Source organism: Rhipicephalus microplus, unplaced genomic scaffold, assembly GCF_043290135.1.
Source record: "Rhipicephalus microplus isolate Deutch F79 unplaced genomic scaffold, USDA_Rmic scaffold_12, whole genome shotgun sequence".
NCBI classification, from domain to species: domain Eukaryota; kingdom Metazoa; phylum Arthropoda; class Arachnida; order Ixodida; family Ixodidae; genus Rhipicephalus; species Rhipicephalus microplus.
Window position 1 is genome coordinate 44,369,493 of NW_027464585.1, and position 576,716 is coordinate 44,946,208.

Here is a 576,716-nt window from a genome sequence, read left to right on the forward strand (position 1 = left end):
TGTTTCACTTATTAAGAAACACAGAAGCGTCACCTTGCATAGCATTGATTCCCAAGTTACATGGGATCTGCATCTTTTTTTTTTCTTGCTGGTAGCAGCAGATGCCGAAATGTATGCCACGAAATCATCTTCATTTGGTATTGCAAAGCGCCAGTACAGTGAAAGCAATCGAGTAGTTCTCATACTATAAAGCATTATGTAAAAAAAAAACACTCAGAAATGCATGAAAGTCATAGTTGGCCTCACGCGGCTCGGCCTCCTGCAGGCTTCGCAGCTCTTGCGAAGCGCAAGGATTAAACGCAAATGCACCCACTCGCACAGCAGCACACCATGCGGGTGCTGCCGGCAGTCATCAGCTGCGGGGTCATCTCCTAGCCCATGCTCAGCACACTAGGCAGTTATTTCTAGTCACTGTAATAGTATATTTAGCTATGCCTTTACTACGACATCTCTCATAATCATATGGTAGTTTCAGGACGTTAAACAACAGCAATTATTATATTACACACGCACATGTTGTACAGGTACCCCAAAAGTAGAGCAGATCACGCGAGCTGTGGCCAAACTAAACAGAGCTGCATGTAGGCGCGCTTGGATGCGCCGCTGATAGCGGAAGTGCGGAGTCGCCATATCTATCCGACTCATTCCGATATTTTGATACTTGCCGAATCGCTTGCTCAAGCAAAGCCGAGCTGCCATCTTCACTCATCGGCGGCGTACTGCTTAAAGCGAACCGCCAGGCACGACTCTGAAGATTTCTTCACGAAGCGGGGGCAAACAAGTGCGCAAAGCGAAGAGCCCCTGGAGCTGGTGATAATGCAATTGATATGTGGGGTTTAACGTCCGAAAACCACTATATGATTATGAGAGACGCCGTAGTGGAGGGCTCTAGAAATTTAGACCACCTGGGGTTCTTTAACGTGCACCCAAATCTGAGCACACGGGCCTAGAACATTTCCGCCTCCATCGGAAATGCAGCCGCCGCAGCCGGGATTCGAACCCGCACCCTGCGGGTCAGCAGCCGAGTACCTTAGCCACTAGACCACCGCGGCGGGGCTGGTGATAATGCAAGAATAGCTGATTGAGCGCACTGACATGCAGTTTTCCCTAGTTTGGCCACAGCTCACGTGCTTCGGTGTATTTTTGGGACACGACTTAGAAAGACGCCTCAGGTGAATTAGCCTTCGTGAGTACAGTTACGCAGCACATCTTGGTTCTTGTTTATTTTCAGGAAACATGTAAAAAAAGCAGAAATGCGCGAGTGCATCGCTGTGCATGCGAGTGAGACATGCCTCTGCCAGGGTCATTCTCCCCGACACATGTTCAGGATGCGCGCAGACTGTCGAGCACACGTGACGCTGGAAAGACGCCTTTTTCGGTGATGATACCTCCCGTGATGAGCTCGTTCGGGGTGACGTCAAATGCTGGGTTCCAGCACTTGATGCCTGCACAGAGCAAGAGCAACTGCGTCATCCCACAGCGCTGCCCTGTTTTGTCTTTCTGCAGGCATCCCCATACATATCTCAAGTTGATTTCAAGCAAAAAGCAGGAAAAAAAGATACGATTTACCCAGGGAACTGGCAAAAAGACCTATAAAAGACTGAAAAGGCGCCTGTCCTTTGTAAGCCTCAAATTGCAGCAAAATACCACAACGCTGAGTGTAAATTTAACAGTCTGTAAGGAAATAGACAAAAATGAGACTTGCTGCATGCTAATCGCATACGTGCATAATAAAGCAAGTCAATGAACGAACTGGCCCAGGCAATATCAGTAAAAAGAAATGAAACAAAGTTTTGAGAATATTAACATACGTAATATTTTAATACATAGGGTTTAAAATATTGATAAGGAACAAATACACTCTAGAGGATACAAAACAATGAATATTATGAAGATTATAATTTTGCGTGGATATATGGCAAGTGTGATTGTAAGTCATGGAATGGAATGAAAAAACTTTATTTCAGTCCTGCAGAACGCGCGTAGCGGGCGTCTCCCACGTAGGGACCGACAGGGAGTACCTGGCGGCCGCTTCGTGGGCCTGCTGGACGGCCCATTGCTGGTCGGCGAGAAGTAAGCTCCTGAGGGACCTCTCCCACTTGCTTGAAGTAGAGTCGGGAGGAGTTGTTCTACATGCGTGCGAGCATGTGTGCGAGTGTAGCTGTGTGTCCACATGATGGGCATGTGTCGCTGGAATATGCATGAGGATAATAAACATGAAGCGTGGCAAGGTTTGGGTACGTGTGTGTCTGTAATAGGCGTAGGGTGAATGCCTGCGGTCGGTTAAGTTTCGGATGTAGGGGTGGAAAAGTGTGGCGTTCCAGGTAAAAGTGCTTTGTAATTTCATTGTACGTAATTGGTGCATCCCGATTGGTATCTAACCCAGCAAGATGGGGTTGCCCTGTGGCAGTGCGGTCGGTAAGTGCGCGCGCTGCATCATGGGCGATCTCATTGAGGTTAGATAGGGCACCCGGCACCTGGCCGAGATGGGCGGGGAACCAGATGACAGAGTGGTGCTTCAGGGCACTCGGGTCCGCTTTGCGCAGGATACGTAACGCCTGGTCGGAGATGACTCCGTGTTCGAAGGCTTTGATGGCCGGTCTGGAGTCGCTGTAGATAAATTCCCGTTTGCTGTCGAGCATAGCTATAGCTATAGCTACTTGCTCCGCTACTTCGGGGATTCCGGTGAGCATTGTGGCAGAGTTAAGAGTCTGCTGCGCGGACGATACCGCGACCGCGGCAAATGCTCGGTTGTTGCGATAGGCAGCGGCGTCCACGAACGAGACGTTGTCCGCTTCCATGTCTATGCGCTTGAGAATGGCGGTCGTCCGCGCAAGGCGCCTGCCTCTGTTGTATTCGGGGTGTAGATTTCGTGGAATGGGAGCGATCGTGATAAGGTCGCGGATTTCACGGGGAATTAGAGTCAACATTGGGGGGTCCCTGGCCCTTGAGGAGAAGAAGCCGAGCTCGCGCAGAATATGGCGGCCCGCCTTGGTGGTAGTGAGTCAGGTCAATTGCACGCGTTCCTGAGCTTCGGCGATCTCTTCTAGCCTGTTATGTATGCCAAGCTCGAGAAGTTTGTACGTTGGAGTGGTGATAGGGAGGCCAAGGGCTCGTTTGACCACCTTGCGAATAAGCGCATTGAGTAGATCGCGCTCAGCACGTAGCCATTTGTGTATAGCGGCAACGTAGGTAAAATGGCACAAAACAAACGTGTGTACAAGACGCAGCAGGTTGTCTTCTTTGAGGCCATGGTGCCTGTAGGCTACTCTACGTACGAGTCGTATGGCATTCTCAGTCTTAGCCCTGAGCTTGTGTACTGTTTGGGTGTTGGTTCCGCCGGACTCGATGATCATGCCGAGGACCTTGATGGTGTCTACCCTGGGTACAGTACGACCATCTCTGGTGTGAAGGGTGATATTGCATTCCGCCAGAGGTTTCCACCCTTTGGGCTTGGCACCCCGGGGTTTGGGCAAATATATCAACTGTGCCGACTTCGCGGGTGAGCACCTGAGACCTGTGTCGTCGAGGTAAGATTCGGCGGTGTCGATAGCTTCTTGCAGTGCGGACTCAATGAAGCCATCCAACCCTGTGGAACTACAGGCGATTTCCATCTTTCCAAGTAACAGTTAACGGCTTATGCAGTGCGTTATATTACCCTGGCAGCAAATTTGGAAGGTGCGTGACAATAACGTCCGTTGTTCTCCGGCAGAGAGCTCGCTCTGTTCCTTCGCTGGGGTGCACAAGCCCGGGCGCGCCAACTTTTACGCACAGATGTGTGTGCAATTGCGGGTCGCCACCACCGACCACGCTCGTAAGTCATTTTCTGTAACTTAACAAACGGCTGTTGCGTCGGCTTTTATAACTGAGTGGCACACGAGGGACCGACATAAAGCAGGAATATTGGAATGCCCATTAATGCTATTGTAACCCACCACGGTGGTCTAGTGGCTAAGGCACTTGGATGCTGACCCGCAAGTCGCGCAGGGTCGAATACCGGCCTCGGCGGCCAAAATGCTTGAGGTCTGTGAGCTTCGGTTAGATTTGGCGCACGTTAAAAAAACAAAAAAAAACCACGAGGTCGAAATTACCGGAGCCTTACCTACGCCGTTCCCCATAATCATATGAAGGTTAAACCCCGACAATTATGACATGTTCTTAATGCTATTGTACGAACCGGCAATAAAATCTGTCGAGTAGATATATCTTACGATCAAACTGCCATGTGCGCCCCATTTAAGCACACGTGCGCAGGCATCAAATTTCGATTCACTGCACGCATTATTTTTCTTCTTGACCAACGAATGACGTGGAAAAGTTGAACAACGCCCTCGAACTCTTCCCCCTTTATTTTTTCTCTGAACAATAAAAAGTACAGATAAAGAGAGATTGAAAAAGAAAAGAAGGTTCCATGCGCCCTCGTTGTTTTGTCGATTAGAGATATCGCACACTACAACTATATTGGCGCCAAATTTAAACCCGTGTGCACAAGGATTAAGTTTCCACGTGCGTGTGACGCAAGGAGGAACGAATGACGACGAAAAGTTAAACAGCACCCCCCCCCGCCGCCCCTGTTCCTTTTCTGAACAAAAAGAACAAAAATAACATAAAAGATAAAAAGAGGTTGAAAAAATAAATAAATAGAGTATGTCAGGCGCACAGGGTGCCACATTTAAACCCATGTGCCCATGCATCAAATTTTGATTGGCAATACGTATGGTCATGTGCGCGTGTGATACGGGCAACCAATGACGTCGCAAAATTAAACAACATTCTCCTCTTCCATTCTCCCAAAGTTCCTTCTCTGCTATAAAAAAAAAAACAGATAAATTTTGAAAAGTAAAAAGAAGGTGCCATCAGCCCTCGGTGTTCCCAGGTGGTCTCCTTCCCAAGTACTGACCGAGCCCAATGCTGCAGTTGTGTGACAATCCGATTATCTAATTGGCTAAATAACAAAAAAGTTTTAGTAATTTATTTTTTACTTGGTTTTGCCAGGCGAGCGTATCCACTTTAAGAAATTGTGCGGCACCATTATTCGCCAAGATGGCAGCAAATATGTATATATATATATATATATATATATATATATATATATATATATATATATATATATATATATATATATATATATATATATATATATGACGCAGGATACGGGATGGCTGTACGATGAACCATCTATTTTGTCTTCGTCTTCCTTGTTCTCTACCATTCCACCACACCGTTCGCGTGTGGTTCGTCTCACACACACATATGTATATATATATGACGCAGGAGACGGGATGGCTGTACGATGAACCATCTATTTTGTCTTCGTCTTCCTTGTTCTCTACCATTCCACCACACCGTTCGCGTGTGGTTCGTCTAACTGTTTATTTGGGCGAACCTGTGCCCGGTAAAGGGAAAGTCTAATTACAGCAGCAGTCTTGCAGAGATAGCAGTCTCGGACTGATAGCGGCGAACGCAGCGTCGGCTTTCGATCAACAACTGACAAACGGCGAAGCGCGTCGGCATTTATACCATTGCCGTCGAATGTTCTAGCGTTATCGCTGGCGGTGGCGTAGGTTCCAGAACAATCTGTACCGTTCGCACAGTGGGCGTGATCTTATCGAAATGATCTACTACAGTCCGGAACCTTCTCGAAACCTGCAGGCGCAGTTTGCGCCGAGAATCGTGAGGTGTTTCGGAACGATAACAAAAACTTGTGAAATGAAACGTGGCATTGCCCCCCTCTGAAAAAATGCATCGTCTCGATGCTTTAACTAAAGATGAAGGTATAATAATAATGCAAGAAAGTAATGAATAAATTACAATACAACAATAATACAAAAAACACTGTTTCAGTTTGTTAACGTGCATGAAACGGCTTGAGGCGCGCGACATGAATGACTTCAGGTCGCGATCGGCGTCGTTGAGAGTTCGTGATGCCGTCGGGGACAACCTCGTAATCAAGTGGGCCGAGACGTCGAACCTCCTTGTACGGTCCGAAGTACCGTCGCAGAAGCTTTTCATTTAGTTCACGTCGGCGTATCGGCGTCCACACCCAAACACGTTCACCGGGCTGGTATTCCACAAAGCGTCGTCGAAGGTTGTAACGGTGGCTGTCGGTCGTCTGTTGATTCTTGATACGGAGACGCGCAAGTTGTCGGGCTTCCTCGGCGCGTTGAAGGTACTCGCTCACATCGAGGTTTTCTTCGTCGGTGACGTTGGGTAACATGGCATCGAGCGTCGTTGCCGGGCTCCTTCCGTAGACCAATTTGTATGGAGATATCTGCGTCGTCTCCTGCACCGCCGTGTTGTATGCGAAGGTCACATACGGAAGAATGGCGTCCCACGTCTTGTGTTCGACATCGACGTACATTGACAGCATGTCGGCGATCGTCTTGTTAAGCCGCTCGGTGAGGCCGTTGGTCTGTGGGTGGTACGCTGTCGTCCGGCGGTGGTTTGTTTGGCTGTATGCCAAGATCGCTTGAGTTAAGTCGGCAGTGAATGCCGTTCCTCTGTCGGTGATAAGGACCACCGGGGCGCCGTGACGTAGGACGATATTTTCGACGAAGAACTTAGCTACCTCGGATGCACTGCCTTTTGGCAGGGCTTTTGTCTCGGCGTAGTGGGTGAGGTAGTCGGTAGCTACCACGATCCACTTGTTTCCGAAAGCCGACGTCGGGAACGGCCCCAGTAGGTCCATACCAATCTGCTGGAAAGGTCGGCAAGGTGGATCAATTGGCTGCAAAAGTCCCGCTGGCCTTGTCGGCGGTGTCTTGCGTCGCTGACAGTCCCGGCATGTCCTCACATAACGAGTGACGTCGGTGGTAAGACGTGGCCAGTAGTACCTTTCTTGTATCCTCGCGAGCGTGCGAGAAACACCGAGGTGCCCTGTCGTCGGATCGTCGTGCAGGGCCTGCAGGAGTTCTGGTCGCAGAGCTGAAGGCACAACAAGGAGGTACTTAGCTCGAAGCGGTGAAAAGTTTTTCTTTTGTAGAAGACCGTTTCGTAGAAAGAACGACGCAAGTGCGTGCTTGAATACCTTCGGGACTTCGGCGGTCCTGCCTTCGAGGTATTCTATTAGGGCTTTAAGTTCCGGGTCGGCCCGCTGTCGTTCAGCGAAGTCGTCGGTAGTTATCGTTCCCAAGAAGTAGTCGTCATCCGAGTCGTCGGGTAGCGGTTGGTCGACAGGCGCACGAGAGAGACAGTCAGCGTCGGAGTGTTTTTTGCCGGACTTGTAAATGACAGTAATGTCATATTCTTGAAGTCTCAGGCTCCATCGTGCGAGGCGACCTGAAGGGTCCTTCAAGGTGGCTAGCCAACACAAGGCGTGGTGGTCGCTCACAACTTTGAAGGACCTGCCGTAAAGATAGGGGCAAAATTTCGACGTAGCCCAGATGATGGCGAGGCACTCCTTTTCTGTTGTGGAATAATTTGCTTCTGCTTTGGATAGCGATCGGCTGGCATAACTAATAACCCTTTCAAGTCCGTCAGCCCTCTGCACAAGAACGGCGCCAAGACCTACGCTGCTTGCGTCAGTATGTATTTCTGTCTCGGCGAATTCGTCGAAATGGGCAAGTAACGGAGGCGTCTGGAGGCGATGTTTAAGCTCCTGGAAAGCGTGTTCCTGTGGCGTTTCCCACTTGAACTCCGAGTCGGCCTTGGTAAGGTTAGTGAGAGGATTGTCGATGCGGGCGAAGTTTTTCACGAACCGCCTATAATAGGCGCACAGGCCCAGAAATCGGCGCACGGCCTTCTTGTCAGTGGGCGGCGGGAAGTCGGCGATGGCGGCTGTTTTCCGTGGATCGGGACGAACTCCAGACTTGCTGATAACGTGCCCCAGAAACAAGAGCTCCTCATACGCAAATCTGCACTTTTCTGGCTTCAGTGTGAGTCCGGACGTCTTGATGGCTTGAAGTACAGCTTCAAGGCGCCGAAGATGCTCGTCAAAACTCGAGGAAAACACGACGACGTCGTCCAAGTACACAAGGCAAGTCTGCCACTTCAATCCTGCCAGTACTGTATCCATGACACGTTGAAAAGTTGCAGGCGCTGAGCAAAGGCCGAAGGGCATCACCTTAAACTCGAAGAGGCCGTCCGGTGTTATAAACGCCGTCTTCTCTCGGTCTCTTTCGTCGACTTCGATTTGCCAATAGCCAGTCTTGAGGTCCAATGACGAAAAGTACTTGGCGTTATGGAGCCGATCAAGTGCGTCGTCTATTCCTGGGAGAGGATACACGTCCTTTCTTGTGATTTTGTTCAGGCGGCCATAATCGACGCAGAAACGTAGGGTCCCATCTTTTTTCTTCACTAACACCACGGGGGATGCCCACGAACTCTTGGACGGCTGGATAATGTCATCTCGCAGCATTTCATCAACTTGTCTCTTCATTGCCTCACGTTCTCTGGTCGAAATCCTGTACCGACTCTGACGGAGTGGCCTGGCATTTTCTTCGGTTATGATTCGATGTTTCGTGATTGGGGTCTGCCGAATTTTCGATGACGACGAAAAGCAATCTTCGTATTGCAGAAGCAGGGCCTTGAGCTGTTCTTGCTTATCGTTCGGAAGTCTGGGATTGACGTCGAAAGCTATGGGAGGGGCTTGGTTCCTCTGAGCAGGTTCCGCAGAATCGGCGAGGGCGAAAGCACTGGTGGCTTCGACAATTTCTTCGATGTATGCGACCGTTGTTCTTTTGTTCACATGTTTGTACTCATTGCTGAAATTCGTGAGCATAACCGTTGCTTTGCCTCCCCGCAGCTCTGCAATTCCTCTTGCGACGCAAATATTTCGAGTGACCAACAGATGCTGACTGCCTTCAAGGACGCCTTCCAAGTCAGGTGATTTAGGAGCGCCGACTGATTTAGGAGCGCCGACGGCTTGAGCGAGGCGGAATGGTGACTTGTTCTTCCAGCACATTCAAGGCATAGTGTCCTGACCGCGTGCGCGGCGGTAGTGCTTCTTCTTTGGATAACGTTATCGACCTTGTTTTTAGGTTGATGACAGCACCATGGAGGCATAAGAAGTCCATGCCAATGATGACATCTCTCGAGCAACGCTGTAGGACTACGAAGTCTGTAGGATAAATACGGCCGTTAATGGTGACTCTCGCTGTGCAGATTCCTGCAGGCGTTACGAGATGACCTCCGGCTGTGCGGATTTCAGGGCCTTTCCAAGCTGTCCTAACTTTCTTTAACTTCGCGGCGAACGACCCACTGATGACAGAATAGTCGGCTCCAGTATCGACGAGAGCAGTCACACTGTGGCCGTCGATAAGAACGTCGAGGTCGCTAGTTCGCCGTCTCGCATTACAGTTAGGGCGTGGCGTCGGGTCACGGCTGCGTCGGCTTGTTCCGCTGCTTCTATGTTGCGTCGTCCGGCCACCTTCGGTGAGTGAGCTTTTGCCTTCAGAGCTTTGCCTGGTTGGTGTTGTGTTCAAAAAGCTCCGTCGCGTCGGCGTCGTTGTCGGAGGATCTTCGGTAGTTCGTCGCAAAGCAACCGCACCTCCATCGGTTGCTGCCCTTAGTTTCCCGGATACGGGCTAGGAGACCGGCCTCGCGTTGGGCCAGAGTACTGCCGGGGATGCGGTGACATGCGGCGGCTGGGCCACAGCGAACGGGAAGGACTTCGTGGTGTCCATTGAGTTCCTGCCAGGTAGTCGGCGATGTCACGTGGCCGATCTCCTGGCTGCGGACGCGGTGCATTGACGGCGAAGCCACGCAGTCCCATCTGTCGGTACTGGCAATGGCGGTATGTGTGCCCGGCCTCGCCGCAGTGGTAGCAGAGCGGGCGGTTGTCAGGTGCACGCCAAACGTCCCTTTTCCTCGGTGCACTGCGCTGGCCCGCTGGGGAACGGTAGGACGTCGGTTGGGGTGGTGGCGGCGGTGGCGTCTGGCGACGGAAGTGTGACGGGGCGCCGTTTTGGCGTGGACGGGGAGGAGCGTTGTGGCGTACTGCAGCGGCGTAGCTCATAGTTTCTGGCTCGGGCGGCGGTGTTTCGGGAATTCGAAGCGATTGCCGGACTTCTTCTCGAAACAATGTCGGCGATCGAATCCACTTGAGGCTGCGCCGAAGGCAACAGTTTGCGCAGCTCTTCCCGCACGATCCCTCGGATCGTTTCACGCAGGTCGCCGGAGTCACTGGCTTGAGAAGCAGCTCATTCTGGAGTCAGACGACGATTATACTGTCTGGTGCGCATGTCCAGCGTTTTTTCGATGGTGGTCGCCTCGGATACGAATTCTTGGACGGTGTTCGGTGGATTCCTCATTAGTCCCGCGAAGAGCTCCTGTTTGACCCCTCGCATGAGGAAACGAACTTTCTTTTCCTCAGGCATGTCTGGGTCAGCGTGACGGAATAGGCGGGTCATCTCCTCTGTGAAAATTCCAACCTTTTCATTTGGTAGCTGAACCCGGGTCTCGAGTAGAGCAGCGTCCCTCTCTTTGCGAGCGACACTTGCGAACGTTTGCAGAAATGCGCCGCAGAAGACATCCCATGTTCGGAGCGTGGACTCCCGATTCTCTAGCCAGGTCCTTGCGGTGTCTTCCAGGTAGAAGTACACACGACGGAGCTTTTCTTCGTTGTCCCAGTGGTTGAGGGCGGCAACACGGTCGTATGTTTCTAGCCAGGTTTCCGGGTCTTCAAACGATGAGCCATGGAACGTTGGTGGTTCCCTGGGTTGATGAATGACGATTGCGGGCTGGGACGCTCCGGTTGTCATTGTCGCTGCAGTCGAGGTCATGGTCTTGGTCTTCCGCGCTTTGTCTTGTAGAAGGCCGTACTCCGGTGGGAGACCTTGCTGTCGGCGGCTCGTTCGCTGCTCTTGGTTGGCGTCGGTGTCTTCTCCACGACGGGGGCTGGGTTCACGGCTTGACGGGGGCGTCCGGTACATGAACGAAGCAGCACCTCCACCAGATGTCACGGGGTCGTGACGTGGCCAAAGAAAGGAAACTTCGTGTTGGGATTTAACTGTTTATTTGGGCGAACCTGTGCCCGGTAAAAGGAAAGTCTAATTACAGATGCAGTCTTGCACAGATAGCAGTCTCGGACTGATAGCGGCGAACGCAGCGCCGGCCTTCGATCAACAACTGACAAGCGGCGAAGCGCGTCGGCATTTATACCATTGCCGTCGAATGTTCTAGCGTTATCGCTGGCGGTGGCGTAGGTTCCAGAACAATCTGTACCGTTCGCACAGTGGGCGTGATCTTATCGAAATGATCTACTACAGTCCGGAACCTTCTCGAAACCTGCAGGCGCGGTTTGCGCCGAGAATCGTGTGGTGTTTTGGAACGATAACAAAAACTTGTGAAATGGAACGTGGCAATATATTGAACACGTTATTCGAAGGTCGTAGCTTCGATTCTTCCTCACGGCAAGTTATTTCTTCACCCACTCTTCTTTCTTCCTATTTACATTACATTGGTTCTAATAACTTGCCCTATAAATTGCTTGGCATTGTTGTCTGTTATATCTCATTATTATTTATATATTGCAACGAGACAAGTGCGCAACGCCTGGTGGTTCGCTGGTTGTTCTAATCTCTGCCTTTGTCTTCCTCCGCACATCATGATAGGATCATCATGTTTGCACTAGTGATATACTTTCGTCATCTATTGGCGTCACGTAACATCAAATTTGGTATATGTCCGAGATGAAGCCCAGCATGCCCTAAGGGCCTTTCATGCGGGATAATCAACCGCCCAGTGACTTCCCCCGCATGTCGTATGCTCAAGCTTTGCGGCAACCTGCTACACCTGCAATCCCGAATCCCACCGTGGCCCCAGCCATACTGTAGACGGTCCAAGCGGCGCCACATTACAGCGCACCTCACCTGATCTCACGGAAATCAGACGTCTGGCATGCGCGAGATCGACGTCCTCTCTGCTTCCACTGTGGCGAAGCTGGACATCTGTACTGACAGTGTCTTACCGACAACATAGACTACGCGGATTTTCGACGAGCTCACCGCCACCCAGGTTCGGTCAGCGGCCCCCTGAAAGTGAAGAGTACGTGGCTCAGCAGCGCAGCACTTCGTCATTCTTGCATCAGTCATGCTCCCCGTCACCGCTGCAATTTTCTCCAAATCGCCGTACATATTCGAGCGTGGCGCAGGGTCGGTCACCTAGTCCACGCCGGCGAAAATAACCACAGCTACCATCGGGGGCGAGGCCGCCCATACTGAACAAGCTCAAGGCCTCCTACCGACGCTTCTGCAAACTGACGATGCCCCGACGACGACACCAGCTGGTTCCGCAAAGATTTCATTAGACATTATAGTGCTTCTCGACGGTCGCAAAGTCAGTGCTTTAGTTGACACGGGTGCGGATTTTTCTATAATAAGTGAAATGCTCTCCTGAAGAAAGTGACGATGCATTGAAACCTAAGGCCAATTCGTACTGCTGGTGGCCACATCGTCACGCCACTCGGCGTTTGCACAGCACACATACTGATTCGTGGCTCTCCCTCTGTTTTAATAGCAACAATAGCGAAAGTTAGGCTAGTTGGCGTTTAATACTTGGGAAGTAAAGAAAGCGCAAACATATAGACAAGGACAGAAGAAGATACGACACCGCGCTGAACTTGCAACTAGACTTTATTGGAAGATACACGCACATATATCAAGCATTCGACCCGGTCACGTGGAAAACCGAAGGTGTCTGCGCATCAAAGCAAACAAGGTACGAAACAAGCTAAATCATATTGAACATCAACACGTGTGTAACAACCAAGAAAACAAAAAAACACACCTTTATACTTGCAAAAAACATACGCAACAGTCCCTAACAAACTAAAAATCACAATTTAACATGGCAGTGCTGAACCCAGGTACCGAACTTCTTTTTAACCAAGGGCCACAGACGGCTTGATTACACACCTTTCCCCCTCCTTTTCAATGAAAAAAGCCTGCATCACTTCCCTAGCGCGGAAGTGATGGAGCGCGGTGTTGTCTCTTCCTCTGTCCTTGTCTATATTTTTGCGCTTTTTTTACTTCCCAAGTCTACCTTTGTTGTCAGCTTGAGCATTCTTCGTCAGTGTTCACGAGACCTGATCGTTGGCATGGATTTTATGAGGGAGCACGGTGCTACCATCGACATTTGACAACGCCTCATCACATTTTCAACAAAAAGCGCTACACCAGAGCATAAACCCAGCCACGATTGAGTATGTCTACGTGTAATTGACGATGCTGTGACGATACCACCGCATTCAAGTGTTATGGTTCAAATGGCGTGTAACAAATCAGCACATGGTAAAATGGTGGCGGAGAGCCATCGATCCCTACTCTTTTCCCAAGGTGTCTGCGTAGCACGAAGCCTAGTAGACCTCCAGGCTGGCCACTGCGAGGTTCTTTTTACAAACTTTAGCTAAAAGCACCGCCATTTTTTCCCGGGTACTATCATCACCTATGCATACCCAGTAAGCAATGTGACCAAGTGTTTTGCTTCAGAGACAACCGATAATGCCAAAGCACCTCTCCGGGGCATTGACATAAATCCAATGCTTTCTGACGAAAACAAACAAAGGCTTCACGACCTATTGATAGAATTCCACGCCTGTTTTGCACGTTCATCAAGAATTCGTCAGACATCGATTACCAAACACCGTATTATCACCTACAGCGACAGAATGACGCGCTATTCAAAATCAAGAGAAGGAAATGCTTCACGACGGTGTAATACAGCCCATTGTCATCGCCACTGGTCCTTGTAAAGAAGAAGGATGGCACACTTCGCTTTCGTGCCGATTATAGAAAGCTGAATAACGTCACAAAGAAAGACGTGTACCCGTCAACACGAGTGGTCCATTCTCTTGACAAGCTGAGCCGAGCAAAACACTTTTCCTCAATCGACCTCAAAAGTGGTTATTGGCAAAGTGAAGTCAATGAACATGACCGCGAAAAAAACGGCTTTTGTAACTCCTGACAGTCTGTATAAATTCCGAGTGCTCCCATTCGGCCTCTGTTTTGCTCCAGCCACATTCCAACGAATGATGACCTCAAGTGGAAAAGTTGCCTCGTCTATCTAGATGATGTCGTTGTCTTTTCGAAAACGTTTGACGAGCACCTTCGTCACCTTCGTAATGTTCTTGAAGCTATATACGATCCGCTAACATTACCCTCAAGCCTGAGAAGTGCCATTTTGGCTACAAAGAACTGAAGTTCCTGGGTCACCTTGTGAGCGCTGCAGGCGTTCAGCCCGATCCCGAGAAGACTGCCACTGTGGCTGCTTTTCCAGCTCCGACAGACAAGAAAAGTCTTCGATGATTTCTAGGGCTCTGCGCATACTATCACCGCTTTATTTGACACTTCTCTAAGATTGCGGAGCCTCTCATCAGACTTACGCGTAACGACACCCCAATAATGTTGGTGAAAACACAAGATTGGACTGAACATGTGATTGCGTATACTCGAGCCGCACTCTATCACGTGCCGAGACCAACTATTCAACGTCAGAGAAGGAATGTCTCGCGGTAATATGGACGATTACAAAGTTCAGGTCTTATCTCTATGGGCGCCCATGTAAAGTTGTGACTGATCACCACGCTTTATGTTGGTTGGCTAACTTCCGAGACCCCTCTGGGCATTAGCACGATGGAGTCTGCGACTTCAGAAGTTCGATGTCACTATCGTATACAAGTCGAGTAGAAAGTATGAACACGCTCGGACACGCTACCACAAGCACCTCTGGAATCCGACCACAAAGCTATAGAAGATGACAGTGCCATTTTGGGGACTCTCAGTGGGCAGACCTCCTTAGTAAGCAACGAGTCGACCCCGAGTTAAGGCCCATCATCGATCATTTAGAAGGCAGCACCGCGTCTGTTTCTCGTACACTTTTCCGTACGTTGCCGTCGTTTTGCGTACGACACGGCATATTATACAAGAAAAACACCGGTGTCGGCAGCAGATCCTATCTTCTAGTCGTTCCTCAAGACATTCGTGATGACATCTTATTAGCCTGCCACGATCAGCCGACATCCGGCCATCTGGGATACTCACGGACGCTCGACTGGGTACGACAGCTATATTTCTGGCCAAAACTCGCAGCTTGTGTGAAACGCTACGTGAAAGGATGCCGCAAATGTCAGCGTCGCAAGTCACCACCTGTAAAGCCTGCAGGCATCCTACAACCCAGGCCTCCTACAACCAGGTTGGGATGAACCTCCTTGGTTCGTTTCCTTTGTCTCACTCCGGAAATAAGTGGATCATCGTCGCAACTGATTACTTGACGCTTTATGCTGAGACAAAGCCACTGCCACGCGGTACAGCATCTGTAGTCGCCCAGTTTTTCTTGCACCACATTGTGCTTTGTCACGGCGCCCTGTCATTCATCATCACTGACCGAGGGCAGCGTTTACGGCAAAACTGTTGGACGACATGTTCAAGCTCAGTTACACGAACCACCGCAAGCTAACCGAATACCACTCCCAGAGTAACGGCTTGACAGAAAGGCTAAACAAAACGCTGGCGGACATGATTTCTATGTACGTGGACGTGCAGCATAAAACGTGAGAGGAGATCCTGCCGTATGTAACGTTTGCGTACAACACCGCAACCCAGGAAACGACAAGGTTCGCACCCTTTCGTCTCGTTTACGGTCGAGATGTGCAAACCATGCTAGATGCCATGCTTCCTTGTGACATCGACCAGCACGAGCTGCTAACTCCTGATGTCGAGGATTACATTCAGAGTGCAGAGGAAGCACGTAGGGAAGCATGTAAACTAGCTCGCGTGTATTGCTAGCTTGCGTGGATTGCTGCGATCACCGCGTGTACGCAGTGATCGCAGCAATTCGAAGACGCCCGAAGGTAAAATATCCCCCATCGACAAGTCACCTGTCAGCCTGGCGACCAAGTGTGGGTTTGGACTCCTCTTAGATGGCGAGGCCTCAGCAAGAAACGCCTCAGCAAGTACTTCGGACCCTACAAAGAATTACGGCGGTTGAATGAGGTCCACTATGAAATCATTCCAGACAGAGGCTTGGCAAGGACCCGGCGCCACTAACCACGAACAGAGATGGTGCATGTCGTCCGCCGAAAACCTTATTTTACGCGGTGATACTCGCTTTATTGTGCCTGTGCAGCAAACATTTTCTTTTTTTTCATGTTGCCCGTTGGGTCTCCAACGAACGGTGAACTGTGTTAATGTTTTTCTTCTTATGACCAACTACAGACTTTTTTTTTGCACCTGCATATATCCTGTGCACTATAAGTATCGTTTCTTTTTTTTTTTTTTTTCCTTATGAGCCCTGCTGTCCCCTTGTGTATGAGCATCGAGTGGATGCTCTAATGGGAGGGGGAATAATGCCACCCATAGTTGTGAGCCGGCAAGTCCTAGCCAGCCGCAAAGGGCAAAGAGAATGAAGAAGTGTGTGTTAGCGCTTCGTTTTGAAGATACACGCTCCTGTCTTTCTGCCTCACTGTTCCTGTCTTGTCTCTACGGCTCTTGGTGCGTGACAATATTATACGCGCAAGCTTGCTTTTGAGAATTACTTATGCTGTGAGAAGTGTTTTTGATTAATTACTTCCTTTCGTTTTTGTGTCGCCCGTAGCCACTGTGTGCCTTAAAAGCTGTGAATATCTCTGTGGAATGATACAAAACGTTAGGCTGTTGATTTGCTTTGCACGTAGTAGATCTGAGTTTGGTATGAATTCGTTATCTGATTCTTGATTTTCACCAGTGAGCGCACCAAGTGTAAACTTCTAAGCGAGTTTTACCAGACCTGTAACCTGGCATTTCTCGAGGTCAGTTGAGTGCTCACTGTTTGTTGTGTCTCGGGCATTGCGTGGTTCGTTTCTGGTGTTTGCTAGCCATGGCTCGATGAGGTCAAGAGATTAGTTCAGCCTGCGTCAACGTCTACAAGGGAACAGATCTACGATCTCTGCAGAGTGCTTTGGTGCTGCAACCCCTTCGAGACTCCTGTGGCGGTGGACGGGCTGTTATGATCGGCCTGTCTGGCTTGATGCCGTTTCGTCGAACGGGATATTGTGGCTGAGCCTACCCCGATTTCTTCGGAGCCAGTGCTGCCAGAGATGCACCAAGAGTGGGGACAACAGAGAAATCGTTCTTCTAGTTATCCCAAGTCGTCGGCGCCCCTCGTAAAACTCTTTGGACACGCCTGGCCGGCTGACGGATCAGGAAGAGTTGTTGATCGTCGAGGCGGCTTTCTCTGTCGTCAAGGTACCCCGGGCAAAGAGCCCGGCGTCTGACAGCTGTCTGCGGATGCGTTTCCCACGTGCTCGGTGGCGCCTTGATGTCGGTGTTTCCACAATTTCTGGTCTGCCTGGCGCCGCATAGCCATCACTGCTACAGGCTGCGAAATTGACTTCAACGTAAGACTCAATGTCTTCGTGCTGTGCTGTGCTGTGCTGTGTCGTGCGCGGTGTGAAGTGTGTTCTCTCTCACCATGAGCTGAACTGGGCGTGCCGCTTCCCCCTCTCGTGGGTTAGAAAGGAGGCGGCGCTTACCTTCCCCTTTCGGGGGCGAATGTGAATATGGCAATTTTCATTGGACTATTCTGGACTCCATTGTTTTCCTGCAGGGAATCCTGGGAAGGACAGGACATAAATTGCAAGTGCCGAGGCACTTCCAATAAGCTCACACAAGCAGCGAGAAGCTCCCATCATGCTTCCACCGAAAGCTTTCATGATGCTACCTCCATAATGTAACACGCTACCAAAAGTTACTCTTAACAGCTGGGAGCTCCTTTCCTCGACATCTCCCCGAGACTCGGGCTGGCTCCGGTCCTCTGGGCAGACCCGCGATTACATCAACTGGTGGCAGCGGTGGGATGCTGCTGAAAACCGGAACACATCTAATGGTTAGCAGCAACGGGATGACTTATGCTTGACTCGGGCCTCAACTATATGGTGAGTGCTTGACTTTGCGAGGTTTTAGCTTTTGCAGTTTTCTAAAACTGTGTGTAATCTTCTGTGCGTATAGGATTCGTTGTACCGCTACCATACGTCACAGCTATTCACCAAGTTTTAGCTTTCATATTCTAAACTGTCAGTAATCTTTCCGTGCATGTAGGCTTCACTTGTTCGCTACCTACCGTCACGGCGTGTAAAGAAGTCCTCACTCGTGAATACCACGGATTCAGTAACGAAGCTAGAGAAACCAAACCTCTTGCTACTTTGTGAAGAGCTGAGAATTAAGGTGGGGAGAGATTAGAGAGAGTCACAGCTGATTAAGGCTATTCAAGAATGCGGGACGGAGGATGACGAAATTGAGGAGAGCTGGGAGGAGGTTGAAAAAAACAAAAGATGGGCTGAAGAAGACAGGCTAAATGAGAAAAGGCGATTGGCTTTAGCACTTTATCAGGCATCAAGTAACCCGAATAACTGGATAGCATCCTCGCAGGAGAAAGTGAAAGATTGTCCTGCAAAGTCCACGGCTACAGAGAAACAAAACGCGTTTAAGGCTAGAAGGCCAGTGGTATGGTGCCATTGCCAAGAACCTGGTCACATTGCGATCGGCTGCCGTAAACCTACAAGTGCTCTTATTTTGATGGACAGCTACGACAGCAATCAGAAGCAATCAAAACCCCACATTCAAGAATTAGTTGCGGAAAACGTACCGCAGCACCCAGCCGCGGTACTTGATACTGTACCTCCCTTCTCCGTGAAAATTGAGGTGACCCCAGGGGAACGCATGTGCAAACGGCAAGTAGTTGATAGCGAAAGTTTAGGCTTGCCATTAGCCCGTGTTGAGAATGAGGGACTGTTCAGACGGCTCGCAACGCCCCGCCGCGATGGTCTAGTGGCTAAGGTACTCGGCTGCTAACCCGCAGGTCGCGGATTCAAATCCCGGCTGCGGCGGCTGCATTTCGGATGGAGGCGGAAATGTTGTAGGCCCGTGTGCTCAGATTTGGGTGCACGTTAAAAAACCCCAGGTGGTCAAAATTTCCGGAGCCCTCCACTACGGCGTCTCTCATAATCAAATGATGGTTTTGGGACGTTAAAACCCACATATCAATCAATCAGACTGCTCGCAACAGAAACTGTGATGTCCCAAAACCTGCCCGAGTATTATTCCTCTCAGAACGACGCGGATATGCTTTTGAAAGGCCTGTGTTTTGGCGAAGAATCAAGGGCAGCTCTGACGCCTTCGATGGCCTTTGAGTCCACTCATGAGATGCCAGAACCAGAAAGCGCTAAAAAAGAGCAAGTAGACTGTAAAAGTCTAAGTGATGAGCTTAGCACGTGAGGGAGAGGCGCTTAGCATAGCGCAAAAGGATGATGCGCTTAGAATAGCGTGAGGTGACTCTCATCAAGGACAGACATCTGATGGCGAGCCGGCTGGCTTAGAAAGAGTCCATTGTACCTTAGTGCAGGCGGTTGGAAATGACACCAAGGATAAGCCAGTTGAGCAACCTGAAGTTTTGAGCAGTGTGCTTCCAAGTATTACTGCAGAGTCGGCGAACGTTACGTGCCGCCCCGAAAGAAGGCCCGGGCGATAACGTAGAGGGAACGCGAAGAGTCGAAGTTGCCTCGAGTGGAGGCCAGAAATCCTGGGAAAGCGGGCTGGAAATCAAAGTTGACGGCCCCCCTGAAATCGAGATTGGGCGTGAAGCATGTCGCAAAGGCGAAGAAACTCGGACGTCGAAGTGGCCGCCTGGTCTCATCGCCTTCAGCGCAGGATAGACAGCCGAGCAGATCAACGAGGCGCGTTCTCAAGAATGACAAAAGCCATCCCCCTCCATGGCGAAAGGGTAACCGCTTGATCGGGAGGCAAACAAGGAACATATGAGACCATCGGTATGCCTTTGTATCGGAGTTCGGAGGCCGCGGAACAGAGGTCGCCGCCGCTGAGTGCTTCGGTAGTTTCGGACCGGCTCGCTATATGTCCCCCGTCGCGCTCTGGCCTATCGACAGCTGTAGTATGCACGTCCGCCCTGAGCCCGTCTCAAAGGGTTCCCTGCCATGTTTCGAACAGTGTAAGGATGTCAAGGACTTCTCTTGTATGCAATTTTGAATTGCTTTCCTTTTAACGTTTGCATGTCTGCCGTTGTGCAAAGAATATGTCGATTTTCGAAAGTTTTATTTTTTTCCTCATCTTAACAGAAGACATTGCGAGATTTATTGGTTTGCTTTCATTTAGCAAATACTTGCGCTCGAGAAGAGGAATTTCGCACTGAGTTAAACAGAGAAGAAGGCTGAATAAAATCATCTGTTCAATGTTCAAACCTTCTGTTTTCGCAGTTTAGTATAGGTTTTTGTTTTTCTGTATGTTTTGCATTTTACGCGCAAGTTGAATTTAACGGAGGCTGAAAGTAAAAAGCCTCTGTTTAAACCAATTTTTGCATTGTAGCGTAGGTTTCGTTTCTCTGTTTTATATTGCCACCTAGAGTTGTGAGCCAGCAAGCCTTAGCCAGCTGAAAAGGGCAAAGAGAACGAACAAGAAGTGTGTGTTAGCCCTCCGTTTTGAAGATGCACGCTCGTGTCTTTCTGCCCCGCTGTTCCTGTCTTGTTTCTACGGCTCTTGGTGCGTGACAAACTGGTGGATGTGCTGGGTGATCTATGCACCGTACCACTCCACATAGCAAGAACTCAAGCGTCGTGCCGGTGGTCACTCCTCTGCACCGCGCCAGCAGAATAGTCCGAGGGCAATCCCCTCAGTTTGTACTGCTCGCAAACAACATGGCAACTCCGACCAGTTCTACCGACACCAATCCAATCCGTGCAAACGGCACAACGCCGCTTTATTGCCTCTTACTCACACCACGAACGCCAAATCTCTTTCATAGCACTGCACTTGAGGATGTAGAAGCTTGGCTTGTTCATTACGAGTTCGTTGCCGTGCAAAACCAGTGGGACGACGCAGACAAACTGCGGCACATCTATTTCAGTCTTTTGGACGACGCACGTATGTGGTATGAGAACCGGGCACGTATTTTTACATCATCAGAAAACTTCAAATCGGGCACGTACTTTTACATCATCAGAAAACTTCAAACGCCGACTTCTTGGGACATATGCCATCCCTGACCGTCGGGAGAGCACTGAGCATGACTTGCAATCCCGCATACAAATGCCGAACGAAGGGGTTGCAATGTATGTCGGAGGGCATGACGCGCCTTTTCCACCGAGCTGACCCCGGCATGCCAGAAGAAAATAAACTACGGCACCTCATGCGCGGGGTGAAAGAGCAGCTTTTCGGTGGGCTTGTGCGCAGTCCACCCAAGACTGTGTCAGAATTTCTCACAGAACCTGTCACCATGAAAGAACTCTTAGGCACCGGGCCCCGTCATAAAAACGGCACGTCAATGCTTCAACTACGGACTACTTGGGAGCATTCGGTGGCCAAATGGACTTTTTGTGAGAGCTCCTACGTTCAGTCATCCGCGAAGAACTCCAGAAGCTGTCAGTGCCTTCGCAGCCCACTACCTCCTCGTTGTCCACCGCTGTGCGAGATGAAGTCCAGCATGCCCTAAGAGAACCGCCTTTCATGCGGGATTATCAACCGCCCAGTGGCTTCCCCCGCATGTCGTATGCTCAAGCTTTGCGGCAACCTGTTACACCTGCAATCCCGCATCCCGCCGTGGCCCCAGCCATGTCGCAGACGGTCCAAGCGGCGCCATATTACAGCGCACCTCGCCTGATCTCGCGGAAATCACACGTCTGGCGTGCACGAGATCGACGTCCTCTCTGCTTCCACTGTGGCGAAGCTGGACATCTATATCGACAGTGTCTTACCGACAACTTGGACTACGCGGATTTTCGACAAACTCACCGCCACCCAGGTTCGGTCAGCGGCCCCCTGAAATTGAAGAGTACGTGGCTCAGCAGCGCGGAACCTCGTCATTCTTGCACCAGTCATGCTCCCCATCACCGCTGCAATTTCCTCCAAATCACCGTACCTATTTGAGCGTGGCGCAGGGTCGGTCACCCAGTCCACGCCGGGAAAAATAACCACAGCGACATTCGGGGGCGAGGCCCCTCATACTGGACAAGCTCAAGGCCTCCTACCGGCGCTTTTCCAAACTGACGATTCCCCGACGACGACGACACCAACTGGTTCCGCAAAGATTTCACTAGACATTCCAGTGCTGCTCGACAATCGCACAGTCAGTATTTTAGTTGACACTGTGTGGATTTTTCTATATTATATGAAATGTCCTAAAAAAAGTGATGATGCCTTGGATACTCAGATCAATGCGTACTGCTGGCGGGAACATTGTCACGGCACTCGGCGCTTGCACAGCACGAATACTGATTCGTGGTTCTACCTTTTTTTATAATAGCAATAATAGCGAAAGTTAGGCTAGTTGGTGTTTCATACTTGGGAAGTAAAAATAGCGCAAAAATATAGACAAGGACAGAGGAAGAGACGACACCGCGCTGAACTCGCAACTAGACTTTATTGGAAGATACACGCACATGTATCAAGCATTCGACCCAGTCACGTAGAAAACAGAAGGTGTCTGCGCATCAAAGCAAACAAGGTACGAAACAAGCTAAATCATATTGAACATCAACACGTGTGTAACAACCAAGAAAACAAAAAAACACACCTTTATACTTGCAAAAAACATACGCAACAGTCCCTAACCAAACTAAAAATCACAATTTTAACATGGCAGTGCTGAACCCAGGTACCGAACTTTTTTTTAACCAAGGGCCACAGACGGCTTGATTACACACCTTTCCCCCTTCTTTTCAATGAAAAAAGCCTGCATCACTTCCCTAGCGCGGAAGTGATGGAGCGCGGTGTTGTCTCTTCCTCAGTCCTTGTCTATATTTTTGCGCTTTTTTTACTTCCCAAGTCTACCTTTGTTGTCAGCTTGAGCATTCTCTGTCAGTGTTTACGAGACCTGATCATTGGCATGGATTTTATGAGGGAGCACGGTGCTACCATCGACATTTGACAACGCCTCATCACATTTTCAACAAAAAGCGCCACACCAGAGCATAATGCCAGCCACGATCGAGTATGTCTACGTGTAATTGACGATGTTGTGACGATACCACCGCGCTCAAGTGTTATGGTTCAAGTGGCGTGTAACAAATCAGCATACGGTGAAACGGTGGCGGAGAGCCATCGATCCCTACTCTTTTCCCAAGGTGTCTGCGTAGCACGAAGCCTATAGTAGACCTCCTGGCTGGCCACTGCGAGGTTCTTTTTACAAACTTCAGCTAAAAGCGCCGACATTTTTTTCCCGGTACTGTCATCGCCTATGCTTACCCAGTAAGCAATATGACTAAGTGTTTTGCTTCCGAAACAACCGATAATGCCGAAGCAACTCTCTGGGGCATCGACATAAATCCAACGCTTTCTGACGAAAACAAACGAAGGCTTCACGACCTATTAATAAAATTCCACACCTGTTTCGCACGTTTATCGAGAATTCGTCAGACATCGATTACCAAACACCCTATTACCACCTACAGCGATGCGCACCTTATCAGGCGTCAGCCTTACCGCGTTTCACGAACCGACGATGCGCGATTCAAAGCAAGTGAAGGAAATGCTTCAAGACGGTGTAATACAGCCAATTGTCATTGCCAGTGGTCCTTGTAAAGAAGAAGGATGGCACACTTCGCTTTTGTGTCGATTATAGGAAGCTGAATAATGTCACAAAGAAACACGTGTACCCGTGAACTCGAGTGGTCCATTCTCTTGGCAGGCTGAGGCGAGCAAAACACTTTTCCTCAATCGACCTCAAAAGTGGTTATTGGCAAAGTGAAGTCGATGAACGTGACCGCGAAAAAAATGGCTTTTGTAACTCCTGACGGTCTGTATGAATTCCGAGTGCTCCCATTCGGCCTCTGTTCCGCTCCGGCCACATTCCAACGAATGATCACCTCAAGTGAAAAAGTTGCCTCGTCTATCTAGATGATGTCGTTGTCTTTTTGAAAACATTTGCCGAGCACCTTCGTCGCCTTCGGAATGTTCTTGAAGCTATACGGTCCGCTAACCTTACCCTCAAGCCTGAGAAGTGCCATTTTGGCTAGAAAGAACTGAAGTTCCTGGGTCACGTTGTGAGCGCTGCAGGCGTTCGGCCCGATCCCGAGAAGACTGCCGCTGTGGCCGCTTTTCCATCTCCGACAGACAAGAAATGTCTTCGACGATTTCTAGGGCTCTGCGCATACTATCGCCACTTTATTCGAAACTTCTCTAAGATTGCGGAGTCTCTCATTAGACTTAATTACGCGTGACAATACCCCATTTATCTTGGTGAAAACACATGATTGGACCGAACATGTGATTGCATATACTCGAGCCGCACTCTATCACGTGCCGAGACCAACTATTCAACGTCAGAGGAGGAATGTCTCGCGGTAATATGGACGATTACAATGTTCAGGTCTTATCTCTATGGGCACCCATTTAAAGTTGTGACTGATCACCACAATTATGTTGGTTGGCTAACTTCCGAGACCCCTCTGGGCGATTAGCACGATGGAGTCTGCGATTTCAGGAGTTCGATGTTACCATCGTATACAAGTCGCGTAGAAAGCATGAAGACGCTCGGACACGCAACCACGAGCACCTCTGGAATCCGACCACAAAGCTATAGAAGACGACAGGGTCATTTTGGGAGCTCTCAGTGGGGCAGACCTCCTTAGTAAGCAACGAGTGGACCCCGAGGTAAGGCCCATCATCAATCATTCAGAAGGCAGCACCGCGTCTGTTCTTCGTCCACTTTCCCGTACGTTGCCATCATTTTGCGTACGACACGGCATATTATACAAAAAAAACACCGGTGTCGGCAGCAGATTTTATCTTCTAGTCGTTCCTCAAGACATTCGTGATGACATCCTATTAGCCTGCCACAATGAGCCGACATCCGGCCATCTGGGATACTCACGGACGCTCGACTGGGTACGACAGCTATATTTCTGACCAAAACTCGTAGCTTGTGTCAAACGCTACGTGAAAGGATGCCGCGAATGTCAGCGTCGCAAGTCACCACCTGTAAAGCCTGCAGGCCTCCTACAACCCAGGCCTCCTACAACCAGGTTGGGATGAACCTCCTTGGACCGTTTCCTTTGTCTCACTCCGGAAACAAGTGGATCATCGTCGCAACTGATTACTTGACGCGTTATGCTTAGACAAAGCCACTGCCACGCGGTACAGCATCTGAAGTAGCCCAGTTTTTCTTGCACCACATTGTGCTTCGTCACAGCGCCCCGTCATTCCTCATCACTGACCGAGGGACAGCGTTTACGGCAAAACTGTTGGACGACATCTTCAAGCTCAGTTACACGAACCACCGCAAGACAACCGTATAACACTCCCAGAGTAACGGCTTGACAGAAAGGCTAAACAAAACTCTGGCGGACATGATTTCTATGTACGTGGACGTGCAGCATAAAACATGAGACGAGATCCTGACGTACCTAACGTTTGCGTACAACATCGCAACCCAGGAAACGACAAGGTTCGCACCCTTCCATCTCCTTTACGGTCGAGACGTGCAAACCATGCTAGATGCCATGATTCCATGTGACATCGACTAGCACGAGCTGCTAACTCCTGATGTCGAGGATTACATTCAGTGTGCAGAGGAAAAACGTCAACTAGCTTGCATGCACATAAGATCGCAGCAATGTGAAGACGCCCGAAGGTACAATATCCACCATCAACAAGTCACCTATCAGCCTGGCGACCAAGTGTGGGTTTGAACTCCTGTTGGACAGCGAGGCCTCAACAAGAAACGCCTCAGCAAGTACTTCGGACCCTACAAAGTATTACGGCGGTTGAACGAGGTCCACTATAAAGTTATTCCAGATGGAGGCTTGGCAACGACCCAGCGACACTCACCACGAACAGAGATGGTGCATGTCGTCCGTCTAAAACCTTATTTTACGCCGTGATACTCGCTTTATCGTGCCCGGGCAGTAAACATTTCCTTTTTTTTTACGTTGTACGTTGGGTCTCGAACGAACAGCGAACTGTGTTAATGTTTTTCTCCTTATGACCAACTACAGACTTTTTTTTGCACCTGCATATATCCTGTGCACTATAAGTATCGTTTCTTCTTTTTTTTTTCTTATGGGCCCTGCTGTCCCCTTGTGTATGAGCATCGAGTGGATGCTCTAATGGGAGGGGGAATAATGCCACCTATAGTAGTGAGCCGGCAAGTCCTAGCCAGCCACAAAGGGCAAAGAGAACGAAGAAGTGTGTGTTAGCGCTTCGTTTTGAAGATACACGCTCCTGTCTTTCTGCCTCGCTGTTCCTGTCTTGTCTTTACGGCTCTTGGTGCGTGACAATATTATACGCGCAAGCTTGCTTTTGAGAATTACTTGTGCTGCGAGAAGTGTTTTTGAATAATTACTTTCTTTCGTTGTTGTGTCGCCCGTAGCCACTGTATGTCTTAAAAGCTGTGAATATCTCTGGGGAATGATACAAAACCTTAGGCTTTTGATTTGCTTCGCACGTAGTATATATGAGTGTGGTATGGATTCGTTATCTGATTCTTGATTTTCACCACTGAGCGCACCAGGTGTAAATTTCTAGGGAGTTTTACCAGAACTGTAACCTGGCATTTCTCGAGGTCACTTGCGTGCTCTCTGTTTGTTGTGTCTCGGGTATTGCGTGGTTCGTTTTTGGCGTTTGCTAGCCATGGCTAGATCAGGTCCAGAGATTGGTACAGCCTGCGTCAACGTCTACAAGGGAACAGATCTACGGTCTCTGCGGAGTGCTTTGGTGCTGCAACCCCTTTGAGACTCCTGTAGCGGTGGACGGGCTGTTATGATCGTCCTGCCTGGCTTGACGCAGCTTTGTCGCACGGGATATTGTGGCTGAGCCTACCCTGATTTCTTCGGAGCCAGCGGTCCCAGAGATGCATCAAGAGCGGCGACAACAGAGAAATCGTTCTAGTTATCCCAGGTCATCGGCACCCCTCGTAAAACCCTTTGGACACGCCTGACCGACTGACGGATTAGGAAGAGTTGTTGGCGGTCGAGGCGGCTTGCTCTGTCGTCAAAGTACCCCGGGCAAAGTGCCCAGCATCTGACAACCATCTGCGGATGCATTTCCCACATTCTCGGTGGCGCCTTGATGCCGGTGTTTCCACAATTTGTGGTCTGCCTGGCACCGTATAGCCATCACTGCAACAGGCTGCGAAATTGACTTCAACTTAAAACTTAACGTATTCGTGCTGACCATAGTTATATAGCGCGAGAACAAAACGACAACACAGAGATAAGAAGGACACGAAAGACACGAGCGCTCGCGTCCTTCTTGTCTCTGTGTCGTCGTTTTGTTCTAGCGCTATATAACTATCGTCATGCCATACCAACTAGCCCAAGCTTCCACACTTCTAAGCTTAACTGAGCGTGCCTCTTCCCCCTCTCGTGGGTTACGAAGGAGGCGGCGTTTCACCTTCCCCTTTCGGGGGCGAAGGTGAATATGGACATTTTCATTGAACTGTTCTGGCCTTCATTGTTTTCCTGCAGAGAATCCTGCGAAGGACAGGTCATAAAATGCGAGCGACGAGGCGCTCCCTACAAGCTCTCACAAGCAGCGAGAAGCTCCCATCATGCTTCCACCGAGAGCTTCTATGATGCTACCACCATCATGTAACACGCTACCTGTAAATATTGTAATTAAAAGTTACTGTTAACAGCACCGGGCTCCTCTCCTTGACATCTCCCCGACACTCTGGCTGGCTCCGGTCCTCTGGGCAGACCCCCAATCACATGAATCAGTATCATACTTTCGTCATTCATTCGCATCCCGCAATACCAACTTCATGAGTAGTCTGCACAGCCCGAGCGTCTATAGCGCCGCGGAGGACCCAGTCTTGGGTTGTGATTAGTCAGCGGAGGCAGATTTGGGAGAGTATTTCGGCCACGATCTTCTATATAAACTTCCGACCTGCTCACCGGCACGCTCCCTTACGGCGGCGCATGGGCCTGAAAATTGATGTGTAGGGACCGAAAGTGCCACCAGATGCCGCGAGAACTTACCCACATAGCAGACGATGGGCCGTCGTTTACATTGAGCGCGCGGCGAAGTCCCCTCGCACTGGTGCGCGGGTTCATGTGCGAGTGTGTTTCTGCTTTTAAAGCATGCGCTGACTGATTCACGGGGTTTAATATCTCGAGGCAACACGCTGGTCATAATGAGCACAGGAGTCGAGCGGAATTGATGTTGATCAGCCGACGGCGTCCAACAGACGGTCGGGAACACGTAGGCCACAAAAACAAATAATATACTAAAAATGAAGTGAGGAATGCGACCGTCACATTTCTAACTTCGCTTCGTGGAGCCTCGAATCAGCTGTGGAAAAGTAATTCATGGGTTGACTGCAAATCTTGAAACAGGAGTTTCCGCACGGCACTCTGCCCTGCTGGACCCACACTGTCGCCTGTCTTCAGGACCAACTCGTCGCCTCTGCAAGAACTTCTGTTTCTAGACACCATTCCCACGCTGTCCAGATGTGAATGGTATGTGAGGAGCGACAATTGTAACCTTCAGGGTCAAGCAAACTCAAGGCGACGTAAACGTGCGGCTCTTGCACATGTCAAAGTTTTAGCAACGTAGCGGCTTGCCGTTACGAGAGCTCGCGCCAACAGTATTTTCAAAACGTCCACCATGTAAATTTAGTCAATGCGGTTACAGTCAGTTGAATTGTTGATGCGCCTTCTCTTGTATACGAGGGACTATCTTTCTCTTCAACCCCTGAGCACTCGTCGCGACATTTCCCTTCTTTGCCTCTTTCACAAATACGTGTACACCAACAGACCCCTCCCACTCCACCTCGATGTTCCTTCCATTACTTCACGTAGGTTGCATAATCACTTCAGTTTCAAGCGATTATACGGGGCAACTGATTCATTCAACTCATCTGCTCTTCCTCGCGCCATACGTTTGTGGAATGGTCTTCCAGATAACATCGCATCTGTATCAGACAATAATTCTTTCCGTCAGTTGCTGCTTACTCTCTTCTCACAATAGACTTGCCACTGTTCTGCACGTGTCGGATTTTGTGCCCGATTATGTTTATTGCACACTGGAAATGTTTTCTGTATATGGGCATATGTTCTGCGTTTTTTGGTGCTTTTTCTATTGTATGTTCTGCAACTTATAACCAAATAACGGCACGTCGTTGAGGTAAAGCCAGCTCGCTATCTTTGGTTGATGTCGCCTTCATATGCTATAATGACTGTATTCAGTTCCCACTGTCGTGTGTGCACTATGAAATCGCCTTTTCTTTTTTCTTGTTATCACCTGTTAACTTCAACTTATATTACGATCCGCGTCATACTTTCATTGTGCTGATACTCTTTGTGAATTATTTGTGATACGCTTCGTGAATTATTTTGTGTGATCTGTAAAACTTCACCAATAACCCCCCTTACTCAATGCCCTGTAAAGGGCCTGTAAGGATTTTTCAATAAATAAATAAATAAATAAATAAATAAATAAAATTACCTCTTATCTTGCATCGGCTGGGCCACCACGCTTTCTCATGACTGCTGGTACGCGGTCTTGAGAGTATGCTTCATATAAAAGCATTACGAGACAAACCCAACTTAATCAGTTGCTCTCCTTATCATTTTATGTATTCCGACTATTCGCTTTGCAATATCACTTTCTTGATTCACGAAATTTTATATCTGCCAACAAGTTTTACAGTTTGCCAAACTATGTTAACCTGCAGCAATACCTACCATGCATGCACTGTTTCTGATCAAAGGCTGCATTTCCGAATTTCTTCGTTGACATCATGCACATGATGCATCCTGAAGGCCTGTTTGGCAATAACTTCAAAGAACGAAATTTCAATGCTGTTTACACATTCAACCCGGCAATTTACTAGACAAGTCGTATATATTTCACTACTACACAAGTTCATAAATTCCATGCTTGGTGCTGAAGATACAAAAGTGGATTCCTCGGAAGCTATTGCTGGTACCTGTGCGAGCTTTCCCACTGCAAGAGGCAGAATTAAGAAGCAAGTTTAGAATTTAACTGAGTTTATTTCACTCAGCATACACTGAAACATCTGCATTTGGCAGGCACATTGCCGTTAACATTTCCAACTTTAAATGTGCAGTCATTATCAGTGATGGAATAGACATTCTGATTTTTGTGGCAGGAAAAAGGCTGTTCTGAAGTGGAACTTGGTGTGAGTGGGCAGATGGCAAAATATTTTATGCAACTTCTCGAGTTTAAAGCATCATTTAAAGGGGTGGTGACACCAAACTTAGAGGCTATATATAACAAGCCTGTCGTGGGTTTTCTCTGCATGCAAGGACACTCTACACGAAGGGTCGGAAGCAACAAACGTTCAAAATATAGTTTAATTTATTTCCAAAGTGTACCCAAATGCTCATTCTTCCAATCACCAATCACTAGCGCGGCCGACACTGACGTCGTTCTCTAGGAAGGGCAACTTTCGTTGCCCTTCCTAGAAAGTCACCCCTTGGATTTGCAGTAAGTTACGCAGCAGTATACCATCGCAGAAAATGGTATTATACTGCTGCCGTTCCTTGACGATTTTGCCGACCATGTATAGCAACTGATTACACGAAACATCTTCACAAAGGGGCACCTATCGCACGTAGCAAACTTCAGACTCTGTGTTGGCGGCGATTGGGAGCGTACGGAGAATGAAGTGGCCGCTAACACGATGGATGAATGGATGGATGGATGGATATGGCTGTACCCTTTAGATCAGGCGGTGGCTAGCGCCACCAAGCCGTAATACTTAATGAACCAAAAACTAGATTTACTTTTTTTCTTTAAAAAGTGAGTTTGAGGATTCGTACTTTGCAGTGAAGGGTTTAATTTTCACTTGTGCCTTGACTTTAGCCACCAATCAGATAACCTCCTTCTTGTTAAGTCTACCCGCTTAACAAGAGTTTAACAAGGCGCAGAGTTTTTCAAGGCACTGGGGTTTAGGGACAGGGAGGACAAAATAGACTTTACGAATTAACTTAAGACTTTAAGACTTAAGACTTTAAGACTTTGGAATTAACTAAAAGGAGGTTATCTGATTGGTGGCTAAGGTCAAGGCACAAGTGAAAATTAAACCCTTCACTGCAAAGTACGAATCTTCAACCTCACTATTTAAAGGAAAAAAAAAAGATAAATCTAGTGGTTAGTTCACTAACTATAACGGCTAGGTGGCGTTAACCGCCGCCCGATCTAAAGGATACAGCCACATCAATCCATCCATCCATCCATCCATCCATCCATCCATCCATCCGTCCCGTTGTTGTTCAGCAGGAAGCCGGAACGCGCGTTGTAAATGACCGTTCTTTACCTTGAAATAGTAGTTCAATGCGTTTCAAATTTATACTGCCATTAGGGACCTCTTTGAACAATTGGGTGATGCTTTATGTATTACATTACATACATTACATTTATAGATATGCATTATTTTAGCTGTTATTATGAATGTTTACCTTAATTTTGTGTTTTCGAAATAAGTATCTTGCGTTTTTTTATGAGTCAGCTAAATTTCCATCTCTTCAATGCCTTGCTCTGTGTATCTATTTTTAAGATTGTCAACGGGTGAATTTTTGTGTGAATTCTTATCATGTTGCTTTAGCAGAGTGTGTCGTTGGGCGAGTTGGTGCATAGCTTGATAAAATATTTGTGGTGCATTTGATACTAGCTAGAAAAAAAAACAGACAGGATGGGGCGCTAGACTTTCAACTCGTTTATTTTCTTCACATCACCGAAATATATATGCTTCCAAAATGCGCACAAAGAGAGGGCGCAGCACAAGCGACTATCACATTGCACGCACGAAAACCCAAACAGAAGAAAGCTATCGCACAGCATATCTAGAAGCAGGTATTTCTTTTTGTAAAAAGTGATCGACACGTGTGTTAGGACGAAGCAGGGAAACGTTAGCATGTGAAGTACTTCAGGCATATCACATACAAAGGAAGGGGAACAAATGCATCAGTGTCTCATCGATCACTTTGTACAGGAAGGAATACCTGTTTTTAGGGAGCACTGTGTGATTGCTTTATTCTGTTTGGGTTTTCATGCGTGCAATGTGATAGTAACTTGTGCTCGCGCATTGTAGAAGCATATATATTTCTGTTATGTGAGGAAAATGAACGACTTGAAAGTCTGGCACCCTATCCTGTCTCCTCCTTTCTTTTTTCCTTGCTGGTATCAGTTGCGCCACGAATATTTTATTCGGCAATTTCATGTTACTGCTGCTATTGTATGAGGAGGCAGGACTAGTTAAGCTGCCTTTAGGCAGCTTTTATTCCACCATTCTTGCTACTTATGCATGTTTTGTGTTTGTGCAGCAATAAACTAATATATATATATATATATATATATATATATATATATATATATATATATATATATATATATATATATATATATATAAGGGAAACAAGTGTATACCTAAGAGCACGTTTTTGATGTTTTACACAATATTAATGAGATCTAACAGACAATAATTGGGTATCTCACTTCATTGGGTATCTCCCACTTCATTGGGTATCTATGTCAATTTAAACGTGGGAGTGTCAGTCAGCGCCACTAGTAGCCATGGCGGCGAGTGTGGCACACTCTTTATAAGCCTGTTTGGCGTCACGTAGCACATGAACTTATTACTAACTGGCAGCTGACAAATAGTCCCTCGTATACAACCTAAAGACACCAAGTCTGCACCAAGTGTAGCATATATATATATATATATATATATATATAAATTGAAGGGAAGGCACGACAGGTCCGGGTATTTTCTATATCGAATAAACTTCCAGATAGCACATTGGAAAAGGAAATTGCCTTTACTAACGATTCGGTCGTGGCACAGCCTTCGTCAGAGTAAGTAGGTATGATACAATGCAGCTGCTTTTATGGGCTCGCGTGATGAACTCTCGGTACAGCAGCTAGGACAATAAGAGTGAAAAAACATAATTTATATATATATGTGTGTGTGCGTGTGTGTGTGCGTGCGTGTGTGCGCGCCGTGCGCGCCGCGCGCGCAGAATGAGAAGCAAAGCTATAGCGGTGAGGCTGCCCGTCACAAACGTGCGGCCAGTGTTTGCGGACATTCCTTACTGCAAACAAAAACTGAGCAAAAAAGAGCACCTTTTATTCTCAGTGCCGCGAAAAACATTAATTGCCGAGGCCGAAGGCACATACACACAATGCAAATGTTCAGCGGCTTCACAATAGGCGAGCTTTCTTGGTGGCGATGGCAACTTTCTCGCGGGTTTGAAGGCGTCGGTTGACATCCCTGGCGTAAAAATGCAATCATGTCACGATGAAAAAATAGAGGACCTGACACGCGAACGTGAGCTTGTGCTGGTCGCAATCCAGCCTCGTCAGATCGCACTCATCCGACTCGTCCAAGACCTTCCGAAACAGGTCTGCAAAGAGACCTTTTTTATCAAAAGAAAATGAAATAGATTCAATAGAACTTACATAAAGTGTAGCATCTTGACGCTGAGGTGCCTATTATAAGGCTTCCTTCGTTGAAGCTCCTGTATGTAGCTAAGTATGCATCAGAGCCAATGACAGGAGCTTCTGAACTAACGTCTTGTAGACACAAGTGGCACTCTTTACGCTTGGTCATTTTGTGTACAACATATCCAGATTTAGTACACAACACTGTCGTCTGGTGAACCTCTGAAGTAGCTGTGCTCATCACTCATTTGGTATGGGGTAATATATATGGCAACGATCTCATTTCCAGTAGCCTAGCTTCAATCTCAGTGCGCAAGCTAGCTCTTTTTAACCTGCGAGCTTCTCTAATGGTCTTCAATGTGTCTTCCACAAAAAGGAGCACGGCATTTGGTTCCCTGTAGGCAGAACGGAATCGTACCCGCTTTTACACCCGCGCACGAAACATCGTGGCATGATTGATATGTGGGGTTTAACGCCCAAAAACCACCATTTGATTATGAGAGACGCCGTAGTGGAGGGCTCCGGAAATTTTGACCACCTGGGGTTCTTTAACGTGCACCCAAATCTGAGTACACGGGCCTACAACATTTCTGCCCCCATCAGAAATGCAGCCGCCACAGCCGGGATTCGAACCCGCGACCTGCGGGTCAGCAGCCGAGTACCTTAGCCACTAGACCACCGTGGCGGGGCAACATCGTGGCATGGTTCATACACTTGTCAGCACGTCTACAAACGCCTGCGGGTACTCGCGCAAACGTTACCAAGCACACTGCAGCGGGCTGTTCACAACGGTCGTTCGGCCGTTTGTGTCTGTCGCGGCTTTCCGCAACTTGCCGGGCAAACTCCGTCGCGCGTCCCCCCTTGTGGAGCGCAATGGAACGGCATCAAGCGGAGCTCTGCAGTTTGAAAACTGGCAGAATCTAGTAACCAACGTTATTAGTAACTAGTAACGTTGCTAGTAAGGTTGGTTCTTTTGATGTTGCATAAGCTGTTACCAGACTTAGAGGGTCAGTGTTGCCAGACTGCCACCAAATTTGGCAGAGAAAGTTGCCTTAGTAGTTGTGGCATCTTCGTGAGAATTTGGTATCGTCCGCGATGAATTTTGCGAGTGCATGAGCGACGCTGGCCATTTTAATTAACGGAATAAACCGCGCCTTGCAGGCGTTGGGACGCGTTCTCTTGCTGTGTGCGCTGCTGTGCAATTAAGAGATCGTGCCTCAGAGTTAGAGAATGAATGACGTATCATCCGCTGTGCATTTCACCAGTGCAATGAACTCGCGCGTACCTTTAAATAAGGACCCCGCCGACCAGCCGCCGTCGCTTGCAGGGCCTCACCCACAACACCAACGACCCGAATTCCAAATAATGAATGCTTATGCGGGGTCCCACTTACAGGTACGCGCGAGTAGCACTTAACTCGCTCCAACTGGGTCCATACAGCAGCCTTTCAGGCGTATATAGTTGAAGCCTATCTGATGTACTGCAATTAGCCAGCCTTGGGACAATTATTCATCACATGTACACGAGCCCGAACGGCATGTCTTGTGCTGACACATCTAGAGGAAGCGTAGCGTCCCCGCCGTGGCACACGGTCGACGCGGCACAATCAGGTGTGAAAAAAAGGGGGGGGGGGCAGCGCACCGCCTGCTCTGACTCTATTCAGTTTTTCCAGTCGTCCCCAATACTGAGACACGATCTCTTAATTGCACAGTTGTGCACACAGCAAGAGAACGCGCCCCGACTTATGTAACGCACGGTTCATTGCGTTAATTACGTCGCACACACACTCGCGAGAAACTTCATCGCACTCGCAAAATGCACGGTGGACGACGCGTCATTGATTTCTTAACTCTGACACACGATCTCTAAACTGCACAGCAGCGCGCGCAGCCAGAGAACGCGCCCCAACTTCTGAACGCTCGTTTTACGTTTATTTTATTAATTAAAACGGCCAACATAGCTCACGCACTCGCAAAATGCACCGCGGACGACACCAAACTCTCACGGAGAAGGCAAAACTACAGGGGCAAATTTGTCCGCTCAATTTGGTGGCAGTCTGGCAACTGACTTATGCAACACCAAACAGAACCTTGCCGCAGGAAATAGGTGCTCCGCCCCACGCTACGCACTTTACGTTACGCCCCTGAGTTGCATGCTTTAGTACCTACATTTTGTTTCATATATGTAGTGCATTGCGCAGTATTGCCAAAAATTGCAAGTTTGCACCTTCACAATGACAAGATTTATATGGTGTGAAAAATTCAATGTACGGTTAGTCATTTTGGCTTCCGCAGACTCCTGCTCCATGCTGCGTATTGGCACAGCCGCCCAGGGCTGTTTGAACACTCTACAAAGCAGTGGGCCGGTCTGCATACCTTCACTGCCCATGTTTTCTTGCTGCGTCAGCATACAGATCGTTTTTCCTGCAAATCGATTACGTTTAGCTGTTACATCTGAGTGCATTTTTATTCTCAAACAACAAATAAACATATAAATACCAATGATGTATCGTTATTTTATAACATTGCACTTGACACAGCCACAGCCAGTTAGCATGCAACCACTAATGAAATGAATAACAAGGACGCGTAGTATGTTATTGCAATCTCTAATTCATACACATATGAACTCAGGAAGCGATGATGCAGCTCAAAGTTATTTCAGCCACAGAACACCTATACACTATCACTTAGAGAAGTGAAACTGTACCTTTGACAGTGCAACGAGAATAAGGGTAGCGGTGGCGTTGTGAACTTACTTATCTGACCTTGAGACGGCGCTAGTAGGCCTATCAGGTCTACCAGCGCCGTCAATGGGTGACGTTACAGTGACGTTCTTTCTAAGCTGTAGAAGGGAAGCATGCTTTCAGATCAATGAAAAGATTAGAAGAAAGGGGGCTCAGTGGGTGGTAGACGTACATCGAAAGGATAGAAAGGCAGCTGCGAAATTTCGAAACCATCTGAACTCCCTAAGAAATGAGACAAGCCTAGAACAAGTTTATAACTACAGCTCAAGGTGCTAGGCTAGAAGGGGGCGAAGCTATCGAATATATAAGAACAAGGATGACAGAAAAATTTCAACAAAGAAGTACCTTATGCACCACAATAGACAAGAATGGATCAAGTGGCGCAATGGCTCCATTTTCACAACGAGAGTGGGAATGGGCTGAGAAGAGGGTTCCTAGTAGTGCATCAACAGGCCCAGATGGCATTCTATTTATGCTAATAAAGACACTGGGTCCAAAGTCTAAACAGACTTGGAGAGAGGCAGTGAGCAAAACAATAATCGATGGTGAAGTCCCCGATGAATGGAAACTTAGCAGGATGAGCATGATCTATAAAGGAAAGGGGGAGAAAGCTGACATAAACAACTACCGTCCTATAACAGTGGCTTAAGTGGTCTACAGGCTGCCAATGCCGATTATAAAGGAAAGACTGCAGGCATGGATAGAGGTTGAGGCGGTGCTGGGGGAACTGCAGAATGGATTTCGAAAACACAGGAGGTTGAAAGACAATCTGTCCTCACTGACGCAGTGCATCGAAATAGCAGAAAAGGAACAAGGTCCCCTGTGGCGAGCATTTTTGGATATCAAGGGAGCGTACGATAACGTGGTTCAAAAGGACTTGTGGGGAATACTGGACACACTAGGTGTGGAAGATGGAGTCACAAATTTTTTAGAGGATATCTATAAAAGTAACAAAGTAGTTATAAAGTGGAAAAAAGAGGTATCCAAGCTCCCAGATGTAAAACTGGGGCTTAGGCAGGGGTGTCCTCTGTCACCCTTGTTATTCATGATGTACCTATAAGGATTAGAGGCCAAATTTGAGGGCAGTGGACTTGGTTTCGTCTCTTTCGTCAAACAAGGAAAGCTCATTGAACAGGCACTATCAGCATTGATGTGTGGAGATAATATAGTGCTAATGGCCGACAACAAGAAAGATTTGCAGAGACTGATAGACATCTACAGTAATAAGGGTGGACATCTGCAGTAATGAGGGAGATAGGTTAGATTTCAGATTCAGTAAGGAAAAATCAGCAGTGATGATTTTTAATGATAATGAAGGTAGTGACCTTATGATACAGGAGGTCACGCTAGAGATAACAGATAAATACAAATATCTGGGCGTATAGATAAGCAATGGCACTGAGTATCTAAGGGAACACGAAATATATGTAACGACTAAGGGTAACAGGAATGCAGCAGTGATGAAAAATAGGGCACTGTGGAATTACAATAAGTATGATGTTGTGAGAGGAATATGGAAAGGGGTCATGGTTCCTGGTCTGACGTTCGGCGATGCGGTTTTGAGCATGAGTTCAGAAGTTCAAGCAAGATTGCAAATTAAGCAACGTGGAATAAGTAGGCACGCTTTAGGAGCTCAAGGGAATACACCAAATTCACCAAATACACTCAGTGGGCATGTCAGCTGGCACTTAGCGAGCACCATGTCAAATCCACTCCCGTTTTTCATGCAGCTTGCTCTGATCGCCTCGACTGCCGAAGCCAGCACAGCGAACACGGTATCCACATCTGTTCCACGAGCAATCCATGGAGACTGCGCAGAGGAATTCCTAAGCCTGGGCGCCGACTGGGGACACCCGTGTGCAACCTCCTCGATAACGAACCAAGATATAAACGCCCCATTTCTATCGGATTTCTTCAGTGGGCACGTCGGCTGGCATCCAGGGAGCACCATGTCAAATCCACTCCTGTTTTTCATGCAGATTAGTAACAATGCTTCCACAACTAAATCCAATGACCTTTGCCTTGTCCAGCTGACGTGCCCACGTAGACTTACTGAAATGTACTTTACTGCCTGTGACTTCGTCTAGTCGCTACTCATGCTATGTGGTGACATCGAGCCTATACGAGGGCCTACCACTCAGCAGGTTCTACCTGAACTGCTTGAGGGCCAGAAAAATATTTAACAAAGGCTGGGGGATATTGAGGTCAAACTGCAGAAAGTTGATGAAGCTACATCTGCGATAAATAAAATCAAGAATTTGACGCATGAGATAGAGTTACGAGTTACAGTTTTGAAAAGAAAGCTTGTTGACCTAGAAGATTACAGCAGGCGTAACAACCTAATTATTTTTGGTATAGCTGAAAAACCAAATGAAACGTATAAAGAACTATCGCAGCTTGTGTTGAAGGAAGTGTTCACTGATAAATTAGGTATAAAAGTTACCTCGGCAGAAAAAATTCACAGATTGGGTCGGAATCAATCTAACAAGCATCGACCGGTTATTATCAAACTGTTCGATCACCGTGAGAAATTAAACATACTAAAACATTGCTTTAGACTAAAGGGCAGTAGCTACTCTGTATCGGAAGACTACTCCCCTACTACAAGGCAAGCACGCAAGAAACTATGGCAAAGCACTGCGGAACTTCGGAGGGCGGGTCGGAAGGTCAACTTAATCTCGAACAAAATAAAGATTGGCGAAGAACTATTCACTTGGGATGATGCACATGACGAGAGAATCCTGGTGCACGATAGCAGAGATAAGACATAAAGAAAGCAAAGAAAGCAATGAACTGACACCAGACACAATGAATCAGAAAACCTAATGCTTCTGTGTTTTAACGCCTGCAGCCTTGTAAATAAGTTGATTGACTTCAGTTGCCTAGTACAGTGTCATAGTCCATCAATTATATGCGTCACTGAAACCTGGCTTAATGAATCCATCTCTGAGGACGAATTTATGCCCTCTGGTTACTCGGTTATTCGAAACGACAGGTCGAGGTGGTGGCGTGGCGCTCTTTATCAAAAACGACATTGAATATACAACACTGCCGGTCTCCTCGAAACAGAGTCTGTCTGGTGTAAGATCAGGGTATGCAGTGTGTTTGTAGTGATTGGAGCTGTTTACCGGCCACCAAATGAAGATGACCATTTCATATTGGCAATCATGGACTATATCGTTAAGCAGAGACTTCTTGACAGCAAACTAATCCTATGCGGGGACTTTAATGTACCCCACGTTAACTGGGAGTCCTTCACCACGACCGGCCGTGACAAGGTTCTCTGTAATTCATTGATTGACTTCGCTGTATCCCATGATTTTACTCAAGTTGTTCGAAGTCCCACCAGAGGTTGTTCAATCCTGGACATTGTTTTCGTTACAGCTGACCTATTGAATGATGATTCAGAGTGCGAGGTTGTAGAAGGTATCTCGGATCACAATCCAGTCTTTGTTCAATTTTCTATTAACTACGAACTTAAGAAACCAGAATACAAAGTTATTACTGATTTGTCACGTGCCAACGATCAAGGCGTACTTTCCCTGCTTGCATATTCTTATGCAAATTTTCTCCTTTCCAGCAACAGTTGTGGTGTAAATGAGCTGGTGGAACACTTTGGCACGATTGTGTCCGACTGCATATCTAAATTCGTGCCAAACAAATGCGTGAAGCGCAATCCTAAACACCCATGGTATAACGGAGAAATAATACAGTTTATTCGCCGCATAAAGCAACTACGTCGCCGATGCTGCTCCAATCCAAATCACCAATTCACTTTGTGTACGTTAAAGACAACACTCAAAAATAAAATGCACGAAGCTAGAGATTTCTATTACATTAACATGCTGTCAACGTTCATTAAGAAAAATCCGACCAAATTTTGGAAGACAATTAATCCACCCTCCAGGAGAACCAGCTCTTTCATTATTGAAAACAAAATATGTTCAGATGCTCAGACGATCTCGGAGGTCTTCAATAGCTATTTTAAGTCTATTTTAACCCCTGATAATGGCAATGTTCCTTCTTTTGTCGCACCCTCTGTATCAATAGCTATTTCTGTGCCAGTACAGAAAATGGAGCGAAGGCAAAAGGTTGAAAGCCTGACAAAGGGCCTTTGCTACAAATACAGTGAGGCAGACAGACTGACATAAGAATTTTGCAGGATACAGAAAAAATACAAAAATATACAAAAATACATAAGCTACATGTGCAAATACTGTAACACATACAACAGTAATAAAATGTTATTTATAGTAAACAGAAATATACATAACCATCTTAATGTTTTAAATACCAATAGATATAAGTTGGGATTTCTCATCGCTATTGCAAGAGATTTACAAAAATAACAATATACACAGGGAAGCACAGGAAAAGAACACACGCATAAAAAGCATCAGATACAACTTAGGCAAAGAGGACACATAGAACGATAGTCAAGAAAATTCAATGTTGTTCTCGATCAGTACCATCCTGATCGTATGCTTCGAAACTATATAATTCATATCTAGGAGGCTGTCGATCTTGTATTGGATATTGAGTTAAGTTGCTCTGGAGTTAATAAAAGTGCTGGCCCGGACAGTATCCCTAACGCTTTTCTGAAAAGGTATTCTGAATGGTGTGCACGATACCTCATAATTATATTCCAGAAATCGCTTGACTCCGGACGGGTCCCGCGAATTCGGAAGATCGCTAATGTTGTTCCTATTTTCAAATCGAGTAATAAGGAAATAATTTCTAACTACAGACCAATTTCATTATTATCCACGTGCTGCAAGTTACTCGAGCACATCATTCACAAGCACATTATTCAATACCTAACTGACAACAATATCCTTTCAGAGCATCAGCATGGTTTCTGCAGTGGTTTTTCGACTTTCACACAATTGATCGAACTTACACATGACATCGCCTCATCACTTAATAATTACGTACAAGTCGATGCCATTTTTATTGTATACTGCAAAGCTTTTGACAAGGTATGTCATAAAAAACTTCTGCTCAAACTTGGTAACCTTCTTACAGGCCCATATGCTGACTAAAGATTGGATTACAGATTATTTGCACCTGAGGAGTCAGTTTGTTCGCTACAACCATGAACAGTCGTCACAAGCTCATATTTCTTCAGGTGTTCCGCAGGGCTCTGTCTTGGGACCCCTTTTATTCATAATTTAAACTAACGATGTCACTCAGGTTGTCATTAACACTATTAAGCTTCGCCTATACGCCGATGACTGTGTCTTGTATTCCAATGTACGTAGCGTCACTGACCAAGTTTTGTTGAATGATGTGTTTTCTTCCTTTTGCGAATGGAGTAGAACTTGGCAAATGGAGCTTAATTTTCAGAAAACTGTGACAATAAATTTTACAAATAAAAAGGAGCCATTGCAATTTAGATATGGCAACTACAATCACACACTGGAAAAAGTTCAGGAATTTAAGTATCTTGGTTTTGTATTCTCTCCAAACTTGAAGTGGCACAAACACATCGACCTTATTTTTGCAAAATCGCTTAAAAAATTAGGTTACTTAAGAAGAACGATAAAGGGCGCCACAAAAGAATGCAAGCTTATATATAGCCTTCAAATCACTAATCAGGCCTCTTCTTTTATATGCGTCTGTTGTGTGGTCACCACATCTTGCAATTGACATAAATAAACTTGAGGCCATCCAGCAAAAAGCGATTAGATTCATTTTTAACCATTATGACCATGATTTCTCCCCTTCTGAGCACTGCCATGCTTTATCGCTAAACTGTTTAGAACACAGACCTCCTGTACCCTAAGTTCACTACCTTCATTATCATTAAAAATTATGACTGCTGATTTTTCGTTACTGAATCTGAAGTCTAGCCTATCTCCCTCATTACGGCAGATGTCCATCAATCTCTGCAAATCTTTCTTGTTGTCGGCCATTAGCACTATATCATCTGCGTACATCAATGCTGATAGTGCCGGTTCAATGAGTTTTCCTTGTTTGACGAAAGAGAGGTTTAAGCCAAGTCCACTTCCCTCTAATTTGGCCTGTAATCCTTGTAGGTACATCATGAATAACAAGAGTGACAGAGGACACCCCAGCATAAGCTCTCGTCTTACCTCTGTTGGCTTGGATACCAGTTTTTCCCACTTTATAACGACCTTGCTACATTTATAGATATCCTTTAAAAGATTAGTGACTCCATCATCGACACTTATTGTGTCCAGTATTTCCTACAAGCCCTCTTAAACACGCTATCGTACGCTCCCTTGATTTTCAAAAATGCTAGCCACAGGGGCCTGTGTTCCTTTTCTGCTATTTTGATGCACTGCGTCAGTGAGAACAGATTGTTCAGTGAGAAATCAATGAGAACCACGGCGCGCACAGCGCCACCCACGTTTTCTGTCATGTGACTTTTTCAATGCGCTGCCGAAATACTCTCCCGTCCCGGGATGATTTGGTTACTCCTGTCAAAATGGCGGCACCTGGTTCACCTGTGCGATATTGTTCCAGGATCAGCTTTTACGACAAAGGAGTGAAGCAGTTGGCTCTAAATGTGTTCGGGACACTGCGTAAGGAGGGTAGCAGAAGTGCAAGCATGAGCTCTCTCAATAAGAGAACGACTGCATTCATCAACGTCAGTGAGCGTGAGCTGTACAAGTGGGTAGCAGAGCACGATAAGCTTGGTGAAGTACTTTCCCCCAAGACGCTGTCTTGCCGTGGCAGGGGTCGTGATAGAGAGCAGCTGCCGGACGACTTCGACTTTGATGTGTTGCGCAGAGTCATGCATGATTTCTATAAATGGCGAAAAATTCCGACGGTGCGCAAGCTCGCTGAATTCTTCAAAGAAGATGACTCGCTGCCGTCCGAGTCCGTGACAACTATTCATAGGATGCAGCTCAAGGTAGGCTTCCTCTATAAGAAGCGTTCCCGAAATTCGCTCCTGATTAAGGCCACTCACATCATCCAGTGGCGACGCAAGTACTTGCGCCAAATTAAGAAGGTTCGACGCCAGGGACGACCCATCTTCTACACTGATGAAACCTGTGTGAATGCAGGGCACACTGTAAGCCGTGGGTGGGTCGAGGAGACCATTAAGTCCGCTGAGCACACCAAGAAAGCCAACCTGACGATAGGCCCCCTTAATCCCAGTGGTAAGGAAGGTCGCCTCATTATTACTCACCGTGGCAACGAGGACGGCTTCATCACAGCTGCCGGTGAAGTATTTCGAGCCAGAATGAGCACAGGCAACTATCATGATGAAATAGACGGCGCCCACTACGAAAAGTGGTTTAAAAAAAAAATACTGCCGAATTTGCCACCAGAAAGTGCCATTGCGCTTGATAATGCACCTTATCATTCTGTAAAGCTTGAAAAGGTACCCCGTATGAGTACGTTGAAAAAAGACATTCAGGCTTGGCTCTCTCTGAAGGTTGTGACCTGGAACTGTGACAAGGTGAAGGCAGAACAGATGAAGCTTCTTCAAACCGTAAGTACGGAGGTATCACAATGACTGCATTTCTGCTGATGCTGGTCACACAGTCATACACTTGCCGCCATACAACTGTGCACTCAACTCGATATTAAAGGTTATGTTGGAGTGATATTAAAGGTTATGTTGCAAAAGCCAATACACACTTCAAGACGGAAGGCTTCGATGCTCTTGTTTGGAAAGGCATAGAGCAAGTCACTGCTCAAAAATGGAAAAATTAAGTGAGCCACGTAATAGAAGTGGAGGATGACATGATGAAGACTGATCACATCATTGATGATGTCATTGATGACGACCAACGAGTCGTAGTGACCTTGGTCGCTGACACGACAAGCAGCGATGAAAGCAGCATGAATGAAGATGATGATCAGTCTCTCCGTTGACTGGTTCCTGAGGACAGTTCCACAGATATTGTTACATCGCGATCTCCTGCTTATCAGACGTGTCACTTGCAACAGCTTTGGCAACTGTCACCATGGAGCCTTGCACATAACCGTCCAAAAGCCGTCACGGTGTTTTACTGCCATTGAATGCCAAAACAGTAAGTCTTGAAAACTTATTCGCCGAAGTGTCAGAAAATGGGGTGCACCCTACTTCGAAGCCCATTCTTGTCACCGCTGCATTCTTTGTGTGTCGCATTTTACTTCAAATACATCACTCATCTGTGCTCATTTACACCGTTTTCCCAGCCACACCATGCCAGTGTTGCCTTTACGAAATATTTTGAAGAGTTCGTGTGCTCCCAGTCACGACTGCCGCGCCCTTCACCAGCTACAGCTCCCAGCGCTGTGTGTTTTAATGCCATCGATGCCGACTTGACAACTTAAAAGCTGAAGCGTCGAAAAGCAGACAGTGTTGTGCAACTTACCTGAAAGCCAACTCATGCCTCCCCTGTGTTCTTCGTGTGACATAGGATTGCTGTGCCCCATGGCGGCTACAGCTGCAGCTCCCAGTGCTGTGTGTTTTAATGCCATCAATGCCGTAGAGGGAACTTCAAAGCTGAAGCATCACAGTGCAGACAGTATTGTGCTATTTACTTGAAAGTCATCTCTTGTCGCCCCTGTGTTTTTCAAGTGTCATACGGTTGCTTTGCCTCGTGGCAGCTACAGGTACAGCTTGCCGTGCTGCGTGTTTTAATGCCATCGATGCCGAAATGGTAACTTTAAAGCTGGAGCGTAGAAGTGCATACAGTGTTTTGCTTTTTACTTGAAGGCCATCTCTTGTCGCCCCTGTGTTTTTCTTGTGTCATATGGTTGCTGTTCATTTCGTGTATCATATGTCAGAAGCAGTTTATCATCGGGCTGCACTTTCTTCTTCGGTTTAAGGGACACATCCGCAGATCATGCTTTCATCGAGTGCTGTCTTTATGTGCGGGACACATGCATCCTCCAGTGTTGAAGAGCAAGAGCACAGTTTATGAAAAATACAGACAATATGATTTACTAGCCTGCTTATCATTAGAACTGCCGGATGGCTGGTTTGAAGCAAGCTGACCGCTGCTGTTTTGCTTGCTATTGTCCTTACAATCACTCTTCTCAGGACTTCCCAGTTCGACTGAAAGGAGCTTGCTTAGGCTGTCAGGAGACAAACAATAAACAGCGATGTTTTTATTAGTAATGCTCTCGACATATGGGATATATGTATGATGGTAGTGAACTGCAACATGCGGAGGTAATTCCTTTCAATGATGTTGCAGTGCTTGGAGGAGAAGATGACCTTTTCACACCAAGTAACTCTAGGCTTTAGATGTAGAAGAGTGCATTGTCACAGGTTTGTAAAAGAGCTCTTGCATCATCTGTTCAATGTATAGGAATAAGATTTGAAAGTGTTCATGCTCCTGGCGTGTCTTGCCCCCAAAGCATTTCTGCAGTACGTCTATCTACAAACAATAGTGCTTATCACAATAGTATAGCTTTGGAATGTTAAGATGGGTCACGTGTAGTACTGAGCACCAATCTAATGTCATGAGCGTTTACTTGTCCAATTCTTCCACCCAAGAAAACTGCATAAGTAGTATAGCACAGCTCTCCTTGACTACATGCAGCTTCAAGCTCCCTTCCATCACGTGACTCGTGATTCAACAATAATCAGTTGACAGCTCATGTGTCCATTCAATCGTTGCATCTTGTGCTTCATAATTGCTCAGTTCACTAGACACTGTGCCTGAACCTTGCAGTACTGTAGAGTACAGCAAGGTTCAGTCCTCGACCACTTCCTTGTTTGTATTTTTTAATTGGTGACCTTCCTTCATGGGTGGGTCATCCATGCAACTTTTTTCCAATGGCTGCACGTTTGCTAAGCACCATTACCGAAATGAACAAGTTGTGCCTTCATATGGAGGGTGCCTCTTGTGCACAACCTACAAGAAAACAAGATTGCAGCTTCATTAATTGTATTTTTACCATACTTATGAAATGACCTTACTGTACAAGTGTGCAAGCTCAGTCGAGTTGTTTTTGGATCATGACTGTTTATCTACATCATTTTTCAACTGAGGCAATGTTTCAATGTACTTTGGTCTGTTTTTAGTGATCCATACCTTCCTTTGCATTGTGTTCACTGATTGTGACTACATGTCTTGTCAATGTTAAAATTGCCATGTTTTACCATGTGTATACCTCTAAATGTTATTGTTTTTACTTAATTTGATCTAAACTTTATTTCTCATGTAGCAGAGGCCTTGCACCTCCCTTTCACCTCCACTGCATCCCACCCCCACGCACGCACCATTGGGGAAGAATCAACACTCTTACACCATTATTGATTGGTTTGTGGGGTTTAACGTCCCAAAACACTCTTACACTATGTAAAGCCGATACCCTCCGCTGTATTGTGTTATGAAGCTCTATGTCATCGTCCTGCGCACATGGAAACAATTACACAGATCATAAACCCCTTCGTGAGCATAGGCTGGCAAAAAAGAAATGTGGTACTCACTCAGACTCGCATTCTCCTGAGCCGAAATCACTCGGACTCACACTCAGGAAAACTTTCTTGAACCGCACTCCCTCGGACTCGCCAAAATATCACCCAGACTCACTTAGAATCATGGTTCTGTCTGAGTTGGAGTGAGTCCGAGTGAGTTCATGAGCCTAGAATTTGCGTTTTCAGCGTGTCAAAGCTCTTACACCAACACCTCAGGTAATCAGTAAATTTTTGGCGCCTTTGATTTACTACCTTCGAATGCGAGTTCTGAGGGCCCGCAAACGAGTCAGGTAATTTTTCTGGAAATAGATGGGCACACAATATTAATTTGTTAAGAATATCTTTAGAGGCGTTAGCAGTTTCGGGGAGGGGGGCAAGGCACTCTCTTACTTTATTCATGCCTCTGATCAACAAATATTGAAATGGTATATGAACGACACTTCTTTGCATTACGTGTGAGTAGACGTGAAGATAAACGTCACACAAGGTAAGGCTTGATAGTAATGCTGTAGGTAGGTATAGGAGAAACCCCGCCGTGCTTCTCCCCATAATTACCCCACAGATACAACACGCGGGTAATTTTTATCCATTATTTTATGACTTCTGGCTTTTCCTTTGTAATTATTACACGCCATTCCGCCATGTTCGAGCAAAAAAGTTACCCATAGAAAAACTTGACTTCTTCTAGTTCACTTCCCGCGCGGATATCTTCTTGGATTGCTTTGCGAACTCCTCACGAACGGCGTACCGTATTTACTCGCGCGATTTCCGCACCTCTAACAAGACTGCAGCTTCATTACTTGTATTTTTACCATACTTATGAAACGACCTCACTGTACATGTGTGCAAGCTCAATCGAGTTGCTTTTGGATCATGACAGCGTATCTACAGCATTTTTCAATCGAGGCAATATTTGAATGTATTTTGGTCTGTTTTTAGTGATTCATACCTTCCTTTGCATTGTGTGCATTGCTTGGGACTAAATGTTTTGTCAATGTTAAAGTTACTGTGTTCCCCCATGTGTATCCTTCTAAATGTTGTTGCTTTTTCTTAATTTAGTCTGCACTTCATTTCTTCTAACGTAGGCCACTTTCATGCATTATTGTAGCAGGTGCCTTAAAGGATGCATATATAATGATGATAACGGCATGTTGGAATCACATCGATTCATATTGACATGTCCACATGCTGATGCTAAGTGACCCAAGCTGATAGCAGAGGTCATATAAAAAGATATAAAAGCTCTTGGGACATGTATCCTGGCGTGTCTTACAATCACACTTACGAAATGGCAAAGCAATATGTATTTAACAAGCTGCGTTAGACACAATAACAATGAGAACTATTAGGCAATGATGCCAAGGAAGGCATAGGGGATAGTTAATAAAAGTAATTGCAATGTTAAATATGAAGAAAGAACAGTGGACAAAAAGATAACTTGCCACCGGCAGGGACCGAACCTGCAATCTTTGAATAATGCGTCCGACGCTCTACCACTAAGCTACAGTGGCGGTCGTCCCCATTTTTCTACCTGTTTGGTATCACGCAGCCGGTGATCCCATTACAAGCTGGCAGTTGACCAATTATCCCTTGCATACTACCCGAAGGCACCAAGTTTGCCAGAATGAGACCCTCGCTATGAATGAGGAAAGAATTGTGAATATAAGGGCTCATTTTCTTTGTAGTTTGATAGTGACTTTTAAAAATAAAAACTTTGTAGAAGATGCAAATGGTGTGACTGGAGTAATACCGTATTTAGTTGAGAATAAGTAGGATGACCTCTCGGTGCTCATGTCTTTCTGAGCTGGAAGAATAACTGAACTAGTTACCTTACAATGTCACCATAATATAATCAAAAAGGCCTGAAGGTGCAAACATATACGTACAGGTACACTTGGGGGGCACTAAATATGTGCTTTCAATCTTCTCACAACATATCATTTAATTGAAGGACAGAATATGCTTTTGTTGAGCTTTACATCGAATGTACAAAGAGGCCTCAGCTATTCAATGCATCCCATGCCCTCTATGTATTATAAAGTGGTACCATCGAAAAACTGCACGTATGCAAACACAGGTGTGACAGCGGCTAGGTAAATGAGAGGGGGGGAGCCTTTAATGAAGTGTGGTTTTCCCTGAGGGATACATTGATACACCGCCTGATGTGGGCTATGCACACTTCACGAGAACTAAGTGGAACTTCGTGTTTGTGCAAGTGCCACTATCACAGCGCATGAGTGAACCTTGAGCGTGAAACAACGAGCGCAAAAGTGGGACAATAATGTACGGCACACAGGCGTAGCACTGGCACAGTTTAAATAAGCAGTGCCATTTCAGTGGTGTTGCATGTTTGTTATTTGCTGTTCATTGCTGGTTAAGTGATAATGAAGACTCACTTGTTAGTCGGAGCTGCATCTGTGTTCTATTTTGTTGTCCTACTTTTTCATGATGTTTCACACTAGGATGTACATTGTACAATGTACAATTGTATGCGAGCATATGGCTCGCATACAATCGGAAAACCTTGAATTGTGCTTGGTCTGACAGTCAGTGTTCAGGGAATCAAGCCTTCCTCTCAATGCTTGATTTTTGACAAGTTTATATTTTGCTAATGAAAGAACATTCTTGTTTTACCTAATAGTCGAATAATGTAGCCCATTCAGGCACATTGTCCACATATTTGAACACTACTTCTTTGTGCATGTTCACTCGAAAAGTTGCCGCGAAAGAAGAAGAAACACCGAGATGCAAATAATTTAGCTTTTCGAAGGCATCACCATATTTGCCGAGTTACTTCACATTCTAGAAGCGACGTAAAAAAATACAATCTTTGTTGGTTCACAGTGAATACAACCAGTCACAAATCGCACACATACTTCATCTTACTTGTGATTCTTTTCATGACAAAGTAGGGCATGAGTGACTTCACAGTACGCTTACAATTAATTATGAATCGATACAATTTTGGGATCTTGCTGCAGGTAGGGCTGACGTCGATAGTGACTTATTTTCTGCAAGTTACTTTTGACGTTTGACCTACCTGTATATTGGAAGATTGCAAGAATCGTATCGATCCATAAGTCAGGAGACACTAATACAACCACAGACCGATTTCCCTTACCAGCACATCATGTAAAATTTTGCAGCCCGTTGTACTCAAGAACTTAACCACATGCTTCTAAAAAAACATTCTGGTTGATGTTTGACATGGTTTCAGAAGAGGCTTATCGACAGTCAGCTTACAGAGATGGTTCATGATCTCTCATTAGGTATTCACAATCATAATCAAACAGACGCACTTCTATTAGACTTCAGTAAAGCATTCGACTATGTGTGCCATACTGAAATTGCCAAACGGTCCCATCACTGCATAGACAAAGAGCTTTTTATTTGATCGATCCCAATTTGCACATCTAACACTTGTTTCTTTATTTTGTCTTTTTTTCTTGTGTGTTATATATGTTGTACCCACCCCCTCTGTAATGCCCTACGGGCCCTGAGGGTATTCTAATAAATAAATAAATAAATTCGTCATAATCAAAAACGTCTCATCTGCACCTGTGCCGGTGAATTAAGGCCTCCCACAGGGCTCAGTAATGGGCCCGCTGTTATTTTTGATTTTCATCAGTGACATAACAATGTGCATTGATTGTAAAGTTAATCTTTTCGCTGATGATTGTATAATATATCAGGATATACACAACAGTGAAGACCACGTTTTACTCAATAGCACTCTAACGAAAATAACCGATTGGTGTGACAGGTGGCAAATCAGCCTAATACAAAAAAAATTTCATTTTTAAATGAGCTTTCATATTATGTGATACATTGTGTAATGTGTTGATTATAACCATAAATAAAAACATTTGTCAACCGGAGCTTATTTGCGTCTATGTGTCTGCTTTCTTCGTCCCAGTCGCACTGTCTGTATGCAAGTATGAAACAACTCGTCCAATTCCAAAAGGTAAAATTCCTATTACAGTGTACTCACGCAGTTTATGAGAATAAGGAGCAGCACCTGAGAAGCTTCTGTAGTACTAGAATCGCAAGCAGTCCACCATGGACGAAAATGTGGGCCTAAGGCTGCAGATGGACATAATTTCCTTGAAAAATTGCTGCAGATAAAATACAGGTGGGCTTGGCAGCTGTGACACAATGCAGTTCGCTTACCCGTTCCTCCCAACAATGCAGGTGTTCCTTGTAACTGTCGCTCGCCTGCTGATGCCCGGCCTGGCAATCACTTCGTTGGACCCATCATCAAACTGCACCTTCCTGCCTGGCAATGGCAAAGCAGGCACTGTCCCGCACCCCTCTGCTACCGCTCCGACGCTGTTGCCAGCGCCGTGGCTAGACTACTCCTCCCCCACTTCACCTTGGACAGCCCCATCGAAGTCAACATCACCACTCTGAACATTTATATGTCGCGAACGGTCACCGGCGTCAGCTTGTGGGCTTGGCAGCTGTGACACAATGCAGTTCGCTTACCCGTTCCTCCCAACAATGCAGGTGTTCATTGTAACTGTCGCTCGCCTGCTGATGCCCGGCCTGGCAATCACTTTGTTGGACCCATCATCAAACTGCACCTTCCTGCCTGGCAATGGCGAATCAGGCACTGTCCCGCCCCCCTCTGCTACCGCTCCGACGCTGTTGCCAGCCCCGTGGCTAGACTACTCCTCCCCCACTTCCCCTTGGACAGCCCCATCGAAGTCAACATCACCACTCCGAGCACCTATATATCGCAAACGGTCACCGGCGTCAGCTTGTGGGCTTGGCAGCTGTGACACAATGCAGTTCGCTTACCCGTTCCTCCCAACAATGCAGGTTAGTAAGCACAGCAGTCTTTACGCAAAAAAATAAAGTGATTACTTTCTAGTCCAGCTGCCGGGCCCACTGTGTCTTGTCGCTATCATTGCCGAGTGTTTACATGCCATTTACTCCATACTCTTGTTGTTATCTGGTGACGTTGAAACTAACCCTGGTCCGGAAATGAATGAAATTCTTGCAGAACTCGGAAAGATTAGCGCTGGACAAAACAAACTAATATCCGATTTTGAAGAAGTAAAGCAGCAACTCCTCACAACCGACAAAACATTGTCGGATCTAGGAAACCGTATGACCGAACTAGAACGCCATTACCAAAATATTTTGCCCATACGAGCTGACATTGCCGAAATTCAAGCCGACACTACCGCAACCATGCACTTAGTTTCTGAACTTGAAAAACGGCTGGATGACGCAGAAAACCGGTCACGCCGCAACAACTTAATCTTATATAACCTTCCAGATACTAACGCCAAATAAACAAATACTGAAACAGAAGAACTTATCATCAACCACTGTCTTGAACACTTGAGAATAAAAACTGACCCGGAAGAAATTGACCGAGTGCATCGCCTCGGCCGCCACACCAATGATCGTTGCCGCCCGATAATGGTCAGGTTCACATTCTACAAAACCGAAGAAAACACCCTCTCAAATGCCAAAAAGTTGAAAGAAACAGATTTGAGCACTGGCAAAGATTATTCCCTCTCAGTTCGTACTTCCCGCCGTCATCTCGTTGCTTTCACCAAGCAGAAATCAAGTAAATTTCAGATCCATTTCAAAACTTCGTATATGGGTTCCAAATGGTACATTTTCGACCACGGATCACAATCGGTTATAGAAGTTGCATAGCTATCACCGCGCTCGCAGACTAAACCGCACCACCGCCAAATCCAAACACGTAATGAACTTTCTTTTTCTGTTATCTTTACTAATGTTCGTAGTCTCATGCCGAAGTGCCAACTCGTGTCGAACGTTGTGGCGTCTTCCAACAGTAATATTTTGGTACTAACAGAAACGTGGCTAACCGATGAAGTTACTGACACCAAAGTGCTCCCGAACTTACCCGATTATCAGTTATTTCGCACTGACCGCAAACGCGGCCAGGGCAGGGGTGTGATAATCGCTGTTGGCCCAGAAATACCCTGTTCTGCTGTCGACATAAAATCTACCTTTGAAATTTTGTGGCTGGTTTGCCACGCTTCTCCTCAAACATTCCTAATCGGGGTGTGCTAGAGGCCATCGAGCACCAATACAGGTTTTTCACGTGATCTAACCAATATAATGAGCACACTCACGACCACCTACCCTAACGCTCACATTTTACTTTTTGGGGACTTTAATTTCCCGAAAATTGATTGGCATAACCCTGCACCCTCGTCGGCATACGATGTCGAAACGCAAGATTTTATAGACGTTTGTTTGACTTTTAAGTTATCTCAACTTGTGTCAGAGCCCACACGCATATCAGGTGGCTGTGCTAGATTTAATACTAACCTTTTAATATTTTTTTTTAACCTTTTTTGATTTAATACTATCAGAGACGTCCTAGATTTAATACTAACCGACCGCCCAGATTCTTTATCGTCCATTCCATACCTACCCAAAATTAGTGACCACAAAGTAATACATGCAGATTTTTCCTTCCCTCTTGAGTGGCGCGACAAACTCAAGAAAACAATTACCTTATACGATAAAGGTAATTATGAGGCCATTAACAAAGAACCCAAAAACTTCTTTCCAGACTTCGAACATAGCTTTCACTCTCCATCTGTGAGCGATAATTGGGAGATTTTTAAAAGTAAGATGAATAAACTAATTAGCAAATTTATCCCCACAACATAATTCCGTAGCACGCCGCAGAATCCCTGGTTTACAAACAAACTAAAGAGACTAGCGCATAGAAAAAAGCGCCTTTTTCGTGCAGCAAAAGCAAAAGAGACGCCTGAGGCTTGGGCGAAATACAACGCAGCCGAAAAAGAATATACTAGCGCTATTAGTAACGCAAAATATACGTTTTTGAACCAGGATTTACCAGGCATGCTAACCCATAACACATGTAAATTCTGGCAGATCGTGAACCCTCGGTCTGCCAACATCATCTACCTTACTAATGATTCTGGTCACATTCTCTCAGATGATCAATGTGCTGATGCTTTTAACAGTGCATTTTCATCTGTATTTACTAACGAATCTAGTGTACCTCCTTCTCCTGCCCCGGTGCTGTTGACATCCTCTATGTGCTCAATTGTTTTTTGCGCAGGTGGTATTGCAAGTATTATTCAAAACATTGAAACTGTCCTCATCAGGTGGTGTCGACGATATTAACTCAAATGTGTTAAAAAATATCCATGACACCATCGCCCCATTTCTGTGCTTGATGTATGCGCAGTCACTCTCCACAGGCATTCTTCCAAATGACTGGAACATGGGCAAGGTCGTTCCCATTTACAAATCAGGTGATAAGAACTGTCCATTGAACTATCGTCCCATTTCTTTAACAAGCGTCCCATGCAAAATCATGGAACATGTCATCTACTCTCAGATTGTAAACTTTCTAGATTCCAACAACTTTTTTCACCCCAGCCAGCATGGTTTTAGGAAAGGATTCTTCTGCGAAACACAACTAGCAATATTTCTTCACGATCTGCATGCTAACCTTGACAACAACTTACAAACTGACACAATCTTTCTAGATTACGCAAAGGCATTCGACACAGTACCCCACCAAAGACTAATGCTAAAGCTATCCCAGTTAAACTTAGACCCAAGTGTACTAAATTGGATCAAAGCATTTTTAACTAACCGTTCTTAGTTTGTGCATGTCAATAATAAATCTTCTGCTTACCTCAAAGTAACATCAGGCGTACCTCAAGGTTCAGTTCTTGGCCCCCTCCTGTTTCTGATATACATCAACGACTTACCCCTCAGTGTATCCTGCAAAATTCGCATGTTTGCAGATGACTGTGTAATCTATCGGACAGTAACTAACACTCACGACCAAAATCTTCTCCAGAACGATCTTAACCACATTCAAGAATGGTGCGATAATTGGCTTTTGTCTCTTAACCCTAACAAATGCAAACTTGTTACGTTTACCCGTTGCAAGAATCCTTTAATTTTTTCATATCATATCACCAATGTCCCTGTACAATCACAACCATTCTACAAGTATCTTGGTGTCACATTGTGTTGCGATCTCACTTGGAATGTGCATATTACTAACGTCATTTCATTGACAAATAAAACTCTGGGCTTCTTGAAACATCACCTACGTCATGCACCAAAACATGTGAAGTTGCTGGCATATCAATCCCTCATCAGATCAAAACTCGAATATGCCTCCCCCATATGGAACCCGCCCCAAGCATACCTCATTAACGACCTCGAATCTGTCCAAAATCGTGCCGTTCGATTCATTCACTTCGAGTACTCATACGACATCAGCATTTCATCCTTGAAAGCACAATCTGGTTTATCACCCCTCTCTGTTCGCCGCCGTATCGCCATCCTATCTCTCTTTCATAAATTTTTTCATTCTTCTCTCAATGCAGCTCCTTACATCCTCCCCCCGACATACACTTCACACCGCACAAGCCATCCACTTCAAGTGTCCCGTTATCGCAACAGAACTGCCACTTTTTCCGCTTCTTTTTTTCCCCACGCCGTCAAGGATTGGAACAACCTTCCATGCTCCATTGCTTCAACCACCTGCCATCATCCTTCGCGACAAATGTTACAAATCACCTGTGCTGCGAAAACTAACGTGTTCAAATGTTCTCTTTTCCTGTGTATCCACCCCTTATGTAATACCCCCCAGTGGGGTCCTTAAGGAAATAAAAATGAAATGACTGAATGAATACTTATTTCCTACAGGTCGTGCCGAGCAACTTGCAAACCTTATTTATTTAATGAACATCTCTCTACCAAACCTCGACACTTAAGCGTTATGGCACTGCCCACATGCAAGTGACTGCTCGTAATATTTAAACAAAGCAAGCTGTCTCGTTGCATCACATGAGTCTGCGCTATTTGGTAACACAGTTCACACTTTACGCGTATATTATAACACTCAAAACATCCATTTTCAAACAAGTATTTTAAGTGACAAGTGCGGTACTAACCGCACACAGCTCGAGACAATAAGTGTTGCACCGGGTATCGAGCAAGGCACTTTCATAGCCATCTAGCCTGATTACTCAGGATCAATGACAATCGCAAGTGCAACGTGCCCAGTGTTAACGTTACAGGTAGCGGCACCTCACATGCTACGCCTCCTTTATTGATGTCTACTTACAGATACAGCATTAGACTGCGCGATTCTGCACTCCTCTCTCTAACTGGTTATGAAAAGGAAATGAGGAGAAAAATCCCGACCCGCAACTGTCTCTCCTTACAAGGGCACCTCAACAGGTCAGCAGTTGGATGAGGTGGGAGAAGGGGAATGAAAGAGATATGAGGAAAATAGAGGATGATAGTAAGAAGAGAACCCGCACACGGAAGTTCAGAAGAAATAGGAAAGATGGAAACGGTCAGATGAGATCGAGGACGAGGTGCGCTGACCTGGCGAGAGCTACAGCACCGAAGATGAAGGACGACACACTGAAAACTGTTCAGCTTGAGTTCTTTGAAGTGAATTCTGTGTGCCTAGCGAGAAATCCGCAGCATATTAGGACGCGATCTGTGCTCAAATATGGCTTGCATACTGTTACAACGCACAGAGAGAGACAAGTAAAGCACTGGAAATAGAGACATCATTTCGTATCGAACGCCAGCGGCACTACGCATGTGTATACGAAATCTGATGAAGCGTGGTGCTTTTATATTCAATTTGGCCAGTGCGGTGCTTCCGAGCACTTCCTGTCGAAGCTTCTGAGGAAGATCATCATCATCATCAGCCTGACTACGTCCAGTGCAGGACAAAGGCCTCACCCATGTTCCGCCAGTCAACTCGGTCCTGTGTTTGCTGCTGACAATTTATACCTGCAAACTTTTTAATCTCATCTGCTCACTTAACCTTCTGTCTCCCCTTAACCTGCTTGCCTTCTCTAGGAATTCAGTTAGTTACCTTTAATGACCAGCGGTTTTCTTGTCTACGTGCTAAATTGTGTTTACGTGTCTGAGAAACAAGTTGAGTGAAATACAAACATCAGTTGAAAATTTTCGGGTCACTCAGAGCACGACGATGACTTGATAGATTCGAGGCGAGCGGGAGCCATTTTGGCCGCAAAAACGATGCTATTACGTAGCTGAAGTCGCTGGCAGCCGTGCGCCGATTGCTTCTTCATTCATCGATTCGCTTCCGGCATCGGCGCCGACGCTGTAGATATCTGATTCGTCCAAAATGGACGTTTTGGCCACCGTCAACGGCAGCGCCGACACCGAGTGAAGCCGGCGTACGAAACGCCAGAAAAATGGTGCATATGTTTTGGGCTTTATTGTGTGCAGCCACACAGCCCATCGCTTGGCCTCCTTTTCCCCTCTGGGAATAAAAAAAAAGGGCTTTGCCTGCCTTACCCCCAATGCTGCATCTAAAAGAGCAGCACCTGGGCATTTTTCAATGCCTAATCCCTTCACCCCTTCCCCCAGTGCAGGGTAGCAAACCGGACGTGTGTCTGGTTGACCTCCCTGCCTTTCATTTCTTCCCTTCCTTCTCCTCCTCCTCCTCCACAAGCACGCGATTAAGCGTGCAATGACGCTTAATGCCTCAGAGTTTCTGAATGTTTTTCTGACTCTGCAGTTTTGCGGACATGCAGCGCCACCAGTCGACGCAGCTTTCGGTAGTGCAAACCTCAACTCTCCAGCACAGTTTGCTACGTAACCAGGTGCAACTACAGCATATGAAACAACAATTGAGCTAAATTTTAGGTGTATTTGCGCATTGAACACTTAGAAAAAAAGCTACGAATTTATCTCCGCTAGTCGAACGTGTCACCGAACCGCCGTGAAGTGCTTGCTGGTTCACTCGCCAGAACGACGGCGAAAACAAGAGCAGACGAAAGAGCTCCGCACTGTACAAAAAAAGGCCCGAGTTGACGCTACTGTTGTGTTGTGAATTTTAATGGACGTAAAGGACTTAAGGTTTACTTATTTAGGCAACTTATGTGAAACAGAATGCCGACAGTGCTAGATACGGGTCCTTAGGAACGTATTGGGCAAGGGAATTACTCGCATTTTCCACAGCCATTCGCATGAGAAAGTGTGATAACGTAGGTCTCCTGTGGTTATTTTTTAGTAGCTTCAACGGCTAACCACAGTGACGTCAATTACGAAGCTTTACAGAGTCTCTGACGGCGGTGCATGCCGTGCAGCAGTAGACAGGTGACGTGCGCGGTAGACATCACACACACAACGAGCACTGATAATCTAAAATTGCCCAGCATTACGCCTGAGGCTTGTCAAGGCTTAAAGTTCCGGCTTTAACTAGGAAATGAAAACACGTACGCGATACAGGTCAACCGCAAAATGATTGCTGCAACAATAGGCCTTTTTCTTGCCGTTGGTCTCCGCAAAATTGCCTTTCGTTGTACATCGAGAAAGTGGGCACGCGTGTATCCTTATCCGTAGTAAATACAAACGAATGACAACCATCGACAGAACATTGCAGCATGTGTAATAAAACAGTTCCACGCACAGGAATCAAGAGATGAATGCAGAATGTAACTGCAAAAGTGAAAATCGTCAGGGCTGTTCGTGCCGGATAAAGCAAGCTTCGTACCACTGATCATTCTGTAACGCATTTAAGCATTACAGAACGAAAGTCTGAGTGCTTGCCTCAAACTCCATGTCATGCGATGCTCGCATGCACATAAATTGCCAGTTGCAGTACGCCGAAATAACTAAAACATCTGCCGTATTTATTGTACCCACAGTTCGTTTCGATGAGCTTCCTACTTTTCTGAAGCGAGGTTAGATTGAAGGAAGAAGTTTGCCAGGTCCTTGATTTTCAGAAAACCGCATCTCAATACCAGCGAAAAAGAAGGGCCTATGTATATTCGCTTGCGGACGGCTCACTTTGCACTACCCGTTTATGGCCAGTGTGTCGATGGGGGTGGCCGCGTTTTTTGCAGTACAACCTGAGCAGAGTCTGACGTCTATAAAATAATCAACCGCCAATGAGCCGAACTCAGGCGGCCCGGAGAAACTGGTGAATCAAGCGAGTTGGACCAATTCTGTGGCAAAGCACGCGGCGGCGAAGAAAAAAGGATTGCGGTACTTTCCCCATTCTAGTGACTTTAAGATCATGAAGGCTACCATGCTGATGGTGCAATTTGCATGTGACAATTAAAAATGGTTTAGCGCTTTTATATTACCCTACGCTCATTAGGAAATGTAGCATCAAGGAAAATGTCGCACCTCGGGAAACAGCATACTTACAGCTTTAGAAAAATTACCTAATATAGTGAGAGGATTCAGACCAACTTTGGAAGACAAAAGCTAGCTCACCTGTTTTTTTCGTTTTTAAATTCAAACAACATGGCCATCAGCATATCCAACAAAAGTATATGATCAGGAATTAAAAAACAATACATGATTATCTACTCACACTTCAAGCATGATACGTCTATTTCTTCCTATTTTCTGTGTAGACTTCACACATTCATATACTTTTTCGTAATCCACATGTCTAAATTCTTTCAAGCCATGCATGATACTGTTCACTTATTCCCAAAATTTCACTTGTTTCACTGCTGTTCATAACAGCGGTTTTTATTTTTAAATGTTTTTTTGGCTTGTACAGTGTCTTTTCTCTTCCTGGTTAGCTCGATTGGTACAGAAAATGCCCACAAATGGGTGATTGTCTAATTTACTTTTCTTAAACCTTACACCAACTTGTGGATCGCCGCAGAACTCATTTGCATAAACCATATGTACTTCATTAACTTGCGTAATGTGCACAACGCTACTTAAAGGGGCATGAAAGTCAACTATTAGGTCGAAGTTGATTGTTGAAATGGCGGTCCAGAAACCTCGTAGTGTTACTTTAGTGCCAACGAAAAGCCTATTTTGAAATAAAATCACGTTTCAGTGGTCTACCCCAGGTTAGCGCACTTCAAATTACCAGCCAAGAAGCGAACCGACTGGACTGACTCACGTCACTGTTGCCGTGCACAACGTTTTGCAGCTTTACTGCGCCAGTAGTAGCAGACCGAAAGCAGTGGGAGCCACTGCAGCAACAAAGGCCATTGATCATATTCCCACCATTGGCTTCGAGATCGCAAACGCTTTTGTTTCAACTGCGCCACGCTAGATGGTACCACCTGTACTGTGCCACCACGCGATAATTTTTGAACCACTCGCGCAGTTCCGCATAGTAATGTTCGGCGGTTCTTTTTTTCATGAATCAAACAGAAACTAACAAGCAGCATTTTATTGGGTCTCTTGATGCACGAAATATTCTTTATTTAGTGCAGTTACATAGATTATTAGTGATTAATTGTAGGCAGTTTGTCTGATGTTATCGGGATCATTTCGAAAATGTCCTATTGCGGCGCTTGTGTTTTTGTGCATTTACCTCAATTTCTCAGTAAATAGGACACTGTTGTTGATAATATTGTCATTTTAGATATTGTCACACATTGAGCTTTCACTCTGACGTAAATTGTTATTTGACTTTAGTGTCCCATTAAGAGCCTGTTGCCTAAATGTCATTCTATATCATGAAGAAAATATGTGCACGAATACCTGAATGTTTTTTTTTATATATTACTTTCACATTGGTCAGTGGTCCATTTATTGTTGCAAGAGCGCTACAGAGCTCGTTTTGCAGAAATTCCGGTGTTGGCGTCACTGGTTGTCAGCAAAAAATCATCATCTTCAGAAATCATCATCAGAAAGATGTAAATAAAATAAATAATTAATATTTGCGGATCTGAGTAGGATGAAACTCGAGAGTGAACTCAGGCTGTTTGCTTTGCAAGCTGGTGTTATATCACACAGCCAAGCACCTGTTTAGAAATACAGTTAAAATAACTTTCTATGCTTGTAAATGCTGTGAAAATGACGTTCATGCTTTTCCAACACATGCCTCTTGCATACAGATTTCACAATACGACATATGATATTGCAGTAATATTGCGTGGTATAAGCGTACATTGCCAACGGACACCAGAACATGTGATAATCAGAAAGATTTCATGGTTTAAAGCTGGCCACCCATTACAAAAGCCCACACGTTACTGGACGTTTTCAATTAACACCATGTAGTGGATGCATGGCAAGTTTGAAAACGTTTCACGCACATAATTACTCGTGCTTTCGAGCATGCTACCCATTACACACAATGCAAGCATATGCGAATGCTTTACTGACACGAGTCCCTTTTAAACTTTATCGGTTACATTGTAATAATCTACAAGGTAAACTACTTGAAGCAACATTTTTATTTAATTTATTTATTTATTTAACATACCTTACAGGCTCTCGTTAGAGCATAGGGTAAGGGGGGCTTACAGAAAAAAAGAAAGAAAAATGAGAACGTATACAGTTCAAATATACAAATAAATGCAACATAACAGCGACACTAATAACAGTAATAGAACAAGGAAAATACAGTCACCAAGTATATGCACCTCCATACAAATGTCTATGAAATGATGCTAGATGTAGTGAGAGAGTAGTTTCTCGCGGAACGGGTTGTTGTTAGTGTCAAACTATCACGTCGGGAAGATCGTTTCACAGTGAGATTGCCTGTGGCAAAGCAGATAAGTTGAACGCGCGTGTTCTGCCAAAAATACGCTTAAAGCTGCGCTGATTTCGCATGCGTGCAGACATGCAATCCGGTGTGTGTAGAGGGAAAGCGCATGGATTTCTGCTAATAATGTACTTGTGAAACAACACAAGGAGGGCTATCTTGCGGCGGATATCCAATGGTTGTAAACCGATCTCGCGTTTAATTTGAGATATACTGCTGTGACATTGATAGTTCTGAGTGATGAAGCGGGCTGCTCTGTTTTGAATGGCTTCGATCATCTGTATTAAGTAGTTTTGATAAGGTGACCAAACTGGTGAGACATATTCTAAATGTGGACGTACGAATGTTAAATAAGCTATTTTGCAGATGCTCGATGTGAAGTAATGGAGATTTCGACGTAAATAACCTAGTGTTTTGGATGCCTTGGAACAAATGGAAGTTATGTGGGAAGACCATGAAAGTTTAGAGTCAATAATAACCCCTAGATATTTGTATGATGTGGTTCAAGATACTTCACTATTTTTAATCTTGTATGAAAAAGTAGAAATCGAGGTTTTCCGGGAAACCGACATTATTTTACATTTTGAAGTGTTCAAGCTCACTAACCACTTATTACACCAACTGCAAACGAGGTCTAGGTCACCTTGAAAGGCCTCATGATCAGAGGGAGATGTTATGGTTCGATAAATGACACAGTCGTCTGCAAACAGGCGTATACGGGATGAAATGTTAGTTGGCAGATCGTTGATGAATATTAAAAAGAGTAGAGGGCCAAGGACCCTATCCTGCAGCACTCCTAAAGTGACTTCTGCGATATCTGAATGAGAATAATTTGCAAATGTGAGCTGTTCATGAAATGAAAGAAAATTTCGAAGCCATGATAGCGTTAAGGAGTCCAATTTAAGAGAAGACAGTTTGGAAATCAGACCACAATGGGCGACACGGTCAAAGGCCTTCGAAAAATCGAGGAAAGCGCAATCCGTCTGTGTGTTCATGTCCAAGTTAGTCTGTAGATCTGTCGTGAATTCAAGTAGTTGTGTATCGCAAGAGAAACCTTTCCTAAAGCCATGTTGGGTGGAACTAAAGAAATTGTTTGATTCAAAATGACTGTAAATGTGAGAAGCAATGATATGTTTAAGTAATTTACAGCTGATAAAGGTTAACGAGATGGGACGATAATTTTCAACCTGATCTTTACATCCTGCTTTAAATATGGGAATAACTTTTGCGACTTTCCAGTCCCTAGGAAGCTGACCGGTACACAAAGACTGTCTGAAAATGTGAAATAATATTTGAGAGGACATGGAAATTGTATTTTTTAGTATCTTTGGATTGATATTATCTAGACCACTAGAAGTAGAAACTTTGAGGTTGTTGATTAGTTTAGTGATGCCCTCAATGTTAATATCTACGGGTGCCATGAAAGGGTAATCAAGTTCCGGAAACTCAGGAATGCTAGAATGATCTTCCCGTGTGAAAACAGAAGAAAAAAAATGTGTTGAATGCAATTGCACACTGGTCTCTTGGGAGAGGTAATTGATTTTTGCCTTTCAAAGTAATATCTGTCACGGCAGAAGCAGGTGATAATTGTTGCCAAAATTTTCGGGATTGCATTTTAATAATGATGGTAGGTCATGTTTAAATTTAAAGTACCTACTTGTCTTTAGCAGTGAGTAACGCACAAGTATAACTTTTAAGACACTCGTTATATAAATTCCAAGCAGAGACACTACAAGCGTGCATCGCGGTCCTATACAGCCATTTTTTTCGATTTCTCAAAGTTCACAAATATTTGTTAAACCATGAGTTTCTCTTATCATTAGATATGGCAATTTCAGGAACATATTTGTCGACTAATAAAGTAATCTCCTCTCTAAACAATGACCAATTTTCATCGACGTTACGACTTGACAATGAGGGCAAGAATGTGCTGTGATAGAATTCTTCCAAGTCAGAATTCATACAACTATAATTGGCCTTAATCTATTGGTCTCTAATCACTTTTGTAGTTTTACCCATAACTTTGAGAGGAATGTTTATTGATAATTGAACGAGCTTATGGTCACTAAACCCTTCAAGGCAAGAGATTTCACCTACATTATCAGGATCTGAGGTAAGTAATACAAAATATTATTGCCCCATGTTGGCTGGCTGATTATTTGAGCGAAATTTTAAAACATCATAAAATAAAGGCATGCACCAAGTGGTTGAAGTCTGCACTAAGGACAGAGTATCGCTATCGTGTCCATATCTTAAAGGCAAAGCGTAAGGGTCCCCGAATTATTTGACTAAGTAAATAAGTGTGTTTCACTTTAGCTCGCGTAACTGCAACAGTGCGAACACTGACATTGCTGTATCACAAGAAACTACTTTCAAGATAAAGTTTGTCAACAAGCTTGATTTGCGAAGCACGTACCCCTTGAAACATCATTTTTGTTTTTCTTTTTGTGTGAGCCCGTCGCTGATTATTGGTGTACGATTGTCGATTGGCGCGACTACTAATTGGTTTCTGTGTTAATTTTTTATTGCACAATTGTGAACCGACCCTACTGCTGTGCGTATTGCACTTCTTTATGGTGGTCCAACCTTGTTTTAGAGGCGAAGCAACTTAGTGTTGCACAATGTACGAATATTATTGTCGCGGCGCACCTCGTCATGGCCCCCAGTTGAAGTAAAACATCTGTGGAGACAGCACCGTCTACAGAGCGTGCATAGCGCGTATACGGAAAAAAAGAATAAAAGGCCACAACATCATAAAAAAAACGACATTTAACCACCCATCATTCAGAGCATATGACACAACAAAAGGTTAACAAGAATAGTAGAATAAAAGGCTCTTAAAGGTCCCGTAAACCACCTCCGACATTTTTGCAAACGTTTCAAGTAAATACGCGCATCGTGTACAGAATGTTGTCACCATCAACCATTCTACACGTGGCAGAGCTACGAGCCGCCGGCACGTCACAAATTCCAAGAAACAATATCTCCATATTTCCAGGCCTTCCGTGCCTCCGCCACGACGCGCCGTTTCAATATTTCTGACGTGCCAATTTAAATATGCTGTGACTGGTCGAGCAAAAGCCTACGACTTCCAGTGAGTCTGCAAGCAGCTGTCCCCGCTGCTTGTAGTTTGGGGCATTGCCAATGTGCATGCGCCCGCTCACGAATCAGCTGCAGAGGTCGTCTGGCGTGTCCCCGTACGGGTACATCGTGCTGGCGATCCTTTGAAGGCATGCGCGCAACGCAGGGTCCATACTGGCACAATTCAAATACTCCGCCAGATCAGCCTATAGGTGGCAGCACCGCCCCGCGAAAGTGTGGATAGGCGGTAGGCGACACGTATAAAAATACACGCAGCAGTGCTTCATTGTGTGCAGTCTGAGCCGATTGTCGGCAGATAAAATGCGTTGACAACAATTTACTATTAATATCTATGCTCATCTCTACTGAATCGGTGGCATGACTCCTATGCAATGTTAACATTACTCGCGAGTTAAGCGCATTCTGCCTTTCATAGGAATGCTAACCCTTGGTTGTTTATCTTCAAGCTTTCCCATTAAATCACGCCTTTGCTGTGTTGTTTGTCCGTGGTTAGCTAGTGTACCGCCTGCTACACACTGCTGTAGTGTGACTGAACTACTTATTTACATCTTTGTCATCCACATACTACAAAAAAGAGAGAAAGGAAGATCTTAGAAAGCCCGCAAATCTGTGCGATTCGTTCAGTACCACTGTTCGCACCTTATGCACGTATGATTTTTTTTTTCTCAATCTGTTCACCATGAAATGTGGGACGGTCGATAAATCTAATCAGAAAAGCTTAGTGGCTGACGGTGCTTTGAACTACACTGCATTTACCACATGTACGCACATGTTGGCGCACCAGTAAATATCTTATATTTATATAAGAGTTCAGCAGAAAGCTTTCATCGATGAATTACGTGCATGAGGGTGTTACAACGAAGGCCTGGTTAGTGGGACAAACAGGTGAAAATTACCACTGCTTTCCGTCGGTCAATAACAATGCCACATAAAGGCTGAAAACAAAGTGAAAAAGATGAAATGTTCAGTGACATTATACGACATTATATATAGGGCATGCCATCTGAATTAATTTTCAACGTCTGGGCTTTTTAAAGCGTTTTTAAATCTTACCGTGCCAGTTGTGCACGATAACTTTGTTTTAAGTACAGTGTAAGTTCCGTAGTCTCACAGTTTATGTGATAGTAATATTTCGATGTAGTGGTACCACGGCCAGATAAAAACAACTAAGGCTCCTCGCATGATCGATAAACTACAGTGCCGTAGTTGTACACCTGCCAACAGCGCGCAAGTGCATGACCTAAAGCTTGTCTCTTTTTTTATTACAACCGAGTCGCTATAAAATGCTGCATTCACCCAGAATTTAGTAGTCCTCGTGTTTAGAAGAATGCCAAGAGCATTTTGCGATGTGCTAGAAATAGAAACCAGCACCCACACCGAAATTATTCTGGTGAATGGAGGGTACGACGACAATAAACAGCACTTTAGAAAGTTGCACTCCCCGATTTTATTAATAAGCATTAGCAGCCGAGAAAGACCAAGTGCTTTCGTACGTCATTTCAGGCATACGTAAAAACAGTTACACTCGCGCTGACATGACCGGACAAACCACACTTTGAGAATGTGCATGACGTACACACACACAGAAACACAACGTGGCTAGCAGACGATGCAAGAAGCAATCCATAATTCACCATTTCAGCCAGTTGCCGCCAGACGCCGACTCTGCTCTATCTCACGGGGCCAATAGACACGGCAGCCGCGGTTCCCCAACAAGCACGCGGCTACAACGCAGCTGACAGTGCCGACAGATGGAGCCGCGCAAAGCAGTAGACAGTGTTTTAAAAAGTGCGTCAGCGATGACGTACGTCACGTGAGATTTGGATGGACATGGGATGCGAGCGCTCGACGAGAGGGTAAATAGGGACAGGATATTATGGAGGGTAGTGCAGGATAAAAGAAAAAAAGGTGGCGTTACGGTTTTGATAGTGCAGCACTTCCAACTCCGCTATTATGATACCATTTCGAAAAATTCTCATGGCTCCATGTTCGTTGTACACTAGTACGCCATTTCCCCACAACAACTGAGTTTCCACTTTTGGGTGGTTTACGGACCCTTTAACCAGAACAAAACAGAAGGCCACAACACCATAAAAAAGAGGCAAAGCGGCACCGCCAACATGTGAACAAACCGAAACATCTGTGAACCGAAATGCTTTATTTTTCTATCTACAAGGCCGCCGGTGACTTCACTCTGTCCTGTAGGTAGCAGCACATAGAGCCACCACAGAAGCTCTATCCGAACACTCATGAAATTTACAGTATCTCTGCGGGCAAATCCTAAACTGCACTGTTTTTCGGGCAATGAAACAGAGGCCTGTGTGATCCCAGTGTGCAAAAACAATAAGACGGGTTCTGAGTTTTATTCTATTGTGTACCACCACCTACCTGAGGGTGTCAGTTGAACTCCTTGTATGCAAGTCATCTCGTGCGCCGGTCTCTCCTCAATGGGTATCTCCCTGCCAGTTGAGAGGCTGCGGTCCACGGTGGTGGTGGGCGAGGCCACGTAGAATGGCACACCGTGATGCTTGGCACAGATGGCCAGCTGATAGGTGCCTGCGAAAGAAGAGCTCACCTCAAAGGAAACGCATAGCACAATTATGACATTAAAGGTACTAAAGCATCTCTGAGTGCTTGAGATGCCAGGCCACATTCATATTGTTCACCCAGCGCCACAGCACTTTCTGGAGTTCTGCGATGTGGCACTATAGCTTCTGACACAGCTCTCTGCTGGCTCTGCGACAAAAACTTGGCGCGCTAGTCTAAACACCCTCCCAGGCTTGCGAAAAACTAACTCCTTTGGTCACTTACACAGACATTCTACAGCACTACAGACTAGGCTGTCTCTGCTATCCTCCAGCTCACAAAGACCTCCCTCGACGAGACCCCATCCTGTGGCACAAGTTTCAGACAGGTGTCTTTCTCAACTCCTGGCTTTATAGCAAGGTATACCCACACCTCGTGACACCACACTGTAAATACTGCTCACAATCGGCCACCCTCATACACATGGCAATGACGTGCCCACAATACGCTGATGCTTCTCACACAGAAGGTACATGGGAGTCCCTTCTGCATATCACTGACTTGACACAGCAACGCCGAGTAATATCAGGTGCATTTGAGGCCGCGGTGTCCCAAGAGATCCCTGCTGACCTCCTCTAAGCAGCGTAACCGACCTATCGGCCGGTCCTCTCTTTTGAGAGTAATAGTTTCGATCATCATCATCAGTCTAAACAGGTTTCAGTGCTTAACTGTTGGTTTGGCAGAGCTTTCAAAACAAAATGGGACAGCAAATGATAAAACACAACAATACCATGATGTTTATTCACTACAGCAAAATTACGGGCTATTAATTTATCCTATAACAGCTGAGGCACATTGAGGGTAATGCACTATCATAGAATCTTAGCAGTATTGAAGAGATTATAAACTGCATTAAAATCAATGCAAATTAATGACAACCATGAATTTGTTCAGATATTGATAAAATTATTATCATTATATTAAAAAAAATAATGGCATATCCACAGACAAAATGGTGATGAGTGGGGCAAACCATCTGTCAAGCCCTCCGCGCTTCCATTTGTCCTTTTGTTCTTGCTTCCATTTGTCCGTGCGTCTGTCAATGCAACTGTACGTGCACCCGTCCTTCCATGCGTACGTGTGTCTATTCGTGCTCCCGTTTGTCCGTCCGTGCCTCCACCCCTGTGTTCGTCCATGCAGTCCGTTCATTCATCTGTGTATCCGTTCATCCGCCCTTCCATCCGTGTGCCTGTCCATCTGCTTGTCTGTCTGTCTGTCCGTCTGTCTATCTAGTGAACACTACAAGTACCGCCACCTCGCATTTGTTTATAACATCTGCATTGGTTTATTCCATTAACAACTATCACCTGGCCGTGAATCCCGGAACAAGGTGGCTGCATACTACATACATAGGAGATGACCGACCCAAGCGTTAAGGAGCTTTGCCTCTAAAAAGAATATGTGAATAAGAATGACAGTGTGAAGAATGATGATTGTAGAAGTGTAAAGAGGTCAATTGGGTGAGCTTAAGGAACAGGCAAAATATTGGAGACAGCCACAGGACGAGGAAGATAATGGTGCAGCTGGTGCTCAAGCGGCGATCTCGCGGTGCCTTCCTTTCGTGATGATGCTTTTTCATCCCTGTTGTTGTTGTTTTCATTCCTTCATTATAATTGCTGCCGTCAAAAAAAATTAAGTTATCCTGACGATATAATCCTACTGATGTGATGATTTCGACGGATGAAACGCAAAATCTTCAGATGGCCGGAGTAGGCATTTTTTTTTAATCAGCTTAATTGGTCTTTTGCACTCGCTTTTACTGCCTAACTTCACGCCAATTTATCTTGCAGAATTCCTGGAAACTACAATGGCACTTTGGAAACTTATTTCTGAGCAATCAAAGGCTATTAGTGTCTTGTCTTCTCTCTCCTGCCACGTAGCCTATCAGAAGTTCAGTTTCTTCAGGTCCCCGGGCATGCTGGAAATAAATTAAATGAAACGGCTGACTCGCTTGCTTCGCCGTCTTTAAATATCGCGGTGGTACTAGTAGCTACACAGTTTTCTTTTATTACCGCAGAACAATTAAAATGCCTGTTAGTCTTAAAAAACAACAAAACATCACTCCTACCATCATAAAAGTTTCAGCACTTGTTCACACGGAACACCGCAAAATGCTTTTCCCGTCAATGTGAGGTGACCCTAACAAGCTTTCGCTGTAGAGTTCCTGGATTAAATTATCATCTTCATAAATCAAGATTTTCATTGACTAACCCATGTGCAGTTCGCAACGAACCAGAAAGAATAGATTACTTACTTCTCACATGCCGCTGTTCCGCCTGACTCTGCCGAATAATTCTTGAGAGACTGATTGGTATACTGGGATTGGCATTTATTATATATCCACCCTTTTATTGTTTGGAGCCAGTCAGTCAGGTGTGGGCCGTCATGTTCTTCTGGCAGCGCTACATTAATTCATTCAGACAACCGGAAGGATATGCTGCTAGTGGTACCGCCATATAAATTCAATTTTTTGTCCCCCTTATTTTTTGCTATATTTTTAAATATGGTTATTTGATTCTTTTGACCCTTCTCACTTTCTTCTTTTTAAGGTTCGTTATCATTCATCTTGTTCTTATCTGATTGGTCTCTCTTTTAACAAGCATTCTATAAATATTTACGTTATAAGGCACAGTGTGGTCAATCCCCCTAGTAAGTATGAGCCAAGACCTTATAGGCGACAAAACAAAAGAAAACTAATCCCCCACAGTGATATGAGCGACAAGAAAAGGTCAACAAGAACAGGTGGGAACGAGCAGGTCAAAGTAAGGCTTTAAGCGGTCTACAAGAACATTATCGTGTCCATGCCGACCATGGTCACTGAGCGGCGCAACTTGTTCAATGACATAACTGATGGGTGATGTGCGCTCTACCCCGCGGTATGGACCATGGTAATTTGAAACTAGGTTGGTAGACAAACAATGAGCACAAGATGGTACATGCAGCCGTACAAGGGTTCCAGGAGAAAACTTTCGCGTCAGGAGGATGGTCATCATCGCGGGCTTCTTTCTTGCATTGCTGAACGGCCATATTAAACTGCTTCGCTAGTTGGCAGCATTCCTCAGCGAAACAGGCGGCTTCGAACACGATCGTGTACTCGGATGCATCTGGTGCGCATGGCAGCAAAGTGTCGATTGCGTGCAATGGTAGGCAACCGTAGAGAAAGAAGACTGGGGAAAAGCCGGTGGTGACTTGGGTAGCAGTGTTACACGCGTGGGTCGCATACAGAAGAGTCAGGTCCCAGTTCGTACGGTCAGGTCCAACATGCATAGCAAGCATGTCATCCAGAGTCTGATGGAACCACTCAGTAAAGCCATTCGGCTGAGGATGGTAAGCAGTACTTATGTACAATATGGTGTACAATACAGTGTACAATATGGTGAAGTGCTTATATTACATTGGATAGAAAGAAGTACATGGCTCTGGTCGCTGAAGGGTTCATGAGGAGGGCCATGACGTAGCACGAAACGGTTGAAGATGAAACCTGCGGCACCCCAAACAATCGCCGTAAGAAGAGCAGCGGTTTTGGCGTACTGTGTCAGGTGATGCACAGCAACGATAGCCCACCTGCCATGGTCAATGGCTGTGGTCCATCAAGCACAATTCCAACGTGATCGAATGGGCAGTCGGGGCACGCATGCGGCTGTAGTGAAGCTGCTCCGGGATGCAGCAGCTTTTATTGTAATCGTAATTATATGGACACTCTCGGCTGAATCTTGCCGCTGGCGTCAGCGTCGTCATAACGCGCTGTATATGTGTACGTATCTATATATATATGAGGCAGTTTTTTTTCTAAATCAGCCAAAAGCACTTTAAATAAAACTGGAAAAAAAAACTCACTTTTTGTTCTACTGTTAATATGGTTGGGCCTGATTAAACAACTTTTTGCCGGTGTGTTCATTTTCCTTAAGTATTACAAATCTATAATGTGGCTAAAATATGCATAGTCAAATATCCTCAGTATTGTGGAGTAAAGTTTGTATTTGGCTCATGTATATTGAAACATTTCATTCGGACATGATTTGGCTTGTAAAATAAGTCTAAAACAGTTCAAATGAATGGTATAGCAATATTTCGCGATAATTGATTGATATGTGGGGTTTAACGTCCCAAAACCACTATATGATTATGAGAGACGCCGTAGTGGAGGGCTCCGGAAATTTAGACCACCTGGGGTTCTCTAACGTGCACCCAAATCTAAGCACACGGGCCTACAACATTTCCGCCTCCATCGGAAATGCAGCCGCCGCAGCCGGGATTCGAACCCGCGCCCTGCAGGTCAGCAGCCGAGTACCTTAGCCACTAGACCACCGCGGTGGGGCAATATTTCGCGATAGAATTATCATATTTGCGCTTCCGTTGCTGCCATGCTTGGAGACATTGGCGTAATGGCAATTACTAGATTTGAAGAGCGAGTGGTCCTTCCTGGAAAAAGGGGCACTATTCTGGACTGTAATCAGTGTTTTCTTTTTCCTGGCATCTATTGAAAGCCTTGAAAAGTGTTCCAGTTACTTTTATGTCATGCGATTTCTGACCACTTCTTCTTCATTAGGGAATAAATAGATAGACACCCAACATCTTTCTATTCCCCATGCGTATTTTATTTCAAATATACCATGTTGGAGCGAAGGGAGGACAAAATACTGTTGCACTGAGGTCGAAAAGAATCACTAAGATGCAAAAAGAAGTAGGCAAGTCAACCTCTTACTCTTTACAATCGAGTTTTATCATTGAACACCATGTCCTTCAGTAAGTGCTAACTCGGACTAGAAAACCTAATTGTGGAACGTAAACACAATATCAGAGCAACTAAGACACAAATGAAACATTTTGGGTGAGATCATGTTGGTTGTTCTTAGCTTAGTGCTACTTTAATGAATTTGGCTCACTTTGATTGAAACAGAGTACCTGGTTCATTTTTTATTAGGAACTGCCTTTTTGAGCTCATGTTACAATAAGGAACTGCCCCATTTTGATTAAATCTGTTCTAGAAATTGAAGATACTTGGGCATCCTTTACGTTCCAATAAAATTTAGCTTACTATTGGTTTCTGCATTTGTTTTTTTAGAAAAAAAAATTCATTATATGAAAACATAAAAAAACAATCCAGAAAAAGACTCTGGCGTGCGAAATCGAACTTGGGACCTCCGAATAAAGTGTGCAAAGAGTTAACCACTGAGCCACTGAGGAGCACATCCTTCGACATTTTAACGGCAAGCTATTTATAGCTACCACTTACTGCTGGTGATGAGCATCTCAGGGAACGGAGGGGACTATCGTGTTTTCAGCATTACCAGCAAGATGGCCCAATGAGCATGCATAGCCACATCATCATGATGCGGCGGCGTGCGCTCTCATCGTTCACGCACACTTTGCCCCGCAGAGAGCAGCTGGTCTACGCTCACTTGCCTGGCCTTACCTCGGGGTGGGGAGAATTGTACATCTTGCCTGGCCTTCAGCTTTTGCCGGAACGATTCTTTATTCTTTTCTCTTTATTGAAAAAAAACCTTACAGGCCCCAGAACAGGGCATTGGGTAAGGGGGGGAGGAATCGGAATGGTACAGACAGGTAACGAACAGTTTACAGGCAGGATCAGTGCAAGAACAACGAAAAACTATATATATATATAAATGAAATCACATTTTAGGCTATACAGGGCGAGGTAAATTTGAGGGAATACAGCACTTGTTGATATGAACATGGCGACAGAGGGATACATTTTAAAATAAAAGACAAGGGGAATGTAAATCACCGATACGCAATGCACTCAGAATACAGAAACAGGGTCACATGGTGAACAGAGTGAGTAGCTGACGGCGAAATGTATCGGGATTAGATATGGAGGCTATGCAATCAGGGAGGTCATTCCAAAGACGAACGGCCCGAGGCAGTGGTGATGAATTGAATGCATTAGTTGACCTGTATATGCGCATGAAGCTGAACTGATTATGCAATCTGCGTGAAAAAGAGTGAGGTGTTTGAAGCTGAAGCCGTGTTCGTTTATTAGAGGTAATATATTTCTGGAACAGACAGAGAAGAGCAATATTGCGATGGCTATCCAATGACGGCAGCTGAAGGTCTGATTTAATTTGCGTTATGTTTGACGTGATGTCGTAGTTTCATGATATGAAGCGGGCACCTCTATTTTGAATCCTTTCTACCATAATAATCAAGTAGTTTTGATGAGGAGACCCAATTGCTGAGGCGAATTCTAATATTGGCAGAATAAAGGTAAGAAAGGCTAGTTTTCGAATATTAGTAGGGGAATTTCTCAAGTTGCGGCGTAGGTAGCCCAGTGAACGTGATGCTTTGGCACAGGTAGACTCGATATGTGAGGCCCATGAAAGATTCTCTGTGAGAAGAACACCTAGGTATTTGTAGGAAGAAGTGTGGGAAAGCATGGTATTGTTCAAGTACTAGGAGAATTCAGAGTTTACGTGTTTACGGGTGAAAGACATTACCTTGCAATTTGTTAAGTTCAGTTTCATAAGCCACTTGTCGCACCAGTTACAAATATGGTTGAGATCTGCTTGAATGGTTAAGTGGTCATTACTGGAGTTTATAGAACGGTATATTATACAATCATCGGCAAATAGACGCATGCAAGAAGTAATCTCGGAGGGTAAGTCATTAATGTAGATTAAAAATAGTAAGGGCCCAAGGACGCTGCCTTGTGGTACGCCCGAACTAACAGAAGAAAAAGGGGACGCAAGATTGTTAACAACAGTGAACTGCTGTCGAAAATAAATGAAGTTTCGAATCCAGGTTAATGTTAAAGAATCAAGTCGTAGAGCAGATAGCTTAGAGATTAGTAGGCAATGGGGCACACGATCAAAGGCTTTAGAAAAATCAAGAAAGATACAGTTCGTTTGAAGGTTGCGGTTCATGTTTGAGTGTAAATCGGTGGTGAATTCAAACAGTTGTGTGTCACACGAAAATCCCTTTCTAAAACCATGCTGATTAGGAAAGAAAAAATTGTTCGTCTCGAGGTGATCGTACACGTGTGAACTGATTATGTGCTCAAGCATTTTGCAACATATGCAAGTTAAAGATATGGGTCGATAGTTGTCAGGCGAGTGAACATCTCCAGTTTTGTGAATTGGTTTTATCTTTCATATTAACCAGTCGTCCGGTAGCATGCCAGATGTTAGAGATTGGTCAAAAATTTGGCATAATATTTTGCTTGATATGGGGAGGGTGTTCTTTAGTATCTTGGAATTAATGTTGTCATTACCGGCTGATGTGGATAATTTTAGGTTGTTAATGAGTGATCCAATGCCTCCAACAGTGACAGTAATGGGTTCCATATAGGCGGCGTCAAGTTCAGGAAAAGTAGGCACATTGGAAGAATCTTCCTGAGTGAAAACAGATGAGAAGAACCTGTTGAAAACAGAGGGGCAATCGGCGATAGGAATAGATATTTTGTCAGTTCCATGTAAAATAATAGTGTTAGTATCTCTGACCGGAGATATAGTTTGCCAAAATTTTTTGGGATTAGACTGAAGCAGGGAAGGTAGGTCTTGCGAGTAATATTTATCTTTAGCTGAGGTTATTGCTGAGCAGTAGGTTTTCAAACAGTGTTTGTATGCCTGCCATGCCCCATCCGTGCGCAAGCGTTTAGCCCTGTTGTACAACCGTTTCTTCTTGTTTCGCAGTTTGCTAAGGGACTTGCTGAACCAGGGGCTTAATTTATCGTTGGTTATGGACACTAAGGGAACATTCTGATCGACTAGCGCTGTTAATTTATCTCTGTAGAGTTCCCAGTTTTCATTTACGGATCGACAAATGAAAGTAGGTAGTAACTCTTTAAAAAAAAAATGTTCTATTTCTGTGTTAATGGCAGCGTAATTTCCTCTATTGTAATCGCGAATTCGTTTTGTTGTTTTGCCAGATACGGGCTTCGGGATGCTTAAATTAAGTTGGAGGAGGTTATGGTCACTAAAACCGCTCACATTTGAAATTGAAAGTATTGTGTCAGGAGCGTTGGTAAATACCAAGTCCAGGATATTGGAAGCACGGGTGCGTTCTTTGACAACTTGGAACAGGTTGAAATCCAACGTTAGATTTATTAGTTCTAGAGACGCTTGACATGAGGATGACATGTGTTCCCAGTCGATAAGAGGAAAATTAAAGTCGCCAAGAAGATATACATGGTTAGATGGGCATGACTGAATGGCATGAGAGATGCTATCACGCAAGTCCCCCAAAAAAGAATGATCAGAATCTGGTGCACGGTAACAAGCCCCAATTAATACCACACTAGATGACATAGACAAAGCTGCCCATACAATTTCGACGGAAGATTTCGAATCAATCCAATGCGAATGAAGCGTTTTCTTAATAGCAAGGAGTATGCCGCCACCGTGCCTATTTACGCGGACGTTCCTATAAATTTTGTAAAGGTCGTTGTGAGGTAGTACTTCGTTATCTCTTCACAACAAGCTTCGGATGTTCGTGTACGCGACCGAGAGTGGAACGGCTGCTTGGGGCACGAGATGCGGCGCGTGCGAGTTTAAGCTTACATATAGCTATCTGGTAGATTGAGCAACTGTGTCATTAACGGCATCATACACATATACCTTCTTATCCAAGTGAAGCTTGTCAAGGACCAACTTGTACGGCTAGTCGAATGATCTGGCAAAAGCGACCAACTTTCTTCTGGCCACACGTGTTGATGGCGCAAAGTCTTCCCCAATCGAAAAAGTTGTTCCCTTAAGCTTACGAGCTGCAGACAAGATGCTCTGTTTGTCCCTGAATGAAGATAATTTTGCTATAATGGGCCGTTTTTTTTCAATGGAAAATTTGCCCAGGCGGTGTACACGTTCATACTGCACACTTGTAGTGGCAAGTTCGAGTTTTTCTGCGCAGAATTTGATGACCTTTTCTTCAGACGCTGCCCAATTTTCTTTTTCGTCGGCCTCTAAACCGAAAAATATCACGCTGGAACGTCTTAATCTGTTTTCTGCATCGTCGCATCTGGAAGTTATTTGTTGTAGCTGACTTGAGATATCATGCAAGGCATTTTGAGAAGGAACTACTTCAGGGGAAGCTGGATCGATTGCACCGGTTTCAAGAGCAGTTACTTTCGCTATAAGATTCTGGATTTTTCCATTAGTAGTTGCTTGTTCTGCCTTAATACCCTGAAGTTCAAGCAAAACAGAGTTCAATTCAGTACGCAGTTTCTCAATTGCCCCCAAAGCCGATTCGAAGGCAACACCCTCTGCCTTATTCATCGGGCCGGGGTTCGATTCAACATCGCCCGCCAGCAAGAGCAGCAAGTGAACAAGGGAAGAAGATATGCATAATGAACAATTCAAGATATGTTTTTTAACGCAAGACAACTCTAATGGGCACGACACTGCAATAAGGCAGTAATTGTTCGTTTTGTAACACACGGCATGGTTCAAGTAACTAACCTGGAAGAACATCATTTGTGAGCAGCGCATGGCGGAAGCAGTGCCGTGCCCGATGGTGTTGGCGGCTGGCTCCAATTTGTGCTTTGCTCCGCTTGCGTCACCGGTAAACATGCCCGATCCGGGTTGCCAGGCGTTGGAAGCGAATGCATCCAGACCCGGCGGGGATCCGAGCAGGACCAGACTAAGCGGTGGTGGCTCGTCGAAGTGCAGCGGGAAAAAGCCAGGCAGCCAAGAGTGTACGGTCCATAACAGTGTGGCCTGGAAGAAGATCATTTGTGAGCAGCGCATGGCGGAAGCAGTGCCGTGCCCGATGGTGTTGGCGGCTGGCTCCAATTTGTGCTTTGCTCCGCTTGCGTCACTGGTAAACATGCCCAATCCGGGTTGCCAGGCGTTGGAAGCGGATGCATCCAGACCCGGCGGGGATCCGAGCAGGACCGGACTAAGCGGTGGTGGCTCGTCGAAGTGCAGCAGAAAAAAGCCAGGCAGCCAAGAGTGTACGGTCCATAACAGTGTGGCCTGGAAGAAGATCATTTGTGAGCAGCGCATGGCGGAAGCAGTGCCGATTCTATTGTAGTTACCAGGCCTATCTAGTGAGCACATTATGAAATGGCGCTAAATATATGTGAAAATGTTGTATGCACAGACATATGTTGACCAATCGCACATGCTTTACAAAACCAAACCAGTTATTTACACTTGCACAACAGTGCCCACAGCAACATCAGTATTAGCAATACAATAAGCTGTAGACTGATATGTAATGATCGTGCTGGTGCAGATGGCAGCCCTGGACATTACTACATAAACTTAATTGGATGGCACTTAACCAGAACTGACATTAACCTGGCGACACAGCTGTATCACAGGAGTACTTTCGTAATTTAGACAAAAATGGATAATCAGCAATAACACCACAATTGACGTTTCACCAAAATTGCACCTGAATAGTGCATTTTTCCAAAGCAATACTGAGACATGGCGTGACTCTGTGTTATAATACTTCATTGCCAAGCAAAATGCTTGAGTTCTATTCCTGCTGGGACACATACATTTATTGTTAGCATTCATCTGGTCAATGCTGCCCATGCCAATTTTTCTTAACGCTCTCGCATTTAAATTACCCATGTCTGTTGGTGCCATTCCTGGGTATATATCAACTGTAAATCACCAGTGGCACATACCCGCATGCCAGTCATACATCCAATGGCGCATTCGATGTGCCACTGTCTGGCGAAAAGTGTTTAACCACGTACGCGACGGGATTGTGACATCATTCATGGCACCACCGGTGGGTCGAAATCCTTGCGCCACCGTACCCTTTCATGCTGATTTTGGTTTATTTGATAGATATGTGGGGTTTAACGTTCCAAAACCACCATATGGTTATGAGAGACGCCGTAATAGAGGGCTCCGGAAATTTCGACCACATGGGGTTCTTTAACGTGCACCCAAATCTGTGCACACAGGCCTGCAATATTTTCACCTCCATCGGAAATTCAGCTGCCGCAGCTGGGATTCGATCCCGCGACCTGCGGGCCAGCAGCCGAGTACCTTAGCCACTAGACCACCGCGGCAGGGTATGCTAATTTTGGTTCACCCCAAGTTAACGGTGTGATTAAGAGAGCACCCAGACGTAGGCAGGTATCTATCTATACACCTAGATATTGTTTCTGGTCGGTTGGTCGGTCGGTCGGTCCTTGGACAGCACCAAGGAGACAGCACTTTTCTGAGCGCTGTCCCCCTCCCAATCATCCTTTTAGACACTTGGCCATAAGGAAAGATGATACTGCTCTGGCTTTAGTTGAGGATTGTTCGCAGTGAGGAACATGGTATTTTGGGAAGGTTTCAATGTTCTGGGAGAAAAACAGAGATTATGCATTGGTGCGTACCCTTTTTAGGACACGATCAGTAACAGAGAAATTCGGAGGTCTCATGAAAAAGTGGGTTCTTTTTACACTAGGTAAGATAGCCATATAAGGTTAACCCTATCCGCCAGAAAACATTGAAGTAAATGGAAAAGAGAAGAAGACAGGATAGATTTAAAGAGGACAAAAAGACGAAGATGTAAGAACAGAGACAGGAAAAGGTGACGATTTCCTCTAAGTGGGTCAGCCAAGGGGTGCCGGCTGCACGAAGCTGGGGCCAAAGGGGTGTGTTGCCTCTGCGGCCTGAACAGTCCGATCACACAGCTCAACCCCCCAGAATATCCCTTTCCCCGGACACGGTTCTGCTACGTACAGCTAGGCATGGAAGAGAGTCTAAGCCCCCCCCATTAGCTCGGGTCCATGGTGTCACTACACACCAAACGCTTGCTTCCACAGACGCCCCTGCAGGGGTCGTCGAAGTTCGTGTTAGGAAGCAAGTGCTGTAGTCGCTGTGATTCGGGGGGGGGGGGGGGGGGGTGTGACAAAGCAGATGAGAATTTCTTTTAGCATTGTGTATGGTTTTACACAGGTGGTCCGAGTAAGAGATTCCGTATTTCATTGCCTATTGGTGGCGGGAGGCTGCTTACGACGTAGTGATATTTGGTCAAGTCTGATGTGGTGCGTCACGCTGCGAATTTGACTTACTTGAATAAACCAGAGTGTGGGGTTCACAGTCCAGAAGGGTAGCAGCTTACCATCAGAAGAGTAGCAGCTTACCATCGACTGAGGAGACTGTCGGTATAGCGCCCGCTGCAAACGTCGTAGTCGTAGCCGCAGAGTCTGTCTACGACATCGTAGTGACACTGATGCCCAACTGCGGTGGATGCACCACAATTCCAGGTAACCAATGTTGCAGCACAGTGTTAGGCCGAGCTGGGCAAGCAGGTTGCACAAGCGAGATGCCACACGCCTCCCAAACAACAACTGAACTTTTATTTCTTTTGAACTGCACGAAAAGTCGCGTGGTTCCTCGTGCTTCCGCAGTTGGCATTCGTGAATAGAAACGGCACTACATGCTCCATCGTCAAGTTGCCGCTGTGCCTAGAATGGCGGCTCCTCTTGTTTGTTCGTAGAAATCATCTCCGACAGAAAAATATGATACAGAACTCCATCAGACGGCAGAGGAGTAGCCACAAATATTTTTCGGTGGGGCAGGGGGGGGTGGGGTCACAGCAATTTGACTGGGGGGAGGGGGACAGGCATCAGCTTTCCTTTGTGACGTGACTAGCGGCGGCAGTTTCAGCAGATGGTGTACATGCATATCAAGTCATGAGATCCCCCTCCCCCTCTCTATGCTTATGCTTGTGAAAATAGTAAGTAAAAGTAAAGTAATCGCAGTAAAATAGAGTTACAGACAGGTACAATGGACATTTGGCGCAACAGCCTCATGCCGCTCTATCGAATAGACTAGTCTTCGCAAACGCATAATTGCGACAATCCACCCGACTGGGGAAGACATTGTTAATCGTGCGTAGTCCTCGTCCAGGCAAAGTCAAAGTGATGGTAGCAGCGGTAGTAGTTCTTGAAGAAAGAAAGAAGGCACATAATTTCCGTCTGCCATAAGGTGACAAGTTGCAGTGCATTGTAGGGGAGGGAGAAGCGATGAACAGGGTAGATGTGTTTCACAAATCAAAGAATGCTCTGCTTACAACGGGAATGACAGGTGTACGCAGCAATGGCAGCATGTTTTTGTTCACTCATAACTACGTCAGTTTTGCTTACATTGCTGAGCGAATTACTGTCGATGTTTGTGGCTGCATGCCTATGGAAATAATATTTATGTTAAGCTGTATATGTCAAGCAGCCCTGATGAAGTGATAGCTTTTAGTCAAAGAAAATCGAGAACACCCCATGATCTTGCGCTTTTATGATTTCACAGAAAAGCTGACAATATTGCGCAGAGCTTTCAAGCTGAAAGACACTTCGACATTGCTATCAGAAGATTACTCGGACGACGTTCACGAAAGACGCAGAAATTTGCTATGGCAGTCAGCCAAAGATGACCGTGCAAACTTAGCACGGATTGTAGTTAACGTTCATTAACTTGTAGTAAACATGCGTTTACTGAGCAAATGCATGTTTACTAGAATTAATATTGCTCCTCAAATGCTAGCCTCGCTTTGTAAAACATTCAAATGTGTTGCTACCACATTCATTGCTTCAGCCTTTCGATGAAACTGTGACTTTTTAGTAGGCCTTTCTAAGGTTGTGATTGGCCTGCACATTTGCTTGTGTTGCACCTTCGTCACTAGACAATACTTCGGAATGTCTTTAGCCGTTAGAGCATAGTAAAGATACATATCAATATATTGTACAATCGCATACAGGTAATAATAATAATAATAATAATAATAATAATAATAATAATAATAATAATAATAATAATAATAATGGTTAATTTCCACCAATGCAAAGTTGATGGAGGGGGTGAGAATAAAAGCGACTATTCGCTTAACTAAGTTCTCACACCCCTATTTATATAAGGCAGTGGCGGTGGCTGACAAAAACACACAACATTAACAAAATTAGGAATTATAAAGCTTTCAAACTCACTGCAGATCATTATGTTGACAAAAACTATCCCACACACACGCACACAAATATGCACACACACACACACACACACACACACACACACACACACACACACACAGTGCCATTAAACATATAGAAATGTAAATTAAAATTTGCAATATGTAAACTTGTACAAATACATAGGGAATCTCAGGTTCGAAGCAAATTCAAAGTCAATAGTTATTTTGGTCGAATAATTTATAATCGAATTAGAATAGAGTATATGACATATAAAGAAAAATCGGCATATTTATCATGACCTAACTAACCTGCTAAATATTTTTTTTTTCAAACAAGGCCTCCATGCAACAGCTTTCTTTATTTTTTTCTGTTCAATGGAATAGAAAAATGGTCGAAGCAATTTTGAGAAGTAGCAGGATTTGACTTTCAGTAGGATGCAAGTGATAACCTGTAAAATATGTAACATTATTCATTACAGCTAGAGTGTATAAGCTGGCAAACGAAGCTTTTAAGCTTAAAAAATGAAAAATCGATTTAATGATAATACATGTTCATTTAAAGGGAATCTGCAACAGTTTTTCAAGAAATGAATTCACTAAATAAGCTTATTGCCTAATGAATTAACCGCTGCAAAAACTTTAAGAATCTGTCCAGTATGAGTAGAGCCGCAAAGATTTGCCGCATGCTGCCATTGCATTCTCTTTTCTCATCTCAATGATAGCGCTTGAAGCAAAGCCGGCAAAGTTGGCATAGCGAAAGAAAATATGCCACGTATGTGTTGTGACCTTGAGCCCTCTTTCTCTCTTTTTTTCTTTTCCTTCAATATGCAGCTTTTTAGTGCGATCACGCATGTACGCGTGGACATGTCGCATCCACCCTCAGCGACCCCAGTATCGACCGAGCGCCCCATGCTCAAATCAGCCAATGGCTGGTACAATGGCAGTGACGAGCGATTTTTGACATTGTGGCGTGATCTGCCAAGAGAAGAGAGAAATTTTCATGTGACTGAGAATTTATTGTCATTTTCAGGTCATGTGCTGTGCTATATTATTTAGCTGGCGTGTTCTTGGTAGCCTCAACAACCGATCGGCAGTGTTTGCTGATCATGCTCAATAACTGTTGCACAGCCTCTTTAATTTTATATTTAGGCTTTGCGACAAAGCAAATTTCACCTGATTAGGTGCGTTCACGGTTTAGCACTGCTATACTGCAGTGAAACCACCTTCACAAACGGTTACATGCGGTTTAGTATACACCTATTCGTTCATGTCCAATACTTTAAAATATTCGATAATTGAAATTCAAATCGAAGCGAATTCGAACACTCTACTATTTGTTCGAATATTCGAAGCATTTGAATATTCGCACAAGCCTAGTAAACCACCAATACACTAAACATATGATTTACGTACAGTGGTGATTGCATTTATAGTTTTGATGTACGAACCAAACATTCTGTTGCACGCACACACGTGCGCGTGTGTGTGTGTGAGCACACTTAGATGTTAGGAGAACGTGCGAAGGTTCATAGAAGTGTTAGTTTCTGGCTTGAGGATATCTTAGCACACGTACAAAGGGTCACACTGTAATACGCTTGAACGTGCCCCATCAGACCTTGTGTCTGGCTTTTTTCATGAAAATGAACCTCTGCCTAGTGAAAATTATTGTAGTGATCGACTTTGGTGAGATCTTCTGTTCTGGCAGGTACAAGTACGACTACCGCTGCAGCATTAAATAATCTCGCTGCTGAAGCAACTTAAAACGCTTGCGGCCGACATTGCTGCGTGAAACCTCACAGAGTACCACGGGGCCTTGACAAACATTTCGACACGTTTTCTCATATGCAGACATAATTCACTGCAAATGCCCCCAGGAATGATACTATAATAGTAGCACTGCTTAGTTTCTAAAACATGTCAGCGGTAAGCTTGAAAAAAAAAAAGTGGGTAAGTGGCAAAGGGAAGTTGACCTACCCCCCCCCCCCCCCTCCCTCCTTGGCTACGCCACTGGTTCATTCTTTCGCTGAGGTTCTCAGACACTATCGCCACATTCCAGCGTTTGGCACATGCCTCACACCCTTTTACTCATGACAGTTGCCAAACCTTTTCTGAACTATTTTGTTAACTTTGCAGAAATTGACCCCAGCAGCAAGTCTTGTGTGTGAACTTCTAGGATGTCTCATTACCACTATTGCTAGAGCGGCAGACGTTCATCGGTCCATTCAGTGAGCATTTTCCGGTTGTTTCTGAATTTAGTGTACATTCGTTGGTCAGGGCTCAAACAAACATTAGCATATCATGCTGCGCCTTTTATCTCTTTTTACACGATTCATACTACACGATTTCTATTCCAGTGAACTTACCAGTGTTTACAGCAACGAACCATTCATGTACCAAAGCTTAAAAGGACGGACAACTGCACTGAACATGAAAGTTACTTCATGGATGGAAAGATAGTGACTCAAATCAACTCTGTTTTTCTCGTGAAAAGTGGCATTATATTTTTATTTCTTCATTAAAAATCTCGAAAAGGCCCCGTGCCGCCACCTGGTGGCAGAAACTTCAATTATAAGATGTACCCTGTCATGTGACCGTGACATGAGTACACGGTCAGCAAATTTCCTTCTTAGTATTGAAATATTGTTTGCTTCTTTATAGTAAAAGATATTACTCCATAAAAATGTACAAACAGGCTTACATTGCTAGTACATGCATTAAAGTGGCACTGCATTTGCATAACGTAATGATTCCATGTTAGTTACAGCCTGTTGAGTAACTCTTCTGCATGCTCATGGAACCATGCACGCAGTTTCCCAGCTGCTAACATTTCGAAGCGACACGGTTTTTCTACCTACAATTTGTCTCGGAAATGATGTGCACTGCTACTCGGCGTGGCATAGCATAGGAACATTGATGTTTTCTGTGACTTGGCTTGGCTAGTGTGTCGAAAAAGTAATGACGATGAGACAATTCGTCCACAACACAGGCGCAACAACCTTGGGCACAGGCGCACGCAATGCAGTACAAATACGGGGAAGCTGTATAAAGCCACACTGTCTCGTTGTAACGGGTTGTTAATTTCAAAATAGTTGTAAAGTTCAGAATAAATTTGGTTAAGCATAGTTACAGGAACTCCTGCAAAAGCAGATTAATGACAGCATGAACAAGTTGGGAGTGTCTATTTGCACCTCAAAACAGTTTTTCCCTCCTTCATGCCTTAAAGGCTCGGTGTCATGTGACTAAAATTTCAACGTTAGTAGATAAAAGTGAGCGGCTTCAACTGGCTATGTTATGATGTTGGTTATGGCTACATCTTGTCGAGCGGCTCTGAGGTCATGTGACAAAAAAAAAGTATGGGTTGTGGTGGGAGAAAAACGCGTGTTGTTGCATCGTGTGTAGAGTTCTCATATTCTTGTGGTCATCATCCACGCTGCGTGCCCTAGAGAATTGAAGAGCCCGGCGAAAGAAGCCTGCGTAATCGTTGTCACTTCACTGAGTCGCTCACGAACTTAAAGTTGTCATGCGTCGTTGCATACGCATGAGAGTAACGAGTGCTGTCGAGGGGAGTGCCTTGTTGTGTGAAGAAAGCCAACATGAACGCCCCATTGTGTAAGCTCCCTAGTTGTGTGTTGCCATGAAAATGTACTTTTACCGGCATTTGATGATACCACTATTGGGGCTATACGTTTTACATCGAAGGAATTCACTGAAGTCTACAGGCGCACATCCTGAAGTTCTCCCGATGACCACTCAGTCGAGCCTCGTGTCAGGACTTGAAGTTGATCATTGAAACCTTACGTAAACATTGGGTTCAGAAAATGTTGCGATTGCAGTCGGGAGCACACCTTTTTGGGTCTTTAGACAAATGTGTTGACCAGTGATCTGTGCTGCATTACGTTACATACCCTTACGGCAACACACCTGACTTTCCAGTGAGACAAGCACTCGCTCTGGTCTCTGCAACGGTGCTCGGCTGGCAATTTTAAAGTTGTGGGGCGGAATACGCAGCGGTAGCATTTTCGATGGAGGTAAAATTGTTTGAGACCCATGTGCTGAGATTTAGATGCAAGGTAAAGAACATTAAACATCAACAAATATTACTACTTGGTCGAGTTGCTACAATCAAATTACTTGCATATAAAATATTGATCCGATTGAAACTAGAATATGCCTCCGCTATCTATAGCAACCACACTGTTAACATAACTAATTCTTTTGATTCAGTCCAGAGCCGTGCTGTAATTAAATATTGTCATCTACTTCAAGTGAAATAAAAATGTATAGGGGACGGAACACAAGTGGAAGTAGACATGACAAAATCAATCCTGTCTACTTCTGTTCTATCCCCTGCACAGTTATATTTTAGTACCAACTAGCCCCCCCCCAACTGAACCACATCTGTCGTTCTTAAGTGAAGAAAAGTACTCAAGTAAGAACTGCCAGATATTTAATTAATGTAATGTATTATGTACAAGCATCAAAACACTCTGCCACCTGTTATACAATACCACGGTTTATAATGAGTTCTGACACGGCACTTAGGCATTGTACATTTTCATATACTTTGGTCAGATCCGCTGCATCTTGATAGACTCGCACACTTCAACTTCAGAAGTGTGGCAGCTTGGGCTAGTTGGTATGACGTGACGATAGTTATAGCGCGAGAAAAGAACGACGACAGAGAGACAAGAAGAAGAAAGAAGAAACGCGAAATCTCCTTCGTGTTCTTTTTGTCTCTGTATCGTCGTTCTGTTCTCGCGCTATAACTATCTTCTACTTCAAGTTTGGCCCTGCGACACCTGAAAGGTCCTGATGTAGTACATGTCAAATTTTTATTGGCCAGTCGACCTGTGTGTAGTGTGTTGTGATGTCAATGCATACTGAGGATGCCACCTGCGTAGGCGACAAAACGTCTATTTAAGTGTGTTATATTTTGTCAGGACAGAGTAAACTTCTTAAAATCATGTGTTGTGATATTTGGGATGACCGACAGATTTATTGAGACTATACAGATATGTAATATAAGTAACAAGCAAGTGTTTTATTAGAAAGATGGCACAGGCAAGATCTAAGACAAAACAAAAAAATATGTGCAATGAAAGGATGACACAAAAAACCACACCAAACAACTACAGATACAAAATACAATGTGGTAAATAATTAAATAGAAAAGACTGTCATGAAAAGAAATGCAGAAAATTAAAACGCTGTGTTTTATACTGCAGAGTTTCTTGTGCACAGCAATGTGTACTCAAATGCAAAGTTGGCTAAAATAGCTGATTGATTCTCCAGTTTTCAGAAGGTTTTCGCTAGGTTTTTGCTGATTTGACAGACATTTTCAAATTCCATGCTCAGAAACGCAACAAAACTAGTTATTTGGTGAAGCGGTACTCTTCTGGAACTTCATATAAAAGTTCTTGGCTATATGCAGATAGGGCGCGTACTAGCAAGAGTTTTCGCAAATATATCCTTTGTCAAATGATTTACCTTAGCTCTTCTGCTCAACGGCAAAGCTTAGTGGCAGCCTTTTCGGCTTGATATCTGAACATACTCCCACTTCGTAGGACATTGTCATTTTTATATGCTATTTCTTCTGAAATTTATTCATTAATATCTGCCCGTGGTGAAAGAAAAGACTCTGCACATGATGACAACATAACTCCTGCTGGTACAGTGTGGCGACGAGTCGGTGCACATAAATGGTCATGCTTAGTGTAAAGGCAGATGTGCACAGCTTCATAAAAGTTGTGGACGATGCACATATGACCTGGTTGCCACAATAATGCAAGGCAACATCACAGCTAGGTGATGTTTTCGATCGACAAGCATTGTTTAGTAGGTAGTTAGAATAGCTTGGCAGTTAAAACTTCCATAAAAGACCATGAGCCCATCTTAGAGTACTCATAGAGGTATCAACGTGGTGCCTGCCCCTTGACTGTCTCACCAGCTTCTGTAGAGAACGAGGATGTCCGACACAACAGTCGACTCAATTCATTGGACAGGACACTCCACACCTTCTGCCTATGCGAGACTCACGATACAGATGAGCTTGCTTTTCACTGATTTAAGTCAACTGTTGGAGCAGCCAAAAATTCTTGCCTGGCTTGTGCATCTCTACTGTAGACGCCCTCCCCCAACATGTGCCATTTCTTGCAAGTGTGGGAAAGTTACGGAGGTGCCGATTCGCCCCCCAAAGCCAGCCGTGCAAAATTTTTTTTTTTCTCCAACAAGGTGCCCTTCTCTTGATGAAGGATCCACTGCGGTGAAGCAATGATTATGGTGTTCAATCCCGGCCATGACAATGAAATTTTGATGGAGATGAAATTGTAGAGGACCGTGTACTGTGCGATCATTGCAGGTTGAAAAACACTAGATGGTCAAAATGTCTAGAACCCTCCTCTACATCTGTCATAATCATATCATGCTTTTGAGAGGTAAAGCCCCAAATATTATATTCCCTCAATGGAAGGGCACATGTGTGAAGATGTCAAAAATTTTAGGGTGCAACATTATATCTTTCTCTAAGTTTTCTGGCTTGCTTGCCTACTCTGCCTCTTATTTTCCACCTTTCCGCATGGCGTCTTGCACACTGGAGTGCTTTTAGGCATTTTCGTTTTGCTTGTGCAGTGCTTGCCTGGCCAGAGCAACCCTTTGTCAGAGATCCAAAAATGACGAAGCCACTACTTGAACTCCCACACCCACTTCTCAGAATGTTGTATGCTTGAAACATCAGCTCACGTGCCTCCTTTTTCGTTTGTTCATTTTTGCAATAAATGACAACACTTGTGATTTTGTGAGCTGTGTCAGTAATAATTCTTCCCGATAATTTGCTAGTTTCTCGAGCTTTCTTTGGCAGCTCAGCAACACGTTCTTCTTCCGAGGGTGCCTGCAAAATGGTATCTGTACCTCCGACAGGAAGTGCCGGTAAACCATGCTCGGTTTCTGGTGTGCATAAAATGTTGCTGTGCAAACTTAGCATTGGACCTTCAATGTATTCTCTTGGGAGCTGTGCAAATGACCATTATTTGAAAAACCAAAAAATTGCACAGAAGTGTTTGCATGGAAATTTATGTTGAAGACAGTCCTGGCAGGTACACTCTGGTGTACCGAAGTTTACCGTATGTAACAAGCCTGGTTGGCTTGATTTCACAGAAGAAATACCAGGTTCAGCAGACACAGCTACATCTTCAGGCTCATAGTCTAAAGCCGTGTTGATACGAGCCATGATATGCCTTATTACTTTCGGAGGTCTGTTATGCAGCTACTTAGGCACATACTCATTGTACTTGCGGTACAATGTCGATCCTTAAACATTCTGCTGAATAAAGACGCTTTGTCTCTCTGGAAGAAACTTTTTCACCACTACTGTGATTAGGCTTGAAAGACTTCTTCTCCCACGACTCCACCTCACATAGTGCTCTTTGAGGATGTGGTTCTGTGTCTCTGTTTTATTGATGATAGTAACGATGACACCAAACTTCATTCTGTGGTACTGAACCCCCATTTTTGCTGCCGGCATCCACAGCGTTTCAAAATAGCTAGCTACTTTGTCATCACTCCAAAACATGGAGTCCTTCAGACATTTGTACGTGTCCTCAAATTCCTTCTTGTTGCTTGAATTGGCTATTTTGCGAAAGAGACTAAGTAAGCAGGGCATCCTTTTGGTCTACAGAGACATCGTTTTCCTTCCTCTTCACTCATCTCTCCCACGCCTGCTCACAATGAAAGTTGCAAAGCATGACTTCACTCTGTAGGAAGACTTCAGAAATCGAACTTATTTCAGCCAGGCAAAAGTTTACAATGAAATACTTAGGCAAGTACTTGGGATTTCATCTTTTAAACACACTGAGTGCCTCACTGATGCAAGCAGTTGTTTCGTACTGCACTACAAAAACACCTGCCCCCATGTAATTCATGGGTGTTTTTACAAGAAAAGACAGTGGCAAGCTGTAATCTGTTGTTTTGTTTGTGGTGTCAAGAAATATCACATTGTTGCCATACTGCTTAAGCAGTTGTGTCATGAAGCGAGACTGATAGCAGAACAGCAAAGTCCTGTCGCATTGGTTTGCTAAGGTCTCTTCAATGTTAATCTGGTCATCATCGGCTTTGGGGATTGTTGTTTTTGTTTCTCTTGTGTAGCCATATGTTCAGAAGAGCACCTTCGATGTTTGTTCTTCTTCCAGTGCTCATACTAGCATTGCAACATTCTCCTGGTCTAGATTGCTACAACGCCCTTGCGTTGAAAATTCTTGAATATGGTTGCGGATGTCTTTAGACGTTGGGTAACAGGCTCTGCAATCTAGATCAGGTTTTTCTTTCCCATTGAACAGCACGTCCTGTACATAGTATGAAAGGCATGTCTGCACTGCATGCACAGATGAAATGTTTTCCTAAATCAGGTCACTAATTCTTTCAACAATGCTGTGGTCCACTGTCTGCCCATACTTCATGAAGTTACCAAAGTCATGCTCTGTGTGGCGTGATATCTTTGTCATTGTGATACAAAGTCGCATTTCAGACCTAGGTGGATTGTCTCCATTGAGTTGTTTTGACAAGTTAGTCAATGCAGCAGGCTTCAGAATGGTGGCCCGGTTCTTTGTACATCCTTGCACTGCAATCCAAGGGTGATCAAGAGAAAAAATTGAGTAAACACGTTCACAATTTTTTCAAGGGCACTTTCCTCAGTAAATATATAGCAATAAGATATGCAGACTTTACAGTAAATGTCATGGCTGTCACCTAATAGTGAAATACAGCTAGCATTGTGAAGTTGTTGCTGCACCTATTTATCTAGTGATCACAAGCATGCTGAAATACAGCAGCTAGAATATTGTGCACAAGTTCGAATGATCTCATTGAGGTAGATATTAATCAAGCATAATCAACACAAGAATACGTCTTGCGTGTGCAAGGAGTACAACACATGAGAGCCGAGAGTATAACAAAACATGAGGGCAGTGCTTTTGCTCTATTCCGAGTCCTCTTGCACCATTATCCACAAGATGCAATACAAAGGTGTGACAAGCACGCTATAACAATTATAACAAATGCTTATTATACTATATATAGGGTTAGAATAATTATGCAGCTCTTCAACTGAACAGCATGCACACTGAATGTGTTCAACAGAAAACTAGATAATGTAGATGGAATTGCCATCATTTAACGGATATTTATAACTCAAAGTCTGAGAAGACGTCAACCTTTTTAATGTGCATAGTTGCCGTGCATCCCTTCTTCTTTGTGCTTTGGAGTTTGACTTTTTTTTCTTGAGCATCTCCGCCGTCCAATCCACATGGGGTTGGCCTCCATTGTCTGCCATCTAAATGGAAGTCATGAAATGAGCATTAAAAAATGCAAAGGTCATTCAAAGTAGCCTCTTGTTATGGCAGTAGAGAGCAGCCTGTTTTTATGCACGAGGGAAGCATGATATAATACAATATAAAATATCCCACTCTTCAAATTAGTACTGAAGAAATTGTTTACCACCTTTTTGGCATACATTGAGTTTCTTGATATACCAAGCTAGCTTTTACTAGTTCATAATTTAAACATGTGCCGGGGTGCAATAGCCAAAATAGGATTTGAAGCAATTTTAGTAGCAGCAAAATGTTGCCCATTGATGCTAGAAAATTCAGATCTGGATTCAGAAGAGCTTGTGTAAGGGCTAGTTCGAACATAGTAGAAGATGAAGGCAGCAATGTTAAGTTAGACAGCAGACAGGAATGAGACAGCCGAAGTGTGTCTCTAACAACCGATTTAATGGAACAAAAACACTAAAAAGGAGTGGGAAAAAGACTTAAAAGGAGAGGGCACTGTGGGCAAAGTGTAAAATAAGCAAACACGAATGCTAACAATAGTAAAAGAAAAACTTGCATTTATCTCTTGAAAATTACCGTTTGCAAAATGACTTTTCAGTATCAAGTTGAAATGTGCACTAGTTAAAATGATCTTTGTTTTCTAGAAATTCCACTTCCCGGTCTGTAAATGCTGTGGATGGAAAGCTCACATATGCGCTTAGCTTCCCCAGCAGCATGCAAGATGCTTCTACAATTATTCTTTTAATTTTGTTCTTGCTGTATGCCAAAATGATTGATATTCAGGTTGCATTTACAGGCAGAGCAGTGCTGAGCAAGATACCTCTCGATTGCATTTCTACTGCATAAACCCTTGTGTTCCTCAAGCCTTTCGTAAAGGCGCTTGCTCTTCTGTCCAATGTAGAGTGCCCAGCAGGACAGAGGAATTCGACAAACTTTTTTAACTTGCATTCAAAATATTTCTTGACATGTTTGATGTCCCTCGTTGCATCTCTAGCACCCTTCATTACTGCTCTGCACGTTAACTTTTCAAAACACAACACTACCAGTTTTGGCGGTGCTGGGGATATCAACTGCACATCATACCGGGAAGACACCTGTTTCAATATATGTGCTATTGTGTGCATTTATGGTAACACATAAAAAAGGGCCCACATGAAAGCACACAATTTTTGGCAGCTGTGACAGGAGCCAGCTGTTTCAGCTGTCTTGGCAGCAAGGCACATTGATGCAGAGAGCACTACTGCATTGGCTTTGGGCAGTCTTGACCTGGTGTCTTGTTAGTGAGCGTGCAGACAGTTCTACCTGTCTAGGTATACATACATGGGTTAACAAGCACCAAATGCTAGTGATGTCAACAAGTGGTGGTGTCACTAGTGCATGGACATGTTATAATTACATTTACGCCACATGTACTGCCTCCTGCTCACAGAGCACATAGATGGTGTGTGCTTTGCTGGTGGATGTAAAGATGCTCTCATTCCATGATACTGTGTTTGCATGCCTTGTCAACCAGCTTCCCTGCAGGACATTGACCAAGGCAAGATAGCCCCAGCTCCCGCGTAATAGTGCTACCTGACAGTGAGGATGCACAGGGCCCAAAGGAATGGTTACCTTTCTTTTAATCTTTGGAGCGCATTGCATGCGAAAAAGGGCTCTACAGGCTTCTTTCCGTTGCCTTGAGTATACCACCATTTGTGATACATGACCCCAAACTGCATATGTTTGGCTTTTTTGCCGGGTTGAACTTTACTCGCTGCTTAACTCGGTATGGTGAGTCAAGCATCATAGCTTTCACAGTGCAATACACTGACATGCCATTGTTTATATAACTTAGCTAATGGGCTTGCTGCGTGAAAGGTGCAAATAAATGCCTATTTTTTCTTTTACACTGTGTTTTTTGTTCCTTGAGTGCCCGAGACCCCACACAGTCAATAGTGATAAAATGATGTGCATAAAAAAATCTTTCAATAATGTAACTGTGGACCATATCTATTGCATGACAGGTACATTTGTAAACGTAGCTGTTCACTACCGCGTTGTCATTAGTCCTCTATGAAGAAATGGGCATGTCAATTGCATCCAGTTAGTGTTGAGCAGGGCCTTGTTCTGATACCACTAAATTTTACAATGCATGCCAATTTCGATTACCCTTAGATTGAGCTTTCCAAGTGGCAAAGGACATTTTGAAGGCCAAGAGATACTTATGATGCTGGCTGAAAACACTTCTATAAGAATTCAATAGTGGTCTCTTTGTACACAGATATTTTAATTCATTTACTTACAAAAACTTCTCATTAACCTTTGCATGAGTGCTCGTCTTTTCCATACATACACCCTTTGTCAGTCAATGATAGTACTCTGAAGGGCAGCTGCAAGTCCAGAGGCACAGCTCCTCGGTTGATGGAGAACATAAGCTTCACTGCAAAAACATTGAACACAATTTTTTTTTAATTATTGCTCTATATACTATGTGTCTCATTCATTATAACCTAATGGAAGATGGGGTTAACATGCTTGATTAAGATAGACATTATAGTGTATTGAATGCAGCCTGCGTCTATTTTAGCTCTGGCAATTAAGACTAATCCACTACTATATATGAATTAATAGGTTCTACCACCAAGAAAAATTGTCATTAACTATTGAGTGTACTATGTACAGAAGCACTAACAGCAGAACATTCAGACCGAATTATCTCACAGAAATACTATTTTTCGGTTAATTTAGCTTATTAGTACATTGTGCTGGGAACACTTCAGTAATTGCTACAGCTACGCTACAAGTGGAGAAACTGCTCCAAAACATGGCCTTCAAATTTATTTGTTACATGAAAAATTGCCTTCGTCCAACCTTAAAGTTGGGCCCCACAATGCAATTCGGGCATCGTCAAACAACACTGCCAGTTGGTAGTCAGTGCTCACGAGAACATGTAGACTAAACATTATATAGCGCAGCACACGGCCTGTGATTCAGGACTCATTTTTAAAGAAAGCTAGAAATTGCTCCCTCTTCCCTTGAGAAATTATGACATAAGCTCGTATGACTATACAACAAAGCCCCCGTCCACAACTACTAGCTGGGTTGAGCATCGTGAGCTGCATAGCTACAGCAGCTGCGGCAGCATATGCGATGTGCCTGCATGCTCACAATTACGCTGAAGGTAACCATGTGCTAGAAAAAAAGAAGGGCTCAAAAGCACATAACATAACTTCGTTCTCCCGTCATGCTCGTCGAGACGTGATAAGAGAGGAAGTGCTAACAGGGTGTGACACTGAACCTAACTACACTCGTACTCAAGGGATTCAAAAAAATTTTGTGGCAGTTGATTCATAAGGCAATAAGTTCCTTTAACGAAATAATTTGATGATTACGATAAAAAGTGTTGCAGGACCCTTTTAAAGGCAACTTAGAGAACTTGTGCTCACACTAGACAGAATTCCTCTTCACATGGTCACCATACCATGTGAAGAGGCAGTCAGTAACAGCTCCTGCCTTTTTTACAGCTTCCAGACAAAATAAAATAGAGAGTGCACTTGCAGTTTACTTAGTGTGAAAATTGATTTGTGGTTTGAAACATAATTGTGAGCGCTAGAACAATTTAATATTTTTGGTTTACTCTGCATTTAAAGTAGAGATGGACAAGTTGGAACTGATGCATACTTCAAAACTCTTCAGCACGAATTTAAACGGAGCACAGAGAAGAGGACACAAACTTTTCGAGTGCCTAATTCCTGTGTTGTGAATTTTCTAGCAAAAAATAATCCAGGTCATTGTAAAGCGTTTAGTCTCGATGCGGAAGATTTGTTTTATTCTTCAAGCACAACCAGTTGATGATATTGTGAAACCTTGCATTACTGAGGGTAACAATAAACTGGCTTTTGTCAATAGGTGCCTAGTTTCTGTTGAGGACTTCCTGGAACTTTTGAGCATCTATCTAAAGCTCCACCTTTGTAACTTGGGAAGAGAAGCAGTTCATACAAAAGTGTGGTGTAAGTATCAGATCTAGGGTGGCACCTGTTCTGAGCGATATTTTTCTGAGTAATGCTGACTGGCTTACACACTATGAAGCGTGTGATCTGGCGGTGAAAATATTTCGCTACGTCGATGACTACCTTATACTTTTTTGGAAAGACCCCTTTTCACCACATTAATCTTATGAAGTTAATTAAAAAAAGGCATTTGGGCTGAACTTATCCTGTGAATTACCGAGTAACGATTGTTTTCAGTTTTTGGACCTCCTTTAGTTTTTGCAAAGTGACCATGTTTGCTGATGTCTCTCAACGCGTTCCAAGAAATCTCTGCTTCCTTACACATCCAGTCATTCTAATATTATTAGGAATGCCATCGGAATGAATTCCCTGCATTTTGCCTTGAAAAAATCCTGCATACACAAATGTCAGGAAAGCTTTCGGCAGCAAGTCAATCGATTGAATGATGCTGGGCTCCCTGCCCATGTTCTTGTGTCAGCCTCAGAAAGATTAATTCAGAAGTACACTCAAATCTTATTAGAACAAATTTGAAGGAAAGCCACAATTATTTTGTTATATCGATTATAACAGTTTGTGGCAATGTATGCTCAGATGGGCACACACCTATAAGCATGCAAAGAAGGACACCGCCTCGCGGCCCAATGTACCTGAATGAGCCTACGCGTGCGATGGAAAATACACAGTCGAACCTCATTAATTTGAAAATGCTTAATTCGAAATTCTACTTAATTCAAACTCACACTGAGGTCCCGTCAAAGCTATGTCTATTCCAATAGGCGAAAATGCCCTGTAATTCGAACGCGCAGCACTTGCGATGATTATTTCGAACATACCGTGCTCTGAAAATGCTCTCAGCACCATGCCCAATCCCACGGCGGCACCTCTCAACGTTGCGCGTGAAGAAAGAAAACAAGAAAAGAAAAGACTGTGGCAGATTGTTTACTCTCTGTGTGGATTGTTTACTCTCATTGTTTATGCGCCTGTGTTAAGCTTCTCCTTTTTCGGTCTCTGCATGTAGAGACCCTTCTCCTTTCAAGGCCACGTGCAAAGAGTGAGAAAAAAAAAAGCCGCCGCAGAGAGTCCTCCTTTCTCGGTGCAGAGGGTAGCAGTCATGGTAGCAGCGGAGAGGCAGTCATTGCCATCGTCTTTAAGGCGTTGAGGGGGAAATAAGTTTGCACCGCGGTGCCGGTTCTCGGTCACGTGACCTGCTGAGCGCTTCCTCAATCCTCTCCGCTGGCTGTGTAAGCAGGATGGCTCTCTGGGCCGCGCATGGCGTGGCTGTAAGGTAGGCGCAGTAGTTTTAAAAGAGCCGCGCCCAACGAGCATCAAACTCCGCAGAAAACGATATACTTAACACAATACAGTCAATTTTTTCTTTTGATTGACTTTTCGATAGACTAATTTAGTTTGTTATATTCATTTACTGACCAATATTACTTCGTTACAACGAGGTTTAAAATGCATAATTCTCAATGAAGGTTTCAAGGGAAATTTCATTTATTTCATTATATCTAATATATCGTTATATCCCGTTACGTTATAACGAGGTTTGAGTGTACAAATTTCCCCAAGCTAAATGGTGAGCCAGGTGATAAGCGCGGGAGATATGCTGTTATGCCTTATGTGCACCGGCTGTCACATCAATTTAAAAAGATAGCAGCAGGTTTTAACGATGTTCTTTTTTGGTTGAAGGTGAAAAACCTGGAGGCACTGCGTTGACGAAAGTAAAAGTTTAAAAAGTAAAAACACAAAAAAGACGTTTCGGCTCCCACACGGAAGCCTTGTTCACAGTGAAATAAAAACGTGTAAAGCAGTTCGCCTTATGTATGTTTCAATATATCACGCAGGCACCGCGCATATACTGATGGCGGATTACTATTGTTCTCGTTTAAAGTTCGTGGAGAGGTTTTTATCACGAGTGCCTCAAGATAAAGACGCCGTGACAGTCTTTTTTATCTACCGAGAACATGTGCCTTCTCCCAATCTATTGTGTGACCACTTGACGCATGCTCAGCCAAGGTACTGAATTTAACATATCCTTTCTTCACATCGTAAATGTGCTGTTTGAGGCGCCATTCAAAGTCGCCGCTTTCACCTATATACACATTGTCACAACTCGCGCACGGGACAGCGTATACCACACCAGAGAAATTCACTTTGGCCAATCTGTCTTTCTCATTTACGAGTGATTGTAGTAGTTTTTGGTCTGGAACATGTGCCACATGAACGTTGTAGGAACGCAGAATACGAGCGAGGGCTTCGATTATGGAGGGAATATACGGTATTCCATGTATCATCCTGACCAGACGGGCTTCCGTCAAACTTTAAACTTCATGTTCTTTTTTCTTCAAACCAGAAAGTTGGAAAAGCCTCTGCTGCGATTGAGAACAAGGCTAGAGGAACTTCGTGTGTGGATTGCATGGTTAAGCATCGAATCCCCCCTCCCCGTTTCCTGCACTGTTGGGGTGGTCTATAGGATACCTCTCTTCTTCAGCAGAGCGTATATAGGCCAGTCAGGCAAATGCATTAATGAAAGACTCCAACAGCACAATAGCACCTTAAAGGGAACGCCGACATTAAACCTCTTGGCACATTGTGAATGTAGGCCGTTCTTGGATAACACAGTAATCTCGCACAAACCTAAATATAGAATGGCACGGGAACTCGTGGAAGCGTACTTCATTCAAGATGCGGTAGATGATTGCATATCATAGGCGTCTGTTTGCCTTTTAGATTGTGAACTAAATTATATGAGTTCTTTGATAGCAGGTAATTTCTGCGCATGTGTTTCTGGTTTTCAAGGTGGTTAAAATTTCCTTCAATAAATTTCAGTTGTTAGACAGTGGTTGTTGGTGTCCTCTTCTTTGTGCTCTGTCTCGTTCCGCTGAAGAAAAGTTTTCAAGTATGCTCTGCATTTGTATATTTACTTCAGATGTTACCAAAAGGCTCCTTTTAAGGTATGTATATGATAGTAACTCTATGCATTATATTTCTGATGTAATCTTCAAGAAAACACAGTAACTGCAGCTTCCTTCATAACCTGCACATTTTCTGGTTTTGACATGTGCTGCAGTCAATGTGACTGGCCATGTCATGAAACCAAACAGGGTTTGGTTTCATGACAGAGCATTCACAGGACATATGTAGATGCAATTTGTTTTGGTCAGCTCCTTGGGCCAGTAGCCAAAGGAAAGCAAGAGACATTGCACATAGGATGAATTATACCTTTTACATAGCCAGTGTGCTTCGACTTTAACACAGCGTCATAGTCTTAAGTTCCAGGATTAATGTGCTGGAATGCAGCATTATTTTCTTTACTTGAGAAAGCATACAAGCAAAAATAATTCACACAAGCATTTTAAGCCTACAATATGATTCATTACATGTGAATTTTAATGACAAAGACTTTCACAAAACAGTTTACACATTTTCTTTTTGCAGTAGTTTCAATATTCCTCCAGGTGTGCAATATATTGAAATCATAATTGAATACGAATCGATTCTGATAAAGTGTTGCTATACAGTCACATTAATCATAATCGAGTCTGATCGGCATCAAGATGATTGCAATGTTACTCCCAGATCGCGAGGACAGATCAAGATTTGATTGACAAATACGCCAAGCTTGATACGCATTCATTTGAGTTGTGTGGCAGCGACCATAGTTGATTGAGATAAAAAAATTCGATCCAGATAGGATCTTATTGCGATTAAAAGAACTAGTGTGACAGTTATAAGACATGTTAAACGCTTTGAGGTAAACCCTTCTACCTATTAGATAGATTCAGTTGCACGCCTACAGCAGCCGTACGGATGTAGCCTGCAATACCACGTCCGTAGAGCTATTGAAGATGCTCCAACTAAATCTGTATTTTTGTCTAATAATTCACGTGCCTCAATCCAGGAGGCAGTGAATTAGAAGGGGTTTGCAAAGCAATGCAGATTTGAATAATCAACGCTTATATACTTACACTTTCCTGCCTTATTTAGGTTTTCTTCGGCATGTTTCCTGGAGGATGTCGCCTTGAATGACCCTCCTAGGCCAAGAAGAGCTCTTTCAAGGTGCTCCGTTTTTTATCCGTCTTGACGTATGCACGGCAGTTGTGTTCGTCACTCTCGAAATTCAGGAGATGCGATCATATGACTGTTTCATCGTTTAGCGATGACGAACTATCAATATCTTCTATGATCAAGCCGCCAACTAACTACGCAGCGTGCATGACTACCACAAGATTGTAAGCTAACGAACTCGAGCACGGAGGTGCCAGTAGGTGGCCAACAACACGCACCTTCCCGCCGTATCTTTTTTTTTTTTTTGTCACCATGCTCAGAGTCGCTCAACAAGCCATAGTCACGACACAGCCAGCTGAAGCCAATCACGTTTAAATACTGACATCATATGTGACGTTGACTTTATAGATTCACATGACCCCGAGCTGTTGAGGTGCAAATAGATTCTCCCAGACTAGTCGCTAGAAGGACTACCGGCATTGCTATCGATTCCCAGCATTGCTGGATGAAAGATCTAATCTGTGTTCAGAGATTTTCAGATCGAAAAATACAGCTTATAAAATAACTACGTGGTTTTGGAATTAACTACTGTAGGTACAAACAATATGAAAATAAGCTTTCTGTCGAGCTGGAAAGAACAGGGTTGAAAATAATCAGTTGTCAGTCCCTTTAAGAGTGCAGACTTTCACTTGTTAGGAGGAGCAGTCTACAAGGCAAAACGTGGCATTGCACAATGTAAATATTATTGACTTGAATGTATAAATGACTGCTTTGAAGACATCGCTGCTACGTAGCCCCACAGTCACAGGAACGAACCAAGTCGGTTTCGAAACATCGGGTTTTTTCAAAACATTTAGTTGGAGTATAAGTCATCTCCCAAGCATTAATGAATATGACAAAGTAGCGTTCGCGCTGGACCAGTTCTCCAAACGACGTACAGCAGTAAACAACGACAAGCTGGGAATTGCACGGGGAACAAAAAGATACTGCAGCAACTAGCTTGCAGCAGCAGAGTGAGTCGCGGAGACTGTAATGGAAATTAGCAACGCACAACATTATTCTTCTAGCTTTTGCGGCAAAATCATGTCTACAATGCAAAAGGCGAAGCCCCTTTCCAACAGGCATACATACAGCTTCACTAAAAAAATATGTGGTAGGGATAGGCCAAGTTCACTCTGAAAGCGAGCCAAGCTTATGTCACCTTGCTTCTGGCCTTGCATTATGAAATGTTGAGTGGCACAAGGACGAGAAGGGATGTGCTGCTCTCTTCTTGTCGTTTTGTCACTTTGCAATAAACACTGCAGAATGTCTAGCCAACAAGGCTGTATTTCTCCCCTTGTTCTAGTTATGCACAAAGTGGACTGATATTTGTTTTCGTTACACAATAAAAGAATTTACTGATTGCTGTACAGGTCGGGTTATATTCGGGTCTTTTGGTACGTTTGTCTTTTTCTTTTGTTTTGGTTCACTTGCCATGTTCACAGACGAGCTGTGCTTTCTTTCGATGCAAATGAACATATGTCTACCTATTTTCATTCTGTTAGTCACTGCAACCACAGCCTGCATATATACCCCCCGCATTTCATAATAAAGTTCAGTTTAAAATTAGAGCTTGCCTGTGTCCCTTTCTTTCTTGTCTCTTGTGTGGTTTCTGCGCTATTATGTTTTCAATTATAGAGAAGCGACAAGTCCAATTGGCCACCCTTCTAAGTTACATTTCTAATTCTGCGGACACCCTGCTTTGTGTTTCATTAAAACCTTTCATCCTCATTACACTCATCCCCATCACTGTGTGCCGTGCCCAAACCTTGACCTTTTGTATCCGCATGTGAAACAGCTATCACCAGATGATGTTCTTGTGTTTGGTTGATTCAAATCTTTAAGCAGTCGCCATGGCACCAGGGTATCCAAAACTTCGAGATCGGCATGGCACAGGCAGGAAAGACGTTACCGCGGAGCTCTCCTCGAAACCGAATGAGAACACTTCAGAGGCGATGAGCCAGCTATCCGTGTGAAAAAAACCTGCTCAGTTGATGTCATCGAAACATGGAACGACGCTTGCTATGCCACGCAACAGGGTTTTCATCAGATCGTGAAAAATACCTGGTGCGACACTTGCCTCGAACTACAGTCTTGGGACGCAGAATGCTCCCCGGTGCATCACTATGGTTTTTGCATCCAGTAATGAGTATACAGGCGCAAGGCATGTGCCAAACAATGAAATGCGGCAATGGTATGTGAGGCTTCAATGGTGCGCATACACGACATGTTCACGTACGGGATTGGCTGGAAAAAAGCTCGTCACGTGCAACCCAAGCTGCAGCAAGAAATCACAAAGAAATGGTACTGTTCTACAGAGCTTCGAGCTGGGAAGATCAAAGAAATCAGTGCTGCTACAGCGACAGATGTAGTAGACACCTGGTTTTAAAAGCTGTCGTCATAAGAGGCCCAGGGAGTGGCAATCGAGCTCAGAAGACCCGAGTGAGGCTGCCCAGACTTCCCTTACCCTTTCACAGCAGTTCGCGGTGGGCCTAGAGCTCTTCCACTTTGCGCCAGTACGGTAGCGGTCTACACCAACATTTATAGATCCCCACCATAGTCATCGGAGTGATCCGTAACTTGGCTAGACCAATGACGACCGGGACCCCTTCGATTAGGAGCTTGCGATGGACGTCGACGACAGTCTCGACGAACCATCTACACGGCAAAAGCACGGAGTTGAACTGTAATAACTACATTGTTCTAGTAAGAACGTTTGGTTATCCAGTCGCCACCTTGGCTACACACTGACTAGGGCTAGAGGCGACCCTAACCATAGAGCTTTTCACAAGAATACTTAGATGGAAATCCGGTGCCACCGTCTATGCGAATTTCATGAGGGGCCTTGTTGGAGCGCTGGGAATCACGGTATATGTGTCTGCGAGGCTTGTGTTGGCTGGTGTCGGGCGAGGCTTCGGCTCAAGCGGATACTACTGCGCAAATTAAGCTTTATAAAAAAAAAGCTGTTATAAACAGATCTCCTTCACGCATATTCTATTCCAAAATAAAACTCCGCTCACTTTGATGGCACAAGCAAACAGTAAAAAAAAAAGAAACAGATGACACAAAATGGCAGAGAGCGCTCACTTCGTCGTCTTCTTGCCAAGTTAGCAGCTGTTGATTACTTTTTATGCTTCATAAAATTGTACATAGACACAGAAGTGTTGAGTGCTAAATAAAACATGTTTTTGAGCAATGGTTAAACATAAATAGCTGATTATGTGCTCTTTTAGCACCACTAGCACTCACTAGCCCCAGATTTCCCTCTAGGTATGATTGTGAGAAACTCTATGACCCTAATGTGGCTTATTTTTGGTGTGGTTCTGGTTCTGTTTTGTGTTGTGTTAATAGTGAATTCCAAAAAATGGTAGGGAGGGGAAGATGGAAGCTTGCGATGAAAAATTTGCAAGCAGTGGTTGTGTCGAGCCGACATTTTGACAAGTGGTGTTGTCTTCCTCAAGGGTACAGTGTTCTTGAAATATTGCGCAGTAAAAAAGCGGAGGGCGGCAGTGATAGGCAGCGTGAAGCCAAGAGCGAAAACTTCCGCTAGGGGCACTGGTGTGCTCACCCCTAGTAGCTCTATATTATGCAGACAATATTGTCCGTCTATCTAATGCAGATGATATTGTCCTGTTTGTGGGCAGTCAAGGCGATATACAGCGGCTGGCAGATATAGGTGGAAAGGAAGGCAAGGATCCAGGACTTAAATTTAGTGCAACAAAATGCAGATTGATGGTATTCAATGATCACGAACACCAGGCGCTCTCAATACAGGGCCAAGAAATACTGAAGGTAAGCGAGTACAAGTACATACCTTGTGGTATGAACAAAAACCACTAGCATCACCCAACAGCAATGTGGTTGAATCTACTGGCCAGAACAAGAAATCCCAGCACTTCATTTCATTTCATTTATTGCATCCTTAAAGGCCCGAGGGCATTACATAAGGGCATTACATTACTTACTCATATTGCTTAAAAACAAACATGTACTATACCTTGAAATTGCATTGTACGCACTTGAGGCAGCTTCCCAGACAACACTCGATGTCCTGAGGCTGTCCTCAGATCGTACAACCATCCTCGCACATATTAATCACAATCAGCGTATAAAAAAGCTCAAAAACACAAGGAAGTGCCCGACACAAGCGCTGCATTTTCTTCTAGTGTTTTTTTTTATGCTTATTTGTGTGCTGATCATGATGAATATGTTCCGACTAGCCCAATTTGCTACGTTACTTTAGTCCTTGCACATTTCTCATTAACCTTGATACTGTGGACGACACGATCTGGTTTGACCCGGAAACGTCTTTCCGAGTTCTTTCTGAGGACAATTTATCCTGAACAAGTCATTTCAAGGACCTCTTGGGGATGACAAAAGCAGTGCACTAGCGCCGGTTCAAAAGTCTTTTCGAGTGCTTTCTGGGGTCAACTGGTCTAGAAAAGGTTCCGCCAAGGACCTTTTGGGGATAACAAAAGCATTGCCCTGAGCACTTAGATATAATTCCACGAGACCTTTGCACACCAAGTAGATGCATGCATATCATATGTGAAAACTTTCTCTGCGCAGCACATTCTTTTCATACACTCATACAGTAATTGAATCTCTCTCTCTCTTTGCCTCGTTGCTTCTCTTTTGGTAGAAAACTTTCAAATTATGCATTTCGCTAATGAAACATGCATAATAATCAGCTTCAGTATCGAAACTGTTAGTGCAAAATGTTCATTTGAAACAGTTTATTCTTGAATGTCATAGCCTTAAATTAATTAGTCAATATATGCCACTGTAGCCCATAATGACAAGCTAGCCAACAATGTGGCATCGTTCTGGATATAGTCAAGTAGTCAAGCCATTTTAAGCTAACTGTTTGTCAAGATGGGGCCTTCGCTGAAGGTATGGTGTGCTAGTGAAGGTTCATGTCCTTTGCAGTTTGTGTGCAAGGTTTAAAGTAAGATATGTGCGAGAGTGTCAATCGTAGAGAACGATAGGAGGTCAATTGTCATGTTGATGGATGCACCGGGTTGCTCAATGTTCTGACTGATGATGTATTGGCACCAGCCGACCGCGACGAGTTGTGTTTCAAAGCAGCCTGGAACACCAGCCAATCGAGGTGAACTGTGCTTCGGAGCAGCCTAGTCCCAACGAGAAGGAATCCACTTCTGCAGTTGACACATGGGCAGAGCTCGGGCTAGTCAACTGAAGGCTCGTGCCGAGTGTACTACTAGTAGGCTGTCAGAGTGGAGCCTCAAACTCTAATGAGTGCATTGGGCACGATACATGTGGGAATGACACGATGTCAAACTTTTGAAGAACATTATAAACATGGTTGATTGAGCTGTGTTGACTGCCTTATTATTGCTTTTTCTTTTTTCAGACTATACGCAGACTCAAATGCCTGACAAAGCTGTCAGTAGTGATTGATTACTGTTAAATAAATTAATTTCAGTCAAAAAGGTTTGTTTGTTTTACCGTAGTAGTCGAGCACAATCAACTTTCTGTTGCTTGATACAATATGAATACAGGAGACCCCACAGAGGTGTTGTTTTTTTTTATGTGTGTAAATAGCATTGAAAGAAGTATATCCTAATAGTGCCACAGCCTACAGTACCAAACCGACCATGTAGTTGTTCTGAAAATATACTGAAAAAGTCTTGAAGTGTTCTTTTGAGGATGTGCTGAGCACGGCCTCATATATAAACTTACAACCCGCTCATTGGTGCCACCCCTATGGAGGCGCATGGGGCAAAAAATTGGCCTGAAGAGACCACAGATGCCACCACAACTTACACCCATAGCCGGCAATGCACGAATGTCATGGTGCGTGCACATTCTTTTCATGTTTTTCTAGCTTCTAATGCATGGATCCAGCAATTTGCAGATTAAACGTCTTGGAGCAACATTCTAGCTGTGAGAAGCACCGTGGTGGCTGGCTCCAGAATCTCCACTAACGAATATCAACCTCTGCACGAGCACCTTAAAATGGCATTCCGTCTAAGTGCAGGCAAACGAAAGCAATACAGTCAACTGCTGATTTTTCGGACACCCGAATTTTCGGACATGCCCGATAATTCGAACATCTTCGCGGCACCGCTACGAGCCCCATAGAATCAATGTATAAGGAAGTCTGAAATTTCGGACGCTCCAACCCCCCAGAGTCCAATTTTCCGGACTTTTTGACGTGACGGAAGGTCGGAAACCACCACTGACCTCGAGTGAAAACCACCCCAACTGCATCACATGCGATTACGATCATATAAATGAGCGCGCCGGTCTACTGTGGCGGCATCTGTTGCTTGGACTCCTTGATCGTTAGCAGGGAAACACATACGGTCTCCGAGATTTCTAACACTGGCCGTGTTTATCGTGCAAGGGTGCTTCTCTGACAATCAAAACTATCCACCCGGAAATTTTTTGGCGCCAATAAAGTTCCTTTCGTTTTAGCGCTTGTGCTCGTGCGTGCCACTCTGGCTTCCCACGCGGCGCTTTCGTGAAGCGTTTCACCACTTCGAACTAGAACTAACCGCCACACACCAATTTGGTGTAACCACGCTGGCTATCTTGAATGTTTACAAGCGTCACTTCCGGAGTACCCGATGCATCGTCGCCTGCCGTCGCGTCGTTTTGTTTAGGCAGCCCACATGGTGTTTGGCTAGCCTAGTGCGTGGTTGTGCGATCGTGTGAAGTGTGCTCTGCAACGCTAAGCCTAGGTGCTTCGACGCTCGTCAGCAAACTCCTTTGTTCACATCGTGAGGATTTCGATTGCCTGCAATGGCTCCCACTCCACCTTCGTCGTCCTCACCGATGGCATCGAAGCGCAGAAAACAGTACCGTCGGTTAACGATGGAGAAAAAAGCCGTCATTATTAAGTTAGTGAAGAGTAGTCGATCTCAGGCTGACCTGAGCAAGGAGTTCGGCATTTCCAAGCAAACAGTTTCTGATTTCCTGAGAAACAAAGACAAGGTCTTGGAAGCGGCCGAAAAACTGTCTGGTGCCCAAAAGATGAATGCAAGCCAAGGTGTTCATCCAAAGCTTGAAGACGCTCTCGTCGTGTGGCTTAATTCAATGATTGCCAAGCGGTTGCCAGTCTCGGGCTGCATCTTGAAACAAAAAGCGGAAACTCTCGCACTTCGAATGGACATCACGGATTTTAAGTACAGTGATGGATGGCTGAGAAACCTTAAGTGTCGGAATGACCTCAATTTCAAGAAGATGTGTGGCAAAAGCGGCGCCGTCGACAGTGCAGTTATTGTGCAGTACCGCAGTGGAAAACTCCAGTCTTTGTTGCAGCAGTTCTCTGCTGACATTTTCAACTACGACGAAACTGGCTTGTTTTACAAGCTGCTGCCGGAAAGAACACTCGCTTTTGCTGGTGACGCATGCCATGATGGCGCGCATAGCAAAGAACAGCTCACCGTTCTTGTCGGCAGCAACATGTCTGGCAGTGAGAATTTTCCTTTGTTAGTAATCGGGAAGTCCAAGAGCTCGAGGTGTTTTAAAGGGGCAACGCTGCCAGTGTTATACGAAGCCAACAAAAAGGCATGGGTAACGCAGCAGTTGTTCGAGAGTTATGTCCGCAGGTTGGACAGGAATTTTGAACAACAGAACAGATGTGTTCTGCTCTTCGTTGACAACTGCGCTGCTCATGGTAACACCAATAACTTGAAGGCTACCCAGCTGGAATTCATGCCCCCCAACACGACTGCGATCCTCCAACCGATGGACCAAGGCGTTATCCGTAATCTGAAACTTTTGTACTGTTCACGTATACTCAACCACATGGTGCTGTGCTAAGAAAATGGGAAAGGCTACAGCAATGACCTTCGATCCGCTGTCGGAATGCTTGCGGACGCATGAAAGGTAGTAACACAAGACACGCTTCGCAACTGCTTTAGCCACGCGGGCTTCATACTCAACAAAGAGGCAGCAGACATGCCTAAAGAAAGCGACAGCGTGACTGACTTGTGCACTTTCATGGACGATATTATCAACGACCTCCGCTCTGCTGGTGCTTCCATGCCCACGGAAATAACTTTTGAGCGGTTCGTCGACGCTGACAACGAGCTTGACTTCTGCGCAGAACTCAGCGAGGACGAAATAGTCAGTCAGGTTATGGCGGATTCAGACGACTCCGATGTCGAAAAAAAAGGAACCAACGCCTGCGCCACCTACGACCGCCGAATTGATGCGAGCATTGATGACGCTGTCATCGGTTTATAGTGATGACACGACCCTTCCTCAGATCGAGGCGAATGTGATCACATGCAAGTGGAACGCCGTTTAAACAAGGATCAACAAGTTTTTCAAACCACTGCAGCTTTAACACCGGCTGCCCTGACGGCACCCGCTGTCAGCTGTATGCATAATTTTTAACGGCTCTTTTCAGAGCCACCCCACTGATGCTCTGGCAAAGTTCGGGAAGTCTGGTACTTTGACCTTGACCGTCTTTATCCGAGAAATATCAATGAAATGGTGTGTGTTTTGCTAACATTGGGAAATATTAGCAAAATAGTGCGTATTTTTTGCTTGCATTGAAAATTATCAGTAAAATAATGCGTTTTTTTGCTTGCATTCATTTTTTCGGACTGCCTAAATTTTCGGACGGTTTCTCGCTCCCTAGAGGTTCTGAAAAATTGGCAGCTGACTGTATTCAACACATTAAAAAAACAGGGGTTCGACAGCTGCAGCGATGGGAGTAAATTGTGGCGCCATGGCATACTGTGGCACATTACAGAATAAAAAAATATAAACAAGCAAAAGCAAATGTGGCGAAACAAGGAGCGGCGGCATGAGCAGGTCGTAAGTTTACTGAGGAGGTCGTGGTGCTGAGGTTGTTGTGTGTCCGAACAAGAGGACTTCGGTGCACGTTAAAGAACCCCAGGTGGCCAAAATACCCGGAGCCCTCCACTACGGCGTCTCTCATAATCATATGGTACTTCTGAGATGTTAATCCCAACATATCAATCAAATCATCGGATCGGACAAGAGCACTGAACTAGTGCAAATCTAGTACCACAAGAGGATACTCTGAGGCGGTCATATTGCCTTCATGGAGGCATACTGGGGACGTCCTGAGGTTGTATTTGTGTTGTCTGGGTTTAGGTAGCACCAGAAACTAATTTTGGCTTTTTTTTCTGACGCGATCAATGAAGGGCTTGGTAGCACGGTCGGAGGTGTGTTCACTTGCCTGTATCTCTGCATACAAACGGCAGTGAAGCGCGAGCAATGCGTCCGCCACCGCTCATAAGAACAACAAAAAATGTCTGCATGCTTTAAACATCCACTAAGGTATTTGTTTTACTAAGCTTGCAAAAAGCGTACGAAGTTTCATTTTTTAGCTTTCACTGGCAGTACAATGGTCATCGCTTCCATCGGCCAGTGTTGTGGGCATTCATCGCACTGATGGAAGGAGACCGAACGCAGATCGAAAAATTCTGTTTAAATAATTTCTACACACTTTCCAGAGAAACCTCTGCAAGGTTGGACATTTGAGATAATACACTTTTTATTGAGACACAAAGCATAAAAGCAATGAAAGATGGTAGACAATCCCTTTAAATAGGCCAACTCTGGCAGTTTTTCGAGGTCAATGGATCTCAATAAAATTCATTAGGTATGTTCACTTACGCGTTTGCGTCATTCGTGCCAAATAACAGGTTTGACAGTTTCAGAGATTCTTTTCAAATAAATTTAAATAGCTTGCCTCCAAATGCCCACCAGGATTCAGGGCAACACTGTGTGCGTGGCATAAATTTTTGCAAGCGGCAAAAGAGACGAAACTGATAAGCATCAGCAGCGTATGTTTATTATGGATTGTGTGTGTTTAGCCGGTGCTTTCTCGGTTAAGCATGTGATTTCTTTTCCCTGTGGGTGGGCTTGCGATTGGTGGCCAGTGGTGTTGAATTTGGGGTGCCCACAATTCATGATATATTCACCATGACAGCCTTTCGCCAGTTGCCGCAGGCACACACTTGGACGGCCTGGTCAAGTAGTGGCATTTGGGGGCATTATGTGCAATCAGGCAACCAAGTATAAAAATCTGTTCTGTTTCATCGAAAAGGAACAGCAATGCTTGTGGACCTCCTAATACGTACGAATCATAGTTGTGATTGTTTGACAGCTCTGAGGAGATTGTGCATGAGGCACAATCAGTCACAGATGTGGTGCGACATTGTTGGTTTGATGACCTATCCACTGAGCATGTGCTCCTCACGGCTTTCAGTTTTCCTGCTTCACCTTGGGCGGACCGGCATGCCTAGCAGGATTTACGGCTCTGGTAAAGTAGTCTGTCATACGTAGACAGTGCACTCGGTAGGTTTTTGGTTTCCGTATTGCAGTTTTTTGCTTAATAAATATTATTTTCAAGTTTGTTGAGCATTCAGGCTATCGGACACGTGAGAAGAGTGTTTCAGAAACATGAAAGCGCTGTTACACTGATATGTTGAAAAAAATCGCCGACTTAGCCTTTCAAATTCCTACTGCGGTGATACACTACCTTGGTTACTTCGAGAAACGGTTTTCTAAGGCACTTGCTGCTTGTCAGTATTGAATAATATTGATAAGAAGTATCACTACCAGGAAAAACAAGGGAAGCGCGGGTAGAGAATGAAGACGACGTTGCCTCCACTGCGGTCCCTCTGAGTGGGTACGAGCCATGGCGGTGGAGATCATCATCATTATACTGTGATCGCGGACTCGGGGCCCATTAAAAAAAACCCCATTAAGTTACCTTGCCTTGTGTAACGATTTGGTGGAAGGTGCTGGGTAGGACAGACCCAAAGTCGGGAGCTTCACTACCAGGACTTCGTCGCAGCCGCCGCCTCGCCGGACTTCCACCTTCGCCGGACTTCCACCTTCACCGATCATAATGGCCCAAGAGCAGCCATCCAATGCTTCGAGGCCAACTCCGATGCGTTCCGTGCCGTACTACAGAGTGCCACCAAACTTCGGCGGGACATCAGGAGAAGACGTCGACGTGTGGCTCAAGAACTACAAGCGGGTGAGCAGAAGCAATGGCTGGGACTCGAATGAACAGCTTAATCATGTTGTATTTTCGTTAACTGACACCACCCTCATGTGGTTCGAGAACCACGAGGACATGTTCACGACTTGGGAACGTTTTGTTGAAGAAGTGCAGAAGTGCTTCGGTGATTCGGACGCAAAGAAGAAATGCGCGAAGCAGACATTGTCTCAGAGGGCACAGCTTCCGGGAGAAACATGTACAACATACATTGAAGAAATATTGAAGCTGTGCAAGATCGTGAATGGGAGGATGTCTGAAGAAGACAAGGTTGGACACGTTCTCAAGGGTATAGCCGAAGACGTGTACAATTTCTTAATTGGGAAAGACTGCTTGAACTCCGTGTCCGACGTGATGAAGCACTGTCGTACCTTTGAATCCCTCAAGATGCGACAAATTTCTCCGAAATTCGGTCGCCTGTCCAATGTCCCCACTGTGGCCAGTGTTGAAACAGTACCGCCTAACGACCTTGCTTTGACCATACGGCAGATCGTCAGAGAAAAGCTGCTTCGATGTCAGCAGACCTATCATCTCCCCAGCGATTTTAAGGACGTGTACGTACGAACCAGAACGTGCGCGGACTCCTGTTTCTCCTCCACCATGGCAACCATCGATCAACGCAGCAAACGCTTATGAATATCATGGCACACGGCAGGCTGGATTCCCCCGTCAACCAACTCCCAACTACGAACGAAGTTTTCGCCCACCTGTTTAACCAACATCGCCTGCCTACAGTGCCCCTGAAGGACGGCACCACTATCCCATGCCTTCTGAGAGGAGTCGTTACTCTGAGCAGCCACGTGCCCCTCGACCAATTCCGGCATGCTACAACTGTGGCGTCCCGGGTCATATTGCACGTTTTTGTGACCACCGCCCATATCAGCGACACTCTTGGCACATGTCTCACCAACCTTTCGACCATCCGCACTCCACGTCACGGAAACCACGCGCACCTACCGGGTCATGCTACCCCTCGCCAGCCTCTGATCGAAGTTTGACGCCACCACCAGCTCCTCGTGCTCCACGATTGCCGTCGCCACGGCGACGCGCAAATACACCGCCGCCGGAAAACTAGTCGGTGCGGCCAGTGGGGGTGAGGTCACGAGATCACAGGTTATACCTACAGATATACCCCCGTCAGCGTTTATGTTGAAGAACAAAGTTCATGTAGTTGTCGATGGAGTGGCTACTATGGCACTTGTGGATACAGACGCGACAGTCTCGGTGATGAGTGTAAATTTTAAGAACCTGCTAGGACCAAAAGTGATGTTTTGCCTGAACCATGGGGTGACATTTCGTATTGTAAGTGGTGACGTGTTGTGTGCGGTGGGATATTGTACTGTGGACGTCTCGCTGTGTGGCAAGGTGTTTTGCACAGAGTTTGCGGTTATTCCACGGTCTACCCATGACGTTATCTTGGGTATTGACTTCTTGTGTGAGTGTGGGGCAACTGTAGACTGCAGAAGTGGGCATCTTTCTATACACGGTACTTTCCCAACGGCGCTCTTGGAAAATTCCCGTCCAGAGAAATGCATCTTTTTCATCACCATGAATACAGTCGTTCCTGCATTTTCTGCTGTGTGTGTTCCTGTGACATGTTCCAGTAACAATTGTGGCACGTTTGATGCCACCCTCGAACCGATTCCCTTGGCATGCCTGAAAAAGAACATTCTCATTCCCCATTGTATAGTGTCAGTCGTTGATGGACGGGCGGGTGTGTGGACGATTAACAGTACCGTGGAGCCTGCAATTCTGCCAGGTCGCATGAAACTTGCAGTATTTAGACCAGAGTCATGTACGACGCTGGTTGCGCTTGTTGATGCTACAAACCAAAATGAACATCTAGGCTTAGAAGGTTCAGAAGATGCCCAATTGCTACAAATGGTCAGCAAGTCACTTGACCAAAGCGAACGTCATACACTGCTCGACGTTCTATCTAAGTACTCGAAAGTGTTCGATTTTTCTAAATACAGCCAAAGGCCCTTAATCCCAGCGTCCCGGATACATCATCCGATCCACACCGAGTTGGCGCATCCCATTAGGTAGAAACCTTACCGAGTGGCACCATCGGAGTGCAAGATCATCAACGAGCAAGTCCAAAAAATGCTGGAAAAGGGAATAATACAGGAATCGGCAAATCCGTGGGCTGCTTCCGTCATTCTAGTGAGGAAGAAGGATGGTACATAGAGATTTTGCGTTGACTACCGCCGACTGAATTTTGTTACCAAGAAAGACGTCTATCCACTGCCGCGCATCGATGACGCTCTAGACTGTCTGCATTCCGCGTCCTACTTTTAATCTGTCGACCTGAGATCAGGTTACTGGCAAATTTTGATGCATGCAGCTAACAAAGAAAAGACCGCATTCATTACGACCGACGGACTTTACGAGTTCAACGTTTAGCCATTCGGATTATGTAATGCTCCTGCGACGTTCGAAAGATTTATGGACTCTATATTGCGTGGTTTAAAATGGCATATATGCATGTGTTACCTTGATGATGTCGTAATTTTTGGACGTACGTTTGAGGAGCACAACACTCGCCTAGACCTCGTGCTCAGCTGCATTGAAAAAGCTGGCCTTGTATTGAATTCAAAAAAGTGCCACTTTGGCGAGCGACAGACATTGGTGTTAGGACATCTCGTTGACAAAGATGGCATTAGACCTGACCCACAAAAGACAGTGGCCGTTGAATCGTTCGAGCGTCCTAAATCTGTGAAACAACTGCGTAGCTTCATCGGGCTCTGCTCGTATTTCCGCCAGTTCGTACCCAAGTTTGCGGATGTCGTTCACCCCCTGACGAGCCTTCTACGCAAGAACAGCCCATTTCAGTGGACCTCCGGGTGTGATGCCGCTTTTCACAAGCTGAAGTGTTTGTTAACTTCGCAGCCAATACTTCGGCACTTCAATCCTTCGTCGCCCACAGAAATTCACACAGACGCAAGTGGCATCGGTATCGGTGCCGTTCTCATTCAGCATTCTGGCAAGAAGGAACACGTTGTGGCGTACGCAAGTCGTTCTTTAAGCAAGCCTGAACGCAACTACACAGTGACCGAACAGGAATGCCTACCGGTAGTCTGTGCTGTGCAATGGTTTCGCTCATACATCTATGGTCGCCCGTTCACTATCGTCACAGATAACCATTCATTCTCTGTGTTGGTTGGTCAACCTTCGTGACCCATCCGGCCGCCTCACACGATAGGCCATTCGTTTGCAAGAACATGTCTTCACCATTTCATACAAGACTGGCCATCTACACGCTGATGCGGATTGCCTCTCCAGAATGCCGCTACCATCGACAGATTGTGAAGGCGATAACTTTGACCACCTTATCGCTTCTCTGTCGTCTGGCTTTCCTGATGCCGTGACTTTCGCCGCTGAGCAGCGTAATGACCCAAGCTTGAAAGCTCTCTTCCCTGGAACGAGAAATTCATTAAGCAAAGGCCAATTTTGCGTCCGAAATGGTCTTCTTTACCAGAGAAACTTGTCCACGACGGGCGCCCGCTTTCTGCTAGTTGTTCCTGCGTCCCTCCAAACGTCTGTTCTGCGTCTCACGCATGATGACCCCACCTCTGGCCATCTAGGCACCTCACGAACACTTAGTCGCACGATAGAGCGGTTCTATTGGCCTAAAATGAGCAAGATAATTCAGAACTACGTGGTCAGCTGTACGCAGTGCCAGAGCCACAAGCGGCCCTCCTCGGGTCCAGTTGGTCACCTGCAACCTGTAAAGCCTCCCGGTTCCCCTTTTGAAAAGGTCGGCATTGATCTGATGGGACCATTTCCACGCTCCTCAAAAGGTAACCGGTGGATAATTGTATGCGCCGACTACCTGACGCGGTACTGCGAGACGGCTGCCTTATGCTCCGCCACGGCAGTCCAGGTTTCGAAGTTCCCGTTGCATTCAGTCATCCTCCGACACGGACCTTCTCGCATGATAATAAGTGACCGTGGACGACAATTTACCGCTGATATTGTCGAATCATTACTTCGTTTGTGTGCCTCCAAGTTCGGACACTCAACTGCGTATCATCCGCAAACTAACGGCCTCACCGAGCGCACAAACCGAACGTTGATCAACATGTTGTCAATGTACGTCGCCTCCGACCACAAAAACTGGGATGAAGTTTTACCATTCGTCACGTACGCCTTCAACACGTACAAACACGAAACGACAGGCTATAGCCCTTTCTATCTGCTCTACGCTCGCTCACCTCGACATACGCTGGACACTACCTTTCCTTTTGTCGTCCATGATGATTTAACGATTGCGGAAACTTTGTGTCATGCGGAAGAGACACATCGACGTGTCTGCTTACGTACACTGGCAGCGCAAGAGTCCTCCAAAACTCGCCACGACAGTCAACACAGGCATGTAACCTATGCCACCGGTGATCTAGTGTGGGTGTGGACCCCAACACGCAGACGTGGCTTGAGCCAAAAGCTACAGGCACACTATGCCGGTATTTTCGTGATACTGCATCGTCTCAACGAGGTCAACTATGAAATCGCACGTGTCACCACTAGTGGCCGACGTTCATGCAAGACAGAGGTGACGCATGTTGCCCGCCTGAAACCGTTTACACGAAGGATGCAAGAATGACTCGCCCAGAGGGCTTCGTCTGAGACCGGAAGAATGATAAGAAGTATCACTACCAGGAAAGACAAGGGAAGCGCGGGTAGAAAATGAAGACGACATTGCCTCCACTGTGATCCTTCTGAGTGGGCACGAGCCATGGCGGTGGAGATCATCACCATTATACTGTGATCGCGGACTCGGGGCCTATTAAAAAAACCCCCCCATTAAGTTACCTTGCCTTGTGTAACAATATTTACGAAGGATATTATTTACATTTGTGATAGCATTTGAGTAATTGGTTATAAATGCTAGTGGCTGGTTGGGTTGGCCAACGGGAGTTTTCTTAGCTATAGTGTAGTTTTTCTATCTAGCTTACATCCTTCGTTGTATACTTTGCTTAGGGTGTCTCGTGGGTAATTTCTTTTAACTAGTGTTTTCTTTAGCTTACTTAAGTGTTGGACGTATTCAAGACGACATGATACTTAAAAGCACTGGGAGTGATTATGTCCATCATCTAAAATCAATTTTTATTTGTACCAGTGAAAACATTATCTACATGATCGAATGTTGATATGCCATATACAATCATTTCGCGCACACGGTGAAGTAAATTACCGAAAGCAGTGGCACAGCATTTTAATGTAGCAGGACACAACTTTGATGATCTCAAACTCTACATACTTGATTGAAACTTGCAGTTTGCAAGAGACAGAAAGTATACAGAGTTGTACCTTACTCACAAATTCAACACACTCCAGCCAGTAGGTACAAACGTTTCTAAAGAAGCTCTTGAATCCATTCGGTATGAAACATACACAAAGCAGACCACTGCGAGCCATCTAAGAATTTCAAACCTGCCCTTGGTAACTTCTGACAATCAGTTTGACTACCGGGACTCAGCAACGCGTGTATATATCCTCACGTCCGCACCACTTCCTTCTTTTCTTTTAGACGTGAAGCATTTCTTCATGTACTGCACACACTTAGGGCATCTGTCTGTTTATCAAACTCTTTACCTAGTTACTGTTGTCTGGGTGCTTTCATAATCACGCCCTTAACTTTTCGTGAACCAAAAGTAGTATTGCAGGGCAAGATAGTTTGACGAATATGATGCAGTGGTGAATACATGAATATTGTCACAATCCCGTCGCGTAAGCTATAAAAAACTTTCCACTAGACAGTGGCACATGCACGCGGGGGTAATATGCGACTCGTATGCACCACAGATGATTGGCACTTAGTATTTACCCAGGAACGGCAAGGACACACATGCTTAATTTTAATGCATGAGAGTTAAGGAAGAACTTACATTGGCAGCATTGACCCGACGAATGTGAAGAACAACTGTCAGCATCTCAGCAGAAATCGAACCCCAGCATTCTTCGTGGCAATCAAGTATTCTACCACAGAGCTATGGCAGGTCTCGTGAATACTTTTTAAACAGACTGTTGTGTCCATGAAATGTAAATTGTGATTCAGATGCTGGATTCAGAAATATGATTTTATAAACATTACATATGCACTCTTATGATAGAGCTGTCATGTCGGTTAGCATCGATTGTAGCTAGGTGCCATCTGCTGAAGTTGATTTATGTAGCAGTGTCCAGGGTTACAATACTCGTGAGCACTAGCGCGTCATATCAGCTTATCGCTTCTGGTGCTGCTAATACTCATGTTGCTGTTGGCATCGCTTCACAAGTGCAAACAACTGGTTTTATAAACATCTGCATCTGTTTACCATATATGTGCATGCATGCACCATTGGCACATACAGTCAAATCTCAATAATTGGAACTCGAAGGGGCCCGAAAATTTGTGCGAATTAAAAAAAGTTTGAATTAATGAAAGCTGAAAAACGGAGGGCTCTCCATGCAGTGGCGCATGTGCATTGAGCTAACACATGAGGGGGAAGTTTCAGAAGACTAACATTTATTCACAAATCACAAGACATCTGTTAATAATTGAAGTAATCAGTGATGCGCGTCTACACACGTTTGCCTTGCAGCAAGTCAATCGATTTCGCACGCAGTTTGCAAAGCATTTATACTTTGGCTTCAGCATTCTCCTGGCAAGACAAGAGAAGTTGCACGCGGCAATGTCCAGCACGGACACTTTCTAAAGACGAAGACAACAACGACTGGTAGTGGTAGTAGTGGTTAGAAGATGAGAAAAGGCACCTAATTTCTGTAACCCGATCGGGAGCACGGCCCAGTGCCTGACAACGACTGCGCGACGGAGCCTCGTGTAACCGCAGCAGGGCCAGCACGTGACAAGAAAGGAGGAGCGTCTTCATGGGGAGAGAAGCAGATCGGCGTTTGAGAGGAAACCAACACTAAACAGTAGCTTTTTTTTTTTGCTCTCTTGGCGCGCATCCTAGGAAAGAGAAGGGTTATGGGGCAGAGACGGGAAAGAGGGAGCGTTGCACCGACGCATAAGAGACCCGCCCCTTAAGGCGCAGAGCCATGCTCCCGCAAGGGGCAAGGGCTGCAGAAGATAGTGCCTTTTTCTTTTCCTTCAACCACACATTCACTCAACCCAGCGACAGCTTTCTTTCTTTTCTTTTTCCTCTCTCTCTTCACATGCGGCGTTGGAAGGAGAAAGGTCTTTAACGTGCAGGGACGGAAAAGGGAGAAGTGTGACACGGGCGCATGACAAATCTGCATTTGAGAGAGAGCAAACATCCACCACAGCCTTTTCGTTCCTTTTCATTTCCTTCGCGCGCAGAGTTGAAGTGTCGCAGATGCCGCCGCAGGATTGGGCGGGGTGCTGAGAGCATTTTCAGAGCGCGGTATGTTCGAATTGACCATTGTATGTGTTTGCACGCTAGAACTACCGGGCGTTTTCGCCCATTGTAATACACATAGCTTTGACGGGACCTCGTCGTGAGTTCGAATCAACTGGAAGTTCGAATTAAGTGTGTTCGAATTGATAAGATTCGACTGTACTATATTTATCGTAAATTCATAACGTGTCATTGAATAAAAAATAGCAACATGGTCACCTTCCCTCAACATGCTTCGCACGACATCGATTTTCAAGGCATGTGGGATCTACCGATTTTTTTATTCACGGAATACCTGTTCCTCCTTCACTCACATATTTCGTCACAGCACCTCCTCCCCTGCACTATCATGCCCATGTATCCAAGTTGCCCTCTTCCCTTCCTTTGTTGAAATGGAGGAGAGGGCACGAAGCGTAGACACTCTATCACTAAAGAAATTAGTTCCATTCTAGCCTAGAAGAAGACAAGTCCACTTGCCCAAACGTCGGCTCGACATCGGCCTGTTTACGGATTTTTCATCATTAATTTAGAATTTGTGTTTCTGCCTTACCTTGCGAGTATAAAGCGTGTTTGTCTTGCCACCAAAGTCTCTCTCTCATCTCTCTCTCAATCTATCTCAGTTGCAAGCACTCCGGAAATAATTCCGACATTAATTGGCAAGCCTGCCATAATTTTACCATCTTTCGACACAGTTACTAACCGTCAGGCGTTGCAAGGTTCGATAAGGAGAGGTTGGCAATAGTGGCCAAGGATTGGCAAATTACCAATAAGGAGACATTAAAGCTTTTTGAGAACGCTCAGGATTAAGATGAAAGGCATATAGAGTAAAAAGAGCGTGAATGTATGGCTGAGCGCAAGAAACACAAGACTGAGTACCAGAGGAACAGAAAGAGAGTGCGCGAATGACAGGATAGGGAACACAAAAAACATGCACAGGCACTTCGAACAGCACGCGTGCAAGAAAGAGATTTTGCAGCTTAAATTAAGAGTAGCAGAAATAAGCGCTGTTTTGCACAATGATGGAAATTAACCCGAGTGCCCCAACGTTGGCGTCGGCCAACTCACTTACTCCCAGGCTTAAACGAATTTGCCCTCGGAAATTCATGGCACCCTTTGATGAGTGAAGGGATGACCTAGATCAAGCAAGGCTGGGAAAGGTGTGAGTGGGCCAATGCCTTAAGGAAAGGTGAACGGCAAATGAGTGTTGGTGTTGAGGGATTCTGGTGTGCATACTGTAATAGTCACGAAAAGCCTGGTAAACAAGAAAGATTATATAGGAAAACTGGAAACTGTGGTTTTTGTACGTGAATCCAGGAGGGGGTTGCCAAAGGCCAAGATAAAGTTGTAGACCATCTATTATGTAGGCAAAATTACGGCCAAAAATATGGAAGACTCGATTCATTGTTACATACGAAGTTATGTTATTGCCCCATTTTACTGTCAGTAATTCTGAGTCCAAACCGCCCTTACAGTGTTCAAGAAGCTTCGGGACTGCAGTAGAGCATTTTGTTGAGATTGCACCCACTTCCCGAGCATTACAGATTATTCTGGAACCTACAAGGCCACTAGCGATAATGCTAGAATATTCGACGGCACGTGTATTGATGCCGACGCACTTGCCAGTTGAGTGACTGTTGATGCTCTGTTTCTCAATATCAGTGCCAGTGTCTTGATGTAATCTGAGTTTTCTTTTGCAAGGCCAGAAGTTCGGCCCCCCCCCCCAAAAAAAACAGTTTGATCTTCAGCCTGAAATCTGCTCCCTTCATCAACGTCACGACCCCGTTACATCTGGTGGAGGTGTTGCTTCTTTTATGTTCCGTACGCCCCCGCGAAGCTGTGAACCTGGCCCAAGTGACAAAGAAGACACCGACTTCAACACCGATTAGCAAACAAGTGGCAGGCAGAGGGGACTGCAATGTGTAGGCCCCTTCCTAAAACATCCATGCAGCCCGGATCTCGACGTTGACAGCAGCAACGATGAACGCCCCCGTGCAGTCTGCCCCAATCATTTTCTGGTAGCCCAAGGAATGACCAACCTTCCGTGGATTGTCAATTGAGGACCCGGAAAGCTGGATAGAGATATACAACTGAGTCGCCACCTTGAACAGCTGGGACCCCGAAAAAAGACTACGCCACGTCTACTTCTACCCAGAAGACGCCACCAAGACATGATTCAAAAACCAAAAGTCCACGCTACAAACCTGGGATCTCTTTTGAATGACGTTCTTGAACACCTTCACGAGTGTCGTCCTCAAAGAAAGGGCTGCCACCTTGCTGGAAACACGAGTGAAACTCCCTAACGAAAACGTCACCAGCCGTTGTCTAGTTGAAAACATGTGAAACTCTCTAACGAAAACGTCACCATCTTCATCGAAGAGATGGCCCGGCTGTTTCATCACCCTGACCCCACCATGCCTGAGGAGAAGAAGCTCCGGTTCCTGATGCTTGGGGTCAAGCAAAAGCGGTTTGCGAGACTTGTCCACAACCAGCCTAAAACTGCCAATGAACTTCTTACAGAGGCCACTACTATAGAAAAGGCACTTGAGATGTAGACAACGCAGTACAACTACCGCACATCATTAAACTGCCTTCAGCACCGACGACCAGCGCGAGACAATTTGAGCGATCGTGCGGGAGGAACTGTGCAAGCTGCTAGCTTCGCCGCATCCTCAAGCTGATTTGATCGCCAACATTGTCCTCGAATAAGTTCGCCAGTCCCTTGGAATCCCCAAAGCACCGCAGCCTCAGAAGCTATAAGCTACGGCGCCACAGTGCGCCGCAATGCTCCTCTAGGCTCGCGTCAGGACACTGCCCTGCCGCAGTTCTACTGCAAGACACCGCCACCACAACCACCGACACCATACCGCCCACCTGCCGGCCGGCGTCACGCTTCTAGGAAGACTGATGCGTGGCACTCCCCTGACCACTGCCCACTGTACCACGATTGTTGTGACGCCGGGCACACATACCACCGCTGCCAGTACTGCAACATAAGACTACATGATTTCGCTAACGACGTGCTGTGTCCCCACCAGGGTGACATTGCCGACTGTCTCGCCAGAGCGCAAAGGAAACCTCGGGGATCTGCTCGTTCTAGTTCATCTGGCCGCTACATGTCACCACACTGTCAGCAGTACAATGGCCCAAACTGAGGCCGGTCGCCTAGCCGTACTCTGAAAACTAAAGACAACAACCGATGGAGGTGTGGTAGCTGTACGACGAACTGCTGAAGATCATCTGCTGCCAATGACGAGGACACTACGAAACCTAAAGAACCTGCTGCAACGTCAACGTAGCCCCGATATCGAAACTTTGCGACCAGAAGAAGTCCTGATTACACAACATCGAAACAGCATTAGAAACCGTTATAGCCCTGATCCGGCACCACGACTGAACTGCAATGCAAAGCGACAAACTAGCGACCTCGACACTTTCATCAAAGGCCACAGCGTCATAGCTCTCGTTGACACTGATGCCTACTATTCCGTCATTAGTGGGACAATCGCCGCAAAGTTGAAAAAAGTTAGGACCACCTGGGAAGGCCTCGAAATCAGTAGAACTGAAGGTAACCTAGTTATATTGGCAGGAATCTGCAGAGCCATAGTCACCATTAACAGCCAGATTTATCTGTTTATCCCCCATGCTTTGCTGTACTACAGTATTGCTCGAGAGATGGCATCCTAAGGAATGGACTTCTAAGCCTCCATGATTCCGTCATCGACCTGAGAACAAAGTCAATAACACTATCCACCAAAAAAGCACTGCCGCCACACAAGTCGTCAGGAAGGCATGCCTTGAGTGTGCTGGAAGACCAAGTCACCATTCCTCCTCGCTCCAGCGTCAGCATTTTTAAGTTGAGTTAATTTGGTTTTTTATGGCGCAAAAGCAGCTAAGGCTATGCTGCGCCAGACACAATACTTTCAGAAATGGACATTAAAAAGATGAGATTTTAAAGCTTATTTAACAGGTTACATTCTTTCAGAAACTTTAGCAAGTCAGGCAGAGGTACTAGAGGGTCATCTCCTAGGAACAAAGCAGGGTGTAAAGGTACGTGTTGTTTTTATAGCTTGCTGAAATGTTTTTGTCTCTGTGTTTCAATGATAGGGCATGTGATTAGGATGTGCATAAGTGTTAACGCTTCTTGGCATTTTTCACACGTTGGTTGTTCTTCCTTTGCGAGTAAGAAGTTGTGTGTCAGGTGTGTGTGTCCAATGTGAAGTCGGCATAATACAACTTCAATAAACCGTTGCTGGTGACGGCAGGTCTTCCATTCCCCGAGTGTAGGTTTCACCAGGTGGAGCTTATTGTTCGTGCAGGTGTCCTATTGCTTTTGCCATTTTGCTAGTAGGGCCAGGCAAATTGTTCTCTGGATATCTTTAAGGGGAATTTTTACTTTTGTTACTGTTTGATGGGCTGCCTGGGAAGCATACTTATCTGCTTTTTCGTTTCCGGGTATCCCAACATGACTTGGGACCCAGCAGAAATGGATGCAGGTTGCCTGGCTGTTTAAGTATACCATGTTTAGAATGTCGCCTACTATAGGCTCACATTCGGATTTTATATGTAGTGCTTTTAGTGTGCTTAGTGAGTCGGTGTATATGATTGCTTTCTTGTATTTTTCAGCGATGATTTTCCGAACTGCTTCACTCAAGGCATAAGCTTCAGCTGAAAAAATAGAAAAACTACGAGGTACTTTCACAGAAATTGCGCTTTTCGTCGTCACAATCCCAATACCCACGTGGTCCTCTGTTTTTGAGCCATCTGTGTAAAATTCTTCGTAATCCCTATATTCGTGCTGAAGTGTATAAAATTCTTGGATTATGTGTTCTAGTGGGGTGCTTTTTTTGTTGAAATGGCTTAGTGAAAATTCGCATAGCTGTGACAGGTCAAACCATGGCGGCAGTCTTGGTGGTTTAATAGCGACATCTAGTGATCCATCAGGGATGGTATAAAAGCGGCAGTATTCCTCGAAACGTAGGACAAGTGGTTTGATTAGGTTCGGTTTGTTGAGGTAGTGTGAGCGCGAGTCACATTTTGCGGCAATTCCATAGCAGATGTGTTCAGGTGACGACCGTATTCTTAAAACATATGACAAGGTTAGTAATGCTCTTCGATCACATAGAGGGGGCTCATTGCATTCTACGTATAGACTTTGCACAGGTGATGTTCTGTAAGCACCCCTTGACAGACGAAGGCCGAGGTTGTGTATAGGGTCAAGATGGCGGATGTATGAGTTACGCGCCGAGTCGTAGATTATGCATCCGTAGTCTAAAATGCTGCGTACAAGGGATCGGTAAATACGTATAAGGCAGAGTCGATCGGAACCCCAGTGTTTATGGGAGAGTACTTTGAGCACATTGAGTGCTCTGTTTGCCTTAGTTTTCAGTGCATTTATGTGTGGCAGAAAGCTTAGTTTTCGGTCGAATGTGATTCCTAGAAATTTGTGTTCTTGTTTCACCGGCATGTTGATGTGGTATAGTTTGAGTGCGGGTTCAGGGAACAATCCTCTCTTTTGCGTAAAGAGAACAGCTGTGGTTATTTGGGCTGAAAAGCGGAAACCATTTTGGTCGGCCCATTTCGTAAGCCGATTTATTGTAATTTGGAGTTGCCTTTCGCAGGATGATAGGCTGGAGGCTCGGTATGCAATTTGCAGATCATCAACATAGATGGGGTGCATGACTGTACGCGGTATAGCCCTGTTGATGGAGTTCATTTTCACTATAAACAGGGTGGTGCTCAAAACACAGCCCTGTGGTACACCATTTTCTTGGACAAATATTCGTGACAGTACCGTACCCAAACGTACTTGAAAAGTTCTATTCGATAAAAAATCGTGTAAGCAATTCAGCATTCTTCCGCGAATCCCTAAGTTAGCTAGATCTCTGAGAATTCCGTATCTCCAAGTTGTGTCGTATGCTTTCTCTAAGTCAAAGAAGACCGAGAGACAGAACTGTTTGTGTAGAAATGCTTGTCGTATTTCTTGTTCCAGCCTGACAATGTGATCAGTGGTGGAACAGCCCCTTTTGTATCCGCACTGATGTGCGTCTATTAGGTGCTCCGATTCCAGAGTAAAGGTAAGTCTAATATTTATGATGCTTTCGTAAGTTTTTGCGAGGCAACTTGTTAATGCAATGGGTCTATAGCTACTTGGGGTTGTTGGGGGTTTACCAGGTTTTAGGAATGGTATGACTATGGCTTTTTTCCAATCTTCAGGCATTATGCCAGAGTCCCATATTTTGTTGAAGAATTGGAGAAGTGCCTTCGCGGATGCTTGGGATAGGTGTGCCAACATTGTGTAGTGTATCTGGTCAGACCCTGTTGCCGTTTTTTTACCGGCAGAAAGTACCCTGTTCAATTCGTGCAGCGTAAGCGGAAAGTTATAACTTTCATTTGAGGTACTGCTAGTAGGCAATCTTTGTCTTTCTGCATTTTCTTTATATTTCAGGAATGTATTGGTGTAATTTGCTGAGCATGATACCTTATAAAAGTGTTTTCCTAATAGGTTGGCCTGGTCTTCTAGTGTTGATTGTGTGTCTGGACTTGTAAGCAGTGGTATTGTGTAGGAGGAGTACGGTACTCTCCCTTGAACTTCCTTACCTGGTCCCAGATGTGTTTAGATGTCACTGAACTGTTAATTGATGATATGTATTTTTGCCATGAATCCTTTTCTGCCTGTCTTCGAATAAATCGGGCTCTGGCTTTTGCCTGTTTGAAGTTGATGAGGTTGGCGTAGGTGGGGTATCTTCGTAGAATTCCCCAGGCCTTATTTTGTAGTTTTTTGGCATCAGTACACTCGTTTGTCCACCAAGGGTTGAATTTCTTGCGTACGATGCCTGATGATTGCGGTATTGCTTTTTCTGCTGCTAATATTAAAACTTTGACGAACTCTTCGTTTAGTTCCTCAACAGAAAGTTCCGATGAGAAAACTTCATCGAGCTTAGCGTTTTCTGTGAAAACTGGCCAGTTCGCTAGCTGCAGTTTCCACCGGCGTGGCCTGCTTGTTAAAGTTAAGTAAGATGGTATGAGTTTTATGATGCCGGGTTGATGATCACTACCATAAGACGTGTTGACGACGTCCCATTTAAAATCATAAAAAATACACGATGAACACATGGCGAGATCTAAGCAACTAAAAGTGCGCGAGGTTGGTGAAAAGTAGGTAAAAGCACCGGAATTAAGAAGGCAGATGTCATTCGATAAAATGAAATCTTCCACGGCTTGCCCTCTTGCGTCAGTTTTGTCGCTACCCCAAAGGGTTGAATGAGCATTGAAATCCCCAACTAAGATAAATAGTTTTGGCAACTGTTCCACTAGATTTTCTAGGTTTTTGGTGGTGAAAAGGGTGTGAGGTGGGATATACAGTGAGCAGATGGTGATGGTTTTGTATGTTAGGATGGTGACGGCTACGGCCTCAAAAGATGTGTTTATTTGGACATCTCGCGTAGGAGTGCTGCCCTGCACCACTATGGCTACTCCTCCTGAAAGACGGTTGCAATGTTCACGGTCCTTTCGGGCAACTTTGAAGCCTTTTAGGAAATGGCTGTGTTTTGCACCAAGATTTGTCTCTTGGAGGCAAAAGGCTACTGGTGAGAATTTCTTAATGATGTCCTTTATGTCACCTAAGTTATGAATTAAGCCTCTGCAGTTCCAATGTACGATAAAAGCCATGGCAGAATAAAGTTAAGTAAATATACTTCTGGGGATTGATCGGTATAAAAGATGATAGGTGACAATATTAAGAAATAGAAATAGAGAGAAATACGATAACCATTACGGTTATCGCTTTTTTATTGTGGTTACTGGGACTTTGTCCTTGTACTGTTTGGTACGCTCGAGAGAGCGCTTGTCCTTCGGTGTCGATGACACCGGAGTTTTGTGGTCGATCTCCATTGCCTTGTCTGAGGCGCTGGAAGATCGAGAGTGAGGCGCTGAGAAACTGATCTCAGGCCTTGGCATTCTATTGAGTTTAGGGCCCAGGGAGACCGGAGTCTGCGGGCCCTTTGATGTGCATGGAGCAGCTGGTGCTGCTTCTTTTACGGGGGCGGTTTGAGTCACCATGGAACCACTGGGTGTGGTAGCGGTCGACTCCTGAGGTCTTTGTGACGCTGCCCCCGACTGCGTCACATCGGCGTAACTTCTGTGGAAAAGGTACGATAGCCGTGTTCGCGCTTCGCTGAATGATATTTTTTCTTTGACGGTCAGAGCGATCACTTCTTTTTCTTTTTTCCAACATGGGCATGACCGGGAATACGCTGGGTGTTCCCCGTCACAGTTAACACAGTGGGGTGAGGATGAACAGTTTTCTGATTTGTGGTCGTTTGCGCTGCATTTTGCGCATGTTTTTTTGCCTCTGCAAGAGTGCGAGGCGTGTCCGAATCTCTGACATTTGAAACAGCGTCTGGGGTTGGGAATGTAGGGTCTGACATTTATTTTTAAGTACCCAGCCTTAAGAGAGGTGGGCATTTCACATGTTCCAAAGGTTAGTATTACGTGTTTGGTGGGCAATTCCTGATTATTGCGACGAATTACAATTCTTTGGACTTTGATGACGTTTTAGTCTTGGAAACCTTCGAGGAGCTCTTCGTCACTAAGGCCTGAGAAGTCCTCTTCAGAGATCACTCCCCTGCTGGTGTTTAGAGAGCGATGGACCGAAACGGTGACAGCTGTTTCTCCAATGCTGGTTAGTTGGGATAGCTTAGGCACTTGGTCTTTTTCGGTTAGCTCCAAAAGGAGGTCACCGCTTGACATTTTGGATGCTTTGTATGTGGGTCCTATTTTTTCTTTTAGGCATTTAGCCACCAAAAATGGGGATAATTTTCTTAGAGGTGTGCTGTCACTGTGGATAATGTGGTACTTCGCGAAAGTAACTTTAGTTTCTTTCGAGGCGTGATAACTTGCTTCGGTGCGGCCTCTCTTGCGAGACCGATCAAGGTCGGCGGATGCTTGTAAAGCCATACAAGTATGAATGTGTTCGGTAACAGCGGCGACCACCCACCACGGAGCCCAACAAGGGGACGTGGTTGGACTTGTTAAAACAAGCCCTCCCAACGCCAGCTGTACGCTGCCACTATAACCCAATGTAATTATCCAAGGTGGGATACCTACACAAGGTTAACCCTTGCCGCCATGAATATCGGAAGTAAACGGAAGAGAGTAGAAGACAGGACAGATAAATAGTAAGAGATAAAGACGAAGATGTAGGGAGAGAGAGATAGGAGAAGGCGACTATCGATTTCCCCTGGGTGGGTCAGCCCAGGGGTGCCGTCTACGTGAAGCCGGGGCCAAAGGGGTGTGTTGCATCTGCTGGGGGGCCTTAAAGGTCCAATCACCCAGCGTCAGCTCAACCCCCAGGATCCCCTTTTCCTCGGACACGGCAAAGCCACGCACAGCTAGGCGTGGGAGGGAGTAGAAACTCCCCCGTTAGCTCGGGTCCGTGGTGTCGCTACACACCAAACGCCTACTTACGCAGGCGCCCCTGCGGGGCGTCAGCATTTTTGTTGGCACTCAAGAATCAACAAACATGCAAGGTGTCATTGAAAGCGACCAGCACCTTTTGATCAACCATGAAATTTGCGTCACCACAGGATTAGCCGAGCTGCAAGAGGCAACGCAAGAGTGAGGCTTACGAATTTCAGCAACAAGTACAAGCACGTGAGCAAAGGCACGACGGTTGCCTACATCGATGAGATACTAGAAGCCAGCAACACTTTCGCGATCAATTCTGCCGAATCTACTTTGATGACTGAAACCCTTCAACAAACTTGTGACCTTAATCCGAGCCTTTCAACGCATAAACAGGAACAGCTCGAAAACCTGCTCCTGAAATACAAGAGCTGCTTTTTGTTGTCATCGAGAGTTCGACAGACCCCAGTTGCAAGACATCTAATCGTGACAGAATAAAATGCCAGGCCTTTCCGTCAAAGCCTCTACAGAGTTTCGATGCGAGAACACGTGGCCATAAAAAAATAAGTCGACGAAATACTCTGAGACGACATTATCCAGTCTCCAAAGAGTCCATGGACATGACCAGTGGTGTTAGCGACAAAAAAGGATGAAACTACGCTTCTGCATTGACTATTGCTGACTCAACAAGATCACGAAGAAGGAGTATATACTCTTCCCCAAATAGAAGACGCCCTTAATCAACTCCACAATGCCAAATACTTTTCGTTATTGGAACTCAAAACAGGCTTTTGGCAAATCAAAGTATACGAGTCAGGCGGAGAAAAGACTGCCTTCATTACACCAGACGGCATCTTCGAGTTCAAGGTCCGTCCCTTTAATCTTTGGTCGGTGCCTGCGACGTTCCAGCGTGTTACGGACACCGTTCTGGCTGGATTGAAGTGGCAGACTTGCCTCGTGTACTTGGACGATGTTTTCGTACTTTCCTCAAGTTTCTACAAGCATTTCCAGTGCCTTGAAGCTGTACTACAAGCAATTGAAACCTCTGGACACACTCTGAAGCCAGAAAAGTGCCGCGTAGCTTACAGGAACTCTTGTTCTTGGGACATGTGATAAACAAGTTTCGAGTACACCCCGACCCCCAGAAGACAACAGCCATCGCTGCATTCCTGTCACCCACCGACAAGAAGGCTGTGCGTCTATTTGTCGGCCTCTTCGCCTATTACAGGCGTTTCGTCGAAGATCTTGCCCACATCGCCGAGCCGATGATTTACCTTACAAGGATTGATGCCAAGGAAAGGTTCCTTGTGCAAAACACAATTACTCGAATTTACTAACGATCTGCTGCAGAATATGATTGATTGATATGTGGGGTTCAACGTCCCAAAAACCACTGATGATTATGAAAGACGCCGTAGTGGAGGGCTCCGGAAATTTCGACCACCTGGGGTTCTTTAACGTGCACCCAAATCTGAGTACACGGGCCTACAACATTTCCGCCTCTATCGGAAATGCAGCCCCCGCAGCCGGGATTCGAACCCGCGACCTGCGGGCTGCAGAATATGGACGAAAACATTCAGACAGATTGCATGTTTTTAGACATTCGACAGCGTCGCTTATTCACGTTTAATGGCTAAAATCACTTCCCTTGCTCTGGACTCATTAACAACATCATAGTTAAAAAATTTTTTGTCATGTCACAAACAATTCACAGTTGCTAACGGCCACTCATTTCCATTAAGCAATGTATTATCTGGCGTACCCCAAGGTAGACCAATAGCATTGCTTTGCTTATTTCATAAGATCATCTATAGTGCCCATCAGTCATCGCTGCCTCTTGTAAAACCTTTCCGCACTTCACGTCGAATAACCTATTCAGTTACCAATGTATTTCAGGTAAAACCATCGCATTTAATTTGGCCGCCTTGCCAAAGCAGTTTTTCATTGGAATGGTCTTCCGCAGCACATCGTCAACATTCGAAATGCAACCAAATTTAGAGCAGAGGTAACAGCAATATTTCCTCATTGATGTGTTTTTTTACCTATCCTATAAGGACATTTTCCGTTTGTATTTTTTTCTTTTTCTTTTTTTCAGTATTCTGTACTACGTCAATAAGCATTGTATAAAGTTCACATGCTCCAGTTATTGTTACCCATATTTATGTAACCCCCCTCACACAATACTGTGATGTAGGGGCCTGTGAGGTGATTTGAATAACGCGGTGTCGTCTCTTCCTTTGTCCTTGTCTATATTTTTGCGCTGTGTTTACTTCCCAAGTATGAACCACCAACTATCCCAACTTTCACTATTATTGTGATTTGAATAAATAAAATAAACAAGTGGGTAACCCCGCAGGATGAAGCATTTCAAGGACTTAAATGACACCTGCAGGCACCGTCAATGCTTGATCATTTCGACGAAAATGCCTACATGGAAATCCACACCGATGCAAGCAGTCTAGGGATTGGAGCTGTCCTGGTGCAGAAAATTGGTGGACTTGAAAGGGTCATCAGTTATGCGAGTCGGTCGCTATCTAAGGCGGAAGTCGACTATTCTACAACAGTAAAGGAGTGTCTTGCCATCATCTGGGCTACCTCCAAGTTTCGCACCTACCTCTATGGCAGGCTTTTCAATGTTTGAGCGACCACTATGCCCTCTGTTGGCTAGCTAACTTGAAGGACCCTTCAGGTCGCCTCGCATTGTGGAGTCTGCATTCGACATCACCGTCCTTTACAAGTCAAGGCAAATGCACTGTAACGCTGACTGCCTGTCTCGCACACCCGTTGACCCACCGTCGCAGAACAACGGGGACAGCGGCTGGTTCCTGGGAACCTTAAGCATCGGTTATTTTCCAGTATGACAGCCTGCTGACCCTGAAAGCAAGTGCCTTGTGGAATACCTAGAGGGCAAGGCTGACGTTGTTACAAAGGTATTCAGGCGAGGACTGGCCTCATTTTTCTTGCGTGAAGGCATCCTTGTCAAAAAAAACTTTTCACCGCATCGAGCCAACTACCTCCTTGTAGTATCTTCAGCGTTATGTCCAGAGGTTTTGGACACTCTACACGACGACAGATAGCTGGACACCTCGGTGTTTCCCCTACGCTCGCAAGAATACAGGAAAAGTATTTCTGGCCACGACTTGCCACTGATGTGACTTGTTACATCGGGATATGTCGAGACTGTCAACGACGATAGACACTGCCGACTATGCCAGCCGGACTTCTTCAGCCCATCGAGCCACCTCACTGGCCGTTCTAAAAAATGGGCATGGACTTACTGGGGCCATTCCCGACGTCGAATCTCAGGACCAAATGTATCGTCGTAGCCACCGACTACTTTACGCGTTACGCCGAGACAAGGGGCCTGCCCAAAAGCAGTGCCGTCAAGGTAGCAAAGTTCTTCATCGAGAACATCGTCTTGCGTCACGGAGCTCCAGAGTTCCTCATTACAGACAGGGATACGGCCTTTACGGCAGACCTCACTCAGACGATCCTGAGGTACAGCGAAAAAAGTCACCGCCGGACCACCGCCTATCATCCACAAACCAATGGCCTCACCGAGCGCCTTAATAAGACCATCGCCAATATGCTGGCCATGTATGACGACTTCGAGCAGATGACACCGTACAAGCTGGTGTATGGAATGAATCAAGCCACGACGCTCAGCCCCGTGTTACCCAACGTCAGCGATGAAGTAAATATCGACTTGACTGTCTACTTCCAGAGTGCCGAAGAAGCTCGACAACTCACCTGCCTCTGCATCAAAAACCAACAAATGAATGACAGCTGCTGTTAAAATCTTCGATGAAGTTTTGTGAACTACTAGCCTGGTGACCGTCCTTAGGTCTGCCTATACACTGAAGCAGACTCAGTAAAAAACCTCTGTGATGCTACTTCGAATCATACAGTTTAGTTCGATGTCTCGGTACATTGGACTATGAAGTTGTTCTCGACGACATTACGAACTCTCAACGGCACCGTGCATGACTTGAAGTCGTCCATGTCGTGTGTCTCAAGCCACTTCATGCGTGAACCTGAGGACTATTTTGTTGTTGCTGTGTTTTATTGCTTGTACTTATTGTTTATTTTCTTACTTTATTATTGCACTTTTGTTTTTTGTTAAAGAATCACGACAATGCCTTTTTCAGAGGGGGGCAATGCTACATTCCCTTCTCAAGTTTTGTCATCGCCCTGTTTTACTGTCAGTGAATCTCAGGGCAAACCGCGCATGCAGTGTTTGTGAATTTCAGGACTGCAGTAAATCACTTTTTTAGGATTACGCCCACTTTGCGAGCATTACAGATTATTCTAGAACCTATGAGGCCACTACTGATAAAGCTAGAATATTCGAAGGCAGGCATCTAAATACTGACGCACTTCACCGCTTGCCAGTTGATCGACGGCCGATGCTCCGTTCGCCACTATCAGTGCCAGTGTCTTGCCGAAATCTGACTTTTCTTTTGCGTAGCCACAGGTCAAGCCCAAAGAAACAGTTTCATCTTTGACCTGAAGTCTTCCCCTTTCGTCAACGTCGTGACACTGTGACAATATGATGTCATTCTAGGAAATAGGCCAGGAGTGCAGAGAGTTGATGATCCAGTGTGGAGGGCTTATGCCAACAAAATAAATCAGGACATAACAAAAGAGGAGGCAAAAAAAGCCCAGAGTGTGCAGAAGATAGGCAGACAAGTGGGAGTAGGAAAGAGCCGACTGAGAGTGCATCACCAGTTCTTGAGCGTGTTGGAGTATCTTCAGAGAAATTTGTGAAAGAGAGGAAAGATAAGACCCTGAGGTATGCAATAAAAAGAATTGAGGGTAATCTGAAAAGAGGAAGATGAAGAAGGGTATGAATCTAATTGATTGATATGTGGGGTTTATAGTCCTAAAGCCACCATATGATTATGAGAGATGTTGTAGTGGGGGGCTCCGAAAATTTCGACCACCTAGGGTTTTTTAACGTGCACCCAAATCTGAGCACATGGGCCTATAGCACTTTTGCCTCCATCAAAAATGCAGTCGCCACAGAAGTGATTCGATCCTGCAACCTGTGGGTCGGCAGCAGAGTAACTTAGCCACTACACCACCACACTGGAGCGAGGGTATGAATCTAGTAAGGAATTTGTATTCTAAAAGTTTTAAAAAAATGAAGTTGTGATAAGACAAGTTATGACGTGAGCATGTAATGGTCAAAGTATTTTATAATAGCGCTGTGCAAATGGGAGTAAAGATCTCCATAATCCATGCAAGAAAGTGACCTGAGCGATGTTTTGTTAAAGAATATACAAGGATGTAAAACACTTGGTGGAAGATTCGGCCCGAACTGTAGCAAATGAGGCATCTAAGTGATGTTGTGAAACAGTGTAATGGAGTGGTGTATATTGGACAATAAACTACGAAAACAGTGAGAGCGTATTTTTGAGCGGTTGGTGCGGTGAATTAGTGAATTGTGTGATATTGTCGTAGTGTGACAAGTAAAAGCGGGCAGCAATGGAAGATGTTACGCCAGCCTTTACACGAGTGATTGCAAGTGATGTCACCAGCAGAAGACCAGAAAACTACGTTACCGAAGAAAAGAAGACCAGTTCTTCTAGAAAAAAAAACTCTTAAAAAAGGGGTCAATGTCATAAGTAAAAGGGCGCAAGGCACGTCAAATGCTGGAATGTGGCGGTATTCCACGAGGCCTCAATTGTGCGTACACACAACATGTTCACGTATGGGATTGTTTGGAGAGAATCTCGTGGTGCACGACCCAGGCAGTGGTGCAAAATCCCAGACAAAAAAAAGGTACTGCTTTGTGGGGCTTCGAGCTGCAAAGATCAGGAAAATTAGCATTGCTACCGCAACGGAAGCAGTAGCCACCCGCTTCTAAAGGCTGTCCACGTAAGAGGAGAGTGGCCATCGACCTCAGAACACCCAAGTGAGGCCGTCTGGACTTGTCACACCTTTTCACAACAGTTCCCGGTTGACCTATATCTTTTCCACTTTGCGCCAGGACGATAGCAGCACAAACCGCACTCATCAAAGTGCCCCACCATTGGTTGGGTGACATCGAATGGCACCACTGATGAGTTATGTTTAACCTAGCTAGGCCAAAGGTGACGAAGATAGCCGGGACACCGGCAATGAGCACAAGCAGCTCATCAGGCAGAAGCAACCAACCATCAGGCAGAAGCAACCTTAGGGGCTTGCGGAGGACATTAACGACAGACTCGACAAATCTTCAACACTGCAAAAGGCACAGAGTCAACATGGTGAACTGTATTGGTTATTGAGACAACATCTTCGCTATGCACTGACCAAGACTAGAGGCGACCCTAATTAGGCTTTGTGTTAGAGTGCTTTGGGTTCTATTTTGTGTTAAGTTAGTTTTGAATGCGCATTTCCTAGTCACCCTGAGTGTATAATGTGTGTTTGCCTTGCCACCATGGTCTCCCATCTCTCTTTCAATCCATCTCAGTTGGCAAGCACTTCTGAAATTATCGTGAGAGTCCAATGCTTCCTCAATCGCTGGCAGTTTACGGTATGCCTGAACCAATTCTAGTTTTTCGGACAGTTTTAACCCTTTTAACCCTTTCAGGTGCCACCTATGAAGAGCAGTAACTTCCGTTACTAACAAAGAGCAGTAAATAAAGAGCAGTAACTAACTGCTCCTAAATGTGTCAAATCACTACAACGGCAGTCAATATTCTAGTGTAACAAGAATGGTATAGCTGACGCTAAAGGAACCTCGAACGAAACTGAAGCTAAACTATCAGCAGCGATAAATGAAGTATTTGAATCTTTCTGCACAGAGTCGATTGATCGCGCACATCGACTTGGCACGTTTGCACCTGCCAAATGCCGCCCCATAATAGCCAAATTTTGAAACTACAAGACCAGAGAAAAAGTTTTTTCACTTCGTAACCAGCTGAAACAAAAGAAAATGTCAGTGACGGAAGACTTTTGTGAAAGTACTTGCACTTCTCGCCAAATACTAATCGAATTTGCAAAGAGTTATCATGGGTGCTAGCAGTCTAAATTGCGCTATAACAAATTGTTCATGAATAATAATTGTTTCTACTACAACTCTGAACTTGATCGCGTTGAAGAAATACACTCGCGTGGCAACCAATCAAGTCGCGGAGACTCCACTGGTCGAAATGCCTCACTGTAGGGAGAAAGAAGGGGTAGTGGCACATCATCTCATCATCAATCGTATCTGGTATCTGTACTCTTTGCTAACGCCAGAAGTGTTCTTAATAAACGTTGTGCCCTCTCATCCATTATAGATACATGCGATGCGAAAATAGTAGCTTTAACTAAAACGGGGCTTTCCGCACAAACAACAGACTCAGAGATATTTCATGAGGCAAACAACTTTATGGTTTATCGCTAATTAATTAATTAATTCGTGGGGTTTAACGTCCCAAAACCACCATATGGTTATGAGAGACGCCGTAGTGGAGGGCTCCGGAAATTTTGACCACCTGGGGTTCTTTAACGTGCACCCAAATCTGAGCACACGGGCCTCGACATTTCCGCCTCCATCGGAAATGCAGCCGCCGCAGCCGGGATATGAACCCGCGACCTGCGGGTCAGCAGCCGAGTACCTTAGCGACTAGACCACCGCGGCGGGGCATGGTTTATCGCTGCAACTGCACCGAGCATAGAGGAAGAGGCGTACTACTTGCGGTCTCAAAGGACATACCATCATCATCAGTTCAAGTGAACAGTTTACTAGAAACAACTTGGGCTTTACTAACTTTAGATAACTGTAAGGTGGTTCTAGGTACCTGCTACAAATCACCTTCCTCACCATCCACATTTGTTAACGAACTGCATGACTCCATCAACATAGTAAGTTCTTTTTTCCCTCCTTTATCTATGTTTTTACACGGAGATTTTGACTTTCCAAACATAACGTGGAACACAATGCCTATACGTATCTTCCCTTTTTCTCAGCACAGTGAACATTTTCTTAATACATGCTCTATTGCTTGACTCAGTTAGTAATTCAAGCCACCAGAAAACAAGTAATGCATAGTATTGAAAATTGGGCGAGTTGGTAACGATTCATTTTTTAAGGTAAACTGCGCAACAAAAGAAGACAGAGAAGTCAGCGCTCGTCCTGTGTCTTCCTACTTCTCTGTCTTCTTTTTCGCACTGTTTACTTTAAAAAAAAAAGGTACAAGCAATGCAGCAAGCAATCTTGGCTTAATACTGGCAACGCATCCTGACCTCGTCTCCGACATGACATACTTACCAGGAATCAGTGACCACCTCTTGCTAAACAGTCATCAATATTAGCCCTAGTAAAAAGGCTGAACAGCAGAAATGCATACGATACTACTGGAAAGCTAACTTTGAAGCAATAAATAATGAGCTAACTCACTTTTACGATGATTTTGTTAGAGATTTTAAATATCGTTTCGTTCAATCCAACTGGGACCTGTTCCCATGCACAGTCCATGAATTGATCGAGAAGTACATTTCTAATCGCACACTCATTTCCAATCCCCAAGCGCCGGGGTATTCTAGTCATCTAAAATGCCTATCTTGTCGAAAAAAGCGTTTCTTTCGTTTAGCTAAAAACTCGCCTTCACCTTCGCGATGGAAAACAAATCTGCTGCATACACCTACTTAAGAGCTCTAAGAACTGCAAAAAACAACTACCTAACTAGAACACTACCTGAAACACTGAAAAATAACCCTAAAAAGTTTTGGCAAATGATTAACCAAGCCACTAACAACACTATATCACTAGAAGATTTATCTAGAAATAATATCACAGATAGCATGTGCGCATCAGTTATTAATGACTTATTTTCAAGCCAGTACTCTTAATCCGGTAACATCATACTCCTTTAAGCACACCAATATAATTACATGCCCATGGATCCAGTAATTATCGAGATACCTGGAATATTGAAACTAATAGATAAGTTACCATTCCACTTCATTCCTGGCAATGATAGCATTAATAGCAAATTCCTTAAAAGCACTAATGTAGTTAGTTCTATGATACTAAGAAAAATATTTGGACAATCATTGAGTACTTGTCTACTTCCAAAGGAATGAAAAATAGGGAAGCCGGTTCCAACCTATAAATCTGGCCCAGAAATTCACCCCTTAATTACCGACCCATATAACCAATAAGTAATTGTTACAAATTATTAGAATATGTAATCTTCTCTAATCTTGCTAACTTTCTAGAGTCTAACTCATACTTTTCCAAAGCGCACCATGGTTTTAAAAAATTGTATTCCTGCGAGACACAGCTTGCTTCATTTAGTCATCATCTGCATCAAATCCTGGATCGACCATCTTGCACTGACAGTATTTTTTTTTTTAGCAAAGCATTTGACAAGGTTTGCCATAAATTACTGCTCTTAAAACTAAGCTTGCCAAATATCAACACTAACCTTCTTAAATGAATAGAACATTTTCTCTTTAATTGCTTCCAATTGGTAACTGCTAACGACCATCATTCACCACTCACTGAAGTACAGTCAGGTGTGCCTCAAGGTTCAGTGTTTGGACCTTTATTATTTCTTGTATATAATATGAATCTAACTTCTTCAATAACTTATAACATACATCTGTTCACAGATGACTGTGTTATCTACTGCGAAATTACCAATGTTGATGATACTAAAACACTTCAAACTGACCTAAATAACATAGCTAATTGGTGCAATAACTGGTTAATAGAACTTAATGTTAAGAAATGCAAGACAATGAACGTATTAGGAACTAACTCGAATAATAACACCTACCATCTAAACAACATTCCCTTAGATTCCGTATCGTCTTATAAATATCTTGGCGTGCACATCACAAATGACTTGAGTTGGACAACTCATGTAGAGTACGTAATTAACAATGCTAATCGCATGCTCGGCTACTTAAGATGTAACTTCTCCAAAGCACCCTCTTCCTTAAAACTAATACTCTATATGTCTCTCATACGCCCTAAAGTCGAGTATGCATCTTCCATATGGGATCCCAGCCATGCTAACCTCATCTCTCTTGAACTAGTACAAAATAACTCCGCTGTGCAAGTATAACTTCAATGAAAAATAACTTATCACTTATTCCATTGGCTCACCGAAGAAAAATCACTGTTTCATAAAATTTTTTATCACCCAACACTTCATAATGGGCACGGTGGCACGGTGGCACCCGAATGGGCACGGTGGCACCCGAAGCATGCAGAGCGCTAATCCCTTCTTGTATGTCGTACAGATCGGCACTTTCCTGCTGCTGATACCGGCGGGGCATGAAGAAGCGGGCAAACCGACGACAGCGTGGACAGCAAATCCAGGCCGTGATAAAGCCCGCCACGTGCAACACGCGCCGGTTGGTATGGGTGGCCGGCCCTACAAGTTGGACCCGTTGGGTTCAGCGACGCACTGCGCCGACGCCATCTTCAGCGCCCCCTCGGTGCCTCACTCAACGTCGACAACCCTGGATATAAATACGGCCCCCCAAGCGACGATCGGCACTTTCCTGCTGCTGATACCGGCGGGGCATGAAGAAGCGGGCAAACCGACGACAGCGTGGACAGCAAATCCAGGCCGTGATAAAGCCCGTCACGTGCAACACGCGCCGGTTGGTATGGATGGCCGGCCCTACAAGTTGGACCCGTTGGGTTCAGCGACGTACTGCGCCGACGCCATCTTCAGCGCCCCCTCGGTGCCTCACTCAACGTCGACAACCCTGGATATAAATACGGCCCCCCAAGCGACGGTGATTAATGGGCACGGTGGCACCCGAAGCATGCAGAGCGCTAATCCCTTCTTGTATGTCTACAGGTGAGAAAACGCTACGGCGAATGCATGCGTTCTGACTGCCTCTTCTTGATTGTGCTGCCGTGCCCAAGGTTGCTTTGTGATCCCTTGTGTAACTTGTCCTGCTATTTGAGGGACCTGTTATTACTAGCAGGTGACGTCGAGACAAACCCCGGGCCCGACTTAAAACAAATTTCTCAACAACTAACGCAAATTGCTGGTGATATTAAAGAAATTAAAGAAGAACGACTAACCGCTATTGAGTCCAAATTAGAAAAACTGGCTGCCTTAGATGAAAAAATACCTGACTGCACCACAAAAGTTTCCGCCTTAGAAAAAGTAGTATCAGGCCTAGAATTAAAGCTGGATGAATTAGAAAACCGGTCAAGAAGAAGTAACTTGATAGTGTATGGCATCCCTGAGGATGAAAAAGAAGACGAGGAATCACTAGAGCAAGTAATAAACAATACAGTTGCGAAAGGTGTTCTGAAAATTGAACCTGTTTCAATCGAAAGGATACATCGGCTCGGTAAACCAAGCGCGAACAAAACTAGACCAATAATTTTCAAACTCCTTGATGATCGAGACAAAACAAAGATTTTGAAAAACTGTCATAAACTAAAGGATACCGACATATCAATTAGTGAAGACTTTTCCCAGCGTGTGCGTAATATAAGAAAAAAATTGTGGGACTCGGCGAAACCAAATAAGAAATCCGGGCAAAAGGTACATCTTGTCTACGACAAAATTAGTATAGACCGTATTCTTTATCGCTGGGATGACACCGTAAACGATAAAGTGATGATTGGCGAGGCAAAAAATCCCTCAACTGGAAAAAAAAACCTGCCAAGCAACGGGCCGGCGTCTCGCACTCGAATCCGCCCCAGTTGAGGTTTATAAATGTGAATTGCCGAAGTGTCTTAAACAAATTAGAATCTCTTGAATGCCTACTTCTCGACCTTGAGCCAGACTTTGTTGCTTTAATCGAAACCTGGTTAAATAATGGCATTTTAGATAGTGAAGTAACGCCCCCAAATTACAATATAATACGGAAGGACAGACCGACACGAGGCGGTGGAGTAGCGTTAATGATAAAACGCGAAATACAATACACTGTGCTGCCAGAGGTTGAAGGTGTAGAAGCTGTCTTTTTGTAAACTAAAATTTGGTCTTCACACAACAATTGTGGGCTGCTGCTATCGCAGTCCTACTTCTGGCGAAGATAGCATGCAATCGCTCTACAACTACATTGAACAAAACATACAAAGCGCAAGATTCATCTTGTTGGGTGATTTTAACCTTCCCGATATCGACTGGCAATCCATAAAATTTCATTCCGCATGCTCAGATGTCCTTATCGACACAATGCTGCGATTTAATCTTCACCAAGTAGTCAACCAACCAACACGTGTCCAGGGAGAAACTTCAAATATTCTTGACCTTATATTCTTGAGTAACCACTTCCCAGCCGATGAAACAAAGATTGAAGTTATGGATGGCATATCTGATCACAAGCTCACTTTGTGCACTGTCCCCTTTCGTGATAAAATAGAACCAACGAACATAAAAATTACTTACCCGGATTTTAAATATGCCGACGACACCAGCATACTAAATTATCTAATTATAAAGTTTCCGTCCTTCGAAGAATTGTCGAATGATAGTTCCACGACCATTGACATATTATGGTCTCAGTTAAAAGAAATTATGCTCCACTGTATTAATACCTTTGTACCTCTTAGAGTGAAAAAAATTAAGAAACACAACCCGTGGATAACACGAGAGGTAATACATGCGAAACGCAAAGTAAAGCGAATACGAAAGAGAATGAAACGAAAACCCGTAGCAGTAACAGTAAATAATTTGACTGCTGCTGTGAGTGACCTATAAACAAAAATGAAAACAGCGAAGAGCAACTATTTCACTGAAACTTTGCCAAACTTTCTGAAAAATTCACCCAGCAAGTTTTGGAGCTACCTAAAGCCTGCAAAAAACAACAAAAGCAACACACCCCCGGAAAAAGATAACCCGATCACTGCAGACAAAATGAACAACCATTTCAAGTCTGTATTCACTGTCGATGACGGAAACATTCCAGACATCGACACTAGTGCGGAAGGTACCCTGGAATCGATTATTGTCAATGAGGCCGGTGTCATAAATCTCTTGTTAAACTTGGACACAAAAAAAGGAGTAGGGCCTGACAACATTCCTAACATCTTTCTTGTAAGATATGCAGAGGTGCTAGCTAAATATCTGTGCGTCATGTTTAACAAATCAATATCAACGTGCTCTTTACCTGTGGAGTGGAAAAAGGCCAAAGTTGTTCCTGTGCATAAAGGAGGATGCGGAAATGATATATCTAACTTTAGACCTATATCCCTGACATGTACAATCTGTAAAATCTTGGAGCACATAATTCTTAAACAAATAACTGTTTTCCTAGAAGAAAAACGTATATTATCTCCCTATCAGCATGGCTTTCGCCGAGGTCTTTCAACCATAACTCAATTAGTGGAATTAACACATGAGGTATCCCAGAGTATTGACAACCAAAAACAAACTGATCTAATCTTCCTCGATTTTGCCAAAGCATTCGACAAGGTATCACACAAGAAACTACTTCAAAAACTTGAGGCCACCTTAGGAAATTCTACTGTTCTTAACTGGATCAAAAATTATCTTACTGATTGTACACAGTATGTGGAATTTAACGATGAAACCTCTGCTACCACCTCCGTCACATCTGGAGTTCCGCAGGGCTGTGTGCTGGCGCCAATTTTGTTTCTTCTCTTTATTAATGATTTGCCTACAAATATTAAGGAAAAAATCAAATTATTCGCGGATGACTGCGTGCTATATCGAGAAATAAACTCAACGGAGGACCATGTAGCTTTAAATAGTGCTTTACAAGATGTTTCCTGCTGGTGCCGTAAATGGCAGATGTCACTTAATGCAAACAAGTGTACAATTTTATCAGTAAGTCGAAAAAAAACTAGGTCAAATTTTCTTTACACCATTAATGACATTCCCATAACTAGAGTGTGCTCAGATTTGGGCGCACGTTAAAGAACCCCAGGTGGTCGAATATTCCGGAGCCCTCCACTACGGCGTCTCTCATAATCATATGGTGGTTTTGGGACGTTAAACCCCACATATCAATCAATCAATCATAACTAGAGTAAGTCAGCATAAATATCTTGGAATAATTATAACTGAAGATCTACGATGGGATGCACACATAAGTTACGTTACTTCAGCTGCACTACGCCGCTTGTTTACACTCAGATACCGGCTTCGCCAGGCCCCGCCTTCTCTAAAACTGCTTGCATACACTTCCCTTGTGCGATCATTACTTGAATACGGTAATATTATTTGGTCACCATTCACAAAACAGCAAATCAGGAAACTGGAAGGAATACAAAGGAAAGCTATGAGGTTCATTTACAACAAGTACAGACATACAGATTCTCCGACTAAACTAATGAAAAAAGCTGGATTACTTACTCTAATGAATAGAACAAGGTTAGCACGTGCAAAATTCATACATGAATTAATACATGGTCATTTAAACATTGATGTATCCGCCTATCTTACGTTTGATCAAACTAGAACAACACGCCAAAAACACCCAATGAGACTTAACGACTACTTCTTCAACACAAACTGCTTTAAGTACTCATTCTTTCCGTTAGCCACTAATGAATGGAATAAACTGGATCCGAGTATCTCCAGCACTACCGAATTAGCAAAATTTCTAACCCTTGTCGAAAATGAACTTTGTATTATGCAAACGGAATCACCTGGTTGATTTTATTATGTGTGTTCGTGTGAACATTGTACGAGCGAAGTATCATGTCATCATATTTTTTCTTTAAGCAATTTTTAGTACTGAATCCAGGTGAAGAGAAATCGCTCTGTTGATTCTTGAACATGTTTCTGTTTTTCAGTGTGTATAAATTTGCCCTTCCTTGAAATACTTCGCCATATTGTAAGGTAGTTTCTTATTGCTGTGATTTCTTGTTGTGTTTCTTGATGCATATGCCAATATGTCAACCAGTGTGTCAACCAAGTCGCTGCATTTATTTTCTTCTGACAACTTTTCTTTACACTAATGTTTTATGCCTTCTTTGATCTGAAATTGTTAAATGATCCGATTCTGTTAGTTTCATTCTGTACTTTATCGCGATGTATGTCTTTATTGTGTACCTATTCGAATTTTTATGTTCACGCCCTTCCTGCTAAAATCCCCGATGGGATTGGCAGTATGTCGAAATAAATGAATAACAAATAAATAATGACCTGATACTCTGGCTTCTCTACAGCCCCGCCGCGGTGGTCTAGTGGCTAAGGTACTCGGCTGCTGACCCGCAGGTCGCGGGTTCGATTCCCGGCTGCGGCGGCTGCATTTCCGATGGAGGCGGAAATGTTGTAGGCCCGTGTACTCAGATTTGGGTGCACGTTAAAGAACCCCAGGTGGTCAAAATTTCCGGAGCCCTCCACTACGGCCTCTCTCATAATCAAATGGTGGTTTTGGGACGTTAAACCCCACAAATCAATCAATCAAGCTTCTCTACATCTCAAACCGTGTTGATCATCGCAGTAAAGTAGGAATCGCATCATGTCACACTAAGTCTTTCTTTCAGTCATTTATTCCCCGCACATCTTATGATTGGAACCACCTTCCCTCGAATGTCGCAACCATCACTGACTTCAAACTTTTTCACGAAACATTAGCTAACATTGTATAACCAGGAAAATCTGCTACCTATATTTATTGCTTCTGTTTATTTCTTATATTTTTGAAATAACTATTTTTGCATATTCTGCGCAAATGTTGATATTATCCAAGTCTTTTATGGCATTGTTTTATTTGTAATAATTACACTGTTTTATTTGTATTTTTCATGTATTTACCCACTCCCCTCTTCAATGCTTTTTAGCCCTGAGGGTATTATAAATAAATAAATAAATGACATAATTGTTGAATTCATGTGTGTTACAGCAACTCATCCTAATTAAGCTGTAATTAAATATCTCTTTACCCTGAAGTTATTCATGCTTACTTTTGGCATAAACAGAACAATATCTCAGGCTAGAAAAATAGTCAAAATTCATTTTTGGTTATGTTCATTTCGTGAAAACAAAAATTCTGCTTTTCACGTGTCTCACACAAAGCGGCATGTCGCACGGCTCATTGAACGAGGTAGTGTGTTCGGAAAAGTGACCGTATGCAAATGCAAAATGAAGTTAGATGAAGACAAACTTGTTACATAAGAGGTTCAATTAATCCAAGGTATGATATATTCTGCTCATTCTAAGCCTATAGTAGATGCAAATAGCAAAAACGAGTGGTGTACACAATTTTGTACCTGGCGTCTCAAAGGGTAAACATTTTCCCCCTGCTATTCATGGATGCAAGAAGATGGGTGGTGATCAGCACAGGATATGCACAGGAATGCAGGGCCTTGTTAATAGAGTACTTATAGTAGGTGCAAATGCGTGCATCCTCTTTGGCCTTCAAAGGAGTTGCGATAGAAGTTTACAATGGGCGTGGTCAACGGGCTCAAGAATTCCCTGTTGTATGAGCTTATTTAGCTCGACATCGATTTTGGGGCAGAAATGGTACTCGCCGAACCTTCAGGCAGAATGGTGCAACATCTGGGTTGAGAGCAAACTTCACCCGTGGTCCACGGTAATAACCCCATTCCCCATCGAAAACAGAAGCAAATTCTTGAACTATGACTTTGCACAAATTATCTGGCTCGCTGACATGTTTCCCCCTGGTAATAGTGACACACAATGGTGAGAACCAATTCAGACCTTTGACGATTATCATTTTCGGTAGCGCGTTGAAATGGTCAAATGTCTCTCTGACTGTGGCAATTTCATGCACGGCAATCTGATTGTGTTAGAAGTCCCTGATTATAATATTCAGTCGTTACAGCTTTGGCAGTCGTCTGTTCGGAAAAAATTTTCTGGCTGTGACATCGAAAATAAGCGAGAATGTTGAGCTCGAGTCCACTTCTATTCATCAGGCTGTGCCCTTGACACAGACGTTGACATACGCCTTCTCCTTGGCAAGTTCAGGCAGCCTGTGAATGAATGTGCGTGCACCGTCGTCGCAGTACAAGATTATTTCCTGAGAGGCACCCTTGAATTGACTTTTTTTTTTCAGTTTTCTCATTATTTGGGCCGCTCCTGAGAATCACACACTTTTGCAATATGCCCCGTTTCCCAGAAATTTTGGCATTGTGCGTACCTCAGATGAGAGAGATGGCACTGGTGTGGACTGCCACGACTAGTGCAGTGTTCACCATGCAGTCCGACTTAGTCCCACCGAGCACCGGCAGCATCTCGTAACCAGAGAACATCCTCCAAGGTAGTGTTGTGCCCTATGGCCGTGTCCCCTGTCATTCCTTGGTGCACTGGCTTCATTTTTATGGCTGCAATGCCGGTCCGCAGCCGAGGATTAGCCTCCCGATCCACAACCTCTGCTGCAAAGGCTTCGGCAACTCCCTTTTGGCTAACACTCGTCTCTTCACCTTTCCGTTGTGAAGGCTGAATAAGAAGCGGTCCCGCAGTGCAGTGTCGAGGACCATGAAGTGGCAGTACTAAATTGTACTGTGCAAGGCCACAAGATAACCAGCAGCTAACTCTCCCAGCACCTGGTTGCGGGGATAAAAATCGTAACGCCTAGCTAGTTCAAATGGTTTCAGGGCAAGATGCTCTAGCAGGGCAGACAGTATTGTTGACAACGCTGTGTCCTTTAAATGTGCAGGTACCACAAGCGGTCTGGCTAATTGGAACGTTGTGGAGCCACATCGGAGCAGGAAGTTGGACCTCTGTTTGTCAATGTTCGCTATACTATGGGCTTCCAAAAAAAAAAGACTTTGAATTTTTGAGCATACACTTCCCATTCCTCTGGCCAAGAGAGATCGAATGTCTTGATGTAGCTTTCTGTAGCTACATCGATCGCACCTAATCGTGGGGAGATGTTATCCTTCCTTCAGATTGCCCCGATAGTGAATCTGCAGCGATGCACCCACGTGTGCTCATACTTGATACCGCCGACACCATCTGAATGCCGATCCCATCCTCTTCACCAGTGTTATAGACATGCTGACACACCGTTGATGCAACTCAAAAACTGCGCCAGCGGCTTCATGCGGTCACTCTTAATTAACTTCATGACATGATAAGGCACTATAATAGGTCCCCCCAACAGTTTACACTCCGGGACCTCTGAAGCTGCACTTCTTGTCCACCTCTTAATCTCGTCAAATCTCGTCAAATAAATAAAGTAAATAAAATAATATTGCCAACACAAGACTACACCTTGCCATATGTGGCCCAACATGGGAACACAACACTAACAATATAGTAGCTAGGTGGGCTAGTTGGTACCTAATGATTACAAGTAAAACTTTTGAGGGCAAATAAACGATGCAGGACTAAGAAAGAGAAACACACAGCCCTGCCGCGATGGTCAAATGGCTAAGGCACAGGGTGGCTGACCCGCAAGTCGCAGCATCGAATTCCGGCTGCGGCGGCTGCATTTTCGGCGGAGGCGAAAATGCTGTAGGTTTGTGTGCTCAGACTTGAGTGCATGTTAAAGAACCCCAAGTGGTCTAAATTTTTGGAGCCCCCCACTACGCCATCTCTCAGAATCATATGGTGAGTTTGGTACGTTAATCCCTACATATTCAAAAAAAAAAGATTAGAGAAACACTCACCACAAGCACTCACTCTCAACTCAAAAGTTGAGACACCCTTGTTCAGTATAAAGAGATGAGCAATCGTGGCGTGTGTTCCTCTTTTTTGGTCCCACATCGTTTATTTGCACTAAAAGATTTTACTTAGTCAAGAAGATGACTACATGAGTGCTCCAAGTTGAACGAGCATTTGCGTAGTCATGGACTCTTCTTTGTTTTCTCCTAGTGTGTTCAAATCTATTCCACTACACACTTATTGAATTTTCGATTTAATATTTGAAAGTTAACCTCCCATACTTGTAATTTATTTGTTCTGAAAATTTTCAATATTCCCACATCAATTTTGTTCCAGCCATTCTGTGTGCATACTATGCAACTGCTGGTTGTTGTACCATTCCAGTTATGACTAAATTTTGTGCAGGGCCTGCAGGAGCGCTGCCACTGCTAAGTGAGCACATTACAAAAGTGCTCTTCCAGGCTTGGACGCGGGCTTGTTTCCTTGTTGGGCACAATGCAATGTCACCAACAGAAAATGTCAATGAAGCCCAGGAAGCAATATATGAAATGGAATTAAAGCAGACAAATAAGGGACATTGCAGACATCATTCACAGAAATTATGGCCTCTGCCTTAGCTCAATCGGTAGACATGCAATATGCATGGATTGGATTTGGTTGACAGAAAAGTTGTTTTTTCGCGCTCGACTCCCAGCTTATGTCATAACTGCAGTTAGAAACTACAAAATGATGTCTCCTATGTGTTCCGTGTCAGTCTCACAAACACTCGCTCGGTAACCATGGAAGAGTGACCAGCCCCACCGATCTTGTTGGCAGTGTCCCCATTGGCAGTGACCCGGTCTGCGCCCACCACCACCGCATGGACCTTGCCCGTGGCCATCAGGGCAGCGGCCATGTTGTCGCAAATGAGCGTGCCTGGAATGCAGTCGTGCAGCAGCTCAAAGGCTGTCAGCCGGGATCCCTGGTTGTACGGCCGTGTCTCGGTGCAATACGCACGCTCCAGCCGGCCACTCTCGAACAGCTGCCGCACGACGCCTGGGCAGAGATCGTGTGCAGAACAAATAGCATGCTTAAAAACTGTCCACAATACCTACTGTCAATCAGAGCAGCTTAATTCAGACCTCCTACTATTCACTGGATCATCTACTGGCCTGTAACAAGAGCTTGATTTGGGCAGGTGCGTTTTGTGCTGAATAATGTAGGTAAGTGAAAATAAAGGGGGAGAGATTGTATAGTCTGCTTCACACTTAGGGGGAAATTTCCGAACGCATGACATCGCGATGCGGCCAGCACAGCATTTGCATGCCGGCAGCAGCTCACGCATGCACAGACGCTTCAGGAGCGCAATGTCGAACCACTTCGTCTGCTACGGCGGCGTTCTCTGGCCACATTCTCGGGTAGCATGCTGATTTTTTCAGTGCTGCGGGAACTAGGTGGATATTCTGTTATAAACGTTGTATGAATGCGAATCTCGCAGCCTTCATTGGCAATAATATGGTTCTGAAAACAATATTTGCAGCATACTTTGTTATCTCTTTCAAAATGCTGTGCTACAGAGTGCGTTCACGCATATTTTTTCTTGGTGTGTGCACCGCAGTATGTTGCGACGGGGAAAAACCATAAGAGCACGTGCCAGCGCAGTATTAAATTTTTGCTGAAGAAAAACAAATAGATTTGCAGTGACTGCTGCACAGCTATGGGTTTCAAAACGATAAAACAACGAAAAATAAATTCGGGAATGTTGTTTGTTAAAACAACGACCTGAACAAACTTCTTCTCGATGACATTTCATTACACCAAGCAGCACTCACTCACCGGCATTGAGATGCGTGCAAGAAGCTTCCAACTGATCTTATTATTGCCTTGTCATATTTCCGCACCGATGAAGACACTCATTTTAGACACTTGATGAGCGATATCGGCCCAGTTGCCACAGTAAAGATGAAACCCGCCCACTGACTGACAATGCAGCCAGCGCATGCAGCCGTAGTCGACGCGTGATTACAACGCTGGCCACATCAAGGCCCCATCGCGAATAAATGAGCTGTGAGATTTCCCCTAAGTGTGAAACAGACTGTACAAATGTCTTTCATAAAGAATGCCATAGATCGATGCATCAGCACACCATCACTTCATCTATTCAATAGAGGCTATTCATTTATCAGTTAACAATATTATGCATTATCACACATGTGCTCTCACGCATGTGCATGGATCTTGCCCGGTGTATGAAAACGCCTGGAGTATTTTCTATGAGCGCAGTTGAATGTTGTTTCTTCTTTTTCCTCGAGCTAAGTTACTCCTACTGGCCTGCAGTGCATTGTTCGCTTGTTGTTTTCAAGCAAAAGACCACTAAGCATATCAACTACATCTAAGAAAGATACAATGGTCATTTATGCAATATACAGCGCGCGAAAAGGTGCGTTTTCAGGTTTGTTTAGCAGATGGTGCCCCCATCTTTGTAACGTTGAGAACGTGGCTGTGCGGTGTGTGGCCGATTGCGCCGACTTGCTTGTGCGCCTGGTGAGTCGTATTCAGTGCCTCGTCATCAGTGTTTCTTGTTGCCATGAGCCAGAAACATGACGTTATGTGACAGTCTCTTAGTGAGATGTAACAGAAATCCTAGCAACAAAAAAAAAATGCCAGGGGTTATTGCTGTATATGGTGAGTTATTCCAGCATATGGCAAGCTTGGCCAATTTTCGTAAAGGGGATTGCAGAGTGTGCCAACCGAAAATTGACTTCATTAGCAGTACCAACTATAATTTTAAAAATAAGCCACAAGGGTCTGAGGTGACTTTGCAGTGGGTACATGCTAATATTTTAATGGCTGACTCAGAAACACTTGTTTCTTGTGCTGACTCGTAATCGCAGGCCATGTAACTAAATCCACATCCACATGGCATTTCCATTGTTGGCTTTATCGACTTTGCGTACCCATTGCTACTGAACATGGTCGTGTGTCTGGAGCTGTAGCAGCCACTCCGCTACGCAGCAGTCCTTCTTGTCATCGTCTTTAGAAAGTGTCGGCGCTGGACATTTTTGCGCGCAACTTTTCTTGCCAGCAGAATGCTGAAGCCGAAGTAGAAATGCTTTGCAAGCTGCGTGCGACATTGATTGGCTCACTGCAAAGCAAACGTGTACAGACGCGCATCACCGACTATTTCAATTAATTAATAAGGATTTCCTGTGATTTGTGAATCAATGTAAGTCTTCTTAAACTTCCCTTCCGTGTGTTAGCTCAATGCACATGTGCCACTGCATGGAGAGCCCTCCGTTTATTTAGCTTTCATTAATTCGAACTTCTTTTAATTCGAACAAATTTTTGGGCCCCTTTGAGTTCAAATCATCGTGATTCGATTGTATTAAAAACCTCAGTTATGTGAAGTAGTTTTACGCCGACCCCGCATCTTACGACGGCTTTCATATTCCATCAGAAATTTTAAAAAAAAAACAACTTTACTCAAATAACATGTCGACCAAATATTCACGAATGCAGAATATGAACATGCATACCCCAAGAAAGACTACAGGAAAAGTAGTTATCTTCATCGAATGGAAAATTTATTCTCTCGGAAGTTCATGCGCTTTTACATACACCTCAATCACATGCATATGTATCCGGGGTCGTTTCTTAGTCAAGCTTTATCCACATAGAGTAGGTTCAGCTGACCAAAAAGTTGATATTTTTCACATTTTCACTTGGAGGAAACATTTCCTGGTTGACATACGGCTGATGTCTTGCCTCTGTCACACTCATAGTCACTGGTTTACACACGCATAATGGCACGACGCATTTGCTTTCGCCGTGCAAAACTACTTTCACTTGACATCAAGGTTCATAACAAGAGCGGGACACCACTAGTAGCACTTGAGATGTGCGCCGAGGCGATTTCAACCGGCGGTGGCGTGGGACTCATTTTGAGTCGGCGGCGGCAGGGCATGCAGGGTAAAATCATCGGCGGCAGTGCACGTCCACTTTTCGTCGGCGGCAGCGGCGTGTAAACCAAAACGACAAGTTCAAAAAGCTCTTTACTACATCCTTTTTTTTTTGCGATTGCAATTATATTGACCTTCTAGGATGGATTTCGCCATCGGCGTCAACGTAGGTGTCGATGTCATGCACCGTATATGTGTACGTATTTATATATATGAAAACACAAGAAAGAAAAAGACTCCGGTGCGCAAAATCAAACGTGGGACCTCCGCATCGTAAGGCGTTAACCACTGAGCCATCGAGGGGTAGCTCTTGCGATGTTCAAACGGCAAGCTATTTGTATCTACCACTTACCACTGTCGGCAGACATCTCGGGGGGCACTATCGTATTTTCAGCATTATCAGCAAGACGGCGCAATGAGCACGGGGCGGCTCTCATCTTTCACGCATACTTTGGCCTGCGGAAAGGAAGGGAGTGGACGATCTCTCGCCTGCCCTTATGTCCCAGTGGGGAGGTTCATACGTCTCAGCTGGTGTTGGGCTTGCACTGGAACAATTATGTTGTACTTACGGGGCGCAAAAAGGTCACTACAATTATTCACAAACCTCCGCTTACGAAAAGGGCGCACTTTACAGACACAGCGAAGTAACAACTGAGATGCTTATTCACGTTCCTCTGTACCTGTGAGTACATTTTATGCGTCATTAGTAGAGGCCGAATTTTCAGGTACTAATAAAGTGTGTTTAAGGTGCCAAAGACAAGCAGGTAAAACACCATTTTAGGCCCTCAAAATCATAATTATAGGCACAATAAATTTCTACAAAAATTGAAATATCCCACAAAAACGACATCGGTGATTTGTATCACTGAACGCACAGCGTCACGGTTGCTTTTTGGTACATCATTTGTGCTACGAGACAAGCTCTCTATCCGCAAGTGCCTAATATACACAGAATACTCAATGTACCACTCGGTCAAATGTCAATTGGACATGATTACACTGACCACCAAGCATAAGCCCTGACCATTTAAATTCAAAAATCTAAGCACCACTCGAGTAGGCACCAGCGTTGTTTTCGCTTCGTTTTATTATTATATTTTATTATGATGGGTTTGCTGAAAACAATGAGCCTCGTAGCTCGGCTCAACACGGACAAGAAACCCCTTACTTCGCAGGGGAACTTTTGATTTGTGCTGCCCACCAGCCTTGTGAAACCCGAACACTCGCTGAATTTTACATGAAAATGGCGTGGCGGAATTGTTGTGATGAATGTACAACTTCCGAAAGATGGGGGGATGGGATCGTGCATGATGTGCGATATCAAACCCAAATAGTGAAAAAGAAAAAACTTCTGTCACTTTGTGTGTAGAATAACTATACCTCAAAAAGACAATTTTTTCGTGGTCATGAACTGTGCCTGACAAGTCACGCAAATGTATATATACAATATTGTTAGTTCTTTTCTAAGAGCAACAAAAATTTAAGCCACGTTGTCGTGGTGGTCCATTGTTCCTGTAACTGTCAATTTCGCTGCCTAGCGAACGACAGCCAAGATTTCGTAAATGCCTTACAACTGGTAGACAAAGTTATATTTAAAAAATAACTCAAGACTGGTTCTTATGCTGATCATAAGCTCGAGCCCGGGAGTGCTTCGTGCCTCCTTGGCCCCAACCACGCCTCTTGACTATCTCTTCACGCAATCTAATCAAATGCCAAGACTCTAAAAAGAAAAAAAATGAAAAAAGAAGCGTGCTGGCATCGAAAAATCAGCATCGCTTTTTGTATGCCAGCTCTTCCCTTTAAACAGTTCTAGTTTTGTCCGCACCCAGGAGACAATACACGATCTAGTAATGATAATTTAAAATCGTGCAAAATATACAAGCAAACGCCATCATTCCCAAGAAATCGCAACGAGCGCTCACACACGATCGCATGTACGGGTGGTAGTCGCTGCGACAGCATAAACAAACTACGCGTGAAAAAATAGACGTATATATTACAGTTCAGGAAAAAAAAATAATTGAATTCTCAAAAGGTGCGAGCACATGATTTCCCTGACATTTTTCCAACAGAAAGAGTGCCAGAAGCATATGACACCCACGAAACTTAAGAGACAGTAGTATTGAGCGTGTTGTTATAACATGATAAGAGTGCATGTGCGTTAGATGCTGACAAAGAGGGCTGCTTTGCCGTATTGTCCCTTAAAAAGTATCGGGAAAAAAGGTTCTCACACGGTTTCAGACCTTTTTCACGGTCATGTGGAAGTGAAAAAGGTCAAAAGTAAAGCTAAGAGCCTGCTTCGCAAGTGAAATCTTGTAAGTGTCTATATGAACATGTCAGATGCCAAGTAACAATTCCTTGAAGCCTTCTTCAGTGCCGAAACGCATAAGATCGACATGCCTTTTAGGCTAAAATAGTATCTGAAAATGGTACCTGGCATGTGTGTGTTGCGCTCTACCAGCATAAAACTTTGAAAGGCTTAGATGTGATCGAATCCTTTCTGGTAAAAAGTTCATGTGAAGTCCAAAATTTTCTTTCGTCCTGTGGGAATAAGAGTCTCGTCGCCTTCTCTGTAGACGTCTAGTACCTGTATTATTCTTTTACACATGACTCATTGTTACGATGCATTGGAGAATATATAGATGAGTTTGGCACCTCGAAATTCCAGACTCGGTCTGGCGTCAGCGTGAGTGGGATTTCAGAGCTCCTTAGGTTTTACCTTCAGTCGACGTACATCCTATGGGATAGAAAACCTCACCTTCGAAAATCAGGTATCTGTATTGGTTCTTGCATCGCTCCCATCGTCAGTGACCTGTTTTGGGGCAAATTAGACAGTTCCATTTCGAAAGTTTTCACTAAAGCTAATGTGATGCACGTTTTCAAATACGTAGATGATTTCTTAAATCTTTATGGACACCGATGTTGCATCGTATAAGAATGACGCTCTTGCAGTTTTAGACCTGATGTGAAGTGGTTTCAAACATTTTGAGCTTACTCGTGAACTTTCTGAGAATAGTGAAATCAGGCTCCTTGACATTAAGCTATTCCTGAATAATGACCGCACTTGCTGGATGTATCAACCGCATAGAAATAAGCCTTTCTTGCCCTTTCGTTTCGCGCATTCTAAATTAGTTAAACAAGGTATCGCAAAATCTTGCTTCCTGAACGCCTTGCAAAAATCCTGTGTGCACAAGATTACCGAAAGCATTGTGAAGCAACCTTAAGGCTGACGTCGGCTGGTTACCCCGACCATGTGCAAATTTCCGCTGCTGAAGGCCTGCTGCGTGAACTTCAGGCCAAAGAGAACGATAACGTTGTCCAACCTGTCACAGCTAAACAGGCTTTCGCCATGGTTCCGTATATGCACGAGATAGCGCACATCTCTTAAGAAAGTGGCACAGCTTGTTAATGTGAAGATGGTCTTTACGGCTCCTCAAAAATTGAGTCGCCTGTGCAAGCTGTCCGTTCCTCCATCCAGACCCACCCTCGGTTGCACTACAAAACATGCAAATAAATTTATAGATTATACCTGTAGTGTGGTGTATCAGCTTCTGTTATCGTGTGGAAGGTATTACATCGGTCAAACAGTTCGTTGTATAAATGAGAGGCTGAAGGAACAGATGTACAATGTGCATCATTATTAACAAGGATGGCTGTCCATTCACTGCAGCACGTGTGGCTGCCAGCCAATATTTTCAGAGTGCACTATTGTTGCAACATGCAGGGATCGCACCACGCGCAAGATCATAGAGGCAGAAAAGATATGCTCATTGAAAGAAGCTTGTGTTAGCACCCCTTCTGTCGCGCTCACCTATAAAGAAACGTTGTTCCTTTGCTTGTTGGTGTGATGTACTTATGCATTATCATTGTGTTTTGCGCATGACTGGTGCCACTGGTAACTGTATAAAAGCGAGGACCTTCGCAAGAAATAAATTGTTGGAAGTTCAGCGCTCTGTCTCGTCTCTTTTATCCCCTGTTGTCGTTTGCGCTGTTAAGCACTTTTTATCATATGATACCCACTACTTGCGATATGTTCCCGCCATTGCGTATAATCATATTTGACCCCGAATGGATCAAAACATTTAAGGACGTCTCAGACGCATTTAATACCTAACTGCATCATTTTAAAAGAAATTGAGTGCATTAGAAATTTTAAAAAAACTCTAGAAATGCAACCTCACGCATATCCACCATGCAAACACAAAGCTTTCCACGCTCCAGAAGAGTTGCCAGATGAGGGAAAGCAGCGCCCACTGAGCAATACGGCAGCACCCACCTTAAAACATTGTATAGGTGGATAGCAGTATCGTGGCTCACGCAAGGGATTGTGACCTACGGCCCAAGTCTGCATTGACTCCTGGTTCGAGATGCTGTGCTGCCGCACAGGCATTTTTGCCAGAGCCATCCCTTTCTGCGTGTTCCACCCAAAACTCACGCCCTACTCACACAAATTGTTACATAATGGTTTGGAGAGCTACGCAGTTTAGTTGAATAACTGATGCAGTCACTATGAGATAGCTATAACCGCGCGGGTGGTCATTTCTACATTCAAGTAGCATGCACCTCCGGAAACGTGCCTGTTGTTTTGCTGCGAAGCGGTTACAGGCATCTTTCGTCATACACAATAATTTTTCGGACATCATAGCATCACGAAATATCTGTCCATTTGTTTCTATACTACTTACATGTAAAGTTATTTGTTTGCTATTGTGTTACAAAGACAACATCCCAGGTATGACATAGCGAATGACAATACACTCATACCTCATTATAATGAAGTTGAAGAGGAGTTACAATTACCTCGTTATACCAATTCTTTCGTTATATCAATTATTAAAGTTTGTGGCAAAGTATGCTCAGATGGGCGCACACCTATAAGCATACAAAGAAGGAAACCGCCTCGCGCCCGACGTACCGCTATGCGACCACGCGAGTGACAGAAAATAAACACAGTCGAATCTCATTAATTCGAACACGCTTAATTCGAACTTCCAGTTATTTCGAACTCATGCTGTGGTCTCGTCAAAGCTATATGTATTCCACTGGGCAAAAATGCCCTGTAATTCAAACACACAAGCACTTCCGACGATTAATTCAAACATGCCGCGCTCCTAAAATGTTCTCAGTACCATACCCGATCCTGCAACGGCACCTCTCAACACTGCGTGCGAAGAAGAAAAAGAGGGAAAAGAAAGAAAAGACTGTGGCAGATTGTTTGCTCTCTCTCAAATGCCAATCTGCAACCCGCCTGTGCCACGCTTCTCTCTTTTCCGTCTCTGCACGCAGAGACCCTTCTCCTTTCAAGGCCGTGAACGGAGAGGCAGGAAGAAAAAAAGGGAAAGCAAAAGCTCCGCGTTGCCCTGCTGAGTACCGGCGTTCCACCTGAAACAATGTTCTAGATGCAAAAGCAACAGTTAGCAGCTGATCTCTTCTCTGTTATTGAAGCATTGCTCCGATGCCAACATTGGATGCGTCGGTGGTAACCACTACCGGAAATATTGTTATCAAAAATATTTATGACCGGGTGGTCAGCAAATAGTTCTTTAACCTGGTTGAATAATTTTCAAAGCTCGAATGGCATCTAATCCCAGGAGCGAGGTGCTTTTGTCCGTGACGTAGAAGAGAATCGTGGCGCAGTTGCAGTTGTACGAAACCGTTGCCTTGAAATAGCCATGATTATTTATGGCTTCCTCCAAGTAAATCTGTAGAACGAGGTGCGGCGAGGCAATACCAGAGACGATCTGGTCGAAGGCGATAATATCGCCCGCCTCGCCGAATTCACAAAGCTTGGCTACTCTGTGTACTTCCTGAATAAATTCTACTGTCGACTGGTCTGGGCCCCGTAAAGGTAAGGAGGAAGTTTTATGATGGCCTCCCCCGGCTGCCACCAGTTGTTAAGAGTAGGAGGGTCTCGATGACAGGCACGGCAGGTTCTCTTTAAGGTAGCTGGCACTCCGCCGTCGTCCGCATAGCTGATCTTTGCCAGTGAGGAGACGCCTTCATAAGAGGTAGAACGATGGTTTATTTACATTATAGTAGAAGGAAAGGAACTGTACAGGGATCGAGAAGATCCCCCATTATGTACAACAGAGGTTCAGCTCATGATTCCGTACAAGATTCAGCACAAGATTCAGCACTATTTACAAAAATGCTTCGGCTTTTATAGCCCGCCATCATCGCTGTTCGAAGGAGGCGCTGATCACTCTGGCCACACAGAAGGGGACCAAGCCTTTGTGGTCCACCCACCAGGAAGGGTGTAGATATTGCACTACTTGTCTGGGCTAAACGGTCCAATGGTAACAGGAGTGCACCACACAAAGACGCACCTGGTCCACGTCTTGAAGGCACCGCAGGGCGAGGAGATAGAGTCCGGAGAGGGAAACTTAAGCTTCTCCAGGGAGATGGCCGCTAACCCGACCGTCAGCAGCGGTCCACACTGCTTTCAGCTTCAGGCAGTCCAAACGCTCGATTCCGGTGAATGACTTCTTCGACGTGTTCCCAAGCTTCCGGGCTGTCGGTGCGTTAAGATGGTCTCACGTAGATGACAAAAGCCGAGGCACAAGGTTGTCTATTAGACTGCCAAAGTGGCGTCGTTCCCCCGCTGATCGAGCCCTTTCAACAAAAAGCTTGCCTCGCGAAGCTTTCGTTGAGACCCGACTGCTTCCCGGAACGTCTACCGGACAGCGTCTTGCAGACTGGGTGCTGATGGGGTTGAAAGCCTCTCTAGTAGACCGGCTTACGCACAATGGCGTCTGCCCAGACAAATTGCCGGGCCAAACGTAACAGCCCTGCTGCAGGGCTTTGAGGGTCAAAGAGTTCATTAAGCAGCGCAAGGGCTGCGTCAAACACATTTAGCGTTGTCCTCTGAGTTGACCGGTCGGCTCCCGGCTGCTGCTCTTCTTCAGCGACACGCAGGTAGGTGTTGAGTTCCTCGACGCCTAAGGCGTCCAGGAGCAGTGCCTTCTTGTGCTCCAATGTGGCAGCAGCGTCAATGTAAACCTGTAACACAGGACGCCAATGCCTCCATTGAATAGGTGGTACACCGGGGCACTGAACAAACGGAGGCGGAGGGGTCGCCGCATTCATGTTTGCCGAAGAAAGCGCTGAGAAAGCAGTTCAAGGACATGCGCACGTCGGTAGGCCTCGTGAACGAACTGGCACGGAAGTGTAGAAAAGTAGAAATCAAGCAGAAAATGCAGTACCGGTGGGACAGCTTGCACGGGTGCTGAGTCGACAGCACAAAAAAGAAGGCTGGGTGTCCACCTTATTGCCTGATGCTCATGGATTGCAGATCCTCGTCGTCAAAATGTAGTATCGCGTGGCGGTTACGCTGCACGGAGAATACAGGGCACGGCACTGAAGCGCTGGCCGACGAGAAGTACGCAGCAGCCTGTAGGCAAGCAGGAACTCCCTTATTATATACAATGCCGCGCATATACACAGGGTGGCACCCCCTAAGGGCTAACATACTTTACATGAAACCGAAAATAGCTTTTCCTGAAACCGAAACACACCACACTGTGTTTACTTGGAACACATTCGCTGGGAGGATTCAAACATGGAAGCTTTACAAAATCACCAAAGCTATTTCAAGGTCCCCCTAAACAAAAGAACTGAAAACTTTAAGCAGAACAGCCTCCGCTTACCGAGTGCAGTTCCGTAGCCAGCAGTGGCCAGACTGCCCGTGTTGCAGTGAGTGAGGATGCCAAGCTTGCCATCACTTGCTGTTCGGCAGTTCACCACCATGTGTTCGGCCCCATGTCGGCCGATGGCACGGTTTGCAGCCACATCTGCAGCCAGCATGCCTTCCGCCTCCGCACAGATCCTATACAGTGATAGTTACAAAGCTTTCTACCCAGCTACGAAAAAAAAATTGCCAAATAAATGAAGCAATTAACTCTTTCACAATTCTGTTTTCACTATACTGCCACAAAATGGGCATTAAATACTACTGCACAAGAGAAGGAGGAAGGGAACCTTTTCAAGGCCACACTTTATATTATGCCTTAAATGTCACCACCAGGCTTAGTGCACATGCATCCCCACCATCAAAGGAGGTACTCCACAGACTCCCAATAAAATTATGTGATCACTCGTCAAAGTACACATGGCTGAAACAATAAGCACTGGTTTAACCAGGATTGTCACTGTAGCCAACAAGAACAGCAGTCTTCTTCAGACCAAGCACAAATTTCTTTAAAACCGCATTCGGGAGCGAGACTTGTAATGATGAAGCCATGTTTGACACAAAAATGACTTGTACACACAAATGTTAATCATAAACATACGGTATATTTTCATGGCATATCAATGGCATTATTATTCACTTACCTTGTTATAACCATATGTAATATATCTCGTTGGAATTTAATCAGACAATCCCAATGAAAATTTGTTACCGCCGTGAAGCTTATTACAACATCCAAAAGCAATAATATCTTACTGTGCCCCATGCACGTTGTTACTGTAGGAAAGGCATTTGGGTAGCTCGCATGAGGGATTAATTTCTTTCGAGACTGGAGCAACTTGGTGATTGCCGTAGCGGGTAGAGCTGAACAAGTCGTGCACGAACAAGCCATACACAAGCCCGCTTAGTGGGCTTGTGTGTGATTACTACCCCTGAGGTGATTACTACCCCTGAGGATTTATTCGGCACCATATTATAAGAGTTGTCGTACACACAGCCGATGCTGAAGCTCAGCTCCAGTTTTAGTCGCATGTGTCAATGTCTTTCCCCTGTAGCATGAGTAATCGCAGCTATGGGAAGCTTATTCACAGTTCAGGCAAATAAGGCAACAGGCTAAGTCACGCATAAAACTTTAGTTCTACACAAGCAATAATGGGGATACTTGCCAAGACTGCTTGCACAAAAGTGGGATAGTTCATTGCTTGCAAAACAAAAATGCAGGAAGCAGTGGCGTACCAACTCTATCGCAAGGAGGGGGGAGGGGGGGGGGGGGCAAGCAACCTACCTCACTCATCATCCAGGATATATATATATATAAAGAGAGGGAAAGATGACTTCATCAACGCAATTGCACTTTGTTGTGATTTTTTATACACACAGCGCTTGTTCAATAGCATAAAAAAGGGACATGTACTCAGTTTTAAGCAGCATGCACCGAGACAATGCATTTATATATGCGATTCACGTAAAAAGAAAGCGCCAAAAACGAGGGGCAAAAAAAGGAGACAGGCAGCGGCACTGACTTGCAACAAGATTTATTTGCTGGAACCGCACAATATATACTTGAGTAGTATCTGACAAAAAAAATACAAATCAAAGAATACAAAATTTACCTAACACCTGAGTAATCATCGTGATAACGCACCATGAACAAAACGTGTGCCAACGTTCTGAAGAAAATCTAATTCTTTTTGTGATAGAGCAATCAAAGGCCTGATGACACATGCACTGCCCAGCCTTCCTATTTCTGCGGCCTCATAAATTTCGCATATCAACTGGTCCCGATGACGCCTAATGACAGTACAATGCTGAAAGTCGGGGACACAACCGCAGTCTTGGCAATGAATGCCGAGGTGGCCCGATACTGTAGAAGAGATGTTGTGAGCGTGCTCTTTCAGCCGCTCATTTAAGCACCTGCCTGTTTGGCCGATGTAACACTTGCCGCAGGACAGGAGTAGAAAGTACTCCACCCCTTCGATACATGGAACGTACTTCTTCCAATGCTTGATTTTGCAGCCTCGCTCTCCCCTGGAACCAAGATTCACGGCCTTGCACAACCTAGCCAGCTTTTCTGGGGCAGAAAAAACCAGCTGTACGTCGCACCTGCTGGCCACATTTTTGAGGTTGTGGGTGATGCCGTGGATATATGGAATAACAACAAAGCTTCGTTTCTCCCGTTCCTTATCCTTTGTACGGGTTCGAGCATTAATTTCTGGACTCATTCTGATTTCTCCGAGTAGACACTCAGCAACGGCGGTCAAAATGTACATCGGGAAACCAGCCTCGGTGAGGCGTTTAGTTTGCTGATTAAAGCTGGACCGAATCATGTGAAGGCAGGACCTTCGCAGAGCGTTTGTGTAGCAAGTCTTAGCAATAACGAGCTTCGCCACTTTCAAATGTGCCAAAACAAAAGGTAGGATTGGCTTGTTTGCACGCGGCTCATAGGCCCCACCCACGTGGAAAGGACTCAACACTAACACCAAATCTAGGAACCTCTGTCCGGAACTTCATGTGTTATAACAAGCGGAGAAAGGCACTTACTGAAAATTTCTAACATAACTGACAAAGATGAAATGGCCGACGAGGTTCCAACTTGAAACAACACGAGGAAGTCATCAACATAGCGGAATATTTTCTTAACAGTTGTGGATTCCAAGCAATTCTGAATGGCACAATCACGGCTGGCTAAAAATAAATCACTTAAAATGGGCACAAGGCATGATCCTGTGCACACACCTTGACGTTGCAAGTAAATGTGATCATCCCACTTTGCAAAAGTCGACCTTAGGTAATACTCTAGCAGTTCCATAAAATTTTCAGCAGATATGCCTACTGCATTCTGATAATTCACTACACCAAAACTGTCAATGCACCCGGGAATGCAAACTAGAAGCTCACAGTGTGGCAATGAGTAGTTATTTTGCCTTCTTTGTACTTTAAAGCATACATCTCATCCAATTTTTCCCTATCCCAAGTTTCCTCTTAACTGCTTTGACGCTTCCTCCGTTTTTCAGAACGTGTTCAATTCTCTTGATGTTATACTTTCTTACATCGAATACCTTATGCTTATTAATCAACTTCAAAAGCTCTAACAGTTCTATTTTGTCTGTTGTACTTGAGACGTTTATGCTTTCATACTTCTTAATGAGATTCTTCGTTTCCTGGGAAAGCTTGCCAGTGTCCTGTCTAACTACCTTGCTTCCAACTTCCACTGCACACTCCGTAATGATACTCGTCAGATTATCATTCATTGTATCTACGATAAGGTTATTTCCACAATAAGAGCCGAGTACCTGTTCTGAAGCGAGACTCTGAATTCCAGTGCTTTCCCTCTCAGTGCTAGCTCATTGATTGGCTTCTTGCGTATCAGTTTCTGTCGTTCCTTCTTCAAGTCTAGGCGAATTCGAGACTGTACCATTCTATGGTCACTGCATCGTACCTTGCCAATCACTTCCGCATCCTGCACAATGCCTGGGTGTGCACTCACTATAAAGTCTATTTCGTTCTTATTTTCGCCATTAGGGCTCCTCCATATCCACTTACCATTTTCTCGTTTTCGGTAGAAGGTATTCAAAATCTGTGAATTATTGCGTTCTGCCAATTCTACTAGTAGCTCTCCTTTGGCATTTCTAGTACCGATGCCATAATCTCCTACTGCCTGGTCTCCAGCCTGCTTCTTCCCTACCTTTGCATTAAAGTCTCCCATCAATATAGTATACTGTGACTTTACCTTGCTCATTGCCGACTCCACGTCTTCATAGAAGCTTTCAACTGAAGCGTCATCATGGCTGGATGTAGGCGCGTAAGCCTGTACCACCTTCATCTTGTATCTCTTATTGAGTTTAATTACGATACCTAACACCCTTTCATTAATGCCATAGTATTCTTCTATGTTGCCAGCTATGTTCCTGTGAATTAGAAACCCCACTCCCAGTGCTCTTCTGTCAGCCAAGCCCCGATAGCAAGGGACGTGCTCATTCTGTAGCACCGTATAGGCCTCATCTGTCCTCCTAACCTCACTGAGCCCTATTATATCTCATTTAACACCCTCTAGCTCCTCGAATAGTACAGCTAGACTTGGCTCACTAGATAAGGTCCTAGCGTTAAACATTGCCAAGTTCAGGTTCCAATAACAGCCTGTCTGGATCCAGAGATTCTTAGCACCCTCTGCTGCGTTGCAGATCTGACCGCCGCCGTGGTCAGTTGCTTCGCAGCTGCTGGGGACTGAGGGCCATGAGTTAATTGACGTTTGTATGTGGGAGGTAGTGGCTAGATACTGCACCAGGGTGGCCAATTCTTCTCTGGTGAGAACCCCCACGTTAGCTCGAGTCCGTGGTGTCGTTACACACCAAACGCCTGCTTACACAGACGCCTTTGTGACAACAGATATCGGTAATTTAAAAGCGAGAACCTTTCAAAAATCTGGCATTGGCAGCGTTGATATGAGTGCAAAGAATAAAAATCAGGATCCCAGAAAGAATTGAAGTCTAGCATTTTGTGTGGCAGTCATGTACTCTATACACAAAACCACGCAAGGTATTGAATCTGCTTCGGTATAAGTACTGTGCAGACATCAAGTCGATGCAAAGTGACTACGGTTACTATGCTAGCTATCTAAGTTAATAACAAGGAGATAAACACTTCATATCTACTCCTACTATACAGATGCACGTCATGTTTGGTTAATATCAGTTGTAGCTTCAGTATCTGTTATGTTGCTGCCATCAGCCTAAGCAGCATCACATAGTGCCACAGGATGGCGCCTTTTATCGCTCCTATGATCATTGAAAAAAACTTGCTGCTGGCCTCATAGATCAGTCAGCATTTGTACTGAGCCTCGTCTTTGTGCTGCCATAAGAGGAGAACAGGACAACTGGGGACGAGAGATAAAATCTGCAAGTTGGGCGCGGCAGAAAACACCCGCGCCTCGATTCAACAAGAATGTCGTCTATGGGCAGACTGGAAGCATTCGACGCATGCACAAATGAGTAGCCGGAATATCACGAGAGTGTCTTGCTTCACTTCACGATGAACGATGTGGATGAGGAAAAAAAGAGGCCGGTATTCCTGACAAACTGCGGTGTAGCAACGTACCCGTTGCTACGAAACCTGCTGTTGCCTACAAAACAGAGTGATGCGACACTTGCAGGTATCTTTGCAGCCTTTGGCGCACACTTCAAGCTAAATGTTTTCGAAGTGGTCGCCAGTTTCAAGTTTGTTTTTCTAGAAAAAAAGCACGAAGGCAAGGCTGTCAGTGACTACATAGCTGCACTTAACAAGCTACTAGACAATTGCAACTTTAGCGCAGTGCGCGAGCAAATGATGCGTGACCAGATTGTCTGCGGAATCAATGATGCCAGAATGTAGACTTGCCTTTTGGAAAGTGTTTATTTAAACCTGGAAAGGACAAAAAATTTTGTCAAGGTGATATAAACTGCAAAAAGAGACTCGCACATGCTTGGCGCCCTATCTGTTTCTGCAGATATAATGCAGTCAGCAAACTTCGCAGAGCAGCCGACAAGGAAGATGACGGAGGTAAGGTGCGCCTGCTGCAGTGGCAGACACCAGACGACGTGCGGCCGATACTGCGATGCTATCTGCTTCAAGTGCTGTCAGAAGGGCCACCTCGCAAAAGTTTGCAAGACAGTTGCGATTAACAGAAGGAATAGGACAGGCTACTGCTCCGTGCACAACATGAACGACCTTTCCGAAACAGAACCGGGACAAGGTGAGGAATACACCTTGTGGTCTCTTCGTGCCATCAGACCGGAACCCATGAAACTTGAAGCTCATGTCAATAACGTGCCGCTAGTAATCGAACTTTATTCCGGTGCAAGTGTTTCGATAAGAGCTGACACAAAATTTAGTGCTCTGTTCCCAAGAGAGCTGTTGGAGCATGGTGAAATGTGGCTCAAAAGCTATTCTGGAGAGCTGTTGGCAGTATTGGAAAAAATGTCAGCCACAGTATATGTGGGCGCGCAGGAGGCAACTTTGCCATTATTAGTTGTGAGCAGAGCATCCCGACACTTTTCGAAAGGACTGGATGGAAGCATTTGGTAATACCACCTTGAAGCCGTTAGACATGAAAACAATCAGCACCGTTGAAGGCATAGTCGGACAATTCAGGGACGTCTTTTCAGGCAACCTTGGTACAATGAACAGAGTCTTGGCCATGATATCACTGCAAGAAGGAGCCAGACCAAACTTTCTCAAAGCGCGACCAGTGCCGTTCGCGCTTGTTGACAGATATGTCGAAGAGTTTCAGCGGTTACAGCGCGAAGGCATCATACGCCCAGTGAACACGTCCAAATGGGCCGCCTTGAATAGTTCCAGTGGTGAAGCAAGATGATAGACAACATGTGTGTGGTGATTTTAAGGTCACTATCGACCCAATCACGGTGACTGAATGTTATCCGATTCCCTGGATCGAAGAGCTGTTTGCCAAACTGTGTGGGGGAAAGAAGTTCACAAAATTGGATTTGAAGGACGCCTACCAGCAGATAAATCTTGATGCGCAGTTGCAGAAGCTGGTTACTATCAAGACAGTGAAAGGCTTGTTTCAGTTTCCGAGGCTTCCGTTTGGTGTCGATTCAGCGCCCTTGTTGTTCCAGTGAGAAATGGACAACTTGCTGAGCAACCTTCCTAACGACGTTGTCTACTTTGATGATATCCTGGTGACAAGAAACACTGACGAGAACCACTGAATAAACATGAGCAAAGTTCTCAAGCGCCTCCAAGATGCCGGCTTGCACCTGAAGCTAGCAAAATGCAAATTTATAAAAGACCGCATTGATTACTTAGGACACCCCATCACCGCTGAAGGCCTGCATCCCAGCCCTAGGAACGTGGAAGCCATCCTCTCAGCACCAAGGCCACAAGACGTGAAAACTCTGCAAAGCTTTAGGGGGTTGATCAACTTCTACCAAAAGTTCAGCCCTCGCTTGTCAGCGGTACACAATCCATTGAATGGTCTATTGGTACCAGGTACACCATGGACCTGGGCACCACTTCAGGAGGAGGCCTTCAGCAAAAGTAAGCAGCTCTTGGCATCTGCGAAGACATTGGCGCACTTTGACCCGATCAAAACTACAGTGCTTGTAAATGATGCGTCGCCATATGGTCTTGGCGCAGTTCTAGCTCAGCGGGAAGAATCAGGTGAAGAGCAGCCAATTGCTTTTGCGTCCAGAAGCTTGGCCACAGCTGAAAAAAACTACAGCCAGCTCGATAAAGAAGCCTTAGCAGTTGTGTTCGGGGTAACACGTTTCAAACAGTACCTTTGGGGACGGCGATTCAAAATAGCAACCGATCACAAGCCACTTTTGGTGCTTTTTGGTTCCAGAATCTTGTTCACCTCGATCACTCCGCTGGGCACTCTTCCTGTCGGGCTATGATTATGTGTTGAAGTACAGACCCGGTGGTCACATTCCACACGCCAATGTCCTAAGCTGACTTCCGCTTCCAACAGCTCGTTTTCAAATTGAGAACCCGCCGGAGATTTTTATGGTCCAAGGGTCTTACCCCAGAGTGATGTCAGCGCAAGCTATTGTGGCTGCTACGAGCAAAGACGCACTGCTGTCACGTCTTCGCGAAGCTCTTGGGGCTGGTAGGGGAGTTCTCCTAGAAGCTCCATAGAAAGAGTACGAAACTCGCTTTCATGAAATGAATGTGCAGGGTGATTGCATTCTGCTAGGAAGCAAGGTGGTTGTGCCCGCATCTATGCAGGTCGACGTGTTGCAACTGCTGCATGAAGGGCATCCAGCAGTGGCGAAAATGAAAGCGGTGGCCCATAGCCATGTTTGGTGCCCAGCCATAGATGATAACATCACAACAGAAATGCAAGCATGCCGCACCTGCCAAGAAAATAAGCGATTACCGATTACCGGCACCCCGTAAAAACAGTTAAAGAAAGCTGTCTTGACAAAATAAACGTTGGAATTAATGACCTGTGTACAATCAGTAATAGCGACAAGTCTATTAAAAGAGAGATTGATGATACTTTTTTAAACTCTGTAAAACTAATGTTGCTCCACTTATTAAGCGTTACATCAATGATTACCTACAACACGAGCCAATAAAGACAGTCATAGCGATGGATGCTTCACAAAGTGCAGAAAAATGTGGAATCATAATTTTCTCTCTTACTCCAAATTGGTCATTTTCGCTCAGCCTTCCAAATTCTGTGCCAATCTTGATAGGAGAACTTCCAGCAATCAATCTAGCTCTGTGTAAACTATATTAGCATTAATAAGCTCAGCATTAATTTTGACGGATTTGCTATCAGTATGTTCAGCCCTCATCAGATGTTTTTGAGTGCTATTTATTCAAGATAGTTTAGGTTTCAGAGCACAAGGACCACAAACAATCTCCCCACCCCCTCATAGACCTTCGTGTGAGCAGCTGAGCGCTGTAACCACACATCTGCCGTGGCCGGCCTGAGAGTTAAATAAGATACTTTAAAAATGTCATAGACACAGCAGACGAAGAAGCTCACTTGTTATCAAAGGCAATTGGAGAGTTGAAGTTGTGTGAAGAATTAAGATGAAACAGTGCAGAGCCAATAACAAACACAGACAAAATAAGCAACTAGACAATGTGCTTGCACATCTGAAATGTACCTCTCTGTTGAACGGTGACGCATTGCTTTACTGCTTTCATTCAATGAAGTGAATGCCCATGCATTGTCCTACCCGCGCTAGAAACTTTGGGGAGGTCTCAGAGGTAGACGCCATAGGCGACGGAGACAAGGGCGAGTTCATTTGTGCTTCTATGAGGTAAGGCTGCAGGCGGCTTCGGGCTCGTTCTACTAGCGTACTGATATATGCAGTAGTGAAAAAGATTAGGTGAGCTCGACTTCTGCATCTCGGCATCACTCGCTTTGCACTCATGCACACTGGCCAAGGGGTGTTTATTTATTTATTTATTAATTTATTTGTACCCTCAAGGCCTACAGGCATTTCAGAGGGGAGTGGGTTACAAGGTTATACAAAAAACTAAAAAGCAGCAACAAAAGTAGTAAGCAGATAAGTACAAACATACATGGGCCCTAATCATACAATGTTAGTTAGTGCTGCACGAAACTGATGGTTGTCTTCGATTGCGGCAGTCAGTACGGGAAGGTGGTTCCAATCTTGTGACGTCCGAGGAATAAATTACTGAAAGAAGGCATTGGTGTTGCATGGTATTGTTCCTACTTTGTGTCGGTGATCCATACGAGAAGAAATATATGAAGGAGGAGTAATTAACTCACTGAATAGGGGCGAATTATGGTAGTAAATTTTGTGAAAGAGACAGAGGCGAGAGTGTTTGCGGCGCGAAGTTAGAGTGGGTAATTGAAGCAAGTTTTTCATGGACGTGACACTTGCCGCACGGGTGAAATTACCGAGAATGAAACATGCTGCGTTGTTCTGCACGAGCTCAAGTGATGTCACCAGATAGTCATGGCTCGGGTCCCAAATGGATGATGCATATTCGAGTTTAGAACGAACCAATGATTTATACAAAAGTGTTTTTAAAGAGGTAGGTGCAGAAAAGAAGTTGCGGCGAAGGTAGCCAAGCAGGCGATTAGCATTATTAATAACGATATTAATATGAAGCGACCAGGTAAGATCAGTTGTTATGTGAATTCCCAGGTATCGGTACGACGTCACAGGTTCAAGAAGTGTGTTGTTAAGGTAATAGGAACCCGTCGAAAGGGCTGTTCTTAAAATGCGTAAGACTTTGCATTTAGTTGTATTAAGTTCCATTAACCATTGCTCACACCAGTTAGAAATGGCATTAATGTCCGATTGCAGTGCCGTAACGTCATTATCGTTGTTAATTTCTCGAAAAATAACACAGTCATCTGCAAACAAGTGAATATTAGAGAGAACACAGCTAGGTAGGTCATTAACGTATATCAAAAACAAAAGTGGCCCCAAGACAGAGCCCTGGGGAACGCCGGAATGAACAGAACTGGGTGGAGAGTCATAGTTATTGGCTGTGACGAACTGGAAACGATTAGAAAAAAAATACTCAATCCATGCAAACAACTTAGGATCTAGATTTAACTTGCTTAGTTTGTAAAGGAGTAGTTTGTGAGACACTTTGTCAAAAGCCTTGGAGAAGTCGAGGAAGATACAATCAGCGGATGAACGGCGATCTAAAATTAAGTGTAGCTTGTGGGTTAATGAAAGCACTTCTTTCGAAAACCATGTTGCGTGGGTGAAAAGAAAGAGTTCAATTCAAGAAATTTGACCAGATCGGAAAAAATTACATGTTCGAGAATTTTGCATGGAATGCTTGTTAGTGATATGGGTCGGAAATTGTTAGGCGTGTGTTTGTTACCGGACTTATGGAGTGGCACCACCTTCCCGACTTCCCAATCCGCCGGCAGGATGCTCGTGTCGAGGGTCTGCTGGAATATTTTGCACAAAATAATAGAGGAATACACAACAGTACTTTTTAAGAACTTCGTATTAATAAGGTCAACACCGGGGCTCGATGAGGGTTTCAGTGACTGGATTATTTTACTTACACCACCTGGGTCAGTAACAATGGGGTCCATGGAGAGATAATTACAGTTCTGAAGTTCAGGTATTAAGGGGTTAGAAGAAACAACAAAGTTCTGGCAAAAAACTGCATTGAGTAGGGAAGAACATTCGCTACTGGGTATAATGGAACCATCTGGCCCAGTCAATGTAATACTATTCGTTTTAGAAGGAGTGATCACACGCCAAAATTTTTTAGGGTCGTTAATAAGCATAGAAGGAAGGGTGCGCTGAAGAAAGTGTGATTTGGCAAGTTTTACTGCTGCAATGTATGCTTTGTTGGCGGTTGTGTATGCGTTCCATCGGTAATCACTCGGGGATTTTTTAGCCAGACGATAGCAGCGCTTTTTTCGATTAGACAGCCTGTTTAACTGCTTGTTGTACCAAGGCGCCTCCGGGTTAGAATTTATTGTGCGCAGAGGGATGTATTTATCAGTTAGTTCGTGAACTTTGTTTTTAAATAGGTTCCAGTTTTCTTGAACGGTACGCGTATCAAAATGCAACAAGAAAATGTCCAGAAAGCAAGCTAGTTCGTTGTTAATAGTTTCAAAGTCTGCTCTTGAGTAGTCGCGAATTTGCTTAGTTGAGGTCGTAGCCTTGCTTAGTGGAACGTTTATATTAAATGAAAGGAGCGAGTGGTCGCTCAGACCGGGTAAGTATGAAATCGGGGAAGCAAAATTAGCGTGCGTAGTTAATATCAAATCTAGTTTGTTCGCGGTCTCTTGCGTGGTTCTAGTCGGTTCAGAAACGAGCTGGGAAAAAGAAAATAATGAACAAATATTGAGAAATTCTGTTGTTTGAGATGAAGGTGGTTTGGATGCGGGGGTTTCCGAGTACCAAGAAATATGTGGGAAGTTAAAATCACCCATAAGGAATATAGGAGCAGTGGGGTGTCGTGTAGAAACAATATTCAGCGCATCGTGTAGTTCGGACACAAACGTTGGGCGATATGAAGGTGGACGGTAACAAACGCCCATAACAAATTTCCGGTGCCCAATGTCAACGCAAGACCATACAGATTCTAAATCAGTGTGAACATGAATTAAGTGAGATGGATAAGACTTTTTGACAGCAAGTAATACGCCACCGCCTTGACGCAAGGTGCGATCGCAGCGATAAATGTTAAAACAGGACACGTCGAAGATTTCACTATCATGAATGTGTGTGTGCAACCATGTTTCAGTGCAGAGTGTTGTTGAGGTTAGGGCGGCGGTTGCCATTGTCGATTCATCGAAAAGGTTTAATAGATTAATTCGATTATTTGAAAGCCAGAAATCAATAATGATTCATTGATTAATCATGCATCTTTAATTGGTTATTCGTGAATCCCGGCTGCGGCGGCTGCATTTCCGATGGAGGCGGAAAGGTTGTAGGCCCGTGTACTCAGATTTGGGTGCACGTTAAAGAACCCCAGGTGGTCGAAATTTCCGGAGCCCTCCACTACGGCGTCTCTCATAATTATATGGTGGTTTTGGGACGTTAAACCCCACAAATCAATCAATCAATTGGTTATTCGTTTATCAATATTACCATCCATATATTTGTGGATTGAAGCTTTCAAAACAAGCAAATTCAGGCTCTTTAGCCATAAAATCGGTGATCAACGATGCACTCTGACACAAGCTCTATAGCGGGGTAAAATGTTCAGCGATGGTGTCAGTATCTTTATATAAGTGCAGGAATCCACTTCTGCAGCACTGGCTTTGCCAGCCATGATAACACCAATGCAAGTCAGAAATGGCAATATCATCACTGGCACCGGTGAAGTCACTTTCTGTTGTCCTGTCCGAGGTGGCATGTGCAAATGCTAAAATTCACACCATCTACCCTAAGGAAACCCTATGGGATGCGAAGCAGCAGCGTCGCGCACAGGTGTCATAGTTTGAACGGCGATATGGCGGGTGCTGCGGTGAGCGTTTGAAGATTCGTTTGAAGCGATGGCTAGCGTAGGTCTTGTCGTGTCTTGAGAATGGAAACAACCAGTGGAACGGAGCTGGTTCACGTTTCGCCTTGACTACCAAGGCCTTGTGATCAGTGAAGCGCATGCTGAGAGGTTCCTGCAGACATTCGACGTCGAATTTGGCAAAGACCAGATCGGTGCACTTATTACCATGATGTTACCAGTCAATGCACGCTCGAGCGTTGCGAGCAGTAGAGAGGGTGACGCATGAGGTGACACGTACAGACATGTTTCGACCCGCATGTTAGGCACGCGTCAGGTTTACTGCGTAACGGTGTAACGGGGCAATAAGGAAGGGACATGGCATTGCCCCCCCTCTGAAAAAGACATCGTCCCGATGGTGTAACAAAAGACTAAAGTATAATAAAAGGAAAATAAACAATCACTACAAGCAATAAAGCACAGCAACAAAATACAGTCCTCAGCTTCGCGCATGAAATGGCTTGAGGCGCACGACATGGACAATTTCAGGTCGAACACGGCGGCGTTGAGAGTTTGTAATGCCATCGAGAACAACCTCGTAGTTGAGTGGGCTAAGACGTCGAACTACTCTGTATGGTCCGAAGTACCGTCGAAGTTTTCACAGAGCCCACGACGGTGAATCGGCGTCCATACCCAAACATGGTCCCCGGGCTGGTACTGTACGAAACTTCGTCAAAAATTGTAACGGCGTCTATCCGTCACCTGCTGATTCATGATGTGCAGGGGGACGAGTTGACGAGCCTCTTCCACACACTGAAGGTAGGCAGTGACATCGAGGTACTCTTCGTTCGAAACGTTTGGAAGCATAGCGTCGAGCGTCGTTGCCGGGCTCCTTCCATAGACCAACTCGTACGGCGGCATCTGCGTCGTTTCTTGAATGGCCAAATTGTACGCGAAGGTCACGTATGGAAGGATTTCATCCCACGTCTTGTGCTCGACATCGACTTACATGGCCAGCATATCGGCGATATCAGGACTCTCCATGAGGCCATTGGTCTGTGGAAGGTAGGGAGTGGTGCGGCGGTGACTTGTCTGGCTGTACCTCAGCATCGCCTGAGTTAGGTTTGCCGTAAAGACCATACCTCTGTCAGTAAGGAGGACCTGTGGAGCACCGTGACGCAGGACGATGTTCTCGGCAAAGAATTTTGCTACCTCAGTGGCAGTGCCTTCGGGCACGACCCTTGTCTTAGCGTAGCGCGTGAGATAGTCAATAGCTGCGACAATCCATTGGTTACCATAATTCGATGTAAAAAATGGTCTCAGTAAATCCGTGCCAATTTGCTGGAACGACTTGCGAGGTGGCTCGTGGGCTGGAGAAGTCTGGCTGGTCTAGTCAACAGTGTCTTTCGTTGTTGGCAGTCCCAGCATGTGTTCACATAACGAGTGACGTCAGCGGAGAGGTGTGACCAGTAGTACTTCTCCTGTATTCTTGCAAGCAAACGAGAAACACTAAGTTGTCCAGCCGTCGAGTCGTCGCGTAACGCATCCAAAACTTCTAGGCGCTGAAGGTACTATGACGAGATAGTCGGTTCGAAGTGGCGAGAAGTTGTTCTTCAGGAGAACGCTGTTCCACAGAAAAAACTACTAAATTCCTCGTTCGAATACTTTTGTAACAACGACGGCTTTGCCCTCGAGGTATTCTACAAGGCTCCTGAGTTTTAGGTCAGCTCGTTGTCGCTCGGCAAAGTTGGCGGCACATACTGTTCCCAGGAAGCACTCATCGTCTGTGTCGTCCTTTGATTGTGGTACGAGGGGGCACGAGACAGGCAGTCGGCGTCGGAGTGCTTTCTTCTGGACTTGTAAATGATGGAAATGTCAAATTCTTGCAGTCCCAGGCTTTACCTTGCGAGACGACCCATCAGGTCTTTCAGGTTCGCCAGCCAACACAAGGTGTGGTGGTCATTTACAACTTCGAAAGCGCTGCCGTAAATGTAGGGGCGAAACTTTGATGTAGCCTGGACGATTGCAAGGCACTCCTGTTTTGTTATAGAATAGTTGGCTTTTGCCTTCAATAGCAACTGGCTAGCCTAACTGATGACCCTTTCCTGTCCATCTGTCCTCTGCACGAGAACAGTGCCGTGTCCTACACTGCTTGCGTCTGTATGCATTTCTGTTTCAGCAAATTTGTCAGAATGTGAGTAACGGAGCCGTCTGCACGTGTCGCTTTAGTTCTTGAAATGCTTCCTCCTGCGGCTTTTCCCACTTAAATTCAAAGTCTGACCTGGTAAGGTTAGTGAGTGGCTCGGCGATTTGGACAAAGTTATGGACGAATCACCTACAATAAGCGCATAGGCCGAGAAATCGATGGACGGCCTTTTGTCGGTGGGTGGCGGGAATGCAGCAATGGCGGTTCTCTTCTGTGGATCGGGGCGTACTTCAGACTTACTTATCACATGGCCCAAGAACATGAGTTCCTCATACGCAAAGCGGTACATTTCTGGCTTGAGGGTGAGTCCAGAGGTTTCGATTGCTTGAAGTACACCTTCAAGGCGCCGGAGGTGTTGGTCGAAGTTTGAGGAGAACGCAACGACGTCGTCCAAGTATGCAAAGCAAGTCTGCCACTTCAAGCCAGCCAGTACAGTATCCATAACACATTGGAAAGTCGTGGGAGCCGAGCAAAAACCAAAAGGCATCACTTTGAACTCGAAGAGGCCGTCTGGTGTTATAAAGGCAGTTTTCTCTCGGTCTCTCTCATCAACTTCAATTTGCCAATAGCCAGTCTTGAGGTCCATTGACGAAAAATACCTCGCGTTATGGAGTCTGTCGAAAGTGCCTATCCGTGGGAGGAGACACATATCCTTTTTCGTGATTTTGTTCAGGCGACGATAATCGACGCAGAAACGTAGGGCGCCGTCCTTCTTTTTCACTAGCACCACAGGTGATGCCCACGGACTCTTGGAAGGTTGGATGATGTCACGTAACATTTCGTATACTTGCTTCCTTATTGCCTGTCACTCTCACGTCGAAAAACTCTGTATGGACTCTGACGGAGTGGTCTGGTTATGATGCGATGTTTTGCTAGTGGTGTCTGCCAAATGTTCGAGGACGATGAAAAGAAGTCCTCGCATTGCCGGAGCAGGCTTTTCAGCCGTTCTTGCTTATGCTTCGGAAGCATCAGATTGACGTCGAAATTATCTTGGAAACCTTGATTCGTCAGAACAGGTTCAGTAGATTCTGCGAGCGTGATAGCATTGCTGGCTTCCACAATTTCTTCGAAATAGGAAACCGTTGTCCCCTTGCTCATGTACTTGTATTCGTTGCTGAAGTTTGTCAGCATTACTGTTGCTTTCCCCTCTCTCAGCTCGGCTACTCCTCTTGCGACACAAATCTTGCGGTTTATTAATAGATGCTGTGCGCTTTCAACGACGCCTTGCAGATATGTTTTTCTGAGAGCCGACAGAGATGTTGATGCTGGAGCGAGGAGGAATGATGATTTGATCTTGCAGTACATTCAAGGCCTGCTTTCTGGGCGGTGTGTGCGGCAGTAGGACTTGTTCTCTTGATAGCATTATTGACTTGAATCTGAGATCGATGATTGCACCATGGATGCTTAGGAAGTCCATAGCAAGGATCACATCTCTCGAGCACCACTGAAGTACAACGAAGCTTGCGGGGTCAATGTGGTTGTTAATGCAGACTCTCGCTGTACAGATTCCCTCTGGCGTTACTAGGTGGCCTCCAGCTGTCCGTATTTCAGGGCATTATTCGGCATTCGTGACGTCCTTCAACTTCGTGGCGAACGCTCCACTGATGACAGAAAAGTCGGCTCCGGTGTCGACGAGAGCTGTCACACTGTGGCCATCGATAAGGACTTCAAGGTCACTAGTTCCTCGCCTCGTGTTGGAGATAGGTTGTGGCATTGGGTCACGGCTGCGTCAGCTTGTTCCGCTGCTTCCATGTTGCGTCGTCAGGTCATCTTCGGTCAGTGAGGTTTCGTCGTCAGGGCGGTGCCTGGTTCGCGTCGTGTTCGGAAAGTTCTGTCGCGCCGTCGAAGGAGGAGGATCTTCAGTAGTTCGTCGCACAGCAACCGCAGCTCCATCGGTTGCTGCCCTTAGTTTCCTGCATAGGGGCTAGGAGACCGGCCCCGGGTCAGGCCACAGTACTGCCGGTAGTGCAGTGACATGCGGCGGCTGGGCGACAGAGAACGAGAAAGACTTCATGGTGTCCATTGTGCTCCTGCCAGGTAGTCGGCAATGTCACATGGCCGTTCTGTTGGCTGCAGACACGGTGCATTGACGGCGAAGCCACGCAGTCTCATCTGTCTGTACTGGATGTGGCGGTAGGAGTGGCCAGCTTTCCCGCAGTTGTAGCAGAGTGGACGGCGATTGGGGGAGCGCCACACTTCCGTCTTTCTCCATGCGCTGCGCCAACCTGAAGGTGGTCAGTATGGCGTTGGTGGTGGTGGCGGTGGTGTCTGGCGATGAAACTGCAATGGTGCCACCGCTTGACGAGGGCGTGAAGGGGCAGCGCAGTGTCGTGTTGCAGCAGCGTAACTCATCGCTTGCGGCTGAGACTGCGGAGCTTCAGAAACTCCAAGCGATTGCCGAACTTCTTTGCGGACAGTGTCGGCAATCCAATCGACTTGGGACTGTTATTAAGGCAAAATTTTCCACAGCTCCTCCTGCACAATTTGTCGGACTGTCTCGCACAAGTCGTCTTTGCTGAAGGCCTGGGCTTCGGTATAATTGGCTGTTGAAGAGCGACAGTCATACTACCTTGTGCGCATTTCAAGAGCCTTCTATATTGTCACGGCCTCGGTGACGAATTCGTCGACAGTCTTGGGCGGGTAGCAAACAAGTCCCGCAAACAACTCTTGCTTCACACCCCACATGAGGAAGTGAAGCTTCTTGTCCTCAGCCATGGCAGGATCGGCATGCCGAAACAGTTTCGTCATCTCTTTCGTGAAGATGGTGACATTCTCAATTGGTGGCTGTACCCGGGTCTTGAGCAAATCACCGGCCCTTTATTTGCGGACGACACTCGTGAAGGTTTCTGGGAATGCACCGCAAAATAGATCCCAGGAGCGAAGGGCTGACTCCTGATTCTCGAACCAGGTCTTCGCCGCATCTTTTAGGTAAAAGTAGACGCGACGCAGCTTTTCATCAGAGTCCCACTGGTTCAAGGCTGCTACTCAGTCGTACATCATGAGCCAGGTTTCCGGTTCTTCAAATGATGATCCCCGAAAGATGGGCGGCTCTTTTGGCTATTGCGTCACGACCATGGCGGGCGTTGGTACAGGGGCTGTCATAGTTGTCGCAGTAGTGATGGTGGCCTTCGGCTTGCGACTGTTATCGGGTAGAGCCCCGTACTTCGGAGGCAGCCCTTGTTGCTGGCGGCTTGCTCGCAGGTCGAGGTAGGTGGAGATGTTTGCTTCACGGTTGGGGCTAGGCTCTCGACCGGAGGGAGTCATTCGGTACATGAACGGGAAGCACCTCCACCAGATGTCATGGGGTCGTGACGTGAATGAAGGAAGCAGACTGCTGGTCGAATAATAAACTGTTTAATCGGGTCGAACTTATGGCCAAGTAAAAGGAAAGTCAGTTTACAGCAAGAAGCTGGCGCTGATAGCGGCGAGCAGGGCATCTGCCGTCGATCAACTGACAAGCAGCGAAGCATGTCGGCATTTACACACTTGCTATCAAACATTCTAGGGTTATCGCTAGCGGCGACGTAGGTTCCAGAAAAATCTGAAAGGTTCACGAAGTGGGCGTAACCTTATGAAAACGATCTACTACTGCCTCGAAGCTTCTCTAACACCGTAGACGCGATTGGCGCTGAACATAGCATAACGGGGCTATAAGAAAACAGTGTGGCAACATACTCAAGCCAGAGACTAACATTTCTATAGAACCTTCGCATGTTCTGCTAACATCTGAACACACACAAACACGTGCGCGTGACAGAATATTTGGGTCATCCACCAAATTTCGTTTGTATGCGAGTGTACATTATTGTATTGTATTGATACATATCTTTACTATGCCCTAATGGCTAAAGGCACTGTGAAGGGTCTAATGACAGAAGTGCACCACAGGCAAATGTGCAAGTCAATTATAACCTTAAAAAGGCCTCCTGGCATACTCATCACGCAACTTAAAGGGGCCCTGCAACACTTTTTGAGCATGGTCAGAAAATGCTGCCAATTGGTAGTAGAGGCCACTGACAACGTGCGAGCCAAATCTTATAGCACAGCACATGGCCTGGAATTCACAATAAATTATCAAAGTCAGCTACAAATTGCTTTCTCTTCTCTTGACAAATCATGGGATAAGCCCATCTATCCGCCATTGGCTGATCAGTGCTTTGCTTGTGCGTTATGTCGCTAATTACAAAAATCGCTCGGCGTGCCCTTCTAAAGTCATGTCAATGTAAACGGACGAACAGATGAAATGAATCAACATATATAAATATATATATAATTTGTCGTATAATATTTCAGCATTATGATATTTATTCTAGCGCTATTTGCCACACTGCTGAACAATAAAATTTGTGCTCACTACAGCTGCCCGCACTGCATTTCTTATTACGCTGCTTTAGGTGTATGATCACTAGGTCGCGGGATCAAATCACGGCTTCAGCGGCTGCATTTTGGATGGAGGCCAAAATGCTGTCGGCCGGTGAGCTCAGATTTGGGTGCAAATTAAAGAACCTCGGCGGTCGAAATTTTATGACCCTTTCACTATACGGCATCTCTCATAATCATATGGTGGTTTTGGGATGTTAAACATCATCATCATCATCATCAGCAGCAGCAGCAGCAGCCTGACTACGTCCACTGCAGGACAAAGGCCTCTCCCATGTTCCGCCAGTTAAACCGGTCCTGTGCCTGCTGCTGCCAATTTATACCCGCAAACTTCTTAATCTCATCTGCCCACCTAACCTTCTGTCTCCCCCTAACCCGCTTGCCTTCTCTGGGAATCCAGTCAGTTACCCTTAACGACCAGCGGTTATCCTGTCTACGCGCTACATGCCCGGCCCATGTCCATTTCTTCTTCTTGATTTCAGCTATGATATCCTTAACCCCCGTTTGTTCCCTAATCCACTCTGCTCACTTCTTGTCTCTTAAGGTTACACCTACCATTTTTCTTTCCATTGCTCGCTGCATCGTCCTCAATTTAAGCTGAACCTTCTTTGTAAGTCTCCAGGTTTCTGCTCCGTAGCTAAGTACCGGCAAGATACAGCGGTTATATACCTTCCTCTTGAGGGATAGTGGCAATCTACCTGTCATTATTTGAGTGTGCTTGCCAAATGTGCTCCACCCCATTCTTATTCTTCTAGTCACTTCAATCTCGTGGTTCGGCTCCGCAGTTATTACCTGCCCTAAGTAGACATAGTCTTTTACAACTTGAAGTGCACTATTACCTATCTCGAAGCGCTGCTCTTTTCCGAGGTTGTTGTACGTTACTTTCGTTTTCTGCAGATTCATTTTAAGACCCACCTTTCTGCTCTCCTTGTCTAACTCCGTAATCATGAGTTGCAATTCGTCCCCTGAGTTACTCAGCAATGCAATGTCATCGGCGAAGCGCAGGTTACTAAGGTACTCTCCATTAACTCTTATCCCTAACTGTTCCCATTCTAGGCTTCTGAAAACCTCCTGTAAGCACGCGGTAAATAGCATTGGGGAGATTGTGTCCTCCTGCCTTACACCCTTCTTGATTGGTATTCTGTTGCTTTCTTTATAAAGCACTATGGTAGCAGTTGATCCCCTGTAGATTTCTTCCAGGATGTTTATATATGCTTTATCGACGCCCTGATTCCGCAGTGTCTGCATGACGGCTGATATTTCTACTGAATCAAACGCCTTCTCGTAATCTATGAAGGCTATGTATAGTGGTTGGTTATACTCTGAGCATTTCTCTATAACCTGATTGATAGTATGAATGTGGTCGATTGTTGAGTAGCCTGTTCGAAATCCTGCTTGTTCCTTTGGTTGATTGAATTCTAATGTTTTCTTTACTCTGTTAGCGATTACCTTTGTAAATAGCTTGTATACTACAGAGAGCAAGCTAATCGGCCTGTAATTCTTCAAGTCCTTGTCATCTCTTTTCTTATGTATTAAGATGATGTTAGCGTTCTTCCAAGACTCTGGTACTCTTCCCGTCAGGAGACACTTCGTAAACAGAGTGGCTAGTTTTTCTAACACAATCTGTCCTCCATCTTTCAGCAGATCTGATGTTACCTGATCCTCACCAGCAGCTTTGCCTCTTTGCATGCTCTCCAAAGCTTTTCTGACTTCTTCTATCATTACTGGTGGGGTGTCATCTGGGTTACTGCTAGTTCTCATAGAATTAGGGTCGTGGTTGTCTCGGCTACTGTACAGATCTCTGTAAAACTCCTCCGCTATTTTAACTATCCTATCCATATTGGTAGTTATTTTGCCTTCTTTGTCCCTTAGTGCATACATCGGATTTTTGTCTATCCCAAGTTTCCTCTTCACTGCTTTGACACTTCCTCCGTTTTTCAGAGCGTGTTCAATTCTCTCCATGTTATACCTTCTTACATCGGATACCTTACGCCTGTTAATTAACTTCGAAAGCTCTGCCAGTTCTATTTTGTCTGTTGTACTAGAGACTTTCATGATTTGACGCTTCTTAATTAGGTTCTTCGTTTCCTGGGAAAGCTTGCCAGTGTCCTGCCTACTACCCTGCCTCCAACTTCCACTGCACACTCCGTAATGATACTCGTCAGATTATCATTCATTGTATCTATGCTAAGGTTGGTTTCCTCACTAAGAGCCGAGTACCTGTTCTGAGGCGAGACTCTGAATTCCTCTACTTTCCCTCTCAGTGCTAGCTCATTGATTGGCTTCTTGCGTATCAGTCTCTGTCGTTCCTTCCTCAAATCAAGGCGAATTCGAGACCGTACCATTCTATGGTCACTGCATCTTACGTTGCCAACCACTTCCACATCCTGCACGATGCCTGGGTGTGCACTCATTATAAAGTCTATTTCGTTCTTATTTTCGCCATTAGGGCTCCTCCATGTCCACTTGCGGTTTCCTCGTTTTCGGTAGAAGGTATTTAAAATCCGTAAATTATTGCGTTCTGCGAATTCTACTAGTAGCTCTCCTCAGGTGTTTCTAGTACCGATGCCATAATCTCCTACTGCCTGGTCTCCAGCCTGCTTCTTCCCTACCTTTGCATTAAAGTCTCCCATCAGTATTGTGTACTGTGTTTTTACCTTACTCATTGCCAATTTCACGTCTTCATAGAAGCTTTCAACGGAAGCATCATCATGGCTGGATGTAGGCGCGTAAGCCTGTACCACCTTCATCTTGTATCTCTTATTCAGTTTAATTACCATACCTACCACCCTTTCATTAATGCTATAGTATTCCTCTATGTTGCCAGCTATGTCTCTGTGAATTAGGAAGCCCACTCCCAGTTCTCTTCTGTCAGCCAAGCCCCGACAGCAAAGGACATGCCCATTCTGTAGCACCGTATAGGCCTCATCTGTCCTCCCAACCTCACTAAGCCCTATTATATCCCATTTAACACCCTCTAGCTCCTCGAATAGTACAGCTAGACTTCCCTCACTAGATAAGGTTCTAGCGTTAAACGTTGCCAAGTTCAGGTTCCAATGGCGGCCTGTCCGAATCCAGAGATTCTTAGCACCCTCTGCTGCGTTGCAGATCTGACCGCCGCCGTGGTCAGTTGCTTCGCAGCTGCTGGGAACTGAGGGCCGTGAGTTATTTGACGTATGCATGTGGGAGGTAGTGGCCAGATACTGCACCAGGGTGGCCAATTCTTCTCTGGTGAGGGAGTGCGTTCCCGGTGGTGGTTACCGGTGAGGCCGCACTCCAGGCCTCGTAATGCAGTTCCATCACCACGCGGATTTTTTTTTTTTAATCCGGTTGGGAACTGCACGGCACCGGGATTTGAACCACGGACCTTTTGCATGGGAGGCGGATGCTCTAACCACTACGCCATCGCTGCGTCACTGGATGTTAAACACTATATATCAATTAATCAATCAGGTTTATGACCATCATTTTTTATTTATCAGATTAAAGGGGCCCAGAAGCACTTTTTTCGAGTAACCATAAAAGTAAAACGGTACTGACACAAAAAATTTGGCCTCGCGTTTTTATGCTGCAATGCGTTGCTGTAGGGCTGTTAGTCATGACACGACACATTGTTTGCTGCAGCACATGGTAGATAATTATTTACAGGCCCCTCATTATCGATCAGTTTCAGTTTCCCTTTGAGAGAGTTCCAAAAACTAGGTGCAACTGTCACCACCTAGCGTGTGCAACTTTTGACCACATCAGCGCACAGAACTATGGTGCACGTTCGCACGATTCGCATCAAGAATTACTTTCGAACAGAAAACGGCACTGGAATGTCGCCAAACACAATACTCTCTGAGCGTGCGCCACGGCCACGCACTCGCAACCAGCCACAGAGAAATATAGACTTCGGGAACTAACGCGGCAAAAGAAAAATCGCGGCTATGACGTCATCATAACTTGTTTTGTTGACTGCAGCCTGGTGACGTGAGGGAACTAGGGGGTCACCTTGGGGTCACCTCCGAGGGTGTCTATAGCGCTATGGAGTCGGTCGCTCACGCAAACTTCAAAATTTCTTTAAAATACCTTCCAAGCTATATTTGCTGTTGATATATTGCAGATAATATCTGAATGTTCACGAGAATTGACCGCGCAGGCTATTTCGGCCCTGACATTTTGTGTCAGTACCCCTTTAAATCACTGAAAAACCACAAAAATTTTAAGAATCTGTCCAGTACAAGCGGATTTGCAAAGATTTGTTACAAGCTGCATTCTCATTCTTTCTTCTCTCGTCACAACGAAAGCGCTGGAAACTAAGCAGGGAGGAGCAAACAAAAAACGTCACGCGTGCCTCTTGACCCTGAGCACTTTTTCCTTTTTTTTTTTTTTTTCGTATGCGCGGGTTTTTCAGTGTGATCACGCACACATACGTGGACAAGTAGCGGCCTCCCGCGGCGATCGCTATACTGGCTAGGCCTCGGATAGAAAGGTCATAGCCAATATCCTACAGTCATGCCACGGTCTGTAAGCAGCTGGCGTGCAGCTCCATATAGCTAAATCACGTCGTGTAGAATAAAGTCGGTGACATCTGTGGCGCATCTTCTTGGAAGAGCTCATGCGATGGTGTAGCACGTGGCATAGCCTGTGGCCACAGCCATCCACCTGTTTCCAGAGGAACACAAGGGAAAGGGCTGAGTAAATCTAAGCCGATGCGGAACAACAGTTCTGACGAAATGTCAAGTTGTTGAAGGTGTCCTGCGGGAAGCCTCTATGATGTTCTGCCACACTAAAATTTCTCACAACATATCTTCAGGCTGAACATGAAAGCCCTGGCCAAAATAGGTGTTGGCGAATCCGGTTGTAAGTACATGACACACCATGTGAGAAGGTCAAGAAGTTGGTAGAGAACTGTTTCAGAATTACAAGCAGCTGGGCTGGTCCATCTGGGTAAAAATTTTGGCGGTATATATCTTAAGAAAAAATTGGGGAACCTTTAAGCTTCACCTTTAAGAGCTGAACACGATAGCAAAATCCAGCCCCTAGTGCACCCTTCAACCACTAAGTGCCTACTTATTCATATTGTCACGGGGTAGTGACGTGGCCGAAGACAGGAGACTTCGGGTTGGGATTTAACTGTTTATTTGGGTGAACCTGTGCCCGGTAAACGGAAAGTCCAATTACAGCAGCAGTCTCGCACAGATAGCAGTCTCTGACTGATAGCGGCGAACGGAGCATCGGCCTTCGATCAACAACTGACAAGCGGCGAAGCGCGTCGGCATTTTATACTCTTGCCGTCGAATGTTCTAGCGTTATCGCTGTCGGTGGCGTAGGTTCCAGAACAATCTGTACCGTTCGCACAGTGGGCGTGATCTTATCGAAATGATCTACTACAGTCCGGAACCTTCTCGAAACCTGCAGGCGCGGTTTGCGCCGAGAATCGTGTGGTGTTTCGGAACGATAACAAAAACTTGGGAAATGGAACGTGGCATTGCCCCTCTCTGAAAAAAGGCATCGTCCCGATGCTTTAACTAAAGATGAAAGTACAATAATAATGCAAGAAAGTACAATGAATAAATTACGATACAACAATAATACAAAAAAACACGGGTTCAGTTTGTTAACGTGCATGAAACGGCTTGAGGCGCACGACATGGACGACTTCAGGTCGCGATCGGCGTCATTGAGAGTTCGTGATGCCGTCGGGGAGAACCTCGTAATCAAGTGGGCCAAGACGTCGAACCACCCTGTACGGTCCGAAGTACCGTCGCAGAAGCTTTTCACTTAGTCCACATCGGCGAATCGGCGTCCACACCCAAACACGTTCACCGGGCTGGTATTCCACGAAGCGTCGTCGAAGGTTGTAACGGTGGCTGTCGGTCGTCTGTTGATTCTTGATACGAAGACGCGCAAGTTGTCGGGCTTCTTCGGCGCGTTGAAGGTACTCGCTCACATCGAGGTTTTCTTCGTCGGTGAGGTTGGGTAACATGGCATCGAGCGTCGTTGCCGGGCTCCTTCCGTAGACCAATTTGTATGGAGATATCTGCGTCATCTCCTGCACCGTCGTGTTGTATGCGAAGGTCACATACGGAAGAATGGCGTCCCACGTCTTGTGTTCGACATCGACGTACATTGACAGCATGTCGGCGATCATCTTGTTAAGCCGCTCGGTGAGGCCGTTGGTCTGTGGGTGGTACGCTGTCGTCCGGCGGTGGTTTGTTTGGCTGTATGCCAAGATCGCTTGAGTTAGGTCACCAGTAAATGCCGTTCCTCTGTGGGTGATGAGGACCTCAGGCGCTCCTTGGCGTAGGACGATATTTTCGACGAAGAACTTAGCTACCTCGGATGCACTGCCTTTTGGCAGGGCTTTTGTCTCGGCGTAGCGCATGAGGTAGTCGGTAGCTACCACGATCCACTTGTTTCCGAAAGCCAACGTCGGGAACGGCCCCAGTAGGTTCATACCAATCTGCTGGAAAGGTCGGCAAGGTGGATCAATTGGCTGCAGAAGTCCCGCTGGCCTTGTCGGCGGTGTCTTGCGTCGCTGACAGTCCCGACATGTTCTCACATAACGAGTGACGTCGGTGGTAAGACGTGGCCAGTAGTACCTTTCTTGTATCCTCGCGAGCGTGTGAGACACACCGAGGTGCCCTGCCGTCGGATCGTCGTGCAGGGCCTGCAGGAGTTCTGGTCGCAGAGCTGAAGGCACCACAAGGAGGTACTTAGCTCGAAGCGGTGAAAAGTTTTTCTTTTGTAGAAGACCGTTTCGTAGAAAGAACGACGCAAGTGTGCGCTTGAATACCTTCGGGACTTCGGCGGTCCTGCCTTCGAGGTATTCTATTAGGGCCTTAAGTTCCGGGTCGGCCCTCTGTCGTTCAGCGAAGTCGTCGGTAGTTATCGTTCCTAAGAAAAAGTCGTCATCCGGGTCGTCGGGTAGCGGTTGGTCGACAGGCGCACGAAAGAGACAGTCGGCGTCGGAGTGTTTTTTGCCGGACTTGTAAATTACAGTAATGTCATATTCTTGAAGTCTCAGGCTCCACCGTGCGAGGCGACCTCAAGGGTCCTTCAAGGTGGCTAGCCAACACAATGCGTGGTGGTCGCTCACAACTTTGAAGGGCCTGCCGTAGAGGTAGGGGCGAAATTTCGACGTAGCCCAGATGATGGCGAGGCACTCCCTTTCTGTTGTGGAATAATTTGCTTCTGCTTTGGATAGCGATCGGCTGGCGTAACTAATAACCCTTTCAAGTCCGTCAGCCCTCTGCACAAGAACGGCGCCAAGACCTAGGCTGCTTGCGTCAGTATGTATTTCTATCTCGGCGAATTCGTCGAAATGAGCAAGTAACGGAGGCGTCTGGAGGCGATGTTTAAGCTCCTGGAAAGCGTGTTCCTGCGGCGTTTCCCACTTAAACTGCACGTCGGCCTTGGTAAGGTTAGTGAGAGGATCAAAGATGCGGGCGAAGTTTTTCACGAACCGCCTATAATCGGCACACAGGCCCAGAAATCGGCGCACGGCTTTCTTGTCAGTGGGCGGTGGGAAGTCGGCGATGGCGGCTGTTTTCCGTGGATCGGGACGAACTCCAGACTTGCTGATAACGTGCCCCAGAAACAAGAGCTCCTCATACGCAAATTTGCACTTTTCTGGCTTCAGTGTGAGTCCGGAAATCTTGATGGCTTGAAGTACAGCTTCAAGGCGCCGAAGATGCTCGTCGAAACTCGAGGAAAACACGACTACGTCGTCCAAGTACACAAGGCAAGTCTGCCACTTCAATCCTGCCAGTACTGTATCCATAACGCGTTGAAAAGTTGCAGGTGCTGAGCAAAGGCCGAAGAGCATCACCTTAAACTCGAAGAGGCCGTCCGGTGTTATAAACGCCGTCTTCTCTCGGTCTCTTTCGTCGACTTCGATTTGCCAATAGCCAGTCTTGAGGTCCATTGACGAAAAGTACTTGGCGTTATGGAGCGGATCAAGTGCGTCGTCTATTCGTGGGAGAGAATACACGTCCTTTCTTGTGATTTTGTTCAGGCGGCGATAAGCGACGCAGAAACGTAGGGTCCCATCCTTTTTCTTCACTAACACCACGGGGGATGCCCACGGACTCTTCGACGGCTGGATAATGTCATCCCGCAGCATTTCGTCAACTTGTCTCTTCATGGCCAAACGTTCTCGCGTCGAAACCCTGTACGGACTCTGACGAAGTGGTCTGACATTTTCTTCGGTTATGATGCGATGTTTCGTGATTGGGGTCTGCCGAATTTTCGATGACGACGAAAAGCAATCTTCGTATTGCAGGAGCAGGGCCTTGAGCTGTTCTTGCTTATCGTTTGGAAGTCTGGGACTGACGCCGAAAGCTATGGGAGGGGCTTGGTTCCTCTGAGCAGGTTCCGCAGAATCGGCGAGGGCGAAAGCACTGGTGGCTTCGACAATTTCTTCGATGTATGCGACCGTTGTTCCTTTGTTCACATGTTTGTACTCATTGCTGAAATTTGTGAGCATAACCATTGCTTTGCCTCCCCGCAGCTCTGCAATTCCTCTTGCGACGCAAATATTTTGGGTGACCAGAATGCTGACTGCCTCCAATGACGCTTTCCAAGTCAGGTGATTTAGGAGCGCCGACTGAAATAATGACGCTTGAGCGAGGCGGAATGGTGACTTGTTCTTCCAGCACATTCAAGGCATGGTGTCCTGACGGCATGCGCGGCGGTAGTGCTTCTTCTGTGGATAACGTTATCGACTTTGTTTTAAGGTTGATGACAGCACCATGGAGGCATAAGAAGTCCATGCCAAGGATGACATCTCTCGAGCAACGCTGTAGGACTACGAAGTCTGTAGGATAAATACGGCCGTTAATAGTGACTCTCGCTGTGCAGATTCCTGCAGGCGTTATGAGATGACCTCCGGCTGCGCGGATTTTAGGGCCTTTCCAAGCTGTCCTAACTTTCTTTAGCTTCGCGGCGAACGACCCACTGATGACAGAATAGTCAGCTCCAGTATCGACGAGAGCGGTCACACTGTGGCCGTCGATAAGAACGTCGAGGTCGCTAGTTCGCCGTCTCGCATTACAGTTAGAGCGTGGCGTCGGGTCACGGCTGCGTCGGCTTGTTCCGCTGCTTCCGTGTTGCGACGTCAGGCCACCTTCGGTAAGTGAGCTTTCGCCGTCAGGGCTTTGCCTGGTTGGCATTGTGTTCGGAAAGCTCCGTCGCGGCGGCGTCGTCGTCGGAGGAACTTCGGTAGTTCGTCGCACAGCAACCGCACCTCCACCGGTTGCTGCCCTTAGTTTGCCGGATACGGGCTAGGAGACTGGCCCCGCGCTGGGCCGGAGTACTGCCGGGGGTGCGGTGACATGCGGCGGCTGGGCGACGGCGAACGGGAAGGACTTCGGGGTGTCCATTGAGTTCCTGTCAGGTAGTCGGCGATGTCACGTGGCCGTTCCCCTGGCTGCGGACGTGGTGCATCGATGGCGAAGCCATGCAGTTCCATCTGTCGGTACTGGCAACGGCGGTAAGTGTGCCCGGCCTCGCCGCAGTGGTAGCACAGTGGGCGGTGGTCAGGGGTGCGCCAAACGTAGGTTTTCCTCGGCCCACTGCACTGGCCCGCTGGTGAACGGTAGGTCGTCGGTGATGGTGGTGGCGGCGGTGGTGTTTGGCGACGAAAGTGCGACGGGGCGGCGTTTTGGCGTGGACGGGGAGGAGCGTTGTGGCGCACTGCAGCGGCGTAGCTCATAGTTTCTGGCTCGGGCAGCTGTGTTTGGGGAATTCGAAGTGATTACCAAACTTCTTCTCGCACAATGTCGGCGATCGAATCCACTTGAGGGTGCGCCGAAGGCAACAGTTTACGCAGCTCTTCCCGCACGATCGCTCGGATCGTTTCACGCAGGTTTTCGGGGTCACTGGTTTGAGCAGCAGCGCATCCTGGAGTCAGGCGACGATTATACTGTCTGGTGCGCATGTCAAGGGTTTTTTCGATGATAGTCGCCTCGGATACAAATTCTTGGATGGTGTTCGGTGGATTCCTGATTAGTCCCGCGAAGAGCTCCTGTTTGACCCCTCGCATGAGGAAACGAACTTTCTTCTCCTCAGGCATGTCCGGGTCAGCGTGACGAAATAGGCGGGTCATCTCCTCTGTGAAAATTCCAACCTTCTCATTTGGTAGCTGAACCCGGGTCTCTAGTAGAGCAGCGGCCCTTTCTTTGCGAGCGACGCTCGGGAACGTTTGCAGGAATGCGCCGCAGAAAACATCCCACGTTCGGAGCGTGGACTCCCGATTTTCGAGCCAGGTCCTTGCGGTGTCTTCTAAATAGAAGAACACACGACGCAGCTTTTCGTCATGGTCCCAGTGGTTGAGGGCGGCCACACGGTCATATATTTCTAGCCAGGACTCCGGGTCTTCGAACGATGACCCATGGAAAATTGGTGGTTCCCTGGGTTGATGCATGACCATCGTGGGCTGGGACGCTGCGGTTGTCATTGTCGCTGCAGTCGTGGTCATGGCCTTGGTCTTCCGCGCCTTGTCTTGTAGAAGCCCGTACTCCGGTGGTAGCCCTTGCTGTCGGCGGCTTGTTCGCTGCTCTTGGTTGGCGTCGGTGTCTTCTCCGCGACGTGGGCTGGGTTCACGGCTTGACGGGGGTGTCCGGTACATGAACGAAGCAGCACCTCCACCAAATGTCACGGGGTAGTGACGTGGCCGAAGACAGGAGACTTCGGGTTGGGATTTAACTGTTTATTTGGGCGAACCTGTGCCTGGTAAAGGGAAAGTCCAATTACAGCAGCAGTCTCGCACAGATAGCAGTCTCGGACTGATAGCGGCGAACGGAGCATCGGCCTTCGATCAACAACTGACAAGCGGCGAAGCGCGTCGGCATTTTATACTCTTGCCGTCGAATGTTCTAGCGTTATCGCTGGCGGTGGCGTAGGTTCCAGAACAATCTGTACCATTCGCACAGTGGGCGTAATCTTATCGAAATGATCTACTACAGTCTGGAACCTTCTCGAAAACTGCATGCGCGGTTTGCGCTGAGAATCGTGTGGTGTTTTGGGACGATAACAAAAACTTGGAAAATGAAACGTGGCAATATGTTTCGTTAATACACACACACAAACACGCACAGCAGATTGGACGAGTGTGCGCTATCATCGCCAAATGGGCTCATTTTCATCGTGACACCTGTCGAACAAAATGCGTAAAACAGTCCCTGAAACACTTTTTCAAGTAACCATGGAAGAGAGAGAGAGAATAAACTTTATTGAAGAATTAAAATTACGTGACTAATCCCGGGTGGAGCCCTCTTGTAGAGCCCCACTGGCCACAGCGGCTCGCCGGGCCTGGTCTAGGGTCACCAGTTGGCTCCCCAGTGCCAGCCCGGAAAGCCGTGCCTCCCAAGACCACGTTGTGAGTGTTTGTAGTGAGCGCACCAACCTAGATACTGCATTGGCTGGCCGCTCGGTACATTGGTAGGTTATGTGTGTAAGTGTGGCTGTGTGATTACTACACCATGGGCATACCCCTGTTGTGTATATCTGTGGAAAAATTGCGTGTAGTTTTGATATGTGGGGGTATGTGTTCGTTTGGAGGCGGCGCCAATCCCGGGCTTGTTGGCTGCTTAAGTTCGGATGTGGAGGGGCGTACGTGCGTCTTGTAAGGCGTTGGTTTTCCAATATCTGCCTGCTTGTTACACTTTGCTCTTCATGATGCCCTGTGAGGTGTCCTGAGGAGAGTCCTGCGTCTCGGCCAGTAAGTCCGCGAGCTACGCAGTTTGCCTCCTCGTTCCCCCCCAGGCCGTCATGCCCTGGGCACCAAGTGACGCCATGTGCCTCCATCAACATGAACCCCAAAATATCAGTGACGCACCTTGGAAGTGTGCCTCTAAGGTATAAGCGACATGCAGCTTGTGAGTCTGTCAAAATATACGCTGAGCGCCCCCTTCTTTCGGCTTCTCTGATTGCCAAGGCTATGGCTGCTGCCTCTGCGGTGGCACTTGATCTGGTGCGTAGGGACGCGCAGGCCACGACTTTGCTTTGGTTGGTCACTGCCAATGCATATGCTTGTTTTCTGGAGCCTTGTGGTGGCGCGGGATAAAGACTGACGTCGGTAAAGTAAGCGTCTGGATCGCTACTTCTCTGCAGGAGTTTTCGTGCTCGCGCTTCACGGCGCTTTTTGTTGTAGAGCGGGTGCATGTTTTTTGGAACTGGTTCCACGATTATTTGATCACGTATTTGCTTGGGTACAATGACTGTCTCATCGCCACAGTATTGAGGGGTGAGAGGGTATCCCAGCCTCTGTAGGAGTGTTCTTCCCTGGAGCGTAGTGGTGAGTCGTTCTCGCTGTGCGATTAGCGTGGCGGCGGCCAATTCTTCATACGTATTATGCATGCCGAGTCCCATGAGTTTTTCTGTGCTTGTGCTGTTCGGAAGTCGCAATGCTGCTTTGTACGCAATTCTGATGAGTCTGTCAATCTGCTCTATTTCGGGCTTGCGTGTTGATTGAAAGGGAAGAGCGAACGTGACTCGGCTGAGAACGAAGGCCTGTACAAGGCGTATCGTGTCGGCCTCTGTCATCCCATCATTACTTCGCGCAATTCTAGCTATAAGGGATGCAATACTCTTTACGGTGTGTTTGAGTTTGCCTATTGCAGTCTTTACGCTGTTGTTTTCTTGCACGTGCATGCCTAATATTCGAGCTACTGGGGTCCTGTTGATGATCTGTCCGGCAATTTCTAGCTGCAGCGCGGGTGCACGGTTGGACCGAGTGCGTGGGGGTCTTATTTGCAAATATTCCGATTTGCTAGGTGCGCACGACATGCCTGCAGCAGTGAGGTAGCCTTGAATCATGTCTATAGCGGTTTGCAGTACATCTTGTCGTTCTCCATAGGAGCCCTTTGTTGCCCATAGCGTAATATCGTCCGCGTAAAAGGCACAGCCCAGGTTTGGTACAGTCTCCAGCTGGAGGACTAGTTTCCGGAGGCCGATATTGAATAAAATTGGAGACAAGATGGAGCCCTGAGGTGTGCCTTTCAGTGGGAGGTCGTATGGTGATGATTTGGTACCAGCTATGCCAATCTGCGCCTTGCGATTTCCAAGAAAATCAGAGGCATAGTTGAATATGCGTTGTCCGCATCCTATGGCTGCAAGACCGTCTAGTATGGTAGAGTGCGCAATATTATCAAATGCTTTTTCGATGTCGAGTGCAACGAGTAGATTGTTGAGACTACCTGGCGCTGGGTTAAGCACTTCCTCTTTAAGCAGCAAGAAGATATCCTGGGTAGACACTCCTCGCCTAAATCCGTACATAGATGTTGGTAGAAGCCCCCGTTCTTCTGTGTATTGCTCAAGGCGAGTGAGTATAACTTTTTCGAAGAGCTTGCCAATGCATGACGTTAAAGAAATTGGTCGTAGCTGATCAAGGCTTCGCCGTTTGCCTGGTTTAGGTATGAGTACAACCTGTGCCAGTGTCCATTCTGCAGGTATCTTTCCACTCGGTGTCCAGACTTCCTGATTAAAGTGGTCTGTGATGGCTTGTAATGCTTCATCGCTGAGGTTCCGTACCATGGCATTTGTAATGCCATCCAATCCGGGCGCTGTATTTCTTTTGAAGCTTTGAGCCGCTGCATAAACCTCAGCAAAGGTTATGGGGGCGTCGAGCTCAGTGTTGGGTTCTCCATTGTATTCTTGACTGGGTGTTGGGCTAACGTTTCGCTTGCATTCTCCTGTGTAGCGTTGTTTCAGCTCTTCTATTAACTGATCCGGATCACCTTGAAATTCCCCAGCTAGCCGTTGAAGGGTAGCGTTTGTTTCGGCTCTTGTTGCAGAGGGATCAAAAAGACTCCGTAGGATGTTCTACGTCTTTTTCGTGCTTAATGTGCCTTTTAAGGAATCGCAGAAGGTGCGCCAGTTGTTGTTGTAAAGTTCCTTTGAGTATGCGTTTACTTCCTCCGTGATTTTTGCTATACGGAGTCTGAGTTTCTTATTTAGCTTTTGTCGGCGCCACCGTTTCGTGAGGCCTCGACGAGCTTCCCAAAGATGTGTCAAGTGGGTGTCAATGGCAGGTGCGTCGGTAGTTGTTTGATATATCTTGGTGTTCTTGTCATAGAGACCCTTAATGTACGGTGTCCATTGGGCTATAGTTGTTGGCTTGGGCCCGTCTACTTCCTGTTGCTCTCTATATTTAGTCCAGTTAGTCAGTCTGGCTTTTCCGAGCGGGCGTCGCAGTCGAGCTGTTTCATATGTTATTTGCACAATATTGTGATCGCTACCCAGATTGTCGTCCAGCACACTCCAGCGCATGGTCGCGGCATTGTTGGTTACGGTAAGGTCGGGAGTGGTGTCCCTGTTGACACTGTTTCCTATACGAGTCGGTATGCCCGGTGTCGTGAGGAGTGTGTAGTCGTAGCGCTGTATCGCTTCTAAAAGTCGCGTACCTTTGGGTCTGTCTGCGCTATAACCCCATGTGGTGTGCCAAGCGTTGAAGTCCCCAGTGATGATCAAGCGGTTGCGTGGTTGAAGCTTGTTGTTCAAATAGTGGAAGATATTGCTGAATTCTGCTTTTCTGTCTTGTGGGGGACTGTATATGTTACATATAACCTGCCTCGGGCGTCCTTTCTTCGCTGGCCAGAGCGTTACGATAAGGTGTTGCGTCTCTTCGTTCGGTGCCGTTATGCATGTAGCTGCCAATTCTTTCCGGACGAGTGTCGCAATCTTAGGTGTATTTGGATCCATGTACAGTTTGTAGCCAGAAACTGTTTTAGGCCTGGCTCCCACCTCTTGCAAGCAGATTACGTCAGGAGGAACCAGCGCCGCCTTTATGTATAGAGTGAGTGTAGCGTGCTTGTTGTGCAGGGAACGACAGTTCCAAGACCATATAGTGAGATTCTCGTTTGCTATGCGTCGGTTAATTGCCATGATGCGAGGAGGTGGGTGTGCTTTCAGCGTCCGAGGTAAGCATGCTTTTGGCGTCGGACTCCTGGGACCGCGGTTGGCTCTGCTTACGTCGACGCTTCGTTTCTTTGTCGAGGCTTTCATGAACGTATCGCTTCAGGTCTTGAAATTCGACAAAGAACTGTTTCATTTGGGCTTCTGTTTGCTGCAGTATGTGCTGTTGCATTAGCTGCAGTTGTTGTTGTAAAGTGAGGTTTGTCGCTGTTTGTTCTGTTCCTATATTGGCTACAGGATCTCGTGGTGGTGTCGATTGCGGTTGGATGTGCCCATTGTCCCGTAGCTTTTCGCTTGGGTGGCTAGTTAGATTTTGAGAGGCCTGGACTGTAGTTTTCGGGGTGGCTCCCATTAATTGGGCCAGCTGTTTTTCGAGCCACATTATTTTGTTCTCGTATTTGTCAAGGCGTTGCTTAAGCTGTTTGTTTTCAGCGATTACTGCTTGATAGTGTACGTTTTGTGTGATGGGGGGAGTACATGCAGACTTGGGAGCCACGGCTTCCCCCCAGCTTACCGGAAGTGATGATGCCTGTTGGGTGCATCCTTGATCCCCGCCGTTGCCTTTGGCTCCCCCTCCTGGAGGACCGCGGTGGAGGTTCTGCTGAGTCGGTGCTGGCGCGCTCTTCTTGGATGGCGAGTGCGGCTTTCTGCCCGGGGACCGTGAATGCGACCGGGAACTGTGCTTGTCATCGGCTGACTTGTAGGCGTTTTCTTCCTCTTCGGAGGAGAACCAGCGGAGATTCTTGGTCCTCGGTGGGTCGTTGCTAGTGCCCTGTTGAAGCTTATCACTGTAGCCGGCTTGTACTTGCGGCTGTTTAGGCTTCGGCGGCTTAAGTCTTTTTTTGCAAGTTGGATCTCCTGTGGGGTGAGCTTCCCCGCACGAGGCGCAACTAATAGAACACGGATGTCCATCCATTGGATTAGTCAGTCCACACAGCCGGCAAATGGGGCGATCCGGATGCGGGCAAACGTCCGCGCGGTGTCCTTTTTCTCGGCAGACCTTGCAGACTTGAATCGTAGGTCGGAAGGGGTAGCAGCGGAGTTCACCCCCGTAATAGTAGACGGTACGAGGTAGCGTTGGACCGAAAAATGTAATGGCTGCGCTTTTCGTTGTGCCTATCATTCTGGCAGTGATGATCTCCACACCGTGCGTTCTGACACGTAGGTGCGCCATGAGAGTTTCGGTTGAGGTGTTCATCGGTACGCCGTGAATCACCCCTCTCAGAGTATCGTCTCCATTTGCGGCGTAGGCACGGACAGCGTGAGCCCTGCCGTTAAGCACAAGGGCGCGTATCAGACGCACTTAGTCCGCCACTTCCTCATATTTGGTCGACAGAATCGCTATGTTTGACCCTGGGTTGATTCTAAGGATGAAATGGTCATCTCTGATGCCAGCTTGGCATGCCTCGATGATTGCTTGCGCAAGCGTAGGAGTCAGAATGTTTCTCAGCGGGAGGCCCTGGTTTGGACGAATGACGATCTTGTAATCGTCCTTCGGCAGCGGCGGTAGCTTTGGCAATTTCTTGAATGTTGGCGTGCCTGTCTTAACTTGGTCCTGGAGCCCTGCGCTGCCGCGCCTCCGCTCCAGTGCCTCTTGCTTGCGTTTTTTGGTGGATTTCGCTGCCTGCCAGCTAGCGTCCTCTTCTGCATGCGATTGAGCGCCGATAGCGTCTCGGCTCACCGTATCGTGGTCACCCTGGAGTTGATCCATTTGGTCGTCTGCTGTACCATCCTGGTCTAGGAGGTGGTATTGTTGGTCGGTCGCCGCGTTGAGAGCCATAGCTGGATGAAGCTCCGACGCGGGCGTCCCCAGCGTCGGTGCAGCTGCCGGCGGCTCCCCAGGTCAGCGTTTGGTGAGCGTCCTAGGGGTGACGAGCTTTCTGAAGTCCTTTGGCACCTCCAAGTGGCAAGAAATCCTCTTGAGTGGTGCCCAGGCGTTCCTCGGAACTTCTTGAAGCTGATAGTAACGTTTTCGAGTGGTTGCAGACGGAAAACACCACTAAAAATCATGAGAATCGAGAGCGCGAAGCGAGCGTGTCTGCACTACTTCGAGCCCCCTGGCGGTCTCAGTAACCATGGAATGAATTCACTGGAAGAACTTATTGCCTCACGAATTCAACGCCGCAAAAATTTCAAGAATCCGTCCAGTGCAAGTGGAGTCACAAAGATTTGTCGCATGCTGCGATTGCATGATCTCTTATCTCGTCCCGACGAAAGCGCTGGAAGCTAAGCAGGGAGGGGTGGCAGGGCAAAGAAGCTACCATACCTCGTGACCTTGAGAACTTCTTTTTTCTTCGAATGCGCAGCTTTTTCAGTGTGATCGCGCGCCCACGTGTGGACAAGTAGCGGCCTACCGCAGCTATCTCAGTAACTTAATTTTCTGTCACAGACGCACAGACAATTTTTGCCGACAACCAATGGGGCTGACGCCGGCGGCGGGTTTCCTGCGATACGAGCTCTTTAACGCTATCGGGTTTAAAAATCACAGCATATCCACAGAGTGTATGATGATGAGTGGGGCGAAGCGTCCGTCAGCCCGTCCGTGCTTTGCGTCAGTTCGTTCATTCTTGCTTCCGTCTGTCCGTGCGACCATACTAGCGTCCATCTATGCATCCGTCTGTCTGTGAGTCCATCCATCCGTCTGTCCATCCGTTCGTGCATCCATTCGTCCGTGCATCCGTCCATTCATCTGCTAGTCTGTCTCTCTGTACGTCCGTGCGTCCGTCCGCGCACTCATTTAGTGAACACTCCAAGTACCGCCATCTTCTATCTCGCATCCCTGTAACAGCAATGTCACACACCACGAAAGACAGGACAGGACTACGACTGAGTGTGTGTGTTTGTGCTGCTTAATGTGCTGTGTTTATCCCTCTCTCCTCTCGATCTTTTACTCCTCCCGTACCCCTCCCATGCGCAGGGTAGCAAACCGGCTGTCTGTAGACTGGTTAATTTCCCTGCCATTCTTTTCCTCCCATTTTCTTTCCTTGTGGCACATACCCGCCCTAGAGCGGGTTTGTGACACCAGTGGCTACGTACTACTCCATACATATGGAGGAGAGACACACCTACACCCTAAGGAGCTTCGCCTCTAAAAATCCAGCTCTAGGGGGAGTAGCATCAACTTTAGTCATCAAATAGTGTCGTTAGTCTACCAGAGGACAAAGTGTGGTGAAAAGAGTGTCGTGTGCAAATTTGGAGGACTAACGACAGGACAAACGGCTCACATTCGGTCTCAGGTAGGGCCTGAAGGGATGAAAAGATGCTTTCTCTGCAGCCCTTGTTGTGTACAGGTCAGCAGCCTTTCAAAGGTCTAGCTGACAGTCAGGCACGCCCAATTGTTCCGAAACTTGTCCTTCTACTTTGTTGGGGTGCTACTTTCGTAAGGTGAGAGACTAAAGGGTGAAGAAAGTGGCAAATGCATGATTAAGGGTTCAGTGATCTGATGACAGAGTTTTTCAGCCCACATTCAGTTACGATGAAGAAAATAATGCGAGAAAAGATTAATTCGTCAGAGTTTAATATTGTATATGCAGTTCATTATAAGGATTTGAAACGTAGTTCAATAAACTTCCCAATATTTACTAGCAGTGACAATCATGCAAGTTAGACAGACCTTTCAGCGTGTATATTTTATATACATCCGTGCCGGACTTCTTCAGAATTACTCACACTCACTGCAGTCAGGGGTGCAGCTCGTGTTCATCATTAAACTCATGTTAGTCACTCGTGATTTTTTTTTGCTCTGATTCTATGGAAGGCGAGTGCCACTTCATGGGCTATCAATGTAGCTGTGAAGAACATACTTTGTTGCATGTGCTTCAATTGTGGACGCACGTGCATTTGTGTTTCTGTGGAATGGCTGTTCAATGCACCACAACTTTCTTGCAAAGAAACGACACCTCAGCTTACATGCTAGATTCCTTCGCGGCTTTTCTGCAAAGGTTCAAGAATGGACACCGTCAACTTCAAGTGTGATCATCATTTTCTCTATTAACTAGCTCTGGAAACCATGTGCCTCTTTAATTTCCAAGGCAAGTTTTGCAGTTTCATTGCCTTGGCGCATTACATAATAAACAATACGAAAGCTGAACAGCACTGTGAGCAGCATGTTTTAGCATGTTTTATGCGCATGCAACAGTGTAATTATTCGGGCTTAGGTAATCGAGTCAATGGTCTTCTAGCTATTTATATTCTTATAAAAATTTTTTGTTATGTTATGCGTGCCATGCGCAAGATAGTATGACAGCAGTGCTCGCCGACGGTAAACACTGTTGGCGCGCATGACATACTGTTTGGGAAAAATAAATGTTTCTAGCTTTGAATTCGTCTCTGCAATTTTTTATTCCAACACACATTCATGAATGTAGTTCTGAGTAAAGCACAGCTTACCTGAGCTGTAATGTAAGTCTGATGAAGATGGCCAGGTGAATTAATAGTGAATTAACCCTTAGTACCTCAAAAATCTGTTTAAATGGGTTAACAGTTTATCCTGAAGGAGGAACATTTACTCTCCCAGAGATTACTTCTTGGGATCACCAGTCAGTCCTTACAAGAGTAACACTTGCTCTGTTAGGGACCATTTCCGAAAATGCCTTGTTGGTCCTTAAAAGAGCAGCCGTTAGTCTTTTCATGAGCAAACCTTAGTCCTTTTGCGGTTAATCCTTCAAAAAACTGATTGTTTATTTTCTTACAGTTGGTCCCCAAAAGACTAACCTCCCTACTCCTTTTAGTCCTTTTATTTCTTAGAGTGTATATAGTACACCATCGTGGAGGACGAACGAGCGAAGGGACAAGTCAGAATATGGCGATTATAGGCATTGGATTATAGCACAAAAGGACACATCACGATGTTGCTCGTCACCGATGCGGGTCAATCGCGAAACGGAAAAGACGCAAGTCTCAGTGTCGGTGTCAGGGATGGTGCTCGATTCATCAACCGGGTAGCAGGACAGGCAGTCTGCGTCCTGATGTAGGCGTCCCGACTTAAACCTGACTCTGTAGGTATATTCTTGCAGTCGCAGAGCCCAGCGCCTGAGCAGGCCAGTAGGATCCTTCAGTGACGAAAGCCAACATAGCGTGTGGTGATACGTTACTACAGAGAAATTCGTGCCACGTAAACACGGGCGGAACTTCGAGATTGCCCAAACAAGAGTAAGACATTCGTGCTCTATAATTGAATAGTGGTGCTTGGCAGCTGCAAGACGGTGGCTAGCGTGTGCGATAACTGGGTTATGCCCCCGTAGGCCTTGAGCTAGGACGGCTCCAATGCCGTGACCACTAGCATCGCTTCGGACTTCTGCCGAAGCAGATGAAGCAAGGAAAGAAAATAGAAGGGAAAGAATGGCAGGGTTGTTAACCAATTTATAGGCAGCTGGTTTGCTACCCTGCACATGTGAGGGGATGGGAAAGATGAAAGATAGAGAAGCGAGAGAGAGAAGACAGATAAACACTGCTCATTAAAAAGTAGATGGTTCAAAGTGGGACAATATAGATGGAGTCATCAGCAGTGTGATGAGGTGAGAAAAAGCGGCAACTTGAGCGGAACTCCATGTAAATGTCACGTCTTTCTTCAGAAGGTCGGTGAGCGCTCGAGCAATTGTTGCAAAATCTTTCACAAACTTTCTAAAATAGGAACCAGGTCTCACAAAACTCCAGACGTCTTTGACAGGAAAACTCAAGACTGCACAAACTTTCTCCTGGTCAGGCTGCACACCTGGTGCGTTGAGAAGGTGGGCCAACACTGTAATTTCCTGGCAGCTGAAGTGACACTTCGAAGAGTTTAATTGAAGGCCGGCAGTGCGGAAAATGTTGAGAATAACTAACAAATGCTGAAGGTGGGCCTCAAATGTAGGCGAATATAGAATAACGTTGTCCAGGTAGCAAAAGCATGGTGACCACTTAAACCCTTGTAGTATCGAGTCTATCACATGCTCGAATGTGGCTGGAGCGTTGCATAAACCAAACGGCATAACCTTTAATTGGTATAGGCCATCGGGCATTACAAATGCAGTCTTTTCTTGGTCTTTCTCATCCACTGCAGTCTAAGAATAGCGAGAATGTAAATCTATTAAAGAAAAGTATCGCGTACGATAGAGACAGTTGAGAGCATCATCAATACGGGGCAAAGGATAAACGTCCTTTTTGTGGTTTGATTAAAATGGGGGTAATCAATGCAGAAGAACGTGTTTTTTTTTTAACGAGCACCACGAGAAATGTTCAAGGGCTCGAGGAGGGTTCAATAATCTTATTGACCAGCATCTTGTTGACTTCTTGTTGACTTACCTTACGCTCTGCGGCAGACACCGAATACGATCGGCAGTGAATGGGAAGAGACTCGCCAGTGGTAATGTGGTGATACATTGATATGAGGGGTTTACCTACCAAAACCACCATACGATTATGAGAAACGCCGTAGTGGAGGTCTCCAGAAATTTAGACCATCTGGGGTTCTTTACCGTGCACCCAGATCTGAGCACACGGGCCTACAACATTTCCGCCTCCATCAGAAATGCAACTGCTGCAGCCAGGATTCGATCCCGTGACCTGTGGGTCAGCAGCCGAGTACCTTAGCCACTAGACCACAGCAGCGGGGTAGTGTTCATGTGGCGCTTTATGAGTGAAGGCTGAGTGAATGGACGGCTGTCTATGTCAAATATGTCGCAGTAAAAGCCAGAAGGTGGCATAGGGCATCTGATTGCTCAGGTTTCAGTTCAGCGCAATCATGGGCCATAAGGACGCATAGACAGATGTGGCATGCTGCAAGCATCATAAAGGGTCAAATCATACGTCTGCCACAAAAGTAGTGAAGAAGAGGAAGTTCTAAACAGAAAGTACCGTGACGGGAGGGGGGGGGGGGCTGACACCCTCTGTCGAGTTGCTGCGCCACGTGGCACACATGTTTCGCGCCAAAGCCGTATTTCGGGGTCACAACTATTGAGCAGTAGGTGGCAGTGCATTTGCGAGACTTGACCACCACCATCGTCATCATCATGGTAAGAAAAACGTCAGCGCCCGCGGCAATGCCTGGAGGAAAGCCTTGGTGGCGACGAGCAAAAAATAAGCTGGTCTCTGTTACAACAGAGACCTGTAACAACTTGGTTCTCTGTAACAACTTGGTTAAGGACAGCCCACGGGTGGCGAGTTCTTGCCGCAAAACCATTCAGTGACCAGAAGAGTCCCCAAAGATGTCGCATAGTCGCTCCTTGAACATTTCCCAGCTGGTGAGCTCAGTCTCATGAGCGTCGGACCATACACGAGGGGTGCTGTCCAAGTAAAAGATTACGTTGGTGAGCGTCATGACAGGGTCCTATCAGTGAGTCTGGCTAACGTGCTCATACATGCAGAGCCAGCGGTCGACATCAAGGCCAGGTTGCGCGAAGAATGTATCAGGATCCCGGGGGTGTGACATGGTAAGGTACGTAGTGGCTGGTGAACCAGATGGAGACGGTAACAGGTTGTCATTAGAAGTCATGGCCGGAGGCTGTATGGTGCGGCCGCTGCAAAGCTTCGTGGCGAGGATGGGGAACGTTCCACCTCCACCAAATATGTTACGTGATGAGAAGCAACGCTAGATCGACGAGGCTGTATGCAAAATATATAACCAGCAGTTGCTGGGTGACCGATTTATCAGCGACCGAGCATACAGCCCTTCATCCTCTTCGCACACACGAACATCATCTCAAGAAATGTCAATATGCATGTTGCAATATTGAAAGGGAAAGCACTTCTATTGCACCTCAGTGGGAAGGCACTCGGAAGCATGTCTGATGCAGGCAGCGCTACTCCTCATGTAACGTCGTATCCTGACTACTCCCTGGTAAGGTAGACCAACAGCTCTCGTTGAGAAATGTGCATTTGCACTGGCATTGAATGAAATAAAGGAGGCATTGGCTTAGATGACACACACTAAGTTGTCACCAGTCACCAAAGCCTACGAGGAAACTGTGCACGACAGTGACTTGCTTGACGTCGTTCCAAGCACCTGTAGTCCTTATTTTTATTTCTATGAGTGACGCAATGTTTAGTTAGACTGCTTATAAGATATTCCACCATAACGAAGCAAGATTTACTAAAGTGCACAAGCCAAAAGTGACAACATTGTCCCCAAACGATAAATGAAACATGCACAATGGCAAGAGCCAATGGTCTTCCAGACCACGTGGTCCAGCCAGTAGAGACATATTAATTAATAACAAATTTTTTATTTTCTCACCCCAACATTGATATCTCTGCAATGGCGGTGACAATAGGGGCTTTGTAGCAGCAAGCGAAAAGCAAAAATAGCATAGCCTCCAAGATGTGTATTTTACAACAAAAAAATGTCAAAAATACGTCACTAGGTCGCAGATATTGAAGGTCATGCTTTTCGTGCGTTAACAAACAAGGAAAAGAATGTGCACATCACAACAAGGCCGCCGAGTCACTTCGCATTAATGTGATTTTGGTGCCCTTGGCTATTGGCCCCTTTGAATACACTGTATCCATGCATTACAACCCACGACAGACCGCGCATCACGCGCCGGTGCACTCAGAAACACTGCACACCCAAGAAATTCCTCTGCCTTTTCATCGCCTGCATGCAAGAAGAGATGAAATTGTTAAAACACAGCCAAAAAAAATAGTAATCTTTGTCAGAATAAATGCACTTCTTGGGCTTTGGCCCGGCACAGCTTTGATGTATCGATGTTTCGTTCAGCGGGAGTTTGATATTCGTGTGCAACATTCCCATACTTTTGCATGGAAAATTCAAGGAGATTTACTAACTCTTCGATATAGTGAATAATTCAATATACCAGAGTTCGATATACCAGGGATCGACTGTATCTGTTTGCTGAAGTCTATTAAACTTGCGAGTAAGGTACGACTCTTTATAGTTCCTGTCTCTCTGGGAAGAAGTATGTCCGACTAAATATGCAAATTTTGCAATCATTCAAATTGTGCCCTGCCAATCTAAAACGCTGTGCCACTGCTTTCAGGGACTTTTTCGCCACGTATTTGCAATGCCCATTTAACTTATTACTCACAGACTGCTCTGTTTCAACAATGTTCTGTGTGGAACATTATCAACATTTCATATTGTATACATGATCAAAAACTTTAAAACTTGGATTTTATGATAGAAGTGATCAAATAACTTGAAGCGCTTTTAAATATAACTTTGTTTCTGAAAGTGTTTGCAAGTCTTGCATCTTGGACTAGAATTATCTGGGCAGTAAAATGTGGGTTTACTTTTGCATGCAATAACATGTCTTTAAAATTTCTGTTATGGCAATGAACTACCTTGCTTTGGTACTTCAGGAAATGCTTTCCTAAGGCACTCATGCCTTACTAATACTGGATAATACTTACAGACGATGTTCTGTATGTTACTTTGCACGGAATGCATTCCCACAATGCATAAAGTCTGCTAGAATTTTTTTCACTAACCTGACTTGCCATTGCCTTGATTGACCATTGCCAATTCCTTGCTATATATAGTTTGGCATTGTGCTGGTGAGTGCACAAGTCAAAGCTGTTGTCTTTTTTGCTTGACTAAAGGAGATGCCCCAGATCTTCTTGACAGCTGCTTCATGTCATCTCAAGCATATGGTAATAGGGCCGTGATGTGGATGAAGGAAGAAGATTGTAATTACAAGATGAAACTGTTTATTCAGCCGAACTTGTAGCCCGTAAACTGAAGGTCAAATAACAGCGATGCCCACTGGCACTGATAGCGACAAACAGTGCGTCAGCCGTCAAACAACTGGCAAGTGGTGAGGTGCGTCGGCATTTATAAACATACAATTGAATATTGTAGCATTATCGTTAGTAGCAAAGTAGGTTCCAAAAGAATCTGCAATGTTAGCAAAGTGGCTGTAACAAAGTGATCTATTGCAGTCCTGAAGCTTCCTAAACATTACAGGCGCGGTTTGCACTGAGAATCACTGACAGTAAAACGGGGTGATAACAATACTTGAGGAGGGAATGTGGCAACATTGTTAGCCTGCTTTTGCACTGGTTTTGTTCTTGTTTCTCCAGATCTACAGAGATTGATATAATGGATTCTTTTGTGATCACTCAGTGCTTCAGGTAGATGATAGACAATTCTAGAACTTACTTATTATTTGAAAGGAAACCAGCTATCACTGGCAGATACAACAGTAGTTTTGTTCCCCTGCACAGTCTTTTACGTGAGCTGTCTTGTGAGCCTACTCGGTTGTTTCCAGATGCTCTGTTACAATCTTAACGTGTCATCTGAAAAGAGCTATGATGAGCTGTACAGCTATTGCTTCACCATGCATCACGATTGGTTATGAACAGAACACATAGGCTGCCCTCTACCATTGCTCTCTACACCAAGCTTGAGAAGAATGCATGCAAATGCTCTCGAATAATGACTAGGCTTGTGCGAACATTTGTTTGGGTTGTTTCCAGATGCTCTGTTACAACCTTAACGTGTCATCTGAAAATAGCTATGATGAGCTGTACAGCTATTGCTTCACCATGCATCACGATTGGTTATGAACTGAACACATAGGCTGCTCTCTACCGTTGCTCTCTACACCAAGCTTGAGAAAAATGCACGTGAATGTTGTCAAATAATGACTAGGCTTGTGCGAAAATTCGAGCATTTCAAATATTCCCACAAATATTATAGTGTTTGAATTTGCTTCAATTCAAACTTAAATTATTAGAAATTTCCAAGTATTCAGAATTAATGAATAGGTAACTTGCATTGACGTCACTGTGGTCACCATCTTCAGGTACCAGATCGATAAGAAACTTCGTGAACTCTTGCTCAACCATGCAGAACAAGAAACAACGGCACCAGATTAGTGCCCCCTCAAATTCTTAGTGCTCCTCCTTGGCGCCGCTGGTGAACAGAAGAAAGCAGGGAGAGCACAAAAGAGTGCAGATGTGCTACACCGTGAATCCAGGAAATATCCCACTGCTGCCAATCAAAGCTGAATGAACCATCATATTTTAAGTTTATAAGCTCGTTATACGGGCTTATATGCTCAAAGCATAGTGGATTTTAAAATGTAACATATTTTATGGGTTATCATTTGCACTCTACGAAAAGTTTATTGTTGCTGCCATTCAGTGTTGCTTCCGCTTCCTTTGAAACGGACAGAATGATATTTGCACATGCCTTGTTTTAATAAAAAATATATTGTACAGGTTAGTTGGGACATGGCCATTTTTTCACATTAAAACAGTTAGAAGAAGACTTGGCAGCACAAGTGCTGACTGACAACTGTTTGCTTTATTCAAGCAAAACAGAAAAAGAAAGAGAAGAAGGAGAAACAAAACATGCACACTGTGACAGATTCAGTAAATAAAGCCAGGGGCCAACTGTGAAATGCTATTCTCAGCAAAGAGAAGGAGGTGAGTGTTTGATTTGCATAGAAACGAAAACATATTTGCACACAAAAAAAAAACACAGAAAGGAAACAACAAAAAAATAAACTAACACGCACTGGCTAGACGGAATATAGACGCAGTTCTTGCTAACTAAAGGAAACGTCTTAGTGTCTATAAACAGTATTTTCACTTGACGCGTTAAATGGGCCCTGAAAAACTTTTTCAAGTAACTATAGAATGAATTCACTGGGAGAGCTTATTGCCTCACGAATTCAATGCTGCAAAAATTTTAAGAATCTGTCCAATGCGAGCAGAGTTACACAGATTGGTCACTTGCTGCAATCACATTCTTTTCTCTTGTTCCGACAAAAGCGCTGGAAACTAAGCAGGGAGGGTAGGCAGGGGCAAACAAAAACATCACGGGCGCCTCGTGAGCTTGAGCACTTTTTCTTTTTTTTTTCTTCAAATGCACAGCTTTTTCAGCGTGATCGCGTGTGCACGCATGGACAAGTCATGGCCTCCCAAGGCGATTTCTGTAGTGACCGAGCGCACCATGTTCAAATCAGCTACTAATGGCGAATAGATAGGCTTTTTACATGTAATTTTTTAGCATCTTCCGTGATTTGTCGAGAAATGAGAAAGCTATTTTTAGCTGACTTTGATAATTTATTGCGAATTATAGGCCACACCTGCGCTATATTACTTGGCTCACATGTTGCCAGGAGTTTCTGCTACTGAACGGCAGCGTTTTCTGACCATGCTCAAAAACTGTTGCAGGGCCTCTTTAAAGTTTTTGTAAGAGCCCTGACGCTCAAGGAGAGTGGTACGGCTCACCAGCGGCTGATGGGCTTGAACAGTTCAGCAAGGAATATGCCGTGGTGGGGGTGCACAAGCTCGAGCCCGTAGTCCGACGGCTCGCTCCCACTCCCGGTGGACGACCGTGTTCCGCACCCGCTTCTGCCCAAACACCAGAACCAGGTCGCACCAATGGCTCGCCAATAGCATCAGGGAATAAATGGTCACCAGTACTTCCTGAAAGTCGTCCCGGCCTAGGTGGATGCCTTGATGTCAAGGTACCCACACCCAACGAGCTAGCACACCACACCTTAGTCACATTCTTCCAACCGCCCGCGCGACTCTTCCTCCTTTTTTGTGCAGTAAGTCTGAATCTTCAGTGTTCTTGGGTTTTCCTTCTTTTTTCTCCTTCAGTGCTGAGCACTCGCGCAGGTAACACGTTGTCAGTAGCCTGTCTCCGTCTTCTTGCAGCGCCAACTTTTAAAAGCACCTCACTCGCCCACTTCACTCACAACACGCACGCAACATCATTACGTCTTCTCCAAGTAATGAAGTAGCAATCAAGCAATGCAATCGAAAGTGTGCCAACACACTTTCCATTGGGAGAATAGCGCACGCATTAAAGAGACTGCCCACTGCAGCGCCTGTGGTTGCACCCCAGAATTCTGTCGCATGCCCATCATGTATGGACACAGCCTTCGCTATCTACAAAAATAGTGACACGTGTGCTGGCACACTTTCGATTGCGTTGCTTAATTGCAAGTTGATTACTTTGATGTATTAATGTTGTATGCATATGATTTGTTTCTCTTTCTCTTCTTTCTTTTTCTGTTTTGCTTGAATGAAGCAATCAGTTGTCAGTCAGGGTTCGTGTTGCCACATCTTTTTCTGTGCCCTACATCTCCTGCGCTGTTTCAATATGAACAAAAACCAACCAGCCAAGCTCTGCCTTTTGATGCCCATTTTTCTTTATAATATCACATGGTTGAAGGTAAAAAAATTTGGAAAAAAAACAATTTTAATTTGATTCGAAATTATTTGACCAAGTCACTATTCAATTCAAACCTAAATTTTCCTATACACACAAGTTTAATATTGACAAGTTATGCAGAAATCAACCACTTCACGTTACAGACACCTTTCACAGCGGGGGCGTGATAGAAGACCAAAATGGTAGTGTTAGTGACAAAAGTGATGTGTGACGTGTGAACAAGGGTTCATGGTCAGAGAGGGGTAATCATAAAACACCGTTTCAGTGACAGCAACTGTCTGATTCAGACGAGTCCTGTTATGAAAATGTCAGCCCCAGTGACAATCCCTGTCTAATGATTTATCATCAAGCCACACTGATGAAGCGCAATGAGCCATGGCAGGCTTGTCTGTACTGCGGGTGCACAGCTTCAAAAACAAACATGAGCATGCCTTGTTCATTGTTAAGAAGCTGCAGTAACACAAATAAAATGCTTGTTTTCACATTTACAGACATTCACTGTGTAACCTTAATTTATGCTGAAAAATATTATTTCAAACTGATTCTTGCAAACTTGTATCTCACATTGAAAACATACATAGGAGAAAAGTGACAGTTTTACCAAAAGGGCAAAGCAACGAATGTGATGGCAACATATTTGAATAATTTACGAAGCAAGACTAGCATTTTTAGGGGCATTATAAATTGTAGTAAACATGCACTTGCTAAGTAACCACGTTTCCTGCGACGCGACCACAGTAAAGGCCCACAACAAGGCTCGTGCGTAGGAACGCCTTTGATGAGAAGCACCTCCCGTGGGCAGTGCATGATATGGTACTAAGGGCTACACGTCGGGCATCGCCGCTGATGGCAGTTTGTTATGTAAAGAGCGCATCTATATGTGGAAGGCCACTCCAGGTACACTTCTGGCACCATTTTTTCATGCTGAGAGCGCAGCTCGTAGAAGCTCCTGCCTGCAGTGGGAGCAGGAGCCGTGCACTGATTGTTACCGCGATAGCACGGCAACCATAGGCCTCTCCCCTAAGTGCGCGCACAAACAACCCCTGCCACAAAGGCAATGTTCGTTTCGCAGAAAAAGGAGGCTAGCGCATCCTTCCCCATGTGTGTATGTATGTATGTATGTATGTATGTATGTATGTATGTATGTATGTATGTACGTTATACGTATATATATGTATATATGCATGGGTGTATATACATATATATATGTATATTATATATATATATGTATATCTCCAAAAATAGTGCAATACATGGGAAATAAAACAATTATTTATTTATTTTATTCTAGCAGTTTTGGCTGGTGGTTCAGCCTTCTTTGAAGGATACAAGTAAAACGGCCCAAGTGCCACAACCTGTAGAAGAGGATTGCTCTCACAGTTTGGAGACCAAAAAAAAAAAACAATGAAACGAAGGAAGCGACAGGCAACAAAAAGAAGAAGAAGAAGAAGAAGAAGAGAGGAACGAAAGAAAGCCGCCGGAAGCAGACGGGTAGTTCATGTATTGTAGCTAAGGGTAGATAAGACCTGCCTCCAGAGGATGTGACCAACTGAAAGGGGAAAAGTGAAGAATATTACCGCTTTCTCGCATCCCCCTCATGGATTGAGATAAAGTTCAGGTGGTTCGGCAGCTGGCTCGCAGCGTCGGGCCATACACACACAAGAAGATACATACGACCCGCTTCAACTTTAGGAAAACATTTGGCATGATACAAAGCTAAATATGCCCGCTGCCCACTCCCCCTGTCTCCCCCTTCCAGAAGAAAACCATTTAACCAGTAATACTCAAAATAAATGAGTGGATATTCTTTAAGCGATGAAAGAACAAAGCATAAGCAAAATAATAAAAATTAAAAAAAAACATGGCAAAAAAACTTACAAAATTAACACACGCCAGTTGATGCACGTATTATCGAATTCATTCATTTCCCGCGCTAGATTGATCATCCTATGTGTGAGAATTCCCAAATGTCTAAACAAATTATTGGTGAATTCACTTTCTGTGTTCTATGAGATTTCGCGGAGACATGTCAGTCACCCAGGGATCCAGTTGATTCTGATGGGTGAGTGATCTGAATTTTTTTATGAAGTATGACTCCCGCTGTTCGCGCTCTCGTGGGTTCTGGAAGTCGGATTGTAGAAGTATGACACTTACGCGCTCGAAAGAGTGACCAGGCAAGTTGATGTGTTTGGAGAATGGCAAACTAGGGAGGCCCTTCACGTGTGCTCTGTGGTTATCAAAGCGCAAATGGAACGCGGTTTTTGTCTGTCCAATATACTCCTGTTTGCACACATCACAGCGAATTTTGTATACCACAATGGCTGAGTCACAGTTAAGGTCGTCTTTAATTTTGTACACAATGTCTGAAAAGAGGCTCCGACCGTATCTCTGGTCACCATGTGTGTGCACACCCTGCAACGAGGTTTTCCACATGGTCTACAGCCCCGATAGTGGTCTGATTTGTGTGTTTTCACCCTGACCAGTAAGTCTCTCAGGTTTTTATTTCTTCAGTAGACCATGTTGGATGGAGTCTGAAAAATGGCAGAGAGGCGACTACTCTGTTTAGGTATGTTGAAGTGGCAGCTTGGTATAAAATTCACTCGAGCAGCGGAGGGCACCGATTGAGTATGTGAGGATTAAATTTGCCCCTGCCGTTACATCCTTATTCTGCCTTTTTCTTCCATCGTTACTTCTCAATCTAAAGAACAAGCACACCCAATTGTATTGTCAATGATTTTTTTCGGGTACTTTTGATGCAAGAAGGCTGCTCTCAACTGCCGTGCGTGGGTGTCAAATTGTTTAATTTTAGAGCAAATTCTTCGGTATCTGTGTGGGCTTGAGAGTAAGGAACACCTGTTTTGTAGTGATATTAAGAGCACCGACCCATTCGCAACAATATGTCTAAGGAGGAGCGGGAGGTTTCCTGCAGTTTAAGGGACAGCCATAGCATCACTATCAAACCGGCTGATAAGGTTGGCACTGTGGTTGTGCTTGACAGGACTGACTACGTCAAGAAAGGACTTCGCCAACTGGCAGATGAAAATTTCTACAATGAACTCCCTTGCCATCCAAAAGGGGAATATAAAAGTACAATTAAAGCCTCATTAAATTCATTACATAAGAGTGGCAAGATTATGCATCCAATGCTTGAAATAATGTCACCTGGCAACTCCTCTCCTCAGCGTTGCAATTTACTACCTCAAATTCACAAGATTAATAATCCTGGCCGACCTACAGTTTCCAGCAATGGCACTGCTACTGAAAAAAGTCTATAGTTTCACTGACTCCATCATTAAGCACATCCCAGAATCATTCCCAGCATACGTTAAAGATACCAGCCACTTCCTTCCAGAATTCTCAAAGCTTGTAGTACCTCTAGAATGCTGTTTGGTCAAAATGAATGTCTCATCACTGTACACCAACATTCTCCACAACGAAGGAATTGCCGTCATAATCGCCGTCTATGGAAAAAGTAAATCGACGAGTGAGTTCGATGAAAGCGCTTTAAAGGTGCTCCTAAATTTGTACTTAAACATAACTTTGAATTCGACCAAAAACATTACCTACAAGTGAACGGGACTGCCACAAAAACCAAAATGGCCCCAAATCATGCAATTACTTTCATGGCCTGTTTAGCGATCGCTTTCCTCGAAAATTCTCCATTCAAAACGATATTCTACCGACACTTCCTCGATGATATATTCTTCGTGTGGGCTGATGGTGAGCATAATTTTTCCAAATTCATTTCTGATTTCAACTCCCTGCATCCTTCAATAACATTCACGCACAGGTATTTAAAGAATAGTGTTTATTTCCTTGATATCACTGTATCACTCAGTGGCACCACCATCTCTACTTCCCTGTATAAAAAACCAACTGACTGCCAACAGTATCTGCATTTCCACAGCAGCCACCCCCATCACTGCAAAACAGGTGTTCCTTACTATCACGCCCACAGATACAGAAGAATTTGCTCTGAAATAACACAATTTGACACCTACGCACAGGAACTGAGAGCAGCCTTCTTGGGTCAAAAAGACCCCGAAAGAATCATTGACAATGCAATTTAAGCACGCTTGTTCTTTGGACCGAGAAGGAAGAAAAAGGCGGAAATAAAGATATAACCACCGGGGCAAATTTAATCCTCACATACTCCGCCGCCGCCCCTCGTGTGAATTCAATACTAAGCTGCCACTTCAACATACTTAAACACAGTAGTCGCCTCTCTGCTATTTTTAAGACTCCACCCAAGGTGGTTTACCGAAGAAATAAAAACCTGAGAGACTTACTGGTCAGGGTGAAGACACACAAATCCGACCATTATCAGGGCTGTAGACTGTGTGGAAAACCTCTTTGCAGGGTGTGCACACACATGGTGACCACAGATAAGGCTGAAGCCTCCTGTTCAGACATTGTATACAAAATTAAAGACAACCTTAACTGTGACTCAGCTAATGTGGTATGCAGAATTTCCTATGAAGTGTGCAAACTGAAGTATATTGGACAGAAGGAAACCGCGTTCCGTTTGTGCTTTGATAACCACAGAGCACACGTGAAGGGCCTCCATTAGGTGCCGTTGTCCAAACACATCAACTTGCCTGGTCATTCTTACGAGCGCGTAAGTGTCTTACTCCTACAATCCAACTTCCAGAACCTATGAGATCGCGAGCAAGGGAGTCATACTTCATAAAGAAATTCAGATCACACACCCACGAAATTAACGGGATCCCTGGGCCACTGATGTGACTCCACGAAATCTCATAGAACACAGAAACTGAATTCACCAATTAATTTGTTTAGACATACGGGAATTCTCACACGTAGGATGATCAATCTAGTGCGGGAAATGAACGAAACCTAATGCGGGAAATGAACGATGCCGCATGCATCAACCAGCATGTGTTAATTTTGTAATTTTTTTCCATGTTTTTATTTTTATTCGTTTGTTTATGTTTTGTTCGTTCATCTCTTAAAGAATATCCATTCATTTGTTTTGAGTATTACTGGTTATATGATTTTCTGCTGGAAGAGGGAAATGGGGGGAGTGGGCAGAGGGCATATTTAGCTTTGTACCATGGCAAATGTTTTCCTAAAGCCGAAGCAGGTCGTATGTATCTTCTTGTGTGTGTACGGCCCAACGCCGCAAGCCAGCTGCCGAAACACCTGAACTTTATCTCAATCCATGAATGGGATGTGAGAAAGCGGTAATATGCTTCACTTTTCCCCATTCAGTTGGTCACATCCTCTGGAGGCAGGTCTTATCTACCTCTAGCTGCAATACATGAACTACCCGTCTGCTTCCGGCGGCACTCTTTTGTTCCTCTCTTCTTCTTCTTGTTGTCTGTCGCTTCCTGCGTTACATAGTTTTTTTTTGTTTGTTTTTCTTCTTTGGTCTCAAAACTGTGAGGGCGGTCCTCTTCTACAGGTTGTGGCACTTGTGCCATTTTACTTGTAGCCTCCGAAGAAGGCTGGACCAACAGCCAAAACTGTCAGGAATAAATAAATAAATAATTGTTTTGTTTCCTATGTATTGCACTATTCTCAGAATATATATATATATATATATATATATATATATATATATATATATATATATATATATATATATAAATTGTAGCGAAGCCTCCGAACTCTGAAATGGGTCGAACTCTTGAGTACCTTCTAGTGGGGCTACCCAACAAGGACGCCGCTCGCGCTGAGAGCCCGTGCTTGGCTGTGACTGTCGCCATTGTATATTCTCGCTCGTTGCCGGCTAATAAACGCCTTAACAATATATATATATATATATATATATATATATATATATATATATATATATATATACACACACACACACACACACACACGTGAATTTCAGCGGCAGCCGCGATGGCAAAAACCAGCAAAGACTGTCCATATAATTGCTATCGCAATAAAAGCAAAAATGCCGAAACTCTTTCTGATATGACAAAGCATGGCACGTGCAGGCAGTGTCATCAAGCATAGAACTACTTGGGGGCCCCCATTTAGCAATGCGTTTTTCTTTTCAGCTATTAATTTCATTGAATATAACTGAAGAGAGCCTTACCAAAGCGCGATTCTTGCTTGTTGGTGCCTGCTACCCAGGTCTATTATGAACATGATGCATGTGTATGAAATCAAAACAAAGTGCCTCCATCAACATACACCTTGCAAAATTCTTTACTGCTAACATGAAGCCATGTGATTCGGTACTCACGCATCCCGCATGGCTTCTACGGACAGCCCTTCTTGTTTGGCGAGTGCATCGGCCATCTTCGTAAAGTGAGTGGCCATGTTTGCCAGGTTGACTGCCGTGGGGCGGGACGTCTTGAGGTACTCCAGCCGGCTGCGTATGTAAGCAGCCAGCTCTGGGCAGCTTGCAGGCAACTTGAGCAGGGTCATCTCAGAAGCCAAGCCGAGTGCGGCCACTATGGCGATTGCCGGAGCACCTCGCACCTGCATTCACACGCTCACTTCACTTCAGCAGATGCAGCCACCAAACCTTCATATTTTATTTATATAATAAATTATTGGGTATAACAAAGCTGTTTTTGTGTCAGGTGGACCTGATACAACCAAAGTTCGCTTCAGTGGACTCCCTTTAAGATGAACTTGAAGGGACCATGATCATTTGTTCGTCTTAGTTTCAGAAGTTCATCTCATTGAGACACCCCCCGGAAACCAAATGCAAAGATGCCAGGTGAACCTAAATATGTTGCTTGAAAACTCTGAATAGAGTATACTTAATATAGAGAGGAAAGGAACCAGAAAAAGCCTTTATTTGGCTCAGCTTCATAAAAGTCATGCTTTCAAGTAGAGTATTTACGCTGATCCGAAGAGTACTCGAATGCGTGAGTTCATAATAAATATGCTCATGTATGAATCGTTGCCACGTTTTAAATTATTACTAAACCTGTAGCATGGCCCTATTTTCATGATTAGATAAAATAAAAAGGGAAAGACAGGCACAATTTTCCTTCAAAGAACAGAAAATTTATTCTTCTGGCTGTTAACTTTCTGGTAGGGTGTTTTACTGGCTTTGCTATCACTTTCGCATGCGCCTCCATTGCATACCATGACAAAGCCAATATACGCCAAGTCGCTTATGAAAGTCTGGAAGCTTTTCTTTGAAATCTGATATTTTTTTTATTTTTAGCCTACAGTAACGCTCCCTGGGCAGCTGAAGATCTCTGTTTTCGCTACTCATGACATCAAGCACACAAAAAGACAGCCATACATAATTTGTAAAATGACCTTCCTTTGTCGTGCACTTTCACAATGAAAGTGGTGCATCACAAGTTGCTGCATTTCAGATGCGATGAGCACAGGCCCTATGAAAAACAACGCAAACTAACATGTGCTCAGAAACCATTGTGTGACGGCATCTGACAATGACATCTGACTCCTCTGATGGGAGTGCTAAAGCCGCATACGTATGTGGGTTTGGTTTCATGTGATTATAATGCCCAGACAATCTTTGTTCCTGTTCTCACTTTCATTTGGCTTTTTTTTCACACACCCCTTTCCCTTGCATTTTCCCCTCTAGCCAAGCTTTTGTATTCTTCTATTTCCCACTGTACTCCTGTTGGGGAAATGAATAATGCGATGAGAATATGAAAGCACAATCGCTTTTTGTTGCTTTCTTTCTGATAAAGTCAGTCCTTTCTCTACCTACAGGCCAGGGGTGAGAGAGATACCAGCTTTGTGCACTGACCTTTCCTTTCCACTTTTCTTGCTTTCGATTAGCTTTGCGTCGTTGCAGCAGGAAGTTTTTTTTTCCCCCATTTTGCTTTCTCTTGTCCGCCTGAATGCCCACATCAAGATCATAACGTTCGTTGCATAGAATCTCCGTCACTGTCGGTCGCTGTGAGAATTCGTCTTAACAGAAAAGGCCTGTTACGCGATTCGTCTTAAGCAGATTTTTTTTTTTTTTACATCAAGTCTAAGGGAAACCAAACAAGCATTCTTGTGTTGTTTGTCTTAAGCGAGAATTGGTCTTAGCAGAATTCGTCTTAATGGGAGTTGACTATGGTAATTCAAAGGAGTTGTCCCTATAGGCTAGCTCTATCAACCAAAACCCAAACACACCACTGGCCAACATCGTGGGAATCTGCTGATTGTGGCGCCATCTGCAGACAAAAAAAAAAATACTCAGTTTACAATTTTAAGTTTTCCAACGCCGCATCATGCAAGTGATACTGCAATTATGCTTGCCATTTTGCAGATGATACTTACACTCAACTGTTAGTCTAGGTGTGAGCATGCCATTCATTGCATGTACGGGAAAAGAACTTGAATTTTCATTTGTCCTGTGCACACAGCCGGCACAAGTGACGTAGGCTTTCCTTTTTCCTATTTTTACGTTTTGATATGTTTTTTATAGTGTAGTCAGCTGACCCAGTTGGTAAGGATCCATCGAAGTAAGAAACAAGACGCTGGAAGAGATGGCAAGAACAAGTGCTGGTTGTCTTCCAAGCTTTTTAATCAGAAGTACAAAGGGGTCCACTGTTAAAGAGAACACTGGAGCGCGTGTCGTCTGCTCAACGCCACCGCCGCCCAGCGGCAGCAACTAGTTTCACACAGGAGCAGTAAGCGCTGGCGCTCGTTTGTCCTCTGCTACAGTTATGGCCGCTCTTCAACTCATCGCGAAGGGCAGCCTAAGTCGCATAATCTTAAATATAGTCACTTTCTTTCGAGCTAGAATGAAAATGACGAGAATGATTTATTATCAGATAAATGTCACCTGACACATCAGTTGGATAGCAGTCTTTCGTTTGCCTTTTCGTTTGATAAGGAATTGCTCGCTTCGAGGAAGTTTTCAGGTGGCGTCAGTGAAAGACGCATGCGAATGCTTTGTTGAGCTTACGCACAGCAGCAGCTCAAATCTGCATTAGTATGCATCAAATACGCACTCTAAAAGAGATATTATTCTTTAATATATTTATGCTAGAAAAAGACTTCTCTAAAGAAGAAGTCATGCTTCTTTAACCACGAAAATTATCAATGAGGTAATCTAATTTTTTCTTAGTTTTGCAGCAGCTTTTCATCTTAACATGGTTATGCAGCCTGCGGAAGAACTTCAAGGTGCGAGGACAGCTGGCTTCGCGACGAGCTGAAGCGCGGCCAGAACTGTAGCAGACGACAAACGGGTGCCGCCAACGGTGCTCATTGCTCCTACGCGAAACTAGTTGCCGCAGCAGGCCTGTGGTGGCACCGAGCAGAGGACACATGCTCCGGTGTTCCCTTAAGCAGTGGACCACCCTTTACATATAGCTCGCAGCCGTACAGTGCATGTGAAAAAAAAAAAACTTCTGAGCCTATCTTTCATTCAAGAACCGGGCCACATCCACGGGCATATTATAAGCTGACCCGACATTTCTTTATCATAATGCCACCAACGGCTGACTGACACATGCTTGCAATAGTTTAGTGGTCTATCAACAAGTTCACATGCTTTTAGGCTTCCGTGTTTAGACAAAATCATGCACTCCTGTGTTTAGTTAGTTTGATACCCATTTCTTTTTGGTTCTACACTGCATGTCATAAATAAGGCTTACCGTACAAACTATCTTCCCCGTTTCACAAATCGCACTACACACTTTCCTCAGGCTTAAACTTGTTTCTTGAACAATACTAGTAGAACAAGGATTTCATGCTGTTCCATTTGTAGTATGCTCAGCTAGTCAAAAGAAGCACTGTTAACATGACCTCTCCCAGTACTGTTGAAAAAGTATATATGTGTGATTGTTCAGGTCCTCGAGAACTTGCTCAAAGCTCGTTGATCCCAGTAATCTATGAGTAACAAAAGCCCATAGCTTACTTCACAACTTAAATCTCTGTCACTCAGAACACTGATAAACAAGTCACAGCTTTGCCGCAAAGGCGAAGCAATGAATGTGATAGCAACAAATTGTAATGTCAAGCGAATAGCAAGCAGATCAAAACGTTCCCCGCGCTGCTTCCACAGAAATGGTGCACAATACATACTCACAGGTACAGATGAATTCTAATAAGTGTCTCAGTTGCTGCTTTGCTGTAACAAATGAGACACTTATTCACAAAAGCATGCCCTTTTGCCGCAAGTGCAGTGACTTTAGTTTAGCGGCAAGAGAAGAGAGACGTGAGACGGCGTGGAAGGCGACCGACGGGCCCGTGCCGATCTCGCCACTTTATTCTACGCCCGAAGCGGAGCCGCGGTGGCTGTCCACGTCCTATACGCCAAGTGTGCTAGCTTGTTCCAATCGTCGCGCAGCTCAAGCTAGCATAAGCTACGTGAGAGGCGCGACGCAATGATCAAGAAATGATGATAATGATCATGCACTACAGTGCTCCCCCCCTAGCGCTTTGCGCGATTTGAAGTGCATATAACATAGAAAGAGAAAGAGACTATGTACATGAACGACAATCCGCATGGTGACTGTTTGGAAAGTTCAGGTTGTCAACGTATATGGGTCATCGGGAAGCAGTAAATCTCCGGTGGGCGACACTGGGAGAAACGCAGTCAACGAAGATGAAAGCGCCGGGTCGCTGCGTTCATAGACACGTGCATCCCACAACGACGCGGCGGGACCATTCGAAAGTGCACCCGCCAGTCCGAGTAGACGCGGATGACAAACGTGCCGGCAGATGGAACCGTGGATAGAGGCTGAAGAGCTCGCACCGGCGATGTGGGCGAAAAAGTGTGAACAATCAAAGCGCACCCATCATGACTGAGCACTGAAGTTTCACAGCGGAAGCGGTGTCTCGGACAGTGCACAGGATGCCGAGCATGCTGTCGACAAGGAGCCGCAGAGCGGTCGTGCTGGTGCGGTTGTCTCTGTTGATGGAACACCGACGTCCGCGTAGCACTGCGGCCGGCATGCTGGGGCGATTGGCCGAGTCGGCGGATGCGGAAACGCCGTGCATTGCGGTTAGTCATGTGCACGGCAATTGGTTGGCCATTGCGTCGGGCAAACCTCGTAGGTGCTTGCGCCATCTTGAATGCCAAGGCTGCAACACATGGCTGTTCAGTAGGAAGCTTGAAAAAGGGCTGCTCTGTATTATGCAGAATGTGATGATTTTGCCGGCATACTGTCAAGGGCAGCAGATATGCAGTTGGACCGCACGTCGTCGCTGTTGTTACCAACGAGCTTGCGTGGCAGACTGCATCCGGCGTCAAATGCTCTGGGGAATGGTTGTGAAGCTCAGAAGACGTGAGTTTTGCTGGAGGATCGGGCGGCACACCTGCACGCGTTGAACAACCATTGGTTGTCCGCGCATGAGGGTTGGCGTGCAGGCTTGCATGATCGATGACAACCTCTACAGCATACGTGGCATGTGTAGTCTGCTCTGCCATAGGCGCACCAGGTATGTCGTCCTCAACTGGGTCGGTCATAGTCGCAGCGTTTCGGAAGTTTGGCCATGGTTGATGGCTGGTGGCTTTAACTTCGGTTGCGGCAGACTGCGAGGGTGATGCTGGTCGCTGCTGGCAGGACACAAAGAGCGTTGGGGTTCATAGAGAGTCGCCTTCAAACATCGTAGACGGAGAACGTTCTGCGAACGGGAGGTGACTAGCGAGCGTGAAGATATCCGTAGTTTTGGCAAACTCTGAGGCAAGCAGCGATGTAGCCGTCGTAGAGCCTGGCATGTCCGAAGAGTTGTGGTCAGTAGATGTCAGAGAAGACGTGGGGTTGGCGAGAGTGCCTGAGGGACCACCGGCCAAGGACTTCGAAAAAATGCACCTCATGGCGGCCTGGTTGTTGGCGGTCCAATTGTCTTGAAGAACCTCGACGAATTTCGTGGCTGACTGGTCGCATGCAGCATGAATGTCTTGAACCTCGTCGAATAAGCAGTCGTACGCAGGATTCGCATTGCTAGTGGCTGGACGAGAGGTTGTAGGAGAAGTAGTCGGGGAAGTTAGGTGGCGGTCATTGGAGAGTTTCGGGCCGGAGGGCACCGCACGCTGCGACGCAAGGAAAACCTGGAAATCGCGGGTGAACGGAAGTGGGCGGTAGATGAGGCCAAAGGAGGACAGCACCGCAGAGTAGAGGTCGTCGTAAGGCTGCGGGCTGGAGCTTGAAGCGCCAGAGAGATGACGCAGCTCTACCGGAAGGGCGTCAAGAAGAATGGCGTGCATCAGTGGCTGGTCCGCGACGGCATTCACCGCAAGAACGACGTCGAGCTGCATAAACCATACCTTGGGGTAGGTCGATTGGAATGGCAGCACTGGCGGACAGAGTCGCGGGAACATAGCAGCCGATGGCGCATCGAAGGGCGCGTTCTCCGGGTCACCACTTTAGCGACGAGAGAAGAGAGAGACGTAAGACAGCGTCAAAGGCGGCCGACGGGCTTGTGCCGATCTCGCCACTTTATTCCAAGCCTGAAGCGGAGCGGCAAAGGCTGTCCATGTCCGACACGCCAAGTGCGCTAGCTTGTTCCAATCCTCGCACAGCTCGAGCTAGCATAAGCGGCGCGAGAGGCGCGGCGCGGTGATCAAGAAATGATGATTATGATCATGCACTACATTAGCGTTCCCAGTAACTACAACAGAATCGTCCCAGTGAAAGCTAAAGGCATACAATTTTCCCCACCGCAAGATAAGCGCCTGCACGGGTGATCGTCCACTTTTTCTTCCCAGAGCCAGATTAACAGTGCGCAAGGCCCAGTTAAAATATCTAAGGGGGGTCCCACCCCCCTTGCCCCGCTCTCTTTCTCTCCCGCTTTGCCACCTGCTCATGCTTGAGACTTGACAATTTTTAGATTTAGCTGCAAAGAACACAAGCCATATTTATTCTAAGCCTTTCTGGAGTGTTTATTATCACCTGGGCATTTCATTTTTGCAGAGCATGTAGATTGTCATTGTAATAATAATAATTAACTATATCAATATAGTCAGACACATGGACAGTATTAAAATTTGTCTGGTTCGTTAGGTCATCCTGAACGAAGAATAAAATGTGCGAGAAGTTACAACAAAATGTGGGCACGGCGAGACGACAGCGACCATGTTGCTGACCACGAAGTTCTTCTTCGTTGTACAGGTTTCGCTGCTGACGGTCACAGGATTACTGAGCACGAATGACACGTGCGCGCCGCCAGTTGACACCATCTACCTTTCCGTGGCAGATCTGCATGTGCGGACGCCGATACTGACCTTCTGTATGGACGCTCCGACGCAGCGACAGTTGCGCATGTCCATGACATCAGGGACCGAGGCTATAAAGCATCCACTGCAGCATTTCTTCGACAGTGGGCACGGCGAGACGACAGCGACCATGTTGCTGACCACGAAGTTCTTCTTCGTTGTACAGGTTTCGCTGCTGACGGTCACAGGATTACTGAGCACGAATGACACGTGCGCGCCGCCGGTTGACACCATCTACCTTTCCGTGGCAGATCTGCATGTGCGGACGCCGATACTGACCTTCTGTATGGATGCTCCGACGCAGCGACAGTTGCGCATGTCCGTGACATCGGCGACCGAGGCTATAAAGCATCCACTGCAGCATTTCTTCGACAGTGGGCACGGCGAGACGACAGCGACCATGTTGCTGACCACGAAGTTCTTCTTCGTTGTACAGGTTAGCTACTAAACATAAAAACTAGTGATGAAGTCATATTAGTAGTTGTGCCGTGCCCAAGATCCTGTTTAAGTATTGCATATGAGTGCTATTGTGCATGCAAAATGTTACTCTGTGGTGACGTTGAGACAAACCCAGGACCCACGAACGCTGATTTATTACACAGTATTCTTCAGGGCCAAGCAGATATGAAGGCTGAAATACTGCTATTAAAATCGATGAGCGAACAAATAATGTGCGACATGGACCTGCGATTTCGAGCAATTGAAGCCAAACTACAGGAAATTAAAGATAAATCACCGGAAGTTGCAGCTCTTGAATCTACTGCAGCTTTTTTTAAAACTGTGCTGTCATGGCAGAGCTCCAAGTTAACTGATCTCGAAGACCGAAGCCGTCGGGCAAACCTTATCATTCATGGTGTTCTCGAAAACACAAATGAAAATGACACCTGTCTTCGAACTGCTGTTGTAACCGATATATTCGAGAAAACATAGGGAGTGAAGTGCAAGTCCATAGCCCGCATTCACCGTCTTGGCCGCCAAGGTAGTCGTAGGCCTGTCATAGCTTACTTTCAAGATTATCTGGAGAAACAAGAAGTCTTAAAGAATTCAAATAAATTGAAGGGCTCCAATATTTATGTGCAAAATGATTATAGCCAGTGCACGCTGCGCAAGCGCCGCCTGCTTTGGGAAAGTGCAAAAGCTGAACGCGACAGCAGGAAACGGGTTACTCTTATTCACGACAAGATCAAAATTGATGGCAAACTATTTGGCTGGAATGAATCCAAAAATGTGCGTGTAGCTCTTAATCCGCAAGCTACAGGTTCTGATTGACCCGCTCGACAGTGTGTGTCCAAAAGTTTGAGAGTGCTTAACGTAAACACGCAAAGCCTGACAAATAAAGTTGACAAGCTCGAGTACCTTCTACTCACCTACGACCCTCACATTACAATAATCACAGAAACCTGGCTGCACGAAGGTATAAATGATTCGGTACTAATTCCTCCGAGATATCAAATCTTCAGACGTGACCAGCCAACAAGAGGTGGTGGTGTAGCAATAGATCTCAAAGATTGTATTAGTGCTCGGCCCCTTCAACAAATTCATGAGCACGAAAGTTTATTCCTTAAGGTAAGCTGCTGGGGCCATCACTTCACTGTATGTGCCATCTACAGACTACCCTCTTCAACACACGAGAGAGAGAGAGAGAATAAAATGAGGGAAAGGCAGGGAGGTTAACCAGAAAATCGAGCATCCGGTTTGCTACCCTGCACTAGGGGAAGGGGGAATGGGGAAGAAAGCGAAGAGGGAAATAGACGCGCACGAAAAAAAAAAAGAGGGGGGGGGGGTGCTACAGTCTATACAATAGGCCGCTGCCTTGCAAAAAGTTCAGTAAGGCCTTCACTGATTTTCTGTGAGCACACAAATCATGTCGTCTTTCCAGCACTGATTGTTCAGACAAAGATCTGTCGTCAAGGCGAGCTAACGCAGCAGCTAGTTGCCGTCTTTGCTCGCTGTAACGAGGGCAGTGACAGAGAACGTGCTCTATAGTTTCATCGCTGCCGCAATGACCGCAAGCAGCACTGTCTTTCATGCCGATTCGGAAGGCGAAAGCTTTGGTGAAGGCGACACCAAGCCATAGTCGGCAAAGCACCGTTGTCTCGAGTCGGGAGAGTCCAGACGGAGGCCGGAGTCGACGAGACGTGTCCAGTCTACGCAGTCGCGTGTGCCGTAAGCACTCGGTGTTCCACAGAGATTTTAGTTCTGCATTAGCGATTTTTCGGATGGTCATTGCAGCATCAGTCCTTGAAAATGGTATAGATTTTTCTTCACCATCTTCGTGTGCTGATCGGGCAGCTGCATCGGCATGTTCGTTGCCCAATATGCCGCAGTGACTTGGAAGCCACTGCAACGTGATTCTGTGTCCTTCGTTGAAGAGGTGGTGAAGCAGCTCTCTAATTTCCAGCACTAGTTGTTCATGAGGTCCCCGGCGTAAGGCGAATATCAAACACTGTAGTGCTGCCTTAGAGTCCGTGAACACGCTCCATTTCTTGGCTTCTTGGTGTTTAATGACTTGAATTGCGCTACGTAGAGCAGCAAGTTCCGCAGCTGTCGATGATGTCTGGTGGGATAAACGAAACTTCACGGTTGTCGCTGTTGCAGGAAAGATCACCGACCCTGCAGACCCATCCACTTTAGTTGAAGCGTCAGTATATAGATGAGTATGTTCACTGTATTTCTCATATAACAAGAGAAGAGAAAGCTGCTTAAGCACTGGAGACGAGAGCCGGGCTTTTGACCCTATGCCTGGAACCGTGAGTTCAACATGTGCATAGGTCATACTCCATGGGGGAGTTGAAATCCTCGATGGAGTTGTATATCCCGTAGGAATGCGTGTGCGATATGACAAGACTGTCTGGCAAAATGAGGCGCGATGTCGGGCTTCTGGCAGTGAAGCTAGATGATGGGCAGGGGCACGAGTAAGATGCCTCACGTGTGCTCTGAGCACTTCCATCATGATATGCGTCTTTAGCGGGTAGTCATTAGCGATCTCGATTGTCTCAGCTGTTGATGAACATCGCGGTAGCCCCAGACAAACTCGCAGAGCCATGGCCTGGATGCTTTCGAGAGTCCGAATGTTGGTTCTACAGGTGTTGGTCAATACAGGCAAACTGTAGCGCAAATAGCCAAGAAAAAGCGTCTTGTACAATTGCATCATTGCATGTACTGAAGCCCCCCAGGTTTTTCCTCCGAGATACTTGAATAAGTTACCAATTTCTGTCAGCCTCTTCTTCAAGTGGGCCACATGTGGGCCCCAGCAGAGGTCTCTATCAATGAACATGCCTAGAAATCTGTGCGTCCTGACATATGGTATGACTTGGCCATCGATTGATATAGCGTATGGTCTCATTGGCTTTCGACTAAACGCAATCAATGCACATTTCGCTGGCGAGATTTTCAGACCCTGGTCCTTGAGGTACACTGATACCAACGTCACAGCTTTCTGAAGTCTTGCGCGTACCTGAGGTCTTGTCACGCCAGATGTCCAGACGCAGATGTCGTCAGCGTACAGGGATAACTTGACCACACTTGGTAGCCGTTCTACAAGACCAATGAGAACGAGGTTGAAGAGGGTTGGACTCAAGACGCCACCTTGCAGGACTCCACGATGCGTTGGGTGTTGGGAAGTTGGACCATCTGCATTGTTCACAAACAAGGTCCGCCCTTGTAAATAACTGCATGTCCAACAATACAGTTGTCCGCCTAGGCCCACTGACTCAATGGCTTCGAGGATGGCATCATGTAGAACCTTGTCGTATGCTCCTTTTACGTCAAGGAACATGGCTGCAGATAGTCGTTTAACTGCCTTTTGTTGCTGGACATATGTGACGAGATCTATAACATTGTCGATCGAACATCGGTGACGGCGAAAACCAGCCATGGCGTTCGGATATATCTCATAGTATTCCACATACCATTCAAGCCTGGCCAAGATCATTCTCTCCATTAACTTTCCTACGCAACTTGAGAGTGCGATCGGTCGGTAAGAGGCAATGTCCAGGGGAGATTTGCCAGGCTTAAGGATCGGTACCAAGCGGCTAATCTTCCAATCTTGTGGAACGACGCCAGCTTGCCAGGAATCGTTAAGGAGTGCTTCTCGTGCCCGTTTACCAAGGTTGCACAGCATCTTGTATGAGATGTCATCCGGGCCAGTTGACGACGACTTATTACATAGGACGAGCGCCGCATCGAGCTCCTGTGATGTAAACGGTAGATCCATGCGTGGGTCTCGTGAGTGAGGGATATGATTCACTGTATGTAGGCTTGTGTACGCTGTCTGGCCCACGGTCATAGCACAGAAATCTTCTGCTACCTCAATTTCATGCCGGCGATGAAAAAGTGCAAGGGCTTTGAAGGGAAAACGCTGCTCTGGAACAGAACGTAGGCCTCGCACAATTCTCCATATCTGAGACAGTGGTTTATGAGGATCTAGCGACGCACAAAATTTCCTCCATCGTTGCGTGTCTAATTTGTCAAGGCGCCGTTGTATCTTCTTTTGGATGCGCCGGGCTGTCCGTAGATCGTCTGTGGAATTGGTGCGTCGGTATCGTCTTTCGGCACGACGGCGTATTGCACGAAGTCACTCCAGCTCGAGGTCATATTCAGAGTACTTCGAAGAGCATATTATTGTGCGCATAGTCGCATGTGCAGTTTCCTTAATAGCTTGCTGAAGACCATTGGACAGGCCTTATTCACAAGCATCCTCAAGTTGAATTTTGAACACACTCCAATCTATTTTTTGTGTTGTGGTAGAGGAGTACGTGTTCGAAATACCTTTAATCTTCAGGTAAGTGGGGATGTGGTCGCTTCCGCGTGTTTCAATGTCTAAAAACCACTTTACCCGTGTAGCAAATCAGCGTGAAACAAAGGACAAATCAAGGCAGCTGCTATATGTAGTGCCTCGTAAAAACGTAGGACTGGCGTCATTCAGAAGGACGAGACCATGGCTGGAAACCAATGATGCTAGACGTCGTCCCGTTGAATTAAGCCTTGAGCTTCCCCAGATGGGATGATGCGCATTGAAATCCCCAGTGATAACCCACGGACCCGGATGTGCCATTAATATGCCGTCTAGTTTGTTGGCGTCGAAATGACTTGATGGGGATATATACACGCCTAGAAGTGCGAATGTCACCTTTCCTTTTTTAACAGACAAGCACACATACTGATTGTCGTCGTGAGGTTGCACTGGCTGGACGACGTAAGTAAGCTTTCGGCGAATAAATACAACAACCTTGCTACTTTCGATGTCACTTGAAGAGAAAAACGACTCATAGCCGGATAATCTGATTGGGTGCGACAATTTCGGTTCACATATAATCATGATAGGAAATCGGTACAGATGAACAAACTGGCGAAAATCAGATATGCGAGATCTCAGACCTCTTGCGTTCCACTGAAAAATCGACGCTTCTCTGACCTTCTGACGGAACGACTTGTGATTGTCGGCCATGGCTTTACTGGAGGCTTGCAAGGACCGGACTCAACGCGTCCAGCACCTGTAGGCCGCTCCTAGCAGTTGGCGTATCGATGCTTCTCAGAAGACTTCTGATGACACTCACAATGGATCGCAGCATAGGAATAATTTGACGATCTGCTGTTGGACCTCGTCATCAGCAGCATTGGCTTTCACGGGGAGCAGAGAGCGGGAAGGCTGCTCGGAAGGCCGTGCGTTTGCAAGCACCGGCCAGTCTTCAGGGGAGAGAGGCTTCGCCGGTAGAGGTATTCTTGTACTCTCTGGCTTTCTACTGGATGTTGATGGTGGTGTAGACCAAAGTGGTGCATGAATATCACCATGACTGGAGCGCTTCCGTCGGTGGCGACGTCGACGCCGGATTTTCTGTGAAGCTTCTTTATGGGTGGAGTTATCCCTGACCATTTCTTTCAGGATACCCATTTCTTTCTTGAGTCTTGGGCATTCCTTAGACGTGGCCTCATGCGTACCTCGACAATTGCCGCACCTATAAGTTGTTGCACAACAGGTGTCTACCGTGTGCGTCTCTGCGCACCGGGGGCATACGGTAGAGTTCGCACAGACGCCCTTGACATGACCGATCTTGAAACACTTGTGGCACTGAAGCGGCTTTGGGACAAAATGCCGTACCACATGCCGGAAATGTCCCACCTTGACGTGCGTAGGGATTGAGTCGCCCTCAAAGACTATCTTAACGCAGCGGCTGTTCCCGAGGCGGCTTATATGCTTGATGACCACTCCATCGTACACCGGTTTTATCAGAATGGGTAGATCCGTGTTTGGGATTGCCAAGTCAATGTCGTAAATGACACCTGCAGTGCAGGTCCCACTCATCGGTACGACCGCTCGTACTTTGACATCTCCAAACTCTGTCATCATTCGAAGCTTCTCCAGCGTGCCTGCATGTGTTGTGTCAACAGCTAAAACGTTCTTACGTGTGTTTAGCCGGACCTCTTTGATTTCATTCTGTGCTATTCCCTCAAGAACATTGGAAATGGCTTGCCTGTTCAATTTTCGAAGGCTGGCGGAAGGATCCACGGGCATGAAGAGAATGGTATGCGGCCAGCATTCACTCCTTGCCTTCACGGTTGACGTGCTTGCTGGTGATGACGTCTTGATGAGCCTCCTTTTGGCCTTGCGGCTCATCACAGACACGAAGCTGCCATCTGATGAGTCGTCGCCGTTGACTGAGTAGATGTCCGTGTCTTCACTGGAGCTGCACCAAGAGCCTCGTTTCCTTGCGGAGCTTACAAATGTTGAGCTGTAGCCAGACGGGCCAGCAGTTCGTTCTTCATCCATGGGCACGAGAGCAGGAGCATCTCTTGAGCCGTCGCTGGTGATGGACCATGAGCCTTGAGCCACAGAAGAGCTTGAGGGCGCTGACATTTGAACACGTGGGCCTGTAGAAGTCGCCGCTGCCATCGCCACAAGGCGGGACGCAGAGAGCGTCCCAGGAATCGTGGAAAATATAACGAAAAACAGTTAGTAGTGACAGACGCGTTCTATCACTAAGTAACTTCGTCGTCGTCCTTATCGTCCCAAAACCTTCAACACACGAATATCTGTCTAGACTATATGACCACATGTGCACGTTTAAAAATGATCGTCTGATTCTTGCAGGTGATTTTAACTTGCCCAATGTTGACTGGCGCGTTCCATGCTCTGGCTCTGATGTAACGATGTTAAACCCTCTCGCTGACATTGCCTTGATGTGCGATCTTGTGCAGATTGTTAATGAGTGCACCAGAGAGGCTGGAAACACCCGTTCTACACTCGACTTAGTCTTTTTAAATTCCGATGTATGCAAATACACGGTCTCTATTGAAGATGGCATTTCCGACCATAAAGCAGTATTTTTATCCTTCGGTATTGGTGAAAACAAAGCACACCGACAAGAGACCAGACATGTCATTAAGGATTACTCGAAGGCGGATGACCAGGCCATTTTGGATTATCTGTGGTTTTTATGTGATAAACTTTCTGATGATGTGTCGATCGCCTGGAACGAAATAAAAACTGCGATACATTACTGCACTGATAAGTTTGTGCCAAGCAAACGGGTTAGGAAAAACCGAAATAACCCATGGATTACTAGAGATATCATACATTTGCACCGCAAGCTAAAACGAGCTAGAAAAAAGAAAAAAATACCCTGCAGACTTATCTCGTTGAAGGCCCAGCTTGCAACTCGGCTAAGCGAAGCTAAGGCAAGATACTTCAACCACTCGCTTCCTAACTTTTTGAAAACTAACCCGAATAGATTCTGGCGGTACTTGAGCGATGCGCACAAAACACCGACCGAGATATCAGTAAATGGCTGTATTGTTAACGATCCAGTCAAAATTGCAAACCAATTCAATCAGTATTTTCACTCAGTATTCACTCAGGGAGATAATGCTGACACAAAAATTTTTTCTCTGTCTACTATATCTGCCGATTTCATAACTGTCGAAGGTGTCCTTTCACTGTTACTGAATGTTAAGACTAAATCTTCCGATGGTCCCGACGGCATACCTAATGCATTTTTGCAACGTTACGCCGAACCTATCGCGCATGTCTTCACCCATATTTTTCGTCTTTCGTTTCATAATTCAATTCTTCCCGATGATTGGCGTACGACACGTGTTATTCCCGTGTTTAAAAAAGGTGATCGCTTAAATGTTGAAAACTACCGGCCAATATCAATAACTTCCGGTCCTTGTAAACTTCTTGAGCATATCATCACGCATTACATAATGTAATTTCTTGAAGGAAACAGTATTCTGACTCCTTTCCAGCATGGTTTTAGGAAGGGCCTCTCGACTACCACTCAACTTGTCACCACAATTCACGACTTGGCAATGGCACTTGATAAGGACGACCAAATAGACGCCATCTTCTTAGATTTTAGAAAAGCTTTCGACTGTGTTTGCCATAGTAAATTACTCACCAAACTTTCAAACATTGGCCTACCCATTACTGTAATTAATTGGATCCGCTCCTACCTTACCAGCCGCAAACAGTTTGTCCAGGTCTAGGGCTGCTGCTCTGGGGTTCTACCTGTAACCTCGGGAGTTCCACAAGGCAGTGTCCTTGGCCCTGTCTTGTTTCTCATCTTTATCAATGACATCGTTTCATGTGTTGACACCTCCGCCATAAGCCTAAAGCTTTTTGCAGATGACTGCATTCCTTACAAGCCAATTAAAAGTGAAAGGGACCAAGAGTGCTTGCAGAACAACCTAAATTCTCTCTCCGATTGGTGCCATACCTGGTCGATGGAGTTAAACATTAGTAAATCGGTCTAAATGCGTATCTCAAATAAAATTACCCCTTTTGCATCACGCTACACCTTAAATAATAATTCGTTGATCGAAGTGAGCAATTTTAAATACTTGGGAGTCAATATTACCAATCGACTGTCGTGGAGTAACCACATTGACGACGCTTGTTCCTCCGCCTCTAGAAAGCTAGAGTTTCTTAGACACAAACTAAAAAACGCGCCAACTCAGATCAAACTTCTTGCATATAATACACTTATTCGACCCCGTCTAGAGTACGCATGCGTAGCCTGGGACCCGTATTTAAAAAAGAATGTTTATAAACTTGAAATGGTCCAGAGGAGAGCGGTAAGATTCATCTATAATGCCTATCACAATCTTGATTCACCTTCATCACTTATGGCTATCAACAACATTCCGCTCTTGAAACAGCGTAGAACTATCGCCAGACTCAAGTTTCTTTTCCTGCTTCGTGATCATCAGTTTAATATCGATCCCAGTAAATACATCTCTCCCTCTTCTTCCAGAAAAACCAGGCATGCTCACAATCATGATCTGACACCTTACTTTGCACGTACTAACCTTTTCAAACATTCTTTTTTTCCGAGAATTATTAGCGAATGGAATGCACTGCCTTCAAATGTTTTTCCTGAACGTGGCATTCCCGACTTTGAAAACTACATGCATCTTTTGTGTAATCAACACTGTTGATATTTCAATGCTAGATAACCTCATCTTATTATTTCAACTCTGTAGCTTTACTTTTTTGTGCTTGAAACTATTTCTAGAAGTTTTTTCACTTTTTTTTCTAGATATGTATAACTAAGCATTCTATTTAGTATGACTTGTTTTTCAGTAGCCTTGTGTATTCTAACTTGCTGTATAACTTGTTCGTTTTTTTTCGCTATGCTCCCTGTTTGTGCCCCTCCTGCTTGGTCTACAGACTGCAGTATGTAATAAATAAATAAAAATACATAAATAAATAAAATAAAGGAACACATACGACACTTAGTATTGTAGTCCAAGCACTAAGTGTGTTTCTTCCATTCGTCTTAACCTATAGCTCTTCAAGCGTTTGTTACCCTTATTTCAAGAAAGGGCATCTTCCCTAGAAAGTCAGGGAGTGCTTTTATGAAAAATAGCTTCCTCTATCTGGTTTAGCTCCACTAATTCGGTAGCGCACCCTTTGGTTGCCTTTGTGTGAGCACTGTTGATGTTGACAGGTGGGCCTTTTTCAGGAACTGTTCGCATGTGCTTTCAGTAAATAGGCTACCTATTGTCTGGGTACTTTTGATTTCATACAACAACACACATCAGCTCTTCTAAGGTAGCATTTAGATATAGTGCTTTTATGCATACTGTTTATGCCTACTGATCACAACAAGTAATACAGATGGCTTAAATAAATATTTTCAATATGCGAAGGGAGTGGGACAGATCTTTCGGAAAAGGGAGCGCCTATGAAAAATGGCACTTTCACAAAAACCTTTTTAATGAAACTCAGAAAATGACCACACATATTTTCATTTATGCATAAATCATTCACTTTTCAACATGTAATAGGGTTACACTTTTGCAGGTGATTTTCACTTTCATCGGGCATCAGCGCATGGACCATATTACAAACAGGAACAACTCTCTATGCAACTTCGCATTGTGTGTTGGGCCATAGCTACTGAAATCCTCGTCAGCCAGTTCTATGTGTCCATTCGCTGAATCAGCTCCTTCCCTCTACATGATACATGGTCTTGGGCGAGTAAAAGGTTTTTACCACAGACTGAAGTACTGTAAGCTGACTTCAAGATTATGCATGTTAGGCACCGAACAACCTCTTATAAGCATGTTGTGATGAGATGTCCTGACATGGCTGGGAAGATGATGAAGCGGCGTCGAAACACAAGAGCACGCGCAATAGAATAATTGGTGCCCCCATCTTGGACGTCGCCTCCCTGCCCTTGCACATGTGCTGTGTGCACAACAAGAAAGGAGCAACAGGCCACGTTAGCCGATCAGACAAAGCCAGAAGCTGGAGCGAAGAAAATGCGTTAGCCTGGCGGAACGTCAACGTTCAGGAGGCCAACATTGTCAGGAAATACCACATCTGACATCAAAGGCCAAAAGACTCCGCACACGGCACGTCTCCTGCTCCGGCCCCCCGTGGACGCAGCACCTGCGACAACCCACTTGGCTTTCTCGTCCGACAGCATCCCCGCCGCCGTAGTTGCTTCGTCGGTACCTAAATGCGTGAACACGTCGTTTGTTTGAACTGATTGGATTCTAAAGACGCTTTGCCATTTTATATCGCTAGCTGTGCTTTGTACTCGTACAGTTTGATTTCTTGTGTGCTTGAATATGTTTGTTTCGTGCTACTTGCGTCCTAAACCTTGATGATGATGAGTGGTTTTTAATGGTGCAAGGGCCAATTGATGGCCAAAGAGCGCCATTTCAAAAGACTAGAAATGTGAACAATGATATGATGCGTGGCTGTAAAGGGGCTTTGAAAGTCTTCGCGCTAACGCAGGTAAAAACATGGAAGTAATAAAATCATGACAGTGGCATGAGATATGTGCAGTGAAAGTGGATGGCAAAATGTCATGATGATAAAACCATGATGGAGATGTAGTCATCGCAGCCACGACCACGATACAGAGGTCGTGCTACGGGTCATCTCGAAATATCGGGTGAAAGCTATGAACATCTTTTAAAAATGTGAAAAGTGATTGCAGTTTAAAAAGCGGATCCCTACCGATGAGCATCCCAGGGTGTAGTGGAAGCTGCTGTCGGTAGGGCAGTAAAAAATGCTTTTTTCTTAGAGCATCTAGCTCATTGCACTGGACGAGAATGTGGAGAACACTAAGTGATTCTCCACATCTCTCACAATATGGTGCATCGCTACTACAAGGCAGCTCTAAACCTCCCTGTCACTACCTCTACCACTAAGCTCTTTGCCACAGGCCTCTTCCATCCATTACGTTCTCTTATTTCTCTGCACCACGACTCTCAGATTGCCCATCTTTCTCTCACTCGTCTAGAACAATGGCTATTAGCCCAAGCCGGTATCCCTCACATTCCCGTTTCCGTTCCCACCTTGCCTTCTGTCGCTAGCACTGCTGCTTCTAACCTTCGCATCCTTCCCTTCCCATCCAATATGTCTCCCATTCTTCACGCCGGCCGGCGTCATGCGGCAGCACAGCATCATTCTCCTCCTTTCTCTACACAGGGAGTTGCCTACACAGATGCCTCATACATGGCTCCTCGGGGCTCGTGTGGCTACGTTATCTACCATCCATACCTTTCGGCACCTGACACGCACACCAGCGGGCCATACTTACACCCGCCAAATGTACTTTCACTCGAGGTCCTTTCCATGGTCCACGCCATGCAGTCACTTTCCTTCCTCCCTTCTCTCCCCGAGTACATGATTTACTCCGACTCTCACGCTGCCATCCGTAACATACAGAACAACACGTTGCCCCCTGCTCTTCAACAGGAGGTCGAGCGAGCGGTCTCTGCTCTTCAACCCTCCACTGTCTTCCTCCGCTGGGTTCCTGGGCATTCGGGTATTAACGGCAATGAGCTAGCTCATCAGCTTGCCCGCGATATATTGCACCGGGCACCGTTCATTCCCTGGCCCACACCTTCGGAGGACAGTGAGAGCTCCGCGAATAATGATGGGCAGATCTCCTTGCGTCACACTATCAAGGAGGTATATCTCCAGCTCCGGCTCGACAAGCGTCTTTACCCTCCCCCTCATCCATCACTCACTGCGCTCGAAGCTCGAACTCTACGGCACATACAAATGAACTGCCTGATAACCCCCTCTCGCCTTTTCCTTTATAAATATAGGTTTAACCCCTGCTGTCCTAATTGTCCCTCCCCATACGCTGACCTGTCACACTGCCTGTTTTACTGCCCAACTGCTCAGCAATCCAGCTATTACCCTCCCCCATCCCTTTCCATCACCTCCTGGCTCGACTGGATAGGCGCCGAAGGGGAAGAAGAACAGCGTCGACTGATCGCACAGGCGGTCGAAATGCTCAGCCTGTAAATTTGGCTGAATAAAAGTCTATTACTACTACTACTAGTACTAGACAAGAGGTATGAATGTGTTGAGTGTGGGTGTCCTATCTGTAGTCTTGTAAATGTGACTTGTGTGTAGCATGACCTGTATACTCTTGGCCTATTTCCAATCCTCGGTTTGACAACATGCAGTTTTTTTTCTGTCTGCCGATCCCATAGGCGCTGCCAGCACGCCCTGAGCTCCCGTCGTAGAAATGGTTTCAGATCAAGCGCAGGGACAGCTACAGATGTATTGGCGCCAGCACTGTCTTGGGCAGATAATAATAATAATAATAATAATGGTTTTTTTATTTCCACCAATACACAGTTGATGGAGGGGGTGAGAATAAAAGCGATTATCCGCTTGACTAAGTTCTCACCCCCCAATGTACATAAGGCAGTGGCGGTGGCGGCAACAGAACACCACAGCTGACAAGAATACACAACATTAACAAAATTAGAATTGATAAAGCCTTCAAACTAAAAAAGAAAAAAAAAAACCCACACAGACACAGTGCAATAAACATATATAGTAATATAAATCAAAAGTCGCAATATGTAAAGCACGAATACATTAAACATATTATTTACATGCAGCGGTGACTGCATTTTCATCCTTTGTGTTTTTGTTTATTGTTTTCCCTAATTGTTATCTACGAACTTTGAAGATAAGGTCTTAATTGTCAGGAGTGTTAATAAGATATTGGCGAAGTTGAGAAAGGGTGATATCTGCTATGTTAACACCTGATGAATATAACCTGTTTAATTGTAACGGTAGCTGATAAGTAATTTTTTGTTGTCCATAGTTAGTTCTTATACGAGGAAGCATCCAAGGTGGTTGATGACGGTGAGGGTACTTTGATTGATAACGTATCATGGAAGCGATATCTGTAATAGTAAATGAACGTTTTTTTTGTTCGATCTTATAGCGGCGTAAAAGCCTGTAAATGTATAGGTGGTAAACATTGATGATTTCATGTTCACTAAACAAGTGATCTGTTGTATGTCTGTGAGGAAGGTTGTAAATTAGACGGAGGATTTTATTATGGAGTGATGAAATTTTTCTTAAATTAGTTTTAGTCGTTGTCGCCCACACTAACGTGCAGTAGTTCAAGTGTGAAAGGAATAAAGCGTGGTATATAGCAAGCTTTGCCTTTAAAGGTAAAACAGATTTATGTCGCCAAAGTATACCAACCGCTCTCGATGCTTTTAATAAAATGTTGTGGACATGATCATTCCATTGCAAATGTAGTGTGAAATAAACTCCTAGTGATTTTATTGACCTGACAATTTCAACTGGCTGGGATTTATACAGCAAATGTACTAAAGTATCAGATTTTTTATTAATAGAATTAAAAATTATAGCTTTAGTTTTATTTACATTAACTGACAGTGCATTTTCCTTTGTCCAAACTTCTAGCTTACCTAATACATTGTTACCACGGGAAGATAGCTCATTGTGTGTATCAGCTGACAAAAGGATTGTAGTGTCATCCGCATAAATAATAAACCTGGATTGATCATCAATGTTCGCAATATCATTAATATAAATGTTAAAGAGAAGAGGCCCAAGTATACTGCCCTGTGGCACACCGGCTGTAATATCACGCGTTTTGGACTGAAAATTGCTGATTTGAACGTACTGCTTCCGATGAGATAAATAAGATTTTATTAAATCTAAAGCGTGCCCTCTAATACCACATAAATCCAATTTTCTAAATAAGATACTGTGTACTATGCAGTCAAATGCTTTGGTAAAATCTACAAAAATGCCTAACACGAACTTATTTTTTTCTAATTTATCAAGAATATATTCTTTTTGATGAATCAAAGCAATTTCCGTAGAACGGTTTTTTCTAAATCCATACTGAGAATCATTGATAATATTGTTAGATTGTAAAAACTTGTCCATGCGTTTCAGTATGATTTTTTCCAGACATTTAGAAAAAACAGGAAGGATACTAATTGGCCTATAATTGCTAAAGTCATTTTTGTCTCCCTTTTTGTAAAGCACAATTACTTTTGCTATTTGCATAGCCGAAGGAAATGTAGCGGTTTGCAGGCACAAATTAAAGATATGTGTAAGCGGCACACAGATTAATTCAATGACATATTTTACTGGACGAATTTGTATGTTGTTTAAATCACATGACGTACTGTTTGAAAGCTCAAGAAACGTTTGCGTTACTTCACTCTCACCTACTGGTTCAAGAAAAAGAGTAGATGAACATCTGGCAGTAGGGGTGTCTTGTGAGTTATGTGGTGTAGAATGATCCCTTGCGAAGTACAAACTAAATGCCTCAGCTAATTTTTCCCCTGTGTAATCTTCTCCTTTATGAGTGATCTTGTCGAAATGCGTATCCTCAATGAAATTAGCGTCCAGAGAACGGATTTGTTTCCATAGTTTATCAGGATGCCGAAATGAATTTTCGAATTGTTTTTCATAATATCGCTTTTTGGCATTTCGGATGTCACTGGTCAACTTGTTTCTGTAGCTTTTAAACTCTTGAAACAGCTGTGTGCTTTTGGAGGCAATGTATGTGTTATAGAGTTTATTCTTCTGTTTAATGCGTGTATGAAGTTCATTACATATCCAAGGTTTTCTTATCCAAGGTTTCTTAGATGCAGTTAGCTTATCCGCCAACACGTTTCCAGGGATATCGCGGTGCCCCGGCACCCAGCAGACTACAACATGCCGTTTAAGAGCGTAGATCGTGCATAACAGAGAGTACAAGGACACAAGGACAGGATTTTCATGTTTTCGCAGAGTTTTCAGAGCCACCACTACGCTCAGCGAATCTGTATATATTACACCACGTTGTAGTTGCAGTTTATTAATATGCTTGACAGCCACAAATATCGATGAGCCTCTGTTGTGAAGATGCTTGTTTCAGAGTGCAGAATATCGGAGTTAGAGAAAGATGGGCCAACAGCTGCATAGGACACACCAGTGTGAAACTTCGAAGCATCTATGAAAAATTCTCGGCAAGTGTACTTGTGTTGGAATTCGAGGAAGTGCATGCGGATATGTACAGAAGGTGCGTGTTTAGTGACTTCCATGAAAGATAGATCATAGTCTATAACTTGCCACTTCCATGGTGGCAGATATACTGCTGGAGCCATCAAAGGTTGTTCTAAAGGTGACAGTTGTTTCCTCAGCGAGCCTCCTGACACGAAGTGAGTAGGGCTGTCTCAGCGAAGGATGGTGTGATGATTAAGGACGTTCGTCACTGTGTTTGTTGATAGCGGACGAAAAAGGATTAACATCAACAATGGATGCGAACAAAAGAAGCGTTATATTGTACACTAGAGAACGAAGTGGCAGGTGAAAATAAAACTATATGTCCAACCCTACACGCCAAGCGTCACGCAACATGTACGAGAGTCAGACCTCTAGCATGCGGAGAGCTCGCGGCTACGCTTACTCCGAGTCCAGCGCGTAGAGTTCTCAGTTCGCAAGAGGAAAAACGCTGCCTCACAGTTTGGGTCCCCGTCGTCCCGACATGATGCGATCGTCGACGTGCGCGAGGGCAAAGGTGGCACGGCTGGAGCGGCTGGAACGGCTGACGGCACACGGATGCGCTACCGTGTGCAGCGCCGTTTAGTCAGACGTCGTGGCCAGCAGTCAGGGTCGCAACTCCTGAGGTTCAGGGTCAGGCTCCGGCTCACGAGGACCACGCCCGGTAGGCCTCGCCCACGAACCTGCTCCCGGTCACTGCACCCAGGCAGGAGCCGTTCAGCAGGCCCCGTCCTTGCACCTTGTAGAAGCCGGCGGACTCGACCCCGAACGAACACGCCGAAGCTCGACCTGGCCGACACGTACGGGTCCCACGTCCGGCTCAGGAACGCTCCCAGGAACTCGTCCTCTTGAGCGGCGCACTGCTTCGTCTGCCTTCGTGGCCTCCACGCTCGAGCTCCCTTTCGCACGTTCCTTCTTCTCCTCCTCTTCTTTTTCATCTCTTGTTATCGCCTTCGTGCCACCTGCCCTCCGCTCGTCTTCTTCAGTTTCGGTTTGACGTTCGTCGGCGCTTTTAAGTCCTTTTAGCCACAAATCGTATCTAAACACAGCACTTTTGTGTCCTTTCCTTACAAATATCCCCCTGCTCAAGAAAGTTGTTTAGGGGGAAAACAACTTTTCACAAGCGCTTGAGGTGGAGTACCCAAAAGCGAAAACATAGCAAAAAAACATTATTTACAGAAGTTCATTCCGTTAGGGAAAGGGTGAATTAACATGAAAAGAAATTGTGCCACCACTAAACGCTAACCAGCGGAGAAGTCAAATGCGGCTGAGGTAGTCGGCACCTATGTTGTCGGAGCCCTTAATGTACTCAACCACAGAGTCATACTCAGTAAGCAATAGGCTCCCTTTCATGGTATTTCTTGAGAAGGTTGATGTGAAAAAGACTTCTCCGTGTTCCGAGATCTATCTCGTAGTCATAGTCACTGCGTTTTTCAAGCACTGTGAAGGGTCCCTTCCATGTCAAGACCAATTTATTCTTATCTGATGGTAGCAACAGCAATACTTTGTCTCCGGGTGATAGTTGTCGAACTCTTCCTTTCCTATCGTAATATTTCTTCTGTGTCATTTTCGCCTTCAGAAGTTCTTCGTGTGCTACCTTGCAGGTGTCTTGCAGTCGCTCCTGAAGATCTATAACATACTCGTATGTTGTTTTCGTTTCAGGATCGATGTTGGCCCCTGTCCACAGTTCCTTAAGGATCGACATTGGCCCGCGTACAAATCTGCCGTAGAGGAGATCGAACGGCGCGAATCCAAGGCTCGTCTGGGGAACTTCACGGTATGCAAAGAGCAGGGGAGCCAAGTATCTGTCCCAATGTTGCGGCCGTTCTTGACACATGCGGCGAACCATTTGTTTGAGAGTGCCATTAAATCTCTCCACAAGTCCGTTGGCCATGGGGTGATAAGGCGTTGTGGGTAGCTGACGAAATGAAAGTAGCCGACCGAGTTCCTGCATGAGACTCGAAGTGAACGACTTTCCACGGTCGCTCACTATCTCACGGGGCACTCCAACGCGGGAGAACATCTCTACTAGTGCTTCCGCTATGCGCTCTGTCTCGATGCTCGGTAGTGCCACCGCATCCGGGTAACGCGTAGCGAAGTCTACCATCGTTAAGACATACTTGTTGCCCTTGGATGACGTTGGTGACAGCGGGCCAATAATATCGATGGCGACCCGCTGAAAAGGTGTGTCTATGATAGGCATATTTTCCAATGGAACTCGTCCGACGAGGTGTTTAGGCACGGTCCTCTGACATACGTCGCACGACTTCACGAACCGTATCACATCAGCCCGTACACCCGGCCAATAAAACTCTGTAAGGACACGGTCTGTTGTCCTTCTTTGCCCTTGGTGACCAGACAGAAGGCCTTCATGAGCCATCTTCATTACGGTGTTCCGAAGATCCTTGGGTACTACAAGTTGCTCCAAGTCTCGCCTTTCTGCCATGCGGTGGCGCCGGAAAAGAATGTCGCGTACCAGCACAAACTCAGTGACTGCTGGCTTCTTAGATATGATCTTTCCCAATGCGGCGAAGCAGGTTTCCAGCGTGGGATCTGCGTGCTGTAAATTCTTTAGCGCTTCCCGGCTGATATCCAGGGGTTGGATCCGAGGAACAATCAGTTCACTGGGCTTTTTCCTTTCTTTTCCTGCAGCCGCCGACATGTCATCTTGTCGTCTTCTATCTGATGAGGTTGCATCTTCAGGTTCTTCTTCAGTGCATACTGGATCACGGTGAATCTGTGCTAGTTTTGGGCGTCCTGCTGGCTGCTTCGGAGCTGGTTGGGCAGCTGACAGTACACCCGCAATGTTGCCAAGCACGACTTCATACAATGGATTCTCCATACAAACAGCAAGCACCTGACCTCTGAAAAACGGAGAATCTATGTACACCTCTGCTTCTGGTAAGACTTTTGCAGATCGGTCCAATAAGCGAATGGTACGGGTGTTGCCAGTCAAGTTGCAGTCAGGAACTAGCGATCGTTTCACCACTACTGTATTGCAACCGGTATCCCGCAATACGGTAACCCGCTTCCCTTCGAGATAGCCCTTTACAGTTGGCATTTGTTTTGACCCGTTGTCGCAAGTTGCGTTGCTTTGGGTCCCATCACACATGTCATGACAATGTTTCTCATCCTGATTGTCAGGCGCATCTTCCATTGATTTCTTATGCTGCGCTTTCTGGTATCCCAAGACGGAACATGATGCCTCTCTACGTTTTCCCGAGTTTGAGGGACAACTATCGGATCTGTGCCCCGACTTCTTACAGATCCAGCACGACGTCGACTTGGGCGCTCGAGACTTTGTCCAGCAATCGGAAGCTCGATGACCCGGCTTGTTGCACAGAAAACAAAGCGGTTTTCCTTTGCTTTCGCTGACAGTGTCAACTTTAGCTGTAGCCATCGGTTTCCCTTTTTCGTCTTTTCCTCTAGCGAGATTCACAATTCCCTGAGCTTCCAAATATTGATCAGCCGTTGTTGCCAACGTGTCCAGGCTATGACATCCTCGCTCCTTCAGGAAGACAGCCAACTTCTCGTCGCACCGCCTGAGGAATTGCTCGGACACCATCTTGTCTCGCAGTGCATCATATGTTTTGGGAGTCTTCGCCAGCTCCTGCCAATGGTCGAAGTATCCACAGAGACGTCCCGCGAACTGTCGACCTGTCTCAGTATTCTCGAGCCGGGCATCCCTAAACTTCGTGCGGTATCCCTCCTCTGTATAACGGAACCGCCGGAGGAGCGTCTGCTTGAGCTTTGCGTAGTCCGTAGAGTCTTCTGCAGACATCCGTCCTACCACGGTCAAGGCTTCTCCCGTTAGACACAAGCTCAGTGACAGGGCCCACTTGTCGGTTGGCCAGCCTTGGCTCATGGCAACCCTCTCAAATCTCTGGATGTACGCATCCAGTTCGTCCCTACTCTCATTGTAGGGCGGAATCATTTTGTGTGGGCTGCGAAAACTCTGACCACCACCCATACTATCGTCCGCAGAACTCGTGCTCGGCCGCTGCGCTTCTGCGACACGACGTCGCTCCTCGAGCAGGAGCCTTTCAGCCTCCATGCGAGCTATTTCACGCTCATGCTCCACCTGTGCTGCTAGCCATGCCTCCTCTCGATCTTTCGCTCTCTGGTCCCTCATTTCTTTTTCCTCCGTGCTCACCCATGCCAGCAAAGCCTCACCACTCAGCCCCATCTCCTTCCCTAGCTCAACTAGCTTTCTGTTGTCGTCCATCCTCGTCCGCCACACACAAACAACGTGAGGCTCTCAGATGTGAGGCGAGAGCTTAGTCCTGTCGCGGACGCCAGAAATTGTGATGGTTAAGGACGTTCGTCACTGTGTTTGTTGATAGCGGACGAAAAAGGATTAACATCAACAATGGATGCGAACAAAAGAAGCGTTATATTGTACACTAGAGAACGAAGTGGCAGGTGAAAATAAAACTATATGTCCAACCCTATACGCCAAGCGTCACGCAACATGTACGAGAGTCAGACCTCTAGCATGCGGAGAGCTCGCGGCTACGCTTACTCCGAGTCCAGCGCGTAGAGTTCTCAGTTCGCAAGAGGAAAAACGCTGCCTCACAGTTTGGGTCCCCGTTGTCCCGACATGATGCGATCGTCGACGTGCGCGAGGGCAAAGGTGGCACGGCTGGAGCGGCTGGAACGGCTGACGGCACATGGATGCGCTACCGTGTGCAGCGCCGTTTAGTCAGACGTCGCGGCCAGCAGTCAGGGTCGCAACTCCTGAGGTTCAGGGTCAGGCCCCAGCTCACGAGGACCACGCCCGGTAGGCCTCGCCCACGAACCTGCTCCCGGTCACTGCACCCAAGCAGGAGCCGTTCAGCAGGCCCCATCCTTGCACCTTGTAGAAGCCGGCGGACTCGACCCCGAACGAACACGCCGGAGCTCGACCTGGCCGACACGTACGGGTCCCACGTCCGGCTCAGGAACGCTCCCAGGAACTCGTCCTCTCGAGCGGCGCACTGCTTCGTCTGCCTTCGTGGCCTCCACGCTCGAGCTCCCTTTCGCACGTTCCTTCTTCTCCTCCTCTTCTTTTTCATCTCTTGTTATCGCCTTCGTGCCATCTGCCCTCCGCTCGTCTTCTTCAGTTTCGGTTTGACGTTCGTCGGCGCTTTTAAGTCCTTTTATCCACAAATCGTATCTAAACACAGCACTTTTGTGTCTTTTCCTTACAGATGGTTATTAAACAAGGTACAGTTGGACAGATCATTAATTGTGGAGTGAGCAGGATGTTCCTCTTCAACTTTAACCTTGAAATAGTATGTAAAAGACAGGTAGCATCTCTGCAGGTGGAGCGAGCATTCATTTGATTCTACGTACAGACTCTCCACAAGGCTAGTTCGAAAAGCACCCGTAGAGAGGCAAATGCCTAGATGGTGGACAGGGTCGAGAATCTTTAGGGCTGATGGTGTCGCATACTGATAGATTATAGCACCAAAATTTAGGCGCGTGCGTACGAGGGCTTTTATATAAATTCATCAGACATTTCCTGTCACTGCCCCACGTAGTTCGTGATAACACTCTCAAAATATTCATGGTTTTTAAACACTTGTCTTTTAAATACTTGATGCATGCGATGAAGGTTAGTTTTGTGTCTAATATTAGGCCCAGAAACTTATTATTATGCTCTGTCTTCATAGGCAGAGGTTTACCATAGGCAGAGGTTGGGATCGAGATGAACGTCCCTCTTTCGGCAGAACAAGATGCAGGTACTCTTTTGTGCGTTCAGTTTAAAACCATTCTCATCTGCCCATTGAGAGACCTTGTTCAAACCTAGTTGAACCTGACGTTCACACACTGAGAGGTTACAGGACTTAAAGCCGACCTGCACGTCGTCAACATATGTACAGTAAAACATACTTCTTGGGATAACGAGGTGCAAAGAGTTCATTTTCACTATAAAAAGTGTACAACTCTATACCCCTCCTTGCAGCACTCCCGTTTCTTGAACAAATGTACAGGACAACACAGTGGCCACTGGAACACAGAATGTCCAATTAGACAGGTAGCTTTCGAATATTTTCAACATTCTGCCCCGCACACCTATGTGTGACAGGTCTCGGAGTATGCCATAGCGCCACGTAGTGTCATAGGTCTTCTTCATATAGAGGAACACTGACAGAAAGAATTGTTTATGAATGAAAGCATCACGAATTTGTGCCTCGATACAAACAAGGTGGTCAGTAGTGGACTTAGCCTCTCGGAACCTGCACTGGTATGGGTCAAAGCGGGCTATTTGTTTCAAGAACATGCATCAATCGTCTGTTCAGCATTTTTTCAAAAACTTTCCATAGGCAACTCGTCAATGCTATGGGCCTGTAGCTTGATGCTAAAGTTTAAGAATCGGAATAATGATTGCTTTTTTCCAGTTGGAAGGAATCTCACCGGAAAACCAAACGGCATTATATAAAGAAAGGAGAGCTTTTTGGGTTTCAGGAGACAGACGTTTGAGCATTTCGTATACATAATATACGGTCAGAGCCTGGGGCGGTTTTGTTACAGCAGTTCAACTTATATATGCCTAAACTTAGGAAAATTAACAAAAGTAATTTATTTCCCTAAAATGATTGCTTCTACGACCTCAGAAAGCAGACTAAAGCTTTTATTTTTAAAAGAACTCTTTCGAACAATAGTTTTGGAGCCGTCCTGTATGTAGAACATCAATATTTGACACACCATGCACAAAAAACATTAACGCTTATCACTTTCATACCTAAGTTACTGCATACCCAATAACTGACGAACAATCGACAAATATATCAGCAGCATCGAGAACAATTTGACTCTGTATTACTCATATTTTTTTTCCGGCGTGGCACTAAGTTACACGCACGTGAAAGAGCCATTTTGTGACTGAAAGCGCCTGGTTATTTGTAGCCCAGCGATCACCTGGACTTGCATGTGACGAGGGTAGGGCACCATAAGTGCACCTTAAGTGGCACTACCTTTTTTACAGAAAAAACATTCGAGTTACACTGAAAAGTTTCACTCTCCTACATGCAGGACACTAGGCATATATGGGTTAATGATGCTTATAGTTCAGCTAAGACGAAAGGTTCATTGTATGCCTCATTGTTTGTGGATTTGCGTTCTATTTTCTGTTTTTCTGTTCTTGCTTTGTATCCTTGGACCGCTGGACTGTAATGGGACAAGCTGGAGACCTGTTCGAAGTGTGCACCAAGGGAGTTCGCTTGGTCTTCCAAACCATTCTTTTGTGTGCTTACTAGAGGAAGAGGATGTGGTTCTCGTCCTACCACCCTTCTGATAATTCTCCAAACTCTCTCATCATGCGTATATGTATTGATTCCTGATAAAAACCTCTGCCAGCTCTCCCTCCTGGCCTGTGCTTTGTATCCTTGGACCGCTGGACTGTAATGGGACAAGCTGGAGACCTGTTCGAAGTGTGCACCAAGGGAGTTCGCTTGGTCTTCCAAACCATTCTTTTGTGTGCTTACTAGAGGAAGAGGATGTGGTTCTCGTCCTACCACCCTTCTGATAATTCTCCAAACTCTCTCATCATGCGTATATGTATTGATTCCTGATAAAAACCTCTGCCAGCTCTCCCTCCTGGCCTGTGCTTTGTATCCTTGGAACGCTGGACTGTAATGGGACGAGCTGCAGACCTGTTCGAAGTGTGCACCAAGGGAGTTCGCTTGGTCTTCCAAACCATTGTTTTGTGTGCTTACTAGAGGAAGAGGATGTGGTTCTCGTCCTACCACCCTTCTGATAATTCTCCAGACTCTTCCATCATGCGTATATGTATTGATTCCTGATAAAAACCTCTGCCAGCTCTCCCTCCTGGCCTGTCGACGTGTTCTCCTGGCTTGGGACTTGATGTTTTTAAAATTGACAAGATTTTCAGCGGCCGGTGAGTTTTGAAGCAGTCTCCCCACTTTGTTTTGTTGTTTGTGAGCATTTCGGCACTCACTGTTCCACCAGCGGACTTGTCATTTTCTGCCCAGTCCAGATGTTTGCGTAATGCACTTATCTGCACCTTCAATAACAAAAGCAGTAAAGTATTGTACAGCTGCATCTAAGCTAGAACCGCATATGTCAGTCCAATTTAAGCAAGCAGCCTTGTAAAACAGGTCCCAAGCGGCTTTTTCTATCAGCCATTTGGGAACCTATGGAGGACTTTCATATTGGTACTGCTGAGCTCGGAAATACAGGATAGTGGTTAATTCCAAAAGGATTAGTAATGACTTTCCAGTGAAGTAGTGGAAGAAGCAATGGATGGAGATACAATGCTTAGGTCGACTGACGAGTAGGTATGGTTAGCGAGACTATAATATGTTGCCTCTTTTCTATGGAGGAGACACGCGCCAGAGGAGAAAAGAAACTGTTCAATTGGACAACCTCGTGCATCGCAGCGCGAGTCACCCCACAGACTGCTATGTGCATTAAAATCTCCAGGGAGAAGATACGGTTCTGAAAGTTCATCATTGTTTACTAAGTTGGTGCTGAGGAGGTATATAAATAGAGCAAATTGTCACCAGTTTATTCAAGATAACGGCTAGGACGGCTAGTGCCTCAAGAGACGTCTGAAGTGGTAATGTGTACAGGCAGTTCCTGGATCTACAGCAATGGCAACATCACCAAATGACGCGACTGCATCATTCCGATCCTTTGAAACATAGCGTAATGACGTAGAAATTTTGCGTGTTTCGGTTTCAAGCGTGTCTCCTGTACACACAGCACTTTTGGTGTATATTTGTGTAAAAGTTCTTGAATATCGTCGAGGTTTTTCAGCAGTACTCTGAAGTTCCATTGTAATATTTGTGACATTTCAATCTGTGTGGTGCTTTGTGTACAAAGGAGTTGTACACAAAGCACCACACAGATTGAATACGAAGATTGCCTGCAATACGAAGATTGCTTTTCGTCGTCATCGAAAATTCGGCAGACCCCAATCACGAAACATCGCATCATAACCGAAGAAAATGTCAGACCACTTCGTCAGAGTCCGTACAGGGTTTCGACGCGAGAACGTGTGGCCATGAAGAGACAAGTTGACGAAATGCTGCGGGATGACATTATCCAGCCGTCGAAGAGTCCATGGGCATCCCCCGTGGTGTTAGTGAAGAAAAAGGATGGGACCCTACGTTTCTGCGTCGATTATCGTCGCCTGAACAAAATCACAAGAAAGGACGTGTATCCTCTCCCACGAATAGACGACGCACTTGATCCGCTCCATAACGCCAAGTACTTTTCGTCAATGGACCTCAAGACTGGCTATTGGCAAATCGAAGTCGACGAAAGATACCGAGAGGAGATGGCATTTATAACACCTGACGGCCTCTTCGAGTTTAAGGTGATGTCCTTCGGTCTTTGCTCAGCGCCTGCAACTTTTCAATGCGATATGAATACAGTGCTGGCAGGATTGAAGTGGCAGACTTGCCTTCTGTACTTGGACAAGGTCGTCGTGTTTTCCTTGAGTTTCAACGAGCATCTTCGGTGCCTTGAAGCTGTACTTCAAGCCATCAAGACGTCCAGACTCACACTGAAGCCAGAAAAGTGCAGATTTGCATACGAAGAGCTCTTGTTTCTGGGGCACGTAATTAGCAAGTCTGGAGTTCGTGCCAATCCACGGAAAACAGCCGTCATCGCCGACTTCCCGCCGCCCACTGAATAGGCGGTTCGTGAAAAACTTCGCCCGCATCGCCGATCCACTCACTAACCTTACCAAGGCTGACGCGTAGTTCAAGTGGGAAGCGCCGTAGGAACACGCATTTCCAGGAGCTTGAACATTGCCTCCAGACGCCTCCGTTACTTGCCCATTTCGACGAATTCGCCGAGACAGAAATACACACTGACGCAAGCAGCGTAGGTCTTGGTGCCGTTCTTTGCAGAGGGCTGACGGACTTGAAAGGGTTATTAGTTACGCCAGCCGATCGCTATCCAAAACAGAAGCCAATTATTCCACAGCAGAAAAGAAGTGCCTCGCCATCATCTGGGCTACGTCGAAATTTCGTCCCTATCTCTACGGCAGGCCCTTCAAAGTTGTGAGCGACCACCACGCCTTGTGTTGGCTAGCCACTTTGAAGGACCCTTCAGGTCGCCTCGCACGATGGAGCCTGAGACTTCAAGAATATGACATTACTGTCATTTACAAGTCCGGCAAAAAACACTGCGACGCTGACTGTCTCTCTCGTGCGCCTGTCGACCAACCGCTACCCGACGACCCGGATGACGACTACTTCTTGGGAACGATAACTACCGACGACTTCGCTGAACGACAGCGGGCCGACCCGGAACTTAAGGCCCTAATAGAATACCTCGAAGGCAGGACCGCCGAAGTCCCGAAGGTATTCAAGCGCGCACTTGCGTCGTTTTTTCTACGAAACGGTCTTCTACAAAAGAAAAACTTTTCACCGCTTCGGGCTAAGTATCTTCTTGTGGTGCCTTCAGCTCTGCGACCAGAACTCCTGCAGGCCCTGCACGACGATGCGACGGCAGGGCACCTCGGTGTTTCTCGCACGCTCGCGAGGATACAAGAAAGGTACTACTGGCCACGTCTTACCACCGACGTCACTCGTTATGTGAGGACATGCCGGGACTGTTAGCGACGCAAGACACCGCCGACAAGGCTAGCGGGACTTCTGCAGCCAAGTGAACCAACTCGCCGACCATTCTAGCAGATTGGTATGGACCTACTGGGGCCTTTCCCGACGTCGGCTTTTGGAAACAAGTGGATCATGGTAGCTACCGACTACCTCACCCGCTACGCTGAGACAAAAGCCCTGCCAAAAGGCAATGCATCCGAGGTAGCTAAGTTCTTCGTCGAAAATATCGTACTACGCCAAGGAGCCCCTGAGGTCCTCATCACCCACAGAGGAACGGCATTTACTGCTGACCTAACTCAAGCGATCTTGGCATACAGCCAGACAAACCACCGCCGAACGACAGCGCACCACCCACAGATTAACGGCCTCACTGAGCGGCTAAACAAGACGATCACCGACATGTTGGCAATGTACGTCGGTGTCGAACACAAGACGTCACATTCTTCCGTATGTGACCTTCGCATACAACACGGCGATGCAGGAGACGACGCAGATATCTCCATAGAAATTGGTCTACGGAAGGAACCCGGCAACGGTGCTCGATGCCATGTTACCCAACATCACCGACAAAGAAAACCTCGATGTGAGTGAGTACCTTCAATGCGCCGAAGAAGCCCGACAACTCACACGTCTCCGTATCAAGAATCAACAGACGACTGACAGCTGCCGTTACAATCTTCGACGACGCTTCGTGGAATACCAGCCCGGTGAACGTGTTTGGGTGTGGACGCCGATACGCCGACGACTAAGTGAAAAGCTTCTGCGACGGTACTTCGGACCGTACGGGGTGGTTCGACGTCTCAACCCACTTGATTACGAGGTTGTCCCCAACAGCATCAAGAACTCTCAACGATGCCGATCGTGACTTGAAGTCGTCCATGTCGCACGCCTCAAGTGGTTTTATGCTGGTTAACAAACTGAAACAGTGATTTTTGAATTATTCCTTTATCGTAATTTATTCATTGTACTTTCTTGCATTGTTGTAGTACCGTCATCTTTAGTTAAAGCATCAGGACGATGCCTTTTTCACAAGGGGGCAATGCCACGTTCCATTCCTCAAGTTTTGTTATCGCCCCAAATACACTAAACGATTCTCAGCGCAAACTGCGACTGCAGTTTTCGAGAAGCTTCAGGACTGTAGTAGATCATTTTTAGGACTGTAGTAGATCAGGACTGTTGTAGATCATTTTGAAGCTTCAGGACTGTAGTAGTAGTAGATCATTTTTATAAGATCATGCCCACTCTGCGGACTGTACAGATTGTTCCGAAACCTACCTCAATGCTAGCTATAACGCTAGATTATTTGATGGCAAGAGTATAAATGCCAACGCACTTCACCGCTTGTCAGTAGTCGACCGACGACCGACACTCCGTTCACTGCTATCAGTGCAAGACTGCTACTGTAATCGAATTTTCTGTTTACCGGGCACAGGTTCACCCAAATAAATAGTTAAATCCCAACATAAAGCCTCCTGTCTTCGGCCACGTCACGACCCCGTGACAATATTCTAATGTCATATTCTTCCAGTTTTCTCTTCGTACAATTGCAGGTTGATGCTATGTTATAATGAGTTTGTTAAGCATGGTACCAATACCACAATAAATCTTGCTAAAGTGAACATAAACGCAAGTGTTCGGCTCACCAGGCACAAAGAAGTTTGGATTGTACCCACCCCAAGAACTTTTTATGACGAACAATCATTGTCTTACACGCTACCTTCTCTGTTAAACTTTTTAAACCGCGAAGATATTGATTCTTCGTCTAAACAAAACTGTCAGATTAAACACTTTGCTCAACTTATATATTTTCTTGAATAACACATTTCTCAAAATTTATTACCATTCTTTCCTTTCTATTATATTGCTTTTTCATGTTCATGCCACTTCATCACTATACATTTCAACTATTTCTTTTTTATTTTCAGCGCCTCCTTTCATAAATTTTAGTAATTGCTTTTTGCGATGGTATACGTATAAGCATGATTGTCTGCCATCCCTGCTGCTTTGCCAACTTGTGAATGAGGTCAAGACCTCGTCAAGCTCTTGAGCTTTTAGTTTTGTACTCCTGCTAATCAAAAGAAAATAAAATGATTGATTGATCTGCCAATGGCTACACCACTCAGATATTTTTCCTAATCCAGCCTGCAAGTTCATTTGATCATCTGTTGATGCTTTCTATTATATAATACACAATCATTTGCGAATAAACGAAGTAGAACACTTGTGCACTTAATATTAAATATTGTGATAACCGGATAGTCCTGGGCCATGCCGGTCGCTGGACCGAATCACACACACGTACATTGGCGGGTTCCACCCTGACTGGCTGGTCATGTGCGCCGTATTTATTTCCTTGCAACATCGAGGCCCCCGGGCGCCGGAACGGCAAACTAATCTTATCACATCCCTCCCCCCTTTATTAATGGTTGCAAACCATTGTTCAAGGTGCGTAGCGCGATACTGGTCGTCGAATTCTGGTACTTCGTCGCAGGACAGGAGTACTGGGTGCTGTGACACAAGTTCCGGTTCCCTCGCCACGTCTTCCCTGGGATCTTGCCTAGACTCTGTGTCGTGAAGACGATCCGGAGATAGCTGCCTCTGACCTACGTCCAAGCCCGGAGCAAGACCAGTTAGCTGCGTCTGACCCACGTCCAAGCTTGGAGCAAGACCGGTAGATACTGGGCTGCCTGACTTTTGGTTGTCTGCACTCAGTTCCTCAGGGGCCTGGCGGATGTGATCCAGATGTCGAGTTAACCGTCGTCCGTCTTCCAGTAGAACATCCATGGACGAAGTGCGTTGTTCGGTGACGAGTGCAGGGAGCCACGCAGGTCCTGGACGGAAGTTCCTTGCGAACACCTGGTCACCCGGGTGGCCCAAAACCCTGGGTCTTGTTACTTAGTCGCATCTGATTTTCTGCTTAAGTTACTTCTGTAGCACCTTGGTCCTGAGGTCTGGGTGTAGCAGGTCCAACGCAGTCCTCAGCTTCCGCCCCAACAACAGCTCCGACGGACAGCAACCCGTGACCTCGTAAGGCGTTGACCTGTATGTCAGGAGCATGCGGGCAATTTGAGTGCAAATATCTCCAGGGCCAGCCTTCCGCAACTTGTTTTTGACAGTCTGCACGGCCTGCTCTGCAGCACCGTTCGACACTAGATGATACGGCGGCACCAGCATTCGCCTCACCCCGTTTTTCTTGAGGAATGTGGAGTAAAGCTCACTGGTAAATGCTGGCCCATTATCCGACACGACCACATCTGGAAGGCCTTGGTTTGCGAACATAATGCGCATGCAGAAAATAGTTGCTTCAGCCGAGGGTGTAGAGGCCAGGAACACTCCAATCCACTTCGAAAACGCATCGACTGCGATAAAAAAATAGGTGTTCCTGTAAGGACCGGCATAGTCCACATGCAGCCGTGACCACGGTTTCTCCGGGAACGGCCAGGGCATGACAGGCACTGGTCGTGACACTCTTTGATGCTCCTGGCAAATACGGCACCTTTGAATGGTTATCGCTATATCGTTATCCAGGCTAGGCCACCACACATGGCTACGCGCAACTGCCTTCATTTTGGACAGTCCTGGATAACTCTCATGCAGCAGCTGGAGGACTTTCTTTTGCAAGGATTTTGGAACAATGACTCTGTTGCCCCACAATGGACAGTTCCCTTGCACGCTCATCTCATGAAAGCGCGTCTCGTAGGGTCTTCCCTCTGACCCTAGGTTTATCTGGCAGCCTGACCACAACGCTGCTCTCACTTGTGACAGCACCGGGTCTCTGGAGATGGCTGCCGCAACAGCATTCGACGACAGCACCCCTGGGTATACTCCTTCCAGCATTAACACTTCGGCAGGGCAGTCAGCAACAAATTCGGCAGTTGGCAGAGGTAGCCGGCTTAACCCATCGGCATGTGCAATTTGTGAACCCGGCCTATACTTCAAGTCGTAACTGTACCCCGACAACAGCAAGGCCCACCTTAGCACTCTCGGAGAACAGGATTCGGGAACTGGTTTGTCTGCTGCGAGCAGGCCGAGCAGCGGTTTGTGATCTGTGACGGCTTCGAATTGCCGGCCCCATAAGTACTGCCTGAACTTTGTAATGCCAAATACAAGGCTCAATGCCTCCTTATCTAATTGGCTGTAGTTTTTCTCCGCGGTTGCCAGGCTGCGGGAAGCAAAACCAATGGGCGCTCTTCTCCAGATGACTCTCGTTGCACCAGTACTGCTCCAATCCCGAAGGGAGATGCATCAGTGACAAGCACAGTTGGCTTTCCTGGGTCAAAGTGTGCCAATATAGCAGCAGAGGCCAATAGCTCCTTGCTTCTCCGAAATGCCTGCTTTTCATCAGTTTCCCAGCGCCATGGTGTTCCCGGCGCCAACAAACTATTGAGCGGCTGTAATACGGCAGAAAGGTTCGGCAAAAACCTTCTGTAAAAATTAACCAGCCCGAGGTAACTCTGCAGTTCCTTGACCGCTCGGGGTGCGGGGGCTTCCAGCACTGCTTCAGTCTTAGCCGGGTTTGGACGCAGCCCAGCCGCACTAATGATATGGCCCAAGTACTGGACTTCTGGTTTCATTAATTCGCATTTGGATAACTTCAGTCGCAGTCCCGCGGTTTTCAGGCAATCCAACACTCGCCCCAAATTTTCCCAATGCTCTTCGTCACTGGTTCCTGTGACCAGAATATCATCAAAGTACACTACGACATGGTCAAGGTCGTGCAACAAATTTTCCATCTCTCGCTGAAATATAGCCGTAGCTGATGAAACCCCGAACGGCAGCCTTGTGAATTGGTATAACCCCTTCGGAGTGTTAATGGTGACTAGCTCTTGGCACTCCTCATCGAGTGGAACCTGCTGGTAGGCATCTTGCAAGTCAAGCTTTGTGAACTTCTTGCCCCCTGTAAGTCGCGCAAAAAGTTCCTCAATCCTAGGAATAAAGTAGGACTCGACGACTGTCACCGGGTTTATGGTAGTCTTAAAATTGCCGCAGACCCGAACCCGGCCGTCCCGCTTCAATACAGGAACGATGGGCGCGGCCCACTGAGAAGTTTTCACCGGTTTGATAACGCCTTCCCGTTCCATCCTCTGTAGTTCTTCAAAAACCCTATCGCGCAAAGCAAATGGTATCGGACGTGCCTTGACAAAACGTGGCTTCGCACCCTTTTGTACGGATATAGACGCTGTAACGCCGTGAAACGTGTCAAGCTGCTCCGAAAAAAAACTTCGTGATATTGACTTACCAGGTCTTCCGTAGACTTCACGACGTTGACTCCCTCCGTCTGAGCGATGCCTAGCTTGAAGGCCTTCATCCAGCTTCGTCCAAACAGCGTAGGACACGCCCCTTTCACGACAAATAGTGGTAGCTGGCGCTCCTTGTCGCCAAGTTTGACCATTGCTTCCAGCTTTCCCTGAACGCGTTTCATGTCGCCGAAAAAACTTCTCAGCTGCACACTCGATGGCTCCAACGGCACCGACAGAAAAAGCTCGGCAAACTTGCCATCATCAATGGTCGACACACTAGCGCCGGTGTCCAACTCCATATCGAGCATTATGCCATTAACTTCAACCGCTATGCGCATTGGCTCCGAACTAGCTGTGTGAAGCGTCCACAAGTCGAAAACTTTGGGCTCTTCAGCAGAGACAGGCAGGTCGCCCAGGTTGTTCACGTGACTAGACTGGCTCCGGTCGAAATTTCTACTTCCCGGCTGAACTCTGCAAACTCTTGCAAGGTGCCCTTTTTAGCGGCAGTTGTGACAGATCGTGCTGACGTGCTTACACCGACGCACAGAATTACCTCCCCCCCAACGGAAGCAACAGCTATCATTTTTCCCCGAGATGACAACGTTCGCTTGCTCCGGAGCTTCGTGAAATAGTAGCTGTGCTTGCTGACAGCTCAATGTGCATGAAATTTTACGCGCAGCCTCCATATCTACGACGGTGTCCTTTGCAGTTTCGAAGGTTAAACACGTCGTTTCCAGCAGCCGTGTTTGCATGGTTACGTCATTGATTCCGCTGACTATCTGGTCGTGCAACGTGCGCTCTCGAAATGTTGCGAAGTTACAGTCTTCGGCTAATTTTTTCAACGAGGCAATGTAGTCACTTACGGTCTCCCCCTCTTTTCGATGTCTTGAGAAAAACTTAAAACTTGCCACTACTTCTGATACGCGAGGGGCGTAGTGCTTGCCAAGTGTGGTAAAAATTTCGGTCAGTCCTGCTTGGGCGGGTCTGCTTGGTGCTAGGAGGCCTCGTAGCAGAGAATAAGTCTCTGGACCGCAGCATGTCAAAAATACGGCTGTCTGCTTGTCGCTCGGGATGTCGTTCGCGAAGAAGTACAGCTCGGCCCGCTCACGATATTCCGCCCACTGCGATGTACTCGGGTTGAACGGATCCAGCTTCCCGACGACAGGCATGACGACGTGTGATTGTGCTGTGCCCGTCCGGTTCGTCAGTCGTCCTCGTCGCCACTTGTGATAACCGGATAGTCCTGGGCCATGCCGGTCGCTGGACCGAATCACACACACGTACGTTGGCAGGTTCCACCCTGACTGGCTGGTCATGTGCGCCGTATTTATTTCCTTGCAACATCGACGCCCCCGGGCGCCAGAACGGCAAACTAATCTTATCACAAATATTAAGAACAACAGGGGCCCTATTACACTGCCCTGTGTGCCCCTGAAACAACTAGCAGGGGATTTGACTTCTTGCCACCTATTTAGATGTATTGTTCTCTAAGGTGAAGATAAGATTCGAACAAGCAAGTTATATTGTAGCTTTGCGTCTGTTAATGCTGAAATATATCCCAAATGCTGTAACACATCGTATAGTTAATGCTAGGGGCATTAATTCAGAGCAATTTTGCATCAGTTTAAAACACCCACCTAAATACCATAAAAAAACTAGTGCCACATAGCGCAGCAGCGCTTGAGACTCAAGCTTTGGAGACACTGAAACATGCTGTTTTCAAATAGGAGGGCCCACGGACAGTGAAGAATGAAACGATGTGGGTCCTTTGAGCATGTCCCCCCCAGAAAAAAGGAAAGCATTCCTGGTGTAAACCACATTGAGAGCAGCAGGACAACAGTGCGAGACAAACAATAGTCCTCGCTGAGTGCCAGTCGGGGCACGCCCCACTTTGTGTCTTAAGGGGATCCACTCTATAGATTAAACCAAAGAAAATGTCGATTGTACCTGAATATACTCCGAGGAGCATGCACCCCTACTTTAAAACCAAATTGAAATTTCTTCTAGGCGACGCTCGCCACTAAGAATAGGTCAGAGGTGGCCCCGTATGCAAGACTATCAAACAACACAAGCATCTCGAGTTTTCAAATTCGGTGTCAGGGTTCCTTAATAATTGTTTAAGAGAACACCCTGGTGACGAGTACACATGCTAAGACAACCTCTGTGCCTTGCATGTGTGCACACATGCAGGGCACATGAAGTAGTTGATGTGACTTTCAAGCATAAGAAAAGATAGCAAGTGAAATAATTGACTGTGAAACAATTAAAGTAGATATAATTGAGAGGTTGGGCACAAAATGTGTCAGCATACCTCCGGCTATTTTATCTGGAAAGAAACTTGCCTTCCTTAGCTCCCATTTTTATATTGCTTGCCATCATGTCAGTGTGATATGCGCAGCCTCTCATGAGAGCATACTCAAAAGTGAAATCTTGTGCGAAAACAAAGGAAGCACATTTGCTGGGAATGGTATTGGCATAAGCTCAATCTCACATTCTTTATTCATGGGTAAAAGCACTGAATAAGTTGAAAAAAGTAAAAAAAAGACATCTCTATACAGAAAAAAAAAGAATGAAACCAATCTATCCAATTATCGTATAGTGCATGTGCATTTAATCCTTGACTAGAGGACATTTCCGAAAGTTTGACATTCTACCTGTTTCTTTATTTATCAACACAATCACAGACGCTACACTCAATGAACGCTGTTCCATATGTTTCAAGATTATAATAATCAGAGCCAGGAACTTTTTTATCATTACGTACAATTATTTGAACTCATGTCAGAGCATACATGCTGCTTATCACTGAAAAAAAAAAAGGAAGGTAATAATGCTTATATATAGTTATGTGGAAGAATAGGCCAGTATCGTTTGTTCGAAATGTTGTTTAATTAAATATGTTTAATTAACTAACTTCAAGAAACAAAGATAGATAAAAAATTTCAATTAGAAAGTTGTAGATTGGTTTGCTAAACGAATGATTAGAGAGTTTCGAACTTTATATCTGTTAGGAACTATTGCTTTTCTGCTAATTACAAATGACCACGAAATACAAAAAATACCAGGTGACAAACGCGCTCACGCAACAGTGTGCACAATGATTCTAATGCTCAACAACGTTCCGCATACGAACGGCCACAGCATTTGCCCCATTGTGCAGTCTCTGCAGGGCTGCAACGATGGTGGTGGCTCAGCGATGAACATGTTTTGCTATCGGCCACAAAAACGATAACCACTGCGACTGCTTATCTCTGTCGTGAACCGGTGCAAGGGAAGCGTGTCGTTCGTACGCGGAATGTTAAGGAGCACTAGAATCATCATGCGCACTGATGCGCGAGCGAGTTTGTCACGTGATATTTTTTTATTTTGCGGGCATTTCTAATTAGCAGAAAAACACTAATACTTAACAGATATAAAGCTCAAAACTATCTATTTGGACGTTTTGCAAACCGATCTATAACTTTCTTATTGAAATTTTTTATCCATCTTCATTCCTTCAAAAGTTAGTCAGATATAATTAAACAATATTTGAGTAGTCTGACTAACTCCAGGCAACGGTGAGCAACATGCATTTCATCATGTTGTAATTACGTGTTACAGCATATTTTTAAACTCTGACTAAATTTATGTGGGACACCCTGTATATGCATATTCCACATTTTCATTCATACGTACAGAATTTTAGATGTGAAGCTTCTTATGGTCGAGGTCAATCCTGTGTGCGTTAGTGACACCCCCTGCGCGTCCTCTCCCGCCTCGCAACACCGACGCAGGCAGTGTCTGCTAGCCAGTTTCTCGATTAAAAAAACCAACTGCTCGCGATGCACCACCGTTCCACCCCGTACATACAGGTACTAGATCTCCAAGGTAGTGCAAGTGGGAGAATTCTCCAATGCTTAATGAACAATAAAAATTTACACCATGCACGTTAACTGCAAACGCATCAAGAACACTCGGATACTTACATCGAAGCCTACGAAACGCGCCAAATAACGTCCGCAAACAAGCTTACTTAACCTTTGTTCGCCCACAGCTGGAATTTGCATCACCCATATGGTCCCCCTTTCAAGCCTATCTCATTAACCAGCTAGAAGCTGTGCAAAACAGGGTGGCACGGTTAATTTCACGTATTTACAGTCGCCCCTCGAGCGTCACACAAATAAAACATGACCTTTCATTACAGCATCTAGACATACGGCGCACAGTTGCCCTCCTGTCTTTGCTTCATAAATATATTCACGCGGCCAGGCCACCACCCTTCCCACTAACGGCGCCATTGCGCATGTCTAAACGACTTTACAATCAGCGAAGCATCACACGCATCTTTGGAAAAACAAAATCATTCAATTCATTGGCTTTGCCTCGTGCCATAGCACTCTGGAATGACCTACCCGACGTCATTGTAAATTTAACTAATCATGAAAATTTTCACGAGCAATTAATGATACATTTATCTCAATAGCATTGTATAACCTCCTTGAATTCTGTTTTTGTTCTTTGTGCTTTTTTGCGGCTGGGAAATTCTTGTTGTTGCTTGAAGCCCCTCTTTGTCATTTGTGCAACCACTGTTATTAGTTCCAATGTTATTACTTGCTTTGTATTTTTATTAGTTATTAGTTATTAGTTGCTCTGTAGTTGCTTTGCTTTGTAGTTGCTTTGTATTGTGGCAGAAGTATCACCCACTAGCGTTCTTTCCTATGTACCCCCCTTACTCTATGCTCCGTAATAGAGCCTGTAAGGTATTTTTAAATAAATAAATAAATAAATAAATAAATAAATAAATAAATAAAAACTAAAACTGACTGTGTATCCAATTGGAGTCTTCTGTCTCTCATTGCCCATAAGCGGCAATTAGTATGCTCCAGTAGGAAACAGCCGACTATCATTGATTGATATGTGGGGTTTAACGTCCCAAAACCACTCTATGATTATGAGAGACGCCGTAGTGGAGGGCTCCGGAAATTTAGACCACCTGGGGTTCTTTAACGTGCACCCAAATCTGAGCACACGAGCCTACAACATTTCCGCCTCCATCGGAAATGCAGCCGCCGCAGCCGGGATTCGAACCCGCGCCCTGCGGGTCAGCAGCCGAGTACCTTAGCCACTAGACCACCGCGGCGGGGCAACAGCCGACTATCACTGCGTTCTTTAAGCTTCTCCAGGCTTCTCTCCTGCGTGATGTCATGATTAGAGCCTGCGTCAACGCCGCCACTAGCGTAAGCGCCCGCTGCTTCACATCTACACAAGGTTTGCTTTGGCAGATGATGGTGTAATTCTATCTGTCACTTGTAAACATGCATGCATAGATACTTTCTTTTTCTATTGAAACTGCATTTTTTCTCACACGTCATTTCATTCTAAGTGTAGCTAGAGTCGCGCACATGCTCACCCTACAACGACATGTGCAGCGCAGTGGAGGTGCACACGTCCCACAGATCCCTTAGAAAAGCACCAGCCAAGAAAATGCGAGGAGAGTTGGCAACAGACTGGTGGCGTGTGTTATGACTGGCAGAGCAAGGACACAGCCCTGAAAGAGACAGTCATCTTTGAGTCCTGCTAACGCGGTCCACATCCTGCAGCAAGGCGAGAGGCGTCCGTGTGCACCCCATCGAACGCGCATCAGCGTCGCTGAGACACGCACATGGCATCGAACAAAAAGCGCATGCACGGACGAGGGTATAAAAAGCATGTTGCGTGTATGCTAAGTTCTCTCTCTCTGGCCTCCGTTACAGCCGCTTGTGTCTTATGGCGCTGCTCATGTAAAGCTCATGGCAAACTAGGCGCATCTGCTCACCTAGTTTGCCAAGTTCTGGAAATATTTAAATAAATTGTCTGTTCTTTGTGTGAGCAAGTAGCCCCGCAAGAGTTCTTCTCCGGCGCCTGGGTGTCCCCCTGTGCCCTGCTCCTCGGTCACATCAACTGGGTGGCAGCGGCAGGATTCGGCTGGATTCGATGGTGTTCTTTCCTGGTACCGATGCTGGTGAGTGCTCACTTTAAGATTCTACCACGTGTTTTGGATAGATGGCGGTGTCTTTCCAAAGGGGTAGATTGATTGCTGCTTTGTGAAGGCAGCATTTATCAAAGTACCTTTATAGCAGTCCGAGCCACGAAAGTCTACACTGGGTGACTATGGATTTGAACACGTTAAAAAACCGGACTTAGTGCTTTTGTGTGAGGAGCTGGGTGTTGACGTGGCTAGGATACATAGAAAACCGCACTTAATACAGGGAATTAAGGATTCCAGAATCGATGAGGAGAGGCTTTGCAATGGTTGGGAGCTTGTACAGGCTAGGCCTAAGGAATCCAAAAAACAAGAGCGGCTTGCGCTTGACAGAGAGACCGCCAGTCGGAAAGAGGAAGCTGCAGCTCATGAAAGAGAAATGGAGCGACTGAAGCTTGAGCTTCGGATTGTTCTCGCGAAATGCGTCAGTTGTCAGGCCACAGTAAATGGAGAGATTCAAAATAAACCAGGCACGATAAACTTGGAAGGAGCGGCTGAGCTAGCTGGTGAGTGCAGTGTGCATTGCCAGTCAGAGATGACAGGTATCCCAAGCATGACAGAATGTCAAGATCACTCGGTTGTAAAGAAAGACGTTTCATGGCTTGGGATAGATGCGCTATGTCCGACTGAGCAGAAAGAGTGTGCAGACGCACTCGCCAAACCAAAAAGCACACAAGCGGAGGTCAGCAGATAGCGATGTAGATGGGCAAAATAGCCAAACTGGAACTGTCGGTTAGGTAGCATACATTGCTAAAGCAGAAAGAGTTTAATCAAAGGAGCTCTCGCCTCGATATAGTGATATGAATGGGCAGGATGGTGAAAACAGAGAGGTCATTAGTGGGAACAGCAATAATAAAGTCGGAGAAAGTGACAAAAAATAACGGACTGCAAATTCACGGCTATATAACTGGTGTGGACGCCGATCCATTTTCGGTGGTGTCTCAGGTTGCAGTGTGCACTTACTCAAAGGTCATTAGTATCTTAGAATTCGAGCCAAAGGAAAGTGTGTGCGTACAGGTCAAGGTCGTTCAAACGCTCCCGTCTGCATGCGACCAAAGGGGTATGCCATTACGCTTGTGGATTATCACTCCAAGTGGCCAGAGGTATATTTTTGTCGGGAGGTAACCGTGAGCACAGTGAAACACTTTTTAACAAGTGTTTTTGCCTGCGAAGAATATCCTGAGGAAAACCTTTGCGACATTGGACCTCATTCACTTCATGAGAATTCATTGCCTTTCTGGAAGACAGGACCAGCCGACTGCTGCATTCATCAATGTACTTCCCCCAGGCCAATGGACAAATAGAACGGTTCAATCGAACATTCAAAAACTTTGTTCAAGTTTCACTTCTCGAAAGACAACTCCTTCAACAAGCAGTCATGGACTACCTTGCAATCTACCCGGCTACTCTACAGGCAACCACTGGGATTGCCTCTGCCATTCTGCTGCATGGTAAAATGCCTCGAACTAGGCTGGATATCATCGGCCTCTCAGCATCAGCTTTCGCTAAAGAACCAGCTAAAAAGTTGGTGCAACTTCGTCGTAGAATCTAGCGTCAACAACACAGCAGCAAGCTGTACACGGATAAAAGGAGAGCTGCCAAGAAGCCTACGATAGCTGTATGAGTGTCCATGTCAAGAAACCATCTGTTTGCTTTAAGGGCGACTGCTCCTCCTCATCAATTTAAGTGCTGGAAAAGAAGAAACCTCCGTCTTACAGGCTTGAAGACGGCCGTACGTAGGTTGCCTCTAAGCTGTCCCGGGTTCCGGAGAGAAGTGTTTGCCGCCAGTCGGAGCTACCTGGGCCACAGTCTCCAGCCCCAGTACCACAGCCGCTCAGGCTTCAACCGGCCGTGCAGCAGCCACAGTCTCCTAGCATGCTGCAACTTGCCGTACCGCAGCCGTGGTCTCCTAGTGTGCTGCGACCAGCCGTACCGCAGCCGCTGTTTCCTGGTGTGCAGCAACCCGCCGTGCCGCCGCAGTCTCCTGGCGCACTGTAACCTGGCGAGCTGCGGCCGCCATCCCCTCGTGTAGTACAGCCTCCTCTTTTGCAGCTGCCTTCTGGGACGCAGTCCCTATCTCCTGTACTGCAGCAGCAAATCTCGGCAGTGCAACAATCAGCATGGCCAACCCAAAGACGCCGGCCACTGTCATGGCTTCAAGACTATGAGACAAACTTTTAGTTTAATGTCTGAACTGTGTATATTCTGTACTATGTACTGGAGTAGTGTATAAGTGGGTATTTTTTATTATTGCGTACTAACAAATAGCCCCTAAAATTAAGGAAGGGAGTATGTAGTATTCAGTTTCGGTTTGCTTCCGTTGTTTCGTCTCCAGGGGGCACATTCACTCATTGTTATATGGGGGCAAGAGGGCCCTTTAGGGTGCAGGATAGCTAGTAACGAGGAAAACAACAAGGGAGACTCTTTGACAGGTGGTATAAACAGATACGATTCCAAATTGGTGCCAGTATCTAAGATAGGTAGAGTCCGGGGCAGAAATAGACATAGCCACGAGCGCCGAGCCAATTCAGGCATAGGGTATATTAACGTGCAGGGTGATAGGAACAGGCTGAAGTGGGAAGAGATAGAAGAACAGCTAAGGGAGGAGAGGCCGATAGTATACGGTTTTGTAGAAACACATCTCAGGGACATAGAACAACCTCCTAACAATGCAGAATACACATGCGAATATTTTAATAGAACACAAGGCAGCAGAAAGGAGGGTGGTATTGTGGCATTCATTCATGAAAGTACAGACTGGCAAAGGGTCAAGCAGGAGTGCAAGGAACATTTATGGCTGAAAGGGAAAGTGGCAGGGCAAATGACACTCCTTGGTTTCGTGTACTTGTGGACGGGAGCAAAGGCCAGAGAGAAAAACCAGGCAATGATGGAGTGTATATCAAATGACATTCAGGAGTTAGGAGGAGAGTGCGAGATAATTATACTAGGAGATATGAATGCGCACATAGAAGATATAGATGGGTATACCGACCCGACAGGCAAAATGATAATGGATATGTGTGAAAGGCTTTATTTGATCATTTGAAACAGTACCGAGAAGTGTGAAGGGCAAATAACATGGGAGGTAGAAAGGCTGCAGTCGACGATAGATTACGCACTGATGTCACATAGGATGTATGATAAGCTCAGGGGAATGAGTATAGATGAAGGTGGCTCCGGAAGTCTGGGTAGTGATCACAAACGTATCAAGCTAAGTTTTGGAAAAGCAGTGAAAGTGGGAAGGAGACAAGATGAGCAACTACAGGAAAATTTTTATTCAAAAAGGCAAATTGAAATAGCCACTAAACAAATTGAGAAAGTAATCGCTGAGGATAATAAAACAGTGTGGACATACACAAAACTAATTAGACTGTTTGAGCAAGAGCTTGATAAGGCACGGGACAAGTCACCCCAGAAAAGAAGACACAAACCCAAAAGTTGGTGGGATGAGGAAGTTAAGAAAGCCATAGCAAAACGTCAGGAAGCCTCTAGGGAACACAGACATGCTAACAAGCGGAATGAACCAACAGATAATGTGGAAAGAAAATAGGAACTCTTTATAAACTGTAGAAGGAATGCATCCCTTCTGATCAATAAAAAGATTAGAAGAAAGGGAGCTCAGTGGCTGGCAGAAGTACATAAAAAAGATAGAAAGGCAGCTGCGAAATTTTCGAACCATCTAAACTCTCTAAAAATGAGATGAGCCTAGAGCAAAGATTTATATCTACAGCTCAAGGTGCTAGGCTAGAAGGGGATGAAGCTATTGAATATATAGGAACAAGGGTGACAGAAACATTTCAACAAAAAAGTGCTTTATGCACCACAATAGACAAGGATGAATCAAGTGGCGCAATGGCTCCATTTTTACAACGAGAGTGGGAAAGGGCTGAGAAAAGGGTTCCTAGTAGTACATCAACAGGCCCAGATGGCATTCCAATTATGCTGATAAAGACATTAGGTCCGAAGTCTAAGCAGGCTTTGAGAGAGGTAGTGAACAAAATAATAATCGATGAAGAAATTCCCGATAGATGAAAACTTAGCAGGATGACCATGATATATAAAGGAAAGGGGGACAAAGCTGACATAAACAACTACAGTCCTATAACAGTGACATCAGTTGTCTACAGGCTGGCAATACAGATTATAAAGGAAAGACTGCAGGCATGGATAGAGGATGAGGGGGTGCTGGGGGAACTGCAGAATGGGTTTTGGAAACACAGGAGGTTGGAAGACAATCTGTTCTCACTGACGCAGTGCATCGAAATAGCAGAAAAGGAACTCAGGCCCCTGTGGCTAGCATTTTTGGATATCAAGGGAGCGTACGATAGCGTGGTTCAAGAGGACTTGTGGGGAATACTAGACACACTAGGCGTGGAAGATGTAGTCACTAATCTTTTAAAGGATATCTATAAGGGTAACAAGGTAATTATGAAGTGTGAAAAACAGGTATCCAAGCCTGCAGAGATAAAACGGGGGCTTAGGCAGGGGTGTCCCCTGTCACCCTTATTATTCATGATGTACCTACAAGGATTAGCGGCCAAATTAGAGGGAAGTAGAGTGGGCTTCAACCTCTCTTTCGTGAAACAAGGAAAACTCATTGAAAAGGCACTACCAGCATTGATGTACGCAGATGATATAGTGCTAATGGCGGACAACAAGGAAGATTCGCAGAGATCGGTGGACATCTGCGGTAATGAGGGAGATAGGTTAGATTTCAGATTCAGTAAGAAAAAAATCAGCAGTCATGATTTTTAATGACAATGAAGGTAGTGAGTTTAGAATACAGGAGGTCACGCTAGAGATAACAGATAAATACAAATATCTGGGCGTATGGGTAAGCAATGGGGCCGAGTATTTTAGGGAACACGAAACCTACGTGACGACTAAAGGTAACAGGAATGCAGCGGTAATGAAAAACAGGGCACTGTGGAATTACAATAGGTATGACGTTGTGAGAGAAATATGGAAAGGGGTCATGGTACCTGGTCTGACGTTAGGCAATGCGGTCTTGTGCATGAGATCAGAAGTTCAAGCAAGATTAGAAATTAAGCAACGTGGAATAGGTAAGCTTGCCTTAGGGGCTCACGGGAATACACAAAATCAGGGAGCACAAGGTGATATGAGATGGACATCATTTGAGGGCAGGGAAGCTAGCAGCAAGATAAAATTCGAGAAGCGATTGAGAGAAATGGGGGAGGAGCATTGGGCTAGGAAGGTATTCAGCTACTTGTACATCAAGAATGTCGATACAAAATGGAGGAAGGGCACCAGAAAATGGACTGGTAAATACTTAGAAATCATCAGGGGGCCAAACCAAAAAGAATTATCGGTTAAAAAGAAGGTGAAGGAAGCTGAGACCGATATGCGGAGAATTGGCATGATTAAGAAGTCCGCACTAAAGATCTATCGAACATTTAAGCAGGAAATTGCCAAGGAAAGGATCTATGATAATACTCGGGGTAATTCTCTACTGTTTGAGGCCAGGACGGGAGTATTGTAAACCAAGACATATCAAGCCAAATACGAAGGGGTAGGCACGGTATGCAGTGCGTGTGGAGAGGAAGAAGAAACTGCGGAACACTTGATACGTAATGGTTTGTAAAGGGCTTAACCCTATAGTTCAGGATGATGGCGCAGAGTTTTTCGAAGCACTGGGGTTTAGCGACAGGGAGGGCAAAATAGACTTTGAGCGGGTAGAATTAACTAGATTGAGGTTATCTAATTGGTGGCTAAAGTCGAGGCACGAGTGAAAGTTAAACCCTTCACTGCAAAGTACGAATCCTCAATTTCACTATTTAAAGAGAAAAAAATATAAATCTAGTTTTTGATTCATTAAGTATTACGGCTTGGTGGTGCTAGCCACCGCCCGATCTAAAGGGCACAGCCATATCCATCCATCCATCCATATAAATCTTGTACATTGTCAATAAAGGAAGGTTCTTGTTTGATAAATGATGGCAACTAGACCGCTGACTTTTTTTTTTACAGCACACAGGGACACAGAAGAGACACCCAAACGGGCACCCGTTACTGTCTCTGTTGTGTCTGCCCATGTGCCTGGGCAAATATTTCGGGATGAATATGTTCCAACTAGGAGAAATGGTAGTTTTACAGCATAAACTTGGAAGCACAAGCCATCACCACTGATGTTTTTATGCATTCTTTCCTACCATTTTGCCCAAGTATTGCTTAGTATACACTGACATTAGTGTCTCACACGTGTTTAGACAAACCGCTGTGATGGGCAAGAGTAAAACTTATGATTGCAGAACCGAATCTGTTGCGTTTATGCTCCATGTCACCACTACCATTCAGCACTGCGAGGGGTGTGAGCAAGCCACACGCTTGTGCAGCAAAACATCGTTCCACATGTAATTACCTTACAGTTGGCAAGATTGAGATATCTGTGCTTGTTTTGGCATGTCTTACACCACATGGATGCAATATTAATGAGAACTAACAGACAACAATGCCAGGCAGTATAGGGTTGTGGCACTGGTAATGTAAATGTGAACGAAGAAAAGTGAACAAAAAGGATAACTTGCCACAAGCAGGATTCCAACTTGCAACCTTTGGATAATGCATCCAATGCTCTACCACTGAGCTAACGTGGTGGTCATTCCCCCGTCTACTTTATAGGGTATAAATGTGCACTCAGATGTGGTTGCATCAGTCAGCACCACCTGTTGCCATTATAGCAAGTGTGGAACACTTCTTTTTGTCTGTTTGGCGTCACGTAGTAAGTGATGCTATTGTGCGAGAGCAGCTGACCGAGAATTCCCTCGCATTCCACCCCAAGGCATCAAGTCTGCCAGAATGAGACTCTCCCTATGAATGAAGGAAAGTCCAAGTTTTAAGGGCTCATTTTATTTGTTAACGTAACCTCTGTCAGGAATCAGACTGTTCTTTATCTGCCTCTTCTTCATTCTCTGCTTCTTTCATTTAGCTACTCACAGGCTCGAGCCCCAGCGTCTTTCTTGGTCGTGACACTTCCCCATGAATGCTTTATTTAGGTTCATTTAGACCGGGCTCCGAGCTACAACTTGCATCGCTCAGCTGGAAGACAGGTCTCTATAGCCCAAACAGGGACCAGACCTGCGATCTATCCATGAGCTGAGCAAGCTTTGCCACATCCCCAACGATGAGTGGCCTGTATACAAAGTGTGCGGAGCAGCCGTCAATGCTTTTGGTGGCCGGCACTGGCTGAATCGCGAAAGTCGGTCCCAGCCACGATGTGCCTCGGCTTGAAGATCATCCTCTGTGTTTTCTGGAAGTCACAATTGGCTCTGTCGCTGTGGCCGGTCCTTTCCACAGTGTGACTTGCCAACGATGTCTCTGGCGGTAGTACCTGACAGTTTCCAGGTTGCCACAAGTCCAGTTGACATTAGTTCCGCCATAGTTGTGCAAACAGAACAAGACACCGTATTTGCTATTGTTGAATGTCGCAATTTCTTGAGTGAAGCGCGCCGTTCATGAAGGGTCGAGCTGCGGCGGTGTGAGCTTTCACCTGTTACTTAAGAAGTGGCGACGAGTATCTGAGCTGATGATTAATGCCCCTTATGCTTTTGTGGTAGCTCTGTGTGTTGCTCGAGGTGCTCAAAGTAGCAGCCCTTGACAAAGAGCTGCAAACATTAGAGCTGCACTATTCAGAATTCATATCACCAGCAGAGGACTCAGGCTCCACCATGAAGTCCTCGATAACACTGACCACAGTAATCACAAGCATGTCGGCATCTTCTCCTTAGAACACTTTGAGCGTAAAAAATGTCCAAGTGCTCGCCTTCCAACAACTACCTTGGTGGCCAGGCATGTAAGTCCGCCCGGTCAAGGGCGGTCTTGCCAGAATCACTGGATACGCCGGGATTGTAGAGTGGTAGGGCACCGACCTTATTAGTAGCATGCGTGGACAGATACGGGTGCCTTATTAGGGCATTTAGTACGACAAGCGTGATGACTTCAAGTGCCTGAGTGATGATGAGTATGGGGAAAGCTTTCCCAATAGATGTGGATAGGAACCACTCTGGGCCACTGACAGGGATGTTTTGGCATCAGTTGCCGAGGCCGTTCGAACATCTTGAGCACAAGTCCGGCTGCGCAGGTATTTGCCGGTGAGCTGTAGCTCGCAGTTTCAGCCTCGAGGAGATAGCCTTCTTGAGCTTCGACTTCTCTAAACAATGTGTAAGCTTCGTTGGCGGCGTTGTAATGCATAGGGCTGAGGAACAACCAGAGCTGCACACCATGTCGGCCATGACAGTCGCTTGATGCCATCGTAGTTGTGCCATGCCTTAGCCTCGCATCATAGATGGTCTATGGCAATGAACAATTTGTGATCTCCAGACCATGCATGGCGAGAGCCGAGTGCATTTACCACCTCTAACCATGCACGTGCATCGCTGTGAACCAACCGGAGAATTGCAAGATTCGAAATCACCGGAGGTGGTAAGGTGGCTGCTTGAAAGCTGGAGCTCAATGTCGCCAAACAGTCAAGCTGTTGAGTCATTCGCCTGATGGCACACATAAGCTCTGTGATGATGTCGGTGTGCGCGACGTTCACAGATGAGAGTACCCCTTGCGCATACTGAGAAGAAGGCAGTAGCCTGCGACATGCCAAGTGGTACCCTGGGACCGTCGAGGAGGCATGGACGCCATCCATGAAAGGTATGATGGGTAGCTGCAGAAGTGGTCAAGCTGCTGGCTCTATCATGAAGGAAGCGTGAATGGCTTTCCTTCGATAGCGAGATGTGCAATGGTGATGACTCATATAGACAGAAAGGTTCCGCTTCAAGGTACAGTTTGCTTTGAAGATTGCGCCATTGTCAGGAATCAGACGCCTGTTCATTGGGAAAGCTGTTCTTTATCTGCTTCTTTCTTCTCTGCTTCTTCCATTTACCTGCCAGTGCGCCCAAGCCCCAGCATGTTCCTTGGTCATGACAACTCCTAGAAGTGTATTTTGTAACCAAAAACGTCAAAAATACGTCACTATGCCGTGCTTTTCATGCCCGCATGGCATGAGCAAACAAGGAAGAGAATGCACACATCGTGACAAGGCTGCCGAGCCATTTTGCACTGATGTGACTTTGGGTCCCTCGGCTTGGTTTTTTTTTTTTTTTAACACTGAGTCCACGCATTACAACCTACAAGAGATCGCATATCACGTGTCAGTGTACTCACAAACAATGCGCAACCAATGAATTACACTGCCTTATCATCACCTGCACATGAGGAGAGATCACATTGTTAAAGCGCAGCCAAAAAAGTGAGCAATCTTTGTCAGACTAGATGCCCTTTATAGACTTCTGTTCAGTGGGGCGTTTTACAAATAGGATGTTACGTTCAGGGACCAGTGCTCCTCCAGGGCGACTACATCGTATTCCCGCCCCCCTAGAACTCCATTCGAGCAAGTTGGGATTGACCTTCTAGGTCCCTTTCTGAGGACTTCTAATGGCGATCGCTGGATAGTTGTATGTACCGATCACTTAACACGGTACTGCGAGACAGCTGCTATACCATCGGCAACTGCAGCTGACGTGTGTTTATTCATGCTGCGTTTTGTAGTTCTACGACATGGACCTCCTAAAATTGTTATCAGTGATCGTGGGCGACAATTCACTGCAGACGTGGCGGGAGAGATGCTTCGTCTATGCGCTTCAAACTTTCAGCACTCTACGCCATATCATCCCCAAACAAACAGCCTGACGGAACGAACTAACAGGACTCTCACGAACATGCTTTCTATGTATGTCGCAGCAGATCACAAGAACTGGGATGGCGTGCTACCTTTCATAACTTACGCATTTAACACCGCACAGCATGAGACTACCAGCTACAATCCGTTTTTTTCTTCTGTATGCTCGGCCATCTCGCCATACCCTAGATACTGTCTTCCCGTTTATGGACCACTATGATTACGGTACATCCGAGATCGTCTGTCGTGCAGGAGAAGCCCGGCGTCTTGCTTACCTGCACAACCTCGCTTCGCAAGATCGCTCGAAGACACATTTTGACCGTCAACGCCGTCACATGACGTATAATTGCGGAGACCAATTGTTGCTGTGGACGCCAAATAGGAAATGTGGGTTGTGTGAAAAATTGCTGGCACACTATGCGGGACCTTATGTTGTTCTAGACCGCATAAGCGATGTAACTTACTGCGTAGCACGTCTTCATTCAAATGGCCGACGATCTGCAAAGACTGAACTTGTCCATATAGCAGGTTTTAGGTGCTATATTCCCAGAGAGACTCTTTAACTCGCCCGGTGGGCTTCGTCTGCGCGGAGGGAAATGTTACGCATATGTGATTCAGGTATGAGCCTTTGGGTAGCGGGGAACAGGCAGATTAGAGAACAGGACATTCGGTTAGTGAGATAGGCCTCCGGTGCACTACCCCTTCAAGTCTACCAGTACGCCACAGCGTAATAAACACATTTCTAAACTTAACAATATCAAAGTTAGAGTGTAGTACATGTGCAGCAGTCTCATACTTATGAATGAGAAATTGAAGAGCATGTATAAACTGTTTGATATAGTGAATAATTCGATATATCCGAGTTCGCTGTAACAGGGATCGACATAACAAATGTGCCTCACGTCTGTCCTGTAAGAACTCGACAAACAAAACACACTTCATTCAGTGCAAATGATTTTCTCAAAAACTAAAGCTTTTAAAAACTGTTATTTCCCCAAAACTATACCAGACTGGAACAGAATTGTAGATGCAGTATTAATGTTGCCAAATTTTATTTAGTCACCAGATTGAGCATTTCTTCAAATATATATAGGTATTTTTCCTGCTTATGCTGTGCTTATTTTTTCGGTATTACAGTGTTACTAAGTGTTATGCCATTACTGTCTTATGTTGTTCAACTTTTGTTGCAGTGTGCATTGCCACACTGCTGTTGAGCAGTCCTTCAATTCAACACTGCCTGCGTTGAGCTATCTTTTGTACTTCTTTACGTGTACTGCTACTTCAGCTCGAACCAAGTTGGTCTCCAGTATATTGAAATGAAGTAAAGAAAAATGCTCACATAAAGTAATTGTTGAGATTTAATGTCCCGGAACCAGCATATGATTTTCAGGAATACCGTAGTGAAGCTCCAGAAATTTTGTCCACCTGCGGTTGTTTAACGTGCCTCTAAATCTAAGCACACAGGCCTTATGCGTTTTCGCCGCCGTCAAAAATGCGCCCATTGTGGCCTAAATTCGATCTCGCAACCTGCGGGACCGCAGCTAAGTGCCTTAGCCACGAGACCACTGTGGTGGGTTGCTCCAATAAAAGGTTGTTTGCAAAATCCAATGGGAGCACTCACAACGGCCCAATCGCAAGATCACTGTGGGTAAAGGTATAAAAATGGCGTTAATTGTTTGTGTGCCTACTAAAACGAGGACCATAGTGCCGAAATGTGGGCTTTGTGCTAGAAAACTGCCTATCATAATAGAAAAACAAACAGCATCGGTTGTTTGCACATTTGCAGCCAGATATAGACTGAAGATGTTGCATTACAATGTGCTTTTTCGTTTGTCCAATGTGTTAATTGTCTCATCTTAAGTTAATTGTACTTTGCAATAGTATTGAATGCTGGGCTAGTTGGTACACGTGTATTTTAAGGTTACAGCCCATTCAAGTTCTATCTTCGTCGGTTTTGTGCTGTAATAAAAAATGTAATTGTACTCTCATTTCTATTCAGGGAGAGATGACCAACCTTCATGGAGTGGATAGCCTCCCAGGCTGCAGCCGCATCGGGCAGAGTCAGGTAGTGGCTCTCGTGGGGCAGCCGCAGCTGGTCGAGAATCTCCAGCATGCCTGCCCGGTATCGGATGGCCTCAAGCATGCCGCCAATAGTAGTCAACAACACGACAAAACGAAACACTGGTGAAAAAGAGAAAAAGATGCACCTCTAAGAAACCAAACTTTGCAATTTTTTTTCATAATCAATCTTGGCAATTCTCAAAAAATTTGCACACTGTCCATTCAAATTTCACCTTCAACAATCACTATTTTTACTAGGCTTGTGGAAATAGGGAATTTCTGGTTCAAAGCAAATAATAATGTTTGGTTGAACAATTTTGAATCGAATAATATATGTATTGCATATTAAAAAGAAAAATGGGTGTGCTTGTTATGACCTAATTAACCTGTACAATATATTTTTAAATTTGAAACAAGACACATGCAAATGCCATTATTTTGCATTAAAGGAACAAGTTTGAGTAGTAGCAGGATATGACTTTCGGTAAAGTGCTAGTGGTAGCCTGTAAAGTATGTCACCCTTTAAAAATTGCTTTAATTCGAGCATATAGGTCTGTATAACAAGCTTTGAAACTGAAAAGACTTGAAAAATGTATCAATATGAAGATATATATCTCCACTTAACCTTTTAGTGAAACATCGCGGCAGTGCAAATTTCTCCTGAATGTGTCTTCACAGCTCAGCACCCCTCCACTGCACTGAAACCACCTTCACAAGGTGTGACGTGCAGATTAGTATGCACCTATTTATTCGCCCCGAATAATTAGAAATTTTCGGTAAGTTAGGTTCGAATTCAAATACGAAACTATTTGTTGGAATATTTGAAACCTTCTAATATTCACACAAGCCTAGTTTTTACCTTTATTTTCTGAAATTCACCACTCAACCAGTCAGTCCACCTGAAAGACTTATTTCTGTGCTTTACCTGTCGTCAAATATGAAAGTCTTTGTTAGGAAAAGGCATTTTTGGCAATAATTCAAATGAAAACCCTAAAAAAACTAGAAGGAAAAGGCAGACATTTACTTTAAAAGAGCAAAACCTGACATTTCAGGACCAATGTTGCCTCAATGGTGACTACCAGGAAGTGGGTGAACTACACATAGACATCCATCAAAGAACAGCTACGCTCCATTCTGTTGTCTTTTAGCGCATGAAAAAACACAGAGAAAGACCTAAGATTCACGTAACACCTGTGTGTGTCACGTCTTTCTGTGTCCATGTTCTTTCGTGCGCCACAGAATTACAGTATGACATACCAACATGCCCAACAACGTTACCAAGCTTCATTTGTCTCCCTGTGTACTTATTTATTGCTAATCGAGTTCACAGTCAAACTTGCCAGCAGCACACAGTAACATTACTGTAAGGGAAAATACCAGGACAGGAAAAGCACACACACAACAACACCTTCCTTTTTCTCTTCTTGATTATACTGACAAGGGCTGGCTGATATGTAGATATGCCTCATTTACATTCTTCAACACAATAAACTTCAGTTGCCAGTCAACAGTTTGTGTAGATGTATGTATGCCTTTACTGTCCTAGTCTTTCGGGCTGCTTGCCTTATGATATGTTCCACCAGCTATCCAACAAGTTGACCCTTCGAGATGTGATTTCATTCAAAAGTGCCCTGCAACCAATTACTAAGTAAACTTAGAAGGAGCTTATTGCCACACAAATTGACCGCAGAAGAGTTTTATAATATGTCGAGTATGAGTGCAGTTGGAGAGATTTCTCACACACTGTAACTGCTTTTCAATGTGAAGCATTTCTTTGCGTACTGCAAGCACGTCTGTCTGTCTGTGTCTGTCTGACTGTCTAGCCAACAATGTCTAGGTGGTCTCATAATCACCCCCTAACTTATGGTAAACCAATATTAGTTCGAGAAGGTAAGATGGTTTGACTCGCTGGTCATGATGTGAATATGTCACAATCCCCTTACATAAGTTGTCAAAACCTTTCTGCCAGACTTGTGGCACATACCTGCAGGCAGGTATGTGCCACTAGTATGTATATATGTGTGACAACTGATTGACCATTTTTACAAATCCAGGAACGTCTTACAGCCACAGGTACTTTTAATGCGAGAGCATTAGGGAATGCCTGACATCGGTAGCGTCAACCCGATGAATGAAAAGAATAAATGTCAGTCCCAGCTGGAATCAAACCCAAGCATTCTGTGTGGAAATCAAGTGTTCTGCCACAGAGCCACGTCAGGTCTCGCAACTGATTTTAAAATAAACTGGAATGTTCGTGAAGCATCAACTGGGGATGTGATGCTGGCTATCTACTCATACAAACATTACATATGTACTCGTGCGACACAGCCATCCCATAGGGTTAAGATCAACTGTAGTTAGGCCCAATGCCCTGAAGATGACTGAAAGTTTATACCAACTAAGGAACGGAACAAACAGACACTAGTAACTTTAATTCGAGAGCCTTCAGAAAAAACATCAACGTTGCCCACTAGTCTTTATTCACGAAGTGAATGAAGACAAGTGGGCAACAATATAGGTCTAAAGTCTATACTTTCATGTTCAAGTCACTGACTAGTGTAAAGGATGGACAGATGGTTGGACGGACTGATGCAAAGATGCGCATATGGACAAACAAATTAATGAGCAAGCAGACGGGCAGACATATGCATGGACGAATGGACAAACGATTGAATGATATGCGAGGTTTGACATTCCGAAAGCACCATATGATTATGAGAGAAGCCGTAGTGCAGGGCTCCTGAATTTTCGACCACCTGGAGTTCTTTAACGTGCACCCAAATCTGAGCACACGGACCTACAGCATTTTAGCCTCCATCGAAAATGCAGCCACTGCAGCCGGGATTCGATCCTGTGAGCTATGGGCCAGCAGCAAAGTACCTTAGCCAATGGACCACCGCATGGGGCGGATGCACAGACGATGCTGTGATCATGTATTGTGGTGTAGTATACTTGACTGGCGTACACACAAAGTCGGTTCGTAACACGTGTTTTTGTTTTTCAGGGTGCAGGTGTTCAGTTCCAGTTTTTGGGGCGTGATGAATGGGCTTGGTGGCACCGTTCGGAGCATAATGCTAAACTACGTGCTCTTCATTATACAGGTATGCCTTGGCTTTCACGGACTGAACGTGCCTCCCTGCTGGATTGCTGTGGTCATTCCGCCACAATGCCGATGTCATCAAGTATCTAACAAATGCAACTTGGGACGATGCTGCTACCGCTATCAGCATGGCAGAAAGAACCCCATCATGATGCGACGCTTCGCACGTCACGTCCCGAGGATCCTTTTGGCGCACTAGCAACATCTGGCACATCAACGGGACTGCATAAAAAGCTGAACATGTCCCGCGCGTGCTTCACTGGGCTTGGTGGCACCGTTCGGAGCATCATGCTAAACTACGTGCTCTTTGTTATACAGGTTGGTGATAAACAGTCCTTTGTTAAATGTACTAAAACTAGTTACGTTGGACTAGTTGTGCTGCCAAGCCCACAGCACATGTTGTTTTGCTACCTGCAGTGTGTTCGCGTGATATTTTTGTTATTGCAACTGAGTGGTGACGTAGAAGAGAACCAAGGTCCTGACAAAATAGATCAAATACTAAAAGCCGTCAATGAACATAAGACATCTATCTCATACAGCTCTTGAAAGAGGTCTTAAAGATGTCCAGCTAAGGCTATCTCAAATTGAAGGTACCCTTATGTCATTAAAGCAATGTCAGGAGAACACAGAAAAATGTGAAGCAACCGTATCGGCTACGGGCAGTGAGTTCACTGAAATGCACAACAAAATAGAAGAACTAGGAAATAGAAGCCACCATAACAATATCATTATTTATGGCCTTAAAGAAACAACAAAAACCAGAAATGGTGCAACAACTTGTGACGCGAGGAATATTTTCTGAAATGTTGGGCATCGAAGTGAAATCTGTTGAGCGTGTGCACAAGCTTGGTCTTCGGAAGCCTAACCGCGACCGACCGGTTATATTGCACTTCTATGATTTTGCAGAAAAATGCTGGTATTACGAAACTGTTATAAACTAAAAATACAGCCATATCTGTATCGGAAGACTATTCTAAGTTTGTTCGTGAAACTCGGAGGAAGCTGTGGCAGGCATCTGCGCTGAATCGCAGTAACGGAGATAAGGTTACACTAGTTTACGACAAACTTGAAATCAACGGAGAATGCTTCACATGGAATGAGATAGAAAATAAAATGGTAGCTGTGAAAGCTGCCCGTACCGATGGTCACAAGAAGGCAAACACTTCTCAAGCATGACAGAAAACAAAAGAGCCACTTACGCTGCTTTGCTTTAATGCAAGAAGTATCATAAACAAAACACAGCAGTTGGAAGAACTGTTGCTTTTGTACGGACCTGATCTAGTGGTCATTACGGAAATGTGGCTAAACCCTGATATTCACGATTCAGAGATAGTGCCACCAGCATACGTACTGTTTCGCACAGATGGGGATGGCCGGCGGGGGCGTAGCCATCGCCATTAAACGAAACACGTCTTTTCAAAAAGAAAGTGGCATTGCTGGTCACGAAAATGTGTGGTGTTCAATCCTTATTAATAACTCCCTGTGTTGAATGATGGAGTATACCGGTTTCCGGGTGCTCCTGATGAATACCTTGTAAAGCTACAGAACTTTCTTCATGGCTGTGTAGGTGAGCGAATGAAACTAATACTTACTGGTGATATTAATATGCCGGGAATAAACTGGGACACTTTTGCCATTGAAAATACTACTGTTAAAGGTTCAGGTATATTTTTTGACATTATGTTTAGTTACTCGTTGACACAGCTGGTGATAGAACCGACTCGCATCCACGGGTCGGCATGTTCAGTGCTTGATCTTGCATTTGTGTCTGGCTCATTAACACCACAAATAAGTATTGAAGAGTGTATCTCTGATCACAAGCTCATTCTGTTGACATTTCATGGCATGGGCGGTCGCGTAACCCCCGCAACGACGCGCATATCAGTTAAAGAATACTACAGAGCGAATGACGAAAGTGTTATAGATTTTCTTGATGCATCACAAGACAATTTCTTTAATGCGTCATCGGGTGTCGTGGATCTATGAAACAAACTAAAATCTGGAATCACGCATTGTGAATCAACCTATATACCTACTAAGCTAAAGAAAACTAAGCGTCAAACGCCGTGGATTACGAGAAACATAATCCACCTTAAACGAAAAGTACGACTCCGCAAACATAAAAAGAAATCCCCTGCGCTCAATGAGCTTTCACGCCAGTTAAAAACCGAAATAAAGATGGCAAGAGACCACTTTTTCTCAAGCACTCTGACTGAGTTTATGACAAATCAACCACGTAAATTTTGGAATTACTTATCAAAGCCAAATAGCACAGTAACTAAAATGGAAATATCGGGTAGTCTTGTTGAAGATGCACGGATTATTGCAGATGCTTTCAACATTTACTTCCAATCGGTTTTCACACGCACACAGCCTTCACTTTTACCGTTGTCTAACAGTGAAAATCACATGCCAGAGTTAACAATAACAGAGTCTGGCATACTTAACCTGCTTCTTCAACTCGATGCCAAAAAATTGCAAGGCCCAGATGAAATTTCTAATGCTTTTCTTAAGCGCTATGCCGCTCAGCTAACCCCTTTTCTGCACAAGATATTTTCCTTATCATTAGAAACAGCAGTGTTAGTTAGTTACGTTGGGTTTTATGGCGCAAAAGCAACAACGGCTATGATGCGCCAGACACTGGGTGATTATGATAATAGGGTTAAAATATGAGACGAAAAACAGATTTCTGTTTACAGGTTCTTTAGAAGACCTGCGGCGTCTAGAAACCTAAAAACATCCTGTATGGGGATGGGTGCATTTTCTGATAGTATTAACATTAGGTGTAAAGGTGTTTGTGGTCTGTAAAATTCTTAAACTAAACGTATCTACATTTTTCAAAGACTGGGCATGTTATTAAAATATGTTTGATAGTCAGAGGTTCCTTGCAATGTTCGCATTCTGGCTGATCTTCTCCGCGTAATAAAAAGTTGTGGGTGAGGTGAGTATGACCTATATGCAGGCGGCATAGTGTTACATCGATGAAGCGCTTTTGGTGATTGCAAGACTTCCATTCTTGTAGAATAGGCTTAATAATTTGAAGCTTGTTATGCACTTGAGCCTGCCACTCTTCTTGCTATTTTGCCCTAAAGGCTGTCCGACAACTGTTGAAACAGTCTCTGAATGGTGTCCTTATTTCTGCTATGCTTTGATGACCTGCCCTTGTTGCTACCCTGTCTGCCTTTTCGTTTCCTGGGATACCAACATGGCTCGGCACCCATACAAGCCGGATTGTCTTGCCATTTTTCTCAGCTCTTTCTAGCTTCTGTAAAATGTCCCCAAGAAACGGTTCATTTTCCGACCTTAAATGTAGGGATTTTAATGCGCTAAGTGAGTCAGTGTATATGACAGCTTTTTTATGATTTCTTGATAAAATTTCTTCGAGAGCAATCAAAAGAGCATATACTTCTGCTGTGAAAATAGATACGAATGGTGGCAGTCTTATACATGTTTCTGAGTGTTTTGATATGACAGCACATCCTGTATATTCTTGTGTTTTTGATCCATCAGTGTAGTATTCAGAGTGTGTGTTATATTTTTCTTGTACGGCTAGGAAATCCTGGATAATTTGTCCCCGTGGAGTTTCCTTCTTCCTTAGATGAGTTAAGGCAAAGTCAGTGTAGTGCGAAAAGTCCAACCATGGAGCCAGTCTTTCCAGCATTCGGACAACGCTTAGTGCCTGATTCGGTACTTTGTAGTCTAGACATATTTCTTCAAAGCGCAGGAGAAATAGTCTTATCGTGTGCGGTCTGTTGTTGCATTGTATTCTGGTACCGATGTGAGAGAAAATAGTGTGACATATGTGGCTTCGTTTCGATCTAGTTCTTAAAACATAGAATACAGTAAGTAGCGCTCTTCTTTGTTCTAGACACGGCTCGTTGCTCTCAGCATATAAGCTCTGGTCAGGTGAGGTTCTATACGCTCCAGCCGCCAAGCGCAATCCATGATGATGTATTGGGTCAAGACGTTTGAGGTAAGATTTTCTGGCTGAACAGTAAATAACGCTGCCGTAGTCAAGTATGCTGCGCACGATCGAGCGGTATGTGTAAAAGGCAGACTCGATCGGCACCCCAGTGTTTCCACGATAGTATTTTCAGAATGTTGAGCGCTTTGTTTGCTTTCTTTTTTGTGTAATTCATGTGAGAAATGAAGTTTAGTTTCCTGTCAAAGACTAGGTCTAGGAACTGGTGTTCTGACTTGAGTGGCAGTACACTGTTGTTGATTTTAAGAACAAGGTCCGGATACAAGCCACGCTTTTGTGAGAAAAGTAGGGCAACGGTTTTCCGAGTAGAAAAGCGAAAGCCATTTTGATCTGCCCATTTGGTCAGTTTGTTGATGGTTAGCTGCAGCTGCCTTTCACATGTGGATATGCTTGAGGCCCGACATGCTATCTGAAGATCGTCAACATATAATGAGTGCATGATAGAGGGTGGGATTACTTCATTAACTGAATTCATTGTGACTAAGAACAGTGTAGTGCTCAACACGCAACCCTGTGGCACACCATTTTCTTGGACAAAAACTCGCGATAGTGTGGAGCCCAACCGTACCTGTAAGTTTCGGTTTGATAGAAAGTAAGAGAGGCAATTAAGCATTCTTCCGCGTATTCCGAGATTTGCCAGGTCTCTCAGTATACCGTACCTCCACGTGGTGTCGTAGGCCTTCTCCAGGTCAAAAAACACTGCTAGGTAGTGTTGCCTATGCAAGAAGGCCTTACGCACTGTGTGTTCGAGACGAACAAGATGATCGATCGTTGAATGGCCTTTCTTATACCCACACTGATGATCATCTAGTAGGTTGTCTACTTCAAGGGTGTATGTTAGTCTTCTGTTTATTACGCTTTCGTATTATTTTGCCATACAGCTTGTAAGTGCTATGGGTCTATAGCTACCCGGTAAAGTCGGTGGTTTTTCAGTCTTTAGAAATGGTACTAAGGTTGCCATTTTGCATTTTGCGGGCATTTTTCCAGTTTTCCAAATCATGTTAAAAAACTTTAATAATGTTTGCACGGCAGCTTGAGACAGGTGCGCGAGCATTGCGTAATGAATTCTGTCTGGGCCGACTGCTGTCTTTTTTCCCGCCGAAAGCACTGTGCTTAACTATTGGAGTGTCAAGGAAGCGTTGTACGGCTCATCTAGGCCACCGGTTACAGATAGTTTTTGTTTTTCGGTTATCTGTTTGTATGCCAGGAAGGATGGCGTGTAATCAGCGGAACTGAATATAGTGTAAAAGTATTCCCCTAAAATGTTCGCCTGCTCCTCTAGAGATGTCTGTGTGCCTGGGTCTGTAAGTATGGGTATCGCATATGAGGAATAGTCGTTGCTGAATTTTATAACCTGGTTACACATTTTCTCGGGTGTGGTTGTGCTATTGATTGTAGATATGTACTTCTGCCAGGACGATTTTTCTGCATCTCTACGAATATATCGTGCTTTTGCTTTAGCTTGTTTGAACGCAAGGAGGTTGTCACATGTGGGGTACCTACGGAAGTTGCACCATGCTTTATTTTGTAGTTTTTTGGCTCTTGCACACTCACTGGTCCACCATGCCTTTAGCTTTGTTCCCACTAGTCCTGAAGACTGGGGAATAGCTTGCTCTGCCGCAGACAGTACACAATCGGTGATCTTGTCATTTATTTCATCTATTGTTAGGTGTTCAGAAAACTCATCCTGTAGATTAGCTCTCTGCGTAAACAAAGGCCAGTTAGCTTTGTGAAGCTTCCAACGCTGTGGTCGAGAGCGTATGGTCGGAAGTGGTGATGTTAGTTTTACAATCGACGGTAGATGGTCACTACCGTAAGGATTGTTTATTGTTTCCCATGCAAAATCAGTAAACAGTGAGCTAAAGCACAGTGCCAAATTCAAGCAGCTCATGGTTCCTGTGCCTGGAGAGCAGTATGTTGGTGATCCAGTGTTTAAAAGACACACATTGTTAGTAAGAATAAAATCTTCAATTACCTGCCCTCTACTGTCTGTCTTTACACTAACCCATAGTATGTTGTGCGCATTGAAATCTCCTGCCATTAAAAAAAGGTTTAGGTAGCTGTTCTGCAATCAATTCTAGATCTTTTACAATAAAATGTGTATGAGGTGGAATGTATAAGGAACAAATAGTGATAGTTTTATGTGATAAAATGGTGACTGCAGCCATTTAATTGAAACTGTTAACTATAACTTCTCTAACCGCAATACCACTTTGGACAATAATGGCAACGCCGCCCGACAGCCGGTTGCTTTGCGAGCGATTGCAACGTATAACAGTGTAACCTTTTAGTATTTTGGTGTTTTTTGGTCCCAGATTCGTTTCCTGCAAGCATAACGCTACAGGAGAGAAGCTAGTAATTATGTCCTTAATGTCGCTTAAGTTTCGTGTCATGCCTCTGCAGTTCCAATGGATGATGTATGCCATTACGTGAAATGATGTGTATAAAATTTAGTATTTTGAGTTACTTGTGTATAAGCTAAAAAGCGACACTATCCGTGTGCTTCGTCACTTCTTTTTTGGTGGGGCTGAAAATGTGTTTCAGCTCCCTTTCCCTCCTTGGCAGGGAGGAATGATGGGCTGCCTGATCGAACTGCTAGTTGGAGCAGGGTCTGTAGGCTTTCATTGTCCGATGGACTCACGTCCATGGACTCAGCACCACCAGGGCACTCAACAGTGTTGGTGCCCGGTGAGGATGCTGGCCTCCTAAAGTGAGGCTGGCTACTCGGCACTGTTGTTGAGACCTCTTTTGTCTCGACATTAGGTTGGCTGACACCAACACTGGTCGAGGCTTTGGGGCCTCCCTGAAAAAAGGCACTTGGTGCCCTTTTTTTGCTCTTGTCTGGGAGACGAACCATGGCCACTAGGTCCTGGAGTTTGACCTGTGTGCCTACAGAGACCATCGGCGGTGCCTTCCCCTTTCACACCGCTTCAGCGTAAGTGCCCTTTTGGCCAAGAACCACTCGCTTGCGCGCTTCTGGATACGATATGTTTTCTTTGGTTTTCAGTGTAAATATGTCTTTTTCTTTTTGCCATTCTGGGCATTAGCGTGAGTACGCTGCATGGGGCCCCTTGCAATTCACACAGTTTAAAGGGTTGGTGCACTCGCCATCATCATGTTCATTCTGGCCGCATTTCATGCAGGTTGGACTACCACGATATGAATGAGACCCGTGCCTAAACCTCTGGCACCGGAAGCACCTGCGAGGATTAGGTATGTAGGGCCTCACACATAGGTAAAGGTACGCTACCTTAACTGCAGCAGGAAGCGTCGTGCTTGCGAATGTATTACATTCCTTGTGCGGGTTTCTTTGTTATCTCTACGAATGATGATTGCTCCTCAGGCAAGTACACCTTGATCCGCTAAAGCATCCTCAATTTCTGCGTCAGTGCACTTGAGCAGTTCATTGTCCGATATTACACCTCGCTTGTAATTGAGAGACCGGTGAGCTGTTACACGGACTTCATGTTGTCCGTTTTTTCCAAGGTGTCTAATTTTGTCACTCTGTTCTTTGTTTTTCACTTCTATGAGGAGATCTCCTGAATTCATTTTTTTTGCACTGTAATTGCTTCCAATGCATTCTTTGACTGCTTTTGCAATCGGAAATGGTGATATGTCCTGAATCTTAGTTTCAGTCAATGACATTACAACAAAAAATTTCGTGTAATTACTCTCTTTAGTCAGAAAGTTTCTACTTGCTTCGGTGCGACCCCTTTTACGGGACCCATTATTGTGGAAAGGGGGGTACTTTTTTCCATAGAAAAGCATGTTCTTCCGGTAGCTATGCTGGCCACCCACCATGGAGTCCAACAAAGGGAACATATACACACGTTAGCCATACATTGCTACTATAACCCTGTGGCCCTGACCAAGGCAGGTCAGTCTCCCAGGGTTAACCCTAGCCACCAAGAAATTTGGAAGTAAACAGAAAAGAGAAGACGACAGGACAGGTAAGAAGTGAGAGATAAAGACGAAGCTGTAGGTAGAGAGAGATAGGAAAAGGCGACTGCCGATTTCCCCTGGGTGGGTCAGCCTAGGGGTGCCGTCTACGTGAAGCCGGGGCCAAAGGGGTGTGCTGCCTCTGCCGGGGGGCCTTAAAGGTGCAATCACCCAGCATCGGCTCAACCCCCAGGATCCCCTTTTCCCCGGACATGGCTCAGCCACGCACGGCTAGGCGTGGGAGGGAGCCAAAACTCCCCCGTTAGCTCGGGTCCGTGGTGTCGCTACACACCAGAAACAGCAGTGCTTCCTGATGATTGGTTGTGTGCAAAAGTAATTCCTATCCATAAAAGTTAGAACAAACAACTGATAAACAAATACAGGCCAATATCACTGACAAGTACATGCTGCAAGCTAACGAAGCATATAATAAATAAAGCACTTATGAACTATCCAGAGGAAAATAATCTGCTTTACTCGAACCAACATGGTTTTAGAAGGAAGCTTTCTACCACTACACAACTTTTAGAGATTACTCATGACATTGCTTCAGCTATTAATTCTAGACTGCAAATAGATGCAATATTTATTGATTTTTCTAAGGCATTCGACCGTGTCCTGTGCTCATTGCTCATACAAAAACTTGAATCATTTTGGGTATGTTTTTTTTAATAATGTCGAGTCTGACCGTGCCAACGTGTTCTCTGGTGTTCCCCAAGGGTCCGTACTAGGACCAACACTCTTTCTCATACACATCAATGACATCTACACTGCTATGCAACCATGTATTACAATGAGGCTTTTTGCAGATGACTGCGTCATATACTCTCCCACTAGAACAGAAGAAGACCAGGTGAAACTTGACAAATCTTTAGAAAATATTTGGCAATGTTGTCAAAAAACATGGTATGTAAATTAATACAGACAAAGCCATGTGCATTACAATTTCCCCTAGAAAGACACCACTCCACTTTCAGTAAACCTTCTCTGGGGCAGACATCAAGCACGTAAATACCATAACGTACCTGGGGGTCACAATAACATCATCATTAAAGTGGGATGTCCAAATTAATCAAATTTATGCACGTGCATTTAAACAGCTGGGTTTTTTAAGGCGTAAACTGACCAAAACTTCCCCTCAAGTTAAACTAACAGCGTAGAAGACGCTCATTAGACCCGTCCTGAAATATGCAGCAATAGTTTGGAACCCGAACCAAAAGAACATGATTGATGCATTGGAAAAGATTCAAAACCGGGCTCTTGAAACTTGAAATGTTGCACTTTTGGTCAATTTTGCCTTCCATCTCCCCTTCAAACTTCTGCATAGAATCTATGGAACCAACTTATTTCATTCATTCATTGAATTCTGAAAGACACCATGGACACAAGAAAGAAGACAAGACCCTACAAACGCTGTCCTTTAAAACTATGTTGTCTTCAAGGTCACCCTCCCCCTTCAAGAAAGATTCCAGTTTTACCCCCAGCATTATATGTGCGATATTGGCTAGTAGTTTTAAGGCTAAGGTGATGAAATAGCTAGAAATATAAAAATTAAATTTATTAAAAAAATTTCCAACATATGCATGTTTCGCCAACAATGATGAGTGAGTGAGTGAGTGAGTGAGCAAACTTTATTTAACCAGCGGATTTTTATTTTATTTTATTTTATTAGAATACCCTCAGGGCCCGTAGGGCATTACAGAGGGGGTGGGTACAACATATATAACACACAAGAAAAAAAGACAAAATAAAGAAACAAGTATCAGATGCGCAAATCAGGAAGGCAACATAAGTCAACTAAAAATGTATAAGAATTCAAGCACATACAAGACAAAGATAGATAATGGGAACTGCGTATAGTTACAAGCATTGCTGAGATTGAGCCGTGGGCCTAAGCCGCGCCAGGGGCGGTGGAGAGACCCTGTCTCTCAGCCGCCTCCCGTGCTCGCTGGATGGCCCATATTTGATCTGCCCGATCTGAGCTGATCAGCGCGGCTCTCCACCGCGCCACAAGCTGTTCCGGGGGGACTGCATTGGCGCCCTGTATCTGAGTGCATTCCCATAACGTATGCTCTAGGGTGGCGCGTCTCATGCTACAATGATAAGTAAAACACTTTTGGCGTGACTTCAACGCGACTTGGTAGATATGTACTGAGGACAACACCTTGTGCATCTATCCTCCACAATCATCATATCTCTAAGCTCAGGTACGGTATCACAGCAAGAGTGAAAAAGTTGATATTTTGAAGGTTTGTTTTGCATAGAATCGACCATAGTACAAAAAGTTCCACTCATTTTCAATAGTCCTGCTTGAATGCAGTTCCACCCATAAAGAAGCAGCTCACAAAATTTTATGTGAAGGTATTGATGAGAAACAGAACTATCATTGTTCGTGTAACTCTAGGATGCGTTAAAATCACGTTTCGAAAAAAAAAAAATGGCTGTCAAGACTTGAAAAGAATGTCCATTAAACAAAGAAGCCTTCGATATGCCTGAGATTCAACAGGCCTATAGCTCGAAACACCTAAGAAAGTGGAACAAGCTTTTTTTCAGCGAGATGAAAGACGTTCCTAGCTTCTTTTGCGTCTCCAGCTGAATCCCCATGCTCCCCAGTGGGTGCACGCTTGTCATAATGAATCGCTAGCTCAAATTTATGCTTATTTTACATCATATACTTTGCCCTGTTTCATAAAGTACCATAACGTTTTCCATAAAAAACCAGAACTAAGTCCAAAAATTCGAAATGGCATACAAAACTACACTGACTGTCGAACAAAAGTACGTAACCAATGGAGTGCCACAGCCAAGTAGTCGAAATTTTATGATGAATTGAAAATGAGATGATCCAAAAGCATTAGAGCAACCTAAATAACTCATCGATAATATGTATACGAAAAATATTCATGAGAAAATGGTAGGTGTTGTGTAATTTTAAACATTCAGTTTCGTTTTGGGTGTGTCCAGCAGGGGTTCACTGTCCAGCAGGGGTTCAATGATGACAACATTCGAACGACTCGAGATAGCTACATAACATTTTTCAAAGTATTTTTGAATGAGCAGGAAGCTTGAAAATATGAAACCCCAAGAAATCAATTTTTTTCATAAAATGTGTTTTTAGGGTGGAGAGAAACATTAACCCTAGTGGAGCAGTGGGACACATAAGCACCACTTTTCTGTTTACTGAAAAAAATTTCTTCCGCATCACCTGTTGAAATTAGCATGACGTTAAGTCACTCACATCATACTTATGTCTTTGTAATCTTGAGGAAAAGTCTTACTATGCTTTCGAAGGGTGGATGTAGTGCTACAATGTTGAACTTGAGTTTTTAAGACTTCGTCCAGTACAAGCAGAGTTACAAAGATTTGTCACAGGCTGCATTCGCATTCTTTCTACTGTCATCCCAATGAAAGCGCTGGAAGCTAAGCAGAGATGAATGGGAAGGGCAAACAAAAAAAACATTATGTGCACCTCCTGACCTTGAGCACTTTTTTCTTTTTGTTTTCTTTGAATACGAGGCTTTTTCAATAGTATTTTGCGCACACACAAGGACAAGTGACCGCCTTCCGCAGTGATCTTATTAACGACCGAGCTCACCATGTTCAAATCAGCCAATGGCTGATAGATGGGCTCTCTACCAGTGATTTTTGAGCGTCTTTCGTGATTTCTCGAGAGAAGAGAAAGCATTTTTTAGCTGACTTTGATCATTTATTGTGAATTCCAGGCCGTGTGCAGCACAATAACATTTGACTCATGTGTTCTCTTGAAACCTCTACTACCAATCGGCAGCATTTTCTGACCATGCCTAAAAAGTGTTGCAGGGCCCCTTCAAGATAGATAGAACCAACCGATCAAAATTCCATACAATTTCTTCTTTTTCTGCTTTTTCTTAGACAATTTTAGCTTCCAGTCATTATGAGTGATTGTAAATTCGCATAACTAGATCGATAAATGCGTCAGAACAAACCCATGCAAATTTTCCTGCTCATCTCTCATGGCGACTCTGGACAGCGATGTGCAGAAATATTTTACTAGGTATCATATGCCACTTGAAATGTAGGCACATGTTCAGGGACAGCTTTAGTACTCAAAAATATTGACAGCAAAAGCAAGAACTAAAAAGGTGGCATGCAGTGAAATAAGCTGTACAGGAACAGACCACACTGCCATGAAGAGGTGCATGCGCTGTTCCTCTTCACAGTGTGAAAACACACTTGCTTTGGCTGTTTTATCCCATTTATGCAATTCCGAGATGGTGCCTTTATGAGACAGTGTCTTCCCAGTTTTTGAAAAAACTCTCAGCTCAACATACATGAATCAGTTCTTTAGCTGCTGGCTTGATTTTGATGAAGTTTGTTAGATAATATTTCTTGTATTTAATATCGATATACCACAGCTGATATCACCGTGCCAAAAAATATAGGTGAACTTACAAAGGCACTAATCGACGAGACAGAAATATGTTTGAAGCAGTTACCAAAAGCAGTGCAAGCACGATGCAGGAAGATATATTTCACATAAAAACAAGCAGTTGTGCTTCCTTCCTCACACAGTAAGCTACCCATTTAAAGGCCGGCAAAGCAGTCTTATTGCACGAAAAGCAAGCGAATGCAAGAAAGTAATCACATATAGAGGCGCACATTGCAAATTTATTTATTTATTTATTTATTTAGAAAATACTGCAGTCACTGAAGACCAAGCAGGTGGGGAACATTACAATAAACAAATATGCAAACATCGAGAAAAAAATTAAAGGAATAATCAGATTTGCAAGAATACAAAATGGATGATACAATGAATTTAAGAAAAAATATAACAGACCATATAAAAATAAATAATAAATAATGGCGAAAATGGAGTGATGTCTTAAAGCACACAAAAAAAGAATATACACATACGTACAGACAAATTTATACACATGGAAACGCGTCAACTATTACAAGTACTGAGCACTAACAATCCGAAAAAGTGATATTGCATGAATACAGAGTATAAACATTATATTAAGCACTAGCAGTACAGAGAAGGTGCGCTTATGTCACGGTTGAGATGCTCCGAGCAACGCTTTCTCGAAGTCATCAGATGAAATGACATCAGGTGGTAAGCTATTCCACTGAATAATTGTTCGGGGAAAGAAAGAATTTTTAAAGGTGTTAGTCCGCGTGGTGTTTGGGAGCAGGTTATGCATATGACGATGCCTAGATGCGCGAGGAGAGAATGGTTGTATGTATTAATGGGCAGGAATACTCAGCTTACCATTATAAATGGAACGCAAGAATTTCAGGCGTGCGATTCTGCGGCGATCTTCAAGCACAGGAATATCGTTGTCTTTCATTAATTTTGTCGGAGAATCAGATATTTTAAACTTAGAAAAAATAAAACGTACAGCGCGTCTTTGAACCATTTCAAGTTTTTGAATGTCTTTTTTGTAGAAAGGGTCCCAAACCACTGATGCATATTCAAGTTTAGGCAAAATATACGCTGTGTACGCAAGCATTTTTAATTCCGGAGGGGCTTTTTTCAGTTTGTGCCTCAGAAAACCAAGCTTACGAGAAGCTGATGCGGAGACATTTGTTATATGTGCGGACCAAGAAAGTGTGTTTGTAATGGTTACTCCTAGGTGTTTATATTCATTTACTTCACGTACTGGTGTTCCTAGTACGTTGTAGGTAAACGTGAATGGTTGTTTTTTTCTTGTCACACGTAGGAGTACCGTTTTGTCAGAGTTTAATGTCATTGACGACCGAGTACACCACTCACTAACTTGTGTTAATGCAAGACTTAGATCAACCTGATCTTGTTGGCATGTCACTTTTTTACATACTACGCAGTCGTCAGCGAACAATCGGATACTAATGTTAGACTCAACCGTGTCAGCTATATCATTTATGTATATAAGAAAAAGAATCGGCCCTAAAACACTTCCCTGTGGGATACCTGATAATACCGGTAACGTGTTAGAAATATGTCCCCCCACGTCAACGTACTGAGCGCGGTTTGAAAGATAAGCCTCTATCCAACTTATGATGAAAGATGGAACATTCAGGTTTCGGAGCTTGGCCTGGAAATGTGCCATTTCAGCCAATGCCTACTTTGTTTCTTGCGGCAAATGTTTCGCTGAACAAGAAATGGAGCCTTCAGTCTCGTCGTGGAACGGGCATTTCCGATAATAGCTCGTTTCTAGCTCAGTGGTGCATGTTGAATCTGAAATTTACTTAGTTGTATTTCTATATTTAAATCACACTTTCTATGCTCAGCCTTTTTTTTTTTTTTTTTGAAAACAGACAACGTTTTAACAATTCCGGCAGAGAGCATGCATTGTGGGGGGAAGTGACTGCATGTAAAGCAGTCAGTGAGTACCAGCCTATGCCAGATTTTATGCTTTGATCCAAGTGTTACGATTAATGCCTTGGCATAAATTTACTAACTGTGCATATCATGTTATGTGGAAGACGACCAAAAAAGGACGTATTTACAATATTTACAGTCCACAGTAGTACGGACAAAAACAACCAAGATGGCGAGAGCAGGCACCACCTAGTCCTTTTCTTCTTCCTCTTCTAGGTGAGCAGCACATAACGTTACCCTTCAGCGGTGAAGGTACCTACTCGGTGCAGCCGGAGAAAAACATTAGTGAAAGCGGTCACTATAAATGTGTGTTGGTGGAGTCCGGTATAAGATAACGCTTCAGACTGACAATGTGAAATATGTCTGCGCGGGGTGTCATGAACGAGGACGAAGACAATTGTTCGATTTTATACGTGACGTCGGTCACTTAGTGGAGCACACGGTATGGTCCGGAGTATGGGAACAGTAATGTCTCAAAGCCCAATACGGCGTGCTGGAGACCACAGGAGGTCAAGAGATCCTGGAGGAAAGTGGGCATTTCGATGACGGCTGTCATAATGACGTTTTTGGCCTGCTTGCGAGTCAGCCGAATGCGCGCAAGTTGACGTGCATGGTCGGCACGAGCTATAGCTTCTTGAGCGTATTCAGAGGGTGAGTACGTCGAAGGAGGCATCATCGTGTCCATAGGCAAAGTTGGATTTCGGCCAAATAAAAGAAAGAAAGGCTAATAGTCCGCCGTCTCGTGCAGCGACGAATTATAGGCGAACGTGAGAAAAGGCAATGCTGCACCCATTGATTTGATATGTGGGGTTTAACGTCCCAAAACCACCATATGATTATGAGAGACGCCGTAGTGGAGGGCTCCGGAAATTTAGACCACCTGGGGTTCTTTAACGTGCACCCAAATCTGAGCACACGGGCCTACAACATTTCCGCCTCCATCGGAAATGCAGCCGCCGCAGCCGGGATTCGAACCCGCGCCCTGCGGGTCAGCAGCCGAGTACCTTAGCCACTAGACCACCCAGCGGGGCAATGCTGCACCCATTGTTGGTGGTCGGCAGACACGTACATTGCCAGCATGTCGGTAATGGTTCGGTTCATCCACTCCGTCAAGCCATTTGTCAGAATAGCAGGCTATGGTTGGCTTATGTTTGGTCGAGCAAGACATTAAAATATCACTGATGACCCGTGATAGAAACTGTCTTCCACAGTCCTTGAGAAGCTGCCGCCGTGCTTCGTGCTGAAGGATGGCGTGGAGCAAGAAGTCCACCACGTTAGTATCGCAGCTGGTGGGCAGTGCGCGAGTACCGTATTTTCGCGCGTATAACCCGCCCCTGCATATAATCAGCACCCCCACTTTCAGCTCACTGAGAAAGAAAAAAAAATCATTGCGTATTGCCCGCACATTTGATATACAGGAGAGGCTGTACAAAAGCTACAGCTCAAGCAACATAGCACATATGTAGACAGAAAAAGCTTTATTTAGCAAGCAGAATACGCTGTCTGCCAGGCCAGTCATAATTCACTCACTGTCGCTGCTCTCGCTAGAGCTATGTGGACATACACAAATCTAATTAGACTGTTTGGGCTAGAGTTTGCTAAGGCACATGACAAGTCACTCCGGAAAAGAAGACACAAGCCCAAGAGTTGGTGGGATGAGGAAGTTAAGAGAGCCATAGCTAAACGTCAGGAAGCCTCTAGGGAACACAGACATGCTAAGCAACGGGGTGAACTGACAGATGATGTTGAAAGAAAATGGGAAATCTTTCTAAGCTCTAGAAGGGAAGCATCCTTCCTGATCAATGAAAAGATTAGAAGAAAGGGTGCTCAGTGGCTGGCAGAAGTACATATAAAGGACAGAAAGGCAGCTGCGAAATCTTGGAACCATCTAAACTCCCTAAGAAATGAAACAAATCTAGAGCAGAGGTTTATAACTACAGCTCAAGGTGCAAGGCCAGAACGGGATGAAGCTATTGAATATACAAGAACAAGAGTGACAGAAAAATTTCAACAAAGAAGTGCCTTATGCACCACAATAGACAGGGATGGATCAAGTGGCACAATGGCTCCATTTTCACAACGAGAGTGGGAAAGGGCTGAGAAGAGGATTCTAAGTAGTACATCAACAGGCCAAGATGGCATTCCAATTATGCTGATAAAGACATTGGGTCTGAAGTCTAAACAGACTTTGAGAGATGTAGTGAGCAGAACTATAATCGATGGTGAAGTCCCTGATGGATCGAAACTTAGCAGGATGAGCATGATTTATAAAGGAAAGGAAAACAAAGATGACATAAACAACTACCGTCCCATAACAGTGACATCAGTGGTCTACAGGCTGGCGATGCAGATTATAAAGCAAAGACTGCAGGCATGGATAGAGGATGAGGGGGTGCTGGGGGAACTGCAGAATGGGTTTCGGAAACACAGGAGGTTGGAAGACAATCTGTTCTCACTGACGCAGTGCATCGAAATAGCAGAAAAGGAACTCAGGCCCCTGTGGCTAGCATTTTCGGGTATCAAGGGAGCGTACGATAGCGTGGTTCAAGAGGACTTGTGGGGAATACTAGACACACTGGGTGTGGAAGATGGAGTCACTAATCTTTTAAAGGAAATCTATAAAAGTAACAAGGTAGCTATAAAGTGGGAAAAACAGGTATCCAAGCCCACAGAGGTGAAACGGGTACTTAGGCAGGGGTGTCCACTGTCGCCCTTGTTATTCATGATGTACCTACAAGGATTAGACGGAAGTGGACTTGGCTTCAACCTCTCTTTAGTCAAACAAGGAAAACTCATTGAAAAGGCACTACCAGCATTGATGTACGCAGATGATATAGTGCTAATGGCGGACAACAAGGAAGATTCGTAGAGATTGGTGGATATCTGCGGTAATGAGGAAGATAGGTTAGATTTCAGATTCAATAAGGGAAAATCAACAGTCATGATTTTTAATGATAACGAAGGTAGTGAGCTTAGAATACAAGAAATCACGCTAGAGATAACAGATAAATACAAATATCTGGGCGTATGAATAAGCAATGGGACCGAGTACCTAAGGGAACACGAAATATATGTGACGACTAAAGTTAAGAGGAATGCAGCAGTGATGAAAAATAGGGCACTGTGAAATGACAATAGGTATGATGTTGGGAGAGGAATATGAAAAGGGGTCATGGTTCCTGGGCTAACGTTCGGCAATGCGGTCTTGTGCATGAGGTCAGAAGTTCAAGCAAGATTAGAAATTAAGCAACGTGGAATAGGTAGGCTTGCTTTAGGAGCTCACGGGAATACACCAAATGAGGCAGTGCAAGGTGATATGGGATGGACATCATTTGAGGGCAGGGAAGCTAGCAGCAAGATAAAATTTGAGAAGCGATTGAGAAAAATGGGGGAGGAGCGTTGGGCTAGGAAGGTTTTCAGCTACTTGTACATGAAAAATGTCGATACGAAATGAAGGAAGCGAACCAGAAAATTGACTGGTAAATACTTAGAAAACAGCAGGTGCCCAAACCATAAAGACCTATCAGTTAAGAAGTGAAGGAAACGGAGACTGACATGTGGAGAATTGGCATGATTAGAAAGTCTGCACTAGAGATCTATCAAACTTTTGAGCAGGAAATTGCCAAAGAAAGGATCTATGATAATACTCGGGGTAGTTCTCTACTGTTTGAGGCCAGGACAGGAGTATTGTGAACCAAGACATATCGGGCCAAATACGAAGGGGTAGACACAGTATGCAGTGCGTGTGGAGAGGAAGAAGAAACTGCCGAGGACTTGATAATGTTCTGTAAAGGGCTTCACCCTATAGTTCAGGATGATGGCGCAAAGTTTTCCAAAGCACTGGAGTTTAGGGACAGGGAGGGCAAAATAGACTTTAAGCGGGTAGACTTAACTAGAAGGAGGTTATCTGATTGGTGGCTAAAGTCAAGGCACGAGTGAAAATGAAGCCCTTCACTGCAAAGTACCCGTCCAACTTTACTATTTAAAGGAAAAAAAAAAGATAAATCTAATGGTTAGTTCACTAACTATTATGGCTAAGTGGCATTAGCCGTGCCAGATCTACAGGGTACAGCCACATCCATCCATCCATCCATCCATCCATTCTTCCTATCACTTGAGCCGCAGTCCTCACTATTATGCACAAAGTCATCTTCGGTTCCATTCATGTTGTTTGTGATGCAGCATTTCTTGAAACTTTTTCGCACCATCTCACCTGGAATGGTCTTCCATGCCTCGACAATCCACTTGCAGAATAGGGCAATATCAGGCCTTCGGACTCGTCCTGTCAGTGTCAAGTCGTAGCAGCCTTCAGCCATCCACTCGGCGTAATAGCGCTTGACATGTGCTTTGAAGGGCTTGTTAAGCGACACATCTAGAAGCTGCAACATTGACGTCATTCCACCGGGTATAACAACTAAGTCGGTGCTGTTGCGTGAAAGGCGGTCCTTCACTTCCTCAGTTGTGTGGCCGCGGAATGAGTCAAGAACGAGCATGGACCTCTTTGCGAGCATCGCACCGGGCCTCTTCTCCCATACCGTCTTGATCCAGTCTTAGAACAAGTCACTGTTCATTCACGCATTCTCGCGTGCGCGCACCACCACACCGGCAGGCAAATGAACCTTTGGTAGAGTTTTCCTTTTCAAGATTACGTACGGTCGCAGTTGCGTGCCGTCGGCGAGAGCACAAAGCAAAACTGTGATGCACAGTTTCGTGTTCCTGCCGGTCAGCACGCTCACCAAACTGCTGTCCGTCTTCTCAATCGTTGTGTCCAACGGAATTTCAAAACAAACAGGAGTTTCATCCGCATTGCCGATTTGCGAGAAAATGTAATTGTGCTGCTTTCGCAGGCCAATTACATATCTCTGGTACTTGAGCAGCTTCGCCTCATAAGAAGCCGGCAAGCGTTGACATAATGTAGTCCGCCTTGTGATTGAGAGCCCTTGCCGCCTCATAGAGCAGTGCTGCCATACGCGGCTCGCACGGAACTCGTGAGGTAGGCCTAGCTCCCTCGAAAGTCGCCGCGCTTCCACTTGGGCCATCTCGGTCGATACGGCATGACCCTTGCTTCTCACATCATCGATAAACTTTAATAGCTCTGCCTCCAGCTCAGGGTAGGCACCGGTCTTGGAGCCACGAAATGACCTACGGTCGCGGTGCACGGCTTGAAGGCTCTCTTCTTTCTCCACAGTCACACGCAGGACTTGTCCACATCGTGCCGTCTTCCTGCTTCGCGATTTCCAAATTCCTCGGTGACGGCGATGATCTTAAGCTTTTGCCGTGCCGTGAAGGCCTGCCGCTGTACGCTACTCATGGTGACAGAACAGATCGACTTAGGCTTGGCGGCAAGGTTCTTTTTGGCGTTGCATAAGTGGTTGCCAGACTGGGAGGGTCAGTGTTGCCAGACTGCTGCTAAATTTGCCTGCAAATTTTTTTTAGTAGTTGTGGCTTTTCTGTTAGAATTTGGTGCCATCCCCGGTGCATTTCGCGAACGAGCAACGTTGGCCGTTTTAATTAACGGAATGAACCGCGCCTAGCAGCAGTCGAGCGGGGTGCTGCTGTGCAATTAAGAGGCCAATTTAATGAGCGGAATGAACCGCGCCTAGCAGTAGTCGGGGCGCGTTCTCTTGCTGTGTGCGCAGCTATGCAATTAAGATTTCGCGTCTCAGTATTAGGGATGACGGGGAAAACTATAGAGTCGCAGGAGGTGATGCACTGCCCCCCTTCCCCTTTACTTTTTTTTTCTCTCAGTTGATCGAGTCGCGTCGACCGCGCGAAACGACGGGGGACGCTACGCTTCCCCTAGATGTGTCAGCGCAAGACATCGTTCGGACTCGTATATACATGTGATGAATAAGCGTTCCAAGGCTGGTTAATCGGGGTACGTCGGATATGCTACAGCTATGTACGCCTGGAAGGCTGCTTTATCGAAGCAGATAGAGTGAATTAAGCGCGACTTGCGCGTACCTGTAAATGGGACCCGGCCGACGAGCCGCCGTCGCTTACAGGGCCCCACCCACAATAAGCACAAATTGTCTCTCAGCTCAAGAGCGCATTATAAAACAATAGGATGGGTACATAGGAATAAAATGGCATAATATGTCTCACTACACTACACTCCTAATTGCACGGCAGCGCAACGCTCGACTTCTGCTAGGCTCTGCTCATTCCGTTAATTAAAACGAATTCTGTAAGGTGCGATTCATTCCGTTAATTAAATTGGCCTCCTAATTGCACGGCAGCGCCACGCTCGACTTCTGCTAGGCTCGGTTCATTCCGTTAATTAAAACGGCCAGCGTCGCTCATGCACTCGCGAAATGCACCGCGGATGGCACCAAACTCTTACAAAAAAGCCACAACTAAAGAAAAAAAAATTTTCAGTCAAATTTAGTGGCAGTCTGGCAAGAACCACCCCAAAGTCTGCCAATTGACTTATGCAATGCGAAAAGGAACCTTGCCGGCATGGCGAACGGGTCGAGATGTGGAAAACTAGTGGTATCAGCGAGGTAAAGAGCGCTCACACTCGGCGACAACTTGACAGCACTACCCCACAGAACACCTACCCCTTCTAGTACACTGTAACAGCACCCTGGAAACAACAGAACCAAAATGAATGCCTGATACCGCGTCAAAAAGTAGTACATTAATTTATGGATAATATCTCTATAGGCACTATAACATCTCATTTGCCTTGCTGAAATAAATACTGCTTTATTTATTATGGAACTTACTTTATTCATTATGGAACTTTCTTGGACAGCACCACCTTTTCAGCAAGCCCTTCCCAAAAGTAAACATGGCGTCCGTGATGTAGGGACATGTGGAGGGTCACTGAGCGGCCGCGAACGTCCAAAAAATATACTTGTGGTGTGACAGTGAGATTTTACACTGAACAATCGAATTGTCTCTCCCCAAATGTTTTTCTAAACGCTTCAACGATGCAAGCAAGCGAAACCAAAATCGGCCGCAAGCTGCCGTGCTATTTGCGGAGCAACACGAATTTGCGGAAACCGCCTCCGTAGCCTTCGCTACACTGTTAAGAGGCTTCACAGCACAACACGCATTGCTGTGAAGCAGCACTATAGGAAAAACCCCGCGTATTATCCGCACCTCCACTTTGCCACTGAAATTTTTGGGTTTTTGGTGCGAGTTATACGCACGAAAATACGGTAATTGCAAAGCGTGTGGCATAGCCTGTGGCAATGGCGATCTATCAATTTCCCGAGAAAGACGTAGGGAACGAAGCAAGCAAGTCAATGCTGACACGATGAAACGGTTCATATGGGATGTCAAGTGATAGAAGACAGCCGGCAGACAAGTGTTGACTTCTTCTGGCACTGACAAAAATCGCACGAGGTCATGTAACGACGTAAGTGACCTATACATTCCTGGCCAGTCGAACCGACGGCGTGCACGATCGTAGGTGCGGGAAACGTGGATATGCCCCGCACTCGGGCACGTCATGAAGCAGGGCCAGAACAGTCGAACGAAGGTGTGCTGGAATCACAAGTAAGAGGTCAGGACCATCTGGTATCAGACTGTGACGTAGCAAGGTGCCAAGGCGTAGCACGGAGAGGCGAAGGGATGAATCGGGAGCGGTAGAGTGGAGGCGGTCGATGATGTTGCGAAGAGTCGGGTCACGTCATACGCCATTGCTCAGCAGAAATGTTGAACAGGTCAGTTATAGCAAGCACAGACGGAATGGTATCGTTCGCCAAAGAGTCTGGTGGGTCAACGGGATAACGGGACAGGCAGTCGGCGTCTTGATGCAAACGGCCAGACTTGTAGACAACAGCGAACGTGTACTCTTGAAGTCGTAGCACCCAACAACCACGTCGACCAGCTGGATCTCTGAGTGAAAACAGCCAGCATAAGGCATGGTGATCATCACCTACCACCGTGAAGGGTCTGCTGTAAAGATAGAGACGAAATTTCCCGACTGCCCAAACAAGAGCAAGGCACTCTTTCTCGGTTATAGAATAGTTTCGCTCAGCTGTGGAGAGGAGGCGGCTGGTGTAAGCAATGATGCAGTCGTCACCACGTTTATTTTGGCCAAGGACAGCACCGATAACATTATTAGTGGCATCGATGCTTACTTCTTAGAGTCGTCAAAATGGGCTAACACAGGGGGTGGCGTGAGTCGGTCGATGAGATGAGAAAAAGCCGACGCTTGGTCAGGTCCCCAAGTGAAAGGGATGTCCTTTTTCACAAGACATATCAGGGGCGGCGCAATGAGTGGGAAATCTTTAACAAAGTGGTGAAAATATGAGCACAGGCCCAAAAATGAGCGAACGTCCTTGGAAGAACGTGGAATAGGGAAGCTGGTGACAGCGTGTATTTTCGCTGGATCAGGACGTATACCGGCAGTGTCAACAAGATGGCCAAGCACGGTGATCTCTCGGTGGCCAAAGCAGCATTTTGAAGAGTTGAGTTGAAGACGGGCGGTGCGAAATACTTGCGAAATAGCGGACAAGCGTTGCAGGTGACTGGTAAACATCGAGGAGAAAATGACGACATCATCTAGGTAGCAGAGGCATATGAACCACTTGAAACCCCTCAGTAGCGAGTCTATCATGCGCCCAAATGTTGCTGGCTCGTTGCACAACCCAAAGGGCATGACTTTAAACTGGTATAGACCATCAGGTGTAATGAAGGCGGTCTTCTCCCGATCATTTGCATCGACAGATATTTGCCAATAGCACCAACAAAGGTCGATAGAAGAAAATTATCGTGCGCCATGAAGAGAATCAAGGGCGTTGTCTATTCGTGGCAAAGGGTAGACGTCTTTCTTGGTGATTTTGTTGAAGTACTTGTAGCCGACACAGAAATGCCAGGTGTTATCTTTCTTACAAGTACCACGGATGACACCTAAAAACTCGAAGATGGCTCAATGATGTCCTTAGTGAGCATCTTGTCAACTTCCATTCGAATGACCCAGCACTCGGTCGCCGAGACACGGTAACGGCGACGATGAACAGATCTTGCGTCCGCAGTGTGAATTTGATGGGTCACAAGAGATGTTAGTTCAAGTTTTGGTGAAGCGAAATCAAAAACATCGCTGTATGACGCCACCAAAATGCATAGGTCCAGGCTTTGAGGAGGTTCTAGGTCTGGGGTAATCATGTTGTCGAACGCGTCATCAGGTGTCGGGCTAGCAGGGCTGCCTGGAGGCAGCTGTGGGACATCAATGGCCAGGGTGACAGGGTCGTCTGCGTTTAGAGGTGATATCGTGACCAGCGTGATACCTTCAGGAAGCAGTTGTGCGCAGTGTCCAAAGTTCAGGACAGGTATGCTAGCGTTGTTCGCAGAAACAGTCATAAGAGAGTGAAGCAGAGCTACTCATCGCCTCAGAAAAACGTTCAAGGAGGGATATTCAAGTAGTTGCCATCACGTACCAGTGGTTTTGCGTTTATTGAGACATAAGTCGCGGTACCTGAGCACAAGCGAACAGACTGTATGACACATAAACATGGTGGCGAGGCGATAGTGAAGCCAGGTATACCAGGAACCTCTAACTGTTACAAACCAGAAGAACACTCCATCAGGCCAGAATGCGCGCTAAAAAAGTCATGGTCGAGGATAAGGTCATGAGGGCACTCGTACAGAATAGCAAAGAGGACTGAGGTCTTGTGTGGTCATCGAAGCTCACACGCGCAGAACACATTCCAAGGACGGTAGATGTAAGGCCATCAGCTACGCGAGTAACAGGTGATGAGGCGGGTATAACGACTTCACAGAGACAGCAAAAAAGTTGAGCCCTCATGACTGATAATTGGGCAGCTGTGTCGATGAGCGCTTAAACAGGCACGCCATCTACTTCAACGTCCAAAAGGTTTTGCCGAGTTGCCAGAGTAGATCATTTTCAGGTCGATAGGTCAATGCAGCATCATTTCCGGGAGCTGCACTGGTCAGTTTTCTCAGGAGGGACGGCATGGGAAAGGTGAATGGGAGCGACAAGACATAGGTGACCCAGAACGTCGCTGGGTTCAGGGGACGGTGAGCGATGGTAACGCGAGATCAATGTTCGGACGTTAGGGTTCGGTGGGTCCTCATGGCTGTGCAAAGGGGAGGATCTGGTGTCGTCTAGACGGTATGATGAACGAGGGGACGATGACCAACGGTAGCGACAATAGCGGGAAATGTGGCCGACGCCATTGCAGTTGAAACATATCGGCCTGTCATCACGCGTGCGCCACTGGTTCGGATCAGGGTACATGGAATAAGACTGTTGTGGCCAGTAGTATGAAGCAGGACGACTTAGGGCACATACCGGCTGGACGCCTGCATTTCCGAGTTCTTCGCGCATGGCTGCCTGGATTAGTGACACTGTCGAGCGGGCTTCCTCGTGAGAATGAGCCTGGGGAGCAGATGGAGTTGCTGCCTCGATCTCCCGGCGCACAAGGCGCAGAAAGTTTTCGGTACTGGGTGGTGGCTGAATCCGGACGTCTTCGCACGATGATGTGGTGGCAGTGTTAGGCAACTGAACAAATTGCTGCACGACTCGTAGGCTCTTTACTTCTTCGAACCGCTGGCACTCGCTGATACTGTCTTTAATGGTAGAGCAGTCTTTATACACAAGCAAGTGAAAGGCTTCCAGATCGATGCCTTTGAGAATGTGGCTGACTTCATCAGCTTCGGGCATTTGGCTGTCAACTTTCCGGCGCAAGGCTAAGACATCTTGTATGTACACCATGTACTGCTCCGTTGTGGTTTGGGCCCGGCACGCAAGTTCCTTCTGGGCGGATCTTTGGCGTGCAACAGCCTTTCCGAGAAGGTCTTTCATTATTTGTTTGCATACATCCCAGCTGGTCAGCTCCTTCTTGTGCGTGTCGAACCACACACTCACACACTAGCCCTGAGGTAGTCCTTGACATTTGCGAGCATGAAAGTCGGATCCCAGCAATTGGTCATGCTGGCGAGCTCGTCGTAGGCCAGCCAGCTCTACATACACATTATCAGCCCCGCAGAAGAGGCCAGTCGCAGGAGTGGGTCACAACATGGCTCGGTGAATTCAGCATAGCGGGGGCTGGATTGACGGCATTGTTTGTCAACATGATGGTCTGTCCAAAAAGACGCCCACTGCAAAGTTCCGTCTTGCGTAAAGTGGGTACCCCGCACCTTCCACCAAATGGGGGGAATGACAGAAAAGGGCGTATTTACAATATCTACAGTCCACAGTAGTGTGGGCAAAAACAACCAAGATGGCGAGAGCAGGCACCACCTAGTCCCCTTTCTTCTTCGTTCTCTAGGTGAGCGGCACATAACAATATCGCAGGCTTGCCAAGCAGGTGAACGACACGTGTATGTTGCTCACTGTTCAGTGTTATCGTAATGAAGTGCATGCTGATGGTGTGAATATGGCAAGTAGTGTTCACTGGCTTATTTGAGCAAAAGTTCAGCACATCATGCATAGGCTATGTTTATTACATACCTATAAAAACAGGTAATGCAACTACAATTGGCCCAGAATGTGCAGAGTCCTAAGTAGAAGTCTCAAACACTGGTCTGTGGTGTAACACTTCACTTCACTGCCAAGCCTTTGTTTGATTCCAGCTCAAAGTGTGATATGTAGTTTTTTTCTTCCAATGATGTTTTTGACTCGTCAACAATGCCAGCACCAGATTTTCAGCCAGATAAGCTTGTCGAGGAAGGAGAGGCGAGACGGTCACGACGACCCCGTGCTGAGGTCAAGGCTCCTAGCCTGGCATGTCGGACGCTGACAGCCGCCGCGGCTCCGCTTCCGGCGTGGAATAAAGTGGCGAGATCGGCACGGCCCTGTTGGCCGCCTTCGACGCCGTCTCTCTTCTCTCGCCGCTAAAGCTCTTTAAAGCATTCAGATTGCCAAAGACAATTTGCTGGGATGTACAGAGGGGTCCACTGTTAAAGGGAACACTGGAATGCATGTCGTCTGCTCGGCATCCCTGCCGGCCTGAAACGGCAACTAGTATGGTGCAGGAGCAGTGAGCACTATGGGCGGCGCTCGTTTGTCGTCTGCTCCAGTTGCGGCCATGCTTCAGCTAGTCGCAAAGCCAGCTGTTCTCACGCTTTAAAGTTTGTCCGCAGGCTGCATGGCCACGCTCAGATGGAAAGCTGTGACAAAGCTGAAAGGAAATTAGATTATATTAAGTATACTACCTCAGGGATATTTCTGAGGGTTAAAGAAGCATGACTTAGTTTTTTATGAATGTCTTTTTTCTATAGCGTAACTGCTAAAGAATATTTTTCCTTGCAGAGCGCCTATTGTGCACTAATGTAGATTCGATCTGTTTTAGTGTGTAAGCTGAACAAAGAATATACAAGCACCTTTACCTGTCATAACCGAAAAGCTTTCTCGAGGCGAGCAATTTCTTATCTGAGAAGGTGATCAAAAGACGGCAATCCAGCTGGTGTGTCAGGTGATATTTATATGATTATAGATCATTCCAGTCATTTCCCTTCTGGCTCAAAGCAATGTGACTATTTTTAAGATTCTGCAAGTTTAGCCGCGCTTCTCGATGAGTTCAAGTGCAGCCGCAACTAGGAGATGACAAATGAGCACCGCCCACAGTGCTCACTGCTTTTGCGTGAAACTAGTTGCCGCTGCCGGCCGGCAGTGGCACGAACCAGACACGCGCTCCGGTGTTCCCTTTAACAGTGGACCCCTCTGTACTGTCATACACAATAGCACACACACGTATACCATGGGCTGTGTCATTTGCTACAAATGGCTTCATGAGGTATGCATAACACGTTGTAGTGTTTGCACACACTCGTGTCCTCCTGTGCCAGTTTATGCTTTCGGAAGATCAGACACAGGTGCATAACTGGATAAATAAAAGTGGTCACAAAGAAATCCTTCCCCTTTAATATGATCTGCACACACTGCCTGCTACAGTTCTTTTGAAGCAAGGTGCACTGTTGCTGAAGCTGCAATATTTTGGGCTACATCAAAGTGCAGTTCTTGGGCTCCTACGTTGGGTGACATCACCATCAGTGGCGTAACCGACAGACATGAAAAACAAACGAAATGATAAAAAAGAATATTATAGATCGAATGGCAATTGAACCCGAGCTCTATGTGTGGCAGTCAAGTATTCTACCACAGGGTCGGACCTGTGACTTAAGCTCACTTGCAGGAGGACCCTTTACAGACATCACGTCAGGCAAGGAACCACGTTAGCTTACGTAGTATAGCTTGCCAGAAGAGTACAATATTAACTACGTGTCACACAAGGTATCAGTGGTTTCCCACCCTCTTTAAAACGCTGAGCCTTAATTCTTCTTTGTCATCAGCCACGTACTACAGCACCAATAAAGTGCTTGTAATACTTTATCGATGTATAGTGGGTAACTCGTTTATCAAGGGAAAAATTAATAATGGCAGTGCAGGTGCTGTCCTACTTGAAAAAGAATCAAGAATTATGGCGTAGCCGATATATCGCAGAAAGCGAAAGATTCAAACACAGTCAGCCGGTCCCCAACACAGAGCTTCACTCAAGATAATAATGGCGGTGCAGGTGCTGTCCTACTTGAAAAAAAATAACAAATTATGGCGTAGTCGATATCTCACAAAAAGCTAAAACTTCAAACACAGTCAGCCTGTTCCCAACACAGAGCTTCACTCAAGGCAGTACCTTGAATTTTTTTGGGAAGTAAATCAATGAAACCTCTGTGGTGGCCCCAATAATTTCCCTTCTGATCAATTAGCAACATGATGGTTCAACCCTGCCCCAGCGCTTTTTAGCATGCATCATAGTATTAAGGGCTTGGTTTGAGCTACCCTCCCCCAAGAGCAGGGTAGCGAACCAAATGTTACAATTCTGCTTGCCCTCCCTGCCTTTCTCCCAATTTATTCTCTCCCTCTCTTAAACCATCAAATGCACGAAGACAAGTAAAAAAATTTGGCAGATCTTTCGTATCTTGGGAATCAGCGTTGTGCAGATGGAAGGCAACCGAGTTGTAATTTTTTTATTGAGTGACACGTTATTAAGTGATGCTAAAGATACGTAGAAATGCATGCACAGACATACATTAAACAGCCACGAATGTTTTATATAACCAGTTGTTTACAGTTTCATATCGGTGCCAACAGCAACATGGATATTAGCAACGCCACTAGCGGTAAGCTAATACGAAACTCTAGTGCTCGCGAGGATGGTAGCCCTGGACACTACAACATAAATTTACTTCAGTGGATGGCACTTAACTACAACTGATGTTAACCCGACAAGACGGCTGTATCATAAGAGTACACATGTAATGTTTATAAAATTACACTGCCAGCACGGCAATCACAATTTGCGTTTCACCAACTTTGCCCCCAAAGGTGTCTTTTCTCAAAGCAGTACCGAGGCTTGGCGTGGCTGTGTGGTAGAATGCTAGGGTTCGATACCAACTGGAACCCTGACATTTAATCTTTGTGTTCATCGGGTAAAGTGAAAGCTGCTGATGTCTGCTTTTTTTTTTTTAACACTCATGCGTTAAAAATATGTGTGTCTGTTCTCGCTTTTTTCTTTCTAGAATGAATTTTTCCTTTCCTCTCGGTCTTGCCGTCCCTAGGTAGATATAAACTGTCGATAACCTATGGCACCGACCCACCAGCAGGTCAGAGTTATTCTATCACACCAGTTGCGAAACTGTGTTCCAAAATCTGGACACGCGGTCGGCCCAGTTTTTCAGGATTTAGCCGACTGCCACGCCACCCAAGAGCGGCCACACAAAACACAAATAAGGCGTTTAATAGTCGGTGTCATAATCAACAGGTGGCGGACAATCTGCTCACTCCCGAAATGGGGGGCTAATGATGTGTTCGAATTTCGATACATGGTGCCTATTGGGAGTTTCGCAACTTATACGATTGAATAACTCTGCCCCCAGGTATGTGCCACGTGTCTAGTGGAATGTGTTCGAAGACGTACCACGATGGGATTGTGGCATTATTCATGTCATGACCAGTGAGTCACATTCGTTAAATCATGTTACCCTCTCATATTAATTTTGGTATACTACCTCAAGGGGGTTGATTACGAGAGCACCCCGACATAGGCAGCTGGACGGACGGACGGACGGACGGACGGACGGACGGACGGACGGACGGACAGACAGACAGACAGACAGACAGACAGACAGACAGACAGACAGACAGACAGACAGACAGACAGACAGACAGACAGACAGACAGACAGACAGACAGACAGACAGACAGACAGACAGACAGACAGACAGACAGACAGACAGACAGACAGACAGACAGACAGACAGACAGACAGACAGACAGACAGACAGACAGACAGACAGACAGACAGACAGACAGACAGACAGACAGACAGATAGATAGATAGATAGATAGATAGATAGATAGATAGATAGATAGATAGATAGATAGATAGATAGATAGATAGATAGATAGATAGATAGATAGATAGATAGATATACAGACAGACAGACAGACGGGTGGGTGGGTGGGTGGGTGGGTAGGTAGGTTGGCAGGTAGGTAGGTAGACCAGTTTTAAAAATTTATATGCTGTATTTACTGGAATGTAGGGAGAGCTTTTTGCTAGATTTTCACTTCCTACAGTCGACCTTTGATACCTAAATTTTCTTCTCACATGCAATAATAAGTCACCCCCCAGCGTTACAGTGAAGTAAATGTGGTATTATTGCAAGAGACAAAAATAAAGCAGCTAGGCAGTTGATAAGTTGATAGACCAGCAAATGGCATTTCATGCATCGATATCTCCAGACACGTCACACGCATAGGCATATATCATTTACCTCTTAAGTAAAGGGCTCTCAACAAAAGCTCCGCGAGAGAAGCCACATTCATGTCTTCTGTCGTGTCAAATTATCCGCAGCTATATCATTCGCAAGCAACAAGAGGCTGTTAATTCTGGTAAAGCTAACAAGTTTTGGTTTTCTCCTAGCTAACGTGTTTATCACCCTTGCCCCACGTGCTAGGCAACTATTAAATGAGACTTGCCAAATGAGTGCCACTGTCTCTCTCGGTCCATGTGTCCAGAAAGTCTTCATGATCATCTCCGTAGCTTGGTACTATTGACCGCGATATCAAGCCGAGTCGCCGCCTGGCGGCAACTGGCCAAAACAGTAAGGTGCGAATTGCTCCTTGCATTCTCTGCTAGCCATGTCGTGTTTCTATGTGCTCGTACGTCATGCACGTTCTCAAAGTGTGGTTTGTCCGGTCATGTTAGCGTGAGTGTAACTGTTTCTATGTATGCTTGAAATGATGTGCGAAATCACTTGGTCTTGCTTGGCTCCTAATGCATTGTAATAAGATCGGCGAGTGCAACTTTCCAGAGTGCTGTTTATTGTCCCCGTACCCTCCATTCACCAGAATAAATTCAGAGTGTGTGCAATTTTCTGTTTCAAGCACATCGAAAAATGTTCTTGGCATCCTCCCAAACATGTGGACTATTGAATGATGTGTGAATGCAGCGTGTTTTATAGAGACTAGGACGTAGAAAAAAAAAACACAAGCTTTAGGTGTTGCACTAGCGCGCTGTTGGTATGTGTACCACTACAGCACTGCAGTTTATAGATCATGCGAGGTACCTTAGTTGTGTTTATCTGGCCATGGTACCACTACAGAGAAATATTACTATCACATAAACTGTGACACATTGATACTTAAACTGCATTTAAAACAGAGCTGCCGTACACTACCGTGTGCTTAGATTTATGAGTACTTTAAAGAGCCCAGACGCTGAAAATTTTTCCAGACGGCATGCCTTATATATATTGCCGTATAATTTCACTGAAAATTTAATCTTTTTACAATGTTTTTAGCGTTTGTGGCATTGTTATTGACTGATGAAAGGCAATGGTATTTCTTTGTCTGAAAAAAAAAATTGCTTATCCCATTAACCAGGTCATTGTTGTACGTAATCCATTGATGAAAGCTTTCTGTTGAACTCATGTATATAAGATTTTTACTGGTGCACAAGAACACGTGTGCACACGTGGTCAATGCAGTGTAGCACAAAGTGCCGTCAGCCACTAAGCTTCCCTGACTAGGCTTATCGACTGTCCTACATTTCATGGTGAACAGAATGAGAGACAAAAAAAAAATTACAGGCATATGGTATAATGTATGAACAGTGGTACTGAACTAATCGCACAGATATGTGGGCTCTCTACAATCTTGCTTTGTCTTTTTTTTTTGTAGTATGCAGATGACAACGATGTAAATAAGTAGTTCAGTCACGCTACAGCAGTGCGTAGCAGGCGGAACACAAGCTAACCACGTACAACACAGTAAAGGTGTGATTTAGTGAGAAAGCGTGAACAGTCAATATAGCTTATGACATGAAAAAAAATACAAGAGAATGATTGCGCTTGTCCTTCTCTCGTGTTTTTTCGCGCCATAAGCTACTTAAGAATGAACAAACTCGCCCAACAAGTCACTCGGGTGAAGAGTCACCCAGGGCGAGCATCCCTATGAAAAGGCAGAATGCGCTTTACTCGCGGGTAATGTTAACGTTGCATAGGCGTCGTGCACCGATTCAGTATAGCAGAGCATAGATATTAACAGTGAACTGTAGTCAACGCATTTTATTCGCCCATATCGGTTGAGACCGCATGCAACGAAGTGCCGCTGCGTGTATTCGTATACGCGCCGCCGAAAGCCTATCCACACTTTCGCGGAGACGGTGCTGCCACCTATAGCCCGATCACGCCGCGAATACGTACCGCACAGTCAGCACAGGTCACGACGTGGACACCGTAACGCGCCACAGGGTTTTCACCAGACTACTTAAACCGACAGGGGGACACGGAAAATGCGGCTCACCGGTGTTCTGGACCGACGGACGAAAAGAACCACGTGCGATCCGCTATTGAACCAAGCCAGTCCATTGCTCCGACGTTTAACACGCCCGTATATTCGGCGAGCCTTCTAAGCACACGACCACACAACTTCTGAATAAAAAAGTCCGGCTAAATTGTCCGCATGAATAATATTCACACATATGCACAGTTTCCCAGGCCACCAACCTCACCTATATAGGAGAGCAATCGAAGTCTCGGTTCCCACACGGCCGCTAAATCAGAGGCGGACGATGAATGACACTGATGACACCTACGGTGGAGAAAGAGATCCCCACAAGGGGTAGCGGTGGCGCTACGAATGCTGATAATCGACACGAGCTTCCTCCGTGATAATCGACGACAGCGCAATCAATGTTTGCGTGCGTGTTTGTTCCTAGAATAGTCTGTCGTCTCCGCTCTCCGCCACCACCGTTCGGTGATGCATGCAGTAGTGGCGCTGTACGCTAACGGAGTCATGAGATCATGACTTCTGATCTCGTGAGTGCATGAGATCAGAAGTTCAAGCAAGATTAGAAATTAAGCAACGTGGAATAGGTAGGCTTGCTTTAGGAGCTCAAGGGAATACACGAAATCAGGGAGTACAAGGTGATATCACAGAACATCTACCATATCACCACTGTATCACCACCTACAGTGGTGATATGGGATGTACATAATTTGAGGGCAGGGAAGCTAGCAGCTCTATAGAATATGTAATCTACGCGGACGACACAAGTATATTTTTTTCTGGGGAAACGGCTGATGACCTCATTGTTTCTGCTAATGAAATACTAAATAAAATATATGCCTGGACTGTGGCAAATTCTCTACACATTAATTGCTCTAAAAACAAGGCTGTACTGTTCCGTGCGAAAGCCAGGTCATTTGAAACATCTCTCAAACTAATACTTAATAACGTTGAAATTAAACTTTGTCAAACAGTTAAAACCCTCGATGTCCATTTTCACGAACACATGGCATGGAATTACCATGCCGAACACATTAGTCACAAACTTTCTAAAGTTTTAGGTGTGTTGCGTTGATGCCAAAACATACTACCTGTGAAACAAAAAAATATTAGTGTACAAAGCTCTCTTTTCTTCACATTTGCGTCTGGTATGGTCTACAGGCTCTAAAGCATATCTAAAGAACCTGGTCGTGTTACAAAAAAATGCCTTGCGGTGCATTGAAGGTGTATCCTATAACGCACACACTGCTTCAATATTTGCAAAATATAGAATTTTAGGAATTACATGTTATCACGAATACCAGCTTCTGTCAGCTTTTAATTCAGAAATATGCAGAGGAAGTATCTTTTTACGCACCTTGGCCACCTTGCAACCAAATCCTGCCAGTCGCGTTACTCGGTATACAGAGACTTGGCACGTACCCTGTCCTCGCACAAACTATGGATTTGAAACACTTCATTACCGCCTTCCAAGTGTGATGAACAAATGGAAACTAACAACTGATAATCTGCGTATATTGTCTTAAACAGAAATGTTAAATCGGATGTGCTGATTGTGTTGTAAATGAATGTTGGGTGATTTTTGTAATGGTTATTCAGTTTTTATTCTTTCATACATCGCTTTGTTATCATCCATCATCCTGAATTATAGGGTGAAGCCCTTTACAGAACATTATCAAGTGTTCGGCAGTTTCTTCTTCCTCTCCACACGCACTGCATATTGTGTCTACCCCTTCGTATTTGGCCCGATATGTCTTGGTTCGCAGTACTCCCGTTCTGGCCTCAAACAGTAGAGAACTACCCCGAGTATTATCATAGATCCTTTCCTTGGCAATTTCCTGCTTAAACGTTCGGTAGACCTCTAGTGCGGACTTCTTAATCATGCCCATTCTCCACATGTCAGTCTCCGTTTCCTTCACTTTCTTCTTAACCGATAGTTCTTTTTGGTTTGGCCACCTGCTGTTTTCTAAGTATTTACCAGTCAACTTCCTGGTTCGCTTCCTCCATTTTGTATCGACATTCTTCATGTACAAGTAGCTGAAAACCTTCCTAGCCCAACGCTCTTCCCCCATTTCTCTCAATCGCTTTTCAAATTTTATCTTGCTGCTAGCTTCCCTGCCCTCAAATGATGTCCATCCCATATCACCTTGTACTCCCTGATTTGGTGTATTCCCGTGAGCTCCTAAAGCAAGCCTACCTATTCCACGTTGCTTAATTTCTAATCTTGCTTGAACTTCTGATCTCATGCACAAGACCGCATTGCCGAACCTCAGCCCAGGAACCATGACCCCTTTCCATATTCCTCTAACAACATCGCACCTATTGTAATTCCACCGTGCCCTGTTTTGCATCACTGCTGCATTCTTGTTAGCTTTAGTTGTCACGTATATTTCGTGTTCCCTTGGGTACTCGGTCCCAATGCTTATCCATACGCCCAGATATTTGTATTTATCTGTTATCTCTAGCGTGATTTCCTGTATTCTAAGCTCACTACCTTCGTTATCATTAAAAATCATGACTGTTGATTTTCCCTTACTGAATCTGAAATCTAACCTATCTCCCTCATTACCGCAGATATCCACCAATCTCTACGAATCTTCCTTGTTGTCCACCATTAGCACTATATCATCTGCGTACATTATAGCTGGTAGTGCCTGTTCAATGAGTTTTCCTTGTTTGACGAAAGAGAGGTTTATGAGCCCAGTCCACTTCCCTCTAATCCTTGTAGGTACATCATGAATAACAAGGGTGACAGAGGACACCTCTGCCTAAACACCCGTTTTACCTCTGCAGGCTTGGATACCTCTTTTTCCCACTTTATAACTGCCTTGTTACCTTTATAGATATCCTTTAAAATATTAGTGACTCCACACCTAGTGTGTCCAGTATTCCTCACAAGTCCTCTTGAACCACGCTATCGTACCCTCCCTTGATATCCAAAAATGCTAGCCACAGGGGCCTGTGTTCCTTTTCTGCTATTTCAATGCACTGCGTCAGTGAGAACAGATTGTCTTCCAACCTTCTGTGTTTCCGAAACCCATTCTGCAGTTCCCCCAGCACCCCTTCATCCTTTATCCACGCCTGCAGTCTTTCCTTTATAATCTGCATCGCCAGCCTGTAGACCACTGATGTCACTGTTATAGGACGGTAGTTGTTTATGTCAGCTTTGTCCCCCTTTCCTTTATAGATCATGCTCATCCTGCTAAGTTTCCATCCGTCGGGAACTTCACCATCGATTATTATTGTGCTCACTGCCTCTCTCAAAGCCTGCTTAGACTTCGGGCCTAATGTCTTTATCAGCCTAATTGGAATGCCATCTGGGCCTGTTGATGTACTACTAGGAACCTTTTTCTCAGCCCTTACCCACTCTTGTTGTGAAAATGGAGCCATTGCACCACTTGATTCGTCCTTGTCTATTGTGGTGCATAAAGTACTTCTTTGTTGAAATTTTTCTGTCACTTTTGTTCTTATATATTCAATAGCTTCGTCCCCTTCTAGCCTAGCACCTTGGGCTGTAGTTATAAATCTCTGCTCTAGGCTCGTCTCATTTCTTAGGGAGTTTAGATGGTTACAAAATTTCGCAGCTGCCTTTCTATCTTTTTTATGTACTTCTGCCAGCCACTGAGCTCCCTTCCTTCTAATATTTTCATTGATCAGAAGGGATGCATCCCTTCTACAGCTTAGAAAGGTTGCCCATTTTCTTTCAACATCATCTGTCGGTTCACCCCACTGCTTAGCATGTCTGTGTTCCCTAGAGGCTTCCTGACGTTTTGCTATGGCTCTCTTAACTTCCTCATCCCACCAACTTTTGGGTTTGTGTCTTCTTTTCTGGGGTGACTTGTCACGCGACTTAGCAAGCTCTAGCTCAAAGAGTCTAATTAGATTCGTGTATGTCCACACTGTCTTATTATCCTCTGTGATTACTTTCTCAATTTGTTTAGTTGCTATTTCAATTTGCCTTTCCGGATAAAAATTTTCCTGTAGTTGCTCATCTTGTCTCCTTCCCACTTTCACTGCTCTTCCAAAACTTAGCTTGATACGTTTGTGATCGCTACCCAGACTTCATCTATGTGCATTCCCCTGAGCTTATCATACATCCTATGTGACATCAGTGCATAATCTATCGTCGACTGAAGCCTTCCTACCTCCCATGTTATTTGCCCTTCACACTTCTCGGTACTGTTGCAAATGATCAAATCAAGCCTTTCACACATATCCATGATCATTTTGCCTGCCGGGTCGGTATACCCATCTATATCTTCTATGTGCGCATTCATGTCTCCTAGTATAATTATCTCGCACTCTCTTCCTAACTCCTGAATGTCCTTTGATATACACTGTACCATTGTCTGGTTTTCCTCTCTGGCCTTTGCTCCCGTCCACAAGTACACGAAACCAAGAAGTGTCATTTGACCTGCCACTTTCCCTTTTAGCCATAAATGTTCCTTGCACTCCTGCTTGACCCTTTGCCAGTCTGTACTTTTATGAATGAATGCCCCAATACCACCCCCCTTTCTGCTGCCTTCTGTTCTATTACAATATTCCCACGCGTAGTCCGGATTGTTCGGAGGTTGTTCCATGTCCCTGAGATGTGTTTCTACAAAACCGTATACCATCGGCCTCTCTTCCCTTAGCTGTTCTTCTATCTCTTGCCACTTCAGCCTGTTCCTACCACCCTGCATGTTAATATACCCTATGTCTGAATTGGCTCGGCGCTCGTGGCTACGTTTATTTATGCCCCGGACTCTACATATCTGATAGTGTCAGTCGCGAGCGCCACCGCGCGGAGCTTGTTTAAAACTGAAGGCAGGCCAACTCCGCTGGGAGCGCGAGCCATTCCTCAGGCATCTTTTTAGAGGAGGCGTTGGTCACTGCCATCGTCATCAAAAGCAAGTTCGTAGCGGCCTTGGAGCATGTTTAGCGCATGTGAACATTAGGTCCGTTCGATTCGCCTGCACCACGTGAACCAGTTCACGAGGTGCTGCACCTTACCATTCGTTTCAGCGGTGCAGCATTGACAACCGCTGAACCATGCCATTCGTTTCGAAAGGTGCAGAAGAGGTGCAGCACCGGTTCACAATTTTCCTGCACCTCCTCCGCTGACGGTGCCGGCTTGGTGCAGGCGCGCGTGCAGCTGAGCAGACGACGCAGCACTTAGACGTAGGTGGCTTAGGCGCCGTACCCGCCTCTACAAATGCAGTGTGTATTTTCAAGATGTTTGCGCCTCATAAACTGTCCGCATGTGCGTTTCGCCATAGGTCGGTGTTTGCTGAATGGTGTAAATTAACCGAAAAGAAATAAGGCCTGCACCTTGTCGGCACATCGTCATTCGTTTCGGGTGTCGTGCTGTGCCTGCACCGCTGAACTCACGCTGCACAATTTCTGAACTTCACGTGCACAGCCGTGAACCGGTTCTGACTGGTGCAGGTGAATCGAACGGACCTATTGTTGCGTCTCTTAATTGCTCAGTATTGCGCCTTTACACTCGCAATTTTCCAAGATGTTTGGTTTCGCGATGATAATTAAAAATTAATAGTCCCGGTAAGTGCATGTAAGTACATCAATCTGAAGGATACGGGTAATTTTGATCCTCACAAGTGGTACCGGGTGTTCTGGAAGGATAACACACACTGCGGCCACTATCACGCTCAAGTGATTAAGCTTTACGGTAGGTCCGCGCCTCTTGTATTCCCAATACGAAAACAAAGAGGAGGAAGCAGTCAGAGGAGGAACAAAGAGAGAAACAAAGAGGAGGAAGTGCCAAACTGCTAAGCGTGGAACATGGCCGGCTGAACGCTCGAACACGCAAGTAGCTGGTCGTGCTTGCTCTAGGGTTTTGGCCTAAGTTTGTGTAGTGGCTGTGGTTTCTTTGTATTTATTAGGTGTTCCTATAGTGCTTTTACAGCTAAGTAAGCGCTTTTAGCGCTAGAAAGTTCACTTAGATGCAGTTTTCTTCACCTGGACCAGGGGCTTGCCTCTGGTCTGCTTCACTTCCGCCACAGGAAATACCAGTGGATCAGTTTCTACGCAACGGCATTCCCGCAGTTCCTGTGGCCCTCGTCCCTAGCAATGACGGCTTCATTCGGATGAAGAATCCGAAAGTGATCCAGGCGGAGCTTAGAGCTGCGACGTCTCACTTTCACAGCATCACAGAGGTCCGCCAGTTCGGCAGAGGTGGTATTCTATGTTTTTCATCTGATCAGCTCTGTGTCCAAGACCTATTGAAGTGCTCGAGTTTCGCGACCAATCCGGTGAGCGCCTTTATTCCCCCGCATCTGGCATGTGTGAAAGGTATTGTTCGCGGTGTCGATGTTAACTTGACCCCGTCTCAGGTATTAGAGATGTTTGCCGTGACTGGTGCTATTTCCGTTTATAGGTGTGCACGACTAGTAGAGAAGCAGAAGACGCCGACTGAGTCGGTAATTGTAACCTTTGCTGGAGCGAATCTCCCAAGCGAAATCAAGGCATGGCCACTAATATACAGAGTGGAACCGCTATCACTGCGACCACTCCAGTGTACGAAGTGCTGGCGATACGGTCACACTATTAAAGGATGCAGGTCAGAACTCAGATGCCGAGTGTGTGGTGACAACCACGAAACAAATTACTGCAAAGCTAAAGAAGAGAAATGTTGTCTCTGCAACGAACAACACTGTGCAGATAATCCTGATTGTTCTGCAAAGGCTCGAGAAATGCAAATTCTTGAAATTATAGGGCGTAGGTGCTGTTCTCGATGAGAAGCCATAGCGGAAATACAGACTAGAACTCAGGGGTATGCCAGTGTTGCAGCACGACATCTCTCGGAAATAAATGGGTCGATTTCCCTGAATATAGCGGAGGCCATAGAAAAGGCTCTAGAAAAAGCCATGGAACGACTGACTTCTAACCTTTGCGATTCTCTATCTCAAATTTTGGCTAACCAGATGACTCGCATATTTGGTACAGCGGGAGAGTCAGGCCTAGTATCCCAACATGTTGAGAGTTCACGACCAATAGCTGACAGTGAATCTGAAACTGCGCCATCGTATTATCAGCCCGCAGGAGCCTCTGCAATAGGCGTCCACAGCCAAAATGAGGAATTTGAAACCGCACCATCGTATTCTCCGTCTACAGCACCCTCTGCAGTAGATATACAGAGTGTAAGTGAGGACAAAGCTGCATATACAATAGATTCCGATGACATGGATTTGGACCCTAGGTCCCTGAAGAGATCTATATCCCCTGTGTCAAGGAAAACTAACTCACCGAAACAAACAAAGAACAAAAAGTATCTGAAAGAAAAGGAGAGCCTTTCAAAGAGGGATTTCTTGAAAGAAAGCATTCTAGAGAAAGCTATAGCGGAAGCAGCTCTTTCGAAACCATAGGGTCGCTTAAGATTCTCCATTGGAATTGCCGATCAATCCATTCTGCATCTACGGATTTGGTATACTTGACTTCTAAATTCGCTCCCGATGTTATAGCATTACAAGAGACATGGCTATCTGTACATAATTTGTTCCATTTAAATAACTTCCAATCTTTTCGATTAGACCGTCCATCGAGAGGTGGGGGTCTAGCTCTCTTTATTAATAATAGAATTAGTATGAAAGTCAAATGCTCATACAAACATATGTCGCCTGAATGCGAAATTTTGGCAGTAGACATTCCACTGCCCAACTGCACTCCTTTCACTTTAGTTAATATGTATTTTCCGGATGGAGTTCAAGACACACGAAGTTTGGATCTAGCTACAAAATCGTGGTGCAAAGACAAAGTTTTAGTTGGAGACTTTAATTCCCACCACACGAGTTGGGGTTTTAGAACTGATCTTAGTGGGAAACGCTTGTGGGAGTAGACAATGGCTAATGACCTGACGTGCCTCAACGTCAGAACCCCCACATTTATTCGTAATCACTCCAGGTCGGCCTTAGATTTAAGTTTTGTCAGTTCAGCCATTACTACTTTTTCTTGGAAAGCGCTGGACTGTGGCACCAACAGTGACCACTTACCGATAAGTTTTGAAATTTCTTGTCCGATAATTCCATCTTGTTCAAATGTAAGAGTATTTGTAAATTACACTAAATTTAGGAATGACCTGAAGTCAGCACTGCTTTTCACTCGGAAGAGAGCGATGATAAAAAAGCACTGAAAATAAACACAGTCATTAAACGATCCTACAAAAGAGCCGAATTTACTGTTGAATCCACAAAAAGAGTATATAGCCGTTGGTGGAATGATGAATGTACAAGAGAGCACCGACGACGTCAGGCAGCTTGGAAGCAGCTCTTACATAATCAATCCCCACAAAACTGGGCCAATTATAAATTCATTGCTGCGGGCTTTAAAAGAACGGTAGCTCAAGCTAAACAAGATCATGACAGAAGACATTATGAATACCTGTCGAAGCCTAAACATACGAAAGCACTGTTCCGATATATGAGGGCCCGGAAAATCTTGCCATCACCAGTTGATGTAGCTTGTGATAATCTGTCGGCACAAGAAATGACCACCACCTTAGAGGCAATCGGTAAAGATCTGGAAAGCAGATTCACTTCAGTAGTGCCAAACAACTGGTACAAGTCTACGACAAAGTCTGACTTTGAAGAAGTGACACAGACTGAAGTATCCAACGTGATTAAACATTTACCCTGTGCATCTCCTGGCCCAGATGGAATCGCAGTACCCATGATTAAAATTCTGTTCAATTTATCGCCTCGAGACGTCGCCAATGTTATTAACTACTCCTTAAAAAACTCATGGGTGCCACAGGATTGGAGGATAGCAAAGGTGATTCCTATACTGAAAAATCCGGGTGGAGGATTAACAGTCGATAATATCAGACCAATCTCTCTAACATCTAACATGGTCAAACTAGTAGAGAGGGTCCTACATAGCCGAGTAAGTATCTGGATGGCAGACAATTTAGTAATAAAACCGAACCAAATCGGCTTTCGTAGTGATTTCTCAATTTGGTGTGCCCATGCTGATTTAGAGAGCCGAATACAGCTCGCGCGTAAAAGAAGGCAATACGCTGCTTTAGTAACGCTTGACATAGCCAAGGCGGAGCACTTCAGTGTGGAGCACTTCATATTGTTAAATACGCTAGAGAGATTGAACTTTCCACAATATTTTATTGAGTGGGTGGCAGAATTCTTAAAATCAAGAGAATTCTACTGCGTCAAGGATGGATGTTCCTCATCTAGATTTAAACAAACGCGCGGAGTTCCCCAAGGAGCAGTCTTATCTCCAATATTATTTAATGCTTTAATGAGCACAATTCCAACAGATCAAGAAGTTACTGTCTACATTTATGCTGATGACATCGCACTCTTTGCTGCTGACTGTGGTATTTACTCATTACAACTTAAATTACAAAGATATATTAACATGTTAGAAATTTGGTTGCAGTCGATTTCGTTATCGTTAAATGTCAACAAAAGCGCGCTCTTGGCATTTACGCTTGCAGAACCAATCTCAATTTCAATTCTATATAAACAGGAACCCATCCAGCAAGTAGACTCTATAAAATATTTGGGAATCATTTATAATGACAAACTTAACTGGAGTCCACACATAGAGTATATAACTACCAAAGCACAGCGGGCTCTAGGCTTACTACACAAGCTAAGTAACCGGAAATATGGGTTACGGAGGCACACCTTGATAACGTTGTACAAGATGTACATGCGCCCCATCATGGAATTCGGCTGCATATTATTCTCGGGTGGCCCTGCTTATAAAACGAAACCTCTAGTTGTCTTGGAGCGAGAAGCACTGCGAATGTGTCTGGGACTCCCTAGATTTGTGGCTATCAACGTACTGTACCAGGAAGCGTGCCTGCCTACACTACTTTGTCGATTTCGAATTTTGACCGTACAAGCATTTTTAAAATTTTATAGCTTACCGGCAAGAAGATCTCAATATGCTTTTATTGCAAACCCAGACGCCTTCTTTCTTGCTCATTGGCCACGGTTTCACACACCTCAGATAATGTTTGTACAAAAAAGTCTACAAAGTATAAATGTGAACATTAGAAATGTAATTGAGACTAATGACTCGAATTGTCATGTTATTATTGAGTATGATGATATATTCCCCCAAAACGCCAAATTACAATCCCTCAAATTTTTAAATGACATATTATTAGATTACTTGGAGCATGCAGAAACTAAAAATATAATAGCCACAGATGCTTCCGTAAATAATCAAAAGGCAGGTGTAGGCATTGCCTCTGATTTGCTTGACTGGTCCTTTTCAGTGAGACTGCCTGATTTTACTCCAGTTTTTGAAGCGGAGCTCTTGGCGATTATTTTAGCTCTTCAAAAACTTCCATCAAATCAAAACAACGCAGTAATAATGACGGATTCTCTTTCAGTTTGTGCAGCTCTGACAGCTTCAGAGAACTCTCGAATTCTAAACACATTCAAAACATTAGTACCCCCGCAGTTGAGACTCATGAGATTACTATGGGTTCCGGGACACTGTGGATTAAGATTAAATGAATTGGCCGATTCCTTAGCACGAGCCGCACTTGATGGGCCAGTTTTGTCCATACTGCCAGATGTTGAATATATCACGGCTATAAGATATCGAAAATCAGCAATCTCCACTGATACGATAGAAAAAGTAACTACATGGACAGACTATAACCACCTCATGTTTCCATGGCAACCCCACTGGAGTCAGTCCAGAAAGCTCGAAGTCTTAATTACTAAATTTCGATGTCGTGTCCCCCCCCTAAACCTGTATCTACACAGAGCTGGTCACACAACATCACCCCTCTGCGCATTCTGCGGAGAAATGGAATCACTAGATCATTATTTTTTGTATTGTCGCCGCTACGAGATACTTAGAAAAAGGTTACTAGTTATGCCATTTCGGAAAATAGGCCTTAGATTGACGGCGGAAACGGCGCTAAGCTTTGGCGCCTCAGCTTTGGGACATTGCCACAGGGATACTTTCAATGCCGTTTGCGATTATATTCAGGCAACCAAGCGTACACCTTTGTGATCTTCAATCAAAAAAATTATTTATTACTCCCCAGGGCAGAGTGAAGTAAACGCAGCTGAGTGGTAATCATAACACCTCAAATCTCAAAATTGCTCAACTTGATTTTTTTTTTCTGTTAGCTCTTTTTATATTGTTTTTATTTTTACATTAGTCTTATTATAATACCAATTCATTAGACATAGTTAAAATGATCACAGAAAAACTGCACTACACTTTCTTGGCCAATCTCCCTGAGTGGGTATGAGCCAACCGCCCAGGGAAACAAAACAAAACAAGTTATTTACTGGTCATATTTTCTTAGGCACCGAGGTTGATGCAAGGAATGCAACAGAAAAATGACCATTCCGCAGACCCGATTGCGACTCCTTCGATAGCTGCAGTTAAAATGAAGTGGACAATGAGTCGTTTGAAAAGTAAGTTGCAATTGGTCACACTGCAGCTGATATGCTACTTGCAGCGTAATTATTAGCGACAGCCAAGTTTGGCTATCGTTGACATTGCGGCTGATGTGCTACTGCAGTGCAATTACAATCGACAGCCAATTTTGCTCTGCACGTGGTGCCGTGTCCCACATGAAGCACCAATGCTCTGATATACTCCCCGCCCCCTTAGTAAATATATCAGAGCATTGCTGCTCCACCACTGCGCGGGCGCCGGAACGTCGTATTGAAGGCGGTAGTAAAGTTGCAGTATGCTGAAGAGCTATTTGTATTTTATTCTATCGTGGTATGAGCGCAGCTCAGTCACATTTTTTTGTACAAGTGACTGGTTTAAAATTATTTTTGCTTGTGCGGATATAGGCCTTGTTTGTGCTTGCGAACTAGCAGTGAAATTTGTGTGTTGGGTTGTCTGCACTTGTAAGAAACACGACCTCAAGCTGCTGTTAAGCCGAAGACAAAGCACGTCAGTAACCATTTTAAGAAGCAGCAGCGAGGCCTGCTGATGCTGAAAAAAAGAACAGAGGAAGAGCTTCTGAAAGAAGTGAATATATATGCTGAGGGCTCAAAATACAAAGGTATTAGAAAGAATAAGCCTACTGGAAAATGCCCTTCGCAGCAAAAATTTCCAAAAAGGTTTATCATTTCTTCATAAGCTGTTGTAACGCACTGCTGATAGGGTTGTATGCAGCAGCAAGTTGCCTTATTCTTATAGCGTGCAATTTTGCTGAAAAGCGGAATGCAATGTAAGCTCATGGGTGGCAGAGATGCATGCATGTTTTTCTAATCACTTGAAAATGTGCTTTTACAACTTTCACAGTGTGGTGGATATTAAAAAGAACACCACTTGGTCAGCATTTTTTTTAGCCCTCCACTACGGCATCCCTATAATCGCACCATGGTTTTGAGACGTGACATGCAACGTATCATTACACTTTAATTGTATATCTCAATTGCATGCTATGTTTATCATATATATTATTTGACCATGCACACCTAAGATGCTACCGTGACAATTAAGGGTGCAATATACTTTGTTTCTGCACACTCTACTTTTTCATTGCAGCAAAGAACCTTGTCCTTTGTGGGTTTTGTAGCCGCAAGCCTCAAAAACAGAAATGACTTGCACTTTTGCCACAACTATGTGCTGCCACGCTGGAACCACCACAGTGACCATGGACAGCCCTGAAGTAGCCCACTCAAGTGTGAGGGAGGCTGCACCGCTTATCAATTATGTGCCCACTGACAGAGAGGTATCATAAAACTATAGTATGCTTTGTCTTGAAGATATATTGCTTTGCTTTAATGAGAAAATGTGCATTGACAAACTAATGTGTGCACATCATCTTTGACTTGTTTTATAAGTGCATCGGAGCAAAGGAATTGCCGTTCCCAAAAGGTTGTACAATCACCCCATGGGCTTGAAAAGACAGACCCGTTTGGTTCGTGAAGTGGCCGTTGCCATTTTTTATACAGCAGGCCTAGTCGGTAGAAGTGTTACTGGCGCAGCCTCCAATCGGTCTAAAGGGGAGGCGAAATCTCCCTTGGAGAAAGAAACATATGCTGTGTTTTCAGGTAGGTGAAATTTTGCAATCTGACCAAAATTCATTGAAGTTGGTGGCTCCATTTTTGCAGATAATCAGCCGAGGTTTCACTGCCAACTTGTGTTATAATTACTTACTCAAGCTTCAAGTGTAGCTTTTGCTTACTGGAGCTGGGTACTTTTATGCAAGAATCCACAAACTAATTTTAAACAATATTAAAGAGACAGACTGGTAGCACTCCTACTTATTTCCTTGTCATATTGACTCCTCTATTTAGAGTGCACATAATTGTCGCTTAATAAGTGCCTGTAACTTGCTTTGTTTTTGATCATGCAGATTTCTTCAACCATTTTTTTGAAGCACACCGTTCTGATTGGAAAGGTTGAGCAAATGAAGAAGCTCCTCAATAAAGCTTTGGCAAATAAAATTAATGACTTCATGAAATCAAAAGATTAACCAAGGAATGGCTTATCAAATAAAATATTTTGTTTGATTTCTGTGTTCATATTTGTGTCCTGCTTGCTCTGATGTAGCGGTGCACCTGCCAGTTGGCTAAACACAGATTCTCTTGTGGGCCTATCAGAGTAGAATACTACACTTATAGGCTGGTACACCAGTACTGGTACACTGATAGACTGACACACTCATAGACTGATACAACTGTCAATAACATGATAGCCTATCAGTTTTTCTATCAGAATTTTCGCTAGGATATAAACGGTTAATTTGGGGTATGTCTCCTCGAGTTTGTCGGTTGCTTGCGACAATGGTGCTTCGGTTTTGGTTCCGCCTGTAAATTGGTTAGAATTCGATAACTCTAGAAAAAGTACTGGCGACTCCCAGTTTACTTAACTACTTGTCCTTTCTAACTTAAGCTTTAATTATTTCAACTTCTTTATATATATTGTCTGGTAATCTGTCGACACACACAAAGGCACATATATGAAAGAGGCGAGCAAATGTCGCATTCCCCTTAATCTTGAACATGTGCAGGCACATTTTTAAAACCCCAATATATACTAGAACCCTTTTGTACTGCAATAGTGCCCCAGCAAGCTCAATATGCGAAGCATCCCTCGACAACAGATTGATCTGATAGTGTGCAGCTGACAATGGGTACATAAAATGATTTGTTTAATAAACAAGAAAAAGCATTCGTTGGTGTAACCTAAAAGTGGTTTCCACCTCATTTTTTATCATAGAACTGCAAACCAACGCTCGCAACGCACATATTCCATTACGGTCAATGGCGGTTCCGCCCTGTTTTTCCTCTAGCAATATGGCCGCTGGCGGCTTCACTTCCTCCCATTGGCGGCGCCCGGGATTACTACTCCAGAGGTTCTATAGAACCTCCTTGAACAGAGTACCGGATGCGGATTATGAAAGAAAGACTGCAGGCGTGGATAAAGGATGAAGGGGTGCTGGGGGAACTGCAGAATGGGTTTCGGAAACACAGAAGGTTGGAAGACAATCTGTTCTCACTGACGCAGTGCATTGAAATAGCAGAAAAGGAACACAGGCCCCTGTGGCTAGCATTTTTGGATATCAAGGGAGGGTACGATAGCGTGGTTCAAGAGGACTTGTGAGGAATACTGGACACACTAGGTGTGGAGTCACTAATATTTTAAAGGATATCTATAAAGGTAACAAGGCAGTTATAAAGTGGGAAAAAGAGGTATCCAAGCCTGCAGAGGTAAAACGGGTGTTTAGGCAGAGGTGTCCTCTGTCACCCTTGTTATTCATGATGTACCTACAAGGATTAGAGGGAAGTGGACTGGGCTCATAAACCTCTCTTTCGTCAAACAAGGAAAACTCATTGAACAGGCACTACCAGCTATAATGTACGCAGATGATATAGTGCTAATGGTGGACAACAAGGAAGATTCGTAGAGATTGGTGGATATCTGCGGTAATGAGGGAGATAGGTTAGATTTCAGATTCAGTAAGGGAAAATCAACAGTCATGATTTTTAATGATAACGAAGGTAGTGAGCTTAGAATACAGGAAATCACGCTAGAGATAACAGATAAATACAAATATCTGGGCGTATGGATAAGCATTGGGACCGAGTACCCAAGGGAACACGAAATATACGTGACAACTAAAGCTAACAAGAATGCAGCAGTGATGCAAAACAGGGCACGGTGGAATTACAATAGGTGCGATGTTGTTAGAGGAAAATGGAAATGGGTCATGGTTCCTGGTCTGACGTTCGGCAATGCAGTCTTGTGCATGAGATCAGAAGTTCAAGCAAGATTAGAAATTAAGCAATGTGGAATAGGTAGGCTTGCCTTAGGAGCTCACGGGAATACACCAAATCACGGAGTACAAGGTGATATGAGATGGACACCATTTGAGGGCAGGGAAGCTAGCAGCAAGATAAAATTTGAGAAGCGATTGAGAGAAATGGGGGAGGAGCGTTGGGCCAGGAAGGTTTTCAGCTACTTGTACATGAAAAATGTCGATACGAAATGAAGGAAGCGAACCAGAAAATTGACTGGTAAATACTTAGAAAACAGCAGGTGCCCAAACCAAAAAGAATTATCGGTTAAGAAGAAGGTGATGAAAGCTGAGACCGATATGTGGAGAATTGGCATGATTAAGAAGTCCGCACTAGAGATCTATCAAACTTTTAAGCAGGAAATTGCCAAGAAAAGGATCTATGATAATACTCCGGGTAGTTCTCTTCTGTTTGAGGCCAGGACGAGCGTATTGCGAACCAGGACATATCGGGCCAAGTACGAAGGAGTAGACACGGTATTCAGTGCATGTGGAGAGAAAGAGGAAACTGCCAAACACTTGATAATGTTCCTGAACCCTATAGTTCAGGAAGATGGTGCAGAGTTTTCCAAAGCACTGGGGTTTAGGGACAGGGAGGACGGAATAGACTTTAAGTGGGTAGAATTAACTAGGAGGACGTTATCTGATTGGTGGCTAAAGTCAAGGCACGAGTGTAAATTAAACCCTTCACTGTAAAGTACGAGTCTTCAACCTCACTATTTAAAGGAAAAAAAAAATCTAGTTTTCGGTTCACTAAGTACCATGGCTTGTTGGCGTTAGCCACCGCCCCGATCTAAACGGTACAGCCATATCAATCTATCCATCACGTCACCGAGAGTTTCTGCAGGTATTACAAGCATCCAGGGATCTTTAACATGTGATGGACATGTAGTCACAAACTAGTTCACATACTGAAACCACCACGTGGGACAGGTATTCTCTGGGGTTGGGTGTGCCCTTTCATGTTTGCAACAAAGGAAGTTAAGCCCCTTTGTACCCTGAAACATTTCACCTCAGAGTAGTTGTGAGAATTTATTAGAAGGCAGAGAGGTCAGCCTGAGCTAGTTCACTGTAGAGTAGTTCATGACAGTTCAAGTATCTTTGCCAGAACACAAATGGTCCATTCTGTATTGCGTGCTCATTTTTTTTACCTGAGTGTTTTACAACTATACGAATGTGATGAGGCAGTTCCATTCCTGTGAAGAGCCTGCCAAGACACTTTCATGCATTACGGGGCAACCTGCAGATTTTATATTGATGCACATAAGAGCTTTTACAAGTAAATGCAGGCCCGTTGCCAGAAAATTTTCTGGAGTGGCCCACCTGCTGAGGGCCTTTAAAACGCGTATTTTCATTATTCATGTTCGGTAGAACACACCCCTCCATCCAAATTTCAAGGTGGGTAGGGCAGGCCCCTAGGGCACCCTTAATTCTGGCCATGGGCCTTGTTGAGCACCTGTATAAGAGACATGCACTGGGGAGCAACTGAAGAATCATGCAAATTTTCTCATCAACCTTATTTCAAAGTAGGCACACTGGTTTCTTTTATGCCACTTAGTCTCTCATATGAGTGTATCTTATATAGTAGTTAGAGTATATAAGCAACATTTATAAAGCCTCTTTATTGATATTAGCTAGACAAGAGGATTTCTATGAGAACAGTAACAAAGAATGTTGGTACTCATTTGCAATTCATGATGCTCTATAATACAGCAGTGTTTTTAGATGTCGCCACAACCTCTAACGAGATAACGAAGAGCATAGAAGACCACATTCCCCTGCAGTGAGTACGCTTAGGCCCAGCGGAAGATTAGTACACCACTTATGCTGAAACCTATGCCTGACTAGAACACAGTCCGGCCGAAAGCATAAGATTTATTTCACAAGAAAGCACTCTGTGGTTCATGAACACTTTCTTTTATTACAAGCACGTGTTTTCAGATGTTCACCAAATAAGAAGGGGCACATTGACACATGTGTACAACTACATTTTTCGCAGCATCTACAACGGGCTGCCACCTACCAAAGCAGTTTCACAGTGGACACAAAGAAACAGTAAAATGATTTCATGTGACACTATTTTCGCATTATTTATGTGCTAATACACCAACTTCTTTTGTATAAGACATTGCCAGTTACTTTATATAAGACTTCCAAACAATGTTACACTTAGCTCATGGAGAGACTGTTTTGTGATAGTATACTTGTGCTGCATACGGCTATTATTAAAATGAAGAGCGCCAATTACATTTTCTTGGTTGTGAAGAGATGCACCTAAAGGGTCCCTGCGATGGTTAACTGAAGCTGCGTTAGCATTTCTGCTACAGCACAATGTAATAATGAGCACTGTAAATTCAGGTATTCATTAGCAGTGCTTTTCCTCCTGATCCTATCGAGAATGCAACTGTCACTAGTGCACGATTGAGCTGTAGCTATTTGTCAACATTATACTTGAATTTTTGACTTCAACGACACTACCTATATCGGCCACTTAATTTTTCTCCAGTGCACTTGTAATCAGTAAACACTAACAAGTATTTGAAGAAATTAAGTTAATCGAGACCATAAGCAATAAAAAATTGTAGTAGTATCATGGGAGGTGAATTAATGGCTTCAGGTGAGTGGATGCTGACACCTATTAGATATCCCAGTGCTTATTCTACTGATTGACCTCGGCAACTCCTCTCGAAGGTTGCCTGGCATTAGCACTGATCGCTAGATTTGTTGCAATGTGAAATGCAAGAAGGGCAGACCACGTAGTTCAAGGACACTGAAAAGTCTTACTTTATTCATGTCAGTCTAAAAAAAAAAAAAGAAGGAGGCTATCTCTTATTCAAAAAATAGTGGTCGAAGGAAGCCTTGCTTTGATGGGTCTGGCTTTTTATATACTTTCTGTTGCATTGTGCAATGCTTCCACATGCTAAGCAACACAACACATGCTACAGGCAACATAATGATTTCGGCTAAAACCTTCTTCACAGTTACATCACAGTTACTTTATTAACATCCCCTATACTTTCCTTGGTATAATTGCCAGTCAGTTCTCATTATATTGTCTAACAAAGAAAACACACCCTTAAAGAAACCCTAATTTTTTCATTCATAGCGAGGGTTTCGTTCTGGCAGACTTAATGCCATCATGGCAGTAGTATGCCAGGGAATATTAGTCAGCTGCCAGCCGTAAGAACATCACCTGTTGTATGATGCCTATAGGCAAAAAATGAGTGTCCCACCCTCGCTGCAATGGCAACAGGCAGCGCTGACTGACACTACCACATTTAAATGCACCATACATATTCCATAAAGTGGACAAGAGGATGGCCGGCATGGTAGCTCAGTTGGTAGAGTGTCAGATGCATTATTCGAAGGTCGCAGGTTCAGTCCCTGCCCACGCCAAGTTATTTTTTCGCCCATTTTTCTTCACAGTTACAATAAACTTACTTTATAATAACATCTCCTATATTTTTTGGCATAATTGTCTGTCAGTTACCACTAACAAAACCAAGCCGTATTAATGAGAACTCACAAACAATAGTGCCAAAGAAAGTATAGAGGACGTTATTGGTTGTGAATGTAATGTAGATGTGAAAAAAAATGGCAGCATATCCACGAAGTGAATGATGGATAGTGGGACGAAGCATCCGTCCGTCCATTCGTTCTTGCTTTTCGTCCATCCATGCGTGTGACTGTGTGGCCGCCCGTGCCTCCATCTGCCCGTCCGTGCGTGCGTCTCTTCGTGCGTCTGCACGTTCATTTGTGCGTCCATCCCTGCTTTCGTCCATGCATCGGCTCCTGCGTCCGTCCATGCATCCATCCGTCCGTTCAGCCATCCGTGCGTTCGTCCATGCATCTGTCTGTGTGTCCGTTCGTCCACCTATTCAACACTCCAAGTACCACCATCTCGCATCTTTTCATCATATATTCCTCATGTAGAAGCACCCCCATCCAGCGAACATTCCAAGGACTGAACGAGAGGAGGCACACACACACTTTCTTACGGCTTGTGCTTCGTGTCTACTTCCCACCTTTAACCACCTTGAGTTCATGGTATATATTAGTTCACTGTATTCATGGCACTGCGGCCCAACGCTCGCTAAACCTTTCTAAAACATAGGAGGTTACGCCCAGCGAGTATAACATAGCATCTCTTTCTTGTCTTCTCTGCGTTGTTGAACAAAAAAAATTCGCAGCGTGTGCGTTAACTAAAAGCCGAATTCTCCTGTCTCTCACTCCCCCATAGCAGCCATTGGCATGTACATTGAGCACTATCTTTTATTGTTCAACAACGCACAGATGAAATCTCTCACCGGCACCACCTTGGAGGTCAAAATATTATACTTGTTACACTCTACTGCAATGGCTACGAGGGAAGAACGAGTGCCGCTATAAGGAGCTTCGCCTTTAAAAATAAAGGTGTATGAAAAGATTGCTTTTCGTGAGCTGGGACTGAACTTGTGAACTTCGAATTACACATCCGATGCTCTACTAACTGAGCTATTGCGGCGGCCATTCCCTCGTTCACTTAATGGGGGACATATGTGCACTTAAATGCGAGTGCATCAATCAGCGCCACCACGTGCTACGCGACACCAAAAGACAGAAAATTGTTTCACACTCGCCGTCATGGTTGCTAGTAGCGCTGACACTTGTAAATGCACATATATACTGGATAAAGAGGACGAGAGAATGGCTGCCGTGTTAACTTATCTGGTAGAGCATTGGACGTGTTAGGTCACGGTCGCAGGATCAGTCCCAGCTGCTGGCAAGCAATTTTTTGTCCACTTCAATTTCTTCTCAATTACATTACATTTACTATAATTAGTGTCCTCTATACTTTTTATAGCATTATGGTAGGTTACTTCTCATTAATATTATGTCTAGCAAAGAAAAAATGAAGCCTTAAATTTTTTTTCTTTCAACCAAGCCATGTGACTTGTCCATTGTACAATACTGAGTAACACACAAGCACTAACATGTCTTGTGGGGTCATTCAGATGCAGTATCCATCAAGACAACAGCACTGGAATTCTACCAATGAAAGAGCCTCTCCACAGGGAATGAAAGTTCATTGTATTTGAACTGATGAACTGCTCCATATGTGGCCAAGTTGTTGGCAACCTGAACTTCAGCGTCATGCGAACTCTGGTCGTTGTAGAGGGGCGAGCAACTGCACAAGCTCCGGTGGAGAAGCCAGCCACTTGTTCGAGGAAGTGGCGCTGGAGCCGGCAACTTTCTCCTGGCCGCTGGCATGCTCTACTAGGGCTGCGTGGTGGCTGCAACCATCCAATGCCTTGGTGCTCAAGTCATCACGGAGTGCGCCTTCTACAACTACCAGAGGGCCTACTTGCTCCCTGCAGTAAAACAGGTGCACTTATTGATCAACATCTAAATATAACTGTAGCAAGACTTGTAGACATATTACGCAGCGTGACCACAAATGCTTATACTTCTCTTGCATTAAGTGAATCTTACTTTTTTAGCATAATTTTGCCATAGATTTACACATAGCAAAGCATTTGCTTCCATCTGTATATCTTTGTCAATGTTATCTTAATTCAGAACATGAAATCATTTTGCATAAAACTTGTACAAAGCTAGCCCATCTGATTTTATAGTTACAATGCAAAAGAGAAGCCTAATATTTTTGCTTGCTAATATCAAAATGTAGAAACCAGTCATCTGGAAAAATTATAGTTTTAGAAACAGTTTTAGCATACTGCCTTATTTATCTTACTGTGCAATATGAATACTCATGATGGAAATGAGTTTGAGATGATGAACTTGTACAGTGGTAAAAATGTAGCAGTGGTGGAATACTCGTGGGCATGTCGGCATGAAACATCATTGCTATTATACCAGGCCCCGGAAACTCTGCGCTAGTTTCAGTTTCAAAGAACATGCACGCTCGTAGAAGTTGCTGGGCATCCTAAGATCCGGTTGAACGAAGTGAGATTAATGTGAATGTTCGCATTTATTGGCCATCACAAGTTTTCACAAACAAAAAAGTCTACGTCCCGTAAAGAACTTTTTTTTTGTCTAAATGTTTTTTCTTATTCCTTATTTTGTGAATTTTAAATCAGGTTAAGCGCAAAGAGTGATTGACTTGCATTCGTAGCACTTGCCTCTGCTCCTTCTTGGCTCTCGCTCAGCGATATTACAAGCTGGATTTCGCTCAGTTATCTCGGTCGGTTACCGTGTCAACTATGAGAAAGATAAAGATGGCAACTTGTGGCGGGCAGAGAATGAACCACAGTGAGCTATGCCGAACAAGTAAACCATAGATTCATCGAAGATGTAGTTCTGTGAAGGTTTTTCAGGGTTTCCTAAAAGCAACGGGTGAGCACAAGAACTTGAACCAATTATTGGAGCAAGTATTGATTTTGCATGAGTACATATCAGCAAACCCAGTTCTCTGCAAGCCAGACTGGACTGAGAGAAGTGCAGTGTCGCTTGACTTATTGGTGAAGACGGCAGCCAAGCTCCTGTCCAAAAAATGGATTTATTGAAAGGCTTGAATTCGAGTTAGCTCGGCTACATAGTTTTAGCTACTTTTACTTTTGGCAACTACTTCAAATGATGTCAAATCATAGGCCACTTCCTGCTTATGAAATTCTTGTAGCCATGGTTTCAAATTTTGTGAGTCCTTGCTTCTAATAATGTCACTCGAATACACGTGATGGACTGAATGCTTCTAAATATTATTACAGAGAATGTCGACGGAGGCAGAGTTTTGACAAGTGAACTTTTCTTCGTCAAAGCAATGCTGTTGCCCTCACGAGGACAAGTGAACTTGCCGAAACACTATTTCCAGCGACGTTCTTCCTCGAGAACTTCTTATCGCTTCAAGCCTTTTCGTGCCTCTGAACTTCAGTCTCGTTTGGTACTCAATTTGTACGCCCGTCGTCATAACAAGCGTGTTATTGAGTCAAATATGTGTCCTATCCACGATTGTTGATGATATTAACATTAGTTCAGATATTGCTATCAACGTTTGCTCATTATGTCCATATGTCAGTTGTAAATTGGAGCTGCATTTATAGATTGACACTTTCACACTACGTGTATGTACCTGTTTTTTATGCAAAACATGCAATAAAAAAGCATTTCATTCATGTCGATTGAGTTTTGTCTTACAGTGAAATCAGTCAGCCTAACTTTTGCCTCTTCAGAAACACGAACAAAATTTTTAAAAAAGTTACCAAAATTTTATGGCCGCACTGCCCAAGTGGCCAGCGGACCTGCAAAAAGGCACGAGCGCATTCTGCTTGCATGCGAAGTAGGAAAGGAGGGCTTCAGCGGCAAGCCTCCTCCTCTCAATTTTTGTCCTTTCCCTCTATTTGGGGACCTAACCAGTGACGTCATGAAATAAATTTTCTGTTCGTGATTTATTTCTAGTAGGATGCCGGGCAATCGCCAGTGGTAAAAGCAGCGCTTCTGCTGCTGAGAGCGAATACATGGGAGGTACAAGGTGTTTCAGCCCCCTCATTATACTGTGGAATACTAAAAGAACCTATGCATTGTGTCACCTGTCTTTCCAGCTCTTCCTCAAAAAACAAGCAGCCATGGTGGATGCACTCGGTGATGGGTGATGTGACTCTCCTGGCTACAGCGCCAAGTATCTCACGTACAGTGTGCTTGCCATGCAGAATGGCTGTATTTTACACACTGAGCTGGTGCAAGTCTGAGAGTCAAACTTGCAGTGCTACTAGTATACTTTTCAAGTGCTAACAAGGGACCTCTTGCTACACTTTTATTCACCGTCACCCGAGGTCCCCTACAATGTCTCCATGGAAAAGCAAGGACTTGCTAAGTGCCTGACTGCTGTTGAGAATCTAGGCATCCACATACCCTCATTGACAAGTACCATATGTTTGTGCAAAATTTGCAAGTGAATCTAAGAAACATTAAGGTAATAAAAGTATATCTTTATGTGAAATCGTTAAATTACTGTTTCAAGAAGGAATGTTGGATGCAAGGAGGGGATGGGAGTTTCTACAAGAAACTTTCTACAAGAGTAACAAACTCTTGTAGAAAGCACTGTGTGTGCCCATGACAAAAGGTCCAAGGGACTTATTAGGCATATTTTTTCCCAGATTGACATCCTAGTGTCAAGCTGTACTGCCGCAAGCACAAGGCAATGCCGCAAGCACAAGGCAAACATGCCACACTGGTATGATGTTTGGCACGTTGGTGAAGGCAAGCATGTACACAGTTTATAAAGTTAGTGTGGCACATGTACAGTAATTTGGCAACTTGCAAGTTTCCTTTTGTATGCATGATCTAATTACAATATTGAAGACAGCTCGCAATAACATACTAGATTATAAGAAATCCTGGGACTAGTGTAACTTTGAAGAAACTTGTACCGAAAGTTTGCTGAAACATTTGTATTTCATTCTCCATATTCGTAGTGAAAAAAACACATGTGCAGACATAATCAATAAACTCATACACAGTACGAGCACTAGTCCTACGTACGTGTTCCTCACGTCTGCATCTGTTTTTTTTTTTCTACGAATATGAACACAAGTGACTAAAAACAACTAGCCCTCATCACCACTTTGGCTGCTCAAACATGTTTTGACATTACAAGCAAGCGCATCCCCAAATACTTTAAGTTGAGACATTGCTCTCAGAAAAACTTTTCTGTCTTACAGTTCACTATAACAATCGGAGCTGACACTAAAATTTCTGTCATTTGAGCTCTGTTATGCTATCAGATTAAAAGCAAGTCCCTGTACTGTACATAAAAATATGGTACCTGGCAGTGTAGTTTAAATAAGGTAAATGATCGGGCATGTAATCTGAGGGTTGTAGGTTGGGTTAGCGTAGGTACAAAGCTCTTTTTTTTTCACACTTGTGTCACAATTACTAATACAGTACCAATAAAAGAGCACAATTAACATACTCTATACATTCCTTGGTTTCTGTGTCAGCTAGTTTTGAATAATTTCATATAGGGAGGCTTGAAGGTGACCCTCTACTTTTTGTAATGTCACCACTGCTGAGAAGCTTTCAGCTGGTGAAGCTAGTAATAACAGTTCAAAAAAGGGGTGCGCATCTGGTAAGGAGTGTTGGCTGTTTATTGAACACATGCACTTCTAACAAACTATGGCACTTCAGATGATGAGCAATGACAAGGTAATAGTTAAACAAAAAATTCTCTGAACAAGTGTGCAATAAATATATGCTAAAAGCAAAGCCTGAAGGGAAATATAGATTGCAACCATGCCACAGCATGCGTGCTTCTCATGTTAGTGGCCGTCGCCAGCTGTGCCAGATAAATTTTTTTAATTGTCACACGAACCCCTTTCCCCCGAAAATGTTGATCTTGTAGCGAGAGAGGAAGACGGGACGGCGGCCAACGTGGTCGTGTCATTCTCTCGCCACTTTATTCCACGCCACAAACGGAGCCGCGGTGGCTGTCCACATCCGACACACCAAGTGCTCTAGCTTGTTCTCTTCCTCGCGCAGCTCGAGCTGGCATCAGCTGCGCGAGAGGCGCGGCGCGGTGATTGAAAAATGATGATGGTGATGGTGGCACTACAATCTATATCATTCATGAGGTAGCTTGACCTACCATTAAGTAAATATGGTAATTACTTTTATCTTGTAATGTGTCTTTGCGTGATAGTGACTTTGTCTCTCTTCACCATGCAGGCTATGTTAAGAGCTGTTGGAACATGCCATGGACCTCCGTGAACTCTCATCATATAAGGAGAGCTTTCCAAGTAATGAGGCAGCAAAGCCATGGCATATATCCCTCACCTAAAAATGGCCATCTAAGAAGGAGCTCATTGTTCAGAGGCACACACACACACGCTTTCCAAGATCATCGACCTCGAATCAGTGACATGAATTCATTCTGATGATGTTGGTTTGGGTTCAATGCCCCAAAACAGTGATGCAATAATAATGAGGTACGCTATAGTGAAGAATGCCAAGAATTTCAGTCACATGATGTTCTGAGAGAGAATTTATTTACTGAAAGGTAGAGAGGTCGGCCTGAGCTATAGTTTGCCCTGGCCTGCTCTTCTACACTGGGGAAGGGTGACTGGGGAGTGAAAGAGTGATGAATGACGATGGTAAGGTAGAGAGATCATATGTTCTCATTAAGCTAGGTAACTCTACAGACGTGCATCCAGTCCAGTGGCTTCTAAGAAAGCGATGACGGCTCGTGTAACCACATGTGTGCTGCTGGCGTCAGGCCAAGGACCTAACACAACCTCATCGGTTAATGGTCAACTAATATATCGGCCAATCTAAGTTTTATCAGTTGCTGACGTTTGCTTGCATATGCTGGACAGTCGTAAAATATTGTCACGTGCGTCCCGCGAAAAAGACGAAGGCGACAGCGCATACGCGCATCTGCACGCTTTTATGCAGAACGCAACAACGAGAAAGATGAGGAACTCTCTCTCTCGCGGTTAACAAAAAGACCGACCCGCTGCTGTTTTCCCAGCGTCTTCGAGTACGACTCTCTTGATGTCGCGACACTGGTGGAGGTGCTGGGGCCTGCAACCTGATGCAAGAAAGCGTTGTTCGGGACCGTACACCCAGTCCGGAGCCTCAACATCTTGTTGCGACTCCAGTACACCGATTCAGCCGGCGCCTATTAGGCCTAAGTCCAGAACTCTTGACGGCATCTTCTGTTACCAACATGGCGGCCCCTTCAACGTCTGCGAATCTTCCTCCGGCCCAGACGACTCACCCTTACCAGGTAACTTTTGAGACTCCTCGTGTTCCCGAAGTCTTCCGTGGAGAACCGTATGAAGATGTCGAGGACTGGCTCGACCAGTTCGAGCGGACCGCTGTGGTGAATCGTTGGAGCGTGCAAGAAAAACTTGGCCGTGCCTACTTCGCAATGGAAAATAGCGCTCGCACATGGTACGAGAACAGGGAGCCTACTTTCCAAACCTGGGACAATTTCCGCCAAAAGCTTCTCGAGATGTTCCTGAGTGCGGACCGACGGGATCTCGCACAATAGATGATTGAAGCCCGCATGCAAAAGCCGAACGAAAGCGTGGCCATGTTCGCTGAGGATATGGCCCGTCTATTTCGCCGCGCTGACCCTGACATGCCCGAGGCAAGGAAAGTTCGTCATCTGATGCGGGGAGTTAAGGAACCGCTTTTTGCCGGCCTTGTACGAAATCCGCCAACAACAGTGGATGAATTCATCAAAGAGGCGACTGTCATTGAGCGGGCGCTCCGGCAACGATGCCGCCACTTTGACCGCCTGCCCGACCAAACGCCTGTTGGTGCCGCCGCTCAAAACGCTGCCGTTTCCTAAAACTCTTTACAGCAAATGATTCGACAAATCCTGCGGGAAGAGCTGCGGGCCCTTGGCCTTCCGTCTACTGATCCCCCAGTTGCTTCTGTTGCAGAAATCGTGCGCCAGGAACTACGGCAAGCCTTTCCATCACCGGCGCCACCACCCGAACCACGTCCACTGATCTATGCCGATGCCGTCCGCCGTCATCCGCCTGCCCCAGAAGAAGCACCCTTTCAGCCATGGCCCGTTACCTTGCCGTGGTGGCAGCGTGAACCTGTGCGGCGACCACCAGTACGTCGGACCGACTTGTGGCGCACTGCCGACCGTCGACCCCTTTGTTTCTACTGCGGCGCACCAGGCCACATCTCGCGCTACTGCCGTCATCGAGAAACCCGGTTTGGAAACTTTTCTCGGCCCGCTTCCTTTTATTCTGAAGACCCTCGTGACCATGGTGCTGATCACCTACCGACCAACCAAGCGTCTTCACCAAGTCATCACTCGCGGTCTCCCTCACCTGCACAAGGTCAGAATTCCCCGAATCGCCTAAGATACGCGGACGCCATCAGAAACCGCTCCCCAAGCTCGTGCCAGGGAAACTAACTGCCGCGACCTTCGGGGGCAAGGTTGCCAATTGCCGAGACGCCAAAAAGACCCCCTTGCCTCTACACAAAGACGTGACGACGGTGATAACGAAGACGACGACAACCACGAGTACTAATGCCAATGAATTTGTACGTGTCGACCTCAGCGTTATTATAGACGGACACCACGTAACAGCACTGGTTGACACTGGTGCTGACTTCTATATTATGCGACAAGAGCTCGCCGACCGCCTTAAAAAGGTTAAGACGCCGTGGAGTGGGCCGAGCATAAGGAGTGCTGGTGGGCAGCTAATGACGCCAACCGGTAAATGCACCGCTCGGCTCGTAATCGATGATTCGAACTTCGTCGCCATTTTTGTCATTTTACCGGACTGTTGTAAAGAGTTGATTTTGGGTATGGATTTTCTGCGAGAGTACGGTGCTGTCATCAACATCCCAGAATGTATCGTCACCTTTTCCGCCCATCCTTACGTCGACGCCACCACTGAAGAACAACAGCAACGTTTACGTGTAGCCGATGATGTGATGCTCCAGCCGAGATCTTGCTGCCTTGTGTCGGTGTTGTGCGAACGGCCGTGATAGCAGAGCGGTGATAGCACCGCTCTGCTATCACGGCCGTTCTGTATCACGGCTCTGCTATCACGGCCGTGATAGCAGAGCGGTGATAGCAATGAGGTGATAGCAGAGCGAATAGACACGCTATTGCTTACGCAAGGTGTTTCAATAGCGAGAGACATTCTGGCACTAATTGATGGGCGGGCAGAAGTCCTCATCACCAACTTCAGTAACGAGCGTCGTCACATCCAGAAGGGCACTGCGATTGCCTACTACGACGACGTGGACCAAGCCAGAGATCGCTTCGCTTTGCAACCGGACGAGGCGACCATCCCAGCCTCGACACCTTTGTCTGTCAACATTTGCTCAACCCTGTCAACCTCGGAAAAACAGCGCCTACTAGAGCTGATACACCAGTTCAAAAATTGTTTTTCGTGCACGTCGAAGGTCAAGCAAACACCACTGACCCGGCACTGAATCATCATTGAAGAAAATACGAGACCGATTCGTCAAAACCCATACCGTGTGGCTCCGAAAGAACGTGAGAAGATCCAAAAGCAAGTTCAGAAGATGCTCCAAGATGACGTAATACAGCCTTCAAAGAGTCCCTGGGCATCCCCCGTGGTATTGGTTAAAAAGAAAGACGGCAGCTTGCGTTTCTGTATAGATTACCGCAAGTTAGACCAAGTAACAAAGAAAGATGTCTACCCACTGCCACGTATAGATGACTCTCTTGATCAGCTGCGGCATGCACGCTATTTCTCATCAATGGACCTGCGAAGTGGCTATTGGCAAATAGAGGTCGACGAGAGAGACCGTGAGAAAACTGCTTTCGTGATGCCCGACGGTCTTTATGAATTTAAAGTGCTTCCATTCGGGTTATGCTCAGCGCCAGCCACTTTTCAGTGTTTAATGGACACTGTGCCATCAGGACTTAAGTGGCAGACATGCTTGGTTTATCTAGACGACGTTGTCGTCTTCTCAGCTACATTCGAGGAACACCTAAGTCAATTATTCGCAGTTCTACAAGCTATACGTTTGGCTGGCCTGACTTTAAAGCCAGAGAAGTGCCATTTCGGTTTCAACGAACTTTGCTTCTTAGGCCATGTGGTCAGCCACGAAGGTGTTCGACCTGACCCGGGCAAAATTGCCACTGTCGCAAAGTTTCCCGCATCGCATGACAAAAGAGCAGTGAGACCCTTCTTAGGCCTCTGCGCTTATTACCGACGATTCATCGCCAACTTTTCGTCTATTGCGGCGCCTCTGACGCGGCTCACACGAGAGGATGTCCCCTTTCTTTGGAGCGAAAAGGAACAAACAGCGTTCAACGAATTACGCCAACGCCTCCATACACCTCCGGTTCTTGCGCAGTTTGACCCGGAAGCGCCAACAGCACTTCACACCGACACAAGCAATGTAGGCCTGGGCGCCGTACTGGTACAATGGCAAGATAACTCCGAGAAAGTGATAGCCTATGCCAGCAAAGCTCTCTCTCGCACGGAAGAGAACTACTTGACTACCGAGAAAGAGTGCCTCGCCGTGGTTTGGGCGGTTCTCAAATTTCGACCGTATCTGTACAGCCGCTCATTCAAGGTTGTCAGTGATCACCACTCGCTTTGCTGGCTCACTAACTTGAAAGACCCATCCGGCCGTTTAGCACGCTGGAGCCTTCGGCTTCAGGAGTTTGATAAGACCATTATTTATAAATCAGGGAACAAGCACACTGACGCAGACTGCCTCTCGCGGTCACCAGTCGAGCCTGCCTCTATTAATGACGAGTCTATGGGCGCCGCATTCTTGGGAGTCATCAACGCGGCCACTATCTCACAAGAGCAACGCAGTGACCCTGACCTGCTTTCACTTATCGATTTCTTAGAAGGACGACGGGAAGACGTGCCGCGAATTTTTGCGAGAGGAGTGCCATCTTTTTGTTTAAGGAACGACGTCCTAGACAAGAAAAACTTTTCTCCCACCGGCAGCCCATACTTGCTCGTCGTCCCTGCATCACTGCGAAAAGAAATTCTGGAAGCCTGCCATGATGAAGTCACCTCTGGTCATCTCGGTTACACTCGAACATTGTCCCGTCTGCAAAACAGTTACTACTGGCCTAACCTACCTGCTGCTGTGAAACATCACGTCCAAACATGTGCCGACTGTCAAAGACGCAAAGCACCACTCGGCAGGCCGGCAGGCTTATTACATTCCGTTCAAGTACCAGCAAAGCCATTCGCCCAAATCGGAATGGATTTCCTGGGCCCATTCCCAACTTCTACCACAGGAAACAAATAGATCATTGTCGCCACTGATTACTTGTCTCGCTACGCAGAAACTAAAGCCATGCCGAGGGCCACAGCAGCAGAAGCGGCTCATTTCTTCATAGAAAACGTCGTCCTTCGGCACGGTGCTCCAACAGTTCTCATCACGGATAGAGGAACTGCGTTCGTGGCAGAACTTTTGGAGTCGGTTCTCAGGCTCAGTGGTACAGCTCACCGGAGAACAACGGCGTACCACCCACAAACGAACGGACTAACAGAGGGGCTTAATAAGACCCTCGCAGACTTGCTCTGCATGTATGTCGACACAGAACACAAGAACTGGGACGAAATCTTGCCTTATGTGACCTTCGCCTATAATACTGCCCGGCAGGAAACTACCGGAATGGCGCCGTTTAGTTTAATACACGGGCGCGAAGTCACTACAACGTTGGACGCTATGCTGCCGCACGAGTGTGACGACACGCTGACGCCGAAGAATTTGGTCAGCGCGCCGAAGAAGCCCGACAGCTAGCCCGCGTGCGTATTTGTCACCAGCAACACAAAGATGCGAAACGGTACGACCTACGACATAAATTGGTAACCTACAAACCAGGCGGCAAGGTATGGGTCTGGATCCCAATACGTCGACGCGGGCTTTTAGAAAAGCTATTACGACGATACTTTGGCCCATATCGAGTCATCCGACGATTGAACGACATCAACTACGAAGTTATTCCCGACGGCGATTGCAGTTCCAGTCGCCGAAACTGCTCACCCGAAATCTTGCATGTCATCCGGATGAAACCCTACTTGTCCAGCTAACTCTCGTTTGTCCTGTGCGTGCCGGTGCATATGTGCGTTTTTATAAGTAGAGTGCCTTGGCTGCGCATCGGAACGATGCCATTTTTGGAGGGAGGCAAATGTCACGTGTGTCCCGGGAAAAAGACGAAGGCGACAGCGCATACGCGCATCTTCACGCTTTTATGCAGAACGCAACAACGAGAAAGATGAGGAACTCTCTCTCGCGCGGTTAACAAAAAGACCGACCCGCTGCTGTTTTCTCAGCGTCTTCGAGTACGACCTCTTTCTTGACGTCGCGACAATATATGTTCGAGCGTTTCTGGCAACCGACAGTGACCACTATTGGGACCTGTGTCATTACAGCCAATCAAGTGGGTGTGACGTCTCGTGTAAGCCACACCGAGGCGAATGCGGTGGATAATGCATGAGATGCTTCGCTTTAACTTGTGAGGCATACAGAACTTCATTTCCGGGCCCCATTTGTGCAGCCACTTGTGCTGGTGTTCTGGTTTCTGCCAGTGCTCTAAGATGAAAATGCGCATTACGTGTTGAAGTAGGATGTTAGTATCTTGTCGGGAAAATGCGATGCACACTTCCGGGGCACTATTTAAAGCTCTCTTAGCTTCATCGTCCTCCTCTTCATTGCCCATTATGCCACAATGAGAAGGTATCTATTGAAATATTACATGATGTCCATTTTTTGTAGCAATGCCAAGAAGCTCTGCAATTTCAATCGATAAAGTATGATATGGACATTGTCTCATGAAGCCACTGATGGTTTAAAGAGTAGCTTTGGCATCGCATAGTATCGTCCATTTACGAGCGAGTTCTGTCGACATGAAACGTATTGCCTCCCGAATAGCAACAAGTTCCGCGGCTGTTGATGTGGTCTTGTGATCTATCTTGAAACGTCGAGCTATCTTTATCTGCGGGATGACAAAAGCTGCGGCGGAGGTACGCGACGTGGTAGATCCATCAGTATATACATGCACCACACCGTCGTACATAGTATAAATGTGCAGCAGTGTAAGTTGGTTTAGGCCGATCGATCATACAAGGGACTTCCTCATAATCCCAGGAATCTTCAACATGCACCTAAATCTAAGTACAAGGCCTCAACCATTTTCGCCTCCACTGAAAATTCAGCCGTTACGGCCGAGATTTGATACAGCGTCCTTTGGGTTATCAGTTCAGTGCCACGACAACTAGAGCACCATGGCGCATAGTCACCATCACCAATACTTAGCATAGCATCAAAAGCCTACCATCAAACTGGCATCAATTCTATTTTTACATGTGTGTGTTCTGGCTGGCAGCACACACAGACGAACGAGAGAGCTTCACTGGATTGAAGCAACATCAAAAGCCCAGTGAAACAGAGAAAATGCAACCGTAGAGACGTCACAGCTGAAGGCTTCTCACACTGGTGAATGGGGCAACGTCAAAAGGACGGTTAAGCAGAGAAAATGCAACCACAGTGATGACGCAGCTGAAGTCTTCTGACACAAGTGCGATGGAAGAAACCTTCTTGCCAGTTGGACAATCATGCAATCGCGACTGATTTGTGGAAAGTGCTGTCAAATGTTATTTTAACGTGTGGGCTATACGGCTGGCAGCACACTGAGAGCCACTTAGTTAATCGAGTGAGAGAGCCACAATTGACTAAAGAAACTGCCTTCCTGGTAGTCAGGCAATGATACAGCCATAATTGCTTTTTGTAAAGTGTGTGAAGTGTAATTTTTACATGTGTGCTAAGACTAGCAGCACACAAAAGGCACTGTGTGAATCGAGCGAGAGAACTACATCATATTTTCGCGTCTGTGTGCTATGGGAGGCAGCCCAAACAGAGCTATATCTACTTGAGATGACATCACAAGTTCGACAGAATGACTATAGATAGGCGTATTTGAGAAATGCCCCTCATTACTTGTTTGGCAGTTGCTTTTGTTTGGCAGTTGCTTTTGTTTGGGGATTGTGCACCTACTTTTCAACTGTTGACTAATGAAATAGTCTGCGATTATCATCATAAGCGATGTGATAAGCAAGTCCTACATATTATTCCCTTTAAAAATCATGCACGAAGCACAACTATATTGGAGCGAAAGATTGCATAACAAGTCCATTGGAAAAAACAAACCTGTGCAAAACAGGTCAACATAAAAGGACATGAATGCGGAAATCATTTATGTGCAGATATCTTTGATGCGTAGTTGAAAGCACGGGCAGCTTGCAGTTTAATTTCAAGTTAAGATATAAAAGCTTTCAGGTGCGCACAGAAGTATATCGGAAGCCCACGTAGTCGGCTGACGGGAAATGCTTCCGGGTGGCGCACGCACGTAATACAACTATGTTGCGTCGCCTAAGCCTCTGCCAAATCCATCGTGTGAAGAAGCGGTTCGCTAGAAAGCGATATTTCCTGGAAGAAGGCATAAGATAACGTTGCTGAAACTGCAACTTCAAAATGTTTTTTTGTTTGTTTGATACACTATTACCTGTGCACTTCTCTTTCAACCGCGACACCGTTCTCCAGCATGCAGCACCGCGGAGTGTAAGCAGGCAAGGTTCTGTTTGGCGTTGCATAAGTCAGTTGCCAGACTTTTGGGTGGTTGTTGCCATACTGCCACCAAAATTAGCGAATAAATTTGCCCCTGAAGTTGTGGCTTCTTCGTGAAAGTTTGATGTCGTCTGCGGTGCATTTTACGAGTGCGTGAGCTACGTAAATGAACGTAAGACGAGTGTTCCAGAACTCGGGGCGCGTTCTCTTGCTGTGTGCGCTGCTGTGCAATTAAGAGATTGTGTCTCAGAGTTAGGGAATCAACAACGCGTCGTCCGCCGTGCATTTAACGAGTGGGATGAACGATTTCGCGTGTGTGCGACGTAATTAACGTAATGAACCGCGCGTTACAGAAGTCAGGGCCCTTTCTCTTGCTATGTGCGCGGCTGTGCAATTAAGAGATCGCGGCTCAGTATTACAAACGATGCCCCCCCCCCCCTCTTTTTTTTTTCTTTCACAGCTGATCGTGCCGCGTTGACGGCGTGCCACAACGGGGACGCTACGCTTCCCCTAGCTGTGACAGCACAAGACATATCGTTCGGACTCGTGTAATGTGACGAATAAACGTCCCAAGGCTGGCTAATTGGGGTACGTCGGATATGCTACGGCTTATATACGCCTGGAAGGCTGCTTTATCGACGCAGTTGAAGCAAATTAAGCGCGACTCGCGAGTACCTGTAAATAGGACCCCGCCGATCAGCCACAGTCGCTTGCAGGGCCCTACCCGCAATAAGCACAAACGACCAAAATTCTAAATACTGAATGCTTATGCGGGGTCCCATTGGGCTGGGAGAGGACAAAGCAGCCGGCGTCACAGGTACAAGTAACCCCAGGTGCAGGACGCTCCAGCTGAAAAGTCACAGCATGTGATAATCGCCGGCGACTCGAATTTAAATCGATGCACAGAAGCCATCAAAGAGAGGGTAAGAGGTGACAAGAGGGTTGCAGTAGGGGCGTTCCCAGGACGCAAGCTAAAAGCAGTCATGAGGCAAGCGAGCGCAAAACTCAAAACTACAGCTGATAGACGAAACCTCGTGATAACTTCAGGTGGTTTAAACGATGTCTTAAATGAAGATACAGCAGGACTAGCAACCACACTGGTGAAAGGCATCAATGACATGCGGGCCACTTCTCCTCAGGTACAGGTAGTGATATGCACGATACCAGAGGTATCAGTGCGTGATAGCAACCTGCAAAGAGCGGTTGTCAACGCAAACCAAGAGATATGGCGGATGAGTCGAGAGAAAGGCTTTGAGGTGGTGGAAATAAATAAAGAGGTGCATAGGTGGGGTGGTTTTCAACGAGACAGAATTCACTTCGATGGGCGGCTAGGTCATGAGGTGCGTTGGCAACTTGCAGGACGCGCAGTAGCTTTTTTGGGGGGCAAGCGGGCCGTTCGGGATGCAGGATAGCTAGTAACGAGGAATACAACCAGGGAGACTTTTTGACAGGTGGTATGGACAGATATGATTCCAAAGTGGCACCAGTATCTAAGATAGGTACAGTCCCTGGCAGAAATATACGTGGCCACAAGCGCCGAGCCAATTGAGACATAGGATATATTAACATGCAGGGTGGTAGGAACAGGCTGAAGTAAGAAGAGACAGAACAGCTATGGGAGGAGAGGTCGATGGTATATGGTTTTGTAGAAATACATCTCAGGGACATGGAACAACCTCCTAACAATGCAGACTACGCGTGGGAATCTTGTAATAGAGTAGAAGGCAGCAGAAAGGAGGGTGGTATTGGGGCATTCATTCATAAAAGTACAGAATGGCAAAGGGTAAAGCAGGAGTGCAAGGAACATTTATAGCTGAAAGGGAAAGTGGCAGGGCAAATGACACTCCTTGGTTTAGTGTACTTGTGGACGGCAGCAAAGGCCAAAGAAGAAAACCAGGCAATGGTTTTCAGGCAATGACAATCAGGAGTTACGAGGAGAGTGCGAGATAATTATACTAGGAGATATGAATGCGCACATAGAAGATATAGATGGGTATACCGACCCGACAGGCCAAATGCTTTTAGATATGTGTAAAAGGCTTGATTTGATCATTTGCAATAGTACCGAGAAGTGTGAAGAGCAACACACATGGGAGGTAGGAAGGCTGCAGTCGACGATAGATTACGCACTGATGTCACATAGGATGTATGATAAGCTCAGGGGAATGCACATAGATGAAGGCAGCTCCAGAAGTCTGGGTAGTGATCACAAACGTATCAAGCTAAGTTTTGGAAGAGAAGTGAAAGTGAGAAGGAGACAAGATGAGCAACTACAGAAAATTTTTTATTTAGAAAGGCAAATTGAAATAGCAACTAAACAAACTGAGAAAGTAATTACTGAGGATAATAAAACAGTGTGGACATACACAAATCTAATTAGACTGTTTGAGCTAGAGCTTGCTAAGGCTCGTGACAAGTCACCCCGGAAAAGAAGACACAAACCCAAAAATTGGTGGAATGAGAAAGTTAAGAGAGCCATAGCAAAACGTCAGGAAGCCTCTAGGGAACACAGACATGCTAAGAAGTGGGGTGATCCGACAAAAGATGTTGAAAAAAAAAAAGGGAAATCTTTTCAAGTTGTAAAAGGGATGCATCCCTTCTGATCAATGAAAAGATTAGAAGAAAGGGAGCCCAATGGCTGGCAGAAGTACAAAAAAAAAAGATAGAAAGGGAGCTGCGAAATTTTTCAACCATCTAAACTCCCTAAGACATGAGACGAGCCTAAAGCAGAGGTTTATAAATACAGCTCAAGGTGCTAGGCTAGAAGGGGACGAAGCTATTAAATATATAAGAACAAGGGTGACAAAAAATTTTAACAAAGAAGTGCTGTATGCACCAAAAAAGACAAGGATGAATCAAGTGGTGCAATGGTTCCATTTTCACAACAAGAGTGGGAAAGGGCTGAGAAAAGGGTTCCTAGTAGTACATCAACAAGCCCAGATGGCATTCCAATTATGCCGATAAATACATTAGGTTCGAAGTCTAAAAAGACTTTTAGAGAGGCAGTGAGTAAAATAATAATCGATGGAGAAGTTTCCGATGGATGGAAACTTAGCAGGATGAGCACGATCTATAAAGGAAAGGGGGACAAAGCTTACGCAAACTACCGTCCTATAACAGTGACATCAGTGGTCTGCAGGCTGGCGATGCAGATTATGAAGGAAAGACTACAGGCATGAATAGAGGATGAGGGGGTGCTGGGGGAACTGCAGAATGGGTTTCGGAAACACAGGAGGTTGGAAGAGAATTTGTTCTCACTGACGCAGTGCATCGAAATAGCAGAAAAAGAACACAGGCCCCTGTGGCTAGCATTTTTGGATATCAAGGGAGCGTACGATAGCGTGGTTCAAGAGGACTTGTGGGGAATACTAGACACACTAGGCGTGGAAGATGTAGTCACTAATCTTTTAAAGGATATCTATAAGGGTAACGAGGTAGTTATAAAGTGGGAAAAACAGGTATCCAAGTCTGCAGAGGTAAAACGGGGGCTTAGGCAGGGGTGTCCTCTATCACCCTTATTACTCATGATATACCTACAAGGATTAGAGGCCAAATTAGAGAAAAGTGGACTGGGCTTCAAATTCTCTTTCGTCAAACAAGGAAAACTCATTGAACAGGCACTACCAGCATTGATGTACGCAGATGATATAGTGCTAATGACTGACAACAAAGATTTGCAGAAATTGGTGGACATCTGCAGTAATGAGGCAGATAGGTTAGATTTCAGATTCAGTAAATGAAAATCAGCAGTCATGAATCTTAATGACGATGAAGGTAGTGAGCTTAGAATACAGGAGGTCACGCTAGAGATAACAGATAAATACAAATATCTGGGCGTATGGATAAGCAATGGGGCCACGTACCTAAGAGAACACGAACCATACGTGACGACTAGAAGTAACAGGAATGCAGTGGTAATGAAAAACAGGGCACTGTGGAATTACAATAGGTATGATGTTGTGAGAGGAATATGAAAAGGGGTCATGGTTCCTGGTCTGACGTTAGGCAATGCAGTCTTGTGCATGAGATCAGAAGTTCAAGCAAGACTAGAAATTAAGCAACAGGGAATAAATAGGTAGGCTTGCCTTAGGAGCTTTCGAGAATACACCAAATCAAAGAGTACAAGGTGATATGGGATGGACATCATTTGAGGGCAGGGAAGCTAGCAGCAAGATAAAATTTGAGAAGCGATTGAGAGAAGTAGGGGAGAAGCGTTGGGCAAGGAAGGTTTTCAGCTACTTGTACATGAAGAATGTTGATACAAAATGAAGGAAGCAAACCAGAAAATTGACTGGTAAATACTTGGAAAACAGCAGGGGGCCAAACCAAAAAGAATTATCGGTTAGGAAGAAGGTGAAGGAAGCTGAGACCGACATTCGGAGAATCGGCATGATTAAGAAGTCCGCACTAGAGATCTATCGAACTTTTAAGCAGGAAATTGCCAAGGAAAGGATCTATGATAATACTCGGAATAGTTCTCTACTGTTTGAAGCCAGGACAGGAGTATTGCGAACCAAGACATATCGGGCCAAATACGAAGGGGTAGACACAGTATGCAGTGCGTGTGGAGAGGAAGAAGAAACTGCAGAACATTTGACATTGTTCTAGAAAGGGCTTCACCCTATAGTTCAGGATGATGGCGCAGAGTTTTTCAAAGCACTGGGGTTTAGGGACAGTGAGGGCAAAATAGACTTTAAGCGGGTGGAATTAACTAGAAGGAGGTTATCTGATTGGTGGCTAAAGTCAAGGCACGAGTGAAAATTAAACCCTTCAGTGCAATCCTCAACCTCACTATTTAAGGGGAAAAAATAAGTCAAGTTTTTGGTTCATTAAGTATTACGGCTTGGTGGCGCTAGGCACCGCCCGATCTAAAGGGTACAGGTATATCCATCTATCCATCCATCCATTTTCAAAATGAAGGAGGGAAAGGGTGTGGCACATGGAGGAAGGAAAGTTAAGGAGAGGCCCTGACGTCACTCATTTTGAAGCCGCGATGAAGCCGGAAGTCGGCCATATTGACTAGGCAAATTCTCCTCTCTTGTTTACATATGAATGCGAAGCAGAAGGTGTGACTCCCTCTTTGTCTCAAAAAGCACGTGGCCTGCGCGCCGCGTGTGCCGGTGCTATCTGAAACCAACGGAACGGATTTCAACACGCTGTGCTGCCGCGATACGGTTGACGAAATTTCTGCGTATGGGTGTTGTACTTTTGCTCTGCCAGCGTTTACGATAAACACGGCAAGTTGCACGTTAAGCTTTTTTTTATTTGATGTGTTCTTTTTGAAAATAAAGATTATATTTCGGACATTGCCGCACGGCGAACCCGGCACCGAAATTTGTACAGCTTCTTTCAGATCACTTTTTCCCCCTTTTGCACTTCTCTTTAGGTTTTATGAAATTTTCGGTCAGGCTGTGGGCTAGACACAACGATAAAAAAGAAAAAATGTTTTCCCTGCAAAAAACCCGGAGGTCCGTAATTATGCCAGTAAATTCGGCGTCAGTGGAGCTTGTGTGCGTGGCAGCCCGTTGAGTTTGCGCCAGCCTCTTTGTTTTCGCCCTTCTTTTATCCGACGCGCACTGGTTCCTACGGATATCCCAAAGGCCATGATTTCATTAAGACGAAAGCAGCGAAGACCACCCGAAAGTGCATGGGAACACGTCTCCAGTGTGATTCACGCACACTAGTAGCTACGGAGAACGGAGACCAGGATCGCGTTTGGGCGAAAGGTGGGAAAGTTAGCCGAAGGAATGCGTGAGAAAAGGTCTGCGGGAAGCTTCACGCGTCGACACAGCCGCCAAGGACGGCAGGGAAAGCCAGCCAAATGCGAGGGAAGATGTCTCCAGGATAGGTGGCTAGTCATTAGAGAAAAATAAAGAGAAGGCGCTTGTTTCTGTCTTCCTTATCTGGAACAGAGCTCAGCGCCAACCGGTAACTGTACAGGAACATGAAAAGCAACATTAGATTACAGTCTCAATAAGGGCCTATGGACCGCAAATGCATCGTCCGTTGTCATAAGAAGCAACACCACATAACTGTCACTAACCTGCAAGGCATTCATTGAATGAATTCTTCAGCACAGTCGTTATCTTCTATGATGGCTTTTCAGCATAATTTTGACAGACGCTGCATACGCGCTCGTTCCGTGGTTTTTAGTTCAGACACCTGGTTACAACCACCACTGGGGGAAAATCGCGTAGCTAACAATACGGCACAAAGAATGGATGCTGTCGAACACCTGCAGTACGCCATGGTTAGGTGCGAGGCCCATGAAAACGCGCACACCACCGCTGGACCTCCTGAACGGTGCCGCACCGCACTACATCAACAATAACAAAACGCCGCCATTGTGCCTAGTGAATATGGCCGCGCGTGACGTAATTTCCGCCACATTTTTTACGCCCTGCGCCGGGAGTGTTTCGGTTCACCCGGTGGCACGAACCCTTTCGAGGCGAAAACGTTCGGTTCACCCAATAGCCGCTTAAAACCAGCTTGACTTGGCTTAAAGTGTATGAATAGATGGCGTTAAAATCGGTGTTTTGGAAAACATTTTTCAGGCGATTTAGGCGTCCTTTATTCTGTGGTTCAGGTAGAGTTCTTCACTAGCTTGTGACACACAGTCTGTGGTGGGTTCATCGTATTCTAGTCGTGATGTTTCTTTCTCCGATGTTGGTGTTGGATTGAACTGTAATCTGTTTGAAATGGCGAGAATTGCCTCTGCCCGTGGGGTCATGGTCGCTTTCTGTTGTTAGAAAGTGATTCATACACAAGTCGCTGCCGCTTTTGTTAATTCCTGTGATGTCGCCGTGTTCAGGAGCTTCTCATCCGTTCTTATCGAGTAGTTGACGTCATTCGCCTGAAGCACAGAACAGCCCGAAGTGTTTGCCACCAAATCTACAAGCAATGATAACAAGCATAAAATAAAGGTCTTTGGAACGCGATTTGTGAATGTTGGTCTGACGGATGTACTACGCGGATGTATAGTAGGTGCATGCGTGTTGCTTGAGAACCGATCAAACAGCTGGTGTCACTTGGAAGGAAGTATATACTGTGCCAACGCTTTCGTTGAAGCTTGTTCTTGCGTAAGTGTGCGAGATAGATACGGAATGCACAAGTTGGAATTAGAGAACGTTCTTGTCCGAGTGGCTTTATTAAGCAGTCGCAGATGATGGCAATTTGTTTGCTTAGAAGTATGTGTTTAGATTGGGGTAACCAACAGTGAAGGTAGTTGTGTGTGGGTGAGGAAATTAGTTTTCTTTGTTGCGGTGCCTTCCAAACAAATCCGTTATTTCTTCTCTTCATTGTGTCGGTCTCTTAATGTGGCACTAAATTTTGCTATGTGCTTTTCGTGACACTTTCTCTCGCTCTAGTAAAAGTTGACGTGAAAGTTCAGCTGAAGTGTTTAAAGCTCCTTGCAGCTATCCACAGCAACATTTCTTTGTCTGTGTAATCAGTTGGATGCACGTTATTTGGCGTGCCTTTGATAACACAAAACATTTCTTTTTTTTTTTCTCGTTTACTGAACAGGTTCAGAAAAAATCGGGGACATCTGTCCCGACTGGGACAGCGCGAGCAAAGTCTTGGACAGTCCAGCAAAATTCAGGACCGCTGGTAACACTAGTTTAAACAAGTATACAAAAATGAAAAAAAAATGGAATAATATAGAAATTTCATTGCTGGGAGCATTGTCGAGCTTAAATTGCTAACCCCTAAAGGTCTTTTTAAAAGTTAACATTGCCGCAATACAGCAGTGTCATGGGGTGAAGTGCTTGCAGTGTATTGCAGTAAAGCATACATAACGCGCGCGTGTGTGTGTGTGTGTGAAATGGAAGCGTAGCACTACTATTAGGCCTAATGCGATGCGTCGTGCTTTGTCTCATTACTGGTCATGCGACAGACGGCATCAGCACCAACTTCAACCTTTGTAAAGAGTCCATATGTTCCCCCATAATTATTTTTTTTAATTGTGGCAAGTGATTCACACTGCAGTAAACTTCTAGTATATCGCATGAATAATTTAAAATTGTTGCATGGCCCCCAATAAAGAAGTGAAAAATACCTGTGACAGACTCCTTGGTACTCCAGATTTTGTGCCATCAGATATGTGCTCTAAAATGAAAATGGTCATTATTATTGAAAGATATACTCAGGCTAGGTATTGGAGATGATTGTGCATGTTTTGCAAGCTTCCTTTTAAAAGCTCATACTTCACTTTATCGGGTTTTCTTCAGTTATTAAGAAAAATAGCTCCCCAAGAATGGTCTAAAATTAAACACACAGTTTGTCATGGGGCAAGTTGAGCTTAGCAAAATTATTTATGAAAACCATTCTGTCGCATAACTAAGAGCAAGGTGGTTTCAGGAAATATGTTGACCTGAGATGATGGCATGTGTTCAAGCATCTTACAGAGGCTGCTTGTTGTTATAATGTGGCTGTAATTGGACAAATGTCTGTCATCAGGTGTGGAGATACATCGCATCTCTGATGATCAAGTTTTTAAAGAATGGGTTTTCAGGGGATGCTAAAAACTTTTTTTGAAGGGGTGAGCAATAGAGAGCATTACTTTATTAAAGTCTCCAATTTCATTAGGTTAGCACTGAGGCTTGCAGGTATGTTAAATGAGCATGGTCACTTGAGTAACACTCAGAGGTCAATAATTATAGGGTGAACAGCAAGGTATGTATGAAACAGGATTATGCAAATTGCAGAAATAAACATAATGAAGTTGTCGAGAAGACTTTGTTAACAGTACATTTACAGGCTTCATGCAAAATTTGCTTTCCAGTAGGGTGAATTTACTTTTGCTGATGCTTCCGATGGCATCATTGCAGTTCATAAGCACTGGTATTACGGACTTCATGTGATGATCTTGATTGATTTGTGGGGTTTAACGTCCCAAAACCACTATATGATTATGAGAGACGCCGTAGTGGAGGGCTCCGGAAATTTTGACCACCTGGGGTTCTTTAACGTGCACCCAAATCTGAGTACACGGGCCTACAACAATTCCGCCTCCATCGGAAATGCAGCCGCCACAGCCGGGAATCGAACCCGCGACCTGCGGGTCAGCAGCCGAGTACCTTAGCCACTAGACCACCGCGGCGGGGCGCATGTGATGATCTTGTTTTTTCAAGGTTCATGTACTGATTAAAAAGTATAGGATCAAGAAACTTGCATGCTGTCTTAAGGCGTAATCAGGCTCACCATAGAGGTAAGTGGTGACATTTTAGTGAGTTATATGTGGAAGGTCTGTGTACATAACATCATAGTAATCTTGTAATGCTGTAGCTTTATTTGTGTAACAAGTGAAGCTTCTTTTCCTGTTAAAAATTTCTGCCAAGCAAACAAGTTCCAACAGTAGGATTTGCCCTTGGGTAAAGCAGGTGGTAAGAGTGAGCTTATTCAGAAGCCCTTCAAGAGTACCCACTGAAGGAATTAGTACCTATAGGGCGAAAATTCCAGTGCACCAAGAAGGGCAAGGGAGGACGGTGCAGGTTAACATTTCAGGAGGGTATCTTCTGGACATCATCCTTCTCTAGCCACAGGCTTGTATGGCTTGTGGCTAGCAGACTCCTACTGACATAAACTAGGTATAAATGTTGCTTCTCTATTGCAAGATGACACACCATATACCTTTTGAGAGTCTCCTCACCACAAGCCCTTACATTAGCCTAAAAATATTTTTTCTACAGAGCCTTTTTTTTGTCCTAAACAGTTGTCTCAAGCAACAATATGCACATTGTGACAGTCTAGCTGGTGACCACAGAGATGGCTCTCGCCATCACGATGCATACTCCACTCAAAATGTAAGACACTGCAAAATCATAGTCCGGTGTGCGTGCATACGACCTTGAACATGTAAGCAGTGACCACTTCTCTTGTGTTCGCTGCACTGGAACATGCTTGTCGCACACCTGTTCAAGATTGTGACAGTGAAATTAGTTCTGGCAATGCTGTCTCAGAGGTAAGACTGTGTACACCCTTAGGAACACCATGGTGGAGCGAGCAGAGGTTCATATCAAATGCTGTAATAAACTGGCAACACCATGGTGATATAAGCACACTTGCATTAATTTATTACATTTTTATTGAGGCAGACATCACACAGCTAAGCCTAGTTGTGGTCTCTTTTCGTTATTGTCTACATAGTTTTCCCATTGGTCACAGCACAGGAAGAAAAATTTCTCTGTAGGAGCACCATATTTTAAGCTTGCATGACTCTAATGAAGCACTGTGCGAACAGATATATTGAAAATGTTAATACTTCGGGTTCTATAAATGGTGAACTGGTTGTCACATTCAGCCGGTGATCCTGCAGGAGCTTTAGCATATACTCTAAGGTCATTTTTCATCAACAATGCCACATACAATAGTTTAACAATGGTTGTTAATGGGCAAGATGATGCATAGCTTCAGGGAGGTAATTAAGCTAAGGGGGAAAATTATAGATGCCTAAGCACCACTGGAAAAATGAAAAAGCACAGAAAAAGAGCGTCAGTCGCAGCTGAACCACAGAAAATATTTACACTGCACCACACATTCGCGTCGTCTAGAATTTTTCCTAATAATGTTATACCAACCTGCCCAGCAACAAGTACTCCTAAGGTAATAAAGGGCAGAATGACACTTGCATAAGATAGGAAACACAGGACGCGAGTTAACTGCCATCTTTCTTTGTTTGTGGCTTTGGTAGAAAATATATAAGGAAACAGACACATGCACAGAGTGACAGTGTGCAATGTCACAGTCATCAAAAACATCACTTAACATTGCCTGCTCGAGAAACTTTCCTAGTTTTCAATGTTTCAACAAATGTGTCACAATTAAATACACCACTTCTTTTTCAGCTTGAACTGCTTCCAACAGTTCACATCTATCAGGACTGCTGCCTGTAATCTTCGTCTGGTATTTAATCTGAACTGACATGCCCTAATACTTACGCACAATCAGCCAGATTTGTCTATCTACCCTTAACAGCCTGTAAGTCCACGTGTAACAACACCCACTCCACCCTTCCAGTGGTCATAGTCCATGCGGGTCATTATATCACTCAGTTAGCTGCCTAACTATACTTTCATTCATTCACTTCATATTTCTTGAAAATAGAGATATGTGAACCCTACAACTGCTTTGCAAAAAACAAATGAAGTACAAGTATAACACTTGCTATGATGGCTTAATTAAAAAAATTATTTCACGATGATGGCCCAGAAGCTTTCTCTAGAAAACATGTAAAGACCATATGGAGAAGTATGTGTCCCAGGGAAATTCTGAAACTGCCAAATTCGAAGGGTGTGCAAAATATTCTACGATTTCACATACCAAGTTGAATACTGTGCTATTTGATTCACTCGCCATTATTTCTAGAACTAAATATTTTTTACTAGTTTAATAAAATTTAAGATGTTAAGTACACCAAATAAAAAGAAAATGTGTGAAAGTATCATAAATTTCATCCCGGGCAGGTTATACGCATTAAACATGACAGCTTATCTAGTGCAGCGGGCTGCTTCGCTTTACGAAAGTGATTTTGCTATCTATACAATTGTCACTTACCCTTTCTTAACACTTCTGTAGATTTTAAGGGCTTGATGTTTTCGCCAGATACTCGATTCCTACTTTTAAGATCGCTAGGAGTCTTTATCATAGCTGCAAAGGGAGATACAGCCAGTATTTGATGTACTTGTTTTTATATTGCAATGGAAATAATACATCAACTGGGAAATAGCAATGAAACATTTTGTATTAAAATTTATGTCAAATTCGGTTTGCTGCACAACTTGTGTACCAAACAGCGGCCGACAACCATTGGGTGTATTTGCACCACGCTCTGCCATGACGAAGCACATGCATGAAACTTGAGAGACACGAGCTCATGCATGCAGGTGCAATTATTATGTAGTCGTCCTTTGAAACATCCTTGGTAATTTTAAATACTTGGCTGGGCAGATGTCTGTTAAATTATTCTTGAATGTCTAGGCTGACTACAAAATGAGCAATGCTAATAATGTTCTTGGCTCGTGCCACAAATTTTTTACCACTCATTCTTTAAAGATATTTTCTAACGCTGTTGTTGTACAACCAAACAAGAATATGTACATGCTCTTTAGCATACTGCTATTCACAAACTAAATGCCAGTTCATTAAAACTGAAGATAGTTAAACATTCATATTCCATAATTACGATCAAACTGCAGGTGAGATACCACAACAACCAATCTTGCACTGATGTCATTATGTTTTCATTATGAATTTACTAATTTACATGCTTGCTTCTTTTTCACAGAGTATGCATATTATTATACAAGACACCACCACTAACTCATTTATCAACTTCAGTATTTTATCACTTTCAATCAACCATCATATTGCCACGTTCCATTTCACAAGTTTTTGTTATCGTTCCGAAACACCACACGATTCTCGGCGCAAACCGCGCCTGCAGGTTTCGAGAAGGTTCCGGACTGTAGTAGATCATTTCGACAAGATCACGCCCACTGTGCGAACGGTACAGATTGTTCTGGAGCCTACGCCACCGCCAGCGATAACGCTACAACATTCGACGGCAAGGGTATAAATGATTGATTGATTGATATGTGGGGTTTAACGCCCCAAAACCACTATATGATTATGAGAGACGCCGTAGTGGAGGGCTCCGGAAATTTAGACCACCTGGGGTTCTTTAACGTGCACCCAAATCTGAGCACACGGGCTTACAACATTTCCGCCTCCATCGGAAATGCAAGGGTATAAATGCCGACGCGCTTCGCAGCTTGTCAGTTGTTGATCGAAGGCCGACGCTGCGTTCGCCGCTATCAGTCCGAGACTGCTATCTGTGCAAGACTGCTGCTGTAATTAGACTTTCCCTTTACCAGGCACAGGTTCGCTCAAATAAACAGTTAAATCCCAACACGAAGTTTTCTGTCTTTGGCCACGTCACGACCCCGTGACAATATTGCAAAGTCTTGAAACAAGTCACTTTTAAGACCCACAAGTTTTCTTGTGCTCTTACAGCGCATCGAAGGCCCTGAAGTGTCAAACAGGCCAAAAGGCATTGGTGAGGCTTGTTCATAGGCATTGGACCAATCTGTTTACAAAATGTGTTAAAGGCACATGCGCGCACATGTTTTGGTTTGATTGTACGTTAACATTAAAAAAGGAAGAAGTGGTGCGACATTTCTGGTACAAGCCAAGCATGTGGTTAGCATTGCTAACTTTCACTTCACTTCCCTTTATTACCTTAAAGACCCCGGTGAGGGGGTATTACATAAGGGGTGGGTTAACAAATGGAGGTTAGAGAGAGTGATCTTCTCACAAACAATATGTATTAATGTTTTGCGCAAACCTTGATGAACACGTGATCGCTGCAATGTCCCGGGGAAGGCCATTCCAGTCCACTGCTGTGCGAAGAAAAAATGAGGCAGCAAAAGTAGTAGTGCGAGCGCGTGCGATTGAATAAGGGTGGGTTGTGCGGTGAGATATGCGCATTGGTGGGATGATGTAAGGTGCTTGATTGAGAGAACTGTGAAAGAACTTGTGAAACAAACAGAGGCTGGCGATGCGGCGACGCACAGAAAGATTAGCAATATCAATGTCACATTTTAGGGATGATATGCTTATGTCGTATGAATATGAAGAGTGAATGAACCTAGTGGCACGATTTTGCACAGATTCTTTTTTGTTTATTAGGTATATCTGGTGCGGGCTCCAGATGGGCGCTGCATATTCTAGTTTAGGTGTGATGAGTGATTTGTAAGCCAGAAGTTTTATGTCTAGTAGTGCGTGACGCAAATGACGCTTTAGGAAACCGAGGGATCTGTTCGCGGATGATATGATGTTGTTGATGTATGTGTTCCAGGAAAGGTCAGATGTTAAGGTGACGCCTAGGTATTTATATGACTGAACTTGTTCGATAGCGGAATTAGAGATTAGGTATGAGAATAATAAAGGATTACGCTGGCGTTGAAATGAGACGAGTTTGCATTTAGTGGGGTTAAGCTTCATTAACAAAAGATCACACCACTGTTGCACGAGATCCAGATCCTGTTGGAGTGTAGTTTGATCAGAAATGTTAGTAACTGTGCGATAGATGACACAGTCGTCGGCAAATAAACGGATATGGGAAGATAAATGAACAGGAAGATCATTAATATTGTTACGGTGAGATGCCTTTATTTACAGGAGATGATGAATGCGAGAGTCCAGGGATCTGGCCGATCACCGCTCGTGCCAACTTCGTTCTTCTCTTCTTCCACGCGCCCCCTCAGTATCGTAGCAATTCCCCCTTTGCAGACGATGCCCACTGGGCGAGTTAGGCTTCGTTGCGATGATGACAGCGTTTTAGACGGGCAACATGAATGACGTTGGTCTTGCTTGAGCGGCGGCCAGTTGACAACAGCTGAGATATCTCGTACGTGACATCGCTGAGACATTCCAGGACAACAAACGGACCGGTGTAGTTGGCCAGAAACTTTTGGCAGAGGCCGCGCTTGCGAAGCGGCGTCCAAAGCCACACCAAATCTCCTTTCTCAAACCATACGTGCCGTTGACTTCTGTCGTAACGATTCTTGGAGCGTTTCTGTGAGACGAAAGTTCGAAGACAGGCGATGTGCCGGGCCTCTTCTGCGCGGCAAATGGTTTCGGCGAGAGTAGGTTGATCAGTCTCAGAAAAAGGAAGGATAGTGTCAAGAGCTGTGTGGGGTTGGCGTACGTAGAGCGGATAAAATGGACTGTATCTCGTTGTTTCGTGCTGTGCAGTGTTGTAGGCGAAAGTTATAAACGGCAAAATCACGTCCCATGTTTTGTGTCCAGAATCAACATACATGGAAATCATGTTGACGATAGTCCTATTAGTTCGTTCCGTCAAACCATTAGCCTGCGGGTGATACGGGGTAGTATGACGAAAATGGCACGAAGCAAGACGAAGGAGGTCTTCAACTACATCGGCAACAAATTGCCGCCCGCGATCACCGATGATGACACGGGGGGATCCATGGCATAATATAACGTGTGACAGCATGAACTGTGAAACTTGAGTAGCCGTTGCCGCAGGAATCGCCGCAGTTTCGGCGTAACGTGTGAGGTGGTCAACGCCAACAATAATCCATCGATTGCCGTTCGTTGATTGCGGAAAAGGGCCGAGCAGGTCGACACCTACGACGTCAAATGGTGAACTCGCGGGTGCAACGTGATGAAGTAGTCCAGCTGGCGGAGTTATAGGACGCTTGTGGCGTTGACACTGCTCACAGCTCGCAACGTATGCAGTCACACTTTTACGCATCTTCGACCAGAAGAAGCGTTCTTGCGTGCGATAGAATGTCCTATAAAAACTCATGCGGCCAGATGTTGGGTCGTCGTGCATTGCTCGAAGTACGTGTTGTCGTAGACTTGTAGGCACAACTAGAAGTAGGCGAGGGCCTACGCCGGAATAATTCTTTTTGTAAAGAACGCCATCCTTTACGATGAAACCACATTGACCGTTCGTTCCGGAAATAAAGAAAGAAGCGAGACTGTTGTCATTGCGTTACTCTGCTCGAAAAGTTGTTAGGTCAGGAAACGGAGTATTCACTACAGCCAAATATTCATCAAAGTTGTCAGCGTCACACTCGGTTGACGGAAGGGGAAGTCGTGAAAGGCAATCGGCGTCGGCATGATGACGTCAGCTCTTGTAACAGATTTCAAAGTCGTGTTCTTGCAATCGTAACGCCCAACGAGCAAAACGACCAGATGGGTCCCGTAGTCCAGTGAGCCAACATAAAGAATGGTGGTCCGTGACAATCGAGAATCGGCGTCCATAGATATAAGGGCGAAACTTGTGCACAGCGAATATGACCGCGAGACATTCCTGCTTTGTGACAGTATAGTTTCGCTCCGGTTTACTTAAAATGCGACTGGCATAGGCAACGACGTGTTCAGCAGCTCCATGGCGTTGGACCAAGACGGCGCCGATACCTACACCACTGGCGTCGGTATGAACTTCTGTGGCAGCAGATTGGTCATAGTGGCGAAGTACGGGCCCTGACGTAAGAAATGCTACGATACTGAGGGGGCGCGTGGAAGAAGAGAAGAACGAAGTTGGCTTCTGTATGGTACGTGGCACGAATAGGATCTACTTTCTCGTCGCTTAAAGATGCAATAAAACTGGTCGCATTTTGTTCGAAGAGGGCGAGTCGCATTCCGCAGGGTAGCATAACAGGTTCATTTGAATAGTTCGACACCCATAAGGCCGATCGCCTATCACTGATCGACAGAACAAAATGTGGAACGAGCACATTTTTCTTGGCACAATTGAGAGGAATGGGCTCCACAAGAACGTCAAACTTTCCGGCGTTTGAGGCAGAGGCGTCAACGCGTATGGTCTTCATCGAGTTGGGCGGCAAGACAACATCCTCAATGACGGTGATAGATCCTTGACAGCACCTAGGATCGTCAGTAAATGCCGATAGCATAATCTCGCCAGCACCAGCAATCTACAGTAGCCCCGCACTCGCATAAAAAATCGATCCCCAAGATGATGTCATGGGTGGAGCTGGTCGGGACAGCGAATTCAGCCTCGAAGTCCTTGTCACCCAAAGTGACTCTAACAACACACACACCGATCGGGCACAGTGTCTTCCCGCTCACTGCACGAAATGATGCACAAGTGTCCCAGCGAAACATCACTTTATGTCCTAGCCGCAATTCGAAGTTAAGACTCATCACTAAAACAGCTGCTCCAGTATCTATCAAAGCCACCGTAGGAAGTCCATCAATAAGCACGGGGACCCTATTTTGCGTCATAAAAACGGGTGGAGGCATAGGCGGATGTAGTGACAAATGTTCGGCGACCTCACCTCTATTGGCCGCACCACCTAGTTTCCCGGAGGCGGGGAGGTGACGCGTCGACCAGGAGATGGGGAACGGAACCGGCGTGTTGTGGGGGGCGTCAAGCTTCGCACGGAGGAAGGCGAGTCGTTGCGTAAATTCCGGTGAAAATCGCGTCCTACATGTGTATCACTGCGGGTCATTTGATGGAAGCCGTCCCTAACGTACGCGTTCCGCATTGAACGCATACCACCGCGCCAGCGGTTTTGTCGGGAAGAAGCTGATGATCCCTCGTAGTAGCGCTGCTGGGGGCGACGCCTTTGACCACAGAATCGAGCCACATGTCCACGGAAACCGCAGTTATAGCACACTGGGGCCTCACGCACGTCGCCATACTTTCCACGAGGCGCCATGTGCCCATGATCGTCCCACGAAGACACCATTGTAGGTGGTTGGCGGGAGGCGTTCTGGAAACCACGGCGATGATGTAAGTTGTCGGTTGGGGGCTCTGGTGCTCTTGATTGGGGCACATCATATAGCGTGGCATCAACGGCAGCACACATTGCGTCGTATGGCGGGGAGGTGTTGTTAGTAGGTGCTCTCGGCGGGTTGATAGCATCACGTCGTCCAAGTTCTTCGCGTATAATTTCCCTTATCATTGAGGCAAGATCACAGGAGGATATTGGAGGGACATCGACACTTGCAACGGTGGTGACGTTGGTAAGTCTATCAAATTTGGGAGTGATGCGCCTAGCAATCAGGGTCTCAAACGTGCGGCAGTGTTGTATTACGTCCGCTACAGACGCCAAGGTGTCCTTGTCGATGAGGAAATTGTAGACATCCTCAGCAACCCCTTTGAGGAGATGCCCTACCTTGTCATCTTCTTTCATGCGTGAATCTATAGACTTGCACGATTTCAGAATCTCCTCAATGTACGTTGTGCATGTTTCACCGGGAACTTGAGCACGCTGCATCAAAGTTTGCTCAGCGCGCTTCTTCATCAATGGGTCCCCGCAGCAGCTCGCTATTTCTGTCTCAAACGCTTCCCAGGTCGTTATTGTTTCTTCGTGGTTTTCAAACCACACCAACGCCGTCCCTTGAAGAAACAATCCAACGTTGGACAACCGGGAGGACGCATCCCAACAATTGTATTTACTCACGCGGTTGAAGTGTTTCAGCCATTCGTCGACGTCTTCTCCGACCCTCCCAGACAAGCTTCGTGGTACCATGTGTCGGGGCCATGTAGCGCCAGACAAAGAGTGCGTGGTGTCGCCGTCAGCAATCGGATCCATAGAGAGCGGTGGTCAACCAGCCAGTCGGCGGCTTCGGCGTAGTTCTTGAGGTAGCGCTTCCGTGGTCGTTCGCCTGGGATCGCTCCACTGTACCCCGGCATCTCCACCAATCTTGTTATGATGAGATGCCTTTATTTACAGGAGATGATTGAATGCGAGAGTCCAGGGATCTTGCCGATCACCGCTCGTGCCAACTTCGCTCTTCTCTTCTTCCACGCGCCCCCTCAGTATCGTAGCAATATATATTAGGAACAAAAGGGAAGCGAGTACAGATCCTTGGGGGACGCCGGATGTTACTGGAAGGGAGCTAGAATGGGTATTTTTAATGGAGACAAACAGAGAGCGGTTAGTAAGAAATTGTGTGATCCATGCAAGAATGTTGGGGTGCAGGTTCAGCTGGGAAAGTTTTAACAGTAGGTGTTTGTGCGGTACCTTATCAAAGGCTTTTGCGAAGTCGAGAAAGATTGCATCGGTCTGAAAGTGACGGTCGAGAGAAGAGTGTATATCATTAATAAATATAGCAAGTTAGGTTTCACAGGATAATGATTTACGAAATCCGTGCTGGGAAGAACGAAAAAAATTGTTGCTGTCAAGAAAGTTCATGATGTGTGAATATATAACATGTTCATGATTTTGCAGGGGACGCTTGTTAGAGAGATGGGTCAATAATTTAGGGGGGGACTGTCTGTTACCTGATTCGTGGACTGGAATGACCTTTCCCTCCTTCCAGTCGTCTGGTAAAATTCCTGTTTCGAGTGACAATGAGAATATCATCGAAAAGTACACTGCAATAATTTTTTCCTTAGTATTTTTTAACAATTTAGAGTTAATATTGTCTACGCCAGCTGATGATGAAAGTTTTAATTTGTTAATGAGTGATGAAATGCCATTAACGGATAACACAACAGGGGCCATCACTGGTAATGTCGTAGTAGGTGGCGTAGGAAACGGTACGTTGGCTTCTTTAGTGAACACTGATGAGAACGCGGTGTTAAAAATATTGGCGCAAACAGTGTCGCTTACGTCTTCATTTTTATCGTTTGTAAGTGTGATTTCTCGTGTTAGTTGCGGGTTTATGATTTCCCAGAATTTTCTAGGGTTAGATTTCAGAATTTTAGATAAATCATTGTGATAGAATGTCTGTTTCGCTTTTCTAATTTCAGCATAATAAGCATCTTCCGCAGCGAGTACTTGCCCCATGCGCACGCATTACCATTAAACTTCGCAGCTCGGAAGAGGCGCTTTTTTTCATTTTCAAGTGTTTTCAAACTTTTCGAAAACCATGGTTTATTTTTATATGCAGAAAAGCTCACTGTGGGGATGAATTTATTAGTCAAGTCAGTTATCTTGTCCTTAAGCATTAGCCAGCTGTCATTGAAAGAACAGGAACCGAGATTGAGTTCGAAGTATGGTAGGAAATCTCGTAATTCACGATTAATTAATTCATAATTACCCTTATCATACAAGTGAATCGTTTTGCAGAAAATGGGGCGTATTTTTGGGGTGAAGTTAAATATGGTATGAATGACTTTGTGATTGCTGATTTCACGTAAGTATGCAATAGATTTTAAGCTTCCGGGGCTATTTGTTAGTACCAGGTCTAAAATGTTTGAGGATTCACTAGTTACGTGTGGAATAAGGTTAAAGTTGAGGCAAACATCGACGAATTCTCTTGCTTCAGTATTTCCCGAGGTTGGTGAAACCTGATTGAGCCAATTAATGGAGGGAAAGTTAAAATCCCCATAAAGCAGAATACGTGCGTTAGGGTGTTTATTAGTTAGCTAAGATAAGATTTCGTTAAGTTTGCGAGGGAAGTCTGGGTCAGTTCGAAAGGGCTTATAGCATACGCCAAGTATTATTGCTTCGGGAGGGGCACGGCATTTTACCCATAATGATTATAGTTGTGAAGATGTGGTGATTAGAGAGCATGATAGTTTTTTTTTTTGGTGGCGATGAGTATGCCTCCGCCACGTGCATTTTTACGATTGTGACGAAAGAATATGGTATTTATCCCGCACTAACTTTATAGTTAGTGCAGGAGTTTCAGATTAATTCTACCCTATTTTTTTAGCAATATATCTATAACATGTGGTACAAATAGTTTCTGTTAGTAATTTCACAAATGACAACACTATTATCAGCAAATCATGACGAAATTTAGATGATAGCAAAGAAAAGGCATTGGCAGTTAAAATTAGAAATAAGCTGGGCTTAGCTGAGCACAAAGTGAGTTCAATTTCATGCGAAGCATTCAAAGTACTAAACTTTGTTCGGTAGAGCCAAGGTCCAGATGACTCAATTTTAAAGTAAATGTTTATGACTGACCTTGTCAAATGTGTTAGAAAATTCTAAAATAGTTCAGTCTATGAGCATTGCATCAAGAGAATGGCACAATTTACGAGTAAATAAGTGGAATCTAACTTTGAAGCGTAGTTTTAAATCTATACTGCATAGTGTTGTATGAAATGTAAGGCGATATAGACGTACTTAGCTGCTGAATAAGCTTTCTTAGAATATAATAATAGTGGTGGTATTACAACATATGTGCAAGTTAAAATGAGGAAAAATAATAATAAATTTTTTAAACCCCAGAAGAAAAAAAGAAAATTAAAAAAAATTACAGCATATTCATGGAGTGATTGATGATGAGTGGGGTGAAGGGTCCGTCCATGCATGCGTCTATGCATGCAATCGCGTTCGAGAATGCAGATGACGCATGGGTAACACCGATGAGACGCGTGCCAAAAGAGCCGAGCGCAAGCGTCTTTAACGTGCCCGCCACTCTGCTTCGTTCATGCCCCACCAACGATCCACTACGTATGGTGTCTATAAAGGAGACTGAGAGATCCGCTCGTTCTATGCATACCCAGACACAGCCCCCCCATGCAGCCAATCTGAGAGTAGGGGTACAGCGCCATCTAGTTATCTCTACCCAACTGCAGTTTCTATGTAATTCTTAAGAAAGCGCTGTCTATTATACTGTTCGGCAAATACTGCCTTCTTTTCTTTGTTTTCTGTTCTCTCAGTCATGCGTGACGCTTGTACCATATCTAAAGACACAGTGAAAGGTGAGGCAACAGTACCAAGAGGACTTATTTGGTTTGCATTCTTTTATGGTTTGGGGGAAGTATGAATATTTATAGCAACTTGATTTGAAAGTGTATTTAATAAGTGTTTGTGAGTGCCTGTAATGTGTTAACTCAAAACGACAGAAAAAAATTACTTTTGACGTGTCGATGTTTATGTCACTATGAATTAATTCAAACAAAATCTTTAGTCTTGCTATTTTCGCCCTACCTTATAGTGTTAATAGACCAGCTTTCGTTTGCAATTCAGTAGGAGAATTCGTTAGATTGCATTTGTTATAATATAAATATACCTCATTGCCTTCCTGTGCACCCCTTTTAATCCTCGCAATTAGTTACTTTGTATGGAGAAACAAAACAATACTATTATAATCATGTTAGTAATATATTCATTTATTATTATTATTGCATTGATAACATTGCACTTGATTTGCAGTTTACTCATTAAATTTGTATTTCACTGTTACACTGTTCAAGGCAGTATTTATAATGTCCTTACATAGACCTACATGTTTTAACTGCATTTAATGAACTCAGATATATTGTCACGGGCTAAGTAGATGGCTGAGGATGACAACGACGAAGTGCTGAACGTGAACGTGCTCGGACTGCAGCAGCGTTGTACGCATTTGCTCACCAATATATTCGCCAGTACGCATTTGCTCGCCAGTGTATACTTTATTCCCTGTAACATCATTGGTGGAAGGTGCGGGGTACCACTCGCTATACAGCCCAACGAGCTGGATCTTTGCAGCGGACGGCGCATTGCAACTACCATGATGACTGACCAGGCTACTCAATGTCAACAAGATTCGTCAACCCCGCAACCGATCGTTGTGGTGCAACCTTGTGACCCAGGCCCATTCAACGGCACAAGTGGCATAGACGTCGATGACTGGCTGGTTCTATATGAGCGCGTCAGCAGCAGCAACCATTGGGATCCGACGCTTATGTTGGCGAACATCATCTTCTACTTGCATGGCACGGCAAAACTCTGGTACGAGACACATCAAGAAGAGTTGACTAGCTGGGACGTCTGTAAGCAGATATTGCGCTATCTATTTGGGAAAGCCATCGGACGTCAAGTGGCCGCAAAGAAAGAACTTGCGACTCGTGCCCAGACATCCACAGAGCCGTACATCGCGTACATCCAGGACGTATTGGCTTTGTGCCGCAAGGTCGACAAGGACATGCTCGACGAGAACATAGTCGGACACATCCTGAAAGGAATCGCCGATGACGCCTGCAATTTTCTCCTGTGCAAGGACTGCTTGACGGTGGAGTCGGTCATCGAAGCATGTCGTCGCTTCGAACGGGCAAAAAGTAGGCGCATAGTTCACCGATTTGACCGCCTTCCCAACACGGCGGCTACGTCCTCTTGTGAAGATTTGCCCACACTACATCAACCACCAGCGCCGGAAAACGTCACCAGAACAGTCCGTCGGGAACTCGAGACTATGGCACCCGCTATGTCTAGCGTCAGCGCGCCAGGACACAACCTCGATGCTGTTTCCATGATACAGGCCGTGGTTCGCCAAGAGATTGCGAATATGGGCATTTCGCCACCTCATCAAAATGCCCCTGCTACTTCCAGCTCGGCTCCAGTCGTTGCGGCTACCACTCCGAACCGCACGTTCGCGCCACGACGAAACCCAGCTGAATGGCGCACTCATGATGATCGGCCCATATGTTTCACGTGCCATCGGATAGGACACATCGCTCGCCATTGCTGCAGCCGTTGGACCTCATCATCTCGACCGAGCTTCCATGATTGGGCGCCTCGCTCCGAACGTGCACCTTATGCCCCGTCCTGCCGTGTTGAGACAGGTGCAGAGCATAATCCAGAACGTCGGACCAGCCGCTCGCCATCGCCCGTGCGTCGTCAGTTCCGCTCGCCCCAACACCATCGTTCTCGGTCTCCCTACGACCGTCGCTCGGAAAACTAGCCGGTGCAGCCCCCGGAGGTGACGCTGCATACACGACTCGGACTGCAAATCCTCTGATTACTTCCGACCAGCGGTGCAACCTTCTTACAATTCTCGTTGATGGTTTACCTGTAACTGCTCTTAGTGATACCGGTGCACAAATATCTGTGATGAGCTCAGACCTCCGCCACCGCCTCCAAAAAGTTCTGACACCTGCGACTGCACCTACCGTTCGTACAGCGGATGGGAGTACTCCTGCTCTGCTTGGAATGTGCACTGCGCGATTAACGATTTCTGAGCATCAAACTTCAGTTCTGTTCGCTGTACTGGAAAATTGCCCTCATGACCTCATCCTTGGACTCGACTTTCTCACTTCACACGCTGCGCTCATTGACTGTTCCAAAGGTCTTCTTCGGCTCGAACTACCATCCTTCTCAGAGACCGTCTTTACCAGCCCACCTCGTCTACGCTCTGTCGATTTCCTCATACTTCCGCCGCAAGCCGCAGTCCAAGTCCAACTCTCGCCATATTCTCCAGTACCCAATGATGATTATGTTGCCGCCCCAATTTCTGACGTGGCCATGACACGTCATGTTGCACTCCCCAACACGGTGGTTACCGTTAAGGACAACCGAACTTCATTTCCCATCCTCAATTTTGGCTTCTCAACGCAAGTTATTCCTCGCGGCATGTCACTTGCGCATCTGACACCACTGGTCGACCACACAGTTTCCGCCCTAACCACCGATTCGCCTTTTCAAGCCACGATTGACCTTTTCAAGCCAATGCTATCTGACAAGCTCACCTCCGCACAAGCCTCTGCTTTCTACCGTGTGCTTGCTTCTTATCAGGACATCTTTGACTTCGGCGACCGTAATTTGGGCCAGACATCCGTAGTAACCCATCGCATCGACACCGGTGACGCTCGACCCATTCGCCGACGACCCTACCGTGTGTCAGCCCTGGATCGTGCTATTATACAGCGAGAAGTCGATAAAATGCTTCATAAGGGCATAATCGAACCCTCATCTAGTCCCTGGTCCTCATCCGTTGTACTTGTTAAAAAGAAGGACAATAGCTGGAGATTCTGTGTTGATTACCGCCATCTCAACCATATTACCAAGAAAGATGTCTGTCCCCTACCGCGCATAGATGATGCACTCGATTGCTTGCACGGTGCCAAATATTTCTCTTCAATAAACCTTCGCTCAGGCTACCGGCAGATCGCTGTGGACGACAAAGACAGAGAGAAGACGGCCTTCGTGGCTTCTGATGGACTTTATCAGTTCAAGATGATGCCTTTTGGATTATGCAATGCCCCCGGGACTTTTGAGCGCATGATGGACTCTCTCCTTCGAGGCATGAAGTGGACCATCTGCCTCTGCTATCTTGACGACGTTATTGTTTTTTCGACTACTTTCGACGACCATCTTACCCGTCTGTCCACAGTGCTTGATGTTTTTTGACGTGCCAACTTGCAACTTAACTCGTCCAAATGCCACTTTGGGCAACGTCAAATCTGCTTACTCGGCCATCTTGTTAACGCTGAGGGCGTTCAACCAGACCCTGCGAAAGTCCGAGCAGTTCGCGACCTCCCCACACCCCGCTCAGCAAAGGACGTCCGAAGTTTTCTGGGACTGTGCTCCTATTTCCGTCGTTTTGTCGAGAAGTTTGCTGAAGTAGCCCGTCCTCTAATCTGCCTCCTCAAAACGGATGTCGCATTCACCTGGGGCCAACAGCAAGCAAACGCCTTCTCGTCGCTCGTTGACATTCTCACCAATCCACCAGTCCTAGCACACTTCGACCCATCTGCCGCCACGGAGCTTCGTACTGACGCCAGTGGCCACGGCATAGACGCAGTGCTGGCGCAGCGGCAACAAGGCGTGCACCGCGTCGTCGCGTATGCAAGCCGACTGTTGTCGCGCTCGGAACAAAATTATTCCATCACAGAACGCGAGTGCTTAGCTCTCGTCCGGGCCATTGCGAAATTCCGACCGTACCTGTATGGCCGACCATTCTCAGTTATTACGGACCACCATGCGCTTTGCTGGCTCTCCTCACTCAAGGACCCTATAAGACGCCTAGGTCGCTGCGCTTACAAGAGTACACTTTTTCCGTATTCTATAAATCCGGACAACTTCACAAGGATGCCGACTGCTTGTCCCGTTACCCAGTCGATCCCCCTGACACGATGAAAGATGGACAAGAGGCCCTCGTTCTTTCAATTACCGACTTCACCGACATAGCTGCTGAACAACGCCGCTCGTTGCCGGAGACTCAATGTTGAAGGACCTCGCAGGGTCTTTCACATTGAGCTCCAGGACACATGTCGAGGTTCGCTCATTCAGCGGTGTGCGGATTGAGAAATTGTTCTCTTTAATTGCGCATGCTCTGGCAGATGTGCACTTGGTCGTTCTTCACGTTGGTACTAACAATGTCAGTGAAGAACCCCTCGTGCTGATTGCCAGGTTCCGATCACTGATCTCCAGAATTCTTGATGACAATCCGTCAATCCGTGTTGTAGTGTCTGCAATTCTGTCGAGACAAGCGAGTTTGCGCAAGTGCCAGTGGGCGCTGTCTGTCGGAGAATTGGAGGCGTTCAACACGGATGCCGGGGAGACGAATGCCATTTTGCAGGCGCTGTGCCATAAGAACGGCTGCGTTTTCGTGGACGGCACATGCGAGCTGATGGGGATGCTGAAGGCCGACGGCGTGCACCCGACGAAACGTGGTAGCCAGGTAAGCAATTAATGTGGATGTTATAAGAGGCTAGCTGCCTAGTCGGTAGCAGCTGCGGACGATCAAAGTTACAGGTTAGCGACGAGTCAACCACACATAATGCAATTGTTGCATTTAGAAAGGACGAATTCAATCCTCCAAGAAAACGCAGGCGTGCTTGCAGCGCTACAGTGCACGTGCTTCATCGCAAGTGCCCGCGGAAGATAAAATTAGGTGAAATTAGCCGTATGTAGCTCTGATAGCCGTCCTACGTATAATTTCCGCGCAGTGTGGTACCGCGCGGCGAAGGCCACGTAAACGTGGACGTTGGAGAATTTAGTTAGCGGCATTCCGCTACGACCTTTTTCGTTTTTTCCCCGAGTTAACTCGTTATGTTGGCACTGCAGGTCCACGGACGACCTTTGAACATAAGTTGCATGCTTAGATCATCGGAATCAAACGGCTGCCTGTTGGTCATGTTTTGCACATGTAGAGCCTTCCGAAATTATTTGATTAGAGTGAAATGACGCGTGCAGAGGGACTATTTGCGACTTCGGCTACCAATGATATAAGCAGGTTTTACTGTGTGCTCATTACCACAGTAAATTTGAGAGGCGCCAACGAGTAAGCTCACTGGTATACAGCCTTTATGCAACAGCAGCTCTATTACTCAGAAGTGCAGAATAAGCAATCTGACAAGAACTACTAAGGAGGCCAGTGAGGTTACCTCCCTTGTGTGTATTATCTCTGCCATGAGTTGACAAGCATCTGGTGTAAATGTGAATTCCCTATTGTGCATCAAAGGAAAGATCAATACTACTGTTACTGTTATTGTTATGAACGCAGATCATATTTCATGAAACCCATGTTAGCCCACTTTATTCTCTTAATTGAAATACTGAAAATGAGATGTCTGATATGCCTTACTTGTTTCCAAATCAGGGCAGCAATGTCTGATATATAAAGTAAAAATTCTGCAAGTCATTTATGTAATTGGATCATTATACATCGAACGTCCCAGCCATTTTGGCAACCATCTTAAATGTATTCGAAAAAAAATCTTGCTGGAGCACTGTGTTTAAAATAATGAACTGGTAGAATTTTTCTGAGAGAAAACATTTTTGGTCACGTGGCTGCCTTCTGAGTTACCTGAAAATGTCATTTGGGTGTTGTTTGTGGAAAATTTTTCTTAAAAGTACCGCTCTTTCTTTCTATACCAAATTTGGTCTACATGTCAAGCAAAGCTGCTTATGCATGGTGTTTGAAGCTCAGTAATATTAGTGCAATTTTACTAACGCATGCGCCTCCAAGAATTGAGCCGAAATGTCTTATGTTTGCAGTTTTTTTATTGCAATACTGCAGTTTGTATGAATACCTGTGTACTGAATACTTACTCCACAAAAGGTGTATCTTGAAGAAAAAATATTGTTCGATCTCTCAGGCAGATAAAATTTAAAAGGAAAAAAACATAAATTTCACAACATTGTCATTTTTGTCTATATTAAGATACAATTTGCACCCTGCGGTGGTCAAATCAAAAGTCACCTTAATATTTAAATCAAAAGCAAATCAGCACTTCTTTTCAAATGGCAAAGCTCATCATTAAATTTTTTGTTTTAAGGAAGAAAATAATTTTGAAACTTTCCTATTGACGGCAATGTGGAATTTCCAAGCGGCAGCTGTCGTATGACCAGATTGAAAGATGGGCTCCAATGGAAAAGTTCACAATTACTTTTTTCCTTGAAACAAAAAATGTAATGATGAAATTTGTGTATAAAAATAACTGCTTATTTGCTTTTGATTTAGGTATAAAGGTGACTTAATTATAGCACCAGAAGGTGCAAATTGACTTTCAATATGGACAAAAACGACGACTTACAAAATTTGTGATTTTTTCTTTTAACGTTTAGCTGCTTGAGAGGTCTGAAAATATTTTTTCCCAAAAATATACCTTTTGTCGAGAAAGTATTCACTACTCAGGTATTCATACAAACAGCAGTATTGCAATAAAAAAAAACTGCAAACGTAAGACATTTCGGCTAAATTCTTGTAGGCATATGCGCCGCAGTAAAATTACACTAATATTACTTAGCTTCAAGCATTTTTGCTTAACATGTAGACCAATGTTGGTATAGAAAGAAGGAGTGCTACTTTTAAAATAAACTTTTCCACAAACAACACCCAAACGACATTTTCAGGAAACTCAGAAGGCAGCCACATGACCAAAAATTTTTTTCTCTCAGAAAAATTTTAGCACTTCACTGTTTTCAACGCAGTGAATCAGCATGATTGTTTATTTCGAATACATTTGAGATGGTCGCCAAAATGGCTGGGCGTTTGGCACAGAATGACCCAGACAGACAGACAGACAGACAATGAACTTTATGTGATCCTGAGGAGCTTTCGCGAGAACCCCTATCGGGGACCCGCGGAAGCCGCTGGCCGCGTCTAAGTCTGGACTGGGGGACATTGTGATGTTCCGCCTTTTCTTGGGCCCTCTGGATTGCCTGGAGCGATGGGCTCCGGAGTGCCTCTTCCTAGTCGGCTTCGCTGGATAGAAGGCCGTTAGGTAACGCGGAGCATTGCCAAAGCATGTGCGCTAAGAAACAAAAAAGTTCATTACATTCCGGACAACTTGAGTCAACGTCTGTGGAGATACGACTGAAGAGGCCCCGTGAGGAGAACGAGCCCGTCTGGAGCATTCTAAGTGTAATTGACTGAGACCTATCTTACTTTCTGCTGAGGGCGAAACTGACTCCTATCTTCTTGAAAGCGAGCTAGTTGCTTTGCTACCCGCATCCCATTGTGCTCCTTCAGGCAGAACTGGAATGTGTTTGAATGATGGCCTGCTTAAGCGTGACAACAATGTTATACTGCTATATTTAATTCCAGTGCAGATATTTTCATTGTGAGGAGTATTGTATACTGCACAATGGGCGCCATTTTTTAAATATATTTCCTCATGCCAATTGAACGAGTAGTGTTTGTTTTTCTCGTTTTTTTTTTTACTTTTCTTTTGCAGTGCCCATTTGAAAAACTGGAGCTTATTGCAGAAGCCACAAACCACCCAAAGAATTTGGTGCTGTGTGCCATCTACGATACTTCTTTCTGCAGAGCATTTCTGAAAAACGCCAGCATGGCCAAACAGCGATTCGAAAGAGGTCTTTTTGAGTTTCCTTTCGCATTTCTTGTTTTGGCCGTTCTTAATTCTTTCTGCCTTTTCTAAGACGTTTCTAGAAAACACTAAACCTTCAACTGGAAGTTCGTTTGTTTATGGTTCCAGCACTTCGCTTGAACTATGCTCCTTCTAGCATAACTAATACTGTTGCTGTTGAGTTCTGGATTTCAGTGTACAATGCGTGTGACTGATGCTCTCATATGCCATAGTTTTTTATTGCAACTGATATCTGTAAATATGTGGTTATTAACAATTATGTGCAGTGTAAGCATCCTTTGTAATGCCTTAATGGCACTCAGAGAATGGCAAAAATATAACAAATCAATTTCATTTGCGAGTTTCAATGTGCTGCACATTTTAAATATTATGCTGCACATAACAAATGTTTGTATGGAGTATAACTATCCCCAACATAGAGAAAAGTATGTTATTATATGTATTCTGGAATACTTTTTTGTCTTTTTGCAAACGTATCTCTGAAATATCCTGTCACATGAATTACAAATTTATCTCAGTATCTGTATTTTATGCTTCCAAACCACGCATTTCCATATCTGTATTCCAGAATAATTTTTCGGGCATCTCTGCCCAGCCCGAGCACACATCCACATGGCCTACAACGAGCTGCCAAATTAGACGTGATTTTAGCATCTGATAGCATTAGCTCATGCTCTCTTAAGCGCACGTTTATGTAACGGCCCATTTCACCTAAATATTCGCAGCTGCAAGACAGTGGAATCCCATAAACCATGCCAGCAGTGCAAGGAGCATATCTGTGGACATGACTGGAGACACATTTGTTCCCTTTCCCTGGCTGCTGACACAATGCTCTATCCACCAAAGTACACACAATATGCACTTTATTACGTGCTGAGAATGACATGTTTATACAATAACGAGCACTAACATTTTTCAAACCATGTGCTATCCTGTGTATGTATGGGATAACTGCCTGCCTCTTTTTCTTGCTAATTTCTGGTGCACTAGAATCACAATGTTAAAACTTCTCGATCTTTGAAATAAGTTTTTCCGACAAGGAGCAAATCACGTCACCCGGAAAGCCAGAATTTGCAAGGCGAGCAACTTGTGTATCAAACGCATGCGCCATAAGGTGCTCGCGTAACTTCTGAAGAGCAGCACCCAGCACAGTTGACGCAATGGCTCCCTGTATGGTTTTGAGTGGCCAGAATTAAAATTCAGAATTGGCTTTATGAATCTAGGTTGGTATTGCTATATATGTGATCTTTGACGAAAGCCTGTTTTAAATCGGGAAACTGTAGCTCATCAAGTTTTTGAAACTCCAGAGTGAAACGCTGACATTTCGTTCTCCTTAACATCTTTCTTTATATTAGAAACCAGTACAGAGCAATTGTTAATGTCCAGTAGAACTAAGAAGTCATGGACATATCAAACAGCGTGTGATGATAACCAATTCAAATGCTTTTGCAGCTGCCCGTCTACATACCCAAGAAAAAATATAACTAATTACAGGTATATTCATGATTCAATGCAGATACCAGATTTTTGGATTATTTCCCTTCCAAGACACAACGGTAGAATTTAGGTGGCCTGCATGAGCTCTAAAAACGACGCAATAGAGATGCCACACTGGCACTGAAACAACAACTCATCATTATCTTCTCTCATGCACTGCTTTATACACTTCAAATCTTCACAGTGGGGCAAACAATAATATAAATCTTTTATGTCTATACCGAATGAATTACGGCACAAAGAAAGTTGTTCACTTAGTGATAAGATGATAGATTCCGAGTTAGAAATTCTAAGTGGATCACAAGTCTTCAAACGCTCTAAATTTCTTTGAATATACTCTGAAACATTTATTTACCGAGTGTCTTTTTCTGAAACAACAGCTCTTAGTGCCAACATGAATCTTCACTGAAATAAAAACTGATAGTTTTTGCCTTTTTGCTTTTTTCACACTTGCCGCTACGCGTTCCTGATTAAGCGTTAGTAACAGGGCATAAACTTATTTGTTCTGTCACCCGCTTTTTGAATCAACACTTTTTTTATTAATATATACCCTAAAGGCCCATTCAGGCATTGCACAGGGGTTTTTAGTTATACAATAAATTTGCAAACCAGAACATTGCCATTATAAAATTAAAGTGGTAAACAAAGTAAAATACAGTTCCATAGACAAAGATGCAAAAGGAAAAAAAAATTGTGGCAGGAATGAAAAATCAATAAGAGAGACACAGCTAGAGTGCAAAAAAATATATATACAAAAAATTGCCACAAAAAAAAAAAATTGCCCCCTATCTGCATATTAGACTAAAAATGTCGTCGAAAGACTATTGTATTTCCCCTGAAAAGAGTGAATAGACAGAGATATTTATTTGATGTTTTGCACAAGAAAATTGGTGAATGGGATCCTGGAGGTGTTGCGTGAGACATTAGCGCCATCTGGCAGTAATTTCAGAAAACGAAAGGATGGCGCCTTTGTTATAGCGAGCACGCAGCATGCGTGCAATCTTGGAGGCCATATTTTGTAGATTTCAAGACAGGTAGCAGCACAGTATCGTCTTAGCAAAACGTAGGAGACTCGCCTTTTCATGCAAAGCCTCGCATTGTCAGCTGCAGTGCTTAGAATTACTTCTTTATACCTTTTTTAGTATAAATAAACACAGTGCACAATATCGACGCGTTGATATTGTGCCTCACATATGCTCAATATTTGCTTTTTATTGACAATCGTACAAGTATGAACGCAGAAACTTGAGCAATACTGGTGGATGCTGTGGATGTGGTCGTACTTGTTGAGCCTTTTTGCTGACAGACAGACCAAAATTTGGAGTATCGCAAGCACGACTATCATCTTTAAGGAGAAAATATATTTACAATGAAAGAAGAGTAAAAATAAGCACATACATGCACTTACAAACTCACACAGATAGGTAAGTCATATGTTCAAGAAAATATTGAATTGGTTTACAAAGGCGGCATAATCAATGAATCAAGCGATGTCGCCCGGCAGTGTGTTCCACTGATGTGTGCTTCGAAGTAATGGTGAGTGTTGATACATAATTGTGCGTGCCAAAAAAGGGTGTATTTTGAATTGGTGATCAATATGTTTCAAAATATTATGAGGTATGTTTGTACAAGCTTCATGAAGGCACATTTACTATGATAAAATGTATGAAAATGCAACAACAGTGACGACAGTCTGCGTTTTTCAAGAAGGGGTAATGAAAGTGAGTGTGTAATATCTGTAGTGCTGCAGTTGCGAGAATACTACTTGGTGATAAATCCTGCTGCTTCATTTTGTATTGATTCTAGTTAATTGATGAGATATGATTGATGTGGGTTCTAGATGATGGATGAATATTCTATCTTTGGACAGACAAGTGTAGTGTATGCTAGCATTTTAGAGGTATAGTTCACCAAGTAAAGGTTTCTTTTAATAAATCCAAGTGCTTTTGACACCTCACTAGTTATGATATCAATGCGCTTATTCTAAGGCAGACAGAAGATAAATGAATTCCAAGATATTTAAATAGGGATACTTTTTCAATGGGGAGAGCTTGAATTTCATATTGACTCATTTCTGTTTTATGTGCTCTTGTAAAGGTCACGGCCTTCATTTTGGAAGTGTTAATTTGCCATGGTGACACCAAAATGCGAGTTTATTAGGGTCCAACTATAATGACTCGTTAGCTTGGGTGCTGTCAATTTTTCTATTAATGATGTAGTTGTATGTAAATAATTTGATAGTAGATGACAAACCATGTCCAATGTTGTTGATGTAAATGAGAAACAAAACTGGTCCCATGATTGATCCCTGGGGAACACCAGACTTTGCATGTGAAAGTGAAGATGCATGTCCATTCACATAAATTGATTGGCTGCAGTTGCTCAGAAAATGATTTATTCAGCTTTTTTCCAAACCAGTGGCTACCTTATCATTATACATAGAGCCATCTAGAGTTGAAAAGAAGCCTTCCTTGTCAGCAACCAAAACATGCAACTTAGCTTCCAGATGCGTCTCAGACAGTATGAACACCGTTGTGAAGAGTGACCAGGCTATGTAATACAAAGGCAAGCTGAAAAAGCCAGTAGGCTTTTTTTGTGAAGCTAAGTTGCGTGTTTTGGCTACCTTCATTTACGTACTCTTTTATGAACATAATGGTAAAAATACTCAAAGGATTTAATAACACCATCTCAAGGAAATGAAATGAGAAGAGAGTGTGCTACTCTTTGAAATATCTGCAATAAGTGCATAGCGGAGGACGTTTGCAGCTGCATCGCCAATAATAATAATAATAGCAGTAATATTATACAAGGCAAGACATAGCCCAGCAAACCTCTTGATGGCAGTTCTAACATAAGCACCTAACTAAAAGGCCTTCAAGCCAAGCCAAATTTGTGGCCACGACAAATATGCACAAATTTACCGATGTGAGAAATGCTGTGCTTGGGAAGTCAGATATGGTATGTGGTATGTAGAAGGAACATACATCAAAATAGTGCATGTACCAACATGGAAGCTAAGGCATGCTTTAGTCAATGGGAAGAATAAGCTGCCGAGCGGAAATTTCTGTAGTCTTCTTTACACTGTAGTCTGCCACGAGTGTGACAACATGTCAGTCTATGAGACCTGCGATTTCAATGAAAGAGTTAAACAACACAACAGTTCAAAATGAAGTCACCAAATCATGGCCTTCAATTCCCTCGCTGAACATGTGGAATATACAGGCTTTCAAATTGACTGGTCAAGCAACCGTGTTCTGGTCGAAGAGAACAAGCTTGCATCATGCCAGCACCTGGAATCCCTGCACATTCACACAGCTGCACATATCCTCAATAAAATTTATGGAACGCTGACCATATACTTTTGGTGCTTACATCACGCACCTAGTCATACTTAAATACGATGTACCTTTCTTATGGCTGTCATTCAGAATAATATCAGGTGCCCAAACATCAATAAACCTTGTGTCATTTTAATCGGTGTATCCTTTTGTTTGTACACTAAGAAGAAACAGTTATGCATTGCCTTTTTTAGGACTCTTCTAGCTGTTCAGTGTAGTTGCAGTCGAAGGAGTGACTTTTTGAGTATTGATCAAGCGTAATGCTTATTTTTGTGATGGTGGCACAGACTGCCGCCAGTTTCTATGAATTAGCCAGGTTTTACCAAAGTTCCTCCAGTTTTCCAGCAAGGCCCCAATTCCCCGACCTTCCAATGTTGGTAGATACCCTGCACAAACAAATATAGATGGCAGTTAACTCACGTCCTGTGTTTCCTGTCTTATGCAAGTGTCATTCTGCACTTTATTACCTTAGAAGTACTTGTTGCTGGGCAGGTTGGTATAACATTATTAGGGAAAATTCTAGACAACGCGAATGTGTGGTGCAGTGTAAATATTTTCTGTAGTTCAGCTGCGACTGACGCTCTTTTTATGTGCTTTTTCATTTTTCCAGTGGTTCTTAGGCATCTATAATTTTCCCCCTTAGCTTGATTACCTCCCTGAAACTATGCATCATCTTGCCCATTAACAACCATTGTTAAACTATTGTATGTGGCATTGTTGATGCAAAATGACCTTAGAGTATATGCTAAAGCTCCTGCAGGATCACCGGTTGAATGTGACAACCAGTTCACCATTTATGGGACCCGAAGTATTGACATTTTCAATATATCTGTTCGCACAGTGCTTCATTGGAGTCATGCAAGCTTAAAATATGGTGCTCCCACAGAGAAATTTTTCTTCCTGTGCTGTGAACAACGGGAAAACTATGTGGACAATAACGAAAAAAGATCACAATTAGGCTTAGCTGTGTGATTTCTGCTTCAATAAAAATGTAATAAATTAATGCAAGTGTGCTTATATCACCATGGTGTTGCCAGTTTATTACTACATTTGATATGAACCTCTGCTCGCTCCACCATGGTGTTCCTAAGGGTGTACACAGTCTTACCTCTGAGACAGCATTGCCAGAACTAATTTCACTGTCACAATCTTGAACAGGTGTGCAACAAGCATGCGCCAGTGCAGAGAACACAAGAGAAGTGGTCACTGCTTGCATGTTCAAGGTCGTATGCACGCACACCGGACTATGATTTTGCAGTGTCTTACATTTTGAGTGGAGTATACGTCGTGATGGCTGGAGCAGTCTCTGTGGTCACCAGCTAGACAATCACAATGTGCATATTGTTGCTTGAGACAACTGTTTAGGACAAAAAAAGGGCACTGTAGAAAAAAAATACTTTTAGGCTAATGTAAGGGCTTGTGGTGAGGAGACTTTTAAAAGGTATATGGTGTGTCATCTTGCAAAAGAGAAGCAACATTTATACCTAGTTTATGTTAGTAGGAGTCTGCTAAACATTGGCCATACAAGCTTGTGGCTAGAGAAGGATGATGTCCAGAAGATACCCTCCTGAAATGTTAACTTGCACTGTCGTCCCTTGCCCTTCTTGGTGCACTGGAATTTTTGCCCTATAGGTACTAATTCCTTCAGTGGGTACTCTTGAAGGGCTTCTGAATAAGCTCACTCTTACCACCTGCTTTATCCAAGGGCAAATCCTACTGTTGGAACTTGTTTGCTTGGCGGAAACTTTTAACAGGAAAAGAAGCTTCACTCGTTACACAAATAAAGCTACAGCATTGCAAGATTACTATAATGTTATGTACACAGACCTCCCACATATAACTCACTAAAATGTCACCAATTACCTCTATGGTGAGCCTGATTATGCCTTAAGACAGCATGTAAGTTTCTTGATCCTATACTTTTTAATCAGTACATGAACCTTGAAAAAACAAGATCATCACGTGCAGTGCATAAAACCAGTGCTTATGAAGTGCAATGATGCCATCGGAAGCATCAGCAAAAGTAAATTCACCCTGCTAGAAAGCAAACTCTGCGTGAAGCCTGTAAATGTACTGTTAACAAAGTCTTCTCGACAACATCATTACTTCTACTTCTGCAATTTCCATAATCCTGTCTCATGCATACCTTGCTGTCAACCCAAAAATTGTTGACCTACGAGGTGTTACTCATGTGACCATGCTCATTTAACATACCTGAAAGCCTCAGAGCTAACATAACAAAATTGAAGACTTTAATAAATTAATGCTCTCTGCTACTCACCCCTTCAAAAAAAATTTTTAGCATCCCCTTCAAACCTGTTTTTTTAAAACTCAACAGGCACAGTGACGTGACTCATGAAAGGCATATCCGGAGCTTGTGGTGCAACTCAAATCTTTTTGGAGCAGCGTAAAAGCCGCCTGAAGCTTTTAAGTTAGAGCTGTTGCACCACATGTTACAGGGAACTAGTTCATGAACATATGCATGCATGTTCACTTGGACTTCTGCTCAACATAAACAAAGGCTTTTTGCTTTTTTTGCAGACATCCCCAGTTTATATCAAGCTACCTAGCGCTTTCCGGGAATTCACATGGCATTTGTAAATGACTCTGGCTTTCAGTGATAGTTTAGCTACAATATTGAAGCACGGACTGGAAAGACTATTTATGCATTGTATTGACTTTCCAAAAAAAGAGTCTGATTATATTAATGCTTTTATTAGTACAACCTAATCGTTCAATGTGTGGAGAAGTGGTTGCTGTCATTGTTTATGTACAGAATTGTTAGGTTCCTGATTAATGAGCACTTCATAAAAAAGAAAGGGTTTTGTAACTGGTCCTTACTGCCCATAATTTATTATGACTCGACAAAATTTAGAGTTATGGGGGAGTAAGTAATTACACTTGGCAAACTGTTTGACATGTACAGTCGTCAAGGTCGAGAAGCCCAGCCGAGACATACCGGAATAGTGGAACACCATGCTTTCTAGGAGAAGTAACAGTGATTGTACAGCATGCGGTACTGCTGATAAAATTTGCCCAGTGTATGGACTTAAAACTTAACCACCTTGTATGAAATATTTTGAAAGTAAACTGTAACAAATAGCACCACAAATAAAAAAAAATAACTAAGTGGTCAGTTTTATATGCAGGTACCAAATTACTGTATTTTAATACAGTAAAGCAAGACTGTTGTCCAAGCACAACTAGCTGATTATTACTTTTATCTGACAGTAACCACAACAGTTAGAAACTATTTGGCTGAAGTCACGTGGTAACTTTTGTAGTATAAGCGGGTTCAGATTGTTAAGAAAGTTGGTGCCCAGCAACGTTTTCAACTACATTGCACGTTCATGTCCACTGTGATGACATTTCCAAATCGCAGGGGTAACGTATGGATTTCAAGCGTATGCCATATACTTGCTCCCTGAGAGAACACAACAACGAAGAGTGCACGCATGCTTGACACAAATAATGAAATTTTTGAAAAAGATGTAGCAGGTTTCGTCTCTTGGTGCAGATCCCTGCAGGCACTTACCCAATTACCAACCCATTTTGCCAACAAACAGCCCATGTAAGATGTTCGAACATTCGCTATTATGTCGGGTCATAACCAGTTTCCTCTAACCACCTTGCACTTAGTTCTGGCACGACATATGTTTCAAAGATTTATTTCTTGCAAACTGTGCGAGTAATTGTAGACCATTCTTCAACAGTTATTTTCGTGCTTACTCGATAGGAAAACATGAGCTACAAATTTTCTAAGTTTCTAAAATGTGAATGGTAATTGAATTGTGAATGGTAATCTACACCCAGCCTTAGTATATATTTCCTTCATATTCATTTTCAATTTGAGACATGGCACAAATTTTGAAGTACGACTGAAGCCTCTCATAAGCATGTTTCGTTTACTTGAAGGTGCCATTCAACAATCTTGAATTAATCCTGCAATGAACTAAAATCTGAATGCCTTGCGAATTGCCTGCCACAAAATGTATTTTACTATGTAAATTGTTCTGGGCTTGTTACACAAACTGAAGATGATGACGATACTGACTGCCGCATCGTCAGTGATGAGACAGAGGATAGCGCATGTACAATTTAGGAGCACACACGAGGCCCAATGTCAGTGCTACATTTCCAATTTACACATGAGCGTGCGTAATATCTATGCTTTGCCGCAATACACAGCGTGCACTTTAGCGCAAGGCACGACTGCCTTGCGGCACTGTTTAATTTTAAGAAGACACTTAAGGTTGCAATTTCGACCAAATATTTATAATGCTCCCAGCATATATTCAATTTTATTTCTTTTTTTTTCTTTGTATACACCCACAAGAACAGACATAGCTTAGAAAACCGATTATCGTAATCGGCGACAGCATATTTAAGCCACTTGGAAAATAACGTCGTGTGAACGTTTGGTAATACTCCATCGCTTCCAACTTGTCCATTTCGTATCTGTGTCACGCAGTTACGCAAGAAGAAGCTTCAATGAAAGTTTTGGCGCAAGCACACACTTCACCCAAGCGACACATCGATCCTTACGCTACACACGCACTTACCAGACATACACGTACGGCCTACATCCACAAATAGCATAACACACGGTGTTCATGATCGGGCAAGTCGTTACCACATTGCTTATAGACAGTATTACAGAACGAGACCACGTATCCATGCGCAGAGGCGGTTCTCGCGAATGCATACAACTCCCGCTCAAGCAAAGACCACGGATAAAGAACCACCGCACGGTAAAGATCCTCACAAATTAGGAACCTTAGACCTTTTGTTCCCACCACCTAAACGTCCCCAAAAAATGTCCAACACGGCGATTCTGTCGCCGCCTATTCATACATCTTCAGCCAAGTCAAGCCGGTTTTAAGGGGCTATTGGGTGAACCCACGGAGGAAGGAAAAAGGTAAGGAGAGGGCATGCCCAGCCGGTGCAGGGCGTAAAAAATGTGGCGGAAATGACATCATGGCGGCCATATTCAGTAGGCACAATGGCCGCGTTGTTATGATTACGTGTTGCGCAGTGAAGCTGGTCTAGCAGTGAGCGGCCGCGGCTGGCGGCGGAATGTGTGCCTCCCCAGGTCTCGTGCTGAGCCGTGGCGGACAATATCTGTGCTCTGCGCCGCGTTATTGGTTACGCATTGTTCGTCTGACTGTTACATTACTCTTAGCAACGTTTACAAATCTCTTTGTCCATCACGGGGTTTCAGCAGTGCGTAGAACAAGTGCATATCCATGTGTCGTGCGGCGGATGACGCGGATGAAGCAGTTAGTGTTCAGCGAAATGGCGTTGGGCACCATGACGAAGCTGAATGACGACGAACGCCTTGCAGGTCAGTGACGGTTGAGCAGTGCTCCTGCTTGTGACAACGGACGACGCTATTGAGCCCAGCAAGACGCCGTGAGGACCATGTGCACATACGTAGTTTCGTGTTGTGTGTGTACAGTAACAACTTGCATGTGCGTATTAAAACACCTTTTTTGTTCCGCTTGGTACACTCTCCACCAGCATTGCATGTAATCTCAACGTAACAGCAACCACGTTCAACTGTCACTAGCACCGTGCTCAAAGTCACCACGGTCGCAGAATGCTGACGCAGGTGAGTTTCACGCGAAACACGGACACAGTGGCAGGACGCTGCGTCAGTCGCGTGGCAGATTGCAACTGTAGAAGGCGCACGACCGATCGTGTTGTCTGTACAGTTGCTGAATTAATGACGTGAAAGCACTCGCCGTTGTCAGTGCATCTAGCGCGCGTTCTTTCGTAGTTGCTTCGTTGTCAGCGAGCTGTTACTCTTTGTTATTACTCGGACGAAGCGATTTCGCTGAAGGTGTCCCGCTGGCTCTGAGTGATGAGCCCAGTTCCATTAGTTTCGGATCGTCACGACACACGCGCTGCGCAGCCCACGTGCTTTCCGAGCCGGAGAGGGAGTCGCGCCTTCTGCTTCGCATTCATATGTAAACAAGAGAGGAGAATTTGCCTACTCAATATGGCCGACTTCCGGCTTCATCGCGGCTTCACAACGAGTGACGTCAGGGCCTCTCCTTACCTTTTCCTTCCTCCGTGGGGTGAACCGAACGTTTTGGCCCTCAAAAGGTTCGTGCCACCCGGTGGCAGCAGAGGCGGCCCCTGCGCCGGCTGGGCATGCCCTCTCCTTACCTTTCCTTCCTCCATAGTGTGGCAGCTGTTTTTCTTCTCATGCGGCAGGCATCTTCCTAGAGGAAGCGTTGGCCAAACAGAACCTTGCCGTGTAGGCACACGCTTCGCAAGTCTTCGTGCCGAGTTATGCAGCAGTCCGGACTTTCCCGAAAAACTTGCGGTATGTCGCGACAGCAGAGTTGTTTAAGGGCCGTTGGCACCGCTCCACAAAGCCCGCTGTCGCACCTACACTCGCGAAAATCGGCCTAAGTTATCGTTATCGTGGACACCGCACGAACACCGCGAAATGAAAGACAATGACGAAATCGTTTCTACGCTTGTTATTATGCAGCACAACGTACAAGTTACACGCGCGACACAGCAAACGCGGATGCGAGGACGAACAAGTATCGAACAAAAGGGGCTACTTGAATCATTTACACTTACCCGTTATCGTTGACATATTCGTATCGAACAAAAGGGGCTACTTGAATCATTTACACTTACCCGTTATCGTTGACATCGTCATGGAGGTCCGGTGAGTCAGGTGGCGGCGGATCACTGCTGTCATCCTCGGCACGAAGCGCAGAATCGCGAAACGGTGTCTCACTCTATGGTTCAAAAACCATTTCATCGCTCATTCGGCGCAAACACTTTTCAAGTCCGGGGTTCGTGGTCAGCAGTGGTCCAAAGCGCCGTGAAACAAAACATAGGCTGCTCGCGTAGAGCGCACTGAAACAGACGATCACCCACCTGGCCCAGCCGCGGTCAAGCGCCTGACTGCCGGTGGCTCTGCTCTGGCTTTGACTTACCGGGAGCAGACGACACAACGTCATGCACGCGTTCTGCGACGTCACATTGTGACGCAGGCTCTATGAAGGCGGAGCTTAACCCCGAACGCTCGAAGGAAAAGTTGAGAGAAAAGGAGTAGCGGAGGAGGAGAGTACCTTTTCAGTACGTGAGGTATGCGCCGAGGTGGTTTGAACCGGCGGCAGCATGGAGGTCGTTCCGAGACGGCGGCGCCGGTATGGTGGCTAGAATTCTAGCCACCATAGCGCCGGCGTCGTCGGCGCACGCCGGGCGAGATGATCGGCAGCGGCGCACGGCCACTTTTCATCGGCGGCGCCGGCGACGTGAAAACTGAAACTTCAAGTTCAAAAAAAAAAAAGCAACTTTACTGTGTTTTTTCGCTTATTTAGTTGAAACTCACTACTTTTAACAGTAATGCCAGAAAGAACACCTTGGAGATGCAAGTGAACTGGCAAACGTTCCGTAAATGTTTTGTTTTTGAGCATACATATTAAATATGTTCTTTCAGTGCGCCCCGTTTGTTCACATAGGTAACACTGTATCACAAAAAATTTCATTTTTTATTACTCTCACAGCGATGCTGTTATATCTGCTACGTAGGTTTCTTATTTTACTTACACTATATATTGTTTTTTTACTCTTAAGTAACTGTTAATCTCCTATTTATTATTAAATGTGCAACTTGCCTCTGTAATGCCTTCCGGCTTTGAGGCTACAAATAAATAAATTGATAATGATTGAGCCTCTTTTCTACGGGTATACAGGGGCAAGTTGTGTTCGCAGTCTTCGTGTGTAAAGTACTGCTTTTTTTTTAACAGACAGGTGGAAAATTTATGTAGGTCACAAAGGCATATTCATGACACACATGAAAAAGGCGCTAATTCGTCTCCCATGAGGGGACATTGCTCAGCGGCTTGTCATGCAAGTGCTACAAAGCAACGAATACGAAAAGAGCGAAATGAATATAAGACTACATGCGCTTTTTTTATGTTTCCATATTCAAAGACCCCATTCTTGTGAGACGCAAGGAGGTGCGGGGTGGGGGGAGCGGTGCTTGAGTCTCATTTGGTTGTGAGACCCCTCTTTATCTACATACCAGCCCATACCCCTTCCCCGTTTCTTTCTCTTAAAAGGAGCACTGAAACAAAATTTTGAAAGCGAGATAACCTGTCAAAAAGATTTGTGTAGATACACACATCATCTACGAAATGTAAACAAAAATTGTCACCTAGAACGTATTCAAAATTAATTTTGAATCGCGTGTCGCCCAGTGGCATACTAATTATGCCTTCGTCATTTGTTAAACAAAAAACCTACCCCCGCGTCACTAGTTTTGTGTTGGCTGGTTCTGACGAACCATTTCAACGAGATTGTGGTTATAAAAGGGAAAAGAAGAGAAAAGTGAGCCCCGTAACTGTCTGCATCAGAGTGCGACACCTCAAAAGTAGCTCACAAGTGATGCGGGTGAGGAGGGATTAAAAGGACAGGAGTGGCAACAAAACCTTCGTTGAAAAGACTTGTCGACGTGGTGGTTCACTTGCACGTGGTTTTGTGCGTCCACCTAGCCAGTTAGCTATGCACGAAAACCCAGGATTTCTTTCCTCTAAGCGAAAATCTCTCTGGGTCCCGCCTGTGGAACCTCGCTCTCTGGAACCAAGACTTCAACAATAAACACCGCGCGCTCGAGCAAACGAGCTTCCTAGCCGTGTGTTGCAAAAAAAGCGACCTTTTTTGCGTAAGTGCCTTTTGCCCGTAGAGTCCAAAAAATATGGGCTATTGATGAAAGTGCACCAGTCTTATCTCCTATCACAATGTGTTGGGGATGGGGGAGGGGGGGGGGAATGGGCGTAATGTACAGCTAGAAGTGGGGATGGTTGTAAATTAAATGTCTGCCGCAAATGCTTTAGCAACGCTTCATTGCGCAAAAGATCCTCTCTTTTCATCTTCCTGTGCTATCTCCATGCCTTCTCATAACCCGCCGCTCAGCTTTGTTCTGTGCTTGCCAGCTGTGGCTAAGGCGAGTTTTGGCTAATCCCACCAGCCTCACAGACCAGTTACTACTGGCTTCCCGTGAAAAGCAATCATACCCGTACAAAAATGTTCGAAATAACCTTTGTCGGGCAAAAATAAAAAAAATCTGAACAAACGTGAAAACTCCAATCAAAATAATCAATCATCCAATCACCACTTGTCACCACAGTGGATGAAGGGAGAAAATAATCCGTGACCTCGGCACCAAGAGTTATTTCGAAAGGCGTTTATTCGCAGAGCCCTCCGTGAGAGAAAAGGGGAAAATGTGACACCACCGCGCCGCAACAACACCACGTGTGGATCCCCTACATCTTGGGCGCCAGAGAAGTTAAAAAGGTACGACTCAGACGTTCCCACAAGCTTTCCACCACCATCGCCAGTTTCATCCTCTGGTCTAAACTGGACCGCGGGAAAAGCGCAAGGCGTCGTGTGCAGGATCGCATGTGCCAACTAAACCAAGAACTTCCATGAAAAAATTTGAATGTATGTGTGTGGTTGAAGCCCTTGCGGGAGCACAGCTTAGCGCATTGGGGGGGGGGGGGGAGATTTGAAGTAGGTAGAAGAAGGTTTGGAAGAATATGACGGCCATGTCTGGTAGAGAGAAAGCGGATAGGCGCCGATGGAAAGACTGCCCAAGTCGTAAGACTTAGAAGTGTGGGGCTGCAGGAGACATGAAGTGGTCCTACAGCTTGAAAAAATGTGGCAGCACAGGAATGACTTCGGTCAAATGAACAGTGGACCGAGCGCAGAGGCAGAACTTGTAAGCGGGTTGGCCACCATACCAGTCTCGATACCGCGCTGATCTAAACGGAAAGAAACCTTTGTCGGCGGCACCCCTTTGAATCCTGGCACAGTCAACAGATAGTGGGAGAGAACAACCCCACCACTGGGGACACTGCCCTTCTCTACTTCCAGGGCTTGCAACGAGTGGTGGCAAACATCTCGGGCCTTCTCACCCCTGAAGAGAAAAGCCGATCAGGCTTCAAAACACCTGCTTTCTTAATAAATGTTGGCGAAAGTTTCCTGTTTTTTATTTTTTATCCCAACCAAGTAGAGGCTTTTGCCGAATGCTCAATTTTGAAATAATACAGATATCTATGCACTAAACACGGAGAGTAGAGCTCGTTGCTGCGTTATGTAGCCTGTCTGCATTCCTTGGGGCGTACAAAGAACACAAAAGTTCAGGTATGAGGAAGTTGAGCCTTGAAAAAGCCCGTGTCGCCAAGCTTTTCGCAGAATAGACTGGGCGACACACAATGGCAGGTGAGGAACCGCCGAAATTTCCTCCACGTATCAAACCTGACTGTGAATGGAAGAGAGTTTTAGTAAGAAAAAAATACAAAAGAAAAAAACGGCGCTGCTATGCTGTGTCAATACGGAGTCCAAAACTGCAGGCATTCTGGCAAAATGTTTAAAAGCTCCTTAAATCCTCAGGGGTCGCAAAACTTTGACAGCATTACAGTTTGAAGGAATTTGTTTTCTCCAGTGTCTAAGCGTCGCGAACGGCAGGATCGGTGTGTTAATTTCTGCCCCCTTCCTCCTTGGAATCCACTCGGAAAGCTTTCAACGTAGCACATGGCAGGAAATGATATGAAATCAGACAGCATGTGTTGTCACTACATTAAAAAAAAACTTGAAATTCGTTGAGATGTAAACTTTTTTTCAGCGCAAAACGAAGGGCCTTCGAAATCGAAAGGGCCTTCAAAAGCACCCGTACCGTCTCTCTCGTTCTTGTGAATATTTTGTTTTGCGCTCCATAGTTTTTGAATCGCCACATTTATTAATACAAAAACGGAAGCGGCGTCTGAGGACAAGCAGTTCAATGCAGGAGAGAGCGTAGAGGTACTCGATGATCGCGAATCGTGCTGCTCTGTCGCCTTGGAAGCCCCATGATTTATGAAAGTGGAATACAGTGCTCATTCTTCTTTGGTTTGGGGACATAATTGTAGATCAACCTCAATGAAAGCCACGATGTTGCGTAATGAAATTCCCGGGAGTTGCACATGAGCCAGAACATGCTTCACAACCCACTTTCATGCCCTCTTAAAGCCATGTTCATTTATTCCGGACAGTTGTGAATTACACTAAATACATAATAATGAAGTTACGGATAATTATTCAGTTTCTCCTCTCGTTATTATCGCAATCCGATATGCGTTCTTCTCTGAGAAAAAATCATACGAGTTTCGTAGCATGCATGACCATAAATTGCTCATTATACTTTGTCAGAGTCTGCGAACGGTGTACTCAATAAACGCATTACCTATTGGCAATAAAGTTGAAGCCAGTGCGATGCATAAAATCAGTATTACATCACCAAAACTATGTGTTCTTTATGATATACTCCTAACGTCTTCTTGGAAATTCTAACTTCAAATTGTGAAATCACGCCGGCGTGAACGGCAATGGCTCCGTGACCAAATACAAATTTGCAAACAAACTTACAAATAGCTGTGTACCTTAGAAATAGGTAGTATACATTAGCTTCTTAGTAACGCTAGCATTTTATAATTTTGAAATCTCATCTCAGTGGTGCATTTTGTGTCGCCATTTCATTCTGTGCATTTAAGTTGAAGTTATCATTTTTATTCCAAGATATGAGCAAGTGGCTTTTATCGAGGACCTTCACTGGAACGAGTTTCAAGGGTGTGGGGAATGAAACAGATTTACAATTTGGAAAATAATTCTGTGGCTTTACAAGCCGGCACATACACAATTACAAGGCACGCCATAAAAAGAAACTTTAAATATTTGTAACCATAGATCAGCAAAATAAAAAGACGCCACCCTCATTGAATAAGTTTTTTTTTTCGCATAGGACTCGCAAGGACCCAGACTAACCAAAATTCGCTGAATCGAACTAGGAACTCGCTCGAACTCAGACTCACCATGGTAACTTCCCAGCCTGGTTCACTCGGACTGAGGCTAACCTAAGTACAACTCAGGCGGACTCACTCAGACTCCGACTTACGCCTCAATTTGAGTCTTTCGATTCCTCTGATAGACTCATCAGTGAGTTTGCCGACTTATAATGGGAACAAATATCTGGTTATCGTTGATGAAGACCTTTTGTGTGCGTGAAATATGGGAGAATGAGAAAGAGTGGAAGGGTGGTTGCTCTGCCCACATGACGATAATAGGGATGATATTTACCAATCTGCGCAAGAAGAAATCAACGAAAAACATGAATGCAGCATATAAGAACCAGAAAATACAAGTTCTGGACTTAAAACTAAATTTTACTACAAAAAGCGCCTACAAAAATGAACCAGAAGCACGTGCTTAAGAAGGCTATCTTAACCACAGTTGCACAACAAATGTCTCAAAGAAGCAGTCGATATCCATGAAACACCAAAATATCAACACCACGTTTATCTGTGAGGAAAGCTGTGGGATCAATCACACATTACACTTCTCTCTGTTCTTATTTCGAAGGCTTCACGAGTTTCGCGTTCAATCTTTTTTTTTCCCTTTGCCAATGACGCACAATGATTCGAAAGAAATTCCTTTGTAATGCGGCCGTGTCTACAGAGATCAGACAGGTCGATGCCTAGTGCGAACATCCTTCATGCACAAAACTGATCTCTCCGCAAGTCTCTGCGTCCCCAATATATTAGTGTCATTGGCAAAGAAAGAAATAGATTGAACGCGAAGATTTTGAAACCTTAAAAAAATCAAAAAAGGGCATTGTGCAACGCATACATAAGTGATCTTTCAGTTGTCCTTACAGCTAGATAAGGGATTCGCGTTGCTAGGTAGCGGGTGCACGTGGCGTTGATCATGGAAGTGTGCTGTTTGTACCATTTTGACATGCTTCTTGTTTTTGTAGTGTTAGGTGTGCAGCTGTGAAACGCCTCAGCCTATTTTTCTTGGATGCGCTTCTGGTACATGGGTTTGTAGACTTTCCGCTATAAACATTTCGCTTGATTTCGCCCTGTCAGCTGGAGCTCCTTAGTTTGTTCTTCCAAAAATATTATAAACCAACTTGCCAAACAAGCTACGTATGTGGTGTCCTTTTTGAAACAAGGTTGTGACAAATCGGCATCTATAGTTAGTTGATTTAGGTCCGAGATAATAACTGAAGGAAACGCAGATTACTTGATTTGATAGCGTGGCCTGGAACCGCACGGTGTGCAGGACAAAGCACGTTGAAAATACAAGCCCACGCTTCAGTGCTTTGTCCGCATTCATCTTCTGTGGGTTACTTCACAATTTACACAAACTTAATTTATGATGATCACCATTTCATTCAATATTGCCACGTTCCATTTCCCAAGTTTTTGTTATCGTCCGAAAACACCGCACGATTCTCAGCGCAAACCGCGCCTGCAGTTTTCTAGAAGGTTCCGGACTGTAGTAGATCATTTCGATAAGATCACGCCCACTGTGCGAACGGTACAGATTGTTCTGGAAGCTACGCCACCGCCAGCGATAACGCTAGAACATTCGACGGCAAGAGTATAAATGCCGACGCGCTTCGCCGCTTGTCAGTTATTGATCGAAGGCCGACGCTGCGTTCGCTGCTATCAGTCCGAGACTGCTATCTGTGCAAGACTGCTGCTGTAATTAGACTTTCCCTTTACCGGGCACAGGTTCGCCCAAATAAACAATTAAATCCCAACACGAAGTTTTCTGTCTTTGGCCACGTCACGACCCCGTGACAATATTGTTGATCTTGCTCAACCTGTCGATACAGTGGGATCGTTTTTGTTTGATGGAGCATATAGTATAATAATTTTCATTTTCCCCTGTTTGTTCATTAAAGGCTACGCATGTAGTCCAATTTCTTAACTGATTTTTTTTCTTAAATATGCCCTAAACAGCTAGTCCTTCCTTAGTTATATCTTCAATACACATCGCGCTTCTACCTTGCGCATCCGCAGTTCTGGCCCCCACCCTTCGCATTTGAACTGTCTTTGTTCTTCGACTCGCTTGCACAGTCACAATTATAAATATTCCAGTACCGACTTTCCCACCCTTCATAAGTGTTCAAAGCCCACCTCACAAAGCTCACCTCCTGATAAGTCTGGCGTCGGAATCTGTGATGATGCGGTGTTTCGTCAGTGCCGTTTGACCACCTCTTGATGTGGATGAGAAGCAGCCGTGGAACTTCTTGATCAGCATGAGAAGGCGGTCTCGCTTAATGGGAGATAACATTGGACCAACGTCGACAGGTTTCGGTGTAGCGGTAGTAGACGCTGCTGCTTCCTCCATTAATTGACAATCTTCTGTTTGCGAGAGCTCGTTGAAGTTGGCAATAGCTGTGCCTTTAACTATGTGTCGGCCTTCTCTGCTGAAATTCGTCCATAGGAGTTCAGCGCATCTGTCAATATTAGTGATGACAGCCCTGGCAACATAAATGCCGCTAGTAAATGCGAGCTCTTTGATGTGAAAGAAATTTATGTAGCGCGAGGCGAAAAAATGAACACAGGAAAGAATAAACTGAGAAGACAACACCGGAAAGAATACACTGAGAAGACACTGTCTTCTTAGTGTATTCTTTCCTGTGTTCGTTTATTCGCCTCGCGCTCTTCTCAGTGTATTCTTTCCTGTGTTCGTTTTTTCGCCTCGCGCTACATAGATTTCTTTCAAATGTTTCACCAACAAGCCCACATCGCCACTCTTGTCCTTGATGTGTTCAGCGATGCCAGTACTGTTTTGTAACTTGTCACAGTGCACGGATACGAGAGAACAACTTCGGGGTGGCAGTATGACGTCGTCATCGGCAATACGAAAGCGAGGTGGCTGGTGTTCCTCATCTGTAGCAGTCTCCGAGCTTATAGTGAACGTTACGCTTCTGTCACGGATGTCAATCACAGCCCCGTATTTGCGCGAAAAATCTTTTCACAGCACTCGGGAAGAATGATGAGGGTGGTGACAACGGTGGAACCAGCGATGAAGAGTCGGGCCGTGCACTTTCCAACCGGTGTCATCAACTGACCTCCTGCAGTTCTTATATTGGGTTTCTGCCATGGCATCTTGACCTTCCTTAGTCTGTCGGCTAGCTGCAGGCTTATTATAGAAAAGTGGAAGCCAGTGTCCACAAAAGCTGTCACGTGGTGGCCGTCGTTGTGAACGACGAGGTCAGCGCTGATAACGTCGGTTACGTCGGCAGTTGTTCTATTCGTCGGATTAGTCGTTGTTGTCGTCGTCTTCGGCATCGGTGGCTTCGAGCTGTCATATGTCTGCAATAGCGGCTGTTCGGAAGTTGGATTATTGGCAACCCCACCCCCCGTGCTCGCTGCGTCTAATTTCCCGTCGCGGGCTAGGGGACCTGCCTCTGGTGACGTCGGCATAACTGTGACAATTAGGTGAAGTGTCCCGCGCAGCTTCATTATTCTGCGGCGGTGTGTTCATAGGAGTGTTGTTGTTTGTGCGTCGATCGTCGTACGTAGGGTAATCATGGTAGCGAGGAAATATTGAGTACTGAGCGTCGCGATAACGGCAAAATCTGTAAACGTGCCCGGCTTCGCCGCAATGAAAGCATACCAGTCAACGGTCAGCGGTGCGCCACAAATCGGTTTTCCGACGCTGGTAGGTGAACGGGGACTCACTATTGAACCACGTTGTGGGCTTCACATTTTGGCTAAATTGCATTCGTCTCTTCGGCGAGATCGGTGCGGTTGGGGAAGTCGTCAGCGGTGAGAGCGACTGTGTTTGCAGGGTTGGTGGTGGTCCAGTCATGAGTCCGCTGTGCCGAAGATGCGACGACGGGGCGTCGGACTGCATCAGCATGAGTAAAATGTCGTCGCACATCATTATAGCCGGATGAGTAGAGAGCCTGACAAACCTCATCCAGGACAACATCAGACACAAAGGCAATGCGGGCGTCGGTTCAGTCTGGAATTAAACCAAGCCGCCGAAGCTCCTCCCTCAAAATCTCCCGGATGACTTCCAACAGAGGCCTGTCGTTGTCGCAGAGGCTCGCCGCAGTCGTAACAGGTCTACTCGCTCGAACGTTGACCGGGTTCTGCTGGCGGTACCGTTGCTGTAGGGCCCGTTGAATAGCTGTGACTTCTTTCGTGAACTCAGCTACTGTGGTTTGCAGATTTCTCACAAGCCCAGCAAAGAGTTGCTCCTTCACGCCTCGCATTAGATACCGCAGCTTCCTGTCTTCCGGCATCTCGGGATCTGCCCTGCCGAAAAGACGGGTCATGTCGTCGGCGAACATAGCGACGCTCTCATTTCGTTTTTGAATTCGAGCTTCCAATAGACGTTGCGCCTTCTCCTTTCTGTCAAGACTACTAAAGGTGTTGATCAGCTGGTTGCGGAAGTCATCCCACGTAGCCATGCTTGTTTCCCTGTTGATCTACCACGTCTGGGCGTGTTCTTTTAGGTAGAAGTACACATTCGCGAGCTTGTCTTCTGGGGTGGCCCACTGGTTGTACTTCGAGCAGCATTCGAAATGGTCCAGCCAGTCTTGTGCGTCTTCATAGGTCTCACCAGGAAAGCAGTCAGGAATCATTGGATTCTGAAGTGTCATGTGCGATGGAGCTGCAGTAGCCATGGTGGTTGAAGGAGGCAAGCGATTGCTGGCAGTTTCTGGCAACGAATTGGGCTCAGGAGCCAGGCCTTGCAGACGGTGGCTGAAACGGTGGACTGGTGTGTCGACGGGTGGTAGAGATTCCGGGCTCGAAGGTCGGGTCCGCGAAGGGGTGCCAAGCATGAGGACGTACCCAGCACCCCCACCAGTGTGACGACGCGAAATTGAGGAGCACACAAAGCGCCTGAAACAAATACGATTTATGGATCTCAGGAAACAGACGGCAACGACTTCTTCGTATTTCGCCCTCGGCCGAGGACACTCGCGCTGCTTCGTTGTCCTCAAACTGGCACATACGCGCGGCAATATTCAATAGCTTCGTCCCCTTCTAGCCTAGCACCTTGAGCTGTAGTTGTAGACCTCTGTCCGAGGCTTGTTTTATTCCTTAGGGAGTTCAGATGGTTCTAAAATTTCACTGCTGCCTTTCTGTTCTTTTTACGTACTTCTGCCAGCCACTGAACACCCTTTCTTTTCATCTTTTCATTGATCAAAAGGGATGCTTCCCTTCTAGAGCTTAGACAGATGTCCCATTTTCTTGCAACATCACCTGTCGGTTCACCCCGCTGCTTAGCATGTCTGTGTTAACTAGAGGCTTCCTGACGTTTTGCTATGGCTCTCTTAACTTCCTCATCCCAGCAACTGTCGGGCTTGTGTCTTCTTATTCGGGGTGACTTGTCACGTGACTTAGCAAGCTCTAACTCAAACAGTCTAATTACATTTGTGTATGTCCACACTGTTTTTTTTTGCTCAGTTATTACTTTCTCAATTTGTTTAGTAGCAATTGCTTTTTGCCTTTCTGAGTGAAAATTTTCCTGTAGTGGCTCACATTGTCTCCTTCCCACTTTCACTGCTCTTCCAAAACATAGCTTGATACGTTTGTGATCACTACCCAGACTTCTGGAGCCACCTTCATCTATGTGCATTCCGCTAAGCTTATCGTACTTCCTATGTGACATCAGTGCATAATCTATCATCGACTGCAGCCTTGCTACCTCCCATTTTATTTGCCCTTCATACTTCTCAGTACTGTTGCAAATGATCAAATCATGCCTTTCACACATATCTATGATCATTTTGCCTGTTAAGTCAGTATACCTATCTCTATTTTTAATGTGCGCATTCATATCTCCTAGCATAATTATCTCGCACTACCCTCATTATTACTCAACGTCCTTTGATATACACTCGACCATTGCCTGGCTTTCCTCTTTGGCCTTTGCTCCCGTTCACAAGTGCACCAAACCAAGGAGTGTCATTTGCCCTGCCACTTTCCCGTTTAGCCATAAATGTTCTTTGCACTATTGTTTTGACCCTTTGCCAGTCTGTACTTTTATGAATGAATGCCCCATTACCACCCCCCTTTCAGCTGCCTTCTGATCTATTACAATATTCTCATACGTAGTCCGGATTGCAAGGTGGTTGCTCCATGTCCCGAAGATGTGTCTCCACAACCCCATATACCATCACTTCCTCCTGCCTCAACTGCTCTTCGATCTCTTCCCACTTTAACCTATTCCGGCCACCCTGCATGTTTACATAGCCATGTCTGACATACTTGACCCTAGTGCTTACGTCGACTTCTTCTCACACGGACTCCGTGTCGCTCGAATATTTGTGCCCCTTTAGAACCGTCTTCGGCTACACTGTTGACCTCAGAGCTCTGGGCCATCCTAAAGAAGCTGTGGCTTCACGACCCATCCTATTACCAAACATTCTGCACGTCGCACCACTGAAGTGAATGCCATCCTGTGCAAAGGGGCGAGCGCTGGGCTCGTACACGTCTTGGTTCACCTCCATTGCGCTGTATCCGTGTTGCCGGCTCATACCATTGTTCACGCCGTTGGGCTCCACTACCCTCCTTTCAGTCCCACGAGACTGCCCGCAGACCTCTGGGACTGTGCATATGGTCACATTCACACTCCCAGATAGTTCTCGGAGCTAACGCATCCCATCTTTTAACTGTCTTTGAAGGTTCTGATCCTTGCCCTTCAACACATCAATGGGCCCAGCATGAATAACGACGAGATTTTCGCCCTCCATTCTGTCCTCTACAACCTCCTGAGCTTTGGCCAGTGCATGCACCATGCCCTTCCCTGATTGGGCCACCACCCTCACTCTCCCATCTTTTTTCACTCTCTTGAAGACGCCATACATAACCCTGGCCACGTTAGAGTCCTCTTCTCCGAAGAATAGAAGAAGAGTGCCGCGTCGTGGCGTATGGCAGAACTTCTCCAGTTACATTTTTTCACGATCTGCTATATAAGCTTCCGACTTTCTCATGGCGTTGATCCCTCTGTCGCCAGATTTGCTTTTCCTTGTTTAGTTTTTTGGTTCTCGAAACCGCCACAGCACGTCGTGGCGCTGCCACTAACCCCCATTGTGTTAGCGGCTACTTCATTTTCCGTACGCTCCCAGTCGCCGCCAACACAGAGTCTGAAGTTTGCTAGGTGCGATAGGTGCCCCTTTGTGAAGCTGTTGCGTGTAATCAGTTGCTATACATTGTCGGCAACATCGTCAAGGCGCGGCAGCAGTATAATACCATTTTCTGCGATGGTATTCTGCTGCGTTCCTTACTGCAAGTCCAGCGGGCGACTTTCTAGGAAGGGCAACTTCCGTTGCCCTTCCTAGAGAACGATGTCAGTGTCAGCTGCGCTAGTGCTGGGTAATTGGAAACATGAGTATTTGGGTACACTTTGGAAGTAAATTACACAAGATTTTGAACGCTTGTTGCGTCGGACCCTTCGTGTGGAATGTCCTTGCATACAGAGGAAACCCACGACAGGCTTGTCATATACAAACTCAAAGTTTGTTGTCCTTTAAATGATGCTTTAAACTCGAGGAGTTGCACAAAATATTTTGCCATCTGCCCCCCTCACACCAAATCCCCCTTCCTAATAGCCCATATCCTGCCACAAAAATCAGAATGTGTATTCCATCACTGATAATGACTGTACATTTATCGTTGGAAATGTTAACGGCAATGTGCCTGCCAAATGCAGGTGTTTAAGTGTATGCTGAGTGAAATAAACTCATTTTAATTGTGAACTTGCTTCTTAATTCTGCTTCTTGCAGTGGGAAAGCACGCACAGGTACCGGCAATGGCTTTCGAGGAATCCACTTTTGTATCTTCAGCACCAAGCGTGAAATTTATAAGAGCTCGTGTAGTAGTGAAATATATATGGGACTTCTCTAGTAAATTGCCAGGGTGAATGTGTGAACAGCATTGAAATTTCCTTCTTCAAAGTTTTTGCCAAACGGGCCTTCAGGATGCATTTATGCATGATTTCAACCAATAATTTGGAAATTCAGCCTTTGATCAGAAACAGTGCAAGCATAGTAGATATTGCTTTGTAGGTTAACATAGTTTTGCAAACTGTAAAACTTGTTGGCAGATATAAAATTTCGAGAAACAAGAAAGTGATATTGCAAAGTAGATAGTGGGTATACACAAAATGATAAGGTGAGCAACTGATTAAGTTGGGTTTGTCTCGTAATGCTTTTATATGAAGCATATTCTCAAGACAACGTACCAGCACTCATGAGAAAGCATGGTGGCCCCGCCTATGCAAGATACGTGGTAATTGTATTAAGGCGCAATAACGTGTCAACTGGCTGTAGCCTCGATGAATAAATTTATATGGTGGACGTTTTGAAAATACTGTTGGCGCGAACTGTCACTGTAGCGGCAAACCACTACGTTGCTAATACTTTGACATGTGCAAGGGCCGCACGTTTGCTTGACCCTGACGGTTACAATTACCACTCATCACACACGTTTCACATCTTGACAGCGTGGAAATGGGGTGTCTTGAAACAGAAGTTCTTGCAGCGGCGACGAGTTGGTCCAGAAGACAGGCGACACAGTGGGTCCAGCAGGGCAGAGTGCCCTGCGGAAACTTTTGTTTCAAATGTGCCACTGACCCCTGATTCAGTTTTCCACAGCTGATGTGAGGCTTCGCGAAGCGAAGTTAGAAATGTAACGGTTGCATTCCCCACTTCATTTAAAGTATATTATTTGTTTACGCGGCCTACGTGTTACGGCCGTCTGCTGGCCGTCTGACGGAAAGTCGGCTGATCAACATCAATTTCACTCGACTCCTGCGCTCATTATGACCAGCGTGTTGCGCGTTGCTTCGAGATATAAACCCCGTGAATTAGTCAGCGCACGCGTTAAAAGCACACACACACACACACACACACACGCACACGCACACGCACACGCACACACACACACACACACACACACATGAACGCGCGCACCAGTGCGCAACACTTCGCCGCGCGCTCAATATAAACGCAGCCGCATCGTCTTCTATGTAAGTTCTTGCGGCATCTGGTTGCACTTTCCGTTCTTACACATCTCAATTTTCAGGCCCATGTGCCCATAGAGTTTCCCAAAATTAACTAGCGGGCACTCTTGCGCTGCGATCGTTCAGCGACCATGGGAATGATGGGTAGTACACACATTTGCCTTGTCTTCGTATACTTGCAGGCGGCGAATTGTACTTGCGGGTTCGTTTATTGCTGGTTAGGGTTTTGTTTTGAAAGAAAGAACAAACCCTTTTGAACTTAGTGACTTGATTCGAATTGGTAAGCCTAAAAGAATAAGGTTGTGAAGCGCAATGAACATTTGCTAATTTCTGTTTTCGTGAAAAAACTGCTTCAAGGCACACGAATACACACGGAGCCGGAAGCAGTCCAGAAGTACGAAAATTAGACAATTGTGTGTACCACCCATCGTTCCCATGCTCGCTGAAGCGCCGTGTGTTGCAGCTTCCATAGACCATAGCGCCAGAGTTCCCTCTAGTGTATATTAAGAAACTCTATGCATGCGCCGCCATAAGAGAGTCCGCCGGTGAGCAGGTCGGAAGTTTATATGGAAGGTCATGCGTTTTTTCAATGGGGCGCGCGCCGAATAAAGCCCAAACTCCATAAGCGCGAAAATGCACGCGACAGCGACGAGCGACGCGACGTAGATCGGCGTCGCGCGATCAGTCGTTAGCGCAGGCCAACCTCATTCACGCGACGGCTTCGGCGAGCGAATTCCACTGTTGCTGGCATGAGGCCGTCAACTCGCACCAAGAAAATCGCGTAGCGAGCGGTTTGCAATTAGAAATAAGATATATTGTTGTGCAATGGAACGGAAAGTGTTTATTATTGCCTTGCAGCATTTTTTATATGCGCATGCGTAATAAACATTGCGTTATTTCTTGTTGTGCATACGTGACTCGGGCAGGGTCACGTGCACCTATGTAGTCTTCGTATTTTCCGGTTTTTCGCTATTGGCTGCTTGAGCCCAGCACTTCCGGGCGATGAGCGACGGTTTCCAAATCTGGAGAACCGAGCGATCGCGCGAAAACGAACATGCGACACGTCGCGCGAACGCCCTGTTTCGTCGCTCATAGCGTCGCTCGTCGCTGTCGCGTGCATTTTCGCGCTTATGGAGTTTGGGCTTAAAAGGCCGGGGAAACGTAGTGTATAGGTATTCTGTGGAGAAAACACCGCCGCGCGTGCTCGATGCAGGCTGCCGTGCTCGAGTGCTCACGTTGGATGGCGCGTTGTTTAGAGCGTAGCTGTGGATACGTTGTGGCGATATAGGTGTGAGCAGGATAACAGCGCTGCTCGAGGACGTTCACGAAGGTTTAGACCTGCCACAACAAGCGAATCACGTGGCATGTGTGAGGGGACAGTATGCCTACTACCACTACGGATGCGACGGCCTCGATGACAGAGTATGTGCCCAATCGAATATGTAATCGTGCTGCTTATTGATGCAGTGACTGACTTTATAACTACGTTGTTACTTTTAAAGATATACGTTAAAAGATTAGTGACTCCATCTTTCACCCGTAGTGTGTCCAGTATTCCCCACAAGTCCTCTTGGACTACACAATTGTTCTCTCCCTTGATATCCAGAAATACTAGCCACAGGGGCCCGAGTACTTTTTTGCTATTTCGATGCACTGCGTCAGTGAGAACAGATTGTCTTCCAAGCTCCTGTGTTTCCAAAACCCATTCTGCAGTTCCCCCAGCACCCCTCATCCTCTATTTATGCCTGCAGTCTTTCCTTTATAATCTGCATCACCAGCCTGTAGACCACTGATGTCACTGTTATAGGACGGTAGTTGTTTATTTCAGCTTGGTCTCCTTTCCTTTGTAGATCATGATCATCCAGCTAAGTTTCCATCCATCGGGGACTTCACCATCGAATAATGTTCTGCTCACTGCCTCTCTCAAAATACGTTTAGACTTCGGACCCAATGTCTTTATCAGCATAATTGGAATGCCATCTGGGCCTGTTGATGTACTACTTGGAACCCTCTTCTCGGCCCTTTCCCACTCTCGTTGTGAAAATGGAGCCTATGCTACACTTGTTGACGCTTTATAACCTAACCTAACCTACCCTACCCTAATCTTCGCAATTGTATCTTTACAAAACGCTAGGTCACACTGTTTTGTGCACACTTAGGATAACTGCATGATCTCACAGTTTCTCACCAACTCAGTATAGTACAGAACGTTTTCTCGCGCTAAATGACATCGTTCTTTGAGGTTTCACGATGCTTGAATGCGCCATTACGAGAATTGCATACTATAGCAGTTTCGCACTTGTGACGGTACAAGACGCAGCATCTAGCTAGTTCACGCCGTTTTGTGTGCTTTCACAATATTTCACAAGATATCGCAGTTTAGTACTCGCAATAAAACAACACTATCTCGTTATATGCCGTTGGTTTCGGTGGTTTCACGACACTACCTAGCTTAAACTAACATAACCCAACCTAACCTAACCTTCGCACTTCTAGCGTTACAAAATATTTTACTCGCTACTTTACATCGCTTTCTGGAACTTTACGACGCTTTCGTGCGCTTTCATAACATTTGATATCGCAGTTTCCGACTTGCATTGGTGAAAAACACTGCGTCTCAATAGCTGACATTGTTTCATGCGGTTTTATAACGCTTCATAACCTAACCTAACCTAACCTTCACACTTTTATCTACAATACGATAAGTCACACAGTTTTGTGCAGATATACGATATTTGCGTGACGTCAAAATTTTCCCCCCACTTGCAACAGTACATAACGCTGTAGCCTACTAGTTGACATCGTGCTGTGAAGTTTCACGATACTTGTATGCGCTGTCACGACAATTGCATAATATAGCAATTTCGTACTTGTAACGTCACAAAACGCAGTATCTCGTTAGTTCACAATGTGATGTGTGCTTTTTTCACGACATCGCAGTTTCGCGCAAGCAACAAAACAGAACACCATCTCACTAGCTGACGTCGTTTGAGTGGTTTCACGACGCTTCCTAACTTAACCCAACAAACATCGCAATTTCAGACTTGCAATCGTGAAAAACACCGTTTCTCAGTAGCTGTAATTGTTTCCTGCAATTTTATGACGCTTTATAACCTAACCTAACCTAACCTAACCTTCGCACTTGTATATTTACAAAACGCTAGGTCACACTGTTTCATGCACACTTTGGATAATTGCATGACTTCACAGTTTTTCACGAACTTAGTACAGTACAAAACGCTGTATCTCGCTGAATGACGTCGTTCCTTGAGGTTTCAAGATGCCTGCATGCGCTTTTGCGAGAATTGCATAATATAGCATCTCCGGACTTGTAACGGTACAAGACGCAGTATCTGGCAAGTTCACGCCGTTTTGTGTGCTTTCACAATATTTTACAAGATATCGCAGTTTCGTACTCGCAACAAAACAACACTATCTCGTTAGATGACGTTGTTTTCGGTGGTTTCACGACACTACCTAGCTTAAACTAACATAACCCAACCTAACCTAACCTTCGCACCTCTCGCGTTAAAGAAAGTTTTACACGCTACTTTACATTGCTTTCATGAGTTTTCGCAGCATTTGATATTGCAGTTTCTGACTTGTGATGTTAAAACACTTCATCTCAATAGCTGACATTGTTTCATGCGGTTTTAGGACGCTTCATAACGTAACCTAACCTAACCTAACCTTCGCACTTGTATATACAGAACGCTAGGTCATACTGTTTCGTACATATTTACGATATTTGCATGACATCACAATTTTCTACGCACTTGCAACAGTACAGAACGCTGTATCCCATTTGTTGACATCGTGCTGTGTGGTTTGACGAGGCTTGTATGCGCTTTCAAGACAATTGCATAATATAGCAGTTTCGCACTTGTAACGTTACAAAACGCAATATTTCGTTAGTCCACAACATTGTGTGCTTTCACAGTATTTCACAAGATATCGCAGTTTTATACTCGCGAAAAAACAACACTATCTCTTTAGTTGACGTCATTTTGGGTGGTTTTACGACGCTACCTAGCTTAACCTAACACAACCTAACCTAACCTAACCTAACCTTCACACTTCTAGCGTTACAAAACGTTTTACTCGCTACTTTACATCACTTTATGGAACTTTACGACGCTTTCGCGCGCTTTCACAACATTCAATATCGCAGTTCTCCACTTTTAATGGTCAAAAACACTGCATCTCAATAGCTGACATTGTTTCATGCGGTTTTATGACACTTCACAACCTAACCTATCCCAACCTTCATACTTTTATCTACAATACGATATGTCACACTGTTTCCTGCACATTTACGATATTTGCGTGACATCAAAATTTTCCCCTTACTTGCAACAGTACTCGCTGTATCCCACTAGTTGACGTCGTGCTTTGAGGTTTCATGATGCTTGTATGCGCTTTCACGACAATTGCATAATATAGCAGTTTCGCACTTGTGACGTTACAAAACGCAGTATCTGGATAGTTCACAACGCTACGTGTGCTTTCACAGTTTTTCACGTCATCGCAGTTTCGCGCAAGCAACAAAACATAACACCCTCTCACTAGTTGGCGTCGTTGTGGGTGGTTTCACGACGCTTCCTAACTTAACCAAACAAACATCGCAATTTCAGACTTGTCATTGTGAAATATACCATTTCTCAGTAGCTGACATTGTTTTATGCCGTTTTATGACTCTTTATAACCTAACCTAACTTAACCTAACCTTCGCACTTGTATCTTTACAAAACGCTAGGTCACAGTGTTTGGTGCACGTTTAGGATAATATCGTGACCTCACAATTTTTCACAAACTTATTACAGTACAAAACGCTGTATCTCGCTAAATGACATCGTTCTTTGAGGTTTCACGATGCTTGCATGCGCTTTCACGACAATTGCTTAATATAGCAGTTTCACACTTGTAACGGTACAAGACGCAGTATCTGGCTCATTCACGCCGTTTTGTGTGCTTTCACAATATTTCACAAGATATCGCAGTTTCGTACTCGTGACAAAACAGCACTATCTCGTTAGTTGATGTCATTTTGGGTGGTTTCACGACGCTACCTAACATGACCTAACCTAACCTAACCTTACCTAATCTAACCTTCGCACTTCTAGCATTACAAAACGTTTTACTCGCTACGTTACATCGCTTTCTGCAGCCTTACGACGCTTTCGTGCACTTTCATAACATTTGATATCGCTATTTCCAACTTTTAATGGTAAAAAATACTGCATCTCAATAGCTGACATTGTTTCATGTGGTTTTATGACTCTTCACAACCTAACCTAACTTAACCTTAGCAGTAGGTCACAGTGTTTCGTGCACATTTACCATATTTGCATGACATAACAATTTTCCCCCCACTTGCAACAGTACAGAACTCTGTATCCCACTATTTGACATCGTGCTGTGAGGTTTCACAATGCTTGTATGCGCTGTCACGACAACTGCATGATATTGCAGTTTCGCACTTGTAACGTTACAAAACGCAGTATCTCGTTAGTTTACAACGTTATTCGTGCTTTCACAATTTTTCACGACATCACAGTTTCACGCCAGCAACAAAACAGAACACCATCTCACTAATTGACGTCGTTTTGAGTGGTTTCACGACGCTTCCTAACTTAACCCAACAAACATCGCAATTTCAGACTTGTAATCGTGAAAAACACCGTTTCTCAGTAGCTGGCATTGTTTCATGTAGTTTTATGACGCTTTATAACCTAAACTAACTTACCCTAACCTTCGCACTTGTATCTTTACAAAACTCTAGGCCACACTGTTTCGTGCACAGTTAGGATAATTGGATGACCTCACTGTTTTCCACCAACTTAGCACAGTACAGAACGCAGAATCTCGATAAATGACATAGTTCTTTGAGGTTTCATGATGCTTGCATGCGCTTTCACGACAATTGCCTAATATAGCAGTTTCGCACTTGTAACGTTACAAAACGCAGTATTTCGTTAGTCCACAACGTTGTGTGGTTTCACAATATTTCACAAGATATCGCAGTTTCATACTCGCGAAAAAACAACACTATCTCTTTAGCTAACGTCATTTTGGGTGGCTTCATGACGCTACCTAGGTTCACCTAACCTAACCTAACCTAACCTAACCTTCACACTTCTAGCGTTACAAAACTTTTTACTCGCTACTTTACATCGCTTTCTGGAACTTTATGACGCTTTTGTGCGCTTTCACAACATTCGATATCGCAGTTTCCGACTTGTAATGGTGAAAAACACTGCGTCTCAATAGCTGACATTGTTTCATGCGGTTTTATAACGCTTCACAACCTAACCTAACCTAACCTTCCCACTTTTATCTACAATACGATAGGTCACACTCTTTCGTGCACATTTACAATATTTGCAGGACATCAAAATTTTCCCCCCACTCTCGACAGTACATAACGCTGTGGCCCACTAGTTGACATCGTGCTGTGACGTTTCACGATACTTGTATGCGCTGTCACGACAATTGCATAATATAGCAATTTCGCACTTGTAACGTCACAAAACGCAGTATCTCGTTAGTTCACAATGTTATGTGTGCTTTCACAATTTTTCACGACATCGCAGTTTCGCGCAAGCAACAAAACAGAACACCATCTTACTAGTTGACGTCGTTTTGAGTGGTTTGACGACGCTTCCTAACTTAACCCCACAAACATCGCGATTTCAGACTTGTAATCTTGAAAAACACTGTTTCTCTGTAGCTGACATTGTTTCATGCAGTTTTTTGACGCTTTATAACCTAACCTAGTTTAACCTAACCTTCGCACTTGTATCTTTACAAAACGCTAGGTCACACTGTTTGGTGCACGTTTAGGATAATATCATGACCTCACAGTTTCTCACCAACTTAGTACAGTACAGAACGCTGTATCTCGCTAAATGACATCGTTCTTTGAGGTTTCACGATGCTTGCAAGCGCTTTCACGAGAATCGCATATTACAGCAGTATCACACTTGTAACGGTACAAGACGCAGTATCTGGCTCATTCACGCCGTTTTGTGTGCTTTCACAATATTTACAAGATATCGCAGTTCCGTACTCATGACAAAACAACGCTATCTTGTTATTTGACGTCATTTTAGGTGGTTTCATGACGCTACCTAGCTTAACCTAACCTAACCTAACCTTCGCACTTCTAGCGGTACAAAACGTTTTACTCGCTACTTTACATCGCTTTCTGGAACCTTACGACGCTTTCGTGCGCTTTCACAACATTCAATATCGCAGTTTCCGACTTTTAATGGTGAAAAACACTGCATCTCAATAGCTGACATTGTTTCATGCGGTTTTATGACACTTCACAACCTAACCTAACTTAACCTTCGCACTTGTATCTACAATACGATAGGTCACACTGTTTCGTGCACATTTACGAAATTTGAATGGGCTGAAGGCGTCCCGCTGGAAGGGTTGCTGGTTTTTTTTTTTGCGGTGTTGACAGGATTTGCATGAGGTGACGTAACGGCAGACGGATCGGTAAATACCGGGCCAAAAGAAGCGACGTCGAACGCGGTCATAAGTTCTTGAAACTCCCAGGTGACCAGCATCCGGAATGTCATGCAACTGTGCAAGGACAGTCTGACGCATATGTTGTGGTATGACCAACAGCCGCTCAGGTCCGTCAGGATGTCTGCTGTAGCGATATAAGATGCCATCTTGCTGCAGGAACATACCGAGAGACGGAGGAGTTGTGGGACCACTAAGCCGAAGGATTATATCTCTGAGGTGAGGATCATGGCGGTTCTGATCTCCGATGTTGCTAAACGCGGAAAGTGCCAAAACGCGAGTAGACTCATCGCTTTCAGAAAGGTCTGCTGGGTCTAATGGATGACGCGACAAGCAATCAGCATCCTCATGGTGGCGACCTGATTTGTAGACAACCGTGTAGGAATATTCCTGTAGCTGTAGAACCCACCGGACGAGACGTCCATTAGGAGCCCACTGGCCGAGACGTCCACTAGGCGTGGTGATTAGTGACAACCGTGAACGGGTGTGCATACAAATACGGCTGAAATTTAGCCACTTCCTAGACGTGTTCGAGGCATTCGTGTTCTGTGATGGAGTAATTTCGCTCTTCTGGCGATAAAATACGGCTAGCGTATGCAATAACGCGCTCGCAGCCATGCTCTCGTTGTGCCAAAACGGCTCCGATTCCGTGGCCACCAGCGTCAGTACGCACTTCTGTTGGAGCGCATATATCAAAGTGGCCGAGAATCGGCGTCGTAAGTCTACTCGTCAGTTCAACGAATGCTCTGGCTTGTTTAGGTCCCCACACAAAAGTCACATTTTTTAGTAGTTCCGTGAGCGGGCATGCGACGTCAGCGAAATTCCGCAATAAATCTACGAAAGTAAGAACGAAGGCCCACAAAGCTTCGAACATCGTTCGCAAAGGTAGGCACAGAGAAATCTTTGATGGCGCGGATTTTATCAGGATCGGAACGAACACCAGAAGAATCGACAAGGTGTCCAAGGACAGTGAGCTGCCGGTGGCCGAAGTGACATATCGACGAGTTTAGTTGGAGCCCTGCTTTGCGGAAAACCGAAAAAAATGTTGAGAGACGCTCGAGGTGAGTTTCGAAAATTGGCGAAGAAACAATGACGTCATCAAGGTAGCATAAGCAGATTGACCACTTGAAACCGTGAAGAAGAGCGTCCATCATTCGTTCGAATGTAGCCGGAGCATTGCATAACCCGAACGGCATTACTTTGAACTGATAGAGCCCGTCGGGAGTTATAAATGCCGTCTTTTCACGGTCCAGATCATCAACTGATATCTGCCAGTACTCGGAACGAAAGTCGATGGAAGAGAAATAATTTGCTCCACTAAGGCACTCAAGAGCGTCATCTCTATCCGCGTCAGAGTATACACGTCTTTTTTTGTAACCTTGTTAAGATTTCTTAGTCGACACAGAAGTGCCAGCTGTTATCCTTCTTTCTCACAAGCACAACGGGCGAAGCCCGAGGATTCGGATTGATTGATTCGTGGGGTTTAACGTCCCAAAACCACCATATGATTATGAGAGACGCCGTAGTGGAGGGCTCCGGAAATTTTGACCACCTGGGGTTCTTTAACGTGCACCCAAATCTCAGTTCACGGGCCTACAACATTTCCGCCTCCATCGGAAATGCAGCCGCCGCAGCCGGGATTTGAACCCGCGACCTGCGGGTCAGCAGCCGAGTACCTTAGCCACTAGACCACCGCGGCGGGGGGAAGCCCGAGGACTTGAAGAAGGTTCAATAATGTCTCGGGCAAGCATCTTGTCGACTTCTTGCTGGATCACGTGGCGCTCGGTGGAGGAAACCCGATAGGGTCGCCGGTGTACTGGATTTGCATCACCGGTGTTGATCCGATGCTTTACGACGGTCGTTTGACCTAGGGGTCGGTCGCAGAGATCAAAGACGTCTTGATACGACGCAAGAAGGCCACGAAGCGCAGACACATGCTTGGCCGAGAGATCAGAGGCAATCATTCCAGTTATGCAGTCTAGTGTACTGCGTGCCTGAATACTTGCAGATGACGGTGTATCCTCTGTTAAGGCCGATATGTGGTAGTCGCCGGCCAGGGCAAGGGTTGCAAGGGCTATTTTTTGTGGCAGCACTTCAGAGCAAAGTCCAAAGTTCACAATAGGGAGACATGCCACGTTGTCCTTCATTGTAATGATGGTGTGGGCGAACGCAACATCGAGCGAACAGAGTACTGTAGGATTAGGTGAAATGACATAATCACCGTCAGCCACAAGTGGATCAGAAGAGACGTCGATATACGTCATAGCTCGACAAGATAGGCTAACAAAGTCGGCGGAGCATAGCTTTGGCGGCGCAGGATCAGGAGGGTCAACGGCGTGTGGTAGAACGAGCTGAACAACAGCAGCAGAACAGTCATTTAGGGTGGAATGCTCCGACAGAAAATCGAGTCCCAAAATGATGTCTTGTGGGCAGTGGTCCAGTACGTAAAACAGAACAGTGGTATGACGTCCAGCAATAGTGACACGGGCGGCACACATCCCGGTGACCGCTGGTGTTGCACCATCAGCTACTCGGAGAACAGTGATCGGAGCAGGAGTGAGCGCTTTCTTGAGTCGAGCACAAAGTCATATTCATGACTGATATGTGAGCGCCGGTGTCAATGAGTGCTGCCACAGAAGTACCGTCAACATTTACTTTAATCAAGTTGTTGTGTCCGGGTATCGTGCGTAGAGGAATTTCGGGTCGGGTCGTCGAAGCAGGCTCACCTCTAGGAGCTGCCCCCGTCAGTTTTCCGAGGACTGGTGGTAGGAGGGTGAGGGGGAGAGACGTCGGTTAGGTGAGCGGGACATGCGTCCCGAGGGCGTAGGGGAATGGCTTGGTTGGGCGGGCCTGGATGGCGAAACATCATCTTGTGCCGTGTAGATCGACATCCGAGAGCCAGCAGGTGGGCGTCGGGTGTTGGCATCTTGCGACCATGGCTGCCAACCCCAGGAAGTGCGGCAATGACGTGAAATATGGCCGACTCGTCCACAGTTGAAGCAGATCGGCCTGTCATCGGAAGTTCGCCATTCTGCCGGGTTCCGGTAACGTGGGCGGTTGTTTGGTCCGCGGGACATATTAGGTGTACTGAGCTGTACTGGACATATTAGGTCGGTTAACGGGGCATAGCGTCTGCAGTCCGGCGTTGGCCAGTTCCTGGCGTACGACACTCTTGATCAAAGAAATCGTGGCGCGAGAGTCGTCAGGGGCCTGGAATTGGTCAGACAGGGGAGATGCTGCCTCGACTTCGTGGCGCACGATGCGCACGATATTCTCGGAAGCAACAGTGGCTGGTGGCAAACGGGCGTCCTCGCAGGTAGATGTTGCAGCCGTGTTGGGAAGACGCGAAAAGTGTGGAGTGATACAGCGACTTTTCGCGTCTTCGAAGCGCCGGCATTCATTATTACCGTCGTTTACAGTCAATGAGTTTCGAAATACGAGGAGATTGAAGGCGTCATCGGCGATTCCTTTGAGGATGTGCGCGACCTTTTCAGATTCCGGCATCTTGTCATCAACCTTCCGGTAGAGGGCGAGCACATGTTGTATGTATGCGACCTACGACTCGGTGCAGGACTCGAGTCGGCACGCTGGTACTTTTTGCGCAGCACGACGACGCCCGAAGGGATTGCCGAAGAGATCGATGAGTTTCTGCTTACAGATGTCCCCACTCGTGATATCTTCCTCGTAGTTGGAAAACCAAACTTTAGCTGTACCATCATGTTAGAAAATAATATTGGCCAACATGAGCGTCGGATCCCAGTTGTAAAGAGCGCTCACCCTTTCATACAGCTGAAGCCATTCCTCCACGTCAGTACTGTCACTGCCCGAAAAGGTGCCTGGGTCACGCGGTTGAGTCAGGACAACGGTGCGGTTAGTAGCAGCTGGATGCGGGGCTGTTGTTTGCTTCGTAGTTGGACGAAGCACGGTTGGGGTAGTCTCCGAAGAATCCTCGTGCTCGTCTTGATCAGGCATCGTACAGGTAGCCAAGGAACGTACGCTGCGTATGTGGTGTTGACTGTGGGAAGATTCGCACTCTCCACCAAAATGTTACGGGGAGAAGGCGTCTGAAAAATACCTTTACTTTTGGTAAACAGGCAGGCATACAATATGGAGCCCGGTCTGCACGAGCTCGCCCTAAACATCGTCCTCTTTTCTACAATGTTCATTTGTGGCACCCCGTAGCAATATATATATATATATATATATATATATATATATATATATATATATATATATATATATATATATATATATATATATATATATATATATATATATATATTCAAAAAAATCAAGCACGTAGGAAAAATTGTTTTGTAAAGGACTGACGTTCCGGCCGCGGGACCGGCCTTCGTCGGAGTGATGTGAACATGCGACGGTAACGCATTATAAAAAGGCCAGTAACGTATCATAGCGCTGTTAATGGCTGACAAGTGGTTGTTAAAAGCACGTGGGAAACAGTGCGCGTGATAAGACAAGAAAAAAATGAGATTACAAGCGTGCGAAGACGAAACGAATAAAAAATCATTAACAGTGAGTAAAACATTATGAAGCCACATAACGTGTGTATCACTGGCACAAACATCAATACACGTCATAGGTACAACTGCGAGCAAGTTATCGATAAACATAAACGCGGGTATAACATCTTGTCATGATCCGACAACCAGCGAAATGATGGACTTGTTCGTCACTGCAATCGCGAGGCCTGAACTTTCAATAGCCTACTGCAAAACTTCTGCCGGCGTTCCAGTTTCGTGTACTTCATCGACCATGGATTTGAATGGTTGCCTTCCGCTCGCGTTCTCGCTGCTGATGGCATCCATTCCAGCTTCGAAGGCGTCGCGTTAATGGCTACGCATCTCCAGAGACTGTGTTTTGGAAGTACAAATGCGTTTTCTTCTTTTTGGAAAGACACGGCTTCTTGCCTGCCGATAGAGCCAATGCGCTCTCGGCGGTCAGCAAGCCAGCCGCTCAATGGCTAAAACTTTCCTAGTCTCAGTGAATTCCCTGCCCTAACTGCAACCGCATCGCAACTTTCGCCACCAGCGCCGCTTGCGCCAGGAACTCGACGGTCATCGAACCAACCGACCCACCACCTAAGCCTCCCTGCTCCCGTGCAAGGTACAACGGACTTGAACCCTTCAGTGCAACAGCTGGCTTCCGCTACCGTGTCCCCAACCAGCCCGCCAACCAATCAACCAGGCCCTCTACCCGATCAGCGTCCACTAGGAACCAGACTACGACCTAGACCGCCCCAACCAGCAACGCAAAGCACTACGCGGACCAGTCCCCGAAAGACTCGGAGACCGAAAAACAAAGCGACAAACTGACTAGGTGAGCCTTGTGCCAGAAAGGCAAGCACCTCCCATGCTTTCTTAAAGTTCAGAAAAACCGTGGAAAAGCGCATCCGAAACGAACTGAATGTTTCAACCCTCAGTGCATATTTAGCGGCTCGTGTTGCACCCAGGGGACTTTGTATTTCCATAAAAGCAGCCACAAGTCCTATGTCCGCTAAAAATATCGCTCAATGGCATGAAATCTTTACAAAAGCCTCTTTGGATCTTACCCGCACTGTTCAAAACCATTACCAGCATGCTGTAAAAGACTCTCTAAACACGGAACGACAACTGTACGCGAGTGCTGACCTCAGTATGCATGAAATTGCTGAATTGGAAAGGTATAAAGTGAAGAAGCTAAGTGAGATCTACGACAAGAAATGTAAAAAGTTGCTCCGTGACGGCGTGGACCGCTCGTTGTTCCCAGAACAGGTAATAACGGCGGTCCCGACAAACTCGTTTCCTCAGCTGGATAATAGCACGCCGCCGTCCACCAACGTAGTGTACCTTTCGCATGTAAGTCTAAATAGGGACGAACTCCGCATCTTGTCACGGGGCCTCACCTTTTGTCCTGCAACTGGTGGATATGACGATTTTCAATTGGCTAAGGATTTAGAGAATTTTTCACGTAACATGCGCCTACGAGAATATTTCCATGACCATCCGTCCACTAGCGACAGGCAGCCAGTTGTGTTTAACAACAACCGTTGGACCCCTCCGGCCCAACGTGACAAATATCTAGATATGTATATTGAAGCCGTCCAACGCGACGTGCTTAAAGCCTACGAAAAGCAAAAGCCGTTTAAATCAAACATTTCTTTGAGGAAAGGAAAGCTATTTCATCACTGGCTAAACGCAAGGATAACGTGATAAAGCCAGCCGACAAAGGTGGTGCCGTTGTTATAATGAATAAAACGGATTATATAAGTGAAGCCCATAGACAGCTTAACAATCCGGTTTTTTATAAGCACCTAGAATATGATCCCACTGAAGAGTTTAAAGCAGTTGTCCAAGATACCGTCAACGATCTCGTAAAAGCTAATCAATTAGGCGACAAGGCAGTACGCTCCCTCGTCCCGCTCAGTCCCGTCCCTGGCAGGTTCTACTTGCTGCCCAAAATACATAAAGAAAACTGTCCTGGACGCCCCATTGTTTCGGGCATTGGCACTGTTACGGAGCAACTTTCCCGCTACGTTGACGTAATAATCAGTAGCCTTCCATGTAAATTCTCGTCCTATCTCAAAGACTCAAATCATTTTTTGTTGGACATTGATGAACTCGCGATACCACATTATTCCGTGCTCGTGACATTAGATGTGGTTTCACTGTATACCAATATACCCCATAGCGATGGCATCCAGGCAGCAATTCAAGCGTACGAAGAATTATCTGATGAAAAGTCCATTGGAAGTGATACATTAGCTACCTTACTGAAATTAATCTTACAGCTTAATAATTTTGAATTTGATGGTTCCCACTACCTTCAAGTAAGTGGAACATCAATGGGCACTCGCATTGGACCTAATTACGCTAGCCTTTTCATGTCTGTTCTGGAAAATGATTTTATGAGAAACCGCGCGTTAAAGACTCTTTATTATAAGCGATTTATAGATGACATTTTTTTTGTTTGGCCCCATAGTGAAAATGAACTTTTATCTTTTATAGCTGATTTCAACACTGTTCACCAATCTATTTCGTTTTCGCATGAATACTCTCGTTCTACCGCTAACTTTCTGGACGTCACAGTTTGCATCTCTGACAACAAACTAACCACTAGGCTTTACAAGAAACCTACAGACAGGCACCGTTATCTTCACTTCAAAAGTTCACATGTTAAACATTGGAAAACCAGTATACCGTACAGTCAGGCGCTCCGCTTTAAGAGAATTTGCTCTGAGCAGTCAGACTTTTACGCAAACTGCGTAGAACTCCGCGAATCTTTGATCCAGCAGGAATACCCACCCCGCATTGTTGAGGATGCCGTCAAAAGAGCCGATGCGCTGAATCGCAAGGATTTGTTCAGCGCTAAAAAGCAACCATCTGTTCAGGCACAAAGTAATCTACTTCTAACACACTCAGCATCGGTGCCAAACGTTTCCTCAATTCTCAAAAAACATTTCAACATACTAGCCCAGAGTGCTCATCTTAAGGTAATCTTTCCATTGCCACCTCGGGTAGTCTTCACACGGTCTCGCAATATGCATGACATCCTAACTTCATCTAAAACAAGCGTTCCCGATAATGTTGGTTGTCGACCTTGCAATAAACCACCATGCAAGGTTTGCGCGCATATGACGACGTCACACATTGCTTCTGATTTCTCCTATAAAATTAAAGGAAATTTTACATGTGACACTTACAATTGCATCTATTTGCTCGAATGTTCCGTCTGCAAATTACAGTACATTGGACAAACTGAAACGCCCTTCAGATATCGCTTTAACAACCACAAATGTCATGCTGCCACCATTCCTGACCTTCCGCTATCAAAACACGTGCACATTCCGGGCCACTCATTTGATAGTATTACAGCCACAATCCTTCAATTGGGTTTTCGTTCCCACCACGAAAGGGAACTTCGAGAATCGTATTTATTCTATAAGTTTAAAGCCGTCACTTGTGGTATGAATGAAAGCGCTGGCAAACTTTCATTTTTACCCATTTAGCTTCCTAAACACCCTTGACTACCACCGCTATTATTGCCACTATGCTTTCACGCAGATAGATTAGTTCCCTGTTTCAGCTTTGTTGTCGGATCATGACAAGATGTTATACCCGCGTTTATGTTTATCGATAACTTGCTCGCAGTTGTACCTATGACGTGTATTGATGTTTGTGCCAGTGATACACACGTTATGTGGCTTCATAATTTTTTACTCATTGTTAATGATTTTTTATTCGTTTCGTCTTCGCACGCTTGTAATCTCATTTTTTTCTTGTCTTATCACGCGCACTGTTTCCCACGTGCTTGATTTTTTTAACTTTTACTTCCGGGTCCTATGTTAGCACTTCATTGTTTATATATATATATATATATATATATATATATATATATATATATATATATATATATATATATATAATGCCACGCGGTGTTGGTGGCAGAACACGAGAGCGAAGAAGTGAATGGGAGCTGTGGCTGAGTAAACAGTCCTCCACTTCAAGATCCTGCCTATCGTTTCCTCTCGCGCCAGACTGGTGGAGATGCTGGGTACTGTACTGCAACGTCTTATGCCTGCTGCTCCTGAACCAGAAGCAACCACCGCCAGTGCACCAGGGTCTGCTGACATCTATCGAAGCAGCCGCCGCCTTCAAAGACTACCACCACAGTACGGCCCCTTGGAAAGTTCCGTGAGGACAATGTTTGCCACATCCGCAACCCAAATCGAGCATGACCCACTCGCTAGCGTACTCTGTGTCATCAACACGCCTCGCACACCCAACCCATTCCATGGTGATGCCATTGAGGATGTCGAAGACTGGCTTGACCATTTCGACAGGGTCGCAGCCATCAACGACTGGGACAATCGCCGTAAGTTGAAGAACGTGTATATCTCCCTCTTAGACGCGGCAAAATTGTGGTATGAGAACCACGAAACTTCATTCACAAGTTGGCGGGAATTCTACCGGCAGCTTCGCGAGGCGTTCAGTAACCCCTAACGGAAAGAGAGAGCGGAGCAGGCACTTTCTTCGCGATTTCAAATGTCGAACGAGAGCGTCTCAATGTTTGTCGAAGAAATGTCGCGATGGTTTCGACGGGCTGACCCCCACATGCCAGAAGACAAGAAAGTGCGCCTGCTAATGCGAGGTGTAAAGGAGCAACTTTTCGCGGGCCTTGTGCGCAACCCACCTACGACTGTGTCCGAGTTGATACGTGAGGCCACAATTATGGAGCGCATGCTTCGGCAGCGGGTATCGCAGTATGAGCGTCAGACGGCCATGTCCGCTGCATGCTCGCTTGTACCAGGAGGTGATAACAGGGAGGTCCTCACAGAACTCATACAGCAAGTTGTACGCGAAGAACTTCGGAAATTTCATGTAGCGCCCCCTCCCAGTAGCGCTGCTCTTACGGACGTCGTTCGTAACGAAATCAGGCAGTTCGTTCACTCCTCACCACCATCGCAAGTCGAACCTCCCACGCTTTCCTACGCGGATGCCCTACGCGCCTCTACGACGTCGACGGCACATTTTGCTCACCAACCTACTGGGACCCCCAGACGCTTTCCAAGTCCAACCCATCGCCTGCCTTCTCAGGCCGATTTTCGTCCTGGCCCGCGGAAGTCCACCGTCTGGCGTGCACCCGACAATCGTCCATTGTGCTACCATTGTGGCGAAGTTGGACACATGTACCGCGACTGTTACTACCGACGAATAGGCCTACGCGGTTTCTTCCACGCTATGGTGAGCGCCCACAAGAAATTGCGGATTACTTGGAAGGTAGTCATCACGCTCCTGTCCCGCCACGACGACAGTCACGGCCACCATCACCCCGTCCGTCCACATTAACGCACCGCGCCCGACCCGCCTTTGGGTCCCCTGGTGTCAGTGGCGCAAGCCCACGCCGGGGAAACTGAAAACGGTGACCTCCGGAGGTGAGGCTGCTGTCACGCGAACCGACAAATAACCTCCGCCGCTGCCTTACGACGTGCCGTTAAAGCCTGTTTGTGAAACCGCCAACAGAACGTCCGCTGCCATTACCGTTTCCGTCGGCTGTTATCCGGTGACTGCGCTTGTCGACACGGGAGCTAATTACTCGGTGATGAGTGCTTCATTGGCCACCCGTCTACACAAGGTGCCGACAACGTGGGACGGCCCTCAACTAATCACCGCTGGAGGACACCTCGTATCCCCTATAGGAAGGTGCACCGCCAGGCTTGAGATTTGTGCGTCGGCTTTTGTAGCATAATTCCTTGTACTGCCCAATTATTCTCGGCCGGTCATTTTGGGCATGGATTTTCCGCAAGAGTATGGAGCGATAATTAATCTGCGTGATTTGTTCGTCACTTTTGTTAACTGTGTTTCTCCAGATTCCGACATCGAGAACGAACATCGTGGCGTGGCCTTACGCGTAGTCGATGATTGTGTCACGTTGCCACCTCGCAGTAGTATCTTCGTGCTTGTTGAGTGTCCACGGGAGCAGTCGATTACGGGCATCGCCGAAAGTAACCTGACGTTATTGCTTGATCGGGAAGTGGCTATTGCTCGAAGTCTCGTTCAACTGCGAAATGGCCAGACTATGGTTTTAGTTACGAACTTCGGTGGCGAACACAGGCATTTTGTGAAACGCACAACCATAGCTTACTTGGAGGCATTGGATGATTTGGACGCCTTCCCTTTGATTACGACGATCTCGACAGAGACCAGCTGCGATAATGACGTGACTAGTCGCCTCAACGTCAATCGGCAATTGGAAGAACCTAAGAAGGCAAGGCTCCTCCGTCTCCTCTCATCCTTTAGTGACTGTTTTGCCACTACTTCGAAAGTCTGGCAGACTCCTCAAATAAAGCACAGAATTATCACTGAGCCCAACGTGCAACCCGTGTGCCAACATGCTTACCGCGTGTCGCAGAAGGAGCAAGATGCTATCCGTCATCAAGTGAAACAAATGCTCGACGACGACGTAATTCAACCATCGACTAGGCCTTGGGCGTCACCAGTTGTTCTGGTTAAAAAGAAAGATGGTACATTGCGATTCTGCGTCGACTACCGCAAACTGAACAAGATAACGAAAAAGACGTATATCCTCTTCCTCGTATCGATGACTCCTTGGATCGCCTGCGACACGCCCGTTACTTCTCTTCCATGGATCTCCGTAGCGGATATTGGCAAATTGAAGTAGATGAACGGGACCGAGAAAAAACACCGTTTATTACACCGGACGGTCTCTATGAATTTAAAGTTGTCCCTTTTGGCCTGTGCTCCGCTCCAGCCACGTTCCAACGAATGATGGACACAGTTTTATGTGGCTTGAAGTGGTACTCTTGTTTAGTGTATTTAGACGACGTAGTCGTTTTTTCTACGACTTTTGAAGAGCACATTGAGTGGCTTGAGGCGGTTCTTCTGGCTATTCGCACTGCTGGCCTCTCTCTGAAACCGGAAAAGTGCTATTTTGGATATGAGGAACTGAAATTCCTTGGCCACATTGTTAGCAGTAGAGGTGGTCGCCCCGATCCTGACAAGGCTATGGCAGTTGCTTTGTTCCCGATACTGAAAACAAAGCATTATGTACGCCACTTTCTGGGACTTTGTGCTTATTACCACCGCTTCGTGCCGAACTTTTCGAAAATCGCCGACCCTCTACAACAACTCGTCAAGGATGACGTTACCTTCATCTGGGGCCCCGAACAATCCAGCGCTTTCCGCGATCTTCAACGCCTACAAACGCCACCGATCCTAGGTCACTTCGACACTGAAGCAGACACAGAAGTCCGCGCTGACGCGAGCAACCTTGGCCTCGGAGCTATTCTCGTGCAATATCAAGATGGCGTGGATCACGTCATCGCCTACGCTAGCCGCACGTTGTCATCTGCGGAGAAGAACTACTCGACGACTAAAAAAGAATGGCTGGCAGTTGTATGGGCCATAACCAAATTCAGGCCCTACTTGTACGGACGCTCCTTCCGAATCATCAGTGACCACCACTCTCTCTGCTGGCTAGCGAATCTGAAAGATCCTTCGGGCCGTCTCGCAAGATGGAGCCTTCGGTTGCAAGAATTCGATATAACGATGGTTTACAAGTCTGGTCAGAAACACACCAACGCTGACTGTCTTTCCCGCGCACCCGTCGAGGTCACTGAAGAAGACAATGATGAAGACTTCAGCTGCCTTGCTATTCTCGCATCATTAAACGTGGCTGAGCAGCAACACGAAGACTTAGAATTACAACCACTGATCGAATACCTTGAGGGACGTCGCCCACAACCCCCACGTCAGTTCGCGCGTGATTTGTCATCTTTCTGTCTACGCCAAGGCATCTTCTATAAGCGCAACTTTCATTCAACGAAAACTGTTTACCTCCTCGTCATTCCTGCTGCTCTCCGCGATGATATTTTGCGTGCTTGTCACGACGAGCCATCGTCAGGGCATCTTGGCTTCGCGCGTACTCTGGCACGGATCAAAGACAAATACTGTGGCGGAAACTTACGAAAACCGTCCGGCAGTACGTAAAGACATGCACAGCCTGTCAGCGCCGCAAAACTCCAACGACGAAACCAGCCGGTCTGCTTCAGCCTTTGTGACCCCCTCACGCACCTTTTGAAAAGGTCGGGATGGATTTACTCGGCCCATTTCCGAAGTCTACGGCTGGTAACCGCTAGATTGTGGTTGCCACGGACTACTTGACCAGATACTGCGAAGCACAAGCCGCCCAGCGAGCAACTGCTTCCGAGGTGGCTGACTTTTTCATCAAGAACATCGTTCTCCGCCACGGTGCTCCCGCTGTCGTCATCACAGATCGTGGTACTGCTTTTACGGCACAGTTGCTCCAACAGATCCTGTTGCTGAGTGGCACGACGCACCAAACAGCAACTGCGTACCACCCGCAGACTAACGGGTTAACCGAACGCCTTAACAAAACGAATGCAGATATGCTTTCGATGTATGCCGCCAAGGATCAGAAGAATTGGAATGAAATCCTCCCGTATATAACATTTGTCTACAATACGGCTTTGCAGGAAACCACCGGCTTTGCTCCTTTTCGTCTGATTTATGGCCGCGACGTCACCACAATGCTTGACACCATGCTGCAACCAACTCTGCCGGACACAATTCCCCCGGACGCAGATGTATTTGTTCAGCGTGCCGAAGACGCCCGGCCGCTGGCGCGTTTTCGCATTTTATTGCTGCAAAATCAAGATGCTCGCCAATACAACACCCACCACAGAGCAGTAATTTACAAACCCGGTGACCTAGTCTGGGTTTGGCCTCCTATACGTCAATGGGGACGCTCAGAAAAATTGTTATGTCGGTACATCATACCCTACCGAGTTCTTCATCGCCTCGGCGAAGGGAACTACGAAGTTGTCCCAGCAGACACATCACACCGTTCTCGCAGACCACGCTCCTCGGATGTGGTTTACGTCTCTAGGATGAAGCCGTACTATTCGCGTTGACTGCAAGTCAAGAACTTTGTGATGTGACAATAGCCTTCAAGACAATTGTGCATTACTTTCTTGCTTCTTTATTTTTCATCTCGTCCTTTTTCTTTTCAAAAGACACATGCATTTCTGACTCCCTTTCGTTGTTTTTCGGAGCCGTGGTATTCATGCGATGCTTCTTCTTTTTTTTTCTTTGGGGAGAGGGTAATGCCACGCTGTGTTGGTGGCAGAAGACGAGAGCGAAGAAGTGAATGGCAGCTGTGGCTGAGTAAACAGTCCTCCACTTCGAGTTTCTGCCTATCGTTTCCTCTCGCGACAATATATATATATATATATATATATATATATATATATATATATATATATATATATATATATATATATATATATATATATATATATATATATATATATATATATATTGTGATGGAGAGAAAAGAGACAACACCTGATCCTTATTCTGTCTTTTTCTTCCTCTTTCTCTACTTTCCCTTAGCTGCCCACGCGCCCGAGCCCCAGCGTCTTTCTTCGTCTTGACACTCGGCCATGACTGCGCGCGCGCGGAGCTGGCGGCGAAGTTTCCGGTGGGCAGGCTTGGCTGCATCGTGGTGGTCAGCCCGGACCACAATGCAATATGGAGCGATGGTCTGGGGGAAGCGTCTCTGGTGGACGTCACTGCCTGCCTCGAGCTCGTCGCTCTTTTGCACGCCACGATGTCTCTTGAAAAAGTGCTGTGGACTCAGGCGGCCGGCACTGGCTGCCCCGTTGCGGCCGACGCTCTCGTCTGTGCTGCGATTTGGTCCCGGTATCTGCCAAAGGTAGATCTGGAGGTCGATATACTGGCTGCATCTCGGAGGTTGGCCTTGGCCACAGTGACTGGGTGCCAGAGTCTTCCACAAGTCTATCAGGAGGTCGGGACTGGCTGCATCGTTGTGGTAGGTCTCGGCCATGCAGAGACTCTGTGGGAAGCAGCTAAACATGCACCTGACAGCGCGCTTCGGACGGGCCGCAAAATCCGCGGCAGACGTTGAACTCCGGACGAAGGTAGCCGAAAGAGTATTCTAAAAGACGCGCTGGGTACCTTGGCTTGTGTCGAAAATGGGTACGCAACTTCTGATGTGTGTGGCAGAGAACATAATTTACGGCCGGTTTCGGCATCTCTGGCAGGACATTTTGTGAAGCTGTCATCGTCTTGGCTGCTGTCTGCATCTTGAGCACCAACTTTCTCCTCATGATCTTGGTCAGTGAGACCAGCAGTGGCTACCTTGGGCTCTACCGGCGCCATGACCGAAGGCGGTTCAAGCATAGGCGATGCTGGTGTCTCCACTTGCCTCAGTAAAGGTGATATTAGGGCTGGCTTCTACAACTGAGCTGTATGAGGACTGGTATCAGCCTCTTCCACTGACATGACGGCGTCGCTAACCGGCACGGGTACTGAGAGCAGCAGTGGCGTGTCGCACCTGCGTCTGACGTCATTCGTAGGACAGGCGGAGAAGCTTTCTGCCGCGCGGCTGGACGGCTGCGAGGAACCTTCGACGTGTTGCTCCACTTCAGCTCGGTGTGCGAATTGGGGTGCGTCGGTGAAGGGCAATGCAGCACAGTCGAGATGATTCTCTGCGGCTGTTTTGTTGGAGCAACGCCCTTGAAGAGGTACGATTTCAGTAGCGGCCTCTGGCCGCAGTGAACTCGCTTCGGGTATCGACAAAGTGCCTAACTTCTCGTGTGGTAAGCTGCAGCGCACAGCTGCAGCCTCGAGGTGGAAAGCCTCTGGAGCTTGCTCCTCGATACCGGCCAGGTTGGACGGGGAGGTGGTAGAGAGGTGGTAAAGATTAGGCCGAAAAGCAGCTATGAGCTTGCAGCTCCACTCCGCCCATGACTGCTGCTTCCAGTCTTCATACTGTTGCCACACCGCTGCACCTTCCCGAAGACGGTCTATGGCCACATACCATTTCTGATTCTCTGTCCAGGCCGCACGCATTGCCAGCGCGTTGCTGGTTGCCACCCAGCTGTCGGCGTCGTCCCGGACCCCGTGGAATTCCGGTAGTTCACAGACGGCTGGTGATTGTGGGGTGGCAGGTGGCAACGCAGAGATCACCGACGCGAAGCGGTCGAGCTGGTGTGAGAGCTCGATGAAAGAAGACCGAAGCTGCCAGCGTTGCTCCGGTGTGCTTGCCTCAAGATCGTATGAGGCAGCTACATCCAACATTGCGTTAATGTCACACAATGCTGGCAACATTGTAGGAGCTCGCTCGGCGATCAACGCTGTGAGTTCGTTAGTCTCGACGCGTAGTAGCGCGATGGTACGCCGCAGGTCTGCGGTGCTGTCGGGCGTTAAGCCCGAACAGTCACTGATCGTGGTCTTTGAGTGAGAATCAATTGCAGCACTCACCCCGGTGAGGTCGACGAGTGGGGAAGCCTGGACGGCGTTCCGTGACGGCTCGTTTGTTGAAAGAGTGCGGCAACGGGAATGTAGGCCGTGGGAAGCGTGAGGCATTCCCAAAGGACAGGATCCGGTGCGGATCCCTGCCGTGAAACGGTGGCAGGGTGTCAATAAGGTCATGCCCTACAACCCCAGGGGAGGCCTGGACGCCGTCCACTGGTGGTCTGAAGGGTAGCTGAAGCGGCGGGTGGGACCCCATTGCCAAAGAAGCGTGAACGGCGTTCCTCGATGGAGAAGCCCAAGATGCCGATGAACCACGAAGGCACGTACCGGTGGCTTCCCGCAGATGATTCACTTGTCGAACTGCGCCATTGTAACAGATAGAAAAGAGACAACACCCGATCCTGGGCCAGCTGTTTTTATTTATTTGTTTGTTTGTTTGTTTGTTTGTTTGTTTGTATCCTCTAATCCATGGCTCTTACCCACTCTGGGGGATGGGCCAAGAGAACATATAGTCTCATATATAGTCTCAGTTCCTATATTCAAGAAAGGTGACCGCCTAGTACTACAAAATTATCGACCGATCTCCTTAACATTATCATGCTGTAAGCTTATCGAACATATAATAGCTCATAAATTAAATGAATTCTTAGAAGAACGTTCAGTTTTAACAAATCATCAACATGGGTTTCAAAAAGGATTTTCAACTACAACACAATTGGTTACTATCGTTCCTACCTTTGCAGCTTGTCTTGATGCTAACGGCCAAATTGATGTAATATTCTTAGACTACAGTAAAGCATTCGGCACAGTTCCACACAATAAACTAATTATAAAGCTTCGGTTAGTTGGTATACCAGAATTATTTATCTCCTGGATCTCAGCTCATCTACGCAATCGCAACCAATATGTTCAGGTAGGAGAAAAACAATGGGGCTGCCTTCCTGTGACTTCTGGCGTTCCGCAGGGGAGCATACTAGGCCCCCTTCTGTTTTTGGTCTACATTAATGACATTGTCAATGTATTTAGCACCCCGGTACAAATTCGTTTATTTACTGACGATTGTGTTTTGTTTAGAGATGTAACCTGCATTAGTGACCAATGTGATCTTAATACTAACTTATGCAATGTATCAAAATGGTGTGAACAATGGGGAGTGCTTCTTAATGCAAACAAATGTGTGTATCTCCCCATAACGCGCAAAAAGTCCCATTAAACTACACATACAATTTAGCTGAAGCACTTTTACTTAAAGTAGCCTCCTATAAATACTTAGGCTTAACGTTAACAAGTACCTTATCCTGGAATTTGCACATAAATAACATCTGCTCTGCCGCTTTCCGTAAATTATGCCTTCTCCGCCACAAGCTCAAGACTGCTCCGCCTAGTGTTAAACTCCTCTCCTACTTTTCCTTAATTAGGCCTAAACTTAAGTACGCCCTCATAGTTTGGGATCCCCACACAAAAATTAACGTCCAAAACCTAGAAAGAATTCAAAGAAAAGCAGTACGATTCATATATAGTAAATTTATGTCAACCGACTCCCCCACTGCATTATTAACAGCAAATGGTATAGAACTATTATAAATTCGAAGAACAAAAAGTCGGCTACAGTTTCTTTCAGACATAGTGAACCACAGGCTACCCTTAGACACCGCAGTATACGTATCTCCCTTGTTAAGCAGACCCACTCGACACCACTATCCTCATTCCCTAACGCCAATCTTTGCAAGGACTGATACTTTTCGGTACTCCTTCTTCCCACAAACAATAGATGTTTGGAATAAACTAACCGAAGCATTTCCTCAACGCCCTTGACCATTTGTGTAAATACTCTTCTTCCATGACTTCCTTGAATGGTATTATGACCTTGTTGTTCAACTGTTACTTTTTTTTCTTAAAGCCATAACCCCTCTGTCTTATAGCAAAGAAATTGTGTAAAAAACGCTTTGCAATCTTGTTTCATTCTGTTATTTAGTGTGTTTCATGTATGCTCACCCTGCTTGGACTTTTTGTCCGCAGTCTTCTATAAATAAATAAATAAATAAATAAATAAATAAATATGGACCATAACTGCATTATTGCTTACAACGAAAAAAAAAGGGGGGGGAGTTGTATAGTGAAGACATTATGGTAAAAAAAGAAAGAAACCAAAGATTTAGATAGTGATAAAAAAAAATCAACGACAAAGTAGACACTAATAGCTATAACTTGATTTTAGGAGCCGACCAGACAGCTGGTTTTGCCGAACACAATTAATTTGGTATGTCACGGATTTATCCAGATTTGAAAATTACTTTTCGACCCGTTTTTTTTTTTTTGAGTACCTGTTAACGTGGCCTTTATGTTGAAAAACGTTTAGAGACTTGAATAAAATTACGCACCGCATCGAATGCATCTCTGTGGCAATTTCCCAAAACAGAGGCACCAAAATTTAGAACATTTTCTGTTGTTAAATTTAAACCACAGAAAATGTGGTTTAAATTAGAAAACGACTTTAAGAATTCCGTTTGCAAAGCTAGGTTTAAATTTAACCACAAAAAATGTTCTAAATTTTGGTGCCTCTGTTTTGGGAAACTGCCACAGAAATGCATTCGATGCGGTGCGTAATTTTAAATATATATATATATATATATATATATATATATATATATATATATATATATATATAAATATAGGGAAAGAAGTGTACACCTAAGGGCTCGTTTTTTTGTGTTTCGACTTAATATTAATGAGATCTGACAGACAGTAATGCCAAGGAATGTATAGGGGAAGTCATTAGAACCAATGAAATGCAAATAAGAAGAAAGAAAAGTGGCTGAAGAAATAACCAGCCGCGAGCAGGAATCAAACCTACGACCTTCGAATAACGCGTTCGATGCTCTAACCACTGAGCTACCACAGCGGCCACTACCACTGAGCACTGAGCTACCACAGCAGGCCGCTGTGGTAGCTAAGAGAAGGTAGAGAAAGAGGAAGAAGACAGAATAAATTGCGTCTGATTCTGATTTCCTCGGCTGGTATTCTTCAGTATGTATATATATATATATATATATATATATATATATATATATATATATATATATATATATATATATATATATATATATATATATATATATATATATATATATATATACACACACAGAAGAATAACTTCGGTTGCCGCAAGGTTATAAATATGAAAGTAGATGCGCTTTCACATAACAACTGTTTATTGTGCCGACATTTCGACGGGAACCCCGTCTTTTTCAAGGCATAATGCTATTTACACATGTTCCTTGTCTTCTTATAGCCTGTCGAGACAGGAGAGAAGGGGTCAAAAGAAAAGTAAAAAAAGGAAAAAAAGAAGGAAGAGAGAGAGAGAAAAAAGAAGAAACAGAAAAACGGGAGGACAAACATTAAATAAAATATAGAAAATCTAGGAGAAGAAGCAAGACCGACACGGCGTAATTAGAAAGGGGCAGCATCTCAATAGAGTGGGGCAGAGGTAGATTAGCAATGTCATCATTGTAAACAATACCTCCCCCGCACCCACTCTTCCTCAAGGGGGCAGTGAGCCACCGTTCTTGTATTTCACCTTTCCGTGTAGTCCGCTGGCGGCTCGTTCCTCTTTGAAGTTTAGGACAAGTTAATGGGGAGGGCTTAAGTGCTTCGAGTGCGTGCTGGTGGCGTCGGGAGGAATGAAAAAGCCGGTGATTGAGGCACCGCCATCGATATTCATTATATGGAATGGCTCCTTGTCAGTGAAGAAACAGAATGTGTGTTGAAAATTAGAGAAGGAAAAAAAAGAACAGGGGGGGGGGGGAGACTGTACGACATCCGGGACAGTCAAAACACAGTTGCGGCTCACTGGGAAGACATGCGCGCATGTATGAAAAAGTTAACGAAACCACCTAGCTGTCAGCTCCTTGTCAGTGAAGGAACAGAATGAGCGTTAAAACTTCAAGAAGAAGAAAAAAAAAGAAAGGAAAAAGGGAGGGGGGGGGGGACCGTACGACATCCGGGACCACTTATCTGTACAATGAGGATGCGTGGTGGGGCATTGAGGATGCGTGGTTGGAGATGAAAGTGGCAGACGGCAGCAAGAGAGAGCGTCAGCATCCTGATGCTGTTTGCCATACCTGTACACAGCGTCAAAAGTGTACTCTTGCAAACGCAGTATCCACGGTTTCCCCCTTCCCTCCCTTTTTTTCGTTTTTTCCTTCTTCTTTAAGTTTTAACGCACATTCTGTTCCTTCACTGACAAGGAGCTGACAGCTAGGTGGTTTCGTGAACTTTTTCATACATGCGCGCATCTTTTCCCAGTGAGCCGCAACTGTGTTTTGACTGTCCCGGATGTCGTACAATCTCCCCCCCCCCCCCCTGTTCTTCTTCTTTTTTTTTCCTTCTCTAATTTTTAACGCACATTCTGTTCCTTCACTGACAAGGAACCATTGCATATAATGAATATCGATGGCGGTGCCTCAATCACCGGCTTTTTCATTCCTCCCGACGCCACCAGCACGCACTCGAAGCACTTAAGCCCTCCCCATTAACTTGTCCTAAACTTCAAAGAGGAACGAGCCGCCAGCGGACTACACGGAAAGGTGAAATACAAGAACGGTGGCTCACTGCCCACTTGAGGAAGAGTGGGTGCGGGGGAGGTATTGTTTACAATGATGACAATGCTCATCTACCTCTGCCCCACTCTGTTGAGATGCTGCCCCTTTCTAATTATGCCGTGTCATTCTTGCTTCTTCTCCTAGATTTTCTATATTTTATTTAATGTTTGTCCTCCCGTTTTTCTGTTTCTTTTTTTTCTCTCTCTCTCTTCTTTCTTTTTTTTCCTTTTTTTACTTTTCTTTTGACCCCTTCCCTCCTGTCTCGACAGGCTATAAGAAGACAAGGAACATGTGTAAATAGTATTATGCCTTGAAAAAGACGGTGATCCCGTCGAAACGTCGGCACAATAAACAGTTGTTATGTGAAAGCGCCTCTACTTTCATATATATATATATATATATATATATATATATATATATATATATATATATATATATATATATATATATATATATATATATATATATATATATATATATATATATATATATATATATATTGTCACGGGCTAAGTAGATGCCTGAGGATGACGACGACGAAGTGCTGAACGGGAACGTGCTCGGACTGCAGCAGCGTCGTACGCATTAGCTCGCCAGTATATTCGCCAGTACACATTTGTTCATCAGTGTATACTTTATTCCCCGTAACATCATTGGTGGAAGGTGCGGGGTACCACTCGCTATACAGCCCAACGAGCTGGATCTTCGCAGCGGACGGCGCATTGCAGCTACCACGATGACTGACCAGGCTACTCAATGTCAACAAGATCCGTCAGCCCCGCAGCCGATCGTTGTGGTGCAACCTCGTGACCCAGGTCCATTCAACGGCACAAGTGGCATAGACGTCGATGACTGGCTTGTTCAATATGAGCGCGTAAGCAGCAGCAACCATTGGGGTCCAACGCTTATGCTGGCGAACATCATCTTCTACTTGCATGGCACGGCAAAACTCTGGTACGAGACACATCAAGAAGAGTTGACTAGCTGGGACGTCTGTAAGCAGAAATTGCGCTATCTATTTGGGAAACCCATCGGACGTCAAGTGGAGGCAAAGAAAGAGCTTGCGACTCGTGCCCAGACATCCACGGAGCCGTACATCGCGTACATCCAGGACGTGTTGGCTTTGTGCCGCAAGGTCGACAAGGACATGCTCGACGAGGACAAAGTCGGACACATCCTGAAAGGAATTGCGGATGACGCCTTCAATTTTCTCCTGTGCAAGGACTGCTCGACGGTGGAGTCGGTCATCGAAGCATGTCGTCGCTTCGAACAGGCAAAAAGTAGGCGCATAGTTCACCGATTTGACCGCCTTCCCAACACGGCGGCTACGTCCTCTTGCGAAGATTTGCCCACACTACACCAACCACCAGCGCCAGAAAACGTCACCAGAATAGTCCGTCGGGAACTCGAGGCCATGGCTCCCGCTATGTCTACCGTCAGCGCGCCAGGACACAACCTCGGTGCTGTTTCAACGATACAGGCCGTGGTTCGCCAAGAGATCGCGAATATGGGCATTTCGCCACCTCATCAAAATGCCTCTGCTACTTCCAGCTCGGCTCCAGTCGTTGCGGCTGCCACTCCGAACCGCACGTTCGCGCCACGACGAAACCCAGCTGAATGGCGCACTCATGATGATCGGCCCATATGTTTTACGTGCCATCGGATAGGACACATCGCTCGCCATTGCCGCAGCCGGTGGACCTCATCACCTCGACCGAGCTTCTATGATTGGCGGCCTCGCTCTGAACGTGCACCTTATGCCCCGTCCTACCGTGCTGAGACAGGTGCAGAGTATAATCCAGAACGTCGGACCAGCCGCTCGCCATCGCCCGTGCGTCGTCAGTCCCGCTCGCCCCAACCCCGCCGTTCTCGGTCTCCTTACGACCGTCGCTCGGAAAACTAGCCGGTGCAGCCCCCGGAGGTGACGCTGCATACAAGACTTGGACTGCAAATCCTCTGATTACTCCCGACCAGCGGTGCAACCTCCTAACAATTCTCGTTGATGATTTACCTATAACGGCTCTTATTGATACCGGTGCACAAATATCTGTGATGAGCTCAGACCTCCGCCGCCGCCTCAAAAAAGTTCTGACGCCTGCGATTGCACCTACCGTTCGTACCGCGGATGGGAGTACTCCTGCTGTGCTTGGAATGTGCACTGCGCGATTAACAATTTCTAAGCATCAAACTTCAGTTTTGTTCGCTGTACTGGAAAATTGCCCTCATGACCTAATCCTTGGACTCGACTTTCTGACTTCACACGCTGCGCTCATTGACTGTTCCAAAGGTCTTCTTCAGCTCGAACTACCATCCTTTTCGGAGACCGTCTCTACCAGCCCACCTCGTCTACGCTCTGTCGATTTCCTTAGAATTCCGCCGCAAGCCGCAGTCCAAGTCCAACTCTCGCCATATCCTGCAGTACCCGATGGTGATTATGTTGCTGCCCCGATTTCTGACGTCGCCATGACACGCAATGTTGCACTCCCCAACACGGTGGTTACCGTTAAGGACAACCGAACTTCGTTTCCCGTCCTCAATTTCGGCCTCTCAGCGCAAGTTATTCCTCGCGGCATGTCACTTGCGCATCTTACACCACTGGTCGACCACACAGTTTCCGCTCTAACCACCAATTCGCCACCCGATTTTTCATCAACGTCGTTCTCGTCACGTTCCTGTTCCGACCTTTTCAAGCCAATGCTATCTGACAAGCTCACCTCTGAACAAGTCTCTGCTTTCTGCCGTGTGCTTGCTCCTTATCAGGATATCTTTGACTTCGGCGACCGTAATTTGGGCCAGACATCTGTAGTAACCCATCGCATCGACACCGGTGACGCTCGACCCATTCGCCGACGACCCTACCGTGTGTCAGCCCCGGAGCGTGCTATTATACAGCAAGAAGTCGATAAAATGCTTCATAAAGGCATAATCGAACCATCATCTAGTCCCTGGTCTTCACCCGTTGTACTTGTTAAAAAGAAGGACAATAGCTGGAGATTTTGTGTTGATTACCGCCATCTCAACCATATTACCAAGAAAGATGTCTATCCCCTACCGCGCATAGATGATGCACTCGATTTCTTGCACGGTGCCAAATATTTCTCTTCAATAGACCTTCGCACAGGCTACTGGCAGATCGCTGTGGACGACAAAGACAGAGAGAAGACGGCCTTCGTGACTCCTGATGGTCTTTATCAGTTCAAGATGATGCCTTTTGGATTATGCAATGCCCCCGCGACATTTGAGCGCATGATGGACTCTCTCCTTCGAGGCATGAAGTGGACCATCTGCCTCTGCTATCTTGACGACGTTATTGTTTTTTTGACTACTTTCGACGACCATCTTACCCGTCTGTCCGCAGTGCTTGATGTTTTTCGACGTGCCAACTTGCAACTTAACTCGTCCAAATGCCGCTTTGGGCAACGCCAAATTTGCGTACTCGGCCATCTTGTTAACGCTGCGGGCGTTCAACCAGACCCTGCGAAAGTCCGAGCAGTTCGCGACTTCCCCACACCCCGCTCAGTCAAGGACGTCCGAAGTTTTCTGGGACTGTGCTCCTATTTCCGTCGTTTTGTCGAGAAGTTCGCTGAAGTAGCCCGTCCTCTAACCTGCCTCCTCAAAACGGATGTCGCATTCACCTGGGGCCAACAGCAAGCAAACGCCTTCTCGTCGCTCGTCGACATTCTCACCAATCCACCAGTCCTAGCACACTTCGACCCATCTGCTGCTACGGAGCTTCGTACTGACGCCAGTGGCCACGGCATAGGCGCAGTGCTCGCGCAGCGGCAACAAGGAATGCACCGCGTCGTCGCGTATGCAAGCCGTCTGTTGTCGCGCTCGGAACAAAATTATTCCATCACAGAACGCGAGTGCTTAGCTCTCGTCTGGGCCATTGCGAAATTCCGACCGTACCTGTATGGCCGACCATTCTCAGTTATTACGGACCACCATGCGCTTTGCTGGCTCTCCTCACTCAAGGACCCTACGGGACGCCTTGGTCGCTGGGCGCTGCGCTTACAAGAGTACACTTTTTCCGTATCCTATAAATCCGGACAACTTCACAAGGATGCCGACTGCTTGTCCCGTTACCAAGTCGATCCCCCTATCTGACATGATGGAAGATGGACAAGAGGTCCTCGTTCTTTCAATTACCGACTTAACCGACATAGCGTCTAAACAACGCCGCGACCCCTCTTTGCGGGCTATTATCAATGGTCTGCACTCCCCCCACCCTGACCACTCCTTACAACTGTTCGTTCTTTACAACGACATCTTGCACCACTACAACGCCCGCCCAGATGGTGCTGAGCTTTTACTCGTTGTTCCTGTGCATCTTCGCTCAGACGTTTTGGCCCAGCTGCATGATGCCCCCTCCGCTGGACACCTAGGGGTGTCACGCACGTATGACCGCATTCGCCGCCGATTCTTTTGGCCTGGCCTCTACCATTCTGTGCGACAGTACGTTGCGGCATGCGACCTCTGCCAGCGCCGCAAGACACCTGCTCTGAGACCTGTTGGTACCCTCCAGCCCATTGAAGTACCAGATGAGCCATTTTTCCGAGTCGGCCTCGATCTTCTAGGACCCTTTCCCGTGTCGGCCACCGGTAATAAGTGGATTGCTATTGCTACCGACTACGCAACGCGGTATGCCGTTACACGCGCCCTCCCCAGAAGCTGCGCTACTGATGTAGCCGATTTCCTTCTTCATGACATCATTCTGCGTCATGGTGCTCCTCGTCAGTTGATCACCGACCGCGGCAGCTGTTTTCTATCTAAAGTAGTCGACGAGCTCCTGCGATCCTGGTCTACCCACCACAAGTTCACTACAGCGTACCATCCGCAAACCAACGGCCTCACGGAACGCCTCAACCGTACCTTGACGAATATGTTAGCGATGTACGTTTCCAAGGATCACAAAGATTTGGACATCCACTTACCTTTCGTTACCTTCGCATACAACAGTTCACGTCATGATACAGCTGGATTTTCCCCTTTTTACCTACTGTTCGGTTATGACCCGCCTTTGCCCATGGACACCATGCTCCAATCTGACGCCGCCTCATCGACTGCTTATGCTCGTGATGCCCTGGCCCGAGCTGACATCGCCCGCCAAGTCGCCCGGGATCGTTTATGTGCCTCGCAGCTTAACCAAAAGAGTGCTTACGATCGCCGGCACCGCGACGTACAGTACTCTCCGGGGTCACTCGTCTTGCTGTGGTTACCATCACGTCGTGTTGGTCTCAGCGAAAAACTGATGTCCCGTTACGTTGGCCCCTACCGCGTCATACGCAAGGTCACCAGCGTGACCTATGAGATAGCTCCACTCCATACCACGTCAGTACCAGCTTCAGTCCCGACCGATATAGTGCACGTCTCACGGCTCAAGCCATACTTCTCACGCCCCGAGAATTGATCGCACCGGGACGGTGCTTCTGCCGCCGGCGGGTAATGTCAAGGGGTAAGCAGATGCCTGAGGATGACGACGACGAAGTGCTGAACGGGAACGTGCTCGTACTGCAGCAGCGTCGTACGCATTAGCTCGCCAGTATATTCGCCAGTACACATTTGTTCATCAGTGTATACTTTATTCCCCGTAACAATATATATATATATATATATATATATATATATATATATATATATATATATATATATATATATATATATTGTAAGATGGCGTCGAGTACCCGCAAGATTCTCCTTTTTGTCTCGAGTATGTGCCCCACAACTTAAACTTCACTGGTGATAATGAGTATGTACAGATGAAAAGATGGGACGCATAAATAATGCTCACACTTATTTTCCCCGCGCGCTTGAGCGGCCGGCCCGGCCGAGGCTTAGGCGGGAAAGGTACGGCGAACAAAGGGTTTAAGACGTGAAACGTGGACTATCTCTGAGGCATGGTAACGACGGTCCGAGGAACCCTCGACAGGAGTGACAAGGTAATGGACAGGAGATGTTTGTTCACAAATAACGTAAGGTCCCAGAAAGCGTGACTGGAACTTTTTACACAATCCGGGTGTGTGAACAGGCGTCCAAAGTAATACTTCGTCTCCAGGACGGCAGGTGACGTCTCGACGAAAGCTGTCATAGCGTTGCTTGTGGTCTTGTTGACTGACCTCCGTGTTGAGTTGAGCACGTTGCCGTGCCTCAGCGAGCCTGGAGATGAAATGTTCTGGCGTAGTAGTGGAAGTTTTTGTCGTTACGTTAAAGAAAGAGGCGTCTATGGTGAATGTCGGTGCACGATCATAGACGAGGAAGAAAGGCGAATACCCGGTGGTTTGTTGAACAGCGTTGTTCTGTGCAAGTGTTACTAACGGCAAGATTTTGTCCCAGTTATCGTGGTTTGGCCCGATGTACATAGATATCATGTCGATTAGAGTCCGGTTGAATCGCTCTGTCAGGCCATATGTCTTCGGGTGGTAAGCGGATGTGGTCCTATGAACTGTGCCACAAGTTTTTTAGGATTTCGTCAAGAATCATGGACAGGAAGAACTTGCCTCGGTCACTCAACAACGCGCGAGGTGCACCATGACGCAACACAATGGCTTCTAAAAGAAGGCCGCAACGTCTGAGGCAGAGCTAGTGCGTAGAGGAGCAGTCTCCGCGTATCGTGTGAGGTGTTCGACGGCTGTGACGAGCCAGCAGTGGCCCGCTGGCGTTACGGGAAGTGGCCCAACGAGGTGAATTCCGACAGCTACAAAAGGTGTATCGGGACATGAAATGGGTTGTAATAAGCCAACAGGAGCTCAAGTTGGTCGTTTCCGGCGTTGACAAAGTGCGCAAGAAGTGACATAATTAGCCACAAAGGTAGAAAGACCAGGCCAGAAGAAACGGCTGCTAACGCGGTTGTAGGTCTTTTGAAATCCTAAATGTCCAGCTGAAGGGTCGTCGTCCAATGCTTCGAGAACTTGTTTTCGCAGCGAACGAGGAAGTACTGGCACCCACCGATGCCCATCCTCATTGTAAATATAGCGCTGCAGGACATTGTTCTCTAGCTTCAACTGCCGTAGCTGACGACGTAGTCTGGCATTAGGTGGAAAAGATAAACCATTCAAGTATCCGATGATGCGGTTACAGTAAGAGTCGTCACGTTGGCACGCGGTAAACTTGGTGCGACTGTTTAAAGATAGTGACCAAGCAACTTAAGTGAAAAGAAAGCCGCTTGATCACCTCAGTGGCATTGAGGATGCGTGGTTGGAGATGAAAGTGGCAGACGGCAGCGAAAGAGAGCGTCAGCATCCTGATGCTGTTTGCCATACCTGTACACAGCGTCAAAAGTGTGCTCTTGCAAACGCAGTATCCAGCGACCGAGGTGCCCAGACAAATTCTTCGGCGAGGACAACCAGCATAGGGCATGGTGGTCGATAATCACAATAAAGTGGCGCCCATACAAATAAGGTCGAAATTTCTGGATGGCCCGAACGACAGCGAGACATTCCTACTCCATTATTGAGTAGTTCTGCTCCGCAGGTGTTAGTGCGCGGCTGGCAAACGCAACTACTCGCTCACGTGATGTATCGTCGCGCTGCAGGAGGACAGCACCGGTTCCGTGGTCGCTGGCATCGCTGTGCAGGAAAGTGGGTGCCCTCTCATCGAAGTGACGGAGGACGGAGTCTGATGTCAGAGCACGCTTAAGGGCTTGGGAAGCACACTCGCACTCGTCAGTCCATGTGAAAGCCGTTCCTGACGACAGAAGCTTGTGTAACGGCCCCACAATGGCAGCGAAGTGACGGAGGAGGCGGCGGAAGTAAGACACCAGGTCCACGAAACTTCGGAATTGTTTTTTATTGCCCGGACGCGGGAAACTAATTACGGCAGCAACCTTGTCAGGGTCGGGTAGAATGCCATCTTTGCTGACAAGGGGATCTAATACTTTGATGTTTGTGCTGGCGAAGTGGCACTTCTTTGAATTGAGCTGTAGACAAGCGTTCGAAATGCAGGTTAGAACTTCGTCGAAACGCTTGAGGGGCTGAGGAAAAGTAGAAGAATAAATTATGATGTCGTCTAAGTAACATAAACAGGTTTTACATTTGAGACCACGTAAGGCAGTATCTATCATGCGCTCGAATGTTGCTGAAGCGTTGCATAAGCCAAAAGGCATCACGTTAAACTCGTAAAGCCCGTCAGGCGTCGCAAACGCTGTTTTCTCTTTGTCTGCTTCGCGCATAGGTATTTGCCCATACCCGGATCGGAGGTTGAGGCTGGAGAAATATTCGGCGTCTTGTAGGGAGTCCAGGGCATTATCTATGCGGGGCAACGGATATACGTCTTTTTTCGTGAGCTTCTTGAGCGCTCTATGTCTCTATGAGGTGAATTCAATTCAGGCGAACACAATACGACATCTGTCTTGGGAAATGTATCTCTCTGAAAAGGTCTTGAAAAGCCTAGTGGTTGACTTTGAGCTGGCCAAGTGAGCAGGTAGTAGGTGAAGCCCTAAAGAGCCCCACTAACCTTTGCTCTGAAAAACACTTAAGCTATATAAATCTTCCCTATATCCTTGCTACAGCCTAATGTATACAAGCTTGTTCAGACAACTCGCTTTACTAACATCTTTGGCATCCCCTCCTGGTCCTTTTACACCGAAGGGGGCGAGGCACTGGCTCGACTGTGACTACGTCGCTCACGCGGATGCTTTTGCTTGTGCAGGTTCTCGTCACTTCAGTTTCCTTCCATTGCTTTGCGAATTGGCAGGATGCAGTGGCGTAACTAGATAGGACGGCGCCCAGGGCAAATATATTTCCGCGCCCCTCATTATGCCCGTGATAATTTCCGCGCCCCCCCCCCCCCATTAAAAGCGCTAATGTAGGCTTCCGCGATTGCCTACTGGCGCGCGGCGGGCCATTTCGGAGGCCAAGGGCCACCAGTTCTGATTTCGATGAGCTACGCCCGCGTTTTTGTATAGTATTTTTCTTTTTTTATTCAAACTTCCGGAAGTCCCTTACCCGTCATTGTTCTCTTCCAGTCCACACTGCAAAAATCTTGACGGCACGGGCGCTTCCCAGGCCCAAGTTTCTCGTACCTAAGCTTTCGCGCTATTTGTGCATCCCAAGGAATGCAGGGTGAGTACAAAACAAAGCAACCAGCTAGACACCGCGCCCTCGGGTCTGGTATGGGGGTTAAACTGGTCGGAGTGTTCTGCCGTTTCGCTCCGTTCGCTGTTCCATTGATGGAGGTCATCCTTGTGCGGCCGCATTCTTTCAGGGAAGTTCTTGGTTTCTCCAACGTACGAAGCGGGGCAGTCGGCACATGCTGTCGGGTACACTACGCTCTGCGCTTTTTTCGCAGGTGCGTGTTCTTTGGGCCAAAGGATGAACCTGCCCATGGCGGTGGATGGCATGTGGGAAACGTTGACCCCCGCCCTTCTATTGCTTTGCTGGCGCCCGCGATGCAGGGAATCAACAAACGTCGCCGTCGTGTCACGCTTTCTCCGTCTTTCCTCCAGAGAACTCTGCGAATAAACGCCTTTGTTTAGCCTTTGGTGCCGAGGTCACAGATTATATTCGCCCTTCCTTCCGCCGCTGCGTGGACGATTAGTCGTTGGACGATCGGCTATTTCGTTGGAGTTTTCTGTTCTTACTCAAAAAAGGTGCATTCGAACTTTTTTATTTTATTTTGTTTACGTACGTGGTTGGTTTCAGGGAAGCTTTCAGTAAGTGGTTTGGGAGGCTGGTGGGGTTCGCTGAAACTCATCTAACCCAGTGCTGCGGAGCACAAAACAAAGCTTAGCCGAGGGTCATGGGAAGGCACGGAGGTAGCGCAGCAAAATGAAAATAGAGGATCCTTTTCCCGATGCAAAAGCCATTGCGGCAACCCTTTCCTTCACCACCATCCCCACTTCCAGTCGTACATTACAACCTCGCCCCTCCCCCCTTCCAGGCGGTTTTACGGAAAAAAACATTGACAACCTTTCCAGGGGGCGCCAACCCGAGGACTCGGCTTGGCGCCCCCTCCCTAGTGGCGCCCGGGGCACTTGTACCCCCTTGCCCCCCCCTAGTTACGCCACTGGCAGGATGAGTCTTGGAAAGCTGCATCTTCAGCTGGCAATTATTCCATCGCCTATTTTTCTTGGGAAGGCATCGAAGGAGGCAACGACATATGTGGCGCTCAGATCATCACCGCTTCTTCTGGAAAATGCCCGATACAATCAATCAATCAATTAATCAATCAATCAATCAATCAATCATTTTATTTCCTTTAGATAAGGTGGAGGACAGGACTAAAAACTCAAGAGCTTGACGAGGTCCTGACCCCGTTAACAAGTTGATAAAGCAGCAGGAATCCCAATCAACAAACCCTTTAACGTCACCAGTCAACAAACCCTGTAACGTCATCGAAGCAAAGCCTGGCCTCGATGACAGTCACACCAGTTCCGAGCTCATATCCTGTGCCCATGCCAACGTAAGCTCAAGTTGCTGCTAGGACACCTGCACCCCAGCAAAGCCCAATGCAGCTACCAGCGCCTGAATCGCATGGTTCGCTGAACTCATTCGCACCGCGACCATCTTCCCAGCCTTACAACGACTGGCGCACATTGCGGCCGACTTGCTTATATTGCGGCATCCGTGGTCCCATTTCAAGGTTTAGCCGACGCCGTCAGCGAGACGAAAGACGAAGCTACGATAACTTTGAACGGGACGACTTCTACCCCACTGGACTACCCTATCGCCGACTGTATCGGAACAGCACACGTCGGTCATCATCTCCGCAGAACTTTGGCTCAGTTGGCAGTTCTCGTTTCTCCCGTCGTCGCTCACCTTCACCGATGAGGCGTTCCTCTTCTCCTCTCCGACCTTCTACTTCAATTCCCGACCGCCAACTGGAAAACCAAACAGTGCAGCTTCGGGAGGGAAAGATGCATCTTTCGAACTGCATCAAACTCCTCCGGACCACCCATCGAATGTTTTATTGGTGTATGCTGAAGGTATACAGACAGAGGCACTGGTAGACACAGGCGCATCACTTTCCGTAATTCGTGCAGACTTTTGTGCCCGCTTGAAAAAAGCTAGGATGCGATACGATGGCCCTCCCCTTCGTTGCGCAGATGGAGTGCCTATTCAGCCTTCAAGTGTTTGCACAGTCCGCGTTTTCATAGATGGCATCCTTCACCACATTCAGTTTCTTGTACTTTCTTGGTGCACTCACACAGTAATTTTAGGACGGGACTTCTTTTCTTCGGCATCAGCTTTCATATCGTGTCGTCGACGATTAATTCATATGTCGGCTACTGAGAGTTCATCCGATGTCGATCCATACAGCTTCCGTTTCGTTGCTGCCACTGATTGTTTCATTTCGCCAGGAGATGAACAACTTCTAACGATCGCTTCGGATACTGTAGTTAACGGTGACGTGTTCATAGCTCCATCAGTTTGCTCTAAACCTGCGGGGCTTACCATTGCACCCGGCCTTGTGCGGTTTAACGATGGTAAAGCATTTCTCACCGCCTTGAACCTAGCTTCTTCGCCAGTGATGCTGCCCCAGGGCACTGCTGTGAGCTGCTTCGCTGATAGTGAGCCCTTTTCGCTGGTTCCCCTTCACCCAGAATCACCGCCTTTGTCTCCTACTACTGATATCAAAGCTACCACTGTTACCTTAAATGACACCATAGGTCCTCACCTCACTGCCGAGCAAAAAAGAGACCTCAGAGACCTTCTCCAAAAGCTCAGCCTTTCGTTTGATGTACAATGCAAAGTTCTGGGCCGCAACTCCGTTGCAGAGCACAGCATCAAAACTGAAGGCAGATCCAGTGTACGCCTCCGCCCATACCGTGTGTCTTCGGCGGAACGGCAAATCATTGAGGAAAACGTCGCCGACATGCTCGAACGGGATAATATTCGACCTTCATCCAGCTCTTGGTCATCTCCTGTGCTTTTGGTGCGGAAAAAGGATGGCTCTGTCCGCTTTTGTGTTGATTACAGAGCGCTCGAGAAGATCACGAAAAAAGACGTATATCCGTTGCCCCGCATAGATAATGCCCTGGACTCCCTACAAGACGCAGAAAATTTCTCCAGCCTCGACCTCCGATCCGGGTATTGGCAAACACCTATGCGTGAAGCAGACAAGATGAAAACAGCGTTTGTGATGCCTGACGGGCTTTACGAGTTTAACGTCATGCCTTTTGGCTTATGCAACGCTTCAGCAACATTCGAGCGCATGATAGATACTGTCTTACGTGGTCTCAAATGGAAAACCTGTTTATGTTACTTAGACCACATCAAAATTTATTCTTCTACTTTTCCTCAGCACCTCGAGCGTTTGGACAAAGTTTTAACCTGCATTTCGAACGCTGGTCTACAGCTAAATTCCTAAAGAAGTGCCACTTCGCCATAACAAACATCAAAGTATTAGGTCACCTTGTCAGCAAAGATGGCATTCGACCCGACCCAGACAAGGTTGCTGCCGTAATTAGTTTCCCGCGTCCGGGCAATCAAAAACGATTGCGAAGTTTCGTGGGCCTGGTGTCTTACTTCCGCCGCCTCCTCCGTCACTTTGCAGCCATTGTGGGGCCGTTACACAAGCTTCTGTCGTCAGGAACGGTTTTCACGTGAACTGACGAGTGCGAGTGTGCTTTCCAAGCCCTTAAGCGTGCTCTGACATCAGACTTCGCCCTCCGTGACTTCGATGAGAGTACACCCACTTTCCTGCACACCGATGCCAGCGACCACGGAATCGGTGCTGTCCTCCTGCAGCACGACGATACATCACATGAGCGAGTAGTTGCGTTTGCAAGCCGCACACTAACACCTGCGGAGCAGAACTACTCAATAACGTTGCAGGAATATCTCGCTGTCGTTTGGGCCATCCAGAAATTTCGACCTTATCTGTATGGACGCCACTTTACTGTGATTACCGACCACCATGCCCTATGCTGGTTGTCCTCGCGGAAGACAACCAGCAATTGTCTGGGCACCTCGGTCGCTGGATACTGCCTTTAGCAGATTACACTTTTGACGTTGTGTACAGGTCTGGCAAACATCATCAGGATGCTGACGCTCTCTCTCGCTGCCGTCTGCCACTTTCATCTCCAACCACGCATCCTCAATGCCCCTGAGGTGATCAAGCGGCTTCCTCTTCACTCAAGTTGCTGGGTCACGGGCTTTAAACAGCAGGACCCAGTTTGCCGTGTGCCAACGTGACGACCCCTACTGTAACCGCATCATTGGATACCTGAATGGCTCATCTTCTCCACCTAATGCCAGACTACGTCGTCAGCTACGGCAGTTGAAGCTAGAGAACAATGTCCTGCAGCGCTATACTTACAATGCGGATGGGCATCTGTGGGTACCAGTACTTCCCCGTTCGCTGTGAAACGAAGTTCTCGAAGCATTGCACGACGACCCATCAGCTGGACACTTAGGATTTCAAAAGACCTACAACTGCGTTAGCAGCCGTTTCTTCTGGCCTGGTCTTTCTACCCTTGTGGCTAATTATGTTGCTTCTTGCGCACTTTGTCAACGCCGGAAACGACCAACTTCAGCTCCTGTTGGCTTATTAACATCATTCCATGTCTCGATACACCTTTTGTCGTTGTCGGAATACACCTCGTTGGGCCACTTCCCGTAACGCCAGCGGGCCACTGCTGGCTTGTCACAGCCGTCGAACACCTCACATGATACGCGGAGACTGCTTCTCTACGCACTAGCTTTGCCTCAGACGTTGCCTCTTTCTTTTAGAAGTCATTGTGTTGCGTCATGGTGCACCTCGCGCGTTGTTGAGTGACCGAGGCAAGGACTTCCTGTCCATGATTCTCAACGAAATCCTAAAAAACGTGTGGCACAGTTCATAAGACCACATCCGCTTACTACCCGTTGACATATGGCCTGACAGAGCGATTCCACCGGACTCTAATCGACATGATATCCATGTACATCGGGCCAAACCAGGATAACTGGGACAAAATCTTGCCGTTCGTAACACTTGCACAGAACACCGCTGTTAAACGAACCAGCAGGTATTAACCTTTCTTCCTCGTCTATGGTCGTGCGCCGACATTCACCATTGACGCCTCTTTCTGACGTAACGACAAAAACGTCCACTATTACGCCAGAACATTTCGTCTCCAGGCTCGCTGAGGCACGGCAACGTGCTCAACTCAACACGGAGGCCAGTCAACAAGACCGCAAGCAACGCCGTGACAGCTTTCGTCGAGACGTCACCTGCCGTCCTGGAGACGAAGTATTACTTTGGACGCCTGTTCACACACCCGGATTGTGTAAAAAGTTCCAGTCACGCTTTCTGGGACCTTACGTTATTTGTGAACAAACATCTCCTGTCAATTACCTTGTCACTCCTGTCGAGGGTTTTTCGGACCGTCGTTACCATGCCTCCGAGATAGTCCACATTTCACGTCTTAAACCCTTTGTTCGCCGTACCTTTCCCTCCTAAGCATCGGCCGGGCCGGCCGCTCAAGCGCGCGGAGAAAATAAGTGTGAGCATTATTTATGCGTCAAATCTTTTCATCTGTACATACTCATTATCACCAGTCAAGTTTAAGTTGTGGTGCACATACTCGAGACAATAAAGGAGAATCTCGCGGGTACTCGACGCCGTCTCACAATATATATATATATATATATATATATATATATATATATATATATATATATATATATATATATATATATATATATTGCCACGCGGTTGTGACACACGCAGCACTTGAGAGGAAGCACACCGGAGTCAGGGCGATGTCGGGCGAACTGTTTATTGGGCGAACTTGTGCCCAGAAAAACAAGGCCAAACACAACTCACAGCAACAGCGGCGTGAACAGTCGTCGGTCGACGGAAAAGAAAAAAAGACGGCCTAGTGGCGCACTGCGCCGGCTTTTTATACACGCGTCATATCGCGTTCTCGATTTATCTCTGGAGCTCCAGAAGTTACTAAAATGTGCGCGTCAAGCATGCAAAGTTTCAAGATTAATCCACACGGTTCCAGAGTGGCATGCAAGATAAACGCGGCCTGCGTTGCGCTTAACAGAAAGTGATAACAATGCTCCCCGCGAACAATCACAACGAGCACGCGTGTCACTGGAAAGTGATAGTGGCTTTCTTCGTAAACCAAAAGAACCGCACGTGTCACTGTATATATACACATATATATATATATATATATATATATATATATATATATATATATATATATATATATATATATATATATATATATAATGCCACGAGCAAGGTTGAGTAAAAACACAGGTTATTATTCCAGAAACGTTAGCCGCAACAAGCTGGTACAGGCAGGAACCCGGCAAGCACGAGCCACACACGGACGTCAACGTCTTCTTTCACGCTGGCACAGAGCTGGCGCCACTATGCTTCAGTACAATTACTCCCCGCGCAGAAAGGAGCCAACCTGGCGACCTAGGGAAAGGACACGACAAGGGGGTCATAGCACGGTTTGAGGCGTGATACGTGTACTGTTTCACGCCCACGGCAGCGTTGGTCCGAGGGTGGATCAATGGGCTCAACTTCATAGTTGACAGGAGATGTTTGCCGCACCACACGGTAGGGGCCATGGTATTTCGACGAAAGCTTCGGGGAAAGACCGGGAGGGGTAGATGGGACCCAGAGCCAAACCAGCATTCCTGGGTTATAGCGTACAGTAGACGCAGAGGAATCGTGGTCAGTTTTCTGGCGCCATTGGTCTTGTGCGGTAAATGAGCGAGCGAGTTGACGACACTCTTCGGCATAAGCAGCTGCTTCGGAAACAGGCATCGCTTCGGAAACATCAGGCCTGTAAGGGAGAATGGTGTCCATGGAGCATGATGGCTCACGTCCGTACAGAAGGAAGAAAGGAGAAAAGCCAGTGGTTGTTTGTGGCGCAGAGTTGTAGGCGTACGTGACAAAAGGGAGCACTTGGTCATAATTAGTGTGGTCGTCAGAGGCGTACATGGCAAGCATATCTCCAAGGGTACGGTTAAAGCGTTCTGTCATGCCATTGGTTTGGGGATGGTATGCCGAGGATTTCCTATGGACAGTGCGACATGCTTTGAGTAGCTCATCGACGGCGTTCGAGAGAAACACGCGTCCACGGTCACTGAGTAATTCACGAGGTGCACCATGTCGCAAAATGAGATGGTGAAGAAGAAAGGACGCAACGTCTTTCGCAGTGGTAGCAGGCAGCTCAGATGTTTCAGCGTAGCGTGTTAAATGATCCACGGCGACAATAATCCACCGGTTGCCTCGAAGAGAGTTGGGTAGAGGACCATAAATATCAATTCCGACGCGGTCGAATGGTCTCGCTGGGCAGGTTAAGGGTTGCAAAGGGCCAGCAGTGCTGTGAGAAGGCGTCTTGCGTCGTTGACACGTGGTGCATGACCGAACGTACTGGCGAACGTGCCGACACATGCCGCGCCAGTAGTATCTTAGACGAAGGCGAGAGTAAGCCTTAAATACTCCGGCGTGGCCACACTGGGGGTCATCGTGAAAGGCAGCGTAGATGTCCGAACGCAAATGACGAGGGATGACAAGGAGCCACCTACGGCCATCCGTCACGTAATTGCGGCGATACAACAAGCCTTCACGGACAGCAAAGTGTCTTGCTTGACGAGAGAGGGAGCGTGAAGTCGTTTCTGAGGAACTGTGAGAGAGGACGTCTAGCAAAGAATTTATCCAGGGATCCTTGCGCTGTTCGGATGGCATATCAGTGATGCTCAACGATGACGAATCGCAAATGGCAGTTGATAAGCAGGCAAGGTCAGGCGGCAGTGGAGAACGGGATAGTGCATCGGCGTCTGAATGTCTGCATCCTGAGCGATAAACAACACGGATATCGTATTCCTGAAGGCGTAAAGCCCAACGAGCGTGTCGGCCAGTAGGATCTTTCATGGACGCTAACCAGCATAAGGCATAGTGATCTGTGACAACATCAAACTGGCGTCCGTAAAGGTAGGTGCGAAATTTTCCTATAGCCCAAACGACAGCCAAGCACTCCTTTTCCGTGACGGAATAGTTGGACTCTGCCTTCGTTAGTGTACGGCTGGCATAGGCGACAACGTACTCGTCTCAGCCATCCTTGCGTTGAGCGAGAATGGCACCGAGGCCGACACCGCTTGCATCCGTGTGAATTTCAGTGGGTGCATTGGGATCAAAGTGGCGGAGAACTGGCGGAGAAATGAGTAGCCGGCGTAGCGCCGTGAATGCCTCATCGCAGTGGGAATTCCAGCCTGAGAGGTCCGCGCCACGGGAGAGAAGCTGAGTCAGAGGGGCAATTATAGAGGCAAAGTTGCGAATGAAACGCCGAAAATAGGAACACAAGCCTATGAAACTACGAAGCTCCTTTAGGGTAGTAGGCTTGGGGTACTCGGCAACGGCACGCAGTTTGGCAGGATCTGGCGATATTCCTTCTTTTGAAACGACGTGGCCGAGAATTGTGAGTTTGCGGGCGCCAAAACGACATTTCTTGAAGTTAAGTTGCAACCCGGCTGCCGTAAGGCACTGGAGAACTTGTTCCAGACGGGAAAGATGAGTTTTGAAATTCGCCGAGAATACAACTATGTCGTCTAAATAGCAAAGACAGATGTGCCATTTAAGTCCCCTGAGGACACTGTCCATCATTCTTTCAAAAGTCGCAGGCGCATTGCAATGACCGAAGGGCATTACATTAAATTCATATAAGCCGTCAGGGGTCACAAACGCCGTTTTTGGACGGTCTGGTTCAGCCATTGGTACTTGCCAATATCCAGAGCGCAGATCCAGTGAAGAGAAAAACTCCGCACCTTGAAGGCAATCCAAGGCGTCATCAATTCGTGGCAGGGGATAAACATCCTTGCGTGTGATGTTGTCTAGTCGACGATAATCCACGCAAAACCTGATGGAGCCATCTTTTTTTCGCACGAGGACCACTGGCGAAGCCCAAGGACTGTGTGAGTGCTGAATAACACCACGTTGCAGCATCTCGTCGACGTGTTGAGTGATGACGTCACGCTCGGCCTGCGAGACGCGGTAGGGGCGCTGACGAAGTGGAGTATGATGACCGGTGTCGATATGGTGAGCGACTACTGACGTGCGTCCCAAGGGAGGTTGTCCGTGGTCGAAGGAGGCGCGGAAACGGTCAAGTAGTTGAATGAGCTGATTGCGCTGGTCTTGCGTAAGGCCGGTGTCTACGCTGCGCAACAGAACGTCTTCGTCAGGTAGTGAGGGCGCGGTGCCAGCTGTGACAGCATCCACGGACATCGGTGTCGTATCAAAAAGGGCATCGAAAGGAAAGATGTCATCATAAGTGTCAAGACTCCCAATGTATTCGCCATGCAATAAGGTAGCGGGACAAGAGAACGGATTGCACACGTACACGGCACTAGAGCCATCGGCAAGTGTTATGACGGCAAACGGGACGACAAGGTTCCGGCAACGAGCGCATTCTTGTGACGGCATAAATAGGGCAGTTGAATCGGAAACGGAGTTGCACAAAAGAGACACCGCGGTGACCGAAAAAGCAGAAATGACGACGTCAGCGGTGACGATCACCTTTTTGGGTGAGTGAGGGAGATCTATGAATGTCGTGCTGAATGGAAACAAAACGAGTTGAGCACGAGCGCAGTCGACAACCACATGATTAGCGGAAAGAAAGTTCCATCCCAGGATGATTTCATGAGACGCATGCGGAAGGACGACAAATTCAACGATGTAAAGCACTCCTTGAATCACAACACGAGCAGTGCATGTGGCAGAAGGTTGGACGTGTTGCGAACTCGCCGTGCGTAAAGAAATTTCAACCAGTGGAGTCGTTACTTTGTTCAGTTTGCGGCATAACACTTCACTGATTATACAAATAGCGGCACCTGTGTCGACAAGAGCAGTTGTGGCGAAACCGTCCACAAACACGGCAATCTCGTTAGGGGGCGATAGATGAGGCCTTGGAAATTTCGTCGGTGGCGCAGCTCTTGCCTCAGGAACTGCGACTGTTATTTTTCCTCCTGGGCGTGGTTGGAACGGCGAAGCATGGGGGAAGGAGACCGAAGACGGGGTGAAGGAGATCGACGTCGGCTGAAGTCTGGTCGACGTGAGCGGGGGTCATGTGAATCAGGTGTCACATGTGATTCTGATGGCCGAGGTATGTTGCCGGAATGCTGCGCATCATTAAAATAGAATCCACGGCGACGACAGTAGCGCGCGACATGTCCTGGAATACCACAGTTGTAGCAGACGGGCCGGTTATCCGGAGTACGCCAAGAGTTTACAGGTGCTCGAGGTGGTGGAATGGGCCGATTTACCGGATAAACTGAAACTGGTGACCTGTAGTAGTTGGTGGCTGGACTGTATGAAGGGAGCGGCGGTTGGGCAGGAGGTCGGCGGACGCCTTCTGCATAAGTCAGCGGTGCAGCCACTGATATTGGGGATGTGGGCGAAGGGAGAGCCTCGGCAACTTGCGTCTGAATAGCACGGCGAAGTGAGTGGTCCAGTGTTGTGGGGGTCTCGTTGATGGTGGCGACAAGAGAGAGCTGTCGAGCAACTTCCTCCCGGATGTACTGTTGAATTTGAGGCATTAACACGCTGTAGTCGGAGCCACTGCTTTTGCCCTCCAAGGCCGAAATATCAGCTGTCTGCGTATTAGCGCGACGTGTAGAAACTCGTTGCTTGCGCAGCTCATCGAAACTTTGACATAACTGAATCACGGCCGTGACGGTCTGTGGGTCTTTGGCCACAAGCATATGAAAAGCGTCGTCATCAATGCCTTTCATTATGTTCTTTATTCTGTCAGCCTCCGTCATCCTGGCATCAACTCGCCTACAGAGGCTGATCACATCCTCAATGTAGCTCGTGAAGCTCTCACCATTTCGCTGAAATCGTCCCCGCAGTCCCAGTTCAGCGCGAAGCTTACGCATGGCTGGACGACCGAAAAACGAGGTGACGGCCTCTTTGAAAACCGACCAGGTGGGGATGTCGGCTTGGTGGTTGGTGAACCATAGGTTGGCCAAATCCGTCAAGTAGAAGATGACGTGAATCAGCTTCGCAGGGTCATCGCACTTGTTAATCGCGCTGGCATGCTCGTACTCTGCCAGCCAGTCCTCGACATCTTGATCTTCAGTGCCGTTGTATACTGTTGGGTCACGCAGACGAAGTACACCAGAACACATGACAGGTGGCAGCGTGGAAGAACCTTGTGGGGGATCGACGCGCTCGGTCATCGCGGACTGAGATGGTAGCTTACGGCTGCGGAGCTCCAGGACGTTACCCAGCACGTTTCCACCAATTGCAATGAGCAAGGTTGCGTAAAAACACAGGTTATTGTTCCAGAAACGTTAGCCGCAACAAGCTGGTACAGGCAGGAACCCGGCAAGCACGAGCCACACATGGACGTCAACGTCTTCTTTCACGCTGGCACAGAGCTGGCGCCACTATGCTTCGGTACAATATATATATGTATATATTGTACCGCACACATATATATATATATATATATATGTGTGTGTGTGTGTGTGTGTGTGTGTGTGTGTGTGTGTGTGTGTGTGTGTGTGTGTGTGTGTGTGTGTGTGTGTGTGTGTGTGTGTGTGTGTGTGTGTGTGTGTGTGACGCTATGATGAATGGGTGACGTGGCCTGGCTCATACGCCATGTTTATTCTACTCTCCACTTCTTCCTTCTCGGCTTCTACCAATCATCGCTTCATACGTCACACGATTCCCCCTCCCCCGAAAGAAGGCATGGATTACGAACAAGAAAAAGTAAACAAGGCAAGGTTGAGAAGTCGCAAATGTCAAAATGCACAATTGGTTTCATGTCCCAGTGGTGTTCCGTAAACTCGCGAAACTTCAGAAATGAGTGCGGCAGTCCGGTGAATGGGGGAGTTCTGGTGGGCGAGGTTGGCTGTGGCGTTCTGGAGATGGTAACCGCGTCTTGCAAAACTGCACTGACCATGACATTACTTGAGCAGCTGCGAGGAACGAACAAGGTTGGAAGTCCTTGGAGCACTTGAAGGTCGAATGTCGTAGGCGCCGAATCCTCTGTCGTACGCGCTGTATTTTGTGTCGCGGCTGGGACAGAATTAGTGCTTGCAGCCTGCGTGTAAAAGAACTGAAGTTCAAGGAATTATGTCTATGTTCGTGCGTTGTACAAATTATAACGTTCAGTCTCTTTCGTAGTTTTCTGTGGCGTTGGCTCCGTTGTCGTAAACTAATGGGATGGTGTCTGAATCTTTGCATGGTAGAACTGGTAACTTCTTGTCTTGTTCGGTGTTTCCTGAGGTTTCGGAGCTGTAATCTTAGGCGCAGTCTTGATATTTTGTGCCAAATGCGTTTCTGGCGCCGATTATTTATGCGAAGTTGCCTCGCTTGTTGAATTTGTTTTAAGAGGCTTGCTTTGCATCGTCGTCCTTGTTGGTGTGTCCGTTGGAGTGTCTGTGATTCACGGACTTGCTTTTGCTGGCGTTGCTGACGTTGCTGTGGACCATATTGCGGTGGAAGCCCTTCTTGAACATCGCGCTGGTTTTCATGACAGCCTGATGGGGTATCCTGTCGGCAGCTGTTAGTCTTTGAGCAGTTGTCATGCAATTCAGGCAATGAAGATGATGCTTCAGAGTTGATAGAAAGTTCTTCAGAAGCTTTTTCTGCACTGTTCACTACGAGAGGCTCTTGCGAAAGGCAGCGTCTGACGTTCGATGTGCCCAACCCTTCGGTGTTGCTTCGACTGTCGAGTGTGTATGCACCGGGCGGTGATGCATGAACCCGTGCGGAAGGAGCATGGCTTAACTGGGTGTTTTCTCGGTGTGTCAACTCGTCTATCGTGAACATGATGTCCTTATGAGGCAGACGGTGAGCGTCAGGAACGCTTGAAGAGCCGCGTGATGGAAACCGAGGTGGTGGACCACGTATTCCAGACGAAGAGTGAACGGCATCAGGTGGTTGGGCAACGTCTCGGGTCATATGCTGAAGCGATGACTTCGCAAATGCCGACTTTCGTGCAGAAGGGAGGCACGCTCGTTGGCTGTGTTTTCCCAAAATACGCGTTGTCGTCTGCCACTGAACTCGTGTGCCACTTCGTCTTTTGTCAGAGGTCGAATCTTGTTGTGCGTTCGAATGGTTGAAGACTGCCTGTAAAATTGATGACTGAGTGCAGTTGTCTGTGGATGGTGGGTTACAAGCAAGTCTTCGTCGTAGTCGTCATCGTATTTTTAAACCAAACGATCATTTCTTGTTTTATCTTTTGCCAAGACTCATCGTTATCGAATATGTGGGTGAGGTAAAATTTAAATGCCTCACCGGTGACGTAGTCGCTGAAGTTCGTAACCATTTCCCGTTCCGACCAAGATGCAGCGGTAGCGTGGAGTTCGAACAGGTTGAACCAGTCCTGTACGGGTCCGTCGTCCGCTGATCCGGTGTACTTGGGGTGTCGAGGTCAGCCGATGGTTCTGTCATGGTGCTGGTCGTTGTCCTCCTAGGCGATTATTCGGTAGTCAATGTATGGTCAGGGCGTCTTTTGGGGAACTGCGTCGATGATGAGTGCCTGATGAAGGGGCAGGCAGGTCTCCATCCTGCCGACTCGTGTGACGCTATGATGAATGGGTGACGTGGCCTGGCTCATATACGCCATGTTTATTCTACTCTCCACTTCTTCCTTCTCGGCATCTACCAACCAATCATCGCTTCATACGTCATATATATATATATATATATATATATATATATATATATATATATATATATATATATATATATATATATATATATATATATATATATATATATATATATGTGTGTGTGTGTGTGTGTGTGTTATAATAAAGAACTGAGACAGTTAAAACTGTTATTCGAGACCAGGTAAGAGCGTAGGCCTAGCTAGCGAAATCAGCGACAGTCCTGGCCGAGCGTCTCGTGCTTAGCACTGACCATGTGTTTGCCGAGATTTGCATGACCCACTACATTAATCATTACATATTTCCTCCTCGCTGAAGATGGTGCCAAGTAAGTGTTCTAAGGTGTCGTGAGAACAAGTGGTTCGTGATATGGTTTGAGGCGATACACATGTACGATTTCGCGGCCTCGGCGACGCAGGTCCACAGTGGCCGTGAGGGGTTCGATGAGGTAGTTAACTGCGGAAGTTTGTTCTATGACGCAATAAGGTCCATGGTACCTGCTACAAACTTTGTAGAGGTACCAGGAGCAGCACTAGGGGGCATCCACAGCCAAACAAGAGAGTTGGACGAAAACTGGTAGTTGGACCGTCCATCGTCGTGACGAAATTTCTGTAGCCCTTGTTCGTGCTGTAAGGGTGCGAGCTAATTGCCGACATTCTTCCGCATACCGCGTGGATTCGGAAACTGGTGTGCCTTCGGATGAGTCGGGTTGGTAGGGGAGAATGGTGTCGATTGGAGATGATGGTTCTCGACCATAAAGTAAAAAAAGAAGAAAAGCCTGTCGTCGCTTGAGGTGCCGTGTTGTAAGCGTACGTTACGTATGGAAGGATAAGATCCCAGTTGGTGTAGTCGGAGGCGACATACATAGAAAGCATGTCGCCAAGAGTTCGGTTGAAACACTCGGTCAAGCCATTTGTTTGTGGGTGATATGCGGTAATACAGTGGTGAATTACATGTGATTCTGCAAGAAGTTCTTGAATAACATCCGCGAGAAAGACGCGGCCTCGGTCGTTCAAAAGTTCACGTGGACAGCCGTGACGCAGAACAAAACGTTGCAGCAAGAAAGACGCAACGTCACGTGCATTGCGGCTGGTAGAGCGGCCGTTTCTGCATATCTCGTGAGATGGTCTATTGCTGCAATAATCCAGCGATTCCGAGCTGATGTATATGGTAGAGGACCATAAAGGTCTATTTCAACCCGGTCGAATGGTCGCAGTGGGCACGGTAACGGCTGCATTGGTGCAGTAGGACAGCTAGGATTGTGCTTGCGGCGTCGGCATTCTGTGCAAGATCGAATGTACTTTTGAACGAATGTGTACATGCCGCACCAATACAACCGAAAACGTAGCCTGGCGTAGGTTTTAAACAAACCGGCGGGCGCACTTGCGGATCGGCATGGAAAGCAGCACATATGCTGGTACGGAGATGCCTGGGTATGACGAGTAGCCATTTTCGACCGTCAGGGTGGTAGTTGCGGCGATAAAGTATTCCATCACGGATGGCGAAGTGAAAGGCTTGTCGGTGTAGCGCTCGAGATGGCGGGTGGGCGAGCGTTTCACATAGGTAATCCATCAGAGACGCAATCCAGGAATCTTTGCGCTGCTCCGCAGCCATGTTGATGGGTCCTAATAGTGGAAGTTGTCTTGGATGGAGACACTCGCAATATCAGTAGAAACAGGCGAACGCGAAAGAGCGTCGGCATCGGCGTGCTTCTGGCCTGAGCGATAAATGACACGGATGTCGTACTCTTGGAGCCGTAAAGCCCATCGTGCCAAGCGTCCTGAGGGATCTTTGAGGGAGGATAACCAGCAGAGCGCGTGGTGGTCGGTGTAGAGGTCGCCACCCTTCAGTCATTTAGTTCGGCTGCCACTAGCATGTGGCGCCCCTGAGATTGTATATATTCTGCCCCGAATAAAGTGGGGGGCCCTTTTTCCGTTAGCTGAGCAGCTGTCGTGCGTATCGTCTCTCTCCGCGGGCACGGGCCGCTCGTGCTCCGGCACACTCGCGCGGCACCAGTCACAAGACATGCTGTCAGAAGTGGCTGCGTAACGCCCCCTCATCCCGAACTCGCCCGTACCGCACGACGATGGCCCTCGACGGAGTGGCGCCGAAAAAGCTCAGCCTCAACCTTCAGCCGCCCGCACCGTCCAACTTCGTGAACCCGGGAACCTGGCCAGCATGGCTCAGCCGCTACGAGGACTACGCAGTCGTTTCCGGCCTGACTCAAGCATCCAGCGACATGCAGGTACGCTCGTTGTTGTACTGTGTCGCGAGAGCAAGGTTTCGCGGAGAATCTTGTTCTTTTACGGCTTACAAACGGAGCAGTCAAGGTCGCCCCCGTTCGGGATTAGAAGGGAAAAGCTTACTCGGAAAAGCGTCTAGCAAGAGGCAGGTCCGGCGCCACCGTCTGAGTCTAAGCCATTGTTAACAGGCACGCGTGTCATTGAGAATGACATGGGGACGCGACCACTTAGCCTCACCGAGACATAGTGGCGGCAGGTAAACGACCATATTCTCCCACGCTGTTGTTAGGATGTCGGGGCGCCTCGCTGTCGCATGTACACCTGGTAAGCAATGGTGTACCCATCGCTCTTAAGGACGCTTCTAGGAAGCAACAGTTAATGAAAGAACTGACGGGGCCCGAGCGTGGGAACGGCCGCCGACGGTAGTCGGCCGAAGGAGGCAGCACGAGTAATGTTTGGCAGCACGGCCTGGTATGGGAGAGAGTGTCCCGTGCGGAGAACCTATTCCTTTGCGTGTTTCATTTGGTAAGGAGGTTTTTACAAATGTTGTGCCTTTTATGAAAGTGTTTCTGTGATTGGTTGTGATGCTGCGAGTCCCAACATGTGATTGGTTTTTGTGAAGACTCTTTGTTCGACCAAGGGTTAAAAAGAGGATGTTTGAACTTGAAAAGGGAGCGGATTCGGGGTCAACAGCGGATCTCACCACCGGAGACCAGCTATGCAGGCCGAGGCGTATGCCACCATTTTCTATGTTTTGTCTTTGTGACCCAGTGCATTTTGTAAATTGCAGTTGTGTTAGCTAAATAAACCCCCAATGAGTGCTCCCCGAAATCATCGTGTTGACGTCTCTTCGATTGCCTCCGCGGAGTTTCACCCACACTTATTCGTCTCCCTGGTCGTCCGATGCGCCTAACTTGAACAACCCCGACGTTTCGCTACAAAGTGGTGGAGGTTGCTCGGTAACGATAGTCCCGCTCTGAAATTATGCCCCGAGTCAACAACAAATACCAGGAACCTACCTCTGACTGTCCTACTATGACGGAACCCCATATCTTCTTCTCTGCTATGTCTACCCCCCAAGCTAAACCATTCGTCGGACCACCAGTCTTTAGAGGCGCGACGGAGGAATCTATTTCCGAGTGGCTACTTTGCTACGAACATGTAGCGTCGCTTAATAATTGGGACCAAGCCACGAAGGTGAAATTTCTATATCTGGTTTTAGACGGAGATGCGAAAAAGTGGCACAATATTCAAATTCTAACCGGTGCCCCTAATACATGGGAAGAATGGGCGACGCTACTAAAAACGTCCTTTACGAGTCGCCACTCAGTCGAGATCGCCTATTTGCGGCTACAAAACCGCACTCAATTGCCGTCCGAAACCCCCGAGCAGTACTACTATGACGTCGTACAGCTGTGTGCAAAAGTGAACCCGTCTATGACGGAAGATGATCGGTTGCGGCACCTTATACGCGGTTTACGTCCGGATGTTCTGGAGAAAATGATAATCGCAAACCCGGAGAGCTGCACTGCATTCCTCCAAATTTTGCAACGCATAAATCTGGCAGCTTTAATGAGCCGTGTGTCGGGGCTACAACCGATTGGCATCCAGTATTCCACCGGATCGCAGTCGTGGATGCAAAACATCGCGCATCCCGTGGGGTTCGCACCCGCCGCGGCGACAGGGCACCCTCCTCCTACGTATGTCGCCACTTGCGCCGCGGCCGAATTGCGTTGCCCACGGGAGGCTGCCGACAGCGAAAGAGACCTGAAAGCGATTGCGGACTCGATCGCCTTGCTGTCTGACCGGCTAAAAAGCATCGAAGACGAGGTGCGTCGCCCCCTAATGCCTTGGCCTCAGAGAACTTCCCGTGCCAACGACGGGCGTCCCCGATGCCAGATTTGCCACCGCATAGGTCACATAGCACAACAGTGCTGGCAGCGGTTCCAAGATGTCAGGAACGATCAGGTGGAGCTCCAAGGCAATCAGAATGTGCAGCCTAATCCTTCGGGAAACGAGAATGGCCGGGCCTAGGGGGCCAGCCCGGCCACCCCATCGGCACATTGTTGGAAGGTCAGCTTCTCACAGTCCCCACACGAGCCAACGGTACAGAAACGTTGCGACACCGCCCTGGCCTCAAGAATGGAAATGCCGACACGCTTTCCCGCCTCCCTCATGATCCCGCGCCTGTAAGCGAAGAAAACCCCTTACCGTTGCTGGTTCTGGATCAGGTGGATGTTGGAAAAAAGCAGAGGGCAGACCCATGAATGAAAGAAATTATGCAGCACCTCGAGCACCCGGATGCGCCCGTTGTCAGGAAAACTAAAAAAACGGCACGGAGCTTTCGGTCTATCGACGGTGTACTGTATCGAAGGGCGAAAGGGTTTCAGGAGGATCGTGCTGCGCTCATTGTCCCCAAATGCTTGGGATCTGAGATTTTAAGGTACTGCCATGACGCCACCACGGCAGGCCACTTAGGTGTCAAGCGCACATGGGAGAAAGTTCGTTGCCGATATTTCTGGCCGAAGATGTTCTCGTACGTAAGCAAGTACGTTCTCTCCTGCCCCGACTGCCAGACACGAAAGCAACCACCGGGGAGGCCGGTCGGTTTCCTCCAACCGATCCCACCTGCAGGTCGACCTTTTCAGCAGGTGGGCATGGACTTCATTGGGCCTTTCACTAAATCCAAAGCAGGGAACCGCTACATCGTCGTGATTACCGACTACCATACGAAATGGGTCGAGGCTGTCGCGTGTACAGCGGCCACTGCCGCAGAAGCAGCCAGAGCTTTCGTCGAACAAATCGTCCTACGTCATGGTGCCCCGGAGAAAGTAATAAGCGATCGTGGGCAGCACTTTGTCGCCAACTTGAGCGAAGAAATATTCCGGCTCGTGGGTAGCGAGCATTCCACCACAACAGCATACCACCCACAGGCCAACGGCTTGTGCGAGCGTTTTAACCGCACGTTGGCTGACATGCTCAGCATGTACGTTTCCTCACACCACCGCGACTGGGATGAATTCCTACCGTATGTTCTTTTTGCATACAATTCTTCCACCCACGAGACGACTGGATTCACTCCTTTCTTTCTTCTTCACGGACATGAACCGACACTACCGGTGAGTGTAGGGTCGGGCGCGCAACGCGGATTCGACTACACCCTGGATGCAATGAAAGTGGCCCGCAGGCTGCGGCAGGCTCGAAAAATAGTAAATGAACGGGAGAAGCGTCAGCAGGAGAAGAACAAGCGCAGCTATGATGCTAGGCGACGAAGTGTTGTGCGCGAGTGCAGTGCAAGGAGAGATGCCCACGGATTGCATCAAAGTGTTGTGCGCGAGTGCGGCTCCAATGGTGATGTGCGCGAGTGCGGTTCGCGAGTGGGTCAGGAACTCCGTTTGCAACACTGTGTGCGCGGGACACAGACCAGTGTTCCAGTACAGCAGTGCGAAAGCTACGACACGGACACTGAACTGGAAGACATTTTCAAGTAATAACAACGCACAACAGAATGTCAGTGCTTACGAAACGGACACTGAATTGTATTGCAGTACCGACGAGTGAACCTATATATTTCTGTGCCCAATGATTTTGTTTTGTTTTTTCATCTGTTGTTTTTAGGTAATTTTTTAAAGCCTCTCACCTTTTATACACATGCTAAGTGTCTTTGAATAAGCATCTCACACACTTGTTGAATGCAAAACCTTTTTGTATAATTAGTCTATTTCTTGTCATGTTTTGCAGATAAAACGAGTGGGACACTCTTTTTCGTAGGGGGGAGGTGTCGCGAGAGCAAGGTTTTGCGGAGAATCTTGTTCTTTTACGGCTTACAAACGGAGCATTCAAGGTCGCCCCCGTTCGGGATTAGAAGGGGAAAGCTTACTCGGAAAAGCGTCTAGCAAGAGGCAGGTCCGGCGCCACCGTCTGAGTCTAAGCCATTGTTAACAGGCACGCGTGTCATTGAGAATGACATGGGGACGCGACCACTTAGCCTCGCCGAGACATAGTGGCGGCAGGTAAACGACCATATTCTCCCGCGCTGTTGTTAGGATGTCGGGGCGCCTCGCTGTCGCATGTACACCTGGTAAGCAATGGTGTACCCATCGCTCTTAAGGACGCTTCTAGGAAGCAACAGTTAATGAAAGAACTGACGGGGCCCGAGCGTGGGAACGGCCGCCGACAGTAGTCGGCCGAAGGAGGCAGCACGAGTAATGTTGGGCAGCACGGCCTGGTATGGGAGAGAGTGTCCCGTGCAGAGAACCTATTCCTTTGCGTGTTTCATTTGGTAAGGAGGTTTTTACAAATGTTGTGCCTTTTATGAAAGTGTTTCTGTGATTGGTTGTGATGCTGCGAGTCCCAACATGTGATTGGTTTTTGTGAAGACTCTTTGTTCGACCAAGGGTTAAAAAGAGGATGTTTGAACTTGAAAAGAGAGCGGAGTCGGGGTCAACAGCGGATCTCACCACCGGAGACCAGCTATGCAGGCCGAGGGGTATGCCACCATTTTCTATGTTTTGTCTTTGTGACCCAGTGCATTTTGTGAATTGAAGTTGTGTTAGCTAAATAAACCCCCAATGAGTGCTCCCCGAAATCATCGTGTTGACGTCTCTTCGATTGCCTCCGCGGAGTTTCACCCACACTTATTCGTCTCCCTGGTCGTCCGATGCGCCTAACTTGAACAACCCCGACGTTTCGCTACAACTGCATGGGGCCGGAGACCCGCCCACTTCTTGAGACGTTCTCGCTCGACACCGCATCACTCGCCTCATTTCAAGCGGTTGCCGCCAGCTTCACCGACCACTTCGTGCATCTGGCGAATGAACTGTACGAGTCTTCGCGTTTTCACCGGCGTGTTCAGTTACCCGACGAGAGCGTCGACGCCTACTACGCCGAACTGTGTAGAATGGTGAAGCGGTGCAACTATCCGTCAGCTGACGTGGAGCAAAGGCTTGTACGCGATAGATTCGTCGTCGGCCTCCGCGACTCGCGCCTTTCGGACCAGCTTTGCCGGAACGCGAAGTTGACGCTCAAAGAAGCATGGATGCAGGCCGGTCAATCAGAAGACGCCGACAAAGAAAAAACGTTGCCTCAAAACTGCGCAGAGCACTCCCGCGAGCTACACCTCGACGCCGTACGAGATAAGAAGTTCGCCTCTCGCCGCTGCAACTACGATAAGCGGCCGTCGCCCCCGCGGAAAGCAGAGCGCTCCTGCCAGCCGTCCACATGTGAATTCTGCGGCCGCGCGCCACATCCACGTTCTAACTGCCCTGCTCGTAACTCCGTCTGCAACTTCTGCAAAAGAAAGGACACTTTGCTGAAGTGTGCCGCGCGCGGCAGGCAAAACAGAAGCTCGGCTCTATTCAGCTACACGCTGTCGGGATGCTCGCCGCGGCAAAGTTCGTCGACATCACCGTTGACAACTACACAGCGCAGTTCAAGGTCGATTCCGGAGCCGAGGTGTCCGCCGTTCCGAGCGACTTCCCTGCATTGCCGGCCAAGCTCGACCCCGTCAACAGCCTGCGCACCGGACCTGGCGGTCAGCCGCTGCGCGTGCTGGGTTCGTACATGGCGAGACTTCGGTGGCACGGAAAAATGAGCTCTCAGCGCTTGTACGTGATCCAGTCTCTCACCGTACCTCTTCTAGGACTGCCGGTGCTTCAAGCTCTGGAAGTTGTAAAGTTTCTCGACGAACTTCAGACTCCGAAAGCAACATTGCGTGCTGAGCTCTTCCAGGGATTGGGCACCCTCAAGGACGAGTACACTATCCTTCTGAGACCTGGCACCGTACCCTTCTCCCTAAGTGTGCCTCACAGGATTCCCATCCCGCTACGCGGGGTCGTCCGTCACGAGCTTGACAAACTGGAGGAAGGAGGCGTGATCCGCAGGGTCGACAACCCAACCCCGTGGTGCTCTGGTCTCGTTGTAGTACGGAAAGCCGATGGTTCCTACCGGCTGTGCGTTGACTTGACTCAGCTGAACAAGGTTGTCCTTCGGGAACGCCACATCCTACCAACTGTAGAGCAAGTTCTTGGCCTCCTTGGCGGCGCAACAGTTTTCTTCAAGCTGGATGCAACAACCAGTTTTCATCAGGTTAAACTATCTGCAGACTACCAAGAGCTCACAACGTTCATCACCACATTTGGCCGATACTGCTTCTGCCGGCTCCCCTTTGGCATCACCTCCGCGCCGGAGTACTTCCAAAAACAGATGGCCAGGATCCTGAAGGGCCAGGAAGGAGTCGCCAATATGATAGACGACATTCTGGTCTTTGGGCGCACCCGCGAGGAGCACGATGCCAGACTGAGCCAGGTGCTGTCTCGCCTTGCAAAAGCAGGCATCACGTTGAACCAAGACAAGTGTCGTTTTGGTGTCTCCGAAGTCTCCTTCCTAGGAGTCATCGTTTCAGCACAAGGCATCAGGCCAAGTCCAGACAAGGTCGAAGCAATCAAAGCCATGGAGGCTCCAACCGACATCGCAGGTGTCCGGCGACTGCTCGGAATGGTGAACCATCTTGCCCGGTTTTCGCCTTGCATCTCAGAGGTCACAGCTCCCATCAGAGCACTTCTAAACAAGTCTGCGACTTGGGTGTGGCAGCATGAACAAAATGCTGCATTCGAGAAAATCAAGGAACTCCTGACATCAGACCGTTGCATGGCCAAGTACCATCCATCATACGCCACCACAGTTTCGGCTGACGGAAGCTCATTCGGACTGGGCGCAGTCTTGCTGCAGACACAGCCCTCTGGAGAGCGCCGCCCAGTTGCGTTTGCTTCGAGATCAATGACCGAGACAGAGCAGCGTTACATTCAGACAGAAAAGGAAGCGTTGGCAACAACATGGGCTATCCTACGGTTTGAAGAATTCGTCCACGGCATCACCTTTGATGTTGAGGCAGATCACCTACCACTCATTTCTCTCTTCGGCAAGACGGAGCTGGACATGCTGCCGCCTCGCATACAGAGGCTCAGGTTAAATACCATGCGATACCTGTTCCGAATGCTCCACGTGCCAGGAAAGCTGTTAGCTACGGCAGATACATTGTCACGCATCACCCAAAAGGCGTCCCTCCCCCTGGACACCGTGGAATTGTTTGTAGCTCAAGTGGTCAGCGGCATGTCAGAAGCCTTGCCACTAAGCCCAGAGGACGTGCAACAAGCACAAGAGTCCGATGGCGAATGCAGAGCCCTCACCACCTTCTGCCAGAATGGTTGGCCACAGAAGTCCAAACTGCCACTGCACCTCTCCCAGTATGCCTCAGCAGCAGATGAGCTCTCTGTCTGCGATGGTGTTCTTCTGAAAGGCGCCAGGGTGGTCATCCCACATTCTCTTCGGCCGGCTGTTTTGACGCTGTTGCACGAAGGACACCAAGGCATCAACAGGACGAAAGCTTTCGCTTGAGAGTCCATTTGGTGGCCTGGCATTTCGGCAGACATTACCTCTCTGGTAACTAACTGCGAGCAATGTGCTTCCACTCGGGTGAACCTTGCAGAGCCCCTGGTCTCCACGGTCCTACCTGGACGTCCCTGGGAACTTGTCGGCATGGACCTGTTCCACCTCCGCAGCCACACATTCATCTTGGTGGTGGACTACCACTCCAGGTACCCTGAAGGTGTAACCTTGAGGAGCACAACGGCTCAGGCAGTCATTGGCGTTCTCAAAAGCATCTTTGTCCGGCATGGGATTCCGCGAAAAGTCAGATCAGACAACGGTCTGACACGTGCGGTTCTTTTGGTTTACGAAGAAAGCCGCTATCACTTTCTGTTAAGCGCAACGCAGGCCGCGTTTATCTTGTATGCCACTCTGGAACGCGTTACGACGCGTGTATAAAAGCCGGCGCAGTGCGCCACTGGGGGGGTCTTTTTTTTCCGTCGGCCGACGACTGTTCACGCCGCTGTTGCTGTGAGTTGTGTTTGGCCCTGTTTTGCTGGGCACAAGTTCGCCCAATAAACAGTTCGCCTGACACCGCCCTGACTCCTGCTTGCTTCCTCTCAAGTGCTGCGTGTATCACAACCTCGTGACAGGTCCACCGTTCTCTTCGCGGAGTTTGCAGCATTGGCGGCATCTTACGGCTTTGACCACGTCACCAGCAGCCCGCACTATGCGCAATCGAACGGTGAGGCGGAGAGAATGGTCAGGACCATCAAGAAGTTGTTTCGCAAAGCAACAGACCCTCATCTGGCCTTGCTCAGCTACCGGGACACCCCAGGAGTCGATGGCTTCAGCCCGGCCCAGCTCTTGATGGGACGACAACTCCGAACCAAAGTGCCGAAACAGGACTCCCAGTTATGTCCTCACTGGCCATCGAGAAAAGACGTGAGGAGAAAATATGCGGCCTACAAGCAGAAACAGGCCGCTGACTTTAACAGGCATCACAGAGCTCAAGATCTGTCATCGCTCTGAACAGGCCAGTGTGTCTGGGTACGACCTGATCAGGTCAAAGCTACAGTGCTTAGCCCAGCACGCCGACCACGAAGTTATGTCGTGGAAACGAAGCAGGGTGGCGTCCTACAACGCAACCGGCGTCACCTAGTGCCTTTTGCACCTCCTGCACCAAGGGTGGAACCACCGCCGTCGGACGAGCAGGAGCCACAGCGAACACTGCCCCCTCTGGAACCCCAGCGAACTACTACAGTGCAACCACCCGATTCCCTTGGACTGCCCCCTGCAGACAGTGACCGCAGTGATGGTGTGACACGAACACGTAGTGGCCGCCGTGTTGTGCCTCCGAACCGCCTGAACTTGTGATGTGCAGTGTCTGGCGTCCTCCGTCTTCCGTCTGGTCTTCAAGGGGGGAGATGCAGAGATCGCCACCCTTCAGTCATTTAGTTCGCCTGCCACTAGCATGTGGCGCCCCTGAGATTGTATATATTCTGCCCCGAATAAAGTGGGGGGGGGGGCCTTTTTCCGTTAGCTGAGCAGCTGTCGTGCGTATTGTCTCTCTCCGCGGGCACGGGCCGCTCGTGCTCCAGCACACTCGCGCGGCACCAGTCACAAGACAGTCGGTAACAACATTGAAAGGGCGGCCGTACAGATACGGCCGAAATTTTGTAATGGCCCAGATAATCGCTAGGCATTCTTTCTCAGTTAACGAATAATTTGCTTCTGTTCTTGTAAGAGTGCGGGTCGCGTACGCAACAACATATTCTTGGTAACCAGGCTTCCATTTGAGGAGTACAGCGCCAAAACCGACATCACTAGCATCTGTGTGGATTTCTGTGGGAGCGCTTGAATCGAAATGACGCAGTATGGGTGGTGTTGTAAGCAGTTCACGGAGCTTCGCAAAGGCACTGTCGCAGGCTGGAGACCACGCAGATATATTGCGGTCTCCCTGAAGTAGGTCAGTCAGAGGCGCCATGATCGAGGCGAAATCCCGGACGAAGCGGCGGAAGCATGAGTAAAGCCCAATGAAACTACGCAGCTGCTTGAAAGACGCGGGCCTAGGGAACTCGCGAACAGCACGTAGCTTAGCGGGGTCAGGAAGAACGCCATCCTTCGACACGACGTGAGAATGGTCAGCATGCGCGCTCTAAAGTGACACTTCTTCAAGTTGAGTTGGAGGCCTGCTGCAGAGAGGCAGCGTAGAACCTGTTCCAAGCGACGAAGGTGCGTGGGAAATTCGGGCGAGAATACTACTACATCGTCTAAGTAGCACAAACACGTGTTCCATTTGAGGCCTCGTAGGATAGTGTCCATCATGCGCTCAAATGTTGCCGGCGCATTGCATAGGCCGAATGGCATCACGTTAAATTCGTATAAGCCGTCTGGTGTAACAAAGGCAGTTTTTGGCCTGTCGTCCGGATTCATGGGCACTTGCCAGTACCCAGAGCGTAGATCAAGGGAGGAAAAGAACTCTGCGCCTTGTAAAGAGTCGAGAGCGTCATCAATTCGAGACAAAGGATAAACATCCTTTCGTGTTATTTTGTTTAGGTGACGAAAATCTACGCGAAAGCGTATGTTTCCATCCTTCTTTTTAACTAAAACAACCGGCGACGCCCAAGGACTGATAGTTGAACGACGCCTCGCTTTAGCATGTCACCTACTTGTTCATCAATGACACGGCGTTCAGTCGGCGAAACACGGTATGGTCGCAGCTGTAGTGGTGGGTGATTACCTGTGTCGATCTGGAGGTATACGGTAGATGTTCGACCTAAAGTAGCGCTGTAACTGCCAAAGATGGCCGAAACTTGTCAAGGAGGCTCAAAAGCTCACACCTCTGTTGCGGGCTTAGGCCTTTGTCGATGACATGGTTGAAAATGTCGGTAGTGGAAGGGTAATTCACGGAACTACAGGAGAGGGCGCTGACTTCCGATGGTTCATCAGGAACCTCAAGTGTAGCGATGGTTTCGAATGATTCTATCGAACCGATACATTCGCCTCGAAGCAGCGTAATCGTGAATGGGAACGGATTCTCCACAGGCACGTTGGTCGCACCACCTTGAAGAGTAAGGAGAGCGGTTAGGAGCGGTGATAAGTGGCGATGAACGAAAGCAGCGGAAGGCATGAAGAATGCGGTAGCGTCGACGACGGCGGAACACGACGCAGGTGCGAAGACAGCAGCGCGTGGAGGAATCTGGGTGTCGTCACTAATGACCAACTTCGCGTAGGAAGGGCGATCGTGCACTGGTAGCGCATCACCAAAGGGACAAAAGGCAACTTCGGCACGGCCGCAATCAATGACGGCTTGGTGATGGGAGAGAAAATCCCAACCTAAAATGATGTCATGAGAACAGTGTGGGAGTACTACAAACTGCACTGTGTAGGGCACTCTTTGAATTAGAAGTCTGGCAGTACATGCGGCCACAGGCTGCACAAGATGTGCAGTGGCAGTACGAAGACATGAACCCAAGTAAGGCGTTGTCACTTTTCGAATTGAATGGCAAACTTTTTCGGCGATGACAGAAATTGCGGCACCAGTATCAATAAGGGCAAGTACGGGTACATCTTCAAGAACGGCATTAATTACATTCGGCAGCGAACGAAGAGGGCTTGTGCTTTGCGACGAGGACGCAGTTCTTGCCTCGGGAACTGCGTCATTTAGTTTTCCACGTCGATTGTAGGGGGGCGTCGGCGCATCAGGGAGGGCGAGCGTCGACTAGGAGAAGGCGATCGGCGATCAGGAGCTGGTCGGTGGCTTGGTCGAGGAGCGTACAATTCGGGGTCTGGAGTGTATTGAGTGTACGTGTAATCGTTCTCATATGGACGTGGGTTTTCACGTGAGTGGAGTGGGCAGCGGCGGCACAGGCGTGCGACGTGCCCAGGTAGACCACACGAAAAGCAGATCGGTCGGTTGTCGGCAGTGCGCCATGAATTAGGGACTCGGCGAACTGGAGGTCGTGGCGGCTGGGTGGCATAAACAGGAGCAGGCAGTGGAGGCGGCGCCTGGAACGTCTGTGGTCGTGGTCGTGCTGCTGCTTCGGCGTACGTTAATGGTGCATTTACTGGTGGCACCAGCTGCGGAGGAAGGATCTCGGACACTTGATCTCGTATAATAGTCTGTAGAGTAGGGCTAAACAGCGCAATGCGCTCCGGTAGGCCAGAAATGAGCGAGAGTTGGCAGGCAACTTCTTCGCGTACGAAATCTTTGATCTGCGAGAGGAGGACGGGATCTTGCGAGGGAGTTAAGCAGGACATCGATTCCTGATGTAGGACAACACGGCGCGTGACGAGACGTTGCCGGCGGAGCACATCATAGCTTTCGCAGAGCTCAGTAACTTGGGCGACAGTAGCAGGGCCTTCATTCTCTTCCACGAATTCAGATGGAGGGGGGTGTTTTACCAAAGTAAAACGTCAGAAACGGGTGTTTTTCAATGAAATGAGCATCTGGAAGGCGTCCTCGTGAATACCCTTAAAAATATGCTTGATGCGGTCCACCTCTGTCATGTTCACATCGACGCGTTTGCACAAGTCAATGACGTCTTCTATGTAACTTGTAAAGTTCTCACCAGGCAGTTGAGATCTAGACTGAAGCCGCTGCTCCGCACGAAGTTTGCGGACAGAAGGACGACCGAAGACTTCGCTGAATTTTGCCTTGAATGCTGTCCAGGTGGGAACGTCGGTCTCATGGTTCCGAAGCCATAAGTGGGCAATGCCAAGGAGGTAAATGCCGATAGTGGCCAGTCTCGTGGCTTCGTCCTATTTGTTCAAGACACTCACGAGTTCGTAAGTAGCCAGCCAGTCGTCGACGTCGTGATCGTCAGTGCCACTGAATATGGGAGGATCCCGCTGACGGACCGCGCCGGAGCACACGATGGCCTGGGAAGCCATAGGAGGAGGGCTTGTAGCAGATGCAGTGGTCATGACAGCAGGTAGAGTCCGGCTTCGCAACTCCAGGATTGCAAGGAGACCCCGCAAACTCCACCAATTATATTAAAGAACTGAGACAGTCAAAACTGTTATTCGAGACCAGGTAAGAGTGTAGGTTTAGCTAGCGAAATCAGCGACAGTCAGGGCCGAGTGTCTTCTGCTTAGCACTGACTATGTGTTTGCCGAGATTTGCATGACCCACTACATTCATCATTACAGTATATATATACGGTGGAAAAAGAGGTCAACAAACGTAACAAAACACAAGTTTTACTAACGTTTCGGCAGGTGGGCCTGCCTTCGTCGGAGTGAAAAGGCAGGCCCACCTGCCGAAACGTTAGTAAAACTTGTGTTTTCGCACGTTTGTCGACCTCTTTTTTCACCGGATCCATAGAATTTCACCTCACCATATATATATATATATATATATATATATATATATATATATATATATATATTGCTACGGGGTGCCACAAATGAACATTGTAAAAAAGAGGACGATGTTTAGGGCGAGCTCGTACAGACCGGGCTCCATATTGTATGTCTGCCTGTTTACCAAAAGTAAAGGTATTTTTCAGACGCCTTCTCCCCGTAACATTTTGGTGGAGAGTGCGGGTCTTCCCACAGTCAACACCACGACGATTATACGCAGCAGACGTTCCTTGGCTGCCTGTGCGATGCCTGATCAAGACGAGCACGAGGATTCTTCGGAGACTACCGCAACCGTGCTTCGTCCAACTACGAAGCAACCAACAGCACCGCGTCGAGCTGCTACTAACCGCACCGTCGTCCTGACTCAACCGCGTGACCCAGGCACCTTTTCGGGCAGTGACAGTATTGACGTGGAGGAATGGCTTCAGCTGTACGAAAGGGTGAGCGCTCTTTACAACTGGGATCCGACGCTCATGTTGGCCAATATTATTTTCTAACTTGGTGGTACAGCTAAAGTTTGGTTTTCCAACTACGAGGAAGATATCACGAGTTGGGACTCGTGATAAGCAGAAACTCGTCGATCTCTTCGGCAAGCCCATCGGGCGTCGTCGTGCTGCGCAGAAAGTACTAGCGTGCCGACTCCAGTCCTGCACCGAGTCGTACGTCACATACATACAACATGTGCTTGCCCTCTGCCGGAAGGTTGATGACAAGATGCCGGAATCTGAAAAGGTCGCGCACATCCTCAAAGGAATCGCCGATGACGCCTTCAATCTCCTCGTATTTCGAAACTCATCCTTCCAGCGGGACGCCTTCAGCCCATTCATATCCCATCCGAACCATTTTATAGGGTAGGTGTTGACTTACTAGAACCGTTCCCTTTATCGGCCAGGGGAAACAAGTGGATAGCAGTCGCCACGGATTACACCACTCGGTATGCCATCACACGGGCACTTCCTACCAGTTGTGCGACCGACGTCGTTGACTTTCTTCTATAAGACGTCATATTACACCACGGCGCTCCTCGGCAACTGCTTACCGATCGGGGTCGCTACTTTTTATCACGTTATCCAAGACATATTACACTCTTGCGCTACAAAGCACAAGTTCACAACGGCGTATCATCCTCAAACCAACGGGCTCACTGAGCGGCTAAATAGAACCATCACGAACATGCTCACCATGTACGTTTCTTCCGACCATCGTGACTGGGACTCCGCCCTTCCATTTGTAACATTTGCCTATAATACGTCTCGGCATGACACTGCAGGTTTCTCGCCATTTTCCCTCCTGTACGGACGAGAACCTACGTTGCCTTTTGACACGCTCCTTCCTGCCGTTAGCCACACGTCAGAATATGCCTGCGATGTGATCTCTAGAGCTCTAGGGGCACGTGAGATTGCTCGCCGGCGTCTGAGCGATTCGCAAGAACGACAACGACAGGTCTACAACGCGCGCCATCGTGATGTACACTTCAGTCAAAGTGACACAGTAACGCTTCTCGAATAATAACCTGCGTTTTTACGTAGCCTCGCTCGTTGCAATATATATATATATATATATATATATATATATATATATATATATATATATATATATATATAATATGTGACGCAGGAGGCGTGATGGCTGTACGATGAACCATTTATTTGTCTTCGTCTTCCTCCTTCTCTACCATTCAAAGTTTCAAAGTTTCAAAGTTTATTTGCAGGAAAGAAAAAAAAATACAAAAACTTCCCTGCGGGAGGCAAAGACTACAGGCTAAATAGCCTGACGAGGTCTTGACCTCCTGATACAGTCTGCATCAGTGCCATATTACACATATTCACACATCAGTAACATACATATACAAATAAGTGACATTATACATATCTTATTTAGTTACATAGCTTATTTCTACATGATATACATTCAGAATATGTTTTACATAAACAGGAAACAATTTTGGTATCAAACGATTCTGTTTAAGTATCATTGTTCACAGTAAGAAAAAAAAATCAACTCAGTATACAAGTATTCCTAAATATAAAAGCCTATGGATCTACTATGTCTTTAGTCAAAAGAAGAAGGGATTTATGATGACATTTAAATTGTTTAGTTTTCAGAGTAAAGTCTATATTCGATTCGTGAAGGTTTAGCAATTGTATGATCTTATAATCAATAGCCTGCTTGCCATAGTTCGTGCGTGTTTTCTTAGTTTTGCGGGTAGAATTTCTGAAGCCATATGTTGTTGATACAGTGCGTGGAAAGGAATCCTGTAGTTTATGTTTGTGGATGTGTTGCATCAGTTTAAGATTATATACTTTCCTAGCAGATAGAATTCCATGTTTAAGAAAAAGCGGCTGAGTGTCTAAGTCCTTGGGGTGACCTTTATATTTTTCTATTACACGGAGCGCGCGCTTTTGCAAGATTAATATTCGATCGTAATTGGTCTTAGTTGTTGTTCCCCATACAAGCATTCCGTATAGAAGCTTGGAGTAAAACATGCTATAATATAATGATTTACATAACCATGAAGGGAGGAGGAAAGCAATTCTACTCAAGCACCCTACAGAACGAGCTAGATCTACCAAGAGACTATTTACGTGCGGTGTCCATGTTAAGTGCTCATGAAACCAGACTCCAAGGAATTTTTGTGTGCTGACTTGTTCGAGTCGCTGATTGTCAAACAAGATTACTATATTATCACTGATGTGCTTGTTAATGGGCCTGAACATAATAAATTTTGTTTTTTGTGTGTTTAATTTTAGTTTGTTTTTTGTTAGCCAGCCTGAAAGTTTCGAGAGATATACATTTGTCGAAGCTTCTACTTCCTGAATGGTGGAGCCTGTGAAGAATATACTTGTGTCGTCAGCGAACATTTTAATTTCGGGTGTATACTGAACCTCTGTAATATCATTTATATATAAAAGGAAAAGCACGGGGCCTAAAATGGACCCCTGCGGAACTCCTTTCTTTACGCTTAAATAGTCTGACTTTTTACTGTCTATGCTAACAAATTGTTGTCTGGATGATAAATAGCTTTTAAATAAATCAGAGACTATTCCACGAATTCCATAGCGGCTTAATTTCAACAGTAAGATATTATGGTCAACAGAATCGAACGCTTTACGCAAGTCAAGGAAGACACCTAACGTGAACATTTTATTTTCAATATTTTCTATTATGCGGCTTTTTACATCAATTAGTGCCTCTTCCGTGGTTTTATTTTTGCGAAAACCATATTGATGCGGTGATAAGATATTGTACTTCTCAAGATATTTCATAAGGCGCGTATTTATACATTTTTCATAAATTTTTGAGAATACAGGTAATACGGATATCGGACGATAGTTTGTTAATTCAGTAGTGTTGCCACCTTTATGAATGGGTGTAACTTTGGCCACCTTAAGTTTTGTTGGAAAGATTCCAATAAGAAAGGAATAATTTACCAGATATGCTAATACGGGGCTAAGTATAGATGCGACAGCCTTAACTGGAGCCACCCTTACGTCATCATAACCACTCGCAACGTTTGTCTTTAGTTCTTTTATATATCGGTAGACTTCCTCGGGTAATACTTCGTGTAGTACGAGAGAGTTCATGCAACTACTTGTTTCATCTTCATATTGTGTTGAGTCTTCATCATAAACAGCCACATTTACAAAGTATTGGTTAATTGCGTTTGCCAGTTCCTTACCCTCCAGAATGATATTGTTGACTTTTACTTGTTTAGGTGCATTTGACGTTGCTGTTCTCCCAGTTAAGGAAATAACTTGTTTCCATATTTTTGCCGGTTCTGATTTTATACGTGAGAAGGTGGCTTCATAATAGGCAAGTTTAGCCTTCCTAGTGTCACTATTTAGTTTGTTGCGGAATCGAATTCACGCAATATTGCAATATCTCTAGTAGCAAGAAACCTGTGAAAAAGCGCGTTTTTCTGCTTGATTCGTTTCAGGAGGTCACTGTTTATCCATGGTTTTCTGTTCTTACCCTTTCGTGTTCTGATCTGTTGTATCGGGAAAGCAATATCGTAGCACTCAAGGAAAATAGCTAGGAAAGTATTATATGCGCTATCTGGGTTGCATTGCACATACACAGGTGACCAGTCAGCACGTTCAATTAATTCGGTAAACTTAAGCAGTGATTTGTCATCAATATATCTATACCGCGTGATATTTGGACATTTAATTTTGTGCTGCAGGTTTTGTGTAGAAATGTAGATAGGTAGGTGGTCACTTAGGTCTGAGCACAGTATGCCCGAGGTGTAATCGCAACTATTTAGGCTTGTTATACAGACGTCAAGTGACGTGGAACTATTGTGAGTAATACGGGTTGGATATATAATGGCATTCCGACATCCATATGATGCTACAAGGTTTTTCAAGTCAAGCGCGTACAGCTCTTCACTCATCATATTAATATTTACATCACCCATGATAAAATATGGTTTTTTTATCTCATTAAAACAATGCATGAGGTTTTCCATATGACTGAAAAAATGCCTCTTATATCCAGTTGGGGGTCTATACACCACGGCAAGTACAAAAGAATTTGTTTCTATTGCTAGGCACTCTATGTCACCATTACTCACAGAAAGATCATCAAGCATTTGAAAACAATATCGCTGCCGCAAGTATATAGCCAACCCTCCACCTCTTCCTGCGCGATCCAAGCGTGCTATATTATAGTTAGTGAACTGAGGAGACATGTCAGTATTACACAGCCATGTCTCTGTAAACAATATTGCATCGATGTCCACGTGAAGAGAACTCATAAAGACATCAAATGCTTCATGCTTGTTCCTAATACTTCTTATATTTTGATGTAGTATGGTAAAGGAGGCATCATTAATTATTGGTATTGTTGTTTCTATAGTAGACATGGTGAAAAAAAAAATCCGCCTTCTCCTTCCCTTCCTCTTTCTTTACTTAATGAGACCTAAATCAATTGGGCTTGTTATCCGGATTACATCTGACGTTTCATCTTTGCGCGCAAGAATTTTTCCTCCACTAGACCATACGAATTTCCATTTTGCAGATTTCTTTTTTGCTATGGCTGCGCCAAGAAGCTGCTTGTTCTGTCGCGTCAGGTGCTCGTTAACATAAATAACGCTTTCCGCTCCCTCGTAATCGAGGTGACTAGAAAGGATCCTTTGTTTCTTTGCTTTTGCGAGCACCGCATTACGTTTGTTGCGCGAGATGAGCCGGACAACGATGTTCCGTTCATTCCTTTTTGCCGTCGACACCCTGTGACAGATGTCGATGTCACTGTCAGATATTGGCTCGCCCACAAGCTCACCTATCTTTTTCACGACGATAGTTGAGTCAAGTTCCTCGGGTGCACCCTTTATCTCAAGATTGTTACTTCTTTGATATTGCTCAAGTTCTTCAACTTTCTTTTCAAGCCGATGATTCTCGGCTTTTAGTTTTTCGTTCTGAGAAACCAGTTCTTTTACTTCCGCTCTTAGTGCCCTGATATCGGTTCCTATTTTCTTTACTTCATCGCATGTATCGCAGCAAAATTTCAGGCTTTCTTTTAGTGACCTTATCTCGGCACGTATTTCCCGTTGAAAATCAGAGATTAACGTTGCGATTTCTTTCTTGTCACCCTTACTCATGATAGGAACTTCACTTGACAAGTACAAAAAAAAGAAAAAAAATGTTTGTCCGGCAGCAGTGCAAAAAGCAAGGAAAGTAGTCGAGGGATACCTCTTTCTTACCTGCAAAGAATTGCAGATGTATTTTTGCCGTCTGATCGCTTTGTGCACCGCTGCCGGACTGTGTGGGAGACGAGAATCTCAGCGCTTATAAAGCCAGCCGAGGATCAGCTGACAGCCTTCTGCGTCGACTCCGTGTTATCTTGTTCCAGCAATCAGGCCAGCAGCGTCACGATGCCGGTTCTCGATGCGTTGCGGGCCATACGTCGATGAAGGGTAGTTTTGCCGTAGCGTCCAACCGAAGCGTACACGTGGAAATTTCCTGCAAAGAATTGCAGATGTATTTTTGCCGTCTGATCGCTTTGTGCACCGCTGCCGGACTGTGTGGGAGACGAGAATCTCAGCGCTTATAAAGCCAGCCGAGGATCAGCTGACAGCCTTCTGCGTCGACTCCGTGTTATCTTGTTCCAGCAATCAGGCCAGCAGCGTCACGATGCTGGTTCTCGATGCGTTGCGGGCCATACGTCGATGAAGGGTAGTTTTGCCGTAGCGTCCAACCGAAGCGTACACGTGGAAATTTCCTGCAAAGAATTGCAGATGTATTTTTGCCGTCTGATCGCTTTGTGCACCGCTGCCGGACTGTTCCACCACACCGTTCTCGTGTGGTTCGTCAGACGCTTCCCCCCTCCCCCGAGAGGGACGTAGGTGCAGGGGCGGATGATATCGTTTAAGTCGCCCGACATGAACGATGTCAGTCTGGTAACCGAGTGGAGCCACACTGCGGTCGATCTCGTAGTTAACTGCCGAAATCTTGCGTATGATCGTATAGGGTCCTTCCATGATTGCGCTGAGTTTGCCACGGTTCGGGTGCCAGGGTGTTTCATATAGCACAAAGTCTCCCACTTGAAGCTCTAATGGAAGGAACTTCTTGTCATATATGATCTTGTTTTTCTCGTGATATGCTACTGAATTGCGGAAATACTTTTTTGCAGACTAGTTGGTTCATACTTGAAAAATTGAATTGCTGCACAAACTTGAAGAAAAAACAAGAGAGACAGGAAAGAGTGCAGTTCTGAAACAAGAGAGACAGAAAAAACAAGACAGAAAAAACAAGAGAGACAGAAAGAGTGCAGTTCCTGCACTCTTTCCTGTCTCTCTTGTTTTTTCTTCAAGTTTGTGCAGCAATTCAATGAATTGCGGACTGCGTTTGTACGAGCTTCCTGCAGATTTTCGGTAACGCCTGGAAGAAGATGGGGATACGATGGTGTGCCATACATAAGAAAGCAGGGTGGGTAGCCTGTGACTTCGTGAGGTAATAATACTGATTGTTGGCCTAGTTGGTATTTACTTAATGGCATGATTTGGCCGCAAAAGAGACACACACAAGAAAAGGAACACTCAAACGACAAGCACAGGCCGCCTGTGCTTGTCGTTTGAGTGTTCCTTTTCTTGTGTGTGTCTCTTTTGCGGCCAAATCATGCCACTTCGTGAGGCGTTCTATTGTACTCGTCGACAACGTCCGAGAGGAGACGCGGCCACGGTTTTCGGGGTTCATCGTTGATCTTGCATCGGAGGCGAGTAACGATCGTCTGATTAGTGCGCTCGTTTAGGCCATTACACTGCGGGCGTTGTGAGCTTGTTAAAAGCTGATGAATATTGTTGTGCTTGAGGAACTGCTTGAATTTGCCGGCAGTGAATCCTGTGCCGCGGTCGGAAAGGAACTTCCGCGGCTTTCCAGCAGCGAAGATACTCTTCAGGCAAGAGATGTGCGTGTCGCAAGTCTCATTCTTGTGTGCGAAAGCCCAGACATAACGGGTGGCATGATCAACGGCTAAGTGAATGAATCTTTTGGATGAGCCGTAGTTGCCGAAACCTCCGATAGTGTCCATGGCCAGAAGATCAAACGGTTGTTCCGCTGGTGGCAAAGACTCCAAGGAACCAAATCGTTTGTTCTTCGGTTTCTTGCAGCGCTGGCAGGTATCGCAGTGGCGTATGTACTCGCTCGCGTCGGTGATGATGTCGGGCCAATAGTACTGTGGAGAGAGAAGCCGCAGCGTCTTCTTTACCCAGACATGACCGAAAGCGTCATGAGCTTTTTGGAGAAGAGAAGATCGGAGGGCAAAAGGCACATAGACTTTTCGTATTCGCCTGCGTGTCACTATACTCAGTCCGTTCTCAATGGTATGCTTTCCGGGTGGTTTGTCGTTGTCATGCTCTCGCAGTTGCTCAGCAGATAGGAGTTGAACTACCGGGCTTCGAGATAGTGCATCAGCTTCAATGTTGTCAATGCCCTTTTGGTGTTTGATGTCCACGTCGTACTTGGAAAGTTTCAAGGACCACCGGAAAAGTCGGCCTCGGGGATTCTTAATGCTTTTAAGCCATTGCAACGCTGCGTGATCTGTGATCACAGTGAAAGGTTTCCCGTGTAGATAGCAGTGCCATTTATCGATGGCGTCAATAATTGCCAAACATTCGAGTTCTGTGATGGCGTATTTAATTTCGTGTTTTAGTAACTTCCGTGAATCGTATGCGATTGGGTGCCCCCTACCTTCATCATCAGCCTGGATCAAGACGGTGCCGATACCTCTGTTGGATTAATCGCAGTATAGCACACAAGGCTTAGTGGCATCGTAGATGTTAAGGATTGGCTCTTCCGTCACGCATTTCTTGAGCTGAGTGAAAGCCAGTTCACACTCCGCATCCCAGTTCCAGGTGGCGTCTTTGCTGAGCAGGCGCGTCAGTGGGTGAGCGATTTGACTGAAGTGGTCGATGTATCGCCGGTAAACATTGACAGTGCCGAGAAAACGCTGCAACTCTTTAGGGCGTGATGGTGTCGGAAACCATAGGATTGTGTCCACGTTGCTTTGCTTTGGTGTGACGGTGCCATGCGAAACCTTGTGTCCCAGGTACTCAATGGAGGTTCGAGCGAATTGACATTTCTTTAGTTTAGGCTTGACGCCTTCGGTTTTGAAAGCTTTCAAAACGCCCTCCAGATGCCTCAGATGGTCTGAAAACGTGTCATAGTAGACAACAATGTCATCGAAGTAATTCGTGACGTTCTGCAAACGGTGTTTTGCCAATACGAATTTGACAGCCCGTTCGAAGGTGGCCGGAGCATTCCGAAGGCCAAAAGGCATGACGAGCCACTCGTAGTGACCGGTACGTGTGACAAACGCCGTTTTCGGAATGTCATCAGGGTGAATCTTAACGTGCCAGTAACCTGACGTTATGTCTAATGTCGAGAAGTACGTAGATTTCCCCAGAGAATCGAGAACGTCATCGATGCGAGGGATGGGCTGATAATCAGGCACCGTCAATTCGTTCAGCTTGCGGTAGTCGATTCAGAAGCGCGTGCGTCCTTCCCCTTTTTTCTCTGCCAGAAGTGCTGGCGCAGCGTATGGGGAGGTAGATAGTCGTATGACACCTTGCTTGAGAAGCTCGTTGATCTGTGTGTCCATTTCAACGCTGTCAGTTTCTGAGCATCGATAGGGAGCTCTACGAATGGGAACATTGTTGATGAGATGAATGCGATGCATTTCGCCGTTGATGCACCCAATGTCTGTGACTTGGAAAAAATGTCATCGTACTTGTGGATAAGCTGCTTCAATGCCAACTGTTGCGTTTTATTTAGATGTAGTACATCACAAACTTCAACACCTTGCAAAGACGCGCCATTGTTAACCGTGGTTTGGTTCTGTGTACGAGAATGGAGGATGTCTTTCCCTTGGCGTAGAGTCATAGTGTCAAGGTCCAGCGACAAGTTAAAGAGGCAAGCACTATCCAAGCCAAGAAGTAAGTTGCTCTTCATTTCTTGTAGAACATGAGCCTGAATTTCTCTTGTCACTTTTCCTATCTGTAACTTTAGATTAACGCGACCCAAAGTTTTGGTAGATGATGTGACTTGTTGAACTGAGATGCATGAATTCCTCATTATTTGCAGGTGAAGTGCCTTCAGCACTGCTTCATTGATACAGGTAATCGTAGCTCCGGTATCAAGTGTAGCGCTGACAGGGTACCCGTTAATGAGGGCATCAAACTGAATTACATGAACTCTGGGTCGCCCTCCTCGTTTCCCTGGTTGGTGGAGGGGGCGGAAATGCTTGCGCGTCGTGGGCATTCATTATGCCAGTGCATCTGTCGAGGTAAGCCATCTATCGCGCAGTGTTTGCACTCACGCATGGGTGTTCTTACCGGGGAATTACGTGGACGCTGACTAGTTCTGTCACTTGTTACGTTAATCTGTGTATTTCGAGCTGGTGGAAAGCGATGCAACTTCATTCCCTGCATGGTTGACTCTACACGAAGTGCAGCTATAAGCCATGCCTCTGGTGCAGACGAGGTAAGCCCAGCAAGCGCCATCTCTATATGCGCAGGAAGGCCGTCGATGAGCCCTGATATAAGGTGCGTGTCCTTTAAGTCGGCGAGGCGTCCGAGAGACATTTTTTTCATTATAGTATTCCTGCAAGCTCTGGCCTGTTCGCAACCGGCAATGAATGAATAGGCGAAAAGGATCCGCGACGCCGCTCGTAAAGCGTCCCTTCATGCGTTCACATAAGCTCTCCCAAGACGCGTCTGTGTCGAAAACCTCGGTGAGAAACCATCGGAAAGCCTCACCTTCAAGGTAATCGGAGAAGTAGCACAGCTTGTCTCGCTCAGTCCATGCTGCGGCCGCAGTCCTCACCTCAAAGAGTCGGTGCCACTTGTCAAAGGGAACGTCCGTAGATGCTCCCGAGTACTTCAGGATGTTGTTGACTTTCTTGGATGTGGCCATGATGAAGGGCACGGTAGATCCTGTCGACTAGTGTGACGCAGGAGGCGTGATGGCTGTACGATGAACCATTTATTTGTCTTCGTCTTCCTCCTTCTCTACCATTCCACCACACCGTTCTCGTGTGGTTCGTCACACACACACACACACACACACACACACACACACACATATATATATATATATATATATATATATATATATATATATATATATATATATATATATATATATATATATATATATATATATATATATATATATGCCACGGGTTCAGCTGACGCTTTATTCAAGCAGCAACGAAATGGCGCCGATGATTAAGAGGTACGGGCGAAGACTGATGATGGTTATTGACAGATGAGGATGACGTCCAATGAATTCTTACACTAATTTCCCCCGTCGACGGAAGTGGCCAGCCTGGCCGCGAATTACGCTTGGGAACGCATACGATAGGGCTTGAGACGCGAAACGTGAACACTCTCTGTCCCGCGGCAGCGTTGGTCAGTGGGGACATGAACAGGTGTGACAAGGTAGTTCACCGGTGAGGTCTGTTCGATAACTTTGTAGGGGCCAAGATAGCGTGACTCAAGCTTCTAGCATAAGCAAGGCGTTCGCGCAGGAGTCCACAGAAGTACATTGTCGCCAGGGCGGTAGAGAACGACACGGTGAGTGGCATCGTAACGATGTTTGCGATCTTCTTGGCTAGCTTCGGTGTTTACACGGGCGAGACGACGGCATCGAGCAACACGGGACAGAAACTGGTCGCAAACGAATGGTGAAGAGTTGACGGGGCCAGAAAAGAATGAAACGTCAAGTGGTGATGTCAGTTGGCGTCCGTATACTAGGAAAAATGGAGAATGGCCTGTAGTTCGTTGAACTGACGTATTATATGCATACGTGACAAAGGGAAGTATGGCATCCCAATTGCGATGGTTCGGTCGGATATACATGGACAGCATGTCACACAGCGTTCGATGAAATCTTTCCGTTAAGACATTGGTTTGCGGGTGATAGCTAGATGTTGTTTTATGAACTGTTTTTGATGCTTGAAGAACTTCACTGAGCGTGCTTTAAATAAATGCCTTGCCCCGGTCGCTCAAAAGAACACGAGGGGCTCCGTGACGTAGGTAAATAGAATGCAAGAAGAAAGTTGCTACTTCCGAAGCAGTTCCTGAAGTGATCGAGGCCGTCTCAGCTTACCGGGTCAAGTGATCAACCGCAGTGACGATCCATCTCTTGCCGCCTGATGTAGTTGGGAGGGGCCCGAAGAGGTCAATTCCGACGACACAGAACGGCTCTGATGGACAAGGAAGTGGTTGTAGGGTCCCGACTGGAGCAGTAGTGGGCCGCTTGCGGTGTTGGCAAAGTGCGCACCAGGCAATATATTTAGCTACCGTAGTGGAAAGACCTGGCCAGAAGAATCGACTGCGGATGCGCTCGTATGTTTTGTAGTAACCCAAGTGTCCTGACGTCGGGTCGTCGTGGGAAGCGCGCAGAACTTCAGTGCGTAGTGCGCGTGGTACGACGGGTGGCCTTCCGGGTGGAAAATGTATCGATGTAGCACATCGTCCTCCAACTTGAATAGTCGAAGTTGTTTATGGAGTCTGGCATTTGGGGAAGATGAAGCGCCGGTAAGCTGACCGATGATGTCAGTGCAATAAGAATCGGCTCGCTGGTGAGTGGTAAGTACTGACGGACGGGTGGATGAAGGTAGAGAAGAAATCGATGATATCGACGAGGCGTCCTCCGTAGAGCCGATTTGACAAGGGGATGTGACGTGCGCCGAAGACTGCGGCAAAGGGCATCGTGACAAAGCGTCGGCATCTTGGTGTTGTCTTCCAGTCTTGTAGATGACGTCGAAGTCATACGATTGTAACCGGAGAATCCAGCGGCCAAGTCGTCCCGACAAGTTTTTGATTGTGGACAACCAGCAAAGGGCATGGTGGTCTGTCACAACAGTAAAATGTCGACCATGTAGATACGGACGAAATTTTTGGATGAACCAGACAACAGCCAAGCACTCTTGTTTGGTTATCGAGTACCTCTTCTCTGCAGAGGTCAGAGTGCGGCTTGCATACACGACAACTTTCTCGCGAAAGGCATGGTCGCGCTGGAGGAGTACGGCGCCGATTCTTTGTCCACTAGCGTCAGTGTGTAATATCGTAGGTGCCTTGTCATCGAAATAACAAAGCACCGGTGGGGATGTGAGTGCCTGCTTGAGCTCTTGAAACGAGGCTTCGCATTGATCATTCCAATCGAAGGAACCGGTACTAGCAAGGAGCTTGTGGAGAGGAGCGGCAATAGTGGCAAAGTTGCGAATGAAGCGGCGAAAGTACGATGCGAGTCCAAGGAAACTGCGTAGTTCTTTGGAACGAAAGGGTCGCGGAAAGTTGAGGACTGCGGAAATTTTGTCCGGATCGGGCTGGATGCCATCTTTACTAACGAGATGTCCTAGAACTCTTATAGCTGTGTTTCCGAAATGGCACTTCTTTGTGTTTAATTGAAGTCCAGCATTAGAGAGACATGTGAGCACTTGATCTAGGCGTTGCAGATGATCAGCAAAAGTGGAAGAAAACACGACAATATCATCGAGGTAGCATAGACAAGTTTTCCACTTGAGGCCACGAAGAACAGTGTCGATCATCCTTTCAAATGTCGCGGGAGCATTACATAGGCCGAATGGCATTACGTTAAACTCGTAAAGACCGTCCGGCGTAGAAAAGGCGGTCTTTTCTTTGTCTGCTTCGTTCATTGGTATTTGCCAATACCCGGACCGAAAGTCAAGGGTGGACAAGTATTGGGCGCCTTGCAATGAGTCAAGTGCATCATCTATACGGGGCATCAGATATACATCCTTTCGGGTAATCTTGTTGAGCGCGCGGTAATCAACACAAAAACGTACCGATCCATCCTTCTTTTGTACCAAGACAACGGGTGATGACCAAGAACTGGTAGAGGGTCGTATGGTGTTTCTTTTTAGCATATCGGTCACGTTCTCGTCGATGATTTTGCACTCAGCCAAGGAGACTCGGGTGGGACGACGGCGTAACACAGTCTGACCTCCAGTGTCGATGCGATGATGCGCAACTGTGGTCTGTCCTAGTGCCGAAGCCTTGGCGTCAAAGGAGGCCTGGTGTTTTGTTAGCAAATTTAGCAACGCCTCACGTTGAGAAGCCGAAAGGTCAGGATTTATACCGGGAGCAAAGGAGGGGGAAGTAACAGACCGGGCCTGTTGTGGCTGAGCTGTCAAGGCGTCAAGAGAGACCAAAGATACTGGTTTGGTATCCACATAACACGACAATGCAGAACCTTGAGGTTGGAGGACAGGCTCCGGGGTAGGGTTCAGGCCAAGGATTATCGCAGCACTGTCTTTGAACCGCACCAGGCTGGAGGGGACTACAACGCCGCGAGCTAGACAGTGGCTGGAAGGGGTGATAAGGACGTCACCATTGGCAATATTCGGAGAAGTGATGGCCATGAGTTGCTCCTGACCCGGGAGCAGTATAGTATCGGAAGCTGTGAAAAACCGCAATGGTTTCTCGTCGACACGTTCGCTGCAGTGATCGGTCTCGGTCATCTCGACTACACGTTGACGGCAAGAAATTAATGCAGATGCTGATGAGAGAAAGTCCACACCTAAAATTAGTTCATGAGCACATGAAATTAAGACAGCGAAGGTGATGTGGTGACGAATACCATCAATGAAGACACGCGCTGTACATTGGGCCGATGGTCTAATTATTGCTGCATTGGCCCCAATCAAAGATGATCCAAGGTAGGGTGTCTTCACTTTCCGCAATCGAGAACACAAGTCGGCACGCATAACTGAAATAGTTGCTCCCGTGTCCACCAAAGCCAACACCCGTACACCTTGAACAGTTACCAATAACATGTTTGATGGTCGTTCAGGAGGACTTGTGACATTTCGCCGCGATGCAGTTTTCCCTCCAAAAACTGCACTGTTTAGTTTTCCGATCGCTGGGCAGCCAGTTGAGCGACAGGTCGAAGGGGTGAAATAGAGCGTCGGCGTGGCGAAGGGGAGCGTGGTCGGGAGGCACGTGTATTGTTGGTCGTGTTGGATATGCGCATAGGAGACGGGGATCGGTGGTTGGCAGGACTGTCGCCATAACGGTAGTAACCTTGTGCACATGTGTTGTCTCGTTCAAACGCGGCATAACCACGACGTTCATCTTGCTGCCGACGTCGACAGACCCGAGAAATTTGTCCTAGAATTCCGCAGTAGTAGCAAATAGGCCGTCGGGCCCGCCAGGAAGAATGGTAGCTAGGGTTCGGTGGACGGGCGACTAAAGGTGCGAGATGTTCGTGATCAGGCGCAGGTGGTGGTACTTGAGACGGCGAGGGTCGCATTGAAGCGATCTGTGCATACGAAGCGGGTTGGGTGCATGGTGGAGCACGGTGGGTGCTTTCAAACGCTGACATTTCTTCCCTAATAATGCCACGCAGATCGCTAGAAGCGGGTTGAGCGGGAACGTTGTGAGAAGGAGGTAAACTGTAGGCTTGCAGTTCCTCACGAATTATGGTTCGAATGATGGATCGGAGCTCCATACTGTTTGCCAGGGGGTTCTCAGAGAAGTCGGGTCGCAGGCGAATTGACTGCAAGGTATCAAGCCGCTGGTATACAGAGACGACGTCGGAAACCGTCGAAGGGTTGTGCGCGACGAGGGCATTGAAAGCGGTAGGTCCGATACCCATCAAAAGGTGCCGGACACGATCACCTTCTGGCATGGTGTCGTCGACACGGCGGCAAAGTGCAAGCACATCCTCAATATAGGAAATGTAGGACTCACCGCAATGTTGAACACGTTCTGACAATTTCTTCCGAGCAACTTCTGAACGGATGGTCGGTGTACCGAAAATGCGTCGGAGCTGGTCTTTGAAAGAAGACCAATCGCGGAAGTCGCTCTCATGATTTAGGAACCACGTCTTGGCAACCTGAGAGACGTAAAACTGGACGCGTGCTAATTTCTATGCCTCGTTCCAGTTGTTGTAGACACCTACGCGGTCATAGTTGTCGAGCCAGTCTTCGACATCTTCGCCAGGCAGACCGGAGAAGATTGGAGGCTCCCAAGGGGGGTTGTTGACCGGACTAGGGTTGGCGGTGGGTGGTTGAGCTGGCGGGTGGTTCGGTTGGGCTTGCTCTTGCGCCATGGTGCTCTGCTGGCGTAAGCGACGTCCCGAACGGAGCTCCAGGAGGTGGCTTTGGATGGAGAGAGGTCCAAGAGATCGGGAAGCACCTTCCACCACTTGAAATATCACGGGTTCAGCTGACGCTTTATTCAAGCAGCAGCGAAATGGCGCGGATGATGAAGAGGCACGGGCGAAGACTGATGATGGTTATTGACAGATGAGGATGACGTCCAATGAATTCTTACAATATATATATATATATTTATATATATATATATATATATATATATATATATATATAGTCCAGTAGATCCTCCGTGAGCGGTCACAACGTGGTTGTGACCGCTCACGGAGGATCTACTGGACTATATGCTACGCTACGGTCACCCAACCATCATGCCTATAAATATATATATATATATATATATATATATATATATATATAAATATATATATATATATATATATATATTTATATATATATATATATATATATATATATGTATATATATATATATATATATATATATATATATATATATATATATATATATATATATATGTGACGTATCAAGTGATGGTTAGTAGAGGTAGATGAGGAAGAAGTGCAAAGTGGAATAAACATGGGGTATGAGCCAGGCCATGTCGCCCATTCCTCATGAGCGTCACACGAGTCGACAGGATGGAGACCTGCCTGCCCCTTCATCAGTCGCTCAGCATCGACGCAGTTCTACGCAAGACACCTTGACCACACATGGACAACCGTGCAAGCGCCTAGCATTACGCATCGACCAGCATCATGTCAGAAGCATCTACTGACCTTCTCATCCCCAAGTACACCGGAGCAGCGGACGATGGACCTGTACAAGACTGGTTAGACCTGTTCGAGCTCCACGCTACCGCTGCATCATGGTCGGAACGGGAGATGGTCATCAACTTTACTGACTACATCTCAGGTGAGGCATTCAAATTTTACCTCACCCACATCTTCGAGAACGATGAGTCTTGGAAAAAGATCAAAGAAGAAATGATCACTCGTTTCAAAGAATACGATGAAGACCTGTTCATACCTCATCAGCGGAAGGCTTTTCAACTGACCCATCACAGTTACGCGAAGTCTTCCCGCAGTAAGCCTATTTTCCAAACGAGACCTCAGAGAAAATATACCACCATTGTATCATCATATGACTCTTCCGAAAAAACGTCACGCATTCGAACACCGACTGGTAACTTGCACGTCGCAACTGACAAGGTAAAGCCTCCGTATATCGAAAGGAATTTAGACCATTTCGGCAAAAGACTAAACCTAAGGCCGGCTTTCCCAAGAACAATGAAATCGGCATTTTCAACGTGTTCACTGCACCACAACACTTCACATTTTACTGAACCACCCGAATTCCTTGATGCTTCGTGTCACACACAAGGCCCAGATGGTTTCGAGCGTGCGACGGAATTCACGCGTGACGAGCTAGTGAATCCTCATAATACCAGCCCCCACCCTGACGTTCCGGACCAGGGTCGTTCGACAGACATAGTCAGCCTAACTACGCTGCGAAAAGAAAAACATACGTCATCAGAACCACTTGAAGCCATGTCTGTTGTGCTCTCATCGTCAAGTGACAACACACATGTGAGTCAAAGAACTGCAGAAATTTCGAATCCACCAACGCCGGCGCATTGTCAACTGACAGAAGCATTTACAATCAAGGATGACTCACAACCATCTTGGGAGCGTTCTCATCAGCCTGTCACGCTGCTTTCATCACAGGAAAAGCCTAGCAGTACAGTGTCGACTACCGACAATCTACTGATCACATCACCATCTAAAGAAAAGCAGACTCATGTTCCTGAAAGAGGCCCATCTGACGAACTTTCACAAAAAGACGAGCAATTTCAACAAAGGCAACTCCACGAACTCCAAGAACGGCAACGGCTACTCGAACAAGAACAACGATCAAGTGAAACCTCCTCACGAGTACACTTGTGGCTGAAAGATCATCAGAGACAACATCAATTAAAGAAGCAAAGACGAAGTCGATGCCTAAGCCATCTTCGCAGAAAGCAACGTCGACAAAGTTTCCTGCACCAGTTCTCAACGCCGTGTCTACGATTGAACAAACTGAGAGAAGACCACAGAAAGCTACGAAAGATACGTGCAGCTACCACGTGTACAATGAAGGAACAAAGGCATCATACCATCAGCTTCGGTTCTCGCACATGCAGGCTGCAAGCACTCGTTATGTCTCAGCCACGACACAAAATACAGCACCCAGGACAGAAAATTCGACGCATACAACGTCTGACCTTCAAAGGCTACAAGGGCGTCCAACCTCGTTCGTTCTTCGCAGCTGCCGAAGCCGTGTCATGGTCACATAAGTTGTGCAAGACGTGGTTATTTTTTCCAGAACACCACAGTCAGCCTCGCCCACCCGAACGCCTGTGTTAACCGGACTGCTGTACTCCCTCCTGAAGTCTTTGAAAGTGCAAGGAACTCCTCTGGAGCATAGAACAAATTGTGGATTTTGACATTTGTGACTTTCCAACCTCTCCTTGTTTACTTTTTCTTGTTCCTAATTCATGCATTCTTCCGGGGGGAGGGGGAATCGTGTGACGTATCAAGTGATGGTTAGTAGAGGTAGATGAGGAAGAAGTGCAGAGTGGAATGAACATGGGGTATGAGCCAGGCCACGTCTCCCATTCATCATAGCGTCATATATATATATATATATATATATATATATATATATATATATATATATATATATATATATATATATATATATATATATATATATATATATATATAAATATATATATATATATATATATAGTAGGCATTCATTAAGCACATCATCTATCTTTACACATATTCATCATCATGAGTGGTCGTCATCTTCTTCTGCTGTGGGGACTTGGCTTGTCTGAGTTCTGTGCCTTGGGCGTGGCCGCTTCATCGTGTCTTCCGGGCCTAATAAAGGTTGCCTTTACTGTTGCATCACAAGTGGTGGAGTGTGCTCTACGATATTCCGTCCTCTCCCAGCCCGATCTGCCTCCTGGAGCTGCGCTCAGGTCGTCGTTTGTACCAGGTGTCCAGTAACATGCCTCAGGACGAGCCAACCGGCGCTTCTGCGTCTACCTCCACGGCCCCGGCTACCACGGCCTATCCATCGTGGATTATCACCGCGCACCAGCGTGAGCCGCCCACGTTCGCCGGACTTCGAGGTGAAGATGTAGAAGATTGGTTGGACCAGTTCAATCGAGCGAGTTCCACTAACAACTGGGATGATACTACCAAGCTTCGCCGTGTTTCTTTTTACCTCACGGGCGTAGCGAAAACATGGTTTTTCAATCATGAAACGGACATTACGGACTGGACGCGTTTTAAGCAACAGCTTCGCCAAATTTTCGGCACCCCGGCGGTTCGTTCAGCTCTCGCGAAGAAGACACTGGATTCTCGCAAGCAACAATGCGGTGAGTCCTACACATCGTACATAGAGGATGTGCTTGCTCTCTGTCACCGTTTCAGCACGTCCATGTCTGAATCAGAGAGAGTTCGTCATCTACTGAAAGGGATAGGCACGGTCGCGTTCAATGCTTTGGTCATTCAGTACCCGACTACGGTCGCTGACGTTGTTGCCACGTGCCAACGCCTGGAAGAACTTGAATCCCAATGGTTACCGCCGGACAGCTCTGAAAACACTACCACGACTGATGCCTCATTGCGTGCCATGATCCGGGCGCTTATACGGGAAGAGCTACAATCTTACGGCCTCTCAATGACACCGAGTCCACCTCCCCCCTCCAACAATGTTTTGCGGGATGTTATCAAAGAGGAGTTGGCGTCCATGACCAGGCCAGCGTTTGTAGACACTCCAGTACCTCGACTCCAACCGACGTACGCACAAGTCCTCGCTGGCTCACCACCCGTGGTACAACCGATGCCCGCACACTCGACGCCTGTCCCGCTGGCTTCGTTAACTCCGAGTGTGACTAGCCAGCCCTTTCACCCACCGTGTCGGCCGCATCGTCCGATCTGTTATTACTGCGGCTATCAGGGCCACATTGCACGCGTCTGTCGGAAGCGTCAGCAGGACGAGCGTCGTGGACTCGACACCTACGGACGGGATGATGGGACAAGCTGGTACGCTTTCCAACGTCGTCCTTATGATCCGCCGCTACGCCGCTCACCGTCTCCAACTGCGACATCTGAGCCAACCAGTTCCTACCGCTCTACTAGATGCCGCTCACCCTCACCCCTCCGCCGTTCCACGTCTCCATTGCGACCTGTCTCGCAATTCACCAACCAACGCCCGGAAAACTAACCTCTGCAGCTTTTGGAGGAAAAGCTGCATCGAACGAAAAGACAGAAATTCCTCCAGTGCGTCCATATAATACGATAGCTGTTTTAATAGAAGGTGTGTACGTGGACGCTTTAATAGACACTGGTGCCTCTTTGTCTGTGATTGATCGTTCTTTGTGCTCACGTCTACGAAAAGTCACCACCCCTTATGATGGACCTACGCTGCACGCTGCTCAAGGGGACGCCATTAGACCTGCCGTTATGTGCACCACTCGTGTTTTCATCGCTGGTATTCTTCATTTTGTACAATTTGCTGTGCTGAATTCGTGTGCCCACCAGATCATATTAGGCTGGGATTTTCTGTCTACGGCGAACGCTTCCATTTGCTGTAAAGAAAATGTTGTTCATATGATGGAAACTGACTATGCCCTGTATGCGGATGACAAGCCCGTTCGCTTGCTCGCTGCTGAAGAGACCGAGCTACCACCTGGTCATCAGCGGATAGTTGCCATCACTTCTAATGTGATCGACTCTGGTGACGTGTTTCTCCAACCATCTGCACGCTGTCTCGCAAGAGGTATAGCCTTTCCTTCAGGTCTAGCGCGATTCCACAATGGCCCCGGACTTCTCTACGCTACAAACCAGACTTCTGAGAAAATTCTCATTCCTAAAGGCACCACAATGGCTTGCGTTTCTGAATCTCAACCTGTCTCTGTGGCCTCTCTTATGCCAGCGTGTTCTGACCTTCCTTCTATTGGACGTTCATCAAGCGTTTCTGTTCTTGCTGCGACTATTAGTCCAGAACTGACCTCTTCACGGACGGATGAGTTGCTTGCCTTGCTACAAAAGCATAGGAGATTGTTTGATGCCCATTCCTCATCTCTGGGACAGACGTCCATTATTAGGCATCGTATCCAAACCGATGGCACTTCCATCGTACGCCGTCGACCATATCGCGTCTCTTCATCCGAGCGTGAAATCATTGAACAAAATGTAGCCGATATGCTGCAACGGAACATTATACGTCCCTCCGCGAGTCCTTGGTCATCCCCTGTTGTTTTAGTAAGGAAAAAAGATGGCTCCGTGCGGTTTTGCGTGGACTACAGAGCACTTAATAAGATTACCCACAAGGATGTTTACCCCATGCCGCGCATAGACGATGCTTTGGATTCACTGCAAGGTGCTGAGTACTTTTCAAGCCTAGACCTGCGTTCAGGTTACTGGCAAATACCCATGCACGAGGATGACAAAGAAAAGACAGCGTTTTCAACACCAGATGGGCTGTATGAATTCAACGTCATGCCATTCGGCCTTTGCAATGCTCCAGCAACATTCGAGCGGATGATCGACACAGTTTTACGAGGCTTGAAGTGGAAGACTTGCTTGTGCTATTTAGACGATATCGTTATTTTCTCGTCAACCTTCCCTCAGCACTTGCAACGACTGGACGAAGTTCTTACGTGCCTTGCAAACGCAGGCCTTCAGCTGAACACCAAGAAGTGCCGTTTTGCGAGCAAGACGATTAAAGTGTTTGGCCACATCGTAAGCAAGGACGGTATTCGTCCCGATCCTGACAAGATTTCCGCTGTCCAACACTTCCCGTGTCCTGAAAAAGCCAAAGATTTGCGCAGTTTCCTCGGCCTCGCTTCTTATTTTCGCCGATTCATTCGATACTTCGCCTCAATAGCTTCATCATTGCACAAGTTGCTCGGATCAGGCGTCGCCTTTGTGTGGTCTCCTGAATGTGAAGCGGCGTTTGCCCAACTGAAGTGTGCACTCACATCCGAACCAGTCCTCTGCCATTTCGACGAAACCGCGCCTACGCTCCTGCATACAGACGCTAGTGGTCGAGGCATTGGTGGAATTCTTCTACAGCGAGACAAATCTTCACGTGAGAAAGTCGTCGCATACGCGAGCCGTGCACTGACCCCTGCTGAAAAGAATTATACCATCACCGAACAGGAGTGCCTAGCGGTCGTATGGTCGATACAAAAGTTTTGACCTTATCTCCACGGCCGCCACTTTACTGTGGTTACGGACCATCACGCCTTGTGCTGGCTCTCGACAATCAAGAACTTGTCCGGCCGCCTTGGTCGCTGGATTCTTCGCTTACAAGAATACGACTTCACTATCACATACAAGTCGGGAAACAAGCATCAAGACGCCGACGCCCTTTCGCGTTGCCCGCTCTCTTCGGAGCCGCTTAACAAACCCGCCACTGCTGCACACGAGAAGCTTTCGGCCGTCTCTTCCCTACATGTTTCGTCATTAACTACTTTGGACCCAACTTCTCCAAGCGAGTGTGGTTTGTTCTTATCTCACCAACGTGCTGACCCTTACTGTCGCCGCATCATGGACCGTCTTGATGGGACTTGCCGGCCCCCTAACGCCCGTCTTCGCCGACAGCTGGCGCAATTCAAGCTCAACAACCACGTCCTGTACCGTCATATCTACCACCCTGATGGTCAACGCTGGGTGCCCGTTCTACCTCGCTCTCTTCGGGCTCAAGTCCTCAAGACATATCACGACGACATGTCTGCTGGACACATGGGCTTCCAGAAAACGTATGACCGCATAAGATGTCACTACTACTGGCCGGGCTTGTCCACCTGTGTCGCGAAGTACGTTGCCTCATGCGCCCTTTGTCAGCGTCGCAAGCTACCTACATCAACTCGAAGTGGACAATTACAACCGCTCCCGTGTCCCCTGCAACCATTCGAGGTAGTTGGCATTGACCTGTATGGTCCGCTTCCTATGACTGTCACGGGCAATCGTTGGATAGTTACAGCTGTCGACCACCTGACCCGCTATGCCGAAACAGCTCCCGTGCCTTCTGCATCAGCTTAGGAAGTGGCCGACTTCATCCTTCGAGCAATAATCCTTCGACACGGAGCTCCTCGTGTAATCTTGAGCGACCGTGGAAGAGTATTTCTTTCAGCACTCGTCGAAGAAGTGCTCAAGGCAGCCGGCACTACACACAAAACAAGCTCCAGTTACCATCCTCAGACGAACGGCCTGACTGAGCGCTTCCATCGTACACTGTCAGACATGATTGCGATGTATATCGAACCCGACCACAGAAACTGGGACAACATTTTGCCATTTGTCACTTTTGCGTATAATACCTCTGTACAGCGCACAACCGGTTACTCGCCGTTCTACCTCGTCCACGGTCGCTTCCCCTCTTCTTTCCTCAATGTTTCGTTCTTCTCTGCGCCTGTCAAACCATGTTCATCTTCAAGTGAAGAATACGTGTCTCGTCTACTTCATTGCCGCCAGCTGGCTCGCGTCAACACTGAAGCCAAGCAACAGGATCGCAAGCTTGAATATAATGCCTCCCATCGTGCCGTGTCTTTCAGCCCTGGCGACGAAGTCCTCCTTCTTACACCCATTCGCACTCCCGGACTGTGCGAGAAGTTTCAATTACGCTTTATTGGCCCCTACAATGTCTTGGAGCAAACGTCTCCTGTGAATTATCGCGTGGCACCCGTTCTTCTTCCGACGGACCGCCGCTACAGGGCAGCAGAAATAGTCCACGTATCCCGCATGAAGCCTTTCATACGGCGTTCATCTTCGCTTTAAAATGCGGCCAAGAACTGCGGTCAGGATGACCGCTTTCACGTGGGTGGGGGAGTTAGTGTAGGCATTCATTAAGCATATCATCTATCTTTACACATATTCATCATCATGAGTGGTCGTCATCTTCTTCTGCTTTGGGGACTTGGCTTGTCTGAGTTGTGTGCCTTGGGCGTGGTCGCTTCATCGTGTCTTCCGGGCCTAATAAAGGTTGCCTTTACTGTTACATCACAATATATATATTGCAACGAGCGAAGTTACGTAAAACACAGATTATTATTCGAGAAGCGTTAGCCGCAACAAGCTGGTACAGGCAGGAACCCGGCAAGTACGAGCCACAAACAAACGTCAACGTCTTCTTTCACGCTGGCAGAGAGCTGGCGCCACTATGCTCAGGTACAATTACTGACCGCGCAGAAAAGAGCCAACCTCACGACCTAGGGAAATGACACGACAAGAGGGTCATAGCACGGTTTGAGGCTTGATACGTGTACTGTTTCACGCCCACGGCGCCGTTGGTCCGAAGGTGGATCAATGGGCTCAACTTCATAGTTGACAGGAGATGTTTGTCGCACCACACGGTTGGGGCCATGGTATTTCTACGAAAGCTTCTGGGAAAGACCGGGACGGGTAGACGGGGCCCAGAGCCAAACCAGCATTCCTGGGTTATAGTGGACACTAGACGCTGAGGCATCATGGTCAGTTTTCTGGCGCCATTGGTCTTGTGTGGTAAATGAGCGAGCGAGTTGCCGGCACTGTTCGGCATAAGCAGCTGCTTCGGAAACAGGCGTCGCTTCGGAAACATCAGACCTGTAAGGGAGAATGGTGTCCATGGAGCATGATGGCTCACGTCCATACAGAAAGAAGAAAGGAGAAAAGCCAGTAGTTTTTTGTGGCGCAGAGTTGTACGCATACGTAATAAAAGGGAGCACTTGGTCCCAATTAGTGTGGTCGTCAGAGGCGTACATGGTAAGCATATCTCCAAAGGTACGATTAAAGTGTTCAGTCATGCCATTGGTTTAAAGATGGTATAATGGCATATTCTTTCATTGTGTACAGCTCTAACAACTTCTGAAAACTCTTGAACTCTAAGAACATACCGAAGATTAGTACCACTGTAGTTGAAACGCCTGCGATTTCTGTGGGTTCTAGGTCACTGCGGCTTAAAGTGACCCTGAAAAGGTTTTGAATTCAGGAATTTATTGCGAATTTGGTATCTGCGACCTCCTAAAACATATCTACATAGGTTTTTTTGCGAGATTCGATTAAACTATGGCGCTAGAGGCTAGCAAATATTGACCGAAAAAATACCCTCCCAGCACGCGCGCGTGCAGGGGTGGAGCACGGAAGAGATAGACACTTGGGCAGGTGATGTCACCGTCAGGGTCGAGCCACCACCTGGCGGGCAATAGACGTCAACCGGGATACGTCCCAGCGTGACGTCACCGGTGCACGTGCAAAGAGCTGGTTGGCAAAACACTCCCGCTGGTGGCTGAGTGGAGTGCAGTCGCTTGGTGCTTGCAGCGAGTTTTGAAGAGGGTAGTCCTTCTTGGGGACTTTCCGCGCCGCGCAAGAACTTTGGTCTGTCTGTCTGTACATTTGTCTGTTTGTTCACCGTTACCGCGAACCGGGTACTCTAAGCAGCATCAGCCGATACCCCGAACGGCCTACTCCATCCGCAGCGCCCACCAATGTTGCTTAAGGATCAGCGTTCATAGGTGTGTGATTGTCAATTAAAAAGAAATTATTGCGCATATCTGAGGCATCATGACAACACAGATATATTCTGCATGTTCGTGTTTTACTAGAAAAGGCATACATAAGTAATTTTAAGGACCGTAGTGCTTATCACGCTGCACTAACCGTGCAACGTTTGGTTGCACCCTTGCACGGGACGAAGAGTGTTTCCAACGCTTTTCTAAGAAGATACGGTGGTGGCACGTACCCGTCGCCCTGCGTTATACACCTTATCACCTCTGAGACGGGTGCGCACACCCGTATCTGGGCCACCTGCTTCATTTTACAAGAAAAACTGCCAGATGATGCTCATGTCTCACATGTGTCGTGACTTGATGCGCTCATTTGCGTCCGCTGCACGCTCGAGGCACTTTAACGCAGCGTTTCTAGAATACCAATCACCAATTTTCTTGCGCAGAACATCAAATAAATGTTTTGTTCAGTCTCTCCACACGCAAGACTATCGTCTTTCGACGACATTTCCACATTACAAGCAGATATGGGACCAATTTTTTATTTTCTTTATGAAAGACTAACATTCATCTCACAGTGGCAACATTATCTGTGGTATGTGTCAGAGAACATCTAGGTGTGTGGTAAAGTGCATGATGAAATGTTTGCCACGCTCGCTCGCTCCTGATCTCCGAGAAGTGAACACACGTGGCGGCCTGTGCGAGGAACAGTGGTATCGTCTTCGAAAATGTGCAATGTTGACTGTGGCGTGTAGTGTGTGTTGAAAGACATCGACATATTGGTTCACCTTTACGGGCGGTGAAACTGAGAATATTGTGCTTGGTGTGTGCAGTGTGAATAAAGCGATGCGCCCTGTTTGCGAAAACACTGGTAGTCGTTGTGGGCCGGTTGCAGTAACCGGTTGTCGATGAAACTTCACGATCTGACATATTTTAGTCAAGGTAAAAATGCATTTGACGCGATCATCTGCGAGTGGGTACATCTCAGCGTATGCGTGGCATGCAGAAAAGTAAAAGTGCATGATCGCCGGGCGATATATACGTGCAAGAGCTATAAACACGTTGTAGTGTTACCGAATTTGGATATACGCTTTACCACTGCTATAACTCCTATTATCGGATACCTGACACGTGTTAATGCTAACAGCGTAGATTTTTGTTTCTTATCTACTTTGCACTTTTACGTCTTGATCCTCATGAAGTGGCAATGCGCATTGCAAGTTTCAGTATCAAGCATAAAGGTACGAAAACACGTTATAGGTGTCAAATGCAGCAAGATAACTGTTCCAGATAATATATTGCCACCTGGTGTTCTGTGCCAGTGAACAGTGCGTCAGTTCTGTGCCGGTAAACGAGGAAGATGAAGACGAGCATCCCGTGCCAGCGGAGACGTCCTTCTTTGTCTCTGAGATTTTTGACAGTCGCGTCCCTTTATACGTTCCTTCGAGCTCTTAGCGCGTGACAACTGGTGGAGGAGCTGGGTACTCTATGCACCGAACCCCTCATAGTACAAGAAGCTCCAGCCCCATACCGGTGGTCACGCCTGCTCACCGTGCTAGCCGCAGGATCCGTTGACTGGACCCTGAGTTCGGACTTCTCTCAGAGGAGATGACGGCCCCAACTATTCCAGGCAGCGCCGCCCAAGCGGCTCCAACCCAGCCGGTATGGAAGGCGCAACGCCATTGCAATATAAAATTTTCAAATCAAAAACGCCGAATCCCTTTCATGGTGCTGTTCATGAAGATGTTGAAGATTGGCTAGTCCACTATGACTTCGTTGCCGCTCATAACATGTGGGATGACACAGACAAGCTCCGACATGTCTACTTCAGTTTGAATGACGGGGCACGTATTTGGTACGAAAACCGGGCAGGTGTGTTCACGTCACGGGTGGACTTCAAACGCCGGCTTCTTGAAACGTATGCAAGTCCCGATCGCCGAAAGCGAGCTGAACGTGAACTCCAGCGCCGTATGCAAATGCCAAATGAAGGCGTAGCAATGTATGTTGAGGACATGACGCGCCTTTTTCGACGAGCCAACCCTCACATGCCGGAAGAGAAGGTGCGGTACCTGATGCGTGGAGTGAAAGAGCAGTTGTTCCGTGGTCTTGTACGCAGCCCCCCGCCCCCCAAGACTACGTCAGAGTTTCTTGCTGAAGCCGTCCTGATTGAAAGCACGCTTCGGCAACGGACCCAGACGTACGAGCGACAAGTGAAGCTTGCTTCTGCTACGGACTACACGGGTGGTCTTAGGGCCCACGTCGACTTCTTCCGAGAGCTCATACGTTCTGTAATTCGCGAAGAACTGCAGAAGTTATCAGTACCCTCAGCACCCACTGTCAGTTCTTTGTCCGGCATCGTCCGAGATGAAGTTCAGCAGGCACTACGAGAACCGTCCTGTCAGACAGAGCCGCGGCCCCTAAATGACTTCCCTCGCATGTCGTATGCGCAAACTCTGCTCCAGCCAGCACCACCTTTGGCTCCGCTTCGCACCGCGGCCCCTGCCATGCTTCCGGCACAACAAACTCTGCGGCAACCTGCACCACATTTCACTCCGCCCTATACCACAGCCCCAGCCATGCTTAAGCAGTCCAAGCGGGCCCGTACCTCAGTGACCGCCGACCGATTCCGCGAAAATCAGACGTGTGGCGGGCCCCCGATCGACGTCCCCTTTGCTATCACTGTGGTGAACCTGGGCACATCTACCGACAGTGCACTTATCGACAGCTGGGACTTCGTGGTTTTTCGGCCAACTCCTCACCTCCTAGGTTCGGCCAGCGGCCTCCGGAAATCACTGACTACGTTGCTCAGCAGCGCGGATCGACATCTCGGCACCACTCACGCTCTCCGTCACCGCGGCGCTTTTCGCCGAATCATCGCACTTATGCAGGCGTGGCGCAGGGCCGGTCACCTAGCCCGCGTCGGGAAAACTAGCCTCAGCGACCTTCAGGGGCAAGGCCGCTCAGACTGGTCATGCTCAAGGCCCCCTATCGACGTGGACTGAAGATACCGACGATACATCGACAACGACACCACCGGCTGATTGCGGAAGAGTTTCTTTAGATATTCCTGTTCTGCTAGATGGTCGCGAAGTCAGCGCTTTAGTGGACACTGGTGTGGACTATTCCATAATTAGCGAAAAGCTGGCCGCTCTTTTCAAGAAAGTAACGACGCCTTGGAACCGAACGCCAATTCGTACAGCTGGCGGGCATATCGTCACGCCACTCGGTATGTGCACGGCAAGACTGCAAGTCCGCGGTTGTACATTTGTTGCTAGTTTGAGCGTTCTCCGGCAGTGTTCTCGAGACCTGATCATTGGCATGGATGTTCTCGGGGAGCATGGTGCTATAATTGACATTCGACGACGTCTAGTCACTTTGGCGGCCACAAACGCCACAACAGCTTACGCCGACCCCAGCTACTCCCGAGTGTCTCTTCGCGTCGTCGACGACGCTGTCACGTTACCACCCCGTGCAACTATTGTGGTTCAGGTGGCGTGGGGCAGAGTGATGCACGGTGAAGCAGTCGTAGAAAGCAATCACTTGCTTTTGCTATCTCAGAGTGACTGCGTAGCGAGACGCCTTGTTGACCTTCGTGATGATCACTGCAGCGTTTTTGTCACAAACGTCAGCTACGAGCACCTGCACTTTTTTCCTGGAACTGTCATCGCCTACGCCGACCCAGTCGCCAATGCCACCGAGTGTTTTGCTTCCGAGGCCTTCGGTACCGCTGAAACGCCTTTCCGCAGCGTCGACATCAATCCAGCGCTTTCTGAAGCGAACAAGCAGCGTTCGAGCGAGATGTTGCTGGAGTTCTTCACATGCTTTGCACGTTCTTCGAAGATACGTCAAACACCGATAACGAAACACCTACGACGACGCGCATCCCATACGGCAGCAGCCTTATCGTGTTTCGCCGACCGAACGGCACGCGATTCAAACGCAGGTCAAGTAAATGCTTCAGAATGTCGTGATACAGCCTTCAAGCAGCCCTTGGTCATCACCAGTCGTTCTTGTGAAAAATAAAGGTGGCACGCTTCGCTTTTGTGTCGACTACAAAAAGTTGAACAATGTCACAAAGAAAGACGTGTACTCGTTGCCCAGAGTCGATGATTCTCTGGACAAGCTGCGACGGGCGAAGTATTTTTCGTCCGTCGACTTGAAGAGCGGTTATTGGCAAATAGAGGTCGATGAACGTGGCCGGGAAAAGACCGCTTTTGTAACGCCGGATGTACTTTATGAATTCAAAGTGCTCCCTTTCGGCCTCTGTTCCACTCGAGCCACATTCCAGCGAATGATGGACACCGTCCTGGCAGACCTCAAGTGGAAAAGCTGTCTCGTCTACCTCATGATGTCGTTGTGTTTTCAGAAACGTTTGACGAACATCTTCGTCGCCTTCGGAATGTGCTCGAAGCCATTAGATCGGCCGATCTCACTCTCAAGCCTGAGAACTGTCATTTCGGCTACGAAGAATTAAAGTTTTTTGGTCACGTCGTGAGCGCCGTTGGTGTTAGGCCTGATCTTGACAAAACTGCTGCCGTCACCACTTTTCCACCTGCAACTGACAAGAAAAGTCTTCGATGGTTTGTGGCTCCGTGCGCGTATTACCGGCGCTTTAATGAAAATTTCTCTAACATTGCGGTGACACTATTACGCCTCACGCGTGATGACACACCATTTGTCTGGGCTGACGACCAGCAGACTGCCTTTGCGGAACTACAGCACCGGCTCTCTTCCCCTCCCGTGCTCGGCCCCTTCAGTGAAGATGCTGACACTGAAGTACGCACTGATGCCAGCAATATTGGTCTTGGAGCTATTTTGGTACAAAGACAAGATGGCATTGAACGGGTAATAGCCTACGCAAGTCGCACACTGTCTCGCGCGGAATCTAACTATTCAACATCAGAAAAAGAATGTCTCGCGGTCATTTGGGCAATTACAAAGTTTAGGCCATATCTCTATGGAAGACCATTTAAAGTGGTGACTGACCATCATGCTTTGTGCTGGTTGACCAATCTACGAGACCCTTCAGGATGATTAGCACGATGGAGTCTGCGCCTACAGGAATTTGATGTCACCATCGTGTATAAGTCAGGCAAAAAGCACGAAGACGCTGACACGCTATCACGAGCCTCTTCAATCCGCCAGTACTAGCGCAGAATAGGACGGCGCCTTCGTGGCAACTATCAGCGGACCGGATCTGATGTCTCATCAACGAAATGACGCCGATCTAAGAATGATTATAGATCATTTAAAAGGTGGCACCGTGCCCATTCCTCGTCCAATGTCGCGAACGTTGCCATCATTTTGCCTACGGAATGGCGTCTTATACAAAAGGAACGCCAGTGCTGGTGACAGATCTTATCTTCTCGTCGTGCCTAAAGCCCTCCGCGATGACGTCTTATTAGCTTGCCACGACGAGCCCTCATCTGGCCATCTGGGCTACTCGAGAACTATGGATCGGGTGCGACAACTCTACTACTGGCCTAAAATGTCTGCCTGTGTCAAACGCTACGTGAAGGAATGCCGTCAATTCCAGCGTCGCAAGACACCACATTTAAAGCCTGCAGGTCATCTACAACCGATCAATTCACCACGTACACCGTTTGAACAAGTGGGGGATGGACCTCCTAGGCCCGTTTTCTTTGTCTTCTTCTGGAAACAAATGTATTATTGTCGCAACCGATTATTTGACGCGTTACGCTGAGACGAAGGCGTTGCCACGAGGGATCGCATCTGAAGTTGCCAGTTTTTTTATGCATCAAATTGTGCTACGGCATGGCGCCCCGTCATATGTCATCACTGATCGAGGGACATCATTCACAGCGAAACTCTTGGATGATATCTTCAGGTTGAGTTACACAACCCATCGAAAGACCACTGCGTATCACCCTCAGAGTAATGGTTTAACAGAAAGGCTAAACAAAACGCTAGCCGGCATGCTCTCTATGTGCGTGGATGTGCAGCACAAAACGTGGGACGACATCCTGCCGTACGTAACATTTGCGTATAACACTGCAACGCAGGAAACTACACGCTTCACGCCATTCCGACTCGTTTATGGTCGAGATGTTAGAACTATGCTGGACGCCATGATTCCATATGAGGACATCGACAAGCTCGACCAATTAGCCCCCGACATCAATGAGTGCATTCAGCGTGCTGAGGAAGCACGTCAACTGGCCCGTGTGCACATCCGAACTCAACAGTGCGCAGATGCACGGTGGTACAACATCCGCCATCGAGAAGTTAATTATGAACCTGGTGACCAAGTTTGGGTTTGGACACCCATTAGGCGGCGAGGTCTCAGTGAGAAACTCTTGAGGAAGTACTCTGGACCTTACAAAGTACTCAGACGTGTGAGTGACGTGAACTACGAAGTGGTTCCAGACGGAGGCTCACCATCATCCCAGCGCAGGTTACCACGCCCAGAGACTGTACACGTAGTCCGCCTAAAACCATACTTTACGCGGTGATGCGAATTTTCTTCTTGTGCCAGTGAACTCTTCATGTGAACAGTGAATGCTGCTTATTTCCAATTACCAGGCCCAGGACGCATTTTGTATCGTGCACTAATTTGTTTAATATTTTTTTATGTTACCTACTTCGACCCACTGCTGTGCACACTTTTGTTTGAGCATTGGGTCGATGCTCTCTCTCTTGGGAGGAGGAGTAATGCCACCTGGTGTTCTGTGCCAGTGAACAGTGGGTCAGTTCTGTGCCGGTGAACGAGGAAGACGAAGACGAGCAACCCGTGCCAGCGGAGACGTCCTTCTTTGTCTTTGAGATTTTTGACAGTCACGTCCCTTTATACGTTCCTTCGAGCTCTTAGCGCATGACAATATTATTAGGTTGTCGGGTTTTACATCATATATATTTTTACTAGGTTATTAGAGAGTTTTCAAATAGGGTCCCCAAAAGTTTGGGGCCCCAAAGTCTTTTGTGTATGAACGCTTTGGGTCAAGCAGGAGCGATGAGATTTCGAATAGTGTCTGCCGCTCTTTGGAAAATCCCCCTATTCTTAGTCACTCTAATCTTGGCCGAGAACCGTCACTTCAGTGGGTGCCGTCACGTTTGCCTCACCCAAAACATTTGGGCAGGCTTCGCGCGGTTTGGGTTTTGCGCATGCGCAGTGGCTTTGACGCTATTTCTTTGGGGCCCGTATTCGAAAACTCCCTACGGAAAAACGCAGCGGCAGAATTCACTTTCATTTTTACGAGGATATGTTAACCTCAGTCTAACGTACGGCAAGAAGCCTTTTTTTTTATTCATCTCCGATCACACTTTTGCGCAATGAGTGAGGATCTTATTCATGACATCGCGCACAGCAGCTCAAAACCATGGTGCTGCCAATGGTGTACCTCGTTTAAAACTGCAGTGCACATGCCACAATGGAAATTGAATCAGTTCACATCCATGCCATGCAAATATTTCTGAAAGTGCCAGTCATCGTGTACATTTGAAACGTTCGATTTCGGAAAAGATAAGATTTTTTTATGGCTGTCATCTACGTGGGCGACGCCCGATGCGTGCTAGTCGCGTCTCTCAGTACTTTAAATAAACTTTCTCCACCCACCCATCTATGACGAGCTAACGTCCACACTCTTGAGAAGTGACCCTTCCGCGACCTCCTTCTTTCAAAATCCGTGAATTCAGAACATAGCAATGTCAAAATTCCTGTGAAAAGAATGCAGATACGCAGCTCTGCTATGCAGAAAGATGCCGCCGGCGGAACTTTCTCGCCAACAAGCCCCTGCTCCGAAAGAGGGAAAGGTGGGTGGGGTGCCCGCAGTAACGTCACGCTGTTCACAAACAAGGAGAGGTCTATTGGTGCTGGGCCGCCTGCGTCGCTCAGTCAGCTCAGCTTGTTTACTTCGTGGTTGTGCTTTGTTTTTTCTGCGATCTACTGCCTGGCGAAGCATCAGCTCTGCAAGTTCGCAGGGCTTTCTTGCAATTGTACCGTTCTCTTCTTCTGATTAGACATTTTCTCCATCCGACCTTCACTAGTTGTGTTTGTGCGAGGTTGCAATGGATTGGCGATAAAAAGTTACTGCGCGACCTATGGCTTCCACAGCACTTACGGTCGCGATGAGGTCGCTTTTCACAAGTTTTCCCGGGATCAGAAGATGGCTGCAAAATGAGCCGCTGCAGTTTAAAGAAAATAGTTCAAACCTACGAGAGGAAGCGCGCTGTGGCAGTCACGAATCTGGCAAATTTCGAGGCAGCAGCAGCACTCCTCCTCTTTCCCCATTTGCACGCAGTGCGTGCATGAGCACTGTGGGGGTGCTGACACCCCTTGTAAAGTTGTTTGCGCTGCGTGGCGCACGTTTCTCGCCCCAAAGCCGTATTTAGGGGTTACAACTGCTGTATTGGTTTGGTGATCGGGCAACGCATGACACAGGAGTATGATGCGAGCAGAGACATATCTTTATTGGGCGGCCTTTATATGCCGAGCCGAACGAGAAAGCCTGCGAACCTTTGCCGCACAACCATATCTTGAGGGGGTGGGTTTGACACGAGGCGCACGCTGCGCAAGACACGATACATCCTCCATGCTGCATAGAACAATGGAAATCCAAGAGCATACATTTAAAATGTGTAAAGTTTCATGCACGGCACTTGAACAAAGTGTTTGTTATAAGCTAAGCGTTTAGGCGCCTTGCGCTGTCGCTGTAATCTCCGTAGAATTGGCGATGCGTCTACGCCCGTGCTCGGTGCCGGATCACTGGACCCCGGCAAGGGCAAGGTCATTGGCCCCGCCTGCGCCGTTGTAGGCTGTGATTCATCCTCGCTGACTTCAGGAAGGTCCGGGCAGAAGGTCTCGCTGGGTAGCAGCAAGTGTCTACGACTTCATCGTAGTTGCCACCCCTGCTCTGCTATGACGTCATATGACCTGGAGTGTCTGGACGGTCTGATAACTTTAGCTTTGGTTGTTCAGGCTCCCTTAGAACGTATGCGAACCGTGGCCCTTGTTTCCAGCGGTGGTAGCAGTCCTCCCGGACGGTCGGTCTAGGAGCGCTTCATGACGGCGTGGTCCGGTCCAGTCCCCACATCCGGCTAGGTGTTGCGAAATTTTCTGCCTTGTAATATCTCCACTGGGGCCCGTCCGCACTCTAGTGGAGTTGTCCTGTAAGAAAAGAGACGAAGCCAGAAATCTTGCTTTGCTTCATGCACTTTACCGTGATGGCGGCTGCGGCACCTGTTGCTTGTTTTCGGTAAAATAAAGTTAATTACGTTGGTTTATGCAAGTTTTCAACTTGATTTTTGATTTTTCCGCACGGAACCACGTATCGTGACACCATAATCTCGTTTTTTTTTTAATTTGCCGATTATTCAGCACGAGCAGCGCTTGACGGCCCACTAATATTCGTACTGCTAGAAGTAGAATATATAACCGCGATGAGATATAGATGAAATCAAAGAGAATCGGCGGGCTTCAAGCAGCCAAAATCCGCGCAAGCGTGAGTTCGAGTCTGGTGCTGCTATTGACGCTGGTGCTTGCTTGATTTCACGGGTCTTTCGTCGTCGTCTTTCCTTAACAACATTAGTCCCGGGGGAATAGAGGAGCCATCCTGGCGACTTAAGGTGTTGGTAGTATAGCCGGGTCCTAATAGGGCTTGATGCGAGCAACGTGGACGATTTTTCGGCCATGACGACGCAAGGTGCCTGATGGTGTGAAGGGCTCGACCTCGTAATTGACGGGATAAGTCCGAGCAAGAATGTGGTAGGGGCTGTGATTGCGGGCCAATAACTTGGAGGACAGGCAAGGAGTATCCGGTGGGACCCGGAGCCAAACTAGGGCTGCGGTTTAGAAATCAGTATGAGGTCAGTCGTCGTCACGTTTAAGTTCCTACTGAACGCCAAGTCTATGATGCCACCGTTGATCGTGGTTGGAAAATCGAGATACAGACTTGTCATCGAGTAATTGTTCAGAATGTGGCCAACCAACCAGCCACGTTAAGGTCACCCACCACCACAACCGGAAACGAGGGACGCGCGCGTACAGACACACTCTCCATCGCCGCAACCATCTGCTCTAAGACGGCATCTCGCGAGAGGCTCGGGGCCAGGTAGACGATCACAACCAGGACGGCATCGCCAGAGTAGGCACTTGTGTAGACGGAGGCCTACGGCGAGTCGTATCTGAGCGGCGAAGTACACATTGCATGCGAGAGGATGTTGGCGTAGACGTGTCCAACCAAGCACACGCCGCAGTACTCGCCCCGGCTTCCACTCCGGGTGAAGGAGACGGGTCGTCAGTGGGACACGTTCGAGGTGATGCATCTGGAGCGAGGTCGGCGCACTGTGAGACCAGGAGTTGGGTCCAGTCCTGCTGTCGCCTGAGGGGCGGTAGCGCTTTAGGAAGACGTCCACTCCACCAGCCCTTCTCTCAGCCAGGTCCCGGATCACGCGATTGTAGCCACTCAGGGAGACATCGGAAGCGCAGTCACCGGAGGAGCGGTTCCAGGTCGCCGTGAGGCAGAGGAGATCAACTCTGGAGAAAACGCGGTCTCTGGCAACGTCCAGTGCATGCGCCGAGAGAGAGCGGACGTTTAGGAGTGCGAGCGTGAACTCACTACAGCCACCCTCGCACACCCCTGCGGAGCTGCTGGTCCCTTAGAGCGGAGAGGTAGCGCTGAGTGAAGGTGACGAGACGGTGATTCTAGAGCCTCTGAAACTCATCGAGCATGGGTTTGTCGGGGTTGCCTTGCTTGTGGTAGAAGGTGTGATCTCCCTCGGCGTTGATGAGGTAGAGTCCGTTGAGGTTGGTACAGTGAGAGAGCGCAACGTAGACGAGCTTCTGCGGGTGCGCCTTGGAGTAGTCATACACGACCGAGGCGCAGGTTCCCCCCTGACACTTGTGCACGGTGATGGCGCTGGCCTGGACGAGGGGAAACTGCGTCCGTTTACAAGCTATGCCGGCGTTTCGATCTACCGTGACGGTGGCTGACTGCATCTCGATGGGTATCCAGTTCTCCCTGGTTACGTCGTAGCCGTTGGAATGGGCCTCGTGAATGGCCCGAGCGGCTCGCGCACGCGTGAGCTTTCCGGTACCGGGCACATCGAACTCGAGCCACAGTCGCTTCACGCACGTCTCTTTACCCTCGTCTCCTTCTCATTCTTCATCCACTCCATCTCTATCATCGGGCAGTAGGCCGGCGAGCTCACACAGGTGCAAGACTGGAACCGCACCATTGACCAGACCATCCACGAGATCGATCTTGTGAGTAATCATGTAGGGCTTGCCAACCACGGCCATGACTTCCCCGGGCAGATTTGCAAACTCGCTGGGAACCATGCGGGCAACCCTGCGCTTGGCATTCTCGAGCAGATGTGGCATTATAGAGCCGAGGTACCGATCACGCGTGCGAGGCACCATGAAGTCATCCTGCGAATGGGCCATGGTCTCGTTGAAATTCGTGACATGGGCGTTCGAGTCGAAAATGCGCACGGCCGAGGGCGCGCGCTCGGCGGCTTCCTCGGCCGTGACGAACCTGAGAAGCTTTACTTCTTCAGGCTCGAGCACGCGGCCATCCCCGATCTTGGTGAGGACCGCGGAGAAGGTGACGTCGGACTGGCGCATGACTCTCGCGAGCGGGAAGTATTCGAGATGATGCCAGGTGGCAGTGCTTAATCCAAGGAGACCATCGCCCCTGCGGGGCCGCTTGGAGATCTCGCGGGCTCGCACGGGCGGCAACTGCCGCAGGTCCCTGCCGAGGATGACGTCCAGTCTACTGAAGGGTTCGGTGAGTCGCTGCGTGATCTGGCGCAGACGGCAATCAACCAGTTTGAGTTGGTCGGCGGACATCATACTGACCTCGTTTATGATGACGCACTTGACTCTGCGGAAGGCACACCGGAAGGTGTTCAGGTCACTAGGTCAGAGTCCACCATCCCTCATGACTCCGAGGCGGGCGTCCTGCCGGTTTGCACGGGCAGCCCGCACGAGTTTGAAAGCACTGTGGATGGTGGTTCTACCCAAAGCAACGGAGGCCTTTCACGTACTGGCGCAGATAACGTACGAGTTGTAGACGGAAGGGACGGAGGAGGAACCGTATTTCCAGCCAACGGCACCGCAGCAGTCCGCACAGCGGTTATACACGTCTATGGCGAGCTTGAGCACGAAGGTCTTACCACAACCCGTGGGTCCCGTAAAGGAGACCTGCAGCGGAGGCCACCCCGGCGTGGTCTGACGGTGCAGAATCTCGCGCAGCAGCTCGTACTGCTCGGGGTTGGTGCTACACATCATCGAGACGTACTCTTCTCGTTCCATGATTCCGCGCTGTTTGTGTACCGCAGCACACGGCGTACTGACCTCCTTGAGCAGTAGGAGCAGGCGCTTGTTAGGCAGCACGTCCGCACTAGCATCCGCATCTCGTCGTTCGGGGATTTGTACCCGCGCACATCCTTCATATGATGATGATGATGATGATGATGATGATGATGAATCCACAGACATGGCTCGTACCCACTCAGGGGGATCGGCCAAGAATCGATGACTTAATTAAGTAAGTTTTTTTTCTTTTTTTTAAATATCGAAACAACCCACCAGAAAAAAAGAATGAAAAAAGTAAAGACACCCTAGTCAGAATGAATGGAGTGCAATAGTTGCTTGTCACTCGTGCAGATAAGACAACTATTCATTACCTTGAATAAGAATCAGGATAGTTAAACAATGCTCTCGTGTTCGTTGGAATTATTTTTTTTCATGATTAATAATCACGCAATTAAAAGCTTAATTCTTTTAATTTCATTCAGGTGCTTGCAAACTGCGTAGAAAACGTTCTCGTGGCTGAAGCCCAGATCGTAAGCACCGAAGGAAAGTATGTTTTCTATAGTGAAATTCAACCCCAGGCTAGCAAATGGGAGGGCTAAGAATGTTTTCCTAAGCAATTTGTATCGGCGACATGATAAAAAATAGTGCTCTATTGTTTCCAATTCTGAACAAAAGTTGCATAGTGGTGATATCGCCAGACCAGCCCTATGTGAATAGAAATTTAACGGGGGGACACGACATCGAAATCTGGTTATTATGGTTTCCAACTGTTTTGTAGGACACCAATGACTTTTCCATGGAAATCTTAAGTGAGTAAATTCTGGTGTTGACAATATTGCTTCCATAGCGTCTGCACTGAGCGCGAGCTTTCTGTATCTTGTCGCCGTTATAGTGGCCACTTCGGGAAGGACTGATAGTACTGGCCCTTCCAATGCTGTTCGTGCTAGAGAGTCGGCGATTTCATTTACTTCTAAGCCGCAATGACCGGGTACCCATACTAATTTCAGTAGCTGCAGCTGAGGAGGAACTAGCATAAGGAACGTCTTTAAGGCCATCGATTTTGTTGACGCCGTAATCGACGTACATACTGACAGGGAATCCGTTATTATGATCGCATTAGCGGCATTCAAAGGTAGCTTTCGCAGCGCTAGAACTATTGCCAACAGCTCAGCTTCAAAAACTGGGGTGAAATCCGGTAATCTTAATGAAAAAGACCAGTCAAGCGAATGTGAGTATATACCTACACCTGTCTTTTCATTCAATACTGAAGCATCTGTGACTATAATGTTATTCGTTTCCGCATGTGCAAGATAATCCTGTAGTCGGCTATTTAAGACCCTATAGGATTGTAATTTGGCCTTAGAGGGAAAAATGTCATCAAATTCAATCTTAAGAATTTGATTTGTATCCTGCGCAGCAATCACATCTCGAATTTTTACATTTAACCAATCTAGTTGTTTCTGGACAAAAGCAATTTGAGGTGTTCGAAAGCGTGGCCAATGGGCAAGAAAAAAGCTGTCTGGGTCATTTATAAAATCATACTCAGATCGTCTTGGCGCATAGCTATAAAATTTCAGAAACGTCTGAACCGTTAGGATACGAAAACGGCAAGGCAATGTAGGTAATCGTGCTTCCTGATACAAAACATTGTTTCTTGCAAACCTCGGAAGTCCTAGACACAATCTCAAGGCTTCTCGTTCCAGCATAACTAGAGGCTTTATTTTATAGGAAGGGCCACCTGAGAACAATACGCACCCGAATTCTAGGATTGGTCGCATATACATTTTATAGATCATCACCATTGTGCTTCTGCGTAGACCATATCGGCGGCTGCTCAGTCTACGAAGAATTCCAAAGGCGCGTTGTGCTTTAGATGCCATACTTTCTATGTGAGGAGTCCAGTTTAGGTTGGCATTATAAGTAACTCCCAAATATTTAAGAGATTCTACCTGTGGAATGGGCTCTTGTTTATAACATATTGAAACTGAGATGGGATCGGATAACGGGAATATCAATACTGCACTCTTATTTACATTTAAGGTCATGCAGACTGCATCTAGCCATCTCTCCAGCATATTGACATATCTCTGTAGCGTTTGATATAAAGAATATATGTCACTATGTGCCGTGAAAAATGCAATATCGTCAGCATATACAAACACCTTCACGTCCTGGCAATGCGGTATAGTGCTCATTAAGATGTTAAATAGAACTGGCGATAATACAGCGCCTTGGGGGACACCACGTGTTTGTTTGCACTTTGACGATGCGCAACCATCCTTAAAGCAATAGAACTCCCTTCCTCTCAAAAATTCCCTCACCCACGCCAATATATATTTTGGGAGATTGTGGCTCTCTAATATGTCTAATAATACTGAATGTTCTACACTATCGTATGCCTTAGCAATATCCAATGTCACTAGTGCCGCATGTTGTCTTTTTTTGCGAGCAAGCTGAATGCGGCTTTCTAAATCTGCGTGTGCACACCAGATTGAACAATCTGTTCTGAAGCCAATTTGATTTGGATTTAATATCGAATTTTCCTCCATCCATATTATAACTCTTTTATTGAGCACTCTTTCGATGAGCTTCACCATATTAGATGTAAGAGAAATGGGTCGAATGTTTTCTATGACATATCCGAATCCTTGTCTTTTTTGTATCGGCACTATTTTAGCTAATTTCCACTCATACGGAATCCAGGCATATTTTAACGAATAATTTACAGTGTTTAGTAGGTCACATGGTGATAATTTGAATAATATTCTTATCATATCAGTTGTGATTCCGTCCGGACCAGGAGCTGACGAGGGCAAACCTTGTATCACTTGTGCTAACTCTTCCTTTGTAACTTCAGTAACTTCAATCGTTGACGCTGGTTTTTGTGGATCGTAAGGCTTAGTTGATGTAAATCTACACTCCAGGCCTTTAGCTATGGTTTCTAAGGATTTCTTTGTTTCTTCCAAGGACATAATCTCAAACCCTATATTATTTTGAGATGGCATCATTTTACGTGATCTCATGAACCTGAACAGCGCCTTTTTGTTACAAGCTTTTGAAAGGTAATCATAATGTTTTCTATCATATTGTTCCTTAGCTAAGGAGACCGTGCGTTTGAAAATTGCAGCGTGATACTTGTAATCAGACCAGTTTTGAGGGCACTGGTTATACATAAGTTTTTTCCAAGCTGCCTTTCTTCGTCGGAAATCCCGGGCACAGTCCGAGTTCCACCACGGACTGTGGATTGTGCTCTTTGCGGATTCCACAACGAATTCTGCATTTTTATATGTTCTTTTGATCAGTGCACTTAGTCTCATGGCTTTTGTATCTTCTTGCTCTTCAGAATGAGCTGCCAAAGCAGATTCTAAATCTTTCTTAAATTTGGTATAATTAATAAACACTCGAGTCTGAGAGCCTGACATTATAACGTGGCAAGCAATCTCGAATAATATTGGCAAATGATCACTGTTAGTTGCACAATCACATGCACTCCACGACAAACTAGTGAGTGATGAACTCACAAAGCTTAAATCTAAGGCTGAACGAGACCTATCACTAATGTAAGTGGCTGTTCTTGAATTCAGGCAACACAAGTTATTATCCGCTGTCCACTCCCACAATCTCTTACCGCATTGATCAGTTCGGAAACCCCAGCACGTATGATGAGAATTGAAATCGCCGATTAGAATTTTATTTTAATAACTAGAAGTCACTGCAGCGTCTAAACATCGAGTATCTATTACACCTTTAGGAAAGTATGCATTCACCACCAAAAAAGGCATGCAGCCTGGTAAGGTTATTTCTAAGGCGAGAATTTCACTGTCAGGTGACATGAGCTTATACGCAATTTTTGCTTTGAGACTTATTCTATTATTAATAAAAATGCCAAACCTCCACCTTTCGATGGACGGTCTAGACGGAAAGATCTGAATCTATTTAATTGAAAAGACTGATGCATTGAAAGCCAAGTTTCTTGCAGTGCAATAATATCTGGAGAAAATTTCGATGCCAAATATATTAGATCAGTTGCTGCAGACTGAATTGATCGGCAATTCCAATGAAGAATTTTAAGTGACCCTATTTTGGCTCTAAAATAGCCTCAGCGATGGCCTTGTTTAGAACATTTTCTTTAAGAAAATCAGCTTTAGACAGGGTGTTCTGGTACTTTTTGGTTTTTGAATCTACAGGTGCGATGCCTTTTTTTGTATAAAGGGGATCTCGAGCACTTTAGCGATCGGGGATCCATCTCCATTTCGTCTGAGTCCTCCACTTTCTTGGTAAGCTCGCATTGAGATACGCTACCTTCCTCTACTGAATCTGCAGCTACCATAGGTTGCTGTGGCGTATCGGAGCCATACTTCTTTGAAATTTTAGGGTAGTCACGAATGTGAAGGGCTTCCGTAGCCTGATGTGGCGTAGCAGAGTCATACTCCTTTGCAAACTCTGAGGAGTCACTAATGTTACGTGGTGCACTGTGGTTGTTTTCCGCTGTACCCAACATTTGAGCCATCTGGTTCGATAGAATCTGGGCCAAGGACTCACAAATATTCCCAGCGATGCGCTCCATTGCCTTCTCCACTGCCTTCTCAATCGCTTCCGCAATAGGGACAGAGAGAGCTTCCATTGTTGGCATATTACGAGCTGTAACACCGGCGTAGCCTTGTGTTCGTGCTTGAATTTCAAGTGCCGCTTCCTTCCGTGAACACCGTCTTCGTTCTACTATCTCTAGAATTTGCAGTTCACGTACCTTTGCCGAACAACTAGAGCTATCGGCCGCATGAGCTTCGCTACATAGCAACACTTTTCTTTATCACTCAGACAGTCGCTAGAATTGTTACCTTCCCCGCATACCTTACACCTGACCGCTGACCTACAACCTTTCATTGTGTGACCATAACGCCAGCACTTTATGCATTGGAGCGGACGAGGAGAAAGCGGCTCTACTCTGTAAATTAAAGGCCAAGCCTTAATTTCTGATGGTCGGGCTGATCCCGCAAAGGTCACAATTACAGACTCAGTTGGTATTTTGTTGTTATCAACCACCCGTCCACACCGATAGACTGAAATAGCACCTGCTGGCAAAAACAGCTCTAGTACTTCGGAGGGTGGCATGTTGGCATCGACGCCACGCACTAGACCTCGGGTACATGCTAAATGAGAAGGTATGAACGCGCTCACCGGCTGGGATGCAAACGTTGAGCACTTTAGCAGATCTAGGACACAGGACTGGTCTGGCGAAAAGCACAGTATGCCTCCTCTGCCGAACTGGCGGACCTCCGTTATGGACTGGTATTGGGCCGTCACTGACCGTAATTCCGCCTGAATGATCTTCGGGTTTTTCATCCTAATGATGCCGTCATTGTTCGGGACTAGAGCCACTGGAACCGATGATATTCCGTTGTTCAAAAAAAGATCCACTGGCCCCTCCTTTGGATCCGTAGAAGCAGACCAAAGAAAAGTCCCTGGCCCTGGCGAAGATAAGGGCATCTTGTCTTGTCTGAACTGCACAAAAAACACTGATCAAACAAATATTGCAGTATAAGAAACGATGGTAGATCAATTAACCAAGAATATCTACTTAATTCTTGGCCACACCCCGAGAGCAAGCTTCAACGGCTAGAGCCGACCACCACCACGAAAGGGATCCCACGAAAGCCTTCATATTCATATCATATGATCCTTCATATTCATCACATTCTTCTTCGTCTTCTTGCATTCTTCTTTCTTCATCCTCCCTTTTCTCTCGCCTGAGGCGCAGCATCTCGGCGTAGTGGCATTCAACCATTCCCTGGACAACGGCATCATCATCCGCCGGGTTGTATTCTTTTCGTTTTACCTCGACCAACTGCTTGTTGTTCTCGTAGATGGACACGTACTATCGGCGTCAAATGAAACCCGAACAGCGGAGCACGTGTTTCAAACATTAGAATCAGTATAGTGTTGGCCGTCCAGTCATCACCATTGACAGGCGTGCACATCCAGTTTGGCAGCACCGCGTGATCCCCCTATACAATGCGTTATCTCCGTTTCTGCACTAGTTTTTGAATGGTGGCAATGGTGGCCATCGTGGGTGTGCCAAGCGCTTTTGATCGTATCACTCGCAATTCCTTGCTTTTACTTCAGCGTCGCAGTGTAATCGGTGACTTGACACAATAAAACAAAAAATATAATCGGTTTGCGGTTGATTTTCAAATGATCGTCGCATCTTATTTGCCAGCGCTGCTTCACTTCCACCCTTCTTTCAGAGACTGACCTGAAAACGCGTCACTTTAACTGGAAATGCCGAGCGTTTCTTCGGAAGAGAGAGCGCAAATTGTTTCGCTTTACAGGCACGAAGTGAAACAGCGTGAAATTTCCACCATTATGAACCGACTTTTGTTTACTCTAAATCGAATTCACCAGGAATTCCATGATGATAGACTCCGTGTTGACAAACCGTGCTACAATACTCGCCTTCGGCTGCAGTAGTTTAACGTCTGTTTTTTTATTTTGTTCCTTTCAAATACCATACCTGGAACACAAGCAGAAATAGTGCACTATAGGAGGATCGCGCAGTGCTGCCACACTGGATGTGCGGGCCTGTCTGTGCCAATGACTGGTCGACGGCACGCACCATGCCCTTGATAAGGCTTGGGCCACGCGCTCCGCTGTTCGCGTTTCATTTGATGCCGATACTACCTATTACCATCAAATACATCAACTGATTCACTTGGGAATGGTACGTATAGAAGGACATTTTCCCTCATATACGACTCCACATCGTTACCGGGGTTGTATCCGCGGTAGCGTATCACAGCCGGCCGTTCCCCGAGAACGTAACGGCAACCATCCTTCGCCGGCCGGTAGTTACTGGCGAAGTCGGCGAGGCATATGTCATTCAGAGGAAACGGCCTGGCCTCGTACTTTTGCACGAGGTTCGCTTTCGAGCGAACCTCGAGCGAACCTCGTGCTGCTACGTGTTCCACCTATGAGTTGCACTGCCTTTTTGTTTTGTTTACATACATTGTCTTGAAGGGCAGAGCTCAGTTAAATAAATGGATTCATTACCATAACAATGGTAAAAATGTTCGAACAGCATCATTTGCAGTTGTGAACTGGAGCAAAGACATGGCCACTTCCAACATGACAGTGATATACCTCCACTGAATTGACACATTGAAATGTATATTGTGCTCTTAGTGACTGGAAGCCAAAGGATGGGTGGAATAGACATATGTGGTACAAAATATACTTGTTGTCCAGCTGTTAAGTCAGTTGAAACAACATAGGCCTCGAGAAATCTTTGCTGCATATTGCTTCCAGCCTTCAAAACCTGGGACAAAAAAAGAAGATTGACAGCCTTTGCAGCGAGTTGGAATAAAAAAAAAATGTCACAGAAAGCCAAAACATGTGGACTTCCAAAACTTGCTATACAAGAGCTATTACTTGTATTATGCCCTAGATTGACCAAATATTAACAAAATAGTAGAGCACACACCACACACGTCCTAATGAACATAACAATAATGTCTCGTGTAGAAATTATTTATAAGTAGCAAATATGTACATACAACCACCCAGCTGACCCGTCTCTTCCAGATTTTGAATTGTGCAACACACTACTTTAACATATTGCCCAGCGTGTAAGCTTGACAAGCTCATAGTCTCGATGTTGTGACACACAATCTTTATTTGATCTATTCCTGCAATGTGATGACCCTCAAGTGTAAGTTACCAGTATGTTGGTGTTTGGTGTTTTGTGGTGCAAGGGCAATTGATGGCCAAAGAAAGCCAGGTCATGAGACAAGAGAGAGGAAAGGTAGGAAGGAAACAAGAGAAAGAATGATGATGATAATAGGTGGCTCGTGATAATAAAACAATGGTTGAGATGTACGGCATTAGCGCAAGGACCTCATGAACGCCTTTGCGTCCAAGGACTTTGTTTATATAACCACCGCAGCCGCAGCAGCGACCTCTCAGAGTTTTCGCTACAGAATGCCTGGGTATATCACATTAAATGTACGCCGGTTTCTTTAAAGAAGCCAACAATGGCTTATGTGTGAATAGTGATTCCCTACCAAGGAACATTGCTGGGTGAAGTGGTATCTGCTGTCAGTAGGGTAATGGAAAGTGTTTTCTTCTGGGCGCGTCCGATACTTTGTATTAGATTGAAATGTGAAGCACTGTTAGTGCTTCACTATATCTCGCACAATGGTGGATTCCCACCAGACAAAAGGTATGAATGTGCAGTGTGAACTTGTCCTGTTTTTAGCCTCGCAAGTGTTATTTCTGTGCGTCATGATTTTGATACTGGTGCCAAATGACCAAGTTGCGGCTTGAGGGGGGAAGCAGGCTCGGTGACGGAGCACGATCTGTCGGTTGAAATGCCGACATCTCCGCTGCCCGTTTCTCCGGCTGCCTCGGACGACGTCGGTGATAGGCAGCGCGGCACAAGGATAGACACAACCTTTTTGACGAGCGCCGATCATGTGCAACAGCAGGAAGTGAGTGACGATAAGATCTGCAGCGTATCGGTGATCTAGTGCTAGCTGTGAACGCTCGTGACAGTACGCAAGGATTCGGACCCGTAGGCGGCTAGATCCTCGACTACTGTATGATTAATTAACAAGCCGCTTGAAAGGACTGCTAAATGCTGGACGTACAGCGGTACCAGTTGCATCTCCAGACTTCTCCCCTGGTGTTTTCTGAGGCACTTATATAAGAAGTTAAGCATTTTCATTTGTGTACAGTTCCTTAAATGCACAGTTTTGTTTTTGTCATTTTCTCAGTTTGTTTTTTGGCGACCTTTCATTCTCTGTCTCTTGGCGACCTTTCATTCTCAGCGAATGTATTGACGCAATGTCGGCGTGCCTGCATATTTACTCGTGCACCGTGGCGCGTAGCTGGTGCGTCCACTGATAAAAGCTCAAAAACGCATTAAACACGTTGAAAGCGAGCAATTACACGCTTTCGCTGGCTCGGGCGCGCGCGTTCCCAATGCAGACGCTCTCACGATCTTCACTACCATGGAACTACAGTGCCGCCGCTACTGTCACCCGCCGGTGGTGGTGGTGGTGGTGAAAACATTTAATAACCATTAAATGGTTACAGAGAGGTGATTGGGTTGGGGCCTTATTGGCCTCCTACCCTCACAGCACTAGGTGGAACCCCTATTCCGGGGCTCCATTGGCAAGCAACGCCGCCCGCGCCCGTTGAACCAGAGCCTCTTGGGCCTTCAGGTCTTGACAGCCGAGCAGGCCCGCCTCCCAGTCCTCTCTCGTGGGATTGGGGTTGGGGGGGATAGATGGATTAGACTGGCACGCCCAGACGATGTGAAAGGTGTCAGCCACCTCACCACAGAACTGGCACGTGCCATCAAAGGATGAATTGAAATGTTTTAGCACCGCCGGGCACAGTACAGTATTGGTAAACAGTTTCAAAAGGAGGCGCTCGTCAGCGCGATGCAGTCCCTTACAAGGGTCTGGATAGCGCCGGTGCTCCTCCTTGTAGTAATTGGTAATATCTTTGAATGAAAGGGCCGAATTCTCTGATTGCGAGTAGGCTTCCAAAGACAGGGAGATAGCCCGGGAAGAGAGTGCGCGGGCGGCCTGATCGGCCTGTTCGTTACCCCTGAGTCCTTCGTGACCGGGTGCCCAAACCAGATTTCGCGGAGTTGGATTAACGTATCGGCAGCTAGGTTCCAGTATGCGCTGAGCAAGCGGTGAAGCCCACCCTAGCTGATAGTTCCGACAGGCCCCTCGTGAGTCGGTGATGATATGTTTAGAAGAGGGATAGGTGAGAGCCAGAGCGATGGCAATCTCTTCCGCGTGTGTTGCGCTGTAGGCTTTGAAAGTGAGCCCGTTTACGGTGTTTGCGTTGCGTATGACTGCGGCGATCACTGTGGTTTTCTTTGGACATGTTGCGGGGAAGGGGTCGGATCCGGAGGGCGCGTCTCCAAGGTTCTGGCACTCTCACCCTTTCCTCAATATAGTAATCGTGTTTGATGTGTATTCGGTCCAAGAGGCGGCGACCGGAATGGGTCTGTGCAAGGCGCGTGTATTGGTTAACGAAGTGGGCTTCTCGAAGTTCCCGGTAGGTATTTACCACGCCTAGGGCCAGAAGTCTCTGGTTGGACGTGGTGATAGGGAGGTCGAGAGCCCGCTTGATAACATTACGGTGGATGACCTCGAGTTGATCATCCTCGTGTTTGCGTAGGTGCAAGTAGGGAGTCGAGTAGAGTATTCTACTCGTTACGAAAGCATGGGCAAGCCGCATTGCATCCCTGCTTCGTAATCCGCCCCGCTTGTTGGAGACCCGGCGGACCATACGGCCCACCTGGTCTCCCACCGTGCGAAGTTTGGCTATTGTGGTGTCGGCCTTGCGTTGGTGGTGTATGAAGAGGCCAAGGACGCGGATCTCCTTGGCCTCGCGGATCGGTCTCGAGGGAAGACTGATATGGAGCTGAGTTGTGTCCTGAGGGGAGGGACGTACGTGCACAAATTCTGACTTAGCCGGGGCACACTGGAGTCCACAGTAGGTTGCGTAGTCGTCGACTACAGTCGCTGCTGCTTGCAGGCATGACTCCATGTGACCCAGGTTACCTTGCGTGGCCCAGATCGTGATATCATCCGCGTAAAGAGCGTGATGTATCCCTGGTAAAGAAGCCAATTTGGGGGGAAGATGAAGCATGGCTATATTAAAGAGGAGGGGAGAGAGGACCGCGCCTTGAGGAGTTCCCCTCGAGCCGATGACGTAAGGCCCATGTTCCTCATCTTGTATGCGTATGTAGGCTTGTCGGTCTGTAAGAAACTGTCTAACATAATTGAATGTTTTATAACCACAGTTGGTCTGACTGAGGTGGTCAAGGATTACCTCATGCTTCACGTTGTCGAATGCCCCTTTAAGATCCAAGGCCAGGACTACCTTGTCATTGTGGGGGCATTCAACGGGATCTAATATGTCATGGTGGAGCTGTAGAAGTATATCCTGGGCTGACTTCTGAGAGCGGAATCCAAACATGGTGTCCGCAAAAGTGTGCTGTGTTTCTAGAAACTCGGAGAGTCTGTCGCGCACCATCGTTTCCATCAGCTTGCCGACACAAGACGTGAGGGAGATGGGCGAAGGTTCTCCACTTCAATTGGTTTACCTGCCTTCGGGATGAAGGTCACGAGAGCTGATTTCCGTTCAAGAGGGAGAGGAGTTTCTCCGTCCCAAATGCTACTAATGTATTTGAGGAGCGTGGCGTAGGCTGCGTCGGGAAGATTGGCCAACAGTTTGACCGTAACCTGGTCACGCCCTGGTGCAGTGCCACGCTTCATCTTGCGTAAGGCCGCCTGGAGGTCATGGAGCTGGAACGGGGTATCCAACTGCGTGTTCTTTTTGCCTGCGTAGGAGTATGCGGCCGTCCGAGGGTCCTTGGTGGTGCACAGGTATCGGTACCTGAGCGTGTTTGCCAGCTGTGTTGTCGTTCCTGTAAAGTTGTGCATGTCCTTATGTAAGTGACGTTGAGTTTCCGTGCGTGTTTGTGTTGGATCGATGAGAGTGCGAAACAGGCGCCACGTGTTGCGACCAGACATCTGGCGTGCAGCCGTGTTGCACCTGTTCACCCAGTTAGTGTCGGCTAGCTGAGCAGCATATTCCGCAGCTTGCTCCGTGAGTTCTAGGATGCGTTTCTTGAGGTGTCTGTTATGTTTCTGTTTTTTCCATCGTTTGGTGAGGCTGCGGCGGGCCTGCCAAAAATGGAGGAGGTGGTTGTCCACGTCCGTTTGAGTTTCCGTGAGCTGTATCAGCTGTTCGTGTTGTTTCAGTGTAGACATCAGTGATTTAGACCAGGTGTCGTATCCCGACTGGAGAGGGTCTACAATAGGTAGAGGGGTGCGGAAAGTTGTCCAGTCTGGGATATGAGCTTGTGTAAGTGGGCGTTTTAAGGGACGCATGTACACGGTTGTGTTTAATACACAATGATCACTACCGAGAGTGTCCTGTGTGTTCAGCCAGTCGGCATGGCGTATGTTGCGTGTAATTGTGAGGTCCGGGCAAGTATCTCGTTGAACAGAGTTGCCTACACGTGTTGGCCTGGCGGGATCAGTGTGGAGGGTGAGTCCAAGTGTAGAAAGAAGTTCCGCAAGCTTCCTTCCACGCGTGTCCTCTCGTGGGTAACCCCATAACCTGCTTGGGGCATTGAAGTCGCCGACGATCAGGAGGGGGTCCCTTCCTGCCACCTGCATAGCTTGTGTGAAAGTTGCGCTGAACGTGACGTTCTTAAACTTTGGGGGACAGTAAATGTTTAAAATATGAACAGGTTGGTCAGATCGCCTTATAGGCAGCACCGACACCATCGTGTATGGGAAAGGCGGTGTTGTGGGGAGTGTGACTTCCTGGGCGGTATATTGCTTGTGAACAAGTATACATGTCTCCGGGTTGTGTTGAAATGTAGTGTAATTTGTGAGTTTGACGTCCGTGCCGGGTTCCTGAAGGGCAACCACGGCAACGAGGAACTCAAACGTCTCAAGATAGAGGCGGAAATGAGCCCGCTTCTTGTGGTTCTTGAGACCTCTGCAGTTCCACTGTGTTAGTAACAACGGCTGAGTTGTTCTCACCCGCCGGAGAATCAGCCGAGATGCGGCGCGGCCGCCTCGTTCACTCCACTGCCCCCTTCTAGTACACTGCAACTCGGGCATGGAGGAAGGAAAGATGGGAGATTGTATGCCCAGCCGGCGCGCTACGGGAAAAGTGTGGAGTAAATGACATCACGGCGGCCATATTCAATGGGCACAATGGCGGCGTTGCTATGGTTACGTGTTGCACAGTGTAGCTGGTCTAGCAGTGAGCGGCCGCGGCTGGCGGCGGCATGTGTGCCTCCTCATGTCTCGTGCGGAGTCGTGGCGGACAAAACCCATGCTCTGCGGCACGTTATTGGTTACGGAGTGTTCTCCTAGCAGTTACTGTGCTTTTAGCAACGTTTACAAAACTTTTGTCCACCACGGGGTCTGAACAGTGCATAGAATGAGCGCATATCCATGTGCCGTGCGGGGAATGAAGCATTTGAAGTGTTCAGCGAAATTGCTTTGGGCATTATGACGCAGTGGATTGACGACTAACGCCTTGCAGGTCAGTGACAATTGTGCAGTGCTCCTGCTTGTGGCAACGGACAAAACTATTGTGCCCCGCAAGACGCAATGACGACCATGTGCACATACGTAGTTTTGTGTTCGGTATGTGTGCAGTTACAACTCGCATGTGCACAATAAAACACCTTTTCTGTTCCGCTTATAATACTCGCCTTCAGCATTGTAATCTTAACGTTAGAGCAACCGCGTTCAAGTGTCACTTGCACCGTGCTCAAAGTCGCCATGGTCGCAGAATGCTGACGCCGGTGAGTTTCACGCGTGTGGTGACCTCGCTACTCGCCATAGCAGATGATCACCGCGGGTCCACTCTTAGCGAGCCACAGGGCCACGACTCCATCACCTCGCGTGATGGAGTCGTGGCCCATCACTGCTCCGCGCGTGCTCAACTAACAAGGCGTTTAGCGCGGCGCGGCAAAACAGTGTTCAAGTAACAAAAATACAGAAACACTTTATTGCCTTTGGTGGCATCCTGAACAACAGCACAACGCCCGCTCCTGAGACGCGGAGGGCAAAGGCTCCCGCACGCAGACGTTAAGGGCAAACCGCGAGCACGTCGCAGCTGGCAATGGCGAGCTTTGACACGCCGGTCGAGAAAAGGTCCGTCGCGGCTATGCTGCACACCCTCACGATGGCCACAGGGCCTGGTCGCGAGAGTTAGGGCAAACCTCGTACGCGTAGGCCTACGGCAAGTGTGGCTTGGTGTGGTGCGACTACTTCCAAGCACTAGGCACCGCTGTTGGCTTAGCGTACAGTACCGAAGATAGCACTCAAGTAAGCACGCTTGTCGGGGAGAGATGCCAAGGCCCCTAAGCAGGCTACAGTCCGGCGATTCCCAAAGGTGACGCGGATGAAGGAAACACGTGCTTACCGGGCGCCGACCAGTGGAGGAGAGGCCCTCTCCGGCGAGCACGTTACTCGGCCTCGCTGATTCTCGCAGCCCCCACACGACGAACACAGGCACAGTGGCCAGGCGCTGTGTCATAGAATGGCTGCTTCGGCAGTCATATATTTCGTCATCCGTTGACGTCACGTAACACCCAATTTGATATATGTGGAGCTATCAAAACGGCCGCTAGCGCATCATGAAAGGCCCAATATACTCCACTGTAGCGTTGACGCGCGCGCACGCTGGGCACAGCGGCGCTACGTTAGCAAAACGTGAGCACTCTATAGTCTGACGCCAGGCGCGACCAGTGTCCGTCGGCGTGGCCCGACGACAGCAGGCGCGAAATGTGACATGCTGCATTTCGCGCTGATGCGGTACCCAGACAACACTGCGTCTCCCTCTTATTGTGACGGGGGGACGCCGGACGTGCATGCGTCAAAGCAATGCAGCGCGGCGCGCGCCTGCGAGTATATGGCTGGATTGGCGCCTGGCGTGATGCGACGAAATGAACGCCGGCAAGCGCGCGCACCGCATCACGTCGAAATGTATTGGCACCTTGACTGTGGCATGTAGTGATCTTCTCCACATCACACGCATCTCATGATTATTATGTTTGCATCAGTCACATACCCTCGTCATCCATTGGCGTCACGTAATACCAAATTTGGCATATGTGAAGCTAGCAAAACGGCCGCGAGTGCACTATAGTGCACTATCAGTGTGGCATGTAGTCATGTTGTTAAATGACACGCATGTCATGATTATCACGTTTGGATGAGTCATTTACTTATGTCGTGCGTTCGCGACTCGTAATACCGAGTTTGGTATATGTTAAGCTGGCGAAACAGCCACGAGCGAATCATGAGCATAGCATGTAGTCATGTTGTTACAAGACATGCATCTCATTTTATCATGTTTGCACCGCTATCATACCTTCATCATCCATTCATGTCCCATAATACCAAACTTGATATACAGTGGGCTCCCAATAAACGAAACTCGCTTAAACGAACATGTCTCATTAATGGAATGAAACGGGCTCATATGGCTGAATTTCTATGTGTTGCGCAGTAAAATTCATTGATTAATTGAAACCGTGCTTATTGGTCACCTACGGCTAAATGGCACAAGCTGTAAACACAGCATAGACTCGCTCATGAGTCTCACAACCATGGCAGCACCTTGATCGAAACAAGCCAATTCAGTAGCCATTCTCGCTTGTGGGGCTAGAGTAGAGTGTACTAAAACTTTTGAGTGGTGCGACTGAAACGCTCTCCCCTTGCTTTCTCCATCCCCAACTTGCGGCGAAAGTAGCGGTGGCGCTGCACTCGCCCAATCTTCCCACTTGGTTTACTCGGCTGGCTTGGCGGCATGGCCGGCATCTCGGTTTTAGTCGCGAAATGACAAAGAAGCAGCGTCTAAACCATTGTTACGTGCCAGGTTGCACAACTGGATATTCGCGTGTGCAACAAAGTCGGAAGTTATCGCTTTTTAAGGCCCCGAAAAACGAAGAACGACGACTTCTTTGCGAGCGGAACTTTTATCGGCTTTACAAGCCGCTTGACGCCGATTGTGCTGTGTGCTAGTTACATTTCGAACCGCATTTCATTGTGATAGACTACGTACATGTTATCAATAGTGTTCAAGTCCGAATTCCTAGGAATACGCCGACATTTGCCTCTGATGCAGTCCCGACGATCTTGCCCAACCTGCCTGCATATTTGACGCTCAAAATTCCGGCCCCGCGGACCCAAACAAAGCGGCGGCATCATTGTGTGCCGGCTGGGAATGACAACAAAAAACGGCGACGCATTAGCACTCCTGCAAAGCTCTTTGTGGACACCAACGGTGCAACTTCTGCAGATGGCGACGAAGCTGACGAGGCAAGCTCAAGTTTCTCGTCTGACGCGGTTGTCACTCTGGGTGGCCTTCGTGGTCTTGTCCTACCATCAAAGCATGGGCGCTGCACGAGTTTCCTGAATTTGACGGCGTGTCCTACGTAGCGTGCTCACTGAATCCTAGCACTCGTGAACTTTGCATTCAACGAGCCATATACTTCACCTGTGCAGACAATGTAAGCGTGCAATGTGAAGCGTTCGTGCAAGAGAAACTAATCAGCAAGTCCAGTTTAGTAATTGTTCGTGAGGCCTCGGATGCTCTGCAGCTTGTTGCAAGCGTCCCACTCAGTTGTGGAGCCGCAGAAACTTCATTTTTGCCACCATCGGACCTTACCCCCGGTCTACACGCGCAAATGAAGAGGAGAAATCTTTTACAGTGTCAAATGCATGGGAAAATCAGCAAAGGAAGGTGAGTGTATGACATGAAAATTAACTAGAATAAAGCCCTAGCACTAAGCGTGACAGTCCCAAGTGAACAATCATTTCTGATTTTTTTGCTATTGGGACAAGTTTCGATTGCTTTAGCCTAGCTTAGTGATAGTTACTGAGGAAAATCAAGCCGTGTGTTCTAGCTGAGATGCTTTTTGTGTATGCTTGCCAAAATGTTCTTCGTTTTTTTTTTGGCATCTTTAGCTGTGTGCAGTGTGGCTAAGAATGGGAATACATTCCTCTTTAAATGTTTCTTTCAGGATTCCCATGCGTGTCATGTAAATACATCCGTAAAGCTCTGCAGACGAGGAAATCGCGGCTGAAGAGAAAAGGAGCAAAGAGAACCTGCAAGAGGGTCAACAGGCTCCAAACTGTTACCAAGAGGGTCAAGAGACTGGCCTCAAGGGTGCATCGTTGGAGTGACACCATTACCAGAATGAAAGATGCAATAGCGGCAACAGCTGAGGAGATTTTACAACGGAAGTTGCCAAGTCTGTCGCAGAAGCAACAGCTAGCTGTGAGACAGTGTTTTGAAGCTGCAAAAAGAAAAAGCACACGGGGCATGAAGTACAACAAGGAATGGATGCTGGAGGGCATACTTCTTAAAATGCGCAGTCCCAAACTGTATGACTACATCCGGAGACAAAATATCCTAGTGCTTCCAGGAAAGACAACTATCAGAAAGTATATGTCAAGCTACATGGCTAATTTTGGTTTTAATGAAAACATGCTGCAAACACTAAAAAAGAAGACTGCCACAGTGGACAAATTCAAGTGTCAGGGAGGTATCGTGATAGATGAAATGAAACTGTCTGAGCACTTGTCTGTCAACACAGCTGGCAAGGTCAGTGGTTTCGTCAACTTGGGTGCCTACACACCTGAATAACAAAAGCAACTGCCTTGTGACCACGGTCTTGTGGTAATGTTTGTGCCCCTCATTGGTAGCTGGAGTCAAATACTGGGAACATTTGCCACACGCACCAACATCAAGGGGGAGTTACTTGCAAAGATAGTGCTGGAGGCCACAATTCTGGCAGAGAAAGCAGGGCTTTTCGTCAACTATGTCACATGCTATGCCGCGACATGGAACAGAAAGATGTGGCGCATGATGGGTGTGAAGGCAAATTCAAAAGAAGTTATTGCTAAGAGAGTGCATCCTTCTGACGACAAGAGGTCTCTGTACTTCCTATCGAATTTTCTGCACCTTGTGAAGAACATTTGCAACAGACTTCTTCAATCAAGCTTCCACACACCAAATGGAAAAGTGAATATGTTATTCTTTTAGAAGGCTGCAAATTTACTTGAGACGCCCTTCAGATCTCGCTTGCACCTTGACAGGTTTCTGAAAACAATGTCGAGCATGCAGTATGGAAGAGCTACAGAACTCTTGCCTGAAAATTTGGCAACCAGTGCATAAATATAGTAAGGTAACAGAACTTAATGTTGAAAGCAAAGTAAATGTCAGATACCAAATGTCATTTTTATGCTACATTTTTCATGTGTCTGCCATTGGATAATTACACTGCATGCTACGTTTTTTTTTCTCTTACTCCACGTTTCTATGGGGCCACTGCGAGCAGCTTTGAAGCTTGACGAGAATAACCTCACCTTGAAAGCCATGCCTCGGCTTACGAAGACCCACTTAGAGCCAAATAATTTTGAAAAAATGCGTGTGTCCCTCGCCTTCCCGATTTTCGGCTCTGATTCTTTGAGAGGCCTTCAGCTTTACAAACCACAGCTTGAAAAATCTTGTGGAAACATGTAGCCAACGCAGAAACTTTTCAGGTCAGTGTTAGTTTTTAGAACTCATTTTACTCAAGCATGACTTTTACTGTGGCGAAGCATATATTGTGAAGCTGCATTAAAATATTGATGTGGCCCATTTTCACAGCAAATTGTTACAGCAATTCTTCAATGCATATTTAAAGTGAAATACACGTAACATGATGCAGTGTGTAATGCAGTGACAATAATTCATAATGCCAACAATACTTCCAGTTCACCTATTACTGAGTATTGTGGAGTGTTTTTTTATATTTTGGACAAGTCTTGAGCATTATGACGTTCATAATTCAGAGACTGCACCAAGACCAAATATTAGACAATCTTGCTGTGCAACTGTTTAGCGGTTAGGGTAACCTCCTTACTCATGCATCTGCAGGAGGATTAAGTCTCTCATCACAACTATGACAACGCGTTATCCGGCGGAAGCTTTGAGGCCCAACTCTCCGGCAGTACGAGACCTCGAAGAATTCTTGGAATTCCTCGCAAGATGGGAGCAGACTGCTGATAAAAAGAACTTCCTGAGGGAATCTACTACAGAAGGACTGAGGGTCACTATTAGGAGTACCTTGGGTCTTCTAAGCTACTTACATGAAGAGCTTGGCTATGCATACCTGATGACAAGCCGCTTAAGCTAAGATAAAATTGAAAACCTTTTCGGTATTGTCAGGCTCTCATCTGGATGCAATGCTCATCATACTCCGCAACAATTTCTCACGACTATTAATTGTCTGAGCTATTATAATCTTGCCAAAAGTGTTCCTGGATCAAACGTTCCAGGGGGGGTTGTAAGCTCGCTTTTGACTGTCGCAGACAAGCCTGCTAATGCGTATAAGCAGCAGCAACTGATTGACTTGTTACTTGATGAATGAGACTTGGAAGGTGCTGAAGGTTCGCTTCATGGCAGCTCTTTGGCTGCACCAGATCACCCATACGTCAGCCAGCATAGCGACTCGAGACTTACGTACTATGTGGCAGGCACAATTTTTCCTAGAAGAGCCTTGTAAGCGAGAGAACGTGCAAATAATGACGCGAAATCTCAAAATAAATCTTTGATTTTGAATCTTTTTGTATTAAACCTGTGATGGTAAATTTAGCAGCATTAGGGATCTCGGTGCCTAATTCATCCATCTAAGCCAATTCATTGTTGCACTTCAGTGTCCCTTCGAACGATCTTTTGACCATAACATCTTTTTTTATTTAAATGCGTTTTGGAAAGACAACCTAAAGTCTGTTGTTCTGTTTGCTTTGTTTTATGTTATCTTTTGTATCCTGGCTCTACATTTTACGTTTTTTGCTATTTACTGAATTGCAAATGTATTATTTTATAAATATGTAAACCTTGTATTTTATGTTAATATTCTGATTATCATTAGTTACGACTCTGCTTTGAAATTTTGTTGCGTTTTTTAAACTCTCAAAATCTTCCACTCCTATGTTTCACTTAAGACATTCTTCTGCCCTATTACGTATATGAATTTCTGTGGGTCCTACAACAATGAATCTATTCCCATATTTCAAAACCAAAGCGAAGTTTGGAAAAACTCTGCTGTTCTTCAAATATTATCAATAAAGCCTACTTTTTTGTCGTGTGTGCACGCAGCCACAAGCAACGTACCTTTTATTTGAGTCCAGCTTTGGTGTTTTACGTGGAATGGACCAAGAGTTCTTCGTTTTGCGTGCAGCATATTCCTTCTTTTTTTTGGGGGGGGGGGGAGGGGGGGGCGGCGCTTTCGGTGTGTACCGGCCAGCTGGTTTCTCGTTTAAAATGTGTACACTTTCAAAATTAAAAAAAGTGTGCTCGTGATATTGTACAATGTGCTATGCTGCTTCGGGCTGCAGTGTGGTCAGCAGCAACTTCAATAACAATAATGTCAAATAACCTTTATTTGCGCGAAAAAGGGGAGGTATGTGAATAAAAAAAAATAGGGAGATCATCTTCACACAAGGCACGACGGAGAGGTACCAACACGTACGCGGAACGCCTGCCAGCTATCCGCCCGGGAAGATTGGTCGACGCCAGCGCCACCGCATCATTCCACGCCGAAACGGCGCTCCCAGGCAGCCGCTCGCGCCACTCAAAAGCTTCTAGTACACTAGCTAGAGTGTACTAGAATTTCTGAGTGGCGTGACCATGCCTCGCCACCTGATCCCTCCCACGTTGACCACAGCGGCGGCGCTGCAGTCGAGTAGTACTGAGAGAGCGACGCACCTCGTGCAGAAACTGCTGTGAACTTCGGCTCCTCCGTCTTTCTTTTTTGACGCAGATTTCTTCGTACCTGCCCATTATTCATGTTTAGCACATGATGCCATTGCTCTCTAAGTGTAACACGCCAATCTACTGAATTCGAGCTCCATGAAAGCTATCGTGAGAGATCAAGGAGGAAGAAAAGTTGGGATCGAGAGGGCATTCCCAGCCAGCGCTGCGTAAAAAGTGTGGCGGAAATGACATCATGGCGGTCATATCATAGAGAAATAAAGATTAAGAGTGGACACTCCCGTAGACCCGAGCGGCCCAATCGACCCTAGCACACCTAGTGGTTGGTGAGAGCAAGTGGCGTGCGCTTCCTGTTTTGGTTTCACTGGCGCAAATTTTGAATTACTTTGCATAACCGACGTTTGGCTATGACGAAAGTTCATGATTTCAGACGACTATTCATCGCCCAAATGGATAGTTTTTGTAGGTCGTTTTGATCTAGCGATTCCCTGTTTTGTTTTGTTCAGTGGTTTGTGCGAATCGGTCGTGACGTGATTTTTATTTCGATTAAGTTATAATAAAAAGAGATGCAGGTAATGATAATTCACTACGGTTTTATTCATCGCGCTTGTGGTTTTCTTTTGGAACGAGTGATCAATGTATATATCAGTCAAAAAGACAGAGTATCCGTAATGTTTTATTCAAAGGCGAGGTAGAGTCTGAGAATATAAAAAGCACAATATGACAAAGGTAGACAACAAATGCATCTCGCCTTACAAATAAATTGTAACAAATACAGAGAGAACACAGACAACGCACACATCGCTAGAGTTGGCAGAAGCCGAGAAGCTGGTGAAGTATGACACACCGGGCCAGTGGGTAAGTAAGGATCTATGGCAAAAACACAGCGCACAATGCTGATGAAGAAGGAAGAAGTGACATATACACAGCAATGAAGTCGCGAATCACGCCTGGGGTTAACCGAAATAATGCATATAAAAAAAGAGCACACAGAAACCACATGACACAATATAGCAGAAAGGCAAAGGTGCAGTGTGCTGGCTGTGCTTAAGAACAGCTAGTCCAAAATGAGAAAAAGCAGACTTGATGCCTGCTTGTCCTCAGAAAGGTAGGGCTTTGCAGCTTGCTCACTACGTGAAAGACAAACTTTATGCTACAACACTGGCAGGTTTTGTGGCTTTTGTTATGCGTCGCCTTCATCAAAAACTTAAGATCCTAAGTGATTTGCGTCTGGGTGTTGCTGTGACGCTTGCGAGCTAAAATAGATTGTAGTCATCACTTATCCAAAATTGTGGACCTTAATTGGTGCTACGAGAGCGGTATTACAGGGCTAATAAATAGCAGAAGGAAACCACTTTGGCTCATTATTTTTCACAAAGGCTCTACATCGTACGTTATCACTCAAAAGCTATATAAAAAAAAATGGCAGCGTCCGCAGCCCCATCAAACGCTACAAGTTTGAGTATTCTTTTGAAAATTTTGATGGGCGAGATGAGGAGGTTGATGAGAAGCTAAAATACGAAAAGCATGATAACGTGAACCGTGCCCACTTCATACTGTGTTCCTTACCCGCTCGAAGACATTTCAACAAGCGGTTTTGTTGTCGATATACTACTTGAGCTGGAGAGATAAAGCATACACAGTGACCAAGCGAGCCACAGTAAAGTGTATAGTTCGCCCGCATTTGCTACAAAAATACAGACAGGATACCCAACATTCTTTTTAAGGTTATGCAAATCACTTCGAGCGAATACAGTGTCCCTACTCCTCATAGCGGGTAACCTAAACAATGTATGCAACGAAGGAGTGGCTAGTCCAGTTGAGCTGAATATAAGCATATAAGACCATAATGAAGTCTGCTGTAACGAAGTAATAACATAACAAAGCTATTGCAGGATTCGGCTCAACTTGAATACTTTAGTGTAAACCCGCCGCTAATTGCTAACCTTTGAACTTGTCAAGCTGTATGCCTGAGATTGAAGACTGGAACCTAACCCTATCTAAGTTTCGGTTCACAAAACGCACATGCCAACATAAACGAACCCGGCAAAACATTTTCAGAAACTTCGCGCGACACCCAGCAGAGCAGAAATGAAAATCGCCAACACTTGACAGATGGTGATACAAAACATCGCACACTTTCAGGTGATGTGCAGTGGCCTCAATTATGGCAAGAAAGTGAGATTCAAGTTGTTGTACGTATGCAAAAGCTGCTTCTGATGGCACAGTGAGATTCCCAAAACGTTTGCTGGGGACGTGGTATGCTTTGAGCATTGTGAAATACTGGTGGGTACCCTTAAGCGTCTCACTGTCGTCTTTCAGTAACTGTGGGCAACTGCAACCGTCACATGCATTCCGAAGGAAGTGTTTGATGAGAAAACCAGCTACATAATATGCAGCGGAGTCATCGATAATATGGGAGTGAACGTTTGTCGCAAGTTCAGAGAGATCGTCTAGAGCGGGAAAGTCGTCAGGCTGTGGCTGTGCACACTCCTCATTATCCACAAGAGACGCACTGGTGAGGGAGAATGGCGAGAGCTGCTCCTAGAGGAGGTCACATTCATCATCCTCGACATTTCCGTATTCTGACAGCTTGAAGAGTTTTCTTACGCAGATGTGCTTCAGGCCACAAATAAATTGTGCTACATTGGGGTTGGTGTTGCAACCCTGTTTTTGCCTAATGTGGTCAAATATGTTCTCCAGAGGATCCTGTTGAAGCCTGCGTGTTAACAGGTATTCAAAATTGTAATTTTTGGAGAGGTCGTCCTATAGTTGACAAATTGCCTGAATTGTAATTTGCCAACCTACGATGGTTTGTGGTTGACGTCTGCCAACAAACTGCCATGATGCAATCCAGGGAAGCGGGCCTCGGAGGAAGTTAATCAGCTCTGAATCATTTTTCATGATTGCATGCCACAGCTTTTGCGAAGTTCTTTTTTTACTCGAGCTGTTCAAGGCATCGAAAATCCTGTCCATACGATCACAAAATTGAGCTGTAGTGATGGCCGAGGCAGGCAGCACCTTCACATACACCAATGCCGTGATAGCAATCGAAACTGATGCACTGAGGACCTGAGTTGCTCTGCTGACCTTCATATTAGAAAAAGGTTTCTGATGAACGTGCCGTTCAGTCAACTTTGGAGCCAATCGCAACCGCAACTCATGTGAGGATTGGTAAAGGCTTACAATGTGCGACCAGTTAACGATGTCATCCCCAATGTATAATTTGTGTGCTTGGACATTATTGCGCGCTGTTTTAATTAAATGCGGAACATCAAAATGTAATATTCCCGCTCACCATTAACTTCAAAAAAAGGCTTTGCTACAGTCACTCTTAGTTGGTTAGCGAGACTTACATTTGAACTGCCCTGGGCGGCGATGGCGTAGTGGTTAGAGCATCCGCCTCGCATGCAAAAGGTCCGTGGTTCAAATCCCGGTACCGCGCAGTTCCCAACCGGATTAAAAAAATCCGCGTGTTGGTGGAACTGCATTAAGAGGCCTGGGGTGCGGCCTCACCGGCAAACACCGCCGAGAACGCATTCCCTCACCAGAGAAGGATTGGCCACCCTGGTGCAGTATCTGGCCACTACCTCCCACATGCTTACGTCAAATAACTCACGGCCCTCAGTCCCCAGCAGCTGCGAAGCAACTGACCACGGCGGCGGTCAGATCTGCAACGCAACAGAGCGTGCTAAGAATCTCTGGATCCGGACAGGACGCCATTGGAACCTGAACTTGGCAACGTTTAACGCTAGAACCTTATCTAGTGAGGCAAGTCTAGCTGTACTATTCGAGGAGCTAGAGGGTGTTAATTGGGATATAATAGGGCTCAGTGAGGTTAGGAGGACAGATGAAGCCTATACGGTGCTACAGAATGGGCACGTCCTTTGCTACAGGGGCTTGGCAGACAGAAGAGAACTGGGAGTGGGGTTCCTAATTCACAGAAACATAGCTGGCAACATAGAGGAATACTATAGCATCAATGAAAGGGTGGTAGGTATCGTAATTAAACTGAATAAGAGATACAAGATGAAGGTAGTACAGGCTTACGCGCCTACATCCAGCCATGATGACGCTTCAGTTAAAAGCTTCTATGAAGACGTGGAATCGGCAATGAGTAAGGTAAAAACACAGTATACTATAGTGATGGGCGACTTTAATGCAAAGGTAGGGAAGAAGCAGGCTGGAGACCAGGCAGTAGGAGATTATGGCATCGGTAATAGAAACGCCAGAGGAGAGCTACTAGTATAATTCGCAGAACGCAATAATTTACGGATTCTGAATACCTTCTACCGAAAACGAGAAAACCGCAAGTGGACATGGAGGAGCCCTAATGGCGAAAATAAGAACGAAATAGACTTTATAATGAGTGCACACCCTGCAATCGTGCAGGATGTGGAAGTGATTAGCAAGGTACGATGCAGTGACCATAGACTGGTACGGTCTCGCATTCGCCTAGACTTGAAGAAGGAACGACAGAAACTGATACGCAAGAAGCCAATCAATCAGCTAGCACTGAGAGGGAAAGTACAGGAATTCAGAGTGTCGCTGCAGAACAGGTACTCTGCTCTTAGTGAGGAAACCAACCTTAGCGTAGATACAATGAATGATAATCTGACGAATATCATTACGGAGTGTGCAGTGGAAGTCGGAGGCAGGGTAGTTAGACAGGGCACTGGCAAACTTTCCCAGGAAACAAAGAACCTAATTAAGAAGCGTCAAATTATGAAAGTGTCAAGTACAACAGACAAAATATAACTGGCAGAGCTTTCGAAGTTAATTAATAGACGTAAGGTATGCGATGTAAGAAGGTATAACATGGAGAGAATTGAACACGCTCTGAAAAACGGAGGAAGTGTGAAAGCATTGAAGAGGATACTTGGGATAGGCAAAAGTCGGATGTATGCACTAAGGGACAAAGAAGGCAAAATAACTACCAATATGGATAGGATAGTTAAAATAGCGGACGAGTTCTACAGAGATCTGTACAGTAGCCGAGACAACCACGACCTTAATACTATAAAAACTAGCAGTAATTCAGATTACACCCCACCAGTAATGATAGAAGAAGTCAGAAAAGCTTTGGAGAGCACGCAAAGGGGCAAAGCTGCTGGTGAGGATCAGGTAACATCAGATCTGCTGAAAGATGGAGGGCAGATTGTGTTAGAAAAACTAGCCACCCTGTTTACGAGGTGTCTCCTGGCGGGAAGAGTACCAGAGTCTTGGAAGAACGCTAACATCATCTTAATACATAAGAAAGGAGATGACAAGGACTTGAAGAATTACCGGCCGATCAGCTTGCTCTCTGTAGTATACAAGCTATTTACAAAGCTAATTGCTAACAGAGTAAAGAAAACATTAGAATTCAATCAACCAAAGGAACAAGCAGGATTTCGAACAGGCTACTTAACAATTGACCACATTCATACTATCAATCAGGTAATAGAGAAATGCTCAGAGTATAACCAACCACTATACATAGCCTTCATAGATTACGAGAAGGCCTTTGATTCAGTAGAAATATCAGCCGTCATGCAAACACTGCGGAATCAGGGCGTAGATGAAGTATACATAAACATTCTGGAAGAAATCTACAGGGGATCAACTGCTACCATAGTGCTTCATAAAGAAAGCAACAGAATACCAATCAAGAAGGGTGTAAGGCAGGGGGACACAATTTCCCCAATGCTATTTACCGCGTGCTTACAGGAGGTTTTCAGAAGCCTAGAATGAGAACAGTTAGGGATAAGAGTCAATGGAGAATACCTTAGTAACCTGCGCTTCGCCGATGACATTGCATTGCTGAGTAACTCGGGGGACGAATTGCAACTCATGATTACGGAGTTAGACAAGGAGAGCAGAAAGGTGGGTCTTAAAATTAATCTGCAGAAAACGAAAGTAATGTACAACAACCTCGGCAAGAAGCAGCGCTTCGAGATAGGTAACAGTGCACTTGAAGTTGTAAAAGACTATGTCTACTTAGGGCAGGTAATAACCGCAGAGCCGAACCACGAGATTGAAGTAACTAGAAGAATAAGAATGGGGTGGAGCACATTCGGCAAGCACTCTCAAATTATGACAGGTAGATATCCACTATCCCTCAAGAGGAAGGTATATAACAGCTGTATCTTGCCGGTACTTAGCTACGGAGCAGAAACCTGGAGACTTACAAAGAGGGTTCAGCTTAAATTGAGGACGACGCAGCGAGCAATGGAAAGAAAAATGGTAGGTGTAACCTTAAGAGACAAGAAGAGAGCAGAGTGGATTAGGGAACAAACGGGGGTTAAGGATATCATAGCTGAAATCAAGAAGAAGAAATGGACATGGGCAGGGCATGTAGCGCGTAGACAGGATAACCGCTGGTCATTAAGGGTAACTGACTGGATTCCCAGAGAAGAGAAGCGGGTTAGGGGGAGACAGAAGGTTAGGTGGGCAGATGAGATTAAGAAGTTTGCGGGTATAAATTGGCAACAGCAAGCACAGGACCGGATTAACTGGCGGAACATGGGAGAGGCCTTTGTCCTGCAGTGGACGTAGTCAGGCTGATGATGATTATGATGATGGTCACAAATGACTGCTTTCACTGCAATATTAATGCTCCTAAGCTCCAAAATGAGTGACACCAGCAAGTTATGCATAACAGATGATGGTGTTGATGTGTGCCCTATAGTAAAAGCAACCGGTTGAACCCACTTTCTCGAAACGCCAACAAGAAGAAACACCAGTGCTCGATCAGCGATGGTTGAAGTGCGATGAGTGCCATCATCTGTAAAACCCTGGACAACGTCTCTTGCAGCATCATAGTACAAATTTTTTTTGAGTGCTATTTCGTAGAAAACTAAAGCGCACACTCGGTCCCGTTCATTCCAAGCTTGAGTATTTGTTGCAATGGAAGAAAGGATTCCTGGAATTATGCCTGGAGTCATCTTTACATTAGCTAGCCACCTCCTTAATGAACGCTGGGAGGGCAAAGAAAAATATGGAGCCAAAAATCGGTATGCTCGCGGACCTCGGAAGTTTAAGTGAAGAGCAAATTTCTTGAACCACACAGGAAACCGCTTGCCCTTGCGTTTGGGCCTCAAGCGAACATGTGCAGAAAGAAGTTTAAAAACCTCCTCGGTGATGTGCGGTCGGATAACTTCAAGGGCCTTTGAAGTCGATGACGGTGCTTGGTGAGGCTGTCTCCGCAGTCTTTTGATAGTTTTCCGCTGTGCTGCTACTTTGGCTTGCAGATGTTTAATGGTTTGCTTGTACTTCATTGATGGAGACATTGTCGCTGGCACACAGGAACGCACTGCAATAAACAAAAAATGGATGTAAAAGCTAAGAACAACTAATCCCATACGAGCACTTTTCTCACTCTTTCAGACCCAAGGTGCACAACTTTCTGTGGTGCAAAGTTTTCGATTCCACTACCTAAAAACAAACCATTCACTATGTTGACAATGCACAAAAAAATAAAAATCTCTGAGAGCCCACCCTTACATTTTGTAAGTGCACACGTAGTGTCCTTTTGAGGATAGTTTCTTTAGAATGTCCTAAACATAAAATAGCACATTAAAAACAGCTGCAATAGAAGCATAGTCACCATTTTCTCTAGGGCACTCAGGCGTGGAGCTGTTGGCGGATACTTCTTCTGGAGGGTTTTGTGAAGCTTGTTTAGTGCCTCGGACAGTGCTGTCGGAACAATCTTGTGAGCGGCCTGCGGAAGTCTCTATATCAATCCACTCTGGTGTTGAAGTGAACATACAACTTACCGGTCACACAAGTTCCTTTTGTGACAGCTGAATGACTGGTTAAGGTTTTCTCCGGCAAAACGAAGTCAGCGGAAATTCTTTCACCAGCTACAAGGGAGCTGCCACCTGCAGAGGTTTGGTCAACAGTCAATTTCGGTAAAAAAAAAAGAAATCGCGACACTGAACGCACCCTGTTCATCAGGGCACCTCAATGTGTGGGAGCCGCTTTTTGAAGCCTCTACTGCAGGTCCTGAAGAAATGAAATTACGACAATGTATCAGTAAGAGGCTTAAAATAACACAAACTGAAGCTCATCCGCACCTTGCAGTGCAGCTTCTGCAGCCATGTCACAGTCACTACTTGAAGCGACGCTCAGAGAACCTGCATATATGTGCAGTTGGTACAAGTTACAAAGCTTGTAGCATGGGGAAACTTGAACAGCTCTTTCAAACGCATAAATTGGTCGAACGTGGAAGAAAAGAGAGGGCACCAACTAGGAAACAAGTAATTTGTGATTTTTGGAATTATCAACAGTGGCAGCTTTCACTGATGAAAGGTATACGTACATGTGCACTCAGGCTTGAAGATAACGTGAAATAGCCCTTTAAAGTTTTTTAAAACAAGTTGCGCAGGTCAAGAGCATCAAAAAACGACAGAAATGTAAAGCTGCTGTTAGGAAGGTAATAGCCCACAATTCACAAAATTTAAGACTTTCCAAGTGAGGCTTCTTCATCGGCTACAAAGATCTTCACGGTTAGCTGTCGCCACTGATTCAATACAAGTGGCGGCTATTGCACATATTTGAGTTTCAGTCAATCACTTACATGGTGCAGCTGGTTGCACACTGGGAACAGCCATTCTTGTAAGCCTTGTGTGCCCAGGGTCCATGAAACTTTGAGCAGTAAAATGGTCGCTACAAACCCTGTACGTTGTGTACAATAGGCTGGCCGGCTTACTAAGGAGATCATCGCGTCCAGCATACTGCATCCATGCTTTCATCCTGCATTGGCAATGAACTATCAGCTGAAAGGGGAAGTGCTTGAATAGTGATTTTTTATTGTTACCCTCACTGAGCAAGTACGAACAGTAAGCCTAAAGACATGCAAACCATACAAAAGCTTTAACACACCTGCCGTCCCGTGGTATGCGGAAGAAACTCGTCCCAGGCTTCTTGTGTGATCTGCCATTGTTGAAGCACCACGATACACAGCAGTAGCTGCCGTAGCTTGGACCGCCGGACGGCATGGCGTCAGCGCGGTCTGAAAATGTTAGTAAGTGGATGCTTCGATTACGAAAAAGATATGTGCACGTTATAAGTGTACCAACAAACCCCTTTGAATGATTAGCTAATCGATGCACAATACAAAACCAGTGATACATCTCTGACCCATAAAACTCTGACTTGCAAAGATATACGTCAAGACCACGTACAAAGATCTTCAGAAGTTTCCAGGCCGCTATCCCTTGTAATGCAATGGTATCGCGGCCTGGGAACTTTAGAACACCTTCGTACGTACGCAGTATCCGCAGTACCTTGGGAAGAAAAATCGTAGTTGAAATTTATGCGGTAAAATTATATTGGAAACGTCAAAAAATTTGTGAGCAGCTTGCACTAGTGGCACAAGGCTAGCGAAAAAACGAAGATGATGGCCACTTGGCTAGTCCAGATTTGCCTCCGGCACACCAAGAATTATTCGTGTTCCGAGCCTTCGGGAAACGCGTCGTGAAGCATGCGAGGCCCAGCGAATGCTTCTCAATATTTTGCACCGAGCCTATGACCTAGCTGCCCAGCTACGCTCAGCGCACAGACGCTCGCGTCCGTGGCAGACGCAGCACGCGTCGCCTCGGCTTGACGCCGTGCCGCCTTTGCTATACTGCATACGTTGCACAATGTTCCCGTCTAGCCGCCGCATAGAGCCACAAACTTTCTTTTTAGCGAACCTCCCAGTCCTTACAAGATTCAGAAAAAGGTTACAACTGCGTGAATGGGACGCCACGTAAGAAAAAAACTCGCACACTCGAAGCGCAACGTGTGTGTGTGCGTCTTTCTATGTTTGTTGCATGGTGTCTTATTCGCGCAAGTGTAACCGTTTTCTGAAAAAATGACCCAACAAGACCAACAACATGTCATTCAACAAGCTTCCCTTGAAAACGTGCCTCACCTGTTATCTCACGCATGAAAACGCCGACGCAGCCGACGTTGACGAAAGCGACGAAAGCTTCTCGCTGTCAGTCATGCATGGGCTTGTCGCTGGGTAGATGGTGTTTATGACAGTACGGCTGAAGAAAAATAATCGCGTAAGGTGTGTTGAATAAATTGTTTTTATGTATAAAGAACATACCAAATTTGGGCGTATAATTATTATTTTGTAAAAACAATTCTGTTGCAATGATTATAACAGTTTTTTTTGCACTAGCGCCCTCTGACGTTTGGTGAGAGCACTAATTCGTTACGTAGTCGTGACGCACTTCCTAAGGCCAGGTTTCGCGGAGTGTCTGCTCTTGTCTTCTTCTTTCTCTATAGTCATATTCACTGGGCACAATAGCGGCGTTGCTATGGGTACGTGTTGTGCAGTGGAGCTGGTCTAGCAGTGAGCGGCTGCGGCTGGCGGCGGCATGTGTGCCTCCCCAGGTCTCGTGCTGAGCCATGGCGGACATTATCCGTGCTCCGCGCCGCGTTATTGATTACGCAGTATTCTTCTGGCAGTTACTGTACTCTTAGCAACGTTTACAAATCCCTTTGTCCATCACGGGGTTTCAACAGTGCATAGTACGAGTGCATATCCATGTGTCGTGTGGGATGACAAGGATGAAGCAGTTAGTGTTCAGCGAAATTGCGTTGGGCACCATGACGTAGCTGAACGACGACGAACGCCTTGCAGGTCAGTGACGGTTGGGCAGTGCTCCTGCTTGTGACAATGGACGACGCTGTTGAGCCCAGCGATGCAACGAGGACCATGTGCACGTACGAACACGAACTATAGTTTCGTGTTGTTTGGGTACAGTAACAACTTGCATGTGCGTATAAAAACACCTTTTCTGTTCCGCTTCGTACACTCTCCGCCAGCATTGCATGCAATCTCAACGTAACAGCAACCGCGTTCAAGTGTCACATGCACCGTGCTCAAAGTTACCGCGGTCGCAGAATGCTGATGCCCGTGAGCTTCACGCGGAACATGGACACAGTGGCCGGACGCTGCGTCGGGCGCGTGGCGGAATGCAACCGTAGAAGGCGCACGACCGATCGTGTTGTCTGTACAGTTGCTGAATTAATAACGTGAAAACACTCGCTGTTGTCAGTGCATCTAGGGCGCGTTCTCTTGTAGTTGTGTCGTTGTCGGCGAGCCGTTACTCCCTGTTATTACTTGGACGAAATGATTCCGCCGAAGGTGTCCCGCTTTCTCAAAAAGACGAGCCCCGTTCCATTAGTTTCGGATCGTCACGACACACGCGCTGCGCAGCCCACGTGCTTTTCTAGCCGGAGAGAGAGTCACTCCTCTTGCTTTACGTTCGGATGTAATCAAGAGAGGACCGAAAATTTCATAAAGCCTAAAAAGAAGCGCAAAAGGGAGAAAAAAAGATCTGAAAGAAGCTGTACAAATTTCGGTGCCTGGTTCGTCGCGCGGCAATGTCCAAAATATCATCTTTATTTTCACAAAGAACACATCAAATAAAAAAAGCTTAGCGTGCAACTTGCCTTGTTTATCGTAAACGCCTGCAGGGCAAGAATAAAACACCCATATGCAGAGATTCCGTCAACCGTATCGTGGCAGGACAGCGTGTTGAAATCCGTTCCGTTGGTTTCAGATAGCACCGGCAGCAGACCACGTGCTTTTTGAGACAAAGAGGGAGTCACGCCTTCTGCTTCGCATTCATATGTAAACAAGAGAGCAGAATTTACCCAGTCAATATGGCCGACTTCCGGCTTCATCGCGGCTTCACAACGAGTGACGTCAGAGCCTCTCCTACCTTTCCTTCTTCCGTGCTCCTACCTTCCCTTCCTCCGTGTGAGAGATCAAAAATAATTCAAAAAGGGTGTGTCTTATACTGATTTATTCTCTCTTAAAGTGTCCCTGAAACGGTTTTTCCACATTTCGATTTTGATTAGACCACTACTGGAGTAAATCATTGCCACCATATTTCAATCGAAACACCCATTATTAACGGAGCTACGAGTAGAGGTGTGCGCCGAGGGGTCGGCGCGCCGCCGCCGACAGTTTTTGCTGCACCGCCGACGCCAACCCATCGGCGCGCTGCCGCCGGCGCCAATGTGTTTAGTCGGCGCGCCATTTAAATAAGTTTTTTTTCAGCTTGCCTACGTTGATTTTGCATCATCTGTCACCAGTCTGGCCTTAATTCTGTCCACTTCGCAAATGCATCGAAATTGGTTCACCTGCCATTTCAAGTTAAATAGGTGGACTATTAAAAAAAACCTTGTCGAGTGCTCTCTGTGTGTGCTGACGAATCCATCGCATGGGGTAATGGTGTTGCGCACAAAAAGGCATACACACAAATTAGTGGAGTGCATTTCGTTCGTTATTTATCTTACTCTGTTCACATGTGGGAAAAATGATGTCGGCCAAATCAGTAGGTGTGTGAATGAGCGATTGAGAGAACACAATTACAAGGCGGATAAACTGCCGCCAGAAGGTTTTCTTGCTCTTCACATTCACTCGTGTGGGTGCCGGCCTTTGTTCCAGAGTACAAACATAGTTGGTCGGCATAAGGATGAGATAACTCGGTTGATCATAGAAGCCGAACTTATTGATGCTCTTGGAGATGAATGTACTAGCAAGCCTTCAATTGCTTTGTCACCCAAGGAACTGGGGTTCCTGCGTACGCAGTGATACGTGATTTTATCTGTGATGTTTTTGTTGTCCTATTTATCATTTTTTGTATGTAGATGACATTTTCGTGCATTTATCTGAATACACGTGCTTATCTGCTCGCTCGCCTGACGATTATGGCTTAAAAGCGGCTTGAAGGTCGAAAATAAACATGTTGCTAGTAGCGCTCTGTCCTCTCAGACTATTCCTTCCTGTGTCCGTTTTTCACCTCGCGCTACATAAATTTCTTTCAAATGCATCACCAACAAGCCCACATCACCACTCTTGTCGGCTCTTAATAATGTTGGATTATATTTAAACGTAAATTTTAAGACACTTTTGAGTTCACTATATTTCGGCAAATCCCGTTCAGTGACATCGCCAACAGTGGTGTTTGGCGACGACTGTCGACATATTTTAGCTGACGAGAATATTTTAATATGTGAGGTGGGCTTTGAACACTTATGAAGGGTGGGAAAGTCGGTACTGGAATATTTATAATTGTGACTGTGCAAGCGAGTCGAAGAACAAAGACAGTTCAAATGCGAAGGGTGGGGGCCAGAACTGCGGATGCGCAAGGTAGAAGCGCGATGTGTATTGAAGATATAACTAAGGAAGGACTAGCTGTTTAGGGCATATTTAAGAAAAAAAATCAGTTAAGAAATTGGACTACATGCGTAGCCTTTAATGAACAAACAGGGGAAAATGAAAATTATTATACTATATGCTCCATCAAACAAAAACGATCCCACTGTATCGACAGGTTGAGCAAGATCAACAATATTGTCACGGGGTCGTGACGTGGCCAAAGACAGAAAACTTCGTGTTGGGATTTAATTGTTTATTTGGGCGAACCTGTGCCCGGTAAAGGGAAAGTCTAATTACAGCAGCAGTCTTGCACAGATAGCAGTCTCGGACTGATAGCAGCGAACGCAGCGTCGGCCTTCGATCAATAACTGACAAGCGGCGAAGCGCGTCGGCATTTATACTCTTGCCGTCGAATGTTCTAGCGTTATCGCTGGCGGTGGCGTAGCTTCCAGAACAATCTGTACCGTTCGCACAGTGGGCGTGATCTTATCGAAATGATCTACTACAGTCCGGAACCTTCTAGAAAACTGCAGGCGCGGTTTGCGCTGAGAATCGTGCGGTGTTTTCGGACGATAACAAAAACTTGGGAAATGGAACGTGGCATTGCCCCCCTCTGAAAAAAGGCATCGTCCCGATGCTTTAACAAAAGATGAAAGTACAATAATATTGCAAGAAAGTACAATGAATAAATTACGATACAACAATAATACAAAAAAAACACTAGTTAAGTTTGTTAACGCGCATGAAACGGCTTGAGGCGCGCGACATGGACGACTTCAGGTCGCGATCGGCGTCGTTGAGAGTTCGTGATGCCGTCGGGGACAACCTCGTAATCAAGTGGGCCGAGCCGTCGAACCACCCTGTACGGTCCGAAGTACCGTCGCAGAAGCTTTTCACTTAGTCCACGTCGGCGTATCGGCGTCCACACCCAAACACGTTCACCGGGCTGGTATTCCACGAAGCGTCGTCGAAGGTTGTAACGGTGGCTGTCGGTCGTCTGTTGATTCTTGATACGGAGACGCGCAAGTTGTCGGGCTTCTTCGGCGCGATGAAGGTACTCGCTCACATCGAGGTTTTCTTCGTCGGTGACGTTGGGTAACATGGCATCGAGCGTCGTTGCCGGGCTCCTTCCGTAGACCAATTTGTATGGCGATATCTGCGTCGTCTCCTGCACCGCCGTGTTGTATGCGAAGGTCACATACGGAAGAATGGCGTCCCACGTCTTTTTCTTCACTAACACCACGGGGGATGCCCATGGACTCTTGGACGGCTGGATAATGTCATCCCGCAGCATTTCATCAACTTGTCTCTTCATGGCCTCACGTTCTCGCGTCGAAACCCTGTACGGACTCTGACGGAGTGGTCTGGCATTTTCTTCGGTTATGATGCGATGTTTCGTGATTGGGGTCTGCCGAATTTTCGATGACGACGAAAAGCAATCTTCGTATTGCAGGAGCAGGGCCTTGAGCTGTTCTTGCTTATCATTCGGAAGTCTGGGATTGACGTCGAAAGATATGGGAGGGGCTTGGTGCCTCTGAGCAGGTTCCGCAGAATCGGCGAGGGCGAAAGCACTGGTGGCTTCGACAATTTCTTCGATGTATGCGACCGTTGTTCCTTTGTTCACATGTTTGTACTCATTGCTAAAATTCGTGAGCAAAACCGTTGCTTTGCCTCCCCGCAGCTCTGCGATTCCTCTTGCGACGCAAATATTTCGGGTGACCAACAGATGCTCACTGCCTTCAACGACGCCTTCCAAGTCAGGTGATTTAGGAGCGCCGACTGAAATAATGACGCTTGAGCGAGGCGGAATAGTGACTTGTTCTTCCAGCACATTCAAGGCATGGTGTCCTGACGGCGTGCGCGGCGGTAGTGCTTCTTCTGTGGATAACGTTATCGACTTTGTTTTTAGGTTGATGACAGCACCATGGAGGCATAAGAAGTCCATGCCAAGGATGACATCTCTCGAGCAACGCTGTAGGACTACGAAGTCTGTAGGATAAATAGGGCCGCTAATGGTGACTGTTGCTGTGCAGATTCCTGCAGGCGTTACGAGATGACCTCCGGCTGTGCGGATTTCAGGGCCTTTCCAAGCTGTCGTTGAAAAAACAGGTCACTGACCAATGTCAAACAAAACAATGACGTTTCGGGACCCGTACGGGTCCCTTGTTCACAATGGAATGACGGCTGAGCAACAGGTTCTTATGTACCGTTGAGCGCATGACGCAAAGTCCGGGAGTACACGTGGTTTAGTGTGCCAGATGATCTATTGATTGTGTTACTTGTCGTCTGAATGATTAGTGATTCGAGGTTCAGTCTGGTTGTAAAATTCTTCTCCGTGGCTACGATGCGTGCGTTGTCCCAGCTTATCTCGTGGCCCGTCTTCTCGGCATGCTCTGCGAGTGCATTTGTCACTGTGTGGCCCTTGGCGACGTCATTCTTGTGTTGCATAAGACGTTTGCAGTAATTTCCACTCGTGCCAATGTACACCGATTCGCAATCGGCGCATGGTATCTTGTAGACCACACCAGGAAAATGTTGCCGAGGGAGAGGATCCTTCACATTTAGCAACTCAGCTTTAAGCTTGCTTGCTGGAACATGCGCGATCTGTACACCACGTTTTCTGAATAGACGGGCTAGGGCTTCGCTTATATTTCGAATATAAGGAATCGAAGCACGCTTTTTTGTAGACGATGTGTTATGCATGGCCTGACTAGTTGACTGCAGTTTATGCATGACGGATTTAGTTGTTTTCCTAATAAAAATCTTGGGGTATCCATTCTTGATCAGGTCATCTTCAATGGTCCGGAGCTCCTCCTGCAGGCTTTCTTCATCGGAACAAATGCGAATCGCTCGTTGAACTAAAGACCGAATCACTGAGCGTTTGTGGGCTACCGGGTGGACTGACTCGTAGTCGAGGTATCTACCGGAGTGCGTTGGCTTTCGGTACACAGCGAAGGCGAGGCCTGTGGGAGTACGTTTTACAACTGCATCCAAGAAAGGGAGGCAACCGTCTTTTTCTTCTTCCACAGTAAACTTGATGGAAGTCTCGACGCCATTTAGGCAGTCAAGGAAAGCTTGGACGTCTTTCTTCTTTATCACGCAGAAGCAGTCGTCGACGTATCTCAGAAAAACCTTGGGTCTCGGCTGAAATGTTCCCAATGCTTTCTGCTCAATTGCTTCCATTGTGATATTCGCAGTTGTGACCGAAATCGAAGCTCCCATTGCGGTACCGAAAACTTGCCTGTAGAATTCACCCTTGTACGAGAAGTAAGTGTTGGATAGGCAAAACCGTAACAAGGTGCACAGCTCGGTGACGTCGAACGGTGTGCGATCGGCCAATGTCGTGTCCTTGTGAAGCAATTGTCTGGAAGTGTCTACAGCAAGGTCGACGGGAACACTTGTGAAGAGGGAGCAGACATCAAATGAAACCAGTACTTCGTCGACATCCACAGTGATACTCTTCATTTTGCTTATGAAGTCATTGGTGTTCCGGAGGTTAGTTTCAGTCTTGCCTGCAAGGGGAGCCAGGATGCCGTGAAGATACTTTGAGAGGCTGTATAGGGGTGACCTAGTGAAATCTACTATGGGCCTTAGAGGCGTTCCGCTTTTGTGAATCTTCGGTAAACCGTATATCGCTGGAGCAGAACCATTGGTGCACAGCAGCTGGAAGTATAATCTTTTTGCTGATGCAGGAAGCGTCTGGAAAATACTAGAGAGCGTCTTTTGCAGGCCCGTTTGGACTTTCGAGGTAGGATCCTTGTTAATCTTGGCGTACGTTGTACAGTCCCCCACTATCTCCGTCATCTTCGACTCATACGTCGACCGGTCAAGCACAACCGTCACGTTGCCTTTGTCTGCAGGAAGTACGGCAATCTTCTTGTTTTTGTGCAATGCCTTAATCGCTTTTTCCTCGTCTTCCGAGAGGACTTGCTGGTAGCCAGACTTGCGAATTCTTGATAGTATACCTACTGCTCTCGTACGGATTTCGTCTCGTTCACTTTCACCAAGTAGACCAATAGCGTTTTCGACAGCACACACGACTTTGCGTGTGTCCGGCTGCTTTGCTTGGTTGAAGTTGAGACCACGGCTCAAAACTTGGCATTCCGCAGGAGTAAGCTCGTATGACGACAAGTTCCTGACCTCGAACATGGGTCCTCTGGTTTTCCTGCCTTTTTCTAGCAAAGCACTCAGTTTGCGCTCTTGTGACGTTTCCTGCTTTTCTGTTCGTCGTCGCGATGCTTGGTTCGCCACGAGATGTATTTCAGGGAGTAATTCAGGCATGATGAATTCCAGCTGGCGTGTTGTGAAGAAAATGTCAGTCTCAAGGCGCTTCACAGTCTGCTTGCAGTCTTCTATCCGTGCTTGAAGAAGCTGCCGTTCAGCTTTCGAAATGACTTGATGACCGAATGCCGATTTCACAGGGTGCTTTAACTGCAAAGATTTTGGAATGACTTGCTTGGACTTACAGGTTATGTTGAAACGCAGGTGCGTCTTGAAGGCTGCCAGTCGTGTAGATGCACTCAAGAACTGACGAATCCTGGTGATAGCCGTTTGACCATACTTGTGGCGGATGCTCACGTAGTCAAGAGTTCGACGGAATGCCGTCTGGTCAGGTAAAGGCATTGTTGAAAAAACAGGTCACTGACCAATGTCAAACAAAACAATGACGTTTCGGGACCCGTACGGGTCCCTTGTTCACAATGGAATGACGGCTGAGCAACAGGTTCTTATGTACCGTTGAGCGCATGACGCAAAGTCCGGGAGTACACGTGGTTTAGTGTGCCAGATGATCTATTGATTGTGTTACTTGTCGTCTGAATGATTAGTGATTCGAGGTTCAGTCTGGTTGTAAAATTCTTCTCCGTGGCTACGATGCGTGCGTTGTCCCAGCTTATCTCGTGGCCCGTCTTCTCGGCATGCTCTGCGAGTGCATTTGTCACTGTGTGGCCCTTGGCGACGTCATTCTTGTGTTGCATAAGACGTTTGCAGTAATTTCCACTCGTGCCAATGTACACCGATTCGCAATCGGCGCATGGTATCTTGTAGACCACACCAGGAAAGTGTTGCCGAGGGAGAGGATCCTTCACATTTAGCAACTCAGCTTTAAGCTTGCTTGCTGGAACATGCGCGATCTGTACACCACGTTTTCTGAATAGACGGGCTAGGGCTTCGCTTATATTTCGAATATAAGGAATCGAAGCACGCTTTTTTGTAGACGATGTGTTATGCATGGCCTGACTAGTTGACTGCAGTTTATGCATGACGGATTTAGTTGTTTTCCTAATAAAAATCTTGGGGTATCCATTCTTGATCAGGTCATCTTCAATGGTCCGGAGCTCCTCCTGCAGGCTTTCTTCATCGGAACAAATGCGAATCGCTCGTTGAACTAAAGACCGAATCACTGAGCGTTTGTGGGCTACCGGGTGGACTGACTCGTAGTCGAGGTATCTACCGGAGTGCGTTGGCTTTCGGTACACAGCGAAGGCGAGGCCTGTGGGAGTACGTTTTACAACTGCATCCAAGAAAGGGAGGCAACCGTCTTTTTCTTCTTCCACAGTAAACTTGATGGAAGTCTCGACGCCATTTAGGCAGTCAAGGAAAGCTTGGACGTCTTTCTTCTTTATCACGCAGAAGCAGTCGTCGACGTATCTCAGAAAAACCTTGGGTCTCGGCTGAAATGTTCCCAATGCTTTCTGCTCAATTGCTTCCATTGTGATATTCGCAGTTGTGACCGAAATCGAAGCTCCCATTGCGGTACCGAAAACTTGCCTGTAGAATTCACCCTTGTACGAGAAGTAAGTGTTGGATAGGCAAAACCGTAACAAGGTGCACAGCTCGGTGACGTCGAACGGTGTGCGATCGGCCAATGTCGTGTCCTTGTGAAGCAATTGTCTGGAAGTGTCTACAGCAAGGTCGACGGGAACACTTGTGAAGAGGGAGCAGACATCAAATGAAACCAGTACTTCGTCGACATCCACAGTGATACTCTTCATTTTGCTTATGAAGTCATTGGTGTTCCGGAGGTTAGTTTCAGTCTTGCCTGCAAGGGGAGCCAGGATGCCGTGAAGATACTTTGAGAGGCTGTATAGGGGTGACCTAGTGAAATCTACTATGGGCCTTAGAGGCGTTCCGCTTTTGTGAATCTTCGGTAAACCGTATATCGCTGGAGCAGAACCATTGGTGCACAGCAGCTGGAAGTATAATCTTTTTGCTGATGCAGGAAGCGTCTGGAAAATACTAGAGAGCGTCTTTTGCAGGCCCGTTTGGACTTTCGAGGTAGGATCCTTGTTAATCTTGGCGTACGTTGTACAGTCCCCCACTATCTCCGTCATCTTCGACTCATACGTCGACCGGTCAAGCACAACCGTCACGTTGCCTTTGTCTGCAGGAAGTACGGCAATCTTCTTGTTTTTGTGCAATGCCTTAATCGCTTTTTCCTCGTCTTCCGAGAGGACTTGCTGGTAGCCAGACTTGCGAATTCTTGATAGTATACCTACTGCTCTCGTACGGATTTCGTCTCGTTCACTTTCACCAAGTAGACCAATAGCGTTTTCGACAGCACACACGACTTTGCGTGTGTCCGGCTGCTTTGCTTGGTTGAAGTTGAGACCACGGCTCAAAACTTGGCATTCCGCAGGAGTAAGCTCGTATGACGACAAGTTCCTGACCTCGAACATGGGTCCTCTGGTTTTCCTGCCTTTTTCTAGCAAAGCACTCAGTTTGCGCTCTTGTGACGTTTCCTGCTTTTCTGTTCGTCGTCGCGATGCTTGGTTTCGCGAGCAGGAAACGTCACAAGAGCGCAAACTGAGTGCTTTGCTAGAAAAAGGCAGGAAAACCAGAGGACCCATGTTCGAGGTCAGGAACTTGTCGTCATACGAGCTTACTCCTGCGGAATGCCAAGTTTTGAGCCGTGGTCTCAACTTCAACCAAGCAAAGCAGCCGGACACACGCAAAGTCGTGTGTGCTGTCGAAAACGCTATTGGTCTACTTGGTGAAAGTGAACGAGACGAAATCCGTACGAGAGCAGTAGGTATACTATCAAGAATTCGCAAGTCTGGCTACCAGCAAGTCCTCTCGGAAGACGAGGAAAAAGCGATTAAGGCATTGCACAAAAACAAGAAGATTGCCGTACTTCCTGCAGACAAAGGCAACGTGACGGTTGTGCTTGACCGGTCGACGTATGAGTCGAAGATGACGGAGATAGTGGGGGACTGTACAACGTACGCCAAGATTAACAAGGATCCTACCTCGAAAGTCCAAACGGGCCTGCAAAAGACGCTCTCTAGTATTTTCCAGACGCTTCCTGCATCAGCAAAAAGATTATACTTCCAGCTGCTGTGCACCAATGGTTCTGCTCCAGCGATATACGGTTTACCGAAGATTCACAAAAGCGGAACGCCTCTAAGGCCCATAGTAGATTTCACTAGGTCACCCCTATACAGCCTCTCAAAGTATCTTCACGGCATCCTGGCTCCCCTTGCAGGCAAGACTGAAACTAACCTCCGGAACACCAATGACTTCATAAGCAAAATGAAGAGTATCACTGTGGATGTCGACGAAGTACTGGTTTCATTTGATGTCTGCTCCCTCTTCACAAGTGTTCCCGTCGACCTTGCTGTAGACACTTCCAGACAATTGCTTCACAAGGACACGACATTGGCCGATCGCACACCGTTCGACGTCACCGAGCTGTGCACCTTGTTACGGTTTTGCCTATCCAACACTTACTTCTCGTACAAGGGTGAATTCTACAGGCAAGTTTTCGGTACCGCAATGGGAGCTTCGATTTCGGTCACAACTGCGAATATCACAATGGAAGCAATTGAGCAGAAAGCATTGGGAACATTTCAGCCGAGACCCAAGGTTTTTCTGAGATACGTCGACGACTGCTTCTGCGTGATAAAGAAGAAAGACGTCCAAGCTTTCCTTGACTGCCTAAATGGCGTCGAGACTTCCATCAAGTTTACTGTGGAAGAAGAAAAAGACGGTTGCCTCCCTTTCTTGGATGCAGTTGTAAAACGTACTCCCACAGGCCTCGCCTTCGCTGTGTACCGAAAGCCAACGCACTCCGGTAGATACCTCGACTACGAGTCAGTCCACCCGGTAGCCCACAAACGCTCAGTGATTCGGTCTTTAGTTCAACGAGCGATTCGCATTTGTTCCGATGAAGAAAGCCTGCAGGAGGAGCTCCGGACCATTGAAGATGACCTGATCAAGAATGGATACCCCAAGATTTTTATTAGGAAAACAACTAAATCCGTCATGCATAAACTGCAGTCAACTAGTCAGGCCATGCATAACACATCGTCTACAAAAAAGCGTGCTTCGATTCCTTATATTCGAAATATAAGCGAAGCCCTAGCCCGTCTATTCAGAAAACGTGGTGTACAGATCGCGCATGTTCCAGCAAGCAAGCTTAAAGCTGAGTTGCTAAATGTGAAGGATCCTCTCCCTCGGCAACATTTTCCTGGTGTGGTCTACAAGATACCATGCGCCGATTGCGAATCGGTGTACATTGGCACGAGTGGAAATTACTGCAAACGTCTTATGCAACACAAGAATGACGTCGCCAAGGGCCACACAGTGACAAATGCACTCGCAGAGCATGCCGAGAAGACGGGCCACGAGATAAGCTGGGACAACGCACGCATCGTAGCCACGGAGAAGAATTTTACAACCAGACTGAACCTCGAATCACTAATCATTCAGACGACAAGTAACACAATCAATAGATCATCTGGCACACTAAACCACGTGTACTCCCGGACTTTGCGTCATGCGCTCAACGGTACATAAGAACCTGTTGCTCAGCCGTCATTCCATTGTGAACAAGGGACCCGTACGGGTCCCGAAACGTCATTGTTTTGTTTGACATTGGTCAGTGACCTGTTTTTTCAACAATGCCTTTACCTGACCAGACGGCATTCCGTCGAACTCTTGACTACGTGAGCATCCGCCACAAGTATGGTCAAACGGCTATCACCAGGATTCGTCAGTTCTTGAGTGCATCTACACGACTGGCAGCCTTCAAGACGCACCTGCGTTTCAACATAACCTGTAAGTCCAAGCAAGTCATTCCAAAATCTTTGCAGTTAAAGCACCCTGTGAAATCGGCATTCGGTCATCAAGTCATTTCGAAAGCTGAACGGCAGCTTCTTCAAGCACGGATAGAAGACTGCAAGCAGACTGTGAAGCGCCTTGAGACTGACATTTTCTTCACAACACGCCAGCTGGAATTCATCATGCCTGAATTACTCCCTGAAATACATCTCGTGGCGAACCAAGCATCGCGACGACGAACAGAAAAGCAGGAAACGTCACAAGAGCGCAAACTGAGTGCTTTGCTAGAAAAAGGCAGGAAAACCAGAGGACCCATGTTCGAGGTCAGGAACTTGTCGTCATACGAGCTTACTCCTGCGGAATGCCAAGTTTTGAGCCATGGTCTCAACTTCAACCAAGCAAAGCAGCCGGACACACGCAAAGTCGTGTGTGCTGTCGAAAACGCTATTGGTCTACTTGGTGAAAGTGAACGAGACGAAATCCGTACGAGAGCAGTAGGTATACTATCAAGAATTCGCAAGTCTGGCTACCAGCAAGTCCTCTCGGAAGACGAGGAAAAAGCGATTAAGGCATTGCACAAAAACAAGAAGATTGCCGTACTTCCTGCAGACAAAGGCAACGTGACGGTTGTGCTTGACCGGTCGACGTATGAGTCGAAGATGACGGAGATAGTGGGGGACTGTACAACGTACGCCAAGATTAACAAGGATCCTACCTCGAAAGTCCAAACGGGCCTGCAAAAGACGCTCTCTAGTATTTTCCAGACGCTTCCTGCATCAGCAAAAAGATTATACTTCCAGCTGCTGTGCACCAATGGTTCTGCTCCAGCGATATACGGTTTACCGAAGATTCACAAAAGCGGAACGCCTCTAAGGCCCATAGTAGATTTCACTAGGTCACCCCTATACAGCCTCTCAAAGTATCTTCACGGCATCCTGGCTCCCCTTGCAGGCAAGACTGAAACTAACCTCCGGAACACCAATGACTTCATAAGCAAAATGAAGAGTATCACTGTGGATGTCGACGAAGTACTGGTTTCATTTGATGTCTGCTCCCTCTTCACAAGTGTTCCCGTCGACCTTGCTGTAGACACTTCCAGACAATTGCTTCACAAGGACACGACATTGGCCGATCGCACACCGTTCGACGTCACCGAGCTGTGCACCTTGTTACGGTTTTGCCTATCCAACACTTACTTCTCGTACAAGGGTGAATTCTACAGGCAAGTTTTCGGTACCGCAATGGGAGCTTCGATTTCGGTCACAACTGCGAATATCACAATGGAAGCAATTGAGCAGAAAGCATTGGGAACATTTCAGCCGAGACCCAAGGTTTTTCTGAGATACGTCGACGACTGCTTCTGCGTGATAAAGAAGAAAGACGTCCAAGCTTTCCTTGACTGCCTAAATGGCGTCGAGACTTCCATCAAGTTTACTGTGGAAGAAGAAAAAGACGGTTGCCTCCCTTTCTTGGATGCAGTTGTAAAACGTACTCCCACAGGCCTCGCCTTCGCTGTGTACCGAAAGCCAACGCACTCCGGTAGATACCTCGACTACGAGTCAGTCCACCCGGTAGCCCACAAACGCTCAGTGATTCGGTCTTTAGTTCAACGAGCGATTCGCATTTGTTCCGATGAAGAAAGCCTGCAGGAGGAGCTCCGGACCATTGAAGATGACCTGATCAAGAATGGATACCCCAAGATTTTTATTAGGAAAACAACTAAATCCGTCATGCATAAACTGCAGTCAACTAGTCAGGCCATGCATAACACATCGTCTACAAAAAAGCGTGCTTCGATTCCTTATATTCGAAATATAAGCGAAGCCCTAGCCCGTCTATTCAGAAAACGTGGTGTACAGATCGCGCATGTTCCAGCAAGCAAGCTTAAAGCTGAGTTGCTAAATGTGAAGGATCCTCTCCCTCGGCAACATTTTCCTGGTGTGGTCTACAAGATACCATGCGCCGATTGCGAATCGGTGTACATTGGCACGAGTGGAAATTACTGCAAACGTCTTATGCAACACAAGAATGACGTCGCCAAGGGCCACACAGTGACAAATGCACTCGCAGAGCATGCCGAGAAGACGGGCCACGAGATAAGCTGGGACAACGCACGCATCGTAGCCACGGAGAAGAATTTTACAACCAGACTGAACCTCGAATCACTAATCATTCAGACGACAAGTAACACAATCAATAGATCATCTGGCACACTAAACCACGTGTACTCCCGGACTTTGCGTCATGCGCTCAACGGTACATAAGAACCTGTTGCTCAGCCGTCATTCCATTGTGAACAAGGGACCCGTACGGGTCCCGAAACGTCATTGTTTTGTTTGACATTGGTCAGTGACCTGTTTTTTCAACAATGCCTTTACCTGACCAGACGGCATTCCGTCGAACTCTTGACTACGTGAGCATCCGCCACAAGTATGGTCAAACGGCTATCACCAGGATTCGTCAGTTCTTGAGTGCATCTACACGACTGGCAGCCTTCAAGACGCACCTGCGTTTCAACATAACCTGTAAGTCCAAGCAAGTCATTCCAAAATCTTTGCAGTTAAAGCACCCTGTGAAATCGGCATTCGGTCATCAAGTCATTTCGAAAGCTGAACGGCAGCTTCTTCAAGCACGGATAGAAGACTGCAAGCAGACTGTGAAGCGCCTTGAGACTGACATTTTCTTCACAACACGCCAGCTGGAATTCATCATGCCTGAATTACTCCCTGAAATACATCTCGTGGCGAACCAAGCATCGCGACGACGAACAGAAAAGCAGGAAACGTCACAAGAGCGCAAACTGAGTGCTTTGCTAGAAAAAGGCAGGAAAACCAGAGGACCCATGTTCGAGGTCAGGAACTTGTCGTCATACGAGCTTACTCCTGCGGAATGCCAAGTTTTGAGCCGTGGTCTCAACTTCAACCAAGCAAAGCAGCCGGACACACGCAAAGTCATGTGTGCTGTCGAAAACGCTATTGGTCTACTTGGTGAAAGTGAACGAGACGAAATCCGTACGAGAGCAGTAGGTATACTATCAAGAATTCGCAAGTCTGGCTACCAGCAAGTCCTCTCGGAAGACGAGGAAAAAGCGATTAAGGCATTGCACAAAAACAAGAAGATTGCCGTACTTCCTGCAGACAAAGGCAACGTGACGGTTGTGCTTGACCGGTCGACGTATGAGTCGAAGATGACGGAGTTAGTGGGGGACTGTACAACGTACGCCAAGATTAACAAGGATCCTACCTCGAAAGTCCAAACGGGCCTGCAAAAGACGCTCTTTAGTATTTTCCAGACGCTTCCTGCATCAGCAAAAAGATTATACTTCCAGCTGCTGTGCACCAATGGTTCTGCTCCAGCGATATACGGTTTACCGAAGATTCACAAAAGCGGAACGCCTCTAAGGCCCATAGTAGATTTCACTAGGTCACCCCTATACAGCCTCTCAAAGTATCTTCACGGCATCCTGGCTCCCCTTGCAGGCAAGACTGAAACTAACCTCCGGAACACCAATGACTTCATAAGCAAAATGAAGAGTATCACTGTGGATGTCGACGAAGTACTGGTTTCATTTGATGTCTGCTCCCTCTTCACAAGTGTTCCCGTCGACCTTGCTGTAGACACTTCCAGACAATTGCTTCACAAGGACACGACATTGGCCGATCGCACACCGTTCGACGTCACCGAGCTGTGCACCTTGTTACGGTTTTGCCTATCCAACACTTACTTCTCGTACAAGGGTGAATTCTACAGGCAAGTTTTCGGTACCGCAATGGGAGCTTCGATTTCGGTCACAACTGCGAATATCACAATGGAAGCAATTGAGCAGAAAGCATTGGGAACATTTCAGCCGAGACCCAAGGTTTTTCTGAGATACGTCGACGACTGCTTCTGCGTGATAAAGAAGAAAGACGTCCAAGCTTTCCTTGACTGCCTAAATGGCGTCGAGACTTCCATCAAGTTTACTGTGGAAGAAGAAAAAGACGGTTGCCTCCCTTTCTTGGATGCAGTTGTAAAACGTACTCCCACAGGCCTCGCCTTCGCTGTGTACCGAAAGCCAACGCACTCCGGTAGATACCTCGACTACGAGTCAGTCCACCCGGTAGCCCACAAACGCTCAGTGATTCGGTCTTTAGTTCAACGAGCGATTCGCATTTGTTCCGATGAAGAAAGCCTGCAGGAGGAGCTCCGGACCATTGAAGATGACCTGATCAAGAATGGATACCCCAAGATTTTTATTAGGAAAACAACTAAATCCGTCATGCATAAACTGCAGTCAACTAGTCAGGCCATGCATAACACATCGTCTACAAAAAAGCGTGCTTCGATTCCTTATATTCGAAATATAAGCGAAGCCCTAGCCCGTCTATTCAGAAAACGTGGTGTACAGATCGCGCATGTTCCAGCAAGCAAGCTTAAAGCTGAGTTGCTAAATGTGAAGGATCCTCTCCCTCGGCAACATTTTCCTGGTGTGGTCTACAAGATACCATGCGCCGATTGCGAATCGGTGTACATTGGCACGAGTGGAAATTACTGCAAACGTCTTATGCAACACAAGAATGACGTCGCCAAGGGCCACACAGTGACAAATGCACTCGCAGAGCATGCCGAGAAGACGGGCCACGAGATAAGCTGGGACAACGCACGCATCGTAGCCACGGAGAAGAATTTTACAACCAGACTGAACCTCGAATCACTAATCATTCAGACGACAAGTAACACAATCAATAGATCATCTGGCACACTAAACCACGTGTACTCCCGGACTTTGCGTCATGCGCTCAACGGTACATAAGAACCTGTTGCTCAGCCGTCATTCCATTGTGAACAAGGGACCCGTACGGGTCCCGAAACGTCATTGTTTTGTTTGACATTGGTCAGTGACCTGTTTTTTCAACAATGCCTTTACCTGACCAGACGGCATTCCGTCGAACTCTTGACTACGTGAGCATCCGCCACAAGTATGGTCAAACGGCTATCACCAGGATTCGTCAGTTCTTGAGTGCATCTACACGACTGGCAGCCTTCAAGACGCACCTGCGTTTCAACATAACCTGTAAGTCCAAGCAAGTCATTCCAAAATCTTTGCAGTTAAAGCACCCTGTGAAATCGGCATTCGGTCATCAAGTCATTTCGAAAGCTGAACGGCAGCTTCTTCAAGCACGGATAGAAGACTGCAAGCAGACTGTGAAGCGCCTTGAGACTGACATTTTCTTCACAACACGCCAGCTGGAATTCATCATGCCTGAATTACTCCCTGAAATACATCTCGTGGCGAACCAAGCATCGCGACGACGAACAGAAAAGCAGGAAACGTCACAAGAGCGCAAACTGAGTGCTTTGCTAGAAAAAGGCAGGAAAACCAGAGGACCCATGTTCGAGGTCAGGAACTTGTCGTCATACGAGCTTACTCCTGCGGAATGCCAAGTTTTGAGCCGTGGTCTCAACTTCAACCAAGCAAAGCAGCCGGACACACGCAAAGTCGTGTGTGCTGTCGAAAACGCTATTGGTCTACTTGGTGAAAGTGAACGAGACGAAATCCGTACGAGAGCAGTAGGTATACTATCAAGAATTCGCAAGTCTGGCTACCAGCAAGTCCTCTCGGAAGACGAGGAAAAAGCGATTAAGGCATTGCACAAAAACAAGAAGATTGCCGTACTTCCTGCAGACAAAGGCAACGTGACGGTTGTGCTTGACCGGTCGACGTATGAGTCGAAGATGACGGAGATAGTGGGGGACTGTACAACGTACGCCAAGATTAACAAGGATCCTACCTCGAAAGTCCAAACGGGCCTGCAAAAGACGCTCTCTAGTATTTTCCAGACGCTTCCTGCATCAGCAAAAAGATTATACTTCCAGCTGCTGTGCACCAATGGTTCTGCTCCAGCGATATACGGTTTACCGAAGATTCACAAAAGCGGAACGCCTCTAAGGCCCATAGTAGATTTCACTAGGTCACCCCTATACAGCCTCTCAAAGTATCTTCACGGCATCCTGGCTCCCCTTGCAGGCAAGACTGAAACTAACCTCCGGAACACCAATGACTTCATAAGCAAAATGAAGAGTATCACTGTGGATGTCGACGAAGTACTGGTTTCATTTGATGTCTGCTCCCTCTTCACAAGTGTTCCCGTCGACCTTGCTGTAGACACTTCCAGACAATTGCTTCACAAGGACACGACATTGGCCGATCGCACACCGTTCGACGTCACCGAGCTGTGCACCTTGTTACGGTTTTGCCTATCCAACACTTACTTCTCGTACAAGGGTGAATTCTACAGGCAAGTTTTCGGTACCGCAATGGGAGCTTCGATTTCGGTCACAACTGCGAATATCACAATGGAAGCAATTGAGCAGAAAGCATTGGGAACATTTCAGCCGAGACCCAAGGTTTTTCTGAGATACGTCGACGACTGCTTCTGCGTGATAAAGAAGAAAGACGTCCAAGCTTTCCTTGACTGCCTAAATGGCGTCGAGACTTCCATCAAGTTTACTGTGGAAGAAGAAAAAGACGGTTGCCTCCCTTTCTTGGATGCAGTTGTAAAACGTACTCCCACAGGCCTCGCCTTCGCTGTGTACCGAAAGCCAACGCACTCCGGTAGATACCTCGACTACGAGTCAGTCCACCCGGTAGCCCACAAACGCTCAGTGATTCGGTCTTTAGTTCAACGAGCGATTCGCATTTGTTCCGATGAAGAAAGCCTGCAGGAGGAGCTCCGGACCATTGAAGATGACCTGATCAAGAATGGATACCCCAAGATTTTTATTAGGAAAACAACTAAATCCGTCATGCATAAACTGCAGTCAACTAGTCAGGCCATGCATAACACATCGTCTACAAAAAAGCGTGCTTCGATTCCTTATATTCGAAATATAAGCGAAGCCCTAGCCCGTCTATTCAGAAAACGTGGTGTACAGATCGCGCATGTTCCAGCAAGCAAGCTTAAAGCTGAGTTGCTAAATGTGAAGGATCCTCTCCCTCGGCAACATTTTCCTGGTGTGGTCTACAAGATACCATGCGCCGATTGCGAATCGGTGTACATTGGCACGAGTGGAAATTACTGCAAACGTCTTATGCAACACAAGAATGACGTCGCCAAGGGCCACACAGTGACAAATGCACTCGCAGAGCATGCCGAGAAGACGGGCCACGAGATAAGCTGGGACAACGCACGCATCGTAGCCACGGAGAAGAATTTTACAACCAGACTGAACCTCGAATCACTAATCATTCAGACGACAAGTAACACAATCAATAGATCATCTGGCACACTAAACCACGTGTACTCCCGGACTTTGCGTCATGCGCTCAACGGTACATAAGAACCTGTTGCTCAGCCGTCATTCCATTGTGAACAAGGGACCCGTACGGGTCCCGAAACGTCATTGTTTTGTTTGACATTGGTCAGTGACCTGTTTTTTCAACAATGCCTTTACCTGACCAGACGGCATTCCGTCGAACTCTTGACTACGTGAGCATCCGCCACAAGTATGGTCAAACGGCTATCACCAGGATTCGTCAGTTCTTGAGTGCATCTACACGACTGGCAGCCTTCAAGACGCACCTGCGTTTCAACATAACCTGTAAGTCCAAGCAAGTCATTCCAAAATCTTTGCAGTTAAAGCACCCTGTGAAATCGGCATTCGGTCATCAAGTCATTTCGAAAGCTGAACGGCAGCTTCTTCAAGCACGGATAGAAGACTGCAAGCAGACTGTGAAGCGCCTTGAGACTGACATTTTCTTCACAACACGCCAGCTGGAATTCATCATGCCTGAATTACTCCCTGAAATACATCTCGTGGCGAACCAAGCATCGCGACGACGAACAGAAAAGCAGGAAACGTCACAAGAGCGCAAACTGAGTGCTTTGCTAGAAAAAGGCAGGAAAACCAGAGGACCCATGTTCGAGGTCAGGAACTTGTCGTCATACGAGCTTACTCCTGCGGAATGCCAAGTTTTGAGCCGTGGTCTCAACTTCAACCAAGCAAAGCAGCCGGACACACGCAAAGTCATGTGTGCTGTCGAAAACGCTATTGGTCTACTTGGTGAAAGTGAACGAGACGAAATCCGTACGAGAGCAGTAGGTATACTATCAAGAATTCGCAAGTCTGGCTACCAGCAAGTCCTCTCGGAAGACGAGGAAAAAGCGATTAAGGCATTGCACAAAAACAAGAAGATTGCCGTACTTCCTGCAGACAAAGGCAACGTGACGGTTGTGCTTGACCGGTCGACGTATGAGTCGAAGATGACGGAGTTAGTGGGGGACTGTACAACGTACGCCAAGATTAACAAGGATCCTACCTCGAAAGTCCAAACGGGCCTGCAAAAGACGCTCTTTAGTATTTTCCAGACGCTTCCTGCATCAGCAAAAAGATTATACTTCCAGCTGCTGTGCACCAATGGTTCTGCTCCAGCGATATACGGTTTACCGAAGATTCACAAAAGCGGAACGCCTCTAAGGCCCATAGTAGATTTCACTAGGTCACCCCTATACAGCCTCTCAAAGTATCTTCACGGCATCCTGGCTCCCCTTGCAGGCAAGACTGAAACTAACCTCCGGAACACCAATGACTTCATAAGCAAAATGAAGAGTATCACTGTGGATGTCGACGAAGTACTGGTTTCATTTGATGTCTGCTCCCTCTTCACAAGTGTTCCCGTCGACCTTGCTGTAGACACTTCCAGACAATTGCTTCACAAGGACACGACATTGGCCGATCGCACACCGTTCGACGTCACCGAGCTGTGCACCTTGTTACGGTTTTGCCTATCCAACACTTACTTCTCGTACAAGGGTGAATTCTACAGGCAAGTTTTCGGTACCGCAATGGGAGCTTCGATTTCGGTCACAACTGCGAATATCACAATGGAAGCAATTGAGCAGAAAGCATTGGGAACATTTCAGCCGAGACCCAAGGTTTTTCTGAGATACGTCGACGACTGCTTCTGCGTGATAAAGAAGAAAGACGTCCAAGCTTTCCTTGACTGCCTAAATGGCGTCGAGACTTCCATCAAGTTTACTGTGGAAGAAGAAAAAGACGGTTGCCTCCCTTTCTTGGATGCAGTTGTAAAACGTACTCCCACAGGCCTCGCCTTCGCTGTGTACCGAAAGCCAACGCACTCCGGTAGATACCTCGACTACGAGTCAGTCCACCCGGTAGCCCACAAACGCTCAGTGATTCGGTCTTTAGTTCAACGAGCGATTCGCATTTGTTCCGATGAAGAAAGCCTGCAGGAGGAGCTCCGGACCATTGAAGATGACCTGATCAAGAATGGATACCCCAAGATTTTTATTAGGAAAACAACTAAATCCGTCATGCATAAACTGCAGTCAACTAGTCAGGCCATGCATAACACATCGTCTACAAAAAAGCGTGCTTCGATTCCTTATATTCGAAATATAAGCGAAGCCCTAGCCCGTCTATTCAGAAAACGTGGTGTACAGATCGCGCATGTTCCAGCAAGCAAGCTTAAAGCTGAGTTGCTAAATGTGAAGGATCCTCTCCCTCGGCAACATTTTCCTGGTGTGGTCTACAAGATACCATGCGCCGATTGCGAATCGGTGTACATTGGCACGAGTGGAAATTACTGCAAACGTCTTATGCAACACAAGAATGACGTCGCCAAGGGCCACACAGTGACAAATGCACTCGCAGAGCATGCCGAGAAGACGGGCCACGAGATAAGCTGGGACAACGCACGCATCGTAGCCACGGAGAAGAATTTTACAACCAGACTGAACCTCGAATCACTAATCATTCAGACGACAAGTAACACAATCAATAGATCATCTGGCACACTAAACCACGTGTACTCCCGGACTTTGCGTCATGCGCTCAACGGTACATAAGAACCTGTTGCTCAGCCGTCATTCCATTGTGAACAAGGGACCCGTACGGGTCCCGAAACGTCATTGTTTTGTTTGACATTGGTCAGTGACCTGTTTTTTCAACAATGCCTTTACCTGACCAGACGGCATTCCGTCGAACTCTTGACTACGTGAGCATCCGCCACAAGTATGGTCAAACGGCTATCACCAGGATTCGTCAGTTCTTGAGTGCATCTACACGACTGGCAGCCTTCAAGACGCACCTGCGTTTCAACATAACCTGTAAGTCCAAGCAAGTCATTCCAAAATCTTTGCAGTTAAAGCACCCTGTGAAATCGGCATTCGGTCATCAAGTCATTTCGAAAGCTGAACGGCAGCTTCTTCAAGCACGGATAGAAGACTGCAAGCAGACTGTGAAGCGCCTTGAGACTGACATTTTCTTCACAACACGCCAGCTGGAATTCATCATGCCTGAATTACTCCCTGAAATACATCTCGTGGCGAACCAAGCATCGCGACGACGAACAGAAAAGCAGGAAACGTCACAAGAGCGCAAACTGAGTGCTTTGCTAGAAAAAGGCAGGAAAACCAGAGGACCCATGTTCGAGGTCAGGAACTTGTCGTCATACGAGCTTACTCCTGCGGAATGCCAAGTTTTGAGCCGTGGTCTCAACTTCAACCAAGCAAAGCAGCCGGACACACGCAAAGTCGTGTGTGCTGTCGAAAACGCTATTGGTCTACTTGGTGAAAGTGAACGAGACGAAATCCGTACGAGAGCAGTAGGTATACTATCAAGAATTCGCAAGTCTGGCTACCAGCAAGTCCTCTCGGAAGACGAGGAAAAAGCGATTAAGGCATTGCACAAAAACAAGAAGATTGCCGTACTTCCTGCAGACAAAGGCAACGTGACGGTTGTGCTTGACCGGTCGACGTATGAGTCGAAGATGACGGAGATAGTGGGGGACTGTACAACGTACGCCAAGATTAACAAGGATCCTACCTCGAAAGTCCAAACGGGCCTGCAAAAGACGCTCTCTAGTATTTTCCAGACGCTTCCTGCATCAGCAAAAAGATTATACTTCCAGCTGCTGTGCACCAATGGTTCTGCTCCAGCGATATACGGTTTACCGAAGATTCACAAAAGCGGAACGCCTCTAAGGCCCATAGTAGATTTCACTAGGTCACCCCTATACAGCCTCTCAAAGTATCTTCACGGCATCCTGGCTCCCCTTGCAGGCAAGACTGAAACTAACCTCCGGAACACCAATGACTTCATAAGCAAAATGAAGAGTATCACTGTGGATGTCGACGAAGTACTGGTTTCATTTGATGTCTGCTCCCTCTTCACAAGTGTTCCCGTCGACCTTGCTGTAGACACTTCCAGACAATTGCTTCACAAGGACACGACATTGGCCGATCGCACACCGTTCGACGTCACCGAGCTGTGCACCTTGTTACGGTTTTGCCTATCCAACACTTACTTCTCGTACAAGGGTGAATTCTACAGGCAAGTTTTCGGTACCGCAATGGGAGCTTCGATTTCGGTCACAACTGCGAATATCACAATGGAAGCAATTGAGCAGAAAGCATTGGGAACATTTCAGCCGAGACCCAAGGTTTTTCTGAGATACGTCGACGACTGCTTCTGCGTGATAAAGAAGAAAGACGTCCAAGCTTTCCTTGACTGCCTAAATGGCGTCGAGACTTCCATCAAGTTTACTGTGGAAGAAGAAAAAGACGGTTGCCTCCCTTTCTTGGATGCAGTTGTAAAACGTACTCCCACAGGCCTCGCCTTCGCTGTGTACCGAAAGCCAACGCACTCCGGTAGATACCTCGACTACGAGTCAGTCCACCCGGTAGCCCACAAACGCTCAGTGATTCGGTCTTTAGTTCAACGAGCGATTCGCATTTGTTCCGATGAAGAAAGCCTGCAGGAGGAGCTCCGGACCATTGAAGATGACCTGATCAAGAATGGATACCCCAAGATTTTTATTAGGAAAACAACTAAATCCGTCATGCATAAACTGCAGTCAACTAGTCAGGCCATGCATAACACATCGTCTACAAAAAAGCGTGCTTCGATTCCTTATATTCGAAATATAAGCGAAGCCCTAGCCCGTCTATTCAGAAAACGTGGTGTACAGATCGCGCATGTTCCAGCAAGCAAGCTTAAAGCTGAGTTGCTAAATGTGAAGGATCCTCTCCCTCGGCAACATTTTCCTGGTGTGGTCTACAAGATACCATGCGCCGATTGCGAATCGGTGTACATTGGCACGAGTGGAAATTACTGCAAACGTCTTATGCAACACAAGAATGACGTCGCCAAGGGCCACACAGTGACAAATGCACTCGCAGAGCATGCCGAGAAGACGGGCCACGAGATAAGCTGGGACAACGCACGCATCGTAGCCACGGAGAAGAATTTTACAACCAGACTGAACCTCGAATCACTAATCATTCAGACGACAAGTAACACAATCAATAGATCATCTGGCACACTAAACCACGTGTACTCCCGGACTTTGCGTCATGCGCTCAACGGTACATAAGAACCTGTTGCTCAGCCGTCATTCCATTGTGAACAAGGGACCCGTACGGGTCCCGAAACGTCATTGTTTTGTTTGACATTGGTCAGTGACCTGTTTTTTCAACGACAGCTTGGAAAGGCCCTGAAATCCGCACAGCCGGAGGTCATCTCGTAACGCCTGCAGGAATCTGCACAGCAACAGTCACCATTAGCGGCCGTATTTATCCTACAGACTTCGTAGTCCTACAGCGTTGCTCGAGAGATGTCATCCTTGGCATGGACTTCTTATGCCTCCATGGTGCTGTCATCAACCTAAAAACAAAGTCGATAACGTTATCCACAGAAGAAGCACTACCGCCGCGCACGCCGTCAGGACACCATGCCTTGAATGTGCTGGAAGAACAAGTCACTATTCCGCCTCGCTCAAGCGTCATTATTTCAGTCGGCGCTCCTAAATCACCTGACTTGGAAGGCGTCGTTGAAGGCAGTGAGCATCTGTTGGTCACCCGAAATATTTGCGTCGCAAGAGGAATCGCAGAGCTGCGGGGAGGCAAAGCAACGGTTTTGCTCACGAATTTTAGCAATGAGTACAAACATGTGAACAAAGGAACAACGGTCGCATACATCGAAGAAATTGTCGAAGCCACCAGTGCTTTCGCCCTCGCCGATTCTGCGGAACCTGCTCAGAGGCACCAAGCCCCTCCCATATCTTTCGACGTCAATCCCAGACTTCCGAATGATAAGCAAGAACAGCTCAAGGCCCTGCTCCTGCAATACGAAGATTGCTTTTCGTCGTCATCGAAAATTCGGCAGACCCCAATCACGAAACATCGCATCATAACCGAAGAAAATGCCAGACCACTCCGTCAGAGTCCGTACAGGGTTTCGACGCGAGAACGTGAGGCCATGAAGAGACAAGTTGATGAAATGCTGCGGGATGACATTATCCAGCCGTCCAAGAGTCCATGGGCATCCCCCGTGGTGTTAGTGAAGAAAAAGACGTGGGACGCCATTCTTCCGTATGTGACCTTCTCATACAACACGGCGGTGCAGGAGACGACGCAGATATCGCCATACAAATTGGTCTACGGAAGGAGCCCGGCAACGACGCTCGATGCCATGTTACCCAACGTCACCGACGAAGAAAACCTCGATGTGAGCGAGTACCTTCATCGCGCCGAAGAAGCCCGACAACTTGCGCGTCTCCGTATCAAGAATCAACAGACGACCGACAGCCACCGTTACAACCTTCGACGACGCTTCGTGGAATACCAGCCCGGTGAACGTGTTTGGGTGTGGACGCCGATACGCCGACGTGGACTAAGTGAAAAGCTTCTGCGACGGTACTTCGGACCGTACAGGGTGGTTCGACGGCTCGGCCCACTTGATTACGAGGTTGTCCCCGACGGCATCACGAACTCTCAACGACGCCGATCGCGACCTGAAGTCGTCCATGTCGCGCGCCTCAAGCCGTTTCATGCGCGTTAACAAACTTAACTAGTGTTTTTTTTGTATTATTGTTGTATCGTAATTTATTCATTGTACTTTCTTGCATTATTATTGTACTTTCATCTTTTGTTAAAGCATCGGGACGATGCCTTTTTTCAGAGGGGGGCAATGCCACGTTCCATTTCCCAAGTTTTTGTTATCGTCCGAAAACACCGCACGATTCTCAGCGCAAACCGCGCCTGCAGTTTTCTAGAAGGTTCCGGACTGTAGTAGATCATTTCGATAAGATCACGCCCACTGTGCGAACGGTACAGATTGTTCTGGAAGCTACGCCACCGCCAGCGATAACGCTAGAACATTCGACGGCAAGAGTATAAATGCCGACGCGCTTCGCCGCTTGTCAGTTATTGATCGAAGGCCGACGCTGCGTTCGCTGCTATCAGTCCGAGACTGCTATCTGTGCAAGACTGCTGCTGTAATTAGACTTTCCCTTTACCGGGCACAGGTTCGCCCAAATAAACAATTAAATCCCAACACGAAGTTTTCTGTCTTTGGCCACGTCACGACCCCGTGACAATATTGTTGATCTTGCTCAACCTGTCGATACAGTGGGATCGTTTTTGTTTGATGGAGCATATAGTATAATAATTTTCATTTTCCCCTGTTTGTTCATTAAAGGCTACGCATGTAGTCCAATTTCTTAACTGATTTTTTTTCTTAAATATGCCCTAAACAGCTAGTCCTTCCTTAGTTATATCTTCAATACACATCGCGCTTCTACCTTGCGCATCCGCAGTTCTGGCCCCCACCCTTCGCATTTGAACTGTCTTTGTTCTTCGACTCGCTTGCACAGTCACAATTATAAATATTCCAGTACCGACTTTCCCACCCTTCATAAGTGTTCAAAGCCCACCTCACATATTAAAATATTCTCGTCAGCTAAAATATGTCGACAGTCGTCGCCAAACACCACTGTTGGCGATGTCACTGAACGGGATTTGCCGAAATATAGTGAACTCAAAAGTGTCTTAAAATTTACGTTTAAATATAATCCAACATTATTAAGAGCCGACAAGAGTGGTGATGTGGGCTTGTTGGTGATGCATTTGAAAGAAATTTATGTAGCGCGAGGTGAAAAACGGACACAGGAAGGAATAGTCTGAGAGGACAGAGCGCTACTAGCAACATGTTTATTTTCGACCTTCAAGCCGCTTTTAAGCCATAATCGTCAGGCGAGCGAGCAGATAAGCACGTGTATTCAGATAAATGCACGAAAATGTCATCTACATACAAAAAATGATAAATAGGACAACAAAAACATCACAGACAAAATCACGTATCACTGCGTACGCAGGAACCCCAGTTCCTTGGGTGACAAAGCAATTGAAGGCTTGCTAGTACATTCATCTCCAAGAGCATCAATAAGTTCGGCTTCTATGATCAACCGAGTTATCTCATCCTTATGCCGACCAACTATGTTTGTACTCTGGAACAAAGGCCGGCACCCACACGAGTGAATGTGAAGAGCAAGAAAACCTTCTGGCGGCAGTTTATCCGCCTTGTAATTGTGTTCTCTCAATCGCTCATTCACACACCTACTGATTTGGCCGACATCATTTTTCCCACATGTGAACAGAGTAAGATAAATAACGAACGAAATGCACTCCACTAATTTGTGTGTATGCCTTTTTGTGCGCAACACCATTACCCCATGCGATGGATTCGTCAGCACACACAGAGAGCACTCGACAAGGTTTTTTTTAATAGTCCACCTATTTAACTTGAAATGGCAGGTGAACCAATTTCGATGCATTTGCGAAGTGGACAGAATTAAGGCCAGACTGGTGACAGATGATGCAAAATCAACGTAGGCAAGCTGAAAAAAAACTTATTTAAATGGCGCGCCGACTAAACACATTGGCGCCGGCGGCAGCGCGCCGATGGGTTGGCGTCGGCGGTGCAGCAAAAACTGTCGGCGGCGGCGCGCCGACCCCTCGGCGCACACCTCTACTCGTAGCTCCGTTAATAATGGGTGTTTCGATTGAAATATGGTGGCAATGATTTACTCCAGTAGTGGTCTAATCAAAATCGAAATGTGGAAAAACCGTTTCAGGGACACTTTAAGAGAGAATAAATCAGTATAAGACACACCCTTTTTGAATTATTTTTGATCTCTCACACGGAGGAAGGGAAGGTAGGAGCACGGAAGAAGGAAAGGTAGGAGAGGCTCTGACGTCACTCGTTGTGAAGCCGCGATGAAGCCGGAAGTCGGCCATATTGACTGGGTAAATTCTGCTCTCTTGTTTACATATGAATGCGAAGCAGAAGGCGTGACTCCCTCTTTGTCTCAAAAAGCACGTGGTCTGCTGCCGGTGCTATCTGAAACCAACGGAACGGATTTCAACACGCTGTCCTGCCACGATACGGTTGACGGAATCTCTGCATATGGGTGTTTTATTCTTGCCCTGCAGGCGTTTACGATAAACAAGGCAAGTTGCACGCTAAGCTTTTTTTATTTGATGTGTTCTTTGTGAAAATAAAGATGATATTTTGGACATTGCCGCGCGACGAACCAGGCACCGAAATTTGTACAGCTTCTTTCAGATCTTTTTTTCTCCCTTTTGCGCTTCTTTTTAGGCTTTATGAAATTTTCGGTCCTCTCTTGATTACATCCGAACGTAAAGCAAGAGGAGTGACTCTCTCTCCGGCTAGAAAAGCACGTGGGCTGCGCAGCGCGTGTGTCGTGACGATCCGAAACTAATGGAACGGGGCTCGTCTTTTTGAGAAAGCGGGACACCTTCGGCGGAATCATTTCGTCCAAGTAATAACAGGGAGTAACGGCTCGCCGACAACGACACAACTACAAGAGAACGCGCCCTAGATGCACTGACAACAGCGAGTGTTTTCACGTTATTAATTCAGCAACTGTACAGACAACACGATCGGTCGTGCGCCTTCTACGGTTGCATTCCGCCACGCGCCCGACGCAGCGTCCGGCCACTGTGTCCATGTTCCGCGTGAAGCTCACGGGCATCAGCATTCTGCGACCGCGGTAACTTTGAGCACGGTGCATGTGACACTTGAACGCGGTTGCTGTTACGTTGAGATTGCATGCAATGCTGGCGGAGAGTGTACGAAGCGGAACAGAAAAGGTGTTTTTATACGCACATGCAAGTTGTTACTGTACCCAAACAACACGAAACTATAGTTCGTGTTCGTACGTGCACATGGTCCTCGTTGCATCGCTGGGCTCAACAGCGTCGTCCATTGTCACAAGCAGGAGCACTGCCCAACCATCACTGACCTGCAAGGCGTTCGTCGTCGTTCAGCTACGTCATGGTGCCCAACGCAATTTCGCTGAACACTAACTGCTTCATCCTTGTCATCCCACACGACACATGGATATGCACTCGTACTATGCACTGTTGAAACCCCGTGATGGACAAAGGGATTTGTAAACGTTGCTAAGAGTACAGTAACTGCCAGAAGAATACTGCGTAATCAATAACGCGGCGCGGAGCACGGATAATGTCCGCCATGGCTCAGCACGAGACCTGGGGAGGCACACATGCCGCCGCCAGCCGCAGCCGCTCACTGCTAGACCAGCTCCACTGCACAACACGTACCCATAGCAACGCCGCTATTGTGCCCAGTGAATATGACTATAGAGAAAGAAGAAGACAAGAGCAGACACTCCGCGAAACCTGGCCTTAGGAAGTGCGTCACGACTACGTAACGAATTAGTGCTCTCACCAAACGTCAGAGGGCGCTAGTGCAAAAAAACTGTTATAATCATTGCAACAGAATTGTTTTTACAAAATAATAATTATACGCCCAAATTTGGTATGTTCTTTATACATAAAAACAATTTATTCAACACACCTTACGCGATTATTTTTCTTCAGCCGTACTGTCATAAACACCATCTACCCAGCGACAAGCCCATGCATGACTGACAGCGAGAAGCTTTCGTCGCTTTCGTCAACGTCGGCTGCGTCGGCGTTTTCATGCGTGAGATAACAGGTGAGGCACGTTTTCAAGGGAAGCTTGTTGAATGACATGTTGTTGGTCTTGTTGGGTCATTTTTTCAGAAAACGGTTACACTTGCGCGAATAAGACACCATGCAACAAACATAGAAAGACGCACACACACACGTTGCGCTTCGAGTGTGCGAGTTTTTTTCTTACGTGGCGTCCCATTCACGCAGTTGTAACCTTTTTCTGAATCTTGTAAGGACTGGGAGGTTCGCTAAAAAGAAAGTTTGTGGCTCTATGCGGCGGCTAGACGGGAACATTGTGCAACGTATGCAGTATAGCAAAGGCGGCACGGCGTCAAGCCGAGGCGACGCGTGCTGCGTCTGCCACGGACGCGAGCGTCTGTGCGCTGAGCGTAGCTGGGCAGCTAGGTCATAGGCTCGGTGCAAAATATTGAGAAGCATTCGCTGGGCCTCGCATGCTTCACGACGCGTTTCCCGAAGGCTCGGAACACGAATAATTCTTGGTGTGCCGGAGGCAAATCTGGACTAGCCAAGTGGCCATCATCTTCGTTTTTTCGCTAGCCTTGTGCCACTAGTGCAAGCTGCTCACAAATTTTTTGACGTTTCCAATATAATTTTACCGCATAAATTTCAACTACGATTTTTCTTCCCAAGGTACTGCGGATACTGCGTACGTACGAAGGTGTTCTAAAGTTCCCAGGCCGCGATACCATTGCATTACAAGGGATAGCGGCCTGGAAACTTCTGAAGATCTTTGTACGTGGTCTTGACGTATATCTTTGCAAGTCAGAGTTTTATGGGTCAGAGATGTATCACTGGTTTTGTATTGTGCATCGATTAGCTAATCATTCAAAGGGGTTTGTTGGTACACTTATAACGTGCACATATCTTTTTCGTAATCGAAGCATCCACTTACTAACATTTTCAGACCGCGCTGACGCCATGCCGTCCGGCGGTCCAAGCTACGGCAGCTACTGCTGTGTATCGTGGTGCTTCAACAATGGCAGATCACACAAGAAGCCTGGGACGAGTTTCTTCCGCATACCACGGGACGGCAGGTGTGTTAAAGCTTTTGTATGGTTTGCATGTCTTTAGGCTTACTGTTCGTACTTGCTCAGTGAGGGTAACAATAAAAAATCACTATTCAAGCACTTCCCCTTTCAGCTGATAGTTCATTGCCAATGCAGGATGAAAGCATGGATGCAGTATGCTGGACGCGATGATCTCCTTAGTAAGCCGGCCAGCCTATTGTACACAACGTACAGGGTTTGTAGCGACCATTTTACTGCTCAAAGTTTCATGGACCCTGGGCACACAAGGCTTACAAGAATGGCTGTTCCCAGTGTGCAACCAGCTGCACCATGTAAGTGATTGACTGAAACTCAAATATGTGCAATAGCCGCCACTTGTATTGAATCAGTGGCGACAGCTAACCGTGAAGATCTTTGTAGCCGATGAAGAAGCCTCACTTGGAAAGTCTTAAATTTTGTGAATTGTGGGCTATTACCTTCCTAACAGCAGCTTTACATTTCTGTCGTTTTTTGATGCTCTTGACCTGCGCAACTTGTTTTAAAAAACTTTAAAGGGCTATTTCACGTTATCTTCAAGCCTGAGTGCACATGTACGTATACCTTTCATCAGTGAAAGCTGCCACTGTTGATAATTCCAAAAATCACAAATTACTTGTTTCCTAGTTGGTGCCCTCTCTTTTCTTCCACGTTCGACCAATTTATGCGTTTGAAAGAGCTGTTCAAGTTTCCCCATGCTACAAGCTTTGTAACTTGTACCAACTGCACATATATGCAGGTTCTCTGAGCGTCGCTTCAAGTAGTGACTGTGACATGGCTGCAGAAGCTGCACTGCAAGGTGCGGATGAGCTTCAGTTTGTGTTATTTTAAGCCTCTTACTGATACATTGTCGTAATTTCATTTCTTCAGGACCTGCAGTAGAGGCTTCAAAAAGCGGCTCCCACACATTGAGGTGCCCTGATGAACAGGGTGCGTTCAGTGTCGCGATTTCTTTTTTTTTACCGAAATTGACTGTTGACCAAACCTCTGCAGGTGGCAGCTCCCTTGTAGCTGGTGAAAGAATTTCCGCTGACTTCGTTTTGCCGGAGAAAACCTTAACCAGTCATTCAGCTGTCACAAAAGGAACTTGTGTGACCGGTAAGTTGTATGTTCACTTCAACACCAGAGTGGATTGATATAGAGACTTCCGCAGGCCGCTCACAAGATTGTTCCGACAGCACTGTCCGAGGCACTAAACAAGCTTCACAAAACCCTCCAGAAGAAGTATCCGCCAACAGCTCCACGCCTGAGTGCCCTAGAGAAAATGGTGACTATGCTTCTATTGCAGCTGTTTTTAATGTGCTATTTTATGTTTAGGACATTCTAAAGAAACTATCCTCAAAAGGACACTACGTGTGCACTTACAAAATGTAAGGGTGGGCTCTCAGAGATTTTTATTTTTTTGTGCATTGTCAACATAGTGAATGGTTTGTTTTTAGGTAGTGGAATCGAAAACTTTGCACCACAGAAAGTTGTGCACCTTGGGTCTGAAAGAGTGAGAAAAGTGCTCGTATGGGATTAGTTGTTCTTAGCTTTTACATCCATTTTTTGTTTATTGCAGTGCGTTCCTGTGTGCCAGCGACAATGTCTCCATCAATGAAGTACAAGCAAACCATTAAACATCTGCAAGCCAAAGTAGCAGCACAGCGGAAAACTATCAAAAGACTGCGGAGACAGCCTCACCAAGCACCGTCATCGACTTCAAAGGCCCTTGAAGTTATCCGACCGCACATCACCGAGGAGGTTTTTAAACTTCTTTCTGCACATGTTCGCTTGAGGCCCAAACGCAAGGGCAAGCGGTTTCCTGTGTGGTTCAAGAAATTTGCTCTTCACTTAAACTTCCGAGGTCCGCGAGCATACCGATTTTTGGCTCCATATTTTTCTTTGCCCTCCCAGCGTTCATTAAGGAGGTGGCTAGCTAATGTAAAGATGACTCCAGGCATAATTCCAGGAATCCTTTCTTCCATTGCAACAAATACTCAAGCTTGGAATGAACGGGACCGAGTGTGCGCTTTAGTTTTCTACGAAATAGCACTCAAAAAAAATTTGTACTATGATGCTGCAAGAGACGTTGTCCAGGGTTTTACAGATGATGGCACTCATCGCACTTCAACCATCGCTGATCGAGCACTGGTGTTTCTTCTTGTTGGCGTTTCGAGAAAGTGGGTTCAACCGGTTGCTTTTACTATAGGGCACACATCAACACCATCATCTGTTATGCATAACTTGCTGGTGTCACTCATTTTGGAGCTTAGGAGCATTAATATTGCAGTGAAAGCAGTCATTTGTGACCATCATCATAATCATCATCAGCCTGACTACGTCCACTGCAGGACAAAGGCCTCTCCCATGTTCCGCCAGTTAATCCGGTCCTGTGCTTGCTGTTGCCAATTTATACCCGCAAACTTCTTAATCTCATCTGCCCACCTAACCTTCTGTCTCCCCCTAACCCGCTTCTCTTCTCTGGGAATCCAGTCAGTTACCCTTAATGACCAGCGGTTATCCTGTCTACGCGCTACATGCCCTGCCCATGTCCCTTTCTTCTTCTTGATTTCAGCTATGATATCCTTAACCCCCGTTTGTTCCCTAATCCACTCTGCTCTCTTCTTGTCTCTTAAGGTTACACCTACCATTTTTCTTTCCATTGCTCGCTGCGTCGTCCTCAATTTAAGCTGAACCCTCTTTGTAAGTCTCCAGGTTTCTGCTCCGTAGCTAAGTACCGGCAAGATACAGCTGTTATATACCTTCCTCTTGAGGGATAGTGGATATCTACCTGTCATAATTTGAGAGTGCTTGCCGAATGTGCTCCACCCCATTCTTATTCTTCTAGTTACTTCAATCTCGTGGTTCGGCTCTGCGGTTATTACCTGCCCTAAGTAGACATAGTCTTTTACAACTTCAAGTGCACTGTTACCTATCTCGAAGCGCTGCTTCTTGCCGAGGTTGTTGTACATTACTTTCGTTTTCTGCAGATTAATTTTAAGACCCACCTTTCTGCTCTCCTTGTCTAACTCCGTAATCATGAGTTGCAATTCGTCCCCCGAGTTACTCAGCAATGCAATGTCATCGGCGAAGCGCAGGTTACTAAGGTATTCTCCATTGACTCTTATCCCTAACTGTTCTCATTCTAGGCTTCTGAAAACCTCCTGTAAGCACGCGGTAAATAGCATTGGGGAAATTGTGTCCCCCTGCCTTACACCCTTCTTGATTGGTATTCTGTTGCTTTCTTTATGAAGCACTATGGTAGCAGTTGATCCCCTGTAGATTTCTTCCAGAATGTTTATGTATACTTCATCTACGCCCTGATTCCGCAGTGTTTGCATGACGGCTGATATTTCTACTGAATCAAAGGCCTTCTCGTAATCTATGAAGGCTATGTATAGTGGTTGGTTATACTCTGAGCATTTCTCTATTACCTGATTGATAGTATGAATGTGGTCAATTGTTAAGTAGCCTGTTCGAAATCCTGCTTGTTCCTTTGGTTGATTGAATTCTAATGTTTTCTTTACTCTGTTAGCAATTAGCTTTGTAAATAGCTTGTATACTACAGAGAGCAAGCTGATCGGCCGGTAATTCTTCAAGTCCTTGTCATCTCCTTTCTTATGTATTAAGATGATGTTAGCGTTCTTCCAAGACTCTGGTACTCTTCCCGCCAGGAGACACCTCGTAAACAGGGTGGCTAGTTTTTCTAACACAATCTGCCCTCCATCTTTCAGCAGATCTGATGTTACCTGATCCTCACCAGCAGCTTTGCCCCTTTGCGTGCTCTCCAAAGCTTTTCTGACTTCTTCTATCATTACTGGTGGGGTGTAATCTGAATTACTGCTAGTTTTTATAGTATTAAGGTCGTGGTTGTCTCGGCTACTGTACAGATCTCTGTAGAACTCGTCCGCTATTTTAACTATCCTATCCATATTGGTAGTTATTTTGCCTTCTTTGTCCCTTAGTGCATACATCCGACTTTTGCCTATCCCAAGTATCCTCTTCAATGCTTTCACACTTCCTCCGTTTTTCAGAGCGTGTTCAATTCTCTCCATGTTATACCTTCTTACATCGCATACCTTACGTCTATTAATTAACTTCGAAAGCTCTGCCAGTTATATTTTGTCTGTTGTACTTGACACTTTCATAATTTGACGCTTCTTAATTAGGTTCTTTGTTTCCTGGGAAAGTTTGCCAGTGCCCTGTCTAACTACCCTGCCTCCGACTTCCACTGCACACTCCGTAATGATATTCGTCAGATTATCATTCATTGTATCTACGCTAAGGTTGGTTTCCTCACTAAGAGCAGAGTACCTGTTCTGCAGCGACACTCTGAATTCCTGTACTTTCCCTCTCAGTGCTAGCTGATTGATTGGCTTCTTGCGTATCAGTTTCTGTCGTTCCTTCTTCAAGTCTAGGCGAATGCGAGACCGTACCAGTCTATGGTCACTGCATCGTACCTTGCTAATCACTTCCACATCCTGCACGATTGCAGGGTGTGCACTCATTATAAAGTCTATTTCGTTCTTATTTTCGCCATTAGGGCTCCTCCATGTCCACTTGCGGTTTTCTCGTTTTCGGTAGAAGGTATTCAGAATCCGTAAATTATTGCGTTCTGCGAATTATACTAGTAGCTCTCCTCTGGCGTTTCTATTACCGATGCCATAATCTCCTACTGCCTGGTCTCCAGCCTGCTTCTTCCCTACCTTTGCATTAAAGTCGCCCATCACTATAGTATACTGTGTTTTTACCTTACTCATTGCCGATTCCACGTCTTCATAGAAGCTTTTAACTGAAGCGTCATCATGGCTGGATGTAGGCGCGTAAGCCTGTACTACCTTCATCTTGTATCTCTTATTCAGTTTAATTACGATACCTACCACCCTTTCATTGATGCTATAGTATTCCTCTATGTTGCCAGCTATGTTTCTGTGAATTAGGAACCCCACTCCCAGTTCTCTTCTGTCTGCCAAGCCCCTGTAGCAAAGGACGTGCCCATTCTGTAGCACCGTATAGGCTTCATCTGTCCTCCTAACCTCACTGAGCCCTATTATATCCCAATTAACACCCTCTAGCTCCTCGAATAGTACAGCTAGACTTGCCTCACTAGATAAGGTTCTAGCGTTAAACGTTGCCAAGTTCAGGTTCCAATGGCGTCCTGTCCGGATCCAGAGATTCTTAGCACGCTCTGTTGCGTTGCAGATCTGACCGCCGCCGTGGTCAGTTGCTTCGCAGCTGCTGGGGACTGAGGGCCGTGAGTTATTTGACGTAAGCATGTGGGAGGTAGTGGCCAGATACTGCACCAGGGTGGCCAATCCTTCTCTGGTGAGGGAATGCGTTCTCGGCGGTGTTTGCCGGTGAGGCCGCACCCCAGGCCTCTTAACGCAGTTCCACCAACACGCGGATTTTTTTTAATCCGGTTGGGAACTGCGCGGTACCGGGATTTGAACCACGGACCTTTTGCATGCGAGGCGGATGCTCTAACCACTACGCCATCGCCGCCCAGGGCAGTTCAAATGTAAGTCTCGCTAACCAACTAAGAGTGACTGTAGCAAAGCCTTTTTTTGAAGTTAATGGTGAGCGGGAATATTACATTTTGATGTTCCGCATTTAATTAAAACAGCGCGCAATAATGTCCAAGCACACAAATTATACATTGGGGATGACATCGTTAACTGGTCGCACATTGTAAGCCTTTACCAATCCTCACATGAGTTGCGGTTGCGATTGGCTCCAAAGTTGACTGAACGGCACGTTCATCAGAAACCTTTTTCTAATATGAAGGTCAGCAGAGCAACTCAGGTCCTCAGTGCATCAGTTTCGATTGCTATCACGGCATTGGTGTATGTGAAGGTGCTGCCTGCCTCGGCCATCACTACAGCTCAATTTTGTGATCGTATGGACAGGATTTTCGATGCCTTGAACAGCTCGAGTAAAAAAAGAACTTCGCAAAAGCTGTGGCATGCAATCATGAAAAATGATTCAGAGCTGATTGACTTCCTCCGAGGCCCGCTTCCCTGGATTGCATCATGGCAGTTTGTTGGCAGACGTCAACCACAAACCATCGTAGGTTGGCAAATTACAATTCAGGCAATTTGTCAACTATAGGACGACCTCTCCAAAAATTACAATTTTGAATACCTGTTAACACGCAGGCTTCAACAGGATCCTCTGGAGAACATATTTGACCACATTAGGCAAAAACAGGGTTGCAACACCAACCCCAATGTAGCACAATTTATTTGTGGCCTGAAGCACATCTGCGTAAGAAAACTCTTCAAGCTGTCAGAATACGGAAATGTCGAGGATGATGAATGTGACCTCCTCTAGGAGCAGCTCTCGCCATTCTCCCTCACCAGTGCGTCTCTTGTGGATAATGAGGAGTGTGCACAGCCACAGCCTGACGACTTTCCCGCTCTAGACGATCTCTCTGAACTTGCGACAAACGTTCACTCCCATATTATCGATGACTCCGCTGCATATTATGTAGCTGGTTTTCTCATCAAACACTTCCTTCGGAATGCATGTGACGGTTGCAGTTGCCCACAGTTACTGAAAGACGACAGTGAGACGCTTAAGGGTACCCACCAGTATTTCACAATGCTCAAAGCATACCACGTCCCCAGCAAACGTTTTGGGAATCTCACTGTGCCATCAGAAGCAGCTTTTGCATACGTACAACAACTTGAATCTCACTTTCTTGCCATAATTGAGGCCACTGCACATCACCTGAAAGTGTGCGATGTTTTGTATCACCATCTGTCAAGTGTTGGCGATTTTCATTTCTGCTCTGCTGGGTGTCGCGCGAAGTTTCTGAAAATGTTTTGCCGGGTTCGTTTATGTTGGCATGTGCGTTTTGTGAACCGAAACTTAGATAGGGTTAGGTTCCAGTCTTCAATCTCAGGCATACAGCTTGACAAGTTCAAAGGTTAGCAATTAGCGGCGGGTTTACACTAAAGTATTCAAGTTGAGCCGAATCCTGCAATAGCTTTGTTATGTTATTACTTCGTTACAGCAGACTTCATTATGGTCTTATATGCTTATATTCAGCTCAACTGGACTAGCCACTCCTTCGTTGCATACATTGTTTAGGTTACCCGCTATGAGGAGTAGGGACACTGTATTCGCTCGAAGTGATTTGCATAACCTTAAAAAGAATGTTGGGTATCCTGTCTGTATTTTTGTAGCAAATGCGGGCGAACTATACACTTTACTGTGGCTCGCTTGGTCACTGTGTATGCTTTATCTCTCCAGCTCAAGTAGTATATCGACAACAAAACCGCTTGTTGAAATGTCTTCGAGCGGGTAAGGAACACAGTATGAAGTGGGCACGGTTCACGTTATCATGCTTTTCGTATTTTAGCTTCTCATCAACCTCCTCATCTCGCCCATCAAAATTTTCAAAAGAATACTCAAACTTGTAGCGTTTGATGGGGCTGCGGACGCTGCCATTTTTTTTTATATAGCTTTTGAGTGATAACGTACGATGTAGAGCCTTTGTGAAAAATAATGAGCCAAAGTGGTTTCCTTCTGCTATTTATTAGCCCTGTAATACCGCTCTCGTAGCACCAATTAAGGTCCACAATTTTGGATAAGTGATGACTACAATCTATTTTAGCTCGCAAGCGTCACAGCAACACCCAGACGCAAATCACTTAGGATCTTAAGTTTTTGATGAAGGCGACGCATAACAAAAGCCACAAAACCTGCCAGTGTTGTAGCATAAAGTTTGTCTTTCACGTAGTGAGCAAGCTGCAAAGCCCTACCTTTCTGAGGACAAGCAGGCATCAAGTCTGCTTTTTCTCATTTTGGACTAGCTGTTCTTAAGCACAGCCAGCACACTGCACCTTTGCCTTTCTGCTATATTGTGTCATGTGGTTTCTGTGTGCTCTTTTTTTATATGCATTATTTCGGTTAACCCCAGGCGTGATTCGCGACTTCATTGCTGTGTATATGTCACTTCTTCCTTCTTCATCAGCATTGTGCGCTGTGTTTTTGCCATAGATCCTTACTTACCCACTGGCCCGGTGTGTCATACTTCACCAGCTTCTCGGCTTCTGCCAACTCTAGCGATGTGTGCGTTGTCTGTGTTCTCTCTGTATTTGTTACAATTTATTTGTAAGGCGAGATGCATTTGTTGTCTACCTTTGTCATATTGTGCTTTTTATATTCTCAGACTCTACCTCGCCTTTGAATAAAACATTACGGATACTCTGTCTTTTTGACTGATATATACATTGATCACTCGTTCCAAAAGAAAACCACAAGCGCGATGAATAAAACCGTAGTGAATTATCATTACCTGCATCTCTTTTTATTATAACTTAATCGAAATAAAAATCACGTCACGACCGATTCGCACAAACCACTGAACAAAACAAAACAGGGAATCGCTAGATCAAAACGACCTACAAAAACTATCCATTTGGGCGATGAATAGTCGTCTGAAATCATGAACTTTCGTCATAGCCAAACGTCGGTTATGCAAAGTAATTCAAAATTTGCGCCAGTGAAACCAAAACAGGAAGCGCACGCCACTTGCTCTCACCAACCACTAGGTGTGCTAGGGTCGATTGGGCCGCTCGGGTCTACGGGAGTGTCCACTCTTAATCTTTATTTCTCTATGATATGACCGCCATGATGTCATTTCCGCCACACTTTTTACGCAGCGCTGGCTGGGAATGCCCTCTCGATCCCAACTTTTCTTCCTCCTTGATCTCTCACGATAGCTTTCATGGAGCTCGAATTCAGTAGATTGGCGTGTTACACTTAGAGAGCAATGGCATCATGTGCTAAACATGAATAATGGGCAGGTACGAAGAAATCTGCGTCAAAAAAGAAAGACGGAGGAGCCGAAGTTCACAGCAGTTTCTGCACGAGGTGCGTCGCTCTCTCAGTACTACTCGACTGCAGCGCCGCCGCTGTGGTCAACGTGGGAGGGATCAGGTGGCGAGGCATGGTCACGCCACTCAGAAATTCTAGTACACTCTAGCTAGTGTACTAGAAGCTTTTGAGTGGCGCGAGCGGCTGCCTGGGAGCGCCGTTTCGGCGTGGAATGATGCGGTGGCGCTGGCGTCGACCAATCTTCCCGGGCGGATAGCTGGCAGGCGTTCCGCGTACGTGTTGGTACCTCTCCGTCGTGCCTTGTGTGAAGATGATCTCCCTATTTTTTTTTATTCACATACCTCCCCTTTTTCGCGCAAATAAAGGTTATTTGACATTATTGTTATTGAAGTTGCTGCTGACCACACTGCAGCCCGAAGCAGCATAGCACATTGTACAATATCACGAGCACACTTTTTTTAATTTTGAAAGTGTACACATTTTAAACGAGAAACCAGCTGGCCGGTACACACCGAAAGCGCCGCCCCCCCCTCCCCCCCCCCCAAAAAAAAGAAGGAATATGCTGCACGCAAAACGAAGAACTCTTGGTCCATTCCACGTAAAACACCAAAGCTGGACTCAAATAAAAGGTACGTTGCTTGTGGCTGCGTGCACACACGACAAAAAAGTAGGCTTTATTGATAATATTTGAAGAACAGCAGAGTTTTTCCAAACTTCGCTTTGGTTTTGAAATATGGGAATAGATTCATTGTTGTAGGACCCACAGAAATTCATATACGTAATAGGGCAGAAGAATGTCTTAAGTGAAACATAGGAGTGGAAGATTTTGAGAGTTTAAAAAACGCAACAAAATTTCAAAGCAGAGTCGTAACTAATGATAATCAGAATATTAACATAAAATACAAGGTTTACATATTTATAAAATAATACATTTGCAATTCAGTAAATAGCAAAAAACGTAAAATGTAGAGCCAGGATACAAAAGATAACATAAAACAAAGCAAACAGAACAACAGACTTTAGGTTGTCTTTCCAAAACGCATTTAAATAAAAAAAGATGTTATGGTCAAAAGATCGTTCGAAGGGACACTGAAGTGCAACAATGAATTGGCTTAGATGGATGAATTAGGCACCGAGATCCCTAATGCTGCTAAATTTACCATCACAGGTTTAATACAAAAAGATTCAAAATCAAAGATTTATTTTGAGATTTCGCGTCATTATTTGCACGTTCTCTCGCTTACAAGGCTCTTCTAGGAAAAATTGTGCCTGCCACATAGTACGTAAGTCTCGAGTCGCTATGCTGGCTGACGTATGGGTGATCTGGTGCAGCCAAAGAGCTGCCATGAAGCGAACCTTCAGCACCTTCCAAGTCTCATTCATCAAGTAACAAGTCAATCAGTTGCTGCTGCTTATACGCATTAGCAGGCTTGTCTGCGACAGTCAAAAGCGAGCTTACAACCCCCCCTGGAACGTTTGATCCAGGAACACTTTTGGCAAGATTATAATAGCTCAGACAATTAATAGTCGTGAGAAATTGTTGCGGAGTATGATGAGCATTGCATCCAGATGAGAGCCTGACAATACCGAAAAGGTTTTCAATTTTATCTTAGCTTAAGCGGCTTGTCATCAGGTATGCATAGCCAAGCTCTTCATGTAAGTAGCTTAGAAGACCCAAGGTACTCCTAATAGTGACCCTCAGTCCTTCTGTAGTAGATTCCCTCAGGAAGTTCTTTTTATCAGCAGTCTGCTCCCATCTTGCGAGGAATTCCAAGAATTCTTCGAGGTCTCGTACTGCCGGAGAGTTGGGCCTCAAAGCTTCCGCCGGATAACGCGTTGTCATAGTTGTGATGAGAGACTTAATCCTCCTGCAGATGCATGAGTAAGGAGGTTACCCTAACCGCTAAACAGTTGCACAGCAAGATTGTCTAATATTTGGTCTTGGTGCAGTCTCTGAATTATGAACGTCATAATGCTCAAGACTTGTCCAAAATATAAAAAAACACTCCACAATACTCAGTAATAGGTGAACTGGAAGTATTGTTGGCATTATGAATTATTGTCACTGCATTACACACTGCATCATGTTACGTGTATTTCACTTTAAATATGCATTGAAGAATTGCTGTAACAATTTGCTGTGAAAATGGGCCACATCAATATTTTAATGCAGCTTCACAATATATGCTTCGCCACAGTAAAAGTCATGCTTGAGTAAAATGAGTTCTAAAAACTAACACTGACCTGAAAAGTTTCTGCGTTGGCTACATGTTTCCACAAGATTTTTCAAGCTGTGGTTTGTAAAGCTGAAGGCCTCTCAAAGAATCAGAGCTGAAAATCGGGAAGGCGAGGGACACACGCATTTTTTCAAAATTATTTGGCTCTAAGTGGGTCTTCGTAAGCCGAGGCATGGCTTTCAAGGTGAGGTTATTCTCGTCAAGCTTCAAAGCTGCTCGCAGTGGCCCCATAGAAACGTGGAGTAAGAGAAAAAAAAAACGTAGCATGCAGTGTAATTATCCAATGGCAGACACATGAAAAATGTAGCATAAAAATGACATTTGGTATCTGACATTTACTTTGCTTTCAACATTAAGTTCTGTTACCTTACTATATTTATGCACTGGTTGCCAAATTTTCAGGCAAGAGTTCTGTAGCTCTTCCATACTGCATGCTCGACATTGTTTTCAGAAACCTGTCAAGGTGCAAGCGAGATCTGAAGGGCGTCTCAAGTAAATTTGCAGCCTTCTAAAAGAATAACATATTCACTTTTCCATTTGGTGTGTGGAAGCTTGATTGAAGAAGTCTGTTGCAAATGTTCTTCACAAGGTGCAGAAAATTCGATAGGAAGTACAGAGACCTCTTGTCGTCAGAAGGATGCACTCTCTTAGCAATAACTTCTTTTGAATTTGCCTTCACACCCATCATGCGCCACATCTTTCTGTTCCATGTCGCGGCATAGCATGTGACATAGTTGACGAAAAGCCCTGCTTTCTCTGCCAGAATTGTGGCCTCCAGCACTATCTTTGCAAGTAACTCCCCCTTGATGTTGGTGCGTGTGGCAAATGTTCCCAGTATTTGACTCCAGCTACCAATGAGGGGCACAAACATTACCACAAGACCGTGGTCACAAGGCAGTTGCTTTTGTTATTCAGGTGTGTAGGCACCCAAGTTGACGAAACCACTGACCTTGCCAGCTGTGTTGACAGACAAGTGCTCAGACAGTTTCATTTCATCTATCACGATACCTCCCTGACACTTGAATTTGTCCACTGTGGCAGTCTTCTTTTTTAGTGTTTGCAGCATGTTTTCATTAAAACCAAAATTAGCCATGTAGCTTGACATATACTTTCTGATAGTTGTCTTTCCTGGAAGCACTAGGATATTTTGTCTCCGGATGTAGTCATACAGTTTGGGACTGCGCATTTTAAGAAGTATGCCCTCCAGCATCCATTCCTTGTTGTACTTCATGCCCCGTGTGCTTTTTCTTTTTGCAGCTTCAAAACACTGTCTCACAGCTAGCTGTTGCTTCTGCGACAGACTTGGCAACTTCCGTTGTAAAATCTCCTCAGCTGTTGCCGCTATTGCATCTTTCATTCTGGTAATGGTGTCACTCCAACGATGCACCCTTGAGGCCAGTCTCTTGACCCTCTTGGTAACAGTTTGGAGCCTGTTGACCCTCTTGCAGGTTCTCTTTGCTCCTTTTCTCTTCAGCCGCGATTTCCTCGTCTGCAGAGCTTTACGGATGTATTTACATGACACGCATGGGAATCCTGAAAGAAACATTTAAAGAGGAATGTATTCCCATTCTTAGCCACACTGCACACAGCTAAAGATGCCAAAAAAAAAACGAAGAACATTTTGGCAAGCATACACAAAAAGCATCTCAGCTAGAACACACGGCTTGATTTTCCTCAGTAACTATCACTAAGCTAGGCTAAAGCAATCGAAACTTGTCCCAATAGCAAAAAAATCAGAAATGATTGTTCACTTGGGACTGTCACGCTTAGTGCTAGGGCTTTATTCTAGTTAATTTTCATGTCATACACTCACCTTCCTTTGCTGATTTTCCCATGCATTTGACACTGTAAAAGATTTCTCCTCTTCATTTGCGCGTGTAGACCGGGGGTAAGGTCCGATGGTGGCAAAAATGAAGTTTCTGCGGCTCCACAACTGAGTGGGACGCTTGCAACAAGCTGCAGAGCATCCGAGGCCTCACGAACAATTACTAAACTGGACTTGCTGATTAGTTTCTCTTGCACGAACGCTTCACATTGCACGCTTACATTGTCTGCACAGGTGAAGTATATGGCTCGTTGAATGCAAAGTTCACGAGTGCTAGGATTCAGTGAGCACGCTACGTAGGACACGCCGTCAAATTCAGGAAACTCGTGCAGCGCCCATGCTTTGATGGTAGGACAAGACCACGAAGGCCACCCAGAGTGACAACCGCGTCAGACGAGAAACTTGAGCTTGCCTCGTCAGCTTCGTCGCCATCTGCAGAAGTTGCACCGTTGGTGTCCACAAAGAGCTTTGCAGGAGTGCTAATGCGTCGCCGTTTTTTGTTGTCATTCCCAGCCGGCACACAATGATGCCGCCGCTTTGTTTGGGTCCGCGGGGCCGGAATTTTGAGCGTCAAATATGCAGGCAGGTTGGGCAAGATCGTCGGGACTGCATCAGAGGCAAATGTCGGCGTATTCCTAGGAATTCGGACTTGAACACTATTGATAACATGTACGTAGTCTATCACAATGAAATGCGGTTCGAAATGTAACTAGCACACAGCACAATCGGCGTCAAGCGGCTTGTAAAGCCGATAAAAGTTCCGCTCGCAAAGAAGTCGTCGTTCTTCGTTTTTCGGGGCCTTAAAAAGCGATAACTTCCGACTTTGTTGCACACGCGAATATCCAGTTGTGCAACCTGGCACGTAACAATGGTTTAGACGCTGCTTCTTTGTCATTTCGCGACTAAAACCGAGATGCCGGCCATGCCGCCAAGCCAGCCGAGTAAACCAAGTGGGAAGATTGGGCGAGTGCAGCGCCACCGCTACTTTCGCCGCAAGTTGGGGATGGAGAAAGCAAGGGGAGAGCGTTTCAGTCGCACCACTCAAAAGTTTTAGTACACTCTACTCTAGCCCCACAAGCGAGAATGGCTACTGAATTGGCTTGTTTCGATCAAGGTGCTGCCATGGTTGTGAGACTCATGAGCGAGTCTATGCTGTGTTTACAGCTTGTGCCATTTAGCCGTAGGTGACCAATAAGCACGGTTTCAATTAATCAATGAATTTTACTGCGCAACACATAGAAATTCAGCCATATGAGCCCGTTTCATTCCATTAATGAGACATGTTCGTTTAAGCGAGTTTCGTTTATTGGGAGCCCACTGTATATCAAGTTTGGTATTATGGGACATGAATGGATGATGAAGGTATGATAGCGGTGCAAACATGATAAAATGAGATGCATGTCTTGTAACAACATGACTACATGCTATGCTCATGATTCGCTCGTGGCTGTTTCGCCAGCTTAACATATACCAAACTCGGTATTACGAGTCGCGAACGCACGACATAAGTAAATGACTCATCCAAACGTGATAATCATGACATGCGTGTCATTTAACAACATGACTACATGCCACACTGATAGTGCACTATAGTGCACTCGCGGCCGTTTTGCTAGCTTCACATATGCCAAATTTGGTATTACGTGACGCCAATGGATGACGAGGGTATGTGACTGATGCAAACATAATAATCATGAGATGCGTGTGATGTGGAGAAGATCACTACATGCCACAGTCAAGGTGCCAATACATTTCGACGTGATGCGGTGCGCGCGCTTGCCGGCGTTCATTTCGTCGCATCACGCCAGGCGCCAATCCAGCCATATACTCGCAGGCGCGCGCCGCGCTGCATTGCTTTGACGCATGCACGTCCGGCGTCCCCCCGTCACAATAAGAGGGAGACGCAGTGTTGTCTGGGTACCGCATCAGCGCGAAATGCAGCATGTCACATTTCGCGCCTGCTGTCGTCGGGCCACGCCGACGGACACTGGTCGCGCCTGGCGTCAGACTATAGAGTGCTCACGTTTTGCTAACGTAGCGCCGCTGTGCCCTGCGTGCGCGCGCGTCAACGCTACAGTGGAGTATATTGGGCCTTTCATGATGCGCTAGCGGCCGTTTTGATAGCTCCACATATATCAAATTGGGTGTTACGTGACGTCAACGGATGACGAAATATATGACTGCCGAAGCAGCCATTCTATGACACAGCGCCTGGCCACTGTGCCTGTGTTCGTCGTGTGGGGGCTGCGAGAATCAGCGAGGCCGAGTAACGTGCTCGCCGGAGAGGGCCTCTCCTCCACTGGTCGGCGCCCGGTAAGCACGTGTTTCCTTCATCCGCGTCACCTTTGGGAATCGCCGGACTGTAGCCTGCTTAGGGGCCTTGGCATCTCTCCCCGACAAGCGTGCTTACTTGAGTGCTATCTTCGGTACTGTACGCTAAGCCAACAGCGGTGCCTAGTGCTTGGAAGTAGTCGCACCACACCAAGCCACACTTGCCGTAGGCCTACGCGTACGAGGTTTGCCCTAACTCTCGCGACCAGGCCCTGTGGCCATCGTGAGGGTGTGCAGCATAGCCGCGACGGACCTTTTCTCGACCGGCGTGTCAAAGCTCGCCATTGCCAGCTGCGACGTGCTCGCGGTTTGCCCTTAACGTCTGCGTGCGGGAGCCTTTGCCCTCCGCGTCTCAGGAGCGGGCGTTGTGCTGTTGTTCAGGATGCCACCAAAGGCAATCTGTATTTTTGTTACTTGAACACTGTTTTGCCGCGCCGCGCTAAACGCCTTGTTAGTTGAGCACGCGCGGAGCAGTGATGGGCCACGACTCCATCACGCGAGGTGATGGAGTCGTGGCCCTGTGGCTCGCTAAGAGTGGATCCGCGGTGATCATCTGCTATGGCGAGTAGCGAGGTCACCACACGCGTGAAACTCACCGGCGTCAGCATTCTGCGACCATGGCGACTTTGAGCACGGTGCAAGTGACACTTGAACGCGGTTGCTCTAACGTTAAGATTACAATGCTGAAGGCGAGTATTATAAGCGGAACAGAAAAGGTGTTTTATTGTGCACATGCGAGTTGTAACTGCACACATACCGAACACAAAACTACGTATGTGCACATGGTCGTCATTGCGTCTTGCGGGGCACAATAGTTTTGTCCGTTGCCACAAGCAGGAGCACTGCACAATTGTCACTGACCTGCAAGGCGTTAGTCGTCAATCCACTGCGTCATAATGCCCAAAGCAATTTCGCTGAACACTTCAAATGCTTCATTCCCCGCACGGCACATGGATATGCGCTCATTCTATGCACTGTTCAGACCCCGTGGTGGACAAAAGTTTTGTAAACGTTGCTAAAAGCACAGTAACTGCTAGGAGAACACTCCGTAACCAATAACGTGCCGCAGAGCATGGGTTTTGTCCGCCACGACTCCGCACGAGACATGAGGAGGCACACATGCCGCCGCCAGCCGCGGCCGCTCACTGCTAGACCAGCTACACTGTGCAACACGTAACCATAGCAACGCCGCCATTGTGCCCATTGAATATGGCCGCCGTGATGTCATTTACTCCACACTTTTCCCGTAGCGCGCCGGCTGGGCATACAATCTCCCATCTTTCCTTCCTCCATGCCCGAGTTGCAGTGTACTAGAAGGGGGCAGTGGAGTGAACGAGGCGGCCGCGCCGCATCTCGGCTGATTCTCCGGCGGGTGAGAACAACTCAGCCGTTGTTACTAACACAGTGGAACTGCAGAGGTCTCAAGAACCACAAGAAGCGGGCTCATTTCCGCCTCTATCTTGAGACGTTTGAGTTCCTCGTTGCCGTGGTTGCCCTTCAGGAACCCGGCACGGACGTCAAACTCACAAATTACACTACATTTCAACACAACCCGGAGACATGTATACTTGTTCACAAGCAATATACCGCCCAGGAAGTCACACTCCCCACAACACCGCCTTTCCCATACACGATGGTGTCGGTGCTGCCTATAAGGCGATCTGACCAACCTGTTCATATTTTAAACATTTACTGTCCCCCAAAGTTTAAGAACGTCACGTTCAGCGCAACTTTCACACAAGCTATGCAGGTGGCAGGAAGGGACCCCCTCCTGATCGTCGGCGACTTCAATGCCCCAAGCAGGTTATGGGGTTACCCACGAGAGGACACGCGTGGAAGGAAGCTTGCGGAACTTCTTTCTACACTTGGACTCACCCTCCACACTGATCCCGCCAGGCCAACACGTGTAGGCAACTCTGTTCAACGAGATACTTGCCCGGACCTCACAATTACACGCAACATACGCCATGCCGACTGGCTGAACACACAGGACACTCTCGGTAGTGATCATTGTGTATTAAACACAACCGTGTACATGCGTCCCTTAAAACGCCCACTTACACAAGCTCATATCCCAGACTGGACAACTTTCCGCACCCCTCTACCTATTGTAGACCCTCTCCAGTCGGGATACGACACCTGGTCTAAATCACTGATGTCTACACTGAAACAACACGAACAGCTGATACAGCTCACGGAAACTCAAACGGACGTGGACAACCACCTCCTCCATTTTTGGCAGGCCCGCCGCAGCCTCACCAAACGATGGAAAAAACAGAAACATAACAGACACCTCAAGAAACGCATCCTAGAACTCACGGAGCAAGCTGCGGAATATGCTGCTCAGCTAGCCGACACTAACTGGGTGAACAGGTGCAACACGGCTGCACGCCAGATGTCTGGTCGCAACACGTGGCGCCTGTTTCGCACTCTCATCGATCCAACACAAACACGCACGGAAACTCAACGTCACTTACATAAGGACATGCACAACTTTACAGGAACGACAACACAGCTGGCAAACACGCTCAGGTACCGATACCTGTGCACCACCAAGGACCCTCGGACGGCCGCATACTCCTACGCAGGCAAAAAGAACACGCAGTTGGATACCCCGTTCCAGCTCCATGACCTCCAGGCGGCCTTACGCAAGATGAAGCGTGGCACTGCACCAGGGCGTGACCAGGTTACGGTCAAACTGTTGGCCAATCTTCCCGACGCAGCCTACGCCACGCTCCTCAAATACATTAGTAGCATTTGGGACGGAGAAACTCCTCTCCCTCTTGAACGGAAATCAGCTCTCGTGACCTTCATCCCGAAGGCAGGTAAACCAATTGAAGTGGAGAACCTTCGCCCATCTCCCTCACGTCTTGTGTCGGCAAGCTGATGGAAACGATGGTGCGCGACAGACTCTCCGAGTTTCTAGAAACACAGCACACTTTTGCGGACACCATGTTTGGATTCCGCTCTCAGAAGTCAGCCCAGGATATACTTCTACAGCTCCACCATGACATATTAGATCCCGTTGAATGCCCCCACAATGACAAGGTAGTCCTGGCCTTGGATCTTAAAGGGGCATTCGACAACGTGAAGCATGAGGTAATCCTTGACCACCTCAGTCAGACCAACTGTGGTTATAAAACATTCAATTATGTTAGACAGTTTCTTACAGACCGACAAGCCTACATACGCATACAAGATGAGGAACATGGGCCTTACGTCATCGGCTCGAGGGGAACTCCTCAAGGCGCGGTCCTCTCTCCCCTCCTCTTTAATATAGCCATGCTTCATCTTCCCCCCAAATTGGCTTCTTTACCAGGGATACATCACGCTCTTTACGCGGATGATATCACGATCTGGGCCACGCAAGGTAACCTGGGTCACATGGAGTCATGCCTGCAAGCAGCAGCGACTGTAGTCGACGACTACGCAACCTACTGTGGACTCCAGTGTGCCCCGGCTAAGTCAGAATTTGTGCACGTACGTCCCTCCCCTCAGGACACAACTCAGCTCCATATCAGTCTTCCCTCGAGACCGATCCGCGAGGCCAAGGAGATCCGCGTCCTTGGCCTCTTCATACACCACCAACGCAAGGCCGACACCACAATAGCCAAACTTCGCACGGTGGGAGACCAGGTGGGCCGTATGGTCCGCCGGGTCTCCAACAAGCGGGGCGGATTACGAAGCAGGGATGCAATGCGGCTTGCCCATGCTTTCGTAACGAGTAGAATACTCTACTCGACTCCCTACTTGCACCTACGCAAACACGAGGATGATCAACTCGAGGTCATCCACCGTAATGTTATCAAGCGGGCTCTCGACCTCCCTATCACCACGTCCAACCAGAGACTTCTGGCCCTAGGCGTGGTAAATACCTACCGGGAACTTCGAGAAGCCCACTTCGTTAACCAATACACGCGCCTTGCACAGACCCATTCCGGTCGCCGCCTCTTGGACCGAATACACATCAAACACGATTACTATATTGAGGAAAGGGTGAGAGTGCCAGAACCTTGGAGACGCGCCCTCCGGATCCGACCCCTTCCCCGCAACATGTCCAAAGAAAACCACAGTGATCGCCGCAGTCATACGCAACGCAAACACCGTAAACGGGCTCACTTTCAAAGCCTACAGCGCAACACACGCGGAAGAGATTGCCATCGCTCTGGCTCTCACCTATCCCTCTTCTAAACATATCATCACCGACTCACGAGGGGCCTGTCGGAACTATCAGCTAGGGTGGGCTTCACCGCTTGCTCAGCGCATACTGGAACCTAGCTGCCGATACGTTAATCCAACTCCGCGAAATCTGGTTTGGGCACCCGGTCACGAAGGACTCAGGGGTAACGAACAGGCCGATCAGGCCGCCCGCGCACTCTCTTCCCGGGCTATCTCCCTGTCTTTGGAAGCCTACTCGCAATCAGAGAATTCGGCCCTTTCATTCAAAGATATTACCAATTACTACAAGGAGGAGCACCGGCGCTATCCAGACCCTTGTAAGGGACTGCATCGCGCTGACGAGCGCCTCCTTTTGAAACTGTTTACCAATACTGTACTGTGCCCGGCGGTGCTAAAACATTTCAATTCATCCTTTGATGGCACGTGCCAGTTCTGTGGTGAGGTGGCTGACACCTTTCACATCGTCTGGGCGTGCCAGTCTAATCCATCTATCCCCCCCAACCCCAATCCCACGAGAGAGGACTGGGAGGCGGGCCTGCTCGGCTGTCAAGACCTGAAGGCCCAAGAGGCTCTGGTTCAACGGGCGCGGGCGGCGTTGCTTGCCAATGGAGCCCCGGAATAGGGGTTCCACCTAGTGCTGTGAGGGTAGGAGGCCAATAAGGCCCCAACCCAATCACCTCTCTGTAACCATTTAATGGTTATTAAATGTTTTCACCACCACCACCACCACCGGCGGGTGACAGTAGCGGCGGCACTGTAGTTCCATGGTAGTGAAGATCGTGAGAGCGTCTGCATTGGGAACGCGCGCGCCCGAGCCAGCGAAAGCGTGTAATTGCTCGCTTTCAACGTGTTTAATGCGTTTTTGAGCTTTTATCAGTGGACGCACCAGCTACGCGCCACGGTGCACGAGTAAATATGCAGGCACGCCGACATTGCGTCAATACATTCGCTGAGAATGAAAGGTCGCCAAGAGACAGAGAATGAAAGGTCGCCAAAAAACAAACTGAGAAAATGACAAAAACAAAACTGTGCATTTAAGGAACTGTACACAAATGAAAATGCTTAACTTCTTATATAAGTGCCTCAGAAAACACCAGGGGAGAAGTCTGGAGATGCAACTGGTACCGCTGTACGTCCAGCATTTAGCAGTCCTTTCAAGCGGCTTGTTAATTAATCATACAGTAGTCGAGGATCTAGCCGCCTACGGGTCCGAATCCTTGCGTACTGTCACGAGCGTTCACAGCTAGCACTAGATCACCGATACGCTGCAGATCTTATCGTCACTCACTTCCTGCTGTTGCACATGATCGGCGCTCGTCAAAAAGGTTGTGTCTATCCTTGTGCCGCGCTGCCTATCACCGACGTCGTCCGAGGCAGCCGGAGAAACGGGCAGCGGAGATGTCGGCATTTCAACCGACAGATCGTGCTCCGTCACCGAGCCTGCTTCCCCCCTCAAGCCGCAACTTGGTCATTTGGCACCAGTATCAAAATCATGACGCACAGAAATAACACTTGCGAGGCTAAAAACAGGACAAGTTCACACTGCACATTCATACCTTTTGTCTGGTGGGAATCCACCATTGTGCGAGATATAGTGAAGCCCTAACAGTGCTTCACATTTCAATCTAATACAAAGTATCGGACGCGCCCAGAAGAAAACACTTTCCATTACCCTACTGACAGCAGATACCACTTCACCCAGCAATGTTCCTTGGTAGGGAATCACTATTCACACATAAGCCATTGTTGGCTTCTTTAAAGAAACCGGCGTACATTTAATGTGATATACCCAGGCATTCTGTAGCGAAAACTCTGAGAGGTCGCTGCTGCGGCTGCGGTGGTTATATAAACAAAGTCCTTGGACGCAAGGGCGTTCATGAGGTCCTTGCGCTAATGCCGTACATCTCAACCATTGTTTTATTATCACGAGCCACCTATTATCATCATCATTCTTTCTCTTGTTTCCTTCCTACCTTTCCTCTCTCTTGTCTCATGACCTGGCTTTCTTTGGCCATCAATTGCCCTTGCACCACAAAACACCAAACACCAACATACTGGTAACTTACACTTGAGGGTCATCACATTGCAGGAATAGATCAAATAAAGATTGTGTGCCACAACATCGAGACTATGAGCTTGTCAAGCTTACACGCTGGGCAATATGTTAAAGTAGTGTGTTGCACAATTCAAAATCTGGAAGAGACGGGTCAGCTGGGTGGTTGTATGTACATATTTGCTACTTATAAATAATTTCTACACGAGACATTATTGTTATGTTCATTAGGACGTGTGTGGTGTGTGCTCTACTATTTTGTTAATATTTGGTCAATCTAGGGCATAATACAAGTAATAGCTCTTGTATAGCAAGTTTTGGAAGTCCACATGTTTTGGCTTTCTGTGACATTTTTTTTTATTCCAACTCGCTGCAAAGGCTGTCAATCTTCTTTTTTTGTCCCAGGTTTTGAAGGCTGGAAGCAATATGCAGCAAAGATTTCTCGAGGCCTATGTTGTTTCAACTGACTTAACAGCTGGACAACAAGTATATTTTGTACCACATATGTCTATTCCACCCATCCTTTGGCTTCCAGTCACTAAGAGCACAATATACATTTCAATGTGTCAATTCAGTGGAGGTATATCACTGTCATGTTGGAAGTGGCCATGTCTTTGCTCCAGTTCACAACTGCAAATGATGCTGTTCGAACATTTTTACCATTGTTATGGTAATGAATCCATTTATTTAACTGAGCTCTGCCCTTCAAGACAATGTATGTAAACAAAACAAAAAGGCAGTGCAACTCATAGGTGGAACACGTAGCAGCACGAGGTTCGCTCGAGGTTCGCTCGAAAGCGAACCTCGTGCAAAATTACGAGGCCAGGCCGTTTCCTCTGAATGACATATGCCTCGCCGACTTCGCCAGTAACTACCGGCCGGCGAAGGATGGTTGCCGTTACGTTCTCGGGGAACGGCCGGCTGTGATACGCTACCGCGGATACAACCCCGGTAACGATGTGGAGTCGTATATGAGGGAAAATGTCCTTCTATACGTACCATTCCCAAGTGAATCAGTTGATGTATTTGATGGTAATAGGTAGTATCGGCATCAAATGAAACGCGAACAGCGGAGCGCGTGGCCCAAGCCTTATCAAGGGCATGGTGCGTGCCGTCGACCAGTCATTGGCACAGACAGGCCCGCACATCCAGTGTGGCAGCACTGCGCGATCCTCCTATAGTGCACTATTTCTGCTTGTGTTCCAGGTATGGTATTTGAAAGGAACAAAATAAAAAACAGACGTTAAACTACTGCAGCCGAAGGCGAGTATTGTAGCACGGTTTGTCAACACGGAGTCTATCATCATGGAATTCCTGGTGAATTCGATTTAGAGTAAACAAAAGTCGGTTCATAATGGTGGAAATTTCACGCTGTTTCACTTCGTGCCTGTAAAGCGAAACAATTTGCGCTCTCTCTTCCGAAGAAACGCTCGGCATTTCCAGTTAAAGTGACGCGTTTTCAGGTCAGTCTCTGAAAGAAGGGTGGAAGTGAAGCAGCGCTGGCAAATAAGATGCGACGATCATTTGAAAATCAACCGCAAACCGATTATATTTTTTGTTTTATTGTGTCAAGTCACCGATTACACTGCGACGCTGAAGTAAAAGCAAGGAATTGCGAGTGATACGATCAAAAGCGCTTGGCACACCCACGATGGCCACCATTGCCACCATTCAAAAACTAGTGCAGAAACGGAGATAACGCATTGTATAGGGGGATCACGCGGTGCTGCCAAACTGGATGTGCACGCCTGTCAATGGTGATGACTGGACGGCCAACACTATACTGATTCTAATGTTTGAAACACGTGCTCCGCTGTTCGGGTTTCATTTGACGCCGATAGTACGTGTCCATCTACGAGAACAACAAGCAGTTGGTCGAGGTAAAACGAAAAGAATACAACCCGGCGGATGATGATGCCGTTGTCCAGGGAATGGTTGAATGCCACTACGCCGAGATGCTGCGCCTCAGGCGAGAGAAAAGGGAGGATGAAGAAAGAAGAATGCAAGAAGACGAAGAAGAATGTGATGAATATGAAGGATCATATGATATGAATATGAAGGCTTTCGTGGGATCCCTTTCGTGGTGGTGGTCGGCTCTAGCCGTTGAAGCTTGCTCTCGGGGTGTGGCCAAGAATTAAGTAGATATTCTTGGTTAATTGATCTACCATCGTTTCTTATACTGCAATATTTGTTTGATCAGTGTTTTTTGTGCAGTTCAGACAAGACAAGATGCCCTTATCTTCGCCAGGGCCAGGGACTTTTCTTTGGTCTGCTTCTACGGATCCAAAGGAGGGGCCAGTGGATCTTTTTTTGAACAACGGAATATCATCGGTTCCAGTGGCTCTAGTCCCGAACAATGACGGCATCATTAGGATGAAAAACCCGAAGATCATTCAGGCGGAATTACGGTCAGTGACGGCCCAATACCAGTCCATAACGGAGGTCCGCCAGTTCGGCAGAGGAGGCATACTGTGCTTTTCGCCAGACCAGTCCTGTGTCCTAGATCTGCTAAAGTGCTCAACGTTTGCATCCCAGC

The 576,716-nt window shown here is 46.2% G+C and overlaps 5 protein-coding genes and 1 long non-coding RNA gene across 14 annotated transcripts; 2 read left to right on the forward strand and 4 right to left on the reverse strand.

Annotated features, from left to right (window-relative positions):
* Positions 1-1,208: 1,208 nt before the first annotated feature.
* LOC119166781 (methylthioribose-1-phosphate isomerase) lies at positions 1,209-374,522 on the reverse strand. Of its 7 annotated transcripts, none has more exons than XM_075882513.1 (8): positions 374,232-374,518; positions 265,274-265,440; positions 209,046-209,284; positions 155,764-155,942; positions 144,981-145,214; positions 66,471-66,638; positions 35,702-35,749; positions 1,209-1,445 (listed from the first exon to the last, which is right to left on the reverse strand). In XM_075882513.1, the coding sequence occupies exons 1-8, from the start codon at positions 374,356-374,358 to the stop codon at positions 1,324-1,326; spliced, it is 1,284 nt and encodes a 427-aa protein (XP_075738628.1). In that variant the 5' UTR covers positions 374,359-374,518; the 3' UTR covers positions 1,209-1,323. The 7 variants fall into 7 exon arrangements, with proteins under 7 accessions (XP_075738628.1, XP_075738631.1, XP_075738632.1 ...); XM_075882516.1 differs by lacking the exon at positions 374,232-374,518 and adding an exon at positions 300,678-300,830; XM_075882517.1 differs by lacking the exon at positions 374,232-374,518 and adding an exon at positions 300,470-300,640.
* LOC119166783 (uncharacterized) lies at positions 306,012-313,917 on the forward strand. The gene is made up of 2 exons (XR_005109143.2): positions 306,012-311,856; positions 312,947-313,917. It is a non-coding gene; the product is annotated as an uncharacterized LOC119166783 (long non-coding RNA).
* On the reverse strand, positions 317,606-363,466 carry LOC119166784 (uncharacterized). The gene is made up of 3 exons (XM_075882520.1): positions 345,297-363,466; positions 341,800-341,849; positions 317,606-321,055 (listed from the first exon to the last, which is right to left on the reverse strand). Exon 1 carries the CDS (start codon positions 351,833-351,835, stop codon positions 350,591-350,593), a length of 1,245 nt encoding a protein of 414 aa, XP_075738635.1. The 5' UTR covers positions 351,836-363,466; the 3' UTR covers positions 317,606-321,055; positions 341,800-341,849; positions 345,297-350,590.
* A 115,646-nt stretch (positions 374,523-490,168) lies between the features above and the next one.
* On the reverse strand, positions 490,169-491,326 carry LOC119168187 (uncharacterized). Its single transcript, XM_037419590.2, has 2 exons — positions 491,076-491,326; positions 490,169-490,895 (listed from the first exon to the last, which is right to left on the reverse strand). Exons 1-2 carry the CDS (start codon positions 491,324-491,326, stop codon positions 490,169-490,171), a joined length of 978 nt encoding a protein of 325 aa, XP_037275487.2.
* A 20,981-nt stretch (positions 491,327-512,307) lies between these two features.
* LOC142783838 (uncharacterized) lies at positions 512,308-521,629 on the reverse strand. 2 transcript variants are annotated; one of them, XM_075882508.1, is made up of 7 exons: positions 521,550-521,629; positions 520,212-520,646; positions 519,709-519,768; positions 519,578-519,637; positions 519,409-519,513; positions 519,240-519,353; positions 512,308-518,945 (listed from the first exon to the last, which is right to left on the reverse strand). In XM_075882508.1, the coding sequence occupies exons 2-7, from the start codon at positions 520,384-520,386 to the stop codon at positions 517,831-517,833; spliced, it is 1,629 nt and encodes a 542-aa protein (XP_075738623.1). In that variant the 5' UTR covers positions 520,387-520,646; positions 521,550-521,629; the 3' UTR covers positions 512,308-517,830. The 2 variants fall into 2 exon arrangements, with proteins under 2 accessions (XP_075738623.1, XP_075738624.1); XM_075882509.1 differs by having other exon boundaries at positions 519,240-519,513.
* Positions 521,630-551,607: 29,978 nt separating this feature from the next.
* Positions 551,608-560,929, forward strand: LOC142783839 (uncharacterized). Of its 2 annotated transcripts, XM_075882510.1 has the most exons (7): positions 551,608-551,687; positions 552,591-553,025; positions 553,469-553,528; positions 553,600-553,659; positions 553,723-553,827; positions 553,883-553,996; positions 554,291-560,929. In XM_075882510.1, the coding sequence occupies exons 2-7, from the start codon at positions 552,851-552,853 to the stop codon at positions 555,403-555,405; spliced, it is 1,629 nt and encodes a 542-aa protein (XP_075738625.1). In that variant the 5' UTR covers positions 551,608-551,687; positions 552,591-552,850; the 3' UTR covers positions 555,406-560,929. The 2 variants fall into 2 exon arrangements, with proteins under 2 accessions (XP_075738625.1, XP_075738627.1); XM_075882512.1 differs by having other exon boundaries at positions 553,723-553,996.
* Positions 560,930-576,716: the final 15,787 nt, after the last annotated feature.

Coding starts and splice junctions, on each gene's coding strand:
- LOC119166784 (XM_075882520.1), bottom strand. CDS start 351,835: ATGGATCCGATTGCTGACGGCGACACCACGCACTCTTTGTCTGGCGCT.
- LOC119166781 (XM_075882513.1), bottom strand. CDS start 374,358: ATGAAATGGTTTTTGAACCATAGAGTGAGACACCGTTTCGCGATTCTG. Junction 155,943..209,045: donor GTAGAAGCCATGCGGGATGC/GTGAGTACCGAA, acceptor ATCACTGTATAG/GATCTGTGCGGAGGCGGAAG. Junction 35,750..66,470: donor AGTTCAACTGACACCCTCAG/GTAGGTGGTGGT, acceptor ATCGATTTGCAG/GAAAAACGATCTGTATGCTG.
- LOC119168187 (XM_037419590.2), bottom strand. CDS start 491,326: ATGGAACGAGAAGAGTACGTCTCGATGATGTGTAGCACCAACCCCGAG. Junction 490,896..491,075: donor GTCCCTTCCGTCTACAACTC/GTACGTTATCTG, acceptor TGCCTTCCGCAG/AGTCAAGTGCGTCATCATAA.
- LOC142783838 (XM_075882508.1), bottom strand. CDS start 520,386: ATGAAAGCATGGATGCAGTATGCTGGACGCGATGATCTCCTTAGTAAG. Junction 519,769..520,211: donor TGTGCAACCAGCTGCACCAT/GTAAGTGATTGA, acceptor ACATATATGCAG/GTTCTCTGAGCGTCGCTTCA. Junction 519,514..519,577: donor GAGGTGCCCTGATGAACAGG/GTGCGTTCAGTG, acceptor AAACCTCTGCAG/GTGGCAGCTCCCTTGTAGCT.
- LOC142783839 (XM_075882510.1), top strand. CDS start 552,851: ATGAAAGCATGGATGCAGTATGCTGGACGCGATGATCTCCTTAGTAAG. Junction 553,828..553,882: donor AAAAGGAACTTGTGTGACCG/GTAAGTTGTATG, acceptor AGACTTCCGCAG/GCCGCTCACAAGATTGTTCC. Junction 553,997..554,290: donor TGAGTGCCCTAGAGAAAATG/GTGACTATGCTT, acceptor TGTTTATTGCAG/TGCGTTCCTGTGTGCCAGCG.